General features: G+C 40.0%; 21 protein-coding genes, 2 long non-coding RNA genes and 1 other non-coding gene across 45 annotated transcripts; 7 read left to right on the forward strand and 17 right to left on the reverse strand.

Annotated features, from left to right (window-relative positions):
* Positions 1 to 82,091: 82,091 nt before the first annotated feature.
* ptprub (protein tyrosine phosphatase receptor type Ub) lies at positions 82,092 to 277,430 on the reverse strand. Of its 4 annotated transcripts, none has more exons than XM_068323141.1 (30): positions 277,228 to 277,430; positions 224,843 to 224,968; positions 191,017 to 191,288; positions 180,957 to 181,038; positions 178,291 to 178,406; positions 174,837 to 175,011; positions 170,206 to 170,499; positions 163,980 to 164,297; positions 161,588 to 161,697; positions 157,042 to 157,243; positions 155,434 to 155,536; positions 155,072 to 155,345; positions 147,182 to 147,218; positions 143,641 to 143,779; positions 142,650 to 142,673; positions 142,237 to 142,391; positions 140,578 to 140,765; positions 127,510 to 127,582; positions 127,333 to 127,409; positions 121,697 to 121,733; positions 120,707 to 120,804; positions 118,926 to 119,042; positions 117,909 to 118,063; positions 117,159 to 117,294; positions 115,714 to 115,863; positions 100,445 to 100,759; positions 95,217 to 95,342; positions 91,100 to 91,257; positions 84,632 to 84,767; positions 82,092 to 84,528 (listed from the first exon to the last, which is right to left on the reverse strand). In XM_068323141.1, the coding sequence occupies exons 1-30, from the start codon at positions 277,295 to 277,297 to the stop codon at positions 84,466 to 84,468; spliced, it is 4,326 nt and encodes a 1,441-aa protein (XP_068179242.1). In that variant the 5' UTR covers positions 277,298 to 277,430; the 3' UTR covers positions 82,092 to 84,465. The 4 variants fall into 4 exon arrangements, with proteins under 4 accessions (XP_068179242.1, XP_068179243.1, XP_068179241.1 ...); XM_068323142.1 differs by having other exon boundaries at positions 142,246 to 142,391; positions 224,843 to 224,971; XM_068323140.1 differs by having other exon boundaries at positions 224,843 to 224,971.
* On the forward strand, positions 110,125 to 112,133 carry LOC137601120 (uncharacterized). Its single transcript, XR_011037031.1, has 2 exons — positions 110,125 to 111,084; positions 111,252 to 112,133. It is a non-coding gene; the product is annotated as an uncharacterized lncRNA (long non-coding RNA).
* Positions 277,431 to 280,288: 2,858 nt separating the features above from the next.
* Positions 280,289 to 289,599, reverse strand: LOC137601209 (glucocorticoid modulatory element-binding protein 1-like). Of its 3 annotated transcripts, XM_068323290.1 has the most exons (11): positions 289,424 to 289,599; positions 288,205 to 288,346; positions 287,082 to 287,131; positions 285,448 to 285,566; positions 285,221 to 285,324; positions 284,489 to 284,673; positions 284,071 to 284,220; positions 282,160 to 282,297; positions 281,889 to 281,996; positions 281,709 to 281,807; positions 281,391 to 281,604 (listed from the first exon to the last, which is right to left on the reverse strand). In XM_068323290.1, the coding sequence occupies exons 2-11, from the start codon at positions 288,327 to 288,329 to the stop codon at positions 281,534 to 281,536; spliced, it is 1,149 nt and encodes a 382-aa protein (XP_068179391.1). In that variant the 5' UTR covers positions 288,330 to 288,346; positions 289,424 to 289,599; the 3' UTR covers positions 281,391 to 281,533. The 3 variants fall into 3 exon arrangements, with proteins under 3 accessions (XP_068179390.1, XP_068179391.1, XP_068179392.1); XM_068323289.1 differs by having other exon boundaries at positions 280,289 to 281,807; positions 289,424 to 289,598; XM_068323291.1 differs by lacking the exon at positions 281,391 to 281,604 and having other exon boundaries at positions 281,669 to 281,807; positions 281,889 to 281,967.
* A 641-nt stretch (positions 289,600 to 290,240) lies between these two features.
* si:dkey-34d22.1 (discoidin, CUB and LCCL domain-containing protein 1) lies at positions 290,241 to 304,346 on the forward strand. 2 transcript variants are annotated; one of them, XR_011037042.1, is made up of 16 exons: positions 290,241 to 290,404; positions 294,234 to 294,455; positions 295,055 to 295,192; positions 296,226 to 296,277; positions 296,367 to 296,439; positions 296,528 to 296,661; positions 296,784 to 296,821; positions 298,328 to 298,513; positions 298,683 to 298,795; positions 298,945 to 299,119; positions 299,213 to 299,314; positions 299,469 to 299,562; positions 301,277 to 301,314; positions 301,402 to 301,509; positions 301,588 to 301,682; positions 303,007 to 303,143. XR_011037042.1 is itself a non-coding variant. In XM_068323285.1 (15 exons), exons 1-15 carry the CDS (start codon positions 290,302 to 290,304, stop codon positions 303,405 to 303,407), a joined length of 1,977 nt encoding a protein of 658 aa, XP_068179386.1. In that variant the 5' UTR covers positions 290,241 to 290,301; the 3' UTR covers positions 303,408 to 304,346. The 2 variants fall into 2 exon arrangements, 1 of the variants encoding a protein (XP_068179386.1); XM_068323285.1 differs by lacking the exon at positions 301,588 to 301,682 and having other exon boundaries at positions 303,007 to 304,346.
* A 316-nt stretch (positions 304,347 to 304,662) lies between these two features.
* Positions 304,663 to 307,447, reverse strand: si:ch211-79k12.2 (uncharacterized protein LOC568844 homolog). Of its 3 annotated transcripts, XM_068323288.1 has the most exons (4): positions 306,894 to 307,447; positions 306,741 to 306,804; positions 306,334 to 306,586; positions 304,663 to 306,244 (listed from the first exon to the last, which is right to left on the reverse strand). In XM_068323288.1, the coding sequence occupies exons 2-4, from the start codon at positions 306,765 to 306,767 to the stop codon at positions 304,710 to 304,712; spliced, it is 1,815 nt and encodes a 604-aa protein (XP_068179389.1). In that variant the 5' UTR covers positions 306,768 to 306,804; positions 306,894 to 307,447; the 3' UTR covers positions 304,663 to 304,709. The 3 variants fall into 3 exon arrangements, with proteins under 3 accessions (XP_068179389.1, XP_068179388.1, XP_068179387.1); XM_068323287.1 differs by having other exon boundaries at positions 306,741 to 307,447; XM_068323286.1 differs by having other exon boundaries at positions 306,687 to 307,447.
* A 767-nt stretch (positions 307,448 to 308,214) lies between these two features.
* Positions 308,215 to 313,068, reverse strand: wu:fe05a04 (zinc finger protein ZFP2). 2 transcript variants are annotated; one of them, XM_068323781.1, is made up of 4 exons: positions 312,746 to 313,068; positions 312,479 to 312,668; positions 311,070 to 312,031; positions 308,215 to 309,963 (listed from the first exon to the last, which is right to left on the reverse strand). In XM_068323781.1, exons 2-4 carry the CDS (start codon positions 312,657 to 312,659, stop codon positions 309,304 to 309,306), a joined length of 1,803 nt encoding a protein of 600 aa, XP_068179882.1. In that variant the 5' UTR covers positions 312,660 to 312,668; positions 312,746 to 313,068; the 3' UTR covers positions 308,215 to 309,303. The 2 variants fall into 2 exon arrangements, with proteins under 2 accessions (XP_068179882.1, XP_068179881.1); XM_068323780.1 differs by having other exon boundaries at positions 312,479 to 312,671.
* Positions 313,069 to 314,013: 945 nt separating this feature from the next.
* On the reverse strand, positions 314,014 to 319,210 carry znf576.2 (zinc finger protein 576, tandem duplicate 2). Of its 2 annotated transcripts, XM_068323755.1 has the most exons (5): positions 319,153 to 319,210; positions 318,193 to 318,378; positions 317,976 to 318,091; positions 317,017 to 317,160; positions 314,014 to 315,727 (listed from the first exon to the last, which is right to left on the reverse strand). In XM_068323755.1, exons 2-5 carry the CDS (start codon positions 318,335 to 318,337, stop codon positions 314,885 to 314,887), a joined length of 1,248 nt encoding a protein of 415 aa, XP_068179856.1. In that variant the 5' UTR covers positions 318,338 to 318,378; positions 319,153 to 319,210; the 3' UTR covers positions 314,014 to 314,884. The 2 variants fall into 2 exon arrangements, with proteins under 2 accessions (XP_068179856.1, XP_068179857.1); XM_068323756.1 differs by lacking the exon at positions 319,153 to 319,210.
* A 1,064-nt stretch (positions 319,211 to 320,274) lies between these two features.
* znf576.1 (zinc finger protein 576, tandem duplicate 1) lies at positions 320,275 to 332,154 on the reverse strand. Its single transcript, XM_068324825.1, has 10 exons — positions 332,115 to 332,154; positions 331,038 to 331,577; positions 329,423 to 329,926; positions 325,562 to 328,843; positions 325,263 to 325,456; positions 324,916 to 325,183; positions 322,797 to 322,994; positions 322,489 to 322,642; positions 322,079 to 322,286; positions 320,275 to 321,968 (listed from the first exon to the last, which is right to left on the reverse strand). The coding sequence occupies exons 2-10, from the start codon at positions 331,516 to 331,518 to the stop codon at positions 320,703 to 320,705; spliced, it is 6,555 nt and encodes a 2,184-aa protein (XP_068180926.1). The 5' UTR covers positions 331,519 to 331,577; positions 332,115 to 332,154; the 3' UTR covers positions 320,275 to 320,702.
* Positions 332,155 to 333,891: 1,737 nt separating this feature from the next.
* si:ch211-261d7.6 (zinc finger protein 709) lies at positions 333,892 to 343,658 on the reverse strand. Its single transcript, XM_068324065.1, has 3 exons — positions 343,318 to 343,658; positions 339,826 to 341,373; positions 333,892 to 335,784 (listed from the first exon to the last, which is right to left on the reverse strand). The coding sequence occupies exons 1-3, from the start codon at positions 343,433 to 343,435 to the stop codon at positions 334,454 to 334,456; spliced, it is 2,997 nt and encodes a 998-aa protein (XP_068180166.1). The 5' UTR covers positions 343,436 to 343,658; the 3' UTR covers positions 333,892 to 334,453.
* A 705-nt stretch (positions 343,659 to 344,363) lies between these two features.
* zgc:66448 (uncharacterized protein LOC327401 homolog) lies at positions 344,364 to 350,427 on the reverse strand. Its single transcript, XM_068323697.1, has 2 exons — positions 350,033 to 350,427; positions 344,364 to 349,763 (listed from the first exon to the last, which is right to left on the reverse strand). The coding sequence occupies exons 1-2, from the start codon at positions 350,415 to 350,417 to the stop codon at positions 346,192 to 346,194; spliced, it is 3,957 nt and encodes a 1,318-aa protein (XP_068179798.1). The 5' UTR covers positions 350,418 to 350,427; the 3' UTR covers positions 344,364 to 346,191.
* Positions 350,428 to 350,675: 248 nt separating this feature from the next.
* si:ch211-261d7.3 (uncharacterized) lies at positions 350,676 to 354,910 on the reverse strand. 3 transcript variants are annotated; one of them, XM_068324067.1, is made up of 5 exons: positions 354,805 to 354,910; positions 354,414 to 354,516; positions 353,830 to 354,139; positions 352,505 to 352,930; positions 350,676 to 352,408 (listed from the first exon to the last, which is right to left on the reverse strand). In XM_068324067.1, the coding sequence occupies exons 3-5, from the start codon at positions 354,083 to 354,085 to the stop codon at positions 351,534 to 351,536; spliced, it is 1,557 nt and encodes a 518-aa protein (XP_068180168.1). In that variant the 5' UTR covers positions 354,086 to 354,139; positions 354,414 to 354,516; positions 354,805 to 354,910; the 3' UTR covers positions 350,676 to 351,533. The 3 variants fall into 3 exon arrangements, with proteins under 3 accessions (XP_068180168.1, XP_068180169.1, XP_068180167.1); XM_068324068.1 differs by having other exon boundaries at positions 350,676 to 352,402; positions 353,830 to 354,516; XM_068324066.1 differs by having other exon boundaries at positions 353,830 to 354,516.
* A 3,981-nt stretch (positions 354,911 to 358,891) lies between these two features.
* prss1 (serine protease 1) lies at positions 358,892 to 360,251 on the forward strand. The gene is made up of 5 exons (XM_068324129.1): positions 358,892 to 359,055; positions 359,139 to 359,304; positions 359,490 to 359,743; positions 359,823 to 359,959; positions 360,050 to 360,251. Exons 1-5 carry the CDS (start codon positions 359,016 to 359,018, stop codon positions 360,197 to 360,199), a joined length of 747 nt encoding a protein of 248 aa, XP_068180230.1. The 5' UTR covers positions 358,892 to 359,015; the 3' UTR covers positions 360,200 to 360,251.
* Positions 360,252 to 360,528: 277 nt separating this feature from the next.
* Positions 360,529 to 368,461, reverse strand: LOC137600934 (uncharacterized). 2 transcript variants are annotated; one of them, XM_068322847.1, is made up of 3 exons: positions 368,262 to 368,461; positions 366,905 to 367,028; positions 360,529 to 365,230 (listed from the first exon to the last, which is right to left on the reverse strand). In XM_068322847.1, exons 2-3 carry the CDS (start codon positions 367,019 to 367,021, stop codon positions 361,733 to 361,735), a joined length of 3,615 nt encoding a protein of 1,204 aa, XP_068178948.1. In that variant the 5' UTR covers positions 367,022 to 367,028; positions 368,262 to 368,461; the 3' UTR covers positions 360,529 to 361,732. The 2 variants fall into 2 exon arrangements, with proteins under 2 accessions (XP_068178948.1, XP_068178947.1); XM_068322846.1 differs by having other exon boundaries at positions 368,410 to 368,456.
* A 1,391-nt stretch (positions 368,462 to 369,852) lies between these two features.
* On the reverse strand, positions 369,853 to 372,735 carry LOC137600936 (uncharacterized). 3 transcript variants are annotated; one of them, XM_068322850.1, is made up of 3 exons: positions 372,573 to 372,735; positions 372,083 to 372,298; positions 369,853 to 371,923 (listed from the first exon to the last, which is right to left on the reverse strand). In XM_068322850.1, exon 3 carries the CDS (start codon positions 371,901 to 371,903, stop codon positions 370,323 to 370,325), a length of 1,581 nt encoding a protein of 526 aa, XP_068178951.1. In that variant the 5' UTR covers positions 371,904 to 371,923; positions 372,083 to 372,298; positions 372,573 to 372,735; the 3' UTR covers positions 369,853 to 370,322. The 3 variants fall into 3 exon arrangements, with proteins under 3 accessions (XP_068178951.1, XP_068178952.1, XP_068178953.1); XM_068322851.1 differs by lacking the exon at positions 372,083 to 372,298; XM_068322852.1 differs by lacking the exon at positions 372,083 to 372,298 and having other exon boundaries at positions 369,853 to 371,926.
* A 1,032-nt stretch (positions 372,736 to 373,767) lies between these two features.
* On the reverse strand, positions 373,768 to 380,807 carry im:7147486 (zinc finger protein 425). The gene is made up of 2 exons (XM_068322849.1): positions 380,529 to 380,807; positions 373,768 to 377,362 (listed from the first exon to the last, which is right to left on the reverse strand). The coding sequence occupies exon 2, from the start codon at positions 377,327 to 377,329 to the stop codon at positions 374,450 to 374,452; it is 2,880 nt and encodes a 959-aa protein (XP_068178950.1). The 5' UTR covers positions 377,330 to 377,362; positions 380,529 to 380,807; the 3' UTR covers positions 373,768 to 374,449.
* A 3,444-nt stretch (positions 380,808 to 384,251) lies between these two features.
* On the reverse strand, positions 384,252 to 414,867 carry LOC137600937 (uncharacterized). Its single transcript, XR_011037009.1, has 4 exons — positions 414,426 to 414,867; positions 397,578 to 397,635; positions 397,296 to 397,492; positions 384,252 to 385,060 (listed from the first exon to the last, which is right to left on the reverse strand). It is a non-coding gene; the product is annotated as an uncharacterized lncRNA (long non-coding RNA).
* znf1035 (zinc finger protein 1035) lies at positions 388,033 to 394,241 on the reverse strand. Its single transcript, XM_068322845.1, has one exon. It carries the CDS (start codon positions 394,204 to 394,206, stop codon positions 388,699 to 388,701), a length of 5,508 nt encoding a protein of 1,835 aa, XP_068178946.1. The 5' UTR covers positions 394,207 to 394,241; the 3' UTR covers positions 388,033 to 388,698.
* Positions 414,868 to 421,267: 6,400 nt separating the features above from the next.
* Positions 421,268 to 439,121, reverse strand: si:dkeyp-84f3.5 (uncharacterized protein LOC334144 homolog). 2 transcript variants are annotated; one of them, XM_068323787.1, is made up of 3 exons: positions 439,024 to 439,060; positions 434,540 to 434,622; positions 421,268 to 425,435 (listed from the first exon to the last, which is right to left on the reverse strand). In XM_068323787.1, the coding sequence occupies exon 3, from the start codon at positions 425,269 to 425,271 to the stop codon at positions 423,349 to 423,351; it is 1,923 nt and encodes a 640-aa protein (XP_068179888.1). In that variant the 5' UTR covers positions 425,272 to 425,435; positions 434,540 to 434,622; positions 439,024 to 439,060; the 3' UTR covers positions 421,268 to 423,348. The 2 variants fall into 2 exon arrangements, with proteins under 2 accessions (XP_068179888.1, XP_068179887.1); XM_068323786.1 differs by lacking the exon at positions 434,540 to 434,622 and having other exon boundaries at positions 439,024 to 439,121.
* Positions 439,122 to 443,424: 4,303 nt separating this feature from the next.
* On the reverse strand, positions 443,425 to 446,351 carry fpr1 (formyl peptide receptor 1). Its single transcript, XM_068323864.1, has 2 exons — positions 446,220 to 446,351; positions 443,425 to 445,706 (listed from the first exon to the last, which is right to left on the reverse strand). The coding sequence occupies exon 2, from the start codon at positions 445,693 to 445,695 to the stop codon at positions 444,553 to 444,555; it is 1,143 nt and encodes a 380-aa protein (XP_068179965.1). The 5' UTR covers positions 445,696 to 445,706; positions 446,220 to 446,351; the 3' UTR covers positions 443,425 to 444,552.
* A 10,815-nt stretch (positions 446,352 to 457,166) lies between these two features.
* has1 (hyaluronan synthase 1) lies at positions 457,167 to 459,221 on the forward strand. The gene is made up of 4 exons (XM_068324341.1): positions 457,167 to 457,853; positions 457,965 to 458,190; positions 458,311 to 458,443; positions 458,546 to 459,221. Exons 1-4 carry the CDS (start codon positions 457,167 to 457,169, stop codon positions 459,219 to 459,221), a joined length of 1,722 nt encoding a protein of 573 aa, XP_068180442.1.
* A 12,549-nt stretch (positions 459,222 to 471,770) lies between these two features.
* spaca6 (sperm acrosome associated 6) lies at positions 471,771 to 504,589 on the reverse strand. Of its 5 annotated transcripts, XM_068323946.1 has the most exons (11): positions 504,152 to 504,589; positions 486,190 to 486,265; positions 485,025 to 485,074; positions 480,407 to 480,493; positions 475,588 to 475,659; positions 475,336 to 475,359; positions 475,156 to 475,233; positions 474,533 to 474,636; positions 473,659 to 473,815; positions 472,459 to 472,654; positions 471,771 to 472,324 (listed from the first exon to the last, which is right to left on the reverse strand). In XM_068323946.1, exons 3-11 carry the CDS (start codon positions 485,059 to 485,061, stop codon positions 472,240 to 472,242), a joined length of 840 nt encoding a protein of 279 aa, XP_068180047.1. In that variant the 5' UTR covers positions 485,062 to 485,074; positions 486,190 to 486,265; positions 504,152 to 504,589; the 3' UTR covers positions 471,771 to 472,239. The 5 variants fall into 5 exon arrangements, with proteins under 5 accessions (XP_068180047.1, XP_068180049.1, XP_068180048.1 ...); XM_068323948.1 differs by lacking the exon at positions 480,407 to 480,493; XM_068323947.1 differs by lacking the exons at positions 486,190 to 486,265; positions 504,152 to 504,589 and having other exon boundaries at positions 485,025 to 485,147.
* LOC137602185 (U2 spliceosomal RNA) lies at positions 482,161 to 482,347 on the forward strand. Its single transcript, XR_011037136.1, has one exon. It is a non-coding gene; the product is annotated as a U2 spliceosomal RNA (small nuclear RNA).
* Positions 504,590 to 518,878: 14,289 nt separating the features above from the next.
* si:dkey-79d12.5 (maternal B9.15 protein) lies at positions 518,879 to 525,636 on the forward strand. 2 transcript variants are annotated; one of them, XM_068324361.1, is made up of 6 exons: positions 518,879 to 519,058; positions 520,953 to 521,046; positions 523,312 to 523,489; positions 523,577 to 523,714; positions 523,884 to 524,184; positions 524,637 to 525,636. In XM_068324361.1, the coding sequence occupies exons 3-6, from the start codon at positions 523,317 to 523,319 to the stop codon at positions 524,850 to 524,852; spliced, it is 828 nt and encodes a 275-aa protein (XP_068180462.1). In that variant the 5' UTR covers positions 518,879 to 519,058; positions 520,953 to 521,046; positions 523,312 to 523,316; the 3' UTR covers positions 524,853 to 525,636. The 2 variants fall into 2 exon arrangements, with proteins under 2 accessions (XP_068180462.1, XP_068180461.1); XM_068324360.1 differs by lacking the exon at positions 520,953 to 521,046.
* Positions 525,637 to 529,147: 3,511 nt separating this feature from the next.
* On the forward strand, positions 529,148 to 545,354 carry kcnn4 (potassium intermediate/small conductance calcium-activated channel, subfamily N, member 4). Its single transcript, XM_068323309.1, has 9 exons — positions 529,148 to 529,840; positions 535,079 to 535,174; positions 536,426 to 536,862; positions 538,229 to 538,364; positions 541,114 to 541,224; positions 542,629 to 542,750; positions 543,649 to 543,718; positions 544,948 to 545,114; positions 545,217 to 545,354. Exons 1-9 carry the CDS (start codon positions 529,448 to 529,450, stop codon positions 545,218 to 545,220), a joined length of 1,536 nt encoding a protein of 511 aa, XP_068179410.1. The 5' UTR covers positions 529,148 to 529,447; the 3' UTR covers positions 545,221 to 545,354.
* The last annotated feature ends 1,167 nt before the right edge of the window (positions 545,355 to 546,521 follow it).

Consider the following 546,521-nt stretch of genomic DNA (forward strand, 5'->3'; position numbering starts at 1 on the left):
CCTGTAATTGTTTGAGCAAGCCACAGTTACAGTCCAGACGAGCTTCGGTGGTGAGCATTACCATATTATCTGCTGACGGGTAAACAGAATTTTAAAGACATGTTTTCCTCTCGTCCTTTCAGATTTAATAAAAACAGATGTCAGTATTTTTTTCATTTTACGTTGATATGTTCCGTGGAACAATGCAGCGTCTGTTGAGAACAAAGCAATTTTTGAGCAGATCCATATACCACTTTCTTTTGAACAGATCTTCTCTACATGAAAAATGTGAAGTTCCAACCTGTATATAAAATATCACTTGTTAATAAATTCTGTGTTTCAGGGAGTAAATATAGCCTGATTTTCATCTATGTAGCTATCCAGACCAGCTCCATGTAGGTTAGGGTCCCAAGGCGAATGACCATAATATCACATTTTAAATAAATTAACAATTTAAATATACTGTTTTTTCTTCCTTTCTTCTCGTGCTTGTTATTTTTGACAGTTGTGTTTTAAATAAAATGTCATTAAACCTTATTTAGTTCAGCCTAATTTGTGGTCTATTTCATTAGAGCCGACAAAAGAGAATTTTTACATCCCGCAAGCGGTGATGTATTGTAGTTGTCAGTGTTTGTGTGTCCATACGTCAGTCTGTCCATCTGTCTGTCCACCAAATATCTTCACAACCGTTGCAGATAGAAATATGAAAGAAAAAGCATATTACTCGGGCGGCAAAGGTGGTGAAAATGAGGTGATGATCTTGACCTTAAGAAAACTAGGTCAAGGTCAAATTTCAACTTTTGTACATTTTTTTACACATCTCAGGAACTGGATACGATAGAAAGATGAAACAAAAGGCGATATATTGAGGGAGGGAAGGGGGTGAAAATTAGATCACAGCCTTGACCTTGAAAAACTAAGTCAAGGTCAAATTTTCACTTTTATACCTTTTTAGGTACATATCTTTGAAACCTGATGAGATATAATCACCATACAAAATGCAACATTTTCAGGAAGCCAGAGGCACAAAAATGTGTAGGTCAGGGTGAAATTTTGAATTCAGGGTATGCAAGATGCTGCAGTCTCTGACTGCCTTGTTTTGTTTGTTTCTGGATGGCCTTTTGTCAATAATATGGGTCACTGTTTCTCTAAAAACACATTAATACATGAATCAAGAGAAAGTGGGACACAAGAGGGTATAACTGCGTCTTTGTTATAGAATACTTTGAACTGTGTGTACTAACAGAATCCATATGGGCAGATGCTTCAATGCCACACAAACACGGTCACCACAGGAGCTTGAGAGCTGTGGTTGACTTATGGAATCCTGATATCTCCATGGGAAAGTCTGAAGTACAGTACAATGTACTGTATGTGACAGTCTTGGCTGCTCAGTGCTCTAACATCTTCCTCTTTTCCTCCCGCTTTTCCCTTCTGGGGTCACCACAGCGGATCAGTTTCCTCCATCTAACCCTGTCTGCTGCATCCTCTTCTCTCACACCAACTGCCTTCGTGTCCTGTTTCACTACATCCATTCACTGCATCCTAGTCATCCTCTAGGACTCCTGCCTGGCAGTTTAAAACTCAGCATCCTTCTACCAATATATTCACTTTCTCTCCTCTGGACGTGTCCAAACCATCTCGGTCTGGCCTCTCTGACTTTATCCCCAAAACCTCTAACATGCTGTCCCTCTGATGTACTCATTCCTGATCCTATCCATCCTGGTCACTCCCAAAGAGAACCTCAGCATCTTCGTCTCTGCTACCTCCAGCTCTGTCTCCTGTCTTTTCCTCAGTGACACTGTCTCTAGACCAAACAACATCACTGGTCTCACCACAGTTTTGTACACCTTTCCTTTCATTTTAGCTGAAACTCTTCTATCACACATCACATCTGACACTTTTCTCTATCCGTTTTCTCCACCCATTCGCTGAAGAAGATATACTGTAATGCTATACATTAAAAAAAAGCCAGCTCACGTTTTGACTGTGTAAAACGTGAGTTGTGTATCTATGTTATCATTTGCTTCCTTTACAGATAACACAGGTAATAAAATATAAATAACTTTAGTAATGAGTAAGCACAATTGGAGGAAAACCCTTTCATTTTTTCTCAATACATGCTAATTGGACTGAATTTATTACGTTTTTTTTCTTTAAAGCAGTTGAAGGTTTGCTTTCCCTTCATCCCTTCACATGCATCCTCCAGCACAACAGAGCTGCCAAACCCCTGAGACACAGGCACCAGATGCACTTTCCATACCTGCAGAAGGAGTCCGCTGATTGATTCATCAAACCTGCAAGATCAATAGTAAACTCAAAGCAATAAAGCACTAAACCCTCTGACTCATGTTTAAACAACATAAAAGTGAGGAACAAGAATCGGAGGAATGGTGAAATATCAGGAAAATTTATTAAAATGTATTTCAACCCCCCCCCCCCCCCCACACACACACACACACAGTATATTAATGTATTTTTGCATCAAGCAATCTTAAACATAGAGCAAAGCACTTGTTACTAAGAGCACAACACTGGTAAATCATCCTGTACAAAAAGGTTCACTTCTATGTGCTGAGCAACATATACCACTCAAAGAAGATGAGCTGATTCCAAATGAAGAGCTTTATGTAAGCATCTACTATATGCTGTATACACAAGTATACAAGTAGTTTTGACTCATTCCAAAATGAAAACAATCAGAAGGTAAAAATCAAATCCGATAACATATTTCTGCAACTCCCAATTCTGGTTATTATCCTTGTTTGTTGCTATGAAGGGATTGGCTTTATAAGAAAGGACCAAGTTATGTTAGGTAAAGAGGAAAGATGAGCCAAAACTAATCACCCTCTATTGATTTTACTGACACAAACAGCAAAGCTAAGCCAGCATTCCATTCATGTAGAAAAGAAAATCGATAACAAAAAACTTACAAACATGCAGTAATGGTTTTAAAGAGAACTTAACCATGTTTGTGACTAGCAGATGGATTAGTCTCTGACTACAGGCTACTATCTCTGTAAATGTATGTAAAGAATCAGTTTCTCCATCTCACTGTTAGGAATCCTGAAGAGAATTGGAACTTTTTATAAAGATATTATTGGGCTGAAAATTGTTTTCCACTGTGCTTGGTATTTTGAAGGCTTGGTAGGCTGTGCAGATCCTGTCCTGGTAAGATTCAAAGGGCAAATTGAGAAATGAATCAGTCACTCTGTCTTCAGAAAGAGCAAGCCATCACCAAGGTCAAAGAAACACCATCTGCCTCGTAAAGTTGCCAGTTCCAAGCCAGTAGAGCTGTGGGGTGTAAGCCAGTTTTTATGACACTCTTCTGATAGCAATGGACCCACAGCTCTGCTAGAATATTTGCATATTGTAGTTTCTGTGTTATGTTGATTTTCTTTCTCCATTTATTTTCTACCTTGCGCTGGTGTTAATTTTTGAGTAAATAAATTCCATCATTTCCACTATCCCACTTAGTAGGTGGAAACCTACTAAGTGGGATAAACATAAAAAGTTATTTTATATTCAAGTCCTACTTTTTCAAATATAACTAAAAAATAACCCATAAATTATGGCTAATGGTAGGCTTTTTTTTATGTGAAACCAATGATAAACCGCTGACCCCAGGCCCAATCCACTTTTTAATGAAAGCTCCTGTGTATACTAAATTTGTTCTCAATGACTATAAACAATAAAAAAAAAACCAGCAGTTTGTGTGAGTTTGTGTTGCCTACTCTAATCTTTAGGCAAGTAAAGCAAGGATAATTAACCTCAGACAACCAATCAGCTCTCATCCTTTCACAGTTTATGGATGCAGCTTTCTTTTGTTCCCCATATTCCTTCTTAATTCCAATAAGTGCATGCAGCTCTAATGAGGCAAAGTCAAAGCGTCCCTGTTTCCTTTAATTTACAGAGGGATCACAAAACCAATGCATCACACTGGGGTTTCTTGCACCCTCCAAGCTGACCATAGCTAAATGCTGCTTTTGCTCTGCTGAACACTAATCCTCCTGTCAGATAAGGCCTATTATGGCAGGGGTGTAGCCTTCCTGATTCAGTTTGAACAGACATTGAACCCATCTTTAGTAGACAGCACAGTTCTGCAGGAGAAGGCAGCAGCAATGCCATGTTTGTGTCTTTATAATATGTGTGTGCATAATGTGTCGTGTGTCTTTTTTGGAGAACAGTGGGTCCTTCTTGCACTTGCTATTCAAAGGCAAGTATGGACTCATTAAGAAGCGTCACTGTCACAACAAAAACTGCTCAGAAAGTAGCTTTCAAGCGGCTGCTGTTGCTCCACACCTGCCTGATGTAATATGCATGGCAGAATCATTACCAATCAGTCTTTATTATTTGACTTGCAGGAATGTGAAGTTGCTCATAATTCATGACAGACAGAAATCAGAACATAGAAGGATTCCATAATGCATCAACCATTTTAGACTGCTCTGACAGCATAGGGACGGCTCTTCTCCTCTACATGTGTACATTTGATTTTATTACAAAATGAAGGTCGCTCTTCTGAAACTCATTTGGAAGTCAGGAGATCTATCATCGACTCTCCCAACCCAGACAGCTGAATGGAAATGAGGAGCCAAACAGATGCACTTTATTTTGTGCGAGAGCATTACAGGCATTGTTATTTTTCTCTCTCTGAAAATGAGGCGCTGCAGCCTGATGTTTGCAGCCTGAGGGGACGGAAATTTAACTCAGCAATGGCTTATATGTTGAAGCCCACAATCATTGGTGTTGTTAGTGTTTAGCCATTTCAGCATTATGGTCGATAGTAGAGCATGTGTGATGCCATTAGATAGATATTTTGTCAATAATACCCCCAACCCCTAAATCCTCAAAAGGAATACAACATATTTGTCTTTTGTTATGACATTGTTTTAAATGGAAAAGCAGCTTGCTCTTTACTAGTTGTGTTGTTGTTTTTTCCTCTTTGAGTGTATTAGAGAGGGTCGGAAACTCATCTATTAGTAGTTGTTTACTGAGCCTTCCCTTGAAAAACCTACATCTCACAAGGGGAACACATTGACCACCTGGAGCGCTGTAGGGGCACATATCAGCAGAGAAAATGGTTTCCTTTCCTCCCTTTGTTGTTATGTCTCGGCAGCTGCAGAGACGTTATTAATGTCATCAAGGGTCTATTCTGTTCATCTTTCAAGCATCTTTCATGGGAAGTGTGGAGGAGTCTGGATGGTATAATGTCAATGTGATTTTATTTACTGGGCTATTGTGTGGAGCGTTCAGGGTGTCTGCTGCTTTCTTTAATAGACATACATGCTTATCATACATGCTTATTTCTCTGACAATCTATATCCACACCCAAACACCTGGTTTCTTCAATATAAATTATGTACATGCATCAAATACTGTCCAGGTGTTACATTGTGCCCTAATGGCTATGTTGTCCTTGTTAATCCATCGATTTGAAAGTAAATATTTGATATTTGCAGATCAAGAATTTATCAGATATGAACTGAAATTGTTGTGTAAATTGATTTTTTGTTAATGCAAAGTCAATGCTATGCCATGAACTGCAGCTCAGTAGTTTGTCAGTTTTCTACATCATGAATCAGCCATAGAAAACAAAAAGTTTGAGTTAAACACCTCAAACATTAAGTTAATTTCAGTTAAGAGATATTGATAAAACAAAGATGATTAAATTTAAGGATTAAAATTTGGCGTCTTGTCAAGAGATTAGAACACATGTTCATGTCATGGTTTACTGTAGGACCCAAGTGCGACGCACATCAGGTAAAAGAAAAAAAGATTTCTTTAACAAAGGCATGTCGCGAGATGGTGAACCAGATGACCAGGCTGAGCAGGTGAGTCGGCAGGACATATGTAGTCAAGGCAGGCAGGAAAGTGATCAGGCAACAGGCAGCAAACCGGAACTGGTACCATGAAGAAAACAGAGTTAGCAAAAAGTCAAGGGTGAGTAATGGAAGCCACGGTGCTGATACTGACTAGCCGTAGAAACAAACTGGCAAAGAATGGTGGGAAGCTGGTCCTCATGAAGGTCTGGAAAAGAGGTGTGCTGCTCTGCTGCCAGAAGTGGCCCGCCCAGGTAAGTGGAACCCGGGTACGACACAGAAGGGGTGAGAGAAGGAGCAACTGCAAATCTTGACAGCGCCGAAGCACCCAAGGCTTCACAGAACTGCCTCCAAACATGAGAGATGAACTGTGGTCCTCTGTCCGAAACAATGTCAACTGGAGTCCCATGTAAACGGAAGACGTGCTGAACCAGGAAGTCAGCAGTCTCGCGGGCAGTAGGGAGTTTGGGTAAGGGCACAAAATGTACAGATTTAGAGAAATGGTCAATGATTGTTGTAATAATGGAGTTACCTTGTGAGACGGGAAGACCAGTAATAAAGTCAAGGGCTATATGAGACCAGGGATGAGTAGGGACAGGCAAAGGGTGGAGGAGACCAGCTGGCCATTGATTACATGTTTTACCTCGTGCACATAGAGTACAGGCCAGAATGTAGTCCCTTGTGTCTTTTTCCATAGTTGGCCACTCGATATGACATCTGAGGAGGGCTAGGGTTCGACCAACTCCAGGATGATAGGCAAACCGGGACGTATGCCCCAACTGGATAACCTGGCAACAGACAGACGGTGGGGCATACAAAGGATTGGGAGGACCATTACCAGAATCGGGATCAGTTTCTTTGGCCCCTCAAAGGAGGATTCTATCTCCCAGGTAACAACGGTTACAACACAAGATGGTGGGAGAATGGTTTCAGCAATATCAGATGAGTCTGCTGGGGAAAACTGTCGACAAAGAGCATCTTGTTTAGTGTTTCTTGAACTGGGTCGATAGGTTAAAGTGAATTTAAAGCGTCCAAAAAACAAAGCCCCTCTAGCCTGATGACAATTGAGCAGCTTAGCCGACTGGATGTAGGACAGGTTTTTGTGGTCAGTCCAAACAACAAATGGGTGTTCAGCTCCCTCCAGATAGTGCCGCCACTCTTCCAAAGCTAGCTTTACAGCAAATAGTTCTCGATTACCTATGGTGTAATTCCGTTCAGTGGGGAAAAACAGCGTGAGAAGAAGACACAAGACTGCAGCTTCTGGTCAGACACAGATTGCTGTGACAAAACGGCTCCAACACTAGTATCCGAAGCATCCACCTCGACAATGAACTGAAGAATTGGGTCAGGATGAGTGGGGATAGGTGCTGACGTTAAACTTTTCTTAAGAGCCTGAAAGGCTTCATCTTAGTTTGAAGACCACACGAACAAAATCTTGAAGGAAGTGAGGCGAGTTAGCGGAGCTGCTACAGAACTGTAGTTTCTGATAAAAATGACCAAATCCAAGAAACCTTTGAAACTGCTTATGATTCTCCGGAACTGGCCACTGTGAGACTGCTTGAATTTGAAAGGGATCTGGTTTCACCTGCTCCCTGCCAATGATGCCAAAGTGCTTAGTGCTCTCTCAAACATTAGGGAACATTGTCTGTATGTAATAAGTTCTCATTTCTGTTATCTTATCTATGAGATTTGCTGGAAATGCATTGTATTAGAGAAGACATCACTGTAGCATGTAGAAGGGGCTATTATGAGGCTGATATAAGAGCTGTCAAAGGGACTCTGGGGTTATTTGGGCAACCATTTACGAGTTCGGGAAACTGGGCCCGTGTGATCTTTCTCAGAGCCTTATTATGTTGTTATAGGTAGTTAGAGTAGAATGTCATAATGGATCTAGAGTTTACCGAACCACCATTTACGCTCAGCTTTTCAGCAGCTTCCTGTATGTTTGTCTCTTTTAGATAACAGATTATTTTTTACAACAGTTGTTTTGTCTTTAGTTTTATATGGAACACATTGACTAGAGAGTCAACAGATGAAGTGATTAAAGAAGAGTTTAGAAGGATAAAATAGAGTTAAGAAGGGTAAAATATTTATGTTTCCTATTCAATCTTCATCCATTTTGGTTGTAAGACATCTCGTCTTTATAGTGACTCCACAGTTAAACTGAGGCAATGTAATAATTTTAAAGACAGCAACATCTCTGACTACCTGTTTAGTCCCTGAATAAATTCGTAAACAAGTCAAAGTGTGGACAAGACACAGAATAAATGTAATCATGTCAGTCATGCTGTTCCTGAAATATTAGGGGGTTGGAGTCAATGAACATTAAAATAAAGGCTTCCATTTAGTGTTTGGGATGGGACTTTCAGAAAGCCTCTCTGATGAAAAAACACCCATTTTACTTAACTTTTGTGAGCGAAGCCTGCATCCCCTCGCTGTGTTTGACCTTTAAAAAGAAGATTTACATTTAGCATCATTTCAGCAACCAACAAAACAATGCGCACAGGCTGAATGTTTTAATGAACACATCCAGTTTAAATGTCAACTGCTACACAGATGAAGATACAATCAAAGACATATTAATTTATGTTCATTTAGGTAGCTCCTGGCTCCTTCATAGCACAGCAGCCTTTTGCTTAGAAAAGAATATAGGACGTAAACTTTGGCTAACAGTTGTGTCGCCACTTGAACTTTAAAAACAGATACAAGCCCAGAAACATGTTTAATAAGATACTGTATTATGCAATACAGTACAATATCTGCACTGACTGACAAAATGTTGAGCAGCACATTACTGTAATGCGTTTAAGGCTTCAGAGTGCACCAATTACCAAAATGACTAGAAATTGAGTATAGCCAATGCTTTAGGGGCAATTAAATCCTGATTTGCTCTGACTGATTTGCTTTAAAGCTAAAAGGCGGTTATATTTATACAATACTATACATTTATCAAGATTACAGTTTCCAGCTGCACGGTGTATACAATAGAAACCTTAACAAAAATGTTATTGTTCTTGGAAAATTAGACTCTTTATTATAAGCTATTTGAAACTAGAGTTTTTTGTGGCTCACAGAATTTTTTGGAGGTCACACTTCACTCTGAAACGGATCTTTTCTGTTCATATTAAAACAAACAAAAAACGTTTTACAGATATAAACAGTTGGCCAATTTCTCATCCATTTTCTTGAAGATGAGACCATTATGGTCACCTCTTATGTCCGTTTTTCTGCCTTGCACGTCAGAAGTGTTGCTAGGGCCTATTGCAGCTCTGGACGTGTCCCCAGCATATTGCAGGGGCCACACAGACTCACATCTACAGTCAGTTTTACTCCCCACAGGCACAGGGAGAACATACAAAGCCAAGCTGTGGACAGTATTTAATCTCAACTGAAAAAATGGGGAGAAGGTTTTTTCGATATGCATTAATATTAATATGAATTGATATGCATTAATTCGTTGATAAGCATTGATTGGCATATCAGTTTGAAACTGTCCAGTCTGAATGTGATCATTCAGTCAGTAAAAACCTTTTGCGAAAACATATATTTTTCCTAACCTGAATTAGGTTGCATTTTCTACCCGATTTGTCCTGTCTCCAACAAAATCTGGTATTTTTTTGAAAATGTATCTACACTATGAAGCCTAATGGCAAGGTGACGTCATGGCACGAACATCTGAGGTTTCCATCAGCTTGACATTTGTAAACGCTTATCAAGAGTTTCTTCCCAAGTTCTTGAATCAAATTAGACGTATGAATGTCAGTCGGAGCACTTATCTGACATAAATGGAGCCAGTCCTGTGATGGACTGATAACTTGTCCTGGCTGTAATCCACCAAATATTAACTATCAAATAGAGAAAATATGCATATACCTCCATACATATACATTATATTGAACAGAGAAGAGAAGAAAAGAGAAAAAGAAAAGACAGGAGAAGAGAAGAGGAGAAGAGAAGAGAAGAGAAGAGAAGAGAAGGGAAGGGAAGGGAAGAGAAGAGAAGAGAAGAGAAGAGAAGAGAAGAGAAGAGAAGAGAAGAGAAGAGAAGAGAAGAGAAGAGAAGAGAAGAGAAGAGAAGAGAAGAAAACCTGGAGGAACCCTCACTTCTTCTCCTGTCTGGGTGTCACAGATTCTGATTCTACTGCAACCACTGGGACCACTTTGGTGTCCACCTTCGAGCTGTTCCTTCAGCCCCACATCTTCCTGATGTTGCTGTCAGTGGGTATCACCACATATATCACAGCTGCCTTCTTGTGCTCCTTGTCAACCACCACTGTGTCTGGTTGGACAGCCAGTAGCTACTTGTCAGTCTTAAATTTGAAAGCCCCCAAGATGTTGGAGCTGCTGTTCTCAGTCACTCTTGATGGTGCCACCAACTGGGACTTCAAGATTTATAATTCACACTGAGGACATACAGTACATACATAATTTTCCTGTACATTATCCCAGCCACTTGGTTATACCTCTCAGTGCATGCTGTCCCAGCTTGCATTATACACTCTGCTATGTGTTAGAGTGTCTCATGGGGCATTTGTGTACAGCCTGCCTCTACGGATGTCTCGTGCTACCATCATCAGAGCCTCTGTGCTGTCCTTCAGGTAAGTCTCCTTCAACCGCAAGTGCAATTTCCCGATGTTAGACACTTCCTCCAACCGTTGGTAAAAACTGTGGAGGGCCTTGGTCATCTTCTTCTTAACTCCAAGGCACTCTCCTATCAATCCATCCTGTGGGGGCCAGTGATAAATGATAGCTAATCTAAGACCATTTATAGAATTAGTTGGTCATTTGAAGGATCCTTTGCCTTTACAGTATATCATGGTGAGAAAGTTAAATTGCAACTACAAAATAACAAAAATTAATTACATGGCAACAAAGAGGAAGTTAAGGTTCAGACTTTACTAGTTTCAAAGAGAATTTGAAACTAATGCTACTTTAGAATGGGTCAAGCACCCTTGCTCAGGTCTGAATTTTTATGAAATACACTGTTTATGCTTCACAGACTCTGAATGTTTCCCCACTTCAAATATTGAACATTACATATTAGACGATGATATCTGAAATTGAGTTGGATATAAAAGATTATTGTAACAGTGGGAGAAGCATGCTCTGATATTTTGGGTGACCTGTTTTACTGAATAATCTCTTATCTGTACAGGTGAAATAATTCTGTGAAAGGAAGATTATGAAGTTTAATACTGAAAAGGATTTTCTCTGTGAAATAACTTATTCCCCATTTTTAATTTATCACTATACAACGCTTTATGAAATTATTTTTCATTTTCTGAAATGAGTAGGGGGCAGCACGGTGGCTCAGTGGTTAGCGCTGCCGCCTCACAGCACGGCGGACCCGGATTCGAGTCCCACTCTGTGTGGAGTTCGCCTGCTCTCCCCGTGTCTGCGTGGGTTCTCTCCGGGTTCTCCGGCTTCCTCCCACCTCCAAAACCATGCACTTCAGGTTGATTGACCGGTCCCAAATTGACCGTAGGAGTGAGTGTGTGTGTGAATGATTATTTGTCTCTATGTGGCTCCGCGGTACACTGGCGTCGTGCCCAGAGTGTCCTGCGCCTTGCGCCCTGAGACTGCCGGGATAGGCACCGGCTCCCCCGCGACCTGCGTTAGCGGATTAAGTGGGTTAGAAAATGACTGACTGACTGACTGACTGACTGACTGACTGAAATGAGTAGGAATTAGTATGGATATTCAGCTTTCCCCCAAAACACAGTAGATATCAGTCACTTTGCTTTCTCTGTTTGCTTTTTGAGTGTTTCCTTTGCTTTCATTGTTTGTTCTGTAGGCTTAATCAGCGATCAATCAGTTCTGTGAATGATTCAGATGGTCATTTATTTGATTCATTATAGTGTAAGACTTTAGCTCTCATTGGACAGTTTGTTATGCCTGCCTCCACAATCGGTAATCCATTCAATTAGCAGCACTATTTTGTTGGTTAATAACAAATAGCAGAAAATATTCAGCTTTCAATTAAATTATGTATCTTAAGTATGAATGTCTAATTTCTTAAATAATTTACAAGCAACATAAGGAAATATGAAAGACCCCTGCAGATTGATCTGTCTTTATATATTCTCTGACAAATATAAGCCCCTTTTTTAAATAACAGTGACATATCCCTTTTATTGCCTGTTCAGTAAAACAAAAAGTATTAGTATCATAGGACAGGAATGTCAAACTAATCACAAGACCGTTTGTAGATTTGATCTCAAAATTATTGTTTTAACTTCTGATTTGGTGGCAGTTTCATTCTAACACAGTCCCAGATTTCATCTTCTGTCATTGGTAGGTTCATCTGAATTGAGAAAAAAATCCATCCAGCGCTCACTGTCACAGCTCATCCTGGTACATGTGCAAATGATGTATGTGTCATGAAAGTATTACGATTTATTGACGTGAAACATTACAATCATGCAGGCCAAATGCTTGCAAGAATTACTTAGTTATTATCCATGTCCGCTGAAACCAGGAGGGTGAACTGGAGAAAACATATCGGACAACAGTGAGATTTCCTACGCTACCTCCCTAAGGGGAAATACAGTGGCTTTTAATGATGCTGAGAGATAACCTTTGTGTATCTGTGTAGTACACGAGAGGACTACACTTCACACTGTATGTGCTTGTATCTCATGATCATTGCTTCTAATATCAGATAACCAGACTGCTCCAACTCCCAGCAGAGACACATTTTTGCTAAACTCACCGGGTTCTGATTTATCTCAGATGGACCTGAGAATTGCCAGCCTTAATCAAAAGCCAGAATCAGCACAGCCTCATAATCTCAGAACCATTCTCAACACAGAGTCAAAGAATTGTATCCAAAGGGCCCCTGGAGCAGATTCAGTTGGTGAAAATCCAGCTCAAGTGTGTATGGTATTGAATCTCAGCAGGGTAAGATCCTAGGATATACGTGATGCATATTGAATTCCTCAAACAAAAGTAGATGTTGAGGTAAAAGAAAGATAGAAAGCAAGCAAGGGGGTGGAATTTTACTGAGATGAGACATGGGCAGGGTTTGTTGACCAAGCTCAGTCTGAGGTAAACATCCTTGGGTCACTATCAACATTTCCTTTATAAATGTGTCTTTCATTTTAGTGCCTCAATCCAATGCTCACTGAGGTAAAAAAAAACTAACAAAGAAAACAAAGAAACAAGCACACATACAAACAAAGAAAACCATTGTGCAAATGTCCCTGTTACATGTTTCACCCACCACTGTTTTATTCTCACCAAATTTACACAGGAATATATTTAGGAAAGAACTTGATATGCTCTGTATGGAAGAAGGCGAGAGTGTAGAGCAGCTCCAACGCTGAACACTCACACACAATTCTCCAAGATACTTTGGTGAATAGACAGTGGTATTTATCATTTATTTATCATATAGACAGACATTATCGTTCTCTTATAGACACTCGGTGCAGTGTATCTGAGTCCTACACATGGTTAAATGTTACCATATGTCTATCGATTTATAGACTGACCTAACCTAACCACAGCTATTTATTCATTCATTCATTCATTATCTGTAACCGCTTTTTCCGCTTTCGGAAAATGGTCACAGTAACTAAACTAAACTAAACTAAACTAAACTAAACTAAACTAAACTAAATTAAACTAAACTGCTAGTGATAATTCTTATAATTTTAATCTTTCTCCATTTTGTGATTCAATGCCACATCTTGACTGGATCAGTTTGGTGATTTGAATAATACATGTGGAATATAAATAAATTCATTTATCTTCTAAACCAGATCTGTCCGCTGTCGTGGGTCGCGGGGTGCTGGAGCCTATCCCAGCTAACTGGGGGCATGAGGCAGGGGACACTATGGGCGTGATGCCAGTGCACTGCAGTGCCACACATACATAGACAAACACACACACACACACACACACACACACACACACACACACACACACACACACACACACACACACACACACACACACACACACACACAGTCTACGGGCAATTTGGTACCATCAATCCATCTGCACCTTTTTTTGGAGGTAGGAGGAGCCCGGAGAACCCGGTGAGAACCCATGCAGACACGGGGAGAATATGCAAACCCTACACAGTGCGGGACTCAAACCCGGAACCACCTTGCTGGACCGCAACAGTGCTACCTACTGCGCCACCGTGGTGGGTAGTTTGTAGCGCACAGTGGCGCATGGTGTGAATGACTTGTTTATACCATATACGCAAATCATAAAATTTCATTTATTTATTTATTATTTATTTATTTATATTTATCTGTGGAGATATGTATCATGCATAAGGAATATGTAGTTGGATATGAGTTTACAGCCAGTATGGTTCAGGCTCAAAATTACCATCTCCCCAACAACTCTGAACATCCCGTCTATGGTAAGCAGCTAGAATGGTGCCTTTCCATTCTGTGTGTACATTGAGCATTTATTTGAAACATGTATAGCACAGTAGAAGTCAATCATTGAGTAATGTTGAACTTTTTTCTGCTGTAGCTCATAAAGTAGCACCTACATGTCTTAGTAGGCTAACATGAAAAATAGAGCCTCAACACCCTTACAAACAACATCCCCAGCAGCAGGTTTTCCCTCTAAAAAGACCTGAGATAATCTTTCTTGAACTCAAAAGTGCAGCAGAACTTCCATAGTGAAAACTAGACAGCTGAAAACCGACTTCTTCTTGGATACCCTTGCAATATAAAATATTGCTTTAAAATTACTCACATCTTTTCATCTTCAACAGCCTTCATTTTGCTATGATTTTTGTTCCATTTAGCAATGTTCAGCAGATAAAATGAAAGCTTTTGACATTTCAGAGTGCTGTTCAAACTGCAGTAAACTGCAGGTAATGTCGATGGATGTTGTCAGCCATACTTTGTCTAAAAAAAGATGGCTTTATTAAAGATCAGAAGAAGGAGAAGATTCACTTTATCAATCCCCTAACGGGGAAATTATTCTTTACACTCTTCATATCTGTAATGTAGCCACAAGAGGGCACAAGCCAACGTCTTATTGTGCTGGTCGCAAGCCCGGCTGAATTCATAGGCGTAAAACTTTTATCAAATCAAACATAAGAATCTAATCCATGACTTCCACTATGGATCGGTTGAGGCCCGGGTTAACAACAACTGCTATCTGTGCTGTTCACCTACAGGGCGCCGATTGAAATTGGACTACTGTTGGTCAAAGAAGGAAAGGAGGAAAGTGTATTCGTAGGAAGAGAGAGAAGAGGAACGCTAAGAGTAGAGGACTGAGAGTAGGGACGTTGAATGTTGGACCTATGACAGGAAAAGGTAGAGTTGGTTGACATGATGCAGAGGAGGAAGGTAGACATACGGTGTGTCCAGGCTACCAGGTGGAAAGGTAGCAAGGTTATAAGTTTAGGAGCAGGATTGTAGTTGTTCTATTATGGTGTAGATTGGAAGAGAAATGGAGTAGGAGTTATCTTGAAGGAGGAGTTTGTTAGGAATGTCCTGGAGGTAAAAAGCGTGTTAGATAGAGTGATGAGTCTGAAGCTAGAAATCGAAGGTGTGATGTTCAATGTTGTTAATGGGTATGCTCCACAGGTGGGATGTGAGCTGGAGGAGAAGGAGAAATTCTGGTTAGACTTTGATGAAGTGATGCAGAGCATACCTAAAAGTCAGAGAGTTGTCATTGGTGCAGACTTCTGTTTGTGCAGGAAACAGAGGTGATGAGGTGGTGATGGGCAGATTTGGTATCCAGGAGAAGAATGCAGGAGGACTGATGGTGGTTGACTTTGCAAAAAGGATGGAAATGGCTATAGTGAATACTTTCTTCCAGAAGAGGCAGGAACATAGGGTTACCTATAAGAGTAGAGGTTTGAGCACACAGGTTGACTACATCCTGTGTAGACGGTGTAATCTGAAGGAGATCAGTGACTGCAAAGTAGTGGTAGGTGAGAGTGTAGCCAAACAGCATAGGATGGTGTGTAGGATGAATCTGGTGGTGAGGAAGATGAAGAGGACAAAGACAGACCAGAGAACGAAATGGTGGAAGATGAAGAAAAAAAAAGAGTGTTGCATGACTTTTAGGAAGTAGTGAAGGCAGGCTCTGGGTGGTCAGGAGGTGCTTCCAGATGACTGGACAACTACAGCAAATGTGATCAGGGAGACAGGTAGGAGAGTACTTGGTGTGTCATCTGAAAGGAAAGTAGATAAGGAGACTTGGTGGTGGAATGAAGAGGTACTGGAGTGTATACAGAGAAAGAGGTTAGCTAAGAAGAAGTGGGACACTGAGAGGACTAAGAGTAGACAGGAGAACAGGGAGATGCAGTGTAATGTGAAGGTAGAGGTAGCAAAGGCCAAACAAGGGGCTTATGATGTCTTGTTTGCTAGGCTCGACAGTAAGGAGGGAGAGACTGATCTATGCAGACAAAGAGACACAGATCTATGGCAAGACACAGAGACAAAGATGGGAAAGATGTGCAGCAGGTTAGGGTGATTAAGGATAGGGATGGAAGTGTATTGACAGGTGTCAGCAGTGTGATGGGAAGATGGAAAGAGTACTTTCAAGAGTTGGTGAACAAGGAAAATGAAAGAGAACAAAGACAAGAAGAGGTGGCTGTTGTGGACCAGAAAGTAGCAAAGATTAGTCAGAATGAAGTGAGGAGGGCATTGAAGAGGATGAAGAGTGGAAAGGCACTCGGTCCTCATGATATACCTGTGGAAGTATGGAGGTGTCGAGGAGAGGTGGCAATAGCGTTTCTGGCTGGGTTGTTCGACAGCATCTTGATAGTGAGAAGATGCCCAAGGAATGAAGCAGAAGTGTGCTGGTACCCATTTTTAAGCACAAGGGAGATGTGCAGAGTTGTGGCAACTACAGAGGAATAATGCTGATGAAGTTATGGTAAAGAGTAGTTGAAGCTAGACTAGGGGGCAGAAGTGAGCATTTGTGAGCAGCAGTATGGTTTCATGCCCAAAAAGAGTACTACAGATGCAGTATTTGCTTTGAGGATGTTGATAGAGAAGTACAGAGAAGGTCAGACTGACCTGCATTGTGTTTTTGTAGATCTGGAGAAAGCTTATGACAGGGTGCCCAGAGAGGAACTGTGGTATTGTATGAGGAAGTCTGGAGTGATTTGTTAGACTATGTTAGAACGGTGCAGGACATGTATGAGACAGTACAAGTACATGTACAAGACAGTCCTCATTCAAAAACACCCGACACATTGTGTCGGGCCGCGGTGCACTGGCGTCGTGCCCTGAGTGTCTCCTGCCTCACGCTCTATGCTGCCAAGATAGGCTCCGGCTCCCCGTGACCCACTGCGGTGGATACAGTGGTGGTAATCTGAAGATGACTGACTGACTGACATTGTGTCGGGTGTTTTTGCCGACACATCGAGCGATTAGTGTCAAACATACACGGGCGTTTCTTGTCAAACATACACGAATCGCTGTGTATGTCTGACACATCGTGTCAATTGGTGATGACACCACCCCCCTTAGCCATCACTGGCTGCAGGTGATCACGCTACATCGATTAGCCTACCTGTGCTACATGGGATTTTGTGGACTTAATAGTCGATTTATGCCAGTCATTATTGTACGTCATCTGATTGCTTTCTTAATATTTTAATTCATAGTAACTATGTTGAGCAAAAAAGAAAGTGGTTGGACAAATATGTGCAACGTGAATTTACATGTACTGTATAACGGAACGTGATGGGAGTCAGCGTTCTGCATGACATGCAATGTCAAGTTGAGAAACTCCAGTCTCGCACTGGCAAAAATAAAGGAACACTTCCTAAACTGCATGGAAAACAAAAGAAACAGACTTTGCTGTGAAAATGACATAAGAGTAGTACTTGCCAAGGTGAAGTCACTCATATCTGAACTGGTCTCTCAATAACAACAGCAGAAGTCACTGATTTGCAGGTAGATAATTTTATGTGAGTTCATGCACTTTCTTGGTTTTGTTCTTTGAAAATGGTGGCATTAATGCACAATTCATTAAATACATCAGTAAAACATATACAGTATTTTCTACACCTAAAAGCCTTTATTTTCTCTCTTTTATATAATCCAATGTGCCTTACAAATGAAAAAAGTTTTAAAATAGACCATTCATTGAAGATAAGTTCTCAGATGTGTTTTATAATCCAGTGCGCTTTATAATCCAGTGCACTTTAGAATCCAGTGTGCTTTATAATCCGGTACACTTTATAATCCAGTGTGCCGTATGTATGAAATGTTTTTTTACAAATAGGCCATTCATTGAAGGTGCACCTTATAATCCAGTGTGCCTTATAGTGCGAAAAATACTGTACTTATGTCTAAAATTTGAATTTTTTTTTTTTTTAAATTAAAGAAGGGTTTGGTGAGTGAGCATATGAAACCAGCAGGGTTCGGCATCTCCAACAAGTTTAAGAACCACTAGTCTAGAGACAGTGTCACTGAGGAAAAGACAGGAGACAGAGCTGGAGGTAGCACAGATTACAATGCTGAGGTTCTCTTTGGAAGTGACCAGAACGGATAGGATCAGGAATGAGTACTTCAGAGGGACAGCACAAGCTGGAGGTTTTGAAGATCAGAGAGGACAGACAGATGGACATGTCAAGAGGAGAGATAGTGAATATATTGGTAGAAGGATGCTAAGTTTTGAACTACCAGACAAAAGACTTGTTGCGGGATGTTGCAGTCTCTGACTGCATTGGTTCTTGTTTCTTTTATGTTTGAAGTGACTATGATGAGTTTGCTTTCAGTTCAGATATTCAACATTTGGTACTAACTACACTGAAAGCCAGTGGGGGGCCGTGCATTTCACACCTAGGCCTTCAGTGATGCTCTCCTTCATCAAACGTGAACAATTCAGTCACAGACTGCAACATTCCGCGACACCCCTGAATTAAAAATTTTACCCTGACCTACTTGCTTATGTCAAATATCAAAAATAGTGCTCTGACCTACTTTCAAAGTTCAAAGCACTAGCTTTGATCTGTGGTCTTACTTTGGCTTTGTCCCTCATCTTTCTACCTTATCTGGTTCCCGAGTGTACAAAAGTTGAAATTTGACATTGACCTAGTTTTGTCAAGGTCAAGGTCATCATCTCATTTTCATCCCCTTTGCTGTCTGAGTAATCTGCTTTTTGTTTCATCTTTCTATCTGCAACGGTTGCGAAGATATTTGGTGGACTAACGAACGGACGAACGGATGGACGAACGGATGAACACACAAACTCTCTTACAATACATCATCGCTTTGAAGTGGGATGTAATAAGTACATCCCATAATACTGTAAGTGGCCCCACCGCTTCCACCAATGTAGGACTCAGGGCTGAGGTGTTTATAACTTCTCAAATGGGACAAAAACCAGCTTCGTCCCCTCGCCTTTTATTGTCAGTGGCATAGAAGAACCTCGCAGCCACACCTTTTGCAGACGTCACACAGCTACTTCACAGAACAAAACCGACTGAAATGGCCATCATTTATGGCACCTCAGCTGGAGAAACGAAAAACAGACATGCATTAAATTAACACAATACTAGATGTTGCATCACCTCTATCATGTATAAAACGGGCTATTTTCCAGCAGGGACACAAGTCTCTTTGTGTATTTCCACTATAATCACACAGCTGCGCAAGTGTACCACATCATTTACACACATTGCAGAAGAGCAAGCATTTTTCATTTTTAGTATATTTGTCATTTTATTTTGTTATAATAATTTGATATAAATGAAATTGAATTACAAGAACATTAAATATGAAAACTTGGAGAAATGAAATGCTTGTATTCACCAAAACAGCTCTTCAAACGGCTTATTTAAACACAAAATCCATTCCCCTTTTTTTCCTCAAAACAGTCCGTTAGCTAGAACAGGTTAGGTAATTCAGGTTACCTAGAAGAGGTAAGCTAAAGCAGGTTAGCTAGTTCAGGGATTGAACACTTGTCTCACTTGAGCTTCTCTTCAAATGTACGACTTTATAGCATCTGCATAGCTTCTCAGAGTGAGTATCCAATCACAGGACACATACATGTCAGGACAATGTTGGCTAGCTAGCAAGCCCTAGAAGGCCAACTTGTGATCTGATTGGCCATCTTATCTGTCTATTAATTATATGTTCCTGTTCACTCACAATGCAGGAAGACCTGCATTCTAGATTCAGATTCTGAAGGTCCTGGACAGATTTCATTCTACCTGGCAACATAAGCTAGCTGAATTCTGATTGGATAAAACTTCTCAAACCTAAAAATAGAATACTGACCCAGTGTTGGCCTATGTCATATTATATGTCATATTATATCCCAATGTATGATTTTATATATATATATATATATATATATATATATATATATATATATATATATATATATATATATATATATATATATATATATATATAAATAACTCGTCCAGTTTGGGGGTCACTGCCCCAAGTGCTCCTACTACCACAGGGACCACATTTACCTTGACCTTCCACATCTGTTTCTGCTGTTCTTTCAACCCTTGATACTTCTCAATCTTTTCGTGTTCCTTCTCCCTGATGTTGGCGTCAGCTGGAATCGCCACATCTATCACCACTGCTCTCTTCTGCTCTTTGTCCATCACCACTATGTCCAGTTTGTTAGCCAGCAGCTGTTTGTCGATCTGGAAGCTGAAGTCCCACAGGATCTTAGCCTTGTCGTTCTCAACAACCTATCACAGCTACTTGGTTGTGCCTTTCCATGTATGCTGAGCTGGCGAGCATCTTATACCCTGCTACCACATGCTGGACTGACTCTGGGTCATCTTTACATAGCATGCACATTGGGTCATATCTACTGTGGTAGATATTGGCCTCTATTGCTCTTGTACTGTTCTTGTGCTGCCATGATCAGTGCCTCTGTGCTGTCTGTCAGTCCAGCTTTATTCAGCCATTGGTATGTCTTCTTGATATCAGCCGCTTCCTCTATCTGACGGTGGTACATATATATATATATATATATATATATATATATATATATATATATATATATATATATATATATATATATATATATATATATATATATATATTTGCCCCCAGCAAAGGCACTCACTGGTGTGTGAACGCGTGTGTGGTGGAGGTTGGAGAGGCTACTGGCACATATTGGCTACCCCAGAGCAGCTGTGGCCTGCTACATGTGAACTTTACCATCAGCAAGTATGAATGAGGGGTGAATGAATAATGGAACCACTGTGAAGTGTTTCACATTTCTAGACTATATATAGTCTATATTATTATGTATGTTTACATGTGCTGTGTGATAAAGAGCATGAAGCCACCAGTTATGATACTTTTTATGCTATCTTGATGTTACTGCAAGATTCATGCGCTACATTATAAAAATATCACATTATTCAGCCACCTCTTACTTTTTTTTATTGAAAAAAGGTAAAAGAATAAGTGAAAGTTTCACGTGTTAGCTCTCCATCCTGCATTCTCTGGCAGGTATCTTGGTTATTCCCCACTGACATTCACAGATACTTCTCTATGTCAGATTATTGCCCATTTCAGCTCTCATAATTTGGTCACATCATTCTTAGATGTCTTTGACATCCATATAAAACTGCTAATAACAAGGCATGAAATAAAAGATATTCATGAAAACCAAAGTTTTCTCAACAGAAAAGGGGAGACAGTGGTCAAACTTACTGACACATTGAAACTTTCTATTATTTTACATTTAATTACTGTAAAGAGGCTGTAATTGATGAAGACTGGCATGTATACATGTATACAATTAATTCTTGTTTTGGAAATTGATTTGAGTGCATTACATACATTTTACTTCAAATTAAAAAAAAAACCCGATAACAAAGTCATTAGGACTGACATTTATTAAAAAAAACTGACCAAGAAGCACTATTTTCATCAAGGTATTCCAAACATTACATTCTATTTAACAATGACACAATATGACAGAGCATGCAGTTTTCTAAATGATTAACATTTCTTTAATAAAGTTGTGCTGCATATAAGTGCAGACAGTTATTATCTATAACACGATACTTATGTAGTTACATATAGAGTATAACGGTCTAAAAAATTGTGTGTTATAAGGGTTCTTGAGCGTTCAAACACAATTTCATTATCCTACCAGTGAGTTCAGGAAGCACACTTATGTAGATGTTTCTGAATAGCATTTAATGAAATCAGATCAAGTCGGATGAGACTTCTTCATATGAGTTAGTCAGATCTGCAAAGGGATCAATAGTGAAATCTTACTGATACACCACGGAAGGGAGAAAAAAAGCTTTTCTGGGTTGGAGGAGTATTTTGTAAACCTATCTGCCAAATATTTTCAACAGTCAAAGATTTAAAATAAATTATTGAGCCGATGCTCACATATATAAGGTCAGCAATGCTGAACTTAATTGTTGTGCCCTATAGCAGTGGTCCCCAACCTATTTTGCACCACGGACCGGTTTCATCTAAGACAATATTTCACGGACCGGCCTTCATTTGCTCTATAATCGTTAATGACGCGAGGACAGCTGTAGTCTAATAATAAATCATCCACAGTGGTTTTATGTGAAATGCAGACATCAACAGACAATAAACCAACAAACAAATGCCGCTTCGCAAGGACAGGAGTTTGGAAATGGAAACAGGGTTTGCGATACTTTTTGGGCGATCCCAGGATAATCTGCCTTGATTTTAATCCAGTACACTGGATCGGTGGTGGGCGCTTAATTTAGGGGTAACCTGTCACGTGACCGAGACCGGTCAAGCGTGACAGACGTCACTTTTCAAAATCAAACATCTTTCCGACTTAGAAATAAATAAAACGGAAGTAATGTAAATAATTTTTTAATTCTGTGTGGCCCAATACCAAATGACCCACGGACTGGTAGCGGTCCGCGGCCCGGGGGTTGGGGACCACTGCCCTATAGGACTAAAAGCTTTTTGCGGCTCTGTAGTGAATCATAGTTTGTCACGATGAACAATTTGTTTGAAGTAGTATAACTAAACACTAAAGGTACATGCACTGTGCCACTTTTCTGTGCTCCATTGCCATGTGTCTTAATTCTCTTAAATCATTTAACTCTCCATTAAGTCCAAAATTTAACTGCATACCTTTCCACTCTCTTGCCATTAAGCAATCATTGATTACCTAAAAAATGAATTACTGTTTGTAATGAATCCACTGGAGTACAAAAATAAACCCTGTAACTCCTTGGGCTATGTGTATTTTATAAAGGATGATCAGTGCCTGGTCTGAAAATGTACTCTACCAGAGAGGGAGCTGCACCAGCAATGTTCTGCCTTCAATATAATTAAGGGATAATGGCACAATAACAATGTCTTACAAGCCAATAATGGTGGCCTACAGTCAATGGGAATTGATCTGGGAGTCACCTCATTAAAGACTGAGATGAAACCTTATGGTACTAGTTTCATACCAGAGAGTCAGGGGACCAGACTTTTGTCATAATGAACGCTAACATAGTACACTGGCCTTGCAGTGGGTAGCGCTGTCGCCGCACAACAAGGCAGTTCCGGGTTCGAGTCCCACTCTGTGTGGCGTTTGCATGTTCTTCCTGTGTCTGTCATCGGCCTGTGACCTGCAGCGCTCACTTGTCCTCCCACCTCCAGAAACATGCGCTTCAAGTTAATTGATGATACCAAATTGCCCGTAGGTATGAGTGTATGCATGTGTGTTTCGTCTCTGTGTGGCTCCGCAGTACACTGGCGTCGCCCCCGGAGTTTCCCCCGTCTCACACCCTCAGTTAGCTAGGATAGGCTCCAGCCCCACGTGACCCACCACAGCGGGTGAAGCGGTTGACAATGAATGAATGTACTGAATGTCTGAGTATCTTAAACAGTACTTGTACAGCTCTTATTGTCTTATTTAATGCAGATGAATAATTTAAAGTTTTAGTATGTAATTTTAAGATTTTTGCAAAAACTGACATCAATAAACCTTTTGTACAGTGAATATGAACCGAGTACATGCTGCCATCAAACATGTTGCTTAGCATCATTTAGCTTAGTTTAGCAAAAATACTACTAACTGTGGAAAAGGGGCGGCAGTGGCTCAGTGGTAAAGCGGGCGGTAGAGCAGGTCGTCCTATGATTTGAGCTCGGCGGTTCGATTCCCGCTCCCGCCCCCCCAAAAATACCCGGAGGTGAGCTAACAGTGGGAGGTGTCAGCTCATCTCCGGAGCACTGCCGAGGCACCCTTGAGCAAGGTGCCGTCCCCTTTAAAAATTGCTCATTTGAGGCGCACCAAGAAGGAGCTGCCTGCCACTCTACCTCCCCTGCATGCCTACAGGCCCCTTTGTGTGTGTGTGTGATACAGGGGCCTGTACTCACATATATGTATGCATGCGTTTGTAATCAGTAGCTAGAGTGTGCTCTCTTAATTTCCCTTCGGGGATCAAACCAGTATATAAAATTAAAAAAATTTAAAAAAAAGGGGGAAGAGACTGTCAGCATTATATTTTCAATCAATCAAGTTTTATAAAGCGCTTAATCATGGCAACAGACATTTTAAAGCGCTATCCTACTGTGTCTTAGCTAAGAAAGATATGTTTTATATACTATGTTTGGTTTATGAGCCAAGAAAAGGAAGAGACTGACATATGGTTGATAATATCTGCTGCATTACTGCAGCTGCATTGTCCATTTTTTCCTCACAACATCTTCAGAAAAGTGAGATGGAATTAACCCAGAGCAGCTCGACCTTAAAACAGACTGTGTAAAAGAGGCTCTCTATTAGCTGTTACCTTACATGATTCAGCTATGAAACATGTTTTTCACAGGACCTCTGGTGTTGCCTTCTTCTTAGATAAAACGAAAATGGAGTTGCACCCACCACTGTCCAACACCAGAAGCAGGAAGCATCCTGCATACCATAATCCTACCTCCTCCATGTGGACCCATCTCTCTGGATGGAATTTTTCACCTTAAATATGAAAATAGCTTTGGTACACGTGTTAAACATGACTCAAGACTCACTCCAGAGTGGTAGATGTAATGTTGAGTTCAAAGACATTTGAAACTAAAATATTTTTAAGAGTTATAATACAACCTTACACAGAGCTGAGGTGCTATGTAAGTATCATAACTTGAAACAGTAATTGCAAGAAATATGATAAATCTATGTACAGTATTTTCTGCACTATAAGGCGCACTGGATTATAAGCCGCACCTTTAATAAATTGTTTATTTTATAATTTATTTCATATATAAGGCGCACCGGATTATGAGGCGCATATAATAAAAAATTAAAATAGATTTAAAAAGCTAGTGGCTGTAGTTGCGCTATCCGTCCACTAGCTAGAGCATTCATGACTGTGAGTACCTTTAGTCAGCTGTGAATGGCCCTATTGTTATTTCAATGAGCCATTCTGAGCCTCATCAAGGAAACCTGATCACTTGATTACTTTGCCATCTTAGAAAAAAGTCAACACGCATATTAAAAAACCTGACATTAAAAATGGTTAAATTCATTACGAGTCCACTCAGTTCGAGCAGGGCGGATTATTTCCTCATCTGAACTTTGAAGCAGCGACGTTCGTCTTCGTTTATTAAATATTGTTTCGATAGATCGGTAGTCCAGTCGGAGGTGAGGTGCAGCTATTTGCTGTATTTGCAATATTTAACCAGTTTTTAATGTCAGAATGCTAATTTATTGGCAAATGTGACGCCGTTTTACTCATAGAACTGACTTTAACATCGGTGTCTCACCGCCGTGAATCTCACAGCATGTCGCTGCAGACAGAATACACAAGCCTGAATGCGCCCCTCCGCCGCCCACCCAGAGCTATCAACTACATTTGTTAATCAGTGCAGCACACCAGGTACCGTCGTCTCTTGATATTTCAGAAAAGGCTGGTAAGTTCAGCTTTGAGGGTTTTTCATTCACCTTTATGCCAGTTTCTCCGTGTGTTTCCGCAAACTAATAGAATTGACCGTCACTAGAATCCAGTACTGACACTCAACAATAGCATTTTTTTAGACCAATTAACTTTAAAGTGGGTTATTTCCGGCGCCACAGTAGTTGGGAATACTGAGATCAGTCAGTCAGTCAAACTTTATTAATAGAGTTGTTGAAAATTCCCAATGTTTTGCAATGTTGTCGTAGCCGGTCACCGGTGTTCTTCTCAGCAGGCTGCTCTGCCGACAAACAGCAGGAGTGAGAGTCGGCACTTCGGCGACGCACCTTGACTACCGTTGTTAGGGGGCGTAGTACGGCCTGAATACTGTCTGAGGGAGCCCCTGGTGACATAGTGCAGCATGACTGCCGGCTTTTTTTCAGCGATCTTGTTTTTAACCAATACTAATATTAATATTATCCATATACAAGGCGCATCGGATTATAAGGCGCACTACGGGATTATGAGAAAATTATAGGCTTTTAGGTGCGCCTTATAGTGCGGAAAATACTGTAAATTAATTTCTTCAGCCCATGAGCTTTAAAAATAGTTCAAAGAATTTTCCAAAAATAAGGAAAATTATCAAAATAATGTATAGAAATCAGGTCAGAGGCCAATGATTGATTTTGTGACCGTGTCATCTGACCTTCGATCGTGCGCTTTGGACACTCAGGTGAAGAGAGGGGCAGAGCTGTCAGCTGATCGCCACCTAGTGGTGAGTTAGGTCTGTTGACAGAGGAAACCTTTGGATAGACTTGGTAAGCCCAAAAGAGTCGTGCGGGTGAACTGGGAACGTCTGGAGGAGGACTCTGTCTGCGAGGCCTTCAATTCATACTTCCGAAGGAGCTTCTCGTGCATCCCTGTGGAAGCTGGGGACTTCAAACCTGAATGGTTCAAAGCTTCCATTGCTGAAGCTGCAGCCAAGAGATCTCAAGGTCTTGGGTGCCTCATGGGGCAGTAACCCTCAAAGTCTGTGGTGGACCCCGGTGGTCAGGGAAGCTGTCCGACTGAAGGAGGAGGCTTTCAGGGGCATGTTGTCCCTGGAGACTACAGAGGCAGTTGCAGACCGACAGGCCAGAAGGACTGCAGCCTCGGTTGTGACGGTGTGGGAGGAGTTCGTAGAGGCCATTGAGAGGGACTTTCCGACGGCACCAGGGTTGTTCTGGAGGACTGTCCGACACCTCAAGAGGGGAAAGCGGGGGACCATCCAAGGTGTATATAGCAAATATAGGACACTGTTGACCTCAACTGATGAGGTTGTCGGTCGGTGGAAGGAACGCTTTGAGCCCCCCAATTTGACTGGGGGGCTCTGTAATGACAAGTTACCAGTTGGAGCATGGCACCTTTAAAGCTTTGAATTGCTCTAAAAATATTTGAAATGAGGGAAATTATGACTAACCTTTCTAACTTGTGAGAATTTTTTCTGACTCAATATATGAATATCATTTGCACTTCAGCCTTGATGACTGCGGGACTACTCCTAAACCTTTCCAAGTGCTGCCGCTTGTCAGCCTAAATTGCCATGGAACAAAAGGCCACTGAGAGCGTTTCCTCTGAATGGACCCAATAATGCACTGAACTCATAGACACCTATTACAGTTGACAGTGGAACTACATTGAATTGTTTGTAATTACTGGTCAAAGGGCAGCTATTTTTGTCTTCTTGATGGACTTATTCACATGAAATTACTTCTCTTCTGCAGCTTGTGGAACAGAAATATCCAAAGGGTGAGGAGTTGTCACATAGCTAAGCTACTTGAACTGTGCTGGATTAACCACAGATCACCAGCAGAAAAGAATAAACCCCTCTGCTTTCTTTTTCCAGTATATATATTAACAAGATATAGATTTCATGTAATTTCAGGTAATATGTGCGTGTGTGTGTGTCTGTCTGTGTGTGTGTGTCTGTGTGTGTGTGTGTGTGTGTGTGTGTGTGTGTGTGTGTGTGTGTGTGTGTGTGTGTGTGTGTGTGTGTGTGTGTGTGTCTGTGTGTCTGTGTGCATGTGTGTGTACATGTATGTATGCAGGATTTTGTTGTTCTTTGAAGCAAGGATAGAATTTAAACCATACAGCGATGAAAGAATCTTGGTGTCAGCATTTTCCAGCCATTAGAAGGCCTTTGACTGTTCAATAATAGATAAGGCTTAATGGCTTCTTTACAGCTGCTTCTGGCTGTGTTTGACATGTAGAGAGATAATGAATGTAAAAGCCTACTGGATACATGGGTCCCATGGTTAAAATCCTATTTTGGTGTTGAAAATTTCCGCTTTTTCCCTGGTATATTTTGAAGGCCACCTGTCTATTTTCTCGGTGTTGCATGATTTCAAATATTACATGAAATAATCAAGAAATAAGGAATCAATGTGGTAATACCTAAAAGTATAAATTACAGATCAGTCAATTTTATCAACCTATATTCGGAGCTGAGAGGACTGAGTCCCTACATTTCTATTCATGCATGAAGAGCAATGCCCCACATTTATTATATCCATCTAATGAATTTGTCATTGTGTGAAATGTGGGTTTGTCCAAGCCCTGTTACAAAAAGTAATATCCATCCTGAAAATTCCCTTTCAGCTTGAATTAAATTTTCCCAATTGAAAACAAGAAGCCTTTGAAAGTGGGATAAACCAGCTCTGAAAGCATTTCCACTACAAACCAGTCCATTAAAGCCAGTGCCATGTTCAGATATTACAAAGAAGAGACTAACATTTGATGCAGACAATGCAGATAAAGCTGGTACTGAGTGGATCCTGTCAGGAGTGCATCCACCATGCAGGGGCAATTCTGCTTTAATGAGCTAAAATGATTCCTCAAATATTTGAACGATACATAAAACTTAAACAAAAACAGTCAGTGTTGGTTTTCACTGTAATGCAATCACACGTTTCACAAAGTGGTGAGCCTCAAGTCAACACTACTGTTTATCATCCCCAGTAATCACACTATTGCTTATTAGAAATTAAACTGTTTATCAGTGGAAATCTTCAATACTGCAATTTTCGTGCAAGACACCTGGACAAGTACACACCATGACATGACATGTTTAATGTTTTCTGATTTTTGTAAATATGTGCTTATTCACCCCTCTTTGAGTCGTCACCTTATCATGGTGGAGGTGTTTGTGTGTCCCATGATCCTAGGAGCTAAGTTGTCTGGGCCTTTCTGCCCCTGGTAGGGTCACCCATGGCAAGCAGGTCCTAGGTGAGGGACCGGACAAAGGACGGCTCATAGACCCCCTAATGATGAACAAAAACAATGGACCACGTTTTCCCTTGCCTGGACGCGGGTCACCAGGGCCCCCCTCTGGAGCCAGGCCTGGAGGTGGGGCTTGAAGGCAAGTGCCTGGTGGTCAGGCCTGCACCCATGGGGCCCGGTCGGGTGCAGCCCGAAAGGATAACGTGGGTCCCCCTTCCCATGGGCTCACCACCTGTGGGAGGGGCCATAGGGGTCGGGTGCACTGAGCTGGGCGGTGGCCGAAGGCGGGGACCTTGGCGATCTGACCCCCGGCTACAGAAGCTGGCTCTTGGGACGTGGAATGTCACCTCTCTGGCAGGGAAGGAGCCCCAAGCTGGTGTGTGACGTGGAGAAGTTCCGACTAGATATAGTCAGGCTCACCTCCACACACAGCTTGGGCTCTGGTACCAGTCCTCTCGAGAGAGGTTGGACTCTCTTCCACTCTGGAGTTGCCCATGGTGAGAGACGCCGAGCAGGTGTGGGTATACTTATGGCCCCCACGACATTGTGTCTGAGTGGACCATGTTCCGCGCCTCCATTGTCGAGGCGGCCGACCGCAGCTGTGGCTGTAACGTGGTTGGTGCCTGTTGTGGCAGCAACCCCAGAACCCGTTGGTGGACATCGGTTGTAAGGGATGCCAACAAGCTGAAGAAGGAGTCCTATCGGGCCTTTTTGGCCTGTGGGACTCCTGAGGCAGCTGATGGGTACCGGCTGGCCAAGTGGAATGCAGCTTTGGTGGTTGAGAGGAGTTCGGTGAGGCCTTGGAGGACGAATGCCACATGGCTTTGAGGGAATTGTGGTCCACCATCAGACGTCTCAGGAGGGGGAAGTCATGCAGCATCAACACTGTGTATAGTGGAGATAGGGCACTGCTGACCTCAACTCGGGACGTTGTGACTCGGTGGGGAGAATACTTCGAAGACCTCCTCAATTCCACCGACATGCCTTCCCATGAGGAAGCAGAGTCTGGGTTCTCTGAGGCGGGCTCTCCTATCTGGGTTCTGGAGAGGAGGGTCCGTCGGGAAGTCGAATCTCAGATTCAGGAGGAGCAGTGTGGCTTTCGTCCTGGCTGTGGAACAGTGGGCCAGCTCTACACCCTCCGCAGGGTCCTTGAGGGGGCATGGGAGTTCGCCCAACCAATCTACATGTGTTTTGTGGACTTGGAGAAGGCATTCAACCGTGTTCCTCGGGGGTTTCTGTGGGGGGGGTGCATCGGGAATATGGGGTATCGAACCCCTTGATAAAGGCTGTTCGGTCCCTGTACGACCGAGTTTGGTCCACATTGCCGGCAGTAAATCGGATTTGTTTCCAGTGAGGGTTGTACTCCGCCAAGGCTGCCCTTTGTCGCCAATTCTGTTCATAACTTTTATGGACAGAATTTCTAGGCACAGCCAAGGCGTTGAGGGTGTCTGGTTTGGCGGCCTCAGTATTGCGTCTCTGCTTTTTGCAGATGACGTGGTACTGATGGCTTCATCAAGCCGTGATCTTGATGATCACGGCTTGATGAAGCCATGATCATCCCCAACCCAGAGTGCCCTCTCCGGGTTGGGGATGAGATCCTGCCCCAAGTGGAGGAGTTCAAGTATCTCAGGGTCTCGTTCACGAGTGAGGGTACGATGGAGCAGGAGATCGACAGGCGGATCTGTGCAGCGTCTGCAGTGATGCAGACTCTGCATCGGTCTGTCGTGGTGAAGAAGGGGACGACCCAGGACACGCTGGATAGAATATGTCTCCCGGTTGGCCTGGGAACGCCTTGGGATTCTCCCGGAGGAGCTGGACGAAGTGGCAAGGGAGAGGTAAGTCTGGGCTTCCCTGCTTAAGCTGCTGCCTCCGCGACCGAACCCCGGATAAGCGGAAGGAAAATGGATGGATGTGCTTATTCAAAATTTCAATAGGTTTTGTTTTACCCACATTTTAATGCTCTGCATGATGCCATACTTTGGTGCCTCTTCTATTCAGTCCATGGATCATATATAGAGAATTACATGATAACCCAATCTATCACCAATGCATAACCTTTGATGAGGAAATGTGTGACTTTCAACAAACCGATAAAAATCTGTCAATTATGATTGAAGCAAAGTGTGACATGATGAGATCAACACTATGTACAGTATATTCTACTTGGTCATCATATTAAAAGCTGTATATCATTTCATGTGATCTTACCTAATGGGTTCAAAGTTAATTCAGCTATATTTTACTATCACAATTCAGCCACTAGGAAGTCTCTTAAAATATACACGATGATCTATATTATAAATGCAGCATTACATTAATTTACATATTATGTAAATACATCATTAAATTAGCATGCAAATTAAATTAGATTCATTATGGAAGCCAACCTCAACTACCTCCACTCTGAAGCTGATAGTTGCAGATCTTTGGCCTTTGTTTGCATGGGCATGACTTCGAGTCAAAGAAGAGTTTGATTGAATTCTGAAGCATATCTGAGAACAGAGTCAAGTCCAGATTCTGGACATTTGTGTTAGATTTTAATCAACATTGTAAGTTGGGGATTTTTAAAAATATTTTACCAAACTCATGAAAACCTAGAAAACCCTCAGATAGTGAATACCTAGGGTGACACTAAAACTTGAGTAAAATTGCAATTGTTTTTAGCAAGTGTACCTCAATTCAGACCTCAGAAAGAAGATATGCAAGGACCTGTGAGTGTGCAGAATACATTTTGTACCACAGTGAGGAGATCATCAACTGTTGTATTCTGGTCCCCAAGGCAAGGCACAGACTCTGGTTTTGCCATAGCGAATTTGCTTAACTCACAGCTGCCTTATTCCCTGTTAACCAATCCTCCAACCCTGGCCCAGGTGAGAACGGTTCCACCCCTATGCGCAGATCGGGATCATAATCTGGATCTGTGACAGGGATGGAGTTGGAAGTACTTACTGGGTCACTATATTCCAAGGGGTAGAAAAATAACATAATCCAGATTCAGAGTCAAATACTGTATTTGTGTTAGGATTTACAGTGCATCTGAAAGTCAAATGGACTTGGATCCACTCTTTTAGGAAATCACATTTTTGATTCCAAACGCTAGGTCTAGGTTGTCAGGGAGAAGGAAGAGTGAAGAGTTTGCTTGTTTGTTTGTTTTTTATCAGTAGTGTTACACCAACGTTTTGACTTGTCTTGAGCTCTACAGAGTACAGCCATTACTGATATAATTTGCAATTTCCTTATTCTGGGATGAAATAGTCTCACAGTTCACACAAACTATTCTGATTCATGTGGCTGTGTCCCAAGTGTGGTTTAAATGTCTGCTTTCCAATTTTCCCAAGCAAATGACAAGGTCTGTGTGTGTTTGATTTCAGTGTTGGTGCTGTCTGAGTGTGTGTTGACAAGATAAGGTAGGTGTGTGTTAAACATGGTTGGCATTCGTCAGGAGGTATGCTCTGAGATTGAGGTAAGGCAGTATAAACAGATCTCAGTTAATGGGTTCATCCCTCTGGGTCCACTGCGCACTGAGGCAGAGAGATGCACAAAGCCCCTGCCATCCTCTTGGAACAATGCTCCAACAATTATTATTATCCAGATTATTGAGCAACTTCCCAAAGTTTTTTCTGATTCTCCATGACCATATAAACATTGCTCATTTCCTTACTTGATTTTTAAAATGTCATCAAAACAGACTGGAATATACTGTATATACTGTACAGTACAGTCAAGATCAGCCAGAGGTTGAACACAAGGACTCAATAGCCCAATCAACTCTCCTGAAGATATATAAATTCACTCTTTTACTTAAACTTCTTTTCCTTTCGGCTTTTCCCTTCAGGGGTTGCCACAGCAAATCAATGCCTCCATCTAGCCCTGTCCTTTGCATCCTCTTCTCTCACATCAAAACTCAGCATCCTTCTACCAATATATTCACTATCTCTCCTCTGGACATGTCCAAACTATCTCAGTCTGGCCTCTCTGACTTTATCTCCAAAACCTCTAACATGTGCTGTCCCTCTGATGTACTCATTCCTGATCCTATCCATCCTGGTCACTGCCAAAGAGAACCTCAGTATCTTCATCTCTGCTACCTCCAGCTCTGCCTCCTGTCTTTTCCTCAGTGACACTGTCTCTAGACCAAACAACATTGCTGGTCTCACCACAGTTTTGTACACCTTTCCTTTCATTTTAGCTGAAACTCTTCTATCACACGTCACACCTGACACTTTTCTCAACCCGTTCCATCCTGCCTGTACACGCTACTTCACCTCGATTCCAGACTCTCATTTGCTCTGGACTGTTGACCCTAAGTACTTAAAATCCTCCACCTTCTTGATCTCTTCTCCCTGTAACCTCACTCTTCCACTTGAGTCCCTCTCATTCACACACATGCACTCTGTCTTACTGCGGCTAACCTTCATTCCTCTCCTTTCCAGGACAAACCTCCACCTCTCTAGCTTCTCCTCCACCTCTTCCATGCTCTCACTGCAGATCACAATGTCATCTACAAACATCATAGTCCACGGAGATTCCTGTCTAACCTCATCTGTCAGCCTGTCCATCACCATAGCAAACAAGAAGGGGCTCAGAGCTGATCCCTGATGCAGTCCCACCTCCACCTTGAACTCCTCTGTCACACCCACAGCATACCTCACCACTGTCTTACAGTCCTCATACATGTCCTGCACCGCTCTAACATACTTCTCTGCCACTCCAGACTTCTTCATACAATACCACAGTTCCTCTCTGGGCACCCTGTCATAAGCTTTCTCCAGATCTACAAAAACACAATGCAGCTCCGTTTGGCCTTCTCTGTACTACTCTATCAACATCCTCAAAGCAAATACTGCATCTGCATTACTCTTTTTTGGCATGAAACCATACTGCTGCTCACAAATGTTCATTTCTGCCCTTAGTCTAGCTTCCAATACTCTTTCCCATAACTTCATTGTATGGCTCATCAGCTTTATTCCTCTGTAGTTGCCACAACTCAGCACATCTCCCTTGTTCTTAAAAATTGGCACCAGCACACTTCTCCTCCATTCCTCAGGCATCTTCTCACTATCTAAGATCCTGTTGAACAACCCAGTCAGAATCTCTACTGCCACCTCTCCTAGACACTTCCAATCCTCTACAGGTATATCATTAGGACCGACTGCCTTTCCACTCTTCATCCTCTTCAGTGCCTTCACTTCATCCTGACTAATCTTTGCTACATGCTGGTCCACAACAGTCACCTCTTCTAGTCTTTGTTCTCTCTCATTTTCCACGTTCATCAACTCTTCAAAGTACTCTTTCCATCTTCCCATCACACTACTGGCACCTGTCAATAGACTTCCGTCCCTAACCTTAATCACCTTAACCTGCTGCACGTCCTTCCCATCTCTATCTCTCTGTCTTGCCAACCGGTATAGATCAGTCTCTCCCTCCTTACTGTCCAACCTAGCATACAAGTCATCACAAGCCCCTTGTTTGGCCTTTGCTACCTCTACCTTCACCTTACGCTGCATCTCCCTGTACTCCTGTCTACTCTCCTCAGTCCTCTCAGTGTCCCACTTCCTCTTTACTAACCTCTTTCTCTGTATACACTCCTGTACCTCCTCATTCCACCACCAAGTCTCCTTATCTACTTTCCTTCCCGATGACACACCAAGTACTCTCCTACCTTGCTCCCTGATCACATTAACTGTAGTTGTCCAGTCAACTGGAAGCACCTCCTTGCCACCCAGAGTCTGTCTTAACTCCTTCCTAAAAGTCATGCAACACTCTTCCTTTTTTAGCTTCCACCATTTCGTCTTCTGCTCTGACTTTGCCCTCTTCATCTTCCTCACCACCAGAGTCATCCTATACACCACCATCCTATGCTGTTTGGCTACACTCTCACCTACCACTACTTTGCAGTCACTGATCTCCTTCAGGTTACACTGTCTACACAGGATGTAGTCTACCTGTGTGCTCCTATCACCACTCTTAGGTCAGCCTATGTTCCTGCCTCTTCTGGAAGAAAGTATTCACTACAGCCATTTCCATCCTTTTTGCAAAGTCAACTACCACCTGTCCTTCTGCGTTCCTCTGCTGGATACCAAACCTGCCCATCACTTCCTCATCACCTCTGTTACCTACACCAACATGTCGATTGAAGTCTGCACCAATGACAACTCTCTCTCATCAAAGTCCAACCAGAATTTTTCCTTCTCCTCCAGCTCACATCCTACCTGTGGAGCATACCCACTAACAATGTTGAACATCACACCTTCTATTTCTAGCTTCAGACTCATCACTCTAGCCGACACTCATTTTACCTCCAGGACATTCCTAACATTTCTCTTCCCATCTACACCATGATAGAACAACTTGAACCCTGCTCTTAAACTTCTAGCCTTGCTACCTTTCCACCTGGTCTCCTGGACACACAGTATGTCTACCTTCCTCCTCTGCATCATGTCAACCAACTCGCTACCTTTTCCTGTCATAGTTCCAACATTCAACGTCCCTACTCTTAGTCCTATACTCTTGGCGCTCCTCGTCTCTTTCTTTGTGCGAACGCACTTTCCTCCTCTCCTTCTTCGACCAACAGTAATCCAATTTCCACCGGCGCCCTGTAGGTCAACAGCGCCGATGGCGGTCGTTGTTTACCCGGGCCTCGACCGATCCGGTATGGACGTCATAGGTTTGATTCGCATGTTTGATTTGGCAAAAGTTTTACGCCGGATGCCCTTCCTGACGCAACCCTCTATTTATCCGGGCTTGGGACCGGCACAATAAGACACTGGCTTGTGCCCTCTTGCGGCTACATTCACTCTTTCACTTAAACTATCCAGCTTCATCATTCAAAAGACAGCGTGTGTCAGCATTGTTCATAAACACCTTAAAATGAATTAGTTGAACAGTGACAAGAATATTGGGGAAACTCAAGATGTTGTTCAACATGAATCTACTTATTTTGAATGAGAAGGTTATTTCTCAAATTTCTGCTGCATACACTGACAACTCACACAATGGAAGCTGTACATTAGAAACAATCCTTTTGGGGTTTTTTTAATTTTTAATTTTTCATGAGTAGAAGGGAATAACCTAATTTTAAGAGGTGTAAAACCTACATGCTGACTGTGACTGACTGTCTGGCTGACTGTCAACCAGAGCTGGTGATTGAACTGAATATTCTTTTCTCATCATCAGCCATCTTCAATGTTTAGCCATAGATCAACCACAGGCCCTATGTAACCACGTCTGCCTATCCCTTAACCCCACCATGAGCCACTCTGTTCAAAGCATTGGCACCAGCAAACTTCTCACCCACATGACGCCATACCAGCTGTCTGCCATCTGCAAAACTTCCCTTTCAACATGCCAGAGGCCATCAGACATGAAGATTTATTCACTGAGGTCAGTTATGATGTGAATGCAGTTTTAGGACTCCGGTGAGGATGACAAGTATGCAGGTGAACTTCTCAGAGTTTGTTTCAGACAGTTTGAGCTGAGATTCTCTGGTTGCACAAACATTCAAACCAACTGTTGCCTCAGCTGTCGGGGTGGATGGTGTCACAAAATCTCACTGGTGGAAGAGCTGGATGTTGTGTAGTCATGCCTGGTTACATGTGGCCTATAGCTGTGAGACAGGTTGGATGTACTGACAAATTCTTGGAATCAATGTGGAAGATGGTTTATGGTAGAGCAATGATGATTTGGTTTACAGACAACAGCTTTTGCAGTCTGTCAGTATGTTCTTGCAGTTAAAACTAAACCCAAAAAATAGCAACAAAAATCAACTATTACTGATTAAAATGCATCTTTTTGCTAAACTAATTAATTGTTTTGTCACACCAATTTTATAGAAATTCTTTAAAAGGTGTTGAATGTTATCATTCCGGGGTTTGAATGCCGGTACAGCAAAAAGTTTCAGTACTGTAAAGCAATGCTAATTTATTACCCATCAAAACTATAACAAAACAAACAAAGTGAAAAATCCTGCCTGCCTCTATGGTCTATATATTCACATGAAATAATATCTTACAATAGAGCAAAAGAAAATCTGTTAAAATTAAAAAAATAAAAAACTACCACTTTCTTTTTGATGCAGATAAACAGTATTAAGTGTAGAAACTATTCAAGGTATGTTTTTCACTTTATAGGCCTATTCACATTGTATGAATGACACTACACAAATGTCCAAAATACTATTCACCTGTTATACAGGCAACTTGACAGAGTAGCACTTGTGATGGGTTATTTGTTAATGACCAGCATTGCCCGTAACCCTCCTAAGTGGAGCTCCATCAGGTTGCTTTATAGTGCCGGTTCGAGTTACTTTATAGTGTCCTTTCAAACACTTTAGTGCCTTCATGAGAGCTTTATAGTTGTCATTACAAAGTGTGCCAGTATGAAGTGATTTCAGAGTCCTCTTTCCCAGTTGTTTTAGATGCCTCCAACATTTTTTGGTTTTCACCATTCTATCGATGCATACCTGTCAGCACTGAAAAATTCTAGAATTTAAAAAGTGATATTATCAATCTGGCTGGCATGTTAGCACAGTGGGTAGTATTATGGCCTCAAAGTGAGAAGGTTCCGGGTTCAAGTCCTGTTTGTGCTGAGTTTCCATGTTCTCCCTGTGTCTGTATGTGTTCTTCCTGGGTTCTCTGACTTCCTTCCACCTTTAAAAGCATGTATCTTGGACAAATTGATCAATCCAAAATTGTCCATAGGTGTAAGTGTGCTCCAGAAGCACCCACAACCCCTACTGTGGAAAAAAAACTGAAGGCAAGACGATTACAATAGTCTCATCTTCAAGAAGATGAACAATCAAACAAATAAGCAATGATACACTTGGTTCACAGTCCACAGAGTTATGTTTGTAATTTCTATTTTAATGAGACAATTTGGTAACAGTCAAAGGAAGGCATTAACTCCCGCAATTAAAAAGCCCAGCGAAAGTTATTTTGATCCACCCAAGACTGACATAATGGCACAACACCTGCTCCTGGATGGTAAAGAGGAGAGAAAATAGCAAAAATCTGCATCTTCTCTCTGCAGGTGGAAGAATGTGGGAGGGATTAGATTGGAAGGTGAGGAAAGGTGAGCTCATGAGCTGTTGTTGCTAATGATGTTTTCATGTTTTATGTTTTGTTATTTATGTTGTGTTATGTTATGTAATTTTAGATACTCTGTCATATTCCAAAACTAGAGTACATCGATGACATTTATGACATTATTTAATTTTCTAATAGCTGCAATGCTTCATGCACAAATGTAATTTTTTTATAAAGGAGTCTTGAATGAATATGTGAAATGTATGTGAATATTTTAATGATCAATAAAATATTAAAAACTTCAATAACTCTGCTGTGCCTATAGAGCTCTTTGGAGAACAATAGAAATATATTAAGTCACAGTACACGTAATGTTATTCGCTGTTTGATCGCCTGCAATTAATGACTTGATTTACTTCAAAAACGTTGGAGCATCTACCTTCCCTTTACTCAAACTACGTCATCCACATTATACATATATACCAAACCCCACCTCTGACAGATCAAATCATTCCGCATCCTGATGTAGAAAGAGAGAAAATCCATAGTTGTGCAGAATGTCAGTGACTCTTTTGTGTGTACAGGTCACCTGTGCAAAGAAGGAAGAAATGTGGAGGAGGAATTACTGGAGCAGAATGGTATTTAGATTACTGGAAAGCAGGGAAAATTCAAAACTTCTACCAGCGCCAAATTGCCCAGTCCGCTAAAAGCCTCTGTGGATGCTCCATCGACAGCTGAACATGTCTGATAAGAAGTGAGCCAAGGAATCGCAGCAGAAAGAGAGGTACCACGACTTGAAGAGATATGAGACACAAAGAGAGAAAGAGGAAGGGGGGTTGTCTACGGAGTGTGATGCTTCTTATTAGATAGAACATAATTTGACTCAGTCTTAAGTTGAATAAGCAGTCTAACCACTGTTTTTGAACATGCAGAATCTAAATAATGAATAAAATTCCTCCTCCTGCATTTGTTTTTGTGTCATTTCTGTTTGTCCAAAGGAAACATTTTCATCAGACGATGGCAAAAAAAAAAGATACCTTTTTGAAAATATTTCTTTAAAGCAAATAATCTTCCCCACGCTGTGGAGGAAATGCTTTGAAAAAAAATCACAATAATGTGAGTTTCATTAAATAAAAGAAGGCTAGAAGACGGAGAACATACTGTATGTACAGCATCATTTATTTATTTATATTAGATACTTGGCTACAGGAAATTCTTCCACTTCATTTGAGCCATCCCTGTGGAGTAGTGGCTTGCCTTTTTTAGGTGAGCAAATGTGGGAGCAGGAGCTCAAGAACTCTTTGACATGCGGGTGTGGGGCAACCTGGGATTGAATTGTTATCATTCTGCTCTTTCCCCCCAAGACACAGCCACAAAAATTTTTTCTAGTGTATCCATTATAATCTGAAAAAAATAACATGTAGTTTTTCATATATTCTACATAATACATTGTGTCTATGTCTACTTATGCATATTAATGGGTAAAATTAGAGTCAAATTGTTATACTGCACTTGTCAGACAGTGCTTGTCCTCATTAAAGCAGACAGTCCCTGTTCTTGTAAAAGAAATATTGAATTCAGCCACAAGGGTTTTAACATAAACCACATTTATCATCTCCTTGCTTCCCGTGTGCCTTGTTAGTTACTGAATTAATGTAAATGTACACATTACAAAACTTTGATACACTATATGACTGAGAATTCATCAGAATATTGTATTTTGATGAAAAAAAAATCATATGGATATTGTTTGTTAGTTAGTTAGTTATTCATTTATTTCAGGCAAGGCAAGGAAAAACAAAACAAAAACAACAGCAAACAAAATATTTAAATAAGCAAATAATAAATAAAGATCATAACTCAACATAATTTTGCCTGAAAGGGAGTGGGAAGAAGAAAACTTATGTAATCCCACCCCAGTTCCTGATTCAGAAGTCAACACACTGGGCTTCAATGCTACTTCGAAAATTCAAGGATAACCACACAATAATTGTATCATGATTGCGTCACCATGGGCAACAATGAAATTTTCACATTGCAATTGCAATTCCACACAATGCAAGGAAGGCACCAAATACCAACAATGGTAATGTACAATATACCAACAACGGTAATGGACAAATGCCAACAACAGTAATTAACAAATACCAACGATGATCAAGAAACACTGACCACATGTTAACAAACAGAACAGCAGTTTGAGTTAACGACCCTCATCTCTATATTTTGACCAGAGACGATGTTTATATAACAGTTTGAATTGATTAGTACTTTTGAATTTCTTGTGTTGTGAGTTCAGATTGTTCCATAGTTTCACTCCGCACACAGACACACAAAAACTTTTACGTGTGGTTTGAGCTCTCTGCAATGAAAAATATCCAAAACCTCTCAAGTTATGAGCCCTGACTGGAGTTGTAAAAAATAGTTGGAGGTTTGGTGGTAATAATTTGTTGAATGCTTTATATAAAACTATTGATGTATTATATTGTACAAGATCATGAAATTTTAGCAACTTTGACTGCGTAAACAGGTTATGAGTATGTTCAAGAAAACCAACCTTGTGAATGATCCGCACTGCTCTTTTCTGTAGTATGATCAGAGGATTAATTGTGTTCTGGTATTTCCCCAAACTTCAAAACAATATGTAAAGTATGGGAGGACCAAGGTCCATCAAGGTACTGTTTTGCTTTATTTACAATTGAGAGGGTTTTGGAGATTTTTGTTTTTATGTGTCTGACATGGGGTTTCCATGACAATTTACTATCAATTATAACTCCTAAAAAATTATTTTCACTTACAATTTCAATTTGAGTGCCATCAATACTTATTTTTTGTTCAGACATTATGTTGCGATTTCCAAACATCATTACCTTGGTTTTATTTATATTCAAAGATAATTTATTTTAATCCACCCATTCTTTTATTGTGTTTAGTTCCCTGTTTACTGTGTTTACAAGCTCAAAATAATCATCACTACTGTAAAATATATTTGTGTCATCTGCAAATAGTATGAGTGTCAGGACTTTGGTTGTGTTAAATATTTCATTTATGTACAGATTAAACAGTTTGGGCCCTAACACTGACCCCTGGGGGACACCACAAGCAATGCCAAGTACATCTGATGAATGTTGACCCATTTTTACAAACTGTACCCACTCTGCTAAATAACTTTTTAACCAGTCCCCAGCCAATCCCCTAAATCCATATCTTTCCATTTTATTTAGTAATATTACGTGGTTAATCAAATCAAATCAAATGCTTTTTTCAGATCAATGAAGAGACCAACTGCATACTTTTTCTGCTCCAGTGCATTCGTTATTTCTTCAATAGCTTCCGTTATTGCCATTGATGTAGTTCTTCTGGTTCGAAAACCATACTGACCTTCATTAATTATGTGATGTTTCTCAAGAAACTTTTCAAGTCGAGAGTTGAAGAGTTTCTCCAAAATTTTTGAAAACTGAGGCAAAAGTGAGATTGGTCTGTAATTATTAAATGCATGTTTGTTTTCATTTTTGAAGAGTGGAATTACTTAAGCAATTTTCATTTTGCTTGGAAAACAGCCAGTCTGGAATGACAAGTTATAGATATAAGTTAAAGGTTTGACAATATTTAGTATAACTTTTTTTAACCAATGACATGCTAATGTCATGACAGTCGGTGGAGGACTTACTTTTACACTTCTGCACGATCTTTGTCACTTCCTGCTCATTTGTAGCTGAGAGGAAGAATGAAAAGGCATTATTTCAAATAGTTGACTTTGCAATTCCACTATCAAGAATATCAGAAGCCAACTTAGGGCCAACATTCACAAAAAAATTGTTGAACTTATTTACTACATTATTCATATTATAATCTTCATCATTTTCATCAATAAAGTAATCAGGGTATGTCAAATTTGAGGATTTTTGTTTGATTAGGCTATTCAAAGCATTCCAAGTTCCTTTTATGTTGTTTTTATTTTCATGCAACTTTTTTTGATAGTATAATTGTTTGCTTGTTCTTATGATATCGGTTAATTTATTTGTACTTCTTTGTAGAGATTGTTTTCTTTTTACAGGCGTTCATTATTCCTTTGGTAATCCAAGGGCTTTTGTGATATTTTTCCTTCATAACATATTCTTTCACAGGGCAGTGATTATTATACATGGAAGTGAAGGTGCCTAAAAAAGTACAATAAGCACTGTCCACATTAGGGTCACTGCACACTGAACTCCAATCCTGGAGCGCCAAACCATTGTTTAGGGCTTGGATCGTTTCATCAGTTAATATTCGTTTGGAGATTTTTGCCATAATGTCTTTAGTTTTCTTGAAATTACCATTATACAAAGTAAAAACAGGCAAGTGGTCAGTTATGTCACATACAAATAGGCCACTAGTGATTTGATTTCCCATTATATTAGTAAAGATGTTATCAATGATTGTGGCACTATGTGACGTTATTCTGCTCTGTTTTGTTATAGTTGGATACAGAGACAAGCTGTACATTGTGTCAGTGAAGTCATCAACAGTTTTGTGCTTGGTTGGGTTTAACAAATCAATGTTAAAATCACCTCAGATAAATATGTTTTTTTGCTTGACAGTTGAAAACAGTTCACCAATCCAGTCTGTGAAAGTTTCTATATCTGAACCAGGTGCCCTGTATACACAACTCATGATGATGTTTGTCTTTTTATCATTTAAAATTTCCACTGTTAAACATTCAAATAGTCCCTCCACCGCTGTTGTCACATTAGTTAAAACTTTGAATTTAACAGATTTAGGAATATGTATAAGGCAACCCCCCTTCCTGTTTTACCTACTCTGTTTATATATCTTAATTCATAGCCTTCAAGACAAAAATCAATACCTTTGTCATCATTGAACCAGGTTTCAGTTATTGCAATGATGCTAAATGGACGAGTGAAATGTTGCAAGTAGTCTTTGATAGGCTCAAAATTCATGTACATGCTTCGACAATTAAAATGGATTATTGACAGGCTATCTGCTGAATCTACACTGTTTTCATAATGTTCTTGGGTGAAATAATTACTATTTTTAACAATGGCAGAGAGGAAATGATTATCAGGGTCTATTTCAGTGTCTATGGTGGTGTGCTCTTGATACTCACACATTTCCAGTTCTATTTGTTGATGCTGTAGGATCTTCTGTAACATGTCCATGTCCATATTAGTGCTTGGTATAGTTTGTGTTCTTGGTGTGTTTGGCATTGTGATGATGAGGAGTCACAAGCTCTATCAATGTCGATACTGTTCAAGATCTTCTATGCTCTTCACCACCAATACTTTTGCTGCCTCCGATGACCCATTTAGTTTGATGAAGATCTTACAGTTTGTTACCCAGGTTTGTTGAATCTTGCGTTGTTTTTTCAGTTGTCGTGCGATCCTGGCGATGTCGGCATTTTTCTTTGTCAAGTGCTCGTTTATGAATACATTTGTTCCTTTTAGTTTGCGCCCCTGTTTCAGTAGTGCCATTTTCTTTTTCCGATTTGTAAACCTTATGATGAGCGCTGGTGGTCTCTCGTTCCCCACTGGTAGTGGGTGACACGCCTCGATGTGCTCCCGGTCCAACTCTATCCCCTTGCTCTGGAGATAGGAAGCCACCTGTTGCTCCACCGATTGTGTCTCCTGCTCGCTGGGCTCCTCGCTGTCCGCTGCCACCGCACGAGCATATGAACGCGGCCTGATGTTGATGCCGGTGATGACCACATCATTGATGCGGGAGTATTGCTCCAGCTCGTCCACTCGCCGCTCCAGATCCACAATTCGCTTCTCCTTCTCCGGGTTCTGGAGGCGTAGTAGTTTCACCTCCTCCAGGAGCCTCAGAAGCTGCTCCTGTTGTGTTCTGACCGCAATCACATCGCCGCACAGAGAATTGAGCGAGTCTTATCTCCTCAAACTCCTCTGGTGTCGGGCTTTTCCTTGGTGGGGGCATTCCGGTAGTTTGTTAACTAGAGCATCCAGTGGCAGGGGATACTCCAGTCTGTTTGTCAGAGCGTTCGCGTTCCCTAGCTCAGGTGCGCTACCTTGCAGCACCGAACGAGACAAACAACAAAAGTCCACAGAGAAACACCCGGCAAAAAGAGTCAGGCACAGTCAGGACTGTATGTATAAACAAAAAAACAAAAAAAGTCCATTTACCACACAAAAAAAAACTTATTCGACGAGCAGCCACCTGAAGCTACAACACTTACTTCTGTCTGCACCTGACAACACTTCCTTCTCTGTGTTTGTATACTTACCTTTCATAGCAGAGTAAAATTCTGTGGAATAACAGAGTTGTAATATGTAGTGATTATGTGACTGGTCATCTGAAACGACTTGGTTTTCTTTGTAGAGATGTTTGCCCCATGTGTTGCAGGCTGGGCGTAGCTGTACACCTCCACACCTGCCATCTATCCGTCCATAGTCAACTTTCCTCTTTTCATTCCATCAAACCACTGTTTCTGTGCGAGTTGATTGTCATGCAGCTCATGTGTGCCTCCTCATTGCTTCCACCTGCTGTTGCACCCAGTCTTTTTGTCCTGTTCTAGAAATTCTGATCCCGTATCCTAGAGTTTTGTTATTCCTGTGTTTTTTGGACTTCACCCTTTACAACCTTCCTGTTTTGTCCATAATAAAATTACTGTTAAACCTTTTTTTGGCCTCTGCTAGGCTTTGGGATCCAATCCTCATGGTTGACGATTACATCATAATAGTAATCGTTATTATTAGTATTATATGCTACTGAGAGCAACTCTTTCTGCTTGTGCATTTTCTATTCAGAAAAGAAATGTTGTCTACTCAAAGTCTATCAAAGGTCAAGAAACAAACAGCATCTGCATATTCAGTCTATTAGACTTCAGCCTGGCAGTGAAGATTAGATTGCCAATTACTTAGAAGGTTATGTTCTTTCCCAATCTTCACTTGAACAATTCATGTTTGCAAAGTTCTGATGAATTTTTCCCTTGATGTCTTTACAGTCGAACAAACAAAGGAGTTTTCTCTTTAACTGACTAAATGAATAGTTGCATTCAGCACATGAAAGTGTAACACCTTGAGGGACATCAATGTAAATATTTGTTAGGATATGTGACATTATCAAGCTCCACATCAAACCAATACTCCCTCTAGGTTTGGCATGGAAGGTAATGCCAGTAGTGAAATAAACAAGAGCAGAAAGAATTCATTAGGACAGGGTACTTACATCTTTTTGTATTTTCATCCTCACTCTTCTGGAACTGCTTTATTTGCACTCAGCATTTGCCTTTGTGAGCCCTTTCCACAGCTGTACAGTCTTCTCATTCTCTGTTTTCTTACTGCACCGTGACTGGCTGATATGGAAGAATGAGCAGACTTACACTGAAAAAGGTTTGAAAGCAAAAAAGGGGGTTTGGCAGCTTACTTCACTTTTGATATCATCATCCTTACAAAGTGATATAAATGTCTTATAAATTTTATGATGGAATAAAAGAAAAACATTGATACTGTCATGGCATAAGGTTTGAAATAAAAGCATGCGGCCTGACATGCAGCATGTGTGAGGGGTCAGTCACTAACATCTTGTTTCTCTTGAGTTAGGTTTCTCATTTTGATTTGCCTTGGTTGCATTGATTTGTCTTTTGTTCACTTTCCTGCTGGCTGACATGGAAGAATGAGCAGTATCACACAGATAAAATGGTACAAATAAAGTGCAGTGCAGTTTACTTTGCCTATTAATACTTAACTCACTCAACTCCCTTTATTCCTTTACTCTATTATAGACCTAAATAAACTTTGTGTTTCTTAACACCCTTGACAGCAGTGCTTGTCAAATGCCCAGCATGATGTTGGAGAACCTTTTTCTAGTAGATCGTATTTCACTAGGTCACACTTTGACTGAAAGTTGGATCCATTTTGTGCCACCTTGGAACCATACATGTCAGCACAACCTAGACAGGAGCAAGTCAGCAATACTGCACTGAATTGTTTTGTTCATTAACTCATCACAAAAGTGGCAAGAGTTTTACAAGCTGCCTAACATTCAATAAGAGCTCAACCTTTCTTCATTACTTGCCATATAGTCTGTGCACAAAGTCAAATAAAAAAAAAATCAATATCAAGCCAAGAAAATCTTTGATGTCGACCGTTTTTGAAAAAATTATATAGTAATGATCTGCAGTTTCCATTCACTGCCAAGCAATTTCTCGTGGTTTCCATAATGTTGCAGAGTAAAACGTCCAACTTTTACCTTTTCCATTGTGATGTTTTCACACACTGCATTGTATGGTATATAGAGTTCTGTTTAGAACACTGCTACAGCTACATTTACTATAAAATAAGTCCAGTATCTATCCTTTTACACCTTAAAACAAAAGCTTGGCGTATTGGAAAATACAACAGGGTTTCTCTGCCTCGTCAAAAGTTAGATAAGAAAGGAAAAATCACTCCTGTCAAAATAAAAAGAAAACATAGCTCGCAACCTTGTAACTTAGCACAAATAATAGATTGAAAGTAAACTGCAGTCCTGGCTGAATTCCAAAGTAAGATGTCAAACTCTTCTTGTTGTTCATCTCATGTTATTTAAAACAGAAGTAAAGAGAACATTAAATATGAAGATAAAATTTTAGCAGATAAGACGGATTGATTATAATTTAAGGCTGATGGTTTGAGGGGTCAAAATTAGCATTGTCATTGAAGAAGGAACATTAGTTGGTGACTGTGATGTCATCAAAACAGATACAGTACTTAATGTGAGTATTTAGGTGCCTCAGGCCTGATCTGAAGAAATTTGGCCAGGTAATACATTCTGGATTGCGTCTCTTCATGGTCTACTAACCGTCCCATGGCCTATTAAATACATATTAAAAGATTACCTTAATGCCAAATGGCTTCATAAGATTGTGCCTTACAGAGTTTAGTACAGTTGTAATGATCCATGGACATACCCATCAGACCTTCATTTTCAGACCTGGGATAAAGAGAACATATTTCTGTTCAGTAGGGCTGTGTTTGAATCAGAGCCACTCCATATGTTACAAGTGGAGTGTTTGCTTTCGCAACTGCCTCCATATGAGAGAAAACACAAAGACAATAATGAATAATAAACAGATTAATTATTTCTCATCCATAACACCATGAGAAAATCCCCTTATGGAATTTTGATTCAATGAATTAAACTCACAGATGTTTGAACATCTGTTTGATTCTTTTGACATTTACCAAGGCAGGATGCATCAACAAGGGAGGCCATACGTACTCTTTTCCTCTGTCTCTGTGTAGTGTGAGGCTCATCAATGACTAAAGCTCTTTGTCCACACATAAAGAAATGTACAGAGTTCTCAGGGAGAATCAGGCAGGTTGTGTGGAAACAAAATCCTGATGTGATTCTTGTATTCATAAATTTTCTATCACTTTGTAATCACACCTATTGACTCACCATTATGTCATTGTTTACACAGGTCTACCTCCTGCCAAATTCACAGAAAACAACCCAATTCCTTGACATTTAAGCCCACTCCTTGCTTCTGACTCATATTTACATTAGAAATTATCAACAGAAACAGGAGTTTTCATGAAGACCATTGCCCAATCATTTATCAACAAGATATTTTTCATTACCTTTCACAGTTACATAAAATCCATTCTAAAAGTTAGTGTTATGTCTCCACACCTACTTGATTACTTGATTACATTGCTTTTAGTGGTGGAAAATCATGACGTATTAATACGTGGGTATTATTATTTTGATGGGCTTGTTTTTTGTGAAGTTTTCATTAAAATCCACTGACAACTGCCAGATTTCTGTTTACTCTTAAGTAAGCCTTAACAGCGCAACGCCTGCAATCATACAGTACTTTCAGGAGTTTGGCAAAGTCTTCTTTGCAAACTTGTTTAATTCAGCCACATTTGAGTGTTTTTCAAGAATGAACTGCAAGTTAAGATCAAGCCACAGCATCTCAACTGGATTTCATTGACATAGCCAATCCAAAATTAATGAATTTACTTTTGAGCCATTCAAAGTTGGACCTACAAATTTGTAACAGGATATGCACCTTCCAAAATGTTACACTTTTGTCTGTTTGTCTGGTGAGTCCACAGAACATTTTCCAAAAAGTTATCGGGATCATCAAAATGTGTTATAAAATGTGTTCAAAGCTGTTTTTTTCTGTTTGCTCAGCAGTGGTTTCTGTACTGGAACTCCCGCATGGATGCAGACTATGTCTATCACTAATGTCAATCACTCCTGTTGGGACATCACGATGGGCGCTGGTTTTAATCCAGTTGTTATTTTTGGACTCTCGGACAACTTTTTGCATGTACAGTTGATACAGGACAGAATTCTAGGAGTTGGTATGGTAAACAAGGGCCACTATATAGAGACCTAAACAACATATTTTTCATCATACCACCCCTTTAATAAATTAAAGTATCATCTAAAAACTATATTGTGTATTTACTAAAGTTGTATTAAATTTTTCTGATCTGAAACATGGGTGGTACGGCAGCACGGTGGGTAGTACTGTCACCTCATGGCAAGAAGGTTCCGAGTTCCATTACTTTCTGTGCAGTTTGTACTCTCTCGCCGTGGCTTCGTGGGTTTTCTCCGGCTTCTCGAGCTGCCTTCCACCTTCAGTGTAGGTGAATAGATCACTCCAAATTGTCCATAGTGAGTGTGTGCATAAGTGGTTGTTTGTCATGTTCATGTGGTCCCACAATGCGCTTGCAACATGTCTTGTTGATAGCCAGCTGGGATAGGCTCCAGCAAACACAATGACTCACAAGGAAAAGCAGCTGAAGACAAGACTGATGGATGGATTGATGGATGGATCTGAAACATTCACATGGTAAAATACTGTTGAATTCATACTAATTTTTGCTAACTTGCTGTTATCCAAGGTGTTTATATTTTACTACTTGATTCAGTTTTCTTTTACAGCCATTTTAATTCCATTTACAGGAAGTGATGTAAAGTCTCCTGATAGATGGAGAATCTCATAACAAATACACATATGCAAGCATCCAAACTTCACAGGGATATACATAGGGTTTAAAATGGTCTGTATTTAACATAAATATGATTTACTGAAAATACAAACGACTAGAGGAGAGTTTTTATGGGTGTTTCTTTCCTCATTTTCCCTAGAAATGTGTCCCTATTGCAATCTGTTGCAGCTGCTGTGAATTTAAATTGACTACAGCTTCTCAATGAATAGTTCTTTATGCCCTATGGAGCCTACAGGGGGTAAGTATTTCCTACTCTAAAGTTAGCATTTGGATGAGATATAACTTTAAAGTAAATCGTAAATACAGCACAAAAAATATATGCACACACAAGTTGTGTATTTCAGAGTACTTGTGTGTAAATATGAGTTGGAGACTGACACAAACTCTTCATCTTGTCTTCAATAAACAGTAAAACGTCAACACAACAAAATATCATATTTAAGGATTTGGCACATTGGATCAGGTTTACGGTGGATTCAGTTCTGACATGCCAAGTAGTACTGATAGATGAAAGTATAAAGGATGAGAATTGCACAGTGTGATGCGTATACCCAGTAAAAAATATTTTCTTTTTTGTCTCGCTTTGGCTTTGTCACACTTAAGTCCCACTAGAGCTTTGTGACTGCAAAGTAAGAAAGTCAGTAGGAGACCATAATTAAACTTCTACACTCGGCTTAGTAGGAAACTGCAGGATGTACATTTGAGCTATCCTGTATTAAATATTATTTGTTTTGTCTCTGTTGTTTTTTAAATACTTAAATTTGGCATGTCTTTGTGCAGACAAATGCACTGTAGACTACATAAATAAAAAATGGTTGAATGTCGCATAAAGTCATTCCCCAAAAGATAGAACATAAAGTTTTATCCATTTTCGCTACATTTTAAGCTGTAATTTCATATTAAAGACTGGCATTGTCAGTATAAATCAGAAAACTTCAAAATGGTTCCTTTGCTGCACACCTAAGATAAAAAGTAATGCATGAATGTCACAAAAATAGCTGAGGTGTTTTCCTCTCTAAATAAAAAGAATCCAGGCTTCCTGTGGTTTTCTCATGTGTAGTTATTTTAATAAAAACCTCTTTAACTGTTGTTTAACTCATCTGTATCATCACTTTTCATTCAAAACATTAAATGCTGATGTACCTTAGCTATTTTCTATTTTGGGGAGAATTGATCCAGGTAAGTCAACCAATCAGTCAGTAGAGTTCTTGCGAGAAGGGGGAGGGGGTGTTCCTGTGCGTTGAGCCAACCAGATAAGCCAGTTTTTTTCCAGCGCTGGCGGTCTTGTGCCAGGTGCTCTGCCAAAATAGGTTATATTCTTGTCTCTTACATATGAATTGATGAAACTTTTGAACGTTAGAACCCATTACTTTTTGGAGTAGATCCATATCAAGAATCGTGTGATTCGCAGCAGGAGTTTTTTTCATGTCTACTGTGGATTCTGACAGCAGCTGCTCTTTTGGAGACAGAGTAGACTTTACAGCTGACACTTTGTTGAGGAGATCAGCGCAAGCATGAAGTGTATTAAGCTCATCTGGCAACATGGCCTCACATGAAGGGGGGCCTCGTTGTGCAGTTTTTCACATTTGGAATCATCTGTCATATTTCTTTAGCGATGTTAACATTGATGCCTCTGCAGTTTCTGCTGACGTTGGTCCTTTTCCCACTTGATTCCAGCTCTCTAACTGAGAATATTTGTACGCTGCCTTGTCAGCTATCACGTATTTGATTATTTGTTTATACATCACCTCCAGGTACATTCAGACTTTCTGGCATGGGAACGATCTCTTAGGTGGTCAGAACATGCGTGTCTACCTCACACAACTGCTGTAGGGTCATTGTAGCTTCACCTGTCTTAAAGCATTTTTTAAATTTGTTGTTACTTTTTTATGTTTAATAATTATTATCACTGTTTTTAGTTTTCTGAACAAATAAGCTAACAAAACAAAAACATTTTTTCTGAGGTTTTGTCACAGACATGTGAAAAAACCTCGAAAAATATGTGGCAAGACTTTGCAACAACATTTTAATTCAGATTACATATTGTCTGATTGACAAGAATTGAGGAACCATTGAAGCTTTTTCCACAAATATGCAAACATATCGGTTTTTCATTTGACTAAAAATGGCACTGGTAATTCAACATGCTTCTACTGCTATGCCATTACTGACACTTCCTCAGCTTCCATTTTTGGGACATGAAAACCCTCATAAGCCTGTCCTCTTTTGTTTTTGTCGCGAAGATGGTAACCACTTTGTGTGAAAACTATTCTTGTGGTGTGGGCTGTTTTGCACATGACATCTGGGCACTTACAGAATATTTTTACATGGAGTGCATAGATGTGCGATATACACTCAAACCATTAGGTTAAGTATGGAAGAACTCAATCTGGGGTACAGGTGTGTTGAGCCATGATGACTTTTTCGCACTTTGGAGGGGGAGTCTACATGGTAGTCACATTAAGGTGAAATTGGTTTAAGATATGTTTGACCAAAACAAATATTTACATGACAAAGACTTTTTATCAATTTTTTTCAGTTGGTTGTGAGACATGAGATCATCTCAAAATCTGACACACATCATCTACCACCCACAGCATGCTTCCTTTTCCAACATTAAATTTACAACATCAGTAGAGAAAGTTAAACCATATACATTTTGGAACATAATCTGGACCTAATAATTGAAGAGGTGTGGAAAACGTATCTGTTTAATAGCACATACACACTATGGGTCTGTGTCATATTCTCAAGTAGAGTGACACTTTTCAGTCTGTGTTGTAATGAAAGATTGTATTAAAAATATTTCTATACATTTGATTTAGACTTTTGTATAACACAAAAGTTCTAATAAAGGAGAGACAGACATTAACACTGTCAATAGTTGCACCTGAATCTCATAAAAGGCTCATAAGTGTCCTAATCTTTGTGTCCTAGTGTTTGCTCCTCTTATTTTGAAAGGTTTATATCATGATTATGTATCACTGTTTCTTGTGTTGTTTGTTTACACATACATTCTCCATTTTGCTTCCTGTTGATTGTTTGCATATTCATTCTTTGTCTTGTGGTTTTGGGATTTATTTCTCATGTATTTTCACCTGTTTGCTTCTTTAGTTTTCACTGTTTGTTCCTCTTTAACAGTTTCCCTCCAATGTGATTGTCTGATTATCTCCTCCTCTCTGCAGCACCTGTTTCCTACTGTCTCATTTACTCAGCGTGTTGTTCTCTCTTCAGTTGCCAGTTTCAACAGTTGATATTTATTGGGTTTTTTTACATCCCGCTTCAAAGCGGTGATGGAAAGATAAAACAGAAAGCACATCGTCCCCTTTCGAGCAGCAAAGGGGAAGAAAACGAGAAGATGACCTTGACCCTGAGAAAACTAGGTCAAAGTAAAATTTTTACTTTTGTACACTCAGGAACTGGATAAGATAGAGAGAAGAGGGAGTAAGCCAGTGTGAATAAGACTGTAGATCAAAGCTACTGCTTTGACCTATACAAGTCGATCAGGGTAAAATTTTGAATTCAGGGGTGTCGTGGGGTGTTGCAGTCTCTGATAACATTGGTTCTTGTTTTTATCTTGTCTGGGTTATTCTGGTGTACCGCCTGTCGATTGTTTTTATTGGTGGAATATCATGAGGATGAGCCATGCCTGGGCATTAAATAAATATTACTCCCCGGCTTTTTTCATTTTTGTTCCTCCCATTCTCCCTGAACTTGACAATAAGATAACTTCAAGCGCTGCCTTAGTTTGTCAAATTTCAAAATATTTCAAAATAAAAAAAGTGGAAATGTGAGTACTTTGTCTTCCCTTGACTAATTTTTTAGATGTGTTACCTTTTGGGAATTTATCCCTATTTTTCATAGTTAATTATTTGGTCTAGCACTCTATAGTAAAAACACATAGTTGATGCGCAACCTCTCTTTTTCTTATCTAAAAAATATTTCACATTTCCATATATTGTCTTATCCTCTGAACTGCGGAGAAGAAAATACATGTTAACTCTTTTATAATTGTAAGAAAATGAGCACAATTTTTATGGTATGACTCTTTATTTACATAAAGAGTCATCTGTCCATCTCAATCTGTTTGGCATTGAGAAATTTTTCATCCAAAAGAAAAGGGAAAAGTCATATGCAAAAAGCAAACTGTGTAATTAACACCCACTTATTTTCAGTCTGTTTTGATCTTTGACGGTAATTAATTCAGAAAGCCCCACACATTTTACAAAATACTGCTAGACAGCTCAAGTTTTCCATTTTTGTATGGTGAGAACTAGCAAAATTATGACTAAATATATATTAAAATTTCAAACAAAGGTAGAAATAAACCAATCTCCTTTTACAGGCCAGCAACTGCCAAGGCGGAATTGTTTTCAGTGGGTGTCAGACGCCATCTTGTTTGCACCTTGTCTCCAATCCTGTTTACAATTTCTATGGATAAGATTCCACGGCTTGAAGGGTATCCATTTGTTTTTCAGTTTTTTTTTGTTTTGTTTTGTTTTTGCCCATGTCACATGAATAAAGTATCGAGGCAGATATGTGGCTTGAGTCGTCACATCAAAATATCAGGCCACATTTATAGACCTCTGTTGACTTCCCCATGAGGTCGGAGGGACTTTATTGCCTCAAGTGAGAAAATTTAAGTATATTGAGGTCCTGCTTGTGTGATTCAGCAGTATAACATGCCCGGTGTTGATCCATCAGGGCGTAGATGGATCAACCCAGCTCATGTTACAAGGCAAATAACTGGATTTATCAGTGGAAAATGTTCATCAATCCATTCATTCAGATGAGACAATCCATAATCATCTCATCATCAGCCGCATATCCGAGTCACAGGGTTATGCTGAAGCCTATCCCAGCAGATATTGGAAGAGAAGTGTGGTACACCCTGGATAAGTTGCCATTTCATCGCAGGGCTTCATAGAGAACACACACACTCACACACACTCTCACACCAGTGGTCCATTTTGAATGACCAATCTATCTAAGCTGCATGTTTTTGGAGGTGGGAAGAAGCCAGAGAATCCAGAAAGAGCACAGGCAAACATGGCGAGAACACACAAACAACAACAACAACATACAAACAAGACCCTTCTTGCTGGGAGGCAACAGCACTACCCACTGTTCTGTGTGCAATAACCATCGGTAGTAGATACACAGACTTCTGGAGATTCCTCATGGAAAACAAGACCATTTGACTTTCTCTTACCCTCAATCAGCAAAAAGGTTGTAACCAAGCAAGAATGGTTTTCCATATTTGACATTACAAGGCAAATTCATAGAAAGTCTAGCTGGGAAATGCACACATCCTCTAAAGTTTGCCTCCTCCTGACACAGACAATCATGTTTTACCACAAGCTGTTTGCAATAATGCAGACTTTACAAGTTTATCTGATGCTGAACCTGTAGCTAGGATACCTCTCCTTACAGGCAAGTCTGTCTCCATCCATATGCCCAATAAACTGTTGGTACATAAGAGGTTTGATAAAGCATGCAGTCTGTCGGAGCCTAGCGCCTTGTAGTTGTTTTCTTCATTTTGCTAATGTTTACATCTTTAGGCACAACCAAGAAACAGCTTTGTGTTTACTGCAATTACTATGATAACCACATTTTTATAAAAGACATAATGATAATTTGTGTTTTGTTTTCTCATACATATCTATACAGGTCATTTTCACACCTAGGTTCCAGTTTTATTATTTTAAATCAGTTTATGATCATAGACTTATTTGTCAAATATGTGATGATCAAGTTTAACCTTTAAACTCGAAAAGCATCCACCACAGTTACTGCTATAACTGATCGCAGTAAGGTTTATTTTAGAAACTAATAGGTTTATTAATTTCTGTCACCAATATAGTGTGACAGAATGGATTTTTTCTGTAAAAGAAACATATCACTGTGGTGTGGTTGTCAACCACTGTGAATACCCCCCCCCCCCCCCCACACACACACACACACATACACCCCATGAAGAAGACATGTAAACAGGGATTAAGCTTTGTAAGGGCTGGTATTTTTTAGTTCTTCTAATAGAAACATGATCATTTGAAACAAAAAATTTTTGGATGAAGACTGATGAAAAGGCATGAATGGCATGAATCCATGGAAATGACGCGGCACATGTGCCCTAATAAAGAAGGAAGGTAGAGCGATGTGAACTACAGTATACTGCCACTGGTCTGTTTAAAATCCTTGTGACTTCTGACACCTTCTGCTACAGTTCATTTGAAACTAAGTGAGACGTTGTGTAAAGTTGACAAAGGCTGAAAGAATGTCTTTGAAATGTATCACCATTTATCAGAAGGGCAGATGGTACCAGCAAGCATTTGTGTACGTACTGCAAGAAGCTTTATCGCTTTGACTGAACACATTGAAAAAGTCAAAACACAGAGAAGCAGGTTATGTTTTGAAAAGTCAAGTACAGTATTTATTCAATTGGCATTCTGTATCATGAACATCAAACAGGTTAGCTTAGAAAACTGAACAATAATCATCAGGATCTCAAAATTGAACAAACCAATGTTTACGCCTTTTCCACCCAAGTATGTAAATATGAAGGTTTTCCAGAATATTCAATTTCATTCATTCATTAATAGTTAAGGATCCCAACCAACTTCAGCAACTCTGAATAACAGTTTGGTTACATTATCCAGATAAACATAATGATTTGGCACTCATAGTGCAGCTGGTGAATATTTATTCAGCAGCAGAGGAGAAATGTTTCCTATGTGGTCACCAAAAGCGTGGCATTGATTGTCTTTTATTATGGTGTAATTAAAGTAAAACTGAATAAATTCAGTGTTGTAATTCTGATTATCTGCTTTATTGATTCAAAAATGAGTTTAAATGTTTCTGCAGTTGAAATGACCAAAAACATAAAATAAAGCCTGAGTACACAAATTCCACTGGCATTGATCCGAACTGCCTCCCCTCAGGATGTGGGAAATGTGGACTTGTACATTTGAATGCAATAGCCTCAACTTCATTGTGTTCCTTTGTGTTATTTGGTCTGATCAGCAAAATTGCTTCACCCAGCCATCTGTTTGCTCTTTGTTTTTTCTTCTCTTTCTTGCTCCATGCCACAATAAGAGGCTAATCACAATGTTGATGCACGGCGAAAACACAGAAAGTGCAATTTTACAAAAAATCAGTGTTGAACATTAAAAAGATAACAATTAGTTTGTTTATGAATTTAAAAATACCTTAGACATTGGTTGCTGTTTTGATATTGGATTAAATAAAATTTTAAAAAGGTTTCATTTTCAAGATATTTTCAAAGCTTGATCCGATTCAACTTTTTAATCTACCCATTAAATTCAGTAAGTACCATCCTGTTTCTGGTTCCTCAGTCCTTATGGGATACAAGAACATACTAAAAAATATCAGAATTACATGAGCTCCCCTTAAACCCTTAGCATAAAAATGTTAAATGTACAATGTAATGGGTGTCCACTGAGAAGATATTGAAAATAAATATAGAAACAAATTGAGATGTGTTTGAAGCTCCTCATTCATTCTGATCATGATAGGATTCTATGTTAAATAAAGTCAACAGAACTTATAGAACAGCTTGAAGACTTTTTGTCTCTTTTCCAAGAAACTTGCTTGTGGAAAAACTTCAAAACAGTCAATAAAGGGTCTATTTTTTTTTAAAATCCAGAACAGGCATGTTAACAGTTAACTGCCACAAATGAAAAAGAAAAGAAAGACAAATTAAAACTCATTAAAGCAGATCTCACCAAAACATCTCTGAATGACTATGGTATTATTCCATTTCTGCTTCTAGTATATACAACAGATCATTGTCTATAAGTATTGAAAAGTATTTTCTGAATGAACCAATGTGTGTTTGCTTTTGTAGTATTTCTACAGGATTACCTGGCCTGTATAACACTACTGGTCAAACTGACAGTAGGCCAATAAAAAGAAGAGAACCATGACATCTTTTATATCAAACCGCAAAAATATTGCATTATGAAGATCTGAACTTCATTTGTCTGTCTTGACATTGTTTTTTCTGAAAAGATGCATTGTGCAGCCCTGAACTATAATGATGACCCCAAAGAGAATGATTTCTAGAAATGTGCATTTCTGTTTGGATATTTCCAGAGCCATTAAAAAATAAAGACATATAATGAGATATGCATACATTATATAAGGGGTCTTCATGAAAATGTTTTTTCCCTTATTTCTATCTACACCTTGTAGTAATGCAGTTCAACGCGTCGCTGTTTGTAACCATGAGTAACAAAGAAGAATACATTACAATCACATGGTAGATGACATGAGCAGGCAGGCCTTTAAAAAGTTCAGTGTAAGGATTCTTTAAATAAATGAAGAAAAAAAGGTGCAGCCTCAATTCTTTATTATTAGTAGTCAGTTAGTGCCAAGCAGTGATTAATTATTAAATTTTTCATGCTATGCCCATGCCTAATGGTTATCTGATTCTCTAGGTCCTCTTTTTTATGTTCTTTATAGGATGAGTTAACTGTTACTGTGACCACAAATAGCACACACTGTCAGAATGAATTTCCCTTCCTTCATTTTCCAAATTATCTTGAGTCCAATGACTTGATTTATTTTCATGACTAAAAGCCATTTAAGTGTTAAAATAAAAATCATAAACAGAAAGATGTTGTTACCCTTGGTGGAAGATGGCAAATTAATCATGAATTCTTTGTTGTCCTCATCAATATATTGTAGCTTATGTGATGTGCTCTCTGTTGAGAGTGTCTCTGTAGTGGTATATGTGCAGCATTACCGCTGTACACATGAATCCTGCCTAAAGTCTGTGCATATGCAGTAGAAATGTAACGTATGTATGGATAGAAGGGTTGGGAAAGTAGGATCACTTAGTGGTATAAGTGGGACCCACAATTGAATTTAGAACCATTATTGCCTGCAGATGATTTCTGATGTTTGTGAATGCTGTTATAACACAGAAACCACATAACTCTCAGTAGAGAATGCCCCAACAGCTCCAGTTGTTTATGTAAGGCATTCTCCTGAGAATGAAAAAACATCCAGTGGTGTCTAGCATTGGATATTGGGAGGACAAAAGAAAGGGGGAAAGGAGATACATGTGTTCGGTTTGCAAACTAAAAAAAATATTTTGAAGAATACAAAACCACCCTCCTGAAGACATGACTTTTTTCTGGCTGCTGACAGTAGCTGTCCCTTCTTTTTATTCTGAAGTAGAGATCTCTAAAATCTTGCTATGCTATTCCTTTAATTACTGGCATTGTTTGCTCATTCCAAGTGAAAGAAAATCAAATCTTTTTCATATCTTATCTAGGCTTGTAGCTCTTGTTGTGACATAAAAAAAACTGAGGGCCCTCTTTGGTGCTCACCAAAAACACTAAATATCTATAATCATGGCATATTGCAGAGTCTATCTCAAACATAAATTTGGCTTAAGGGACTACTGACATGAATAATTCAATGGGAATTGCTACATTTCTAATGCTATTATGAAACTAAATGATACAGAAATAAGGAGAATTTTTTTTTTCCTGTATGGCCTCATCTCATGTACCCTTGAATAAAGATACTGAATCATTCAAAAGGAAGATTTCAACGCTACCACTAAATAACAGGATGAGGCATTCCTAAGGGATTTTAGCATCTACTGAGAATTTGTATATCGCTGATAAAAGCTTCTGACGGCCATGTGGTTGTTTGTTTTCATCTCAAACCTCAGCAGATTCACTTCCCATTTGCTATTCACTTCTTTGTACAAAAGTACCTGCTTTTCTCCAGAAAAGAGGATTTATGCTTGACGCATCCTGTATCCACATTCCCATATTTGTATAGTACATATCACATCCAATGCACATCTTTATCAACTGTATCCATATGTATGTGATTGAGAATTGGAAGAACCTATTTCACTTTTATTAAAAGACTGAACTGCACATTGTGGGACACAGGAGCTCTTGGGCAGTAACCTATATAAGAACATTACAGAAGCTGCAATATAAGGACATGATCCCTCAACACTTTCTAATCCAGGAACACTCCAAGTTGTATTCAATGGGGCCAAACGTTGCTGCTGGGCATTAAACCCAGGTCTTTGTAGTGCTTTTTCCCTGTGCACCACCAAGGTGCTTCAGTCACTGCAATACCTCTTCTAACTTCAGTAGGTACGCCTTAGGATGAATCGGAGCATGTCTGTACATTCACCTTTTACCTAGGAGAAAATGTTTCATAGTTTTCAGTGTATCAAGAGGTCAACACATTATATTCCTGCCATGATATATTGTTGAAAATTCTATATTTGGTGCTTGTCATTCATATACACTCAGGATCCCTCTCCTCCATGCTCTTAACATTTATCCAGTCTCAGGCCTTGTATATATCACACAGCTGTTTATGGCACAAATTCTCTATCAGACTTTAACAGAACACATCTTGAAAATGCATTCCAGTTGTCTTGACAAACAACATGCAACTAATACATCATGTAAAACATCTAAATTTTATCTAAGGTTTCTCCTCCCAAAACAAAGATTAGCTGCCTTGCCGTTGTCAGAATTTGTCAGGATTTGTATGTTGCCTCCATGGTTGCAAGTACATGATAGGCTGAGCTGCTGTCTGTATCATCACTTTAACACATAAAGCCTCTTTGAAAATTTTATACTGGCAGTATCAGATATGATGCTGTTGAAAGGAAGGTGTCTTAATCTCATGGCCCCTAAATGAGCAGGAGCTTTACTTAAACCATCTCAGCCTACCTGTGTCCAGCCATCAAAGTGTAAGCTAATTTTGGCTGCATGTATCCATAGACACTAAATAAAATTAATCAGAATTAAAATAACAGTCATGTCTGCAAAGAAATGAAATTATAACCTCTCAGTATAAACTAGAGAAGGTTTGTTGGTTCGTTTACCTTTGGATTATGGTAATGTGATTTGCTTGAATAATATTTGACGAACACAGGTTTGACCTCCCACCTGAAATGACTCATATTACCAAGTGGTGTTGTGGAGGGTAATAGACTGGACATTTGTAAAAAAAAAAAAAATCAAAACTGCAGCTTGGTGGATTTATTTGTGCCAAATGTTTTTGCAGTAAACACTCACTTTACATATCTCCGAGACATACTTCAATGGTAAGCTCCATAGATGCCAAAATGTTGCATGTTGTGTTAAATCTTTGATTCCAAAGCTGTGAGAGGAAATTTGTATCTTTAATCTTTCACTATGATGGACAGTTGTCTTATATTGACTGCAGAAAAAGGGATAAAAAAATTTAAAATTTCCATGAGATCTCATGAATATACCCACAACCTTTAGGAGAGAGGGAATTACTCACAGGGGTACTGAAAGGCATGAATAAATACAGCTATGGATGAGTTGGTCCAAGCCCAGAGGGACAGCCTGGCTAAATACAGCCGACAGTTTGACATCTCTCTCCCTTGGGTGTGGGTGAGACATGTGGTTGAGCAGTGTGATACACTTCTATGTGAGGGTTATTGCGATCTGAATGTTTAGCATCCTAACCTCCTCTGCTTTGAGACATTACCTTTCTCAGTATCATCCCCCTGCTGTGTGACAGAATGATATGAATCTCTAGGTTGATGCTGAATGGCAGCAAAATGTTGTGCAGTGGCCAAACTGAAAGGATGACTGGCAAAAGGTTATTTTAAGGTATTATATATGCATGTTGTTTTCTTGCCTCTATCTGTATATCACTCTCTAAAGATGAATCATTTGATCCTTGAAGCAGCATCCCATGAAAGCCAAGAGGCAAGGCATTAAGGTATGAAAGAGGTCCACATTCACAGAATGCAAACACACAAAATATAATTCAGGTTTCAGTATTTATATAGCGTATGTGTGGATGTGGTACAGAGCAGAGTTTTTTTCTATGCTCATTGTGTATTTTCCGTCCATGGGTCAATGTCTCTAGGAATGTCATTTGTGCAGACATTTTATGACACTGTCACTCCACCCCATAAGCCTTAGGGATGAGACTGACTCATTTTTGTATTAAAGCTATAAATAAAATCATTGGACTTGTGATATTGTTTCACACCTCTAGGCTACTCAGTCACCCTACTGTGGTGACAAATTTTCCGGATGTGACAGGTGTTCCAGGATTGTTGCATACCCTCCAGCATTCTAAAAGGCTAACAGGCCGACCTGATGGTGTGACTAAGTCATTGGGCCCTTGTCTCATCTCAGTCCGTTGTGGTAACATTTCCAGTTGAACAACCCTGCAGCAGAAAGCCACAGGAACGTTAAAATGCAGTAATTGGGCAGAGTTTCCCCAATGCCAAAGCGGGCAGCTTCAAGTCGGCTACAAGCAGCTCTCACTGCACAGGTTTAAGATTTTAATCAGTCCTGGATGCAGTGGTAGAGTTTAAGCCAGAGCCATGCTGTTTCTCTTCTTCGTGCTGCTGCCCTCATTGGCTTGTTTATTTATTTATACATTTGTGTTTCTTCAACAATCACCATAACTAAAGAATGAGATACTTTAGTTACACATAAAGAAATGGCTTTTTGTCATTTCTATGAGGAGGTGCCGAATAGATCAGGAGTCATGTTGTGTAGCATTACATTCATACAGGACTAGGATTCAACACCAGACAGGGTTATGTGCTTCCAAATTGTACTTCTTTTTACTCTACTGAGCAATTTTCCAAAACAAGCCTTCTCAAAAGATATACTTTTAGGTAAGATGTACATCAGGTAGCAGCTGAGGCAATATGAGTGTTCCTCGAGGGTTTTTTTTTTCAGCATAGCATCACAATTTATTTCAGCAGCACATTGAGATGTGGAGTGAGCTTATGCATATTATGTATGAAGGTAAAATATATGTAGTCCATACTCAGAGCCACTTACAATTTTAAAGGAAGAGAACATCTGGGTTCTCAAATTCAGAATAGACCTGACTGGTTGAGGATGAGGGAAATCAGATAGATAACAAATAGATATCCTCTCTTGCTGAAGCATTTAAAGCAGATGGAGCAGCAACACCAACTCAAGGACTTCAATTTCAGCTCAGGTGGAAAATTAAAGGGGCTACATTTCAAGCGATTTTTTTTTTTTCAAAAAGTTTCTCTTTCTAATTGCATACTTACCTATTTGAAACTCGTCCCTCATTTCTGTCAAAATTTCTGACATAACCTTGCTTTAGTGTTTTTGGGATTTTATGATGCTTTAAGTAGAAAATGTAATAGCTTGAGCCTACAGGGGAGACAAGAACAAGGTCCTGGTTGGAGGTCTATCCCCTTTTAATTATCTCTGTATTTGTAAAGTCTTGGTCACCTAACTGCTGCATCATCCTGTCAACCACACCCTACGCACACATGAAGGAACAAGGTTAATTACATTGTCGTTATAAGGCTTTAAAGTCCATTAGTTGAATTCAAACTCACATCAGGGTAAAATGTAATCAAAGTCCTCGATCATAGCAAGTAAAAACAAACACAATTTTAGAAAAGAAATAGAAAAACTTTTCAAAAATTAAGCTAAATAAACTTGACGACTTGAAAGATTGTTTTTTTATAAGCTTGCAAACGTTTGATGTTTCCTGACATCATCAATGTTTGGGGCAGTAGACACAAACTAGATTCAGACTACTACATGCTGCTTTAGGAGTAGACCTACTGTATGTGCTTACTCCATTTGTCATTGATGGAATGGGACTAAATGCCACGTTTTCCAAACATGCAACTAAGTGGAGCGTGGCCCATGGTATTGTCTAGAGTAATGGGACTTTGCTTGTGTATATGTGTGTGTGTGTGTGTGTGTGTGTGTGTGTGTGTGTGTGTGTGTGTGTGTGTGTGTGTGTGTGTGTGTTTGTGTGTGTGTAGGCGCATGCTTGTACTGCTGTGATAATGTGATAAGACAGTTTGCAGAGTCTACAAACATTGTTCAGTCTCTGCATAAAATATTCCACAACGGAGCGTGAGGATATTTGGTCGCAAATTATTCTCAGGAGAAAACATGCTCTAACTCATGGATGTGATTCGTTATCATTGCACGAACTGGATGCACTAATAATTTTCAAACAATAGCACATGAGCGCACATTAAAAGGAAAGCACTCACCACTATCACTATGATCCTTCAATCATCAATCAATCTTGACAATTGCAGAGCATACATGATTGCCAGTCGACAATAGGGTGGACTAAAATAAAATTGTCAGTTAATTCATTGAATTTATTACATTATTTATTGTTACTTCACATCACTGACTTGGGAATGGACATTTTTAAGAGTAAGAAAAAGGAGAAAGACAAATGAAAATGAGCAAAAAGTATGTACCCAAACTATCGTTAAAGCTGGAATTCTCTTAAAACAATCTTTGCCTGAGTAAATATAAGATTATTTTCTTCATCACCTGGTTTCATCTCTAAATATGAAGAATGATAAAATAGTCCACTAAATAAACTCTGGCAGTTGTTTGTATACCGGTTCAGCCTGCTTACATAAACTATGTGTGGGAAACAAATGATGCAGTTGTGTGTGAATTAGAGAGGGAGAGAAAATATTAGCAAGAGGGAGGCTTGACGCTCCATATATAGAGAACTAATATTGTGGGGAATCACCGCAAGTAAATAACTGTACAGGTAGTTATACACTTCATGGCTTGTGATCCTTGTTTCGCACCTTGCTTGTCACTCACTTCCCCTGACAAATGAAGCCAGTGTCGTGATTCTTCCTTGGTGACTCACCATCCAATCAAAAGGCAGTTTTCTCCAGACCTGTGGATGTGAACTGATTTAACCTTCCCTCCTAGCAATTTCTTTGTATTCTATATCTTCCTGCTAGTGATTAGAACAGTGTTTCAATCCCAATATTCAAACACTTTAATATTTCATGTTTTCACTGTGCAAACCAAGCTACATTATTGAATAAACATCACATAACTTCTTTAAAAGACTTTCCTCATTGTGGAGTGATGGATTTCCAGAGATGATGTTCTACATCAATGTAAGCAACATACTATATAAACCTTGACTTCTAACGTTATTCTTACTACTTTAGAAGTCATCCTACATTTATTAATTACTAAAGGACCTTGTTATACTTGAAACCACAGGTCTATAAAGAATGCACTGAGTTTAACTTGGACTCTTTATTTGTTTGCATTAATGTGATTAATAACAAGAGTTAAATGCATGCAGGAAGTCCTGATGAAGATTTCCTTCAAATGCCTTCTGCGCTTTTTTTGTTACCTATAAAAGCAAATTTCAAATGGAGTAATTAGGTACAGTTGGTTCTCACAATGGTTGATTAGATGCCTTATTTGTTTTAAATGATAATTTTAAATACAATATGAGACAGAAAATAACCTGGAGTTTGGATCAAGATCTCCTCCAATGCTATTGAAAACAAAATTTAAAAAAAAAAAAAAAGGGGGGGGGGGTTATTAACAGGGATGAGACTCAGTTTTGTTATACAATGAAGGGGCAATCTGTAAAGTGCATTTTGGGGCAACATCCTCTGTGTGATACCTATTCAGAAAATGACAACAAAATGAATATTCACCATTCTAAATAGACCTGAAATCCTGTGATTTGTTTGTAATCATCGAACACAATACTGGTAGACATTAAATTCTTCCCATTGGCCTTAAGTTCCTATTTCGCTGTCTTGCTTTTGCTTGAAACCAAACCACATTATTTTGCTCTATAGGTAAATAAAGTAGGGAATAGCATAAAACTGTGAATGGTAAGTCCCAGTGATTTTGATACACTCTCAAAGGTTATATTCCAAGCTTTTTGATAGATCTATGAACACCACTGTCAAGCCATGTTGTCTGAAATTACAAACAAGGCAGCAATAACAAATAAAATTTCCTGTTCACCAGTTCCTCCTGAGAATAGCAGTTTTATCTGTGTGGCAGTCTACAATGCCAGGACTCTAAAATGTCTGTCATTCATGGCCGGTGTGGAGGCACTGCCTTTCTGCAGCACAGATTGAGTTCAAGCCCTCACTACAAGCGACGTTCAAGACATATCTTTATTTTATTTATTTTTTTCACTGAAATGAAGCATCTGTGTGATTGACAGTGTGTTAATGGTCACTGAATCAAACTCAACAAAAGTCTGTTGAGAGTAAAAAGGAAATGTCTGCTTCATATTTCTTGACAGCAAAAGAACACCTTCTCTTTGGCCTTTGACACATGCTCATAATTTGTGCAGTTAGGGTAGCACTCCTCATCAGATGGAGGTAAAGAGTGGCAGAGAAGAATTAAATAAAATTTATATGCAAAGGTAACAGATGATTGAATGTGTCTCACTGTCAGCTGCAATCACCAGACTATCAGTTTATGTGACAGATTAGGAAATAGTGGAACTATGTGAATGCACTTTTCTATTTCTCTATTTTGGTCACAAATTTACTGCTATGGTTCACTAAAATCTGATACATTATTGCTAATTCTGAATTGCCTTGAAGACCTTTGAGATTTACCGTTCTGTTTACCTAATCTTGAGTTGCCTAATAACGTCGACAGGTTTTACAATTATTACACAGATTGAGATTCTGGACAGCCTCAGCCGATTATATGTGTCAGTGGCTTTTCTGTACATAATTATAGAGAATATTGGACCATAAAACAAAAAGACGCTTTGATTTTATTTTTACTAGTAACATTTATCACTGTAAACTATAATGAAAATGTAAACACAGAAAGTTGCATGTTTGGTTGGGATGTGCTAAAGTGTTTTTTTGTTTGTTTTTGTCTACATTTATCTCTTCATGAGTAATGCCCCTTATTACAGGTTGCTTCCATAGATATTTATTCCAGGTGCAGTTGTTGTCTATAATTACACACAGGGGTACCTGGCATGCCGTTTCGTTTCTGTATCTCTACAAGTCGCTGCTGAATGAAATGTTTGGACTTCAGAGGTAGTGTCAATTCATTGAGAGGAAGATTATTGTGGTAATCGCTGCTTGTGAGGCGACACACTGGTTACTGATTGTGTCAAATGTTGAATACAACAGTCATCTAAGGAACTGACAGGGCAAATGTTTTTGGTATTGGTTTCATCAAGTCTCTTTGTTTTTGTTAATTCATCGAGAAGTATTTTTAAAAGATTGTTGTGGAGGAGGAAATATTGATGAATGTAGGAACACAATACAAAATGATATTTGCTTGCTCCCACTACCAAAGAGTGCAAATTATTTGCATTGCTATTTGTGCGTATGATGTTTTTTTTTAAAAATTCATTCAGTGTGTGCATAACCGTAATTATAACCAAAGATACATCCTTTTCATGACAAACTACCTCAGGCACCAATCCATTCCTCTCAACTCTCTGTAGGAGAGAACGTCTTAGAGAAGTTAGCTCCACTGTCTCACTGTGCTGTCACAGGTCTGCAGAGTTGGTATGATTTTCTCTATGCAGTGGGTTGGACCTAGTGTTCCGCACACGTTTGATGGTGGGAAGGCTTCATAATTTTATAGTAGTCCCAGGTTCCTATATGTTGTTTAAGCCTCTTTCATCTCACTGGTATATATCTCTTTCATCTGTTTGCAATCCAGCCAAGTGCCCAAACTGAGCCTGATCCTGTTCATCCTAAATCCTCCACCCTTTCAAAATAAAATTACTTTCATACTATGTAATAGTGTGATTTTCATTACACTATACAAGAAGTCAAAAGAAATTCAGACAAACAAAGCAGAAAAATTAGAAAAAATATCCTAATCACATATAGATGTGCCCCAGATGTGGAGGAAATGAAACATTTGCTGCTTTGGCACACAATACAACCGAATAAAAGAACGTACAATCAGTTACTCCTCATGCAGAGACAGGAGTGACAGTCACATTTCATGTCTGTTATGTTTCCTCAGAGTCCTGTCTCTTCAAGAGACCAGCCGTCCATCCTGAGTCCATTTATTTCCAAGAGTAAAATCAACATGAGCCTATCATCTTATGTAGTTTTTACAGTGTATAGTCATTAAAAACACAGAACCTCTGTTAACCATTCATGGCAACAAGGTGGCAGAGTGGGTAGCACTGTTGACTCACAGCAACAACAGAAGGTTTGATTCCATCTGGTGCATTTGTGTGCAGGGTTTGCTTGTTCTCCCCATGCTTGTGTGGGTTCTCTCCAGCTTCCTCCCACAACCAAAAACATGTAACTTACTTGCACTGGACAAGCTAAATTGTCTATAGGTGAGAAAGCGAGCCTGAATGTTTGTTTTTCTGTGTGTGACCCTACAATAATCTGGCAACTCATCCAGAGTGTACCCCACCCCTTGCCCCTAACCAGCTGGGACCGCAGAACCCACAACCCGTATTTTGTCTTGAAGAGGAGATGATTACGATCGTCTCCTCATGTTTTCAGTAAATACAGACACCAACTATTTTAGGCTGACATATACCTAGAGTTGTTTGTAACCATATTAAGCTAACAAATAAAAAAAGTGACAATATATTGCAAATACATATCAAGAAGTTACCTTAAATAATGTATTAATGTCAAGAGCTCCTAGTGCCACCATACTTTTATCAACAGTCTACATTCAAGGACTTGAATGCATTTGCATGTTTAGATATGCCTCATGTATTACAGAGATCTCACTGGTGATCTCTGCTGTGTAAAATGCAGGAAAGCCAGCATGTGAGTCAAAGTACAAGTGAATTTTCTTGTCTAGTGGGAACAGATTCAACATGAAATTCTAACAAAGGTTATAAGTGTGTGACTAAAATTGTATTTACTTGGTGAAATTAGCCTCAGTGTTTCAGAGGTGTGAAAGCAGCTTAAGATTATAGACTCAGAAAACATAGTCACTATTGAGAAGACTTGTACCTATCAGAACCTCAACCTGAGGAGACAGTGAGGCTGTCACGCCTCACAGAGAGATTTATCGGCAGCTCTGTGTGAGGGTGTATGATTTCCCTACACCTCACTCCTGACTCAGGGGTCATTGACAGTGACTTATGCGAGAGGAGACTAAAGTGTCAGAGAGAAAATATGTGTGTCAGCTTGAATCACTTCTGTTTTACCTCCCTGGAACCAAATCACATCTGAAATGGTAAGAAATTCTTGACTGTGATGCTATGATGTCTTAATAGATTACTTTTATATTGTATAAGCGTAATTTTTTTGGTACTTTTTAAGTGAAGATTCTGGGTTCGCAAGTTTTGTCCTTTCTGTGTGGAGCTGTTTTGGGTTCTCCTGATGTCTGTTTGTACTGCAGACATTTAGTGTAGGTGAACTGGTGATTGCACTACCTGCGGGTGTGAATGTGAGTGTGACTGGCTGTTTGTCTGTTTATGCGCGGGCCTGTATTGAACTGGAAACCTGCCAAGGGTGTATCCAAATAAGTTGTCCACTGTGGTTTGCACCACCTGTCTGTAACAGGCAATGACATAATTATTATTGCTTCATATTGCACAATTACTAAAGTACTTTGTACACTTATTTGCACATTAATATTGCTGTTGTGCAATTAAGTACTGGAGAACATCTAAAATATCTTGTCAGGATCTTCATGGGTTGGGTTGTTTGTGGCTTTTTTTTCTTCTTTCTTTCTTTCTTTCTTTATTTGTTTGCCAATGCTTTTTGTTGTTGTTGTTGTTGTTGTTGTTGTTGTTGTTATTGCACAATGTAATATCCTGCTAATGTCGAAAGAAACAGTTCCCTTAAGGAGGGTGTAGGTAAACTGACAACTGAGACTGACGGTGACTGAAGCTTACTGTTTCTAGCACTGCTATAATTAAGAAGGCAGAAAGTTATCCGTAAATGGGTTTAGTGCATTTTACATTGCTATCTATTAACTTAACAGAACAGCCAACAAGACCCAGTACTAATGTCTTAAAATCTCTCTTGTACCTGCACAATTTGTGCTGCACAGCATTTGAGAGGCATTGTGGTACCCTACAAATACATCCAGCACATGAGAGTTATCCAGACACAAGGCCAGAGATAAATCCTACTCATTTCCTGTGTTGACAGTGTGAGGCTGCTTCCCTGACTTGGTAAAATTAACGGTCCAGAAAGTTATTTCCCTGTCCAACACACTGCAATCAATCATTCTTCATGTATTCATCACTCTCGAAAATGATGTGTCACTGTTTTCTACAAAGGCAAAGCAACAAATTTAATCACGAGGTGAAAGTGTGATAAAATGCTGAAGTTTAGGACAAAATAATGAGAATTAAAAAGTTATTGATGAGAATTCATGCTCGTACAGGAATAGAAATATACCTACAGTTCAGGGTATTTAAAATAATTCATGAATGTGGAAGTTACCAAACACAACAATGGAGATATGGACTTACGGTTAGTACATTTAGAGGTGTTTTTGACTCACTGACACCAGTAAATGAAGAAAACTGAAATGACTACAAATCAGAACAGTAGTTTGTGACTTACAAAGAAAAGACCTAAATGTCAGCCTCACATAACTTCTCAAGTACTTGAATATTAAGTGTGATTTATATGTGGTATGTGTCAAGTGTTAATGATTTTGAAAATCAGAATCTTGCTGAAAGCTCCCTACGATGTCATAAACTCAGATTGAGTTTGTATTGTAGCAAACAGGGAGACGACAACATGCATGTTTCATATGTCTCATGCTATGTAGGAAAATTAATAAAAAATGGTTTTGTGGTGAAATCTGAGCCATTTTTGGCCATTTAAACTGGTTTAATGTGCATATACACCAAGCCAAGTGTAGTTTGATAGACAGAGAAGGTATGTTATATCTGTGGGCTGTGACTGCTCCTGCATGAAGTATGGAGGTTCATTGCAAAGCAGGAAATTGCAACTGCCAGGGAACAGAAGTGAATGACATCAAGGAGGATGGTATAGTAAGGTAGCATGCAAAACGCATCCTCATTTCACTTCGAGGCTCATGCTCTTGCACTCCCTGATCACAGAACAGCAAGGGCTGATAGGAGTAAGGCTGGGTGGGGGAATGTGATTTGAGGGCATCAAGGAGCGAAACTGACAGAGACGGATTCACTGTGGCCCAAGCATAGAATTGCTTTTCCTTTCCCCTGGAACTGAGCTGGAAGTGCCTGTGGCTGCAAACAATCTTGATGCAGCAGCTTTCACAAAGCCCAAGAGGCAGAACCATGAAAGCTTAGAGGCAGGTGAGAAAACACTGAAATATTTAGAACAAGCAAATAAAAGTGGTTCTGAAAAACTGCTGCATCAAGAGAAAATCCAAATTCTTATTATTATCTAAAAGTTAGTTATGTGTCTGCTTTTATAGCTGAAAAATGTGCATATGGACATGTGTATACGTATGCATTGTATGTGTTACCATTTCTGAGTCATGTCACTACAAAAAGTTGGGGTAAATGAAAGTTACACAGCTAATTACATTGTAACTGGGTTCAAGGATGGAAAATTAGGAAGACGAGTGCTTCACGTTCCCTGTTTGACACAAGGATAAAGGTGACCTATTAAAGGTACATTGTAACAGAGACAAGGTCCTGGTGAGTTTCTCTTGAATTTAAAAAAAGATAAGCCTGAACAAAATATGAGTCAAGGTTCACACTTATTCTAATTATTATTTAGAACAATGAACTTTTTATATCAATGCTGCAGTCATTACTATAAACATCGTTATAAAGACACAAAACGAAAATTCCATCAATGCAGTCCATGCAGCCACAGAAGAGGGACAAAGAAAAGCGTCATTATAACCTTTACGTCATAGCTGCGATTCTTCTCTTTTCAATGGACCATTTTTCAATATGACAAACATCTCTTAATGACACAAACTCTTAACATTTGTTCAAAGGAGATCAGACGAGAGCCCCTGTTGTTTTACCTCTAATGGTGCATGGCTCTAAAGAGAAGAGGCATTGTGATGTTGGGATCCTTGTCCTTACACAACCCACTGTTCACATGTACTCCTCACACTGAAAATGTATCATTTGTCAAATCCAGCAGCCCATATTATCAACATCCCTGACAAGGTAAAAGCAGCCTTGGATTGCAGGCCACAAACATTTTAAGACCTGGCTAGGATGAGTCATTGTTCATATTGCAGGGTTCCACAGGTTCACCTACAAAGATTTGAAAAAAGCTGCAAACTGGGCTGCATAAAATCAATCACATAAATGAAAGAGACAGAATATTATCACATGAGTCTGCCTAAAACAGTTCAATGAGTTTTTGTGTGATGAACAGACTACATTTGTCTTTGTAGACCTTACATTTATGTGAAACAGACAACTAAAGCAGAATTGAAACTGAGATAAACAATAGATTAACTACCGGTAAACTAGAAAGTTCTGAGAGTCCACAAAACATTGAAACATCCGGAACATCTATTTAGCTTTCCTGGCCCCTGACCAAACCCTCCACAAATTAGCGTGCAAATCAGTTTGGTATCACATCAAGTTATGTGAAGTTGTTTAAACATATCCTGAACTCATCTCACTATCTGAAATGGAACAATATGAAATGGGTTTTTACTAATCCATTGCAAATTTGTCAACAAAAGCCTGTAGTATTTGGAGAATAAAGCTGAAATGACTGTACAGAGAAAAAAATCATGGACTTACATTAAAATGACAAATCAAAGAACAGACACAGGCGTAGGTCACAGATTCGTAAACACGCTCTCTAGCTCACATATTCCTCTTGCAGCAGAGGATCAGTCAAGTGCATGTTATTTCCCTACTGACCCAAAGGCATGACAGTTTCTCTATGTGCAATATCACTCTGAGAGGACGAGAGAAGAATAGTCATCACCTAAGAGTGATACGAGGATCCTGTAAGTAGCTGTTCGTCCATCCATAATGCAAATCTCATGTATTTGGCCATTCATGGTAATTACAATCCGGTGTTCCCACTTAAGAGACACACATCAAGCTCAATTCAAAATGCAATACGGTTCAGTGTTTCCAATTTTTCTACTCATTCCAGCAGATTAACGTCAAACACACCGTTAGGAATGCCACATTTCATCATAGAACTCTTTAAATAGCCACGGTTTAGTGTAGTGTTGAAGTCCAGTCGTTGTTCACACCTGGGAGGGTTTGATTTTTTTTTTTTGGCTGCTTTTGTGAGTGTAGTCTGAAGTTTTCCTCCCTCTGTTACTCTTCTCTTATTGAATGCTCCACAGTCAGGTTCAAAATGAAGCATCAGCTCTTTAAACAAAAGCGACAGCATAAAAGACATATCCATTACACTGCCAAAAAAGCTGATTTTTGCCTTAATTCTGATGCTAAACTGATGTGCTCTGTACTGGTGCTGAAGCCTAATGTAATGTGGTAACAGGTGCAGAGTAGGCCAGCAGCTCTAACAGTCGGAATGGGGCTTCGTCTGTGAGTGACACAGCATCAAAAACATGTGTCTGCAAAGGCCATCATGACCCTGTCACCTTCGTCACATGACAGGGCAGACAGCTGACAAGAGGTCAGGCAAGAACTGCAGTCCACAGTCACTCAGGCAGCTGTCAGAGGCATGTTGTAAAACAGGCAAAACCGTGAGTGAAAAGGAAAAGACCAAGGGGCTAAAAGGCAAAAGGGAGCTGGGGTGATAAAGAGGAAGAGGATGTTTACAGGAAAGGAAAGCAGACACAGATGGTGAGGAATAAAGGTGATGGGGGGGGGGGATAAAAAACTTAGAAAATGAATGAAATTGATGAAAGTCTCCAGAGGAAAAGAAATAACATGGAGGTCACATGTAGCTTAAAACAGGCCATGCATTATTCTGTTGTGATTCTGTTTAACGGCAGTTTCAAAACATTTGGTTTTTGCAAAAATATATTCCACCAGTAAAAATGAGGAGCTTGTTGAATGGAATGAGATATTATAGAGTTTGGGTACGCATTTGTGTAGATCCGAGGACTGACATGACAATGTATTTCTCACTATTCTGTGATGGGGGAAAGTATGGAATGGAAAAGACATGTTGAGAGATGAAGAAATATGTTCTTTCGTCCCTCTAATTAGGTTTGAGGGTTGTGGAGGCCAGAACTTGACACTGACAATTGCTCTCTCCATGCCAGAGACAAGACTCTTAAACCTGGAGACCAATTTGTAGCCAATTCAGTCAATGCCATCGTCTCAGTGAACTGTAGGAGGGCTGGTTAAAGTAAAGCCGGTATGACAGGAGGGTGAAGCAACAATCATAAAAAGTGAAAGGACCAAAAAGGACATCTTAGCTTTCATCAAATGAAAAATAAAATTATAATTTAAACAAAACAAAATAAGGATTGTGATATATTTAATATTGCCAAACCTTTTTGATAAATGTTTTACTTATATTGTTCCATTCAAGGTAATGATGCATTTTATTTTTCAGCCTCATTCACTGACTCCAGAGAGTCAGAGTGAGGAAGAAAGGCCTGACTAAAAGGAGAGTGATGAGTAACAATTATGGTTTAACAATGAAGAAAAGAACAGCTATGATCTCACGCTAGTCGTGTCTGCTTCATTACGTTTTCCCTGAGAAACTGCAGAAATTAATTGGAAATGTGAAATACTGTGTTCAGTAAATGGCAGATTAAGTATAAGGTGGAGTTGTTTAAGGTAAGTGTTTTGATTGACTACATATTCTTTACACTGAAACCAAACTGCGTCATCTTTTGAAGTGTATGGTCTACGAACTGTGGTCCATGTCTAAATTGCTGTTAAAGTAGACAGGATGTTAATTTCACATGGCTCTTTCTTTTTTCATTCTTGTGTCAAGGAGTGCTGCCTGTGTTGCCTAGCAACATTAACAGCAATATTTGATTAGACGATGATTAGTAGGATGCATTTTGTTTTGCTACTTGTCTTCAAATGTAACATTCAAAGAATACGGCCCCTATATTAAGACACTGCTCTCGTACTTAATTACGATTACTGGCTACTGGCTCAACATTCATTGTGGTTGTTGTCATTTCATCTAACTCTCATGCAACTAAGCAAACATGGAAAAGTGTATATGGAAAATAATTTTAAACATGATGTAAGTTAAAAGTAGGCTTTAATATGTTGGGTATTTCCAACTTAGGTTGAAATATTAATCAACCACATAAACAGGATTGATGTAGAGTTGTGTATTATTGTTTGGTGTTGTCTTAAAGTGAATTGTTTGCCAAATACCAGGAGGGTAAACCTCCTTCCCATGGGACAACGCAAATAAAAGAGACTCCACTAATTGGCTTTCAAAACAACTGAATTAGTGTGATTACTGGCATATTAGCAGTATGTCTACTCTTCACAGACTAAGGTTCTAAAGGAAGTGACGACATTACAAATAGCACTACGAAGGTGTGAAGTGTTGAGTAGGAGTAGTGACATGTGCCATATTTTTATTGTGTAAGTTGAGAAATATTTTTCCAGCCACTGTAGCATTGCTCAGTCATGGCAAGGGTGTAGGTTGCAGTTATAAGGCTGCATGAAGCAGCGTATGCAGGGCTCCAGGGACACTAGAGCAGACTGGGTTGGCAACATCCAGCACTCAGTGTCTGGTGTGGGAAAAAGATGAGTGGACTGGAGGACCATTGTTGTTTCTTCCCCTAGAGGTTGAAGTCGTACTATCAGTTGTACAAATGTCCTCTTGTGGCTGCATTTATGTGAACATGTGCTGGAGGAGAAAAGGGAACTCGACAGATGGAATGATGTTGTTGGAGAGAGAGGTGAGTGTGGAGAGAAGAAAAGAGTAAACGGACTGAGAGAGAAACAACCAGAAAAGTAATGAAAATGAAGGCTGTAGAGAGTGAAGTGAAAATATTTGGTTTGTGTTTTAGGTGCCTTAAGATTTAAATAGTGGACCCTGTCTTTGATTTGATACTTTAAAATGCACAAAATCCCCATTGCATAATTATGTATCCCAAGTCAAAATAGGGACATCGCCTGAGGACTTGGAATTACAAAGTGTTTTCAGTTCAAAAAAGAAGACATACAATTTCTTAGATTAAAACTTTCAGATTTTATCACCCATATAATGAAATGAATTGATATTTTTTAGCTATGACATATTTCCAGTTGGTTCAGTACCCTTAAAGGAAACCAAATAGACTTCTATAACTGTCAGTTTGTCAAGGATAACAATGAAGCGTGATTGATGTTAGTCATTGCTTTTGGCCCCATTTTTCTGCTCTAAATAAACTGAAGAATAAATCCAGTTCCTATACCAGTCCCTCAAAGGCCTGACCTTTTGATAAGTCCATCCCTCACATTTATGGTAGCTCACAGATGCTTTATTGCTATGCCTAAACATGCCTCATGTGGACATAAGATCATTTACAAGCGTCTCTCTGGAGTCCTCAAGGCTAAACATTCCTGTAATGTACTAACAATGAGAGATTATCCTTGAAGAAAAATAGCCAAAGTCTCTGCTTCACCTGAGATTGTATAGTTATACAGAGCAGAACCTAATGTGTAAAACCTTGATTTTTGAGGGAGTAAAACTCCCAAAACTGATCCCCCCCCCCCGATTTCACCGTTCCCCTCTGCCTTGTTTTCTTTTATGGAGACTATTTCACACCAAACAGTTTGCTTTTCTCTGCTGGCCTGGTTCAGCTGTTGAAGTCAAGGCATCCAAATAGTCAAAGCCTCCTAAGGTACAGTTGGTTGTTGTATATGGTGAAGACTACCGTAGGGTAACAGCAAAAGTGTGATAAAGAGGAAAGGGATGATTTACTCATCCATCGTCTGATTCAGGTTATCTGTTTCAAGGTTTCTTTTTGCTTCAGTGATCTGGGCCGGAACCATTAGGAGCTCCCTCTTTTCCCCTTGTTCCTGTGAACCATGACTCTCACTGAACTGAGAGCACATAGAGATAAGACTGAGTGTGGAAATGGAACCAGTGACAAACACGGGCACGGCCATCTGGCCAGTGATTCTCCGTCCTCGCTCTGCTGAGCATAAAGCTGGAGCCACCTGTCTTGTCTGCAGTGGTATCCTCCAAAAGTTGATTACCACAAAGATAGATGTGTGTGTATTTCTTCACATTTCACTGGGCATTTCATAAGAACAATGTGGACAGTGCAGGAAGATTTCTGCTTAGAGAATAAGTCAGTTTACAAGTCTGTATTACTTCTAAGAAATAATGGAAAAGATTGACCTGAAAACTTGTCTTTTCTGAAAGCCTCTGACATTGTTTCCATGTAATGTTAAAGAATATGTATCTTCTACTACTATCTATTGCCTGAGTAAAAGGCAAGGTCATCCACAAAAGCTTTTGTGACAATATTCCCCCAGAGAACATTGGATTTTATCTGTATCTGTTAGCAAAGCATTTGGCATGAAAGAAGAGACATTTAGCATTTACAAAAATACACCACTGTGCTTTGAACCATAACCTTCTGCTATTGATAAAAAAAACTTTCAGAGGCTTTACAGGACATATCATGTATCTCTACCATCAGGCAACAAGTGACCACATTCCTCAGAGCAGTGATTCCCTGCTACTGGTAGTGGGGCTAAGCTGCTCTGCAGTTACTGGAGAGAAGAAATGCAACGATTGTGATGTAGCTCAGGTGATCCTCCATGGCACTATGCGGCACTCAGGCAAACAATACACTGACCCTTAACATTTTTTTTATAATAAAGCATACACTGACCCTTCATTTTCTTTCTTTTTCTTCTTCTCCTTTCGGCATTTCTCTTCGGGGTTCGCCGCAGCGAATCAGTTGCCTTGATCTAACCCTGTCTTCTGTATCCTCTTCTCTCACACCAAATACCTTCATGTCCTCTTTCACTACATCCATAAACCTCCTCTTTGGTCTTCCTCTAGGCCTCCTGCCTGGCGGTTCAAAACTCAGCATCCTTCTACCAATATATTCACTATCTCTCCTCTGGACATGTCCAAACCATCTCAGTCTGGCCTCTCTGACTTTATCTCCAAAACCTCTAACATGTGCTGTTCCTCTGATATACTCATTCCTGATCCTATCCATCCTGGTCACTCCCAAAGAGAACCTCAGTATCTTCATCTCTGCTACCTCTAGCTCTGTCTCCTGTCTTTTCCTCAGTGACACTGTCTCTAGACCAAACATTATCGCTGGTCTCACCACAGTTTTGTACACTTTTCCTTTCATTTTAGCTGAAACTCTTCTATCACACATCACACCTGACACTTTTCTTCACCCGTTCCATCCTGCCTGTACACACTTCTTCACCTCTTTTCCACACTCTCCATTGCTCTGGACTGTTAACCCTAAGTACTTAAAATCCTCCACCTTCTTGATCTCTTCTCCCTGTAACCTCACTCTTCCACTTGGGTCCCTCTCATTCACAAACATGTACTCTGTCTTACTGTGGTTAACCTTCATTCCTCTCCTTTCCAGGTCAAACCTCCATCTCTCTAGTTTCTCCTCCACCTGTTCCCTGCTCTCACTACAGATCACAATGTCATCTGCAAACATCATAATCCATGGAGATTCCTGTCTAACCTCGCCTGTCAGCCTGTCCATCACCATAGCGAACAAGAAGGGGCTCAGAGCTGATCCCTGATGCAGTCCCACCTCCACCTTGAACTCCTCTGTCACACCTACAGCACACCTCACCACTGTCTTACAGTCCTCATACATGTCCTGCACCGCTCTAACATACTTCTCTGCCACTCCAGACTTCTTCATACAATACCACAGTTCCTCTCTGGGCACCCTGTCATAAGCTTTCTCCAGATCTACAAAAACACAATGCAGCTCCGTCTGGCCTTCTCCGTAGGAATATGTGAAAAATCATATTTCAGTAACATTTTGTTTCTACTTATCTACTAAATCAATTGTTTTTCATTTTTTGCCCCATAGAAAAATTGTGCAGTTAGATCACTTTTGTTCATTGGATGGATGCAACATTTAATAGGCAGAAAGAACCAGATCAATTATGAGCGACAGTGAGAAAGTCAAGTGTGTGTGTGTGTGTGTGTGTGTGTGTGTGTGTGTGTGTGTGTGGGTGTCTGTGTGAGTGTGTGTGTGTGTGTGTGTGTGTGTGTGTGTGTGGAGATGTATAGCACATGTCCAGTATGAAAATATTGCAATGCCTCCTGGTTTCTTTCTATTGAGGATGATTGAAGATGAAGAAGATGTTCCATTCTTACCTGAGTATATAGAGCACCAGATATTGTCAATGTCAATGATTCTCCAGAATGACCAGATGTCATCATATTAATGATACTGTAGCTGTCCAACCTATATGCTATGGAATGTGGTATAAATAATGTCCTAAACATCCGAACTACATTATTGGAGCAGTTTGCACATGTGATTATGCCTTGTTGCTTGTCTCCCCTCACCCTATGGTCCATTTAAGGTGTTCTTATAGGTTTAACAAAGGCCCGGTTGGGTTACTCACATGTTTGAAGTGTATTCATTCCTTCTCCTTCTCCATCTTCTGTTGTACTACATTTTGGGCTTGATGGTGGGGTCCTAATGACTCCTAGTTTGTATTGCAGAGATTAGAGAAAGTCAAATCATAGATATTGGTCTGTGTGAGTGTTTTTCCTGTACACTCATACACTGAGGGTCACGTTCCATCCAATCTGCACCGCACAGTCCAAAAAACCCAAGTTCTTGTCCATGACCTCCTCCCTAGTGAACTGGATGCTGCTGCCCTCTGCGCTGACATGCTCAATGTAGTCCCCCACTTTAATTTGATTTTAACCCAGGTGTACCTAAAGGGTTATGGTTAATGCTCGCTAAAATAAAACCTGTTATGGAGTAAATATTTCTTGTTTGATCCACATGACGCTTTCTTATACATTGTGGAATGCTGTACTTGTTTTAGTACCTGTATAACATTGTTGCTCTGAGGTTAAAAAAAAAACCCCCAATTGTTTAGGGGATTATTTAGGGGAGGGGTCCAAGGGGGACAAATTTTATTATTGCTGTATTATCACTTGTAATATATATATATATATATATATATATATATATATATATATATATATATATATATATATATATATATATATATATATATATATATTAATAGTTCATACCATCAAGGGTTAATTTGGGGAATTAATAAAATGATGGTAGTATTTACCATCGGCCATTTGAGAAAGTGGTATTTCTCTTTGTTTCATATTGTGTGTGTGTGTGTGTGTGTGTGTGTGTGTGTGTGTGTGTGTGTGTGTGTGTGTGTGTGTGTGTGTGTGTGTGTGTGTGTGTGTGTGTGTGTGTGTGTGTGTCAGCCACACATGTCTGATTGCTGGCTCAGCTGCATACCTGTCTCCCATCTCATCACTCTGCAATATAAAACCTGCCACTCATCTCACACTCACGGCTTCATTATTGATCAGCCTCAGTGGTAGATCAGTTAAATCTAGCGTGATTATTTCCTTGCGGTCCAGCATTTACTGCATTCACCCTCTGTTCAGTACCAGCCAGCAGGAAAAGTTCTGTCATATCCATCCATCCATCTTATTATTTGGTTTATCAGCTTACAGGTAACAAGTAATAGTCATACATAGTCTAAACAGCAATCAAGGAGAAGCTGCAGGCATACAGAAGAGATGGAGTACATATAGGACTCATCAAACACAATTCCTTCCCCATTTTACCCGCAAATTCAGAAAATTCTTAATAAATTCCATGGCAAGTGTAACCCTCCTGTTATTTCATGGACACTTAGGAGTTAACCTCCTGTCTGAAAAGGAGACTGATCACCTCCAAATCTCAGCAGGAAATGGAATTGACCCATTAAGAAATACAGCAGTCAGAAAAGGGGAGCGATATTATTTAAGTGAGACAGAACAGCAAACTTTGGAGGATAAAAATCCACCAGTTTGGTTTTTGTTGTATATAAATGTGGTTCTCCATCTTTTCAACCAGTTGAATGGCTTTGTTATTTTTTTTGAATCTCTGCTGAGTTGAGTAGGATGTGTCTGTTTGCTAGTGCAGACAGTGTCACGTGAGGCGGAATATGGACCCAAGCGCAGGACACCAAAAGCAAATCTTCCATCCATGATTTATGAAAAAACTTAAAAATTCTCCAGACAAGAAACTCAAAATCAGGAAAGACTACCCGGAACCAAACATAAGCAAACGAACCAGCACCGAGCTCTCATGGAGCCAGGCTTAAAAAGCCTTTTGGTCATTAGCACCAAAACAAGTTCAGATGTGATGATCACCACGGTGTGTGGATGAGTCTCAGGTGTGGAGCCGTGGCTCCACCCACCAGCTTGGCCTCTCCCTGCCACGTGACAGACAGTTTAACTCTTTGATTTTCATGTGAAATAAATTCCAACTACGATAACAAAACTTATATAAGATGCTTTCTGTCTTGGAAAATTGCATTTGAGATGTTTTGGTGTCATTATTTTGATTAGTTCATGATGGACGGATGTTAGAAAAATAATTTCTTTATATTTTCTGTTGAAATTCAATGTGTGGTTAAGACATGCTAATAAACAATTCATTAATTTGACTGGATAATCATAACTTATGTAAAACAAGTTTAAAAATGTGTGAAACAATTATGAAATTCAGAGCAGAAAGTTACGGGGAATGACATATTAGCATGGGGCTAATGTATACACTATGGCAAACCAGTCAGCAATCAGCTGCAGTTTGATTAGCTTGATTTGCAAATAAACAAATTATCAACCATTTACAATAACCACATCAAACAAGAACACTAACTCAGTATTCTAAATTTGAAGCAAATTGTTCACTGACTCCTTTTATTTTGTTTGTTGGTTTAGTCTTTGCTTTGACTTATACAGAAATGTTCTGCTTACCAAAAACAAAAGTTTTCAGTGGTATAATCACATTACACCAGATTAGTTTCATAAGGCCTGCAATATGTACTGTAACACACACACACACACACACACACACACACACACACTCACACACACACACACACACACACACACACACACACACACACACACACACACACACACACATAGTTGCCATTATAGCCACCCAACCTGAATTCAATGGAAAATGTTTAGTCAGAAGAAGGTGGAAACCAAGGAATATTACAGAGCAGGATGATTTTCCCATGAGGAAAGGACAAATATTCTTTAGGAATACTGCCAGACGTTGGTGTGGCGCTATGTTTGAGGCAAGTTGTGACAGCAAAAAAGTGTAATACTAGAGATGCTTAAATGGCTTATTCAGTTTGAGACTGGTCTTCAGTAAATGTGTCAGTTTTGAGAAAAAACTAGTAGGTTCTTTGTAATGCGATGTTTACACATTTCTTGTGTACTGCATTATTGCAAACAGCTGATAAAAAGTACATATTGATTTTGCGGGGCTGTTGAAATTTTTTTGCTTCCAACAGTATTCCTCAGCCTCTGTCCTCTCTTTCCTTACATTAGCTGACACAGCTGGCCTTCAAAGTTTTTTTTCAGAAATTTCACATCAGAGGATATCTAGTGCAAAACTCACCAGGCAGAGTGGAGAGAAGCTGACATCCATCCAGCCTGTCAGTGGATGAATATAGGAAGCCCATAGAGAAAGGACAAAACTCAGTTGGATCTTGGGTTAGTGATGGATTACCTTGCACACAGCAGCTATTACACCACCAAGAATTAAATGATAAGACTCCAATTACCTGTTAATTTAAACCACCAGGTGAATATGAGCAGGAAAAAATGATGGACCATGCCTCTAAGGATTTTATGTTGTAATAGCTTCCTGAAGGTGAAAAAGTAAATTTATAAAATATTGCTGATAATAAATGGGGCTGTGTAAATGTCGTGCCATCATAAAAATCCCCATATCTATGTCATGTTGAATCTATGATGCATTCATGCTGCTCACTGTCATGACTAATAAAAAATCTCATCTACACACTTGGCATTTATCTACACTATATCCCAAGATTTGAATTTAAGTCCTAACAATCTTACATTCAGAAGGCGACACATTTTTGGCCCACGTAGACAAAACACAACAATGAAGGGCTTGGCCTTTAATAAATCTGGCGTGTCACTGCATAAAACTGGATCTCTTTATTGCATAATTCAATGGAGCTGTGGTTGACAGAGGAAGTCTGTGGTCTACTCACCTTACTCTGGACAGAGAAGCAAAGCAAGAAAGACAGAGAAGGATGTGAGGGTGAACTACAACGGATGGAGGAGGGGAAGGTAGGATGACAAAGAAAAGTATCCAGGGAGGGTGATGAAAAGGGGACAGGGGCAGAAATAAGGAGAGAGATTAAAAAGATGGGAGAGATCAAATGGCTGATGTGGTTTAAGGCGAAGGAGACTGTTAGAAGAACATCCGTATGAAAAAGCGCAGAAGGGTCACAGGCTTATAGACTTATCTGCTGATCGCCCAGTTATGGAAACCACAGTTTCAAACTGTGGATTTTTGTCAGAACATCCAAAAATAAATTGACAACACCTTTTCCCCTTTGATCTTTTATTGTTATTCTTCTTGACCTCAAAATACATCTGTTTTTTAATGTCTTCTTTTATTAAATACACACCTTGGCCCCACAAATACAATGGTCAAAAACACAGTAGCCATGTACCATTGGTTCATACAGATACACAAGTGAAATAGTGGTACTCTCAGGACACAGAGAGCCGTCAAAATAAAATGAACTGAAATGTTAAAGTACAATGCAATCACACAATATGCCTGCTGGAAAAAACACAATTGAAATAAATTATGTGGATCAGAATACTCTGAAATGAGTTCAATGAAATAGAGACAGTTTGACAGCCCTGCTTCACTCTGAGTGCTGGAATTGACCACTGAGTGAGACTCAGGCAACAAACTCACAAAAGGGTCATTTAGAGCACAGTCACCTTCATAGTTATGCTGTGGTTATGTACTCTATGGCATAAGTCTCGGCAAACACATAGTATATTATTCACATAGTATTCACATAATGTAATATACATTTTTATGTACACATTCCTTTCAGCCTTGACAAAAAGTGTCCAGGCACTTCCTCCAGCAATCGTGCGTCAGATCACTGACAATGCTGTAGATACCTCATTACTTCACAAAAAACAAGCTGCTCACCCAGTCAACCTGTGGGAGTCTGCCGGTGTCAGTTTACTGTTAGATTCCTCACACATCCAACTGAACAAGACTGCGCAGTCGAGTTCACCCCACTGACGTTTCTCAGCTTCTGTGTGCTTCAATGTGTCTCTCCTTGTTTATTAAGCTAGGTCGTAGAGCAATATGGTGGAGCGCAAGAAATTTAAAGTGTAACAATGGAATGTAGTTGTGGACCAGAGAGGGGAAATGCATGAACAAAGAGACTATTGCTTCTGGTTTGTCTGCTGGGATCTTTTAGAGGATATTTAAAAGTAGACTCCGATCAATTATGTGTAATACATGCCAAGCTGCCTGAGTTCTTTTCATTGATTCAGGCAACAGTTCTAGTATCTCTAGACATTGGTCAGTAGATGAAAAACAATTTATTTTGTCTGTTATCAAGGCTGCAGGGTTGGTGGACATTTTTTTTTCTTTTTCGTTTTGCTTTTTTACATTCATCCTGTTTTAATTTAAGGATACCACCAATTTGAAAATGGTGGAAAGTGATGATACAAAGGAAAAAAAAATTCCCTTCAATTATCTCAATGCACCTGTACTGTTACTAATATTGTATATTTTTATACCACTAAGATCAACAACTGATATTTTTGGAAAAACCAACCCCCTGATTTAGAGGATAATGATTCAAACTGGTTTAGCTAGCTTCAGCAGGTTACATTATAACTGAATGTCTCAGACAGCAAAGGAGTAAAATGAGATTGGAGAATATGTGGTTCAGAACTGGTTCAGGAATAAAAGAATCACTTTTCACACCACCACTGCAGAATGTGAGTTGATTTCAGTTTCCCTTGTCCTTTTTCTTTTCCATCTGACATAAAACCATCAGACTGGAGCAAACGCTGGCTGATGCAGTACCTTTTGTATGTTTGTAGGCATATATCAAGATAAAACAGTAGAACAAAACACAGAGGATTCAAGTCAGTCAAAGGAATTGGCACGGTGACAGTAATGAGACAGGAATCTCCTCTGGTGGGACCAGGCCCAGTGCTGTGGTCCCTGGAAATATCCACCTATAGCACACATGGTAATCCAGCACAAACATGGCAAAATACAACACAATGCACTACTGTACAGTTTCTTCATTAATACTGTTGAGCACTGAGCTGATGCAATCTCTTATTAAAATGTCTTGTTGCTGTACACCAGTAGGACAACATTTTAAATTTATTCAATAAACCTTTCCTATTATCAGAGAGTAAGGCAGTTTATGGTATGGTAGGTAAGTCATGCCAACCACAGTGGATTGCTGTTTAGTGTAGCACTTTAGTGAGAGGAAAATGCTTCCACATTAAGATAATTCTGCTGTAACTGTAGAATCCTATCCAGTCCCCTTGCTGTTTTGAGAGGAACAATGAAATTCAGCCTAGGTGACCTTTCTTCAGAATTAGAAAGGTCCATTTTGTAGCTCAGAATATTGTTTTGCTGCCACAGAAATCCTTAGCACAAAAGAAGCTTCATCCAGAGGCAAAAAGGACCAAGAATAGCACAAAAAATATCCAAAAAGAGATTAACATCACCAACAGGATAAATCACAGCTGTACATTAAAGGTTAAAAGTTACAACCATGACCATGTTTTTGTTCCCTCTCCTCTCTTTGCAGTCTTTTCAATGTCAGTTCCACAGGTACAAACATTAAAGTAGATGGGTCACTGGATAGCCTCAAAATTGAATCTCCAGCACATTTAATACCTTTGCTGTTGTAAACATTTAGTTGCTATCTACTGTCAAAGCAGTCCAAGTACTCCAGGACAAGGTCATAGCAAAATCGATACTGGTCCTAAGGAAAATTAGAAAAAAAATTGAATTATAATGTGAAAAGGGGGAAATAGAGAAATATTCGTGCTACTTCAGAAATAATAACTATATGTTTGGAGTCTTACCAGTGACTCTACCATGTTGGGCTTGCAGTTGCGTAAAGTTTTAACAGCATAGAAGATATCCACCATGTTCTGGTACTGGATCATCTCAAGGAGAATATTGCAAGCACAGAAGGTCCCACTGCGACCACCACCGTTACTGCAGGTGAGACGGTAGTGTTTTTTTAAAAAACAATTCTCAAGTTGTAGTTCACATGATACATTATACACCCTACGAAGTTTATCACAATCTCTAGTACATGAACTTTACTCACCAGTAATTCATGTGACTCATCAGAGGCAGACTGTGGGTTGACGTCTACCATTAGGTACTTCAGTAATGTGGCCAATGTTAGCAGCCCTTACCTTTTCTTTTGCTGGGACTATAGCCTCTCTGTGGACTAACGTTCCACTAAATTGAATTCCCACCAACAATATTTTGCAAGGACACTTGTTGTGTCCTAAGATTCACAGATTATGAACACTGGATGTCTTTTAAACAACAGGGTATGTACTGCTTCTTCTTCCTCTTTTCCTTTCAGCTTTTCCCTTCAGGGGTCGCCACAGCGAATCAATTGCCTCCATCTAACCCTGTCTTCTGCATCGTCTTCTCTCACACCAAATACCTTCATGTCCGCTTTCACTACATCCATAAACCTCCTCTTTGGTCTTCCTCTAGGCCTCCTGCCTGGCAGTTCAAAACTCAGCATCCTTCTACCAATATATTCACTATCTCTTCTCTGGACATGTCCAAACCATCTCAGTCTGGCCTCTCTGACTTTATCTCCAAAACCTGTAACATGTGCCGTCCCTCTGATGTATTCATTCCTGATCCTATCCATCCTGGTCACTCCCAAAGAGAACCTCAGCATCTTCATCTCTGCTACCTCCAGCTCTGTCTCCTGTCTTTTCCTCAGTGACACTGACTCTTGACCAAACAACATCGCTGGTATCACAGTTTTGTACACCTTTCATTTTAGCTGAAACTCTTCTATCACACATCACACCTGACACTTTTCTCTACCCGTTCCATCCTGCCTGTACACACTTCTTCACCTCTTCTCCACACTCCCCATTGCTATGAACTGTTGACCCTAAGTACTTAAAATCCTCCACCTTCTTGATCTCTTCTCCCTGTAACCTCACTCTTCCACTTGGGTCCCTCTCATTCACACACATGTACCCTGTCTTACTGTGGCTAACCTTCATTCCTCTCCTTTCCAGGACAAACCTCCACCTCTCCAGCTTCTCCTCCACCTGTTCCCTGCTCTCACTGCAGATCGCAATGTCATCTGCAAACATCATAGTCAATGGATATTCCTGTATAACCTCGTCTGTCAGCCTGTCCATCACCATAGCGAACAAGAAGGGGCTCAGAGCTGATCCCTGATGCAGTCCCACCTCCACCTTGAACTCCTCTGTCACACCTACAGCACACCTCACCACTGTCTTACAGTCCTCATACATGTCCTGCGCCATTCTAACATACTTCTCTGCCACTCCAGACTTCCTCATACAATACCACACTTCCTCATACAATGCCACTGCTTGTGTACCCAAAATTTCCAATATTGTATGAATATAAATACATTTGACAAACGTTTGGCAGAAAATAATACTGTGTTGACAGGACAGTCAGAGTCCATGCTTAACGCACAAAATATATACAGTATACAGTATATACAAATGTTAGCAACATGAGAAAAGATGTAATGAAAAGAAAATAGAGAAATAATTTGTCGTATCTTCTGAAGTATTGTCCTGATTGTCATGAATGAGAGGTAATATCAATAAACTACTGGAGGACAATCCACTCTCTCTCCTGAAATACATGTAGGGAAGGTAGGCATGGAAGCTTTCAGAGCGTATACAAGTAATATTAAGGTAATCAATCGTAGTCAGTGCTTTGGCAGTCCTGGATCTACTGTAGTGAGAACTATCGCATTCTGTATTAAGCCATAATTGATTTGATGCCCATAATCTCTTTCCTGGTTGTCATGGGTAACACTGTGTGACAGGGCTGAGTGATGTACTTTTAGATGGGGGCGGTGGGCATGAACGTGTGAAGTGTTGGCAATGAGCTGGGTGGCCCCATTCATATGCATCAGTAGGAGTGTGATACAGGCACCTGGAACAAAGGAGGAGCATGCTATGCTCTACACCACAGGGCAGTATGTTACACTAAGGCCCCGTCCACACGATAACGGATTTTTTTAAAAACAGAACTTTTTAAAAACGCATCGAAAACGATTCCCGTCCACACGACAGCGTTTTTAAAAAAAAATCTCCGTCCACACGTAAACGCAGCAGTGCGTTTTCGAAGACGGCTATAAGCATGCCAAACCATGTGGTGGCCGTATTGAGTCAAATTTTATCCAATAGGAATCCTCCGTGTTTTGTTGTCACAACACACGGGCCCATAAATATGACGTCACAGCGGTTTTCTTCGCAGGCAAGACGTCAGTGTTTTTAAAAAGTCTCAGATACACCGTCCACACGACAACGCAGACCCAGCGTTTTAAAAAAAAATCCACCTAGGCCAGCGTTTTCAAAAAGTTGCGTTTTCGTTCCGGATATCTGCATTGTCGTGTGGACGGAAGGCGTAAACGCAACAAAAAGTTGCGTTTTCAAAAAGTTCCGGCATCATGTGGACGGGGCCTAAAGTAGAATATTACAAAATAATTTAATACAAAAACGCTTCTTGATGTAGCATGCAAATGCCTCAACAAAGGAGATAGGACAAGATCTCTCAGCATTGTTCATGATGAAGTCCACCAAAGAAGTTATTTTTGTCAGTTGTAAGTGGTCACACTCAAACTGGTATCAACAACAAAATGATGGAAAGGCTAGGTACAGGAAGAGGAATACTACTTCATAACTGTACATGGAGCGTAATGTTGGCTCACACAGACCCCGGAATATCAGCTGACCTCTTAACAAGCTAACAATTGGCTGATAAATCAGCTGATTTCTTTCTACAATTCTACCTGGCAAATTTTATGCAGAGTATGTTACTTTAGATATTACAGCCCAGTGGTCCCCAACCTTTTTTGTGGCTAAGACCAGCCTTTAAGGTGTGGTGGAAAAATACCGGTCTGCAGCTCAGGGGTTGGTGATCACTGCTTTTGCCTGTCTCCTCTTTCTTCTTTCATGTTATGTGTATCTAACTGTGTCATTGACGTTGGTTCTGTTCTAAATGGGGATCTGTGCATGCAGCTTTCCCTGCTTGTAACCCTCTCCATGATGGCTCATTTAAGGGCAGGAGGCAGCTCTTCCAGCCTCACACTTTCCATACAGGCAAATGGAAACCCAGGTAGTGTTCCTGACTGAATTAGTATTGCATTTATTGTTCTCGTTTTTGCTCTTGACATTGTTCTTCTTTTTCTTCTATTTTTTTTAATGGCATGGGCCAGACAAACTACACAGACATGTCATTTTATATATATATATATATATATATATATATATATATATATATATATATATATATATATATATATATATATATATATAATATATATATATACATATATACACACACACACACAAATATATATATATATATATATATATATATATATATATATATATATATATATATATATATATATATATATATATATATATATATTAGGGCTGTAAGTTTAACGCTTTAATTAGATTAATTAACTCGCTGCAAATTAACGTGCTTTAAAAATTAAAGCAGTTAATCGTGAGTGGAAAGTCAATGCGCAAGCATTTTAAATTTGACCCATTGAGTGACCCGTAGACTGCAGTGGCACGTCACTTTGTACCTGCGTCACTAGTCAAAGGCTGAGTGACTGACAACGGAGATGGACGCGACACAGGAGAGCGAGGCAAGCCCACTCGGACCTTTGGGCGGAAGGTTTATTTATAAAAAGAATAAAGTCGGGACCATCAACAAAAACGCAGTGATTTGTACCTTTTGTAAAAGGGAATTTTCATATCACCAAAGCAGCTCCAGCCTAACGTATCATTTAAATGCAAAACATGTCAAGGACACAGAGTTGTCTGTTGTCACTTCCTGTAACGTTAGCTTACCGTTTTAAAGTAAATGCCTGTTGGCATCTTACTATTTAGTTGCCTTATTTAGAGGCATGTTATACTATTCATTTTGAATTGCTGTATTGAGTCAGCTTTAGTATTCATTTTGATTGAGAGTCTGCTTATGTGCCTATTTGAGACTCAAAACCTTATTTTATTTCTGAATTTTATTTATTTTATTTAACTATATTTGTATTTCCTTTTTGAGAAATGCATCTGGCCTAATTGGTTTGCTGATGTGCTTGACCTTTTTTCTTTTGAATTTCATTTATAAAACACACTTAACCAATAAAAATGAGATTTCAACACTTCTCCTCTTGGTATATTCTATTTATTAGACATGCACTACAATTTTATAATGTCCTAGAATTCAAATTCTTTATCTGGGGGCCTTTAGCAGGTATGAGATTAAAATGCGATTAATTAATTACAAATCCTGTAATTTATTAGATTAATTTTCTTAATCGCCTGACAGCACAAATATATATAGTCCAGACCAAAAGTTTGGACAAACTTTCCCATTCAATGAGTTTCCTTTCTTTTCATGACTATTGACATTGTAGATTTACACTGAAGGCATCAAAACTATTAATTAACACATGTGGAAATATGTACTTAACAAAAACAACTGAAAATACACCTTATATTGTAGTTTCTTCTAAGTAGCCACCTTTTGCTCTGATTACTGCTTTGCACACACTCAGCATTCTCTTGATGAGCGTCAAGAGGTAGTGACCTGGAATTGTTCCCACTTCACAGGTGTGCCCTGTCAGGTGTAATAAGTGGGATTTCTTGCCTTATTAAATGGGGCTGGGACCATCAGTTGTGTTGTGCAGAAGTCAGGTGGATACACAGCTGATAGTCCTACTGAATAGACTGTTACAATTTGTATTATGGCAAGAAAAAAGCAGCTAAGTAAAGAAAAACGAGTGGCCATCATTACTTTAAGAAATGAAGGTCAGTCAGTCCGAAAAATTGGAAAAACTTTGAAAGTGTCCCCAAGTGCAGTCGCAAAAACCATCAAGCGCTACAAAGAAAGTGGCTCACATGAGGAAAGGAAGACCAAGAGTCACCTCTGCTGCGGAGGATAAGTTCATCCGAGTCACCAGCCTCAGAAATCGCAGGTTAACAGCAGCTCAGATTAGAGACCAGGTCAATACGACACAGAGTTCTAGCAGCAGACACATCTCTAGAACAACTGTTTAGAGGAGACTGTGTGAATCAGGCCTTCATGGTAGAATAGCTGCTAGGAAACCACTGCCAAGGACAGACAACAAGCAGAAGAGACTTGTTTGGGCTAAAGAACACAAGGAATGGACATTAGACCAGTGGAAATCTGTGCTTTGGTCTGATGAGCCCAAATTTGGGATCTTTGGTTCCAACCACCGTGTCTTTGTGCGACACAGAAAAGGTGAATGGATGGACTCTACATGCCTGGTTCCCACCGTGAAGCATGGAGGAGGAGGTGTGATGGTGGAGGTGTGATGGTGTGGGGGTGCTTTGCTGGTGACACTGTTAGGGATTTGTTCAAAATTGAGAGCATACTGAACGAGCATGGCTACCACAGCATCTTGCAGCGGCATGCAATTCCATCGGGTTTGCGTTTGGTTGGACCATCATTTATTTTTCAACAGGACAATGACCCCAAACAGACCTCCAGGCTGTGTAAGGGCTATTTGACCAAGAAGGAGAGTGATGGGGTGCTGCGCCAGATGACCTGGCCTCCACAGTCACCGGACCTGAACCCAATCGAGATGGTTTGGGGTGAGCTGGACCGCAGAGTGAAGGCAAAGGGGCCAACAAGTGCTAAGCATCTCTGGGAACTCCTTCAGGACTGTTGGAAGACCATTTCCGGTGACTACCTTTTGAAGCTCATCAAGAGAATGCCAAGAGTGTGTGAAGCAGAAATCAAAGCAAAAGGTGGCTACTTTGAAGAACCTAGAATATAAGACACACTTTCAGTTGTTTAGTACTTTTTTGTTACGTATATAATTCCACATGTGTTAATTCATAGTTTTGATTTGCCTTCAGTGTGAATCTACAATTTTCATAGTCATGAAAATAAAGAAAACTCTTTGAATGAGAAGGCTGATGTACCAAAAGTACATCAGCCTTGATCTGCAACATCAACATATATATATATAAAATATAATATATATATATATATATATATATATATATATATATATATATATATATATATATATATATATATTTATACTGTACCACTTGAAAGTCTCACGCTGTCACACACACACACACACACACACACACACACACACACACACACACACACACACACACACATTTCGTGTAATTCTTTGTGAATAAGCTTTTAGTTTGCTTGTTTTTTCACAGTGACTCTGAGTTTTTTTCTGGCTCATTTAATTTTTAGTATAGGATCCATAATACTAGCAGGTTACTCACAGGCAGTGGACAACAGTGCGTCCTTCTCCGCACTCCCTTTGCCATTTGTGCACTTGAGCCAGTAGGTTGAGGAAAGCCTTTTTGGAGTCAGGAACATCACGATACGCTGACCAACGCAGGAACTGGAACTGACAAACCACCAGCTGGCCCTCTTGGAGCTTAGAAAGGAATAAAGATACATGAAAGACATGTAAACTTTACTGTGTGAGCCTGCATGTATCTATGTTACTTTTTTTCTGGTTGTTTCTGTATTCTGTGCACCAGTTAACACTTGTGTTTGAATGCTCCCTGAGGTTGTATGCTGGCAGTCTCAGCTTTGCTCACTCAGCAGATTGACTTTTAGATTTATGGATATGCAGGTGTAAGTGGGGCCCAAGCTGTGTGTATGAGAGGTCCCTGTTTGTTCATAACCTCTTGCTGTACAATCTAGCTTAATACTTAAGGACCAGTAGAGTATTGTAAGTCAAGCTAATTGGGCTTGCAAAGACACCAACTATGCATGGAGGAATTGCCTTAGCGGAGGTGGGATTTAAACATTGTACTTCTTTTTAACTATTCTCATATCCACACATGCATATGCTTAGAGTGAACTTCCCTCTCACTTTTACTCTCTGTCCTTGTATATCATTGTCATGCATAGGAAACATACACTAAAATGCAGTGAATAAGGGGCGGAGAGAGAGGGGGGTGTTACATCTGTGTCATTCAATTTCTGTCCCGTAACCAGTACTTGTCCTCTCCTTGTGTGCACCTTGTAAGAAAAACATGTCCTTGGCAGAGAGGAAAATGACAAGGGTAGTCTACAGGGGAGGTGAGGATGCCAATCAAGAAAGTATGCCTATCGTGCTGCTTCTAATAGTAGAAGGAAAACACCTTGCATGCAGATTTCTTTAATAATTGGTTGACAGCAATCCTGAACAGAATGCATACATTTGCTTATGCAGATTCCCCAGCTTAAACCATACCTGCATACGCACACAGTTAACACAATGGTTTATGTGAAGCAAAACAAGTCACATCCTCTGGGCTCCTTCGACCATGACAGATACTGACAGTACCATTATTAAGCTTGTTTCATCACATGTCAGGTTTTTTTTTTTTTTTTTTTAAAGTGTGACATGATTGGACCCAAAAGTGACTCAACAAAATGTATCCTGCACGTAAAAATGTGTAACGCATTATGATGAAAGCAACAAAGGGGGCCCTCTTTAGTATGCCCAAAGGGCACCCAAGTGGGAAGATGCTTATCTAAATAATGACAAGACGAAATTGAAAAGGAAGAGAGTGACCCTTGTTTCATGCATGTCAATGGTCTTATCTCACATAGGAAGGTTTTATAATATGTATGACTGTCAGAAGAATATTTTATGGAAACACTGGTGCTCCAGCACAATTTTCTGGACTGCTGACTATAAAAACAATGCCTTGCAATGTGTGTACAGTCTATGAATAACTGATATACAGTTGTGCTCTGTACAAATCCCAAGGCTAAATTTTGGAGTGTATATATTGTGATTTTATCCGACAACCTAAACTACACTAAAGAAATGATTATTATGTCCGCAAAAGGAATCTGTAATGACATTGGGACTTTTCTGGCCTCTAGTGGCCACTGTGATTTGTTTTTGTCTGTTTCATTGGACGATGATTTGTCTTGTGTTTTGTCATGCCATGTGCTCCAGTTTGTCCACCTTTTGTTTTGTGTGTCACCCATCTTGAGTTAGTCAGCTTAAGCTAATTTTTCTCACGTACAGCTAATGTTAGTCTATAATGGGTATATTTAAACCCAGCTTTCTGTTAATGCAGTACTGAGTCTTTGTTGAACTGTTATGGTGAGTTATTAATGAGACCCTTGCTTTGTCATTTTGTTCATTACGTTCTGTGGAATTTTTGTTTTGGATTATACATTGAATATTTGGTTTTGTACTTTGGATAAATTGGACTATTCCTGCATTTAGGTTGTTTTCCTTTTTCGACTATTGTCTCTCTCTTACATTAGTAGATTTGTAATTTGTTTAGATCTTATTTGGCCTGGACCTTCTGAGCTTTGGAATTCTTTATTAAAAACTGATCTTTTTACGTTACCACTGCTTCTGAGTTCACTCCTTTAGCATAGCGGTTAAATAACTGCTCTAGTAATCCAGCAACCCGTATTAAATTCCTGATCCTGGCCTAATGTCTGTGTAGGTTCTCAGTTACCAAGGTCATGGTTATCCAAAGCTGTTTAAATCAATCCACTGGACTTAAATAAAGTTTCTCGAAAACGTTTTGCCTCTCATCCAAGAGGCTTCGTCAGTTCTGAAGGTGGATGGTCTTGTCCCAGCTGATTAACCCCGTGAAATGTGGTCAGTGCTATTTACCTTTCATAAACCGTAGTTGAAACGTGTCTGGCTCCTCAAGAGTGGTTGATGGGGGTGCCAGTGGGTGTCGAGCTTTTGTATACTAATGAGGGTCATTAGAATTAGACCTGCTGGGTTAATCTGCTGAGGCAATGTTTTTGGGAGTTTGGAAAGAGCCTGATTGAAAATGGGCGAAAGGTGATGTCGCAGACCGCCCCCCCTATTCATAGATGGCTTCTGCACTTTGACATGGATGGCTTTTTTCACTCCTCTCTCAAACCATCTGTCTTCCCTGTCCAAGAGCTGAATATCGGTATCCTGAAATGAGTGTCCCACTTCCTTGGGGTGAAGGAAGACTGCTGAGTCCTGACGTGATGAAATGATTCTTCTGTGTTGCGCATGGCCCAACAAGACCAGCTTTCTTCAGAACTGAGGAAGCCTCTTGGATGAGACGTGAAACGTTTTCAAGAAACTTCCTTAAAGTCCAGTGGATTGATTTAAGCAGCTATGGATGATCCTGGCATAAAAAAATTCAGTGTACATAATGATTATGATTAATGATATACAGGCAGGGAAAGATGGTGGAAAAATGTGTAGAGCTGTTGGCTCACAGAAAGAATGTTCCAGATTAAATACACCCGGGGTTTTTCGGTGTGGAGTTTGTATGTTCTCCCCGTGTCTGTGTGGTTTTTCCAGTAGATGGATGGAAGCTCTAAATTGTCTATAGGCAGGGGCAAACAGTTGTCTGTCTATGTGTAGACCTGAAATCACCTGGTGTGTTATCTGGAGTGCACCCTTTCTTTTGCCCCTAGCCAGATGGGATTAGCCGCAATAACATCTGTGACCTGTACTTTGAAGATGAGATGATTACAACTGTATTGTCTTCAAAAAAATGAATGACATGATGATATAGAGCACATATATCAAACTCATGGCCCGGGGGCCAAATGTGGCCTGCTACAGCATTTTATGTAGCCCGCAAGAGCATAAAAGGTCAGAGTATCTAAAAATAAACAGGTTAAAAGTGTGCTTTCACCAAAACTACATTTCCCACAATGCAGTAATTAAGCTCATTTTAACATTGACAAAAACGTTTTGAACAAAGTTAATGTCCTAACTTGTGTTTGATGTACTTTCTCTGTATTGTTTTGGATAGTTTGATCCTTGATTGATGGAGTTATGTGGGTTTCATAATCTGACATATTAAAAGGATTTATGTTGTATCAGAGCAACAAGCAAACATTTTTTCTGTGCAACTAATTTTCTTAACTCGAATAAGTCATAAATTTAGAATTAATTACCATTAGGGAGTAGTTCCATTTATTTTACATTACATTGAGTTACATTGAGTTACATTTGTAAGTTACATCCGGCCCTTTGAGGACAGCCAAGGCTGATGTTGCCCTCAATGAAAATGAGTTTGACATCACTGATAAACTGTACAGGCATAAACTGTACAGAAATCTAAATTAAAGGAAAGGTTTCAGCCTTTGCACACATTCTAGAAATTAGCTCGGAACTGGTATGAAGATTTAATATAGTGTTTTACAACTGAGGGTGTGGGACTTTGACATCCTGGACTTGTGCCAAGTTGTTAGATGCACATTACAGCTGACAGCTCCAAATGTACAGTAGGTAAAATGCCACATTTGAATTACAGTGCCAATGAGGAGCATAGCTAATGCATTTCTAATGAGGTTCAAGTTATCATTTGTGAAATACCACAGATAAGAACAACGTGTTCTGTAGAGGCTTTTTTTGGAATCACAATGACTCACCCTTGTTACGTTCTTGACCCGAAACAGACGAGTAATGACATCCTCGTCTGCTGACATGGACAGAAACTCCACTTCCATGGGTCCATACTGCTGTAGACCGGGCTCTGGCCAGTACTGCACACACGGCTACAGTTAGAGATGAAGGAGAGAGGTCGTCAGGGATTAAATGTGGGCACATAATGGACTTATAATAATGCTGTGTGTGTGTGTGTGTGTGTGTGTGTGTGTGTGTGTGTGTGTGTGTGTGTGTGTGTGTGTGCGTGCGTGTGTGTGTGTGTGTGTGAGTGCGTGTGCGTGCATGCGTGCGTGTGCAGTGGACATCAACAGTCATGCAATTTGTAGAATAAAAGTTCACACATTTTACTATGACAGTGATGAAACAGTACTGTCCTATTTATAACAGCAGGTGTTATAGTGTAACAGTGGTTTTAATAGGAGGACAGAAGAAACACCGTGGAGAGAATTCTGATGTCCCTTCAGAAATTGTAAAAAGAAGGTGATGGAACACTCAAGTGCCACAAATTAACTCTATTTTTAACAAATTTCACAACAGGATTTTGCAATGAACACCTCAAAATGTCAATAACTAATTCAAGATGAAGATAAATCAGTGTAATAAAGTCAGTGTCAAAAACAACAATGAAATCTTACATTTATTTATGTCACCACTGCTGTGGACACACTAGGATTAGTAAAGCACTAGTTAGTTACAGACATATTAATTATAAGTTAAAACACAAGGTAAATGAGATTATGAGTAAATACTTCAAATAGTTTTTTAACCATATGCTAATAAAAGCTGAGAACTCAGATCTCACTGCAGCATTTAACGCAATTGAGTAAAATACTCAGAAAAATCTCAGGGACTGGATTGTTTTTCTCTTTGTCAAGCAAACAGTTTCTTCTGTCTTTCCATGGTTTTTCCTCACAGGCAGCATGGTAGTGGCAGTGACGTGTGGTCAGTGGAGGCAGGTGAGGCACGGTCTCACCTGCCATCATAACAGATTAAAGTGGAAAATGGAAGAAATAAATTAAATGGTTATATTTATCCAGTGATGTGAATTATATAGTTATTTTCCATTTAACATCACCAATTTTAGGTTACAGTATTTTTACTCAAAATCTCTTTCACATTTACCGCTGAAATACTGAGAAGAGACCTGCGGTGAGACAACAGCCAGCCGGGCCTCAACATGGACTGTGCAATGGCCCGACTAGCTGTGCTGGCATGCTATACAGCGAGACCATATTGCTATCTCTCTACATGTCATTATTAAAATGTTCAAACCACGGCTTTGAACCAGAATTTTTTGCAATCGGTTTGTTCCGAACAGAAACGGAATTATAACATTTCCAGTTTTGCGTTCCACCCATAAACTGACGTTCCTGAACCGGTTTGAACAAAAAAATAAAGTTCCTGAACCGATTATAAAACGTTCCTTGTAAATATAAATATGTAAGTGCTGTATTTTGCGCACCATAAGACACGCTTAAAAGCCTTAAAATTTCTCAAAAATCAACGCTGCGCTTTTTAACATTAAGCGTCTTATGTGTACACTGAGTTCCAAAATCTGTAAAAATGTTTTTGTGAGATTTTAGTCAGCGCTCCGCCAGATCGGCCATTGTCTACCGACATAGGACGTATTGCGTCACTACGTACGCCGGCAGCGATGGACCAATTAGAGAACATGACGCGAGGCTACGTCTGACACACCTCCGGTAGGTACCGGTATAGGGTGTATGCCGGTACTAAACCGCAGGTATGCTGTTAACCACATTTGTTTGGCTAAAGACCCCCAACAATGACGTCAGCGAAGAGACTCGCTTACGACGCAACATGTAAACTCCAGGCTATCAGTTCCGGTTCGCGTAAAGAGACCAGGGGGCTTTTTTCACGCTTCGCCATCTCTCTTGATCTATGACTCCATGCACGCCCACACCACCGCTTCTGTCAAAAACCACGTCAAGCGGCTGAATTCGGAGCTTGTCATCATCCTGCAGGATTAACGAAACAACTCCAACCGCTGGACATCGGTGTAAACAGAGCCTTTAAAGTTAAGCTGCGTGTCGTGGAGTGATGGATGAGAGACGTGAACACACGTTTACCAGGACTGGAGGCAGTGCCGAGCGACTTACACCGCGAGTTACACTCCCACAATATAGGCATAGATTGCGGATCCTGGACTAATGTGTCTGCTTCGACTTTTGTCCGATATGTTTCGCAAAAGCCGGCCTCATTACCGGCATCAGGACAGCTACCCGGAAACGTGACGGTCAGAGACAGTGAAATTACTGAGCTATTCAATGCAGACTGAAGATGAGGACTTCGAAGGATTTAGCACAGATTTATCAAAAAATAAAGACATTAACACATATTTAAGAAATAACGTTGGTGTATTTTTCTTAAATTTAAATAAGTAGTACAACACAGTTGCACTACTACGTTGTACACAGTCATCTTTTTGCTTCCTTAGCTAGCATGCACCGAACAATAAGATGCGCCGTGTGAAAAAGTGGAGAGTAGAGTATAACTTTATTTATCCATTAGGGAGGTTCTGTCAGGGCAATTGATTTCTCCGTCGCACACAGCATAGTAAGTACACAAAACACAGTAAAAAGCACACAGAAAGCACTAGCACATAGACAATAGCACATCGAAGTACAGAAATAAACTGCGCAATTTAGATTGCGCCTCTTTATGCAATGCACTGAATGGTGTGCAAAATACGGTAACTTAGGGACTTTTAAATTGGCAACTAAAGCAATTGGTTTATACATATACTATAGACTATAATTATAGATATGTCCCTACCCTACAGTAAACAGTATCACAGAACTACACCTCTGCTTTATGCAAGTTATATCACTGTAGTTAAGGCTTATGCCTCCTACTTAGACACTGCATGAAATAAGACAAGAATAACTTCCACCATGTCATTTATTGCTGAAAAACAGATCTTCGTTGTGCTTCTTCCATAGCTCAATATTACTACAAAGCGCTTACTACGGGAACACACTGAACTGAAAAATGACTGCAGCCACTGAGTTAATGTCTACATCATACATTTTTAAGATTGACATACTGCAGTGTTTACCTGTTATGATTACATTGTGACTGGGAGACTGCCCTTTTCCTAAGTGTTGCTGATAGCCGCTACTTCTCTCTACTCTCATCCCGCGTCCAGTGAATGACAGGAAGTGAAACATCAGGTCAAATATTTTTTTCAAGAACGAAAAAACCCCCAGTATTAACCGGTTTATAATTATTTTCTGTTCCGATTCTGTTCCGGAACATTAAAAAATATAAAGTTTTTGGTTTCGTTTTCGTTCCATGAACCGGTTCAAAGCCCTGGTTCAAACACGTTTGCTCTATTAACTAAATTTCCATAATTTAGGTAACGTATATAATGTACAGTGTTTTTTCTCAACAGCTGTATGTATGTAATGTCTTTCTTGAGTTGAGCGAACCTGAAAAAGCTGGGAAAAGGCACATAGTGAGGCACGCAGTTCCCGTGCCTCATGTTAGGGGGCGCTGGTGATCCTAGGAGGATTCGTCTTCCTCAGCCATAGAAGAAGTGACAGTAAACTACAATCTACAGTCAGCGAGTCAAGTATAGTCATCCATTTGTTTTCCGCTCACCTTGCCTTACTATAAAAATGGAGGATTACATATCTAAACTCAAAATTTTTTCGATGCTTTTGTTCTGAAGGAACTTCGCACGGACTTGATTTATAAGTAAATGTAACATATAAAAAATGTGCAGGTAACAACATAACAAGTTTTTTAATCAAATGTGCTAATTTGTGTGTTACAGTTTGAATGTAAATAATTCAGCTATGAGACTTTAAAAATAACCCACTCACTGTTGCTTATGAAGTGGTGAATAAGCTACACTGTAGGTTTATATATTTGTAAACATCTTCATCTGATTATGATGAAGTCAGTGCCTCACCAGCCATGAACCTCACCGCACGTCACTGGCATGTGGTTTAAGATAATACTCCCCTCTGACTATGTCTCTCTATTATTGCAATTCTTAACAATGATATCAAGTCATAACTGCCTGAAATTGTTCAATTATTCAGCAGCACCATGATTGCTGCACAAGTGAATAACTGCCATTAAAGAATGGACAGCTACCAAACCCTGAAATGAACTCTTAACAAAACAGAAGTCTTAATAAATGGCTGAACACATCTATTGTCAAGTTGCACCAGCTTTTAGCTTTTAAACAGAGAGGGACGCTCATCCTTTTAACAATCTGTGAGTTACATTTGGTTAAAGCCTTACTGAGAAGGGTTCTTATTACTACTGGAGGCTTGTTAAGTTCTGATTCTCCAGCTTTAAAAATACAGAATCTAAACTCATCACTTCCTTTTAATGACACGCTAATATTCGACATGCTTTAAATTCATTCATGCTTTATTATGAAATGACCCATTCATCTATCTTCATCATAAAAACTTCCAAATGGCTCATTTTGCTCACCACACCTGCCAGACCCCTGACAAAAACAGTGAGATATGATTACATTCTCATGCCTATAATTAGAATAGATTCTATGATCTATTACTGCCTTTTTAAAACCTTCTTCAGGGTGCCTTGCAGTCTGGTAGAGCACAGTACTGCTCACCATAAGGGCTCAGATAGTAGAGGGTTAAAGTACTTCATATCCTGCTTGTTAAAACTCAATATTATTTTAGTTGTTTGCTCTATGTTTTTCAATGTTTTCAATTTAATCTCAAACAAAAAAAAATGTTTCCACTATTTTTTATAGACAATTTTATAAGTGTTAAAGAAAAAAAATGGGAATATTCACGTAAAAGGAGAAAAAAACATGTGCTCTAAAGAAAAGGTTGAGCAATGCCAAGATGTGGCTGGAGTGTAATGAAAGCTTATTCTGCAGATGTGTGACTTGAGGAGGGGAAGGAAAAATCGGGGTGGGTGTTATCTAGTCATGCCTTGTGATCAATGTGGTCAGGGATCAAAGCCCAGCAAAATGGCATGAAGGAACTAATCCTAAGCACAGTAAGATACAGATGCAGTGTAGGCAGGCAATGTCAGGAAAAGTTTCCACTGAAGTTCAGATAACCCCGAGCCTGACAAAAAATATAAAAAAATGAAACAGCAAACTGCTCTTGTTGAGTGAACTCAAACATTTGGCTTTTTTTCTGATGGTGTCAACAAATCAGAGGCAATAAAACAGCAGGGAACAATTTGACCTTACCCAAGCAGAGTTTGACTGATTGAGTTGGTTGAGCATGACCACTGCTGTGCAGCCATAGTCAAAAACCAGCCTCCAGAAGTCAGCTGTGGTGCCTGGCAGAGGGTGAGGGGTCACAATAAAAGCAGCCTGTCGATGGAAACTGTCCGCGAGAGCAGCGTTGACATAATTGTTGCTTTCCCCTTCTGTCGTAACAAGGAAAGCCAGGGCGCGATCGGGCGGAAGGACATCCATGCTGCGGTTCTTCTCTCGGTTTCTGGGCAACAAAGCAATGCTGCATTCTTCCACGTCCAGGTGGGGAGTCACAGAGTTCAGAGTCTGCAAATTTAAATATTAAAGTGATAAGTTAAGTTTGACAGTAAGAGAAATTAAAACTGAAAAGAACATTTAAAGATGGAAAAATGTGAAGAGCGATGCGGCAAAGCATAAATGTTTAGGATGTTTTGGAAGAAAGAGGAAAATAAGTGAATTAAGTGAGGGAGGAATGAGGCAGAGAAAATGCTATGAATGTGACAATGATAACTTTGAGAATGTTAAATATGCTAAATATTCCATTGACAAACTTGATAAAAGAAACTATCAGGATGGCTGCATGATAAATAGAGTATAATGAATTTAAATAAAAATCAAAAAGAAAAATTGAATGCTAATTTTGTTGAATGAACTGTCCTTTCCTTAGCTTTGATTACATTCGATAACATGAAAAATATTTGAATCATCAGAACATCAATAATAGATCTGTGGCTTGCTGGAATGAGCTTTACCAGCTGGCTGTTTGCTGTCTGAAAAATGATTAAAAGCAAACTAATACCTCATTCAGCAATGGAGCCGCTTTCAACAACAATGTCAAATGGATGGATGAGTTTACATGATCAAGGAAAGGCATATGAAATGTGACTATGAAGTATGAAATTAGGATGAACTACCAGTTTAAAATCAGAGTCTAACAACCACTAGTACATTTTCCTAACTGTAAGTAACACATGTTATTATTGTATTCCTGTTCAGAATGGAATAAACAGTACATCATTACAAAGGGAGCATGAGCTTTTTCTAGTATTACTTTGAAATGCTAAACCTGGAATCAATATAGGAGCTGCAGCACAGAGAGGTGGATGAAGCAGTCCGCCTCCTTTCTCCTAATCAACATCTAATCAAAGGTTCTCAGACTACATTCCTACAAGCCAAAGAGGATTTCAAAGAAAGTCACAAACTAAAAGAAAACCAACATCACTACGTATGTAAGTGTACAGACAATATGTACGCTCACGCATGCACACACACACACACACACACACACACACACACACACACACACACACACACACACACACACACACACACACACACACACACACACATACTCACTTATACTACCTTACCGGGTCTCACTCATCTTTGCTACTTTGTGGGGTCCACCCTTTCCACTGGTGCTACAACTTTGTAAAAAATCAGGCAAGCTGGAAAAAAAATCTATTTCACAAATATCACTTGAGTTTAACATATTTCCAAACTTTTGTCTCCAAGTAAGTTTTTTGCTGCATTGTGAGGCCCAATTTCTAGCATTTACTACCTTAGACGTCCTTTTTTACACACCTGCACACACATTTCTAGCTTTTATATCGTAGCGTGGTACAAGACATGTGACAAAGACATGAATGCTTTACATTAACCCAACTTTATCAACAAACAAGAAAAAACTTCAATAAATATGGCCTCATCACAACAAAATGCAAAATAAAAAACAGGCAGTGACAAAAACATACAAAACCTTACTGCCTTGCTCTCCACTGGGTTTTTTTTCCAAAAAGGCCTTCTTTTGAGCTTAGATCACCATAACTTTATAAAAGAAAAAACAAGTGGGCTTCATTTCAAAAATATAAAATCAAAAACAGGCAGTGAAAAACATAAAACAAAAACTTTCTACCCTGAGGCCTTCTTTTAGCCATAGTTCAATTAAAAAAAAAAAAAAACTTAAAGAAAGATAACTTTATAAAAGAAAAAAATGAAAATAAAGTGGGCCACATCTCCATCCATCCATTTTCTGCCACTGTGTCCACCGTGGCGGGTCACAGGGTGCTGAAGCCTATCCCATGCTGGCGTAGGGCGTGAGGCGGGGGACACTGCGGCTGTTGGAGTGGGAGGCTGCTTGTTTATCACCTATGAATTCAGATCAAAACAATCATTTGCAAGCTGGTAAAGATAAAATCTGCTATTTTTAGATATTTCTGTCTTAAAAGCACTAGTTCAAGTGAAAGCAGCTTCTGAAATGACATGTGAACTCAAAAATAACAGCATTGTTCAGTCTATACTAGAGGAACAAGGAAATAAAACAACAAATGAAAGAGTAACATGGGTTACATTCAACATAGCCATGTCAAACCTCTAATACTTAATAAAGTGCTATTTTATGACAGTAATGACTTCACTTGGTTGTTGACAGGTGTTGCCAATTGTTTATAAAGTAATATATTATAAGTTACAGACAGAAGGGCCCCTCAAGGATAAGACTAGAAACGGAGTGTGTAAAGTTAACTGGCTGCAACAAAAGAGAAAACTGTGTGTCCAGGATTTCAAGACCCCACAAGGACAAGACCAGGGACACATGAGTGTGTAAATGCATAGAGGTGAATGTAGACAGAACTAGAAATATGACTAAGGTCAAGTCTGTTACTTCAAATAGGACACAAATCCAGGCAGTAACCATTAGTGAAACACAAGCAGCACTAGCCCTTCTTATTCTGGTTAATGTACAAGTTAAAATAACTGGGAATGATGGCTTCAGCATTGCTACTTTACCTGTATGCTGTCACAGGCGCTGATGTAATCAGTCTGAGATTGTAGATCCAAGGGTACCATCTCTGGTGCGGATGTTGGAATGGGAGGCTGCTTGTTTATCACCTGTGAATTCAGATCAAAACAATCGTTTGCAAGCTGGTAAACATAAAACCTGCTATTTGTAGATATTTCTGTCTTAAAAGCACTAGTTCAAGTGAAAGCAGCTTCTGAAATGACATGTAAACTCAAAAATAACAGCATTGTTCAGTCTATTCCAGAGGAACAAGGAAATAAAACAACAAATGAAGGAGTAACATGGGTTACATTCAACATAGCCATGTCAAACCTCTAATACTTAATAAAGTGCTATTTTATGACAGTAATGACTTGACTTGGTTGTTGACAGGTGTTGCAAATTGTTTATAAAGTAATATATTATACGTTACAGACGGAAGGGCCCCACAAGGATAAGACTAGAAACGGAGTGTGTAAAGTTAACTGGCTGCAACAAAAGAGAAAACTGTGTGTCCAGGATTTCAAGACCCCACAAGGACAAGACCAGGGACACATGAGTGTGTAAATGCATAGAGGTGAATGTAGACAGAACTAGAAATATGACTAAGGTCAAGTCTGTTACTTCAAATAGGACACAAATCCAGGCAGTAACCATTAGTGAAACACAAGCAGCACTAGCCCTTCTTATTCTGGTTAATGTACAAGTTAAAATAACTGAGAATGATGGCTTCTGCATTGCTACTTTACCTGTTTGTTGTCACAGGCGCTGATGTAATCAGTCTGAGATTGTAGATCCAAGGGTACCATCTCTGGTGCGGATGTTGGAATGGGAGGCTGCTTGTTTATCACCTGTGAATTCAGATCAAAACAATCGTTTGCAAGCTGGTAAAGATAAAACCTGCTATTTGTAGATATTTCTGTCTTAAAAGCACTAGTTCAAGTGAAAGCAGCTTCTGAAATGACATGTAAACTCAAAAATAACAGCATTGTTCAGTCTATACCTGAGGAACAAGGAAATAAAACAACAAATGAAGGAGTAACATGGGTTACATTCAACATAGCCATGTCAAACCTCTAATACTTAATAAAGTGCTATTTTATGACAGTAATGACTTGACTTGGTTGTTGACAGGTGTTGCCAATTGTTTATAAAGTAATATATTATAAGTTACAGACGGAAGGGCCCCACAAGGATAAGACTAGAAACGGAGTGTGTAAAGTTAACTGGCTGCAACAAAAGAGAAAACTGTGTGTCCAGGATTTCAAGACCCCACAAGGACAAGACCAGGGACACATGAGTGTGTAAATGCATAGAGGTGAATGTAGACAGAACTAGAAATATGACTAAGGTCAAGTCTGTTACTTCAAATAGGACACAAATCCAGACAGTAACCATTAGTGAAACACAAGCAGCACTAGCCCTTCTTATTCTGGTTAATGTACAAGTTAAAATAACTGAGAATGATGGCTTCTGCATTGCTACTTTACCTGTTTGTTGTCACAGGCGCTGATGTAATCAGTCTGAGATTGTAGATCCAAGGGTACCATCTCTGGTGCGGATGTTGGAATGGGAGGCTGCTTGTTTATCACCTGTGAATTCAGATCAAAACAATCGTTTGCAAGCTGGTAAAGATAAAACCTGCTATTTGTAGATATTTCTGTCTTAAAAGCACTAGTTCAAGTGAAAGCAGCTTCTGAAATGACATGTAAACTCAAAAATAACAGCATTGTTCAGTCTATACCTGAGGAACAAGGAAATAAAACAACAAATGAAGGAGTAACATGGGTTACATTCAACATAGCCATGTCAAACCTCTAATACTTAATAAAGTGCTATTTTATGACAGTAATGACTTGACTTGGTTGTTGACAGGTGTTGCCAATTGTTTATAAAGTAATATATTATAAGTTACAGACGGAAGGGCCCCACAAGGATAAGACTAGAAACGGAGTGTGTAAAGTTAACTGGCTGCAACAAAAGAGAAAACTGTGTGTCCAGGATTTCAAGACCCCACAAGGACAAGACCAGGGACACATGAGTGTGTAAATGCATAGAAGTGAATGTAGACAGAACTAGAAATATGACTAAGGTCAAGTCTGTTACTTCAAATAGGACACAAATCCAGGCAGTAACCATTAGTGAAACACAAGCAGCACTAGCCCTTCTTATTCTGGTTAATGTACAAGTTAAAATAACTGGGAATGATGGCTTCAGCATTGCTACTTTACCTGTATGCTGTCACAGGCGCTGATGTAATCAGTCTGAGATTGTAGATCCAAGGGTACCATCTCTGGTGCGGATGTTGGAATGGGAGGCTGCTTGTTTATCACCTGTGAATTCAGATCAAAACAATCGTTTGCAAGCTGGTAAAGATAAAACCTGCTATTTGTAGATATTTCTGTCTTAAAAGCACTAGTTCAAGTGAAAGCAGCTTCTGAAATGACATGTAAACTCAAAAATAACAGCATTGTTCAGTCTATACTAGTGGAACAAGGAAATAAAACAACAAATGAAGGAGTAACATGGGTTACATTCAACATAGCCATGTCAAATCTCTAATACTTAATAAAGTGCTATTTTATGACAGTAATGACTTGACTTGGTTGTTGACAGGTGTTGCCAATTGTTTATAAAGTAATATATTATAAGTTACAGACGGAAGGGCCCCACAAGGATAAGACTAGAAACGGAGTGTGTAAAGTTAACTGGCTGCAACAAAAGAGAAAACTGTGTGTCCAGGATTTCAAGACCCCACAAGGACAAGACCAGGGACACATGAGTGTGTAAATGCATAGAGGTGAATGTAGACAGAACTAGAAATATGACTAAGGTCAAGTCTGTTACATCAAATAGGACACAAATCCAGACAGTAACCATTAGTGAAACACAAGCAGCACTAGCCCTTCTTATTCTGGTTAATGTACAAGTTAAAATAACTGGGAATGATGGCTTCTGCATTGCTACTTTACCTGTTTGTTGTCACAGGCGCTGATGTAATCAGTCTGAGATTGTAGATCCAAGGGTACCAATTTCAGGTGCGGCTGGTGGAATGGGAGGCTGCTTGTTTATCACCTGTGAATTCAGATCAAAACAATCGTTTGCAAGCTGGTAAAGATAAAACCTGCTATTTGTAGATATTTCTGTGTTAAAAGCACTAGTTCGAGTGAAAGCAGCTTCTGAAATGACATGTGAACTCAAAAATAACAGCATTGTTCAGTCTATGCTAGAGGAACAAGGAAATAAAACAACAAATGAAAGAGTAACATGGGTTACATTCAACATAGCCATGTCAAACCTCTAATACTTAATAAAGTGCTATTTTATGACAGTAATGACTTGACTTGGTTGTTGACAGGTGTTGCCAATTGTTTATAAAGTAATATATTATAAGTTACAGACGGAAGGGCCCCACAAGGATAAGACTAGAAACGGAGTGTGTAAAGTTAACTGGCTGCAACAAAAGAGAAAACTGTGTGTCCAGGATTTCAAGACCCCACAAGGACAAGACCAGGGACACATGAGTGTGTAAATGCATAGAGGTGAATGTAGACAGAACTAGAAATATGACTAAGGTCAAGTTTGTTACTTCAAATAGGACACAAATCCAGGCAGTAACCATTAGTGAAACACAAGCAGCACTAGCCCTTCTTATTCTGGTTAATGTACAAGTTAAAATAACTGGGAATGATGGCTTCAGCATTGCTACTTTACCTGTATGCTGTCACAGGCGCTGATGTAATCAGTCTGAGATTGTAGATCCAAGGGTACCATCTCTGGTGCGGATGTTGGAATGGGAGGCTGCTTGTTTATCACCTGTGAATTCAGATCAAAACAATCGTTTGCAAGCTGGTAAAGATAAAACCTGCTATTTGTAGATATTTCTGTCTTAAAAGCACTAGTTCAAGTGAAAGCAGCTTCTGAAATGACATGTAAACTCAAAAATAACAGCATTGTTCAGTCTATACCTGAGGAACAAGGAAATAAAACAACAAATGAAGGAGTAACATGGGTTACATTCAACATAGCCATGTCAAACCTCTAATACTTAATAAAGTGCTATTTTATGACAGTAATGACTTGACTTGGTTGTTGACAGGTGTTGCCAATTGTTTATAAAGTAATATATTATAAGTTACAGACGGAAGGGCCCCACAAGGATAAGACTAGAAACGGAGTGTGTAAAGTTAACTGGCTGCAACAAAAGAGAAAACTGTGTGTCCAGGATTTCAAGACCCCACAAGGACAAGACCAGGGACACATGAGTGTGTAAATGCATAGAGGTGAGTGTAGACAGAACTAGAAATATGACTGTAAGGTAAAGAACTTAATTATTTTACATTGAATAATTAGCAGTTGAAATGAAGTTTGTTCCCAAAGATATGTTTTTGCTATGCATCCTAAATATCAACTTTATAACAGTGTATTGTGCACCCAAATAATGCCCTGTACCTTTATTGGCGTCAATATGTCATTCAATAAATGCTGGTTTGTCCCTCGCAGACAGAATGTATGATTTTGCATCATCTGCAGGCCCTAATCCTGGTTCTCCTTGTTGACATTAGGCCTCTGTGAAAATATTGTTAAATTGTTTCAAATGTATCCAACAACACAAACAACATCCTTCCAAACTAATAACTGATTTAAAGACATATTCATAATCATAGTTCATAATCATCTGGAATAGTCATGTTGATGTATACTTGGAAGTTGCACAAATTTTAAGGTACTGTGATAGAGCCAGCCTGTCCTTACCACAATTTTTTCCAATCTCCTACATTCATTACTATTAGTTTAGTGTATTCTAATTCATTTGAACATTTTTTATATCAACATGACCTTGTATTACAACGCGTACACTACAACATCCAATTTAAGTCCTAATTATTTCAGTAGGTTGCTCCACATGGTCAGCACCTCACCAAACATTTGTTTGCTCCACATGGCACACCCTGAACATTTGATGCTTCTAGGCCAGTTATGTATTACATTTTTTTCAGTTTGTCCCAATTTTTATTATGTTACAGGTATACCAAAGTATACCTGGCCCTCATCAAAAGAACTTTACAGGCACTGTCCTTTATAATGGTTAAATATCTGTTTTGTCAAGGTGCACACACAGGGAGACACAAATGTAAACACATTCCAGCTTCAATAGATCAATATTCAGAACTGGATTCACTCAACCCATAACCAGATATAGTACATTCCCTGATAAACATTTCTACTTATCCCCCAAAAGAGAAGGCAATACATGTTCTTGTTGATTGCTCATATCCATTTTGTCAAGCAAAGATCAATATACTTTTATAGGAATTTCCACCTCAATGCTTCTCACAAGCAAAATGCCACATCATCTACAAATTCTATTGTTGTCACCAGAGCATCTGTATTCACCCAAAACCACAATTTAAAGCAAAATGAATATTTTATTTTTTCCCAAAACTGCACTGTAACTCAAAGTACAGTTAGAGAAAAGTCAGCTATATATATAATCAAATGATGTCATTCAAAAAGCATTCGTAAGTTGAGAAGTGCTCCTTTGGGGTAAAAACATGCATGTAGAAGGGTTGCTGAATCAACCATTCTGAAATCACCACAAACTCAAATTTACATTTCTGCAGTTTGTATGATGGGCTGTATCACACACAAATGGACAGTATCCAAACACCCTGAATGCATCACTAACATTGCATACGGCCTCAAGTCAGTAAATTAAATTACTACAATCACTTTCTGCATATCTCCAAGACACTACAGATGTATCCAGTAGGATCAGTCACCTGAACATCAGCCTCAGACTCTGGATGAGTGTGAGCTACGTTGACACGCCTTCCAAAACGAGCGTTACATGCATGCTAGCATATACGTGCACGACACGTGCACGCAGGTTAAATATATAAAAATAGCATTAATATTTGTATTATTCTGGCTATCAGTCAAAAATAATGTGTAATTACACACATATACGACCAAATACCACACACAAAAACTTTTAAAACGTGATTTACGCACACGGGTACATACACTCATCGCGCACAAAAACTAGCATCAGTACTGGTTATTATTCTTGCTGTCAAAAACCGTGCAGTGACGCATCGCCTGTCTGACAACTTTCTGTTAAAGCCATGTTAGATTCGTGACGTATTAACACACTTACCTCGGATTTCACCACAGGAATGTGCTTTCAGCCACAACAGAAACAGAACTTCCGTGTCCGCTGCTCTTCATCCAACTTCTCTCCGTGACTCTAATGAGATGCGGACGTCTGAGGAGTTGACTGGCAGCGCCGGCAGTCGCGCGCGTCTGAGCGTCACGTGCCTGTCACGTGTCAGGGGACTGTCTCCCTGCAGCCACACTGATCACGTGACAGCGGACCGGCTCCCTGCAGCCACACTGATCACGTGACAGCGGACTGGCTCCCTGCAGCCACACTGATCACGTGACAGCGGACTGGCTCCCTGCAGCCACATTGACGCCTTGAATACATGAAGGAGTTCAGGAGGGAAACCAGGTCTGATAGCCCAACAGCTACATGACCTCTGAATGTATGCTCACAAGTTAAACGCGGTCTTGTGGTCTGTGTAATATTGTAAATTCTGTGATTGTATGACAGCAGATAGTAGATAATTTCTGCCCAGGATTAATAAAGTAAATTTATATACTTTATTAATCCCTGTAGGAAAATTATTAGTAGCACAGTATAGACCCCACTATTAGTTCTGGTGTTATGCATACAGGCCCGTAACACTCAGAGACACAAGGGGCCTTCCTGCATTCAGTGACATCTCCCGCTGTCAGCTCACACTCAGAAGTGACCGCCAGTCTCTCACAGCGGAGGGCGGGGGAGCGGGGGTGGGGGAGGGGCGGCGGCAGCTCCACACCGCAGGTCAGGACAGCAGAGTCAGGGGAGGCCAGACAGAGGAGCAACAGGGAGGGACAAGGATATTCCTAAACACGGTAAAAAGTAGTGCTGTCAGGCGATTACAAAAATAATCTCATTAATACCAGGATTTGTAATTAATCTAATTAATCACATTTTAATCTCATACCTGCTAAAGGCCCCCAAATAAAGAATTTGAATTCTAGGACATTACAAAATTGTAGCGCATGACTAATCAATAGAATACACCAAGAAGAGATCACGTGTACAACATTCCAAGCATGAAAACCCTCTCTCAAAAAAATCATCCCTGCAAGAGAGGGTTAATAAAGCCCTCTCTAACAACCAACAGCTGGACATCCTGAACCCTCACATCCTTCTCGTCAGTTACCTGTCATTTTATTGAAGACGATAAAATGGTGTCCTGCCTTCTGAATTGTTTTGAGTTCAGTGACAGACACACATCTGAGAACTTAGCAGGGGAACTGCTCAGAGTGGCAAAAGAGTGGAATGTTATCAACAAAGTAGGTGGTTGTGTTATTGACAATGCAGCGAACATAACCAAAGCAGTTAAAACCCTGAAATGAACCCAGCACAATTATGAAATGTCTTGCACACACAATTAACCTGATTGTGAGAGATGCTCTGAAGGTGATGAAGCCTGCTGTGGAGAAAGTCAATAGTGGAATATTTCCACAGGAGCACAACAGCCACACACAGGCTCAAAATAACACAACGACAGATGGACATGCCTGAGCTGAAGCTCAGAGAAGATTGTATGATAAGGTGGAACTCCACCTTTCATATGATAAAACGGATTCTGGAGTCCAAGGATGCAGTCATCTCTAACCTAGCTGTTATCAATGTACCGGTCGATCCTCCGAGCCAAGAGGAATGGGAGGTACTGCAGGAGGCATGCACTGTTCTGGAGCAATTTGAGGAGGTCGCTGTGGAGATCAGTGCAGACAGGTGCAGTATACAAATGTTGTTACATTATTATTAGTATTATTATTATTAGTAGTAGTAATTGTTGTTGCATTACTGGAATAAAAGGCTGAGTATACATGAAATAATTTTAATACACCTGCACATAAAACAAAGCGTAATATTAACACCCATTGTTTATTCTTTTTCAGCTATGTTACAGCCTCCAAAATGTTAATCCTGCGCAGGGTTCTGCAGAGAGTGACAGCTCAGAACCAGACCAGCGTAACCACAGCATGTGAAAGAGCTAGTAGAGGCTCCCTGTGCATCCATGGACAGAAAGTTCCATAGAATGGAATATAACACTGTTCTGTCAGAAACCAACATTCTTTATCCAAGATTCAAGAAACTGACCTTCAATGACACTAAAGCAGTTGATGAAGCTATTCAGAGAATAACTGCAGCAGCAGCAAGGTTCAACCAGCCAGCTCCACTTCCAGGGGGCCAAGATGGAGCAGAGGATGAGCAAGAGGGGCCACAAGCATCTGCTGTTTGGAGATTCTTTGAAGAAAGAGCAAGTGAAGACACTACAAGAAGGAAGCCTTCAGCAGATGCAATACTGGAAGTGAGACCCTACCTTGAGGAGCCCCTTTGCCAGTTACGTGCAGATCCACTAAACTGGTGGGGAAACAAGGCTTCACTTTGCCCACACCTCACACACGTGATGACATGGAGACTGTGCATTGGTGCAACGTCATTTCCCTCCCAGAGAATTTTCTCCAAAACCAGGCAGATCATGACTGACAGAAGAAGCCGAATCAGTCCCTCAAAGCGGACACACATGGTGTTTCTGAATGCCAATCTTCACTAAACACATTATTTGGATGCTGATCTTTTTCTTTTGTTTTACATATTTTCATTTATATTTTGTTGTGTTACGAGTTTTTAAGGGATTCTGTGTTGTTTGACTGTCGATTTGTTTTATATAAAATAAGTTTTAAGTTTAAATTCATTTAAAGTGCACTGTAGAGTGAAAAAAATAAAGGCATACTTATATAATAAACATATATAAATAAAAAGTATAACGAGATTTTTACATTAATAATTCATTTGTACATAATTTTACATTATAATTTTATATTATTGGTATAATATATTGATGAAAGCAACAAAAAAAGAGCTGGAATTCCCATCACTTAAAGGGACAGTAAAGTTAATTTTAAGTGACATATATGTTATTCATCATTATGAAAAATAGAAGAACATTTTTTATATCTGTATCATCATCCGTTTGGTCAAAAAAAGCTTAAAATCTGCACTGCAGCAGCTTCCGCATTCAGTGGTCACGTGGGCGTCATACGTCACTGGGGCCAAACATAGCTTAGCAGCCATAAGAAACAATGCAATCCACGTCGCGATTAACTCCAAAAATATCATGGTTACCTGCATGGTGAACGGTTGTGTCAACAGACTTGACACAACAGACGCGACTTTCGAATAAATTCACTGTGGAATGAATAACAACTAGAGTTGTTATTCATTCCACACAGTCCAATAGTAATAAATGCAGTTAGCTCAATGCTATCATAATATGTACAATCTCATTGATGGGCTAGCGCATTAGCATTTTTAGCGCGATACCTTCCCAGAAGGTATTCTAAAGAACGACAGGTCCTTGTCTTCGCGTCTTTTTGCTGTTCTGTTGACACAACTGTTCACTGCGCAGGTAATCATGATATTTTTGGAGTTAACCGCGACGTGGATTGTATTGTTTCTTATGGCCGCTAAGCTATGTTCGGCCCCAGTGACGCCCACGTGACCACTGAATGCCGAAGCTGCTGCGGTGCAGATTTTAAGCTTTTTTGACCAAACTGATGATGCTACACATTTAAAATTTATTTTTTCTTCTATTTTTCATTATGATAAATAACATATATGTCATTTAAAATTAACTTTACTGTCCTTTAATAACTTTCATTTTCTGGCGCTGGTTGTGAGCTCTTATAAGTTGACACTAGTTTAACAAGTTAAGAAAGTTTTAAATATTGAAACAGCAAAATTATAACTTCTAACCATTAATGTACCTGCAGCGTTTGTCTTTCTCCCCATGTCCCCTCTCGCGTTGCCCGACTGACTTTCTGTAACACCACTTTAGGGAGACAGATAGGCTGCGCGCGGTTCACAGATAGGCTGTGCGCCTATTTACAATCAGGTCCTTTCGAAACTCCAAAAAAGATTGTCTCAGCAGATTAACCCAGGTGATGTGTCTCATGCTAATGACCCTCAATAGCATACAAAGGCTCGGTGAAACTAGCATTTCAACATTTTTGTTTATTTATCATCTATCTATCCATCTATCCATCCATTGGTCTGTGTCTGTTTCAACAATGTCTGCATTTTATATAAAACCACTGCGGAGGATTTATTATTAGACAACAGTTGTCCTGGCAACATTAACAATTATCGAGCAAATGAAGACCGGTCTGTGAAAATATTGTCTTAGATGAAACCGGTCAGTGGCGCAAAAAAGGTTGGGGACCGCTGCTCTAAAGCATAAGCAAGAGATCCATGTATTGTGGTTTTGGGGCAGCAGTTGCTCAGTGGTAAAGCAAGCGGTAGAGCGGGTCGTCCAATGTTCTGAGATGGGGGTTCAGATTCCCGCTCGTGCCCAAAAACACCCAAAGTGTGAGCTGATGGTGGGAGGTGTTAGCTCACGTCTGGAGCACTGCTGAGGTGCCTTTGAGCAAGGCGCCATCATCTTAGAAGTTGCGCATTGGATGCGCACCACGACGGAGCTGCCCGCCACTCTACCTCCCTCTCACCTGCATGCCCAAAGGCCCCTTGTGTGTGTTACAGGCCTGTACACACTATTTAGATGCATGTAACTACTAACCTGTGTGTAGAGTGGAGTCTTAATTTCCCTTTGGGGATTAATACACTTAATAAAAACTTTTTTTTTTAAATTAAAATGAAAACCTTTTCATGAGAGTTCTAATGAAACATTCAACCAGCTATCCACCCATCTATCTATCATCTGCCCATTTATCTATAATCCATTCATCCATCCATGTATGTGTTTTAAAAATCATGATCATCATGCCCGGCAGTTAACAAAAGAAAGCGAGCCAACCTTAGCTTGTAGCTAGCTAAAAAGCTCTGAAGCACAGGCAATAGATCCATTTGAAGTTGTGGTTAAACATGTGCTGCAGAGGTTTATTGAAATATCCATCCATCAATCCATCCATCTGTCTATCATTGTCATTTAACAATCATCATCATGACCAGCAGTTAGCAATACAAGCTAATGCTAACGCTAGCTAACGTTAGTCAACATTAGCTAACATTAACATTTGCTTCAGAGTTGGATTAAACACAATGGCATAGAAAAACTATCAATGTACAAATGTCATCCATCCATTCATCCATCTTCTGTTTATCTATCATCCATCCATCTATCAATCCATCCATCCATTCATCCATCCATCCAATGATCATCAAGACCAGCAGTTAACAATAGAGTGCTAACACTAGCTTGTAGCTAGCTAACATAAAGCACAAACAAGAGATCCATGTATTGTGGTTAAAACATTTGCATGAGCGTTCTATTGAAATCCATCCATCTTTCCACCCATCCATCTCTACATTTCTACTGAAATATCCATCCATCTGTTTATTTTTATGTCATTTAACTATCATCATTATGACCAGCAGTTAGCAATAAAAGCTAATACTAATGTTAGCTATTTCTAGCTAACGCTAACGCTAGCTAACGCTAACGCTAGCTAACGTTATTTAACGCTAACGCTAGCGCTAGCTAACGCTCGTTAGCTAGCGTTAGCATTAATGTTGGCGTTAGCTACCGTTAGCATTAGCTAACATTATCTAACATTAACATTTGCTGTAGAGTTGGATTAAACACAATGGCATTGAAAAAATATGTCCATATATGCAGCTCAGCAGCACTTCCTGCTTTTCCTGCTCTTGCAGGAAGTTGGGATACACACTTCCTGGAGTGTGTGTGCGATGCAGTACCATTTCCTACCACCAGGGTGAAAATGCACACACACCTGTACCCAACTTTTGCTACCTTATGGGACATGTCAAAAAAAAGGCAGGGGGCATATCAGGAGTGTCCCCTGAGCCTTTTGCAATGAAAAACCTTGTGGGGCCCACCATTTTGGGGTGCCTAAGGTCTTTGGGCCCCACAACGTTGGTCTAATCCAGGTCTGAAATCACCCTAAGGTAATATAAGTTAGTTCACACACACACACACACACACACACACACACACACACACACACACACACACACACACACACACAATATCTGTTTGTATTAAGTAGCAAGAATAGAATCAATAATAGAATAGAATTAGCATCACAACTACATAAAGTAGTCATATGATTTGGTGTATTGATACTTATTGGTGGAATTTTCTTGAAACTAAACTGTCATAGTGTGGTGGCCTCTATGTTCTATCAAAGTAAATGAGAATGAGGATGATGCTGCACATACCTGGTAAACTACCCTATAAATACAAAAAGCTGTATGAAGGATGCGAATGTTACAATGTATGTTTGCATGGTCATAGATGTAATAGCTATATAGATCAAATACATGAGATTATACTGAAAAATTGAGCAGGGTTATGATGCTGACCACCAGCAGACTGACCTGAAACTCCTCGCGTAACTGAGAGGAATTACTCTGGGAATCCACTCGGAGCAGCTCTTTGTAAGTGACCGCAAACTCATTCATCAAGATGGCTGTCTCTCCACAAAGACAGGCCTCCAGGATGGCATCATGGATAAAGATATACTGCTCCTGAATGGACAGACAGGGGACATACTTAAGTGGTGTGCATACGTGGGAGGATAATAAGCTGTTTCTGTTTCACAAAACAAGTGAAAATGTTGTTTGGCAGTAAACAGCTAATCAGAAATTTCAAAGGTGCCAATGTCATAAGTTCCATAGATGGATGGATGGATGGATGGATGGATGGATGGATGGGTGGACGGATGGATGGATGGATGGATGGATGGATAGATAGATACTTTATTGATCCCGGAGGAAATTGTATAATGATGCAGGTAAAAAGATGGTTTTCTATCATCTATCCGACTGAAATAAATGTGTTGGTGGTATATAAATGCTGTTAGAATAAATAAATATAGCCATGTAAAATTAAACACACAAACGTCTAGTTGAAATTTAATGAGAGCAGCCTTTCAAATAACTACAAATGTAATAAACAGCAAAGTCTTGTATTATTTACATAACAAAGGATAAATATGCAAATTATCTCTAGATCTTAAAAGAACAGCACGTGCCTATGCAGCACGCTGAGAGATAGCGTGAGAGTCATTTCTCTAAATCTATTGCAGTGACCTTTACTTAAGTCCCAGGGGGATCACAATACCCCCCCCACCTTTGAATGTCTGAACAACAAACGAGGAAAACAGCTGTTTAAAAAGCTGATGAAGAGCAAGGTTCCCTTATTATGATCAATGACATATCCTGAATACAGGTATACCTCGGTTTATGTTGTAACTGGTTCCAGAAGACGCAATGTAAGTCGAAAAACAAATTGAATTCCCTTGTCTCCAGGCTAAACTGAAAATAACATTCCTAGTTCTGTACTGCACTTCATTTATGAATGCATTTTCAATAATATTCAGTTATTACTTACTATTTTAAGCTTAGAAACAATTAAATTTTATGCTTTAATATAACAGAAAAAACAACGCTGTCCCCAATGTCGCTGTCTCGTCTTCAGCCTCTTCCTCTGTATTTCGGGTCATGGGGGTTGCTATGTGCTAATAATATGATATATAGTATGTCTTTACCCTTGTTATTCGTCCAGTAACATGTTATGTGTTTTTAATGTTTTCCTAGTTATTTTACGATTCCAATATTTGTGGCAGACAGACGTAAAGTCAAGAAAAATGACGTAAACTTGATTTGTATTTTTCCATGTATTCTTTCTGAAAACTGTAATAGAGAACAATGTAACTCAAAACAACTTAAGCCGAGGTAAACCTGTACATGTAAAACATATTTAAGATGTTTGTCTTTGAGTTGAATGTGGAGAAGTTTCCTTTCTAAAGAGTTAATCTGACCTCAGTTTGGATCATGTTGATGCGTCGAGAGCAGAGAGTTTTGACGCAGTTGTAGATGTCCACCACACCTTCGCACTCTGCCATGTCCAACATAACATCCAACACAATGTAGCAGCCGGTGCGTCCCGCTCCCACACTGACAAACAAAGAACACCTTTCTTTAGGAGTCATGAAGTCTCAAAACATGAAGTCTGATAAGTGATAACTGTAAGGTTACAATACATTAAAGCTCATATTATTGTTGTTGTTGTTAGCTGTGTGCTACAGGATGGCAACAAATATCACGATCTCTATAATCTGCCAGGAAGGAGAAATGTTGCATTATGTTTATAATGGACCTTCTTTAACCAGGTTTACCATGAGCATTTAATTTCTTAAGTAATTTCTCACCAGTAAAAAAATGTTTACCTTGGTTAATTATATACAATTCACAGAAATAAGATGTTGGTGTGTGAATTCTGCATAAAATAGAGACGTGTGTCCCACATCTTTGTTCCAACTATGTGAGTTTGTGTTTAGAGTAGAGTATAACTCCATTGATCCCTTAAGGAGGTTCTGTCAAGGAAATTAATATCTCTGTAAACATTGTCTTAGTTTTCCTCTGTCTATCAATGAACCTCGACCTCTGATTGTGGTGGTTCTGATTCTCCAAAAGAGAAGAACTGTCTATTCACAAGAATTAATTTAACATTACGTTTGTTTGGGTTTCACAATATTAACAGTGCCTTCAGTTGTCAACTGTCATGCTACCTGCAGTGAACCACCACAGGGCCAGCATCAGGAGGCGTAGAGGCTTTTACTCGTCTTATGAAGGCCAGTAGTCCAGTGGCGTGAAAAGGCACCCCGTGTTCAGGCCAGGATGTGAAGTGGAACTGACGCACCTCATGCTTAGTTGAATATCCTCTCTGTCAACAGAAACGCACTACACATTAGCATTGCGTGCAACACACTATGTTTATATGGCTTGCATCCTAAACACAGTAGCCACAGGCCCTTTTTCATCAAAGACTGTTACCGTCCGTTCAGAGACATTTCCCCTACATGATGGATGTGACAGATTTTTGTGTTCGACGTGAGCACAACGTGGACATTAATTATATGGGGTGTTAGGTCTTCTAGGACAGTAAGGCCTCTGGACATCACATGCAATAGGCAACAACAGTGTGACAGACACACTGAAAGGAATTACTGAGGCTCCTGGAGCTCAGGGAGGGGTGGGAGGCTTCTCCTTTCAAGGGGGGGCTGCTACAGTCACATGGCAATTGCCTCCACTGTACAGTGATGACAGAAAAATAAAGCGATGCAAAGCGAAGACTGTTGAAGACGGTCATAAAAAAAAAAAGAAGGGAAAGAGTTTTGAAAAACAAGCTGTCACCAGCTCTTAAATTCATGCTGATCTGAATAAGCAGCATCATGCGCCCATGGAGAGCGATTGAGACAGTCTGATGATAATGCTGTGTTTGCGCCGCTGTCACCGCAGCGCTGCATTGAGCTCTTCCGATGAGAGATCCCCAGGAGACTGACAGGATGGAGGACATCAGGGGCAAAACAGCGTAACAGCTATGGTGGAAAGACGACAGGGGAATTCACGTTGCCACTGGTTTTAATTCCTCGCAATTTAACACTTGGCCCTCATACGCATCAGTTCTAAATCCTGTCAAGTATCTAATCCTCTATTAATGTTCCACCTCTAATTTCAAGAAAATTAAACATGTACAGAGAAATGCAAACGAGGAGAGATAAAATGCAAATGAGTGATGGACTTACCCTCTCCAAGGCAAAGGTGCGCACTGTGTATTCAGCCAATGTCTCTGTCTTTAGCAGAATGATTTTGATGTCACCGTACATCTCGCTGTCATCAGGCCAGTATTTACAGCATTTCACCTGTTTAAATGTAGTCAAATAACAGTGTTAACCCTCAGTCGGCTATAATACGAAGGAATTTTCTCAGCAGAGCGTAAAGAAGCTTAATGACAACAGTAAACTCAAATCCCACAACGTGGAAATTGCTAACTAAAGTAATAGCAAATAAAAATGACTTGAAATATTCACAGTGTATTGTTTTGAAATTTTCATTCTAAATGCCCAAGATAAACATCCACAATACATTCATTTTTAAGTAAACACCCCTTCCTTTCTAACCTATAAACATTCATATGTTTCAAGGAAGACACTCAATTATTTACATAAAACACACTCTGAGTCAATTTTCTGCTTTTGAACAACACTGTTGGAGTACTAACGTTATTAGAATGTCACCATCAGAAAACAAATACATTATGAACCAGTTTAACAAATGTTTGTTCTTTATGCTCTTCCTTTGGCAAGAGAGTAATCAAAATCTTTCCATCATGATAATAGCATGTTCATAACAGGATTTTCGTGAAAATATGTGAAAAATTACTAAAATGAGATTTGACAGTAAAAATCAATTAGTTTGATTTGCAATACAGTCTTTGTAATAAAAATATTAATTACTGTATTTTACTTTGGTTTACGAAGGACAGAAGAATATACGGTGAAATGGAATGTGCTGAAAACATACAGAGGTTACACTTCAATTGTGAAAGAACAAAAACAGCATACTGCTCTGCATTTATTTAATCTCAGAGGGCAAAGAAAAGATTCACAATGATAACATAATGATGGGAAACAATGAAGAGGAGGGCAGCAATTTTTAACAACACCAGGCACAAAGGCTGTGGTTGTTGTTTTTTTTTGTTAATGTAGGTGTTATTTAGATTCAGCCACACAATCAAGTCTTCATTTGTGGACCGTTCCTGGAAATATTTGGATGGAGAACCAATTTGGATGGAGGGCTGCAGCTACAATAATGGTGTCATTTTAACCATCTGCTGAAGTATTACATTTCTCATCCCTGGAATGAAAGGATTGGGTGTTTAGAGCATACAAGAAGTGTTTATGTGAGCTGGAAAATAACAGTTCTTCCAGGGTAAACCTTACACCAGCGTAGTTATGGGGAGTACTGTACATGCAGGGACAGTGGCCCCAGATGTGTGGCTAAGAGGAGAATTGCATTCATAAAGAGTGCTTCATAGCACAATTCTGAATACTATAATCATGACAGTAATGACCTCAGGTTCCAGGGAACCTCACAATGTCATGTTTTATTATTTCAGAAGAGACCATGAAGGAGTACAATAATCCACGTAACTTTCAGTTGAATGCATGTTTTCAAAGAAACCTACACAGACTTTGTGTGGTCTTGCTCAAAGTTTACAGGCACGTTCTTATGATCAGTTGTGACACAGAGAACATTGCAGAGAACGTTAAAAAAATACCTTCCGATTTTTGGGGATTGCAGGTCTCTACCACAAAAGCATGTGACTAGTAGTTTCACATTAATGCAAGGCATCCTCACCCAAGTTAACAGCTTTTAGACTGCTTTTCTCAAGCACCGTTATGTCCTGTGAGACTCTCATCTAACACAGAAAGGCCTTTCACAAAGACCCCAAAGTGTTCCCCTGCAGTGAACGTGGGGTGCTTCCTGACAATGGATGGTGACAAGGGGAACGCACATCACTTACTCTGCCAACCTCCACCAGCTTAGTGATCATGACGATGCTGAAACAATTTTCCTGCCACACCATCCTCCAAAAATCATACAGAGTCTCCTGCTTGGGTCCTAGAGGGATAAAAAGGAAAAACAGAGGAAGAGACAAAATAAAAAATAAAATAAAAAATAAAACACTGGCATCAAAGCCTGTCTTCTTAATAACAGGAGTTCTTGCTGTTGTGGAAACTCCTATTATTGCGACCTAAGTGTCCTCACTCAAATAGCAGGGTAGTGATCTCTTAATATTGTGCAATCAATAAACTTATTGGGAATTCCAAGCGGTGACAAGGGGGTGATGGGTGACAAACCAAACAGCAGTTGCTGATGAAGAAAGCCCGAAGGAGTCTGGATCAGTCACTCATTATCATCTGAGAGGGATCATTTGAAATGGCAATCACGTAGGAACGGAATGTTTACATAGACAAAACCACGGCTGACATATTTTTCCTTCTTGCAAGTTTCATCTTTCTGTCTCTAACAAGGGAAGATGGTGCATGATAAACAGAAGCCAAACCTTGAGTGATTGTTAAATGAGAGATCGCTAGAAACTGGCACTTCTCTGCGTTCGGAGGTGGTGAACAGACATTCACTCCCGCATAAACACAGTCCAACTGCCCATCATGGAGCGACATTTTATTGGAGCGACAGCGGGTGAACTAAAGGTTGTCTGTCTAGTTTTGAACACAATGCTGCATTTCACTGAGATCGAAAAGCTATAATTACTGCATTTCATTATTCATCTCTTTTAATGATTATTCAGTTGCATCAATGGTAAAGTCTTCACGGATTACTAGTTACACAATTACCTTTACATTTCCACAGATGACTTTTTTGCAAAAACCTGTACATGAGTTGTTTCATTGGATGGATTATTTTTCATTTATTACACCACGACAAACGGTGCTCACCACTCTGCCGGCACTGTCACACACAAATACCATAGCCTTGCTGGTAGACTCACCCTGAGTGGCGATGAAGTGATTGGATCGATGGTAGCCCTGAAAGAGAGAACAGAGATGACATGCTGAGTGAGTCATCTGTACCTCAGGAACAGCTGTATGAGGCATCTTTCTGTCTCTATCTTTACCACCCCTGTTTCCCTGTACTAAACTCTTCTACTGACCCTCTCTCAGGGCATGTGAACCAGCTCTGGATTACTTTACAGTGCTATCTGACCTTTACCTGACTTCAGACCACAGTTTTGCCACCCAAGACTTCATACAAAGTCTGTAGCCGTTGAGACATTCTATACTACGTATCGCTTCTTCACATATTGTTGATAAATAATGTGGTTCTACAATTGTCTGGCTGACTAAACAAAAATTGAGTCATTGTGATGATTACACAACATAATGGTGCATAAAAAACACAGTTTCAATGAGGATGCAGTAAGTTCTACAACCCAAATTCCAAAAAACATTTTGGGATATTAATAATTAAACAGACTGCAATGTTTTGTAAAGGTTTAACCAACATGCAACTGAAGACAGATAAAAAACATTTAATGTTCAAATTGATGTTTTTCTTATACAAATATACACTAATTCTGCATTTAATGACTATAGCAAAACTAAAGGTTGGGACAAGACAGCTGATCCACTTCTTATAACAACACTTGATAAGCATTTGGAAAGAGTAGAGCCTGAGTTAAAGTTCTGATGGTGGATTTTTGTCTCATTCTGACTTGACATACGAATTCAGTTTCACAACAGTCTGAGATCTCCATTGTTGCATAATGATGTACACATTTTCAGTAGGGGGCAGGTGGGGACCATACACAGGTCCAACTCGACAGATTACTTCACTTGGAAACCACACTGTTGTAAGAAAACAGTATGTGGCTTCATTATGTTGTTGGAATTTGAAAATTAAAAGATGGGCACTAACAAAATTCAGATTAGAAATTGAAACAGAAATATTTACAAATATCTGTGAAGTTGATGAGGTACAACGTTTGACATTTTGTCTATTTCAATTTTTTTTTAAACGGTTTTCAGTTGAACCGAATGTCAAAAAGTACACAGAAATTCTCCACGTTTTCTGTTTACACAACACTTACGTTTTTGGAATTGGGGTTGTGAATCTTGAGATGAGACGATGAATTCACAAAACTTAATCACTTCTTTTCCAGTCATGAAAACACAGTTCCTGAAGTCTTCCACACATGAGTTGAGGAATTCAAATTACACACACCTTACAAGGGCTTCACATCAATGCAGGATATTATAACCATTACAAACACTTTCAAGGCAAATTCTGTAACGTAAAGCAAAGCTTTCCAAGGCCTTTTTTTTAATCACAGTGACAAGCTTTGATATGGATGAAATTTTCATATGATGGGCACGAGATGAGTATGAATGATGAAATGTCACTTCAAAGCCTTAAGGAGAATAAAAAAACAGACACTACCAGAGGGAATTTTAAGCATCGCTACATTACCCAAGCAAACTAGTCAGAAAACCTACTCCTGAAACAAGAGTTGGTCATCTAACCTTCCAAGGTAAAAAAAAAAGAATACACTGTTCTATAAAAATATCCCATAGATAAATCTATAAATGCTGTGGTTCAAATTGTATTGCTTCTTAAGGGAAGAACCTGGAGGGATAATTGATGACCCGATTTCCTTGCATGAGTAGAGAAGGCAGGTCAAGAATGCACTGAATCAAAAGTCTACAAATCAGTATGATGAGACAATCCATGTTCATGACAGTTTTTATCATTTTGCGTAAGGTTACTTCCAAAAATATGTAAAGACTGCATGCTGCTCAACTTAATTGCATTTAATCAGATAGAAAGACATAAGTTTGTCTAATGACCAGAGCTGTGCAGCCCCACTATCCACAATTTAACTGGCCCTCACCAAACACTACCAATGTCTGTTACCACTCCTCCACTTTAGAATGGTTGCCGTGGCAACTAAACTTGCTGAATGTTGGCCACTTATGAGAAGTAACAAAGACAATAATGTCCTCCATCCAGAGAAGAAATGTCTCCTTGTGCTCATTTGAAATCATTAGCTGAAAGGGCTTCCTTTTATCCAATGTGTATAAACCTGATCAGACTGACCTTTAAGAATATTAGAATAGAGGAGTCGAAGGAGAAGAGGGAAGCAGAGGGAAAAAGAGAAAAGAGCAACAATAGGGCAATGGCAGGCAGAAGAACGAGCAGTGAAGTACTTACTTCCCTGTTAATCCGAATCTACAGAGTCCAAGGTCAAGGAATTGGGGAGGGGAGTAGAAAAAGAGAGAGTTAAAGAGAAAAGGCTTTAGTATATAGGGGTCATGGTTACTGACAGGTGGGGTGAGCCGCAAGTGCGTGTGTGTGTGTGTGTGTGTAATTCTGCTCGGCTTTGCGTTATTCTTTCTAGCAGCCATTTCTAGCAGCCAAAGTGAGGTAATTACATTTAAATTACTTTAATTAGTTGCTGCTGTACAAAACAAATCCTCAATCTCTTTCACATAAATATGGTACTTTGGTAGGTGGAATATTTAATAGATTTACTGTTTCGAGACAGTGCAATATTATATTCATGGATCTCATGGTAACAGTGAACTCAGCACTCTTAACTTCAACCTTAGACAAGAAATAGAAGTCAGAATTAACTGTAAAAATAACTAAATCTACCCAGAATCCAATTAAATGTTCAACGCAAACAAAGTTAATCTCAAAGCTGAATGCAGATATTTATATTTCAGTTTACGTAATGTCTACTAAGTCTGCTGAAATATTAGGGCACATATTTCTAAATCAGCCATGTCTAGCAACAAGCCTGTGAGGAAAAGCACAGAAAAAAAATACCAAAAATACCAAAAAACAAACAAAAAAACCCGCTGAGATCTCAGCTCTTCCAGTAAACCTGTACGTGTGTGTGTGTGTGTGTGTGTGTGTGTGTGTGTGTGTGTGTGTGTGTGTGTGTGTGTGTGTGTGTGTGTGTGTGTGTGTGTGTGTGTGTGTGTGTGTGTGTGTGTGTGTATGTGTGTGTGTGTGTGTGCGTGTCTTTATAAATTTGTGGCTATTGTCAGAGCAGATGAATTGTAATTGAGCATCAGCCATGAGGCGCTCAGATTCTCCACACCTACAACACTGGCAGGAAACTGTCAAGCATATGCAAAGTTTTGCACCACATCAGGCAATGTTCACCACAGCCAAGAAAAGATTTTGTCATTGAGTGAATGTGAAAGGGGAAAGAGAGAGGTCACACTTCCTCACCTTGGTTTTTAAACATGCAGTAATTTTTAAGAGGGTAAAAAAGTGCTATCGTTCCAACTCTCGGTAAATAATCACAGGCTCTCTAAAACACGCTTTGCTTTTGTGAAGTATTGTACAAAATGTTCATGTTCATTGTCCTTATGAGGGAGTAGCATCACCAACTCTGACTTACTGTAAGTGGGTACCGCATGTTATTTCCTTTATTATAACCATTTAACATTTCATATATATAAATTATATTGTATAAATTTCAGTTAGCACTTCAACCATGAAGATTATTCATTCCTATTCATAATATTTTGATGATTTTTCCATTTGTTTTTGTTTTTTTTAGCAGGTGGGACATGACCCACAGGCACATTCAATGTGATTTTGATAGTGAATCATATTAACATCTGAGTTGTTTAGACATATTCTTTTTTATGGTGGGGAAGTGATAATTTCCTTCTAACTTCACACATAATGCTTTTAAAGCTTGAACAAAAATCAAACAACAATATTCCCCGCTAGGTATGGATCCAGGAAACATTTTACAACTGGTGTTTTCACAATGTTATAAAGGCATCACCACTTTATAATAAACAAAATAATACTGCTATGGATTAAGAAGATCAAACTGAAAGTGTGTTGGCTCAGTGAGAAGTGAAATTCAATTCATGGATTCAAGGGTATTGAGCTATATCCTGAAAAAAACCTCCATTGGTGAAATATTGTTTTCCTTAAAAAACTATAAAAACTTTAATGATATAAATGTGATTCCAAGTTCCTGGGGTATTTTTTCGTGGCCAATGAGTTGTATTATGAAAGGCAAACTATCCTGGGACTGTATGCAATAAACTGAGGGTTACACTTCCCTGGCATTGTTTAGCATTTATGTTAAAATGTGGTCAACAAATCATTTGAAAAAAAAACGTATTTAAGTACACAAAAATATTCACACACTAGTAATGACATCTCACAAGTAGTTAAACTTATTATTGTATTGTTAGCTAGTAAATTTTGTGACAAATTTGATTCTATCGTCAAAAAGAAAAAGCGGAGTGAAACTCTTGTGGGTGAAAGCACCAACAGTAAATTTACCAGCCTCAGTCCATTAAATGTGGTTTCAAAAGTGCAAGAGAGTGAAGATAAGTCAGAGGCACAGTGTATTCAATTTAAAAAAAAAACTGTTTTGCTGTTTATTTACTTATTCATTATTTGGGAAGGTGAGCCTCGGACATTTTTTTAATAATCAGAAGTGATCCAATCATTTTTTTTTGATTATTATGAAAGGTTGAAAACCTCTTTTTAAACACCTCACAATAACAACAGTCCTAACAGCAGGCGAGGTTTTTAATGCCCTCTCATTGTAATGAGCTCTTTAAAAGCATCTCACCATTCACTGCCTGTTCTCTAGAGGGGAATAAAAGCGAGGGAAAAAAAGCCCCACAGTGTCAGGCAAATTTGATGATACAAGACGGCCTAAGGGAGGAATCCGCCCATGATAAAGTCAGCTTAGCAATTTTCTTTCAATGAACAAATGTCAGTTATTTCTCAAAGTTTTTAATAAAGATTTAGACAGACGCATTATCATTGTCAAACAGGAGATTGCCTGAACTTCTTATAGTGTTATATTTACTTTACAGTAGTCACAATGAGATGCATGCAAAATAAATGTGATGAGATAAAAGACATCATATCAGATTGCCAGACTCCCCTTCATATAATATAAATGAATAGCAACAACTAAGGACCATGACAGCTCATTCACAAAAGAACCACAACAGAATGATCTATCTACAGTAGCAATAAAACTCAACTCTAAGAAATCAATCTTCTGTTAATAACTTCACCACTTCCAAATGTAGAATTCCAGCTGATAACTACCCACAACCTCATCTACATTTTATGAATGGGAACATATATGAATGAAACTGTGTGAGACATGCTGGTAACATATATATGTATTTCATATGATCACTGACAATGTGACTGTGGCACTGCATGTGTGGCAAACAAGGTGAACAGAGGAAAAGATCATGTCCCCAAAGCCCATCCATAGATTGAATAACATCATTGATGTTTATTTAATTTAAGGGGATTTGAGGTGTCTTACACAAAGGTTCATCTCCTCTGCAAGGCATTAAAAACATTGATTCCCCCCCGTTTTAATAAAAGCGATAGCCGAGTCAGTCTGGGTCAGGTTCCTGTGCAGCAATTGACAACATGAAATCTGGTAAAACACCGATAGAAAGAGTGTTTGATTGGATGAAAGCCTCCAGGTGAAAGTGGGCCAGCAGACTGGTGAGCTTAAAGGAATGACAGAGATGGACTGTGGCTTTGCAGGGTGTAATAGATAGAGTTTTTATCTGTAGCTGAACAGAGGCAGAAAAACAAGATTAGACTTACATCAATGTAGTTAGCATTAATATAGTCCGAGTTGGGGTCTCCCAGAAGAGGGTGGAGTTTGACTCTGTGGCGGTCATCTGAGACATGGAAAAGTACAATGGAATAAGAACGATTAAAACAACACAGCTTCCATATAGTATTTTTATATGCAACACAAAATTATTTCTGAGGACTTACATCCCTGCAGAGTGTCGTGCCTCCCTTTTGACTTGTCTTTCTTCTTTGTGCAATCCCAGCCATCGAAGAAACTCTGCAAAGATAAAGACACAATTACTGCAAATGTCGCAGATTGAACTTCACTGCTATAATCAAATATCTGAGACACCACACAAAGCAAATACAAATCAGGTTTGTCCAGTTTCTCTCTAGTGAAAGTTTGTACTTCTTGGGCAGCATAATAAAAGTCATTCAGCACATCTCTCTAACATAACCAAAAAAGTAGAAGCCATTGTATCCTTTATGCTGGGTCTGGCATTAATTGAGTCATCTGTTGTGCACGTTGGGTTATTGTCAAATGTTTAACCCAATGGAAGTGTTTCTAAACTTGCATAAGAAAGCAACAAACAGGCAGATTGTAACTGAAAATTTAATTTAAGTCTCTGGTTTGGACTTGCAGTATTTTAATGAGTTTTGAAAGGTTATTAAATTCAAGTCTTTTTTTATAACTAATGTTCTTTGGGTCTATTTTTATTGTTGGCTGTATCAGTCCTGTATTACTCTATTTTAACCAAGCTGGTACATTTACATGTTGTCCTTGTGTTTCACTCGTTTTAATCATCGTTGCTTTTAATGAGTTGGGCTGTTTTTATTCACAAATTACTATGCATCTTTATTTTTACATCCCACTTCAAAGCGGTGATGTAATGGATGGACAGATGCAACCGTTGCAGATAAAAAGATTAAACAAAAAGCACATTACTCGGTCGGCAAAGGGTATGAAAATGAGATGATGACCTTGAGAAAAATAGGTCAAGGACAAATTTTGACTTTTTTACTCTCAGGAACCGGATAAGATAGAATGACGGGGGAGAAGCCTAGTGTGAGTAAGACCATAGATCAAATGTAGTGTTTTGATCTATGACAGGAGATCAGAGCACTAGCTTTGATCTTTGGCCTATGCAAGTAGGTCAGGGTAAAATATTGAATTCAGGGAAAGCAGACTTCAGGATTGTGTTTGCCAAGTTGCAGGATGTTGCAGTCTGTGACTGCCTTGGTTCTTGTTTATTCCTGTAGTTAGCCTATTACACAGATAGAACACACAGTCCAGGGTTTGTTGTGAAACCTTAACCCCAGAATCAAAACAGATCTACAGCCATCAGTCATGAAGGTTTTTTTTGCTTTATTTGTAAGAACAATTTTTGAATGTTGCCTTTTCTACAAGTTTACAGTTATTGCTGGCCTAAGGTAGAAACATGCTTTAGCTGTCCTCAGACATCCAATGATGCACTTGGCTTCTCTTCCCTACATATTCATGGTCTTATCTTCTCTGGAGTTTGTGCCTTCTGGTCTCATAGCTCCCCAATGATCAATGCTGTAGTTGCTGTGCATCAGTATGTCTGTGTCTCTCTCTACATTCTTTTTGTCTCTCACCCAGCTACCCACACGCCACAGAGTCCAGGTCTACTCGTAGGTTTCTGAATATTAAAAGGCAGTTTTTGTTATCCACCATTACCAAATGCTCATCAATGTTCTGTATTAGTATCAGAAATTCACAAATTTCACGAGATTGTTGTTGACGATTTGTTGTGTTTTTTTAAGACTAAATAACTTTAACTTGTCCTGATTTGATTATGTTCCCTCAAATGTTAAAGTCCTATGTACACCAACAATCATAATATCAACAGAGATTGTGGAACTTCATGACGGAAGAGGTCATGGTTGGAAAACATGTATACCATAAACCACCAATGACAACAGAAACCAGAACAGCAGGACTGGAGGATGGTGTCCTTCATATCCACAGTGCAACCTCCTTCTTTGCGATTAATGTGTTCCAGGAACAACATGCAATTAACAAATTTCGCAATCAAGCGACAAATGTATCTTATAATTTACGGTAATTTAAATGCTTATTAACTTCCCCATACTGATATTAAACCACCTTTTATCTGTATTACCTTTTCCCACAATCTTATCGACTGTTTAAAGCACTTTTGTGTCTCACAGAAGTCTGAGACTCACGGAACTGAGTGCACTTCTGGGTACCATCAGCCAATAGAACGTGCATATAGCATCACGTGACTGCCTATCAAAAGTCCGCACTGAGGTGAAGTTGCAGGCATTGATGTGCGATTGCGCAAGGGTACTGTACTTCTAAACCTAAAGACAAGCATTAAATGCTCTAAACCTGTATGTTTGGCTTGAGACAGACAAAGATCTCCAGTGGAATGTCTGGATAGAGTATCTGCATTATTAGATAGCTATTATTGATATTAGTAGTTGCATATTTTTGTGTATCTGCAATTACAGTGAAGAGGAGCAGTTTCTAACACCTGCTTGGTGGATTGCCACTAAGTCGCTTTATAACTTTATGATCCACCTGTCAGCAGGGATGCACTTGAAAGCACTTCCTTTAACACGTCCTCATACATTGCTCATGGGTGTCCACTTTAGGGGCGAATCAAACAAACAGTTCAGACATATCCATCAACAGGAATGCACACGCACACACACACACACGCACACGCACGCACACGCACACACACGCACACACACACACACACACACACACACACACACAACACACACACACACACACACACACACACACACACAAACGTATATATGTACACACATCCAAACCAGTCTGACTCCTGTGATTTTCAGTCCCTGGGGGAAATGGTGAATCTCTGCCCATTCCTGCATGCTGAGCAGAGGATTACAACACGGTTCTTCCCACAGAGAGCTAAAAACCAGCCGAAGCCTGGCCGGCATTACAACCACCATCTCAACAATTTTACCTCCTCTTTCCAAGTTCTCTCTCTCTCTCTCTCTCTCTCTCTCTCTCTTTCTCTCTCTCCCCTCTCTCTCTCTCTCTCTCTCTCCTTAGTTCTCTCTCCTAATCCCTTCTACTTTTTACCTGCTTCTACCTTTCTTTATCACTTCTCTCCCTGTCTACTCCTTTCTTCTTCATTGTCTTCTTCTTGTGAGAGAAGTGAGGAGTGAAGCTGCTGAATGTGCATGAGTGTGTTTTTTCTTAATCTACTTTCCTTTTTTTGTCAATATTATTTGACGCAGTGGCTGTTTGGCGGGCCACTCAGATGCCATCACGGCCTCTGGTGGATTTTTGTTGTTGAGCATGGCATCAAGGTGGGGGTCTCTGCAGAGACTAATTCACGGATTGGCTGACTGGTGCACATGAAGGAGCTCCATATTGCTCTGCCGAGTGTTCAATGCTCCTGGCATTGATGACCTGACCGTAAGTTTAGTAAAATCTTCTGGAAATTTTTTTGTACCTGATAGTTTAGAGGTTTTGAATGGAAGTCCTTCGCACGGATTGCAAAATTATATCAAAACATTTGGCTAACAGGCTGATGGTAATTCACATACAGTAGATCAGACCTACTGTGTCTGGTCATAATAGATGTCTCCCTAATTCAAGATGTTTTCTCATTTCATAGATAAAGAGAAATCTTTTCACCTTTTTAAGAGTTTTTGAGCAGCAATGTCAAGATCCAGGTGTTGTCCGTGATGTTCGATGCACTCTCCTTAGAACCCCTCCATTCTAAAATTTGTGCAAGCATTCGCGGCTTGATTTTACTTGGTTTCATAGAGACAATTGTTTTATCTGCTTATGCTGTTAAGGTTACTTTGCTTAAAAAAGTTGTCAATGCATTAGTGATTCTAACTAATTTATTTAGCCAATCAGGGTTGTTAGCCAAAATTCAAGCAAAGTTAATTAACTTAGTCCGGGATGAATTACACTGGATACCTCAGGGAGTGTTGTTTTACTAAAAAAAAATAATAAAAAAAAGAAGGGGGGGGGGGGCAGAGCCTGATCTGCTTGACCAGCAGAAATGCCATCTTTAGACTGCATTTCATCCAGCAGTTTTCGGACAGGACCAGCGGCTTTGTCTTGGAAAGTAGTGGCCAGCTGGACTCTTGTGATACACGTCAGTCATTAGTCTACGTCAGTAGTCTACGTCAGTCAGTAGTCGACGTCAGTCAGTAGTCTACGTCAGTCAGTAGTCGACGTCAGTCAGTAGTCAGTCAGTAGTCAGTCAGTAGTCAGTCAGTAGTCTACGTCAGTAACGTGGGATTGGATGCTTAACTGTTTTTAACTGAATCTAAAGTTAAATGGTTTTCCTCCATTTTATCAAGATGTTTTAAAGTCCTGTACCCCTTTTAAACACAATTCAGAAAAAAAGCTCTAACTCTGGTAGATACCCAGGCTGTCAGCTTCCTACTTAGCATCCAGTCTACTAGGGTAGCTCCAAAGCAGCTGGAAAATTTAAGGCAAAGACTCTCTGGCAGGTAAAGAAGCCCCCTCATGGATTACAGTCGAGGGACAGAACCTGACCACAGAGATCTTTTCCTGGAGGTTTACGTAAATCCTCAGTTTGGAGAGGTGGACTCTACAAAAAGTTGCACAAGAAATAAATAAGAAGGGACTGTGTGACAAAGTGCCCACTATGGGGACCAGCAAGCTGAAGGAGAATGGACTGAGACAACAACCAAGGGTTTTTTACAAAACATCCCCTTAATAAAAGAAGAGTCAGCCTCCAGTGGAGGATTTCACCTGACTCCAATGCTTTAATCTCTGTAATTAACAATGACGTGTCAAACCAGTGTCCCTTGAGTCACCTTTGTGAGACAATGTTCATGTTATTTTCAAGTGTAAGAGACTTGTAGTGCACTTCACTCCTTAAACAAATGTTTTTAATTGCTTCAGTGGAATTTTCAGGATGGGAAATTTTATTTATGGTACAGGATAAAAGAAAGTAAATCAAAAAAGTGGCAGCTTTTGAACTTTATTACAGGTGATGCTAGATTAGTCATCTAGAAACAGAACTCGAGGACAAACTCGAGGACTAAGCAGGTCAAGAGGCAACCTCAGTGCTGTGCTACAATATTGACTGAAATTAGAATTCAGTTTTCATAAAATGACTAAAGATTTAGAAAAATTTAAAAACATCAGTTGTCACAACATCATCCTTTGCGCTTGAGTTGAAGATCAACTCAAATTTACTGAATGTTGTGCTAACATGCCTTTTATTTTTTATTTAATTGTATTTATGATATTTGTAATTTAAGCAATTAAGATATACATAACTGAATTCTACTTTTTTGAATGCAATCAAAGTGTGTGTCTGTCCTTGTGTGTGTGTGTGTGTGTGTGTGTGTGTGTGTGTGTGTGTGTGTGTGTGTGTGTGTGTGTGTGTGTGTGTGTGTGTGCGTGCGTGCGTGCGTGCGTGTGTGTGCATTTCTTCTTCCATCTCTGTTGTGTTTTTGACACTGCACCCACCACTCCTCTGCTGCTCAGCCCAGATGAGTGGAGAGAAACTGTGAGAGGGGGGGCAATATATTATAGGGATGGGAAAGGGAACAATGCAGTGTTGTGGAAGACTGATTTGAAACTTTCACTAAATTTCTTTTCAAAATCTATAGTATGTCACCTCACTTTGAACCATCATTTCATTATGTGAATTGTAAAATGTTAAAAACAGTAGTTGTATTCATAATTCTACTCAGATATGTTGGATATGGGACACACAGATGTAAGTTAAAAAAATGAATGGATCATTTGATTCATGTCACATAAAATAGCATGAGGTAATGGATGTTTTTCGTGGTGAGTGCAATAATTCGGTAGCCCCTGAAGCAACTTGACTTTGAATCACTGAGTTCATCATCCCTGCTGTCCTCAGCCTCAAAGTGTAAGGGGGTGCAGTGAAACTTTTGAGTTCTCCGGTAAAGCTCTCTTGCTGTTTAACTTTCTGCAGTGGTGATATGACTGTAGTGACAGCAGCTGCCACACATACAAGAACCTTTACAACTCACTGTAAATCCTTGATCAGTGTTTTCACAGATCAGTATTCTTCTGGGAAATAAAAACCTATACCTGCCAGGGGAGTGTAATATGATACTCCTCATCATTTTCCTTCATAATGGAGAGAGACACTACATCAAAACACATGCCTAACACAGAGAAAAAAATAACTAAGAGGTGTGTATTGATTTTTTGAGTGAAGTGTGTTTTGCCCATGAGGGACAGTTTAATGAATCTACAACCAGAGTTCTGAAGGGGGAAAGCAATGAATCCGAGACAAAAGATGTTTTCTTTTTTCATTAAAACTATAGGCCTTGAATGACTGACATGAACTTCTCTTAAGACCCTATGTACAGTATATCATCTAAAGGTTATTTATATCGGACTGATGAACTGACGAAATTAAATAATTATCTCCATCTTCTGACATGCAGACAGGACTGGTCAGGATCAAACATTAATGAGTTCTTTCACACATTCAAAGAATCTAACATAGAGTTCAGAATAATATAATGAATCTTGGAGTAAAGCAGCCATTGTTCTAAAGTCATCTTATGATTTTATTTCAGAAGTGTAATGTTTCCTCTGGAGGGTTTACTTTACAGTTTTTCTACTTAACTGTCAAATGGTATTTTCTGAATTGACATTACTGAAAATCTAGAGAAAAGCAGATGCGAGCTTGTTATCAACTCCTGTAGCATAATAAATATTTTAGTATTAACTTCAGGCAAATCAAAATAGCAATATTAAAACAATGAGTCTGATCCAAATCATTTTAGAGGACCTTAGAGAACCCAGATGGGACATTAGATGCTTAAACAAACTGAGCTGGACATTAAAGGGACTACTGCATCAGATGGGGACCAGCAATGACCCTTGAGTTGCATTCTGTTTGGTAACGGGTAAAGGATCACAACCTCAGCCACATTTACACCAATGTTTTTAGAGAGCTGGGGGCTTCCCAATGTTCCTTTAAAAACTCAACAGCTTTCCAGCCATTGAAACAGCAGGAGGGGGGATAAGCAACCCTTAGGTAAACATGCCTGAACATACAGACTAATAAAAAAAATAGAAAAATAATGATGGTAAAAGCAGACTTGGAACAATTCATGGTAAATTTGTGGTCAATGATCTGATTGATATGACAGTAAATTAGTGGTAATGTAATCAATAAGGACGGCAGAACTGTATACAACCAAGAACCTTCAAGCAGACAGTACAGCTATTCTAAATGTAAAGATCAGCGGGATCATTGTGGAGCCCAGCTCTATATGAGCGCAGCTTATAAACAGCATTGACTGATCCCCAAGGTTAAGGGAATCCAATGCAATCTGATGGTTACATTCTCAAATTATAGAGCATTCAGCTTACACCCTGTAGTGCAAAAGGAGGTAAATACAGTACTAACATTGCTTTTGGGAGCTTCTTTTTGGAGGCCACAGGGTACGACTAAAACCTTTTCTCACATTTATCCTTTAGTGTCCTGTCATTTTTCATCACTTCCACTCTTTTTTCCTGTATCCTACAATGTGTTCAGGGTACTCACTAGTCAGAGCACCTCTAGAGACATTTGACCTCATTAGACCTGCTATCAGGACAGTGATTATAATAATATGTGCAGCAACAGGGTACTAACCTTTAACCCTGGTTAATTAATTAATCTCAGTGGCTGGTGTGGTGATGGGATGTAAGATGTGGGGCTGAATTGAAAACAAGTTAATACACGTCAAGGGTTTTATCCTGATAAAAAAAGATTATTGCAAGATGTTGTGCATTTAACATGGCCTCTCTCTCTTAGATAGAAGCTATCCACAACATGTAATTACACATTGTTCTTTTGATTAATAACAATCAATGATTACTTTTTTAGGCATCCTATAAAAATCTGACTTGAGTCTTGCTATGGGTCAGACATTTTCTACTACTTGTTTTTTAATGTCCTTATTTTGTGGACACAAATATTTTGAAAAATGACTTTTAAAATTCCAACAAACAATTTTCAGTAACATGTCAGTTATCTATGACTTATTTGAAAGTGATTCGCTTATCTTTGTGAGGATAGATCCAGCAGTGTTCATTGAAGAGTTTGCCATCAGTCTCTTCAACCATAGCCGTTTCTCTCTACCTTCCTCTGGTATGAACAGAAGCTGACACACCCCCATAATGTCCTATTATTGTCTGTAGCACAGACGTTTACATTTTTTCTCAGAGCAGTCCCTCTGCCTGCTAACAATGCTGCCGATTAAGGTCAAGCCTTCTGCGGCAGAAGACCTTAATGTTGACCTTGTGTCGACAGTGAGAGAGTCAAGTACTGATGCTCCATAAAGAACAATGTGTTCACTTCTTTAAGAACTACATGAGCAGCATTTTAACAAGCCATTTTCTCCTCTGTGGTAGCAGTGTGCAGGGCAACTAGTGTGGGAGAAAATACATTTTTCAAGTAAATACTGTGGCTGATTCAGTCAACCTTTATTCACAACACTGTTGAAACAGAAGTTACTAACAATGCTGTAAAATTCCCTTTGACCAGTGACTATCTACACAGAATTGTATATAGTCTTATAGGAAACACTGACTAAATGAAAGGAAACAACAAAAACAACTCTGATGAAGAAAAAGCAGCAAACCAGAGAACGAAAAGAGTATTTTGGATAAAATTCAAGGGGAAGAGTCTAAGGACCCAAGAGTCAAGTAGACTTACAGTGTTCAAGCATTGCTTTGTTTCAAAGTGAAAGGGAAATTAAATTCTTAGCTTTCTGCATAAAATAGGTTGTACTTCAGGGCAATATAGTCTGATATTGTAATAACAAAAACTACATTGCTCTCAAGAGTATTTTAATTAGTGTTAAATATGTTATGTAGTCATATAAAAAGATAATTCAAATATAAAGAGAAAAATAAATATATAATTTTCTTGTACTCCAAACACTAAAGTAAACAAGTGTCGTCATTGCTACACAATTCATGCTCAAGAGGGCGTGAACCCAAAAGCATAGCTTTGAGCAGAAGATGAAAGATTGCAATTATTGTTGGGTTAAAATAAGTTTTGCTTTCCTTGTGACTTTTAGCACTACTAGGACAAGTAGCTCAATAAACTTTGGGGAATGCAGTGGTGTGCTGCTGCTCTTTTAGTCTAACTGTGACCCGAGGTTAAAGTTGGCACACTGTGGCGACCTCGACTGAGAAGAGAGTCAGTGCTAAGAAATGTGTGAGAGGTGAAACTTTCCAACTACAACAGAAGCTGCAACAAAACACTGAAGAAGAAGCACTCTGCTGTGACCTTAAACAAGTCAAACTGCTATAAAATGATGAATGAACAAATAAACTACTGGATGTTAGCTTGACAATACTAAGAAATAAACAAGTAAGCTACTGAACAATAAAAATAAAGCTCAATACATAGCCAGAAGATGGGGACTTTGTGAATAAGAAAATCAGGAAGAACTGCTTAATGTTTCATTGTCTTATTTCAATGACATTTCTTCAGTATTTAACTTCTCAAAGGCGCCTGTCATTCAGTACATACAGTATCTTTCCACAGAAACAATATGGAAAATCATAGAAAGGGCACTTTACACACAACAGGGCACACCATTCAGAAAATATTCTCTTTTTATGACAGGGGTGCTCAATACATCGATTGCATTGAAATGGTTGATACCCATAGACACGGTGCTAAGTCAGCAACAACAGCAGGAAGTTAGCTAGTCAGTCACCTACAATTTTTAGCCCTTGGGTTTTTTTTGTCTTCAATGTTAAGAAAAAGTATAACGAGTAGGGGGAGCTGGGAAAACTAAGAAAACAAAAATTTAACACTTTAATACAGAATGGGAAGAGGATTTCTTTTCATTATGACATTTTTCAAAATGAATGTGCCTCATCTGCCGGTCTACCATTTCAGTACCAAAGAAGGGATACATGGTATTTTTGGACTGTTCACAGAAACTACGACACCGACTTTCCGCCAAAAAGTGAGCTGAGAAAGAGAAAGTTGAAGGAACTGAAAAGCCAGTTGTCTGGACAGCAGTTGTTTTTCTCACAGCCAAAAAGTGAAAAAAGCTGCCACTGAACCATCAATATGGTTGAGTCATGGTTAGGATCAAGAAGTCGTTCCAAGATGGAGGAATGGTAAAAGAGGCATTTGTTGAAGTAGCAGATTCAACTAATTAACAAATAGTTAATGCTTTCAAACGAAAGACGAAACATCACTCCTCAAAGCTGCAGCACCATGATTTGGCAAACTCTCAGAACCTGGCATCAGAGCTGGAGATGCAAGGGAAGTGCACAGTACACAGAGCAGATTGACAATTGTCTGTCAGAGATTGACAACCGCTTTCAAGGGCTGATTCCATTCAGTGCAAGTCAACAGAGTAAACTTGGAAAAAGACAAAAATGTACATAGTTAATTGTGTTCTGTTGTGCAATATGGGCCCATGCAGTTATGCAAGGCACATCAACATACATGTTACATATAAAGAATTCTATACGTTTAAAAAATAAATACACTATTTTCCACAGTATAAGGCGCACCCTCAATAATTTGTTTGTTTTATAATTTACAGGTAGTCGTCGACTTACGACCTATGCAACTTACGACCGACCGACTTTACGACCACAATGTCCGGGTAATGCGGGCATTCCCTCCAGCCACAGTACTCACGCTCTGAGGCTCCCGCGCTCTCTTCAGTCCCCACGGCGCACACACGCTGTTCAGTCACACTGTGAGATCAATAGCCCAGCCCACTACTGATGGGCTGGGCTGCTTAGGAGGCTGTGACGGAGAAATGTATGAATGGCGTATGGAAAAACTGTCAAGCGTTACGTGAACTCTTCTGCTGGATTTGAAAGTGACGAAGAACTTGATCAGATTCGGGAGAAAATAGTGAAACTGGCAAAAAAACTCTCCTTGGAGAACTTACGAATGATCGCGCTGTATGAAGAACTGATCGCGCTGGAAGAAGGAAGAGTGGAAGAAGAAGAGAGAAGAGAAGCAGAGAAAGAAGAGGAGGAAACAGAAAAAATGTTCACCACCAAAGGCTTGTCAGAAGGCTTTTCCCTGTTAAATAAACTCCGTGCACACTTTGAAAAAATGGACATAGAACATAGAAACATTTGCAAAGATTGAACGGATGGCAAACGACGCTTTCCGTCCATATCGTGAAAATTATGACGAGAAAAAGAAACGAACAATTCAGACAAAGCTCACAATGATTATGAAAAGATCATCTCCCGCTCCCACCAACCCACACGCTGCCCCAGCTGACGATCCGGACGACCCACAGCCAAGAACCAGCGCTGCTGGATTGAATTTTTACTTAAGAGTCGATTTACGACCAAGTCGAATTACGACCGATCTGTCGGGCCCAATCGCGGTCGTAAGTTGACGACTACCTGTATTTCATATATAAGGCGTACTGGATTATAAGGCGCAGACAATAAAAATAACTAAAATTTGATAAACTGCAGCGGCTGTAGTTGCGCAATCCGTCCACTAGATAGAGCTGCGCTGCCCAGGCAGTAATGATTGCATTCATGACTTCCTGACTACGTTTGAATGGCTCCTATTGTTACGTCAATAAGCCATTCTGAGCCTCATCAAGGAAACCTGATCACTTGATCACTTTGCCGTCTTAGAAAGAAGTCAACACGCATATCAAAAAACCTGACATTAAAAACTGGTTAAATTCATTACGAGTGCAGTCAGTGCGAACAGAGCGGATTATTTCCTGATCTGAAGTTCGAAGCAGATATTTAAGCTCCGACATTCGTCTTCGTTTATTAATTAAATATTGTTTCGATCGATCGGTAGTCCATTCGGAGGTGAGGTGCAGCTATTTGCTGCTGTGTCTCCTAAACAATTTTTAACTAGTTTTTAATGTCAGGCTGCTAATTTACTGGCAAATATGAAGCTGTTTTACTCCTAGAACTGACTTTAACGTCGGTGTCTCACCGCCGTGAATCTCACAGCACGTCGCTGCAGACAGAATACACAAGCCTGAATGCGCCCCTCCGCCCCCCGCCCAGAGCTATCAACTACATTTGTAAATCAATTGCAGCACACCAGACACCTTTGTCTAGCAGTGACTGCTCTTGAAATTTCAGAAAAGGCTGGAAGTTCAGCTTTGAGGGTTTTTCATCCACCTTTAGGCCAGTTTCTCCGTGTGTTTCCACAGACTAATAGAATGGACCGTCACTAGATTCCAGAAGACAGCACAATGGCGTTTTTAAGGCCAATTGAGTTTAAAGTGGGTTATTTCCGACGCCAATAGTTAGGAAATACTGAGATCAGTCAGTCAGTAAAACTTAATTAATAGAATTGTTGAAAGTTCCTTATGTTTTGCTACGTAATCACCGGTGCTCCTACAGTCTGCTCTACCGTCAGAGAGCAGCTCAGTCAGAGCTGGGACTTCGGTGACGCCCCTTGACTACCGTTGTTAGGGGGCGTAGGCCCGAGTGCCTTGTGAGGGGGCTCCTCTGGTGGCGGAGTGCGGCATGACTGGTGGCCAGACTGCTGGCTTTTTTTCAGCGATCATGTTCTTAACCAATATTAATATGAATATTAATCCATATATAAGACGCACCGGATAAGGCACACCACGGGTTTATGAGAAAATTTTATGCTTTTAGGTGCGCCTTATAGTGCGGAAAATACGGTATATGTTTTGCATTTTTGTCGGAGGTAGATCATTTTGACTTGGTTATTTTATAAGTAGATCAAAGCTGAAAAAGTGCAAGCACCCCGTTTCTATGAGACCTCAGTTGCCGCAATAACAACCTTAGCACTGAAACAAATAGGCTTCAAATAAGTGACATAAACTTAAAGATATCCAGACTACTCTCTCATTTACAGCAAGAAAAGAAGGGAAAAGTCTGCAAAGTATGACTTTAGACTATGTTAATTACTGCTCTTTGAATGTTTTTGCGCTGAGTTGTCTAATTCACCTAATGCTAGAAATGAATACACTCATTATATTCACGGAATTTAATTAACAGTTAAGGTCAGTCATTTAAGAGTTCAATTATAATATGACTCATATCTTCTTCTTCTTCTCCTTTCGGCTTTTCCTTCATTATAAAATTTTATGACTGTTCTTAAATGTAATACAGTATAAAAATGTCTGTTTTGTAACTATCCACTAATGCAGTAGCAGTAATACTTTGTTCTTCCATGTTGTCAGAGTGTAATTGGTGCAGCTACCTGCTTTGCCTTATGTTATGTCAGCGTGTAACAGACAAGTGCAATAGGGCCCTTTCACCTCATATTCCTGTTTAAAGCCATAGCCTTCAGCAGTTTTCATCTGGTTGATATGCTGGAGAAGGTCAGCCACCCGGACAGCAGGGTGTAGCTGCCCTGTGTGGTATGGAGAACCTTTGCGTCCACACTGGTGCCTCGGGGAGCCTCCCAGCAGGCTGCTGGCCTCATTCACTGAACTACGAGCATCACCTGCACCACACAACAGACACGTTTGCAATTTCAGTGCAACTCCAGCTGAGAAACATAGATACAAGACAAGGTCAAGGATTTGCTGACATTTTCATGTATCACCACGTATTCTATACAGAGTATGTTACTGGTACTCTATATGACTTTTGTAATGGCTCTTTAGGCAAAAATATTTCATTTGTTTATTCCCTTATTATAACATACAGGCAAACCTTGGTTTCCTACCACAATTCGTTCCGGAAGGCTGTTCGAATACCGATTTGTTCGAATTCCAAATACATTTTTCCCATTACAAATAGGGTAAATGGTCTTGATCCGTTCCAAGACGCTAGAAAACTACCGTTTTTCAACATAATATTATTTCAAAATTTCATTAATATATCGAATTGTATAGTAATGAAACATATCAAAGAAATGTAAAAGAAAGAAGCAAATACGAGAAAGAAAGAAAAAAAAAACATCACCATAATCAGGTTAGCCTAAGGTATGAATTACCGTCATCTTTTGGACAGAAGTACCGTAACTCATACCATAGGCAATGGAACGCAAATTAAGTGAAAAATTATTGAATACAGTAAACTAAAATAAAAAGCACATTCCTGTCACGTTTTATCTCGACTGTTCTCGCCTTTATTGCGCTTGGCGGCGAGAAAAAGGCATTTGTTTCGCATTCGACTTCCAAATTTTGTTTGTCTTTAAGACAAAAAAATTCTGAATTTTTTTGGTCGAATTCCAATTTGTTCGATGTCTAAAGCGTTCGAAAACCAAGGTTTGCTTGTAGTTTTCTATATGTATGCAGATGACATACAACTTTATATTGCAGGGTATCCACATGACTACAGTCTCCTACATTCACTGAAATACATGTGCTCAACTAAACAATTGATAGATATTCTAGAAATGTCTGAAACTGAAAAAAATAAAAACGTTTGCTGAAATAAAGAAAGATTAAGACACAATATTTATCTCCACCTCTGTAAAACAAAAGCCCCCCGAAAAATGGCATTTCTTAGTTCCTGGAATCAGAGCTAAACAATTTGATGAAGCTTTCTAGCTTCATTTAACCATCACGTCTTGAAACTATTGCTTGCTGCAGCTTTCCCATATGCGAAACCCTTCCTTATTCATCTTTCCGACGTTAATACCTTTTATTGGTGTGTATTTGTGATTTTACTACAGTACATTCTAATGTATTGTTTTTTAACATCTCTCTCATGTTGTTAATATGTTTTTCTGCAGTTTTCTTTTTTCTAATCTCATAAACTTTGTTATAAGCTGCACATAGTGAATTACTGAGGGGAAGTGGTATCAAAATATTTTTCTTAAATCTTTGGATGATTCACACATACATGAAGTGAATAGGGGATGTTCAATATCACAAAGAGCGGGAAGTCCGAAACTGCACTGTGTAGATGATTATGGGCTGTCCGATTTGCAGACACTGTTCTGAGTTTTGGTGCATTTTTCTTACTGCGAGTACCGCAGGTGTGTGCATCCATGAATGAGAGGGCCATCCTTTCATCCTCCTGTAGGGTGCTCTGGTCGGTAAAACTCCGCTCCATGGAGCCCATATGGCTCTTCTCCTGCCGATAGGTAATGGGTGTCTTATTCATGTTCACTGGTTTCCTATCAATGGATGAAGAAGAAATGGAAAAGGGCAGGGAAGTAGGGGAGAAGCCAGATTGCAAATGACATGGACAAAGAGAGGGAGGACAGGAAAATCCAAAGTTTAGCGAGTAATAATGAGATTTAGAATGCTTAAACAGTGAGAAAAAAACTTAAACACAAAGCTTAATTGTTTTCTCTGTACAATAGCCAGACAGCACAAGCATGAATATGATGCATCACAAATTGATGGAAAAGCAAAGAGGTGGTGTCACTTACGGATAATAAGAGTAGTAGTCCCGTCTGGAAAGAGTGCAAGAGAGGGAGAGAAAAATCAAGAGGAAAAACAGATGCATGATGAAAGCAATGTCAGCTGAGGGTAGAATGCATTGATTACACTGAAAATGAGAGCATCCTATCACGAGCTCAGCTGTATAGGGTATGTGACACATGCAAACGGACAAAGCAGGTGCTGACAGACCAAACCAATGCAAGGCAGAAAAGATTTGTGTTTCCTTCTATTGAATACGTCTCACTGTTACACACTTCAAGGACTACACCACAAGGCTTCCTTTCACAGCAAATTTGACGATCAATTTTTTCAGAGTTTGATGTCATGGTAACTTAGCTGAGGAACTCATGCTAATCTGCAGAATAGTGGTGACTGAACAAATCACTGTTATTAACTATTAGCCAGACCATTGTGTCAGCTATTTAATCATCATAGCCAGAGACATGATTACATTTCATGGAAAGGCTCACTCTTCAGATTGCAGTAAATAACAATGGTTTACCCTTATTCATGAATTAAACTAACTGGACTATAACTGTTGCCAAATACACACAGAGAGATGTGAACGATCAGCTTCATACCTGTGGGATCATTGGCTAATAATCTCTAATAGCACAACTTTTCCCTACCAGTTAGCATCTCATTTAAGGGTCAGGCCTGTGGTTGGGGTGTATAATTAAGTAGCTAATTAAATTGTATCAAGCTCTAATTCAATACTTCACACTCAGATAAGCTCTTCCGATCAGAGTCGTTTGGTCCCTCTGTTGTGCCATGAGGGAATGAAAACAGTGCAGCTCTGGCAGTTGGTCCAGAATTTTTCCTAAATGATCTACGACCTTTTCCAAAGTTCCGCAATAGTAAACACTGATTACTGAACTATCACAAAACAAATCGTGAAAGGAAAACAATATGGAGATGTGGTCTGATTGTGCAAAATGAGGCATATTTTATGCTTAACACTTATCAGCAGACATTTACCCTTTCTTAACGATGATGATGACAGCGCCCAGCAGAAGAATGAGGACAATGAGCCCCCCTGCACACACCCAAAGAATGAGACCCATCTCCTCCGAGTGCTGGGACACCTCTAGAGCCTTGCGGTGATCTTTGCAGGCCGCTAGGAGCAAAAGCACAAATTCACATTGAATGGGACAGAGTAACTAGAAGAGTGTGCAAAATTGAATACATAGTAAGTTGAAAATTCAAAGCTTTGTGACCCATGAAATTCTTTGTAAACTTTTCGCTGACCACCACCCATCCTGCATATAATGAGGAGATTCACTGAATTATGATTGTTCAATATGATACTTACAGAAAAGCTAAGGAGTAATTTGGGATAATGGTAAAATACCAAATTGCTAAGAATTAACTGAGAATTGGTAACAATTTTCATAGTTGCGATGATATCACCTGTTAGGATCAACAGCAAATGTCATGTACCAAAATGTCCCACAGTACACAGTCAGTCAGTCATCTTCAGATTACCACCACTATATCCGCTGCAGCGGGTCACGGCGAGCTGGAGCCTATCTCAGCGGCATAGGGCGTGAGACACTCCAGGCACGACGCCAGTGCACCGCGGAGCCACACACAAAGACATACAACCATGCACACACACACTCATTCCTATGGGCAATTTGTAATGGCCAATCAACCTGAAGTGCATGCTTGTGGAGGTGGGAGGAAGCCGGAGAACCCGGAGAGAATCCACGCAGACACGAGGAGAGCATGCAAACTCCACACAAAGCAGGACTCGAACCCGGGTCCACCGTGTTGTGAGGCGACAGCGCTAACCACTGCGCCACCGCCACAGCACACAGTTCTTCAATATTCTCTCAATCATTGCAAAAATAAACTCATGATATTCTATCAGCACATTTGTATGTAACGACACTCACGTTCAGTAAATCTATGAGGTGCATTTCTATTCAACACTAAATGACACATATTTTTCCAGGTCATATGTAATCCATGCAGCTCTATACAATCTCAAGGTGTCCTCTAGTCTGAAAAGCTCATCATTATAAGAGCAGGTTATTTATTTCTCTGGCATGAAGTTCATACTTATGTAAATGGTGCTGAGTAGTGGGTCTTTTCTTGTTCTAGGGTTCCACAGATCTGGTGTGTTCAGCCTGTCCTTCAGGCAATGAAACAAACCCTTCTGAGCCCACTGGAACTTCCCAATGTGGAAAGGCAGAAAGTCAGAGCAGGCCTGAGGATAGAGCTCAGTCTTGTAGCCTGCTGGGTTGGAATTTGATTTGGGGCAGAAAAATGAACACAGACCATATTATAGCCCAACACTGCAGCCACAGGCACTGTATGGATGCTTTAGAATTCATTCATCCATTATCTATTACCCCTTATCCTTTACAGGGTAGCTGGAAGCTTGGAGTTAACCCCAGCAGACACTGGGAAAGACATGGGATGCAAAAAGGACACATCACTTGTTCATCACCAGGTTTACCCTTATGAAATATCTAGAGTTACCTATATTGTATGCTTCTGGACTGAGGATGAGAACCAGAGCACTGAGAGGGCACCCATGCAGACCCAAAGACAACATGCCAACTCTACACTGAATGGTCTGGACTGCCATAACACTGTGTAGCTTTAAAATGCTCATCCTAAATTAAAACGAAAGTAGGACATTACAGTTTCATTATTTAAGGATATTTTATTCAGTGATGATGTTTGGCACATCTGAATGGAGAAAATGGGGCACCGACTTAACATTGAAAGGAACTGTTTCTTATAAAACAGCTCAGAACATGGCATTTTGAATTGCTCACTCCACGCGTAATGCTGTTCCAGAAAATGTATTTGGTGAATGTACAACACATGTGAAGCATTTACTTTACTTTAGTGATGAAGCACATTGGTCAGACTCATGAGGTCTAACACTGACTTATTTGTGGGTTTCATTCACAAAAAGTCTTTAATTTTTATTTAAACATGTCTATGTGCCAAAAACCAGGCGCAAAACATTTACAAACCTGTTGTTTATTCTATGCTATGAACTTATTTAATATGACATGTGCACGCAAAATAAAATATTACATCGCACTGGCATAAATGCAAATGGGGACATAAAAATAAATTAATTTCCCTTTTCTGACATTTAGACAGATAAGTCAGTTTTCCCACATTTAGCCTTGACATTTCTATTAAGGCCAAACACGGGTAAGAAATAGATTTCCACATGAATCCATGCACCTGTAAGCTGCTCAATAGTGGAGATTGGCACTTATGGAGAAATGGAAGTCTATTGTTGTGTTGAGTCTGCTAGAGAATCCTTAATTAAACTGTCACCTGCAAGTTGAAATGTAATCTCCAGCTCTGTTATCCAAGCCAGAATCATTTGCCTCCACTTTGCTTTTGATGGGATGCTTGATTGTAACAGCTTAAGACTTGACGATGCAGAGGGTGTATTAAAAGTAAAGGATAAAAGTGATCACAAAAGTCAAAATAAATATAGGATACTTTTCCATCTTATGTCTTTTTTGGTTTTATAATCATGTATATGAATGATGTTATGCTTCTTTTTTAATCTTACTTTACATATTTTACTTCCATATCTTTTTGGTCCTATCTTTCCCACTGTTCTACTTATTTTTATTTTACTGTTGATATCTTTCTTTTTTGGTCATGAAATTCAATTATTTTGACTGCTGGTAAATGAAAAATAAATATACATTGTAGCTTTAAGTATCATGTGAAAAGCCTCTTGCTGTTAGAAAGCATAATTAATCATCACCCAACCAAGTGTCTGTGTGGGACAGATGGAGTGAGACACTTGCCTTCAGCTTTATGCTTCAGGAGAGCCTCATTTCTTTCATATTTCACTCGCAAAAAGAGGACTGCACCATAAAAAGACACCCCGCCAAGACAGTTTACTTGCAGGGCTCTGCTTATTGTTGCAGTGCTATGATAACTATAAATACATGGCTTTTATTCACTATGATCTGACAGTACACTATGGGAGAGGGGCTCTCCTGCCATCAGGACTTTGAGTCAATTTCTGTGCCCTTTTCATGTTCCTTTGAATGAAAAAAGATGAGGTAGAAAACGAGGTGGGAGGAGCAGGGAATTCTCAGACGAAGGTAGCTCCATCTGGAGGTTTTGATCTGGATGGCCCTTCTAGACCACACAGAGGTCAGAGCCTTTAGATGTAGCTGTGGATGGGAATACAGAGTCTGCTTTTGATATACTGTGTCTCAGTGTCTGCCCCCAAACAAACAGGATGAAAGTGTGACCTCTAATCCCTCCCTGTGTGTTGCCCTTTCCTCACAGACCGCCTGCTAAACAACCAGGAATTGTCCAGTGCTCAGGCTTCGAGGTAAATAACCATGCAACATACAGACCAGCAGCGCTGCAATTGTGAGTATGGTTATGGTTAATCTTTTTTTAATCAAAGAACAACGACAAAGAAGAAAATTTGGATTGGCAATTGGACACAATGAAGGAAAATTCTTCCAAGGTCATGGAGCTCATAGGAGGAGAAACATTTATGTTGCATTACCTTTGCGAGCAATGCGGATGCAGTTTATTCTGGATTCCTGAAAGAGAAAGAAAATCAAGCCATTAGAAGAGAGGCCATCACTGTGCATCTTGAAATAAGAGAGTTGCGATAAGATAAAAGAGAATGTTAACACACATTGAACAACATCCATTTATCACACTGAAAATATGACCACTGCAGATAAAGATTTCTTCTGAACTAGAAAGGCACCGAGCTAAGGTTATACCTCAAAGAGCAGAAATATCCTACATGTTTGTCTTGTCATATATAGAAGCAGCTCTGATTTTATTTACTATGTAAGACATGAAAGGAAATGAAAATGAAATAAAATCAGCTTTTGTGATCCCCGTAGGGAAATTATTTGTCCACTCTAGTTAGTTACATGCAAAAATCACATGGCATTAAACTGAGGCCTCAGTTACACAAATCTGTGTACATCTGTTCCACTCCAACTTTCTGTGTGAAGGCATAACAGTTGTCTTTTTAGTACAGCAACAGACAAAAGACACATCTGCTTGAAATTCACGTGAAGACCTGTGACCTGTGTGGTGTCCCTGCAGCTACTCCAGCTGCTACTTCTTCCCACTTACAATATTGCATATTTTGGTAACTCTACGTTGACTATAGGCATGACTGTGAATGGCAATGGTTATTTGTCCTTCTATTTCCCTGGCAGAGGCAGTTCATCACAGGTGCATCCAGCCAGAGTGCCCTTCTCCTTTCCCCACAAATCCAATAATCAAAGCAGTGTGCTTGAGTGGGTTGCACTACTCTTCTCAAAAATAATAAATTACTGTGTGATAGAGACACAGATAAAACTCAAGCTTGAGAGCTGAGCTTAAGTGTTCGAAAAAGAATTTCTGGCTCAGTGATAAAAAGTGAGAATTGAAGGGAGAGAACATAATTAGGAGGACTGTTTCAGACCAGTGCATCACTATGAAAAGGAATTAATTTTATTCAAATTTCAGCTGATGACATCTCTGTGTTGTGAAATGGACCTCTGTAAAACACAACTGATGAGATCCAAGAATATAATCCAATTTTATCACACCACCTCCTGGAAGAAACGCATTAACAAAGTAGAATTTACAGATGCTAAGTCAAGCATGTTCAGACAATTATGCAAATTTGCCTTAAATGAGCAAAAAAATCTATCTCATTTCAAGCCAAACAATTTAACATTATTTTAAGCTAATGACTTGATGAGAAAGTGAACTTCCATACTGTACAAACTTGTAAACTACACGAAATGTAGAAATGTTTAAGCACATATTCATTTTCAACTTAGAAACAATTTGAAAATGACAATTTATTTTCTTGATATATAAACAAATATCACAGGATTAAGGTGAGATTCTTTCTTTCAGAGAGAGGAGTTCACAGGTCCTGTACAGAATCTTAGATGTCCCTATGACTGTGTTCTTTTGAGGCCGCATGGTGCAGTGGTGCTGTTGTTGCCTTTGGAACAGTAAATGCGGGATCTGAAAGAAAAAATTGGAGTTCCCAGCTGAAAGTAACATCAGAGAGAAGGACCATAAGAAGACAGGCTAGTAGAACCTTCCGAAGGCCAAAGCAGTCCCAGTGGTAATAGCAGCATTAATTTGAAAGAAAAATAGCTGTTTTTACAGCTATGTACCAAAAAGGCTATTTTTCTGTTCATAACAGCAGTTCATGGGTGAATATTTACATAACTCCATCAATTACACTAAAGGAAGGCTTTTAGTTATTTGTGATTAAAGGCATGGCTGGTTTAAACGACAGCAAGCGGAAAGCTGTTTGCCAAGCATCACCTCAGCTAATTCCAGTCACTGAAATTGACCTTGTGGTTGTGTTTATAATGCAAAAGCTTATTGGAGAACCTTCCATGCAAATATCATGAAAATAATATGGCTTGCTGTTCAGTAAATTATACTAACAGTCCAGAGTAGAGGGGCAGACAGTGGTGTTTTGGAACATGTGACCCCTATCCACTGGCAGACAGCTGATGTGAGCTACATATGAGCTACAACGGACTTTTCACAAAGCTGTGTAAAATGCTGGAGGGGTAATCTGGTGTTGATAGGTTTAATCGGCATTGTGTGAACTTGTTTGGCAAGGGATTCAGTGTAACAGACAATATGTGAGAAACACTCCAGCTTTCATATTTGAGAGTGTAACTGATTAATTTCTAAGTTGCTCCTCATTAACTAGTCACATATTTCTCTATTGTCTTGCATACAGATGTTACCATGCAAATGCTTAGCAGCTATAATGATCACTATGCTCTCCATCTTATCCTAGGATGTCACATTTAGCTTGGCCCTGAATATGAAAGGACTTGGCGCTATTTAGGAAAGGTGAGGTGGTGGTGCAGAAGGGGGGAGGCACGTCAAATTAAAATAACTTTGTACATTTATTTGCAGCTCTTAAGATGTTCTAAATCTATCGTTACACATTTACTCACTAAATCAAGATAGAAAAGAAATTCAGCCACACACCAACCATCTGTTTCTCTCAAAATAGGGAGTTACTAGGTAGATCTCAAATTCATAGAACTGATGCAGTATTTCAAAAATTGGAGAAAATTATTTTTTCCCAGATATTATTGCTATTTACAGGTAAGGGATTGTCTAATGAAAGCAAAGATCAATGTGTTTCCCAAAAGTTATGGTTTTCAATCCAATATAATAAATACAGTATATAGAAGATCATAGTGGCTCAAGAAGAGTCATGACACACAAACTCAGTGGGGTTGATCCTCTGACATCTACAGTAGAAAGTCAACCTAGAGTTGTTCATATTTCCCCTCTGATGTGCTAATATGGTTAAAACTGTTAAACTATTTGTTCAACAATTTGAGATTAGTAATATAAAAGTTACAAGGCATGGCAGTTGGAGCCCATCCCAGCTGGCAAAATCACCAAAATCACAGCAACAGGCAATTTAGACTCAACAATTCACCCATTTTAATAATTTTGGACTGTGGGAAACTGAACTACCTGGAGGAAAGACAGGCGGACATAGGAAAAGCTCCAAACTCTACACAGACAGTTGAAAACTCACAATTTGTGTGTTTGTATGTTGATGTTAGTAAATCTTATATTACACAAAGATATTTTAAATACTTATGAACCCCAGTAGACATACAAATAAATCATTGAAAAATCATACGATGTGATTTCCAGATTTATTTATTTTTTAGATTATGTCTTTAACAGTGGAATAGGTCTATGATGAACATTTCAGGTCTCTTGCAAAAAGGAACTTGCAAAATTGCAGGGGCTGTAAATACTTATGGTCCTCATTGTATAAATGATTGTTTGGAACCTCAACTGGAAGATCTAATTGTCAAGTTGTAGATTGCAAACATCACACACTTGCCTACACTGAGCTGGCCTAGTAGGTGTGTGTGTGTGTGTGTGTGTGTGTGTGTGTGTGTGTGTGTGTGTGCGTGCGTGCGTGCGTGCGTGCGTGTGTGTGTGTGTGTGGTGTGTGTGTGTGTGTGTGTGTGTGTGCGTGTGCGTGTGTGCGTTTGCGTGTGTGTGCCTGTGTATGTGTGTGTGCGTGTGTGTGTGTGCGTGTGCGTGTGTGTGCCTGTGTATGTGTGTGCCTGTGTGTGTCTGTGCGAGTGGTAAGGTGAAAGATGTGAAAGTGGATGTTATAAATGACTATCCTGTCTCCTGCTGCACCACAGTCTGTAACCACAGTCTTTAAAGTATTCCTTTAGATGAATCAATCACAACAATTAAAGAGATTTCACAGATACGCTCCAGATAATTGGTATGCCTAATTATCAAATATTAACGGACCCATACTGTTCAAATTATCCCTGTTGATCCCACCATGCTACAGGATGACAAACAATGTTGTTCCACCACAAACACATTCAAGACAATCACAAACTCAAACACAGCACGATGGCTGGATTTAATACACTCCATAATTAGCACCCCTTTGGTAGAGAAAGTACTTTTCTTCTCGTTCCGACGGTTGAATGTTCACTGTGCAGAGAGATGCAGGTGCACAGTCTGCCATTTCAAGGACTTTTTCACATCTGCCTGTCTATGTGTGCCCCCTGAAAATCAGATACACGACTACAGTGCGCCTTCATTACTTGCGGTTAATGCGTTCCAGGAACCACATGCAACTAACAAATTCTGCAATAGAACGACAAACTATTTATCTTATTCTTTATGACCCTCCCCATACTGATATTAAACCATTTTCTATCTGTATTATCTTTGCCCACACTCTTATTGACTGTTTAAAGCACTTTTGTGTCTCAGGTAAGTCCGAGACTCACAGAACATAGCACACTTCCGGATGCAGTCAGCCAATAGAATGCACATACAGTATCATGTGACTGCCCACCATAAATCCGCGAAGAGGTGAAGTCGCGATCTTTGATGCACGAATGCGCGAGGGCGCACTTTACATTCATAATCTGTGATATAAGAAAGTGTCTGGAGGGTATCCCTGGTCCGCATGCACTCATGTGATGTGGACACGGGAATATTTTAGGATTTTAATTTTCTGTAACAACCTCTTCAGACTCACACTGTAGAAGTTTGCTTTATGTCTTAATACATATGTGGAGGGAATTTTTATATACCTTTACTACCAAACATGACAACCTTCATCTCGTACATTATCATGATTATCATGACATTATGCTGACTTCAGCTCATGATTGTGTTTTCCTGTGTATTTACGTGTTTCACAATGCTTACCCACATATCAGTCGAGACCAGAAAAAAGTGCTCTTTAGACACCTGCAAGACTGAACCCACAAGTGATGGACCTTCTTTCCACATTTTTGACCCTGTCAAAAATACAGGGGTCAAATTTTTGACCCCTATATTGGCAACAAAAACCAGACAACTATATCAACTTCACCATAAGTCAAATCAGAATCAAGATGGAACAGATGTAACCATCCCAACACCCTGTACAGGAGGCTCCCCACCAGTCGCCCTATGGGGTGCTTCTAAGGCGGCATGCTACATGCTATAAAACTGATTAGCTTCTGGATGTTGAACACCACCAACTGAAATGGTTTGAAATATCTTGAACAAACTCAAGATGGGTTACCTGGTCTCTTCTCTTGAACCTCCCAAAACTGTGCCTGTAAACTTCCAGCCATAAACAGCACTGTCAACAGAACTGAGGGCAGAGAGAGCTCTCTGGGCTTTACCGGTGCAACATCAATGTCTGGTGGGCATTTGACCACATCCTAATGCCTGCTAGCCGTGCAAACAATGTGAATAACATGACAGGGTCATTTTCATCGAATTTTGGAAATATCAACTTTTGGCAATAAACACAACTCTTCAGCAACATGGAAGTCATGACTACCCTCATTCATTAGGTCCAACCTCAGCCTTGCTACTTTAATCCTTTCCTTCTCTAATGCCATTGCAGCTCTCAGCTTCTCCTGCTCCAACTCAAATTGAATCAGCTCCCCCTAGCTTAGCCTTTTTTTGGCTCTACCTCAGTCTTAGACCAATCCAAATGTAAAGACACATCCACCAGATCTGATTTGGAAAAATGAGCTGTGAGTTGGACACTGGAAGAACTCGAAAACCTATGTATTACTGTGCTCAGTCTCCATGCATACTGTCAGGCTTAAACAAACAAACAAAGCTGGCATATGTAAGGAATTGAATATGACTTTTTTCTGATGCTTCATCTCAGGATGGTGTATTTGCAGTCACAGGACTTACAGTTCAAGAGCAGGTACTGTGTTTCTTGTATTGCACACACACACACACACACACACACACACACACACACACACACACACACACACACACACACACACACACACACACACACACACACACACATACACACACACACACACATACACACATACACCACATGCATCTATGTTCCTAAACAAAATCAGGTTTAGAAAGCTCAAATTCTGCTTTTTTGATCTTTTTGTGATCACAGGCCAAGCATACAAAGGTCTGACAAACATAATTGTGCGTAGAAGGTAAAATGAATTATGAAATACAAAGTACAATAAAAAAAGAACACAATTCAATAAGTTTTCAACATTTCCCAGTAACACTAGGCAGCCTGAGTGAAAGCCTGAAGTCTGATGAAGGGTTTAAGAGTCCCTCTCCAACGCTGGGATATAACTGCTGTCAAAAGATTTTGTATAATTGAATACATTTATGTAATGGCAATTATATAATTAACAGGAAAATATGGCATCAGTGTCATAATGTATTATGCGTTGCTTTGTTGGAACAAAATACTGCTTTATTATTCTCTTAATTTTGATCTTTCTCCTGCTCTTACGTAGTAATCACTTTTACTGCTTCAGCCTAGCAATTATCTGTCCTTCAACTGTTCTTGACTGGTTGAATTAATCTTAATACTGTAGTGTGTATTGACCGATATAACAAGAAAAGATTATACCCACAACAAAGAACTGACTTTGGTCTGCAGTGTTGACATTTGGCACTATAATAAAACAGTCAAGAAAATGTTTTTGCAAAAGTACAGTAACTTTTTTTTTTTTTTTTTAACTTTTCTTCTTACTGAACTTCCTTCTAAGGCCATGACTAGAGTTCATGCCCTTCCATACAATGTTGTTCCTTCAAGAGTAATTGTTTCAGTCCTGCAGCACTAACACTGGTATGATGCTCAGGTTCGGTTTGTACTGTGGCAGTGACTGTATTCAAGGCTAATGCAGCAGTGTTTGGAGCACCAGGGACAGTATCGGCTGTGTGATTTTGCTCTGTCTCATTGTAGGTCATGGGTGCTGGCCCCCTGCCAGGCATAACAAAACCTAATCCTATCCGCCAGTAAAGCCAGACCCCGTTGCCACCCCCGCATATTTAATCCCATGCTTAGTCGCCTTGTTGTATGAAGTGCTCACTCTGCAGTCCCCCCGTGTATTTATCAACTGGGTTGGAAAAAGACGCTACTGGTGGGGTGACGCATCTGATCCTCGGGACCTCCGATACATGAATGTCCAACGCAAAAAAGAAGGGAAAGATGGACATTTTTATGTCAAAGTTATCAAAACAGAAAGTCAGAAAGACCCAATCCCAGGTGCTATGCAATTTATTTTCCGTTGATGATCCCAGAAGGCTGCGTTTCAGCAACATTCCTCAGAATTATTGTCACAGTCTGTGAATATTAAAGCAGCAGCTTTCTACCTGTGATCATCTGCACCTGTGCCCAATTATCTTTAAGTAATTGCTTCACCCAGACAGCAGCTCTTCCTGTTATTGAATTTGGAATGGTAATGCGGTATCCTCTAGGTATGACTGGAGACTTTATTTGCTCAGTGAAAGGCATGAAGGTATAATGGTGTAAAATAATGTGCCGCTTCAACACTAATGAGGACTGCAACCAAGATGCACAACCCTAGTTTGTTTTGTGGACAGAAATGCATTGGATATCTTTTCAAAGATTCTCAAATGATTAGGTGCATTAAGAAACAGGATTCGATCAGGTCAAAAATGAAAGCACCATTGAGGGACAAACATGAGATCTCACACCAAAAAAGTCAGGAATTAGACAGAGCAGCAAATCACTGAAAGTTTAAGACAAATCAAATGATGCAAGTTTTTGATTCTCAGTAATTCCAGCTAATTACAACTTTGCTAGCTGTAAGTCATGCATGAAAGTAATTCCAAGCTTTGACATGCTTTGTTTGAAAAGAATCAAACTGATTGGATGGAAACATACATCATTTCCAAGTAGTTACTCTGCCAGCTCAATAAATTTTCATCAATGACACCTTTCACATGGGACAACAACACATTCAAGGGTTGTAATCTCAGACAATGTTGACAGGAATGCGGTGTCAATCATGACATTAGTAACAACAGATACTTATTAAAGCTACTCGGTACTGGTTAAGAATGAATTCAGAACTGCTGCACTCACCCCTCTGAAGTTACTCATAGCCTGGAAGTACACAAGGTAGCTTTTGCGTGGGTCCAAAGGGCTGTTCCAGTAGCCATTGTACGTGTGGTTGTCACCCACAGTGAAGGGACTGGCCTCTGGGAGGCTGCTGGGCGGAAGCTCGGCTGTGTAGTAGTGTGGTGTACCCCGGGCCTGTGCTTCACCGTGGGACATTGGCAGAGGAAAACACTCCTGAAGCCCCAACTCCCGTTTCACTTTCTTCACTGTCTCCTCTTCAACCACTACCTGGTACGTACTAAACACAGAGTGGATGCGCACCTTTAATTAGTCACGTGAAATATTCATGAAAGAGTTATTGTGTAGAGTTCAGATGCCTCCCTCACCTGACAGGCGCCCCTCTGCCTTGGGCAGGACGCAGCAGAACAGTGATTGTGCTCTCTGTCTCACTAAGGGGGGATGGCATATCCCCGTAATCAAATGTGGGAGCTGAGGACAAACAGAAACACATGTGTATGTCAGACACCGTTAGGGCCTTACCACTGCTTCAGCTACTTTGATTTTAACAAAATAATGACTCCTTTTTGTGTCCACATAAACTTGATCAGCTCCTCAGTGTTTTGTGCAAATGACAAGTAAATGGCGTTAATATAACCGGTGTCAAAGACCCGTGCATTACCTACACCATTTGAATTTCCCATCTGGTTCTTTTGAATAGAAATACTTTTTAAGTCTTGGGTGAGAGGCTAAACTAAATGGGTTTTTCAAAGGACTTGGCTTAAGTCACGCTCCTCCCTGGAACTGAGCCAGTACATTTCTCTTAAATATTATTTGCCAATTAATGATGGGGCAAGGGAACAAATTATTTGAGAGGAATCAATGATTATGATATTAAAAAAACAGCTTTGCTATTACATCAGCAAAAAACAGTTGACATCGTCAAAGATGACTGAATGTGCATCATTTGTTGAAGTTAAAGGTCTATTGCAGTTTGTAAAAACAAACGCCTGCTGCCAAATAGACTGTGAAGGATGATTGTGAATCAACTGCAGTGGCAAGTACGTCTGGATACATGTGCATGCGTGTGTGCGTGTGTGTGTGTGTGTGTGTGTGTGTGTGTGTGTGTGTGTGTGTGTGTGTGTGTGTGCGAATGACGAAACGTGTAGTTTTATACTCTGTAGTGAAAGTTGCTTGAAGATGCTGACAGTAGTAGCTCTTGAAGGTGTTCAGTGTTTGCTAGCTGTCAGTGCAGATTTGGGAGATGCTCAGTGTAAGTGAATGTTCTGCACCGTGGGCCAGTGGAGGAGGTTGAGGCTGATTTGCAAAGATTTTTGGGCTCCATCTGCAGTCTGGCTTTGTGCCAATACTTTGCCCGACATACAGCTAGTAAGCAGTGATTGTGCACTAAATATTTAATTGCACAAAGCTGGCCTCTCTGTGAAGAGATGGATAGAAGAAGTGAATAAATGTGTGAGCATGACAAAGTGGGAGTGGCTGTGTTCCTTAGAGGTGTAATCCCCTCCCTTAACAAGAGCAAATGCATCATTAAATGAAAATAGAACCACAGAAGCTGGATTTCTATCACCAGTAATAAGCTCTGAGACTCTCGGAGGTGACATTCCAGTCCCAAGAATGTACTGCATCTTTCTTCATACAGAACACACAGCAGTTTGTTATGTTTGTGGTGTTTCTCTGCCTCCTACAAGTTAATTTATGTCCCGAGGACTGTGAGATGACAATGTGTCACTGATTTAGAGAGGCAATGGAAAAGAGCTCTTTCACTTTGGGAGCAGTAGTTTTGCCTGCACAAGAGAAGAAAGATACTGAGGTCAAAAAACCTAGATTCTAATTATAGCATTGCAGTGGGTGAAGCCTGCTTTTGTACCTGCAACAGTGATAAGCAGTAATGACACAGACAGCAGCCCTGCCATTGTGACAGGAAGCATTCCATGTCTCCATGTCAAAAAGCTTGATAGTCAATCGGCTGCTACTACCTGATATGTTGGTGGTGATTTCAGTGAGGGCAGTCTGGCCGAACCCTTTAGTGGTGCGAGCTCGAACTGAGATTAGGTAAGTTGTTCCCGGGTGGAGGTTGGAGAACATGTGGTATGTCTCATTCTTCAGCTTGGAAACGGTTCTTCTTGGTCCTGGGACATTAATGCCTGGATCGGATGACTCAATACTCTGGTAACTGATCTGTTGGAGAAAAAAAAGAAACATTTTCTTGTTCATATCCTATAAACCAGAGTCACCCCAGCACTGATTTTATACTCGGTTACTATAGCTACCAAAACTTTAATTTCTAATTAGTAATGGTCTTGCATGATTATAAGGAGAGGACATTTTCAGAGTAATAGCTCTGTCGTGAGGAGTAATTCTAATTCATTGATATCATTCACTTCATGCAGAAATGAATTTGCTTCACAAAATCAATTATTGTTAATGTAGATTTATCGAATTAGATGAAGAGGACTTGACTGGTATTGTAACCATGAGGTCACAGTCATAAAAGCAAACAGGATTTTTTTTTAAAGTACTGTGACCAGTAAATGATTTCCTCAATAAGTAATGAAAGGCCAAGATTGAGAACACAGCTGAAAGCAAATTCAAGTGCTCAAATCAATAGCATTAAGTGCTTATGAGTTCAATTAACACTCGAAAATGTCTCTGCATAAGTGTCCTTTAAAAGTAAAATCTTTTATAAAGTTTTTCCTGGAGAGGTAATTTGCTTCCATGCGAGGCGCTCTCATGAGAATTTCCACTTATACTCTTAAAACAGTGGAGAGCTTAATGAGATGACCTTACCGCTACCAGAACAGGGTGAACCTACTAAGACTTATGAAATCAGTGCTGGAAAAGATCCACTTCATCACATTACAAACACTAGCGGGAATCGTGGAAATTCCATGATAAAACAAAAATATCAGACTTCATGCCAAACATATGAAAACAATTGTATTGGTATTATAAATCAAGCGCTCCCAAACGTAGTCGAAAATCAACGTGGTGACTTTGTGTTGGTAAATTATGGATAGCGCTGGGTGAGCATTGTGAAGCTGTAGATGAATGTCAGCAGGCTGACTGGAGAAAGAAAGCTAACTGATCGTGAGATTGGGAAAGGAGCTAACGTTAAAGGAAAAGGCACCTGTCAAAAGAGCAAGTGGAAAAGAAATTTTAGAGAAGTGTTAGTTCTGTTAGCTGACTACATGAACAGAACTGTATGTAGTTCCTTAAAGACCGTTTTTGTCAGATGCCCGAAGAGCATTTTGGATACTACATGGATTGTCCCATAGCAACTATAGCTGGAGAGACTGTTTGTGCTAGCCAGCTAGTTTCACTCAGAAATCGTTGCCGTTTTCTGTGTCGTTCCTGCTGTTTGGACTTTCTGCTCAAAAACGTGACAATTGTTGGAACAGTTATGACACTCTAAAATCATGTTAACTGGGAAGTCCATGTATAGTTATTTCTTCTCCTAACATAGCAGATGCCTTACACCATATTCTTCACGTGATTCCTTCTAGCAGGTGCTCCTTGATTGGTTGAGCACTGTGATTGGTTGGGTGCTTGATTGACAGATAGTGGGTGTAGTTGGTGACAGCGTGAACATTTTTGAAGTGAGCTTATTCAAATATTTATGTGATGAGATATGCTTACATATGTGCCTGTTGAAAATGCAGACGTATGTAACATGCACAAACACGCACACACACACACGCACGCACGCACGCACGCACACACACACACACACATACAGCTAAGATGCCACTCTGAACCAAAGGATTTGCTGATTATCATAACTTAATTCCCACTCATGTCTCCTTACTGAGACGATAGATTCATGAGCCATTTGGTGACTAAACACAAACATCTGTGATTCCCCTACAAAGGCCAACATAAAAGATGTCCTACTGCGCACAGAACACCGCGGAGGCCTTGCAGGACAGCATGGTGGTTGATGGGCTCTGGCAGAGCGAGTCAAAGGTTAATGCTGAGAGGAAAAAAAAGAGGATTTCTACAGCTCTTTGTACAGTTTTTCTCAGCCAGCCAAAAGAGATCCACACGCTACAGAGGAAAATATCCTGTGCAGCACTTTATGTGTGAAATCCTATTTAATAATATCCTTGGGGTGACATTGATTGTTTACCACACACAAACAGTATGCAGCAAATACATATCCATTGTTCTTCTGAATCTACTGTGCAACTGATGCACATGACTCAGTCATTAACGACTAAAGGGCTCTACTGTGGCGGTACAAGAACATTGTTAGATTGTATGCCATGAATGCAATATCAGTGAGAGCATTACCATGCTTTTCACTTTCTTTTATTCAAACTGACATAATACATCATGTTCTTAAGGCCTGGGTGAGGAACACGATAAATCAGATGTCTGTGGAGATTCTCACTCATCCAGGTCATGGTAGATCTCTCTCTTGAATAAAGTCACCTTGACTAATACAAAAGATCAGAATAGCAACACAAGTTAATCACTTTGTCACCTGAATGCTCAACAAATAGACAAAGTATTTTACTAAAGGTGTAATATTTTAAATGACTAGAAAATGTTCACATTTAGGGTTAGTATAGTTTTATTTCTAAGTATAGCATCAATATTATAGGTATTACTGGATAAGTTGTATACATTACAATAGAATTATACATAGGGACATATGTGTAAAAGACAATAATACAATAACACATCTGCTGAAAAACAATTTTTGCTTTCTGTCAAATTCCAACGTAACAGAAGCGCAGATGTTTAAATTTGCTCTCTTACACTTCATCTTTTCATCATGATAATTTTCAATGTGAGATCAGATAAACCTTTATTAGAGATTCATTTCTATCTATGATGGAAAATATATACAGTGGTACCTCTACTTACGGATGTATCTACATACGAAATTTTCTACTTACGAAACACCTCAACAGGAAAATATTGCCTCTTGTTACGAAAGAAATTTCAAGTTACGAAAGGTAAAAATACCGTATGGGCTGCTACTCGCAGCTCCCAAAGGTTCCTGAACGCAACATTCTTATAGCTGCTCTGCCATTGGCTATTACCTAGCATCCTGGCATCCCATTGGCTAAGAGGGACCTCTGTGTGTAGATAGATAGGTGTCTATGCAGCGTCCTCATCATTCAGACCTCGACCCATGACGTGTTCGCCACGTTATTAAAAACAAAAGGACGTTTAAGGAGTTTAAGGCTTTGCGTGGGTGGTTGGAGAAGTTCAAAAGGAGGACTGGAATTCACTCTGTTGTTCAGCATGGTGAGGCAAGTGCACATGAACCAAAGAGGGCAAAAAACAATGACAGCAGTTAAAAGGTAAATGACCATCATTTTTATTCTTTACTCTATTCTTTGTTTTTTACGTTATGCACAACTCTCATTTATTGTGTAATAATCTAATTGTAACAAGTATTTGTTACATGTTTTGAGGCATTTTTATGCTTTATAAAACATTTCTGTCAGAATTTTTGGGGGCTTGGAATGAATTAGGGCATTTGCATAGAAAACGCGTCCCTACTTATGAAATTTTCTACCTACGTAATTTCTTCTTCAACCAATTAATTTCGTAAGTAGAGGTACCACTGTAATTTAAACCTGTGAGTGGCCAATTATAGTGCAGCAAAAGCAACCGAGCAAAACAGGCCTGAAAAGCACATAACCCATTCCCTTTGAATAGATTTTGTTTATCTGCACCAACCTGAGCTGCAAGACTAGTACCAATGCTAATCTGGAGACAGAAATGACTGTGTGGACCCTCAAGGGAAAAGGATAGAATTAGTTTAAAACATATTAGGCTAAGACTCCATAACCTAACAGGGTTTCAAAGCCCCTTTCTTAATGAATTCCACAATTATAACACTCATAGCCAGAAACTATGTTAAAGGAAAATATCAACAGGTTTTCAAATTTCTGACAATCTTGAACAAGTCATGTGTGACAAAGGTTTGCTTCAGGCAAGACAACTGAATCTTATATTCTACATATTACATTCTGTATATTCTGTTAGCATTTGTTTGATAATTGTACAAAATATTTAAATTAACTTGGAAAATACCTATTTAAATTCTGCACTCCACAAAGCAAATGGGAGCAAAACATCCTTAATCACATATTGTTGTTTTTTAATGCAAAGCAGAGAGAAGAGAGCAGTCTAACCCTGTATAGTGTAATACTTAAATGTCATAATAGGTTATTTTCATTTGTGGAAAACAACCTATTTAGGCAGTCTTCTTTGACAAATTATTCATCAGTTTGTTACAAATTTGATTCAAATAAACTCAATTCGATTTTGCAGGGGCTGGGAGAGATATGCCACCTCCTAATGGTGCTCGTTTGACCCTCCTGTGACCCCCTACGATAGTACTAGCAGTTACTCATCATCCTAACAGACAATTCTCTTGGGAAAGACACTATCTGAATATATGAGCATTAGAAAATCACTAACACCTACTCTGCATCTTCAAACACATGAACCAAGCTGATAAATAAGATATCAACAGTGGTGTGTGTGTCTCTCTGGGCTCACCTCATATTGAGTAATAAGGCCATTGGGCTCGAGTGGCTCCTCCCATTTCAGGAATATCATGTCATCCAGTGGGGTGAAGGTGAGTGACTCTGGTGCTATGCCTCCGGGAACTAGAAGAAATGGAAAGAACAAGCATTTTTCGGGGAAATTGAAGCACTAATCCCTCAGTGAGCCTCTTGTCAGTATCACAGAAATGAATGTCTCAGCGGCTCAGACGGAGACACCGCATGAGACACGAAGACAACCAGGGAGCAGAATGCAGTCAACGTCAGATAAAGATAATTGAATTTATGAGCTACACCAAAAAACTGTAGCATAGACCAGACAGAGAAAATAGAGTATAAGCAGGGAATTATAATTACATATCATTAAAGCTGAAATATATTGATGAACTTGCTGGTTAACATAATTCTGAATGGCAGTGAAAAGAGAATGAATGCCCAGATGTTCAATACGAGACTGTGTTAACAGTTTTTTGGGGCCATTTGGCTGCCGCTTCAGTCCCCATGGTGTATGAGAGCTCTGTAAATAGAAAGACTGTTATGTGAGATTCAAGCCTCAGGCTAAGACAAGAGCCAAACAGCTGAGTCGACAGTTATTGTGAATCAACTGTGTCTGAAAGGACACAGTTGCTTATTAAGGCTTTTTTGAAAAAATCCTTCATAATTGACTTACAATGAATGTGTATTTATCTTTTAACATTTTTTAAAAAAAAACTCTCCTGCTCTCCTACTTTGACAATCTTCTCTACATTTTGTTTTATCATGTTTTATCTTTACCTCTTTCTGAAAATTCTTATTTTATGGCAGAAATCATTGATCCCTCAGACACCATGCAGACGATGTGCTGCAGCACAAAGAAGATAAGAAATAAGCACAAAATCCTATCTCAGGGTTGCCAGACTTTCAAATATGTTTTTACTTTCATGCTATTTTCATCTGGGAAATAAAAGGGTCAGGTGTAATGCTTATTCAGCTCCAGTATGATGGCCATCCCCTCTGTATTTAAGCATTAGAGGTAGGTGTTAGGCCCCGTCCACACGATGACGGATTTGTTTGAAAACGCAACTTTTTAAAAAAACCCATCGAAAACGATTTGTGTCCACACGACAGCGTTTTCCAAAAAATCTCCGTCCACACGTAAATGCACTAGTGCGTTTTCGAAGATGGCTATAAGCATGCCAAACCATGTGGTGGCAGTATTGAGTCAAATTTCATCCAATAGGAATCCTCCGTGTTTTGTTGTCACAACACACACGTCCATAAATATGACGTCACAGAGGTTTTCGTCGCAGGCAAGACGTCAGCGTTTTTAAAAAGTTAAGGATACATCGTCCACACGACAACGCAGACCCAGCGTTTTAAAAAAAATCCACCTCGGCCAGCGTTTTCAAAAAGTTGCGTTTTCGTTCTGGATATCTGCATTTTCGTGTGGACGGAAGGTGTAAACGCAACAAAAAAAGTTGCGTTTTCAAAAAGTTCCGGCATCATGTGGACGGGGCCTTAGAGCAGGTAGCCAGAGGAGCTGAATGGTTAGAAGTGTTAATGTGGCGAGATAAGCTGAGTGCTCCACACTGTCCTTTGACTTGATTGGAGATACTTTTCAGCCTTTAAACCGTTAAATCAGGTTAAAAAAATTATAGGTTGTGAGTTCACTCTTGTCTTCTTTGGAGAAGATGTGACTTAGTCTTAACATCCTCAATGTTAATGTTTTAAAATGTTCATCAAACATTAACCAAGACTGATTTGCATATTCCCCTTGTTTATTCTAAAAAAAAACCCTAAAAAACAACAACTTCTAAACTATAATCAAAGCACAAGCTGAAAGTCATAGCATGCTTCTGCATTACACTCTAACTTTATAATAACAGTAGCAAAAGTATTTAAGTATTGAAATAAACTGTACATATTTAAAAAGAAAATCAAGCTGGCAAATTCCTTGTAAACCTGCTCTTAGAGAAATCCATGAGATTTGGCGCTAAATCTAAGACTAATCCAAGTGATTTTTATTTTCACTGAATCTGTTCAGGAAACATGTTAATTCAACGTTATGATAATTTCTGAAGTCATTCCTAATTTTTAATGCTAAAACATGTTTCTATTCTGCATACAGTATATGTTTTATTAGACTTGCCTGTACAGTAGTTTTATCTTGGCATCCATGATAAAATCATTTAAACATTCTGTTAATTTCACTCAGTTAAAGCAACTTTTTGTAACTTTGAAACACTGTGACCCAACCTAGTTATAAACCATGATAAAAAATGAGATGTAAGACATATGATAATATAGATTTCCTTTTTTTATAAAATCATTTATTCAAGTTCATGTAGTAAAACGTTTAAAAAAATGTTTTATTTTCCATACTGTCTTTTCTTCATCTTGAGACTTACTGTCCTCCTCTGTCTGGAAGGTGACCTCTCTGCCCTCTTTCTTCCCCTCTGGGTTGGCCAGTGACAGACGAACATAGATGCTGTGGTAGGGTGGCAGATCACGCAGCGTGAAGCGTGAGGCGTTGTGTTCCACCGCAAGACACTCACGCACAGTGGTGTTATGGCCTCCACCACCTCCCGCTGTGGTGTAGCGGTAGCACAGGGACACTGAGTAGGTGTGGCAGCGCGTCAGGTTGAACGCCAGATTCTCCCACTGCAGGGACAACTGCCTGGATTGGATATCTGTGACAGTGAGGCCCCGCAATGCACGCATTGGCTCTGGGAGAATGATCGAAGAGACAAAAGAGAAGACAAACTGTCAGAAAAGCAGGAATTCATTTACAAAAACAGAGTTGGACAAATCCTGATGGCACAATACTGAGTTTTAGGAACTGAAACACCTGTAATTTATTTTATTATTTCTAAATATTTAAGTTCAGAAAGAGCTCTGATCCAGGACTACCCTGGCAGTTTTTCAGTTGATCCCCTTCTACACGCTGCCATACTGTTTGCTGCAACATGGAGGTCAACTTTTTGCTGCCAGCACAATACGCCCACATTCCCCATGGCAGAAAAGGAATTGTGCTAATTAATTGGACAGGCTGCAGGTTGCTGTCGCAGTCCCAGCAGTCCCTGCCTCCATATCGCAGAGCACATTGACTATCCAGTAGTTACACTACTTTACCCTGAGGTTTAATCCACTCACAAAAATCTCAGCACTATACAAGGACATTCACTTCCACTGGTCACTTTTATTGCTGGGTCATGGCAATGGACAGACACATATTTTTAGAAGGCACCAAGTTAATTCTGGTCACTGCTGGGTTAACCTTGACTATCTCTGACTCAGACAAAAAGAACAACAGCTCTGTATTTGATATCCTCCTCAAGCTTAATGGCTGGCTGAAAGACACAGAGAGTCTTTCTACACTGAGGCACAGACACGTCTGTGTTCAGGAGGACCTCTGGAACTGAGGGGAGTCTGAATTAAGACAAGGACATCCTCGCCATCAATAGAAGCATTTATCTGTGGCCGTTATTAACACAATCAATGCCGTTACCCAGCAATATGCTGCATAATATATTGAAATTCTATATTCTATATAAGAGGGCGTATTGAGTAATGATCCAGAGAGGAGGGGAATAACGACAGAGATATGGGGTACAGGGAGAGATTAGTCCAGCTTGAGGTTACTGACCAAGGTCTTCATTCCTCGCACACTCAATGGAATCCTTGCTGCAGTACAGATTAGAATAGGGAGCTCAAATATGGCATTTAATTATCATTGAATAAGGGCTAATGTACTTAAACAAAAATTATCAAGGAAACTGAGATATACTCTTGATGTGAAAGGACATAATAAAAAAAAAAGAGCACAGACACGCTGCATAAAATAATAATTTGCTCTGTGTCTTAATCACTCTCTATTTCCCCTTCCTTACCCCTTCTCTACCACCTTTCTCTTTATTTATTATACACGTACACATGTTCAAATACGCAAACATTTGCATGCTAACATTCTGAAATACAATATCCCTATGTGTACTTCATACTCATATACACTGTGATTCAGCAATTATTTTAAGGCAACATTTTATGACACTTCTAATTCATACTGAGGCCTCACTGTCACCACCTTTCTCTTTTGATTTGCGGCCTGGCATCTTATGTCGTATGGAAAAATGACCAGAGCGCCGATCTCAATCGACTAAAATGATGACAGATGACAGGATGGCCAGGGTAATCATAAAGCAGCAGACTATATATCCAGCAAGCAATATTCATGTCCCATTGTTCAATGTGATGATTATCTTAATGGTGCAATTGATAGTCTGCACAGTCTTATAGCTAAATAAAGAGAGGCATTTAACTGCCGAGCTAATGAAAGTCCAACCAAAGAGACCACAGTGGTGCACATTGTGTGATTTCTCACAGTGGGATGTTTGTGCCAATCTCTTCTTCTTCCTTCATCGTATTCGTCTAAATGGTGCAGGCACCCATACTTGTGCACCCTGTGGTGAAAACTGTAGCCACCCAACATTGCCAAAACCCAGTGATAGGAGATTGGAAGTTTGAGTGGCTGTGGCAGGTTCTGATTTATTATCTACCTGACGTGTGACAGAGGACATCAGGACAGAACAGAGCTACAGTACTTTGGACTGCCTGAGTGTGGACAGAGACTACGGAGAAAAAAACTAAATCCATGCAGAGGGATATCCATACACATCTGCAACCATCAACACCACAAAATGCTAACGTGCAGGGAATACTGGCACAGAATGGAAGACTTGATGAATGACATGCCAAGACAGGCAAGGCACTCATGTGCTTAATGTGTATAATAATAGCCAGGATCCTGTTGCTCCTTCCAGCAGACATGACCATCAAAGGCAGAGAGTTTCAAGAGAGTTCAGTGACCCAACAGCAGGTGGAAGCCCATTAATGTAGTTTGGGGACCACCTGGAGAACAAATGCTGCCCGCTCCTCTCTGATTTACTTGAGAGACTTCAAGCTGTGTTAATGCACCGTGCTGATAATCACAGCAATGGCTCATCAAGCACACCTGGATGGCCATCAGAGCCAGCCGGAGGCCATGTTCACATTCATGGCCATTAGTTTTACAGCAACTGCACGAGGACAGTCCGGTTCCACAAGGACTTGAATATGTACGTTAAAGCCAGCTAGCCAACACGGTTGGGAGGAAGCTGAACAATAAAGATGACTATGGAAGGGTGAGATTAGGCATGTTGGCAATGCACAAGTTCTGGAGAGCAAAAAGAATCAAGGTTCAAATAGTCCTTCTGTTCACTGCACAGTTAGTATCTCCCTAAAATATACCACAACCCCAAAGCTAATCAGGCGAACAGCAAACGGGGTGATCAGGATTAAGAGGTAGAATGTAGGGTTAGTAGGGTTGGTGTAAACCAGATGGTTTGGAGGTTTGGAGGTAGGGACAGTGGAGCTCCATATACCAAGTGGAGTCAAAAAGGTGTAATATACCAGGTGGGGAAGATCTTCATTGTTGCAGTTAACTGTAATGTGTCTACTCGATGACCACGTAAGTAAGGCCTGTGAACACAGAGACAACCAGATACAGTAGTATTTCGAATCTAATTCAACCAGCAATCAATCACAGCTTTCCATCAACCAAGGTGTGACCCACAACTAGCAAAATAAATTTCACCCATACTTTTGTCTTAGTCTTTTAACAAATGCTACATCTTAATACCCCCTTTAATAGCTCAGCAAACACAACAGTATTACTTGCAGTATCTCACACATGGTTGGACAAGCTAATGTCACAGTGGTTGAAATGTAAATACATCGTTAAAGGCTCAGTTGTGTGACTTTAAGTCATCCATGTCATGCACAGTGTGAATTCTCCCTCGCTTCACCTCTTCAGTATTCACTCTTTTTTCCTGTTTCATTACCTTACTTTAAAAAACTACCCTCACTCCCACACACATAATCACCGCAGCCTTTCGTCTGCTCTTGCTATCAATGTCTAAAAAACATGTTTTTGTTGTTGTTTTGTGAATTTTCAGTGTCTTTGATTTGGGGTAGGGTGTGTTGCACAAATATGGGGTTGGGGGTAGGGTAGCAAGCTCACTCTTGGATCCTGATGAATGAGGGGAGTCGCTGGGTTTTGGGAGAGTAGGTTTAATATGTCATTGGAGAGGGAACCAGGAGCCTCTACTAGAGCAGTGCAGGGAGATATATGAGGGATGATGTGTGGCAGGAAGAGACCGTTGGGCATATAAAAGAGTGATGACCATAGAAGGCAGAAATCCACAAACTGCCTTTGGGTACACAAAGCTCTCCATATCATGTGCCTGCACACATAGCAGATGCTGGCAGTAATAATGATGGCCTGCATCTTGGTAAGTGCATCTGCATCAACACACTACTGTGAAATACTGTATATGTGTTCATATATTTAATGGTATACACAAGTATGGCCCACCGGATTCCTGCTCATCTCCCTGTGTGCTCAGACTCTGGTACTTAGTGACTGAGCAGCCAGTACCAACACCTAAAGTGAAAGCTAAAATTAAAATGTGAATGTGGGTATTTTAAAATTTTAATGTGTGATACATTATCTATATTTTCAAGTGTTACTGTACTTTCCCACAACTCTAAATACAGCCTAAAGCTGCTTATCTACACTGCGGGTCGCGGTTCTGCTGGAACCAGAACCTTCTTGCTGTTCTTTCTCTTCTTCCGAGAAGGCAACAGCACTACCCATTGTGCCACGGTGCCACTTAGTAAAACAGAATTATTAATATTTATTGAATTTATTTTTAATCATTTACTTCATTAAAACGTTTAGCATCTGATGACTACAGGCTGATGTAAGGTTTTGTTGTTTTAAAGTGTAAAAAAAATATGTTCTGGTTGTGCAATCTGATGAATGTAGTTTTTGTAATTTTGAGAAATGATAAAATGATAACATAGTATAGAAGGTTAATGAAAATAATTATCAGGTGTAGCTCCACAAACATATCGTTATTATTTCAGGTCATTCAGACAGTATATTGTTCATAGCACTGCATCTACATCATTTTCTGCAGACATTCATTCAAAACTATTTGAATGGGTGATGTTCCCTGTGTCCATCAATCACCTACAATTTCTTGTCCATTTAATTGTTTCTTACAAAAAATTTTTTTTTCAAAATCTCCCCTCTACAGGAGATAATCCTGCTTTAGGATAGCTACTGTAGTCCGCCAGCTGTTATCTTTTAAATAGCTGTTAAACCAATATTGCCATGGTGGCAGTAAGAAATTCTCTCTTTGAGTCTCTTCAGCTTCAGAGTTCTGAGAATGCCTCTGTTGGCAAATGTGCCTTTTCTCAACAGATAAGTACATCCAGCAAGTTTGTTGGAACTTTTGGTCTCCTTTCCTTCTGAATTTTAACAGATTAGCATGACAGATGCAGCATCCTTACTGTACTCTATAAAGTTATGTTGTGTGGGCTGATGGGCATTATGACTTGAAGAAGCACATTTGCATGAGGAAAAGAAGAAGAAGAAGAAGAAGAAGATTTTTTTGTTGTTGCAAAAAACACTTTAATCGCACTCAAATATTTTACAATTTTACATTGGATTAAAGCGCTAAAGTGCTTCAAAATACTAAAAACCAATAAAAATAAATACAATTTAAAAATCAGTGCATTATATCAAGAAATTTGCAAGAGCGATTTGTTCATCAACTAAAGTGCATAGGACATTTCTGTGACAACAGATGTCCCTGAAGTTATTTAGGTCTTTTGAAGAAGAGAAAGAAGAAGAAATATACAGTTTATAAATATGTGTGTGTGTGTGTGTGTGTGTGTGTGTGTGTGTGTGTGTGTGTGTGTGTGTGTGCGCGCAACCATATATATACACACACATACACACACAGACACACACAGACACACACACACACACACACACACACACGCACACACACACACACACACACACACACACACATACATACACATACACAAACTAGCGGAAACCCGTGGAAATTCCACAATGAAACAATAATATCAGACTTCATACCAAACATATGAAAACAAATGAATTGGTAGTCAAAAATCAACATGGTGACATTACTACTTTGTGTTGGCAAATTCTGGATTGCGCTGGGCGAGCATTGTGAAGCCGTAGATGAATGTTAGCAGGCCAAACAGAGAAAGAAAGCTAACTAATGGTGAGATCGGGAAAGTAGCATGTAGTAGTAAAGTAGTAGTAGAAAGTAGTAATGTTAAAAGAAAAGGCACCTGTCAAAAGAGTAAGTGGAAAAGAAATTTTAGAGAAGGAATAGTTCTGTTAGCTGACTACATGAACAGGACACATTCTGTTTATTCTCTTTTCTTTGTTTTAGATAAGATACTCAAATTGTTTTCTACAGAAAACATCCCTTTTAGGGGTCACATATAGCATGGTGATGTATTCGCAGTGGTCATGGGAGCGAGTCCATCCCATGCGCCTTTGCCTTTGTCAACCTCCCACTCTTTGGCCCTTAATTTCTGCCACTATCTTCAGCTGGCCTACTATAAAGGCTTGTTTTGTTTAAAATAAAATCACTTTTAGTGAAAGTCAATTGAACTCACGGACACATTAAAAACATAATAGTGTATTTGACAGGTCCACCAGTCACGTTAATAGTCAACAAGGTGGTGTTTCGGGTCAAAGCTCACCTGCACACTTGGTCCTGCTCACAAGAGGAGGTCCAGGAGGTCCAGTCCCCCCCTCTCCAGGACGGGTCAACAACACACTGATGTGATACTCTGTGTCTGGATCCAGGTGCCACAGTTTGTAAGTGACCATGTTGACTCCATGCACCTCAGACCAAGGAGACTGGCTGGCACGGTACTCGATCTCCTTCCTAATAATAGGTCCGTCGCCCAGGATAGAGTTGGTGTTGAGCTGGATGATCAGATATGTGGAGCCAGCACGCAGCAGCTGGGGTGGTGCAATAGGTGATGGAGGTACTAAGAGAAAAAATAAAAAGAAGTGTTTTCCATCATGGCATTCAAACAGGTGTTTCTTGGTCAAAGCATTTCCTCCTATTGAGCCTTATGTGAGACCGCAGAGACTGAGGGGGTTTAGCAGGTCAAACTTTGCTCAAATAGCAGTTTGTCATACTATTAATGAGATGTTCAGAGTTTGACACACTTCTGAGAAAAATAGTGCGTGAAATACAGCTATTTATTTAGAGCTTTAGACCTGGATCTGATCTTTGTAACCAAGGTATGAAGAGCATACAGTATTTTCCTCTGAATGTTCTGTTCTCATACCCTGATAAAGGAAGAATCTGCTTTACCATCTGGTACAGGTTGCCATAGTAAGGCTTAAACGTGAAGCCCACCATTCAAATGTCACTAAGTGGCAGATCCAAGAGACTGAGCGATTACATGGTCAACATGGAATAAGGACAAAGCACAAAAAGATCAGCCTTAGATCTGTGGCTGTAACTAATCCCTCGTTCCCACTGCAGTGTCTCTGTCTATTATGACCCTGCTTTCTGTGGGCTTTCAACATTTCTAGAATCTAACCTCTAGTGAGAAATTCTTCACCTTGACCTGCAGCAGCTCATCTTTGGGCTGTCAAAGACAGGATCCAAATTTGGTTCAAGGGCAGTAGTCATGGGTCAAATTTAAAGCATTAAAGCAAATTCTTTCAGATTTCACAGCTCAGAAGTCATTCTCTTATTTATTCTATTTATTTTGAAATATTATATGTTTCATTGTTTGGTTGTGTTTACAGACCCATTTTCAAATTAAGCCTTGCTCCAAGAGCTACTTTTGTGTTTAATTACGGTTTTCTTCATACTGGGATATATGCATTGTAACAGACTACACATCCCTGAAAAATGCAGCTTCAAGTGTGCTCAGGATCAAAATATAATTAAAGCTGCTGAGCAGCACTGGGTTGGGGATGGGCGTATTAGAGAGGAGGAAGAAGAAGAAAAGGATGAGGATGAAACAAGGAAGAGAAAGGATACAAATGAGAAACACAGGCAGGTCCATCAGCAGAGGCTCTGGACAAAAATTATGATTAAACCTTGCAGTTATGTCTATAATTCACATGGCGGAGTGGGAATGAGCACAATGTTATTCAACCGAAATTCCAATGATGGGGTCATTATGAGAAAAAGCTTGATGGCAAGTTTATGATTTGACTGAGGTTTTTTATGAGGAAAATATTGAAAACATGAAGGACAAAGGGTTCCAGGAAAATCAGCCATCAGCCACCATCCAAGTCTAAACCTGGGAATTTAGGACAAGAAATGATCCTGTGGAGCATTCTTCTGAATGAGAACCCACTTCACACTGCCTTAAACAATCACCCTACCTGCATGTGAAGGCACATTTCTAACTAGTGTTTAATACTCATGAGATTTATAGAGAGTTATAAAGATGCATTGCTTTATGAAAAGTCATCTGAGTAAGATTTACTGACAGATATGTAAGGTCATATTTAATTCAAAGGCACAAAACTATCCTATTCATTAAAAAAGGCATATTTCATTGATAAGAGACTTGACATGCTAAAAAACTCAAGAAACCGTCTTTCATGGTGAAATTCTAGCTTTTTGGTCATGGGCATTGAAAAGTGGTTTGATACAGCCAATGCAGATTTTAGCTGTATAAACAAAAATGAATAAGGTATGCGTGTATAGGTACTAAAAAGTAGCCATGAGTTACATGAAAGAGTAAGCCCTTATCCTATATTTTATCAAAACAATTTCTATATTAGGGAGGCAAGGTGGCGCAGTGGTTAGCGATGCCGCCTCACAACGCGTGGGTTCTCTTCGTGTTCTCCGGCTTCCTCCCACCTCCAAAAGCGTGCGCTTCAGGTTTATTGGCCGGTCCCAAATTGACCGTAGGAGTGTGTGTGTGTGAATGATTGTTTGTTTCTATGTGGCTCCGCAGTACACTAGCGTCGTGCCCGGAGTGTCCCCCGCCTCATGCCCTGAGACTGCCTGGATAGGCACCAGCTCCCCCGCGACCTGCCTTAGCGGATTAAACGGGTTAGAAGATGAATTTCTATATTATTATTCTTGTTAAAATGTAGACAGGAGTCTTTACACCTTAATGATGGTAAGAAACATAAAAGACACACACCAAACATAAAGGCTATGGCCATGGAAAATGCTTTGCTAAGAAAGAAAGAAGTTATATTTGAGAGGCATGTGAAGATCAGACTCTTATGAGCGGGCATGGCTTGATGCTGGTTGTGGTAGAGTTGCTCTGAAATGCTGAATTCTTTGCAAATCCCAACAAAGCGCATATGAAACGCACATCCAGTTCCTTTGACATGCATGATACAGAGTAGATGAGAGCAACTGAGACAGCTTTGTAACCAGCCTGTCCTCCAACCTCAGCACACTGCTGATGTGCAGAAATGTCCCTAACACAGCAAAAAAGGATATTAACAAGACGAAAATTCAAGTCCATGCAGATACCACCACACAATCTAGTGGGTCGTAAGTATGATTGACAGGTGATGCTGACACTTCAACTATGCACAACATTTTGACAGAATTTGAGTTTTTTTGGAAATACACCCAGACACATGGCAACATATAAATAGGTATGTGCTCGCCCACATACCCTTAACTATATGGACACATTGTTGTTCCCTAGGGACAAGAACCGACCTTTACCATGATACCAAAATGAGTGTATCCAACTCATTAAGATGATGGTTAGCTTCCCCTTATCTTTACCGGTTATTAGCATGTTGATGTGAACATGATTTACACAAAGCCACCGTATATCCATTCTGGGTAGAGAATGAACTGAACCACAACTAACAATCTCTGTAAAGATCATTTTAAAAAATAAGTTAGGAAAGCAACAACCATGTGGATACAATTATACTGAAATGGTTGCTGAGCATACTAATGGGATTTCATGGCCTCCTATTTCTAGCTGTCTTCACTGCCAGTGCTGGTGTAACAGTTTAATATGGCAGAGGGGCTCATTTCTGTCCTGTGGCAATCAGGCTAAATCACAAAGAGTCGTCAACCAGATTTATTTCAACAAAACAAAATGAGTCTACAACCACGTTAACTCTGTTAGGCTATCACAACATGATAACATGTAAACACCTAGGACAGCTGACGGTAATGAGAATGTCATGAACTCCGTACAGAGCTTGACTCGAACCCGGACCCCCCGTGTTGTGAGGAGACAGCGATAACCACTGCACCGCCTGACAGGGATGTCATAATTCTGAAATATAAGCTGCTGAATGTCATACAAATAACTGATAAATTATTTGATTGACTTTTTATTCAGTTTTACTAATGCAAATAAAAGGAGTTAAATTCTCTTCTCAAAACCGGGTAAGTACAACCAAATGACATAATTGACTTGCGCAAGTCGCAGAAATGTGGAAATAGAGATGGACGTGTAACATTCATTTAGTTGTTTTTTTTTTATGGATAAAATGAAGTGATTCTAATACTTGTAAATAGTACTTTAATTACTACATAACAATGGAAGGTTTTAATACTGTATATCCTCTGGTAACCACGAACGCTTTAAAATAAATTTCCCAAGCAAAGTATGCTGGCTCTTTAGCTTTGGACCAACTGATGCCACTATTAATTGAGTCCTGCAGCATTGCTAAAATGCATTTTACACATTAATGCTCTTGCATTAGTCAGTTGTTTTCTTTTTCGAAAATCGGTACAGAAACATACAGTTGGAGACAAGCAGATGGGAATTCTTATCATTTTCCCTGCCTCATCTTTCTTTTGCTGAGGGCTGGATTTTGTTATGCCATCAAGTCATCCCACAGCCACGTCATTAATACACTGTCAAAATGGTGGCTGTGGGGTTTGGAGTGAGTAATGGGAGTGAGGTCATGATCTGCGATACATGATATGACAGAGGCTGCAGGAGTCCAAGTCAAGTGAACAGCTTTTTGACATAGAGCTGAGAAACTGAGTGTGGCAGCCTATTTGACAACCCAGCTCAGAAAACAACATGTCAGGGAGATTGTATTTGCCATCCAGACAGCCTTCATGTGTTTCGAGCACTATAAAATTTGAGATAGAGTTTTATTGAGATCAATTTGAAGTAGGTGTCTACAATTTCACACATCGCACACAAATTATGTTATACTGGTAATTTTAAATGCTTTGAAAATGAGTGGGTACCATTGCTCTTTATAATCAATTTAATGTTTAATGCTCAGTCAAAATCATTATTGTGACTGAGCATAACAAATAATTTTATCATCAAGAACAACAGGTTGGTATGAAAGAAACAAAAGAACACGGACCAAAAGAGAACAACAGGAGACAAAGATTTACCTTTCACGACAAGTTCAGCAAAGTTTGAGACCCCAGAGCCCCTTGGGGACTGAGTAACACAACGGTAAAGGTCTTGATCCATTCGCTGGACACTGTCCAGTTGAAAGGACACCACAAAGCGCCGGTGACTCAAGTGCTTGACAGACGCTGTTGTTAAAATGTCCCCATTAAGTCTCTGGAAAGCAAGAGGACAGTGTCAGAGAAAACAGAACAGGTCATCATATTCTCTACATCTCTCGCTCACACACAGGTATTTGTGGTATGTTTCATCATGTGCAAAGGTTACACGCACATAAAGGATGCTTATATGAACTAAAACACACTCTTACACTTACACTCTTACAGTTGTTGAAAAAGAATGGCTGAAGCTGAGGCATAGGCAAAGATATCTCGAGCATAAGGTAGCTCTGAAACCTTTAATCCTACACTTCTCATGATTTAATGCAAGACATGCACCTGATTAAACATTGCCTCCTGTAAATCTGTTTGCACAATTGCCTATAACACTCAATGTGCCAGCTCACCTTAACTGTACGTGTAAAGATGAGTGCAAAAAAGAATTATGTGTAAAATAAGATGGTTTGCTATAAACAAAAAAAAAAACTAAATATGTGTCGGTATTTAAAAAGCTCTCCATCGCTCTTCAGGCACAGATATCTGTACTGTTGTAAAGTTATTGAAGCGGAACTAGACATTATTTTTCCATAAGACCTAATTGTGTGAGATCTAATGTTTTATGTTGCAATATTATTTGGATAGAGCCAGCTGAAAAATTTATTTGTACTGTTTTAGTGGACTTGCTCTTTACTTCTGAACTTTCTGTCCTGTTTTCATATTTATACTTTGTTCTGGAATACCTTTATATATGTTAATTTTCTTAAATGAAGATACACACACACTTTATTGCCTTTTGCCTGCGATGAAAGTGGAATGCAGTTACTGTCCAGAGAACACCAGTGACAATCAGCTTGCTATCTGAGTTGATTCTTATTGTAATGTGATTTAGAAGTCCAATTGTGTGCAATTTGATTAAAATATCACGGCCATCTTTTTTGATTAAATCGGGCAATATGACAATCATACAGGCTTTACTAAAATACAAATTAAGTCTTGTTAAAATAATAGTGATTATGGGGCCAATACATGTCATGAGTGCTGTCCCTTAATGGTACACATCTATAACCACCATCATCCTTGGTGAGAAATGTTGGTATAACAGAGGATTTAGCTGCTCTGCAGTTACCCTGGGAGGCACATGGGCCTAATGTATTGAGGTTTAATCAGTAAAGCAAATAGGTGATTGAATGAGAGGTGGTGAAAGCTTTGTGTTCTCGTGTGAAGCACAAAAAGAAATCATAGTCACATCTGTTTTGTCACACAGGGTGATAAACACTACCACTAAGTTGGGGAAGAAAGTGAAACAGAGAGAAAGCATGATAGAAAAAAGAGAAAGGGCATCAAACTACACTGGTGCACCATGAAAGGAATTCTTGACATTGTTCCCCACCATTAATACCACTGTGAGCATCTGTGAAGTCCCTGTAGCCTCAACAAACTCACAGAATCTGACATTTGTTCTCGTGTTTTCAGGCCATGCTCTTAGTGTGAAACGGTGGATGTGATACTTGTCTTTTTCATCAACCCTTTGGGTTACACTAGGTCATCTGCGATTTGCTTGTATAGCACTTATGAAAAAAGCCTTCAAAAACCCAGACAAACCCTGTGCCCAGGCTTTGCAAGGAAAACACAACACATGGTCGCTGATTACAGTAGGGCAAGAAACAAATCTTGTGACCACAAGAAAAGAAAAAAGAAAAATACTTTTGGACATCCTTGCTGTGCTTCATCTATCTCCAGTTCACTGCCTAGCCTGTGGATTATAGGAGGGAGGAGAAATCAGGATAAATGAGATCACTTCATGTCACGTAAACAATCTGGCTGTGGCTAATTGGCACGGAAACGGTAAAACGATCTGCTAATCCATCAGGCGTGTGAAGCCGAGACTGTGCCGCAGCTGGTATGGCAAACACAAAAGGGCACAACAGAAAACAACATAGATATGAACTCATCCTGCAACTGTTGAGACAGACAAAGCAGACAGAAAAATGATGATGAGGATGATAAAAGGTAGCGGAGAGGCAAAGAGGGAGCATTCCAGTGGCCTGGAGAATTATTAAACAGGCATATGTATGGTTTATGCTAGCTAATTACCCAAAGCATTTGTCTTCCTCCTTGAGTTGTGACCAAATGAGAGGATTTGATGAAGCATTCAGAAGGATGGAAAGGATGCCTCCATTACATAAATCACAGATTTTCCAGTATCAAGAACATGGTACTGGTGCATGAGGTCAGCATTGAAAAAAAACAGGCTGTTATCAGCAGTGGCATGTTGGTGAAAACAGCGAACATACGTATGTATATTCGAATATAATATATGTATGTTTACATGATGACTGCAATGAAAAAAATAACTGCAAAATGATGTGTGGTCCTTTAAGAAGGGCTAGATGAGGAGGAAGAATTTAAGACCACAGTATTATTACAACCAGAGTTAATGACTGTACCTGTATCTGACCTTCACTGAGTAAGACAATTTAGATGAAAAGCCACAAATCTAAAGCATAGTGCTTCATCTGAATATAAGCATGAAGGCAGTGAAAAAAGTAAAGAACAGAACGATCCTAGAAGGAACAAGACTTTTCAAAAGCAGTGGAGCAGAGAGACACCAAAGCCATGATGGCCTTCACAGCATTAGAACTCTGTCTAGAAACTTCATTTCAGCACAAATACGTCTGGGACACATAATGAGAGAAAACAGGTTTTAATAGTTATTAAGGGCTCTCAACTTTCAAACATCGTCATTGGATACACTCGAAATGTGTTCAACCAAAGATTTACCTCAAGTGTGAGCAATTTCAAAAGTCCAGGGCAAACAGACACAAAAAAACTCCAAAGACATGACAAATGGCTGCAAATAATTCCACAAAGATTTAAAAAGATGTAAAATGTCACACATTTTCCAGTATCAGGAACACGGTATGGGTGCCTGAGGTCAGCAAAAGTGTGCCAATCAGACACACAATGCTGCAGTGAGATGCAATACCCCAAAAAAGAGACATTACAAAGAATAAAACACAATACAAATGTGTATAATGACTGTGAAGAGATGCAAAATGACAAGAAAACGGCTAAACACTCAGAAGATTTCATAAATATACAATCACTTTGTTTGATTTCATCTTGGTGTGGTATGTTTCTTTGTAGGAGGGATTGGAGGCTTTGGTCTGTCAGTAATGTGAAATACTTCAGTCAGGCATCTATTAACCTAAAACTAGGATTATTTTTGGAATGTTAGTTATAGTTTAGATGTAAAATATATGTAAAATATAAAACAGTGCCACACCCACCAAAATCAGACACACAGGTTCAACAGCTTTAGCTTTGAACTACTGACCTCCAGGAGAAATTTCTCCGCCTCTGATGCCCTGCCAGCAGCAACACACTGGAAGGTTGCATTTTGACCAGCGTTGACTTCTTCATCCCCTAGACGGGAGAAATGTGGTGCCTTATCTAAAGATACAGAAGTAGACAGAAACACAGTGAGATCGAACAACTCCATTACCTTTCAGCCATTCACAATGTCAGTTAAGAAGCAGCTTTAACAAGACTTTTGTTTTTGTTTTAGTTGTTTTTTTCTCAAGTGCATAGAGTCATTTCAGGCATTTTTCCTTGAGGTAAAGCTACTTTAAGCCAGCGCTTGATCATAATTTATTCACCAGCATTAACCTAAATCATAAAACAGCTCCCTTCAACTTGTCTTTCTATGGGGTTGCACACTTCATCATTTCACTATCGGCATCCCAACATTCACAGCTTCCCAGGCTGACAATGGGCAGTAGGTAGAACGCCCTGGACAATTCAGAAGTTCATCACAAGGCCAACAAAGGGAAAATACGCTCACCAATATATTACATGTTTTTTACACTGTTGGCAACCAGGCTCCTAGTACCTTCACAACAAATTCCACTTCTCAAGTGGATTCAAACCTTGAAAAGTGAAAACCATTAGACCATCGGTCACCCCTAAATCAACTGATGTTTCAACCTTTGCGGATTTATATAAAATGGACAATAATTGCTTCCTTGATTTAATGCTCCTATTGTACATAGACTTTCATTTGATTAGTTGTTTGTGCAGTATGGGGAATGTGTAAAGGAAAATATTACAATGTCTGCAATTCCTATTTTTCACCAAGCACTAATTTATCCTCCTTTTGTATTTAACTCCACTGGTCACTTAAACTTTGAAGGTAAACTTTTTGTGTAAACAGTTTTTTTGTGTTGATAGTAAAGCGTGTCTAAATGTGTCTGCTAAGAGGGTCACTGTGTGTCCATTACTTTAACTTGACAGATTAGAGGTAAACTACAGATGAGCAGAAAGTGGGAGCAAATGTGTGGAAGGTAAACCACAGAGAGGGATCAGTCCTCCAAATTTTGACATATAACTTCCCAGCAAGCTGGCTGAAGCTCCCAATGAGTCACTGTGTGGGAGTAACCTCTCACCCAACTCTTTGATTAACAACAGAGCAGTGAAAGCCAGACCCATGCAGAGACAAACCACAGGGTAAACGCCAGCAGCACCGCCTTGCAACTCTGAGAAGTGGGATAGTGGAAGTCAACACGTCACTCTGGATGATTGACCAGAGGAGGTGGAAGAGCAACAGTGGAGCAGAAACATCAGGAAGAAGTAAATGTTTGGGTCTCACACATCCCCCACTTAGTTTTGCAATATTCTGTGTTATTATCTGGCAGAGGGGGAGATGACAAATGGTTTGTTTGCAGCATGTATTGTAGGTAGGACAGGGTGCCTGTATGCGGCCCACAGGTAGTCATGGGTCCTTTAAGTCTTTGAGATTCTCCCTCCTAGGGTTAATTCATAATTCATGCTTGCGAGCTAAAAATAAATAAACACTGTAACGAGTGTGGATGAAATAAAAACCCTTAAAGTTGGCAGTTAAATGTGTCAGATTTTATCCTCAGGACTCTTTAGCGAGGTAAATATTTCATGGGAGTGCAGTGATGGTTTTGGAGTCAAAGACTATGGCTCAGGAGAATAAAAAGACAGAAATGTCAACCATGTTTTATCCAGAATTTATATAAAATAGAACTTGTTGATCTACTTTGGTTGGTTTTTCATTCCATCCTTCCTCACACTGTGCCCTGGCAAGCAATGTAAGCTGGCCATGTGCCACATCATAACGCATGCTCAGGTCTTGATGAGAGTCTTAATTATTTAATGGCTACAGTGGGAGTACTCAGAAGATGCCATCTGCTATCTCTGGGAGAAGCAGGTTGACGGAAGGAGTGGTGGACATACAGCAGGGGCACCAACCAATATCACAGGTGTTTTTTGTTAAATAAATCACTAATAATTCGAGTATCTCCTAACACTAATGTTGCTAAGGTACATTTGATAAATGCATTATGAGCTCTTGTACTCAGCAGTAGAGTCTGTAGGGAATGTGCAAGCGATGCTGAGAACTTTGTCCAGGTATGAGTCCTGTGGGCTTAATGGATATGTTTTACACAAGGTCTTCAGGGTCTGGCAACACACTGAACTCATTTTTCCACCACTGACAGAAAAAAAGTCCTGCACAGCAGGGAGCCATCAGTTACAAAATAAAGGTCTGAAATGCAGTGCTTGATCGGAAAGACCCCTGTATGGTAGGTGATTTCTGACAAAGAGCCATACTTCCCTTCCAATCAGGCTGGAGAACATGAAAGTATGCCCGACTTGAGAGAGAGAAAATTCAAGATTTCCCTGATTAATACATTCATTTGGATGTCAAACCAGACCAGAGGCAGAACAGCAGGTATGTTTTCAAGTGGAAGGGAATGTTGGCATTTGGATGTCACCGTGTTTAATGGCACCACTGCTGTCGCAGTGAGCCTCAGGACAACGTGCAGTATTAATGTAAAAGGATGATCACCCATCACTCATCTTCTCATTTTCTTCAAGCTTCATACTACTTTGAAGTACATTGTCTTCCCCAAATCACTAAACCCTGGTTTCCTCCAGCACACTTTGCATTTGCAATATGTTATCACAAGTGGCACTTACAGCATGGGTAGTTGAGCACCATGATGTCATCTATGGCAATGTAGCCTCGCCGCTCCCTGGAAACTGTAGCCTCGATCAGTACCTGTAGAAGTAAGCGTAAATATGTGAACAGATGTCATTCATAAGCAGAGACTCTAAAGCATGCACATGTAATGACCCCAAACTGAGATAGGTGTGATTCTCCAAAGAAAATTTAGGACTGTCCCCTTTTTTAATGACAGCAGCTTAAATTCCACATAGCCCTGAATTCAAAATTTTATATAAAAAATTTAATAAAAGACTAATTTTTTCTTATTTTAACATCACGTTTATTCATAAAGGTCAAATTACAAAATAATCAAGTTGACACAAAATCCAAAAGAGATTCACATAAAGAGTATTTTCAATAGTACTGTACGTTTTCTGAAGAAAGAAATCACAAATCAAAATCATTTAATAAATGACCCATGATCCAACTAAAGCATAGACTAGTGCATATGGAGAAGGCCAGTGTGAGTAGGACCATAAATCAAAGCTAGTGCATATGTAGATCAAAGCACTAGCTTTGATCAATGGTCTTACACTGGCTTTTTCCCTCTTCTTTCTGTCTTATTCGGTTCCTGAGTGTACAAAAGTTGAAATTTGACCTTGACCTAGTTTTCTCAAGGTCAAGGTCATCATCTCACTTTCATCCCCTTTGCTGCCTAAATAATGTGTTTTTTGTTTTATCTTTCTATCTGCAACGGTTGCGAAGATATTTGGTAGACATCAGAAGGAACGAAGGAACCAACAAACGAACGGACGAACACACAAACACAGACAATCACAATACATCACCGCTTTGAAGCAGGATGTAAAAAACAGTGAAACAGATAAGCTTTTCTTGTGTCCGCAGGGCCAAGAAAAATAATAGTTTTATCAGGAAGCTCACAATGTGGCGGCTGAATCATGAGCCCTATTTTACATTCAAGACACCGCACTGTTGTGAAGCTATAACAGCGGAAAATACAGCTCGCACAGGGCCATGAGACTCAAGGGGGGGACAAAGCTCCATACCGTCCAGTAGAACAATAACCTGGGATGTGCCGAAAACTCTCATAAAACCTAATCAATATCAAATCACCATCTCCAGTAATGGTGAGAGACTTATGAGACACAGAGGTGATGTTTGTTTTTGCAGCTCCAAGGACAGTCTTCCTGACAGGTTTGATTGAAGGCCATCTTTGATTTATTGTTTCTCATAGTACTCACACCAAATTATTACAACATGGTTACTACCACTGGCTCTTGGTTTTTAATGAAGCACACACCCACAAAATATCCTCTAGTCTTTAAATGTGTGTTTCTGATGTCTCTGTTTACACCCATGTGTCGCCGAAGGAGATTATGAAAAACTGAGGTTCATTCTGCTGAAAGTCATTTAGCCGGATTAAGACACAACTACAGAGCACTCAGAGAACACACACCTTCGCTAACGCCATGGTCACTAAACCCCAAACAATCAGAAAATAGTTTCCAAGCTTTGTCAAAACAAAATCCAACTGATTATTAGGCGAGCTCTGAAAGTATAAAAGGGAGCGCTCCTGAATGTAATTCATTGATTGAATCACCAGTCCTTGCACCTAGGGCAGAGCACACGTTGTGGGGATGTCATCTTGATGACCGCGGTTTGTCCCGATCTGTACAACACCAAATAAAGTAATCCAACTGGAAACCAGCTCTCGACATTTGGAATGAGGTTTTACCAACTAAAGTTCGTGAGTTTTCAATAAGAATGGGATTTTCTATAACGGTGGGTCTATTTTTCCTCAAGATACAACATCTTACCTTTTCACAGATGCATGAAATCCATTTCAATGGCTGTGTGTTATCTCAGCTATCTGTTTCTGTTACTGTAGCATAAACCATGATTGTCCCATTCCAAAGGTCGCCCAGATTCAGATTATGATCTGGATCTAGACCCAATCATGAGTCGTACTTGTCTCAATATTTTTGGTTTATATTAACAAAATGTTGAAACGGACCTAAAGTATCTCATACGATACGATACACAATCAGAATAAGATAAGATCCAAAGTGAAGTAACTCTTCCAAAACCAAAATTATTCATGCACAAATTTCATAAAAGTTTGCTGAGAACTTATCAAGAAATGAAAAAGACGCAAATTAAAGAATGAACAAATTAGACTGGCATCTCCTTTACTTCAACCAAGCCTAAAGTAAAATTAAATTCATGGCCTTGTAACCAAAATATAAGGTTACTGGATTTGTACCAGTCAGACATTTAAATGTGGTGGATCCATTATTCATTTTGGATCAGCACCAAACTGCACATGGTTATAGATGCCTTTTTTTTCATTAAGGTCTGTGTGTTATTCTGACAGATATTTAAGTTATAAAGAGCCATCCTACAATGTTAACAAAAGCAGAGGGGAAAAAAATATCTTTCAGTCCTCCCACATATAAGTACAGTATATTGAAAATTAATTTGGTATATTTGCTTTCAACATTATTCAAATTCATTATCATTATGGAGACAGTAGACAAGCACATAAATTCATAAGAGTTCAGAATTCAGTTTATCCAAAGATATCAACCACATCTCTGCCACTGCTAAGATTTAATTCATTCAGAGCATTCTTTTTCATGTGTTGGTGATGTGTTTTTAACACAGGGTTGTTGTTTTTTTTTAAAAAGTGGACCTTGAAGTAAGTTTCTTTTTTTCTAAAAATATTTTTTCATCATACACTCAGAGGAACATCACAAGTTGTTTTAATGGAATAATCCAAACCATTCCAATATATCCCTCATATAAGAACATTATAATATATTCTGAATGGTGATTTTCAGCAGTGCACATCATTTATCAGTGTAATGTCAAAAACATATCAGTATTTAAATTTTTTGTACAAATACTGTATATTGATAATACTGAATAGTGAACATTTTGAAGATATTTTCTTCATCCCCATTTTCTTTTAAACAATGTGTCCGCATTAAAAATAATGTAAGACAGGCATCGTTCTGATTAAAACATATTAAATACAAAAACCCAGAAGGAAATATTAACAACTGCACAATCAGTTTCCTGTTTTAAAATGCAGGTTTTACTTATGCTGTCCCAAAGTGTTTATTTTTGTGGGAATACTGGATGCCCTAAATTAAGCTGCTGTATTAGTGACTGTCATGAGATATCCTTTGTCGTTTAGCTTGGTACATTAGAAATGAAACTGACAACTTTTTGTATTCAACTGTTTCCTAAACACGTTGCTCAAGGCACATTTCAAAATGTTTTGATACCGACACCAACAGCTCACCCTTATTATCTTCACCACCACAATCCGCTTGTGCCTGCACACCCAATTTCAGTCATGACAACATCTCAAGGACCTCTGGCCTAAATTTCAGTCACAGCCAGCAGGGCAGAGATAGTCTACCTTCCTTGACAGAAAGGAAGACATCTGATTATGGCAACAATTGGCATAACAGCAACCTAGGACACGCACAACCCTGAAGGCACCTACGGAGACACATCATGACGGGATGTGAGAAGATTGGGGTCAGCCAAAAAACTCCTGACAGAGTGAGACAGAGAAAGCCAGGTGTGAAGAGAGAAGAAAGAGAAGGTAAAAGCTGAAAGAGGTCGAAGTAGGGTAGAGAGAGGATGTGAAAGGGTAAGCAGGAGAAAAGGTCCTGGCTGCTGGGTCCCAGTATAGGGGTGACCCACTCTGATAGCTGAATGTTCCCCTCCACCTCCAAGACGGACACCAAGGCTGTTCTTGTGCCAGAGTTAATGGTGGAAACCGAGCTGAAAGAGATGCGCTGCTTATAAAAAAAAAGGTATTTCTTGTTTTCATCATTTTCATTTTTTCACTTTTTTTGTGCCCCTACATAACCATACAATATTTACAGCAAAGATTACATAAAAGATCCTTCAATATTTTGTCCTAAATTGGCTGAAAACAAAAACACACTCTCATTACAAAAGTCTATCCATAAGTAAGCATCAGCACCAGCCAACCCTGATTAGGCTTAATAGTGTACAAACAAGACACAAAAAAGCTCTCAAAAATCTGATTAGAAGAGATTGATTATCGGATAATTCTTTGTCATCTAGGCCATTAGGGAAAGGGGTTATTTAGGATAAATTTCATTTTTAAATGAGAGCCACTTTCCCGATGAAACTATATAAGTCTGAACTTTGTTGAAATTAATGGCTCCTTTGTTTCAAAATGATAAAAATGTAGGAAGCACTTTCCAATGAAAAAAACAAAAATGTGACACACAGTGATTTACGACTGATATAAAATGCACATTAGGAGGACATATTACGTTACTCTGTGATATTGGCTTTTAGAATCATTTGTAATGTATACAAATCTAGAGACAATTTATTTTATCCTATAAAGCAGCTTTTAACTTTTCCACTCCGGTCAGGAAACATCATTAGACACAGAGGGCTTTCACTCACCATTAAACAGAGTCACAGATACGTAACTCCTTAAATATTCACAGACAAAAGGTCACATGCTGAACTAAATCTGTTCAGGTAGAAAATGCCAAAGGATAACAGTCTGTGTCTGTGAATACTTGTGTCTAAATTTATTCATTACAGTATTTCACTGAGGCCTTTTGCTACATTCATAGATTCAGGGCCTTTGGTACGGGAACAAAGACATGAAACATAGCAAACACATTTTTACCTCATGCCACTGAGAGCTGTCTTTTAGGTTATGAGATTGCCCGTGCTGACATGTATTTTCATTTGTTTGCATGGATCAAGGGCCAAGGAAGAGTTGATTAAATTTAGAAGCAGACCAAAATTCTGAATCAATTGAGGCTTGTGAGACTTTTATATCAACATGGAGTCAACATATAAAAAATAAAAAAATTCCCCAGACTGGAAATAAAAATACCCAACACTAACAAATGACGATGTTCCACTATGAAATGTTATATCCAGGAGTGGGTCCAAAGTGTCATCATGATAATGACATAACAGGGTGTGCATAACGAAAGTCCTTCCTAGTCCTACATTCAATGAGCAATAGTGGCTTAAACCCACAGTCTTTATCCATTTTCCCAGCCTGAGTTTCAGCTGTTTTGAGGACAGAACCAGCTACTAAATAGCTGGAATATGCTGCGTGCTACTGTGTAATACCAGCTCTTCTCGACTCAAGTTAACTGAGCTCAGCAGTTTTCTGCTGCTTTTCCATTGTAGGTTGTTGGCGCCTTAGGGTACATGGGATGCTGTGGAAAGCTGTCACGGTGCAGTCTTCAATGTGAGACACACACCTCTCATGATTTTCACATCAGCTGTTTAACATATGTACCTCCTCAATGAGCAGTTGCAATTTAAAAGCTAGCATTTGCTAAAGTAACATGCTTAGCATCAAACAATTAGAGTTCTGTATGATTTCATTTGACCTCTTAGTACTTGCCCAGCTCACATAGTACAACAAAATAGCTACTAAAAAATTAGCACCATGTACCAGATATTCTTTTTTCAGTGAAAATGCAGACTCAGAAAATACAAAGTCTGAACTTTTTCTAGCCACTGTATGGTGTTTGTTTTTGGCACAAATACTTTGGAAGCTATGCTTACTGATTTAGACATTAGAACCACTCCAGGCCTCCAGAAGAGACTTTCGGTTCCTAGCACGCACACTGATGCACCACCCTCCTGACAGATTGGATGAGATTGGACAGGAAATGAACCTGTACTCAACTTCCAATGAACAATACCTGGGAGATAAATCGTATGTGGATGAAAGTAAGGTGAGGTTTTGATGAAGTTTTTACTTTTATCCTAAAGTGAACTCCTGCTATATGAGGCAATTTAATGACTTACAGTGACACAATTACTGATTAGACTGAAAAGACAGGTTGTTGTGCACTTTTCATATGACTTCTAATATGAGTAATGTACTCAGAAAGACTACAACCTAAGGCAACAGGAATGAATAATTTATAAAACATCAACACGTGGACAAAGTAATGTGAGACAGGGAAAGCAAATCGGAAACAATTTGACATCTGAAAGAATAAATGGTAGTAAAAAAATAAAGTTATAGATGGAAAGGAGCAGAGGGGAACATGTTTCTTGCTCTTGGCTGTCTTGGCAGGCTGTATAACATTTTTAATATTTGATGGCAGATTCTACAGGTACTGCAAACACTTCTCACAGTCACAGAGAGAAATATACAAGGTCTACCAGACACACGTATCTTAACTGAAGACATCTCAAGGTGATCTCTTCAATTTCCACCGCAAAATCCATTGAACTCCAAATCACAGTTCCACAGCTGTGATAGGAGGAAGTGATGTGTGTCTGTTGACTCTGATATGAATTTAAAAGGCAACCTTTTAGTGATTGATTAGTGGGCATTTCTGAACTCATGAATTTTGACACAACAAATGGCAACAAGAACATAAGAACAAGACTGAAAACTGTGCACTGAAACTTTTAAAGTGATTAATAATGAAGTTGTAAACAATCGAGAATGTTCCAAATCATCAGAAAGGTGAGCAAATACAATCTGGCTGATTTTCAGCATTTTTTCAGTATTGGTGATTATGACAGATGTTTTTTTAATCACACAGACATTGGCAGGACATAAATAGCAATAGCACCATTAATTATGAAAGTAGTAATCTTCAGAGTAATTTAGCGGTTGCTTAATGCTGCCGCAGCACACAGTACGTTATGTTGCACAGGCCACCCCAAATTTGTATGACATCCTCTCCTTCATCTGACAGATGTTAAGGGACCTCAGGGAAATAAAGACTGCTTTGTCCCTTTTTGTAGACTGGATTGACGCTCTTAGAGAAGATCAATTTATTGTGAAGGTAAACCTCCAGCTACTCTTCCACAATTTACACACGCATTCCCTGGGTAGAAACAGGGATTGGTACCTTGGCCCTCCTGGGGTCCAACTCAGACACCTCCTGTGTCTTTGCCACAGTGACATGTAGATGGTTCAGATCACATCATGTGCCAACTGTCCCCACTACAGTCCTGTATCGTCCTCATCACTCCTGCTACTGCATCCAACTATCAGAAAATTTATAAAGGTGGTTGGACTTCATACAGCTGTTGAAATGTGTTGTGTAGTGGGTAAAGAGGAGAAGAGGCTGGACTCTCCTCTGCAGGGAGTTTTTAACCACTCTGTTTGACTCATACATACTGTGGTCTGCCAGCCAGGTAGTCAACAATCCGGGACATAAGTGGGAAATCCCCATGTATCATTATTAGCTTCTGGGTGGATATATTGAAGGCACTGGATAAGTCAAAGAACCTGACTCTCACACGATTCGCCAGCCTGTCCAGGTGAGCACTGACTCTGTTCATTGGGAAGATGATGGCATCCTAAACTCCTAGCGAGGACTTTTCACTAAACTGCAGGGCCTTACTATAACCCTGACCTGCTCCAGAACAAGACCCTCCATCATCTTCATGAGAAGCCAGGATCTACTGGGAATAGATTTCTTAGGCACTGGAATGAGGTAAGATATCTTCCATGGATGGACCCTCTGAAAGTTCATGCTGTAGCCACAGTCAAATACTCAGTTGGGGAGCACAGACTTCAAACACCCCTGTTTGGAGATCCTTCAGCTGTCTTCTCACATTCTTGATTTTAATTTTTTTTTGTCTTCTCTGAGATATGTGTTGGTAGACTCTTGTCATCCCACAGAAAAGAGGTTTTCAACTATTGAAATAGTAGCCATATAAAATGTGGTGTAAATGACGGGTGGATTCTTTTGTTATTTTGGCAATGGCAATCAGAACAAGCCAAGCTCAGGTTATGCTGAAGACACAGTGAAATATTCCACTCAGCTGAGGAGCACAGGCTGTGAACACCCTGGGATGGTCACCATTTGGGCCAGTAGTCTTCCTGGAAAGGAGATTCTTCAGCTGTTTTGATGCTTGATTTTTACTTTCAGTGCCACCTGTACTATTCCAATCTCTTCTCAAATGTGCTCCTCTTATTCAGACTGGCCTTGATACCATTTATAACCCAGAGTTTATTGTTTGCATGTCATGACATTCTAAGTTACGCAGAAAATAAAAAAGTTTCTGAATTTTTGTGTTCTTCTGGGACTAGTTACTCAGAGAAAATGATAAGTGTGTATTTGTCACCTCTGCTTTGAAGGAGTGCTTTGTAAGTTCAAATAAATCTTCCAATGAACTGAATCTGTACTGATTCAATTTGACTTGCTCCGTAGCCAATAGAAAAAAAACCCTTTCGCACACAAGACCCAAAATCTTAGAGTTAGTCTCATGTGAATTTCAAGAGAACTGCAGTGATGCTTGCTGGGATATTAGAGACTCCAATTACTCTCCTTTTAACATTTTCATTGCGTAAAAAGCATTAAAGGGTATTCATTGTTACACTTCCTCCTATAATTTTTCTGTGTTCAGGGGGATAAGTGTTGTCAACATAAGACCCTGTGTCGTCCCACAGTGAAGAGGTTGTTGACTGCCGAAAGATTAGCTATATAAAGTGTGATACAAATGACATTGACGAGCGGATTGTTTTGTTATTTTAGCAGTGACAAGAAGCACAAGCAAAGCTCAGGTTATGTAAAATGTGAAATAATATTTCCTACATACCACAGTTACATTTGTTTTGTCTAATGATGCCAATACCTGGTGATGGCATTTAATCCAATAAATCTGAACCCTATGTTCCCCCATCATAAGAATAAAGTTAGGGCATTAGCAGTTCAAGGTGTTCCATTAAAAGGCTGCACTGTTGATACTAATTTATCTAATAATCTAAGTGTTTGGCCCATCTCCCTCTTCTGTACTGACTGGCCTGTCTTCAGCATCATCTCCTCCTCCTCATAAGCCCATTATAAATATCCCTCTCCTGACAGGAGCCTCTCATTGGAAGCCACAGCACAATTCTGAAATTCTGACTCACCAATAAGCCCTCAATGTTTCATGAGATATTTGCAGGTCTGTGTTACAAGATAGAAAATAACTTTAATGGAGTGGAAAAACGAAGATGAAGAGAACAGTGGTGATACACACACAGGCAAATAGCACTTGACAGAGAAAGAGAAAATAAGCCAGAACATGTTAGTTTTATGTTCAAGATTTCATGACTTTACCTGGCTATGTGATGATAGGGTAGGATAATGGTTAGTGTCATAAGAGAGAGATCACAGCTCTGTGCTCAATGCATTCAATAGCAGTAGTAAGCATGTAAGGAAAACACTTAACCTTAATTTTACTAGATGTTTATGTGTGAGTGTTCCTCTACGTGAACAATTAACCATACAGTTATAGTCTGTTTTAGGTTGGTCGGATAGTGTCACCTTACATTTGGGCAATAACACAAAGAACTACTATTTACATCATGAAGGTTAGATCCTGCATGGCTACAGAATTTAATTAAATCAGGGAGTTGCCAGTTCTTGATAAAATACACAATACTTGACTAAATTGCTTTTTGACAGATTTGACAACAGCTGTAGACAAAATAAATTACTGTATATTAATAGATAAATAACCCTCCTGCTCACCTAACTGTGCCATCTAAAAGCTATAGCACATAAGACACCCATAACAGACGGTAGTCAATGTTCATGTGCTGTAAGTATTCGTATTCCATTCACATTCCTGGGTTGGCTGAATAAACACTACAAAGGCCTCAGTGGGTAGAATCTCCATCAGACACGGTCACAAGAGGCCTAGTTAAAGCCCTCCAGTGCTAACATTAGCTGCATTCACTAGGGAATCAATGCTTATTAAATTCAAATGTTGTAATTAACACCAGATTCAGCTCAAGGCTAAAGTAAGTGGTAATTACCAGAGCTCCGCGGTGCAGCAAAACTGTTTGAGATGTTGGTCAATGGTTAAGCAGGTCTTTATCTAACAGTTAGAAGATAACCTGTTTTCATTAACACATGTTGAAATCAAAATCACTGCAGATCTGATCAGTTTGAAAGATGCATCAGTGCCATCATCACATGCAAGTAAAATACATGTCTCAGAAGCCAGAATGAGACCTTTTTTTTTTCTAATTTTATGAACTAATCTGATCCCCGGAGGGAAATTAAGAGAAATTTGTACCTGGTATTCATTAGGCCAAAAGGTGCTGACAGCCAGTTCAACCTGGTGCCACTGTTTGGCATGAGATCCCGATGTGTTCCACACCGGATCACCAAGTAGACCGCCATTGACTCGAACATAAGCCCGCAGAGCCCCTGGACTGTGGCCATCACGACTGTACAGGAAGTAGCTGAACTGGATGCAGTGTGTGTCATTTTCACTCAGTGTCTGCAGCAGCATCTGAGCTCGATGACCCACGGCATGTTGAGAGGAGTTCACCAACATGTAGGACCCTAGAAAGAGCAGAAAAAAAAATAATTCAGCTATAACATTGCCATTTTTATAGACCACAACAGCGCACCATCTGTAAACATTGTCACACATGTTGCCTTATCTGTATCAAACCAGGACCAGAACAAACATGTTGCCATCCTTCTTCTGCGCAAGCGCGAGCAGGCTGCAGTTTCATTTGCTCAGAGCGAGTTTGTTTGCATAATTTTGCGTTTTTTTCCTATATTTCTGCATGTATTTTTCTAACGTAATACTATTTCCTCCGGGATTAATAAAGTATCTATCTATCTATGTATCTATGTATCTATGTATCTATCTATCTATCTATCTATCTATCTATTTGCCAGAATCATCAGGACGATTGGTTTGAAAACATATCATCATATCATCCAAAGCTGTTTAAATCAATCCACTGGACTTAAAGAAAGTTTCTTGAAAATGTTTCGCCTCTCATCCAAGACTTTTCGTCAGATCATCATATCAATAAGTCATTTGTTAGTTATTTTTGGCTTATTGTGTTCCTCCTAAACAAGTTGTCATATATGGTCATGAGTGGCAGTGAAACATGTAGTTTAAAATATCTGCAGTGCTTGATGATTTTTAATAAATGTACATTTAAAACCATCTGACATTGGTGTTGCAGCGAACCCTGTCTCCACAGGCGGCTGAAAAAAGATACTCATTGGTCAGAGTTCTTTTAGTTATGATGTGATCTTTTTATGGTATTTATTCATGGTATTTGCAGGTTATTCAGATGAAGAATTTTCAAAATCTTTCTAATGTGAAAATTTCAATTAGACGGTTTCAGATAAGTGATGGGAGTTGTATATTAGCAAATGTGAGATTTGAGTTAATGAGCCTAAGCAATCATGTCACAAAAAAGAATCCACAAAATAATCATTTTAAAAGGGTGAATTAATGTGAAGAAAAATGAAGTAATTCTTCTGGAACTTACTCATCTGTGTAAGTTCCAGGTAGGTGGTTGATAACGTGAGAAAAATGTACCCTGTTGAATAAAACCGCACAACTGATGTTGGCTAAGGCATTAGTTTGTGTGAATACTTGAGAGGATCACAGGAACATGTGAGGAATAGGACAAAAAGTCAAACAGACTGAGCAGAAATGAACTGATGGCTCTTTTCTCCTCTCCAAGGCGATGCTGAGGTAGGAAACGAGATTCTCAAAATCCCCCAAAGCCTACTCTAATCAGGATAACATAACCCTATTGCCCTTTGCCGAGCATCTGTCCTGCCTTGAGTCTGTGCTCGCTAACGTGATTAGCACAACAATGTTGGAGACCTTCCTGTGTACTCACATAATCAAGCCTGTTGTCTTTGTACTCCAAGGTCTTTCTGTTCTCGGTCAGAAATGAGCCTCTGAGACCAGGCAGTCACAGCCTTGGCGCCAGGTGTCCTGAAGACATTTATTCTAAACTTGATGTAATAGCACGCAAATATTGAATGGCAGGCAAAGAAATCTCTACCTCCCACACCAACCCCATCTCTAAATTGAGAAGCATAACTGGCAAAGGATATATACAGTATATACACATATATGTATATACAGTATATACACACACACACACACACAGTGCGCCCTCGTTTTTTGCGGTGAATTTGTTCCAGGAACCACATCCGATTGAGGAATCCGCGATCCAGATCGTGATCTATTTATCTTGTTATTTACGGTAATTTAAACATTTATGAACCTCCCCATACTGATATTAAACCACCTTCTATCTGTATTACTTTTACTCACACTCGACTGTTTAAAGCACTTTTGTGTCTCACGAAAGTCCGTGACTGACGGAATGTAGCGCACTTCTGGATACCGTTAGCCAATAGAATGCATTTACGGTATCACGTCACTGACTACCAAAAATCCTTGATGAGGTGGAGTTGCAACCGTTGGTGCACGAATGCGTGAGGGCGCACTGTGTGTAAGTGTGTGTGTATATTTAATTTCTTTTTTCTTTTTTTAGATGAGGATGATGGTAATTCAGATACGTTTACCCTGAGTTTTAAAGATGTTAAACAGAGAACCTAAGAGATATAGGGACGGTCAATACCTGATGGCAAATGCGTGGCCTTTCTCACCAAGCCCCATTGCCCTGTAGCCCACTGTCAACAGCCCCTGATTTATGTCTCATCCTGAGGTGGGGATCTCAGCCCTCTCATTTTGCTTTGCTTAATTAGATCTTTAAGAATTCTTCCCTCCTGCACCCTCCAGGCCCACAAGGGACTCATAAAATAATAGCAAAGTGCTGATGTGCTGCAGCAGTACTGTCCTCACCGCTTGTTAAATCCTGGATGTGTGCCCCCTATTTTATATATAGACATTAACACCTCTATGTTGATTTTGCAAGTTACATTAATTTCAGAGAGGGATGTGTGAAACAGTAATTCTGCTAACCTCAAGCAGGTTTTGAGATTCACCTGGAAGGCAGGTAAAGTGATTTATTTATTTATTTAATAAGGTATTGCTGGTGTGTGCACATAATCTATTCAAATATAAAGGTCACTGAATTCGACACTGCTATGATGATAAAACATTCAGTAACGACAGTCCAGGCTGTCTGACTGGCTCTGGAGCCAAAAAAACATGATACTTCAGGCAATGTCTGCGTCTTAAGTGTTGCATGAATGTACTACAAATAGGTGGAAAAATATTTCAAGGCAACTTCTTTTAAAATATAAAATGTAATATTATTTCCATCATTATTTTAGATTAAATGTTTTTAATAGAAATTTGTCTGATCTCACTGCTATGAAACCCACATCCAAATATTTTAAAGGCTCAAAAAAAGTACAATTTTGATTGAATATGTGACAGTAGCTAGTAAATGTGAGACATGAGGTTTAAATAGCACATTGAGAAGAAGCTCTGGAGGTGAAGAGCTGCAGAGCGACTAATACTGCCTTACTCACAGAGACGGTGCTCCCCAGATACCTAAATCTTTGGACTTTTCTGAGAAGTTGTCAGCCTTGATTTCATCAACTTCATGACCGTGAGACTGTACCTTGTAAACTTTAGTCTGTCATTTTCATTTAAGCCTTTATATGATTCCCAAAAACGAAAGCTATTGAAGTCTTTTCTTTCTTCTGCTTGAAGTAATTTCTACCATCTAATCAGTGGCACATGTACCTTCTGTTAAATTACCCTTCTAAAAAAGAAGATTGCATTAGCCAATGAAATAATATTAATAATAAGTAAATTATAGGATTCTAAAGGGTATCTACTTTTTAAAATTCATATGATGACTTTGGAAACTGAATTAGTCATTGTAATTATAATATTCACATCTTAATCAAATGTTATAATTGAAGATAATGTGCTATTACTGAAATTGATTAAATGAGCTAAAGCTGAGCTGAGCCTTTAAATCTTCTGTCTAAACAAATTGCAAAATAAAGGATGAAAATAATTAGGTGTATAATTTAAACAAATACAAATCCGCCCACTTACTTGGTGGTGAACACATTCAAAAGCATCAAGGAATTTTTTGAACAAAAATTTGGGGGAAACACTTTAATGGACATGACAAGAATAAAACAAACATGAAAATGGACATCAAACTGCTCAGGATTCACAAAACTGTTTTTCTTGGTGTGTCTCCCTCACCTGTGGTGTTCCTCCTGGGTCATGATTAACATCACTGTTATTTTCTTACAACACACTTGTACTAAACCCCGGCCATGTATAAAACATGCTAAATGATTTGCTCTTTATTTCTATAAAACATATTATTTGCTATAAAATTAAGTGATCTCAAATACAGAATTTTGAATCTTCCAGTTAAGGACCATAGCCTAAACCTAAATTGCTTTCAACATTTGTGTATCTGTGTGTGTGTGTGTGCGCGTGCGTGTGTGTGTGTGTGTGTGAATTTGGTGTAAGCAACAGGTATACGTTTTAGACTCATGTTATATGATGATATGATCTCCTAGTTTCCTGCTTTTAAATACTGAATAATATCAGTATAATCTGTATCACAGCTGTATAATTAAGTTTATTAAATGTTTATTTCTTTTGTCACTTCACTACCCTGTTTGATTTTTATTTGCCATGTCAAGTAAATGTCATGTTTCCAAGAGGTAAATTATTCTTAAAAATGAATAAAACCCATCAGATCAAATTGTTGTGTGCTACCATATACTGTATGTCCCCACACGAGATAACACATTATGAATTATGGAATAAAGCACTGTGCAATCTGATAAAGTTCAACCCGTCCACTGCTGCCCCTCCCAAGGGCAAAAGGACATCCATAACAAGATTAGAACTGATCTGGCACATCATAATTCATATGCAGCTCTGCTGGACAACAACCTGGTCACAGGCTGGAGGTGACACATCTGAGGTTAGTCAGAACAGATGAAGAAGGAGAAAGTGATGATAACGGAATGAGCTGTTTGGTTTGTGCAGCACTGATGCTTCAGGTAAGGTCATAACCATGGTGGAAAACACAAACTCGAGGAACATGCAAATAAAAACAGTCTTTGACATGGGAAATAACATGACGCTCAAGGCTAAAGCAATTTTCTTCTGTTAACTTTCACCCTGTATCAAATGTACCACACCTTTGACCCATTCAGCAAAACTAGTCTTCTGTCATCCAAGGTCAGATTCTGACTAACCTCAAACACAAGAAACTTTAGGGACCAGAGCTCTCAATATAATGGGATCCTTGATGGTTCTGGCTGTATCATTGATGTTTGTTTAAACCCTGACCTACACATGAGCCTAAATTTAAACTAATCCTGGAATGAAAATTCAGATAAATTCTTTGAGGGTCTGATGTGCCCCTATTTATTTCATTCAGTCCACAATAATCTGTGGCACATATAAATAAGTAAAGGAAAAAATACTGAACTGAGGGAAGAGTGAATCCTTGGCCATTGGCCTGAAAAGCATATTAGTGTTGTTTCCTGATGTTTGGTTTCATTCTGAGACTTTGGATCACAAATGGGAAATTGTGTCATTATGTGGTGAAATTCACAAAGCAATGAGAGCTTTCAGCAGTAGAAACTGTGATCACAGACATAAATGCCATGTTGCCATCACCAGATGTCTGTGTGTTTATTACCCATCATTGTATAAGGTAAATCACAGGGCGATTCTTTGATTATAAGTTAATGTAGCCGCAAGAGGACACAAGCCAGTGTCTTATTGTGCCGGTCCCAAGGACAAATACAGAGGGTTGCGTCAGGAATGGCATCCAGTGTAAAACTTTTGCCAAATCAAACATGCGAATCAAACCTATGACTTCAATACCGGATCGGTCGAGGCCCGGGTTAACAACGACCGCCATCGGCACTGTTGACCTACAGGGCGCTGGTGGAAATTGGACTACTGTTGGTCGAAGAAGGAGAGGAGGAAAGTGTGCCCGTAAGAAGAGAGAGAAGAGGAACACCAAGAGTATAGGACTGAGAGTATGGATGTTGAATGTTGGAACTATGACAGGAAAAGGTAGAGAGTTGGTTGACATGATGCAGAGGAGGAAGTTATACATACTGTGTGTCCAGTCCAGGAGACCATGTGGAAAGGTAGCAAGGCTAGAAGTTTAGGAGCAGGGTTCAAGTTGTTCTATCATGGTGTAGATAGGAAGAGAAATTGAGTAGGAGTTACCTTGAAGGAGGAGTTTGTCAGGAATGTCCTGGAGGTAAAAAGAGTGTCAGAAAGAGTGATGAGTCTGAAGCTAGAAATAGAGGGCGTGATGTTCAATGTTGTTAGCGGGTATGCTCCACAGGTAGGATGTGAGCTGGAGGAGAAGGAGAAATTCTGGCTGGACTTTGATGAAGTGATGCAGAGCATACCTAGAAGTGAGAGAGTTGTCATTGGTGCAGACTTCAATGGACATGTTGGTGCAGGAAACAGAGGTGATGAGGAAGTGATGGGCAGATTTGGAATCCAGGACAGGAACGCAGAAGTACAGATGGTAGTTGACTTTGCAAAAAGGATGGAAATGGCCATAGTGAATACTTTCTTCCAGAAAAGGCAGGAACATAGGGTTTGTAGGAGCACACAGGTAGACTACATCTTATGTAGACGGTGTAATCTGAAGGAGATCAGTGACTGTAAAGTAGTGGTAGGCGATAGTGTAGCCAAACAGCATAGGATGGTGGTGTGTAGGATGACTCTGGTGGTGAGGAAGATGAAGAGGACAAAGTCAGAGCAGAGGACAAAATGGTGGAAGCTGAAAAGGGAAGAGTGTTGCGCGACTTTTAGGAAGGAGTTAAGACAGGCTCTGGGTGGTCAGGAAGTGCTTCCAGATGAATGGACAACTACAGCTAATGTGATCAGGGAGACAGGTAGGAGAGTACTTGGTGTGTCATCTGGAAGGAAAGTAGATAAGGAGACTTGGTGGTGGAATGAGGAGGTACAGGAGTGTATACAGAGAAAGAGGTTAGCCAAGAGGAAGTGGGACACTGAGAGGACTGAGGAGAGTAGACAGGAGTACAGGGAGATGCAGCGTACCGTGACGGTAGAGGTAGCAAAGGCCAACAAGGGGCTTATGATGACTTGTATGCTAGGTTGGACAGTAAGGAGGGAGAGACTGATCTATACAGGTTGGCAAGACAGAGAGACAGATATGGGAAGGACGTGCAGCAGGTTAGGTTGATTAAGGATTGGGATGGAAGTCTAGGTGCAAGTAGTGTGATGGGAAGATGGAAAGAGTACTTTGAAGAGTTGATGAACGTGGAAAATGAGAGAGAACAAAGACTAGAAGAGGTGACTGTTGTGGACCAGGAAGTAACAAAGATCAGTCAGGATGAAGTGAGGAGGGCATTGTGCTGTATATGTGACAGAGGAGTTCAAGGTGGAGGTGGGACTGCATCAGGGATCAGCTCTGAGCCCCTTCTTGTTCGCTATGGTGATGGACACGCTGACAGATGAGGTTAGACAGGAATCTCCATGAACTATGATGTTTGCAGATGACATTGTGATCTGCAGTGAGAGCAGGGGACAGGTGGAGGAGAACCTAGAGAGGTGGAGGTTTTTTCCTGGTAAGAAGAGGAATGAAGGTTAGCTGCAGTAAGACAGAGTATATGTTTGTGAATGAGAGGGACCCAAGTGGAAGAGTGAGGTTACAGGGAGAAGAGATCAAGAAGGTGGAGGATTTTAAGTACTTAGGGTCAACAGTCCAGAGCAAAGGAGAGTGTGGAAAAGAGGTGAAGTTGCGTGTACAGGCAGGATGGTACAGCCGGAGAAAAGTGTCAGGTGTGATATGTGATAGAAGAGTTTCAGCTAAAATGAAAGGAAAGGTGTACAAAACTGTTGTGAGACCAGCGATGTTGTTTTGTCTAGAGACAGTGTCACTGAGGAAAAGACAGGAGACAGAGCTGGAGGTAGCAGAGATGAAGATGCTGAGGTTCTCTTTGGGAGTGACCAGGAAGGATAGGATCAGGAATGAGTACATCAGAGGGACAGCACATGTTAGAGGTTTTGGGGATAAATTCAGAGAGGCCAGACTGAGATGGTTTGGACATGTCCAGAGAAGAGATAGTGAACATATTGGTAGAAGGATGCTGAGTTTTGAACTGCCAGGCAGGAGGCCTAGAGGAAGACCAAAGTGGAGGTTTATGGATGTAGTGAAAGAGGACATGAAGGTAGTTGGTGTGACAGAAGAGGATGCAGAAGACAGGGTTAGATGAAGGCAACTGATTCGCTGTGGCAACCCCTGAAGGGAAAAGCCAAAAGGAAAAGAGAAGATTCTTTGATCATCTGTTGTGCTTTTCGTTCAATCGTAATGAGAATTTGAGCAAAGCAGACGGATATATTAGAACATAAGCAGAAAGAGGCTTTGATCAAGAAGATGGTGGTGGAGGTTTTTCCTAATTATACAGGGACAGGTCAAACGTAACGTGTCACAAACATAACAAACTCATGATAACATGCAGAAATATCGTTAATCTGATTTTGTGATGTGCATTTTATGATATATTTATTATTTTAGTCACGCAATTTTTTCATATTTGCTCATGTTAGACAAGTAAAAATATGACACCTGCATTTGAGGCTTCTCCTTTGCAACTGCATCAATAGAACAGCCAATCAGTTTTGCATCAATGCATGACGGGCTGGGAAGTTTTCTATTCAGGAATGAGGCTGACACATCACTTGAAGTAGGAAACCTAATCTTATTTTTACCCTCCACCCATTCTATCACTCACCACACCACTTCTGTCACTCTCCTGTTCTTACTTTCATATCATTTTTCATCATCACTACTGTCATCCATCACGAAGCTATAGTCTCCCACAAATTTAACATATTCAAAGCAGTTCCTTGTAAGTACTGGCATTTTATTTCTTAGAAAATATTGGTCCAACCAGCTTCACATCCAGCTTCAGTTGTCTCACTAACCAGAGATCAATTTCAAACACCTCCTCTGTCATGAGCATACAAATGCTAAACAAAACAAAACACCAGCATTCACTATATCAGTCATTGTTTTACATTCACAGACCATCTATTGTCTGTTGACTTAAAATTCAAGTCAGTCAGCCTCTACCCTCCTTTTTTTCATTTCCAAAGCCCTAATTTCAAATTCCAAAAAGACCAATAGATGGCAGGTGGAAGTATTGAATTACTCTTTCGCTATGGGGGTCTTTTTCTTCCTGTGCTTTTACTTTGTCTATACTTTTAACAACTCATCTTGACTTTTTGCTCTTAACTTTGTCTTATCCTCTCATAGAAAGAGCTGTGACTGGTTTCTATGTAGGTCTTTATCACCTCAAGTAGAGGGCCAGTAGACTATTACACATGCCTCCAGGGACAGTCTGGAGAGTATGTGGAAGAAATGGAGAGGGATGGAGTAGAGGGCCAGCTGGAGACTGATGTTCAAGCACAAAATAAATGAAATACAAGCAGTTGTACTGTTGAAGTAGTCTGTGCCTTCGAGTCTTTGAGAAAGATAAGGCCACGTCAGCAAGTGTTGTTGTCTTCTTTCCAGGGAGAGAGACGGAAAGAGGTAAGATGTAATTTCCCAAAAGTCTGCTGAGCTGACCTTTGAAGTTGTCCTCCAGATAGTTTGGGATCAACTGCCAGATTTACCAGAACAAAGACAGAGGATTGTGCATGCAAGAAATCAGAAAGAAGTGGAAGGAAGGAAGGAAGGAAGGAAGGAAGGAAGGAAGGAAGGAAGGAAGGAAGGAAGGAAGGAAGGAAGGAAGGAAGGAGGGAAGGAAGGAAGGAAGGAAGGAAGGAAGGAAGGAAGGAAGGAAGGAAGGAAGGAAAGGAGGGAGGGAGGGAGGGAGGAAGGAAGGAAGGAAGGAAGGAAGGAAGGAAGGAAGGAAGGAAGGAAGGAAGGAAGGAAGGAAGGAAGGAAGGAAGGGAGGGAGGGAGGGAGGGAGAAAGGATTTGATTTTGATTTTTGCAAAAACACTTTAATCACATTCAAACATTTTACAATTTTACATTCAATGAAAGCACTAAAGTGCTTCAGAAGAAGATTTTGTGCAAACTTCAATCACATTCAGAACATTTAACAATTTTTCATTAGATGAAACTTCAAAAGCACTAAACACCAATAAACAAAGGGAAATACAATTAAAAAATTAGTGCATTATATCAGGAAGTTTGCAAAAGTGAGGTGATCATCAACTAAGGAAGGAATGAAGGAAGGAAGGAAGGAACAAACAAGGGAAAGAAGGAGGGAAGAGAAGAAGGAAATGAAAAAAAGATGGTAATGTTAGCATTTAGTATGCCTCAGTCTTTACACACACACACACACACATACACACACACACACACACGCACACACACGCACACACACACACACACACACACGCACACGCACACACACACACTCACCTACAGTCATTTTAGGGTTGGTCTTTGGAGGTAAGAGGAAGCTGAAGAACGCAGCAAACATACAAACTGCACTGAAAGGACTCTGACCTGGAACTTTCTTGCTGTTGCCAACTACAGGTTTTTCCCAAGCCACACAGAGCCACAGAATAAGGATGAAAGAGAGCATGTGGCCCCAGAGCCGTGGGATGCCCACCCCTGCTCTATACACAGACACTAGTAGTAGTAGTAGTAGTATTCTATGTAGAATAGTTTAATTAACTGCAGACGGTAAATTATAGCTAATTTACATCTGACAGATAGTATATGCTTGTCAGCAGGATTTATTGCACACAGCACGGACACGGTGGCCATGAGGTTCAAGAACTGACTGTGAATATACTGTATTAAGGTAATTATACTGCTGGAACATAACTTGTTTCTAGCCTTTTTACAACCAAATTATTCAAATTGTTGACGTTATTACTTGGTTTCCTAGCTCTGAAGGTTTGATGTCAATAAACCTTGCAAATACCAGGAAAAGTGTTGAGTCAGTTCACCCATTGTAGTCGTGCATACGCTAAGCACTCCCTGGTGCATGATTACCGAGCCTTGATGTAGGCCGAATACTTATGTGGACATTATTGTAGCAACTATATGCAAATGTGTGTGGAGGATAGTGTTACTGTATTTCATTCTGCAATCAGTTTGCTAAATATGTAAATTATTGTGCAACTGCATGGTGAAATTTGTCAATGTGTAAAGGAATCTGTTAGTATGTTTACGTATTGAAAATCATGTGCAACACTTATTGAAGATATAATAAAAACAGATATGTTTATGTTTCAGTAAAAGCTAAAGAAACTCAGCAGTTACTAAGGATTAGCAAAACTTGATTTCCTGTTCCTGTCCCACTAGCAGTCCATCCAAACCACAGCCAGAGAGACAGAGGTGCTGCCTGCTGCAGCACAGTTAACCAAAAGTAAATCCTGCACAGATATAAAACACATGACTGAAATTAGCAACTCATTAAATGAGATTAGTGCAGCTTTAACCACCAGAAATGCAAATGAACATAAAGTAGATTTGTCTATTAATACATGCTGGACTGTCAGCATTCATGAGAGCTCCTTAAAACTGTGCCGTTACCATCAATGGACTGGAAGTCAAACCTTTGGTCCACGAAGACATTTTTGTGAGGTTAATTCTGCAGCAGATATTCCAAAAGAGAGCTGCTAAACTGAACACAATTCAAAAACAAAAAGCGTTGATAGATTTTGCTTTTAGTTCTTTTGGCTGTAATGTAAAAGCTCACACTTGATTTCCAACCTCTTTTTTATTGTTAAGAAATGCATGGTTGCATTTGACATTGAGGATATGAGCACCTCAGGGCTCTGAAGGTCAGTCAGGTAGGTAATTGACAATGTGTGAAGACTGTAACCTCCATCATAGAGAGAAAAACTGGTAAAACTGGTTTTGTCAGCATGTAGTCAACATAAAAAGTTTCTCACCTATCAGCAATGCATCTCAATTGGCATGTAAGTCTATACTGTAGTGCTGTTCTGAAGAATTAATACAACATGAGCTCACATGGACCAGCAGGATACTGAATGGGGTTGGTGTCATAAATTAACCGCATATTATTAATAATCGAAAGACAGATGTTTCTGTGGAGATAGAGAAAGACTATACAGATTTTTTGGTTGTTGTTATTTATTATTCCAGTGTGGCTTTGCAGAAGAGCAATTGCCTGTAAATGTTTTCTTTCTTATGTCCATACTATAATTCTACAACTATATAGACAGCATAGAAGGCCTTGTGGTCCAAATTTTGGAGTTTGTAGCTTAAGAACGGCTGTGCTGCATCACATTGGTTCACAGCCTCCATCTGGAACACACTGCAGGCCAAGAAAGCAGAGAAAAGGTACGGTCTGATCATGTGGAGAAAGGGGCCAAGACCTTGCTGTAGTGTGCTCAGCTGTGGTTCCAGGGTATTATAGAAATCTATAAACCTGGCCCTTTAGCACTCAGCAGCATTTTATCAGCAAGTCATCACCTCTGAGAACAAATCACATGTCCCAGGAAGACAATTTCTCCCTGTGCCACAATTAGCCAAGAGATTCCATAACAGCAAATAAAATATTGATAAGTACTGCGGTTCAATGTGGGTTCATGGGTCTTTTTACATCGCTAGCTGTCATAATCAATATTACTTTTTCCATTTGGTAGGTGATATCATATCACTGAGGATTTAAAAGCTGGAAACTGTAGGCATATGCTGAGTTTGTACTTAATGAATTCCATAAGATCTTGATTTTTGAGTAAAAGTGTAGATGTTCACATTCTGTGAATCTCTACCTTCACAGAATTCAACTTTTAACATCATGACATTGTTTCTAATCATTGTGCGTTCAGCAATGTGTGTGGAGAAGATCAAAAATGAATATTTACACAACATCTAATTAAATTCATGCTCAACTGCGGAGCATATGTTCGAATGTAACTCAGGTGTGACTCAAAAGTACGATAAACTCCAGACAATACACATATGGCTCTCTGCTGCTGTCCTACATTTAACGCCTGCAGGGCATTCACACATTCCTCTTTAAAACCTGCCCATTTATTTAACAGCAGGCCCCGGGCCTTGAGGGCTTTAACCCAGATTGCTATGCCCCTGAGCAATACTAACATGGGAAGACATGAGGGAACACGTTTCCCCCATCATGACAGAGCAATTATATGCAGATTTGAATATAGTGTATCTCCTTAACTGTAGAATGATCCATATGACCTTGTCTGCTGAGGTGTTTAAAATGTTGTTGTGGACTTGCCCTTAGTTTGCTCAGTGTCCTGTCTTTCAACAACCTAGGCGGAAATGATAAAGTACAATAAACTATAATAGCGGCACATTAATTCCTTTTCTGCAGAAAAGCTGCATCAAATATTGCTGCTAAAAGACGCTTTTACGTCCTAAAATGGTTAAATTGACTAAATAGGGAGAGGAGATGAATAAGCAGAGGCAGAGCGACTCTGTGATATTCAGAAAAGGAGACAATGCAACAACAGACCACTTTTCTGATTAGATTTTCATTAGCTACTTCTTATCAATGACTGATCCCATTAACATGTCAGCATGGCGACATGGCGCCGTGGCTTCTGGGAATGCAGCAACATTAAAATACACACCATGGTGTGGTCATCTGTACTGACATGGAGCTAATGAGATAGTCACAAGAGAAAATGAATGACAACTGGAAAATGTTGACATGCTGCAAAGTCCAAATCATTTCGCAAGATTTGTTTATAAAAAAATATACAGGCAATCGTCACACTACATGTACTTGAAAGATATTTGTGGTTTCTAAAGCTCCACTCAAAGTCAACATTGTAGTGATTTAATTGTATTGCTCTAGGCATACTGCATCCCAGGATATTACAGTCAACAGCAATAAATCAGCATAATAAGCCATTCAAGCAAAACAGCCCTATATACAATCTGCTTGGTTTCTTTCTACATAAACACAGTTTGCCTGCACACATACAGCTAATCTGGAAAATCATGTCATAGTTGAGTCAACGGATGCATCTTAAAATTATTTTTTCTTCATTCATTCATCCTCTTATCTGCTTCTTCCATTTTTCCAGATCACAGGGGTTGTTGAAGTCTATCCCAGCAGACACATGGGCAAGAGGCTGGGGACACTCCTAGCACAATGCCGTTGCACCGCGGAGACACACGAAAGTCAAACAACCACTACCACTCACACATGCACACACACACAGACAGCGGTCAATTTGGAACAGACCAATTAGCCTGAAGTTCAGACTTTTGGAGGTGGAAGGAAGCCGGAGAGCCCGGAAAGAGCCCACGCAGACATGAGGAGAACATACAAATTCCGCACAGAACATGACTCGAACCTGGAAGCGTCTTTCCGTGAGGCCACAGTTCTATCCACAGCTCCACCATGCCGCCTTCTTTTTAGTTATTATATTTTAATATTAATAACACCTCTTGCTTAAAGAGCTTTCACCAGTACCATAAGCAAGGTTGTCCACCCACACCATCCCTCCCAAAACAGTCAATTCCCAGTAAACTCTCAGCTTGCTCCCTAGTACATCTCACATGGCTCCAACAGTGACAAAGCATCTCTCAGGCTCCGAAGCATTGTATTATATACACAAATCACCACATCTGCCAACACTGTGTAGCGTTTATGTAGCTATACTTACCAAATGAACGGTGTGAACAATGGGCTTGCATGACGGCACAGAAAGAGAGATTGAGTCCAGGGCTTCATAGTAAGGCTTTAGAGGCTGATGGATGGGCAGGTGCCAACCTCAGCCTAAGACGAAGCCACAGTCTATTGCTGGATTGATAAATGTGAGGCCAACACTGATAGGCTGCAAAGTCATCATAATGACAGGCAGGCTTAAGCCTAAAGCAGGAGGCTGCAGCTCCACCTATCCCAGAGGTGTAATGTACTTGTGATTAACTGTCAACCCCCACCCAGGTTTGGTGGAAAGACATTCCATCTCCCTAAGAACTACTCATCATTGTGACAACCATTGCAGCCCTGACCTTGGCCCCTACCAAGAATGACAGACAATAATGAAGGAATTCTCAGAGCATGTACAATTAATGCTGAATCATTAAAGTGTGTTTGTTGTCTCTGAAATGGAAATGTGTGCATCTAAGCAAGAGTGGCAGAAGGTTGACCACTGTGCAATCAGGTACAGTAGTACCTTGAATTAGACAGAAAAAGAGATATGAATTTAATCTGTTCCAGGACTGTTTCAGGACTGAGCTTGTAAGTCAAACATTTCCCAATTAAAATAAATAAATTCATTTTAATCTAGTCCAGCCCTGTAAAAAAGCCCCATTCCCTTTCTAAATTATATATATAAAAAACTTATTTTTATCAACCAACCAACTTTAATACTTTACCTATGCATAATTAATTATATATAAGTTCTATATACAATTATAAAATATGAAAAGAAAATGAGAAAAAAGGAAAGAAAATGAAATTGAGATACGGTCTCAGATGATGTATCCATCTAGCGTTGGTGCCCTGAAGCAAGACAAAATCCTTGACTTGGATTTCATTTCTTTGTCAAACAAAAATATGGACAGAGCGACGACTCGTATCTCAAATAATTTGTATGTTGAGCAGCTCATATCTCGAGATACTACTGTATATATTACAAATCTTGTATACTTAATAGTTCTCTTATGTAACAGAGCCTTTCTTATAATCTTGGAAAATTATTTTCTTTAACAAAAAGAGAACACAGCTGTGCATTGGTGACATTAATTACACCAGCAGCACAAGAAAAATACAACAGAGAAAAAGTTCACAAAAACAAGTAATTTTCAGGGGAACAATACTTTGTAATACTGCCTGGTTGAAAGGGAGCGGCTTCTTAATGTAGCAGGAGTCACACCAAGTGTTTAGTCTGACTTGGTTTCCCTTCAACAAATGAAATGGCCGACACTGCTACGTATGTTCACTTGGCTCCTGGAGACGCTATAATCTATTCTCCTTCTGGTTTGAATATTACTTACATTGGAGTCAAAGTTAGAATATGTTTCTGTAACACTAGTTTCTGGTATGGTTACATGTTTGTGCACTTACATCTTATAATGAGTGACTGCGTTTACTGTGACACATGAGTGAAACATTTTAATGGAACACTTCAAGTCTGTTGTGAAAGGGTTAACAATTCACACATTGAACAATCAACAGATCAACAAGCTGCTTTCAGCCAGCATCTCTTCCACAACAATGTCAAGGTTGTCATTAAAAATCCACAGTCTTCACTCTCAACTGCTTTCAAAAACACTTTCTACTCAACTGCACGGTGGTGCAGTGGGTAGTGCTGTCACTTTTCTGTAAGAAGGTTGCGGGTTCGATTTCCTTCTGTGTGGAGTTTGAATGTTCTCCCAATGTCTGTGTGGGTTCTCCGCAGGCTCTCCAACTTCCTCTCATCCCCCAAAACACGCAGCTTAGGTGAAGTGCTCACTCCACATGGTCTGTAGATGTGATTGTGTGTGTATGTGTGACCCCATCATGTATTTGTGATGTGTCCAGAGCGTACCCTACCTCCCCACCCTTAGCCACCTGGGATAGTTTCATGCATACAAAATAAAGACAATAAACTGAAAACAGGGTATACTCATAGCAAGTAACAGGACTGTGGTCAAGAAGGAAATCTCAAAGTATATTAATTTAATTTAGGTGACCAGCCAACCACATATTTTCAGAGTACCTCTGCTCTCTTGAAGTGTCCCATTTTAATCATTTCAACATATTTAAAGCGAGACCCACTGGCATTACATTAAAAGTCAAATATTAAAAACGAATGCCTTATTGACCCTTATAGGGAAACTTATCCATAGCATTTGACTCGTCTGCCAGACAGCATCCCTGGTATTAATTTTGTTGTTAATATAATCCACAAGACGGTGAAGGAGAAACTTTTTGTAACACAGAAGATCCTCAGGTTTAAACGCTTTCTGTGAAATCCTCACCAGGAAACCATTGTGTCGACAGTCAAATCCAACCAATGATAACCAGCTGGAGAATATAGCTCTGCATATGCAAATAGTAAGGAATTAAATATTCCTACTGTGGTATTTTGGAGATATTTTATGCAAATAAACATGCAAAAAAGTGCCATAAGGAATGCTTAGTGACTGTGGTTGTCGCTTGATGAGAAATGCCTGTGTCTGCATACAAACACCTGCTTTGTTTCGATGGCTCAGTGACATCATAATGGAAAGTGTGATGGCGAATTACGCCACCATGTTTAAAACAACAGACGCCACATTTGCTCTCATATCATGCATGACGATTCTCTACTGGTGATAAATCTCATCTTTATACAACACAGAGGCATAGCTAGTCGAGGCTTTTTTCCATCATGAAAAGGGCTTTATGTTTTCCACAGCTTGCCAGAAATTATGCCTCTCTTTCTTTTTTCCTGTGCTTTTTTTTTTTTAATCCCATCGATTACTACCTCTGCTGAGCAGACTGGATATTTTTTTTCTGGCCCTCTTTGTGGTTCCTGTCTGTGGTGTGACATCCTTGCCCTGACAATGCGAATGTGAGAAAGAAAGAAAAACCACCAGAAAAAAAAAAGATAGAAATGCACTAAGGCAGCAAATCAGCACAGCCAACTTCTCAGTGAGCCTTTATATTCACCACACTGCCTCAGGTGTGCAACTCTGCACTATAAAGTACGATGAAGACTTATTAAAAGAGACAATGAAAACAATTTGGACTCGATGTTCCTCATGACTCCTGCTTTCGACTTCTTGTGTGCCTCTTTTTCCCCCCATTTATAAATATTCATTTTCCAACCACAAATTCAGCTTTGCAGGCTACGCCCCCTAATTCTCTCTAGGTTGTTTGTTCCTTGAGGGAATTAGACAGCTACCTAGGCATTGCCAAATAAAGGGAAAGTCCTCCAGTATCCTACACATCTGTTGGACTGGATGTATGTTAATTGTGCATCTTTGTAAATGTTCAACTTCTACGTTCTTACACTGTCAGTATTCTGTAGATCTGCTTTCTATTTTTCTGCAAACCTTGAGGGAATTTCATGCAAGCGAAATTTGTAAAGTGGTAAATTTACAGAATATCACTATAGCAATCTCTGACATTTCTGGAAAGACACATTCATTCTACAAAGCTCACTTTAGAATAATCAATAAATCACATCCGACAAAACCTTATTTTTCCAAAAACTCTCCAAGTTTCTAAATCTCTACAGACAACTCAAACTTCTTCTTGTCTGCCAGGCCTTTATCTCTTGCTTAAAAAGAATCAGAAACTGTCAAGTGCCAAATTCTGAGGAGCAGCAGCATGGCCATTAGGCAACCGTAGAGACTGCTGTGCTCGTTTGCTCGGCTCGCGAGAGAGAAGCTCTGAAAAGCCCTGCCAAGACCCAGCCTGTGAGCTCAGGACCCCAGTTCTTCCTCTGCATCCAGGCTGCACTCATCAGCCAGACTGTCTGCAATAAACAATGGAGCCAGATGGACAGAGAAGGATCCACCGTCTGACGCTGTAGCGTACGTAGAATGACGGCTTAAGCTTGACAGGTTGGAAAAAGGTGCACTGGCAGAGATCTGTCTCATCTTCAGAGAGTTTGTTTTTAACCTCATCTGGAGGATGGATGTCCTTTTAAGTATTTGTTCAAAGATATGTGCTTTTCACCATTAATGTCACATATATCTGCACAGTACCACCACAGACATTTTAGGTCAGTCTGGAGTCCTGCTCTATCTCACTCCAGTGTCTCAATGAGGGGGAACCTTATGCTAACCAAAGCAAAACCAAAGGGGTCTTTCTATTCAGAGATACTGACAGGAGAAGGAGTCTGTGTGCTTCAATGTAACACAAGTCTTAATTGATGAACCTAAGCAGTTGAGAAGGAGCCCACCTGTGTTGTGCAGACAGACGTTTTAACATGTTTACCGTACTTTGAGTTAAGAAAGGCAGCGATTTGACTCACCATCAATTTTGGTGGAGTATGACATTTTCTCTGGAGTTTTGCACCATATGCTCAGGTATCACTTAACTTCCACTAAGTGCACAATAAACTGACTATGCTATAGCGCAGTGCTGAGAACTATCCCCTAGTTAAAGTGCTCTTTGTCATAATTTCAACATAAAATCAGATTTTCATTTTTCCACATACAGCCTTTAATCAACTGAATTCTGGTGATTTTGCTCACACAAAAAAAAAGATGGCACACTGATTTCCTAAACAAAGCTTCTCAGCCATCTGCTTGTTGGTGTTTAGAGAGACTGAGGTCTTACGAGACCAAATGCCAAGTGTGCTCAGAACAAAGAGTGCCGGCTGTAAATTTCTGTGTGCTGCTGCAGCCTCCAAGCCGACCAGGGCACGAGGTCTTCATAAGATGAAGCTGAGCAGATCCGCAAGGGAGGAGGAAAAAAAAGATGAGCCTGAAAGTCAGCAGCATTACAGAGGAGCCTTTGAACTGGGGAGTGGGCTAAACCTCCACGCTTAAGATGTCAGAGGGAGGATTTACAGCTGCCCCCTGCAACTGCAAACAACCAAGCATGTGTCCATTCATATACACATATGTAGACTAATAATATCCCCCACGGGGTCTTCTTCTATCTCACACTGTGAGCACACATACTCACGCACATGTACTGAGAAACTAGACACAGTAATTACACTGTACCAACAGGAGCTGATTTAAGCCTTTCCTTATTCGCTTCGCCTTTGATGTGCTCCTCTGCTCCTCTTGGTAATCTAAGGAGGTTCGACCCACTAAAGCCCATGGAAACAGGATTAGTCTAGTCCTGCTATCTAATTAATTGTCGGGATGTTTGGCTATTAAATTTCAGTTATCTTGTCCTCTAATCGTAGCAGGAAATAGCACGACTTTGGCCGAGCCGTTAAAATTGGAATTTGTACTTTCTGTAATCAAGCTCAGAGAAATGTGGAGGAAATATCAGCTTTACTTTGCTCCCCGTCTAATTCAATTAAAAAAAGATAGGCTAGGGCATTGTGGAAATTGTTCAGCATCATTAGATAACTCTGTAATTGGTTGCATTCTGCAGCAAGTTTGTTTTTTCCATTTTTTTCAAGAAGTTTTTCTTGACACATGAAGTGAAACAGACAAGATTTATAGGGGAATCTAAAGAACAAAAGAAAAATAGTTTCACGGCAGATCACCTGAAATCCAACGAAGAAGGAAGCGATTGTCTTTTGATTTACGAATGATTTAAAGACATTTGAGTAAATATTAATAACTATATACCTGTGCTGAGAAACCAATGGTCCCTTTAATTAATTCAAACCCAAATCCAGGTCTCCCTTTAAAGCTTAGTCTCGAGAAACTGGTGTCGTCAGGGGTATTGCACCATATCCTGTTTAAATGGAGGTCAAATAACAATACCACTAATGCTATTACAGCTGCAGCTGTTGTGGTGCTACTAGTAATTATAAGAATAATAATAATAACAAGGCAGTCAGAGACTGCAACATCCAGTGACACCCTAAAATTCAACATTTTACCCTAACCTACACATTTTTGTGCCTCTGGCTTCCTGAGAATGTTGCTTTTTGTTTTATGATTATATCTCATCAGGTTTCACAGATGTGTACCTAAAAAGGTATACAATGCACTGTCGTTCCTTGTGTTCCAGGAACCACACGCGATGAATTCCACGACAGAGCGAGTAACATCCAAAAGCAATGTTTTAGCCGTTACACGAGGACCTTGATTAAAAAAAAAAGGTCTGTATCTTTCACTACTTTTGGAGTAAAGAATACAGGGGCCAGTAAACGAGTCATCCTGTATTCCCAGTCTGGAGATTAGACACTATCAGATATGATAATGTCAAACCATTCTTATCTTAAGTGAAGCAAGGGATGTTAAATTGCACTGTGGTTAGACTGAGACAGTGCAGAGAAATAAGACCTCTTCTTAAACTAGTTCTTGTCAGTGCACCATAGCAAACATTGTCCATCAGCTGAAGTCTTTGGAGTAGTCTTTGAAGAGTTATTGGGGCAGACTGATAAAACAAATTGTAGTACAGCCTAGAAGTAATACATATTCTGTACTAATTTCACTGCATACATGCCCATAGGGATGAGCACAGATTGGATAACAGTGGCTCGTGTTGGACTGCTCCCACCCTGACACAGACAACTTGCCTCCTCTAGAGAACTGCAGCCGAGATTGTAGTCTAGCACTCCAGTTCTGTTACAGCATGTCGAGTAGGCATTTATAATTCACCAGCCAGAGCTCAAGAACAGAACTGGCCTATCATCTTATTCTCAATATCATGCTATAACCGGGTGAAAAAAAACCTCAAAGAGTTTGGCGGGAGAGGCATATTTTTGGGGAAATAAAGAATGATATAGAGAGTGAGTAAATGAGTGAGTGATAAGCTGAGATACAGGTAGTGAGGATAGACTGAGAGTCATTGAAATGATAAATGTGTGTGCGTGTGTGTGTGTGTGTGTGTGTGTGTGTGTGTGTGTGTGTGTGTGTGTGTGTGTGTGTGTGTGTGTGTGTGTGTGTGTGTGTGTGTGTGAGAGAGAGAGAGAGAGAGAGAGAGAGAGAGGGAGAGATGGAGCGAGAAAGACAGACATCCTGGGCTGGAACGAACCCTCTGCTACCAAAAAGGCCTCAAATAAATTAGGTTAAGCAATTTGCAAATCCCGCAGCTGTTTGTAAAAGCCGTCTGCAGCCCTGTGAGGGGCGTCCAGCTGAGATCCACAGACTGTCCCTGACACCTCAAAGGAAACACATCACAAGATGAGGAAAGCAGCTTGTCACTTTCAGGAGAGACACTCTGAAAAAAATATATTTGTCAGAAGCTGCATTCAGAAATTCACAATTTTCTCTGGAAAGGAAATCATCACAAACATATGAAAGAATATGGGTTTCTACTGAAGTTATGGTTATGGCTTTTCTATTGCTCCCTTTAGAGAGAAAAGTCCTTTGCAAGGTAACAAGTAGGCAGCCCATGTAGTTGTGGGCGAGGGACATTCATAATTGTGCTGTCACAATAAAACTGATGCAGGGTTTCCACATTTCCTTTTATGGTGTTGCCTCGAAGCCCACATTAACTGACATGAAAGCAAAGCAGCAGATTCACCAAGAATGGAAGCTTCATGTTCTCATACATTATTCAATTACTGTTTATACACAATGTAAGTCAGAATACTGTACAAGTGTGTAAGAGGGCTTGATGGTGTGCCTCCAAGTCCCCAAGCCAAGTTTATATACGCCTGTGTTAGATTTGTGTGGAACAAATTTACAGTGGGTGCCATTGTCTTCGTTCCAATCGTCTGATATTAATATCTGAGCAAATGCTACCAGACAGCTCCTAGTGAAGAACCCCCAACGGTCATTAGCTGTAACATCCTGGGAGGGTTCCTCCGAGCGACATGCTCTTCACTATAAACAACACTGAGAAAGCAAAGGGGCCATAATGCCCCGGTTCAGCTTCCTTGCCTGCATCACAAAACAAATAAAATGACTTATTTTTTCCTAAGAAATTGTGCAACTTCAAACTGTGGCTAACTCAGGCATCTATGGCCACATTTTGATCATGATCACAAAAGACAGTCACTGTTTTATGTGATTCACACTCAATAATTGCAGTGAATATTTTTGAGAGTAGCGAGTACTGAAAGAAATTCAAGGAGCCCATAAGAGAGACTGTGGAAAGGGACCAAACCAAATGGTAGTAACCCATGATACTAAAAAAGCACACAAGGCACTCCACAAAAGTAATACCTCTCATTTAGGAGGCTGTTGAATACACCAGTGAAATAGTTATAATGTTTAAAGAATAATGATGGTTTGAATAAAATGAGTACCGTATTTTCCGCACTATAAGGTGCACCTAAAAGCCTAAAATTGTCTCCTAAACCCGTAATGCGCCTTATAATCCGGTGTGTCTTATATATGGATTAATATTCATATTAATATTGGTTAAAAAGATGATCGTTGAAAAAAAGCCGGCAGCCTGGCCGCCAGTCATGCCGCACTCCGCCACCAGAGGCGCACCCTCACAAGGCACTCGGGCCCACGCCCCCTAACAACGGTAGTCAAGGGGCGTCACCGAAGTCCTGGCTCTGACTGAGCTGCTCTTAGACGGTAGAGCAGACTGTAGGAGCACCGGTGATTACGTAGCAAAACATAAGGAACTTTCAACAATTCTATTAATAAAGTTTGACTGACTGACTGATCTCAGTATTTCCTAACTATTTGGCGTCGGAAATAACCCACTTTAAACTTAATTGGTCTTAAAAATGCCATTGTGCTGTCATCTGGAATCTAGTGACGGTCCATTCTATTATTCTGTGGAAACACACGGAGAAACTGGCATAAAGGTGAATGAAAGACCCTCAAAGCTGAACTTCCAGCCTTTTCTGAAATTTCAAGAGCAGAGTCACTGCTAGACAAAGGTGACAATGGGCGTGCTACAGTTGATTTACAAATGTAGTTGATACCTGAAACAACACGTTACGGGGGAGCAGGGGGGCGCATTCAGGCTTGTGTATTCTGTCTGCAGCAATGTGCTGTGAGATTCACGGCGGTGAGACACCGACGTTAAAGTCAGTTCTAGGAGTAAAACAGCGTCATATTTTCCAGTAAATTAGCAGCCTGACATTAAAAACTAGTTAAAAAATTCTTTAGGACACACAGCAGCAAAGAGCTGCACCTCACCTCCGACTGGACTACCGATCGATCGAAACAATATTTAATTAATAAACGAAGACGAACGTCGGAGCTTAAATATCTGCTTCGAACTTCAGATCAGGAAATAATCCGCTCTGTTCGCACTCACTGCACCCATAATGAATTTAACCAGTTTTTAATGTCAGGTTTTTTAATATGCGTGTTGACTTCTTTCTAAGACGGCAAAGTGATCAAGTGATCAGGTTTCCTTGTTGAGGCTCAGAATGGCTTATTGACATAACAATAGGAGATATTCAAAGGTAGTCAGGAAGTCATGAATGCAATCATGACCGCCTGAGCAGCGCGGCTCTATCTAGTGGACAGATTGTGCAACTACAGCCGCTGCAGTTTATCAAATAAATTTTATTTATTTTTTATTTTGTGCGCCTTATAATCCGGTGCGCCTTATATATGAAAAAATTTATGAAACAAACACATTATTGAGGGTGCGCCTTATAGTCCAGTGCGCCTTATAGTGCAAAAAATACTGTAATCCAAATTTATAAAGTCAACAACTCCACTGCAGCTAAGTTGTCTTTTTTTAAGATCATTTTTCATCCAAGTATTACTGTAAATGTTATATTTTTTCTATGTGAAACCAAAAGACATCTCACTTACATCATTTTGAGAAAGCTCAATATAATGCCTGTTAAACTACAATTCTGACATGTCAAATACATGTTTTATTTAGTCTCACCTGTGATGCATTTCCACACATTTCTAGCTTTCCCCTCATTTCATATTCAGAGTAGTGAGGAGAATGAGGGTGTGAAGGATAAAAAAGGAGGTGCCAGCTGTGATACACAAAATTAATACTCAGGCAGACAGGCCGATCTCACTAAAAGACAGGTGGAAAATGTAGTTGTGGACCCCAGAGACCTAATAAACAGCCATCCATCTCCAGTAAGTCTGTATTCTTGCATTTGGGTCTTATAGCAGTTAGCACAATTTAATGTAAATAGCTCCACCTAGAAACAGTACCTACATATCAATTACTGTGTTGCGCGCAGCAAGAGTGATTACGATAACACTTCTGAATTAAATTGCACCTGAGAAGAAGCGTGTGAATAAAAATGGTAGAAACAAAGGAGAGCCAAAGAAAGGACAGGAAGAAAGAAATGTTTCAACACACTCCACACCCACCACTTCTTGGCACTTCATGGATTTTCAATGAGATGCCAAATCATGTTATTCCAATAAATGGAGTTGAAATAACATACTGTACATTCCAAACCCCTCCTGGCAACTGGACTGTCACCCACTAAGTCTGGTGAGAAATACATGGAATGAAAGGATGAAAGATTGAATACAAATTCTTAGGCCATTTGCAGAGATGCTGTCAACCTCTTTCACCATGTTAAAGTCAAGGCTGCTTAAAGTATGTACAAGTCCTCAAAATACAGACATTTAACTTGTGAACATTCAGAGATACAAACAAACTTGTACCGCCAGATTTGACTATTGCAATTCCCCTTTTGCCATAACCCCCACTGAGCAGCACTGCTGTGCTCACGCATGTCCAACAGGTTGAGGACTGTCTGTACTACAGTTTCATTCCTCAATGAAACATTTGTCTTTTAATCCACAATGACATAAATGGCATAAATATGGCAGGGATTTTTTTTTAATAAATCATTTGTGTTTAAAAAACGTATACATAATTTATTGTTCAAGTTTCAATGCATTTTCATTAAGTCATTTATGGTTATCAAAATTTTAAAAACATTATTGTTTAGTTTTGTTCAAGTGGAACAGTATTCAATGGGAGTTCAGTTCCTCTGGGTGCACAGAGCACGGTATTTATACAGAGATGTTGGTTACCTCACACTCAGAGTAGAACACAAAAAACTTTTTCTTTTTTTACCCTTAGAAATCCATTAAACCAACAATGAAAATTGAAAACATGATAACATTCAAATACTTAGTCAACAAGTTTACAGTAAGGCCTGCAAATCTTCTGACCTCATAGTGAATCAGTGTTGTCAGAACCTGTTTCTATAGACAATTTTAACAATTTTGAGCTCACTTTCGTTAATTAAAAATTTGCAGCACTTTGACAAATTTGAATGTGTTTGTGGAGCCCCATTGTGTTTTGTTTGTAAAACTTCTTCATGGTTGGCAGCCCTCTTGCAATTCTCAGCACTGACACGGTTTGTTCTCCCTTTCACACCATTAAAGGCTTTTTTCTCTTGTCTTTCTGCAGCATACAGACATTTCTACTCTGTTAATTAACTCAGCCAAAGAAGTTATGTTTCCTTGGCATTAGTGTGTATGTCTGTTTAGGACTACAAAAAAAATTACTTTTGGTGGCTGTCCCCTGTAGGTGCCTAAACATGTGCCAAACAAGAACCCGTTTAATTTTGGTGCCAATTCAGCTAGAGGAGCAGATTTTGAATTATAATTAAATGCTACATTAATATTTGGTCTGGAGGAACAGATCATACCTAAAAAAAGTTTCTTTAAACCCTTCTGCAAGTTGTTTTAGGCCTAATGTGCAAAACTGAAATATCCGTATGATGGAGGTATGAATTTTTTTACGTGCCTATGACACATTTTTATTTCAGGTACATTTAGCTGCATAATTGCAAATGATAATTCTTTGTAATTTTTTTTAATTTTATTTTACATACTGTTATGAGCCCCGAAGGGAAATTAAGAATGCACACTCTAGTATGTTAGTGAATAACACGCATGCATATATACTGTACAGTATGTTAGTGAGTACAGGCCCCTGTAATACACACAACCACACACAAGGGGGCCTGTACACATGCAGGGGGAGGTAGAGTGGTGGGCAGCTCCTTCTTGGTGCACCCCAAATGAGCAGCTTGTGAGGGAGACGACACCTTGCTCAAGGGTGCCTCGGCAGTGCTCCGAAGGTGAGCTGACACCTCCCACTGTCAGCTCACACTCCAGGTGTTTTTGGGTGGGAGCGGGAATCGAACCACCGACCTTGGAACACTGGACAAACCGTTCTACCACTAAGCCACTTCCGCCCCCAAATATCATACTATACATGTAAAAATCATGCATAAAAGAAATGTTCAAGGATTACGACTGCTTTTCAGAATGAAGTAGTGACTAAGTGCAAAAAAGTAAATAAAACGTATGTCCCAGTCTCAATAATAATTATATTATGGCTATAAAGACATCCAACATTTCCTTGTTTGTAAATTGTACTGCTATTTCTAATTTGTCTAGAAAAGGCTACATACAAGATAAACATAGAGTTCTTTTAAAATATCTGTTCTGTTTTTACCCAACTTGCCAAAGACCCACCAGCCTGTGATCTGTGAAAATTCAGAGACAGCTGGAGCAAAGTGTAGGCACAAAAGAGCAGTGATGTGCAAAAAGGTTGGGAAATATCCAAAAACATATGCTAAAACTATCTGTGCTAGGCACACATACAAAGCATATTCCAATCTCTTGATCACCAAAGAGGGAATGTGTGATTAGCAGAGGATAGAAGACGGAGGACATCAGAGGGAGAAAAAAAAATGCATTTAAAGCCAGCGGGAGGGAAATGTTGTTAAACTTAATTCAAGTGTTCACATGTGATTTACAAAGATGCTTTAATTCAAATCATTAGCTAGATAAAGTGATTAAGTGTAGATTCTGGGCAATTTTGAAAGCATCTCTGTGGTCGAAAACTAAAGCTCTGGAGATCAATATTAGCTCAACATACATTATAAGATATATGAATTAGCAATCATCAGTCCTCTGTAACGTCGAGTGCTTCGCAATGAACATGATGACATTGGGATTTGTTTCCCTCTAAAACCTCGAAACAAGTGCTGTGTGGGACTAGTATCATTCTGCTGAGTGATGAAGCCATTTTACAATTCAATTTACATTTAAATTTTACAATGGTACAATGGACATAAATATAAGCCTTGATATCAACCACGAGAGTTAGAGTGGAACTTTCTAGTCAAAGACTGACTATCTTCAAACAAACAAAGTCGTTAGTAACAGAAATTAGAGTGTTTCTTAGTTACAACCAGTTTGTGAAAATAAATCAAGACTAACCTTCCAGCACATAAAGTTGAAATGGTAAAATGATACACGCAAAACATCAGCATATTAGCTACATCATATCATCATGAGCAGTAAGTAAAAAGCCACGCTCTCCCTCCAAGCATTGTTGTAGATTCAAAGTGAAATCCACAGCATTATAGAATATTTAAACTAAGAGATAGAGATTTGCTCAAACTACATTCACAATCATTATTTTTAATTTTCTTTTCTGCTCGGTTCCCTAACAAATATCACTGAAATTGTTCAAATAGCAAAATAACAATAACTATGGCAACTTGAGTGGAATTAAAATCTACATTTTGCCATTTTACGTGACGGCGATGTTCCAGCTTCATTATAGTTGTTACCCACATGGCCTTTTTCAAAACGGTTAAAGTGACTGGCCACTTAACTCAACTGTGTTAAGGTGTTTTGCCTGGTGAGTCCATTTGGCTATGACCCACAGTTCACTTCCTGAGCCTCTATTATGTTGTTAAAACAGCAGCCTTACACATAAGCACTGTACTCGTCCCTCTAAAGTAAACTAATTACATGGAAACTACAGCCTAACAGGTGCATTTAAATATTTACCCGTCACCTGGGCTTCTATGTGTGGGTGAGCAAAACACAGAGATCAAAAGGGCTGGTTTGAAATTATACACCAGCTAAACCGCAGACGTCAGCAATGGGCAAAATGTCTGCCCCGGAGGCCATTCGCCAGTGTGTCTATCATTCATATTAATGTTTCCTCTTCACCTTGTTGAGAAGGCATTAAGGGATCTGTAGCTCGCTGCCCTGAATAACAATTCAATTAATTTCCTATATTCTGTGAGGTGATGGCCATAGTGGAGGTGCTTTAAATAAGCCTGAGCTGAGGCATTAATATCATACATCAGTGATCAATAGACATAAGCTTTTTGGCGTAGAATAATGAGGCATGAGCAATTATCCCTGTGAGCCACTGGTGTCCAGTCTGCAGTCAAGGAGGGTGCTGTTGGTTTTAATCCCCACCAAATGCTGCAATGTTATGACACAGAAAGTGTGTGTGTGAGCTTTTACTGCTTCAACGTCCTAATTCAGAAGGACGAAACTGTAAAATATCAAGGCGCAGTAGTATGTTCAGCAAATAAGTTTATCCTGGTTAAAATAACAGCAGATTTACTCAGATGGGTCTATCCATTCAAGATGTATTTTGTTTAAGCAAGTCTTCTGCTGGTGGAAGGGTTTTCACAAGTCTGTCGTCTCCACATTTTGGTCAGAAACCATTCGGTTTTTATATAATTAACCCGATAATGGAAGCTGTCATTTTACAGTTTAATATATAAGGACTCAAAGCTCTGAAAAGATTTTAAACAAATGCAGAAAAAAGTGAAAGACTATTACATTCATCCGTTTTCTTGTAGACAAGGCGATCGCAATCATCCGCCTTTGGGGTTATGGGTCTGCTGGAGCCTGTCCCTGCTACACCCCGGACAAGACACTAAGTCACCACCGGGCCACACAAAAGACAAACAACCATTCACACACACACTCACACCTACGGATATTTTAGTGTGGTTCCTAAGCTCCTTTTTTTTAGAGGTGGGAGCTTAGCAAGTCAGAGGGAAAAATAATTTGTTAAATAACACTTCCTTTTCTTATCGTGCATTTCTTTTTACAAGATAAATACTAACCAATTATTTCTTTCAAGTCAAGCAGCAAATTTACAAGCCATGGAGGATATTGTCTGTCTAAAAATACACAGCGAACAAGATAAGGCTAAAACCAACTGAATTTTGAATCTACAATAAATAGAAACCTTGTAAATTGAATGATAAGAGGGGGGCAGAGGAATAGTGTATTAAATGGGACTGCTGGTCAGCTCTGATAACAGCACATCCCCTACAGGAGATCTCTCTCTGCTCTGCCTCATCCTTTCACAGATATGGAAGAATCTCGACTCGCTGAGCATTTGGAGCCGGTTTGCAGTAAGTGCTGCGGACCAGGTAGGGATGAGAGGTGACAAAGAGCAAACAGGCTGTAAATTCAAATGCAAAACAGCCTGTGTGTTTTACTGTATGAATTCACTCGGCAAAAGTCGTTGCATCGAGGTTGACGCTACTATATGTACCAGTTGACCAGGCTCTGACCCCAAGACGATGCTCAAAGCCGTGTTTCATGTTTCTCTCTACCTTCCTGAGACCCATCCAGCCTTAGTCCATTCTGAATGCCTACAGGCATCTTTACAATGTATTATGTATTACTTCATAAAATAACCAACCAATTGAGTTTGTCTTACTGTAATGTGTCGTAGGAATACAAATATGGGGCTGAATTGTAGACTGTAACGTTCATTGTATGTGTAAGTGCTACTGAAAGATTGCAAATTTAGGATGTACTACATAGGAAAAATACAGTTCCAGTCCATTTCTGTTAGAGGCTAAATAAGGCTAGACTAAGGCACACATTTTATATTATATTAAATAATTTCATTTTGTTTACTTCAAAAAGCCCATTTCAACAAAAAAGAAGAAGGCACCAGCTTTAAAAATGAGTCCCTCAGCAACAGTTCTTGGGGTGGGAAGGTAGCACTGTCCAATGGCCAATTCATCAGGAGACAGTCAAGACAGGTGCTCAAATACTTAGTCTCCTTTTCCACCTCTGCATGCTTCCATTGTCCATTCACACAGCAGAGTTAAATTAAAGTAAAGGCAACTCTGCTGTTGTTTACCCGTGTGTCATGAAAGCTCTGATTTTATAATATGCATCTACTGAAAAAAAAAACAACTCAGAATCTGTAATTAGTTTCTGGTTTCTGGTCCTCTGGATTCTTCATACTTGGAACTGTTTTGGCACTAAACACTAACTTTGCATAATTAGATGTGCTGTCATTGTACTCTTACTGTATGAAAGTTGGCAGAATGCTGGCAACACATTTCCAGTCAAAAATACAGAAAACTGCTGTTGCATCGAGACATTTATATTTCTTTGCATTTACATTACTCAAGATGTGGCTGCGTGACTGAAGCACTGTTAACACTGCCTCTGCTATTCTTTAAGAGGTATTTTTTCTTCCAGTGGGCTGACAAAAATCTGATATTTTCTGTTGGTCTTTACAATAATTTGGACACCACACTTATATATCTAAATAAGAATAAGAATTAGAAAACAACAGCAAATGACAAGGCGATCAAGGACAATTTTAAATTTATAAAATAAGATCATTGGTGTTGTCCTCAGGGCTATTCTAACCCATGTAGTATAACTGAAACTGCAAAAAAAAAAAAAGTTTTTCAAAGTAATGAATCTTCTGTTCGGGAAATGAGGTACACTTGACATGCAGCACATTATTCTTTACAAGGTCATCATCAGGCAATCCTGTTTATTAAAATGAGGAAGAGGACCCAATATTATCAATAGATACCAGGCATCTCCACTTCCCTTTAAATTAAAAGAGATAAAAAGGTCAACTCTTATTGAGATATCACCACCTTCTGTCTTCCTTCCTCCATTCTCTGCCTAGGCAATAGTAGACTCTTATTTCTCTGGGGACACACAAGCTGGTTGTACCTCTGTGTTATTTACTAATCTTCTCTCAATACCAGTTTCTCAGTCCCACAAAGTTAATACTAGTCCAATGAGAATGGCTTTGTATCTCATAAACTCTTATTATCTTACCACCTTGACTACCCAACATGTACTTGCCTAGAAACAAACACAGCAGGGATTAATTTACAGAGAGGGGAAAAAAATATTTCCTGTGTCTCCAGTAAGGTTATCCACCTAAAATAACACTGTGAAAATGTCATGGTGGAACTAACAAGGGAACACAGCTGTCACTATTAAATGATAGCAATCAGACAGCGAACATGAGTAATTCACTCCTTCTAGTGTGAGGCTGAAGGATGAGCAGATAATAATTTTCACAAAATTTGTCTTCTGGTTCTCACCAATCAATCCAGAGTTGACGCTCAGAGCCCCTCCTGCTGTCTCGTCATGTGTAGATTACAGTACCTCTCTCATTCCACCTGTGCTATTCTGTTCCACTGAAGGCCCCAGAACACTTTAAATGCCATGGCAGTAAGTTTTAATTAAACCCAAAGGGAAAAGTATTAATTATCTCATTGCCTGTCGTGAATTGGCTAGCGGCTGCAGGCAGATTCCCTCTCGAATGCTGATGATGTTGCAGCATATCAGGTGAGGTTTAAGATAAATTTTTGAGTTTATCAAGTTCAGAATTTAATTTGGACAGATGCCTGGGAACAGGAAAAATTTTAATCTCTAAATAAAAATCATTGCTATGGAGCCATTTAAAATATCATCATTTGTCCCTGCAGGATGTTTTTCACCAATCAAAGGCTACATGACATAATGTTTTTCCGAAGCCTGTAGTATCCCCTGAGGTGTACAATTATTTCTTTTAAAAGTATTTGCTTGTTTTCCAACTACGTATACGACTTTACATACTGTATGTTCTGCCTTTATCTGTGCTGCAGGTGCTAAATCCTATGTTGCCAAACAATGTAAAGCTGTCATAGAAACTACTAAAATTGCTGCTGCCATTTACCTTTCTCTTCTTTCCATGTGCACTGAACAACGAAAAGCATGTTTTGTCATGCACTGTTTGAATTCTCATTATTACCATGTCATTGACTGCCTGGTTATCAGAGATGGACAGAGTACTTGACCCCAGTACTTGAGTAAGAGTACAAATACTTCTGGTCAAAATTTACTCCGCCACAAGTAAGAGTAGCCCAGTCAATACATTACTTGAGTAAGAGTAAAAAAAGTACTTGCTTTTAAATGTACTTAAGTATTCAAGAGTAAATGCTTTTAAATGTACTTAAAGTAAGAGTAAGAGTAAATTCCTATTTTTTTAAATCTTTGATGAGAATGGACCTGACTGAATTACTGTCATTTTACAATTTTATATATAGTACCTTGTATCTCGTTTCAGAGAAAACTCTTTGAAACCACCTGCACTGATATGCTTGCCTGTAGAACCATTATATTATACTGTACCAAGCCTTCCCCAATATCTATAAAAATGGAAATAAAATTAATGGAATCATCAAAGAGGACAATTATGTCCTTTTCACATTTTATTAAACAATTCCCCCCTTCCATACACACACAAGACCAACCAACTCGTTTAACTGGGGACCAACTGGAACCCCTAAAGGACACACTGGTGGACTACTGGTTGAGAACCACTGCTTTACAACAAACTAAATCTCTGCTTTCAACAACTCAATGTTTACAGGAAGGACATATCCCAGTACCACAATATTTGTCTCCCCCAGACTGTCTGTCTCCCCCCACCTGTCTGTCTGTCTGTCTGCCCCCCCCCCCCAATCTGTGTGTCTCCCCGTGCCCCCCAGTCTATGTGTCTCTGTGACCCTGTGTCCACCAGTCTCTGTCAGTCTGTAGTACTGTAAAATTAAGTGACAAGAGGTTTCTAGGTGTGACTTTTGTCAGTTTTTCTTCAGCAAACACAAAAGCATTTGAAAATGTAATTTTTCTTGTCTGAGTCCGCGTTGTCCTTTTTCACTTCTACAAACTCGAACATATCTTTAAGATGAGGCCATGGATTTTCTTCCTCCGACTCATAAAACTCCGGCTCATCATTTTCATCAGATTCAACGGAGGCTTCTTCGGCAGTCGCCATTGCTACCGCGGTCTTGTTTTGAGCTGATTAGGTAGGGGATGACGTATTTCTGCTTTTACGTAAATCCCAGTTGAGAACATGTACTGATAGGTTTCCTTCTTTGATGGACACTGCGTGTGGCCAATTGCATTTTTTTTTTTTTGGGGGGGGGGGGGGGACGACAACAGGCAAACCTAAAAGTAACGAGTATTCATGAGCCTTCTCAGAAATTAACTCGAGTAAGAGTAAAAATCTTTGCCTCGGAAATGTATTCGAGTAAGAGTAATAAGTATGAAAGAATTCTAGTATTTGAGGAAAGTAAAAATCCTCAGAATCTTTACTTAAGTACAGTACTTAAGCAAATTTACTCCGTTACTGTCCACCCCTGCTGGTTATTCCATTGTGAGGTTAGTTTCTTAACCATATAAATTTCCACAGTGGAAGTACATCTACAGACAGTCCACTGTTACCACTGATATTTTGAGTGTGAAGCTGAAACAACCCACTCTATCTGATCCCTGTATTTGTTAATGCAGATATAAAGGAGCGCCTTATAAACTATGAATGCCTTCTCCCTCTGGCAACCATCGGTAGAGAAGATGATTGCATGGAAATCCTGTTTCCATTCATCCTGTGAGACTGGTTAACATAAAACTATCCTTAGGGTTAAGGGTAAAATGGACACTTGACATCTATAAAGACTTGCACAAATCAAATTTTTCTGATATGTCGACCACACAAAGACATTTTTAAAGGAAACAGAGTGACAGTAGCCCAAGGAATGTCTCAAACAGTAGGTCCTAACCTGGTGTTTCATGAGCTTTTACTGTGTTTCAGCACCAAGGTCATACATAACGACTATAGAACTATAGGGACACTTACCTCGTAAGAGGTCTGAGCTGGCATACGGCGAACTGTATGTTCGAAACAGTAGCCAATCAAAGTCATCATCATCCCCCTGGGAGAACTCACACAGACTGGGGTCTGAATCCTCTTCAAACGTACATCCTGCTGATGGAAGAAAGGAAATAACAAAACATGTAGCGTTTATTTCAAGAAACAATGTCTGTAGATCAGTTCTAAAGAGGTAGATATACTGAACAGGTGACAGAAATGATAAAGAAAACTTTTCTTTTTTTTGACAGTGGCAAATCCAAAGATATTCGCATCATCATAAAAAGTAAAACATATCCTAATAAAATGTAGTCCTGATTCAATCACACCTGCTACGTATGTGCTACAATGTGTTGTGAGTGTATGCTGGAGCCGGTGAGAGAGTGTGTTATAATGAATATCAGTGTGTGTTGGTATGTGTGAGTGTGCAAGTCAACAAATGAGAATCCCTCTCTGCTTTTCAATGGCAGCCTTCAGCAGTGAGACTTTATCTTTTCAAATCTTAGCCCCACATTAGTATATGTTGTTATATCAAGTGAGAAATAATCAGTGCAGTTGAAGTCTTGATATACTGTATGTTTGATCCATCCTGATTTTACAGTTTCATCTCCGTTCTGTGTGATTGATTTGCTAACATACAGCCGGCACAGTCGCACAGTGGACATGCTTTTGCCGCACAGCAAGGCGGTTCCACATCTGCATGTTCTCCCCGTGTCTGCGTGGGTTCTCTACAGGTTCTCCGGCTTCCTCCCACCTCCAAAAAAATGTGCTTCAGGTTAATCGTCCGGTCCCAAATTGACAGTAGGTGTGAGTGTGCGCGTGCGTGTTTGTCCTTGTTTGTCTGTCTGTGGGCTCCACGGTGAACTGGTGTCACGCCTGGAGTCTCTCCCACCTCACACCCTACGCTAGCTGAGATAGGCTCTAGCTCCCCGTGACCCGCGATGGATGGATGGATGGGTGGATGGATGAATGGATTTGCTAACATTCTTTAGTCAAACCACAGTTTAATTCTGACATATTTGTGTTCTGTTGTGATAGCTAACTTTGACAAACACTAACATTAATTTCTTATTATCACAATTCTTTCTGTAGGCTTTTCTGCTTCTCAATTAGGTTCAAGTGCTGGGTATGACATTTTTAGTACCACCTCTGTTGCTGTTCCTGAGCAGTTAGTAGACGAACACGTGGAACACTTTTTCTGCGTTATCACCTCATCAGTGTCTGGTTAGCACAGAATTACGTTACTTTTCATGAATGAAATTTAATTGCGATTTTATTTCTAATTTCCCCTAAACTTCTTCCTCTCATATAAACTGGGAGAGAAAAATTACTTCATTCTGCACTAAATTTTGAGATGTAGTAATAATAACAGCTTACCACAAACTTTCACTGCAGCCACACTGACCACTTCTTCAGAATAAATCATTAATGTATGTTTCATATTGACTTTATCATTTCTTCACATGAGCAGAACTTAAATGTTCAAAATCTGCCCATCTGCGAATTCACTATTCCACATAATAAAAAATGGTTTCTGTCTGAAAAGAAATAGAATGTCTCGCAAAAAAACAAGCTTTAAGATATAATTACTTCAAAAGAAATGAATAAGAAACCCTGGCAAAAGCAATAACTGCCCTTGGACCTGAGGTGATTTCCCCAATCCCAAAAAAAGCGTTCACAAATGAAACAGCATTGTCTCAGAGCGGAGCCTGTGCATTAGTGCAACATGCAACATGCTAATGACAGGAATTACTAGGAGCAAGTCCAGCAGGAAACTCTGTGGTCTTATTTCCTCATTCTTTTCTCTAATCTTCCATTAAATAAATTGTCTCAATGTGATGCTGTAATTACAATTCATAAGTCATTATTTTCACCATTGTGCTGATGTACAAGACAACCACAGCATCCAATCATTTAAAGATTATTGTTGGACAGGTTTGTTTGTTTGTGTGTTTGAGGACCAACACAAAAGAAGCCACAAGAAAGACTCAGACACTAAATCTATATCTAGATATTGGCAGCAACACCTAAATGAATTGTGAATTTTTTTTTAAAAATATATAAACAAGTCTTTCTTTGTAACCCTGTTAAAAAAGTATTAAATTATACCATATATGTACAAGTGTTAAAGTTATTAGCTTACAAACATTTCCAATTTCAATTTCCTGATTTAAATAGAAAATATATGATGAAAGGTGTGGTGAAAAAAAAAAACAAGCCTTCAATGTCAGCTTTTGATATTTGAAAGTTTGTTTTGATTGATATCCTAAAGGTGTTGGTCAACCCAGCTCTTACTTTTGGGCAGATTTTCCTCAAGCTGCGTAGTTTGCTTTAACTGCAGTGTTTTGCATCAAGTCATCGATACATGCTTTTCAACTTCAGGGGAAAACTGATCCACCACTTTCCTACCAATCCTAGTTCCAGGGCAGACAGAGGTTAGTAGTTTGTGTCTTGCTTTAAACTTCTTGGCTCACTGTGGTTGTAATGATGACTAGCGAGACAGCTCTCAATACTTTTGAGGTATGTAACTGAACGTCTGTGGTTTGAACTTTGGGGTCCCTTCTAGCCAAACATCCTCATTTTACTGTTTATAACTTTCTGTGGTACAGAACTGCGGATGAGGACTGAACGCTTCCTGGTGCTTCATATTAGTTTTCCAACAGGAACCCAGCTGGAAGCTTTCACTGTGAAGCTCCTATGGAATTTTTTAATCTTTCAAACTATTTTTACTTTCATTATTCAAAAATTGCATAAATTATGCTTATGTATTAGATAGATAGATAGATAGATAGATAGATAGATAGATAGATAGATAGATAGATAGATAGATAGATAGATAGATAGATAGATAGATAGATAGATAGATAGATAGATAGATAGATAGATAGATAGATAGATAGATAGATAGATAGATAGATAGAAGGGACTCTAGAATGATATCCACATGTCATCAAGGTAACAGAAACCATTTAACTTGCCGTGCTGCGGAGCAAACCATTTGTGCCTTTGCCTGAAAGCCACAACATAGATGAGTCAATTTGTTGCTCTTTGGTTGAAAATGTTGCAGTTGGTTGAATTTTCTCCAGATTGTGTATTCATTGCAGCACAAACACACTCAGGGCACACTAGCCCACAGCCAGCCTATTAGATCACTCTTGCACCTCCAGTGATTATATGATAACACCAGAGCGTATTTACCATCTTGTAAGCTTGGCCCAATGGGTGATAGTAGCAGCCAGCCAGCAGGGGAGGGAGTGTGAGTTTCTCCCTGTGGGTTTGATTTATTGTCTGGTGTTCGGCTGTTACTGCACAGATCTGCTGCTGAGGCCAGGGGTTAATTGTCCCACACTGGGGTCTACTTCTAATGGAACAGCCAGAGATATGGGCCCTGACACACCCAAACATTGGCACTATATTATTCCCTGCTGCTTCAGTAAATGAAGCCTGCAGACTCCTCCCTACAAGTGTCATCATCCAGCGGAAGCAAGCGGGGATGCAAAGCCGGCACTGCCCCGGCAATGTCAGCTCCTCACATTGCTTGGGGGAGATCCAGCTCATATATCATGACAGACATATTCCCTCCCCACCTCTTTCTGGAAGACCAATGGGTGTGAGATGTCAGTGGCCATTTTTTATCTGTATAATTACAGTATAATTTAATGCAATGACCAGTGAAAAGTCAGACACTGCCAAGATTTTGTGGCTGAGTTCAAAACATGTTTCAGTTTGTTGTTCATGCTGCTGTAAGATGACATAAATCAACCTCTACTTTAAACACTTTATACTCAACAGAGTAACATGGCAGCAACAATAATTTTAGTCAGACTCACAATGAAGGAGTTCAAAAATCTTGTTATGAAATCAGGTCCTGTCACATATTTAAAAAATGTGGTTATCTAAAAATTAAATACCGGTAAGTTATTTTCAAATTATTTTTTATTAAAATATAAGTCAGAGACTGATCTAAATGATGGAATCAAACACAATTGTGTTTCAATAAAACCTGTTTCTGTTATCTTCAGAAGATCTCTGCAGAAGCTAAAAGAGTAAATGAAATGATGAAATTGCCACAATGATTATCTTAACAACAAAACAGATGAAATGTGTGTGGATAAAGAAGAGACAGTCAACATGGAACTATCATCAACATCATTATTATTATATTATATTATATTATTATTATTATTTGGAATTGTTATTATTTGGAATTATTATTGTCATTATGTTTGGAATGTATTAGAGCATATCCAACTTAACACGATCTGTGAATGTTTCAGAATACCAGACAATACCAGCCAACCTGGGTCCTCATCAGAGAGGCGATTAATGCCCCTTTCTCTTCCAACTTGATCTTGGCTTTACCTTCACTTTTAAAAAGTGGCAGATCTTGTCCTCTGCTTGACTTCCTTCATACCCCCCTCACTGGCTCTACAGACTTCGATTTGGCACAGTTACTGCCTCCTATAAGGGACAACAATGGCTCCACTCGCACCTTTTTAGTGTTAATACAGAATGGTGACATGCAATAAAGGTGTGACAGTCCTGCCTTGACAGGCTATATAAAAGAGGATAGAGAAAATATGTTGCATCTCTTCTTGGCAGCAAAATATACGATCAGATACTGTAAATCAAATCTTAACAAACAATCCTGGAAATACTCGTTTCAAGCATGCAATATCAGCAGAAAATAAAACACCACAGTAGGTGCCAAATCAAACCTGCTATGGTGCCCTGCAGGCAGTCCAGCACTGAGAGTTAGGAAGAACTGAGTAGAGCACAGTGGGGACAGGCAGTTTGCTGTCTGAGCTCATCAGCTGTGGAGCATCCAGCCTGAGGAGCTCTGGATAAATCTGTATCCTCTTTTAAATCTCAGCTGAAGACTTCATATCAAAGGGGTTTCTTTTATATTTCAATGTTTCTTCAGATTTTTTTAGGTCTGTTTATATCTTATATTAAAAACACAGTATAATAAATATTTCTGTTTCTGAAATGTTTGTATTCTCAGCAGCTTTAATTTAACTTGTTTCCTTACATTTATGCAATACGATAAATTATCTGTCTTATTAAATAGCTGTCCATGGATGGATGGATGGACGGATGGATGGATAGGGTTAGTGTTAGGGTTAGACTACCGGTCATTTATCCATATGCACTCATTTAAGCACTTATATCTGTGTTCACTGAGAAAGGTATCACAGCAGAACTCTCTAAAAATATATTAATACACCCACTGTCAGATTTCACAGCAGACCCAAATAACTCCAGATTCACACCGTGTAAGTGATGAGCCATGCCAAACAACAGAATGACTGACTTCTCCGAGATTTCATTAGGACATAAAAGAACGGGCACTTGTTTACCAGACACTCTCACTCACTGCCAGTGTCATGGGGATGAGTAAAAATGTTCCTTGGTTTAATACTTGCCGTTAATGGTGGCTGTGAGTCATTCTCCACTCACATCAATTGGTGAAATCACACGTAGGCCTTTGTGTAAGAACTGGTATCACTTCTTCTGTTTACTTGTAAAATTCCTGCCTGGCTATCTAATTAAAGTGACAGTCAGCTATATGGAATATGAAAATGTAAATATTGTCAGAACCTCTGCTTTTCCCCTTTATTTGCATTTGTATATGTATAAGGATTTTGGCCCAAGCTTACTTAAGGTGCTACTACTTAGACGACTTTCCACTTGAATAAGAGGGAATGGATGAAATTACAGAAGGGACTGATTCACAACCACAATGTACAAACAACAAAAAAGGTGATATTCCAACAGAGCCACAGTCAAAAACACCAATTCCAAAATCAAGTGTGTACTTTTTTTTTTAATATTTCAAAAAAGGAGAATGATCTGTCCCTATATACAGAAAACAATCAATTGCTGTGAAACACAGTGGTTAATCTTTTTGCTGGCTTCTAAAAGATTGAGTGCTGTGGGTGAGCGGAATAAAAGAACAGAGAGTCCAATTCAACAGGGAAGTCCTTTAACAGACTGTAAATTAGTAGCATTTGTCTGAATACTGACTTGTCATGTATGCCACTAACAGAAAATTGTAAAAAAGCTGTCTGTGAAAATAATTGTCCAAATTAGCTCGATACAGTGTGCACAGGAGTAGAAATTCTGGGCCACTTGACAGCAGCTCACTGGGGCCTTAAAGCAAGAACGTTCATGTTATAAAATCCGTGAAAATCAAAAAAGACACTTACTCGCAGATGAATAGCTTTAATGTCTATTTTGAAGAAAACATATAACCTGTTTTCTTCAGCTTAAATGAAGTAAACAGGTTAAAATATTTTATCATAAAGTCAGTATAACATTTCCTGATAGTTTTCAATTGAAAACAATATTTATCACAATCACGTAAAACAAGAGCTGATATGTTCCAAAGCCCATCATAACAAAAAGGACAAATATATTTTATGATCTCACATTATATATTTACTGTAATCATATTACCCAAAAAGACATCAGTACGAATCCACTTAATATTTATGAAATAGATGAAAATGTCAATTTAGTAAATAACAGCTTTTGCCATTTCAATTCTCAAATTTCCAAATTCTGAAGGACGTCAGTGAGTGTTGTCAGTCCTTAACGGTCCATTCAAATGAAGCAGCCTGATCAGATAAATGTTGCTATTAGACTTAAATTAGTCAATCATTGAGCAGATGTCCAAAGGCTCTTTCTAATATATTCTAAGGACAAATCAGACAGCAGTTTCATTATTCTCATTGAATTCTCAGGGGGGCAATATAAAAATCCAAGTTGGAACATAAGAGTACTTATCATTTGTAATGCTCTTTGAAAATTTAGAATTATTTATCTGCTAGTTAATATCTGAAATTGTGCTTACATTTACATCTTGTCAGAGCAAAACAAAAATTAAGACACACAGCTGTGTGATTCATATCTGAAGTTCAAAACACTACGAGTCTCTCATTTAGTACAAAAATAGCTGATATATGCGCTCCAAGAAACCATCACAGCCTTCGCTTTAATGTCTGGCTGTAGCTTGTGCCCTTAATTATCTGGCAGTCGGGATGGATAATGAACACGGGGACCTGTGATGTCACCTGGGAAATGCAGCATGATGATGAGGCACGGATGCTTGTCATTTCACCAACAACAAATGGGACCAAGTCGTCCTGGGAAGACAGGCCGTTAACTGAGCGCTAAGGAAGCTTCATCTGAGTCCGGTGGTTGGTGGGGATCCAGGTGGGAATAGGTGAGTAATACTGGAGGCAGTTAAGGGGAGGAGTGTAGCTGATTTGCATTGCAATAAGTGTGGCCTGATGCATCAGGCAGGAGACAGGTATATTTATTCTCTGCAGACGCTCTCCTCCCCACCACTCCCCTGGCTGCCTCTGAAAGCCATCCATCCACACACCTGAATACACAATGAAATCATCTCTCTGCCTCCCCGGGCATTAATAACTCAACCCTGGTCGCTGGATGGGCCTACTCACACAGAGAGGGCCAGGAAACAGATTGAGGAAAGAAGAAGGGCTGGAGATGGTGAGCAAGTACAGTAGGAGTACTGAGCTTCAGGGTAAAACTGATCTGAAATATGCTGTCACTGAGCATCTGGAGGAGAAAAAGAAAATAAGGGACTGAATTAAAACTACGAGAGCAAAGAGTGAGGCCGTATGGTAAACCTTTATGACTTTCTCAGCATTATTAATGTTTTCATTACTGAGAAACTTTTTTTAACACTTTCCCTAAAATATCTTAAAAGGATATGACACAACTGAATTGGTAAAACTTCCTCATTATTACATTAAATGCACAAAGTATTTGGGATACTATAAGCATTTGAAGATTGTTTCAGGTGATTTTATGTCACACTCTTGGAACCAGCGTGCCCCAGCCATAGCTATGGGCAGGGTCACAGATAGAAGAAATATTGGATTGGAATAACCCATGAGAAGAATGAATTTATAAGATTCTGTCAATTTCTCTCCAATTTTATGCTTCATTCTTGTTATCTCAAGTGAAATTGTTTTGTTTTGTTTTTTTTCTTCAGTTGTTTTCTCTCTCCACTGTGTGCATCTGAATCACTGCCTCCAGTTGCGGAATGCGCAAATGTGATTGGCTGAACAGTGACTTCCAAGGGCTAGAAATTGCATTAAATAAAAAAGCTCTGCAAAAAAGTTACAAGCCTCAGTCAAAATTTGATCATCTTTAATAGATTTTAGAAATATACATGTCCAGATCTGTGATATCAGAAGAGAAGAGGACGGGTAGCAGATTAATAAGGGGGCAAATTTTGGCTATTTAGCTGACATCCCCAAACCACTATCCCTTAAATGCTAGTAGTAGCTAATGTTGCCGTAGCTTCTTAATGTTGAACAAGAGTTTTAAAAAAAAGGTCAAGAAAGACTTTATAAGTTCTAGCCCCAAACAAAGCTGACCGTGGCATCACTGGAACCAATGCTGGGACTCTCAAAGTTTTCATGTGCAGAAATACTCTCCACAACCTGTAAACAGAGTGGGGATTTGAAAATAATTTCCACAACAAATCCATTCATGATTCAGTCGGCCGGTCATCTGTCTTTTATTTCATCAGTCAGGCTGTCATTTGTTTGGTTGGCACATGATGGAGTCGATCTGGATCAAGATCATTTGCTCAATCTAACTTCCTTAAACATTATGAAATATGAATTTAATATGATATTGTGGAACATGACCAAACTTGGAGGAATGGAGTAATCAGAATCTTTGAGAAGATTTGAGTAAAATATGGATGATTTCTTTTTTTAATTTACTTCAACAGAAAATCGGCTGCTGTTTGGCCCTGCTACAGGCATGGACTCTGCTGAGCACCCTTCAGTAATAAAATCTTATGAGAACAGGTTAAAGGGCGCTCCCTTCTCTCAGTAAAAAGATAAATATATAGTCTTCACCATTTCTGACCCTCCTATAAAAAATTAGATTTAATTTCAAAAAACTGTGAAATTGTCAAAGAACATTTCCTCTTTCATTTGTTCAGGATTCCTGCAGCTGTATTATGAAATATCGGCCCACTGCCATTCATCTTGAAAAAAAAAATTTTCTTCACTTTAAGGGACTGGTATAATATTTCATTCTCGATCGTACGTTGCTGATAAAAGTATATCAGATGTCCGTGGAACAAGAGTCAAAACATTATTCTTCCAATATCAGCCCTTTCTGTGCTATTCTGGGGTCACCACAAATGAAAAACAGGGAAGCAAAGACAAAAGCAATCTGAGCTTCTATTCTCCTGTTTCTCCTTCACTGAGAAAGAAAAGAAGGCATCAGTTACTCCACTTCCCAGTTTAAAGTAGGGGTGAGATAATTTTCAGTTCATTCGGCTACTAAAAAGTCAGTTTTAATTATCATATATTCTGTTTTTCCCAGTTAGTAGAGGTGTATTTTGAGTAGATTTCTTCTCACAGGTGCAATGGGATTGCTTCACTTCATTTCTATTTTAATCTGATCATAAGATGTTGGGTACTAGAGGTACGTGGTAGCAAAGTAAATTTTAAAGGTACATAACAAATCAATTTCATTAGCAGGAGGAAAGTGCTTATGGCTTCAGTTTCCACATCTGTTTTTTTTAATATAGTCTCCTTTACTTGTCAGACACAGCAGTAAAGTAAGTATTGAACAGATCATTTTTCTCTGTACTGTAAATATATTTCTAAAGGTGCCAATGATGTGATTTTCACCTGAGGTAACAATGAGACACTTTTTTATAAGCACAGTTGGAACTGAACCAGCTGATATTAATTTTCACAGACAAGAGGAGACATAACTTTCTAATTACTGGTATATTTCTGCTAGTTTTTTGGCTTTCTGTATCTTTTTTCTACCTTCATTTCTTCAAGTGTTTCAGTCCTTTTTTTCCCTGGTTCATTCCATTTTTGTGCACATAACTTAATATATCAACATGTAAATTTTTATTTCTTTCTATGTGTGGTGTGCATGGAATCTTACCAACATCTGGTGAAAATCTTATGTCAGTAGCACTTTTATAAACATATTTATTGAGGAAAAAAGGCAGAATGTAAAAATACTTAAATTACCAGTTGTATATAAATATGTCATTTGTAATTTAAGTTCAAAGACAGGGAGTAAAAACATTATGTGAAGAGTTTCTGAGGACGTGCTTCACAATGTGAAGGCTCAAGAACATTCCTGTTGAGGAGTGAGTGACTGACGCAATTGTAGCAGAGTGACATAATAAATGATAAATATTTTATACTTGTTATGAAAATTTAGCAGTTGGCTAAAAACAATAGATTGTTCAGCGATTACTGAATTAAACTGATTATTTAATCAACAGAAATTGAACTTAGCGTCACTGTCTGTCAAACACTTGCTGATTGTTGCCTGGGAGAGTATTTAAATAATGTTATCCTGGGTCCTCTGGGTTTTACTTCAATATATGCAATAAATTTGCTGCAGAAAAACAATCAGCTTTAATGATGGATTAAAAAACAAAAAAAATCAAATTAAAACACTACTTCATATCATGTAGAATGCTCTGTTAGTACATATGTGATTAAACTAAATAACACAAATTTTTGGAAAAACTCTTGGCTGGTTAGGAATAAATTGACTATTTGAAGATGTCCCCTTGGCTCAGAGATATTATTAATGCTATTTGTGACATTTCAAAAGAAATTCAATTTCAATTGGGAAATCAAACAAAATGGATATGTTAAATATTAACCACAAGAACAAAGACTACAAAACTGTACTGAAAAATAAAGGCACATAAATGGGACAAAATTAACCTACACTAGATGTTTTTTTTTCCTCCCTTAATCTGTTGAATTTTATCTCATTTTCTCCTTTTGGGACTAGCTATGTCATACTGGGACAAGATATGAGAGGACATGTAAACATCATTTTTTTACCCCCACTGTTCATAAGTCAGGATGCAGGATTTTGCCATGCCTCCAGCTGCTTTTTACAAAAAAAAATTTTCTTCACATTTTTCATGAGTCATCTAGAGAATGAACAACATGCAGACCCTGTTTGTGACATTTGTGATGGAGCCATCAGAGTTAATAATGCATTATTACATGTGGATTTTATAAAACCGTGTACTTTTGAGTTGTCTTTCAACTAATGGTGATGAACTGAACTGTCATGGGGTTTTCTGGTCTGGGGATTTGTTATACACGACTGGCAGCCCTCGTCATTTAATTGTCAAATGTACAATACTAAACATTTTCAGAATGACTCATTCTTTACAGATATTTCAAATCATCTGGTGAAAATTCGTGTATTTTCATAGACCAATGTATATAAAAGATAATAGAAACATTGCAGTATTTTTTTAAAGTATGAAGCAGCCCAGGCAATAGCCTAATCATAATCATTCAGTTCTATGTTCTCATCATGAATCATTTTATCACATTTTTAGCACTACCACGGACTGAAAATGCATTTAAGAGGTAATTATGATGTGACAAAAAAAATCATCAATATACCTCAGTGCATCAGCACCATGGTTAAAAAGCAGGAGCGAAAATGTGCAGACCTGGAGTGACTGAAAATGGCTTGAAACTTTCCACGTGTTAATACTTCCTGTGTAATGTTGCACAAAATGAATAGTTGAAATGAATAATTAATTGGTTTACCGGGTTTGCTGCTATGGCTAGAACACCTGTTTTTGCCTCACGTTTAGCCAACCACCTGCATTATGAAAGGATTCTATGATCACTATCATGACTAATGACAGCCTATGGTTATTAGAAACAGAGAAGAGAAAGTAAAAACTTCTCTGAATTCTGTATAATTAAGGTGCAGTTTATATTAATAACTGGTGAGAGCCGTGTAATATATTAAGTGACTGATAGAAAGCTTCATCACATGATGCAACGACAATTACCCGAAATACAGGTGATTGCAACAAAAATATGGAACATGTACAAATATTGCTGTTGCTGCACACAAGCTTTAATAAACAGTGAAATCATGCACGCTTCACTCTTAGTTTCAACACAAATGTGAACAACTATTTCTCATTCTGTTCCTGAGTTATGATGTGAAATAATGACTGGAAAAGCATTTTGCAGAAAATTTTAAATTACAATATAAAAGTGATTATAGTGATCACTAAATTAATTATCATTAATTAATTGTTAACTATTGAAGGATTATGTGTGCTCATGTAATAAAATAACACTCAAGATTGGTAGATGGTGTTTTATATGAATCATTTGATAGGATTTCTTGTTCTGTATGCACGGTTGTAGCAGCAAACAAAAGGATGCAGATGCAATCTCAAGCCCTCCATGGTTAGTCCTGCATTCCAAGAGGGCACCAACCTTTGATTGTATTGCATGTTTCTACATAGCCAATCATATACTTAGTTTAGGAGACACCAAATCTGGAGTCAGATTGGTAGTTCTTAGAGAAAATATATTATTCTGTTTATTATTCTGTTACTATTCAGCTTGTTCTTTTGTCCGGGGTTCCCGCTTCGTGATCGCGACTGAGTGTGACCTGAGCTGGAACCCGAGATCTCTTATTCTGTCATTAATTCTGACCACTCTACGAAAAAATCAACCATTTGAACTCTGAGGTAAGTTCTACTGGTGATTTTTAGCATTTTATGAATTTTCTCTAAGAAGAGGGGGATATTCTTACACTATTAATGCTTTGATTAAACAATTTTTCATTACAGCAATCTTGAGCTATTGTATTCATGACAGACAGATCCCAGTAGTCATGCTCTTTCAATTTTGACCGTTGAAATCTGAGAAGCTAATTCTTGTGTGTAACCACGTCTGCTGCCTGTTAATTCCACAAACTCCAACCAAACTCCAGCCAACAACTAAGTTGTCTCCACAGCCAGAAACCTTTCAATTACAGTCACCCACATACTGAAGGGAAGTGGGAGACGAGCGTTTCAGCAAGTATATCACTTGACCTTACTTTCTTTTTTCCCTTTTTCCCTCTAAACCTGAGTACATGTGACATAAGATAGGTGGGCTCAAAATTTAGCACCAGTGAAGAAAAGCTGAAAACTTTTTTCTCTGTAATCAGTACTGATCTGAAACCAGTTTACCAAGTTAACTCGACTCAGAAACATTACCTTTAGCTGCAAATGCAAGAAGAACAATGTTAGCACATGTTGTTCTCTCTTTTACAACACTCATGACTGCAGACATCCATAGCTGTTGAGCATGTTTGCATAGCTCGATGCAAAAAACGGAAAAATCTGTGTCACTTACAAGTGTTGTACTCAAAGAATTACAAAAACAGTGGGAATAAGAACGTGTTTACAAATGTTTTGTGAGACCAGCCAGTATTTGAATTGTTCTATAAAACGGTGAAGCTGTAATGAAACATAGTGTCTGCTAAACATGAGCGTATTTGGGCATGTATCTGATTTGGTTAAAGCATTTCTGTTGAACCAAGTCTTAAGTCATCATGACGTGTTAAGAGGCTTTGACAGTTGAAGATGGTGGGAAATATGTTATTTTCAAGACTTTGATGCTCAAGAGATTTCAATGGTTTGATCATATTTGATTGACTAAAGTATATGACGTCACATTTTTCTAAATGAACCCACACTTCAAACCAGTGAATAAAGTAAAAAACAAAAATAGACATGTCTTATGAAATGAATTTGCCTGCATTTGTTCATATGAGAAAATTAAACTTGATGTTCAGATTTACAACACATGAAAGAATTAACTGGACCTGTTCTCGGTTAATACTAAACTAATCTAATGCTGACTGACAGAGCAACCAACATCAATGAAAGCGAGGAATCGAGATGGCAGTTAATGTCACAGGAATAGAACACAGTGTTGATCATTCAGTCAAAAACATGCAACTGATTAATTATGACGCACAATTGTTTCAACTTATCATGAACTGAAACCTATTTAAATAATTCCTGTGACTCCACAGCTAGGTACCTTCCATTTAGTCTTCAGGGTTGTCAGTGATGAAAGTTGGTGGAACCTGTGCTACTGCTGCACAGTAGGGAAGGGAAAAAAGTCATGGCAGTCTATCCAAAACAAGAGGGTAATCTGTTCGTTATTTGTGAAGGAGTAGTGACATGATCGCTGCACTGTCTAGATGATTAGCAGACTGAAATGTGTTTGAACGCAGCTGTGAAAAAGTGTTCTGCCAGAGTTTCTCAATAATCGTTTTCCATCATCAGTCCCATTTTACAATTGAGGTGAACAAAGACAAGTTTAGCAGTTAAAATTCATTCTAACTCACTACACAGTCTAGTATTTTTAATCTCCTATGAGCAAATGTGTTGTCACATGCACACTTCCTCACATTTTTTTTCTATTAATAAAATAAGAAAAATGTCCACATGGTAATGCAAAGCATTATTTAAATTCCAAAATGAAGGTTATTCAAAATAATGAAATTTAACCTTATATCTTACTACACTGTTCACAAACAGTTTAATGAACTTCAAGCTTCATTGTAGTTCAAACTGCACACTGAGGCCATAGTTTATTCTCATTTTATTCTATCATTCAGACCTTTCACAGTCTTAATTTCCTGTTGTCATTGTCTGGAGCTGCCACTTGAGATATCAGCTGTTTTCATCAAGTTGTCACATTTATCCAGGAGCACACCACAACCTTCATTGTAAGTTTTTTAAATATGATTCTTCTTGTCCTTCTAGTTCTTTCATACAGTTGTTACACACAACCTCCAGCTACCCACTCCAAACCACAGATTCATTGAGCATTATCTTGTCATCAGTCTCAGCGGAGTCATCAGCCATTGTCACCACCAAAGTGCAGTCTGCAGGGGAGGGGCTTATTTTGTTGCTGACAATAGTTTATAGTTACTATCGGCGATAAAAATTGCAATAAATACTTTTCCTTAATTTTTCTTAACTTGTTACTACACTTGTTTCACCAGATTGAACTATAATTACAAAAGACTCCAGCTCCTATACAAACAGATACTCACTTCTCTAGATGACCCTGCACACTCCCCAAGTAACAGTCCTAGCAAAATGTTTGAAGAACAGCGCTAATATTATTTGCAATAATGTCAGCAAACACAGTGCTAAAAAAATATTAAAGCTGAACAAAATTTTCACGGGGCAAAAAGTCAAATTCAACTCAAGAGACAACTTTATTCATCCTTTACTGAGTTTCTTCCTCTCCTTGCAGCTTCCACCTGCTCTTCCACTATTTCTGGGCTGTCACCCAGCCAGCCGTCAATGTCAACCTGAGTATCCGGGCAGTTTCTATGAGCACATGGTCCTTTGGCCCACTGTGGGCCTACTTCCTGGTGCAGCTGCCACCTGCCCAGTCATGTGTTTTGCATTTATCTCACTGTGGCTGGGGCAAAGTGGATGTCCAATGTAAACTCACATAGATATACATTCTGAGTGTCTACAATGCGGTCCTCCATCTGTAACCATTAAGTTACATCTGAGCAATAAATGCTGCCATCAGAGACCGTGTGCATATTAGCCATCAGTGAAAGATTGATGTGTAGTAAAATTGGGCAAAAATTCAGAAATCCCATTTGGATATGTTTTCACAGTCAGCCCAAGAGAGCCGACCACAGAGACACCAACTAAACATAAACATCAATTGTTCCAACTACCTTGGCACCTAAATATGCCTGCCTCTGTGGTAGTTCTTATTTTTTGGTGAGCAAAGACGTGATTATAGGCTTCAGGTCTACCCAGACTCTTAGTGTTAATGTTTGTGTTGGAGGCTTTCAACTGCTCTTGGTTCAGTGTTCTGCCACATATCACGTCCTGAACAGCTTCTTCTGCATTGTTGTGTTTATGCCCAAATATCCACACTGTAAGACTAGACTTTGTTAGCTCAGCTGGTGTTTGGAGCAGATTGTCAAAGAGCAAAAAATTATAGTCAGATCTAGTAGTGGAGACCTAGCAGCCCACTAGTACTTCACATTACATTTTGATCCTTTATCCTTTAAATTTTATATACAATTTATTTATTTATTGGTCATCAATAATTCCAAATATAGAGTACAGAAAGAAAAACACAAGCATCACATCGAAACAAGGTTTGATTCTGGGTCACACTGTGTTTTTAAATATAATACAAAATCATTTGGGACAAGTTTGAGTGTCTCCGCTATTCTCTTGGGAACTAATCAGTAAGATTCTAAAAGACCGAATACTTCCAATACCATGCGAAGAAAGAGGTTAGATGATTGGGGGCATAGAGCTGGATGAGTGCACCAGCAACAAGGGGAGAAGAGTTAAGGACAAAGCTGTGCTGTAATTGCATTGGGCCAAGGAGTAAACAATTTGAACATATGAACATATTAAAAGTAAAGGTGTTTGCAACAAACTAGACGCAGAGAGGAATCGAGATGACTGTGAGTGGCACTGTCCACTGGACTTCAGCCAAACAATCGAGGGCAGAGTATGAGGTGGAAAGTCCTGATAGGAAGGAAAAGCGCGATAGCAGCAAAGATTTGCTGTTCGAAAGCTAATTAAACTATTGACTCGCTCCATAAGGAAGGTCATGTTTGAAGAATGGGCTCAAGCTCCCTCCTGGAAGCACCTCCGGCTGCAGATTGGCCATAGCTTCTCAGGCAAATTTTCCAGTGAGTCTTACAAATAGGCCAGTAACTGCCTTTTCAATCACTGATCTGTCGCTGAGCTGATCATTGGCTTTCCTTTCTCTCTCTTCGAGTTAGATTGAGCTTCAACTAAAGTAATACCACATATTCTCCACCTCAACAGTCTCTGTGCTCTGATAGCAGGAGTTCTGTAAAAATTCTCTGACTGTGCTTTCGGTGCAGTGCCAAGGAGTCGTACTGTCTGTGACCATCTACCAATGAGTGATAGCAAGAGCTGTTTAAATATTATGGAAATGCATTTTCTAGACATTGACATAATGTTACATACATACTGACAGACTGCATTCAAACTTAAATCAAGGAAAAGAAAATTCTACAGGCAGGCCTTCAGCACATTTGTCAAGCTCTAAGGGAGAATGGTCACTTGGTCCATTGAAAGCCAAATAATTCTTATGCTGAAGACAACTTAGCAGATCCAACAATTTTTCTTAAAAATCTGCAGAATAAGTACATTCTGTTGGCAGATATACACGGCCGCTGCTGCAAGATAGCGAGCTTTTGGTTCATTTGTTATATATGGCTGCTGGCCAGAGTTATAATGGCATTGCACAAGAACGTGGACTCACTGTGGAAATCAGACTTCATCTGTTCATTTTTTTTCCTCTTTCACTGGCTCTTATAGTTGATGTAGTCTCACTTTACTCCACTTCTGGATGTATTAGAAAGACATTAATTAATTATTATTGATTTTGTTCTTTCTTTCTTTTTTATACAATACATATGCCAAAAGCATAAAATTGTAATTAAAATCTTTTATGCTCCAGACTGGCCAAATGCTTCTCCCAGATGTATATTAAAATATGCACCTGAAATAATCTCCATTTAGTTTAGAGTTCAGGGATTGGAATTAGTATGACAAGAATGTCCAATTATCCTTAATGCCAGCAGCTAACTCTCTGATTAGCTGAGTAAACACTGGGTCCAACTCTGTACTTTAGGATAAATCTGTGCCCTGTTGGACCCCTGTTGTGATTCTTCCCCAAGCAGGTTTGCTTTGTTGATGGAAAAGCACAGGAATTACTTCAATCTCCTTACATTCATCCATGTCTGAGGGATTAATAAATAGGGAAACACAAGTCAGTAAACAGGTCAGCACAGTGGTGCAGTGAGTGACACTGTTGTCCACAGATAGAAGGTTCTGGGTACAATTCCACCTGTGACATTTCTGTACAGTGATTGCATGTTCTCCATGTGTCTAGATGGGTTCTCTCCAGGTTCTCCGGCTTCCTCCTACTGACCAAAACATGGAATTTGGATAACCAGGTCACTCCAAAATTGAGCATAGGTGGGTGTTTGTCCTTGTATAGACAAAATGTCAATTAATCTAGGGCAGGGGTGTCAAAAACATATACACGGGGGGGCAAAAAAACAAATTTGCTACAAGTCGAGGGCTGGACTGGTTCAATGTTTATTAACTCATATTGAAATGAACATAGCCTATTGAACCAAGAGCTTACACAGTGTAAAAAAAGCAATATTTTGTTAAGGCCCTGTCAGTAACTTCAAGGAGAAACATTAATATCAAGATAAATGCATAAATGAAATTGCATGCGGTATAAACTGAAAATGCAGTATTACGCTGCTCTTTGAGCCTACCAATCACTGCTTTCAAAAAGTCAAATAAAAAAATAAAATGAATACATGTAAAGTGATACTTCTACTTACGAATGTCTCTAATTACGAAATTTTCTATTGACGAAATTTCTCAGCAGGAAAATATTGCCTCTACTTACGAAAGAAATTTTGACTTACGTAACATAAAAACAGTATCGGCTGATACTCGAATCTCCCACAGGTTCCTGAACGCAAAATACTCATAGCTGCTCTGCCATTGGCTATTACCTATTATGTATCTTCCTGGCATCCCATTGGTTAAGAGGGATGCCACTCCACCTCTGTGTGGAGCTCGATCGGTGCTTATGCAGCTTATGCAGTGTCTTTGGCATTCGGCACTCGACCCGTGAGGTGTTCTGATAGTTTTGCGCAACTATAGTAACGTTTTGAGTACGTATTTGCTATGGACCCCAAGAAAGTGACGGGTAGAAGAGGAAAAGAAAAGACGAAGAAAAAAGTTTTTTGTCCGTTCAAACAAAGCACGAGATCATCGAAAAGCATGAGGAAGGGATGCGTTTGGTTGATCTCGCCAAAGAACATGACCGAAATATATCTACAATCGCCACGTTATTAAAACAAAAGGAAGTTTAAGGAGTTTAAGGCATTGTGTGGGTGGTTGGAGAAGTTCAAAAGGAGGATTGGAATTCACTCTGTTGTTCGGCATCGTGAGATAGGAGTGCATGAACCAAAGAGGGCAAAAAACAATGAGGACAGCAGTTAAAAGGTAAATGACCGTCATTATTAATCTTTACTCTATTCTTTGTTTTTTACGTTATGCACATCTCTCATTTATTGTGTAATAATCTAATTGTAACATGTATTTGTTACATGTTTTGATGCATTTTTATGCTTCATAAAACATTTATGTTGGAATTTTTGTGCGCTTGGAACGGATTAGGGCATTTGCATTGAAAATGCGTCTCTACTTACGTAATTTTCTACTTACATAATTTCTTCTGGAACCAATTAATTTCGTAAGTAGAGGTAACACTGTAGTTTGAAATATTCCCAATTCTAATTAGAAGTCATATTACCCAACCCCAATTCAGCATATTCAACCATCCAAATGACAGAAATATGACTGGTATGCTATTACTTCTCCTAGGCCAACCATATCAAAACCAAACATTCTAACCTAACTTCTTCTCCTTTCGGCTTTTCCCTTCAGGGGTCGCCACAGCAAATCAGTTGCAGCCATCTAACCCTGTCTTCCAGGACAAACCTTCACCTCTCTAGCTTCTCCTCCATCTGTTCCCTGCTCTCACTACAGATCACAATGTCATCTGCAAACATCATAGTCCATGGAGATTCCTGTCTAACCTCGTCTGTCAGCCTGTCCATCACCATAGCAAACAAGAAGGGGCTCAGAGCTGATCCCTGATGCAGTCCCACCTCCTCCTTGAACTCCTCTGTCACACCTACAGCACACCTCACCTCATACATACACCTCATACATGTCCTGCACCGCTTTAACATACTGCTTTGCTACAAAACCTAACATACAGTTAAAAAACATCTAGGACAATTAAGCTACAAAATTTTTGTCCATGTGCACAGAAGCCACTGCTACATAACTGTAGCAGTTTTGGAAAAATGTAAATCCTTCCACCACAAAGAAAAGCATCAGTTCAAATTTGCCTCAAAAATGTCAAAATGAGACAAATGAAAAATTAATTATTAAGGTCCCCTACAAAGCATGTGTGGAATTTCACTGAATTGTGCTTTGCAGCGTTTGGGGTGATATGAAGTGGATAGACATGATCCTCTTTACATACATACATAAAGATTAACTAACAAGGGTAAGTATGTTTACCACCTTTGAGGAAGGAATAAAACCCTTATAATTAAGTACAAAATTCTTGATTAAGTTTCGATAATTGGATTAAATTAATACTTTTTAAAAAGCCAACAGGGTTTTGTTCATAAAATAAGTAAAACCTCCCTTTGCCATGCCCTATCATAAAAGAGAGATTCCACAAGCCATTAGTGCACCCTAAATACATTTCATTGTGGTTGCGAAAGGCTTTATGTGCTTTCAAAGACCAATGTGATTTCGTAAAAGGTCACAAAATAATCCATTCCTTTCAAGAGATGTCTGCTTGCAGTTCTTTTACCCTTTACTAAGTTCTGCACTTTAGTGTAAGAATATCTTCTAAGACGGTGCAATATTCTTCTATTAAGGGTCTTGAAAGGGGAAATAATTGTCATAATGGAGGAAACTCTGTTACCCTGTGATGGTCCATATGGTGTGGAAGTTATAGAATTTGTGTTGAAGTACAATCATGTAAAATCTAGAATACAGTACGATTCTAGTATTTTTTGAGCAATTTCCAAATACGTACATCATCCATTTGTACGTATTTGGATGATGTACACATCCATATACGTATCCATATATATGGATGTATATATGGATGTATACATATATACATCCATATATGTGTATATAGATGTAAAGACAACATCTAAGTAATTCCAATAACATTCATACTGTGACTTTTTCAGTCTCATTAAACAGCCAAGTTAGGCTCTTAATCATGGATCAATTGGTTTTAGACCACTCACAGGGAAGATTAAAGCTGATAATACCAGGGGACACCTGGCTTTAAACTGAAGTGGAGGGCTGGGTTGTTTTTTGCTAATAGCCTCCTTCCATCATCCGATTGTCTTCTTCATAAGTGGAGTGTCACTGCTGGTACACATTTCTTTTACATGCATCTATGTAGCATATGCTCAGAAAGATGTTCACCAGATTAATTTGTTTCCAAATTACAAAATTTAATCATGTTGAATTTGGACTGGTTTTGGCACCTCACCTCTTGCTGGCACTCTGAAGTTTCATTTTTTCTCTAACTGAAAAGAATGATGGAAAAGTGTGTCTTCCATAAAAGCAGAAATACTTTGGTATTTCTATTTGTATTTATGTCAGAGTGTAAATATATCTCTACCCTCTACTGTTGCAAATGTGTTTGCAGACTGGGGGCACAATTAGTCGTCATTAATGGTACATCAATACACATCATTCAATCATTAAGCAGCATTTCATACAGCTGTTGAAAAAGCATCAAACACAAAGTCTGACCAGAAACCAATACACATCTTTTACCTATCTGTAACTTCCTGAGGGTTATCTCTTAATGTTAATTGCACAAGGAACTCTGGGTGGCTCTCTCAATACGACATTAATGTGCTTCAACGTATGCACACATCTTGAGGATGCATCTAAAAATTAAGCAAAATGTCTTCTCTGTGGTACTTAAAAAAAAATCAACTTCTTGTCGGAATCTCTAGAACAACCTTTTAAAAGGAGATAACTGCTGAAAACCAGTTGGAACTCTCCAGCTGCCGTTATTTGAGTCTCCATTTTATTAACGATGCTCACACAAGGATGCAGACAGACCGGATTCCAATCTCATGTCTTGGAACAGAGATGTTTCCATCATGATTTCCTCTGACAACATAATTATGCATTGTATCTCACTCCATGCGGCTCGCCAAACCACATCAGCTGCAGCTTAGAGCGCAGCATCCCAGAGCTGAAAGAGGGAGTGGGGGTGCAGGGTGAAGCAGAGCCTGAAGCTAAGCAAATGGAATGCAACAGCAGTAGATTGGAGACCAGACGCATTGGGGGCTGAGCAGCGTTGTCGGAGGAGCGCCAGTGGAATTTCACTTTGCATCAACATCAGATTAAAGACATTGCCAGGAAGAGCAGGAGCTAAGGCACCGAAGGGCAGAGATGGCGAAGAGTGAGGGGTGCTGGAGAGTAGAGTGTTAATCCTGGAGCCAGTTGTGCCACTGCACTCAACTGGAAGGCCATTTTAGAGACTGGAAACATGATGAAAAATGATAAGTAACCTGTTATCACAGAGAAAACCATAATTAAGACAAACAATATGATGTGTTCATGAAAAAGCTGTGTATATTAAAAAACACATGCAAACATACAAAGACTAAAACAGAAATCCATGGCTTTTGACAAATAAGAGTTGGTTTCTGGAGACCTCATTCATCCTCTTCAACAATATGCAAATGTCGGTAGTTTTCTGTAGAGTACAAATACACCATCTGCTCTTGTCCTCCAGAAAGGCCAATATTTACCCAAATTGAACACTGGAGAAGCCAGAATTAAACTAGGATAAACAATAAAAACAAGGAAATAGGCAGTCAGAGACTGCAACATCCCGTGACACCACTGAATAAAGATCTCTGACTCACACTGGCTTTCTTGCACAGGTCAAAGCAAATAGGTCAGAGATCAAAGCATCTCTGACCTACTTGCTGACCTAGTGCTCTGACCTACTTAAAATCAAAGTTAGTGCTCTGATCTACTGGCATTGATCAAAACACTAGCTTTGATCTATGGTCTTACTCACATGGCCTTCTCCCTCGTCTTTCTATCTTATCTGGTTCGTGAGTGAACACAATTTGAAATTTGACCTTGACCTAGTTTTCTCAAGGTCAAGGTGATCATCTCATTTCCATCCCCTTTGCCTCCCGAGTAATGTTTTTTTTGTTTCATCTTTCTATCTGCAACAGTTGCGAAGATATTTGGTGGACATACGAACGGACGGACGGACAAACACATGAACACTGACGATTAAAATAAATCACCACTTTGCAGCGGGATGTAATTCATTGATGGAAAATCATTTCAGAAAGATCGATCCATGATTTCTTTTGAGTCTGCAGCTCAGAGGTTTATAGTGTAGAGATTGAAACTGTCCCCTGGATAATCATGTGCACTGTACCAAACCAAGTTTCTTTGGTTGTGTCCCTCTCGATTTTCTTCACTTTGAAGACAAGCAACAACAGAGCCACAGACAAAAGTGAGTAGAAACTACAAAGCCAAATGAAATATAATACACCAATCTAAACACACAACTCCTCACTTTTACTGCTTCATCCGGCCCAGAAGGAGCTGGTTTTTGCCACAGTAAGGATCGAATCATTCCTTCTGATGCATTTGGTCACTTATCTGAGGATGTCGTTGTGGAAGTGAAGGTGGCTCATCAACACTGCCACAGCAAATAGGGGATGCTCGGTAAAAAGAGTGGGGGCTCCTTAAATCTCCACCTACATTTATCACACTTTACACACCCACAGCCCACCGAGCAGTGTGACAGTGACAGCACTGAGAATGATTAATACTTAATGCAGCGTTTAAGAGAATGATTTATGCCATCTGTTAGTGGATGACATGCTGCAGAAGTTGGTTTCACCACTCGCACACACTTGTCAGCAAGGATTAGGAGAATGATACATAACTTAATCTCTGGAGCAGCAGGTCACCTCCAAAATTAGGCTGATTTTAGACCATGAACACAAGGGGGACAAATGGATATGAGGGGAGGATAGAACAGGTTGGATGTACATAACCTGAGCATCAAATTAATTGGAGCCGGTTAGGAATCCATCCATTTTCTGCCACTTTTCCAGTTGGGGACCAGGGTGCTGGGGTTATGATTGATTGTGTCCATCCAGTACCTCCTCCTGGGGAATCCTCAGGCATCCACATAAGCAGATGGTACATATAATCCTAGGCTCCGTTTAATCCAGGATCAGCAGTTGTATATTTCTTAAAAAATCTTAATCTTAATCTAAAGCATCTTAAACATGCTTAAACCATGCTGATATCCTCTAGCACATTTCAATAGGAAATTGCAGACGTACATCCACTGACCAACAATTTCCGGCACGTGACTCCATGATGTAAAGTTGATTTAATCTTGGAGTAAAGGACTGACAACAATTATGAGAGGGTATGCCAACAGACTAGGTATTAAATAATTAATTAATGACAGCAGTGGATATCACACAAAGGATACATGACAAAGATGTGTCATGTTTGACTACATCCCCTCAGAAACTGCTGATATGATTTTATTTGATCATAATGTGGAACAACTGTGGGCAACATACAGTATGGATATACAGAATATATGTAAGGCTTGGATAGCATCTGTTACTGACATGAAAGACAATCAGAGGAAGCAAAATAATTAAAGAAGAAATAGCTTTGCTACAGACGTATTAGAGAGCTGTATTTTAATAAGAGCTACTATTTCCTTCAATTCTAATTGTATCTTTATTATTATCAGAAACAAAAATTAGTCAAATGAAAAAGGTCCAGTTCTCTTAGTGTTATTTCCAAGGAGGTGCCATCAGCTACAGTGTAGTTAACAGCGTGGCTACAGTAGCAGCATATGTATAGTCTTCATAGCTACATCACAAACCCAGAATGCAAAGCAAACAAAGCAAATCCCAAAGCTGATAATTAGATAATAAACTTATCACATAAATCAGCTGGTAAGTAAATGGAAAGCCATGCCTTCACTTTGGGATAACACCAACATCACTGTGGACATTGCACCAATATGTACAATCCAACAGTTTCACACATGTCAAGCTGCCTTCAGATGAAATGTGTATAAAATTGTGTCTTTTTGATGACATTGAACTTTTATATTTAACATATTTTTGTGTACACAGCTTTGCTTCATTAGAACAGGCTTATTTTGAATATTACACTGTAAAATAGTGAGCAGTGTTTACTTAAAACATAATGAAAAGGAAAGACATGGGTGATTAAAATGCTTCAAGCTCAGGCTATTCCAACAAGTCTCATCAAATCTCATGTCTTCCTGTCATCTCTCTCTCCCATCCCAGAAATATTTATATATTCAAACAAACCGTCAAAGTCCAAAAACAAACACTTTGTTAACCACTAGAGTTTACAGGGTTAAAAATATCTTGCATCTAATCTGCATAAATAGCATCGGTCTCTCGTCAAAGATTACTGCCATTCTCTCCTTGCTTTTGGATGCCAAGGTGAACAGAAGGGTACTCAGTTTGATTCCTGCTTGGAATCAGTCTGTTCTGAAGGTTACACTCTTTTCCTATCTGATGTTCCTGCTGAGAAGAAATTGACAAATAAGGCTTTAACTCAAACCAATAAACAGCCCAAGCAAAACTTTGTTTTTACTTCAACATTGTGCTTTCATGAAAAACAGATTGTGTTGCACAATGAAAGTAAAAAAGGGAACTGTCATTACTGTATTTAAATGAAGAGGAAACGTGTTCGAGTGCATCATTATTCAGTCAGAACCATTCAGGAACCAGTGAGGAGATGTTTTTCAGTCACAGGCTTGTTTATCAGCAGATTTCAATGGTGAAAGTAGTACCAAAATGTGCAGGAGAAACGTTTACCGTATTTTCTGCACTATAAGGCGCACCTAAAAGCATAAAATTTTCTCCTAAACCTGTAGTGCGCCTTATAATCCGGTGCGTCTTATAAATGGATTAATATTCATAGCAATATTGGTTAAAAACATGATCGCTGAAAAAAAGCCGGCAGTCTGGCCGCCAGTCATGCCGCACTCCGCCACCAGAGGCGCACCCTCACAAGGCACTCGGGCCCACGCCCCCTAACAACGGTAGACAAGGGGCGTCACCGAAGTCCCGGCTCTGACTGAGCTGCTCTCAGACGATAGAGGAGACTGTAGGAGCACCGGTGATTACGTAGCAAAACATAAGGAACTTTCAACAATTCTATTAATAAAGTTTGACTGACTGACTGATCTCAGTATTTCCTAACTATTTGGCGTCGGAAATAACCCACTTTAAACTTAATTGGTCTTAAAAATGCCATTGTGCTGTCATCTGGAATCTAGTGACGGTCCATTCTATTAGTCTGTGGAAACACACGGAGAAACTGGCATAAAGGTGAATGAAAGACCCTCAAAGCTGAACTTCCGGCCTTTTCTGAAATTTCAAGAGCAGTCACTGCTAGACAAAGGTGTCTGGTGTGCTGCAATTGATTTACAAATGTAGTTGATAGCTCTGGGCGGGCGGCGGAGGGGCACATTTAAGCTTGTGTATTCTGTCTGCAGCGACGTGCGGTGAGATTCACGGCGGTGAGACACCGACGTTCAAGTCAGTTCTAGGAGTAAAACAGCTTCATATTTGCCGTTAAATCAGCAGCCTGACATTAAAAACTAGTTAAAAAATTGTTTAGGACACACAGCAGCAAATAGCTGCACCTCACCTCCGACTTCACTACCGATCGATCGAAACAATATTTAATATTTAATATTTAATAAACGAAGACGAACGTCGGAGCTTAAATATCTGCTTCAAACTTCAGATCAGGAAATAATCGGCTCTGTTCGCACTGACTGCACTCGTAATGAATTTAACCAGTTTTTAATGTCAGGTTTTTTAATATGCGTGATGACTTCTATATAAGATGGCAAAGTGATGAAGTGATCAGGTTTCCTTGATGAGGCTCAGAATGGCTTATTGACATAATAACAGGGGCCATTCAAAGGTAGTCAGGAAGTCATGAATGCAATCATAACTGCCTGAGCAGCGCGGCTCTATCTAGTGGACGGATTGCGTAACTACAGCCGCTGCAGTATATCAAATAAATTTTATTTTTTATTGTGTGCGCCTTATAATCCGGTGCGCCTTATATATGAAATAAATTATAAAACAAATTATTGAGGGTGCGCCTTATAGTCCAGTGCACCTTATAGTGCGGAAAATACTGTAATTTATTGATAGAAATATGCATAACAATTCCAAGATCTCAAAAAGATCCAACACAACTTCATCCCTTCAGGTATTCATCATCCACAATTGTTGTGGATATGAGGGGAGGATAGAACAGGTTGGATGTACATAACCTCATAACTACAAATTGCTAATTGCTAAAAAGACAATAGTGCCAATTAAGGTGTGTCATGGGTCAAATACAGTCTGTGACTTCTGAGAAGTAAACCCTTTAGATAATTTAGATTGGAAACAGTGGTCCCCTCTGCACCCGAATGTGGAGCTGTCTGAATTGAAACCTGAAAATCTAAAAGCTTTATTTTCTCATGACCTATCTCAATATCACTGTAACCTTGTGCAGTAACTGAGTACATGCAAGATGTTACGACTGCTACGAAAGTGGAAAGGAAAGGAATGCTAAGTAAACAAGGACACTGTTGACCAGAAACAACCCTTGAAAGGAATAACAAAATGAACATTAACAAAATTTGGACTCTTCTCAAGAATTGACAAAGAGGTGTGCAAAGATGCATGTCTATTGGACTAAATAGACTAATTAAAACAACAATGTACCAAAATAAAATAATTGAAATTGATTTGTGACATGCAATGTATGAATTGGTTGACAATGTGCTGTAGTGAGATGTTGATGATTTAGGGGACGGGAACCTGACAAGCCAATGGCTTCTACCCATCAACCCTTTTTTTTTTCTTTTCGGATGTTGTTGCTGATGTCTCAACACTGATGAAAATGAAGTCTGTTGTACTAACATGTCTGGAAAGAAGAAAATAAACTGAATAAACTAAACTAAAACTTTTCTTTCACTTCTACCTTTGTGCTTGCCAGTGAAAGTACCTCCTTGTTGTCTGCACATACAGGGCAACACAGAAAAAGAGAAAAAGAAATAAGCACTCTCATGCAGGGAGTCTGAAGATTTCTGAGAGAAAATTACACCATCACAATGAACAGGGTCAATGGAAAATACACTGCCCAGCCCAAAAAAAGTCACCGTTTGGGTTTCAGTAAGCAAATTGCAGTGCTATGATCAGGGGTTACTTTGTTGGTCAAGTCTAGGGTCAGCAATATTATTTAGCAAAAAAATTAAGTCAGCTGAGTATCTGAATGTACTGAATGACCAGGCTATCCCATAAATGGATTTTTTTCTCCCAGATGTACTGGATAAGACCTTGCAGAGTGGTTTGACTCCTATCGTCAACACAAGAACTCGGCCAAAAATTAATGCAATTCTGGACAGAAATAAACACTGTGACGTTGTACGAGGTTGTCGAAACAATGCCGCAGCAAATGCGCACTGCAATCAAAGCTACAGGCAGTTCCACAAAATATTAGAGTGTGTGACTTTTTATTTTGGCCGGGCAGTGTACCTGTCAAGAACGTAGCGCAAGGAGGCAGGATTCAAGTGCACGACACCGAGCGGTAAAATCAGAAAACAAAGTTTATTCCAGGCGGGGTTCAGTACACAGGTAAGGCAGTCAATCCAGGCAGAGGTATCCAAGGCGGAAGGCAAAAAGGCAAGGTCAAAATACAAGCAAGGTTCAAACACGATAACGATAACGAGAGCAATGAACTACAACAAACTGGCGACAAGACAAGACACAATGGGGGAATATATGCAGGACTGATGGGGGTGATAGGAGACAGGTGTGGGAAACACAACCAGGGATCAGGTGCACGCAGACGGGGAGGGGTCAGGGCAGACAGGAACCCGGAACAGAGACAGGGGTGAGTGATCACAAAACAAAACAGGAAGACAAGACATGAAACAGGGAAGTAAATAAAACACTAAACAAACAGGATCATGACAATACCAAACCAATACCAAACCAATACCAAACCAATACCAAACGATACCAAGCAAGTCAGCATGTTCCATTAGCATTTAATCATATGTTAAGGATCACATTTTCTTTTTCTCAAGCTAAAGGTGCCTTGTGAAATCATCAATGTACTGTATGTATTTGTTGAGAGAATGTAAGGCAGCTGTGGCACAAGTGTCAAGTCTTGTGAGTGCTGTGAAAACAATGAAGCACAGCTGTTTCAAAGCTCTTCGATCGATTGATTGATTGATTGATGCACAGTGGTAAATCAAACAGAGGGATGCTTTTTGAACCACAGCCAAAGTCTTTGAAAATAAATAACAGCTACCATATTGCATGTGGCAGTTACAGCTCAATATAAATGGTTTGCACTTGGCAGTCTGTTTGACACTAAAACAAAATTCTTCACAAATGCAAATTTATGTACACCCATTTCACACGTTCCAATCTAATTGGTTTGTATATGTCTGCACCAATGATGAAACAATGTGGCTGAGATCCGGGTCCATCACAGGTCTGCAGCGACACAGTCCAAACTAACAGCACAGAGACAGAGCATTGTCCAGGGGAAGTAGGGTCAGGTCGGTTTCAGCTCCTTTTTGCAGTACAAGCATTAACTGGTTTATTTTCATGCAAGCCAACTTTTGTCATGTGTAGGTGGAGGTCTAGTTAGCAGAAGCTCTGTGATTGATGATTATAGTGATGTTTCTTCTACTGGTACCGTCTCTGCTTGATTCCACTTTACAGGCTGTTTTATTTTTCCATTAGTTAAATACATCGGAAAAAAATCACTTTTTTTTTAATGGTAATAGGTATATCTTTGGTCATGTCTGTATTTGAGAAACTGTTAGCAGTAAACTAGAATACACAGCTTGCAATCAAAATCTGGCTACTGGTTGATTTTCTCAAGATGTCCTTAACTTAAGTTTTTCTTTTTTTTAGTTTTACTTTTAATGTGAGTTATAATTTTGTTGTTAAATTTTTAAGGAAAAGAAGTTAGCTTTTGAGAAAAGAAGATTTTGCATTTTTATAACTACAGAAGCTTCAGTTATAGAAGTCATTTTCTGTAAGTTTTTTATTTCCAAAATATTAGAAATACCATTCAAAGTTTTAGAGCTTGGAGAAATTAGTCCAGAACTTGATTGTGATGCAGTCATGTATGTTTTGAATATGAAACTATAACATTTCTGTACAAGGACAAAGAAGTCCCTGTTACTTAAAAAAATTCAATTTGTGTTGCAGTGGATAGATCGTAACTTCTACAACAGCTGAATGTGGGCAAAATGATGTGAAAATCCTTTCAGTTCAAATATTATATAAAAATTCATGACACTAAAAAAATTGTGGAGACCTCCACAGCGAATATATGAAATTTCACAGAACTCGATCCATTGAGGAGATGTGGATGGACTATATCCTGGGAACATTAGTGAAATGTCTCTATTATTGCCAAAGTTACAATTTGTCTAGAAATACGAAAGGAAAAACAAATTCAAGGACTCAATTATGAGATGCTTTCCTACAATCTGGTGTAAAATTTTGCTTCCTGGCAGTTTCTGGGGAGATGTGGGCAACCTACCCTCCATGTAGACGTACTGATGAATGGGCAAGAGTAATCATATATCTTTATAGCCCCTTTGGCAGAGGAAGAAAAACAACCACCAAATTTACAGCAATATCTTCTGATATTTGTCAGCTCCTGCTGTACTTTGAATGAGGCATTTATGCATGCCACCTTGACCGTCTGCCAGTTTGGCCATTAATGGACCCAGCTTTGGAAGCACAGCCAAATAAATTACTTTAAAACAGTTCCAATGACTCTAGATTGTTGTTTATTTTAATATATTTTGACAATGATTTTCAGGAGTTTTGCCAGTTCCCTAAGCTTGAAAATGAATAATTTTTTGGGAGGACTTGATGTTTTGAAGAACAAGCCACACAGAAATAAATTCAAAACTACTGCACTCAACAACAAGAGTCAAGGACAAACAGCATGATCATCCATTAGTAGGAGTTTCTGCTCACTGTTGCAAATGAGAGCCGAAACATACAAAAATCAATAAATGGACAAGACTTTTGTGCCATTCTAAATTAAACCATTAAGCCAAAAGTCAGTTTCCTAAAACTTTTGAAATCTATCATTTATCATTTACATAATTCTTTCCTTTTCATAAATAGGATTTACAGTTTAATCGAAAGTGGGTCATCATATCTCCAGGCACAATTACAGCCAAAACCTCAGCGTGACAAATTTGCTGTCAGTCGCCCTGCCACTTTTATATATGAACAGCTAGCTGTCAGTGGGCCATGCAGAGATAAAAGGGGAGAGAGGGAGGAGGAGAAGCCTCGTGGATCATGAGGCAGGCTCAACAGGTCGATGGGAGACAAACGGATGTCTAATAAGCCAATGATGAACCCAGAGTGGTCCCTTTCGTGGAGGCGATCCCCGCTTCTAACAAATGTGTTATTGACTTCACACAAGCAGCCAAAGACATCACTCTGTAGCTGAGAGGGAGGAACAGTGTGAGAGAGGAGACATGAGAGCAGGTTAAAGTATCGATCACCCAATTCTGTTTATATCCTCCAGCTAATGACGAGCAGGACATAGGCTAATTGACACACGGGAGTGTGACAGCTTGAACGCTGGAGGAATCATTAGAACAATTCAAATTACAAACGGTACGGGCGTGTTTCAGAGATTCATACGAGGACGCTTCCTAATAACCAAAAATGCAGCTGCCTCCATGTTTTGCATGTTAAAAGAATCAATTGTCATATCAGGCTGTTAGAGCCACTACCTTACTGTATATGCCTGCATTTGCTGAATGTGTAATGGTGTCACTTTTAAACAACCAGTAAACCAGAAAAGAATTAAGGCTAACTTTAATATCCTTGTTTTCAAGGTCACATCCTAAAATGCCTGGTTTGTCTGACCAAAAATCCAAAACACAAAAAAACCGACATTAAGTGTCAATAAATGCAGTAAGTCCTCACACATAGAAAAGCTGAAAAAATGACTCCATATAATTTGATCAAAGTGACTAATTATTTCACTGCTACACTGATGAGTCTGGAGGCTGAATTAACTCCATGAGTTAATCCATAATTCATGTCTGATGTAATGATTGCTTTTGAACTTCTTAAAAATACATCTAAGTGACTGATAACACAGACAAAATGACAAAATTACTTTTAGAGAGATTATTAATATGTTGGCACAAGGTAGGATTTCAAATGCATTATCCAGGGTTGTGTTTCTGAGAGGGTTATCGTGCACCGCCAATGATAAGTCAGGATCGCATTAAAGCCATTTCATCTGCTGCTATTCATAAAAATGATTCATTAATAGGAACAAACTCTATGCAGTTGCATGCTGTGCAATATGGACATGACTTATAGAGCTCTGAGGTTGAATTACAGCCAGTGAGTCAGACTGCAATGGACCCAGCTGTGTGTGTGGGTTGTGTGGGTTTGTGTGTGTGTGGGGGGGGGGGGGGGGCTTAACAAACATAAATAAATAACTCCCGGGTCTGCACAGAATTGATGATGACATTCATTTGAAGTACCGCTACTCACTCTCGGCCTTCTGTTTATTCAATTTAAACTTAAAATTTTATTAATGAGTACAATACATCTGATATAAATGCTGTTTATATTGCCTTATTTTTGTGAGCCGAAAAAGATCATTAAACAAGAAGGTTCCCATATTTAAAACTACTTTTCATAATCTAACTGGTGCATTAAGCATTGTAACGATAAAAGGTTATTTCATTCATGTTACATTTTAAAAATATATCCGTCCAAAAGTCTAAGGTCTTATTCTGTGTAGGGTTGTGGGGGGGCCAGGGCCTGTCTAAGCTTGTGTTGGACATGGCCGGGAGGAGTACACCCTGGACAAATTAACATTTCTTCCCTCTAACAGGAAATTGCGGTTATTAATTCACCAATATACCCTAAAAGAACCAACATAGACACAAGAAGAACATGAGAGCTCAACACAGAGGGACCCTGGTACTCAAGTGGATCTGAAGCCCTGTCACTGTGGGGCGATCAACGAGAGGTCCAGAAGCCCATCCTGCTTCACACAGAGAATGCCAGTCCCCCACAAAATAGGAAAAATTATGATTTATGCTATTTTAGTTCACTGTTTGCAAAGTGCTGCATGACACATATGTAAAACACCCCTGGGTGACACACCTTTGTGTCACACTGCAGTTTCTACACTGCCCAGTAAAAAAAAAAGTCACAGTTTGGGTTTCAATAAGCAAATTGCAGTGTTATGATCAGGGGTTGCTTCGGTTAGTCAAGTCTAGACTCAGTAATATTATTCAGCAAAAAAATTAAGTCAGCTGAGTATCTGAATGTACTGAATGACCAGGCAATCACATAAATGGATTTTTTCTCCCGGATGGCACGATCAATGCCAAATGCCAAAACAATGCCAAAATTTATCGGACTCTAATTGTGAAAGAGTGGTCCAGGGAACACGAGGAATCATTTTGACACATCAATTGGCCCCCATAGTCCTGAGCTTAACCCCATTCAAAGTCTATGGGATGTGCTGGTGAAGACCTTGCAGAGTGGTTTGACTCCTGTTGTCAATACAAGAACTCGGCCAAAAATTAATGCAATTCTGTACAGAAATAAACGCTGTGACGTTGTACGAGGCTGTTGAAACAATGCCGCAGCAAATGCGCACTGCAATCAAAGCTACAGGCAGTCCTACGAAATATTAAGAGTGTGTGACTTTTTTTTTGGCGGGGCAGTGTATGATTCAAGGCGTAAGGTCTTTTCCACGGTCAGTGATGGAAATTAGTACTTTGGGGTTTTCTTCTCTATCCTTTTGTATTGATAAGCAAAAACAAGTACATGAGATGTTTTCCCGACATGTCTGTGTGTCCTGGAGAAATATGGCTACTGTACAACACATTCTCCATCCCTGGTGGGAATACAAAAATGTACAGCCGAATCACTACCCACTTGTGTTGACATTTTTTATCTGCACATGGACATATCTATTGTCTATATATCTGTGTTTCTCTTGCAGTGTTTGCATGCAGTTTATATACAGAGATATAATCTTGATTCCATGGTTTGAGGGATTGTGGGATTTAGGTGGAGCTTGTGATAAATGCCCTATTCCATGCTGACAGAGCAGCTCCTGGAAAGCTATACAGTCCCAGGGGCAGAGGGCTAATCACAGCAGTTTCTCTGGAGCCCTCCTGCCTGTAAATGACAAACTGTAACCCCTACTTAGTAGGAAACACACACACGCTCACTCAAAAGCGTGGTTCCATTTCTGCTGTCCAAATATTACTGATGGCACTAAGCCACCAAATGTTTGTCTGTATAAAACCTTTAACAAATAGGTTTATCACAAAGCGGGATGATGAGGAAATGAACAAAGAACAAAACTGATAAAACAGGCCATTTGGTAATCTGCTGCAATCAGGACACATCCTTAAACTAATAATACATTTTATGTGAGAATTCAAAAGAATCCAAATGACTCAAGGAGAAAATAATGAGATGTTCAGATTTTCAATACGCAAATTTAATCACCTACGGTCACCACGGTAATGAATGTATACGGAAGCACTGTTTAGCCCATTGCAAAGCATTTTTCCATGCTTATTCTTGTGACAATATTTACTTAGTAGCGATCAAAGCTGATACTGTGTGTGGACGCAGTTCTGTTTAACAACGCATTAATTATGTAAACTCAACAAAAGCAAAGCTGACTCCTCCGGCTTCTGTTTTTGTTTTCCTCTTTTTCCATCTCTCTCAGTTCCTTTTTCTGCACCACTCCATCCCTCCATCCAGCAGATGACACACACATTCTCTCTCTCTCTCACACACGACACACACACACACACACACACACACACACACACACACACACACACACACACACACACACACACACACACACAAACTAAATGCAATGATGCAGAACTCATCTGACTACATGGCTCCTCCATCTCATGATGCTGTGTGGCCTTGCTGAGAGATGACAGGGGTCCTGCCCAGTCTTGCTGCTGGTATGGATTTGAGGCTTCACACCAGACAGCAAAAGATCCCACAGAGCAGGGGCTAGAAATATACAGTATAAAAGAGATGGGAAACAGAAGGAGAGAAAAACAGCAGGACAGGACAGAACGACTAAAGCGACAGAGAAACCCTGGGAGACCTCTTTTCAGCTACAGCAGCACCAAAGACATGCAAGTAAAAAGCAGTGATTGTGGTTAGTCCTGCAAAAACCCTGAAAACCCCTCTAAAACATGGCACAAAGAAGAATGAAGCGGTCTCATCTCCTGGTGCCCTGTGCCATGGGTGCTGCATGCAAAGTTCTCACTGTAAATAACATGCCATAGAACATTTGAAAATAATGTGGGGGAAAAAAAACAGCAAAACGTGTAAATAGAGGCCCCCTGTGAATGTGTTGCCGGAGGACATGCGGGGTGGAATGGTGTCAAATGAATGGATCTGGTCCAGGAATGAATGGAGCATCTTGTAAAAGAAAAGTATCACAAAGAGAGCCAAAGTGTGATGAGTCTTAACAGCATTGCCACCTCCTCAAACCTCCTGCACTCATTCCTCCTCTAAGTAAGGATAGCTTCTGCTGAGCACAACAGATTGAGAGGATGTATTAAAGAAGTTATATGGGGAACGCACAATACAACGAGGAGACCTCTGGCAGGTAATAAAGGAGTACTTCTCTATATCTTCATTCAAATCTAGCTCCTTCAGGTACATGAGAATACCATGAGCTACACCATCCCTATGATAACACTGCTCTTTGTGGAACTACAGTACAGACAAAGATAAAGACAAAAGGAAAGCACGGATGTATTTTTACATCCCGCTTCAAAGCGGTGATGTATTGTAATTGTCAGTGTTTGTGTGTTCGTCTGTACATCAGTCCGTTCGTCCGTTGGTATGTCCACCCAATGTCTTTGCAATGGTTGCAGACAGAAAGATGAAACAAAAAGCACATTACTCAGGCATCAAAGGGAAAAAACTAGAAAACTAGGTCAATGTCAAATTTCAACATTTGTACACTCAGGATCCAGATAACATAGAAAGATGAGCGAGAAGGCCAGTGTAAGACCATAGATCAAAGCTAGTGCTTTGACAGTAGGTCAGAACACTAGCTTTGATCTTTGACCTATGCAAGTAGGTGAGGGTAAAATTTTGAATTATCGCGGGGTGTTGCAGTCTGTGACTGCCTTCGTTCTTGTTTTTATTGTTTTTCTGGTTGTATAACTTTTAACAAGTTGTGCCTTGTATAAACAAAAACTGCTTTAAGTAAATAGATGTGCATGATTACTTAAAAGTTTATGATTGTAATTCATGACATTTTGTACACATAAAAAAGTAATTCATCAATTTTCAAAACTAAAATTTAAATGTATTTTAAAATTTAAAATACACTTAAATATATCAAAAGGTATTCATTCAGTGTACAAGAGATGAGTGATTAAAATTTGGTGAAAAAATTCCAAACTGGTTTTGAGTTATGCCCCTGAACTCCATCTTATCTCATCTTACTCTCATCAAATCCAACCAGTCAATAGTCACCACCATCCAATAATGGGCCCATCCTTCTGTCCCCTCTATAATAATAATAATAATAATAATAATAATAACAATAATAATAATAATTATTATTATTGTTGTTGTTGTTGTTGTTGTTATTATTATTATTATTATTATTACTATTATTATTATTATTATTATTATTATAAGAAGAAGAAGTTGTTGTTTTTTTTGCAAAAACACTTAAATCACATTCAAACATTTTGCAATTTTACATTAGATGAAGCACTAAAGTGCTTCAGAAGAAGATTTTTTGCAAAAAAACTTTAATCACATTTAACATTTAGAACATTTAGAACATTTTACAATTTTTCATTAGATGAAATTTCAAAAACACTAAACACTCAAAAACATTAAACACCAAGAATCAAAGGGAAATACAATATAAAAATTAATAAAAAATTAATACATTATAACAGGAAGTTTGCAAAAGTGAGGTGGTCATCAACTAAAGTTCATAGGACATTTCTTTAACACCAGATGTTCCTAAAGTTATTCAGGTCTTTTGTCAATTTATAGAAACAAAATTGTAGTTTTAAGCGACATCTGATGTTACAGCAAAAAACAGTAGCTGCTTCTTGAACAGCATTGTTTTCAATTCTCTTTAGAAGAAGAAGAAGAAGATTTTTTTTTTTTTTTGCAAAAACACTTTAATCACATTCAAACATTTTACAATTTTACATTAGATGAAAGCACTAAAGTGCTTCAGAAGAAGAAGATTTTTTTGCAAAAAGCTTCAGTCACATTCAGAACATTTTACAATTTTTCATTTCCCAGGTACACACCGAGATATTTGAGACCATCAGTCTTCCAACACAAGTTTTGAGGAAGAACCGGGAGGTTGCTATGCCACTCACCAACAGCAAGGGCTTCACTTATGCTCCAGTTTACTTTTGCAGCAGTTAAAACATTGAATTAGTTTGTCAAACCCACCAAAACATCAACATCCCTTTGGTTTTTGATAAGAACAACAACACCATCAGCATAGGCAGATAAAAGAATGCTCTCTCTAACACCAGGTTCATTCAAACATTTTACAATTTTACATTAGATGAAAAGTACTAAAGTGCTTCAAAAATACCAAAAAACCAATTAAAAAAAACACAATTTAAAAATCAGTGCATGAAGAAGAAGAGTAATAATAAGAATAACAATAACAATAATAACTATAATAAAGCTTTTGGCTTGTCTCATTAAAAAATACAGTATAATAAGTATGAGATAAAAGGAAGTTTTATCTTATTTTATTTTTAATGAAATTACATTGAATGTAAATAAAATAAGACAAAATAAAATAAATTGGTCAGATGATCTGGTGCAATTCAACTGCAGATAATAAAGCAAGAAACTGGTAGAAACAGTAGGTAGTTGTAGCTCATCAAACACTGATTTAATTTCTAACAGATCCTGTAGAAACAGTATGTATCCTCAAGTCAGCCTGTTTGCAATGATGCTTTCTAGTCAATTGTCATAATGTACTTCATCAAGCGCCAGGGAGAGAGGGTAGTGTTCCTCCACACAGACAGTCGACCCCCAGCTTTGGAAAGGTGGCACTGAAAACCAGACCTATGGCAGGAAGCACTCCACCCTGTTTAATGCCAGAGGCAACACCACCTCAGCACGGTGTTTGTTGAGATAATAATACAGTATGGCATATTACGGGTTTTCATGTTGACATACCCGCTAATGATCTCCATGAGAGACTGTCTTTGTCTGGGTTTTGCAGGTGTCTAGTGGCGCCACATTAAACCAATGCCACATGCAGATCCATGATAATGAAGATGTGGCTAAGGGAATTTGAAATATGGAATTCTCTTGAAATAACAATCTACAATTATACGCATTTTATTCATGTCCATATGCTCACTCACAAATGTGATCTTGGCTCCGCATTAACCAAAGACTCTTCCCAGTAACCGCGATTAGGACACCTTCATTTATATGAGAGTCATGTTTTGCAGCCAGAGGTTGCAGTCAGCTCAGTTTTCCTCATTACCTCCAAACATTTTATCAAAGCAGCGAGTCGGCAGAATGCCGCTGACTCTGGCGTGTTGGAGAGTGACAACAAAAGGGCGGATGTCAACATGAAATGTGAGGGGCTGTGTTTTCTATCCTTGTCTCATCTCCATGTGTCTGCATACCTCCAGCTTCACCTGCACCCTTCACACCTCTTCACCTTGACCGGGATACATGACTAGAGAGTTGACAAGCCCGTGCATGGGAGCGGCAGTGTGTGTTCTGAAGAATTTGTAGGTCAGAATAAATATCCTGTCTGACAGAGGGCTTAAGACTACGCTTTAGTCTGGACTGCCTCTGAAAATGTGTCTGTGTGAGACGAATTCAGAATATGAAGCAGTTTCCCAACTTCAGTGGGACACCACTGTTCTATTCAAACAGGTGAGTAAAACACAAAACTATAGCAATGCCTTACAGGAAACTATTCATGGAAGTGGCCTTCATGACAACTCCCTCAAGAGGCCTAAAGTGCTTCATCTGAAGCATAGTATGTGCCCCCACAGGCTTTCACAGTTTTAATCTCACTGAGGAAACTAAATTCCTCGATTTTCTGGTCAATAATGTCTTAAGAAGCAATGGCGCAAAAATCAAAAAGTGGCCATGAAGATAAGGGAGTATTCAATGAACCGTCTCCTGTAAATGACAGGAACTCTTCCCATAAATTGTTTTCTCCAAGGCCGATTGCTAAAGTCAAACAGGCTCCACTAACTCCACTCTAGACTTGTAATTTTGTTGCACAATCTGTATATTGACAAATAAAGCTGCTGCTGTTTCTTCTTCTTCTAAGGGAGGCAAAAAAACTGAAAATGGATTTTATCAAAGCTGTCTTTTAGAGTTCGAGTTTAATTACAATATAAATAATTTGGTTACATCAATGTTGTGGCACCGGATGTCCTGCGTTGAACCTCCACCAGTGTTGCTGGAATGAGCAGTGATCGTTGATTTTTTTTTGGACTGTCGTCACTGGGTCCCTCAAAGCGTCCTCTTCCTGCCCAAGGAGGATGGAGGGCAGGGATCATCCATCCGACCAGCAGAGGCGCTTTGTTCCGGGGGCAATTCATTCAGCAGTTCTGACTGGCCCTGACAACATGCTGTGGTGGACCATGATGCAGGCAGTACTGGCCCAGTGCTGGGATCTTGTTGTTCTTAATGGACCTGAGCAGCGACAGACTGAAAGATCTTCCATGTTTTTTATCAGAATGTTTTTACAATCTGGAGACTTTTGTCCAAGGGGAGACCACAGGATTTTAAATCACTCTATTAGATTTTAAAGGAACCTGTTATCAAAGGAGGACTTTTCAATGCAAAAACTATTGCAGGAGCATCAGTGGAGTCCAAATTCATCACGGCTAAAATCTCCAATATTGGATGTGTAGTGGAGATTTGTGGACCCACCCCTCTTCTTCTTCTTCTTCTGCTCCTGCTTCTATTTCTTCACCACTCTTGTCACCTCTTGGAGAGTGTAAAGTCAATAGGTGACGTGGATCAATTCAGCTTAGTGTTTAATGTTGTCAGTCCTTTGAGCACTGAAAGGACAAATGTATGACTATGTCAGGCTATAAATCCTTGTGCTTATTGTTTGCAAAAGATAGGTTGAGCGTCACCACAGTAACCGTCTTAGTGGAATACTTGATAGCTATGCTTTATGTCACTAAAGAAGGAATGTTAAAATAAAAATTTTAAAATAATGAATGTAAGAGCCAAGAAAGGGTGCTTAATGTGCCAAATGCATGCACGAGCATGTGTTAAAGCAGCAGTGTGGTTTCCATTAACCAAATTATGGAAAGGAGTTCCTAAACCGGTACCTGCTCATTACCTGAAGATGAGTCACTTTGCAAATTACAGCGCAGCCAAATGTCCCAGGTGTATCCGTCTCTCCCTCCCTTTATTGCACACACCTACCCACATGTCTGACAACACACACACACCTGCGCACACACACACACAGACACACACACACACACACACACAAACACAGGCACGTTGAAAAAAATACAATGAAAAGATACGTTTCTTAGTGCTAGAGGGACATTAGCATACCACAGTTACCATCCAGACATGATGAGAATGATGAAGTTAATCGCTACACTAGTATTCAGCTAATGAATTCAACTTTTTTTTCCCATCATTCCAGGAAAGCACAAAAGTTTCCCCCTAAACATACACCATCAAAAACCGAGGTAATTAGTGGCTGCTGAGGCAGACAGACATCAGACAGTCAGACTGACAGACAGAAACACAGACGTGCACACACACACTAGCTGACAGATTTGCTTTGCGCTCACACTCAGTCTGCCTGGAATACTGAACCCTTCCCAGGAACATTGAGCGTACTGTTGATCCCAGAGAAGCCCTACGGCTGAGAGGACAAGGACAAAGATGGAGAAGAAACACAGAGGCTGGTGAAACACACAGAGGGGATGATGGAGCGGTGAAGGCAAAAAATTGACAACTGAAAAGCACCTAGATACAGGGGAGGGTATGACAGACATGTCTAATAGAGAGCTCAACAGTAGCAGGTTTTTCTTCGAGACCAGGTCACATGACCACCTGAGAATGAAGGAATCATTTTAATAAAACGACTGAAATCAGATAAAAGTGTTACGATGATTTATAACAGATTCTTGTGTCCATTATCAATCTGCCCAATGTCAATAGGGGAAACACTACAATCAATCCGTGGTGCACTGGCGTCGTGCCCGGAGTGTCCCCCGCCTCACGCCCTATGCCGCCGAGATAGGCTCCGGCTCCCCGTGTCCCGCGGCGGTGTATATAGCGGTGGTAATCTGAAGATGACTGACTGACTGACTACAATCAATGAAAATATATGCATTATATTTAAGTAACATGGACTCTGTAGAAACCATCTCATAAAATCTTAAGTTGAGCCCAATGTAACACAATGACTGGCTGAACTTGGCTGAAGAACTAAAACAGCAGACAGCAGATGTGAGAAAGCAGATGCTTTCCATGTTTGTCTTCCGGTAATTCAGACTCAACGCTTTCTGCAGCTGCTTCACCATAAAAGCCTTCAAGAAAAACAAACAGATGGTGACCGATTACTTTGAAGCAAATGTATCACAAGTTGCGCTAAACTCACTAAAATTAGCTTAACTATTAGGCTAAATCTACATCCAGAGCCTTTGCTGTGCTTCCTGTGAACTCAGGTGGAATGTTTGAAAGGCTCATGTTTGGGTGATTACCTACAGCAGCTCTAGGTTCTCTTATCTGTGGCTGGTATCTCAACTCCTCTACCATTTGGCTCAGCTATTCTCCAGAACCCTGCTCTGATCGACAATTTGACCTGTGAACCTGTGGAGAAGAGCTGTTGGAACAACATCCATCCATCTCTTATTGGAATTAAAAAATCTTTAATGACACTAGATTAGAATTTGAAACTGAAGACAGTGCAAGTATCTAAAAAAAATGTTAACTACATTACTAACGTTAAAGAGTTTGTTTTTTAATGTTTTACCACAGCATAAAGCATTAGTAAACTGTTGATTAACCATTAAAAAGCTATTAGTTGCTGCTCTGCTGAAAATAGACTCATGGGAAACGGGTGGCTTCTAAAACTATTTATAAAACTGTTGTGTAAAAGCAGAAACGTTATTATCATTTAAAAAGAAACACATTTTAAATGTGATATTTTCCAGGAATTTCCCCCTGGACTCACGTATGAAATTATTCATTTCAACCAGAGCTCATTAACCGCAGACAGACAAACATGTTTCTTGTCTATATAGACGAAATGGGCAGACAGAGAGAACAATTTTAAATCCTTTAGCAGGAGTTTTGCGGTGCCACAACGACTCACTGCAAGACTGGGATAAATCCTCAGTTCTCTGGCCTCAGCACTGAGTGAACCCCTTCCCTCAGGAGCACATGAGCCTAACCAAGCCAACAGACAACCAGCGAAGCGAGGAGCCCTCATATGAGAGGAAAAACCTTGTTAATTCATCTGCCATAATGACAGTCTGAGCCACCTTTCCATCTCCCTGAACAACCCAATCCCAATCAAACTCCTCATTTCACTAATTAGATGTTCTCTCCCTGCTCTGGCACTGAGAAATCAATTAAGAAATCAAGTTGTCTGGAGCTATTTTGCTTTTCCAGTCAGGAGTGTGTAAAGACCAGTTAGCCAGACAAACACATTCCTGTCTGCCTCTGATTCTGGGAGCACTCCCTCAGCCCTCCATGCTGTGCACTTCCTCTGAAGGGATTAGCTTCTAAAGCCTGTGGAAAACAATTCCCTGCTCCCTCTCAACAATGTCAAAAGAAAGCATCGCTGTGTCATGTCGTGTGCTAGTTATTTTGCCAACTATACACCTGCAACAATGCTTTCCAGCTCACAAGACCCAATACCTGGAAAAGTTTAATTTAAATAATAATGTACCAAATTAGATGCAGTATTTGATACATCCTTCCTATACTTGGATGAATCCTCTCCTTGTATTGCTAAAATTCACAGTGGCCAGCTTCCCTATATTCTAAGGGGCAACAAATGACTTCCCTTATAATGCAGACAATACTGTACAAGCATTGGGTTACCTCTGTCAGGCCGCTCTAACAAAGCAGCAGTTTTCTTACCATTCATCCTTTCACATGTAAAAGCAGGTGATCGTTTTCAGCAAACTTGTTTCCTGAAGTAAAATAGGGCAAGGTAGAGAGGGTAAGGAGCCTTTAGTTCTGCCTGAAAGCTTGCTCACTCAGTTAATGAGAGCATTAATTATATTCAGCGAATGGATCTAAAAAAATGTCTCAATGTGAGTGTGTGTGTGTGTGTGTGTGTGTGTGTGTGTGTGTGTGTGTGTGTGTGTGTGTGTGTGTGTGTGTGTGTGTGTGTGTGTGTGTGTGTGTGTGTGTGTGTGTGTGTGTGTGTGTGTGTGAGAGAGAGAGAGAGAGAGACAGAGAGAGAGAGAGAGAGAGAGAGAGAGAGAGAGAGAGAAAGAGAGAGAGAGAGAGAGACAGAGAGAGAGAGAGAGAGAGAGAGAGAGAGAGAGAGAGAGAGAGAGAGAGAGAGAGAGAGAGAGAGAGAGAGAGAGAGAGAGAGAGAGAGACAGAAAAGAGAGAAGAGAGAGATTAACAAAGACAGATATGTCTGAACAGCACTAAAATGCCTCCGGGAGGTATACAACAAAATATTACCACTTTCTTAATAAGGTGAACAAATTATGAAAAGTTGTATTTGTTTGGGAGGAAGATAAAGGAAGACGGCAGGGAGTGCATTGTGGGTAAACAAAGTTATCAGGAGTAAAGCCTATTATTGCTAAGTGAGGGATCTGAGCGTCAACAGGATTCCATTGTCAGTTGTCTTGTTGTCACATGATACCACTGCTAAGGAGAGTAATACCCATATTAACCACCATTTTCCTAATGCCTTTTCTCCTGTCCCCTGTGATCAGCCTGCTCCCAGCCATAATCCCGGTCTAAGCTGATTCTTAATTACCCTGGTGGTCCAGACAGACAAAGGCCAAGGCCAACCTGCTCCGAGGTCCCTGACATCCTGAACACTCCACCTCCTCTCGAAACACAACGGCCCCCGAGGCCCGTTTCTATGGCAAAGCCCAGCATCTCGATCTTGCAGTGCATCGTATTTATCATCAAACATCCCAAGCACAGTATGCTAATTCATTCATTAGCATTTTTACACTGTGGAGGAATAAAGCAAGCAAAAGCGCTACTATAATCCACATGGCTATGATTTATTAAAGTTCAAAATGGCCAGTGGAATTAAGCAAATATTAACATAAAATCAAGTGGAAACAACCACAAATCTGCCCCTTCCAAATATAAAAAATACACACCTTGGCGTGTGGGCTTGAATACAAACACCCACTTAATCAGCCACACATAGACACAAACAGGAGGGACAAGGAGCTTGTCAAATATTCTGTTCGTGGTTTTGAATTAAGCTCTTTGTTAACGATACCCTGTGGGCTCCCGAGACATTCTTGCATATTTTTGGTTTTGTCTTAATGTGAGACACACAAGCAGCGAACTGCCTTTGCCTGCAGAAGTGGCACACAGTTTAAAAATGCAAAAAAACTAAGGCTTCTCTCTGTAATTTTCCAAGATTCCCTCAAAAACTTGATATTCAAATGCAACAATAAATAACAAAAATCCCTTCTACTAGAGATGCACAGGTCGCGCTTTTTTAAACACTAACATCACGTTACAAGGGTGATGTCAGTGTTTAAAAAAAAGCTCCTATTGTTTCCATTTATCTGATACCGGTTTAAGAGTCATCCACGAGAATCATTTTCAAACAGGCCATCTATGAGTTCTACCTTACCTTACCAGGCAAAGAATCTGCTGTCACATTTCGAGGAAACTTGACAGGCTCTTCAGCCACTTCAATCAACCGAAAAACTCCCATCTCTTTGAAAGATGACCTCGAGTTCCAAGCCTCCTCTTGACTGGTAGGTAAAGCTCCTGTTTCTGAGCTGCCAGATTATGAATTACTTCTATGAGAACACATTCAGAACTATTCAACCATCCATTTTCTTGTAGACAAGACGATTGCAATCAATTCACAGTGGGAGGAAGCTGAAGAACCCAGAGAGAACCCGCATAGAAAATACAGACTGCACACAGAAAAGAATTGAACCCAGAACCTTCTTCCTAGAGGGCAACAGTGATACCCACTGAGCCAGTATCATTTTATCCTGTATCATTGAATCTTAAATCAGAGGCAGTACTATTTGAGTGGAAAATCACCTCTTTGGGAATGTTAACATAAACACCAAATTACACACGCAGGCATTATGAAGCATCTTTCATCAGTTTCTGGCCAATGCAATGACAGCACAATGGCTTAAAGATGAAGGACGAATATTTCTTGGTCAGGAACTCTCTTCATTAACATCCCTGCGCAACTGACTCACGCTGCCTAAATGCACTGGGCAGCAAGTAGATATTTTCTTTGCCCTCAGGCAATTATATCACCTTGTCAAAACACATGAATAACAGATGCTGAGTGGCTTGAGTCATGCATATTGAATACAGTGACATGACAAAAAGAATCACTGAACTGTTTGCCACAGGAAGTTCTGACAATAGCCCTGTTCACACAAGTGCCACACAGAGACCCTACTCCACGTTGTCCTTGTTAGTTCACACTAAACAAAACCACGCTGGCATTCATTGTGTGACAGTATGCCTGCACTCCTCAGGTGTAACAAAACCATCGCCAGTACATACTTAGTGAATAAGTTAACAATGAAATATTAGAGCAACAACAATCATTTACCATTTCTGTTACATGTGAATCCAGACCTCTGTTCCAATGGTAACGAATTCCCAGGCTTCGCATTGAGTCCCTCCTTGAACAGTGTGTGTGACGAGGGCTAATGACACAATGTGTAACAGCCCAAGGGGACATGGATGTTTTTTCATAAAAAATGTGCTTGCAATCCCCTGAGAAATTGCTGAAATATTGGGATGTCAAAGTAAGGAGGACTGCAATGCTAGGTCATGCAGGATCGAAAGGAGAGTTTCAAGAGGAAAAAGACAATAAGCTGACTGTGACAGGCCGTGTTTGAGAAATCAATAGGCTCTGCTTTTGTTCTCTCACTTCAACACCTGAACCAGAACAATGCACTCAAGCCTGTGCGAGTTCTTAAACTCTCTTTTCTATCTCTGCTTGAAAACTGCTTTCTAACAGTCAGAAGTCAGTGTGCTACTAGTATATCACAGCATACTTCCATATTCTCCGTATCCGCTGCTTCTATTTACATTTAAATAAGATACACATTCAAGCGCACCACAGTACTGAGTAGAATAACGAGGTATGAATTCTGCAATAATAAAAAAAAATTACAACTTTTTATATAGATACTGGCAGACTATGGTAGAGTTTTCCCTAAAAGGAGCTGTGATGAAATGGGCTGCAACACTCTCTTCGCTTGGGTGAGTCTCATGTCTTCATTTAATTTAAAGATTTTCAGGACTTTCCAGGTGAACTTTGTTGAACTTCCAGTAATTTCAACCAGCCAAAAACAGGTAAGTCAGCCTAACATTAGTTTTAATAAGACAGTAAATCAGTTACTTTATTCATGTTTTATGTGCTCAACAGGTTTGGAATCCATCCCTCGAGTGATTTACTGCCAGCTGGCACCTGTGATACTACAGCTGCCATGACCTATCCGTAATCCACAGGAAACAGCAGCTGTCACAGACGAACGTCACCTTTGTGCTACACAACTGCACTGCAAGAATAATGGGACAAAATGCTTTCAATTCAACAGAAAATAAGAGTAAGTAATGCAACACAGAGATACATTATTTCTTCAAAGAGCTCTGTTTTACTTAGATTTCATGCTGAGAAGGCCTCAAATACAACACTGTTTTAAATTAGCACTCCAGACATTATCCACGCTTTGTTACACTTTAATGTTTTTCACATTCCACTTTGCAAAAAAGTTTATGCAAAAAGCTGTCCGTTTAATAAGTGTCAGGTACATCATGTGGTTAAGAATTTGGGTTCCTAGTTGGGGTCTCTGAGAGGATATTTCTTTGCATAAAGGGACTTATGAAACCAGCAATACCACATCTCCCTCAAAAGCAACCACTAGATCCTGCATCCAGTGCACCACCAGGGTGAAAAATGTTCTGAAGAGAATGTTTTGACTTTTAGGATTGTCAGTGGTTTAGATTTCAACAGGGTTTCATGTGCCAAGAACCATAGGAAGCACAACAACAGGCCACATCTCACGACACATGACACTACAATCCTGGCCTAATCCTGAACCGTGACTTCAGTGACCTCAGCTTTTGTTTCACATTGCCTACACCACAACAGAGGGCCGAAAGAATCTAGCTATTACTTTGTTGACAGAGGAAGAATGTAAAGAACTGAAACATGGCCAGTGGCCTAAATATAAACTGCTCAGGAGGCTTTCTTTCCTCTGGGTAGGGGATAAAGAGCAGCACCAGCAGCATCAGTCTTGGAGACCCACTTTTTTGCAGTCTGGAACTCAGTACCTCAGGGAAAGAACACACAAGGAAAGAAATGTATGCAACTCACACCAATGTTTGGTTCATCTTTGGATGATTACACATCTGTGTGTCTATTTAAGCATTGCAGTCTCACCCCCCTTCATGCCCAGGCTATAAATACTGGCCCATCTGTGTTGAATGATAAATTTCACTGTCTATTATTCACATAAAACATATGCTTTTAAATGATAATGAGTATAATAGTTCAGTCACTTTAAACCAGAATATCAACAGGATACTCTGCTATACCGCCTTATTATGGAAATGAGGCTTACTCTTTTGATGTTGAGGATCTGTACTTTTTACTTGTCCTTTGGTCTATGGAATACTGCTCACATGCTTCTGCTGCAGCCCCATCACCTTCTTCGATGTTCTTAAATCATTCAAGCACTAGCTGACTAATTCCCACTCCTACAAGAAGCTTACAGACTATAGGCAGGATGCCAATTTGATCAAATTTAAGTAAAATGTACTTGCTGGAGTTTGAAAGATCAATACTACATTAATAACACCTGGCTGAAAGAGCTGAGAAGTCTGTATTGTGGTTGCTGTTACAGAGCGGAAAGGAAATGGCAGGCTAAAGCTGGCCGCTGACTGTAAATTTCTCAATCTTGGCATGTCCTCCAGGGCCCTGGAAGATCTCATAGTAACCTTGAGGAGCTCATATTGGTGGCAGCTCCAGCCTCTGCTAGCATCAATCTTCCTGTATGATGAAGCATTGGCATCTGATTTACGGGTCCAATAACCAAAGACAGTAATAATTAGGAATACTGGGTAGCAAACGGCATACACACAAAAAGGTATTGCAAGCACACACATATTCATTCACTGTATTTTCATCAATATGCTAAAATATTCATAGCATAGAGTCCAGAGTGCAAGTTTCAAATTAATAACACTAACAATTCCCACCAAGTGGATCCTTTCATAGCCTTGGTTTGTAGAATTGGCCAGCAAGACTTGATATGAAGGGGCAAAGGCACCTAGAGGATGACCGGGCTGAATGGCAGAGGACGCAAACAGAAGGAAAAATGGAGCTTCTAGGCACAGATCTCTTTTCAAAGTCAAAGAACTGATCTTTCTCTGAATCAGAAAAGTGACTCCCAACCTGTACTTTGACTGTCTGAAGAGAAGAATTTGACCTGCATAAGTCACATCTTTTGAGGCCTTAAACCGATAATAAATCAGTTGGGGCTGATTAGGACATAGACCAGTAATGTGGTAAGTAAAAGAACATGGCAAACGCTTTGATTATCAAGCACTAGAAACACAAGACTTAAGTATTTTACAGTCTTTCATTGAAAGCAACAACTTCAATCTAATGTGATACACATTATAAGAAACTGTGAAACTAGACCAGTTCAAGACAAATGAAGCCTCTGACTGGGCATGTGTTTCAAGTGAAGAGGAGCAGAAGTAGAATTCTTTGAACACATCCGATACATGGTTGTGTTTCTTCTTCCACTACTGTGGGATGACCGAATCAACTGGGGGTGCCGTGCTGTAATAGATCAGAGGGAGCTGCAGAAAGAGAAGCATCGCAGAGCAGATTCCTCACACACACACACACACACACACACACACACACACACACACACACACACACACACACACACACACACACACACACACACACACACACACACACACACACACACACACACACACACACACACACACACACACACACACACACACACACACACACACACACACAGACCATGGTTAATCAAGTGCTGAAGCCAAAATGGCCAGCCCACAGGAGTCCAGCTGAAGTCCTGCTGTGCCTCGCAGTTGCAAAATACAAAATCCTGATGAACTATCTAAATAAATCCCTCTGCCAGTCTATGCTTCTCTGTCTGAAAAAAAAAAAATCTCCATTTTCTTACCCTTCAGTCCCCTTCCTCCCCTCTGTAAAGTTTTCCATCTGCTCTCTGAATTGCTGCCCGTGATCCCACAAGGATGGAAATCAACCAGTCTTTTCAGGGATCTGATTTAGGCCCAGTCCCTACTAGGTCCCTTCCATCTATTCACAGACAGTGGTCGGGCTCCTGCAGACAAAACTATGCCGCTTTGTTGCAAATCAACGGTGAAAGGCAATATTTTTTACATGATGATGGCATTTTGTTCTCATTGCAATTCAAATATGCATTTCAGGATTTCTTTGCCAATCGGTTAGATGCCTATTATAGTAAATATAATTCATGGACACCAAAGGACAAATATTTAACAGCTACAAATAGGCAGCGTGAGATGAAAAATGCAATAATCACCTTTTTGGTGTGCAACACAAACATTTAAATAGTGCCAAGATGATTATTTGGACAGAATATGTTTGTTGTGAAGCTTGTTGTAAAGTAGATTAGTCCTCTTCAGTAGAAAGCCCTTATTTCCATACCTTTTTAAACCTCCATTCTGTCTGCCCACTGCTTTGTCTCCATTCAAACTCTTTTACCTGTACATCTGAGTTTGTTTGTCTACAGATTATAGATTACAATTATTTGCTTTGGCTGATCAGTAATCACAAGAAATATTCTGTTTCATGTTATTTATGATGAGGAAATTAAAGTCACATTTCAAAAGATGGCAATTCCTAATGTTTCGCTTTTTTTCCCAAGAAAATAGTCAAAGGATTATTAGATGATCTAAATATCATTGCTGTTCCAATCCCTTGGTGCTAATACATGCTGGTTTCCCTGTGTTACGTTTCCAGCACTGATGATGTTTATGCAGTTTAAACTTGAAGCCCTGAAGACTATTCACTGCATGAAACGGTTTGACTACACTTTCTGGACTTCACAGGCCTTTTCATCTCGATCCAAGTGATATCTTATTCACTGAAATAAGCAAAATTACATTCTGACTTAATTTAAGATAAAAGTAGGAAATGAGTGATGAGACATGGGAAAATGAAACCAGCTGACATTTGCTGCAAAATAGAAGAGGCGGATGATAAGTCAACAGCCATTCAAATCCCATGAGAGACAACAGAGGAGTGGAAGTCTCACATAGGGATTTAAACCACCACCACCATCACCACCATCACCCCCCCCCCCCCCCACGTAGCAAAGCACTCTGGAACTGGATTTCCATTTTCAGGACCTTTATATGTTTGATAAAATATATGACACACATATAATACTTGTTTCTCTTCTCAGCCTCAATACACTTACTCAATACTGTCAGACCGGCGCAGCAGAGGGCCTCCATATTTCATAGGCTCTAATAATGTCACATCTCCTCAGCTGACAGATTGAACCAATCACAACACAAGGAAAAAAGAGTTATGGAAAATATGGATTACATTGGGTGAGAAATATAAGAAATTCACTGGTCTAAGCAGACTTGACTGTTGTTAAGCATTCAAGGTTAAAGTGGTCTTCATGCAATCACGGTAATAAAGGCAGTGTTGATCAAAGGAGACACTGTGGGAGTCAAAGTCGCATTTATGCTCCTTGATTTCTCCTTCTATAGGAGGGATGCAGGTGGCATGGGGGGGTTAGGTCAAGGGATTAGCAAACCAGAGGAGACGCTGCAAAAACTACCAGCAGCTAATATCAAAGGTGATCCTGAAGATGGCACTCCAGTAAACAAAGTAAAAATACCCTGCATAGATGTTTATTTGCTGACTCTCTAACACAACCACACTGAAGTATCGCTGTTCCACTCAGCTCTTTTAATTACCTGTGTCTGACATAATCCTTCATATGTTTCAGCTAATTCCTTTTAATAATTTGTTCCGTTCAGCAAACATTCTGCTTGCACGCTTTTGTTTTATCATTATTGCATCTGTTACAGCGAGTTAAACGTACAACTATTGAACTGAGCATTACTGGGTTCTTCATTTCCATCTAAGGAACATTTATTAGCCCATTTTCTATTAAAAATAACAATATCATAAGACATTTTTACAACATCCCGATGACAGACCCTGCCTCATTGTTATACACTGTTGAAGCCGTCTGCAGTGGAAATGTTATTACTGTGTTGTTACCCTTTTTTATGCTGTACCATGCGTAAATGTGTGTGTGTGTGTGTGTGTGTGTGTGTGTGTGTGTGTGTGTGTGTGTGTGTGTGTGTGTGTGTGTGTGTGTGTGTGTGTGTGTGTGTGTGTGTGTGTGTGTGTGTGTGCCTACAGAGAACGTTTATATTCATGACACCATCTCCACATCTATCTGTTTTGCGGCTGGTTTTCTAATACACAAAGATGTGTGTATCCTACAACAAAGCAGTGCAGTGAAACTGATTTCAGAAAGAGTTGTGATATATTTTTCAGGAGCAATTATTCCATTTTTTGTCCCTTTATCTGAAAACAGTTTCAGCAAATATTATAAGCCACTTTGAAAAGAACTTAAAGCTTTTTTTCTGGAATCGTGTGAAAGTGTCTTTTTGCCTCATCTTGAAAGAATTAGAGCAGCATAACTGTGTCTTCCACAGCAAGACAACCCCAAAAATACCACAGACAGTTCATCACGACGGAAGAAAAATCCAGCAGCTTTGTGAACATTTTCCCACAGTGGCTGCTGATGTACGGTTACGCAAATTTAAATAAATAAATAAATAAATAAATAACCTCTAGAATTGCATATCTTTCTAAGATTTAAACTTTTTACAGAGCTTCTGTGTAACTATGCGCCAGTCAGGTCCAGGTTCTCGTTGTCATCAGACCGGGAGAGATTAATGCTCAAAAATAGTGATTAACTTAAAATGTCATATCATGTTCAAAAGGAATAATAAAACCCCGATCTTTAATAACTAAGGATCTTTAATACCTTTATGCCACCTGGTGTATTTAAATACGCTTGAGGGGGGGGGGGGAAGCAGATGTACCGTGCGTCAGAGGAATGTCCTGTTTTTGGGAGCTTTCCTCGGAACACCTCGATCAGCTCCTCCAGACCAACATTTTGCAGCCACAGTGAAAACTTACCAGATTCATTTCAAAAGTTATTAGAAGAACTTTCTATCGGAGGAATACTAATATTACCCCATTCGTAGGTCATGGGAAACAGGCAGTGAACCTCGGATTAAACGCAGCAACGTGATAAAGAGGATACAAAGTGCGCACCTCTGCGCTCTGCTTTAGGGTTCAGTGGAGTTCTATCAACGTGTTTTGAACTTTCTAAGTGCGTTCAGGGCACCGACATAAACATGCGCCTTACCTGTTGGCCCCTCGATGCCGTCGGCGTAGATCTGGACAGCCAAAATCAACAGAAAGACGCAGGTGTTCATCGTGTAGCTGTTTTAGTCCACTTTAAATGTGTAGGAGAATCATGTCACTCCGTGTGGTCCGGGCGCGTCAGGAGTGGAGTGGAGCTCATCCACTCCCACAGTTCTCTCTGAGTGGAGTTTGAGACGCGCCGACTGACACAGAGAACAGCGACTTCTGCAAACTGACGTCAGGGTAAACAGTTCAGGGAAGAGATCTCGTTCTCAAGCCCTCTTTTCCCTCCCAGCTTCTACTTCTCAGAACACAAAGTACGAGCCGGGCGCCCCCAAGTGGGCGGGTCCAGAACTGACAGCGTCAGTGGTGCCGTCGGTCCAGCAAAGACACACTTTGATAGTTGGGGCTCCTGTTCTGGCGTGTTTGTGGAGCCCAAAGAGGAGCTGCAGGCCTAAGTCTGTCTGTCTGTCCATACAGTGAAATTTATTGGGACTACACCTCAGATTTGAGATACAACCTTCATCCATACAACACATACTAGAATTAAGAGTTTGTGTGTTTTATTTGTGAAATAGGTGTCTAGTGGTTCTGGTTGAGGCTAACAAAATCTAAAATCTAACATTAATCTAAGTTAATGAGATGTTTTTTAAGAAGGGGCAGTGCTCAACAAACCCCCCCCCCTATAAAAACCCTCTCCTGGGGCACAGGCCTGCATTTTTGTTATTTATTTAATGCGTGCTGCATAAATGAAAGGTGCTCTACTGTCTGAACTAGCCTGGCTTTGCTCACCGTCACTCCTGCCAAATAACAGTACGTCTACTGCTAATATTAAATGTTATTCTATGGGCAAACACTTTTTTCAATATAGATAATAGACATTCTCAATGTGGATGATGATGTAATTTTTACACATTTTTACAAATAAAATAACTAGTATTAGTGTCATTCTGTTATAAATACAGTTTCAATTCACTATTTTTTCCAGAGTATGGTCTGTGAAATTCATACAGTTTGAGCTTCTACATTTTCCAGTTATTAATTGGTTAGCCATACAAGCCATTTTGTTTTATTACCAAAGTATAATCATCTATATGTTCTCAAACGTTTCTATTGTGTCATTGTGTCATCATATATTGACAAGAAACAACAACACCCACGGTGCAGTGCATGGTTGTGCAGACTATGATGTTTGGTACTGGATAGTGAGACACCTCACAATTTATATTTCAGTAATGCTGTGTTCCTTTGACATTTTGGATTTGAATTCTTGGACACCAAATCCAATAAAATAAGCTCGGCAACCATCCCTACCTTTATAGTGACAACAAGCACTGATGTGCATCTCTGGAGAACAGTCTGCAGGAGCACAGATAACTACAGGTTTGTCAGTCTGACAACAGCTCATTATTTAAAACACCTATGTGCCTTTGGATGGCCTATTGACATGTGATTAAATGTAAGCTTATATTTCAAAATCACATCAGCTATCTAAGATCTAATTATTTCAGTTAACAATCCAGAGAACAATGTTTTTACATATTAGTAGATCTTTTACAGCAGAGGTTACATAGATACTGACAGCGCATAGATAGACAAGCACATCTTCATCACCCTAATCAGAGCTGTAAATGCATTGTGGTATTCATTGAGTTTGCGTGTCATTAAGGGTGCATTTTATAACAGGTAGCCTGTTCGCTTGGGATTACCTCTCTGATTTCATTTGGATTTCATTTAATATGTAAACTTAAATGTGGGTGTTTTCAGGCAGGACTTTGGCACAGGTTGTTTAATATTTGGTATGGTTATATTAAATGTATAAAGCATCTGAGGTGTGTATATGACTGAATTGTTGGACACTAGTTGCGGACTGCAAGGTGTCCTCTTACACATCCTTAAAACATTAGCAAGGCTGAGAGATTTATCTTTTAAATTAAACATCTTGCGCTATTGCTGATGCTGCAGACTTTGCTCAGCGTGAGTCGAAATGGTGTTAAAACATAGCCGGGCTGACACATTTAACTGTGGCTGAAGGAATCTCAATTGGATCTAGATGCCATAATGGAGTCTATTCATCACTCATTTTGTTGTTGTGTGAGAACATTAAAGATATGGATTCAATTAAAGGGGACCAACAGATGCATCGACGGCTTCCAGCATGAGTACACATTTCAGTCTCTAATGTTGTTAGCCCTGAATGACAGATGGACAGAGATTGCTCAGCAAATTACTTAATTTAAGCAAAAAAGCACAGCATATGCGTACTTGTAATTACACCTGCTTGATACATGGCAGTCATTTTGCACCTTATTTAAGACACACAGTAGTCAGTTACTTAAAACTGAAAGTATTTTGGTCTTTAATTTACAGTAAACCTAACAGAATCAGCAGGGATGCTGACGACTGTATTATACAGAAAAGGCATTTTATCTTCTATCACTCAAAAATAAAATGTGCACAGGAAGTTGTATTTGCAATACAGTAATTTATCATAACAGTTCTGATTAGGCTGGCTACTAAACCATTACTGCCCACCATACAAGCAAAGCAGTTCTTCAGACTGTGAATCATAGATGCTGATGTTCACTGTTACTGGTGAGGTAGAACCTTAAAACATGGAGCACTTCTGATTTGGCCACACATCAAACAGCAATGTAACAAAAGTCGATTTCAATCATCGTCGGACAGAAAATGATTCTTTGACATCAGTGATTGATTTCTTGGTGCACACAGGTCTCACGTGATTGTAAGGTGAACCCAGAGAAGCAGAGATTTCCCTCCCGTATGATTTATTGGATTAATCTATGACCTTCTGTGTTTATGAATGGAACCAAACTAACATGGTATTCACACTGGAAGATAGCTGAACATGAAAGTAAGAGAAATGAACCATTAATACCAAGAAGAAGGAAGGCAGAATAATCATGCTGAATCTCAAAAAACAAATCTGATAGCTTACATCAGTGAAAACAAATCATCTATGATGCCAAAAATTCAGTGAAATATAATCTTTACAATTCTCATCAACAATAAGTCAGATAACTATTGAAAACATGTCTCCGTTAAAATATCAAACAAAAAGGTTTTTATTTAAAATGTATTCATCATCATTTTGGACCATCAATTCCATTTCCCTTTCATCACAGTCTCATGTGCACGACACAATTTCATCTTCATCATAATGTGAAGGGTGAGATAAATTAACAAGATTATTTACTTCACGCATGACAACAGTTGCAATTTTTAATTTATATTTAGTGTTCCCTGTCAAAAATATGTCTTATCTCCATACATTGAATGTCTAGAGATGTATCTGAGGACTCATAACAAAGACCTAAAAGCAAGCATGAATATGTCACAAATTAACATTACTGTACATCAAATTCGATACATAAATGACACTCACAACGTTTGTTTTTTTAATTACAAATCTCATAAGCAATCAATTACAAAAGTATGAGAATATTTTTATCACAAATACCTGAAAAAGTAGCCAACTACTTTAAGATGAGGTAAATATTGAATGTAAAAGGCATCTTAGGAAATTTTAAAAACTGCAGAACATACCTGGTTTATAACAGAATAATCAATAAACAAAGATAAATTTAGATTTTGGGGCAACTAATAAATATTTACATTATCAATTAAACTATGGGGTGTTTTTTTCAATCATTCAAGAAAGTAATCTTTATAGAAACTGGAAAAAAACTTAACAATCATTTACATTTAACAAATTTGGAACAGTCAATTGCTGGCCTACGGGAAAGAAATGACTTAAATTATTGATAAAATATATCAGAAATGGTTGCAAATTAATTTTCAGTTGGGAATAGAAGAGCTGTTTCAGATGATGTTATTGCCGAGTTGTTCTTGAAATGCATATCCAGAAGGTTTTTCTTGAACATGTCTACCAGGAGAACAAAGCTACACTTGTGTCCACTGGCGTTAAGACAACCGAAGTGACCACAAGATATGACAATACAAAAAAAAAAAAAAGTTTGACTAAGTTGATTTGAATCTCTCATCTTTTTATTCTTGGACACACTCCCTCTTCTTATTTACTTCTATGTTTCTTTAATGTCATTTTTCCTTTAACCACCTTTTCAACAACATGCAAGCCCTCTTTATTCTCTATTTCCTCCCCTCCAAGCTGCGGGTCTTCTTGAGTCCTCAGTATGGGTTCTCTGTGATTTCCTGAGTCACCTTTTTTCTTCTCAGCCTCCTGTTTACACCCATGAAGCTTCTCCTGGTTTCTCGTCTCATTGAGCTCATGCTGCCTCTCGTGTGTGGCTCTATGGTCCATTCTGTCAGCTCTGGTGTAGTGACTCTGGCCGATGGAGGCCGGGAAATGAGGGAAGGGTTGAGGGCTGGTGCTGAGCTGAGTATAAGATGTAGCAGATAAACCAGTTCCAGAACAAGGCTGGATTGCAGGGCTTGTTTTGACGGGGGACAGAAAGCTGGGGCTTAGGCTGTTTGACTCACTGTGAAGCCGAGGGCGAAGGCATTTCAAAGTCTTCTTTTTGTTAGTTGTGCTTTCATCACAACCCTGCTTTCTTTTGTCTTCCGAAATCTCATCGGACCCTAAGAAAAAACATATTAGTTCATGAAAACCAGTGGGATATCACAGTGCGTGGTGTATGTGAGCTTCAGTGGTATTCTCACCGTGGTCTTTCCTATGGACTTCATCCTGGCTGAGCTTCAGATCCAAAGCCTGCTTCACTGAGTCTAAAAGTCCAAACATCTTACACAGGGAATTAAGTATAACGGCATCTGACAAAACAAACCCAGTGAAAGCTTGTCTACACCAAATCAAACAAAAATCAATGTCAATTAATTTCCTACTCAAACCAGCCACATGGTAGCTGATGAACCCATTTGTGAAAATATTAATGCATGACTTTATTTAAAGCATTTCCGTCTGTTCACACCTCACCTGTCTCATGCAGGCTGGAGTTCTCACTGCGAGCCTCCACTCCTTTAAGAGTAGCAAAGAGTTCACTCTGGAGACTGGACAGGACTGCCCCCATAAGACCTGCATCTGTCACGCTCTTCCACAGCCTCAGTACTCCATCTGGAGGGATTGTCATGGTGGACATCATCATATGCGGCAAACTGTGTACAAACGTGTTTATTCATGTGCCACATGTGCGCACAGAGGATGTAGCCATTCACGTGGGAACCACGGGTTCAGTTCTTGCTTATGGTTAATTGCCCTTTTTGCTCAATGGTAAAACAGCCCCAAAAAGTAGTTTAGTAAAATAGGTCTTAAAGACTTTAAAGAGAAGAGTGGCTGAACAAGTCATTGTTGAGGTGATTTGAATATGTTTGAGAAAGCATGCATTTTTGTAGTTGAAGAGGGAAAGACAGAAGTTATCTAAGTTGTTCCTGACAATTGAAATTCTTTTAAATTGTATGTGAAGAACAGACAAGACAGACAGACAGACAATCCATTCATACATCCATCGCCTCACTTGGTTCATGGCAGATGATAATAAAAAATGTGTGTATAGAGGCTAGAAAATGTCTGAAAGTGAGATCTGGAGATCTGGAGAGGCATAGAACTGAAATCGAGCAATAAACTGTGGAGTGAAACATGGGAAGAAGTGTCAAGGTTGGAGGAACAATGAGAAAAGATATAACTAGATAGGGGAAATGGAAGAGGTGTGGCACTCAGAACACGTTAAATGGGTCACAGAGTTAAAGTGAGAAAAGAAGGAGAAGACTTTTGGAAAGAGGTATTCTAAGAGGTGAGAAAGGAGGACAGGACAGATTGGAGTAAGGCTGAAAATTACTTTGGATCTTCACAAAACTGAGCAAACTTTGAGTATAAAATAGTCATGAAATGTCAGGAGGGCTTGATATCTTATCTTGCAAAAAATCTTCCAGTTTGACATTTCCTTCGGTGTTGATCAGAATAAATCCAATATTTCCAGAGAGAATATAACAAAGCCCACTTACAGATATATGATGTGAAATCCATCTATCTCTCCATGGTGGGAATACACATTAATATATACAGACCTCTGGAGATAGAGCATAACTAAGGGCTGAGTGCTTTCATTGAGGGTTGTCAATTTGTTTTAAACCCCATGACAAGCAATAATGCTTGTGCAGTGAGGCACTGAAATTTGCCATTCACACAAAAGATGGCTTGAGGCTGTGTTACCCACTGTGTTCCAGTTGGAATGGTGTCTCATCAGGTCACCTTTAAAAGCCCTTAAATCAAAGCTCAGGTCCCTGTTAGAAATAGCCACAGTTAGAAATGTCAAATTCTGTCGATGGTAATATAACGGGACATGATTCTCTGCCTTCCGGTGGTCAGCAACTTTTTAAAGCCATTCTGCAGGAATGGAAGAATATCCCTTAACTGCAGATTCAGAGGTTCATTCGCTCAATTTATCAGAAGTGTCAAGCAGCAGAGGCTGCAAGAGGTGTGGAACAAACAATTGAGAGGCCTGTAGGTCAACTGATGATTATATTCACAGTTGACATTTTTTTCTGTTTTTCTTTTTTTCATTTATTATTCATTTAATGATGGTTGAAATTTGATTTCTTATCCATCCAGTTAGATAGTATTTCAAATAGATGGCCACATCCTTTAAAAGGACACAACTAATGAAAGTGTGGCCCCCTGAGGATTGAAGGTCAGGACGATGAATGTGTGCATCTTCCAGTAATAAAAACATAACTTTCAAATTTTCCTCTAGGCCAAAGACCTTGGTCAGCTTCTGGCTGCCAGAAGTAAACCTTACTTCTAATGTTTAAACAGGCAAGTTATAACACATAAATATACAGTATATCCTGTTCAGCAGTTTTACGACTGTATCTTCTTTCTTTTGTATACCAGGTGTGTTAGCCCTCTTTCTCTTTGCAGGACGTCCATTGGCCGACATGGGATTTACAGGCCAGGCTGAAACAGAGGTCCACTCTGATGCTGTGCTGAACTTCTCCCCCAAAGGCTCCTCTGTGTCTGCTGCATTGTGTACAACCTCTCCTAAAATTACCACAGAGAAGGATGTACTGTGAATGTTGTGAGAGCTGCACTTGCTCGATTAGAAAGGTGCTGCTTTGTTCGACGTGTGCTTGTTCTTACCCTTAAGATGTCAGGAATTAATAATGATGTTTCACTATCAATGTTTCAGTAAATAACACTATTAATAATTAAGTTTTTATCTTCATCACCTTTTGATATACTAAGAAACAGGAAATGAAGCATATGTGGATAGAAAAAGATAAAACAGTAAATGCCATCTGAACTCTACCTGTCAGGAGAGACACCTGCCCTCGAGAAGAAGGAAGTGCCAGACAAGACGGGCTTTGCTGCTTCACGTTCACTGGAGGAGCCCGTGTGCTGTTGATCAGCACATCAAATTTGGTGCTGCGGCAGGTGTTGCTGCACACCGAGTCATGCTGGTAGAAATCGATCTGGCCAGAGTCCATCATTTTCCTGTGTGGGGAGAAGCAAATTAAAGATCACAATACATGAAATCCAAGAAAATATTATTGTTTCACAGCTGCAGAGAAGTCGGGAAAGTATGGATTGAATCTGTTCAACAATTGAATTTTAAATAAGTTTGCTTGACGCTAAGTCCATTGAGCTAACCTCTAGAGGAATGAAGATGTAAAGGGCAGATATTGAGCTGGTATATTGACTCGCTGTAACAAAAGAACAAGTGCAAACATGATAAAGGGGTGAGAAACATCACTCAGCAGTTTGCTTGCATGTTATTTGATCTGGCTCTGATAATAATGTGGCTTACTCATTGAATGCACTGCAAACCCCCGAAACAGACAGACTTGACGCAAGTGAAAATTACACAAGTGAAATATGCTGTTGACTGCAATAAATTGTAGCCTTAAAGTCTGTCACTTTACCCCCAGGACAGTGGAGTGGATCTCTTCCTTAACAGAGCTGCATTCTTGTGTGTCACAGCAGATATGAGGAAAAGAACAGACATCCGATTTTTTTTTTCTTCTTTTTTCATACAATCTACCTGAGCATTACCCCTCCAAGTCTGATGGCCCTTTTCCAATCCTTCAGAGTGGCTTTCCCTGCCAGATGTACGAACTGCTTTGGACTGATGAGTTGGTCATTAAACTGTAAGGAATGAGAAAAAAAAACATAAGATATGAGACAAGATATGAAGATCATCATGTCTACATGAGTGTGTATTGTTAACTAAGTCATTCTGTATTGATGATCAATTAAGAATATATTTACTTTGACACATCTGACGTTGATTCCAGGACACACAAACTTCTTAAATAGCAGAACTGCTCTGCTGTCTCCACAGGTGATGGGGTAGCCATACTCAATCTCCTCTCCTCCTGCTTTGCTGTCTTATAATGTTGAGAAACCAAGGTTAGAAGCATTTCCAGCAGTTGTGAAAAGTTTTAGAGTAAACAGAATCATCAAGTCTAATGTGTTGATAAGAATACCTGTCCACCTGCTTGTGGACATAGAAATCATGTGACAACATAATCAAAAATATCATTGTAAAAAAGGTGTGCAGCCCAGGCAATATTGTGATACTTTCATAAATAATACATGCATAAATAATACATCCAGTGTTGTAAAGAATTCTATACATTTTAAAACTATTTTATTCAACCCTCATTTTAGTTTAGGTTTATTAACAACATAATCAACTTATAAATCAATCAATCAAGTTTTCTTTATAAAGCGCTTAATCATGACAACAGACATTTCAAAGGGCTTTAAAAGACAGAAAAACCCAATTGAACCCTCCAGAGCAAGCATAAGCGACAGCAGCGGGGAAAAACTCCCAATTATTTCAAATAGTCAGATCGAATAAAAAAAGTATAAATGGATAATTACAACAAATATAATAGATTACACAAAAAACTATTTTACTGACTGGTTAGGGTCTCAGATTGACTCAACCCCTTAATGATAATATATCTGTAATACTTTGTAGAGACCCTTCAGCTGTTACATCATGTCGAAAATATGATGCCTAACCACATTGTGGGTTCTGGTGGTGTTCCTGAGGAAACTTATCCCATTCCTTTCCGGCAGATGCTTCTAGTTCTTTAATAGTCCTGGTTTATGGACTGCAACCTCCTTCTTCAAATCCCAGAAGAGGTTTTCTATGGTATTCAAGCAATTATGATGGATACTAAAGAATGTTCCAGAACCTTTTTTAGAGTCTGCTTGGCATGGTTGTCCTTTTGGAATGTCCAGTGATACTTAAGCTTCAGTTTCCCCACAGATGACAAGAAGGATTTCCTGATACTTAATGAAATCTATCATTTTCACTGCATGCTGCAGGTTTCCAGAGCCAACGGAAGCAAAGCAGACTGAGGGAGCTGAGTGAGCCACCACGTACACTATATCTTTTCAACGTACAGTATGCCTCATTTCTTCCTCTGCACATACCGCTGATCCGTGGCCCTGAAAAGTTAGAGCTTTGTTTCATCACTCCTCAGAGCAGCATCCCAAACTTTAGTTTATCTAGACTTTTCTTGTATGCCTGGCTCAGCAGCATCCAAAGTCTTTCAATTTAAACATAGAGTCTTGTGCAAATTTAACCTTTAACAGATTTTTAAAAAATTGGACCCCTATTGCTGGAGTAGGTCTTTAAAGGCCAGTACAGTGCTACAACAGCGATGTTTGTGCTCATGCTAGTGACTGTTTTGTGTCGAATACGGAAAACCACTTTATATCTGTTTTGTATTGAGATATTTGAATGGGCCTTGCGTGAATTAGTTACTGAATAGTATGCTCTTCCATTAAACCTTGAGCACTGAAATAGTATTTAGTGATTTTGTCCCCAACTGCGTACCTCTGTCTAAATTGTGCAGATTAGAGTGAAGCGTCTCAATGTCACATACCGTGATGGGCCTCTATGGCCAGGACTGTGGTGGCAGTGTCAGCAATGTCCCTGCAGGGGGCGACAGATGCTCATATTAACCAAACAATTGCTTAACAAAATATTGCATCACTAACCTTTCATGACCTTACGCGTTTTTATTTTTCTTCACATAACGGTCACTTTCATTGACTCAACACTGCTTTATATAGATTATGGACAGATATTAACATAAAATTATGTCACATGATTTACCTGCTGTGAATAATAAAAGAAAAAAATGTTAAATCATGTTGAAAAAGTAAAAACCAGAGACATGCGGTCAAGGGAGGCAGGTGAGGCACGGCCTCACCTGCCATGATGAGAGAAAAAAATGAAACATGTAAGAAATAAATTAAATGGTTATATTTATCCAGTGATGAGTATTATAAAGTTATTTTATATTCAACATCACCAATTTTAGGTTATTTTTACTCAAAATCGCTGAATTTTCACATTTACCGCTGAAATACTGAGAAGAGACCTGCGGTGAGGCACCAGCCAGCCGAGCCACACCATGGATTGATCAATGGTTCGACTAGCTGTGCTGGTATGCTATACAATGAGACCATTATGCTATCTCTCTATATGTTCCTACTAAAATGTTCAAACACGTTTGCTCGATGCAATAAATTTCCATAATGTACAGTGTTCTTTGTCAACAACTGCATGAGTATAACGTCTTTCTTGAGTTGAGCGGTCCTGAAACCGCTGTGACAAGGCATGACGTGAGGCACGATGATGTCGTGCCTCATTGGTAGGGGGCACTGGTGATCCCAGGGATTCGGCCAAGGGGTCTTCTTCCTCGGCCGTAGAAGAAGTGACAGCAAACTACAGCCATTCATCTGTTTTCCGCTCGCCTTGCCTTACTATATAATTTTTTTCGCTGCTTTTGTTCAGAAGGAGTGGCGCGTGGACTTCATTTATAAGTAAACGTAACATATAAACAAAAAATGTAGGTAACAACATGTTTGTTGTTACCAACAACAGTGCCTCACCAGCCATGAACCTCACCGCACGTCACTGGTATAAACATATGTACATTTTCTTAATTTTGTCACAAAATAAAATATATATCGGCCCATAAATAATTTAAGTTACATTACCCATGCAGGATGGGCTGCAGATGCAGGATGACTTGAGTCCTGTGGTCAATGCCACTGGGATCACCTTCCTCTTCTTTCACTGTCATGAGATCCCTTGAAGATACAATGACCTCAGCACCTGCCATCACCACTCTGCACAGAGCTGCAAGCACGGCGAGCCAAGAATGCACATTAACATCCAGATTACACATGCAGGGATACTATTTAATGCATATGCAAGTCAGTGAAAACCTCCCCCATCTGACTTCTTTCCTGGCATACAACAGTCAAAAACAAGTCTATGCTGGATTTATTAACATAATCCTCATATAAGCAGAGCTTGTTTCCTACACTGGTGTTCAGAATGCATAGAACTGATTTGACTAAAGATATTAAATGGTTGTAAACTAAAAGGTTATAAGAGCTGAATTGTGAAACTGGTGCAATAAGTAGTGTACTGTTATGCAAGCATTACTTTAGGGAACATTTCTATAACTTGGTTAACATTTCTATAACTTCTTTTCTATAACAAAAAAAAGTCTAACTGTTGATACAAAATCCAATCTTCACAGTTGATATCCCTTTTTACATGAACAGTTGCAGTCTGGAGACAGTTATATAACCACTAGTCTGTTCTATTCCTGAAAAGATTATAGTTAAACTGCTACAATGAGGTAAATGCATGTCCTTATTGGCAATATGGCAAATCGTTTAATGCCCATAAACACATTTTAAAGGGGCCAAAGTGAACTATCATTACGTCTTGTCAGGAATTAGGAGGAAGATAAACAATAAATTATCTAGATAATTTGTAGTTGCTGTGATTTTGATCAAAATATTTTTATACCAGCATAGCAGTTGATGCGTTTAAGACTTATTATTATAAAAGTACAGGAAAAATATTTACAGACAGTGCTATATACTCCATGGTAAAAAAAAAAAAAAGAACAGGCAACGTTTCCATCCGGAGAGCTGCATTCTACAGTAAACTGATCAACCTGTTTCTCGCTGATGTCATCTAGCCCTGGATGGATCATTAACACCTATACGGACATTTGCGGGTGTCATTCTTATTTGCGTTCACCCTCTCAAACTGACGTCAGTCGGTGCGCCTCACGCACACCCTGACCCACAACGCGAGCTCCTGCTCCACAGAGGGGACCAAAAGCCCGCTGGGTCTATTTTCTAACTTAAAAACATAGTGGCTCTTACTTTAAAAAATACAAAGAGTTTTACCTACCGTATTAGAGAGGGAGATTATTCATCCTCAGCTTGTCGGAGTGACACTAGAGCATGCGCCGTGACGCTGCGCTCCACTTCCTGCAGTGCAGGCGGCGTTCGCCTGAGAAGCATCTGTCCCTCTGTCACGAGAAGCGGTTCGTTCTCACGCGATGCACGGATCGCTCCAACTGCTCTCATGTGTGAGTGCGCGGCCTAGTTTGAGCACGTCTGAAGCATTTGGAAGCATGCATTCTATCCCAAATGAGGTCAGAAAATGTGAATTTAATGAGCTGTTTTCTCTTGGTAGTTTTAGACTAAAACACAATAATGTGTCACTTGGCTCTTTTGTGTGTTGAATTGTTTTGATTCGCTGTTGTCATGCAATACACTGTTGCCTACTATAGTGGATTTGTTGTCCCTGTGTATCCAGGAGGTGGCAGGATTTGTACATATTTTTAAGGGAAAAAAAGACACATATTTCAAAATACAGGGATTAACTGACTTTTGAATATGTTATGTAATATTTTTGGATTTCGGCTTTAAAAAATAGGTTCTATGGAAAGATATAACAATCTGATATGTAGTTCTAGCTTTGTCATGTCAGCTAAAGAGCATCAAATTGTTAAAGATGCTGGGGGCGCTTCTCAATTTGAAGAGACGTAAAAATCAGCCCACCCCTATTTGGTAATGAAAGGCCTGGAATTGTTTGATTGGCACCTCAGATTAGCCAATGAGAGGTTGACCACACCGTTCACGTCCAGCCAATGAGAGGTCGATCTCTCGGCTCGGAGCCAATAGTAAATAGTCAGTACTTTGCACTACAACTTTTTAGTTGACCGAGAGCCTGGAAACAACTTCGGAAGGTATTTTTAATTTTCACGCGGAACCCTGGAAGTCATGTTTGCAACTTCCAGAAACATCCAGGATGCTGTGAAGTCCGTTCTTGCAGTTTTGTGGATAATATTTAACATATTTTTAGTCTATGTTTCCGGCCAGGAGGGTAAGAAGCATTTATTTATCGAGCTGTTTTGACAGGACAGAGAATACGATGCCAGAATTTACTGTTTAGTTCTAACTAGCTAACTGCTGCTAACCTAACATCTGGTCGGGAGTGACAAAAACAGATAAATGAATTGTTTACTTTAACTTTATGGCGTGTTTGAGCACGCAGTTGACATTTTTTATTAAGGTTAAACTACCGGTGGACTGTTGTCACCGCGGTTCGCTGTCAGAATCCTTCAAATGACTAAACGGTATTTCAGGAGCTGCATTCACCGTCAGGTTTATTATCTGTATTGTGCAAATGTTACTTGTAATTTTTCTTGTTAATCCATCATATGTATTTCTCTATTGATTAGTGGGTCCAAATCGCTCACTTTTGTATAAAAATACCGTATTTCTTATGTTGAAATAGGTGTAAAGTTGGAGCTGGTGATGTCATGGTGCCATTCTTGACATACTCCTTTCTTGTTCATGTTTACCTACTGCTCCCAGCTATCAGTCTTTCCCACAGGTTGTTTTGTTGAAACAGCAGCCGTGTTCCAGTTCAGTATGAATCACAGGGACCATACATTAACACGGGCAAACAAATTATTTAACTGGCCTCAGAATTACACTTACTCATATTGGAGATCTTTATTGTTTTTGTCTGTGTCAGGAGCTGGAGCTTTCTCATGTCTGTTGATGATTACAATCATTTAAACCTGGTTGGAATCATGCTGCTCTTACTGGCACAAATACAAAGAGCTCACCAAGGGTTCATGTAAATGAGGGGAAAACATTTCACCCTTACTGGTAATATTATACTGTATTTCATGTGCTATAGTGAAGCAGAGGCATGTACCGCGTTCTAGTTGTTAATGTTAACCTGTAGAGCAAAGACAGTATCAAATAGAATATAATGTAGCTGGATTGCTTCTAGTTGTCATTCTTTTGTCTAGTCATATATTTTGAGTTCAGCTTTGAGTAATGTACTTACATTTTGTAATCTGGATTAAAAAAGGGTGAACATACAGTACCAGTCAAAAGGTTTGGCGATACCTTCTCATTTAATGGTTTTCTTTATTTTCATGAGTATTCACAGTGTGAATCTTCACCGAACCTAGCTTTGCTTTGATTACTGCTTTGCACACTCCTGGCGTTCTCTCGGTGACCTTTGGGAAGTCATTTTTGTAGGAGTTCCCAGAGGTGTTCAACACTTGTTAAACCTTTTTCCTTCACCCTGAAATCCATCTCAACACAAACCTTCACGATTGGTTTCAGGTCCAGCGATTGTAGAGGTCAGGTCATGTGGCGTAGCACTCTATCACGTTCCTTCTTGGTAAAATAGCCTTTATACAGCCTGTAGGTGTGTTTGGGGTCATTGACCTGTTGTAAAAGAAATGATGGTCCAACTCAACACAAACTGGATGGGATGCCATGTTGTTGCAGGGTGCTGTGGTAGCCACGCTTTTTCTAGCAAAGCATCCCCACATCATCACACCTCCATACATGCCGAGACCATCAGTCACCTTTTCTGTGTCTCACAAAGACACTAGAGGTGAAACTAAAGAGCTCAACTTTGGACTCATCAGACCAAAGCATGGATTTCCGCTGGTCTAATGTCCATTCGTTGTGTTTCTTGGCCCAGATAAATCTTTTCTGCCTTTGCTCTTTCTTAGTAGTGGTTTCTTAGCAGGTATTTGACCATGAAGGCCTGATTCGCTCAGTCTCTTCTGAACAGTTGATTTGGAGACGTGTCCGCTACGGGATCTCTGTGTGGCATTCATCTAGGCTCTAATCTGAGGTGCTGTTAATTTGTGATTTTGGAGCCTGGTGACTTGGATGAACTTCTCCCCATTGGTTTTCCATTCTTGGGGCAGCCCTAATGTGAGCCAGTTTAAATCTTGATGGCTTTTGCGAGTGCACTTGGGGATACATTCAATGTTTTTGCAAATCTCTGGACTGACTGACCTTCAGTTCTTAAAGCAATGATGCAGTTTGTCTTTAGTTACCTGATTGGTTCATGCTTTAATATACTGTAGATTCTTATATTTGTCAAATAGGGCTGCCGACTGTGAAACAAACTTTCTGCACAATATAACTGAAGGGCCCAGCCCTATTAAGAAGGCAAGAAAATCCACAAATTAAACATGACAAGGCTCTTCTGTGAAGTAGAAACCATTTCAGACTACCTCATGAAGCTCACAGAGAGAAGGCCAAGGGTTACCGGTGTTGTCGTCAAAGCGCAGGGTGGTTGCTTTAAGGAAACTAAAATATGAAACACATTAAGTTCCTTCACAATATTTTATCTTCTACATAATTCCATATTTCTTGCTTCATAGTTTGGGTGTCGTCAGTATGTGTCTACAATGTAGAAAGAGAACACTGAAGTTGTGTCTAAACTTTTGACTGGGGGTGTACATCTTATGCTGTCTGAAATTAAAAACAGCCAGGACACAGACTGTCTGTGAAAGGGTTCAGTGAGCAGGAGAAGATTACCGGCCTCCCAGAACCTCCTCAGTATGTCGGCCTCCATGTCTTCTTCCTACAGGAAGGTGACAGGTCCACGCTCTATTGCCCAATCTTAAAATATTTTACTGTGGCATTTCCTCTGTGTGTGTGTGTGTGTGTGTGTGTGTGTGTGTGTGTGTGTGTGTGTGTGTGTGTGTGTGTGTGTGTGTGTGTGTGTGTGTGTGTGTGTGTGTGTGTGTGTGTGTGTGTGTGTGTGTGTGTGTGTGTGTGTGTGTGTGTGTGTGTGTGTGTGTGTGTGTGTGTGTGTGTGTGTGTGTGTGTGTGTGTGTGTGTGTGTGTGTGTGTTTTGTGGAGGGTCACCCCCATGTTTCCCCTCAAGCAAAGCTCCAGAAGCCTTTTATGGAAGACCGGAAAGATGTGTCGGCTCAAATGGACCCTGGCGTGTCTTTTAAAATTTTGACCATTCTTGGAACACGTCAACACTTGATGTTGGGTTGTTTGGTCTGTGCCTGCCTCCCCCACAGCACTTATCTCACAAGATATTAGAGAGCTAAATATTTGTGGTTTTAGTTACACTCACCAAATGTCAGAGGTTCTTATGAATCAACGTAAAAACATTTATACAGAAGGTTATCCACAAACATAAAATTGAAATTAATGTTATCGCCTTTTCTTCCAGGAGCACCATATCTTTGGAGTCCTAAAAAAAAATACAATTTGCAATTAATTTTACAAGAACATCCTTTTTGCTACATCCATTGTAGAGGTCATAGTCTGTGGAACTTGGTTTAGCCTCTGCAAGTTGGTGGTTGTCATGTCATAATTTTGATCAGATGAGCACAGACATGCCCTCAACTGTCATGCATGTTCAGAAGAGATTTATTACTCCATTATTTACTGAACTCCAATATGTTCTCTGGATTAAAGAGAATTAATGAAGAACTGTCTGCAGTGTGATGATTGAGCTTCACATCTCCTCTGTCTACAAATTAATGTTAATTATACAGTAGAGTGATATCCTTCTGCTGTGTAAAAATAGATATATCTGGTAATCAGAGGTGAAGGAAACACACCAATCTTCTACTGAAGCGAAAGTAGTCCTACAAATCCAACAGTACAAGCAAATTTGTCTGAAAATATACCAGTTACCAAAGTAAAAGCACACATTCTGCAGCATTCCTCATTGCTGGATCATGTCATTACAGTCATGTTACAACTAGTAACGGTGAAGCTGGGATTGATCTCTTCGTGCACTGAGTAGACGTTATGTTTTCTTTCTGGAAAATAAAAATTTGTAATCAAAACTATTGTATCATAATTTATTTTTTCCTCTGAATCCGTACAGTAACTGGTAACATTAGCTGGTCTTTCTTCAGGTAACGGCTGTGGACACACAGTGCTGTCCACAGAGTCTGGAACACTGGCCTCCCAGAACTACCCGGGCACCTACCCCAGTGACACCTGGTGTAAGTGGAGTCTCCGGGTGCCACAGGGGCAGCTGCTCAGACTGCTGTTTGGGGATTTTGACATTGAGAGCAGTCCAGGCTGCAGGAATGGCTCTCTTGTTATCACAGACAAGAATGGAGAACTTATTCTGGGTAAGCTTGTTGACTGCTCACGTTTTATGTTTTTCAGTCCATGACAGGTCGGTACAGATGTTTTGTAGCCTCCTCTGTCGACTCCTTTTTCATACCTGTTCATTTACTTTTTATGTACCATGTCAGCCCTGATGTTGTCCCAACCTTGATTGGAGAATACATAGAATGCCATTCCACTGACATGTTGACGGAGGAGTCAGACCTGATCTTGCAATAGACACAAGCACATCTTCAGACCAGGTGTATCAAGTTGCGTCTCGAGGGCACACACACCAAAATCTGGCTTAAGACATTCATGAGATAAAAATGTTCTGTCAGGCTGCCTGTTGTGGTTATCACTGCTATTCCACACAACTTGAGATACTTTTATGTGTCTGCTCGGGAAGTGTTCTTACATGTAGGTTTTCCATGTGACGCGTTATATGTCTCTCTCTCCAAAACAGAACAGGATATAATAAAAGGCTCAGACTGACATAAATCATTGTTACAAGTGCTGACAAAGGAACTAACAGTATTCCTTAAGTCAGAATGTAATTTTCAGTTTTAGCATCTCTGTTTGTGTACTTATTACAAATGTTGTTTTGGATTGTTGTGCACAGGTCCAGTGTGTGGAAAACTTGCTGCAATGCAGAATAATGTGACGTTTAACAGCAACGAACTGACCATAACTTTCCAGTCAGGTCCACACCGCTCTGGACGAGGGTTTTTACTCTCCTATGCCACAGACCAGTATCCAGGTACAACAAATGTTACTTGTGAATCCTATATGTGTTTATGTGGTTAAAATGTATGACTGATGTTGTCTGTGTGGTCACAGCTGAAGAAATGGCTTCCATTAATTTTAAGTTTAGACTGATGTGACGTTAATACAGTGTCTGTGAATATTTGTCCGTGTGTGTGTGTGTGTGTTCGTGTGTGTGTGTTCGTGTGTGTGTGTGTGTGTGTGTGTGTGCGCGCGCGTCCATGAGACCTTATTGCCATTCAAAATCCATTGCAATGTTTGGTTGTGTTTATTTAACAAGCTGAATATGTTAGGCTTCAGACCAAACTTTTAGGCTTTGATTTGTTATGGTTGGATTTCTTTTTCACTCCCCTCCTCTTCATTGGCTGATCAAAGGCCTTGAAGGTGACTGCCATCATATCTTCTCCAATCCAGAGTTGTTAATCAGTAGTTATTAATCTCAAGTATTTTAGGAGCATGTAACATATACTCATCACTACATTTATTTAGCTGCTGAAATTCAAAGAAGTTTCAGGATAATACAGATTAAATTACAAAATGATATATAAAGGTCAGGGTTCTTCCTATTTATCGTTTTTTGAAAAGTCATAAATTTCTTGAGTCATATTGGTCATCTATATTTGGAAATAGTTTCCGTTTCTCTAAATGAAGTCATCATGTCACAGTTTCCTGTTTTTTAGCTGAGTTGTTTATGAAATCCAACTGCGTCTGAAGCTAAGCCCATGGCCGGATATACAAACCACTGTCTGTTAGCAGTGATCACACAGTCACTGTACTTGTGTGCTGTGGCAAACAGTAACAAAGGGCTTAGTCACATGAACACTGATGACTGCTCATCTCCTAATATAGCACAATTAGACCATGTCTCGAATAGAACCTGTTTGTGTGTGTTTGAGCGAATGGAGGGGAAAATTAGGTAACCCAGAGATACCAAGTCCCTCAAGGTACAATTCAAGTCCACCAACATTATATTAGAAAGAAACAAATTCTCTGGAGTGTTAATTTTAATGTCCGTTTTGCTGTTACAGATCTCATTTCTTGTTTACAACGAGGATCTCATTTTAGCTCGCAGCAGTTGAGGTAATTGGTTGACCTCAACTTTTCCCATAACAGAATGTGTTTCAGTAGAAGAGTGAATGTTTTTCACATGTTGTTCTGCTGTTCTTCAGTGTGTACTGCCCTGCTGGATGTCAAAATGTCACAGGAGATGTTTGGGGAAGCTCTGAACAAGGTTACAGAGATGTAAGTATTCGTTTCACAAAGCTGCCTGTCACTTTTTTCTGATATGGGCACAATCATGAATTTTCTTGACATGTTTTCTCTGTGGTAGACCTCAGTCTTGTGCAAGTCTGCAGTCCATGCTGGAGCTGCATCTGATAGCCTGGGAGGTCGAGTCACTGTGACCCGTGGGAGAAGTCTCACTCTCTATGAATCCACCTTTGCCAATGGAATCCTTTCAAAAACGTTCGTCCGCTGATCCTTTTAATTTCCAAGAGGCTGTTGTTGAGCTTGAGATAAATATAAGCTATATTTAATTTTGTTTAGAGGTTGATGCACTTAATCACTGAGCTGTCTGCTTTTGACAGGGGATCATTATCAGACAAAAAGCTGCTCTTCACTAAAGGTATGACTGAGCAAGACTCAACTTCTATCTCTGTTGATTTCTTTGAGGGTTAAACCCGTGATTTGTTTTTTAGGTTGTCTGGTTTACTACATGTAAAACATGGACATGGAGTATTGTATTTATCAAAATACAAACGTGATGTATATGTATTATTGTTTTAGATGGGATTCGTCACTGTGAACAGTTAAGTCTTGTGAAAATTAGTAAAGAATGTAATTTGCTTTGTATAACAGAAAATATGTAAGATAATATAATTAAAATATGTAAGATAATATAATTACAATATTTTTAAGATAATATAATTAGCCACATTCATTTGTTCTTTAAGATGTCACTCTATGGCCCGTGTGTCAAACTCAAGGCCCAGGGGCCAAATGTGGCCCGCCACATCATTTTATGTGGCTCGCGAAACCATAATTGGTGCTTTGATCAAAAACTACATTTCCCACGATGCAGTAACTCAGCCCATTTTAACATTGACAAAAAAGTTATACAGGTAAAAGGATTTATAAAAGGATTATAACAAAGTAAAAAGCAACCTGTAAATTTTGTAAATTAAATAAGTAATAAATTTAGTTACTTAACATTAAGGAGCACTTACAATTATTTTATATTACATTGAGTTACATTTAGTTACATTTATAAGTTACATCTGGCCTTTGAGGACAGATATTATGCTGACATGGCCCTCGGTGAAAATGAATTTGCCGCCCCTGCCCTATGCCATGCAGCCAGGCCTTACAGCCGTAAAACATAGATAATTGAGATAAATACAGACAAATATTATAAAACGTTGTTGGTATACATTAACAACATTTATGATGTATCTAAATTGACACTAATTCATATTTTTGTCTGAAATGTTTGGAACTTCTAATTTTAATGAAAATGGTTATTATTTTCCATCCATCTATTTTCTTTTAGACTTCTCATCTTCAGTTGCTTATCCACCTTGGGGGTCACAGGTCTGCAGGAGCCTATCTAGCAGACCTGTGACCCGCAAGGTCACAGGTCCCGTCTCCCGCTGGCTACGGGTGGGACATGAGGTACACCCCGGAGGCAACTCCAGCATGTCACAGGGATATTGTTATTATTATCCCAGGATGATTATTCATAATCATGTCATAAACAAATATTGTAAATATAAAACTGTCTAAAACACTACATTTGAAAACACAATGCATTTGAATAAAACCCCCTGGACGATTATAAATGCAAAAATATGTTTCTAACAAAAGGATAAATATGTGGAGCAGTTAGCAGGTGGACTTTCTAATTCTTCTTTTACTTTTTTTTGGGTTGTGATTACAAATTGTCTAAAACTGACAGTGATGAGATATTTGATTACTGTAAATCCCAAATTGTCAATAGCTCTGTTTTTTATATGTTCATTTATATTGTTAAATAATGACCAAAAAAACTGAACTATACTAATCTGTACAAAAGCAAGTCATTACACAATGAATGACTGTCAATATCCCATCATCTCCTCTGTTTCCTAAACAGAATGCAACAGTATCCTGAATTTTTCTGGTTTAAATGGGTCATCTGTCTGGGAGAAGAATAATGGAGAGCACACAATGTCCTGGTCATCCGGACACCAGGGCTCTAAGCTCCTACCAGGGATAACAGGCGATAATGATCCAAAACCTTGGATGGAACTGGAGCTGAGTGATAGGAGCACTATAACAGGTAAAGGTGTTCAAATTTGTATCTGGGTGTTTGTTTTGTATGTTTTTTTTAATTGAAGCTGTGTTTTTGTTCTGTTTATTTCCCTCTAGTGTGTTACTATAACAAATGAAACCATTTCCATTGTATCTCACATGGTGGAACATAAGCAATATTTTGTTTTTTTTCCCAGGGATGGTAACAACAGGATCACATGAGGGGTACATCAAATCCTACGTTCTTCTTTTCAGCAGGGACAGAACAAATTGGAAACTTTACAAAGGAGCTCTCAGCAAAGAAAAAAGGGTGTGTAAATATATACTGAACTAGAACGGACTTGACAGACATCAGATCTGAGATGTTTACATCTACAGCATGGGTTGTGTGGTTTATTGTTGATCGTTGAACAGCTGGTGTTGTATGTGAATCAGTAACGCGGTTGCTATGGTCCCCAGGTGTTTTACGCCTACACCGACGGCCACCTGAGGGTTCTCAACAGCTTTTTTCCTCCTGTAGTGACTCGGTTTGTTCGGCTACAGCCTCTGAGCTGGCACGGCCAAGCCTCAGCTGAGGTCCAAGTCCTCGGCTGCCCTGTTTCCAAGAGCTCTACAAGATTGCGCTCATCATCTGGTGAGTATTAAGAAGATAAAAGTCCTTAATTATTTCATAAATCAATTCAGAAAATGTATTCATTGTTAATTCATGTGTCCTCCTGATATAAAGATGTTCCAACAAAATCTCCGTCCATCAACGTTAACATGGTGACACCACACCAGAGCTCTCCGACCCTGACAGATGGTCCAGTGCTGGTGGAGACTAGAATCAGTATGTGCTTTTATTACCTTTTGTTGGGTTCAGCTTTTGAAAGGATGTGTGTATGAAAGCAGAAACACACAATATCAGACTGTCATGTAAAACACTGTTGACATAGCAATAAACTGCATTCCTAGCTAACAAGTGCTCCCACCTTTACCTGTAGGCTCCAGTCAGCCAGTGCTCGTGGCAGTGGGAGTGGTCCTGGCACTGTTAATGTGTGGCAGTGGTTTGTTGGCTGGAGTCTGGTGGAAACGAAGGTATCGTTTTTATATTCTGTTTTGATATGCTTTTCATTTGTTTATTTTTCAAGAACAGTGTACACGCATGAATTGATATTTATTCATAATAGAGATTTACAAAAATGAATGATTCATCCTGATTAACAACTCACAAATCAAATATTTTGGTGATGTGACTAGTTGGTAAGATGACAATTGTGTATTTCTTAAAAAAATATCATTTGAAATGTGTGTGTGTGTGTAATATATACAGTACAGTTGCGTTCAAACTAATAGCAGTCCAACATCACTAGATAAATCACTGTTTTCATTAGCATTTCAACTTCTATACAGCCAATAAGTTTCTACAAGGTTTGGTAAACCAATAGAAAACCAACAGACACAGCAAGAATGACGTGTATGCTGCTGATTCTGTGAATCTGAGTCATTAACCGAGAGAAGTGTGTTAAAAAAAATAGTAGTGCTGAATTTAATTACTGAGGTCATTGATTATGTGAAAAAATAAGTGTTAAACAGGTGGCCCTTAGGATCAAGGCAATTAATGCTGTATATGCTGACTGTGTATTTGTTCTTGAAAAACAGTAAAATCAGTCATTCAATGCATTGTTCAGAAGAAGAGGGTACTTTGATAAACAAGGTAATAAAAGAGGGAAAACCTACAAAGAAATGCAAAAGATGATAGACTCTTCACCTAAAATGATGCCAAATTCTTTAAAACGGCAGCAAAAACCAGAAAAAGAAAAGCAGCTATTCAAATGGATTGGAGAATAAACAAAATCACAAAGGCTCATCCAACAATCAGCTCCAGGAGGATCAGAGAAGCTTTAAGGTTGTCTGTGAGTCTCGTAACAATAAGAAAATGTCTACCAGCAAGAAGCTCCCACAAAGTCCCATTGTTCAAAAAAAGAAATGCTGAAGCGGTTATAATTATCTAAAGAAAACATTGACCGTCCTAAAAAAAAAAATTGCATAATATTTTGTGGACTGATGAAAGTCATATTGTTCTTTGTGGGTCTAAGGGCCACAGGTTGTCCGATCCCCTCAAACAGTGAATTTAAGCCACAGGAAAGACAGTGAATCACGGTGGTGTAAGCATCATTACATGGGGATGTTTCCTGTACTTTAGTGTTGGTCCTATTTATCATATATTTATCATGGATCAGTTTGAGTATATCGGAATACTGGAAGTAGTCATGTTGCTGTACGCTAAAGAGGACATGCCCTTGAAATGGGTGTTTCAGCAATTGTCCTGGACTGCAACACCTTTTGATCGGTGCCAGACGTTAGTCGACTCAATGCACCACAGTTATCAGAAACTATGGTTATGCAACTAAATATTAGTTTATGATTCTCAGGAAATTTTAATTTTCAAGCATTTCAGAGTTTATACAGTATAGTTTTGAGTTTTTAAATGAAGTTTTCAACACTGCTATTTTTTTTAACATATTTCTTCACTTTCTGTAAAATATTACAAATTCAATGACATTATCCGCTTTGCTTTGAAGTAGAATTTGCGGTGTCCCCAATGCTTTTGTGTGCATTAAAATGAAATTTATTTAAACACACTGCTATTATTATGAACACAACTTGTGTGTGTGTGTGTGTGTGTGTGTGTGTGTGTGTGTGTGTGTGTGTGTGTGTGTGTGTGTGTGTGTGTGTGTGTGTGTGTGTGTGTGTAAAATGTACATAATTTTAGTATGTACAACACAAATTCTTCATCTCCTCCCATCAGGAACAAGGATTCACAAATCAAGTACTCCTTACCAGCAAGTAAGCTAAGCTCTCATTGCTTGTTTTTCACTGTTTTTCCATCTTGTGTTTTAAAAGTCTCTGATGGTGTGTTTGTGTCTTCAACAGGTTGTCAGGGTTTCCAAGCAAAGAACTTCTCCTGTCCACAGTCAGAGCTTATCTCCTACCCCCTGGAGAGAAACGTCCATGATGCTCTACCTAACCCTCCTCTGAATGGTGAGAAATCATTGAAATAACTTTCCACCAGAAAGCTGATTTTTTTTAGTGATATTTGCAATCGACTTCCTCTTCTAGCTCCTTTATTTCCCATTCAGAGTTTATCAGTGATCTCATATTGAGAGCTGCCTGCCCTCCTGTGTTTCCTACACCAACAGCTCCTGTATTCAGAGGTCAGTTTGAGGAGCTCATGCCAGGCCTGACAAGCAAATAGCTCTCTCCATGGGCTGTCCATTCTCTGCCCTGCCTCAGCCCATCAACCAGTCACAGTATAAACATTCCTTTCTTTGGTACACGGAGCCTCTCTGAAAGAGACCTTTAATTGTAGCTCAGTAAGGGGCTCTCAGCCAACCCCCACCACCGACACTAGTCCCCATCTCAGCGTTCTCCGTCCCCTCCCTAGAGAAGGGGCTTTTCACTGGGAGGTCCAGTGATCTACAAAACAGACTGTCACAACTAAGACAATGGATGCCCCACTAAAGAGTTTCTAATTAAAAGAGCTCCCGTTGGACTGTTATCACCCCCAAGAGGAATAACTGTGCCAAAACAGGAATCCTAATGAATGAGGTGTGCTGGCATTGTGGAGCTGATGTGAGGTTGTAGTAAAATGTTTAGGTGTGTGACCAATGCTGGCGAATTCAACATCGTCATAGTAGCAGGACGTCTCTTATTTGAAGAACAAGGCCAGAAGATGACTGTTAAACTAGGGAGAAGGAGAGATAAATCAGCTTTTATGGTACCTCTGCAAGCTGGAATGCCGACACACACTGTGACACTACTGGGACCGGTCCAGTTTGGACACACAGCAGAGGTCACAGTGAAGGGGATTCATTTTAGAGCTGTTGTGCAGCGACTTTCTGAAAGAGGTTATTGTTTGCGGCCTCAGTCATGTAGGTGCTCAAAAGGATGAGACTGGTGTAGAAAAGAGAGATTGGAAAAGAAAGCTTTAGATGAACTGACCCTTTACATTTACTGTACCTGTTAATAAAACGGCTGTTATGAAGTTGAACAGATGATGTTGGTTACCATTTTACTGGATCCAAGCTCAGAGTTTACTTACTGAGGTTTTTCGAATCCTTTAACCGTACACCAAAAGTGATCTACAGTTACAGAAATTGTCCTTCATTCCTGGCTAATTTTACATTTATGATGGATGGCGTAACACTTTTTTTTGTCATGAGGAAACTCGCTGTAAATAATAGCGCTTTCATAGGAATACCTTGTTAATGCCTTCACGTATTAAGTGCTACATCAGCTCTTAAAATAGTGTACGTGAACAGTCCCATTGGGTCCCCCAACAAAATATAATTTTATTTTTGTCCATCACAGCCACAAAATTTGTGGCTTTTTTGGTCATACATTTAATACACATCTAAAAACAGTTTCACCAGGCTGTTGCCTGCAATATGAATACTGGACTGAATCTGATCTGTTTTGTATATCTCGGCTAGTAAAGCCTATTGTAAAGTCTTTACTGGTTTTAACTTTCTTTTCCAGACTATGCTGAGCCTGCTGTTACAGCTATTGGACAGAAGATTGGGTCAACATTTCGACCCTCCTCAGATGAAGGATACACTGCCCCCTTCGCTTTCAACCATTATGACACTCCTGGAAACCTGCCAGAGTACGCTGAGCCTCTTCCTCCTGAGCCAGAGTACGCCACCCCATTCAGCGAGCTGCCCTCTGAGTCACACGAACCTCCATCAGCAGCTACTGCTGCTACCAGAACAGCATCCAGCCACACTCAGTACGACTGCCCCTCACACAGGATGCTGTCCAATGGCTACTGCACTCCTTTGCTACATGCTAATGGACCACGACCTGTCAGATCAGTTTACGCTGAGCCCAAGTCTTGTGATTCCTTGATAAAGAAACACACTTATGACGGGCCTTTGTGAACAAAGCAGTTTTATTGGGACTCCGTCAATCTATGACTGTCATGAGGTGAAATGTATGCTTGGAGGACTGGATCTCTTGGGGTGATCTCAAGTGGACACAAAGCTGGACAGTGTTATCCACAGAGTACTGAAGTCCAACGTGTGATGCACGAAGTTGAAAAGCACTTTGGACCACAATGCATATACAGTATGAGGCTGCAACACAACAATCTGAGAGCCATACGGATGCAAATATTTCCTTACAGGAAGTATGTACTTGTACAGCAGAAATATCCTGTGATGTAAATACAGGTTCAGTCGCATCTCAGAGATGCTGTTTTCTGATAAAATGCTGACTTTTACACATACAACAATATATGCTTATTTAATAGTTTCAAAAAAATATAATGTTATCTGGCAAAGTATTGGATTCACAATACATAATTTCAAAATGTTGAAAAAGTACATTTTTAGATTATAAGCACATAAATGACAGGCCGTAACGCGTTGGACGCAATGTTGCTGTTTCACCACTAGGTGGTTCTCTTGAACTTTACAGTCTGCTGGTTGTGATCTAAAAGTGATCCATTTTTTAACAACATAGCAAAATCACAAATATTAGGTTGTAATATGTTTATATTATAATAGTGTAACCCAGAAAGGCACAATAAGCAAAATGATGTGATTATTACACATCACATAACTAAAGAAGTTCAAATAACCAGAAAGGGCATTGCTGCTGTTTATATTGATTATATAGGTAAAATATAAAAGTCGATGTAAATTCAAGATAGAATTTTTTCTTCTATAATAAGGGTCGTTTCGTGGTGTTTGTCATCCACTGTTACAAAAACTTTTTGCAAAATGATTATATATTTAACACTATTGTGGTGTCACATTTAGCAATAAATTTGCTAACATTGTCCTCTGCTGAAAAAGGCACAATAAAACAACTGAATAATGAAAAAGACTTTGGGTCTGGTGTTTGATTGCAGCAACAAGTTCTTGAAGTTTAACTTAAATTGTGTTTGAGCACTGCAGCACCAGTGAATCTGTACAAATCGACTCAAATTACCTCATAAATACAAAACTCAACCAACGTCTACTTGTACGGAACAAGCTGAGTTTTGGATACGCTTGAGGTAAAAGTCTCACTCGCCTTGTTGAAAATTTGTAATTTAATCACTTATTTTTGAGCTGTAGGCTCAAAAATCAATCAATTGTTTTTCAAATTCAAGAAACCGTGAGTACTTAAGTTGTCACAAGATAAAACTTTAGCAATTTGCAGATCTTCCCCTTGTAAGATGTACCATCCACATTAAATCAGTCTACACTGTTATCACAGACGCTCTCACTTGTGGTTAAGTCTTCCCTCTGACCCTCCTCCTCCTCCTCCACCACCTCTCTCCCCCCAGAAGAGTAGTGCATTAGAGTCTGATGCCTGTTCCTGGTTGGAGCATTTTTGAAACACAGGCCACAGTCCTCACATGCATAAGGAAGCACCTCTCTGTTGCTGCCGGGGTTTCCACTGTCTGACTGACATTTATTCTCGTTCCTTCCAGCTAATGCTGGTCCTGGATGACCAGTTGACACTGGAGATCCTCTGGGATGTAGAGCTGTATGTGAGTCTGGGCTTTTGGAATTATCTAGCCCCACTTTGACTGAGTGAAAACTTCGAGGACGTCCAGGCTGATGACTATTCTCTGCTGGTCCTTGAGCTGCACCTCCAGCCCCTTCAACGTGTTCGGGGGCCAATCCGTGGACAGTACGGTAGTGGAAGCGGATTCCGGAGCGATTGGAGAAGCCTTTCCCACAGACGCTGCAGATGAAGGGCCTCTCTCCTGTGTGGATGCGGATATGGATCTTAAGAGCTCCTGACTGGGTAAAACATTTCCCACACTGGATACAGCGGTAGGGCCTCTCCCCTGTGTGTGTCCTCTGATGTGCCCGGACTCCTGCCAGGTGGGGAAATCCCTTTCCACAAAATCCACAGGAATATGGTCTTTCACCTGTGTGAATACGTCTGTGGATCTTTAGAGCACCCGACTGACTGAAACTTTTACCACAGTCAGAGCAGGAGTAGGGACGGGCGCCTGTGTGCACATTGAGGTGGATGCGAAGGTTGCTGTGAGAGTTAAATGTCCTTCCACAGTCTGTGCAGATGAAACCTGCTGGTTTGTGTGCGTGCACAGACTGCTGGTGCTGCAGCAACTGAGATGGTCTGGAAAAAGTGGCAGGGCAGTGCATACAGTGATGCAATGTGTTCACAGATGCCCTTTCTCTCTGTTCTTGTTGCTGAGCATTTGTTTGTCTGTACTGGTGGTGGCGCTCCTGAGCACAGGTAGGAAAGGAGTGCTGGCAACACAAGCAGGAAAAAGCACCAGCCAGCTGTGGAGCATGAGACCGTACGAGTTGAGGACAGGGTATACAAGATGTTAGAGGGCAGTGGTGGTGATGAAAATGATGATGGGCATGGGTGTGGGAAAACGGGGAGACTGTGCCTTCCTGGGGATTCAGAATCTGGGCACAGGTTTGTAGGCTGCGATGGCAACACAAACAAGAAATCATGGACAACTGGGACAAGGAGCTTGTGGACATCCTGGAATGGCGACTGTTCTGGTCTGGGTTCCGAGCCCGTCTTCCTGTCTCCTCCCGCTGGGGTTGATGGGACATCCTGGCCTCTTGCCCTGATGTGTTGTTGGTGCTGCTGCTTGGTTCAGCATCTGACGTGAGCTGCCTGTGGTATGGTGAATTGGAGCGGGGCATTGAAGACAAAGGCTGCTGTGGTTTTAAAATCTCAAATGTGGATGGAGAAGTGGAGTAAGGGCAGCCAGGGCAGGTACAGGAAAAATGTACATCTGGACATAAAAGAAACACACATTTTTATGAGTTCTTTTTTTTTTTTTACAAAAATATATTAGAACCTCTTTTTTAAAAAAGTTCTAACCATCTCTCCTGTCTCTGGACTCTGCCTTCCTGTGCGATGTCCCTGGTTGAATCTCTTGGCTCGCCTCAGGCTTGTCCTGGGTAGATATGGGTTGTTCTAGCAGCTCAAGTGAAGCACCCTTAAACCCCAGAACCTCATTAGCAGCGGCTACACCCCATGCTGCAGTCAGCATGTCTGGCTGATCCTTCCCAGTGTTTCCAGATGTAATCAAGTCACCGATGAGCTGATGCATCTCCATCCAGGAACACTGACTCTGTTTTTAGTTGGAAAAAAAAAATTTCCATAGCATAGTTGGTAAATGCATTTGATGTGCAATTTCAAATGATTAAAAAGGAAAACAGTTTACAACTTACTGTAAAAACATCGGTCCTTCTCAGTATCGTCTGATTTAAAGGGTGTTTACTTACATTTTCGCTACTCTTGTCTTTGTCCATGAAATTAAAGACACTGGTGCTTTCGCCAGATGAACGGCTTTAGCGTTGTAGGAAAGATTCAATATGTCAGACTGACACTCAAAACAATGAACGCCACAACATACATGTTATTTATTGCATTCTTACGTCTCTCCTTTAGCCAATGACCGGACGGTATTCACGTTGACAGTATCGTTTTCTCAGGATGGCGAAGGTAAGAACTACCTAACTCTGCCTTTGGTTGGTTTAGCCTGATATTACTTCCCTAATTCTAACCAGTTAACGGTCTTCTTCACTAAACCAAGCGGAAGTAAAACAACGAAAGCAGTGGATAGTAGCCAATCAGTGTCCGACTAGGGCGGGGCATTCCTCCGCCAGCCCAAGAAAAGAACTTCGTATCCACAAGGCGAATCTTCTTCTTTTCCTTTCGGCTTTTCCCTTCAGGGGTCGCCACAGCGAAACCTCCATGTAGCCCTGTCCTTTGAATCCTCTTCTCTCACACCAACTACCTTCATGTCCTCCCTCATTTCATCCATAAACCTCCTCTTTGGTCTTCCTCTAGGCCTCCTGCCTGGCAGTTCAAAACTCAGCATCCTCCTACCAATACATTCTCTATCTCTCCTCTGGACATGTCCAAACCATCTCAGTCTGGCCTCTGTAATGTTCATCCGGGTACTTTGGTGATGTGACAGGACCTTTAATACTAGATGCAAGAATTGAGATGCACAGAATTCCTACACGACATGACGAACAAAACGCCTTGAAACTTAATATTTTTTATTTTAGCTAGACCGTCATTCTTAGTTATTTGTGATTATTTGCAGTTTTTTCTATTTTTATAATTATTATTATTATTATTAATAATAATAATAATAATAATAATAATAATATTGCATGTAGTCCTGTATTAAAGTCGATGTGGCGGTTTCAAATTTTTCACTGGAATTTCATGTAATTAAATGAACCGCTGAAACTCTTGCTGAAAGCAAACATATCAAAACACTAACATAAAAAAAAAACCTGACAGTTCATTTTTACTTTTGTTTAAATACATTTTAAGCCATAGATGTTTAAGGTTATTAAATATCAATTTCTGTATGAAATCAGACGTTTGATGCATAGAGTGTATGGCAAATAAAATTTACAAAGTAAACATATAAGATTTGTGTTTCAATTTCTTTGGGTTATGAGATTTGTGTACAGAATGACAAATTAATTAAAATGTCATGGAAATTTTTAGTGGACGACGCAAGACATTTTACATGGTTGGCTATTCTGAAAAATTATCATCTAGCTTGACAAAGGGTTCAAAGTCGAGTGAAACTTGAGTTCAGTGTTTAGTTTTACAATTTAAGCAGAGCATTACCTGAAAAACGCTGTACATTGTAGTTCTTTTCAAATTAATTGCCACTACATAGCATCGTCATTTTCCTCAGAAGGGACCTGTCAACACAGACAAACATCAAGAATAAAAACTTCACTGATCTTACCTCAAAAACAAATCTTTATTTACCTGTGCCAAGCATCAGGAAGACTTGCAGACCGAAGATTCAGTAAATATAAAGATGACAAAGTACCATTACTGAGCAGTGTCATTGTTTGCATTCCTTAAATACTAAAACATAGTACAAAAATTCATGTCTGTATATTATAGACAAATAACAAAAAAATAGAACAGTTTCCAGGTGAATGCTAGAAAATATTGTTTTATGAACTATTAATTTAAAAATCGTATTAAATCCAAAGTCCTCGATCTTGCATAGGCTTTATAACCAAAATCTTAACCGAAAATACAAACAAAACCAATGTCACCAAATATCACAAAAGGAATGCTTTAAATTCAATAAATAATTAGAACGGCAGTTGCACCACAGCTGACTGATCCTAACCATGCCTGTTGTTTGCCTGGCCTTGACCCCAATCCTCCAATGTTTTAAGGAAATCAGGTCAGGAGTTTTGCATGACTGAGAGAAAATGTTAACAGAAAGCATTAAATAAGGCAGAGAAACAAATCCTCGATACACATTACCTGCAAAAAAAAAACCTGTTCTTATCCAGTTCGTCTCCCATTAAGACTTTTGAAAATCTATCATATAGTAAATTTTATGTAAACCTGCTAGCAAACAAAAGTCAAATGAAAAACAAACCAACAAATGGACAAAGCTGAACACATTACATCCGTTGTGGAATAATAAAAACAATTGTGATAAACCAAAAAAGACAAAACATGTAATATAACCACAAAGGATGTCTTCAAGAGTCATTTCCAGAAAAATACAAAGTAGAACAGTTGCATTGTCATTTAAGTTTATGATGTAGATATGTACAGTTGCCCTTCTTAGATCTAACATTGAACAGTATACGAGTCTAGCTGTAGAATGACACCATGTCTAGTTTATTAAGTTAAAAGTACACTGAAATGAGGTTTTACAGGATGTGAAGACATCCTCAGCAGATGGAATATTCTCTTCTCGTTTACCCTTTGGCCCTCACTGAAAAGGGCCACATCCTTCCTCCATATCAGGATAAGAGTCTGCAACATATATCTCCATCTCAATCATAAATCAGGACTGCGAGCAGGAGACTTTGGTTCCTCCTTCACATCTATTATCAGAGGAGAGGGCATTGTATTCACTTCAGAAAGGTAAAGATCCATGGCATCCATTTCAAACTCTCCTGGATTCGCTTTAAAAATTTTACAGTCATTACTCTTACAATTTTGTGTGACAGCCTCTTCACAGGATTCAAAATGCCTCGGTTCACTTTTTATATTAATATCATTCCTAGTAGACTTAAACGACTTCTTGGACAAATCCAGAGGTGCTTCACATTCTGTGTCTTGTTTAATCCCAGGCACAAAATTCAGCGGTACATTTAGTAGTGGCCCTAGAGCAGCACTCGCTCCAAAATGTTGAGGCTCAATCTTTATGGCTGAATCTGGCGGTTTTGGAGAGATTATAGATGGGAGGGTCTGGCCATGAGTTGGTGTTGGACAGACGGGAAGGAACAGGAGCAGTTTAGCACCAGGAGGTGGCTGTTTGTCAAGGGTTAACTTCCATAAACCATCTGATGGAATAGAGCCAGTGGACACACCCTCATTCACAGGGGCAGCAGGCAGGGCAACAGTCTTCTTTGGATTTGATGAGTCAGGTTTTCTATTGAACTCTTTTGTCTTTGGTGAAGATCTCTTCAAGGCCTGATGCTTTTTGGGGACACTCTTCAATAGAAAGATAAAAAAACAGACCAATCAATGAATGAATTACAAGGAAATGTGTGTGAATTAAAGGAAATGTGGACATCACATTTTGAGTAGACCACAATACTAATTTTTTCTCTACAGGGGCCTGGTGACCACATACGAGGACATTATACTGCCAGGTCCAAGGAGGTTAAATCAGGAGGCACTCAATCACAGCTAAACCTCCAAGACCATGACAAAGGTGTTTTCAGCCAGAAAGGTTTAAAACCAAATTCCAAAAGGTATCGGGTTCCTCTCTTTGTACATGATCTTAAGGTTTAAAAATATATTTTTATTTATTTTTTTAATTTTATATACTTGAGTAATCCCCGAAAAGAAATTAGTGGCACACTCTAGTTAGTCCAGATAAAATCACATGAATGTTAGTGTGTACAGGCCCTGAACACACATACACACAGGGCCTGTACTCATGCAAGGGAGGTGGAGAAGCGGGCAGCTCCTGCTTGGTGCGCCCCAAATGAGCAACTTGTAAGGGGGATGGCGCCTTGCTCAAGGACGCCTTGGCAGTGCTCCAGAGGCGAGCTGACACCTCCCACTGTCAGCTCACCTCCGGGTGTTTGGGGCTGGAGCGGGAATCGAACCGCTGATCTCAGACCATTGGACGACCCGCTCTACCACACGCTCTACCACTGAGCCACTGCCCCATCTTCTGACAATTCTGCCAAATAATACTAATTTAACATGTTATAGCATGAAACAGTCAAATGGTGAGTAAACTGTCGGTGTTAAATGTGAAATTTCCCGAATCAAAATGTCCTGCAGGAGAACTCTCAAATTCTGAAAGCCCAAGTTTCTAATCCCACTTTCACTTTTTTATGGCACAGGAACATCCATGATGGCTGTAGTCACAATTTTTAAAAAAAAGGCCACTTCTGATCACATCCCATCATACCCTTCATGCTGACAGTGATCAGAAGGGAAACCGACTTGAAGTCAGAGGGGGAACTATTGCTTTCCAACCTAGGATTTAGTCGCTCTTTTAAGAAAAAAGCTATCAGAGTTAAGTAAAAATCATTTCTCCCATTTTCCTTAAAAGTCTGCGGCGCCAGAATGTCCACACTTACCACAGGCTGGGGCGTCTGTCCACACGTTTTAAGGTGACTGTCATAGTTCTGCTGATGGGGAAAACCCCGTCCACAGCGCTGACAAAGACAGGGTGACTTGCCAGCATGTCCTCCCATGTGGGACATTAACAGCAAGGCCGACCGGAAACCCTTACCACACTCGGCACACTTCAGCACCCTCTGGTGAGCCCCGGCATGCTTCTTCAGCTCGTCCGACGTGTCGAATCTCTCCCCGCATTCCAAACACCTGATCTCATCTGTTTTAGGCTCCTGGTTGCCCCAGCAGCCAGTGTCCTTTTTGTGTTGCTGGAATTCCTCCTGACTGAGGAACTCTCTCAGACATGCCACACAATGAATGCGTTGTGGTTGGCACTTGTGTTGGCGGTACAGCTTCGCAAGGCGGAAGTGGCAGCGGCATCGTATACAGGTGTAAGGCAACAAACCGAGATGGGAAAAGCTGTGCTTCAGGAGAGCGTTTTTTTTGGTGAAGGTCTTTGTGCAGTCCGTGCATTTAAGCACACGATGACACAGCCTCTTCCGGTGACGCGTGAGGGAGTCTGGAGAAGAGAAATGGCGTCCACATATTTCACATTTAATTTTCGTCAGACATTTGTGTATCTGCACATGATGTTCACACGCTGCCATGGAAGTAAACACATGTTTGCAGAAGTCACACTCGTAAAACTCTTTCTCAAAGTGAGTGCGCGACAAGTGGTGTTTCAAATCATCCTGCGATGCAAAGCTTATCCGACAAATACGGCACATGAGAGGATTCAGTTTGGTTTGTGCGTGTGTGCGTAGGTGGACTTGGTAGTTGTAAATCTGGCTGAAGCGCTTTCCACATTCAGCACAGCAATACGGCCGCGCTCCAGTGTGTAGATTCATGTGGTCTTGGAGTTTGAATTGGGAGGGCAGGTGGAGATCACAGACGCTACAGCAGAAGTCTCCTGAATGACTCGACTCTGTGGGGAAAGAAGAGCATGAAATACAACCATGTCTCAAGTTGTCTATTGAGCAGGATGAAGAACCTGAAAGAGATTGTGAATATATAAATAATACACCCATTAACATGTCAACTTACAAAGCTTGATTAAAATATATCCTCACCGATTTTAGAATAAGTTAGATCACACGGTAAAGGATAACAATATGAGGTTAACTTGAACTTCAAACATAATCACACTGCATGATTCAGAAATCACACACTAAAGAATTTTTTTTTTAAATGTTCTAATGTTCTCATGGATTTTGGAAGCATCCCCTCATGTCAACACTGAAAACTGACATTTAACGGGATCTTCCCAGATCTACACCCCACCCTCACACCAACACAGGTGAACTCTGTTCAGTACATCTGATAGTGAACAGTGGACACAGGACACGCCTGGCGTGAAGTCAACGCGTCATACCACTGTTTGCTTCCTCGTGATCATCTTCCTCATCGATCTCTTCCTCGTCATAAACATCTGAACCGTCGCTGCCGTCCGTGTCGTCCTTCACGTCCCGCTTCACTTCTGTCTCCCGGGGGGGCAGGACGTCCGGAAAGCCCATCTCCGTGAGCTGGATGTCGATGGTGTACTCGATAGACATGGCGACAGGCTGCTGGAACAGACGAGCAGCTCGTTAACGACCAGTGTGTGTCTTTTAAACACCGACTGTTAAACCTGTAGTCTTACCTGGGGAGGGACCACATGTGTATCTGCTCCTCGTTCGGATCTTTTATTTATTATCCAGCCCGGCTGATAGTAACTGTCCTATGAGATGAGTTTCTGACATACCTGAATAACGTTCACCTTGCTCACCTGGCGGGCACGACTGATTCTGTGTGAACGGGGTTACCGAACCAGTAAAGAGTTGGTCTAACCGATACGGATCGATTTCAATCGCAAACAAAACAAAAATGTAGCAAGACTCGCCAAATAAATGCGAATGTCGATACCAATTAACACTTCAGCCGACGACAGGATCACATCGGCCGACGGTGAGAAGGTAAAGTAGTGAGGAGACACAAAGACAGGGAACACCTGCGGAGCCTCCAGCACACCTAGAGTCTGGGAGTGGAATTACAACAGGAGGCGGCCCAGACGGGGCAGGTTGAGCCCAGCGTCCGTAGTTTAGCCCAGTTTGAGAAAGCATTTCCATTATTTTAAAACTAGTTGTACATCTCTAGGTAGGGTAGTTTTGTGACAGCACACATTATTCCTCAATATAAATCAGGTCACATTTAACTATTTTATGTGAGTACTTCAGAGTCAGAATATTATTTTTAGTAAAATAAAAAAAGATGCAAATGTTCACTACTTTGGTTTCTAAGCCACCCCTTAAAAAAGACAGCAAGTCTGAAAATGACAGCAAAGTCATGGTTTGGTATAGGTATACAAGAGATGGCAGCAGAATTATACCAATCCAGCCATCTGTGCATCCATCAATCTATCCATCTATTCATTCATCCTTACATCCATCCATTCATGTCTGCAGGGGTTCTCTCTGGTTTCTTCCATAATTAAAGTTATCAAGTAAAGCAGTACAATCCATTTAAAAACTGCTGTTTTAAATTATTTAAATTGTACTGTATATTGCTCGCTTAATCTATACATATGCACCTATATATTTACAACACAATATAACCCTAACCCTACCCAAACCCCTAACCCTCTTCCATAACCACTAACCCTCTTCCATAACCCTAACCCCCTTCCCTAACCCTACCATAACCCTAACCCTCTTCCCTAACATCTGAATGTATACCAATTACAGTGAAGACCTGATAAAACCTTCCGTTTTGGTCTTGTTACACATAATACAGTGCTTACAAATGAAATGGAGCACTAATTTTACTGATATCCAGCATGTGTCTGATTCTGAATCAATTTCATATCACTAAATGTGAGACATTTTGTGCCATTTCAAATGAGAACAAAGACAAGGCAAGCAACTTCTCCAGCAGCCTCCCTTAGGATACATGTTTTATTACATTTGAGCAGAGTCCAAACACATTGAAGTGGGGAGAGAAGCAATCTAATTAGTGAATAATACATGATGCAGAGTTTGTTGTGGGGCTCCAAGGCATTGAAGAGCCATGCATTCCATTTAAGAATGTCCAAAAGATAAAACATTATTCTAATCAGAGAAAAGATAAAACAGACTTTAAGTGGGTCATTTCCGCTGATATACCAAATACTCTACAATGAATCTGTAGCATTTAGGCTAAAAATATTTGAGGGAGAACTTAAGGAATTTTTAAAATTCTTCCTCAATGAGACTTAATTTAGAAATGAACATAAAATATTAGGTGTAAAAATTCAAAAATATGAATGAAGCTGTACATCACAAGTGTCTTTTGACAAACTGTTTAAACATTCTAATTCTACTGGGCATCTAATATGCCTCAAAATATGTACTTTTCTGAAAACAAGAGGAATTTTTTTTTTTAAATGTGAGTTGAAATCAAGACATTTGAGTAATAAATTCACACCACACACATTTGAGACTTTAAAAAAATTCACACAAATCATTTAAAAAGGTTAATCAAAACTGCTTGTTTTCACAAATCAACTGTTTTGTGACAACAGGAGTAATTAATGGATTTATCAACATTTCATTAGTCAATTTATGAGATGTGTCCAGAATGTACCAGACCATAATCAAAACTCAATTTCCAAAGCTTGCTAAAATGTTGCTTTCAGAACCATTACAAACATGTCTGATACATCATCTGGAGCTCAGATCTCCCATAAAAACAGAAAAGGGGGGGTGGGGGATTTCTCACTAAAATCTTCAAAAAACATACTCTCTGCAAAATCCCCGTGTTTCAATTATCTCTTTGAACTGGGGTTTTCAGGTTTTTCCTCTGGGTGGCTTTTCTCATGAGCTTTCAAGGTGCGTTCACGGCCGAAGCTCTTCCCGCACACTGCGCATGCAAAGCGCCCCACGGCGTGCGCTCGTGACATGTGGGCCTCCAGCTGTTCTGGACGAGCAAAGCTCTCGTCACACTCTTCACAGGGATGGGCTTTGCGTGGGGTGTGTTTCTCCTTCTTGTGAGCACGGAGCAGAATCAGGGTCGGAAAAGTGAGGTCACAATCTGGACAGGGTTGCTGACGAGACACAGGGGAATCTGCTTTAGGTTTTTTTCCCTTTCCTGGAGTCTGACTATCATCTCCAGAACTCTTATCTTCTACTTCTGATTTTGTTGCTGCTTTAGGAGGACGGCCACGCTTTGCTCCACCTGCTTTTCCTTTCTCCTCTGCTGGAGGTACAGCCACTACCTCTGACGTGTCGGTGGTCTTCGCTGCCTCCTCAGGTGCTTCTGCATCATCCTTCTTTTTCCGCTTTCCTTTTTTCTCGGCAACTGCTGGATCTTCAGCTTTGGAAGGCCTTCCACGTTTCTTGACAGTCGTTACACTGCCATTGCACTGCTGACCTTCAGGGTACTTCTCCTGGTGCGCCAACAGCTCTGACTCTGTTTCAAAGCCCTGACCACATTTCTGACAGCGGTGAGTTTTGGTAGAGTCCTCCGATAGTTCTGCTGTTTCTACGTCTGGGCGGGGGTGTTGGGTCAGACGATGGGTACGCAGGAGTCCAGCACTCCGGAAGGTTTCATTGCAATCTTTACATACCAACTGCTTCTCTGGACACGACTGTCTTCTATGGGCTGTGAGCTGCCAAGGAGTGGAAAGAAGTGTACAAATGAATTTAATATACCCTATTTTGCACACCATAGGACGCGCTTGAAAGCCTTTAATTTTCTCAAAAATCAGCGCTGCCCCTCTTAACACAAAGCGCTTAATGTCTAAACTGAAGTTTGAAAAGCTTTAAAAATGTTTTTGAGCAATTTTAGTCAGCGCTCCGCCAGATTGGCCATTTTCCACCAACATAGGACGTAATACATCACTACATACGCCAACAGCGATAAACCAATTAGAACGTGACGCAAGGCTACCTCCGGCACCCCTCCGGGAGGTACCACATCTGTTTGGCTAAAGACCCCGGACAATGGCATCAGGGAAGAGACATGTTTACGAAGCACTATTTAAACTCCAGGCTATCAGTTACACGGTTGTGAACGGTAATACAGTGACCACGAGAGAATTTAAAATTAACAAAGATATGGTTCAAAAGTGGAGGAAGCAAGAGAATCAACTGCACCAAGTTAAGAAAACCAAACTTAGTTTCCGTGGCAACAAGATGGTCGAGTTGGAAGACGAGCTGGAGCGATGGATTCTGGACAAAGAACAGCCGGGAGGAGGATCTCTACTGTCATGTGAAGCAACTGAATTCGGAGCTTGCAATCATCCCAGGAGGAAGAACTAAAGAACTCCAACCGCTGGACATTGGTTTAAACAGCTTAAAGTTAAGCTACGTGCATCGTGGGAGCAATGGATGAGAGACGGTGAACACACGTTTACCAAGACTGGGAGGCAGTGCCAAGTAAGTTACACCACAATATGTGAGTGGATTGTGGATTCCTGGAGTAACGTATCTGCTTCGACAATCATCCGATCTTTCGCAGAAGCCGGCATCATTACTGGGCAGCCACCCAGAAACAAGATGGACTCCGACAGCGATACTGAAATTGTGGAGTTGCTCAATTCAGAGACCGAAGATGAGGACTTCAAAGGATTTACCACGGACTGATCAAAAAATTAAATAATATTTCTAAAAATAACGCTGTTGTATTTTTAAATTTTAAATACGTCGTACAACACAGTTCAATCTCAGTCATTGTTTCGCTTCTGTTACCTTGTTCTAGCATGCGCCAAACAATAAAGTGCACCGTATGTATAGTTTAAGTACAGAAACAAACTCCAGAATTTAGGCTGCGCCTCTTTATACGATATGGTTTGTAAAATACGGTAAACTATTTGACAAAATTTTTACATTCACTTACAATTCATAGTTATTTACAAGCAATTTTCCCAGAAAAAATGAACTTTAAAATTTCACTCACCTCAGAGAACGTTTTAAAGCTCTCTTTGCAGTGAACGCATTTGAAGGGCTTGTCGTCTTTGCTGTGTGTTGGCTGGTGCAGAGTCAGTTCCTCAGATGAGGGAAATGTGCGGTCACACACGTAACATGTGAACAATGTGTTTCCCTGGTGAGACAATAAAATTACATTAAAGTTTGATAATGGCAAAAATGGAATTCAATGACAATAAGTACTTGTAAACTATAACTTCTTAAAATGTTGTATCCAAGTTTGTCAGATATGCTTCAGTCAGATGTTTTGGTTAATTACAAGCAGCACAGCAAAAATAGTGTCCATCTATCTTTAATGCTGTGTAAAACAAGCTCACTGCAGGTCAGTTGCTAACTTAGACACAAGTTAGGAAAAATGAATGCACTTCAGCTCTCAGTCACCATCACAGTGGTAATTTCAACATATATTCACAAGGCAGAAAAAGGCAACTGTTTGTAAGACACAAACAGTTGTACATTCAATGTCTGCATGTATGGCTGACTGTAGTTTGTGCTTTAGAAAATCTGATGAACACTGATTACAAATACAGTAAATCCCTCGCGCATTCGCACTTCAAGATGCCCAGCTTCACCTCATCGAGGATTTTTAGTAGGTCGTCACGTGATACCGTACGCGCATTCTATTGGCTGACAACATCAGGAAAGTGCGCTGCGTTCCGAGACTCGCGGAACGCAGCACATGTATTCAAGAAACACTTAAAAGTGCTTTCAACAATCTATAAGCGTGTGGGAAAAGGTAATACAGATATAAGGTGGTTTAATATCAGTATGGGAAGGGTTCATGAATGTTTAATTCACTGTAAATAATAAAATAGTTTTTCGCAGTATCGCGGAATTTCGATATTTGCGGGTGGTCCTGGAACGCATTAACGAGGGATCACTGTATATTAAAAAGCTTCCTTCACAAAATGTTTCAAGAACCAAAATCACCTGCTGAAGCTGCTGCTTGTACTCTTCCCGGTGACTTTTCTTCATATGCCTTTCCTTGGCTTTGGCACTGCAGAACGTGATAAAGCACTGGAAACACTGCAGGTTTTCATGCTGGTCTAAATGGACATAAAGCAATAACAGACATCACAAAATGACAAAGTTGGTTTTTCAGATGTACAAGTAGATTTAGCTCAAATGAATGACTTGTACAACTTACAGGACTGAACAGGTGGCGCCGGGGGTCCATTAGAAGTAACAGATTTGTAGGGCTCCACGGGCTTTTCAGGTGGAACCTCTGGAGGGGGGTCTGGCAGTCCCCGTCCCATCACGATGTCCTCTATGTTCAAAATGTCTGAGTCCATTCTTGTAAACGACGTCGTATCAACAGGCACCCACAACTTTCCTTAATAATTTAAAGAACGAAGGGGAAACAAAAACGATGTCAAATCAAAGTACCGATACATATAAAGTTGAAATTGCGGTATGTTATAATCCGGTTGACAATTGCAGCTTATCATGAATATAAAATATCATATTCCAAAATGTTATTAATTGCATTATGAATCCATTACGTTCAACAGATGAACAATAAAAATGTTTTGCATTTACACTGGGCAGCAGTAAAAGCTAAGTAAACGTTTTAATATGCATCTTAAAATATACCGTAATTTGTTGTTTAGTGTTACCTAACAGCTAATTCAATTCATACAGGAACCAGTCAAGTTTCATCTCGTCAACATTTACGTTCGCTTCTACCCGCAGGGCCGCTAGCTAGGCTAACTAGCTGCATGTCTGCCTACGAGCATCCGGTGACCATTTACTTGATTTAAATGCCTTAACGGGTCTAGAATTTAAACTGAGACCATTTGCATGATGGATGAATGCTTCAACTTGATGCCCGTGAACGTAACTGTTAGCTAGTGCTAATCCTGAAGGACCAGGATATCGAGCGGGCTACCACAAGCTAACGTTAGCCTGCTAGTAGTTAGCATTAACAACACTGGCTGCCATTCAAAAAGGGTTGACGACTTTTCGCTCCCATTACCACACTAACTTTTCTCCCGTTTTTCTCCCCTTGCATCCACTTTCTAAATATAAATATGGTGCACGATAATATGTATACGAATAGTAAATGACTTAAATCACAAATATTAATCTGAAAAGACGTTTACGTTACCTCGAACCGCTCTTGTAGTTTGACTGAGAGTTGACCATAAAGATGTACAACGGATAGATCGGACACTTACTGGCGGATGGTTGTGACAGACATTGGCACAACCAAAATGGCTGACGAGTCTTCCTATTGGTAATGTTCATGCAAAACTTTAGAGCATATGGTAAAAATCAAACTATTCCTTCCCTCGCTGATACAAAGCAACACCATGTATCGTAATATGTGAGAGGGAAATGCAAACAATAAATGGGAATGAATAAAATATTTACATAACATTACTTTGATCAAATATTTTATTTTAAAAATCGTACCACAGCAGATATTCCGTTGTATTATAACGCATACGGTCTGAAGAAACACGCAAAAACCCGCTTACACCGTCATGAGCATGGGTTTGAAGCGACCGATCTTTTCTATTTACTCTATATCTATGCGTGAAGTCCGTCACGTGACCGAAAACAACGTCGTGAAAAGTGGGTTCGTTATTTAAATTCACTGAGCTGTTAATGGTTTGTTTACTTCCGTCTTCCATCCACGTCCGGACAAATTCAGATTAAATCACCCATTTATTACATGTTTTAGCCACAGAAAACACCTGCAAATGTGTTGTAATCAATCTTTAACACATTTGCAGCATTCCCTACTTGTTTTGCTCATGTCCCCATATTTTTGTCATATCTTTGTTTACAAGTTAGTGAATGCACTCAGAACTTTTTTTTTTTGTCAAAACCTTATATTTATTTTATAAATTACAAGGGTCACTAGAGTCAAAATGGTTAAAAAACTAAATCAAAACACTTGTGTGGCTCACCCTTCATCCAGGTTATGGAAATCATCCAGTGTTGAATTAGAAGCAACTGGTCATCTATTCATCGGTAAAGGTTAACTTCATTATCGCTGCAGAAACCTGTAGGCAGAGCAAATCTCTGTTTCAACCTTCAAGAACAAAGTGGGGTTTTTTTTTAAATATGACAATCTATGACACCAACACAGTGGTGCATTTCTAACCTCCTTGTGTATGTATTTCAAAATAGTTATTTCAAATGTGAAATATCATCAGTAATAATCAAACACAGAAAAACAACAATGTATCTATTTCATTCATCTGTATTTTATTGTTCGTAATTTTTTTTTTAATTCAAATAAATAATGTCAAATGTATGAAGCCTAAAACTGGCTCATCAGAGAATATCCCAATGTCATGTGTAATAAATACTGTATTTAAAAAAAAAAAACATCACAGTAACTGTAATGTCAAAATCACATCTTTTGCAAAATTAGCTGCATAAAATGTATGGCTATGAACATATTAACATTTTGGAAACAAAAATTCATTTTTACACTGACAATACAGGCTACAACACAATGCATTTTGATATTTTTAAAACTGCACCACAATGATCCAACGAAAGAATGACACTGAAAGGCATCATGGATAGGGCTGTGAGGAGATTAGAGCTATGTTTTCATTATCTTGGTTTACATGAACCCAGTTACACTCTCAAGCAGAATGGGAAATGTTTAAAGATACAGAATGAATTCTGATGTGGTTACTACTGCTTTCCCAAACTCCCTTGACTATGGAAATTCAAAAAGCAGTTGTGGTTGCGTGAAATACAAAGAAAGACACAGCATTTAAGGCATAGCACTCGAGATGTTCTCCGACAGTCTTTAAAACGACACCGGCCTCCCTCTCCCTCCCCAAGCTGCTCAGGCCAGTGACCTGAACCATCAAACCGCGTGGCTGCATCTGGCAAAGGACTTTCTTCCAACAAGCTAGGATTGGGTGTGTCGTTTGCTGTATGAGTTTTCTCTATGGGGGGTTGAGAGGGAATTGAGTCCCGGCTATCAGCATCAATGGAGAGGATTAATGCCTTGGACACCTGTAATCTAAAGTCCATGAGAGTCAAAGGTGTAGATCCCACCCTGTGGTCCTGTCTGTAGAGGAGCCAGGAGTTGACCAAAGCCAGATCTGTTAGGTACCAGAGCACAGCTTGAGGCCAGCAGGTTGGGGCGGTGGTGGTGAGAGGGATAGAGTAAAGATTTCGTAGATCTCTGCTCATGTGAGCTGACATTTGTGCTTTCTCGAAGTTGTCGATGAGTGACCCCATGTTCCTCTGGCTGTTTCCGGCAGTAGAAAGTATGAAGCCCCAGTGTGATCTACGCAACATCAGCTTCCCGTCTGAGCTCACAAACTCATCTCCGATCTGTCCACGAGCTCCTCCCACCCTGCCGGCTCCGTGAACTCCAGCAAGTAGGAGACGCTCCAGCATAGCAGGGGTGGAGTGTTCTTGTTTGCAGAGATACACCATACTGCCTTTTGGGGCAATATTTTCTACTGCATCGTCTTTGCTAGACAGACCAACCTTAAGATCCACATTCAAGAGAAAACCACCAAATCCAATCAATGTTGTACAAATGAGAGAAGGAGAATTATTGTGAATCTTCCTGGTTAAAGGAAGTGGGTATTGGTCAATGACATAATGATCGTCCCATCTCAGTGACAGACACCCAGCTTTGAAACGATGCAACAATGGCCTTGTCTTCCACAGGGGATCAGTTTGACCTGCTGGACTATTCAGGTCATTCTGCTTGTTTCTCTGCTGAAAAAGTTCACTTTGTCTGCTTGGGGGATTTTTACATTGCTCTGCATTTTGAAATCCACAGTCGTGTCTGCCTTCCTGCATATTACTAATGACTGAATCCTTTGCAGCAAACTTCAAAATGCGAGTCAACTGGTGAAAACGGGAAAGTGGCATGGCTTCAGCAATCAAGGGCACCTTTGTCAGGTCCTCCCAGTAGAGCTTCAGACTGGGAAACTAAAAAACAACAAAAAAGAGGAAAAACAATTAGATACGAAATATAGTTTTGCATCAAATTAATAAAGCTAAATAAACATTCAAGACCAAAGGTTTAACGGAGCACAAACCTTCAAAGTTCCCATTGCGATGTGGATCCCAACAAATTGAGCAACCTCTCTTCCCGTGACAGGGTTTGGCAGTTTAGACAACTCATTTGTGCAGCTGGCAATTTCTACCCAGGTGTCCCAACCAAAATACTTTGAGAAATATTCAATAGGTTCTCTGGTTTTGTTTCTATCTCCTAGTGTTTCGAGTTGGCTCACTGAATTTGGAAAACTGTGGGATAAAAAAGAAAAATTATCATGGACACAACACTGAACGCCACATACAAAAACAAACAATTACTTATTTCAAACACATTAATCACTAAAAGCCTAAGTTTTTCCCCAATTTCTATATTTGTAGAAAATTTAAAGCTACAGAAAACTGTAATGTTTTCAGCACTGAGGGTTTGAGAGAAAAAAAAGATTTATTGTACTTCTGTGATATTTCATCTGGCTGTCGTGCGTTGCTTGTTTCGTTCTTGTAGAAGTAGGTCAATATTTCTGCTTCGGTGTCAAGCTGGGGATCAGCCAATTCAAAACTGTCCGCATCCTCTTCATCTGAGCTCTGAAGGAGGAAGTCTTGGAGGTCTGGTGGACACAGATTAGTATTTTATCAAGCAGTGACTTTAAAGGTATTAATAACAAGTAATCCTGTTTTTAAAACAGAAAAAAGAACTTGTGTATCTACAATCTAATCATTCATACAAAAATACATATATTATTGTAAAATAGACTAACCCACCTAGATTATTGTCTGTTTCTTGATGATCTGTCAATATGGCATCAGTAGGTGTTCCTGTGGTTACATTTCCACTGACAGACCGAGCGGCACCCAGTAGAACCTCCCTGTCCTCCTCCTTCACTGGATAGAAGATACACTGGCTGGTGTTGAAATCAGGGGATTCGTGACACTCCCTTATTGTTTCAGCACTATTGATGACTGAAAAAGAAAAAAGCCAAAATTTTCCGTTTAAAGTTATTCAAGGTCAACAAACTGCTGTTGCAGTCCACAAAATTGTTTTACCACCACTATCTATTAATTCCATTTCCATAATAAAGCAACTATGTGACTATCGCACCTTGCCATAAATATGACGAAGCAGTTCAGAAATTCTCAAAACAACACCTCCAAAGCTCTGCAAATACTGTTATGTGTAAATTTGTGGTTTCAAAAATAAGTTTCTTGTCTACAAACAGTAGGAATTTGTCCAGTATTTTATTTGCAGTGTTGTTTTTGTTGGAAACAAACTGACAGTAAGAGTATGGAGGACATTACACTCGACATTAACATTCTTACATGCTTCCTGTGCAGGTTAATCAAACAGTGTGTAAATTTTATGCTTTATGTGTTTAAGAGTTATCATTTAAATTTGGGACAACAAAAGCTAGGGGTTTTCTTTGCTTTCCTGTCTTGTTCAGACTCTGTGTTTGTGTGCCCGTAGACTATAGCTGAAGAATAAGCTCAAAGAGGAGTCTACTACATCTTCTCTCTGTATAGGATTACATCTTGTTTGTACATGGTCCAAGGCAAAGTCAACAGACACAAATAACCGCACAGTCCTCATGCTAACATTATTTTCTCTTTTCCATAAAATCATACACCTTCTATAGAAACGGTTCATGGGACGAAAACAAAAACCAGAAAACAAAACAAAAACAAAAACTTAGTATTTTCTAATGTTCCGGAACAGAATCGGAACAGAAAATAATTGTAATCAGATATTACGTTTTTGTTTTTTTTAGATATTTTTTAAAAAAAATATCTGACCTCATGTTCCCCTTCCTGTCATTCACTAAATGTGTGATGACAGCAGACAGATGATGAGGCACATCACCAACAGTCAAGGAAAAGCCGTCTCCCAATCTCGATTATATTCATAACAGGTAAACACTGCAGTCTCCATCCATCCATCTTCCACTGCTTATCCGTAGTCGGGTCGTGGGGGCAGCAGCTTCAACAGGGAGCCCCAAACTTCCCTTTCCCCGGCCACATCCACCAGCTCTGACTGGGGGATCCCAAGACGTTCCCAGGCCAGTGTTGAGATATAATCCCTCCACCTGGTCCTGGGTCTGCCCCGAGGTCTCCTCCCAGTTGGACGTGCCAGAAACACCTCGGCGTCCCGGAATCATCCGCACCAGATGCCCAAACCACCTCGACTGACTCCTTTCCACGCGAAGGAGCAGCAGCTCTACTCTGAGCCCCTCGCAAATAGCAGTGTTTCTCACCTCTGAGGGACACACTGCAGTGTCAATCTGAAAAAGTGTTTGATTTAGACATTAACTCTTTGGCTGCCAGTCGTTTTCAGTGCAGTGTGTCCCCGTATGCCAGCGCTTTGTAGCAATTAATCTCCTTCGGTGGACTTCCTCTGACGCTCCGGACATGTATCGGTGTTTTCTTTCTGTTCTTGATCGATCACAAGATGTTTCACTGAGAGCTTCAAGTGTTCTCTCCCCGGTGAGCTCTGACATACACAAACATTGTTGCATCATAAACTGCCGCAACTTCTCTGTCTCCCACTGATTCTCTATCGTCTGTTCCATAAGTGGATCAGTGTTGTTGTCCTGTTTACTGTAGGGACAAATCTGCAGTATATAAACTAATTGCTTTAATTGTCAATTTAAAAGTCCTAAAGCTACCTACCTATTTATGTGTACAAGGAATGTTATTAACCGGTTCAGGAATGTCCTTTCATGGGTGGAACGTAAAATCGGAAACATTATAATGCTGTTTTTGTTCGGAACGAACCGATTGGTAAAACATTATACTTAAAGCCCTGCATACATTATACACCAACATGTGCATTACATTTTTCTGTTGCATTACCCAAAATGCTTTAAAGTGCACCTGTAATTACACTTACGTGAACTGGAGGTGTCTTCATTGTTGACTGGATCTGCATTCCATTGGACGTGTCTGCTGCTCTGCATGGACTGGACCTCAGTAAACACTTGCGTGCTCTCCTCCTTCACCAAAACAGTCCTTATGTCACGATGATGCTGTGGCTGCACAACTGTATTTTCCCCATTTTGACAGGGGGTGGCAACTGCTAACGCATCTGGAAGACTCTCTTCAACCTTGATCTCCTGGCTTCTCAGGACCTGAACTTCATTCTCAAGGTTTACCTGTGCCTGAAATGAAAATAAATGTGAGCATGTGGAATTCATCATTTGGGTTAAATGCATATGATTTATATAATTAGTATCTGACCTGTCCTTCAATGTTTGTCTCCTGGTCACAAGTCATTCTTTGTCTTGACATGAGGAATTTCTCAAGTATGATTCCAGGAGATTGGTCCCTATCTTGTTTGTCTCCACCTTGCAGACCTCTTTGATTCATCACCTCTTCAACACTGGTGGTGACTGACTTCAGCTCAAACACGACTTGCTCTTCAGATGATTCCTCTAATATAGATGGTATAGAGGGTAAAGGTGTGGGAGGATCAGTAGCTTTGTTGGTCTCAAATTCCAAAATGGTGTCTGTCATTGAATTTTTTGGACTAGTCTTACCTTCAAAATTGGCTTCTGTATCAGATGTTACAGGATGCATTTCGTAAACTATCCGACATTCCTCCTGTTCCTTGTCTGATTCTGTTTGTTTGTTAGCATGTATAACTGAAACAGTCTTTGATATCATGTCCCTTTTAAGACATCCTGTTCTTCTCCAACCCCTTGTAGTATTCCTCACAACAGCGCCACTCTCTTTTTTCTTCTGGACCAAGATTTCCTCCGCTTCTTCTTTCACATCCATTTGATGAGTAGAGCATGACACAGTCTGTGACGCAAGACTTTTTTCTGTTTCATTACTAACTTGCCCAGTGCTTCGATTACTGGGTTCATTTGATTCAATTTGGGGAACATTGACTTCATGGGAAGTTGGCTCATGACTCTCATTTTGCTCCCCAACAGTGACCAAATCTACCTCAAGAAGTAAATCCTCCTTGATGTCTTCTTCCACAACACCCTGGACTTCAGCTTCTGAGCCGACATTCTTCAGAGTCCCTTCTTCTTGCTTGTCCTCACCTAATGTCAAAGACTCCCCCTTCTCACAACTCTTTGTATGCGGGGTCTTACTATTTTCTTTTTGATCAGATGGTGGGTGTACTTCTGGAGAGGTAGGTGATTGATCAAGTGCTTTTGCTTTATTTCCACCCTTATCTCCATAGCCACTCATTTCAACTTCTGTGGGGGGGCCAGGTAAAGAAGGGGATGGAATCAATGCTGGAAAAGAAACATTTCGCTCTCTGTCTTCTAACGCCATCTCTCCAACCTCTGGCTCAGTATCCCAGTCTGTGGCAGCATTTATCATCCCAACCAAATGATTGTGTTGTTTTGGAAACCGGTAAAGATCCGATTTTGACACACCTTCAAAGATATTTCCATTGGTGTAAGTGAGACCCGGACTCTCTATAATGTGCACTGTCGCCTTGTGTTTCTGAAGGGATGAGACTTCACTAAATCTCTCTCCACAGTCCTTACACTCCAAAGCACGCTTAGAATGAGAAGATATCACTCCTTCGATCTCCACTTTTGAGGAGGCTTTACGTTTCCTGGTGGCCTTTTGCTTAGGAGGCAATGTCTCAGACGACTGACAGGAAACCTGCAGCGAGGACAACAGTGAAAGAGCTTTGAGGTTCTTCTTGGGTCTCCCTCCTTTTTTCTTACCTTCTGCTTTGAAATTATTTGTTGAATCACTGACAGGATGTTTGAGTTTGTTGCCTTTACTCTGTTGAGGCACTGTTGGAGATCGAGGTGAAGTCTCCTTTGTCTGACTTGATGCCTTTGGTGTGTCTAATTTGTAAACTTTCAGTTGTGGCTGCTTATGTCCTTTCAGGAGAAGAAGAGCATCTTGAGTTTTTTGTGGTCCAGCAATGTCTGGTGAAGCAGTATTAATTTTTTCCTTTTTTTGTCTTTTCTTTCGATTTCCATCCTTTGCATTCTTGGTCTTGCTTTTTTGCATCTCTTTTGCTTGTTTTGTTTTTTTAAAAATGGGTGATGCTGCAGTTTTGTGCTCACTTACATGTGTAACACAACCTGGGGCTACGGCTTTTTGCTTTTTCATTTTATTTTTTCTTGTATCCTCTTTCATTTGTAGGTCCTGGGTCAATGGTGGCGATTTAATTTGAGCTTGAGATACGGAATGTCCCACATTCTTGTCCTGTTTTTTCTTTCTTCCTTTCTTCTGCAATGGTACTTTAGTTTCAGGGATCTTTTTTGATGTTTTCTTCTCTTTCATCACATCCCCCTGTGCTTGCTTACGCTGCTGTGATGATTTCTTTGTTTTATTTTTCTCTTTACTTTGTGGACCAAATTTAACTACCAGATGAGATTTTTTCGATCTTTGGCGTTTAGCAGGCCGGCTTTGAATTGGAAAGTCATCACTGTACATGGATCCAACCAGTTCTTGCATATATCCTTGAAATATAAATGCCCTAGCTGGTTTTCTTTTCCGTACTTTCACCAGTTCTTGAGCCGACATTACACTTATGGGTAACTCGGAGATCTGTGGTACTTGTTTTGCCTCCCCTTGTGAAAGAACCTTGTCTTCAGGGGACGGACCATTTATTTCATTTAGATTTTCCACCAGGTTCTGATTCCTTTTTTTATTTACAGGCGGTTTTTCAGGTGGTTCTTTATCAACATTTTTTTGTGTTGACTCTTCCTGTGTGTTTTGTGATGTGTCTCCATCCATCACAGAGTGAACATGATCTGGACTTACTGTCTGCATCTGGAAATCAACATCTTTTTTGGGATTGCTTTCAAATACACTTGGAGTTTGTGTAAGGGTATCTGATGGAACAAATGAGCCAGAGGGAAAGTCCTGTTGTTCTCTTTGTAAAGGGATCAACTCCAACTCAACCGTATGCAGCATTGGTGGGACTTCTGGGTCCACCTCCGGCTCAGCTATTACAGTCTGATCTGGAGTCTGCTCAGGAATCTTCTCCATTCCCGTGGTTGGTACCACAGACGAGGATGGGATTTCTTCTTGTGGCACAGTTTGGGATTGTTCCAACTCCACTGTTGGTATCAAGGCTGGGGTAAGTTCTAATATGACTGTTTCCTCCAGGTTTTGTTTGAGCATATCTACCTCATTCTGGCAAACCATTTGGTCCACAGCACCAGACTGAATTGCACTATTGTTAGACTGCTGGAAGATCTGGTGCATTTCTTCTCCCACAAGCCTTCCTGTTTGTTCACTTGGAACAAGTGTTAGTTCTATATTTTCACCTACTACTATGTGGGAACTCATTTCAGTGAAAGAGGGGGTTTCCAATTGTCCTTCTGGTGTAATAGGTTCCAATATAATTGTTTGCTCCATTGCCTCACATAGGACGTTAGACTGAGCCAATCCCACCATGTTAGATTCATTCTGTTTCATTCCCATGAAGTCTACTTGCGGTGGATTGAGATTAAAATTCCCTGACTCCGCCACTTGTGAAAGTTGCTGCACTGCCAACGGTGGGGCATGAGGCGGCACCTGCCCCAGGATTACAACTTGATTGACTTTCTGCACATTTCCCAAAGACTCAATTAGTCTGCGAATCTGCTCTGTGTCAATATTGGCATCAACTTTTTGCAGAGGTCCATTTGGCTCCACCTGTAGAAGTGCTGGTTGGCAAAAAGGTATCGGAGTAATGATGGGTGTACTTTGCTTCTTTTGCTGCCCAGCTGCAAGGACATTACCAGCTGCAGCAGGCAACATTTTGTGCTTCGTTTTTATGTGATGAAGCCGTGTCTTGGTACTCTTGAAGGTGGCCTTGCATGCACAACACGGATACTTTGTAGAAGCACCTAAAATAATAAAAAAAGAATTACGATACACTGTAGGATATTTCCTGCTACCTAAGGACACATTTTTAAGAAGTTTCAGAATCAACAACAATGCCAATAAAATTATCACAATGTGAAAATGAGCCTAAATCAACAAAATTAAAAAAGGACTTGAATTTTTTTGGAATTTAACTATTAACAGGATTTTTCTTTTAGTAAGTGAATCTATAACTTTTGAAGTTAGTTTTGCTATATTTTTGTCACAAACCAAAATATTGGACACGTTAAAATCTTTATCTACAGTAATGCTGGTGACAAGCTGTTAATCTTAAAATTTCATAGCAATTTGTTCAGAAATTTAAATTGTAAAATCAACCATGACCTTCACACATGTGTTTCTGAGCTTTATAAATTGTCAAGAGATTACATCCTTAGGATTTAGCCTTTAGGATAAATTAATTTAACCTAAAAAAGCAGATGAGAAATTTCAGTCTGGATAAATGTGCAGGCCAGACTGTGGCACCTAGAAAAATTGTAAACTAGGCAAAAATGCTAGTTTTAATGTTTAAAATAAGTTGACATAGATGGCATTTTTCTTACCATCATCTTTTTTTACTTGTTCTTTAGCTTTGTCTTCTTCTTCAGCTCCCTCTGGAAAGTGTGATACCATATGTTTCTGAAGAGCTTTGGACATAGTGAATCTCTTTCCACACTCCTTACAAATGTATGGCCTCTCTCCAGTGTGCGTTCGGCGGTGATACTTCAGCAGTGTCATGGTTTTACAAGGTTTGCCGCAGTCGGTGCAGGCATAACCATCCAAACCAAAATGAATTTTCTTATGAAGGGTGAGCTCTGATGACTTCTTGAAAGCCTGGCTACAGATTGGACATTTGAAGGGTTTCTTCTCTACGTGGGCTTTCTGGTGGGCCATGAGCTCTGTGGAGTTTGTGAAGTGGCGGTCACAAACATAACAAGCGAAAAGGGCATTTCTCAGTATACATTGTTCATATTCTGCAGGGTGACTCAACTTCAGATGACGTACTTTGCTCTTTTGATCACTGAAGATTATGTGGCACTCAATGCACTGCAGGGAGAGCTGAGATGCTGGAGAGAAAAAAAACAGAAGGCAATATTATTCACATGTATCATACTGTACTTCTAAGAACAGAGGTAAACAGAACAGCACAACCATCATCCATCCATTTTTATTTTTTCATTTCCATTTCCCAGCAGCTTCTTCCACTTTGCAGGTCACAGGGGTTGCTGGAGGCTGTCCCAGCTGACTACGGGTGAGAGGCAGGGTACAATCCGGACCGCCAATGCATCGTGGGGCCACACAGAAGAAAATCAACCACTCACGCACACACTCACACCTACAAACAATTCAGAACTGATCAGTTCACCTAACCTGAATAATTTTGGAGGTGGGAGGAAGCCGGATAACGTGGAGAGAATCACGCAGAAAAAACACACCCATTAGACTTAGAATTACACAACCTTTTATATGTTGCACGTTATTATCTAAAAATTTCCAAAAAGTGTCAACATTTGATCAGAACTTTAAATCTGTTTGTTTGAATCTGCATAGATGAATATTTGATCAAGGTAATCCAGGCTCTGGATGCAGCATGTCTTATCACGTAACACAATGACAGGGCCACAAGTTCTTAAGAGCATAAAAATGACATGCTGACTGCAGTAATGTCCACCAAAACTGTTGTCCATGAACAGAAGCAGACCGAAACACAAATGTACAAAACCCGTGTTATTCAATCAGCATCTTGATAAGTCGTCAGGGAACGGTTTATTCTGATCAAGAAAAATAACCTCACTGATAAAGATCTAAATAATTTGTTGCTGCAATATTCCTGTGTTTTGATAGGTTGTCGATGCAACATAAAATAATTTAATGTATAGTATACAGGAAATATTTTTGCACAGTTAATTACTACAGAACTTTGTGATGCCTATTCAACTTAAAACACCTAAAACCTAAAAACACAATCATCACCACACTAATAGAAATGCTTCACTTAATGATCTGTTTATAACATGGTCCAGAATGCCCACATGCCAATATTGTAAACTGGGAAAGATATGAACCTACTAAAAGGATCATGTGATTTGAAAGTGATATAATTTTATTTTCACAGTGGGGAGTCATAAACTTGTTCCTGGAGGCATAACAACACATACACAAAGTGAAAACACTCACATGTGAGAGGCACAACCAACGGTTTAGACATGTCCATCTTCAGAGGGTCGATCATGGCCTTCTTGGAGGGGACATATTTCCTACCGTCACGTACAGCTTTATCAGTCTTTTTTGTCTTTGGTCCCTCACAGCTGGAATTTGCATTTTTATCTGGGCTTGGTTGAACGGGAGCACCTTCTTTTGATGAAGAGTCAAACTTCTTCCCTCCAGTGTTCTTTGAGGGACCAGTCAGCTGCTGAGCTGCAGTCTCTTTCTCCAATGCATGTGTGACAGCCATGCCCGCAGGTGCTTCTACATGTGTCCCATTTTCCTGCGGTGCCATTGTGTCAGTCTCGGTAGAGATGGCAGATGTCCTCGCCTCCTCTGGTGAATCTGGTTCACCCTGTACTGGCTGAGATCCAGTATCCGCCTTTTGTGGTTTCTCTGTGGTTGGAGTGATGACAAGTTTTGGTCCAGCGCTTGACTCGGTTAGACTCTGCATGGCTCCAACTTCTTGGTTTCTCAAAGGCTCTGGTTTGTACGTTTCTAGGAGATCAGGCCCTGCACAGAACACAGAATATCTGTTAACTGAACAGCTAAACCAACAAAAAAATAAACACGAATTTTAAATACTTTATCAAACGAATAATTTGGAAGGAAAAAAAAACAGATTTTCTACGAGGCAAACGAGCTGCAGCTGCTTTGTTGTCTACACGGCGACAGCTGGGAAACCAGAGAATGAATGGGTTTAATAGATTTGTATTACAAAAGGCGACCGATGAACATGGGGGGAAGGGGGGCGTTGGAGACGCTTGTGTGACCCAGCAAAGAGAATAAAGGAAACCCTACATGAGCTGTTGATAACACAGTGCTGTAAGTTGCTGATTATTTAATCAAACAATCCCTCCACATAAACCAAAGATGCACAGATAGCATTAGCTTAGTTAGCTTAAATTCATAAAATTCAGTAAAAGAACGGGTTGCAAATGTTTGTATTTGCAGCTTATTATAGCGCCAAATATGCTTCTAAACTCTGTGCCTTCTCTCTCAGAAACTGTTTTAGGTGAAAGTGTGAAGTAGGATGCAGATTTTGGTTACCTAAGATCGCTCGTACGCCCAGACATCTTCCCGTCTCTTCGCTCCGCACAAAACCAACGAAGATGCCACAGACATCGCGAGCTCGTTGGACCAAGCTGCACAGATTCATGGGAAATGTATTTTTTTTCCACGTCTGTTCCCGAATATGTTCTCATCTCATACCAGGTTTCCTACGTACGGCAGCAAATTTCAGTCCAAATTTTGTGACTAACTTTAATCAAGTCTATTTTATTACAGTGGGATAAAATACACTTCTTCCTTAGTCAAGTTTATTGGAAGCTCACATGTAAGATTTAATTTAAAATAATTAGGATAATTAAAATAATAATGAATTTTCTAAACTCCAAAGGACAGAGAAAATATGCAGAACTAGTTAAATTTCACACTAGAAAAATTTCATTAAATTATAAGACAAAGAAAATACAACCACAAAAAGTGTAACCGAATTGCCTCTACTCTTAAACTTTACTTGAAAAAAAGTGATCTGTAACAGTTATTCATAATCATTTGTTTGCTTTCACATAGTCTATGGGTTTGAACATTTGTAAAAGTGCTAAGGGACGCAGCTGCACATGCAGACTTGGACTCAGTTGAGAAAACAGCTCTGGTAAAAGGTGAATAACCGTATATCTATGTACACTCAAATATAAAAACAGTGTTTCCTTGAAAATTTGTTCAATTTGTTCAGGTTTTTCGTGTCCTTCGACATGCAAAACTTATTTTTGTAATGTACCAAGTTTTTTATTTATTTATTAAGGAACAAAAAACAAAACAAAAACAAGAACAACACAAAAATGCAAGCAGCGGAAGTACGTAGCATTTTTGCAGTACAGCACATTAGTGTGTCTCCACTCCATCAGCAAAGTAATCTTCCCGGTGTTGGATTTACATGACCTCTGGATGTCATCCCACTCGTCTGTCTGCTGCTGCTTCCAAGTACATGAAAGATGTTCATATTGTCACATTCAATCCCAAACTTGTTTTTCACAGGATTTAGTTTTCCCTGCCAAAAGGATGATAGCAGGATGATTGCCCCACTTGTACCATTCTTTCTTCTTCTTTTGGAGGCTTTGTTCTTCGATCCTCAAATTTTTTTACGAGAGTGAGTTATTTTACCATGCTCGTGGACATTTTGGATTATATGGAATAAGGCGTCATGGATATTCATGTAAAAGTTGCATTTTTAGATGATTTATCATAAAAATGCAAATGTGATTAAACCCCAAATGTGAAGAATTACCAGTAACCCCACCCTACATATAGATGCACTCAATTTAAAATAGAGAAAGTTTCCTTAAATTCAACCAAAAAGTGGTACCGCATTGACATCCCTTAAATGTGTATACGTACTACATTACTTAGGCTTTGTTAAAACATGTTCAAACAAGGTCATTGAATTTGCTTTTGTTTTTTTAATGAAAACTCAATCTCAGTATATCTAATCATATCATCTTTTAGACCACATGCGTCAAACCCATCATTTTATGTGGCCCACAACAGCATAAAAGGTCAGTGTCTAGAAATAAACAGGTCAAAAGTGTGCTTTGAATAAAAACTACATTAACCCACAATGCAGTAATTAAGCCCATTTTAACATTGACAAAAGGTTTGAACAAAGATAATGTCCAAACTTGTGTTTGATGTTATTTTTCTTTTTTTCACTGGAATAGATTGATCTTGAATGATCTTGAATTGTTATTTAACATTAAAGAGTAGTTATGTTTATTTTACATTACAATGATTTACATTTATAACATTTATAAGTTACACCTGGTATTTTAGTTTAAGTACTTGGCTATAATGTTGGGAGGGAAAAGCTAGTTAAGAGCAACATGAATTTGGACTAATAACTTAGTACATCACAACTGGGTGTTAATGCCCTCTATGCAGTTAAGAAAAGAAACAGTTTGGATAATATTTAGCTTTATTCATTTTTAAAGCACAGGCAAAATGTTTTACTCCAGTGTAGCATTTTCTAGTTTCTAAAAGAAACGTCCGTATCAAATATAAACTCCCAAAACACACTAGTCATAGAATGATTCACAGCATGTATTACTGAGCCTCGCACTGTTTTACATACATTCATCAGTCTCCCCAGGAATTGTCCTTGTCCTGGAACAGTAAGCACACACCACCTTCCAACCCATCAACAGCAAGCTTTTTTTCATCCCATAAGAAATGCATAAATTTTGAGAAACAGGATCATTAATATAGCACATACCTCTACCATGGCGTAAAAGCTTCTTTTGATTCATATATTCCTCATTAACACAAGCCTCGTGAATCCTGTACAGTCACGGACATCAAGACACCAACAAACTTATAGTTTGAGCAAGCCCTCAGCTGTCAGTGACGTCGTCCTGTATAATAGGCAGCTCCCCAGTTGCGTGTTTTATATAATGCAAATGCAGCTTCTCCACCTCATCGAAGCCCATGTCACATTCCCAACACTCCCAATGCCAATACTTGTGCTCTCTGAGCACACACGCCTCTTGTGACTCACTCTTACCCATCTCCTCTTCTACTTGAGGCTCGACAGTTCCTGATTTCCGGGTAGGTGTATCAGTTCCAACTAAGCCAAACGATCCAGATGATTTGAACTGATGGGCGGGCTCTCCACAATCTGACTCATCAGAATTTGATTGATCCTTAAACCCAGCAGTCTCACATGGCTTTTGAGGATTATTTTTCTCTGGACGTTCTTCCTTTTCTGACAGCCCTTCCAGATTTGTATCCATTTCTGTCTTCTCCTTGAATTTAGAGCAAGTATCTATTTTCTTTAAAACTTGCTTTGTTGCGATAATTGCATTTTTTATCCCAAGGGGCATTCCACTTGATGCAATGCAACCTCCAATGTGATTTTTCTTATGTAAAATCAGATCTTCAGCAAACCGAAAGCTGTTCCCGCATAACGCACACTGGTAAGGATTTAGACCAGTGTGGGTGTTACAGTGATCTGTGAGGTGGGAGTAAATGGAGAAGCTCTTGTGGCAAATATTGCACTTGTGTATCCTGCTGTCATGTCTCTGCAGGTGTTTATCTAGTTCGCCTTCATTTATAAAGCCTCGGGCACAACTTAAACACCAAAACGGTCGGTCTTCATGAAGCTGCATATGAGTCATCCATGATCGTAAATTGGCGTAGTCTTTAGCACACGTATCACATCTGAGAACTGGTTGTGATTCAAATGAAATTTGTGACTGGTGATCTCTCAAGTGAACAAGTAGTTGTATTTGCCTGGTAAATAACAGCCCACACCACGGACACTTAAAGTTATGTGAATTATTGTCAGTCTGAGTGTGACTTCTAGATAATTCTTTTTTATGCCATTGTTTGTGTTTTTTGAATGCAGTCATGTATGAATAAACTTTCCCGCAGAGCGAGCAACCGTAACCCTGGTTATTTTTCGTATCCATTGAGACATCATCATCCTGTATCAGGGTTTTCATTTGTGAAAAAGTGCTCATGACAGACTCATCCGCATCAACACCTGTGTCTACATTGTTTTCTCCGGTGTCTCTTTTCTCAGAGTCCAGATCTGCCGTACTATTACTGCTGTCTCCCATCTGCTCATCCTCTTCCAGGGCATGCTGGTGCAGGTGAGTACTGAAGACTTCCTGGTCTGTAAACATCATCCCACAATCCTCACATGTAAAGCTGATCCGTTGTGCTACAATAGAGGAAAAAATAAATTAAGGTATGTAAAGAAAAAATATTGTTTAATATTTTTAACACAATATTATGAGCACAAAAAGTTATCTCCTTAAAAAATTTTTTTTAGAAAAAAATTTCAAAGACTAGTAAAAAGTATACAAGAAGCCAGGTTATGTAACATTAGCATTGTTTTATTGTATGAGTATAAACTTACAGAGTTGCTGCTTTCTTCATTCACTGATGGGGAGTAATTACAAATACCCATTACCGAACATTTTCAATTTTAAATCAGGTATGAAAGTAATACCCCGCACTGCATTGTTTTGGACTCAAGATGGTGTCAAACTTAATTTTTAACAAGAACACTATTACAAACAACGAGCAAGACATAAAATGGATAAATGAACAAATCAGACTGGAGATGAACTAAACTGAGAAATAAATAAATCACTCAAATCACCTGATAATTCACGCAACGTCAATTTATTTTCAACTTTTGGTGTATTGGTTTTAGTAACAGCATGTTTAAATCAATTCATTAAAAAAATACTGCTCAAACTACCCATCTCTCATGAATGTAAGGTCTATTTTAGCTTAAGTAATGCATAACCTTCCCAAAACATAACATCAAAAAGGAAACGACATGGAAGCTTACACACATTAATGCAAAGCATACTGTATCTACAAACAACTACTTTTTGAATCCCTTAAAGTCAGTTTGACTAATCCATGGAACAGTTTCAGCTTGTTTCCATAAACCATGCACACAATGTAATTTCATATTTCTTCGCTGGAATAGAACCTTGACTAGCAAACTTAGTGGGCATTTAAAATGACACCAGCAAAATTAATATACATTTGTTGTGTAATGTTTTGCAAGAGGACAAACTTTCACGCACAATTTTTTTTGAAATATCTTGGTATGAACTATCATACTATCAGTGATCTCAAAAAGAATAACACATGACTCAATTAACAGCTATATTCGAAAGAAAAAAAAAGACATTGGGTGGTTCCAAACTATTCATCTGCAACATCTAAAAGAGTAACTTTTTTACATGTTCTAATCCAGTGTCAAGCAAGTTTTAGGATACAGAACAAAAAAACATGAAATAACAAAGCAAACACAAGGCTTCTAATTAGCTCATAGAAATGACTAATAATACTTTTGTAGCTGAAAACACTTAGTTTGCCAACCACAAAAAAGAAACAAAAGAACCCCCAGAAATCCTCAATCTAGTTTCTTTCCCTTTCAATCCTCATCAGCTTGTTATTTCAATGCTATTCACAGACATGTCAAATGTAGCACCGGTGCACTCAAATGTTTTTTCAACAAAAAACACTTCAAATTCAAGGCACTGCCTCTGGAATCTCTTTTTCTGAAAGCAGCAGAGGTATCACTCTGTATTACTGAAATTACCACTACATTCCTGGTGATGATCAATGAGCTCCTGTATTTCACTGAAGGTCCGGGGGCAAATAGAGCAATGATAGGAGTCACTGTTGCAGAGCGGAGTTTTGTTTTTTTGTAACATGGTAGGAGAAAAAAAGGCTTTGCTGTTAGGCTGGCATTCAAGACTTATCTGCGACTGACTATCTGGGTCAAGTATAGTTTGGTGTAACGTTGAAGTTTGGCTGTCGGCAGACAGGATGTTGGATTTTAGTGTTTTTGAAGTCACTGCAGTGCTGAGTCTGAAGCGGACCTCATTTGGGAGACGACAGCGGACTTCGTCGTGCCACAGGAGGTGCTGCTGCAGCTGACTCTCAGTCCACAAACCCTGGCAGCACAGCGCACAACAATAAGGCCGGCTTTTTCCCTTAGTCTTATGGGTTTCTAACTGTTCTTCCGTTTGGAAAGCCTTTCCACATTTAGCACACTTAAAGAAAAATTTTACGGAATGATCCGACAAACGGTTAAGAGGTGAAGAAAACTCAGCTCTGGTGTCAGGAATGTGAGTTTCCTGATCAGATTGGAAATTTACCTCCTTGAACATGTTCTTACAGTCAAGTAAGGGACCAGGACTACACTGCACTCCACAATCATGGATTGAGACAGATTTTACAGGTGAGGTACCAGACCCGACAAAGCCATCTTTCACTGTCATTTTAGCACTGTTTACAGCTAGTGAATCTTCAGGCTTTTTTGCTTCACTACTTGATACAGTGGGAACTACTTTAGTATGGGAAGAGATATATTTGCCTTTCATCTTCATTGGGTGGGCCTGCCATTTGTGGGCACGTAATCCTTCTGCTTTGGCAAAGGTCATCGTGCAGAGAGGACACTGGTGAGGTTTTGTCTTCAGTGTCAGTGACATAAACTCACTGCATTGAACATTGCTGTTAACCTGTTTTGGGACTTGGTCAAACAATACAAATCTGTCTTTTTCATGATCTGTCGATTCCAAGGTGTTATGTTGCTCATTTTCAAATTTTGCATCTGGAAGTGAATCTTGCACAAATGTTTTACTAAAAATCAGATCTGAAAACTCTGAATTCTTAGAACCTAGTAAGTTTCTGGTCTCCACACTTACTTTTGAATCACATTCTGGCTCCATGTTAGTTTGACATTGAAGATTTAACATTTGGTGGCGCTGGAGAACACAGAGATTAAAGAATTGCTTGCCACAGTTTTGGCAAGGAAAAGGTCCACCCTCTGTCTTTTGGTTAACAGATTTCAAGTCATCTCTTAAAGTTTGGGAAAATTTCTTTTCTTTGTGCCATCTTTTGTGGGACCCAAGCGCAGAGTTTGACAAGAATCGCCTCCCACATTCTGAACATTGAAATAATCCTTTACTTGGTTCTTCCTGTTTGAGTTTCTTAAATATTAGAGACATAGATGACTTAGCATTTTCTTCTGCCTTGTAACCTTCATTATGAATTCTTTTATGAAAATTCAATGCTCCAATTACTGCAAAACTTCTTTCACACTTGTTGCACTTGTATTTAAGATCATTTGTACTTAGATTTTCTAAGTTGGGACCACCCGTTTGAGTACCTACATTAAGTTCCATTGTGCCAATTTCATTTAATTCCAAATTAACTCCTTTTTCTTTAAGTACTTCCTGTGTGCCAACACTCATATGATCTGCCTCACAATCAAGTACTTGATTGTCTTTTTTAATGCAAAGTTTTTGATGAGCCTTCAAAGAGGTCTTGCTGTTAAAATGTGCAAGACATGTTGCACATTGTAGTGTGTCCAGTTTGACGGTAGATCTTGGCGATGATGGTGAGTACCCGGTTTCATACCCATGACTTTTCATGTGAAACTGAAGTGCTTTGGCTCGTGAAAAAAGCTTCCCACAGTCAGGACAGCTGTATGTGTTTTTTTTCAATTGCTCAACCTGATGCTGAAAAGACTTAATTGGTGGTGGGAGTAGCTGGTCATTGTGCACAACCTGATGTCTAAGGAGACTGGAGAAAAGACGGAATGACCTGTCGCAGAGTTCACATTTATGATTTCCATTTTCATGTTTTCTTTTGTGCAATGCCATAATGCCCTTGTGTCTGAACGTTCTACCACACACTGGACATGCTATCTTGGAGCGCGGGCGTCTGTCAACTGTGCGCAAAGATCCTGTGAGACCTTTTCTTAACCTCAAGTCTGCACATTCAGTCTGTTTTTGCTTGTGGTGTGAAAAAGCTCCTAAAGACCAAAATCCCTTCCCACAGTGATCACAATGATAATTCTTTGGTCCTAGGAGGGTTTTCTTTGGATTGTACTCTTTCTTACTAACTGACATATTCTCATTCTTTTGCACTGAGCAGTTTTTCATATGGTTGAACAAACTAGATGCATGCAAATAAGACGTCATGCAATCTGGGCATTGGAATTGCTTTTTTTTGGGATGATGCAACTGATGGAAAACTAATGCAGACAATCGAGAGAAGCCTTTACCACACTCATTGCATGCCAAATCTCTTTCAGATTCTTCTGCTGGGCACAAACCATCATTACTTGTGTTTTCATTTGTGTGTTGTTGGATGTGACTACAGTGTGCTACATAACTACTGGCTTCATGGGAACATATGTCACATGTGTAAACTGACACTGACTGACCTTGATTCTGACGTCTTCTGTTTTGAATGCCATGCCACACTCTGTGAACACGCAGTGAAGATGCACTAGAAAACCAACGGTAACACTCTGGACAATCAAATCTCTCTTCGGTTGTATTATTCTCTTCTTCTTTTGCTATTGGTGCAGGCTGCACATCAGTTAGGTCATCGTCAATTTGTACAATTTTCAAATCCAGTTCTGATTTCGAAACTGCATTGGTCTCATATTCTCTTACTTCTTGATCCGATTCACACAGCAGTTCAAGATCAGGATTCACGTCTCGAACAGACTCGTCCTCAGATTCACTTGCACTGATCACCTGTACATTAAAATCCCCAGGTTCATAACTATCCACATCTTCTTCAATGTCATTTGTATGTGAATTTTCTTCAGATATGATAGGAGGCACATTATCCCATTCCAATTGTTTGTTCTCAATCCCTTTAGTTTCAGTTCCCGAGATCTTCGGTTGAGGTAGCGAAGGAATGTATAACTGGGGATCTTTCTCTGTTTCACTGAACACGTCTGTGTGATGAAGCTGGTGGGAGTGGAGAGCCGAAGCCCTGGAAAACTTCAGCCCACAATCTTTACATTCAAATGCCTTCTTCTGTAGCTGACACACTTGATGATCAAACGACTTTGCTGGGGTCTCATCACTGTGCACTGTGCGCTGGTGCTTGTAGTAGAACGTTGGACTCACAAATACTTTTCCGCACTGCTCACATGGGAACTTTGTTGTTTGATTATCTGAGTGATTAGCATGCCATCGCTGATGGTTGTAGAGGGCTATATGTCCAGAAAAAGTTTTTTTACACTCATCACATCGAAACTTGTCGATGGTTTTCTTTGGTTTTTCTATAATTTCTTCTGGAGGACACTGACTATTGCGGCTAAATCGCTGATGTGTTTTCAGACGCATCAGAGTAATAAAAGCTTTACCACATGAACACTTAAAAGCCTTTTCAGTGGAATCATTCACCTGGATTTCACTTGGCTTGGCTTCAACTACTGACTCCTCAGTGTGACATACATCCCTTAAACCCTTGTTAGTTGCCTTTATCAGTTTTTCCTCATGACATCGACGGTGTGCATCAAGAGCTGAGGCACGAGAATAATTTCTACCACATGTTTCACACTGAAATTGCTTCTTTTTCAAATCATCAAGGTCATGAAATAATGATTTGGAGGCTAACCTGTGTGAACGCTGATGGTTAAGGAAGTGTCCGATTACCCCATAACATTTTCCACATTCTAGACATTCGTAGGTTTTCTGCTTTGTTATCCCAGAATTTGTTTTAATATGGGGCTTGTTTGGGGAGATTTGACTATGGTTCTTCTCCATGTGCAAATGGAAATCACTTGCTTCAACAAATGAGACTGAGCATGAAGTACAGAAATTAGCAGTTTTTTTGTCCGTTTCTCCATTATTTAATCGTTCCAACCGGCCTCCTAAATGCATGTCTTCTTGCAGGTGATGCTGACGATGCTCCAAATAGGCACTCTCCTCCCTGAAGGCCTCTCCACACCGACAGCAGAAAACCCCAACCCCTAAAAATAGAAAGGGGAAAATAGGAGGTCAAAGCCATTCCTGTTTCGGGAGAGTGAAAGAGGGAAAAAAACAAGGGGGGGTGGGGGGGTGGCACACAAATGACAAAACAGGTGCAAAACGTGTCTTTATTATAGAACTGGATCGAGTTTTACAGCATAATCACAAAAATATAGTTTTGACTAACACAATGCCACCTACAAGAGATGACAATTTCATTACATTTCATCTCAGATTTTAAGTATTTTATTATTTGATGCCTGTTGATTTGCACCATAATGTTGTGATGGAGAAAAACTTGTCATTGATGCTACTCCCACAACTATATGAAACACGACCATTTTCTAACATTATATTGAGTAATTGTTTCCAACAGACTGACTTTTACTCATTTAATCTTAAAAATATCAAAATCTCTTCTGATAAGCGTTGAACATTGCTTTATGTTTCAAGGCGCTTTTGGATGAGGTTTGTCAATAAAGCTCCTGTCATTGATAGCTGATGGCTTGTACGATGAGAAAGAACACTGAAACAATAGTCTTGGCCAATAAAGCTGAGAAATGGAGTCACTAAGTGCAGATACAGTGACACCACAACAAAGTAATACCGTTTTTTTTATCATCAAACGCACAACTTAAAGGAGTTACTCCAAATCTGACAGGAAAATATATGCTGAAAAATTATTTTTCTCCGAAATAAAAAAAACTCTAAAAATAGTTGTTTAAGAGTCTGTGAAGAACCTCACCTGCTCTCATCTTGGAAGGTGAGTGAGTCCAACCATGTAGAGCAATTGTCATTACAGTAACCTAGTTGTAACGGTGTAAGAGTTCACAATGTACCTATCCTCATTAATAGTAGTAGATAATTGATTTTTTTTTGGTTCAAGAAAATAATTTGATTAGGTTCAATTTTATTGTCATTACACATAGTGCTAAAGCAATGCAGTAACCAGAAGTACAGAAATATCTGTGTAATAATAGTGGTAAAGTAAAATAATTAAACTATTTTTGAGAGTATGATTACAAAGTAAGTTTGATTACAGAGGCTTTGGTCTAAAATTAAATGAAGTAAATAAATAAAGTATTTAAGTTGTATCTGTGACAGAATAAGAAGGGGAAAAAGGAAGTGGACTTATGACATATACTTATCTCTGTGAAGACCTATGCATGTACACAATCTACATAACCCATAATTTAGTTTGAGGTGGGGTTTGTTATACAGTCAATAGTGATGTCTGTGACTTTCTCTGTACCACTGATTTTTTAAAGTTTTTTAGTCCCTCTATGTAAAGTACTATTTGTTAAATATGTTTGTTGTTTTTTTTAAAACAAAACAGCAGAATTGGACACGTACCTGAGCTACATATCATGTTCATGAAGAAGTGCATGCATCAGTGGCTCCTGATGTATTGTCTGAAAGCCAATTGTGGCATAGCCATCATCAAGTGTTCATGGTATGATTACCATCCAAATTGTTCCTAATGTGTACTGAAATACAGCCGTCGGTTTAACAGGCTGGACATCCCTTCATTTGAGTGCAGGACACATTTTCCTGCATGCTGGCAATAGAATGTGACCATAGGCATCATCAACCATCTCTGCAGAGTTGTGAGTCCAATGGGATCTGAATGCCTCAATGCATTTTGACGTTTAGAAGTTTATGAAACATGCATCAATCAGTCAGCTTTTAATTTCTATGTTTCAATTCTACCAATAAATATAGATATTAATTTGAACATGCACCGTACAAAAGACCGGACCTGTACACAGAACTAACATGCTAATTGTTAACATGATGCGTTTGTCGCTAAATTGGCGCTATCTCGCCACAATCATTTCATGCCGGTATATTCAAGTTTATAACTTTGAAAGTCATTATTAGTTCCCCGAACACATTGATGTTGTAAGGATCGTTTACACTCAGCTAAATGATAATTGGTTACTGACCATGAGGGTTGCGTCCAGCTTTCGAAACGACGTTGTTTTCCCACGTTTCGTCTTCGTTATTGGGCTTCATATCAGCTCCATCCTCTTTAATCGCCGCAGCAGCAGCAGCTTCGTCCATCTTGGCGAAGCTCTGTTTTGCTAATGCTAGCGTACAGTAGCTAGTGCTCGTTCGACCTGTTCTTTTATTTTAAAACTTTTTCTCATCCGGAGTCACTCACCACAGGGCCAAAATAAAAATAACAGAAAATTAATCTAATACGTTACGACATAATGAGATGATATTTTGTTTCAAGCAAAACAAAACACGATATTTCAGCAGCCGTGTAACACGACAATGGTGTGCGCCGCGGTGGGGAAGGGCCTGATCACTGCGGCTGCGGAGCGTTTCTGTGACGACACGACAGGAAAGCAGCTCATTGGTTTACACAGAACAGGAACGCCCATACACTGATGACCACAAATCAAAAATCAAATCAAATCCACTTTTATTCGTCCACACAATGGGGAAATTATGTTTTCCACTCCACTCCGTCCTTTTTATAGTAGGGGTATGTTGTCCTTTTGTTATTTATTTTAATTGACCATACGTTTAACCATTTAATTGTAAATGGGAATTACCTGTAGTTTAAATTTGAATTTGAATTCTATCGGAGATTTTAATCTCGTTTTATCAGCCAGAACATTTTTAATGGAACATTAATGTAATTCTCATATATGTTTACCATCTAGACCAGTGATTACTATATACATCAAATGTGCAATGAGGTAATGAAAACAGTCCCATTAGTTGTTGCTGATAGCTTTCCAGCATTACCAGCAGAGTGACAATATTGATGATTAAAAAAAAGTTTTAACTAGAACCAAGGCAGTCACAGGCTGCAACATCCCACGACACCCCTGAATTCAAAATTTTACCCAGACCTACTTGCGTAGGTCAGAGATCAAAGCTAGTGCTCTAACCTGTCACAGATCAAAGCACTAGTTTTGATCTATGGTCTTACCCACACTGGCTTTCTCCCTCGAATTTCGATCTTATCCGCTTTCTGAGTGTGCAAAAGTTGAAATTTGACCATGACCTAGTTTTCTCAAGGTCAAGGTCATCATTTCATTTTCATCCCCTTTGCTGACCAAGTAATGTGCTTTTTGTTTCATCTTGCTATCTGCAACGGTTGCGAAGATATTTGGTGGACTAAATAATAGACAGACGAACATACAAACACTGACAATTATAATACATCATCTCTTTGAAGCGGGATGTGAGAAGCCAAAAAAATTAAATGACAATTTAATTTACTGTGTTGAAAATACATTGACGGAATTTATAGATAGCAGAAATCCACTGATGAGCAGAAAATTGTCATATAGCATACAAGCTTTTTTTTTAGCTTTAATCAAAAAAATAACAAATCAGAATTAGGTTTATCTAATGAGTACACGGAATACATGATAATCAAAGGCAAGTTTAATTATATCCAATATGTAGAAATCCTGGGAAATTAGTCTTTCCACGCTAAAACAATGGATAGAGGTAGAAGGGCAAATGTTTTTGAATGTCAAGAAGCTGAAATGTTAAGGTGCACAGGGACGTATTGTGACAAACGGAAAGTATTTATTACACAGCAGTAATGAAGATTTCCAGTCATTTATATGTTGTGGGCAATGAAAGTCACCTTATATAAGAGAAGAGATAGAATTTTGGTATTTAACCATTTTTATGGTTATGAAATTAAATCATTCAGTTTTCACAACTCAACACACTGAATTGTAGTCAAAAATGACGCGATTTTAAAAATAAGGGAACATTCCAATTTGAAATAGTCCTTCTGTCATGGGATACACATAAGTTTACAGTAGGTACTAAGTGCTGCCTTTCAAAATCAGCTTAATACGTCATTATAAAACATGTTAAGACACTGCTGAAACATGTACTTGCTGGACTGACGAGAACAAAACAACCATTGGGTCTAAACAGTTTCAAATCTGTGTTACTATTGCAAAAACTATTAATAAAACATCACAAAAATGGAAGAGTCAGTTATTATGAAGTTTGAAAACAGTGTTATGAATAATTGATATTAATTGATGTATCTGTTCCAATCACAGTTAAATTTAAACACAACTTACTGTGAAAATGCTTTAACATGTAATGGTCACATTGAGTTAATAACTTTGTTTTGATAAATTCTCATGATGTGGTCTTTTGAGATATTTGGGCACAGACAATATGTCTGTAGATATTAACACTTTTAACAGGACCATACTATATGGAGTCAATCTTTCTTTGTATGACACATGTAATATGGGAGCACGATACCCATCCCACCTCTCCAATACAAACCTTGCATTAAACGGTATCTTAGAAAGTTGCTCTTTGCTTTGGGAGTGAGGTCACATTGTTGAATCTACCTTAAGCACAAACTAGGCCTAGAATACCAAGACAGCAGACATGCAGACTGTACTCATAAAAGGCACACAGTATACTGTACATGAACAGACACAGTTCAATGGTTCAAGACATAAGAGCTGGACTATAAAAGGTCTAATTTTCTAAATCTAAAGATCAATGGCAATAGATGGGTTGGAGACTGTAGAACCTTTGTAATCTGTACCCCTCAGAAGTTGTTTAATCAAGTATTTGAATAACTTAAATTGATTTAAAATTATGGTGAAGGTAATGCTTTGACTAATGTCCGTACACGCTGTCACAAACAACACTGTGTGCATCCTCATATGAGGCTTTAAATCACATATAATGACTAAATCAAACATATTTTTTTGTTTCTAATGCCCATCCAGTCTACTGGTCACACTGCACAACTGAGGGTGAAACACACGTGGTTCTGCTAAAAGTAGAAAAAAAAAGTCTTGTTATTGTCAAATCTCTCCTTGTGCATGTTGCAGGTAATGCATTTGTAAATCCAGCTCCCGCGGAAGAGAGCATCCACATATCATGCACTGGAGAAGACGTTCGGGAGGAAAAGGCAAACGGGGTCCAAGTTTGTGAGATTCTGTCCTTGGGGTGAGTTGAGGTAGGGGCAGGGTCTGTGGCATGTGTGCTCTCTCGCTCATGACACCCTGCGGTGCAAAAAAAATGTTTGGGTGTGGAGGTCTGGAAAGTGCACCAACTGGGACGGAGTGGAGAGCGTGAGTACCGGGCAAACCGAGAGGAGGGAGTGGAGCGAGTGGGGGTGAAAAGAAAGGAGACGGCTGATTTATGATTATTTGAGTGCCTGTTACCATTGGTTGTTGCAGCTCCTGTCCATTCCCTGGCTTGAGCTGCCCAGTGAGTAATGTTTGAGGACCCACGGGATTATTTTGGAAGCCCCATATTGGCGTTCCCATCACCTGCCCAAAACGATGAGGCTCGTATTGAATGGCGATGGGAACCTTTTGTGTTGCCGTCTGACTCTGTACATTGGCCCAGCCAGATGACACCTGCTTCTGTTGTGGCTGAAAATCTTGATTATTTACTAATTTTTCAGGAGAGTTTATAGTCTTTGGAATTCCTGGTGGTGTCTGAATGTCCCACAGTGTGCTACCTGCCCCGTGAGAAACAGGAGCTGAAATTGGCATAGCACTGCTTTGGTCTATTTGAGCTGAGGTGGATGCACCTGGTAAGCCTGAAGCCCACTGCTTTTGCAAGTCACAGCCGTTCCATGGCTTGTCTGGCAGGTTAACAGTCGATGGTATAACTTTAGGATTGCTCATGTCCCACACTCTAGTGTCCTCCTTCTTAGCAGATGTGGGGGGCTCTTTTTGCCTTGATATTGGGATGCCTGGCCATCTCGGCAGCTGAAGCTCTTGGCCGAGCTTATTAGGAGACCCCCGTGAATTTGTTGGCAGAGCAGGTCTGACACTCCACAGAGCTGCCCCGTCTACATAGGATGGAACAGTAAAATCATGGTGCAAAGAGCTTGTGGACGCTAGCACCGTGGAGGTGGATGTGCTACTCCAAGTAACAGGCTTGGTCTGTCTGAGCTGCTCCATCTCACTGACGACCGATGGGCATGGTTTTTTTGGCAGAGCTGCTAGGATGGAGTTGACAACAGAAGACGCATTATCTTTCATGTGTGAGAACTCTGAATTCTGAGCCGATGTGGGACTTGACTGAGATGTCGAAGCTGTGTCGGCCCAGCCTGGATTTCTGAGATGATGCTGCTGTAGGCCTGGCTGTGAAGGAGTGTCCAGATGCACCTGATGTTGGCCTGCATGTAGCTGCTGTGGCGATGGAACAGGCATTACTTCTCCACCATCTACTTTCCACTGCACTGGCTGCGGGTGTAAGTTAGAGCGCCACGGCTCCTTCTGCTGCCTTGCTTGTAAATCCATGTGAGATGACAGCATGGAAGACTGCTGCTGGACCGCCCTTCTGTGTATCTCCGGATCTCTCAGAGCAGATACTGGATACGCAGACTTCTGAGAGCCAACCATCCCTGAGTCTCCCAACGGTCTTGACAAACCCCAACTGAGCCTCCCCCCTCTCCTTCCCCGACTGCCCCTGCCTCTCACCTTACCACCCGCCGGGAGAGAGTTATACTGGACGAAGCCCTGGCGCTTACGAGCATGTATCTTCTGATGTACTAGCAAGCTGCTAAACCAAGAGAAGGTTTTGTTACACTCTTCGCAGCGATGAGGTCTCTCTCCTGTGTGTGTGTTCATGTGATCACGGAGCAGATAGGCCAAACCAAAGCTCTTGTCACAAAGGTCACACTTATGGGGTTTTTCACCATTATGAGATAACATATGGTGCTGTAGTTGGGACTCGTCGCTGTAGCCTTTGCGGCAGCTGGTGCAGCGGAACGGTTTTTCCTGATGCAGCTTCTGATGCGTTCTCATGTTCTGCAGGAAGGCAAAGTCCTTCCCGCAGTCGGGACATTTGTATGGCTTCTTGCCTGTATGAATAATGAGATGCTGCTGCAAGTAGCTGCTGAATCTAAAGCTCTTGCCACACACTTTGCACTGGTAAGGCTTGTCCTTGGAATGTATGCGCATGTGCAGTTCTAACACTGAGCGGTGGCGGAAAGTTTTTCCACACTCGGGACATTTGTACGTCTTAATACTCACGCCATCATTCTTCCATTTCCCCTGCAAATTATCACTGTTCAATGGAGTTGTTTGTTTTTTTGTGGGCACTGCCACCTTCTCTAGATAATGTGCTACAGACTTGTGGAAACTTAACAGGTGTGATTTTAAACTGGATTCATCACGATAGACACATGGACAGTGGGGACAGGTGTGTCCCCTCTCCCAGTGCTTATTAACCTCAGTGGGGGGTCTGGGTGTTCTCTCGAGCATCTCATACTCTGCCTCGTGAATCAGCATGTGAGCTCTGAGGTTAGCTGGTGCCCAGAAGGTCTGTGGACAAAGGGGGCAGTTGAATGTGCGTTTTGGTTCCTCATTCTGGGTTGCGTTCTCTTTTATTGGCTCCTTGACTGGCTCTGGTGTAGGGGGGGCCTGATTGCTGGGCTGCTCAGTGGAGGGGTTGAGTTCATGCAGTCTGTGCTGCCGGCAGTGCGCCTTCATGTTCTGAGCGAAAGCAAATTTTTTCCCACATTCGGGGCAGCGGAACGGTTTCTGGCCCGTGTGCAGATACTGATGCTGATGAAGGAGGCTGCTGTACTTGAATGTTTTCCCACAGACGTTGCACAGGTGAGAGCGCGTGTTGTCTGTGTGCTTACGACGGTGGTCTTCCATGACAGAGTAATGTTTGAAAACCATCCCACACTCTGGACATTTATAGGGTTTCAGGGCGGTGTGACATCTTTGATGGTAGCGGAGGGCGATGGTGTTTGGAAACGTCTGACTGCATTCTTGACATGTAAAGGTGCTCTCCTGGGAGTGGCTGATCATGTGCTTCGTGACAGACACCTTAAACTGGAACTCCTGGCGGCACAGAGGACAGTGGTAAGGCTTTTCTGCTGCACCGCTGCAGCTGTGGTCTCTCAGCTTATCCACCGTGGAGAAGATCCTCACACACTCTGCACACTGAAAGCTTCCTTCTTCTGTTGTTTCCACTTCCTTTTTAGGGGTAAGAAGTCGCTCCACTTTCTCTTTATGTTCCTTTCTGTGTTTCATGAGGCCTCTGCGGTGCTGGAAGGTAAGGCCGCAATCTTTACAGGTGAGAGGCGAGAGCTCGTCCTCGTGTGCATGAAAATGGCGGTGAAGGTTGAACGTCTCCCGGCGGCTGAACGTCTTCCCACACTCCTTGCAGGACAAACGACATCTTTTTGGCCGTGTCGTGCCGGCACCCCATTCTCGCTCTGCCTTTTTGTCATCCTCGGTCGCGGCGTCAATCCCATCCGTCTTTCCCAGTTTCCCCTTGTCCGGTTCCTTCTCCGTACGCTTCCCATCAGCAGGTGAGATTTCCTCCAGATGAATTTCTGCAGCAGCTGCATCAACGTGATGTGCCTTCTGCTGCAAATCACAGCTCTGTGTAGCACTGTGGTCTACAATAAATGCAATTAAAAGTGGAAAAACAGTTATTAATATCAAATAAAAACGAATCTATTCCAAATAAACAGAGAGCACATGCATCAGACTGACAGCTAACACATCCAATGTGAGGCTCTTGGCACACAGCGAGGGACGCTAGCTTGATTCTGTTATGGTAATTGCCATTAGCAGAGTTGACAGAACTGAACCGGTCCAGCAGACAGTAACGCAGGTCCGGCTGGAGGCTAAAGCTAACGGGAAAACACACACAACGTTAGCATACCACACTTTCGATTTTCCTGCGGGGGTCTCGGCGCCTCTCCTCCGCCGCCCTCCTTTCCGGACCAGGGGAGAGCCCGCTGGCCATCAGAAGGCCCCTCCGTCGCTGTTCCAGTCGGTGTTGGCTCGTCTTGAGACTTGCACGTCGTTCCGTCGGTTGCTGCTCCGGACTCGACATCAGAATGGCTCGCAGTACAGCCGCCGTCGGTGCCAGCGTCGGCTCGCCGCTCATCCCCCCGGCCGTGTGTTGTTCTACTGGGTGTTGTTTCCTCTCCTTGATGGAGGATTCCTCCCGACGCCACCGCCTCGTCCTTCCGCCCAGATGTTTCACCCTCCTCCGCAGGGGATTTATGTCGTTTCGGCGACTCCGATGGGTCTACGGCGGCCATGTTTCCCCCATGCACCCCCTTGTCCAGAACACACCAGGATCATGCTAACCGGCATCAACAACACATGCTACTTCCGGTGTTAACTTTCAAAATAAAACTTAGAACAAGCGAATTCATCAGGAAATGATTTCGCCGAACGCATACAACACTTCCCTTACAACGTAAACATAACATTTTCAACACAATTAGAAATAATTAACTTCTTTTATACACAGTGTAGTACCAAGTGACAAACCCACAAGCGATCATCCTGATTTATTTGCAGTTCATGCCTGACTTTTATTGTAGTTTGGTTACATTTCATCTGAAGAGTGGCTATCTGCAAATTATAAATTGTGCACCTACGTAGATGATGGCCAAATGCGTTTTTTGGCAACTATCTACAAACACATTCATCATACTACATGCAATAATTATAATAAATACCTCCTACATATTTATGTTTGATTTTAAATGTCACCAGAAACATACAAGTTAAAGTCATAAGCCTACTGCTGATGTAAAATGTCAGTCCGTTAAAACGCAGCACTTTTGTCTCAAAACACTCTTTAAACAGAATACAGTCTAACTTAATTGTCCAATCAAAGCCAGCAACGTACGTATGTATCTTGAAACTGTTAAAAAAGCACACGCATAGATTAGCAAGTAATTATATCTATATAACTACAATATAAGGTAACTGCAGATTACAAGTAGTTTAGGACAATGCAGTTAGTGTATAAAGAGAAATGAGACAGTATTGATCCAGTAAGCTCATAAAGTGTCATGAATATTAAATGTCAACAGACAGTTTGATGCTGTCTTGATATTAAAAGTCTCATGAGTGGAGTTATCATTCCAGAGAGAAACTGTTTGTAGCAGGCTTCTAGCACGAGAATCAGAATGCATGTCTGTGGAGCAAAAGCTAATATTAAGGCCACCCTATTACCTCATGTATCTGATTTATTACCAAATTCTTTCTGAAAGCAAGTGTGAACAGGATTTGAAATGGAGCTTACAGCTCCAAATCCTTTAGCTTGTATTAAAGAAATATCGCAAATCAAATAAAGGAGCAGAATTCTCATTACATTTTGAAGCATCAAATAAGCATGACATAAACTTGCAGTTTCTAAGCATTCAACGGCGTCTTCTACGCCTGTGATCAACAACTCGTCCTCGCCGTGGCCTCTGCACACTTCCATTTGTGTCTGTGGATGGAGCCGAGGGAAAAGCGACGTGTTTGTTTGGGGACGATGATGCAGGTACCCCCACTACAGCTGACTGATTATCAGAGTGATGGGCAGCGAGTGGCTGCTGCTGTATTTGCGTCTGGTGCTGCTGCGACTGATCCTGTAGCTGCTGCTGCTGTCGGACTTGTGTTTGAAGAGGTGCTTCAGTCCGCTGTGATGTTTGCTGCTCCCGCTGCTCCGCATGTTGTAGCTGCTGCTGCTGCAGAGGAGGCTGCGACTGTAAGTGCTGATGAGATGTTTGTGATTGGTGTGCTTGTTGTCCACGATGCTGCTGTGGCTGTTGTTGAGCCTCGAGCACTCCTAACAGTCTCTGCAAGAGGATGTTGTTTTGTTGCAGACTGACTGCTAACGTCTCGTGTGAAGCGACAAGTGTTCTCATGTCCTGTCTGAAACTGTCACTGAACTCCCGCAAACTCTTTTCTACACTGTTTCCCAGTTGGATCGCTGCTTCCCCTAACCCTCGGAGCTCATCTTCAAGCCAGGAGCTGCGTAGAGGGGCTTCAAGAGGACCCTGCTGCGCTCCCAGTGACGGCTGAGGACTGCTGGGCTGAGGACTACCATTCAGGAAAGGGGCACTGTAGAGCGGAGAAGGAGGCAGCCATCGTTCTGATGGAGGTGGTGGTCCAATACCCAGACCCAGCCCCAGTCCCAGTTTGTCCTCCATGCTATTCTCTGGTTCACACTCAGGTTCTCCAATGTCTCGCTCAGGATTGTCCTCATCCTTCTCCAAACCATCCCTTTCTGATCCATCCACTCCTACAGCTACAAAAAAGTATTGTAAGTGGACAATGAACGGCAGATTTTTCTACTGAATCTACAAAACATATGCAGCCAAGTAATCAGGTAACTTATTTTTACCTGTATCAGAGTCAGGGAAGCATGGGAAACTGGGCTTTGGTCTGGTACTTTGCTTTTGTCTGGCTTGTTGAAGTCTGGGACTTGTTTGTGAAGGACGCCCCAGCATTGACGCGCTTCGACTGGATGGAAGGTAACAGCTGCGGTGGCGAGCGTCTGCTAGTCGACCTCCGTTGCGTCTCTTCAGATCATCCCAGCGTTTCTTCACCTCTCGTAGGGTACGTGGGACTCTGGACACAGCGTTGACCCTCTCCAGAATTCCTGCCCAGATACGCTCCCTCTCCCGCCGTCGGAGCCTGCCAGCAGGACCAAAGAGTTCTCCTTCGCACCGAGTGACCTCAGACACCAACACCTCCAGTTCCGCTCCACTGAAACGACTTTTTCTTTTCCCGGCACCGCTAGCAGCCAACGCAGCAGACATAGCTCTGTCTGTAGAGAGAGGTGAGGAGAGGGTAGAAAAAACATGGAAATTTAATTCGAAAAAGTCAAAAATAATGTGTGAGGAAGAGAAATGTATGTTAATTCGATTGTATTAACTCAAGCTATTGTCAACAACGTAATTTTAAGATCAAAATTCATCTTAATTTGAGTTTTGAAATCCAAGATTCCACTGGAGCAAAATGTGTTTGTGAAACAAAATGCTGTGTTTTTAAATTTCCATTAATGGGTTGCTGTTCCTTTGCACACGGATGAAGAAACTGCTTTTTGACTTACAAGCAACGTAGAACAACTTAAATACACCAAATACACAGATTTTATAGTGTTTTTCACTATTTTAACACACAACGTACTTTTCCTGATTATGACGGACTAACATTTATACCCCCTTTATCAATCAATCAATCAAGTTTTATTAATATAGCGCTTAATCATGGCAACAGACATTTCAAAGCGTTTTAACAGACAGAAAAACCCAACTGAACCCTTCAGAGCAAGCATAAGCGACAGTGGCGGGGAAAAACTACCTCGATGAGGAAGAATCATCTCTAGTAGATGGTAGTGAGTCGTTAGCTGCTATGATCTGCTGTAAATGTGAGATAGAGTCAGACAAAGGTCTACATAATGCTCAAATCCCACCACAGTAATCAAGTCAGGCCACTGTGATGGACTGTAAGATGTACCAGAGCTTTTTCTGAAACCGAGCCTTGGTGGACTTTGAGGTACTGGTGCTGGTTGCACTTTTCCTGTGTGATGAGTTCAGTAAAAACATCGAGAACCTAATACACAATGGAGATTTACATATATTTCACACTCTGTCCCGACTATAAGTTTGATTTTCTGTAAGAGTTTACAAATAAGCAAGGAAATTAAATTGATCCCAAACTTACTTTGTTCAATTGACAAGAGGTCGTCTGAAGACATGCCTGGTGCCATGATGTTTGGATGCACCACTACGACATTGAAGGGGAGTCCTCCTGGTAATCCACTGCTCTGGTCACAGCTGCCCTCTGAGTCTTCATCTTCCCTGGGGAAGCCGTTTTCTGAGGCTCCACCTCCAAAGGGTCCCTCTGGAGACTCCACTTTGATGTGCATGGGAGGTGATTGCTCATACAGCAGCCCCCCCTCCTCGTAGTACTCAGTCATGGGTCAGAGTTACAGCAGAACTGACTGGCTGGCCAATTCTGATTCTGGCAGCTTCTGCCCCATTCATACAAGTTCAAAATATCACCAACATTATAAATAAATTCATTGGAACCCTTTGATACATTCTATCTGATAGTTATTAACCTTTTTAGGGAATAACTCACACACACACTATGGTGTGGTTTCATAGAAGCTGCCTAATCAAAGCGTCCTGACACCATTCTTGACACCATTATTCAAATGATCCAAATCACTGACGCAGCATCACTGACAGTTAAGGCCAGCTATAACCATTTAAGGTGTTTTCCATGATTTCATTTATACTGACATCTTTCTGAAAACGTTAACTCAGTGTGTGGAAGCAGCGCAACAACTACATCCACACGTCCAGCTGTTGTGCAGCGGGATGCTTCATCCAGGGGGAGAAACTCCTGCAGATGCAAACACAACAACAAAACACAGAACTCACAATCATTCTATAACAGATGTAGTTTTTTTTGTTTTTCTCATCGACGTTGACTGCTGTATTCTGTCGCATCGATGCGCAAATTTTTTTTGAGGACTACATCCGCAATGCTTGCGCATCCCGCATACATTAGGTGCTGATCCTGCCATGGAGCTAGCCGTGAGCTAACAGGCGCCACGGTTTGGAGTCATGCAGCGGCCGAGCGACAACCGAGCAGCTGCGACCAGGAAGCGGCCACCGGAGTGAGTCTTACCTCATGATAGCTGCACATGGGAGGCAAAACAAAACCAAAACACGTTTGGTGCAGCTGTTGGTACAGCAGTCGACACACAAGCCGAACACCGTCGCTTACGGATTACGTCACGGACGGGGCGATAGTCAGGAACCAATCAGATGTTGCAAATGTTGAGATTTGTCCCAGTGAATAAACTGTTGTGTCAAAAGTAAAGTAGGAGAAAATCGGGTCCTGAACAAATCAAGAGAGAAGCAGAGTTTGAGGTGTGAGGATTTACAGTACAAACACACGTCACAATTTCACATTAGTTCCAAATACAATTCAAATTCAAAAAACTTTATTTGTCCCCAAGGGGCAATTAAAGGTACATAAAGCAGGGTTGGTGCGCAAAAAAGAAATGGAGTGCAAAGAGAAACAAACAGACTCAATACACAGAAAGCTAACACTAACATTAAAACACACAGTAAACAGATATGTGCAATATAAAAATGTATGGCAATGGTGTAATAAACAAAGATAACTAGACCATTCATATTGTGGCAGCATTGTGTGTGTTGGTATGAAGGGTGTGCAGTTCAGCACAGTTCTGTCATTACTCTTCAGAGTGTAGGAGATCTGCTGAAAATGCAAAACAAAACGGTGCCCAAACGTAATTCAGTACAATGATAGTGAAATCCCTGACGTGAATTAGTATCTGACTGTCTCTAGCTGAAGAACTTTGAGGTTCTCTTGGATGATGGAGCTAAACCAAATGTTCTTCTTGTTGCAGCTGAAGAAGCTCGACCTGTGTCTGACCCTTGGATTGTGTTTGACTCCTCCCCACCTCTGACAGTCTGTTCAAATCCTTTCCCTCTGGCAGGAGGCTGCAGTTCATCATGACCTAACAGGAAGAACAGTTTTCTTCCCTTCTGCCGTGGGCCTCACCAATGGGTCCCCCACTGCCACTCGGTCCTCCTCCCAGGAGACACGATGTTAAAATCAATACAAGTGTTAAAGTCCATACATCCATCAGGATGTACACACTCACCTCGCAATTGTGAATCAGCATGAAAATTCCACTGTTGATGTGTAGTTTTTGCACACTGCCCATTGTAAAACTGAACCTTTCTGATTCTGACTCTGATTCCTCTGGTATTTGACTATAAGCTATATTGCAACAGAATCACTGTTTTCATAGTCTCAGTTCCTTTCATTATCCATAACATTTAACCCAGTGCCTTCAAGAAATTTGATTTTATCAAATATAATGTGAAAGAATTATTTTGTGGTAGTTTACTTTGATATAAATACTCTTGACGAAAGCACAGTGGATTTACATACAGTTGAAAACGTTATTATTCAGAAGTCCCTCTTGCACAGTGGGTCTGGCAAAATGAACTTCTTAATAATAGGTTTGCAATAACTAATTTACACAAGAACAGTTGAAGTAGCTCCACATGACAACTATTACATGTGTTTTTCCAAACTGTAACATGAAACTCCGTTTTAACTGAACACTGCCTCTTTAGAACTTTGTAAGGATGTATTTTCTGCTACGACCAGCTGTGACCATGCAGCACAGCCAGATGCTGTCTCATCATTTTGTGCCATCGCTCCACAGAGCAGTAAACAGGAAATTAAAATTAAAACTAATGGAGGGAAAATAACTATAAACAGAGTTTGACATCCACATTTGTTTCATTTGGTTTCTTATTATAAACACAGGAGTAGTGTAGGGCTGGTGAGATCTGCACCTGTTTATGGATCTGCAGTGTCAGCGTAAAATTAATGGAAATTCATGTGTGTTTATCTTAAGCATATTGCTAGTTCCCAGGGTGGACAATATTTAATCCGTGTGAAATGCACTTTGCAAAATCCTTGAGCGTTAGATAAGTCTATATAAACCCAGTGTAGTTGTACTCTGCAACTACAACTGGATCTGCAGCACCATGGCCGCCAACTAAGTTCTGTCCACTGGGGCATCTTTTAATGACTGTTTCAATAAAACAAATGAATGACATCAAGCTTTCTCAATGACAGTTTGGATTTAACATTGAAGAGAATCAGATGAGAAAAGACCAGAGAAAACAAGTCAAATTTGTATGAAACTGTTACAGTAATATGTTTATTTGTCAACACATCAAAAACTATTTAAAAATGTATGCAGTGTAAAAATAACACAGAAATATCAGAAGCTAGCTTTTGATCTTCTTTAAATGTACAGTAGAAATGAACAGCCACAGGTAGTATCAACACACAATAATTTATGACAATATCCTCACAGAAAAAATGTGTATTAACATATAAATTGAATTTAAATTGTAATTTAACAATTATACACAATTTTAGAAATTTCATTTATTTTCACATCTTCTGCATCAAAGCAAAAGCAAGTAAGAAAACTTTCAGTTGTGTGAGTAAAATATTACGTTATGATATTTTGCTGTTTCTTGTATAATCATGTATTAACTATTATGTCTACATGTTAATGATTAAGTATTTTCTCAAAGACAGCAAATCATTTACCCAGAGCCCAATTAGGATCAGGTCCAAACTATTCAGAATTGCATAGGCACCAGAGGTCACAATGCAACACTCTTACATAGGATACAAAGATATCTCCACTATTCACTCACTTCCTTTAATCTGCCTGCTGCTTGTGTGAACTGATTCCCAGAATTTTGCATAAAATTACAAAAACAAATTTTACTTTTCTAAGTCTTTATTCTCATTTCAGTAGTAGTAATCGTCTCCTTATTCAGAAATTTAAGGAGGCAATTTTCCATGACAGTTGACATGTCGGTGACCCCCCCCCCCCATTGTAACTGAAAGATAAAAAATTCTTGCACACTGTTGAACTAACGTGTTGTAGTATTAGTGTAATTTTATTGGAAGATAACCAGGAGTCAAAGGACAGTTAATATGTGTCATGATTTTAAACTGCAAACATCAATAGGTTTACGGGCTGTAGAGGCTTAGTGTGCAGGCTGGAGTTGAGACCTTTACTCGTTTCACTGAGAAGTTGGTTCTCATCTTCCAGACGCTATTTCACACAATGATCAGCAGAAGAATGCTGGAAATGGAAATATATGTCTTTGACCAATGGGATAAGGGATAACAAGAGTGTTTGTAGAAGGGCCTGTGCAGGATGAACAATGATTATTTTATTTTGGGCTCCATGTGGGTCAATCTTATTTGTCCATGTGACAAGGTTTAATATTTGATTCAAGATTTCTGTGAAAGATTTTGTCCCTCAAAAGAAAATTTGTGGTCGATTCCTCTGCTTTAATCAGACAGTACAGTTGATGAAGAGGGCAGGATTCTCATTTACTACAACCCCTGAATTATCAGTAACATTTCCTCCAATTAAACGCAAGACTTCTTAAACAGAAAGCATTCCTGATGGGTTACACAGACAAAAAACATTTTTAAATAGAAAAAACCCTGAATTAAGTCACTGAGCTAAGTGACGATGTGCATGGATTAAAAATATATTTTCTCTAACACATTTTTGAGGTCTTTATTGTTTTTCATCATTTACTGGTGTTGAGATCTATTCATGATTAAACAATGAAGTATGGAGATACACATAGAGAAATATCGACAATGTGTGTAGAAGCAATGTTTCCCTTCATAAAGCTTCTATTGAACAACTGAGAAAGATGACCACTCCAGATGAAGATGGAGATCTTTGGTTTTTTACTTTGGAAAATTTACGTGTTCCATAATCACTATGGTTATGTTGCTTTAGCTTTAACACGTATGTACACAAGTGTTATAGCTAATCAACATGATAATTAAGAATAATATGAAGCGGTTCTTAGTATCCAAACCTCAAAGTTTAAATATTCAACATTAATCAATATAGTAATTATGCAATTGTGCAAATCCATTTATATACTATTTGGTTCAATTAAAATGTTTTAAATAACAATTAAATACAATGACAAACTTTTGATATAATGCATAGAGAAAAATACTTTAGATAAATGCATAAAATAGATTTGTTTCTGTAGTTATTTGAATGATAGACATAAACTCAGGGCTCTAAGGACTAAAACTCACATTATCAATATGTTGACTTTACTTCCAGATGTGTTTTCACACGTTTCACTCTGCAGGAAAATAGTTTTTTAAAAACAACAACATGGAAATACATGTCCTTGGCCCATCAGATAATGGAGCAGAGACTTGGTTTAAAAGGACCTGCGTGAGACGAGCTGACACTGACTCCCCAGACAGGAACCACCATGAAGGCTTTTATTCTGCTGGCTCTCTTCGCAGCGGCATGTGAGTATGAATTTACTCTTTAGCACGTTTCAAATAACTGTCCTCCAGGAAAAAAAACGTGGCAAATTCCCTCCTTTTATCAGATGCTGCTCCCATTGATGGTGATGATGATGACAAGATTGTTGGAGGTTATGAGTGCAGGAAAAACTCTGTGGCCTACCAGGTGTCTCTGAACTCTGGCTACCACTTCTGTGGGGGCTCTCTGATCTCCAGCACCTGGGTGGTGTCTGCTGCTCACTGCTACAAGAGGTGAGTGTAGTTTATGATGAAGCCAGAAATTATCCAGACCAGCAGCTCCGAAGGCTGATGAAACTAAAACCTTGTGCCTAACATGATCATTCATTCAATCTACAGTGTGATTAATCTAGGAATTCCTCATTGTAGGTGAAACATCACATTTTCACGTTGGCCAACTCCTGTCTTTCTCTCTGCAGCCGCATCCAGTTGCGTCTTGGTGAGCACAATATTGCGGTCAATGAGAACACAGAGCAGTTCATTAATTCTGCTAAGATCATTCGTCACCCCCGCTACAACAGCCGCAACCTGGACAACGACATCATGCTGATCAAGTTGAGCAAGCCCGCCACCCTGAACAACTATGTGCGCACCGTGTCTCTGCCCTCCACCTGTGCCAGCGCTGGAACCCGCTGTCTGATCTCTGGATGGGGAAACACCAGCGGCTCTGGAAGTCAGTAAGAAGGAAAGGACAGGGAAATGTTTTCCTACATGACGGGGTATAGAAACCTAGGTGTTCTGTTCATTTTTAGGCTATTACCCCGATCGTCTGATGTGCCTGGATGCCCCCATCCTGAGTGACAGCAGCTGTATGAGATCCTACCCCGGACAGATCACCTCCAACATGTTCTGTGCTGGATTCCTCGAGGGAGGCAAAGACTCCTGCCAGGTACCAGTGACATTTATGGTCTCTGTCTTTAAGAGGACACGCTGGTCTTCATGATGCCCCTTCTCACGTTGTCCATCCTTGTCCTGTTAGGGAGACTCTGGTGGCCCTGTGGTTTGCAATGGTCAGCTGCAGGGTGTGGTGTCCTGGGGTTATGGCTGCGCCCAGAGGGACAGGCCTGGAGTCTACACCAAGGTCTGCAACTACAACTCCTGGATCCGCAGCACCATGGCCTCAAACTAAAGCTCCGTCTTTGTCACTGGAGCGAAAACTTTAAGTGTCTTTAATAAATAGAAAATGCAAACATTTCATCTACTTGATTACTGTACTTATTTAAGTGTTGCACACTTGATCAACATTTACAATCAGTTACTCAACTTTGGTAGAATTTAATCTACGAGTTAACTTGTTTGCCAGGATTCGATATACAGTACATGTTCAATTAAAGGTAGTGCTTTTAAAAAATATATAGTATTAATACCCTAGCATTCTAGTTTCTAATATAGAAATTTCCATATTTAACACAGGATGACGACGTATTTCAAATCTTATAAATGAAAGACATATTCAAGAGACTTTTATTGGCTTTAAGACAAACTATAACATAATTTCATATACAACAGAGCAGGGTATCCATGTGGTAAACAGTTTTAATGTTCTTTTAGACAGTAACAAAATGTGACACTGAAATGAGAGAATTTTTCCAAGTGCTGTAAACAGTACAGGATGCTCAACAACACTGCTTTCCAACTCTATTTTTCCAGTGTAGAATGTGCGTTTGTGTAGAATTAGCCATCAAATGAATCCATAAAGAATTTTTTTTTGATAGACACATAAAAATGCTAACACCTGCTTCCTGTTTTTTAATATAAAATGCTGACATGTCCTCTTTGGACATCTAAACATAAATGTTTGGACATCTAAACACTGCCTCTGAAACATTTTGAACAACAGCTACACTTTCATACATGTAACACAACAATTGACCTGCATAACAAACACACAGGATTATCCACAGTCATCAATGAATTTACTTATTGAGGTGAGGTAATATTTGAAATGTATAAAATCCATGGGTGCTGTCCACTTAATTGTTATTATTCATTGAAAAGACAATTCATCATAAATCTTAAAAATAAATTTGCAAAGATGTCACTTGTTGTAATGAACTTTTCACAGCAAGAAGGTGTTACTGGATGAACTCTACTGCTGACTGACTGGTCATGTAGGAATTAGAAACAAAGATGTCAGGAAGTTCAAGGCAACAAAGATAAACACAACTCAAAACTTTTCAGAGGTTATGTCATTTGTGTAACTTAAATATTCCAAAACCAGTACTTAAACAAAATCTTTTTTTTGTTTGTTTCTGATGCGAATTTCTTTACATAAATGAATAAATGACTAAAAGAATCAACCAAATATGTGCGTCATCATTCTCATGCTGAGTCGCAGCGGCTCCCGGCACAGCCAATGTTCCTCTATCTGTAGTTTTTCCTTTTTTGTGATAAGAGAAATTGTAGAAACTAAATAGTTTGTAGTTTCTACCTTCAGTGTCTTTCTTTAAAAAACATTTGTTGTGTTTTCAATTTGAAAATTGACATAATTAGCTGAATAAATGTTCAAATCCCTCTGAATGTATTTCAATTCCCTTAATAGTTCCACATTTACAACACATTTCTGTATCGTCTACTGTATGAGTTCAAGACTCCTGTTATCAAATATGTATACTGTATATTGAAAAAAGTAGATAGAGGGGGACCAAATAGCCATGTGGGTTCAAAACACCTCACCTCTAGCATGCTGCAAATAATGTTGATATAGATCTGGTATGGCAGAATATGCATTACCACACACGGCACATGTAATACCATCTGAAGACCCTTCCCTCGATGCGCTGGCATTTTGGGTGGTGTGTGTTTGAACAGTTTTCAAGGGAGCACTTGATTTTCCAAGACACTTTTCATCTACTCCTTGGACGTTTCCTCTGTTTTGGACTGAGTGTTTGCCAGGATGATGAAATGATTTACTTACATCCCTTCCTTCATTTTGGACAAAGGAATTCTTGGGCACTATGGGCGACTTGTGAGGAACTGACTCTGGATGTTTGGATACGGGGTTCAGGAGATGCGTTTTTTGTTCTGGATGCAGCGTGACAATGTGGTTGTTCACAGGACCTCCAACAACTTTTGTGCTGGACTGTGCAGAAGGATCATCTATGGATAAATCAAAGTCTGCATCCTTGTGCATGTCTTGTGTTGAGGGATGGCAAAGCTGGTGACTGAACAGCATGTCAAGAGTCTTAAAGCTGCTTCTGCACTGGTCACACTGGTAGGGTAGAAAGGCTTTCTTGGGCCTGACCTGAATCCACTGGAACTCGGGATGCTCACTCATATGTTTCTTGTATTGCTCAACAAATCGGAAACCTCGTCCACAACGGGGACAAGTGAAACGGCCACGTCTCTGTCGATGGACTCTCTGATGGTGCCACAGTTTCTTCCAGTTTCCTAAAGTCTTACCACAGCAGGCACAGGTGTAACTTTGACCGGGTGCATGAGTCAGCATGTGGGCTCGCAGTCTGCCCATGTGTCTGAACAGTCTCCCACAATTCGGGCATATATATTTCCTGGGGTCTGAGCGGTTGTCTAGGTTGTTTAATTTGGACACAAAGTGTGATAGAGGGTGTGCTGGTATGACTGTTGACTGAAACGGTTTCTTCAGGTTAGTAATGCGTTTCTTGCGGCTTGTCTGTGATGCTTTTCTCTGTGGTTCAGAACTTGCAGCCGTGACAGAGGCGGCTGAATTCTGTCTTGAAGACCATGTTCGTCTAGGCACTGTATATGGTATTAATGACATTGTCTCCTCTTCCTTTATGGCAGAACTGGAGGCAGTTTTTCCTATTCTACACTCAGTGCGATGAGCGTTAAATTCAGACAGAACACCAAAAAGCTTGTCACAGTATATGCAGCGATAAAGTTTTGTACCTGTGTGGTCTCTCATATGGCTGTTGAAGTCCTGCAGACTGTCAAAAACATTCTTGCAGATGTGGCAAGTGTACGTTAGTGATGGTTTTATGTGCCTGTTGGGTTGCAAATCACTGTTGCTCACCAAAGGTCTGCAAGTGTGATTTTTCGCGTTGCTATAATGAGTGAATGATTTTTCACAACGTGTGCAGTTGTAACGCTTCACAGACCAGTGTGTCAGCTCATGAACACGGAGGAAATAGGCCTGACCAAAAGCCTTGCCACATATGTCACATTTATAAGGCTTCTCCCCAGTGTGGACACGCACATGTCTGATGAGGGCAGAGGGAAAACGAAATGTTTTACCGCAGTACTGGCACACTTTCCTTTCTTTCTTTTCTGGGGGCTCTGGAGTAGGACTGTTTTTAACATCAACCCCTCCCTGCTGCTTTTCTGACTTGTTGCTCTCAGAATCCTGGTCCGGGACATCTGTATGCAACTTCAAATGAGAAGCATACTCAGAGCACGAGAAGTTTATGTTGCAAACTGGACATTTCTGATATAAGTTGTTCTTCTTGTGTGTTTTGAGATGCAGATTTAAGTTGGAGTTTTTGCTAAAACCTTTGTCACATTCAGGGCATTTGAAAGGTCTTTCTCCTGTGTGAACACGCTGATGGATGATGAACTGTGACAGAAATTTACACACCTGTCCACAGTAACCACATTTCAACAATGTTTTTCCTCCTTTTTTAGTGTAGATTACGTTTATGTTGTCATTTGTGCTGCCAATGTTTTCCATATCACCACCTTCACTTGTTTGTTGAGTATTATTGTCGCCTTCCTCGCCCTCAACAAGCTGTGGTCCCGGTAGCAAAACATTACTTGTTCTCCTCCTTCTCCTCCTCTTCCCACCTCTCTTGCGTTTGAAAGTGTTTTGCAGATAGTTTGAACCCTCAGCTTTAACTATAGCGTTAGAATCATGATGTAAAGATGTACTTGACATTGACACACTATTTACATGATCCAGATCTAGGTCTATATCCTCACTTTTCACAGGAGGAAGGTCCTCATCAGGTTTAGGTGGTGGTTCAGAAGACGTTGCAACATCTGTGCTCGTCGCTTCTGTATTCTGTACGACCGCACTCCTTGGAGATTCAGGACTGATTTCTAATTGTGCCTCTTCTTTGCCACTCTTGTCAGCTGACTGTGCTACTTCAGGCTCATCAATTTGAGTAGGTTTTTCCAAGTTCAGACTATTCAATTCTTCAGAAAGAGCGACTTCACTCTCAGCTGCTGGCTGTGAAGTTGGTTCTATCTGTAATAATGCCCCTTCCTTTCCTTCCTCTTGTTCCGTCTGCTGCTCTAGTCCATCACCAGACTGTGGGGGGAGATGATCGTCTATTTTATCGCCATCAGTCACTTGGTTGACAGTCTTTGCTTCCACCTGCTTTTCTGCCTCTGCTGTCTCCCCAGAACTGGGCTCATTATTGATCACTGATGGGGCCTCCTGGTAAACATCCAGTTTGGACACTTTAGCTGGAATTTGCTGTTCAGCAACCGGCTGTCTGACCAGTGCTGCCTTTCTTCTTTTACGACCCCGATTGCTCAAGGTCTTACTACTTTCCGCAGGACTTGTTTCAGGGTGTGTGGGGTCCTTTCTGTTGGATTCAATGTTTAAATCCTGTGTTTGAGGCTGTTCGTCTCTACTCCTTAGTCTCTGTGCAAGTCCGCTGACTCTAATGTTAGGGGGAGGAGCAGGAGAAGGCGAAGAAATGCTTTCTGATTTTTTTGGTCTTCCTCTTTTTCTTTTTGGCACGGGTACAACATCTTCTACTTTACAATCAGACAGAGTGCGAGGATCTGTTATCTCATTATGAGGCAAACTATTGACTAAAGGGATGCTTGTGGAGTTGGGTGTGTTGTCATTGTTGTGTTTCTCTAGGCATGTTGGTAAGGGTATTGTCGTGCTGATTTCTTTGTGTTGTACCGCCTCAACAGCAGCTGACTCAGTAACCACTGGTTTTCTTTTGCGAGGACGACCGCGTTTTCTGACTCCCACAGGTTTTCCGTGACTGTCTGTTGTTGAGCTACACACACTTGCAGATTTCTTTTGAGACTTTGCTCCCACCCCTATATTTGGCTCACCATGTTGACCATCTGTTCCACCTACTGTTCCAGAGTTATCCATGCCATCAGACTCCATGTGCCCAAAAGAGTGGGATTCAGTTGCAACTTGACTCAGTTTTGTGGCTTTCATTTCCTCTCTCCACTTGGAGTCCAGGTCTTCCTCACAGCATTTCTTGTCTTCAGGTATCTATGAAGAAACAAAAATTACATTTGCCATAAATTTTGACAAATAGCATTTTATAATTTCATCTATGTCTACACCTTGTTTACATGCCGTTGAATCTGACATTAGTCAGTTGTAAAGAACTTGATCTCATTCCAAGAATTGTAAATAAACATACAGTGATAAGAAAAAGTATTGAACTTGATACCGATTTCTTCTGTTTTTGTGTAGTCGTTCTCTAACACTGCATACATGATTGTTTTAATTCTTGACCCAAAATTTTAACCAAAAATACAGGCTACATGAGTAAAATAAAATTTAAGCTTTAAATTATATTTTTTCAAAAAGGTTGTCCAATATCTAATCACAAGTGAGAAAAAGTATTTTTCCTGACAGACACTAAACAAACACTGACCAAACTGCATCAACAGATGGTTTGGACTTGGCACACCCAGGCTTGATCAATCCAACCATCACTTAAAGAGACTACTTTTAGATGTGTGGTCAGTGTCACCAATTACACAATATACCCACAATAAATGGAAATTTAACAAGAGTTAAAGAAGATGATGACTGAGGTACATCAGTGTGGGAAGCGTTATAAAGCTATTTAAGGTTCTGGAGTTCCACATATCCGCAGAAAGGCACATCATCTACAAAAATGGAATACAGTACATAGAACAGTAGTGAACTTTCTCATTAATGGTCAATCTTACAAAATTTCTTCAGTAGCTGAGCAAGGTTCATTCAGGAGGTTACAGAAGATTCAAAGAAAAAAATAAAAGGAACTGCAGTTGAATGTTTCCCCGTTTCCATGAAAAGACTCAAACTCACTTTGGACTCATGATTATATCTATAGGTGTCGCTGCTTCAGGGCAGGACGACTTCCTAAAGTTGCAATAAAATTTAATTCTGCTCATACTAAAAATGTTTTAAAAATTAATTGTCAGATCATCAAAATTTGTGTTGGAGGTCAGGTGCAATCAGGTCAAGCAGAGAGACAATGATCCAGTCAAAGATGTCAGTCTACTTATGATCGATCAAAAGCAATACATTGCAAATTTTGGAGTGGCTTCATCAAAGCTCATATCTAACCCACTGATACGTTTTTACTGGATTGAAAAGAGTAGTCCATGTTTACAAACCCTCCAATGAGGCCACAGCGATGCCCAAGACTCGAATTCACTATCAAACTGAAGTTGTTTAAAGGTCGAAAAATCATTCAGATTGGGGCGCAAAAACCTTTTCGCACTGGTGACTTGGTTATTGGATTGTCTTTCTACCTCATTAAGCACAATTGTCATTAACAACTTACATATTGTGTTAATTTAGAATGCCTTTGTCACCAATTTTTATATAAGAGCTACACAAAAACAAGAAATCGGGAGGGGTTACGCACTATACTTGAATATATAGTTTTTCACAGCACTGCAGAGCTGAAGGCCAAAAGTTGCGGAACACAAAAATATTGATAAAAATGAAATCAAACATTAATATTACAGTTTTATAACTTCAGATGTACATTAAAAAAACCAAACACTGTAGCACAAGTCCATGAATAAGCCCTCTGCTTCAGGATTTATTCAGAAATTGCTTAAATGCATTCCATGAGCAAGTTGCTCTGAAAGTCAAGCCACAATCTTTTAGAGATGGCATAACTTTGGGTGCAATTTGACTAAATGTCTTTCTGCTAGCTACCTGCTTGCAGTCCGAAGCAGCATGAACAGAGCTGTGAGGATGTGCTGCTGTAGAAGTTAGCTCAGAGATTGTATTTTGTTCACTGATTCCTCTGCTGAAGGACATTTTACTCCCCATGTCAAGTCTGTGGATTAAACACAGACAACAAGGTTGGAACTCACACAGTATCAGTAAAGTATGCAGCCAATTGATGCATTAATAATACAAATTATTTCTGCAGGACTGCAGGTTATGTCAGAAAAAAGAACATTTTTTTCAAAATATAAATGAAAATATGTAGTCGTGTCCCAGTTGGATATTAATACAGGAAACTGTTGGATGAGAAAGGTGGTGGGTTTAGCGCTGAACAATATTTTTTAAAAATGGCATTGAATGTTTTCTACAGCATACCGCAATTTGACATAAAGCACAATGAACTAAATTGTGCATTTACAAAATAACCAATGAATCTAGAAAGACTTTAAATAGGTTGATACTGTCAGAATAAAACATCCACGTCTCACAAATGAATGTCAAGGAATAAAAGCTCTGTCAAAGACAAATATTTAAGCCAAATAACTTTAAAAATTCTTAAAAATCACATCAAGGTCTGATGCTTTTCTACAGAATAATCTGCTTAATTGTTCAGAAATTATGAACTGAGTTACATCACCAGCAGCTGGAACAAAACACTACGCCAACACCATCGGTAATAAAAAAATAATATATTTCAAATAATGTAAAACAAATCTTACAATATGTTTAAAACAAACAGACTCCGGATAATAAATACCTTTTTTTTTTTTTTAAAAATTGTTTTATGCGGGATCGTGACTGGAATATTCTGCCCCTTTCACGCATTATGATGTGTGAGATTTCATTTTTGCCACTGTTTTTCTCAGACGTTCTAGTTTTAATTCCTTGAACTATGACTTCTGGAGCAGGGGAACAAACTCCAGTCGACAAATCAAAGTTTGGTCAAGTAAATACGTTTGATGGCCGTAAAGGTTTAAACAGATCCAGAAGAGAAACCTTCATCTGATGAGGAGCTGCATCCGACGGAACGGCTCCAGGTCGTCATCACTAAAGAGCCCCAGCGGGTTCCCTCAACACGACCGCGTCCAGCGCGATAATTAATGCCCTTCATAAAGATTATTCATCCGTAATTGTCTTCTTATTAAAACGATTTCATCTTCAGATTACAGACTGGACATGTTGGTCGTCATCGTTTGCTAGGCCAGATAGCTAGCTACCGTTTGGAGCCACACGAACTCAACCTTAACTGTGTCCCGATAATAAACCCGTCTTTACACCAGTCCAGTACTTGTCAGCATCGGTCCAGAAACGCGGTGGTCGCTAATAAACACAAACTGCTTGCCTGCACAGGATGGAGTGAGACGGGTTTCTGTGAAGCCATGCACCGACCCCTGCTCAATTAGCTAGCATTGGCTAGCTAGCTAAAACACGCTCGGTCGTGATTAAGTGGTTGTTCTGCACTTTTTTACACGCGTGCATTTGTCTTAGACCTGAGCTGCATGTATGGACTCGGTTCTCCGTCCCTGTTCGGACCCGCTGGCAGCTCCGCTGCGGTCAGTATCCAAAACAAAGCGACACGAAACGTGTCGATCAGCAGGAGATACTTTAGGGACTGTAGGAAGTTTTAGGAGTCAAAACTTCTGGAAGATGTTACCAGCAGTGGAGGTTTGTTCTCTCGTTGTTGTTTCAAGGTGAGATGAATACAGTTCTATATTTGAGCGACCGAATTTTATTTGTGCGTGGACTTTGATGCTGTTGATATATCTTTGCATTACAGCCATGTCAGATACCACCGCATATTATCACCACACAACTGTAAGTCATTATATTATTATGACACTTGAACAATTAAATCTGCGAATTTAAACCCAGGATGCCGTAATCTTACTATAAGGATCGTGCATATTTTAAATGTGTGAGTCTTGGGAAAGTATATTCCTAAATGAATAGATTAAACTATTTTTCGGATTGAAATGAAAAATAATATTCATGTAAGAGTTATGAACACCTATAGCAAATTCTTAAACACTATACAGCAGAACACTAATAGCACCTGAACGCCGCATCCTGCATCGCCGTCGCTATTTACCTCATCATAAGTGGACGCAGAACAATGTCTTATTTGTGTCACTGATGATTCGCGCGCTAAACGGCGCCCTCTGCTGGAAGTCAAGAGAATGAACGACGAGGGGAAAGTCGAATCCAGAACTCTGGATGTTACAAGTTAAAACAAGAACCAATGGAGTCACAGACTGCAACATCCCGCGACACCCCTGAATTCAAAATTTTACCCCGACGTACTTGCATAGATCAAAGATCAAAGCTAGTGCTCTCTCCATTGTCTTTCTATCTTATCCAGTACCTGACTGTACAAAAGTTAAAATTTGACCTAGTTTTCTCAGGGTCAAGGTCATCGTCTCATTTTCATCCCCTTTGCTGCCCGAGTAATGTGTTTTTTGTTTCATCTAGCTGCAACAGTTGCGAAGGTATTTGGTGGGCTAACGGGCGGACGGAAAAACAAACATTGACAATTACATCACTGCTTTGAAGCGGGATGTAACAACAAAATAACTTATGCAGCGAGAACTGATTTACGTAAACTTATGGGGAGAAATTAAGAACATAAATTTCCTGGGACAAAATTAAATCACTGCAAAATAATGGTATGTCAAAAATCAAAAGCAGTAACAATGACTTAACAGATTGCTTTCCTGTGTGCACGGATTGTTTGTTTCATTAGGAATTTTTTACAATTTACCTTATCACACATCTGTTACATCCTAGCTTGCCGTTATTGTCAGACAAACTGCACTAACTATTACATGAGATCTCAGGCTCCAAGTGTAATACGTCCATCTATCACTGCAAACAATTCTATATTCTAATATGCTACATTGACCAACACATAAAGGGAGTTTCAAAATACAGTTTAATTCAGCATATACCACTTTCTAAACAACTGACAATGTTGGAGAAAACACACAAAGTATCATGAGACATTTCTATAGCACATTCTGGTCATATTAATAAGAGTACAAATTTTAAAAAAAACAAAATAAAAAGAAAACCATAATACAATACTTTGTGATTCCAAACATTCCGACTGATAAACTTAACTGATTTAAATGCATGGTGAACAGTATGGGGATAAAAACTTGGCAAACCCATTTCTCTAGTTTACTCGGATAGGAACTCCACTGTTTGCATCAAATGTCACAAGTCATTTTACACTGCTAGATCTTTGAAAGCAACCCGGAGAAAGCAAGCAGGTATTATATTCCTGTAGCATCAACCTAAACAAGCGGATATTTGCAAAATACCTGCCAACTTTAATCTCTTGGTCCATCACAACATATTATTGACGTTAACTGGGACAAAAATTGGACGCATCACTCTACTTTTATCAAGTCGTTATAGGAACAGATGACGTGACTTGATAAATCATCTCAGCAGGTTTGTCTGGTTCATCTTCAACGATGTAGCAATCATCCTCAATATCCACTTCCATTTTGCAATTGACAGGGACAACCCCTTTGTCCAGATCGGTAGCCAGGACTTGGCTATTCATTACTTTTCCAGAGCCTGGAATCCCGAGCGTTTGTTGATTCATCTGAGCAGGACTGAGGTTTGCCACTGGGGTGACTCGGTGCAGTTTGTAGTGCTGTTTGCTGCCGTGCATGTGCCGCGCCATGAATTCCCGCGCTTTGACACACTTGTGCCTCTGAAGCAATTGAGCTGTTTCAAATGAGATATGACAGACTCGACACATGAACCCTGCTGTGGATGTTTTTGTTGGTTCGCCCCACACACCTGAGGCAGAGTTGATGGGTGTCTTCAACTTCCTGGAGGGAGTGACAGGAAGCCTGTTACCATTTATGTTAAATTCAAAAGAATTTGGACTCTGGCGCTTTGCTGGAAGGCAGAGAGAGATACGAGACTGGGATGCACTGGGATTCTGACTGTTCAACTGTGAGAATGGAGTGACATGAAGTCTTCGTTTGTTTTGATGGCATTTTTTGAAATTTAAATTTTTTAACTGCAGGGTGGAAGCAGCATGAGGTGCCATACTGACTCTGCCTGCTGGACTCTGCTTCAGACTTTTCGGCTCTAGATAAGAAGTGGTCTGAGGTCTGCTAGCACTCTCAGTTCGACGTCGGTCTACAAAGACTTGATTTGGCCTTGCAGTGATTATTCTGAATTTAGTAGCGTTGCTGGGTGAGTTACAAACATGGAAGCGAGGCACTAACTTCTTGCTGGAGAGCAAAAGCCCGCATCCTATACAGCCAGAGACTTTATCTGTGACATGGATGTTGTGGTGGGATATAAGTGAGAACTTGGTCACAAAACACTGTCCGCATTTACCACAGATATATGGCTTTCCGCGATTAAATTTGCACTCCATTCGCAACAGCACCACTGGCTGGTAAAGTGTCCAAAGATCTACTGTTGGTGCACCAACATCTGCAAAAATATTCTTCATCTCTGTCGATGAGGAGTGCATTGGATTTGTTTGTAAAGATGCTTGGGACAGAGGGGGGTACAACTTAGGCACTTGTGAATTCTTTGCACACTGCTTGAGGACTTGCGGCTTACTGGGAACTTGGATTTTAGGCTTCACTGGCAAAGAAACAGATGGCACTGCAGTCACTTTGGGTGGCTTCCAGACAACCTCGCCAGTCTCCAGTCTCTTCAGTTGCTCCTCTTCCTCTTTGCGCTTCTCCATTCTGCGTTTCTTTATTGTTCCATGATCGAGCACTTGGTGCCCTGGTTCATGCGTTGTGCTGTGTTCCAGCATGTCTTTATATTCAGTGAACTCGGTTCCACATGAACAGATGAAACTCATAGCACAGCACACATGTTCTTCAAGGCATTTCCGACTTGAAAATATCTGTTCGCAGCTGAAGCAAAATCGACCAGCATTCATCAAGTCTCTACCTAGGCCATCGTCCATAGGTCTGTCCAGTTTGTGCCTTTTTCTATCCATGATTAGGCTACAGTTGTAACCTGCTGGAGAAAGGTGATTGAATAAATTAAAACATTCACAGAATTCAACTGACACACTCAAAGCATTTACAGTATATCTCATTGTTAACTTTGATGATCGACTCAGACATGTATGTTAATGATAATATATGAAACAAGTGCAAAAAACAATCAACTGGCCTTGCTTCCGGTTGGTTGAAGACGTCCACCTTTCACCCAAGAGACTTCTTCAGGACTGAGCCCATCTTAAGCAAGGCCAGTTGATCCTTTTTTGCTCTTCTCTATTCCTCTCGACCTGGATGAACGAGGACCTACACAGACTTGTATGGAACTGAGACTCCGCCAGTTTTTAAAGCACTTGGAGCTTCAGTTGAACGCTTGATGTCATTTATTAGCCTGTGAAACAACACGAGATCCCCGACAGCTTAGAAAAGATGACTTACAGATGACTTCATGTACCGTTCACCTTATACATTGTGAAATACATACGCGGCCAACAATACAATTATGTCATATACCCTTATTCCCATGCAACTCAATACGTGGAAAACGTGTTTGGTTGCTCTCGTCTTGCGATGGATGCTAGCTTGTTTAGGGCGCGCGTAAATTGCTACTAGTAGGCTAGTGCTAGCAGTACCTAGCTAGCTCAGAAGCAACAACATTAGCTTACCGTCCGTGGAAAATCAAAGTCCAGCTAAGGATGAGTCAATATCCTGGTAGGCGCTAAAGATTGCTTATTGCAATTTGTGGGACATGAGGAATCCCACAAACTTGCCGGTGTTTAACACGAGCCCACTTAGCCCATCAGGCTCCACACAAAACCCGAAGCCTCCATCTTCTTCTTCTACGGATGCTGCTATTCTGCGGGCCAAACGTCATGACTTCGTCGTTTTACTGACTCCTACCGGCTGGATGTCCGATTACACCAAAACAAATGTTCACCTGTCAGTCCTTTGTCAGACTCTGTTATGTTGACTTTGTTATTTTTACTGACTGGAAAAAAAATCAAAATAAAAAACGAAATAGCCTCCATTAATCGGCTGATAAGGAGTGTGTTCAAAGTCTCAGAAAATAAATGACTAAGTGTAATTGAGAACATGGACCTAAGGGCCTAAAACCTTTCATTTTGAGGACTGTTTCGGTGTAGCCATTCAAAATTCAATAGTACAAGTCTACTGCACCACTGAGTCCATAGTCAACTCCTCCATCACCATCTGGTACTGCCGCTGCCAACCAAGAGGGCAGATTGAAGTGCCCCGCTCTGCTGAAAGGGTTGTGGGCTGTGATCTGTCATCTTTCCCGAATCTGAGCGTTTCCACAGCCCCGAGCTCAATTAAACACCCGTCTTTCTGGCTAGAGGCTGCAGCCGACCACGATAACATTTTACTCCACTAGAACAGATTCCTCCTGACTGCAGCTGACCTGATTAACAGAAACTAACAATGCCTTTTATCCTACCCCAAGAACACGTGTAAGGGTTCCACGTCACATACGTGTTGGAAGAATACACACATTATTTACTAATCATAATTTTAGGAAACATAAGTATGTCATTGTAATAATCAAAAACCATTCATAAAAACAGCTACATACTCTGCAAATGATCTAAATGAATTTTACCTTCGTCTTCCTACATGATCAATGAAAAACAATGCATTTCCAGTTATATGGCTACATCTGAATTAAAGTTCAGTCAGAGTAAATATACCTCTGTGCTCGCAATACTATTACCCCTCAACTTTGCACATTAATACTTTTCAATTAAGCAAAATAGTTTTTATTAACATCCCATTCTAGGCATTTAAAACATGCAATTTTGTTAAAAAGGAATACTTTATATAAGAGAAAACTAAAAAATCAACAATATATGTACAAGCATTTTTTAATTAATATTAAACACCCTGCTTGACTAAATGACAATGACTAAATTAAGGGAGTTATTTCTATTATTTAAAATGCATCTCTCACAAAGCAAGGCTATTGATTACTTGAGTAATTGTTAAGTTACAGCCAGGTCATGAAGCACGGATAAATGCAAGAGAAGGTAACATTTGCTACTTTCCAACCCAAACTGCAATTATCCAGTTAAATGTAAAACACAACTCTTAACTAAGACATGTACACAACTTTTAACATAACAGCTTCTTGCATTAATCCAGCTTCTTTTACCTGTTCCTTGAAACGCCATAATTACATAAAATCACATGTGTATTTCACGCACTGGTAAGTTTATTGACACCAGGAACAACATTGTACATCACAGCAATCTTTGTGATTTGTTTGATTACCAAAGACTTACAAACATTTACTGTTTAATGATGTGTTATAAAAGGATGTTTCTTAAAACTAAATTGAACATTTCTTTAAAATGCTTTTTTTTTGTTTTATCAGTGTTTCTCTACTCTAACACACATATCAGAAAACAGCAAATATGGCTGTACAATACCAAAAATAAAAGCTGGACAGAACAAAAAAAAAGAAGAAAATAAGTTGATTTAGTTTGTTTTGATCTGAAATGCATCACATCTATTTCAAAAAATAGCGTCATTAAGGACTCAGCTGTTCTTGAGTATTTGGCTGAGTGTTTCCGACCAAAATCCGATGAATTCTCCTGCGGTGGTTTTTGAGTGATTTAAGGTTCGGATAGGTTCCCTGACAGACATCACAGCGATAGGTTTCAGTCTGTTTGTGAGAAAGCAGGTGTTTTTGCAGACTGTCCACAGTGCCAAACCAGCGAAGGCAAACAGGGCAGCGCACAGGCTTGATCGCAGGCTTGCATGCCCCACTCCTCTGGTGAAACAGAAGACTAATTGTGTTTGGGAAGTCAGAGTTGCAATGGGAACAGTGATACGTTTTGGCTGGGTTTGCTTGTGAATTTGTGGCCCGCAAACCTTTGCATCGATCCCAGGAAAGATGTCTTTTCAGCGAGCAGCGAGAGGCAAAAGTGTTGCCACACCGTGTGCATACAATCCGCTGCTTCTTTCTTATGTTATGTGGAAACTGATCTGCTTTAACAATTTGCTGCTGTGGAGGCTGCTGCACTGACGGAGATGGCTGCTGCTGAAGTTGCTGTTGCTCAAATCGAAGTAATAGTGGTTGTGATCGCTGCGGTTGTATTCCCTTCAGTAGTTGATGCCGTGGATGCATGTGGATCTGCAGATGAACTTCATAGTCTGCCCAGGAATTAACTGTCTCTCCACAAGTTGGACATGTGTAGGATTCCTGTGCGTGTTTCTGTAGGTGCTCCAGGAGAAGACTCGGAGACGTGAATCCAGCTCCACATTCACAAGTCACCCTCCTTGGAAGCACAGAGGGCAGTGACATGATACCCCAGTTGACTCCATCATTCTCCTGCCTTTGACAGTCTGTTGAGCTGTTTGATTCACTCTGCTGTACAGTCTCTCTATCCATATTGGCCATTGTTTGTCGCAACTGGCACTTGTTTCTGTGAACAACCATGTTATCTTTGCGATTAAAGGTCTTTCCACAGACAAAGCAAGGAAACAAAGTGGCATTTAATACATTGGCACCTTGACTACCCGTCAGTGTTCCTGTCCCAAGTCCACGCGGTCTGAAACCACAGAGCCGCAGATGGCGTCTCAACGTAGACGGCCGGCTGTAGGTTTTCTGACATCTGCTACACGGATACCGCTTCACACCATCACTGATAAAATAACGGAGGCCATGGGGCACAGTCTCTTCATTTTTGAGTGACACAGATTTAATCACATCTATTCCATTACCAGTTTTCTCTGTAGAGCTAAGTTCTTCCACTTCATCATCCAAGGGCATGGTCCACTGTCCTTCATTACTGTCGTGACTGTCCATGTCTTCTGTATCCCAGATATTGTCTTGATTTTCTTGCTGGATTGAAGCCCCACCCGAGGAATCCTTCTGCAGCTCCATCATAGAAAATTTGGGTGAAAAGTTTTCTTCTGGATCCATCCAGGCCAGCTTTGAAGGGGAAGATTGTTCTGCATTAACAGGTATCAACTCTTCTTTGATAATACGATCAGCATCAGTACCCACTGCAACACTCTTAGAGATCTGAGGTACAGACTCTGCATCGGTTTTGGCTTTAAGTGATCTTAATGACAGCATTTTCGGAATGGAGAAGTTGGCCCTCTGAGAGGCCGCCCCACTAGGGCCCTGACACTTGTGGTTTTTGAGATTCCACCTCCGTGCATAACTGTGCTTGCACAATGGACAGAAGAAAATTTTTCTTGTGCTGCTTAGACTATGGAATGGCACTAGCTTTTGGCCCATTGATGACTTGTTTTTAAAAGACCTTGACAGTACTCCCCCAGGCATGCATAAATGATTGTCAGGTAAAGGCATCCGGCCAATAATCAGCTGTTTGCAACGACGGCAACATTTGATCCTCTCTTTTTTGTGTAAGAAATGATGCTCTGTCAGTTTGTCCAGGTTTTGAAAAACCCGGCGACAGCGGCCACATTGATATCTCCCATATGTACCATTCATGTTGGGATCCTTGAGTTTCTGGCGAGTTTCAAGAACCACAACAGGTGAGAAAGGCTTGGTGAGAGAGACTATCTTCTTTCTACTTGAATCCAGAACTCTGCTGATGGATGGAGCTTTTGTCTTTATACTTGGTGTTATAAGCAGCCTCCTCAACTGTGCGACAGACAGGTCGTTGTTGCGGGACTCCCCAGCTCTAGGTCCGGGTGTCACATCAACAGAGAAAACTTCTTGTTTGGTGGTAACAACGTTGTTGCTTTGATTTGGAGACGGAGGAGCGTTAAAGCGTGTCATGTACGCTGATGCCAGCAACTTCATCAGATGGTTTTTGCTGGGAACGTTCTCACCATTGGCTCGGTTGAGAACTGATTTTGTTTGGTCTTGGAAGTACATGCTCCCGGTCTCATCAGATATTTGCTCTGCTGTCGTTGACATGTCCTCAAATTCTTTCACGTCATCTTCTTGACGGCATGGAGAATGGCCTTGAGGAGTTACTATGGCAACGTCATCCTCCAGGCTCACATCTGTTTTACGGTCTGTTAGTGTGGCTGGGGACCTTGAAGTTGAGGGGCGATGAAGGTCAAAACCTGGCTGAGTGGTAAAACATGCACTATTATTATCCACAGTGGGCAGTTGGTGAGAGCGCTTATGCTCCAACATGAGACTGAAGTCCTGAAATTCCTCTCCACAATCACAAATATAAAAAGAAGGTGAAGGACTTGGAGGCAAACGTGTAGGTGAAGTCTGGTGTTCATTGGACGCGTCCACGCTTGAAAGCTGTGCTTCATGTGGACTTTTGTTCAACTGTGGAGGGGTATGGACTTTGGAAGGTGCGTCAGCATGGGTTGCCTGGTGGACCAGAAGGGACGCTAATCCATTGAAGGTGGCTGAACATGCGACACAACGATACACCTTGGATGAAGAAGTGCTTCCCTGAAACCCAAGCATCTTGGAAGTCACTCATATACGCAGGGCAGTTTCCTGTAAGTAAAACACAAAAATAAACTGATGTCACCAAGTCAAAAAGAACAGTTTTAAGACATTCACAGCAAAAAAGGATTTGTTTTACCTGATGTGTGACTAATTTGAAACCCACTGTTTTATACAAAGACACTTTCATGTTAATTTCATTTAAATACGGAGATTCATTCTAAATATGATGAAAACTTGTAGTGGATAGAGTAGAACGCAGTGCAGCTGTGGCTTTAAATTATTTTCATTCTACATTCCAGTGCTGGATGTCATTTAACAAGTCTTTCAAAGTACGATAGCATTTTGAATGCAAACATAACATTTTACGATCCATCTAATTACTGTGCTTTTATTTGTCACTAAAAGTTGGCCACAATAATCCTTAGTTAAAAACTTGATTTAAAATCAAGATATATATATGGTTTGCTGAAGCTTTAAACTTATTATTTCTAAATACAGTAAGGATGAATTAATGAAAGAATCACTACAGCATACAGAGTAGAGCTGGTCTGATAAATGTTTTTTTCCAGACTGGGCAAATGTGAAAAGTCTAAGACGCTATGAAGCGACGCTATGTCCCACGTGTAATATATTGTGTGCATCAAACAAATCAAACCAAACAAATTGAGGAATCACTTAAATACAAATAGAAAAAATAATTAACATAATTAACCAGGGCTGCGCTTTATCACTAATTCTGTTTGTGATTTTCATGGACAGGATATCAAGGCATAGTCGCGGTGAGGAGGGGTTACAGTTTGGTGGCCTGAGGATTGCATCGCTGCTTTTTGCAGATGATGTGGTCCTGTTTGCGTCATCGGCCTGCAACTTGCAGCATTCACTGCTCCGGTTTGCACCAGAGTGTGAAGCGGCGGGTATGAGGATTAGCATTTCCAAATCTGAGGCCACGGTCCTTAGCAGAAATCTGGTGGACTGCATTTTCCGAGTGGGGGATGAGGTCCTTCCACAAGTGAAGGAGTTTAAGTATCTTGGGGTCCTGTTCACGAGTGAGGGAACAATGGAGCGTGAGATTGGACGGAGAATTGGGGCAGCAAGAGCAGTATTGCAGTCACACTGTTGTCACAAAGACGGAGCTAAGCCGAGAGGCAAAGCTCTCTATCTACCAATCAATCTTCACTCCTACCCTCACCTACAGACATGAGCGATGGGTCATGGCCGAAAGAATGAGATCGCGGATACAAGCGGCTGAAATGGGCTTTCTCAGGCGGATAGCTGGTGTCTCCCTTAGAGATAAGGTGAGAAACACTGCTGTTCGCGAGGGGCTCAGAGTAGAGCTGCTGCTCCTTTGCATAGAAAGGAGTTAGTTGGGGTGGTTTGGGCATCTAGTGCGGATGCCTCCAGGACGACTCCCTAGGGAGGTGTTTCTGGCACGTCCAACTGGGAGGAGACCTCAGGGCAGATCCAGGACCAGGTGGAGGGATTATATCTCAATACTGGCCTGGGAACGCCTTGGGATCCCCCATTCAGACCTGGTGGATGTGGAAAGGGAAGTTTGGGGATCCCTGTTGAAGATGCTGCCCCCGCGACCCGACTACGGATAAGCGGTGGAAGATGGATGAATGGATAATTAACATACATGTAATATGAGTATTCAATTAAAATTCACCTAGTTGTATAAAATAAAACTAGAGGAATATATTTAGTGATACTTGTGTTTTCAGTACACATCAACATATATTATCTCTCTATAGTCTGAGAAGGAATCTAAAAGATGTGATGCACACATCTATTTACATACCACTGCGACTGAGCAGTATCTTCAAATTAATCATGAATATTTCCATATGCTTAATGAATGATTATTGAATTTTAATGTTTTCTTTTCTTCCTCTGGATAAATCCTGAACACGACCGTCCTCAAGGAGTGGTCTGTGTCCTTCGGGTGCAGGCAGACTGCTGTCGGCTCTCCTGTGTTGAGTTTAATGCGGGTGGAGCACAGGAGTACAGGTCACATTTTCTGTACAGGTCACTGTTTCTGTCTCAGCGTGTAACAGCAGTCCATCTGCACCTGAGACACAGGCCACTTCTCTGAGGACAGCAACGTCCAGGTTTCATCAGGGAAGATCAATGGTTTGAGAAGGGAGTTAAGGAAGCCATTTTTGTCAGACTGGAGAAACCATCTCTGAATACAGATGGATGATGAAGACAAGATGAGGTTGAAAATACCATCTAACATCCAGAATGCATTACTGACCTCCTTCCCCAAAAACCACAAAAAGCACACACCTGGGTAAAGCTCACCATAACGGCTCACATGAGGGTGGGACGACTCCCTTATGAATGGTAATAACCCCTAACCAGACTTATCCTCTTGGTGGTGTGTATTCCCCTCTAACAGGATCTGGACCAGTCAGAAGCCTTTGGGAAACCTAAAGTAAGTCCAGTTGATTCTTCTTTGATCATAAAATGACTATTTTTTCAGACAGTGCATAAGTGCACACGTTGGAAAAGTTATACATTAAACAGAATTAAAACAGACCCCCCTAAGTAAGTGATTGTAGGTGTCTGTTTCAAATAATTTTTGGCTTACTGCCATCGCGTTATAACGGAGTGGATCATTTGTAAGAGCATTTTCACAAATTTGTAATAATTGGAGATTATGTGGAGGAAATCTGACCTCTTTCCAACATGACTAGAAGTTTGAACCTGATAATAATGGAGACACACCAACATAACACAACACCAACGTCCACTGTGGGGAAACGGGCTTTTTGTCACTAGTAACACCCGAGAAAATGTCAACAAGCACAACCACAAACGACTTAGTGATATCAGTGGTCATAACCACTGCTATGAAAATGAAAGCGAACATCCAGATTCCGTTACATGCTAACTTCATTTGTTAGACGGATCCCATCCAGTGGTTGTTATGGTTATGACGGCTTTACAAACAGCGTAACGTCAATTAAAAGCTAATCATTTCACATGAGCTCTTATGTTGCTGCATTAGCTAGCTCGCCCTCAGAGCTCATAGATGCCACCCTGGCATGTTTGTTAAACCCGGGCTGCTGGCTGGTCCGGTGATCCCAGAGGGTCTGCTGGTGGTAGTCAACCCGAGGGGGTGGCCACGTTCCCCGAAGAAGGCCGACGAACGCTAAACGTTAGCGGGCTAACCGTGACCCGAGCAGCTCCTCCACAACAACAACCGCTTTACCTCTCTGTCCTCCTCTATCCGAGGGGCGTGTTTCTCCAAGAAGACGAGCCACAGCGGTGCGCGGAGAAGCTTAACTAGGCAGACATCTGCCCCAACGGACGACACGGACTCTCCTCAGGAAGAACACGGATCCTGTCAGCTCTCTGCTGGACAGAAGTGATGCTACGGATGGAGCAAAGGGCCACAGGTCGAGGCTGAGACAATCGCAGCTGCAGCGGGCGCGGGACGGAAACGCGGCAGTTCCGATCGGCGCATGCGCGCTCAGGCCCCCGAGGAAACGTGGTGGGCAGTGTCTGCGCCTTAGTGGGTTGGCGCACAAGCTCCGCTTGCGCAGATTTCTCCCGGCTTTCACTATACTCACTGCTGTATATCCATACCTTGTGTTTTATCTCGGTTATCTACATTCTGTTGATGCTTGTAATGAAAATCTGTCCTTATAAATGCTGGGCCTATAGATGATATCTTTTGAAATTAAATTACTTGTGCTCTATTATTATCATCATCATCTTTCTTATTATACATTCATGAATTATTATTATTATTATTATTATTGTTATTATTATTATTATTATTAATAAATTAGAACTTAACAGTGGCTCAGTGGTAGAGCACGCAGATATCCAACGTTCCAAGATCAGCGATTCGATTCCCACTTCCGCCCAAAACCACTCTGAGTGTGAGCTGGCAGTGGGCGCCCTTGATATGGGCGCCGCTGTCATATAGCGCATCGTAACTTATGAGACAGTACGCCCTTGTTACTCGCGGTTCATGCGTTCCAGGAACCACACGCAAATAATGAATTCTGCGATATAGCAACAAACTGTCTTTATGGTAATTTAAACATTTATGAACCCTCCCCATACTGATATTAAACCACCTTCTATCTATATTACCTTTTCACACACTCTGATCAACTGTTTAAAGCACTTTTGTGTCTCACAGAAGTCGAAGTCGAAGACTCACGGAACGTAGCACACTTCTGGATCCCGTCCGCCAATAGAATGCACATACGTTATCATGTGACTGTGTACCAAAAATCCACGATGAGGTGAAGTAGCGAGTGTTGATGCGTGAATACGTGAGGGAACACTGTATATTTTGTTTGGCCAAGGTCCCCACTGATCATAAAAAAAATAATGCCAACAAAAAGTTTGTTTAATTACGTAGTTCAAATAATACCCAAGGTTCATTTTAACTTTCCTGTCCCTTTAAGAAGAGCACTTAAGCCACCATTAATCTTAAGTACACTCTCAATGTCTCCATACAGGGTCTGAAACCTTGTAGAGTGTGCCACAAGTACGAGTAATCAACTCCATAAAAAGCTTTTTCTTGGTCTATAAAAATAAGACCAAGTCCTCTGTTCAATAAACCCAAAAGTTCCAAAACATTACAAATTAAATGTACATTATCCTTGATTAGCCTACCCTGTACACAGCAAGTCTGATCAACATGAACAACCTGCTCCATCACTTTTTGTAGCCTGTTGGCCAAGACCTTGGAGGGGAGTTATAATCTGTGCAAAGGAGGTTGCAAGTTTCCTTTTCTTGGCAGGAGCACGAGGACTGTCGTCCCACAGCTCATCATGCTTTCCCTGAGCGCGCAGGAGCACGAGGACTGTCGTCCCACAGCTCATCAAGCTTTCCCTGAGCGCGGAGAGCAGGTATCCACCAATCATCCACCAGAATTCTTTGTAGAACTCAGCAGGTAGGCCATCTAGGTCTGGAGACTTACCAGGTTCCATCCCCTGCAGGGATTCAGACAGCTCTTGCAGGGTAATGTCAGCATCTAGGTGGCAGTTTTGTTCCGCCAACACACTCGGCAGACCAGACAGAGTGAAACAATTATTCAGAGAAACCTGCTGCGTATCTACTGATTTCTGCACTGTCCTCCAGCACCGTACCCTCCAAAGAAGAAGAAGAAGAACTATACTTTAATATTCCCCGTAGAGAAATTATTTTCACTCTTTTATATATTTCAGCTCTGAGCCCCTTCTTGTTCACTATGCTGATGGACAGGCTGATAGATTAGATTTGACAGGAATCTCCATGGACTATGATGTTTGCAGATGACATTGTGATCTGTAGTGAGAGCAGGGAACAGGTGAAGGAGAAGCTAGAGAGGTGAAAGTTTGTCCCGGAAAGGAGAGGAATGAAGGTTAGTCGCAGTAAGACAGAGTACATTTCTGTGAATGAGAGGGACCCAATTGGAATTGTGAGGTTACAGGGAGAAGAGATCAAGAAGGTGGAGGATTTTAAGTACTTAAGTTTAACAGTCCACAGCAATGGAGAGTGTGGAAAAGAGGTGAGGAAGCTGGTACAGGCAGGATGGAACAGGTGAAGAAAAGTGTCAGAAGAGTGATAGACTGATGTTGTTTGGTCTAAAGACAGTGTCCCTGAAGAAAAGACAGGAGACAGAGCTGGAGGTAGCAGAGATGAAGATGCTGAGGTTCTCTTTGGGAGTGACCAGGATGGATAAGATCAGGAATGAGTACATCAGAGGGACAGCACATGTTAGAGGTTTTGGAGATAAAGTCAGAGAGGCCAGACTGAGATGGTTTGGACATGTCCAGAGGAGAGAGAGTGAATATATTGGTAGAAGGATGCTGAGTTTTGAACTGCCAGGCAGGAGGCCTAGAGGAAGACCAAAGAGGAGGTTTATGGATGTAGTGAAAGAGGACATGAAGGTAGTTGGTGTGAGAGAGGAGGATGCAGAAGAAATGGTTAAATGGAGGTAATTGATTTGCTGTGGCGACCCCACATGAAAACAGATGTATTGGTTTTATTACTCAAGCGCACCCAACATACTCAAAAATCAACGTGGTGACAAAACGACTTTGTGTTGGCAATCATGGATTGCGCTGGGCAAGCATTGTGAAGCCGTAGATGAATGTTAGCAGGCTAACTGGAGAAAGAGAGCTAAGTAATTGTAGGATTGGGAAAGGAGCTAACGTTAAAGGAAAAGGCACCTGTCAAAAGAGAAAGTGGAAAAGAAACTTTAGAGAAGTGAGACTTCTGTTAGCTGACTACATGAACAGAACTGTATGTAGTTACTTAAAGACTGTTTTCTTCAGATGCCTGCGGAGCATTTTGGAGCATTTTGATTGTCCCATTCCAAATGGCATAGCTGGACAGACTGTTCATGCTAGCCAGCTAGTTTCACTCAGAAATCGTTGCCGTTTTCTGTGTCATTCCTGCTTTTTGGACTTTCTGCTCAAAAACACGAAAATTGTTGGGACAGTCCATGTATAGCTAGTGATGGGCAGATGAAGCCCCATGAAGCATTGAAACTTTTCATCCCAAAAGCTTCATGAGGCTTCATTTGCTCTACTACGACATCTACTGGATGCTAAAATATCAGTTGGCATGAGTTTGAAGTGTGTGACATTTTGCAGAAAGCCTGTGAATAAAAATGTCAGCAAAATAAGGAAGTACGCAAAACATATATATTTTAGTGATGGCAGTACACTGTGTGTGTATAAAAAATAAAAAAATCAAATAAATCTATTAATAATTCCTGTAGGGAAATTACTTTTAACTCCAAATGCTTGCACATGTTACAGTGCACACACACGCACGCACACACACACACACACACTGGCAGCATGGAAAATGATCATCACTGTACAATAAACATGTAGTGAGGGGAGGGTGGTTGGGGTTGGGGTACGGACAATGATTATGCATTTGTAACGTTGAGGTGTAGTGTCAATATGCTTGGGTCGTATCATTGGTTTTTATTTAAAAACATTTTTGCTCACTACAGCAGGTCTTCGGTGATTTTTTTTTTTCCACACAATATTTAGAAAAGACCCGCCTTACATTGCTGTCAAAACTCGTGGCACAAACTGAACCACCACCTGAATCGGGCCATGTCCACACGTAACCGCATAAGTGCTTTAATCAACACGTTTATAATCAAGAACTCTGAGAACGGGCCGTTCCTCCTGGAGGACGACCTCCATCACAGAGTTTTCCCACCAGCAGGCAGCGCATCGTGGTCTGACCCAGAACTGGTGTCGGTGAGGGACATGAATGAATGAATATATAAACTTTATGACTAATAAAGAAAGAAAAAGACGAACAAAATAACCAACTGTTAAGAATATTTATCAACGTATCTTCGACGTGGTTTGAGAGGGGAGTGAAAGAATCCATCCATGTCAAAGTAGAGAAGCTATCTCTGAACAAGGGGGAGGGGGGGTATGAGACATTACCTTTTGCCTATTTACAATCAGGTCCTTGCCTGAGCTTTTCTCCTCTTGCAATGGGCTGGCAAGTCTGGTATTTGATTACTGAAGCGTGAATACATTTTTTATCCTTTCTACTCTTATGTCCTTACTGCTACAGTTTAGATGTTTTAATATTTCCTTTATTGTTTGCTGTGTTTTTCCTTGTTTGCTGTGTTTTTCCTTCTTTTACAATATTTCTAATGTCTCCTCTGCAGTGTTGTGCAGATTCAGCCACTGCACAGACATTTTCCTTGAGGATTTCCAGATACTTGATGGCATCCATCTTGCTGCAGGAGTCCAGTGCCTAAGGAAGCAAAGCAGCCCCTCAGTATTACTAGGATTCACAATGGATAGGACACTTCTTTCAGCATAGGTTTCATTCTTCCCTCTGCAAAGCTACTGATCCATAGAGCCAAAATATTACAATTTTGTTTCAATGCATCACAGAAAAGCATGTTCAAATTTGTTCCCATCCGGATAGTTTTCTCATCCGGAACACAATTTTTCTTTTGAGTGAACAACGGTCTATGTTTTTGCTTTTTAGGTATACAGCTCTTTCATAGAGACGTGACTGCGGTGGACAGCTGCTTTCTTATAAATGCATTAGTTTTCATGAATTTTAGTTGCATATCAATCACTAAATTGGATAATATTACATCACTTTGTACACTGAAGAAAAATGGCAAGTCATTACAGGTAGAAAACAGAATAACGTGTGGAACCTCAATGACCAACAGAGCTGGAATGACCAACTTGCACATGTAATGACTATTAATTTCCTAGTATCAATTTTATGTTGAGGAGAAATACTAATAAATAACATGTTCACTGAATGGCAAATCATGCATCAGGCTATATTTCAACTACAATGCATAGGTTACAATTAGTCTTCATTAATCTGTAATTCATATGTAGGGACTTTTTGGGGATGGGACTCATATTTTACAATGGAACTCGAAGTTTTTGCATATTGATATATTCAAAATAATCCTTCTAAGATATGGATTGATTTTTAAAAAATAAAATTCTGACTGGGGGCATGGTGTTGCAGTGGTTAACACTGTTGCCAGCAAGGCGGTTCTGGGTCCAATCTGCTCTGTGCAGACTTCGCATGTTCTCCCCATGTCTGTGTGGATTCTGTCTGGGTTTTCCCGTTTCCTCCCACCTCCAAAAACATGCACTTCAGGTGAATTGGCCAGTCTCAAATTGTCTGTAGGTGTGAGTGTGTGCATTTCTATGTCTGTCCTTCATGTGGCTCCGCGGTGCACTGGCTTCAATCTACTGGGATAGGCTCCAGCAAACTCCATGACCCACGAGGAGGAAGAAGAGTCCTTTTTCAACATTCTTGTGGATTTATGCACTCATTTCTTCTATATATTCTAACATGCGTATGTGCGTACAGGCCCCTGAAACAAACACACACACACACACACACACACACACACACACACACACACACGCAGGGGTCCTAAGGCAGGAAAATACAGTATATTTGCAATGAGAGGTAGAGTGGTAGGCAGTGCACCAAATGAGCAGCTTGTAAGGGGACGGTGCTTTGCTCAAGGGCACCTCAGCAGTGCTCAGAAGGTGAACTGGCACCTCCCATTGCAAAAACAATAGAACGTGAATGAATTCATTACTTACTGATCATCAACACCATTCAAATGAGAAAAGGATTAGGGTTAGGGCTCAGATCATAAGGTGGTATTGCTGTCTAGGGAGATTTTTACATGAAAAATAAGTACAGGTAGTCCTCAACATGCTAACACAATTGCAAAACTGAAGTTGTACTTTATTAAAGTTCGATCTATATTTGCTGTTTGAGGTAAATTAAATGCCATTACTACTCTAAAGACTTAACAGAAAGAATAGCAGGAAATCAAAACAACATGATAGTTAGGTCCCTCTCGGTTACACGTTGGTTTTCAAAAACAAAAAATACGTTAAAATAAAAACTACGTTTATGTCATTTCATTCAATTTCACCTCTGTCCACCAAGTATTGGAAATGTATAATCACTAGAAAACCATGAGAACAGTGTTGGTGTAAATGCGAATAAAACATTTAATATCATTAAAATACATGTACCTATAGTTCCAGATATACCGTTAAGCATCACTTGTGATTTACTTTGAATCAAGATTAGTGTACACACGGTGAACTTTTGCTCTTTATAATTTACCCCTTGAGAAGAAGAAAGCACTTCAAAAACACGACAAGTTTTTTTAAGTGAATCCAACAACAGCAAGAGTCAGCTGTTGATTGACGATCCACTGTATCGTACTGCAGCATGTCACATACCTTTGGAGCGAAAGAAGAGTAGGAGGGGAGAGGTATGGTTTGTGAGCTACAGAGTTGTCATCAGCAGCAGAGATATCGTCACCACTTTCACTATTGTCACTAGCCGCTGATTTAAGGTAAGAAGCACGACGCTCTGAGATGCTCACAGAGACAACATACAAGAAGATGATGTGGGGAGGAGTATTGGAGATGGAGAGTGGTGCTGCTTGGCAGGGGTTGTGGCAGAAAGGGGAACTGCAGTACAATAATTCCTCACATATTCGCGCTTCAAGATGCCAGGCTTCACCTCATTGCTGACTTTTTGTAGGTAGTCACGTGACACAGTATGCGCATTCTATTGCCTGACACCATCCGGAAGTGCGCTGCGTTCCGTGAGTCTTGGAACGCAGTGCACTTCTGTGTAATAAAAAACACTTACTAGCACTCTAAACAATCTAGAGCGTGGGAAAAGGTAATACAGATAGAAGGTGGTTTAATATCAGTATGGGGAGGGTTAATAAATTTTTAAATTACCGTAAATTATATATAGTCCGTCGCTGTATCGTAAAATTTTGTTATTCGCAGGTGGCCCTGGAACGCAACAACTGCGAGTAACGAGAGATCACTGTACAAGTCAGATATGGTGGCGCGCGTTTGTTCCCATGTCTGAATATTCGTATGTTCAGGATTACTTGTATTTGCTCGGCAGAAACACACTGTCAGATTTGTCTACAACAACTTGTCAATGGCAGTATATTAATAAAATTGTGCTACTAAGTCATTTTATCACTACAGGGGGCGAGTGCTCAAACCGCTCAAGTGACGATAGTATCATCATAGGCTACTTCTCTTGGTAAATCTTCCTCAGGTTTGCAATCTTTGGATATGTTGACTCAAAACCATGTTTCTGGTAGGCTTTCAAAGCAAGTCAACATTTTCTCAGGTTCATATCCATTACCTCAAAGTATACAAGAATAAATTGAGAAAGACTTGGGATTTTTAGGTTGATTTTACTCATTAACAGAAAGAACAATTTTCTTAAAGTAATACTCACAGGGAAGATCATTCTTCCTCAAATTTCTGTCCAAGTTTCATCAATACCAAAATTCAACTCATGGCAAACACAACGCTTCAGCGGAAAATTACAAAATTATTTTTACAGGAATTGTCATGGAAAATATCCATACCAGATTAAACCGACTACTTCAAATCTCACATAATGTAAACAAAACAAACTAAAAAAGTATTTCAAAATGAATTTAAAAAAACAACAACAATTTGATCAAAAGTTCAGCTTTTATCCAAGACATCTGATGTTGCTTTGTCTGGGTTATTACACGTCACACTATGTCAACATCACAAATCTTTACAGTTTTGTCATAGATTTACAAACGCTGCCATTCTATGTAGCTAAATTACACTATACAAATAGTTCTACAAATATATACACTGTAAACAGGAACCCAGAAAAAAAATGCTTTATCATGTTCTAATGTGAGCAAAGCGATACCCAAGTACTGAACAAGGGTTAAAAAATATGACTGATTTATAGTGGAATTACAAATGGATGTACAAAGTCAAATGTAAGGCATGAAAGGGATTTGAAATGACTTGACACTTATTGAACTGGAAAAAATACAGTGAAAGGCATGTACAAAACCATTACCGCGAGGACCCAGCATGAGACAACTGATGTTCCTCCAGCAAATGCGGAAAAGCAAAAGCTTTCTCACACTCATCGCATTCATATACAACCTGGCCAACGTGACTTTCTTGGTGCTGCTTAAGGTAAGACCATTTGCTGAACGACTTATAGCACATATCACAGCGGAACTCTCCCACTTCTTTTTCAGCATGAAATCTCAAATGCAAAGAAAGCTCTTGTGACGTTTTGAATTCAGCTTTGCACTGAGTACATTTGTGTTTTTTTTCTGACAAAGTAGCTGTGGTTTGTGTAACAGATTTTTGCCAGTGCCTTCGTTCGTGTTCTTTCAGGTACCGCCTCAGGGCAAATGTTTTTCCACAAAGCTCACAACTGAATGGTTTCTCATTTCGATGTTTATTTTGATGCTCCAACAGTTTACTTTTCGAGGAAAACTGCATTGAGCAAATGGGGCAATAGTAAAGGTCCTCTCCTGTAACATCAATATCCTCCTCCTCTGCTGCTTGATGGGTTGGAGCTGTCTTAGATAATGGATTTGAGTGTTGGTTCACCATTTTTCTGTTTCTCTGAAGGAAACAACTGTGCTGGTGGATATTGTTACTTCCTAAAAATTTCTCGCCACAGTCTGTGCACTCACTTTGGGTAGTTGATGTCAAATGATGATGCTCATGCTCTTCAAGTTCACTCCCAGAAGGAAATGCCATTTTACAATTAAATGAACTGTCAGAATGCATTGAGAAATGCTCTGTCATTTCAGCAGCACTTCCAAAATCCTGCCTACAAACTGGACACGTGTATCTTTGTGTAGAAGCTCCTTCTTTAGTCTGATAATTCATTTCTGTATTAGTAAAATCATGGCTCTTAAGATGGCTGAGAAACTGCTGAGCCGAGGAGAAGGTTGTGTTGCATTGATAACAGGGATATTGACCCCCGGGCAAAGACAGCCCATGGATGTTTGTGTGCTTTTTTAGGTGAGATGCATGCAGAAAATGCTTATCACAGTCCAAACACGTATATGGTCGCTCCTTGGCTGCCATGCAACCATGCTCCGAGAGCTTCTCAGGGTCTCTGAAACGCTCACTGCAAACACCACAGCGATATTTCAGTTCTTTGTTAACTGCTGAGACCTTGGGGTGTGAATCAGACTCTTTATGCATCTTCCTTGAAACCGAAAGAGAGTAGTGGCCACCTAATTTAGAATGACACTTCCGATGTTCAGCTCTACTACTCTTAGAAAGGAAAATACGATTGCATATGTCACATGGGAAGTTTTCTTCACGATGGGTAGACATGTGTTCTGCCAACTGTGAGGGTCCTGTGAAACTGAAATCACACCTGGGACAACGGTAGGGGCGGCTTTTTCCATGAGTATGCTTATGTTTACGAAGGGCAAAAAGAGAGACAAAACCTCTACCACATGCCTGACACTGAAATTCTGATTTGTGCATTCGTTGGTGCTGCTGCAGCTGGGATGCCTGGAAAAAACATCGACCACATTCAGCACATTCGTGTGGCTTTTCACCTAGGTGACATCGTTGATGATCCTCAAGACTTTCTGAAGTTGGGAATGTTTTGCCACACACATGGCATGGAAAGTATGGTGCACAGTCTGAGTCACTGTCCTCCATGTCATTATTGTCGTCCTCATAACTTTCAGTTGTGCTGACTTGACTGCTAAGTTGTTTATCAGCATACTTCTTTTCCTGGGCTATACTATATTCTTTCTGCTCTTGTTGATGCCATTTTTTATAATGCCTTGACAGTGATTTCTTAACTGAATAGGCCTTGTTACAGAAACGACAATGGTAGACGTCGTCTGGGTGTTCTTCACTGTAATGATTACATAAGGCAGGTCTTGTCCAAAATCTTTCGTTGCAGAATTTGCAAGCGTAAGGCCTATTTATGTCATGACACAACATGTGAGCTTCAAGATCAGATGACATGTAAAACATTTCGGGGCAATTAGGGCAAGAGTACTTCTTATTTATGCCATGCATCTTCATATGTTTTTCAAGAAATCCTTGACTGGAAAAAACACGTCCACATTTTAAACATGTATTGCGTTTTTTCTCTTGTTCTTCTCTGCCATGGTCTTCAAGATGACTAATGAGCATTAAGCCATCTGTAAAGCTCTGCTCACATTCTGAACATTGGTATTGCACAGCCTTCTTGTCTTTGTTTGAGATGTCTTGTGTCTCATTTCCTTCAGAATTTTGCGGGGTCTCACTCAAGTCTTCTTTGCAGGAGAAGTTGGTCTGCAAAACCCCAGTCCCAATTGTTTTGGTGCCTTCATTGAAAACTAAGACAGAGTCATTCAAAGCAAAATCAAGTTTTGCTTTCAAAGGGACGTCAGACTTTTGAGTTGAAATACTCAAGGGGTTACTTTCAGGTCTACATTTCCTTTGGTGATTACGGAGAAGGAATTTATTCCAGAAGCCTCTTTTGCATGTCTTACAGATAAAAGGAGGATCCTTTGTATGTACACGCTGATGACCAGTTAGTCCAGCTTTATTTAAAAAGCGCATGTTGCACACTGAGCAGGAAAATGATTTAGAGACCTCTCCAACAACAGCTGTGTCCATCTTATAGGTTAAATTAGGCTGTTTGTCACAGCTCTTATCCACAGGCTCTTCTTTGATGTTGGGTATACTTGACAGATGATGTTGTAGAGGAACAGTTGACGCTGGTGGAAACATTGTTTCCATCTTGTGTTCATCTAAAAAATGCTCTTGGAGCTGTGAAAAAAGCAAAAAACGTGAACTACAGTATGCACAAGAAAAGCCTTTTGGTGGACTTTGAGATGATGATGGTTGACTTTTATCCACTGTTGACTTTGATGAGCTTGATGCCAACATGCAACTTTTTTTGTGACTTTTGAGCTTAATCTGGTGGAAAAATCCTCCACATCTGTGACAGAGAACTTTCTTTTGATGAGGTTTTTTGATGCACTTTGGGTAGTGTCGTAACACATAATCCTTCCTAATAAATCTCTCACCACAGTAATCACAGGCAAATGGTCTCTCTCCTGTATGCAAGCGGGTGTGTACACGCAACTGATAGCCATTTCCAAAAGCACGAGGGCAATAATTACACACGTATTTGTAATTTTTGCTATAATGAGGCTGAATCCTTTGAAGAATTTGGTTTCTTACCCTATCAAGAGGTTTTGTTACACTTTCTTCTGGTAGAACTGTAACCAATGGTGAAGGCTCACCAGTTTCCTTTGACAACTTCCGGCACCTTTTTACCTTCCTATGGTGCTTCAGAGATTTTTCATGAGAAAATGATGCGCCACAGCCTGCACACTTGAATAATTTTGTTGAATGAAACAGAGTGTTGTGTCGAGATAGTTTAGCATGAGTTGGGAAGCTTCTTGAACATATGGTACACTCAAAGGTTTCTTGCTTTTCAGTAGGATTTAAGTTGAACTTATTTTGCCATCCTTTGCCAACATCATCTAAACTGATTTTGGGAATACAGACTTCCAATCGCGATCTTCTTCCTTTGCAACGAATCTGATGTACTTTCAGATGATCGTACCTCGAAAAGCAGTTATCACAGGCTTTGCAGCGATACGGCTTGACTTCATTATGGGTCAGAATGTGACGTCTTAGGTTTCGTGATTTCATGAAAGTCTTGGTGCAGAATTTACACTTGTACTCAGTTTCACCTTCAGTCTGGAGCTTTTGAGCTACCACTCTTAGAGTAGGCATATTTGACAATTGTTTTGATGCATCAACACTAGACTCCCCCTCTTTGTTGACGTCACTACAGTTAGCTTCATGTGTCACACAAGATGTCCGACTTCCAAATCTGTGGCCACAGTGTACACATGCATATGGCTGCAGACCAGTGTGTGAAACAACATGTCTCAAAAGTAATGATCTGTACCTGAATCTCTGTGTACAGTAAGAGCATTTAAATTGAAGAATCTTGGTCGAACTGGACTGCAGATCTCTTTTAGGAATATTCGGCCTCATCTTGGAAGTGCTGTTATCGTAACTACTCTTAGGAACTGATAATCCATCACTGACCTCAGGCCCATTACAGTTCTTTTGATGAGAGGTAAGTTTTGTGAATCCATAGTACTGGTTGCATCTTGAACAATGAAGCAATGTGTTCTTCCTGTGGCCATTGAGATGATTTTTCAGTCGAATTTTCTTACTAAACAACCGGGGACAATAGGAACACTTGTGTGACCCCATTTTTCTAGGGGTCTTGTCTAACTGCACTGTGACTGGATGTTTGTTCTGAGCAGGTAAACACTGTCCACTTGTGACTGGATGTTTGTTCTGAGCGGGCAAACACTGCTCAATGTGCAGTTTAAGATAGATTTGACGGTAAAACTGTTTTCCACAATTAGTGCAGGAAAAGGCTTTGTCTCCAGTATGTCTGACCATGTGGCGTAGCAAACCCCTGCGATTTGTGAAATTCCGGTCGCAAAATGGACACTGGTGTGACAAGGGCCCAGATATATGTGTAAGACAGTGTTTTCTTAGTCCATGGGCATCATTAAACACCTCTTGACATAAGGAACACTGTAGCTGCTTTGCTCCACTTTGTTCTTTGAGAATTTCCAAAGACTGCTGCAGCTTTAACTTTAACTGTGATCTCTCTTCACGTTTAAGTGCCTTGATTTCTCTTTTTCTGTGCGCATTTACATGCCTGATGAGATGTGCAGGGTACTGGAACTGGACATGGCAGTCTGGACATTGAAGCATTCCCCTTTTAAGGTGTGAGCGTCTGTGTTGGAGCAGTTCTCTTATAGATGGGAGTATCTTTTTACATACAGTGCATTGTATCTTCCTTTGGTGAACACCTTTATGTCCAATAAGATGTGTATGTTTCTTGAATCCTTTTCCACATTCCAGACAGTGGTATGGTTTTTCACCTTTGTGATCGCTCTCATGTTTCTTTAGTGATTGTGATGTGCTGAAACTCTTTCCACAGTAATTGCAGCTCAGAGAATGATTTGTAATTTCTTCATTTGAATGTGAGGTATCCTTGCTCTCTTCAGTCTCTGCACTATTTAAAGTTGGTGGTTTACCCATTACAGAGGAATCAGAATGCCTGTATCTGATCTTTTTGCCTGTGAGCTTAAACAACTCATGTTTCTTCCTATGTCTGTAAATTCCAGAAGGATTCCAAAAAACAGCTGGACAAAGAGAACATCTGTACTTTGGTACACTCTTTGGGACTTTGACAACTTGGAGTTCTTGTTTTGTCTCTTCATTTTCCTTCAAAGAATTGTGTTCTGGTTTTTGACTTGGTTTTGAATCTTGTTTTGTAAGCTGATTAAGATAAGCTCTAAGGCAAAATGTGTTAATATGTCTATATCGGTTAGAAGCTAAAGTAAAAGTAGTGTAACACAACGGACATCGATATTTACCAGCAACTTTATCTTTGCCACCAACAACTTTTTCTTTGACACAGTCACGCAAATGTTGAGCCCTTTTGTATGTATTCTTAAAAAAACATGAACAAAGAGGACATTTATATTTTCCCATCACTTCTGTGGTTGACCTACTGAGCGAAACTGCCAAATGTTTTCCTGGTTGTACACCACAGAGGTGCTTTTTGACCTCTTCAGCACTCAAGAAACCTTTGCCACAATAATGGCACATATGTGTTTTGGAAATGTCAACAAGCTTTATATAACATTCAGGCAACTTTGCACATTCATTTTGTGTGGAGTTATTTTGTGGTCGGATTTCAGTTTCACTGATAATGGCATCAGAATCTATAACTGGCTGATGTTCTGACAGCTTGCACCTACCAGGTACACTGATGTGTCGATGGAGGGAACTTGATTGTGCAAAGTATGTGCCACATCCACAGCAGAGAAAAGGTGTTTTTCCAGTGTGAATCCGCATGTGTGCGACATATTGATATAATTTAGAAAATCTAACTTTGCAGATCATGCACTTGTGTCGGCCGTTTTTTTTTTTCCTTAGTTGGGTAGAGTCAAAAGGAATCCGAGTGCCTTTGTTGATTACACTACAAACATGGTTTTCAGCTTGGTCATTTGTCATCAGAGGAAGTCTGAGTCCACATTGATTACATTTGTCCTGCCCAAGGAATTTTTCCTTCTGTTTGCTGGAATCATGAGAGAGCTGAGGACTTTCTTTAGTTATAACACAGATGTGTTTTTTTGCCATTTCATTCCTCGCAAGGTAAATGTCACAAGTATTGCAAAACTGTATGTTGTGGATAGAATGGGAGGAATGGTAGTGTTCAATAAGCTGCTGTGCATTGTAGGTTGTGTGCTGGCAATCTGCACAACGATAATTAGTCATTCCATTTTTTGACTCTGTTTGCAATATGACAACAGGCTGTAGATATTTTCTCATTTTGAAAGAGGATTCAAATGGAATCTCTTGTCCATCTGAACAATCTCTACTGTTACCATCATATATGGCCAAAGAGGTAACTTTACAGTGACCTGAGCCAAGTTTTGTTTCCCCAGTGTCACAAGAAGAGTCCTCTCTGGACAATGGCTCACCAAAAAGCACGGAATCAACTGATGGCTCCTCTGTATGTGTGTCCGAATCTTCAAACGACGTGCTCGCATTCTCAGCAATACCTCCACTAAAAGTTTTTAGTTCTATGGCCATTGAACTGTGGTATTGAGATGGTTGTCGATGTGGTGAAGAGGTCATATTGGTATTCTGTGCTGGACTTTTCAATTCATTTTCACGATTTGAATTTATGTCTGTGCCTGAGATGTCTGACTGTAAGTATGATTCTATAGCAGATTGTCCTTCCTTGTCACTTGTTAAAGCAGGGAAACTACAATCTGGATCTGAAGGGGAAGATATGGTGTTCTTCTCTGGTGAAGTGATGTCCTCTTCTACACATGGATTTATGTCTTTGCAGGAACTAGGTGTCTGCAGACAGGGTTCTGCAAGGCTAACAATTTCTTGCTTTTGTATGTCCACAGCATTTGTCTTCTCTTCGGCACTTATCCCCTGTTTTTCTTGACAGGAATTTACATCTGTGTTGACCTCATTTGGCTCAAAGGATGATGCTGTATTAGTTGCGACATTTCCTTCATTCTTGTCACTAGTACTCTTCACAACAGCAGGCGAACAATTGTTGTCCTCAACTTGACTGTTGCAAGATTGATGCTCACACAACTGCATGTCATGTCTGATGCTTGTCAAGGTATTTATGGATTCTCCTAGCTTAAGAGTAGACTCTTCACAATCAGATTTCTTAGTAGCTTGATCTGAAAATTGTGAGGTATTCGAGTGAATTTCGTTCTCCATACCGGTAGTTTCCATTCTTTCATCTTGAACAAGACTAGAGTCAAGATTAGAGGAATTTTTTTGAGAACCGGATTCTTTCATTTCTCCTATCAGGCTTTCACTTTTTTGCTGCGCATCCTCTCTTATATTCTCATCTTGAACGTTAATGGAGTTAGGATTTGGAGATTTGTGTTTGTCAGGATTTACATTTCCCAATTTTTTTGTTTCACCTTTCAAGAATTGACTTTTGTCTGGCTTAACCTCATTCATAGTTTCATCTGGAACAACAGAGAATTTAGAATTTTGGAATTGCTGCTTATCAGAATTCTCATTTTCTGATGAGGCTGATTGTTTTATTTCTCCACTCAGGATTTCAAATTTGTTGTCCTTGTCTTCGCTCATATTTCTATCTTGATCATCTAGGGAGCTCATGAGATCAAAAACCTCATTTTCTATGTTGAATGAGTCCTTCATTGTTTCCTTTGGAGGGAGTTTATCATCAAAGTCTTTTTGCTGATTACTAAAGACAGTCAAGACATCTGCTGTAGTTTCGGGTGTGGTCTGGTTATCATTGTCAAATGGGTAGTTCTCTAGGTTTACATGGTCACTTATTGAGATGTTTGAATACTCTTCAATGAGCGCTCTCGCCATAGTCTTGTGTTTTATATCTTTACAAGCATCATAACCATCTCCATCCTCAACAATCTGATTCATTGGAGTTGTCACCATATTGGTAGGGGTAGAAGACTGATTGTATTCTGAATAAGTTTTGACAGAGTTTTCTGGATTGTCCATCTTATCTTGTGCATAATCATTCATATTTTCTCTTGCATTCTCATTTGATGAACTAGACAAAATTGCAGTACTTTCTGGACTATTAAGGTATTGATCCTCAGCTGGGAATGCCAAATTTTCAGTTTGGTTGAATAGCCAATCTGATGACCCGTCTTTTATATTAATACAAGGTTGGGGTTTTGGAACTGAATTACTTGTCATAAATTTACAAGAAGGCCTTGTTTCATTAACATCTGGATCTGAACAGCTACTGACATCAGAATAGTCCTCAAGGAATGATGAAGCTAGCATTCCACAGTCTTGCTTAAGTTCTTGTAAATCTGCTGGTAAAGATGATGGAAGTAAAGATTCTGATGCTGACAATCCATCCGTGGCAAAATCGGAACCACCATTACTACATCTTGGCAAAAAATCTTTATCCATTTGCTCACTGTCAGCTTGCCATGATGTTTCTTTATAGTATCTTTGATATATACAGTCTGAGCTGGAATTTCCAATACTGGGAGTTGAGTAATAATTTGTGTTTAAGTTTGGGTCTGTTGCTGAGTCCTCACATGAATCCACTGTGCCAGGGAAGTCAAGTTGTCCAGCGATGTTCTCTATATGCTGGGAGAGGCTTCCCTCTGACTCTGATGTTCTTCTCAATGTTTGTGGATCAGATGATATTGGTGGAAGGTCATGGAAGTATGAATCCCACCCATGAGCCATTCTATACTGGAACTGGAAGCTATGGCTTCTATTTCACACAAATCTAAAAAGACAAAGGAGCAAAAAATGATACAAGACAACCATGTGAATAATAATTATTTACATATTACTGAAAAGCAAAATCTCACCTCATCTTAGACATTCAACATCTTTCCAGGATCACGTGGGTTACATGTCAATAGAAGCCTAGAAAAAAATAGATTTGTATTATTATGAACATATTACAAGTATCCATAAGCTGGTCCCCAGTAAACATTTTAAGAGTTATCTGATTATACCAGAGGATTTGCTCCGGTAAATATCCCCTCTATGTGGTTGAGTATTGCCCTAAAACCCCAAAAACAGTAGTAAAGGGACCAAATACACTTTCAGGTGGTAGAAGATAGAAAGGATTAACTATATATAAATGTTACAGTAAGAGCACGTCTGCATTTTCAATGTTAGTAAATCTCAAGGGAATGGGCCTTCATAGCTGCGGAGACTGTGGAAAAGAGGTGAAGAAGCGTGTACAGGCAGGATGGAACAGGTGAATAAAGTGTCAGGTGTGATGTGTGATAGAAGAGTTTCAGCTACAAAGAAAGGAAAGGTGTACAAAACTGTGGTGAGACCAGCGATGCTGTTTGGTCTAGAGACAGTGTCACTGAGGAAAAGACAGGAGACAGAGCTGGAGATAGCAGAGATGAAGATGCTGAGGTTCTCTTTGACAGTGACCAAGATGGATAGGATCAGGAATGAGTACATCAGAGGAAGAGCACAGGTTTTGGAGATAAAGTCAGAGGCCAGACTGAGATGGTTTGGACATGTCCAGAGGAGAGAGTGAATATATTGGTAGAAGGATACTGAGTTTTGAACTGCCAGGCAGGAGGCCTAGAAGAAGACCAAAGAGGAGGTATATGGATGAAGTCAAAGAGGACATGAAAGAGGAGGATGCAGAAGACAGCATTAGATGGAGGCAATTGATTCCCTTGACGGTAAAAGCCGAAAGGAAAAGAAGGAGGATACATGTCTGACATTGCATCATCTTATCAACAGGTTGAACAAACAAATTTCCCCCACTGTTCATTGTGAACTGGGCTTTTCTAGAAGGACTCTTATTAAATCCATCTTAATTATTAAGAGTCTTGGGCAACCAAATGTCAATGTCTCAACACCACCTTCGGTTGAAAGCATTAGGCAAAAAAAGAGGACTTTATTTGATGGACATCTGGTTTGTGGTAGACCTGGTGTGAGTCAGAGACCACTGTCATCCCACGCTGGATGGTGTAATTTTCATATACATATTCTAGTCAGAACTATCTTGGTTTTCACACCGTGACAACACAGTTGTCAGGAGACAATAGTTGCAGTCCTACACATGTCTCTGAGCTTCCACTTGGTCTTCATGAAATCTAATGCAAAGAAGTGCAAAATATCTGGTAACTGCAAATAAGAAAATTAAATGTGGACTTGTAAACATTAGATCTATCATGCCAGAGCTCTTATAGTAAATGAGCTGATATCAGTTCAACAACTTGATCTATTTTTTTCTTACACAATCCTGGCTCTCTCGGTGAAGGTGGGTGCTGGCTGATGACTCCACCCAGTCACACTGGCACCCACATTCCTTGACATTTGAAAGCTTGATTCTGTCTCATTCAATCCTCAAAAGCAGTTTAACTAGTGCTGTTTTTACAGTTCGATGACTTGTCCTACACAAGTAAAAGACCCTTTGATTAAACTCAATCCTTCCCAAATTGACCACTTTGCTGACAAAGTTTTAGGATCTCTGAGACCTACTAGGGGTCTCAAAGGCAGCTAGTTAGTGCGAGTTAACCCTTATAGGCCTATGATCGCACCCCGGTGATCAGATCACATGATGGTTTTAAACCATTCTTAATAAATAAAGTCTGTCACGTGGATTGCTGTGCGCACGTTTACGCAACAATATAGATGTGAAACTGTCTTCCGGTTTTCAATTGGAGCCGTCCGACCCACGAAAACCGGAGATATGATTGTTTACATTTGACCTAAGACAAGCGGTTTAAATGGCTTCTTTTATTGGTATAATCAGATGGCAGGCGTTGTATTTCTGTCCATATAGTCGCTGTCGTACAAGCGGTGATGCATGTATTCACGTCATTCGAACATGTCTCGCTATTCTTGCATTTTGTCACGTGATCCAAACATATCTACAGTAATCCCTCACACAGTCGCGCTTCAAGGTGCCCGGCTTCACCAATCGAGGATTTTTAGTAGGTAGTCACATGATACTGCAAGCGCATTCTATTGGCTGAAAGCATCCGGAAGTGCACTGCATTCTGAGACTCATGGAACGCAACGGACTTTCATTTATTGAGGAAACACTTAAAAGCGCTTTAAACAATAAGTGTGGGAGAAGGTAGCACAGACAGAAGGTGTTTAATATCAGTATGGAAGGGTTCATAAACGTTTAAATTACTGTGAATAATAAAGTTTTCGCATTATCGCAGAATTTTATTATTTGCGGGTTGCCCTGGACACCAATCCAGTTTGTTGTCCAGGACAAGGCTTTGAACCTGAATTTTGTTTAACAATTGGTTTCGTCTGAATAGAAATAGAATTATAACGTTTCTGATTTTACGTTCATCCCATGATCTGATGTTCCTGAACCGGTTAGAACAAAAAAATATCGTCCCCGAACCGGTTAATACCGTTCCTTGTAAATATAAATAGGTAGGTTGCTTTAGGACTTTTAATGTACATAGCTGCAAGAGGGCACAAGGACTTTTAAATTGGCAGTTAAAGCAATGAGTTAACATACTGTAGATGTGTCTCCACAGTAAACAGAACAACAACACTATCCATTTATGGAACAGAGGATGGAGAATCAGAGGGAGACAGAAGATGCAACAACTTTTGCGTATGTCAGAGCTCATCAGGGAGCAAACACGTGAAGCTCTGAATGAAGCATCTTGTTATCGGTCAAGGACTGAACAAAAATACCGATTAATGTCCAGAGCGTCAGAGGATGTCCACCGAAGGAAATTAATTGCTACAAAGCGCTTGGAGTACGGGGACACTCTGCACTGAAAATCACTGGCAGCCAATGAGTTGATGTCTAAGTCAAACGTTTTTTAAGATTGACAGACTGCAGTATTTACCTGTTATGAATACAGTGCACCCTTGTTACTTGCAGTTAATGCGTTCCAGGAACCACACGCGAATAACGAATTCCACAATATAGTGACGATATATCTTATCATTTACGGTAATTTAAACATTTATGAACCCTCCCCATACTGATATTAAACCACCTTCTATCTGTATTACCTTTTTTTTAATCACTTACCATTCTTCCTGTTGTTTCTAAAATATTAGGAAAGATTGTTGCTATACAACTCACTGAACATATTGAGTCTAGACAACTAATGCACCTACAGCAGTTTGGAATCAGACCTAAGCACTCCAAAGAAACTGCTAACTTCTACTTACTACTGGTGATGGTACATGTTGTGGGGATGGTGTTCTTGGACCTCAAAAAGGCCTTTGACACTGTCCATCATGGTGTCTTAATGTCTAAGTGAAAACACTTTAAAATGTCAGCAGAAGCTCTACAGTGGATCAAGTCATATCTGGCATAGGGCGTGAGGCGGGGGACACCCCGGGCACGACACCAGTGCACCGCGGAGCCCCATTCAAAGATATACAAACACGCGCGCACACACAGTCACTCCTACGGGCAATTTGGGACCGGCCAATCAACCTGAAGCGCATGCTTTTGGAGGGTGGAGGACGCCGGAGAGCCCGGAGAGAACGCACGCGGACATGGGGAGAGCATGCGAACTCCGCACAGAGCGGGACTCGAACCTGGACCCGCCGTGTTGTGAGGCGACAGCGCTAACCACCCTGTGTCAGGGTCAATGGGGAGAAATCAACGCTGCTCCCTAACAACATGGGAGTGCCACAAGGGTCGGTACTTGGACCGTTGCTATTTACTACGTACATAAACAATCATCCGAATACCTGCCCAGGCGTTAGCTGCCAGATGTATGCTGATGACACTCATCTATGCATCTGCTGAAACAGCCAGCATGGCAGCTGCGCAGCTGACACAGGAATTAGAGAACATCTCAAACTGGCTAGAGTGTTGACACAACTTTAAATGTACAAAAAACAGTTTCAATGTGCATCTCCATCCGCAGAAGGCCTGCTGGTGATACCTTTGAGGTTCGTATCAAAAATGAAACTTTTGCTTCAATGAGTGAAGTAAAATATTTCGGTATAATCTTGGATAAAAACCTAAAATATAAAAAATAGGCAAAGCATATATGCAATAAGGTTAAACCAAATCTAAATTGTTTCCGTCATATTACAAGAGACCTATCAGCCAAAACTGCACTACTGTACATGCATGCCATGATTTTCTCACACCTTATCATACAGTATTACAACATGGTCACAATCCTCTCAAACCGTCTTAAAACCAATAACATCATTATACAAACAGGCTATTAAAGTCATGGATCAAAAACCGATGAGCTGGCACGTTTGTGGTATCCTAAAAAACACAACCTTCTTACGTTTGAAAATTATGTATTTTTTTCTACTATCAAATTGTTTTTTTGAAGTGTCTGCATGGTCATGTTTCATCTCTGTTCTCTGGACTGATTAATAGACTCCCGAGCTCTGGTAGAGCAACCACACGAGCCTCAGCAAGGGGCAAATGTATTGTTCCCAGGTGTAACAACTCATTCGGACAGTCTGCCTTCTCAGTAAGGGGAGCAAACCTATGGAACTCTTTGCCCATGGTTCTAAAACTACATACAGATGGTAATGTGTTCTGCAGAGGGCTCAAACTATGGTTGAAATCAAATCAACTGTGCTCAAATGTATAGCCTCTGACTGGTTACTAAATCATGTTTACCTTAGTACTGAAGGTTATGTTGTGGAAGCAAAATAATGCATGTGTAGGTCACATTTCAAATCAGAGGAAACACATTTTCAAGTTTGGCAGCGAATAACCAGATTGTCCGAAAAACAGGAAGACAGGAAGCGGGTCAACCTGACATGAGCTGGTTACCTAGATTTGGACAGTTGCCGGGAACAATTGGTTTCCTGTTTTCTCATGAATAGGACACGTACAAAGCTCACGCACACACAAATGGAGGACTGTGACTATAAAAGTGTCAGGAGACATGCATCCAGGGGCTGTTCCCGATTGATCTGTACTGATGATCTGCGTATCAATAAAAGAATTCCCGTTTTGGCTGTAACATCATCCTCGTTGTACTTTGGTTTTATTTTGGTATTTTGCTGGACAAAACACTCCCACCACAATGTAATGTACTGAAACGTTGCTCTAAATACTACCAGAATGTATTTCATCTTTTGAACTTGATTGGGTGTTTCTTTTTAACTATGGTGATACTGTTTTTCTATTGCATTCTCTTGTTTTTTTAGAAAAGTCTCCCACGGACAAGTGGTGAAAATTAGCACTCGTGCTAACACACTGTAAATAACGCACCTACGAGTTTTACAACTGTGCAATGAGAGATGTGATTGTTATGTCCATGTCAAATAAATAAACAAACAAAGACTCCTATCAACTGTTTAAAGCACTTTTGTGACTCACGGAACGCAGCGCATTTCCAGATGCCGTCAGCCAATAGAATGCGCGCACTTTATCACGTGACTACCTACTAAAAATCCCCAATGAGGTGAAGTTGCGCATGTCGATGCACGAATGCCTGAGGGATTACTGTATAGTCCAGGTTGGGAGACTGCCTTTCCCTTGACTGCTGGTGATAACTCCCCTCCGTTCTTATCACGCACTGAGTGAATGACAGGAAGGGAAACATGAGGTCAGATATTTTCCTCAAGAACGAAATAAACAAAACGGTATCAAGCGGTTACAATTATTTTCTGTTCCGACTCTGTTCCGGGACATTAAAAAATATAAAGTTTTCTGTTTCGTTCCTGGTGAAATACCAAAAATTTCTGGTTTCGTTTTCGTTTTCAAAGCCCTGATACACATCTCTCAGCCACTCATTCACTTTCTCCTCCCCCATGCAGTCTTTATGATTGGCCTAAACAATGATGCCGGCTGGAAACCGTTTTTACATTTCCAAAGGCAACCAAGAACAGTCACAAACAATTTCTCATGCCCTGTGGTCTGTATGGATTCTGTGCTGGTCCCCTCTTACTCCACATTGTGGTTCACGGGTTTATCAAAAGTGAGAGGGACCTTGTCCATTTTTGTAATGTAGTCTGCCTGGATCTTTATGTTGGCAATCTTGTCGCTGCAGTAAGACGCGGAAGGTCAGCTTTTCTTTATAAAAGCTGACAATCTGAAGCTTTAGTTGCTGCATCACATTACTCCTTATGCAGATGGCGAGATGACATCTTTTGATGTAACAAAAGCACCAAGATGGACCTCCTTGACAGTATTCAATAGCCATGTCTTGTGCAATCGTTACTGCTTTCAGTCAAATGGAGAATGTAGACAGACTTCTCCCGGCTGTTCTTCGTTCAAGAATCCATTGTTCAAGCTGGTCTTAAAACTCCGGCCACCTCGCTTTGTTCCCTCGGAAACGCAGTTTCGTTTTTTTAACCTGGCGCAGTTCATCCTCCTGCTTCCTCTACCTCCAAAACCATAGATTTATTTTGAATTCTCTTGTGGGTGCTCCATTTACGTTTACCACAACGTAATTGATGGCATGGAATTTAAAATTAACCTCGTAAGCGTGTCTTTTCTGATGCCATTGTGGAGGGTCTTTGGCCAAACATACGTGGTTATGCAGGACACCGGTGGTACAGTGTATCTACCGGTGCTTTGCATAATGTTCTCCAATAGGTTTATCGCTGCCAGCGTGCGTAGTGATGTAATATGTCACTATGTCGCTGGGAAATGTTTCAGAGGGTCAATCTAGCAGTTGCTGACCAAAATCGCACATTTTTAAAAAATTTTGAACTCAGTGCACACATAAGGCACTTCGTGATAAAAGGCGCAGCGCAGATGTTTGAGATACTTCAAGGCCTTAAATGCACCTTATGGTGTGGAAAATACAGTATACTAATTTTTTTTTTTTTTAAAAGAACATTGTGTGACTTGGAGCTGAGGACCTGGAGTTTCATGTCTGTCTCTCGTTCATTCATTCCACCATACAATGACTGTGTGTCTCTGCCCAGATTTGTTTCCTACAGTTAGCACATGCACACCATTAGAAAATTACATTTTTTTAGTTTCACTCCCTTAAAATTCTGTTTTCTCCATCTACAATGTAGACAGCATGTAAAAACAGTATTGAACATTTTACCATTTTCTCAGTGCTGTTAACATTATATTTTTACCAGATGTCACATACAAGCCGCACATGCAAACCTTGTTCATAAATTAAGTAAAAAATGGGATGACAGAGGGGAAAATTACTGAACAAACTTAAATGTCGGCAAGCACAAACACATCTTGTTCTATTTTCTGAAACCAAATGAGTTTCACTGGCTGTGTGTTTGGGATCAATATCTTGCTGAAATGTTCACCCTCGTTTCATCTTTATCATCCTGGTAGATGGCAGCAGACTTTTAGCAAGAATAGAATATAATCGCCTTTATCGTAATGGTATCAAATTCTACCTGTGAAATACAACAAAATCAAGAATGTTTTGGTATTTTTTCATTCTTCTTTGCTTCAGTCATATGAAGGTTACCAGTGCTGTTTGCTGACAGCCCCACACCATGATCTTCTAACCTCAAAACGTCTCTGTTGGAATGGTGTTTTTGGGGTGATGTGAAGTGAAACTTCACTTCCAAACATGGTGTCTGTTACAATATACAAAGAGTTCAATTTTGGTCTCATCAGACTAAATTATGCATTTCAAAGGGTTTTCTGAATGTAGTGCAGCAAACTTCAACATAGTTTCAACATATTTATTTCTTCATCAATGGAGTCTTGCGTGGTGAGCATCAATACAGCCCACTGAGTGCTGATTGCAGTTTTCTTTGAAGCTTTTGTATCAGCTAATTCCAGGTCTTTCTGAGGTTCTCCACATGTGCTTCTTGGCTCTTGGACAAGTCTTCTGATAATTCTTTTAACTGCTCTGTCCGAAATCTTGCAGGGAACTCCTGGTCGTGGCCAGTTAATGGTGAAATGATATTGCTTCCAATTCCAAAGTATGGCCCAAAAGCGCTCACTGGAACATTCAGAAGTGAAAAAATCGTGCAATCAATACCATAAGTATGTTTTGCAACAATAAGATTGCAAAGGTTTTGAAAGACTTTGCTTTTAACCATGTTTAACACCTTGGCAGTGAGACACCTTTTCATAGGCCATCAGTTGGAACTGTACCATCTGATATTAATTTGCACACCTTCATTCCCTGTTCCTGCTGTGCTCCTACCTGATGTACATTGCTGCCATCAAACGGGTGCTCTTCAATATTCAAGATGTAGGTGAACATTGAACTGATCTTCATGTGTTGTTTTTATGTCCCTTAATTGTTTATGGTAAGTGATGCGTTTGGTTGATCTCACCAAAGAATATGGCCAAAAATCTACAGTCAACACATTATTAAAACAAAAGGAAGTTTAAGGAGCTTAAGGCATTGCGTGGGTGGTTGGAGAAGATCAAAAGGAGGACTGTAATTCACTCTTGTCCGGCATCGTGAGATAGGAGCGCATGAACCAAAGAGGGCAAAAAACAATGGGGACAGCTGTTAAAAGGTAAATGGCCGTCATGATTATTCTTTACTCTATTCTTTGTTTTTACGTTATGCACAACTCATTTATTGTGTAATAATCTAATCATAACATGTATTTGTTACATGTTTTGAAGCATTTTTATGCTTTAGAAAAAAAATTATGTTGGAATTTTTGTGGGCTTGGAACAGATTAGGGCATTTGCAGGGAAAACGCGTCTCTACTTAAGAAATTAATTGGTTCCGGGAGAAATTACGTAAGTAGAGGTACCACTGTATATTGTCCTTGGTGAGATATAGGTTTCATTTCATCGAGGACAGGGAGAGAGCGAGAGGCAAGGCGCAAGTGTCGCCCGAAAGCTGTAGTCACGTGAGACCGTACGCACATCCTATTGGCTGAAAGCATCCGTGTGTGCACTACATCTCGAAACTCACAGTTCCGCATACAAGTTTACTTTTGCCTTGTGAAGTAGTTTTTTTTTTGCGAAACTATTGCAATGACTCCCAAACCTACTGCAATTTGTACAGTGGTTTGACATCAGTACAAGGAGGCTTCATAAACGATTAAATTATACTTAAATAAAATAAATATTTGGTCGCTATATCGCAAATCTTTTTTTTTCATGGGTGGTCATGGAATATATTAATCGAGAGTAATCAACCAAGGATAGATCCCGTTCTATTGGCCAAAATGCAAAAAGCTGTCCAAAATGAGGCTCCAGTGTTGCAGAAATTAAGGATTTTCTCCTAGCACATCATTTCGGGCCACTTTCAACTCAGTAATACTTCCAGAAATTCCATTTAAACTTTTCTAATCGAAGATTTTTCTTGCTTCCTCAATTGTTTTCAAAAAAAGCTTTACCATGTTGGGTATTTTGGAGCGCTAAATAAATACCTTGATAGAGGTCTACGGTAACTAAAGTTCCCACTCTCTACAACAAGTCCAGAAATTAAGTCTGAAAATCCCTGAAAAAAGGTAGAATGTAATCAACTTTATTAATTCCCAATAGGAAATTAGTCCACTGTACCACACAAAATGTGTGTTAGTCTGTGTGTGAGTAATATAGACATGTGTCTTGTAGTGTTGCGGGCCTGTGGGTATACGCCTGTAACACACACACACACACACACACACACACACGGGAGATTAACATGTTATTGTCAGCACTGATGGGACAGCTACATAGCTCTGGATAACACTGTTGCTCTGTGCTACCTGTCCAATTCATGCAGGAGAAAAAGTACAATGAGCAGTGTGAAAGATGAGAAAGTGGGTTTTGCAGGCTAAGGTTGTTTCAAGGGTAGAGCTAGCATTACTGTCCATCTACCAGTGCTACATCCACTTTGTGGACAACAGACAGGACCATTTAAGACTACAACAAACTTCATAAACTGTAACAAGGGATTTGTTTCCCAAAAATGTAGCAATATGAGCACATGCGAGACACAGCAATCCAATTTAATAGGCCAACATCAACCTCCATGTTGGTAGAGGATCGCATTCATATTAATAACTGGTGTGTGATCAGGTGGCACGGTGGTACAGTGGGTAGCCGTGTTGTGGCAGAGCAGGGCAGTTCCCAGTTTGAGTTTGCATGTTCTCCCTGTGTCTATGTGGGTTCTCTTGGGGCTCTTTGGCTTTATCCCACATCCAAAATATGCACTTCAGTTGAACTGGCTGGTCTCAAATTGTCCATTGGTCTGAGTGATTGTCTGTCCTATATGTGGCTTCACGGTGCACTGGCGCCGCGCCCGGAGTGTCCCCTGCCTGTGATAGGCTCCAACAACCCCACAACACGCAACAGTGGAAGAAGCCGATATTGAAGATGTACAAGTGAGTGGTGTGTAATCACTTACTGCCTGCCATTCACCAAGCATGGAAATTTCATGATCAAAGCACTAGCGTTGCGGAGATTGACTATTTTAAAGCCCCACTATTAACAGATGACTTCCAGATCAGTTGGAGATGAACCAGCTTTATGAAGAGGGCCAACTGAAACCTGTTTTAAGACAAGGGACCATCAAGTTCTGGAAAGAAGTACCAATGGAAAAATAATCAAATGTTAAACAGATTGTGGGGTGGCACGGTGGCACAGTGGGTAGCCCTGCCACCGCACAACAAAGCGGTTACAGATTTGAGTCCCGCTCTGTACCGAGTTTGCATGCTCTCCCCGTGTCTGAGTGGGTTCTCTCCTGGATCTCCAGCTTCCTCCCACCGTCAAAAACATGCGCTTCAGGTTAATTGGCTGGTCCAAACTTGCCCGTAGGAGTGAGTGGGTGTGTGCATGGTTGTCTGTCTTTGTGCGTGGCACCGTGGTGCACTGGCGCCGTGCCGGAGTTTCCCCCACCTCACGCCCTATGCCAGCTGTGGCTCCAGCTCCCTGTGACGAGCTGCAGCGGATACAGCGGAATAAAATGAATGAATGAATAAATGGGTTGCGCTTAAGATACTGTTACACTCGAGTCAACATACGTATGCAAGTCTGTGTTTTCTACCCTGAAACAAGTGAATTTAAAGTATTTATTTGTTCTGACATGTGAAAGAATTGCTTTTAAGTGGCAACAAGTGACTATAAACCAAGTTTGAAAAGGATACTCCTTGGCAAGGAATGCCAGACATCTCACCAAGCAACAAGCATGGTAAGAGAATCACAATATTGAGGGAAAATTGAGGAAAATAGCTCACCTATATTAAAAGAAAAAAACTTTCTACTCATGCTTTGAGGTTTACCTCAGCTATACATTTATTGGTGCTTTGACAATGCTCTAAGACAGGCTATCTTTGTGATTGAGTTTTTCCAGTTATCCTTTGCTGTCCTCTGCCTAACAGCTTTACCCACATACAACTCAAATTCCAATGAAGTTGGGACATTGTGTAAAACATAAAAACAGAATACAATGATTTGCAAATCTGTTTCAACATATCATCAGTTGAATACACTACAAAAGAAAAGATATTTAATGTTCAAACTGATAAACTAAGTTTTTTGCAAATACTTTGAATTTCATACCTGTAAAACATTCCAAATAAGCTGGGACAGAGACAACAAAACACTGGGAAAGCTGAGGAATATTAAAAAGAAGCACCTGTTTGGAACATTCCACAGATGAACAGGTTCATTTGGAAACAGGCGAGCATCATGATTTGGTACAAAATTAGCATCTTTGAAAGGCTTTATTCAAATGCAAAGATGGGTGAGGTTCACCACTTTGTGAACAACTGCGTGACCAAAAGCTTAACAATTTTAAAATGCTTCTCATCTACAACTGCAAAGGAACTTCAGGATATCATTATCGGGAGCCCAAAATACCATCAAAAGATTCAGAGAATCTGCAGAAATCTCTGCACATAAGCAGCAAGGCTGAAAACCAATATTGAATGCCTGTGACCTTCGATTCCTCAGGCGGCACTACATTAAAAACTGACATCAATGTGTAAATGATATTACCACATGGGTTTAGGAACACTTCAGGAAACCTCTGTCAGTTAACAGTTTGTCGCTACATAGACAAGTGCAATTTAAAACTCTACCATGAAAAACATTAGCCATATAATAGCAACAAGACATGCCAACAGCTTCTCTGGGTCCAAGCCCATCTGAGATGGATTTATGAAAAATGGAAAATTTTGCTGTGGTCTTACAAGTCGACATTTCCAATTGTTTTAAGAAATTATGGACGTCATATCCTCCGGGCCAGAGGGGAAAAGGACCATCCAGATTGTTATCAGCGCAAAGTTCAAAAGCCAGCATCTATGATGGCGTTGGGGTGGGTTGGTGTCCATGGCATGGGTGACTTGCACATTTGGGAAGGTGCCATTAATGCTGTACGGTACATACAGGTTTTGGAGCAACATATGTTCCCATCCAAGCAATGTCTTTTTCAGGGATGTTCCTGCTCATTTCAGCAAGACAATGAGCCAAATATCTGTCTAGCTGATCTGTCCATCCACACTGTTCACACTGCTGAAACCTCACAGCCCCTTTATATCAACAATAGCAGACATTTATGTCATCCTCAGTAGCCTGCTTTTAAAGGTCAGCCCATTATGCGGGTTGTGGGGAACCATGTGTTACTGGTCCTGGTCTCAAATCCAACACTGGTAACGGTTCTGAAGGACACTTATTTGAAGACTGCAAGTCTTATCTTGAAGACCTTGCAGTCTTCAAATAAGGTCTTTTTGACAGAAAAAAAGACTTGAAAAGGAGAGAAAGAAGATCAATTGCTGTACACTAGTTTCCATAGTTCTAAAGTTATAACCCAACAATTTCAAAATTGCCGCATCTCATAATCTTAAAAAAAAAAAAAATTCTCAAATCACGATTATCAAAACATGTAAGTTCTACTAACACTGAATACATAAAGTATACCTCCGTCTTTCCTTAAAATGTAACTTCAGGTTGCTACAGGTCTTGCCTGTCTTTCATAATGACTCAAAATAATAATCCTTTCTCTTTGTTAGATCTTCAGTTTATTCGTCAAGCTACAGATTGTTTAGCATAGTTAAGATACACTTGCTTCTTTTCCATTAAGTAGCAACTCCACCAGGAATTGGTGTTTACATGGGATGTTTCTAGGCAAGTCCCAGCTTGGGCTTGCACCAGGAGCTAGTATGACTACGCCACTGTGGCTCAGTGTAAACGAATTCAGTAAGCCACAAAAAGCCACATTCTGTGTCGTAGACAGCAGCTTGCTATAATAGCAAGTAAACTTACAAGTAAACATTGAGTAATATTTTGCATGACTGTATCTTCACATAGTGAATGCAAGTTTTCAATTGTTGGGGGGTGTAGAGCCACAGTTGTCGTGGTGTGTGTGGGGGGGGGGTTACCCCCGGGAAAGTGGGGTTGTTTTCCTGCATTCTAGTGCATTCTGAGGGCAAAATCTTCTGTTCAGTTTACTTACAAAAATACACTAAAGTCAATAGTTGAAGCTTAACTATATTTATATCCTACTTTATGCAGGTATAAAATGTGAGATTCAACAATTGAAAACTTGCATTCACTATGTGAAGATACAGTCATACAAAATATTACTCAATGTTTACTTGTAAGTTTTACTTAAGACTAGAAGACATTTTCACTTTGACTTAGACACTTTGATTTTAATAAATTTGATTCTTGGTATTACTCAATGTTTACTTGTGATTTTACTTCCTATTATAGCAAGTGAGGTGAATACACATTTACATGCATTGCTGGTTATTCCTGCCGGTCATAGGGATCAAAAGTCTAAGACTACAAAAAGGCATTGATATCATCTTTCATTTACCTTCTGATCGGTCTGTCACCACTCCTAAACCCTCAAAATGAGCTGTAGAGGGCTAGTGCCATGTAAGGTCCAGATACCAGCCCAGGAATTATTATGTGATTTAATGTGACATCAGAGCAAAAGGGCCTTAGTGGGTACAGCGGATTTGCAATGACTCAAAACAAATCCAAGACAAAGTTGGATGTCATTGTGCTGACAAAGTCATCAGTAGACCAATGGTATTGAATAAAAGGGAAATAGTCGTGATTGATCCAGATTCCTAATATGTCTTTGAACAAAGCACAACTTCCCTTTTTTGTTGCCCCATTCTGACTTTTTAAAGGATGTCATTGGAATACTTTCCAATTTAACACATATTTACAAAAAAAAAATCATCTCACTGTGTATATTGTATGCCATTTCCCAATGGCATTTCAGACCGCCAAAAAAAAGTCTGAAATGCCAGACACACACACAGGGTAGCAGCTAATGCCCCTCACAACACACCGTCAATATTTCACACTGAACTACTTTCTAAGAAAGTTACTTCTGGAGTTGGGCATCAGAACAATTCTGCTGATAGTTTTTATTTTAAATGTAATTTGCACTCAAAGTTTAAGATTTATCTATTGTAATTTCTGCATCATGGGTTGGATGGGTATGTATAGCACTGCCATGCCAAAAAATGTCAGGTCAGCACATTAAAACATCTGTACTAAACTAATTTCATATAATAATGTACATCCAACATGGGTAAACATGTTGACATACCTGGTGTACAACTTAGCATGCACCATGTTTCATGTGTTGCACCTGTCTCCCTAGTCTTTCTCACGGTCAACAATAGTTTGAGGTTGTGTGATAATCCATACAGCTTTGTTCACAAGATCTCTCAAAATGTTTGAAATCAACTTTGATAAAATTTAGGTTAGGTGTGTATCTTGGAACTGGCACTTCATTACATGCCAAAGCAATAAGAGTCAGATGTGGATTCAGGAATAGTTCAATTTATAACATTTTGTCAACATCATGATTATCACCTATTAAAAATGGACAACTAATGACGTTCTCCTACTTTGTGCAATTGAACCTAGATCAAAGAGAATTCTGGACAAAGCTGTGTTGTATTGTAATTATGAGTGTTTGTGTGTTCGTCCCTCCGTTGGTTAGTCTACCAAATATTTTCGCAACTGTTGCAGATAGAATGATGAAACAAAAAGCCCTTTACTCGGGTGGCAAGGGGGATGACAATGAGATAATGACCTTGAGAAAACTTAGTCAAGGTTAAATTTGAACTTCTGGACACTCAGGAACGACATATGCTAGAAAGAGTAGGGAGAAGGCCATTGTGAGTAGACCATAGATCAAAGCTAGTGCTTTGATCAATGATAGTAGGTCAGGGCACTAGCTTTGATTTTTGACCTATGCAAGTAGGTCAGGGTATAATTTTAAATTCAGGGGTGTCGCGGGATGTTGCAGTTCGTGACTGCCTTGGTTCTAGTTTGCTGTTGTTCTCCTCCATAAAAGACACACTGTATGATGCAATTTTCACAAACTGGCAGTAGCTCAGTCCACTGGGCCTGTATGTATGTGTATGAAAGAAGATTTAAAAAGCGTGGAAAAAATAATTTTAGTACAGGGATAAATAAAGTAAAATTCTTTATTCTTCTTTCTGAAGAGGCCTCCCTCACTCTTTCCTTTCTGGTCCATAGCCAAGATGGTTATGCTGGGCATGAGAATTGTGTGTTGTTCTACGCTCAGTTTTCCAGCTTTTCTAAGCATGCCACCCAGGTACTTATAGTGTGCTACAATTTTGCATACTTTTAGTTTGAAAGCCATTCTACATTTAAGGTGGCCAGAAGGACTATGGAGGTATGTGAGGTATGAGGTATTTGGAATACAGCAATAGGTATGTCTGTCACAGTAGTCTTGTTTGTGCTTTAGCCTGGACTGTGCAAGAATCAGATTTTTCCAACATTTTTCTCAAAAATGCAGATCTGGAAATTTAGCATTTTTCCTTGTGGCCATGAAGTGGACTTTCTCATACCCACACCTTGAAATTCAAGTGTTAACCTGCTGAAGGTGATGCTGACATGGGAGAAACACACTATCACTTCACAAGAACGTGACAGACTGGCAAAGTTGGGAACATCAATGGAGCAATACAGGTTTGGTGATAACCCCTTCCTCTGACAAATACAATCAATTGAACAGACACATTGTGAACAGAACTTCCAGGAAAGTGTTTGAGCCATTTCCATTTCCAATGAAAAACTTAAAATCGATCAATACTTTATTAAGCCCAGAGGAAATTACACAACACTAAACTGCTCAGCACTAAAATTGCTCAACACTAAACTGTGATTATATGAATATCGATAATCACTGCAAACCATTAAATGTGGAGTATCAGGGCAAACAAACACCGGTTGGCTGCAAAAATGGGATGATTTTATTTTTCCTGCAGGTTTTATTGTTTCTGCTTTTTATAAAAGACAATGAAACTGATTTTAGGGGAAATAACGGAACTTTTTAAAGAGAATGAAAAGGTTTTCAACTTCTTTTGGAACGTACTCTGCAGAATTTGAAACTAATAAGCAACACTATACATTCTATGAGTTATATAATTATTTCTTCAAGACATTTCCACCATTACCACTCTTAAACCAGTCCAGTTGATTCTTTAAGGTTTGCTGGACTTACCATTACCAAAACTCTTAAAAATTTGTTTTTGATAAACTGTACAGAAAACGCATCGTGCATAAATCACCAATTATCGAGAAACACCGATGTGTGATGCGTTTATCTGTAATATTGAGATTTACTTTTATAAGAAGGCTAGCAGACAAAGGAAAAACTGTAAGGTGGAACCACTTCAACAAATCCTTATAAAACAGAGCTGTGGATCAGTTTTCCGCTCCCCACGTGTAAAATAATCTCACGATGGCGATAATGTGTGTTCTGGCTGAACGTGACAAGCTACTTTTGTGACTAGCATACTGCAAGCTAGCACGGACAGCCAGCAGCTAGCTGTTAATGGCTTCTCTGCAGCTGGTCTTTTGTAGGACCACTAACCGGTTTCAGTCCTGTGCTGCTCCAACGTGCTTCGCGACCTGATTTCCTTCGAGGCGCATCGGCTGCGTCGTCGGTGGGCTCACACTCAAGGAACAGACTTCGTTGAAAAACATCCAATTTCGTCTTGATAGCATACGAAGAAGGCGGCCGTCCTTCTCCTCTCAGACGATGGTTTCCGTCATGAGAAGCACGCACAGGAGACCTCCTTTTTTCCTGAACTGAGAGTCGCTGAAGGTCTCACCAGGAAGAGAGAACGTTTTTTCCCCCCTCCACAACAACCCTAAGCTACACAGCAAGTCGTTTTCCGGATAGCAGTAGCAAATCCCGATCCGCCCCCATTATAGTTATTTATTTTCTGACCCTGTGCTCCAAATTGTACATTTGTTCCACAACCAATGAGGACGTGGAGGGACTGACAGAGCCCGCCCCCTCCGCGCGCGCCCTGGTCCTCACTGCCACAGCTTGGTGGGGTGGCAAGATGACTCCTTCCGTCGAGAGCACCGCGGTTGCCTCCCTGCGGCAGCTGCTCCCTGTATGGTCTGCGCACTGTGGCAGGCACACGGTAATACAGCAGATAACAGCAACATGGCCGACCCCTGAAGTCCTCAATGGGGTCGTGTTGCTCCCATGTGTGCTTTCAGTACCACTGTGTTCAAGAGCTGTGTGTGCTGTCAGTGTTGCTGGTGGTTTACTTGTCAACCGGACTGGATGTGCTTGGTCCTCCAAGGGTTAACAAGTCTCAGCCATTTTGTGGGTCAGATTTGTTACAAAATGGCGCCACCACGCCTTGCCTGGTGGACTACAAAACTCCATTTTGCTCAAGGGGGACAGGGGGACCCACCTCTGATGGGAAAAAAAAATCATAGAAAAAGTTATATTAAAAAAAACCCCACTCCAAACCCATGTGTCTAACACAGTAGTTGAACAGGAAGTCCAGATTTTATCTGATATTCTGTGATCACATATTTACTTCCTCTAACCAGTGGACCCATCAGTGTTACTTGGTTTTTAGCTCAGTGTGCATATCACAGTGCTGGGAATGTGGGCAACTTTTTAACTAAACCACATCATGCGGTGCTATTTTACACTTGCCACCCATAAAACACTCAGTGACATTAAGGGAGGGTTGGGTATCATTCACTACGCAAGACAGCAGTACTGGTACCCAATGGTACCTTTACTCAGCACCTAACTCCCTTAAGCACAGCAGTGCACTATGAGTTGTAAAAAGTAAGTTACCGCATATTTTAACAACAGAATGGATGTTGTCAGACACAGGAAGTTAGAGAAATTGCTCTTTGTACAACTAAATAAATTGATTAAAACAGCACTGCATTGGGCAAATACGCAAAATGTACATGTAACTGCCAAAAGTGTCATTAATAACTAACAATGTTGCAACATTGCCATATCAAACAATATCATGTTATCACAGTACTTGTTACTGTAATATTTTGGTTTTATTCTCAGGGTTTTGATATACTGAATAACTCGTCTTACATTATTTAAGTACTTTATGTTGGAAACAGGGAGATAGCACTGTAACTTCACAGCAAGAAGTTACGGGTTCCATTCCTGACCTTAGATTTCTCTGTGTGGACTTTTGGCAATCAATCCATCAATCAATATGAACTCAGTAGCTGACTGGTGTCAGTTGCAAATGGGATTTCAGATGGAATCATGCCTGGTTGTATGTTCAAAGTTGCTAATGCCCCTAGCAACTGAGCCCTAACTAGGTAATTAAGGATATGTTCATTAAAATGCGAAGAGTACGTTTGTGTTGTGGACAGGCTCCCTGTGGCTGCTGTATGGTACTTGGATTTCAAGCTGTCATGGAAATCTGTTGAGTGTTTGTCACCTTTGAGACTATGCCACCTGTATTGGTGATTAAATGATAGCATGTCTCATACAAGTATTTGAATAAACCATGTCCTTGCTTTACTTTTGTGATTGCTGGTAGATTTAGAATGTCAGCATGTCGAAAGGATGACTTTTATTCAGTAACCCACTTGTCAAGGAATTATAGAAAATGTGTCCTAATCATTGGTTTGTCAGCCCACTAAGTTATATGAGAATTTCTCTTCAAGCTGTACCTTGACATATAGTGTAGTTCATCCAAAAAATAGTGTACCGTAAGTTTGCTTTAGGAGTCTTACAATCAATATGGAGAGACAGATGCAGTCACAAGGGAGAGACCATACAGGATCCAACTAGTTAATACTGTAGATGATTCAGAAATGCTTTACTTGGCACCAGGAAATCTACAGCACCATTTGGAAAATAATTGGAGACACTGAACTAGTGTTTTTGTTGTCGTGGCCCATAGACTGTCATCTGGGCATACAGGAAATAATGGGGAATTTATTCCAAATTGACTGAGCAACCTCTTTGCTGAAGTCACTATCCCTAAATTTGAGAGAGACTTCAACCATCTTCTTATTACACTTTCTTTGCCTGTTGGGCCACTTCTGACCCCAATTCAGTTCAGTCCCCATTCTCATGGGCTCACAAATTTCCTAAGGACATACAGCTACCTGAAAACTTAAAGAGTAAAAAGAAGGCAGGAGCTCAATGGATTGCCTTTGTGCTGCTTAGAAATTTGAAGATAAGCATGTTTTTTTTAATAGTATACTCTGTGGTTGTCTGCTGCAAACCCTCTATGATTGACCGGGAGGACAATGAATTGTAATGATCCAACATCCTATTTTGCATACTTGAAGCAGACTGTAACATTTCCCTGCTGACTTTCGGTGTGATTAATATAATGTGTATACAACTGAATACGTTCATAGGCAAGTAGTGAAATGCTTTTTAATGTTTAGTATTTTGACACATGATTAGTCTTGCAATGTCCCAGAGCTTACCAGATTTTAATTTGCTGTGAAACGAGTACCATAATCAGGGAATCTATATGGGATGTGGACATCAATAGAAAGAACACAGCATTTAATCTGGGCAAGGAATTTATGAATGTCAAAAGGTACAAATTAAATAGGAGTTTGTAGTTTTTCAAACGTGCTCTTATATATTGATTATTGTTCATGGTGAGATTAAACACTTCTCTGAACATCCTCTAGATCAGTCACCTAACACAAACTCCATAGAGACCGTGTCTGCTCCCCAACCCCATAAAATGATTAGATCATATAGCGGAGATGTTACTCACACAAACCTAATAGAAAATAAGACCAACACCACAGAGTTGCATCTTGTTAGAAACATTAAATATGGACTATTAAACATTCACTCAATGATATTCAGAGAATTTTTAAATAATTGATCTTATGTCAGATCACCACATAGATATTTTCTGCTTGACTGAATCCTGGATGGGTCATGAACATTATTTTAGTTAATGGAATGATACAGGTCTGACTGCTTGGCATCTCTGTCTGTTGCACCTCCACCAGTGCAATTCGAGGTCAGGTGTAGGGTCATCAGCTAGTCCCATCATTCACTGATATTTCGCCCCTGAGCCACGACACCCTCCATGAGGGGATCAATGGCTTTGTGGAGATGTCTCCCGATGGGCCCCAACTATAATCCCTCCTCTGCTCAGCCTCCTCTGCCAGCTCCTTGATGGCCTTTCTCAGGCTGGATCCAGTCAATCCTGCAGCATGGCCAGATTGCAGACACCCTCCCCACCCCCCAAAAACCCGTGCATCTGACCTCCACAGGGTGAATGGTCGCGGACCACCTTCACCTCTGCACTCCTCCACCAGCTCACTCTACTACAATGTACACTGTTTAAATGAAGCCACTCCTCCGAGTCCAGTGATTCTTGACCTGGGTTCGATCGAACCCTATAGGGGTTCGGTGAGTCAGTCTCAGGGGTTTGGTGGAGAAGGAAGACAAAACACCCGGCACGATGTGTCAAGTGTTTTTGCCGAACATACACGAATCACTGTGTACGTTTGACACATCGTGTCAATTCGTGATGACACACCCCCTTTAGCCATCACTGTCTGCAGGTGATCAAGCTACATCGATTAGCCTACCTGAGCTACAGGGTATTTTGCGCACTATCCAAAGCTGTTTAAGTCAATCCACTGGACGTTAAGAAAGTTCTTGAAGACGTTTCGTCTCTCATCCAAGACTTCTTTAGTTCTGAGCGTGGCTGATCATGTCCCAACTTATTAACCCTGTGGAGTGTGGTCAGTGCTATTGACATTCCAACGACCGTCTTTGAAACCCATCTGGCTTCTCAACGATTTTGCGCACTCAGTAGTCAATTTATGCCTGTCATGATGGTACGTCATGTGATTGCTTTATTAATATTTTAATTCATAGTAACTATTGCGCAAAAAAAGAAAGTGGTCGGACGAATATGCGCAACGTCAACTTACATGTGCTGTATAACGGAACATGATGGGAGTCAGCGCTAGCATGATTTGCAATGTCAAGTTGAGCAACTGTAGTCTCGCACTGGTAAAAATAAAGGAACACTTCCTTAAGCTGCATGGAAATCAAAACAGGCTTTGCTGTGAAAATGACATAAGAGTAGCATTTACCAAAGGTGAAGCTACGCATGTCTGAACTGGTCTCTCAATAACAACAGCAGAAGTCACAGTGATTTGCAGGTAATTTCATGTGTGTTCATGCACTGTCTTGGTTTTTTATTCTTTGAAAAAGGTGACATTAATGTGCAATTCATAAAATACACCAGTAAAACATATATTTATGTCTTAAATTTGAAGAAAAAAAACATTTTTTTTTTGCTAAAGAAAGGTTTGGTGAGTGAGCATATGAAACCGGCAGGGTTTGGTACCTCCAACAAGGTTAAGAACCACTGTCCCAGTCACATTAACTCTCACATTCCTCTAGACACTGACCGAGAAGTTGGAGCAATCTACAACTCAGAACTGCAAATGAACCTTAAACCTCAATTAAACTAAACGAGGTGGCAGTAGCTCAGTCCGTCTTGGACTGGGGACTGGAGAGTTGGCGGTTTAAGGCCCATATTGGGCAAAACATTTCGGAGTGTGAACTGACAGTGGGAGGTGTCATTTCACCTCCTGAGCACTGCTGAGGTGCCCTTGAGCAAGGCGCTGTCCCCTTTATAAAGTTGCTCATTAGAGGCGCATGTAGCTCTACCTCCCCCTCACCTGTAGGCCCACAGGCCCCTTGTGTGTGTGTTATGGGCCTGTACACGCAGTGCCCCCTCACACATTCAAGCATTAATACTTGCAACTCCACCTCATCGTAGATTTTTGGTAGGCAGTCACGTGATACTGTACATGCATTCTATTGGTTGACAGCATCCAGAAGTGCGCTCCGTTCCTTCAGTCTTGAACTTTTGTGAGACACAAAAGTTATTTAAATAGTCGATAAGAGTGTGGGAAAAGGTAATACAGAAAGAAGGTGGTTTAATATCAGTAGGGGGAGGGTTCATAAATGTTTAAATTACCTTAAATAATAAGGTAAATAGATTGCGATCTCGATCGCGGATTCCTTAATCATGCATGGTTCCTGGAACGCTCTAACCGAAAAGAACGAGGGCACACTGTATATATGTGGATCTGGTTCTCACATGTGACATTGATATTTATCAATTAATTGTATTTCCAGAGACAAAGTAATCACTTTTAAATTTCTTTGTTAAACTAGACACCATCAGGCAAAACTGCTTTGACTAGAAGTCTACCTGATAGTGCTATGGCTAAATTCAAAGAAGTAATTCCATCACCATTGAAGTCATCATTGAGTCTTAACATTATTGAACAGTTGGAGGGTAAATTTAATCCTTCCCAAAAACGTCATCATGTATGGGGTAATGGGGACTTGTTACACACAATGCTTGACTCCATTGCCCCCTCAAGATTTAAAAAAATAAAACCAAAAAGACAAACTTCATGGTTTAAATCTGAAATTAGATCACTAAAGCAAACAGTCTGAAGGCTGGAAACAATATAGCGTTAAACTAAATTGGAGGTCTAATTTAATCTGACAAAACAAACTTAAAACATATAGTAAGGCCAGAACAACATTATTACTTTTTTGCTAATAGAGGAAAACAAGAGCCATCCAAGGTTCCTCTTTGACACTGTACCGAGGCTAACACAAAGCTCCAGCTCTACTGACCCTTATATTCCCACACGTCTCAGTAGTGACAATTTCATGAGCTTCTTCATTATCAAACTCAAATGTACTAGGGGAAACTTTCATCAGCTTTTGCCATCATGTAACACTGGCCTATCCCTGAGCAATTGAATTGCAAGTATGACTGTTATTCTTGATTGTCATTTGGATAGCTTCTGCAAACTGGAAGAACTAAGTTCAACAATTGCCTCACCTAAACTAGCCACTTGTCTTTGCGACCCATTCCCACTTAAACTCTTTTCCCCAATTAGTATTCCAGTGAGAACGAGGTGAATGTCGTTAACGTTCTCAACACTATCAAGGAATATCACCATTGCATCAGCTGTTCATTTGGGAGGCTGACTTTATACTGCCGTACCCGACCTTTCCCACTGCCAAACTAACATTCTCCACCAAGCAGCTCACAAGCAGTGCCAGCTTAATGGCGTGACAGCATATCAGCTGTTCAAACTTGTAGCTCACCGACATGTCACCCCTTTAGGCAGCCAGATTGCTCACTATTTGCCCCAAATCCCCCAAAAAACAGAAATGTGAATAAATATACAAATTAAGTGAAATAAAAAACAATGAAAATAGTGTAAAGACGCTACACTCTCATCAATTTATTCACCCCCTCTCTCAGCATGCTCTGCTAAAGAAAGACAGAAAAAGATAGAAAGACAAAAGAAAGAAAAATTTGATGTTGCAAAAAAACAACAAAACAAAGAACAAACAAAAGCACTCAGAAAAAAATCCACTTGTTTATGAGAACTGCAACACTGAGTGTTATGTTATGATTATTTTTATAAAGAAACCCAGTTTGTTGTCATTAGGATATGTTAAAGAAACTTTAATACTTTAATACAAGCATTCTCATGTCGTAATTGTACTGCTGTGATCATGAAAAAAATAATTCATACCATATAACTCACACAAACATCCAATGATAAGGTGAGAACACTTGAACATGCCACGATCACTTCTAACATCCATTGTGTACTAGCATGGCAACTAAAGCACAATAAAATTGGAATTTTTCCCAAATAAAAGATAAGGCATTCAGTTCAAACCCATCTGCAGACAATAAGCCATTTTTTGTGACACTAGTTTTCCAGTGATGGGCCATTTTGTCAGTAGTCCCAAGGATAAGCCATATTGGAGTATAGTGTCCAAGTCACCATAGGAAACTACTGCCAAAGTAATGAATGGCTTATTAGTCTTTGCACCATTTAAAATGTGCTAACAAGGCAGTCAGTGACTGCAAATCCCGCGACTTACCCTGACCTACTTCCAGGGTAGGTACCCTGAAAGTAGTTCCTGACAAGTGCATAGCTTTGACCTTTCAGGGTAGGTCAAAGAGCTATGCACTAGCCTTGACCATAGATCAAAGCTAGTGTATAAGTACATCAAAGCACTAGCTTTTCTCTATGGTCTTACACTGGTGTTCTCCCTCATCTTTCTATCTCATCTGGTTCTTGAGTGTACAAAAGTTGAAATTTGACCTTGACCTAGTTTTCTCAAGGTCATCATCTCATTTTCATCCCCTTTGCTGCCAGAATAATCTGTTTTTGTTTCATCTTTCTATCTGCAACGGTTGTGAAGATATTTAGTGGACATCCTAATGGACGAACCAACACAAGAACATTGACAATTATAATACATCACCGCTTTGAAGTGGGATGTAATAATTCAACAGTCAAATCTTTTATAATGGTAGCCCAAGGTTTGGACAATGAAGATAAATTGAAAGCAAACCTATGTCAATGCCACTGAATGCATGCATTATAAATCCTACATTAACCAATTATGTATGGCCAGAGACTCCCCTCAAAAAGCAACGCATTGCATTCCATTAGAATGTGTATAAAACTACCCCTTGGATTTGCCAAAGACAAGTATTTGCCATAACTGTGGTCAAATTCAGGGATCACACATTTCAAAGGACCCATTCAATAAAAGGTGTGTCCCTCACAAGCCTCTTGGATGAGAGGCGAAACGTCTTCAAGAAACTTTTTTAAAGTCCAGTGGATTGATTTAAACAGTTTTGGATAACAGTGACCTGAATAACTGACAACCTACACAGACATCCTTCACTGATAAAGGCAAGGTTGTACAATACATTGTTAACAATGGAACCTCACCACCTGGTGATTAGTTGTTTTATGTCATAGAAATAAAAGTCACGTACCAGTAGATGTCATAGTGACTATTCATTTTAATCCCCTCAATGAAAGTATTGTTCATTGACCATTTAGTACTGATTCTCTGAATTGCAGATCAATAAAAAAAGCAATGAATCTAAATGACAAATCTAAGGAATTGCGAAAATAGCAGCATAAAGAGTCATAGAATATAATAGTTATTTCAATTTCTTACAAATTTAATGGCACAATTTAAATGATGTTCAGTTAAAATGCTAGGCTTTCGAAAGCGATACAGTTCACATAACACATAGTAAAAAAAAAAGGTAAAGTAACATGTTTGACAACAACAGAATGGGGAGCCACAGAAAATACAATGTTACTTAGTTATCAATTTAAGGAACATCACACTAAATACAACTATTGCCTGTCAAAGATTACCATACTTAAACTTGTATTTTATGCATGTTAGATGTACAGTAAAGTTGATGAGTTTTACAGTGAAGGCAACTTATATGGTCCCTAGTTTCATTGTTTCTGAAATTCAAAAAAAGCATAGAAAAACAGTTATGCACAAGTATTCTTGAAGAAAAATGTAACAATTGTAAATCTTTACAGATATTGAAGTATAAGTATTTAAATTCAGAAACAACTCCTGAGAGCAGAGGTGCTTGAAACAGCAATGACTGGGACTGACATGATAGTTACCCATTATTTTCTGAGCCATGGGAAGTCTGGTGCTGAAGAAACTTATCCAAGCATGTGAATGTCTCAGTACACTCGGTGCATTCATAAAGAACCTCTGAAGGATTTCCTTGATCATTTCCAGAATGTTCAATACAGTCATCCTCTATATCCTCTGTATGAACCTTTTCCAGGGAAATACCTCCACTGGAACCAGTGCCCTCGCACATTTCTCCAACATTACGTGCTTCTCCTGCGCTTGGGTGATTCTGCAAATGAAGCTCCAGGGATGAAGAATGATTGAATTGAGCCGGACACTTAGGGCACTTACTGGGTTCTTTTTTGTGGTAACGCAAATGCCGCTGGTATACACATAATAGCCCAAATCTCTTTCCACATTCCAGACACTTGTAGTTTACACGACCTACTTTCCCAGACTGCTGGTCGTTTGGATTTCCTTCCTCCAGTGATGCAGTTTGCTCATTGTCAGAGGAGATCTTAGTTTTTTCATCAGAAGGGAATGTGTTTTTATTGCTATTAAGAGAATTAGGGACAGGCCCATTTTGTGGATTTGAGAACAAAAGTTTCAAACCTGGTTTCTTGTCCAATTCAGCTTTGTGGTACATTGCTACATGCCTTCTCAAATCACAGCGTTGTGGGAAATGCCTACCACAAAATACACATGTGTGCATGGTACCCTTATGGTATCTCATATGCCGAGATAAACTACTGGAATGATTAAAGACACGGTGACAGTGTTTACAAGGATGCAACTTTCCATTTGGGTTACTTCGTCTACGTTTACCTTTAGGCTGTATTCTTCGCTTAAAATTTATTTGTGATTCTTGATTTAACTTATCTATTTCCTCCTGGGTTTGATGTGTGAGATGATGCTCCTTGAGAGTTGCTAACTTTTGGAAACGGTCCCCACATAAACCACATCTGTAAGGTGTAAAAGAGTGTTCAGTATTGATCTCAGTATCCCCAAAAATTTTGGTATCCCCATTCTTCACATCGACAGATGTACCATTGCTGTAGCAGTTTTCAACTGGGGTGCCTTCCATATGCTTCGAATGTGATTCAATTCCAATTTCAGGTACATAAGGAGCATCAGGCTTTATTCCTTTGCAATGGTACATAGAATGTGTTTGAAAATCTGACAGCCAGAAAAAAATCAACTTGCACTTCCTACAAGTATATGTTTTCTCATTCTTTTTATCCTGTTTATTCTCATATTTGCCCACTGCAGCCTTAGGGGATAAGTGGTTTTCTTTTTGATGAGTATTCAGAGCATCCGCTTTAAGGAATCGCTTTCCACAATGACCACAACAGTGAAAGCTTTCATTGGCATGGTTTTGGAGGTGTTTCGTAAGTTCCTGTCTACCTTCAAAGATCTTACAGCATAAAGTGCACTTGTAACCTCGCTCTGTATTTCGATACTGTTGGTGGCGATGTAAACTCTGCAGGCTGTTAAATGATCTGCTACATATTTCACAACGGTAATGGCCCTGACAAGGTCTGTCTAAATTGGAGTCTGATGGCCTTGGCTTGAACACATCTCTCTGAGGAGATTGCCGTGGCCTTACAGTTGGAGACAGTGGCTTTGCAGGGGATGGCAAATATGACGGAAGGACTCCAGGTGACATCGGCTTTACAGATGAATATGACTGCATCAAGCCATTCAAAACTGTCAATGTACCATTTTCCTGAAGCACATATTCTCTTGGAATTTCAAATCCATTGCATGAGCCATCAAACGAGAACGTCTCCAAAGGACCATGACTGGCCAAGTGAGCCAACACATTAGAGTACTGGCTGAACCCATCACCACACTCAGTGCAAATGAAGATATTTGATTCTCCACTCAGCTGTGTTGAACCAACAGTATTGAGTGATTTATGCTTTTCCATGATGAGATTATTTTTTCCAAGTACTGATGGCATCACTTTTCAATCTGAAAATGTGAGTGCAAACTGTTTCCAGATATCCACCAAGTTATTTTCCATTAGGAAATCTGACAGTCCATTTTCTCAACAAACTGGTATGAAAGATGTCCTCATCAGCGGAATGTTCAGCCCTGCTTTGGTTTTCCTCTTTGTTTCAGCTCCTGGCAGGAATTAAAAGAAAGAATGATCACAACACAGACTTTCAAATGTAAGAAAATAGCAAAATTAACATTGAATAAAAAATGTTTAAAAAATCATCATTTTAAATGCTTAGGTAAGCATGCATGTCCTTCTGTGAGCCTGCATACCAAAAATGGGCATGCAAAAGAAAAAATTGTTAACAAATTGTTAATATCTGAGAACTACAGCAGAGTCTCCCCACAGCCCCTTCTACTGAATCACAGGTCCTCAAGAAGTGTTGTTGGATCATCATGATTTTATTAGTTCAGAGAACGTTTCCATTCAAAATGCCAAATGAGCATTGGTATCCCGAGTTTCTTAAAAGATAAATGCAACCATAGACATTCATCAGCTCCCATAAGATACACTGGATCCTTTCAACACATAGGAGCACTTTGACACTTACATTCCAACCTGTCTGAACTCCAGGTTAATACTTTATCTAAATGAAATGTATAGAAATTAATGTATATGGACCACAAAAGCGCATTTTTTCTATTCTGGCCAGTGGATTTTTTTCTATTTGGCTGCAGTCTGATGTATAATGACATCATGTGTACCACATGCTTACCCAGCACACCACAAATGACACTGACAACAACGCAAGACTCAATAACGTTGGCGGAGAGCAAGCATGGCTGAAAAAAGTTCAGAGGAAAGTTAATCTCTGAAAATGGAGCAACTTCGGTGGTATGAAAGTAGTTTGGGTACAAAAGAACAGATCCAGCATGGGTAAAAGCTCAAAAGAAGTCCTCAGTGCTTAATGCTATCCACAGAACAAACCAAAGCAAGCTGGTTCAAAACAACACCACTGCATTTTGACTTAATGTACTCTTATCACAACAAAAGCAAAGGCTGGAAAGATATCTCCGAAGCAATCACCATTTGTTTCTTCTAAGAAGGCAGAAAGCTGGCTTCAAACATCTCATAAAAAATAATGACATCCCATTAATTAATTAAATATCTTTCCTAGAAAGCACTCTAAAGCAGCGTCCCCAACCACCGGGTCGTGAACCATTAGGTACTGAGCAGCACAGAACATCTTTTTTTATTATCAGTTTAAAGATGTTTTAATCGAAAAGTGACTTCTGCGTGGAATGACAGACAAATTTATGTGTCTGTGCCTCTTTACAGGTCTCAATCACGTGACAGGCACAGCTGTGGGCGGGTTGTTGAGCCGCATTTTGTAATAATGGTGCATTTTGTAATAAATAGTCCAAAATGTAATAACTTTTTCATTTCATTTTGTAATAAAGCCGCATTTTGTAATAAAGTACCGCATTTTGTAATAAACTGCCCCAAAGCATTTTGTAACATATTTTGCCGCATTATCTAATAACTTTTTCGACGTTTTCGACGTTTATTACAAAATGCACCGTTATTACAAAATGCGGCTCAACAGGGCGCTTAATTTTGGGGTAACGACTGGTAACCTCTGTTCTGGATTAAAATCAAGGCAGAATATCCTGAGATTGGCCAAAAATCATGGAAAACCTCATCAGCGAAGTCTCTTGAATCAAGTTTTATTATAATTATTTCTTATTAAAAAAGATTTTCGTTCTAAAATAAATAATTTATTTTACAGAAATGTTGATTATTAATTTACGAACAAAAGGTTGTTTATTGTCTGTTGATGTCTGCATTTGACATAAGACAACTGCAGGATGAAATACAGCCATCCTGGCATCATTAACGATTATTGAGCAAAAGAAGGCCGTGAAAATATTGTCTTCGATAAAGAACAGTGTAATAAGGTAATTTTTAGTCGGTAGTCACGTGATACCACACACGCATGCTATTGGCTGACGGCATCCGTGTGTGCATTGCAATCTGAGACTCACAGAACGCAGCGTATTTCTATGTATTAAAGGAACCCTTTTATTTAATACAAAAGTGTTTTCAACAGTCTATAAGAGTGTTGTAAAAGGTAATACAGATATAACGTGCCTTAATATCAGTATGGGAAGGTTCATAAACAATTGAATTAGCGTAAATAATAGAATAGTTTTTCACTATATCGCAGAATTTTTCATTTTTTGCGGGTAGTCCTGGAATGCATTAACCGCGAGTAATGAGGGATTACTGTATATTTAAAATTTATTGTATTTTGTTTTATTTTGACATTGTATACAGAATTTGAAATATTTGGTCAGTTTTATATTTAGCATCTGAAAACAAACTTCTGTTGGCTTTTTTACTGCATTGACCAGCATCCGATGTGCAATATTTTAAGGTGCAATATACTGTATTTGTATTATGCTGATAAAGTTTTAGCACTTATTGTGTGAAATATTTATGCTACATAAATTGAAAATTTTGTCGTATCAAAAATATTTTTTGCCAGTGCCTCCGGAAAGCCAACAAAGGAGCAAGGAGAGGAGCCTATTTCATGACCTCCATGAAAAAAGAAGCTTGTTTTAACAAACAATTCCAGGACTCCTTAATATACAGGTTTCTTGCGGCACGCGACAAGCTAGCAAATGAAGCAATGGAGACCAAGCACCCTGAATTAAAAGATAAGTTTTTGGAGTTTTTGAAGGACAAAACAAGAGTAAGAAGGAAAAAAGCAATTAGCTCTTAACATACAGTTTTGCTACTTTATTTTTGCTCTATTCATATTCATACACCTTGAAAACTGGTCCATCAAAATATTGCCTACATTAAACTGCTCTCTACAAAGAAGTTGGGGACCCCTGCCTACATGAAAATCTGACAAGCTGACACCTATCATAACCGGGGTACATTTTGCAGCAATCTTTGCTACAGTAGTAGTGTGGGATCAGAAAGCATGGACTAGCTTTCACTCCTCATGCTCATTAGCAAGTTTTGGATGCTCATGACTCTTGTTACCAGTTCACCAGTTGTCCTTCCTTACAATTTGATCGGTGTTAATCACCATAAATTTGGAACACTCAACAAGGCCAGTGGTTTTGAAACTGGCCTGACTCATTGCATTGTTTTTCACTTCTGTAAGAACAGTAGCTTTAATGTTTTTGCTGACTAGTCTACATCGACTAGGAAGTTTAAACTGTTGTGTACTGGCTTAGCTCCCAACTCTCAACAGAGATTCACCTCATTAAATCTACCTGTCCATCTCATGCTCAATTTTACCATCAACCATGATGGCAGTACAGTCAATATGTACAATATGCCTCAAATGAGCAATTTGTAAGGGGGACGGCACCTTGCTCAAGGGTGCCTCGGCAGTGCTCCGGAGATGAGCTGACACCTCCCACTGTTAGCTCACCTCCGGGTATTTTTTGGGGGGGCGGGAGCGGGAATCGAACCGCCGATCTTAAATCATAGGACGACCCGCTCTACCGCCCGCTTTACCACTGAGCCACTGCCGCCCTTTCGCCTTGTCCTCCTAGGGGTCGCCACTGCATGTCATCACTTTTCCATTTTAAATGAATGCTTATATTTGCTTGGCAATGGTTTTTTTACACCGGATGCCCTTCCTACCGCTAAACCCCGCATTTATACTTGCTCTGCACCAGCTTACAGCTGTCACTGGCTTGTGCCCCTGCAGGGCTACAGATGCCGGGAACTGAACCGGGGCAGCATACATGCAAAGCATGCAATCTACCACTGATCTACATCCCCAGCTGATGGAGCATTACAAATTATGTATTTTTCCGTGTGATTTAAACTATCAAGGCCAAATAAGTATTCCCTGTTTGCATCTCTGGTTTATTTACTTTTGTTGACCAACTGTGTCAAGTTATTAGAGTTTGGGTAGTCTCACGTTTTGCCCAACACACTCCTAATTTCAACTGCATCTGTCTGTCTTTGCTGTTACAATGTGTACACTGTAAAAGTGAGACGCCAACTTTATTAATTCCCGCAGGGAAATTACAATGTCACTCAGGTGTATACATGTTTTTTGTGTTAGTTAACAGTCAGTGTGTACACAGGTCCCCTGAAACACAGCTTACAAGGGGGCCTGTATGCAACTGCATGCAGTTAGTACACACAACTGTACACATAACTGGCGAAGTGCCAGACGCTAACGTCGGACTAACCGGCTTCTCCTCCGTACGAGCGGACCGGGACACGAACACCGCCGGTAAGAAGAAAGGAGGTGGATTAATCATCTACACCAACGATAGATGGTGCCATCCGGGACATGCGACGGTGAAATCAACACTGTGTAACCGCGATCTGGAGCTAACAGCTGTTAGCATCAGACCCTACTACCTGGCGCGTGAATTCTCACACGTCATCGTCCTCGCCGTCTACATCCCTCCACGGGCGGACCCTGAGACGGCACGAGAGACCATCTGTGGGACCACCTCTGCTCTTCGGACCCGGCACCCGGAGGCGCTCGTCATCATCACCGGTGACTTTAACCACGTCACCTTGGACTCATCTCTCCCCACAATGGTCCAGTGTGTAGACTGTCCCACACGGAAGAACAGAACCATCGATCTGTTCTACACTAATGCTAAGGAGGCATACACCGCCACCCCCCTCCCTCCACTAGGTAAATCAGACCATAACCTAGTGTACCTACAGCCCACCTACATCCCGCTGGTGAAACGGCTGCCAGCAACAACACGACAGGTTAGGAGGTGGTCCCCGGAAGCAGAGGAGATGCTGAGGAACTGCTTCCAGACCACCGACTGGGATGTTATTGTGGGCTCACATGGGGAAGACATTGAGGGGGCAGCTCAGTGTTTTACAGACTACATGAACTTCTGTGTGGACACCGTGGCCCCTGTCAGGACAATCAGGTGTTACCCCAACAACAAACCATGGGTAACCAAGGAAGTCAAGGCTGTCCTGAACAGGAAGAAGCGGGCGTTCAGGAGCAAGAACGAGGAGGAGATGAGGAAGGCCCAGAAGGAAGTGAGACTCTGCCTGAGGGAGGCCAAGGAGGCGTACAGGAGGAAGCTGGAGAAGCAGCTGGGGCGCAACCAAGTGCGGAAGGTCTGGAATGGGATGAGAACCATCACCGGACACGGGAAAGGGCGCAGCACTGTGGAGGGAAATATTGAACGAGCGAATGAACTTAACAGCTTTTTCAATCGGTTCAGCTCCCCCACCACTCCCGGCTCCTCGTCCCAGGCCTCTCCTGGCCTACAGACCTCTCCTGGCCTACAGGCCTCTCCTGGCCCTACAGACCGCTCCACTGATGCTCCCTCCTCCTGTGCTTCCTCTCCTTCCACCCCTGCCACTTCTCCCGAGCCCACTCCAAGAGCTGCGAAGCTCAACGGCCCCACCTCAACCACTGGACTTCCAACCTCGCCACAACCTCCTGCTCCCACCACGACCGAGACCATCATCACTGCAGACCTGGTGACGACAACGCTGAGGAGGCTCCGTCCCTACAAGGCGGCTGGACCAGATAAGGTCTCCCCAAGACTCCTCCGAGCCTGTGCTTCGGAACTAGGGGACCCCCTGCAACAATTGTTCAACCTCAGTCTGCGGCTGGGGAGGGTCCCGTCACTGTGGAAGACCTCCTGCATTGTCCCTGTACCCAAGAAAGGACGCCCTACTGAGCTCAACGACCACCGACCGGTCGCTCTTACCTCCCACGTAATGAAGACCCTAGAGCGACTGGTCCTGGAGCTCATGCGTCCACAGGTGCAGGGTGCTATGGACCCTCTCCAGTTTGCCTATCAGGCCAAGGTTGGGGTTGACGATGCTGTCATGTACCTCCTCCACCGCACACTCTCCTACCTGGACGCCGGGGGCTGTGCCGTCAGAGTGCTCTTCTTCGACTTTTCGAGTGCCTTCAACACCATCCAGCCCCAGCTCCTGCAGGATAAACTGACCTCCATGGCTGTGGACCCCTACCTCGTGAGCTGGATTACGGACTACCTAACGGACAGACCCCAGTACGTCCGTATGGGGGACTGTTTGTCTTCTATGGTGACCAGCAGCACGGGGGCGCCACAGGGGACCGTTCTATCCCCCATTCTCTTCACCCTCTACACATCAGACTTCAAGCACAACTCGGATACATGCCACATACACAAGTACTCCGATGACACCGCAATAGTGGCATGTATCCGGGAGGGTGATGAGGGGGGGTACAGGGCATTGGTGGCTGACTTCGTGGAGTGGTGCCAACAGAACCAGCTCCAGCTCAACGTCTCCAAGACAAAGGAGATGGTTCTGGATTTCCGGCGGGCACCTCCCTCTCCACAGCCGGTGATCATCAAAGGCAGTGAGGGGGAGGTGGTAGAAAACTATAAGTACCTGGGACTGCAGCTAGACAGCAGACTGGACTGGTCACTCAACTCCAACTGTGTGTACAAGAAGGGGCAGAGCAGGATGTACTTCCTAAGGAGGCTGGCCTCCTTCAACATCTGTCCTAAGCTCCTTTTCATGTTCTATCAGTCCGTAGTCTCCAGTGTGCTGGCATACGCCATTGTGTGTTGGGGTGGGGGGGCCAGGATAAGAGAAATGGACCGTCTGAACAGACTCATCCGCAGAGCGGGGTCAGTGGTCGGGCTGAGCCTGGACTCTGTGGATATGCTTCTGGAGAGCAGGACCATGTCTAAATTCAGGGTCATCATGAACAACACCAGGCACCCCCTACACACCACCTTCTCCCAGCAGAGAAGCACCTTCAGCGGCAGACTGCTGTCACACAGCGCCTCCACAGAGAGGCTGAGGTCCTCCTTCGTGCCCCGTGCCATCAGGGGGTACAATGACTCTCTCAGGAGGAGCGGGGGGGAGGTGGCGAGGTCAGCACGGGGTTGAATTTGAATATGGATTTAATTTAATTTAATTTAAATTTTATTTTATTTTATACTGTTGTGTATATATATATATATATATTATTTATTTATTTTTTATACTGTTTTATATTTTAATTCAATTTTATACTGTTTAGATTTTATTTTATACTGTCTATATTTTAATACTGTAATATTTTTAAATTTTATACTGTTTATATTTTAGTTATAGTTTAGTATATAAGTCCTGTTAGTGCTGCATGTGCCTGTCTGTTAGTATAATGTATGTCTTGTGGTATGTCCTGTGATGTCAATGTTTCCTTTTCTCCTGGAGTACATCCAGTATTATTTGTTATGTAATGCCTGAGCAGTGGATATATGCAATTTCCTCCGGGATTAATAAAGTATCTATCTATCTATCTATCTATCATCAAACTACACACAGAGTGACGGGCAGCGGCTTCCGGAACCTGCCCCAATTAAGCAGCTTGTAGGGGGGATGGGGCCTTGCTCAAGGGTGCCTCGGCAGTAGCTTGGAGGTGAGCTGACACCTCCCACTGTCAGCTCACACTCCGGTGATATCCTGGCAAGAGCGGGATTCGATCCACCTATGGCTGGGGCGATCTGTCTGCAAGGCATCTGCTCTACCGCTGAGCCACTGCCGGATTAGGACAAGATGGAGGCCACGTCCACACGGTGCCTGACCTTTTTGAAAACCTAACTTGTTGGTGCGGTTACGCCTTCCGTCCACATGACCACGCAGATATCCGAGACGAAAATGCAACTTCTTGAAAACGCCTGGTGTGTGCTGTCGTGTGTACACTGTATCTGCAATTTTTTAAATCAAGGGGGCCTCTCCTCTCCCTGCGACAAAAAACGCTGTGTCATCATGCGTGTGACCTGTGTGTACATATACAAACAGAATGGACGGAGTGAAAACTGTCTATTTTCTGACGTATAACAGCTCCACGTTGAAGATGCGTTGATAAACATGCTGGACAGTTGAATATTTGTTCATCTGTTTCTTTCTTTATGAGTCAGAAAGTCCTCGCCAAAGAAGTCGATGCCAGTTTTGGGTCGGACCGGGAAGCGCAGTCGGCTGGTGGAAGAACTCTGTGATTAAGGCCCCTTTTTGAAAACGCAACTTTTTTGTTGCGTTTACGTCTTCCGTCCACACAACAACGCAGATATCCGGAACGAAAATCCCACTTTTTGAAAACACTGGCCTAGGTGGATTATTTTAAAAACGCTGGGTCTGTGATTTCGTGTACGGTGTATCCGCAACTTTTTAAAAACGCTGACGTCTTGCCTGCGATGAAAACCTCTGTGACGTCATATTTATAGGCCTGTGTGTTGTGATAACAAAACACGGAGGGATTCCTATTTGATAAAATTTGACTCAATATTGCCACCACATGGTTTGGCATGCTTATATCTGTCTTTGAAAACGCACTGATGTGTTTATGTGTGGACGGAGATTTTTTTGAAAATGCTGTCGTGTGGACGCGAATCGTTTTCGATGCATTTTTAAAAAGTTGCATTTTCAAAAAAATTTGTCATCGTGTGGAGTCCGTCCTCTGGAAGGAATGGCGTGAATTTCTACGCATCCCGGTCCTCTCTCCTGTCGTTCTCGGAGTTGTTCTGCTCATAAACGTGTTGATCAACGCACTTATGCGGTTACGTGTGGACTGACATTTTTTCAAAAACGCTGTCATGTGGACGCAAATTTATTTCTATGCAGGGTAACAAAAGTTGCGTGTGGACATGGCCAGAGGCTGCCTTCCACTCACCAGGAAGAAACATTCACACAATACCTACACAAAGGATCACCATAAGGCCAACACTTCCTAATGCAGTCCTAAAGAAAGGGGGTGAACACAATTCCCAAATTTCCATAAAAGGGTTAAACCCACAACATTCCAACATTCCAGCAGGGACCACAGAAACAGGATTGAAGGATGTAGGAATGCATGTTCTGTTCCAAAGAAGCACCCTATTCTAATGTAAGACATGTCGGGTGCCTGGATGCACAACTGTGGGCAGGAACTGCCCTGTCAGCTAAGAGCAGGAAACTGAAAACAGGCTCACGAAAACTGTCAAAAAGGAGGTGAAAAAAATGTTGAATCGTCTCGTAAGTCTCAATTAAAGGGAAAGTAAACACTTTTTAAGTAACATACATTTTGTTCATCATTATGAAAAATAGAAGAATTTTTTTTTAGATGTCTAGCATCATCCTTGTGGTCAGAAAACCTTAAAATCTGCGATGCAGCAGCTTCCGCATCCAGTAGTCATGTGGGGGTTATACCTCATTGGCAACATACTTCGCTTCATCAGTCAGGGCAGCCATTAAAACACAGTGCAAACACCGAAGCCATAAACCCAGTAAAGAACATGTTTACCTGTGAGGTGAACGGTTGTGCCAACACAACAAGACACAAACACAAAAGACAAGGACCTATCCTTGGTCAGACCTTCTGGGAAGCTAGGAAGGAAATGGAGAGCAAGGATAAACAAGGTCGGACAACCCATAGTATTTATTCAGAATTCCCAAGGTTTAGTGGATAATTAATTCATGTCTACTGGAGGTATTGCATAAATGTTTTTATGACCAGATTTTCGTGCGATTATAGCACTCGCGAAAAGTAAACAATATCAAAATTGATAGACAGGTCAGTTGATTGGGTTCGTTTCCCCTGGGGCTTGTTACTAACTTACAACAATTCGGGTGGTTATCTCCTTGATTAGTATCATATAGGCGCTTGTATAGTTTGCAGTTATAATTAGTGATTGTGTCAAAAGTAAGAAATTACTACAACTTACACCCAACTACAGAAAAGTTTTGATGTCAAATTAGACAGTTTATAGTGTAATATTTCATACAAACATGTTGATCATTATCACAAACGAGCACAAGTACTGTATTAATTCATTAAGTTCTTCCTGCATTTTCTGCAGTATTCTTGGTATTTCCCCGCAACACCTGCTTTCCATGGGGTTATCCGTTGGGACACATTTCCCACATAAACACAATTTAGTATTTCCTATTCTCCAAAAAAATTCTTCTATATCTCTGTCAGAATCTGATTCAGATGAAGCCACCTGGTCACTAGATGTCGGCAAACTCTCATCCTCCGCATACATCTGGATAATTACACCCCTAGTTGGGTTCCCAGGGAACTTGTCCTCAGTATCCAATGACAATGACATAATTTTAGGTTATATCCTGATAAATAATAGTAAAAAAGTTAGCTCGTTACCTTGTCGCTTGCTTTATTGGCATTGATATGGATTTACGGTGATGTCTACGATTGCGTCACTTCAACTGTTATGGCGCACTCAATGACTTACGATAAATTTTGTTTTTCTAAGTCCCCACTGCTCATAAAAAAATTAAAATGTCACCAAGCCCTTTTTTTTTAACTTATGTACGTCAAATACAGACCTGGTTCATTTTGACTTTATGGTCCCTTTAATGGGTGACGATTGAATGGTCGTCAGATTTTGGCATCAACAACATGAAACTCTGGCACCATCTTGCCTTTTATCAACAGACCAAGGTGCAAGTGGTGGTACAATGATGTGGACACCCTTTTTGGGACCTTTACATAGGCAATCCCTCCGTAGGTGACATGAACTGTCTCTTGATGGTACCCACCTAGCCATGTAGATCCTAGCCATCAGCTCATCTGGCCTGTACTGCAAAAAGCAGTTGGCATCCAGCCTCAGCCGATGGGATTCACCGAGATCAGAGTGCATGTGGAGGATGCAGTATACTGTAGTGCCCTTTGTCATAGAGTGCACATAGAACTTCCACATATCACTGGCAATTTCAGACGTGTTCGAACATCATAGGCACAAAGAAAGAACTTGCCCCTTTTCCATCCATCCATTTTCTGCAGCTTTATCCGCCGCAGCGAGTCACGGGGAGCTAGAGTCTATCCCAGCTGGCTTAGGGCGTGAGGCGGGGTACACTCCGGGCACGATGCCAGTGTACCGCGGAGCCACACACAAAGACAGACAACCATGCACACACACACACTCACTCCTACGGGCAATTTGGGACCAGCCAATTAACAGTTCACACATGCTTTTGGAGGTCGGAGGAAGCTGGACAACCGGAGAGACACCACACAGAGAGCATGCGAACAGAGAGCATGCATCCATCTGTGCGTAATTCCACACAGATGTCTGTTTTCAAAATAAAACATCTTTCAGATTCTGAAATAAATCAAATCAAGTAATGTAAATTATTTTTTCTTTCTGAGGTACCAAATGACCCACAGACCGGTATCGGTCCGCGGACCACTGATGTACTGTATGTTAGTTATGAATGAATTTCAATTATTTTTGTATAATGTGAACCTATTTTAAGCTTAAAATTAAATATCATATTTTAATATAGTACAAAAAAAGCCATCATTGTCTCCTGTGGCGCCATCTTGTCTTCAGCCGCTTCTTCCGCATTGCCGGTCAGTGGGTTGCTATGAGCTAACAATACATGTTTTATTCTTATTTATTGTACAGTAACATGAAATTATGTGCTTGTAACAGTTTACTAGTGATTTTACACGTCCAACAGTTGTGGGAAACAGACCCAAAATACGCAAAAACATCGCCATCTTATGTTCAGCTGCTTCTTCTGCATTACGGCTCCCAAGGGTTGCTACGGGCTTAAAATATGATATTACATGTATATATTTATTCTAATTTACTGTACAGTAACATAGTTTGCTTTTAACGGTTTACTAGTTATTTTATTATTCCAATTACCATAACACCAGAGATGGTGTGGTAATTGGTGGAAACTGTATAATCGGGAACAACGGAACCCAAGATGATGCAAGCGAGGTATACCTGTGTGTGTGTGTGTGTGTGTGTGTGTGTGTGTGTGTGTGTGTGTGTGTGTGTGTGTGTGTGTGTGTTCGCTATGACCCCGAGTCAGCACTGCATGCAAACACATGCGCACACAGACATAGGTATGCTGTGCATACACAGACCAAAGTGGAGCTAACTACTTAGCCAAATACAAGCTGATTTCAACAATATCTAAACAATTTTGGTGTCTAGCTCTGACCGAAGACATTGCCAGATGCTGCTTCATTACCATTGGACACGAACTTCATCCTGGGGATGAACACACCCTAATGGGTGGGGGAAGGCTGTTAGGGTAAATCACTCCCTTTGCAATGTCACGACGACGCTAATCTTAATCGAAGCATTTTCTGGACTCTTGGACAACTTTGCGGTGTACAGTCGATACATGACCCATTTGTTTTCCAGATCTAGGAGATGGTAGGGTTAAGGAGGACTACATATATATATATATATATATATATATATATATATATATATATATATATATTATATATAATATATAATATATATATACATATTATATATACACCAGCGGGAACCCATGGAAATTCCACAATAAAACAAATAATATCAGACTTCGTTTGTTTTCTTTTTTTTTTCTTCGCCGTCAAAAGAAAGCAAACTGCTGTGTCCAACGAAACCCTAATGGCTCCATGTGTGTCGGACAAAGGCGAAGACAAAGGCTGCTTCGACGTTCCGGTCCAGCCATCCGGGTAGACGCTAGCTTTGTGACTTCGGTCCTGGTGAATAAAGCATCGGGGTTCCCCACACGACAACGTGAGGTCCGTCACAATCAAAGAATATAAACCACTATGTGTGATGAAGCAAAAACAGCTCTGTAAGCGATAGACAATGACAAAAACCGGAGCTAACTAGGCTAGCGGCCAGAACTTCCGGGTAGACAACAGAAGTGTGAGGTTTTCAAGTGAGCTTTTTCAAACATATAGTTGGTATAATATGTGTGTGTGTGTGTGTGTGTGTGTGTGTGTGTGTGTGTGTGTGTGTGTGTGTGTGTGTGTGTGTGACAGGGTGTCATCAGTCATTTCTCTTTAATACATAGCGACGTGGAGAGCAGAGCACTTAGTGATTTGTCTGATAATTGTTACATCTTCTGATCTTTTGTTCCAGCTCACCCCAACAACAGATTTACATTTTACAACACACAGATGTTTACCCCCTGGCTTCCGGGAAGGGTTATCATCTCCTATGACTTACAGCATCTTGATACGTCCTTTACTATATTAACAACCCTTTTGTCTCAACCTATCGTAAATATCATGTCAAACTTTAATGCCAACATTTTCTCACAGGCCAAAATCGTTTAAGATTTAGTTACAGATTCTTTTTCATTTCCCTGGGTTTTAAAACAGCTACGTTTCCCAGACACTCAAACCATACTTAAAAAGACTTCTTCACAAAAATAAGTAACTAAATGTCGAATAATAACCCCATAGTAATGAGGGATAGCGTCATTACCAAACCATATTCAAACCTGCAATTACATATTGCTTATAATATTGGTATTATTCTGTAGCTAAATCCAGTTTGCAACGATTTGACAGTATTCACCTTAAGTTATCATTGTTTTGTGTTCAAATTATATAAACGATTTGACGATTGTCGTGCAGGACAAAATATGTTTGGAAAAAGGAGACCCTGTGCAGACAGGGATCGACTGGATGGTTCCCTGAATAACAGCTATATAACCTAGCAGCTTCATAATATCAGCCGACTTTGAAAGCTTATATTGCATTGAAACAATGCGCATTCAACAATTCTTCACATTTGACAAAGCTCGTTGCAAGCGACACAGTTTAAGACAGGCTTTACGTATAGGCAAGTAAAACTGTTTTGACTTCATATGACGCTGTAGGCTTTGGACAAATCATAGGTAATATTAGCTGCTGCTAACAGTACTTGGTAAAGGGATAAAGAACCATAATTGTTTTTACCCAGACATTTACAAGTTATATAGTTAGCTTGAACAGTCATCTTAGAAACAACTTACCATACAGTCAGGGACGTCTCTCAAAACAGCAGGATTAAAACATGAATTTTCACTCTCGGAGCGGCGTTACTATCTCACATGCAGAAGGCTCCCAGGCCAGCGAGCGGATTCACCAATCCTACTATGTTGAAGTTTGGCCCGCCCTTTTTTTCCTCTGATTGGCTTACACTGATACGATCGACTTAATTCTTACCAATCATTACCCCTTCTTGCTAAATATAATCAAGTCAATCACGCTAGCAGGAAGCACTAGCTAAACAGAGGCGCAGTAGGAGGGACCATGTCTTCACCATAGTAGAACTAGCAGGAAGGGGCGGCTTTGCTGGAGGCGGAGCCTCCCGCGATGCTAAGGGCCATTTATCGCTTCCTTCGTCGCACGTCATTGTTGCAGCTACAATAGACACGGGAAAACGGTTCGTAATGTCCTTGTTCTTAAAAGTGTGCTGGTGCCCATTTTTAAGATCAAGGGAGATGTGCACAGTTGTGTCAACTACAGAGGAATAAAGCTGATGAGCCTTACAATGAAGTTATGGGAGTAGTGGAAGAGTAGTGGAAGCTAGACTAAGGGCAGAAGTAAGCACTTGTGAGCAGCAGTATGGTTTCATGCTGTGAGGATGTTGATAGAGAGATAGAGTACTGAGAAGGCCAGAGGGAGGTGCATTGTGTTTTTGCAGATCTGGAGAAAGCTTATGACAGGGTGCCCTGTGGTATTGTATGCAGAAGTCTGGAGTGGCAGAGAAGTATGTTAGAGCGGTGCAGGACATGTATGAGGACTGTAAGACAGTGGTGAGGTGTGCTGTAGGTGTGACAGAGGAGTTCCAGGTGGAGGTGGGACTGCATCAGGGATCAGCTCTGAGCCCCTTCTTGTTCGCTATGGTGATGGACAGGCTGACAGACGAGGTTAGACAGGAATCTCCATGGACTATGATGTCTGCAGATGACATTGTGATCTGTAGTGAGAGCAGGGAACAGGTGGAGGAGAAGCTAGAGAGGTGGAAGTTTGTCCTGGAAAGGAGAGGAATGAAGGTTAGCCGCAGTAAGACAGAGTACATGTGTGTGAATGAGAGGGACCCAAGTGGAAGAGTGAGGCTACAGGGAGAAGAGATCAAGAAGGTGGAGGATTTTACGTACTTAGGGTCAACTGTCCAGAGTAACGGAGAGTGTGGAAAAGAGTCAGGTGTGATGTGTGATAAAAGAGTTTCAGCTAAAATGAAAGGAAAGGTGTACAAAACTGTGGTGAGACCAGCGACGTTGTTTGGTCTAGAGACAGTGTCACTGAGGAAAAGACAGGAGAAGGCGCTGGAGGTAGCATAGATTAAGATGCTGAGGTTCTCTTTGGGAGTGACTAGGAAGGATAGGATCAGGAATGAGTACATCAGAGGGACAGCACATGTTAGAGGTTTTGGAGATAAAGTCAGAGAGGCCAGACTGAGATGGTTTGGACATGTCCAGAGGAGAGATAGTGAATATATTGGTAGAAGGATGCTGAGTTTTGAACTGCCAGGCAGGAGGCCTAGAGGAAGACCAAAGAGGAGGTTTATGGATGTAGTGAAAGAGGACATGAAGGTAGTTGGTGTGAGAGAAGAGGATGCAGAAGACAGGGTTAGATGGAGGCAACTGATTTGCTGTGGCAACCCCCGATGGGAAAAGCATATGTCTAGTCTTACTAGGTCATAAAACTTTTCATTCATTCATCCATGCATTCATCCATGCATTCATTCACTCAGTCATTCATCTTCATTACCCGCTTCTTTCGCTGGCACGGATCGTGCGGTTGCTGGAGCCCATTCACCAACGGACTGGGGGCATGAGGTACGGTATACTTTGGGCGCAACACCAGCGCACCACGGAGCCACATATAGGACAGACAAAGACACCTTGTTGTGTGGCAATATGGAAGCCTAAAATTGAGTCACCTCGATGTCATTGATGGAGTCAGATTTGAGCAAAGAGCCCAAAACTGCATTGTGCATGGAGGACAAGTAAAGGCTTTCTGCTCTTCTGATGGATGGCTACTCCAGGTTAACATTGATGGCGTCTTTTTTTTTTTTTTTTTTAATTGGTGGTGGTGGGAGGAAGTTGAAGGACCTGCGGAGAATCCACGCAGATACGGGGAGAACATACAAACTCCGCACAGAAAAGCCACAGGTGAAACCATACAGATCTCCTTGCTGTGAGGGAACAATGCTACCCACTGCACTATTCCTGCTGATTCCTACCATGAACTCAATACTATCCTGCAGTTCAATGCAGTGAGGACTGCCCAGACTTATAAATAGGAGGCAAAACAACTATCTACAAGTGGAAGATTAAATAAACAAGACCACACACTTTGGGGCAGGACTCGGCGGTCTACCTGAAGGACAAGAGACATTTTTTGAAGATAACAATGTACACATCTTGGTTTTGAAAGAAAGTTGGTGATGTGACGTGATGTAAATGAATCTATATGACTATTGTAACCCCCCCCCACCCTCAACAAAAATCTTTCATACATGAAAATGATGCATGTGAATGGATGTAGAAAGAAAAAAGATTTAACATAGATATCCATTAGAGCAGGGATGCCAAATTCATTTCCACCGAGGGCCACATCAGCATAATAACTGTCCTAAAACAGCCAAATGGAAACATAAATGTAACTAAATGTAAGTCAATGTAATGGAAAATAAATGTAACTACTTAATGTTAAATAACTCTTAATCTATTACTTATTCAAGTTACAAACATTACAGTTGCACAGAAAAACTATGTTTGCTTGCTGCTCTGTTATAACATAAAGTAAATGCTTTTAATTTGTCAGGTTATGAAACCCACAAGACTCCATCAATCAAGGATCTAACTCTCTGAGTGAATAAAAAAATAACATCAAACACAAGTTAGGACATTAACTTTTTTCAAAATGGTTTTGTCAAAGTTAAATGGGCTTAATTACTGCATTGTGGGAATGTAGTACAGTATATGCTCAAAGCACACTTTGACCTATTCATTTTTAGACACTGATCTTTTATTCTCTCACCGGCCACGTAAAATGATGTGGCGGGCCGCATTTGGCCTTGAGTTTGACACTTGCACTGGAGTGTAAACTTTGTTTCATTCACTTTATTTACTCTGGGTGAATTTGAAAAAAAAAAATCACAAACATAAATTTATCTAATGTAAGGTAACAGTTGTCCCGATGGTCTTATGAAAGAACAAGCACATAAAATCACAAATAAGTTTTAAGTTCCTACAACTTCATGACTTATTTATGTGAAAGAGTTCCCTCTGCTGGTCCAATATGATACCGTTTATAGAAAAAAATACTCAACGCAAAAAACAAGGCTCAGAGGAACAAACTAGGCAAAGTGAATATAATAATGAAAAATAAACTGATTTTAGCTAACTACATTGTAATGTTATTGTAACTACATATTGTACTAATATTATATATGGCTGACTTAGAATATAATATAACCTGGCCTCTTATCAAAATCATGGTTTTGATTAAGTTTCTATGAGGTCACTGACCAAGTACATCCAATAATCACTTTCACCAAAATAATAATTTCAGTGTGCTTTACCACGTAATTAGACAAACGAGATCCATACCCATAAAAGACTTAGAACATTAAATGATTTTGGACTTGAGAGGTTGTTGGGTGTGAAGGGGTTGTTGGATAGTGTAGTTTAGGGTCACTCTGCTGAAATGAATTTGCTGTTAGCCTGTTTTTTCAGAATCTATTTTACGTTATTTATCCAACATTCACCAAAATCAGTTTCATATATTCATTTGCAATTTACTTGATTCTAACATTCTAGCAGTACCTGTCTGTGCTGACCCTGAAACTTAATATTCACAAGTAATTTCTGTGAACTTTTTGATTCTAACACTGAATTATTTCTGTCCTGTTGTTAATGTAATTCTTAAGGTTTATGTATTATTACTCAGACACACAATGATCTGCTATATTGTGACAATACTGCCTTAATATCACATAATATTTAAATGGTCAACAAATCATAAACACAATCCTTACACTCCCCTTTGCATGCTCTATAACAAGTTTCACTCATATACCACTAAGTTCCACTCCCTATTTTACTTAACCTCCAATCAAAGTCACTCCCTGGTTTTGTTGGTGATGTTCAAATCAAGTATGTCTTCTTTGTGATGCTAGTTTGCTATTTTCTTTTTGATAACCACCTGGATGGAGGCAGATTTATACAAGAAAACGGATGAATGGATGGAATATCAAAGAAGTCACTTGTCCTGGTTTGTCAGCCATCATTTGGCATCATGATGTCACAGTGTCATATAAGTGACTTGTAATGAATTAATCATAAAATTGACTAGTATCTAAAATGTGACTATGGCATATTGGTTAAGGGGAGGAAAAAAACTAAGAAAAAAGTAGTAAATCAGTTGGTAACGAAAATAATCTTTAATTTCAGTTTTGTAATACATAGAGAAATACAGGAATAAAATAATACATTGAAACTCTGAATTTTTGGAACAACATGCAACAACAACATCAGTCAAAGGCAAGTACAGATATACTATGCAAGTACTGCTTTAAGCATTTTAAGAAAAGACCTCACTTTTTTGCTTAGGAAAGCCTGTCCTTGTGCTGAATAACAAATGCAAATAACTTTTGGCATGCAGTTGACATTTAGCACTCAAAACATCTCTTAAATAAGATTCTATTATGATACCACATAAGAAATAAAATATTACTATTATTACCTTAATGAAAATTACTGTTCAGACTAAATAAATTATAAGTTAGCTTCACTTTTTATCAACATGCACAATAAGATGATCTTTGTGGTCACTATTACACGGTCAGCACAACTTTTTTTGAATATATGATTGGGCTCTGTTAGTGTAGAGGAGAATTTTGTAAATGGATTTGGAATAACTCAGTTTGTTTAATGGTTCATCAATATCGTTTCAGCCCATATTTAATTTATTCAGTTCAGTCTTTTTCTATATTAGTTTACATCACACTATAACTGCCTGGTGTCTTTGCATTTCAACCTTAATTATTACACGTTTCAGATGATATTACATGTTTATTAATAAATAATTAATCACATATTATGTAAAAAAAAAGTTGATCTGATATGGAACAGATTGTCCTGCAAAAAAAAAGCAAACAAAAGCAGGAGTTGCTCAAAAAACCATTGCTGCCAAATGGGTGAGTTTGTTTCCTTGTTGCATTCTTTCTTCCCTTTAAAACACTTGATGTAAACACTCAAACCTGTGTATTTTTGATAATGTTTATGATAAAATTGAAAATTATAAATTCAAAAGTATTGGACGTTGAACATGATACATTATGAGGAAAACAAGACAGCAGATAGTTCTAATTAAATCAAAGTGTGTCTGGTGAAATCTTTCATTCTGTGATAACGTATATGCATCATCATGATAATTGTTGAATACAAGATTTTAAAAAAGCAGACAGTTTGATTAATGTTATATACAATTACATTTTCTATGTACAGTCAGTTACAGTATTTTCGTGATTCATGAAATAGACAGGCTTATACCTCAGCATCAGATACAGACTTGTCTTTGCTCCGACTGGTGACCATTGAGTTTGTGTAGGTGTAGGAGCGTGATACCTCCTCCTGGAAGGCAGTTTCCAACACATTTAGGATGGATTTACGAACTTTGTCCTTGAAATCTTGACCCATGAACACATACAACAGTGGGTTCAGACAGCTATTGAGAAAGGCAAGGCTGGTTGCTATGGGAACTCCGATTGTGGTGACATGGTCTAATATTTCGCTTGCATGAGCAGCCATGTGATTCACCAACTCAATGAGGGCCATGACATGATATGGAGCCCAGCACAGGAAAAAGGTGGTGATAACAGCAGCAATAATCTTGAAGGGGCGACTTGACTGGCTGGCCAGGGTGCGATTTCTCCTGAGGCGATGGATTATTACAGCGTAACAGGAGACGATGACAGTGAAGGGGACAACAAATCCCAAGAGGAAGCGGGTGATGGTCATGGCCTGATGACGAAACTGTCGCAGCTGATTGACTGATGGTGTTTCATAGTCATCAGAAAAAGCAAAGTTGTTGAAACAGTTGATGATGTCTTCATTGTTGTACGATGGCCCAGTGTCCCTGAAGATAAAATACGGAGCGCTGAGAACCAGAGCCAGTATCCACACACCCAGACTCACACAGGATGCCTTGCCTACACTTCTGTGGTTCTGAGCCCAGACAGGCCACACCACAGACACACATCTGTCCACACTGATCACCACCAGAATGTAGACACTGGCAAACATGTTGAGGAAGCTTATGGTGCTGTTCAGTTTGCACATGAACTTCCCAAAAGGCCAGTGGAAATCCATTGCTGTGTATGTCACACTGAGAGGCAGGAAGGCTGTGAAGAGGAAGTCAGCCACGGCGAGGTTGAGGAACCAAACTGTGTTCACAGTTTTCTTCATCTTAAACCCGGTCACCCAGATGACAACTCCATTCCCAAGCACACCGAGAACAAAGGCCAGGCAGTACACGATGAGAGACATGATGTTGAGGGACTGTCTCAGCTCAGCATGCTCATCCTTATAGTCATACTCATCATCGTCTCCGTAAAAAGTGCCATTTTTGACAGTGGCATCTGTTGTACCAATGTCATAGAATGGGGTAGCTGTCAATCGCTCCATCATTGTCTTGAGACCTGTAAAGATTCCAATAACTGTGTCACTATGAGGGCCATAATGCATGCATTATTTTTTATGCCATCTTCATTAAAATTTAGAATATTTGGCATTTAAATGCATTAAAAGGATTTCCTAAGTTCCATAAGTTTTGAAGCTAGTTTGAGGCTTAAAGGGCAAAAAATCTTGAAAGTCAATGTATACATGCAAGCCCACTGAATGACAAGTCTGCGGCAGGGTTGTATACTTAAAATGGTTTGTAAAGGTTCTGATCAGATTCTAACCTCCAGTACAGTAAAGTGTATAGTCCAACACCCCGTAGATTTAATTACAATGGCTTAATTAACATATTCTATTTTCGCGATTAATTAACAAAGTTTGGATAAGTTCTTTTCTAAAAATCTCGGAAAAGAATAGGCTGTGAAAGAGCAAGTTAATTTACGGAGAATAAAATTCTACTTTTCCGTCTTCTTTCATCGTCCTGCTAAATTTGCTGTGATCTGATGTTTTTGAGGGTAATTGAGGTACAATACCTGGATCAGAGTCCGCTGTGGCTGTGTCCACACTTTGACTTCACCATCCAAATGCGTTCCGTCTGCGGGAATACAGAGATTTGAGTCTCCGAGTCTTTAAATAAGTGACGTCATCGTTCACGTCGCGTCGGAATCTCAGGCTCCTCCTCACTGTGGAAGTCAGCCAACTCTGGTGTCGCGTCATTGGATGAGAGACATGTTTCTGATTATATAAAACTCTTGGTTTAACTGATGTTATTGCATGCATCCATATGGGCATTTCAATTTAACCCCTACACTGAAGTCAAACTGTGGATGCTTCTGTCTCAGTATTTGACAAGTTGTTGTTCCTTGGGAAAAATCCAAAAGTGAAAACACCAAACTACTAATCCAAAAATGATCAGTTGTCCCAGATGACGCCCACAGGAGTGGAGCTGTGACCGTGAAGGCATCAGTGATGCTGCTGCTTAATATGTTTTTCTCTCTGTGGTTGGAGCTCAGGTTGGCTTTAAGTGAAGATGAAGAGCTCGGTGTGGACTGTTGGCATCACATCTTCATGTTTATGACACACATCTTTAAAGTCCAGTCTCAATGTACACACAAACAAGTCACAGCGGCATCCTTCTGATAATTCAGGGTTGTGCTGCAGATTTATAAAATGACCTGTAAAAAGAAATCAAACCTGCTCAAAAAGTGTCTTGATGAAAAATGTAATTTATGTATGTAATTTATCACATTGTTGGAATTTGGATTGATATTGAGACCATTTAATTTAATGGCATATACAATACAGTATTGTACTGTACAGTATATTTCTAGATCAGAATGCCTTTGAAATCGTGTGTCGTAATCACATCTATTTTTTATTAATGACATATCCACAGGGCAATTGTGATAAAAGTTAAATAAGAAAATCTAATAAAAATTGGACTGCAAAATACTGAAACAGTAATTATGCAACTTTGTTTTGAGCCCAAAAATAATTATAGAAAATAAAATAGAACAACTTATTGGGTAGAATGGGATGCTTTTGATCACTTGTATACTGTGTTGTCATTACTTTGACTCACAAACTCGCTGAAACATTTTACCTGAACAATATAAACGTCGAAGAATCACAAGGCTGCATAACAAGACTGCCAAACAACCACAGACTAGAATGAAAGCTTTAAACAACAGATAATTCATATACACACCCAGGAGTATATCTAATCTGTAATTCACATATATTTCATCTTTAAAAGCTCCCTGGCATATCCTTGCTGTTGTTGTGCATGGCATACATATCTGTCATGTTCCCAGAGAAATTGGAACTGAAATCTATTCCAAGACCTTTCAATTATACAAAACTACAGATTAACTTAATAAGTAAGAGGGTTAAAGCTTAAACAAATAACAGGGCAGAGCAGAAGATTTAATGAAACTTCCTGAAATACAGAAAGTTCTTGTGTGTGAACTGCTTTTTGTTGTTGCATTGAGGGCATGTGTATTTTAAAATTCTGCAGAAATACAGCAGAAGAGGAGTTTGCCGTAAAATGCAATCAATAAAGCAACAGTAAGAGCAAAATTGACTGGACATGGATTGGTAGAGGGTTGGCTAGAGAGATGAACTTTTTTTTTCTAATTTCCCCATGGAGTAGCCCTACCTTTTTGCGGGGGAAATGTTTCAACAATTTTTTGACTTGATCATATTTCCTCCCACACAGTTCCTCCTTACACCGAGTGTTACTGCCCACTACCCACACATTTGTTCATCTGCATGAGTTAACTCTTTGTTTAGAAATTTCTATGTGGTAAAATGATAAATTACATTGAATGGACTTCATCTGCAACTCCATTTGTGTGCTTTTATTTGAATATTTAAAAGATCACAACCAAAATTATTTAAATTTATTGAAAAATATTCATTTTAATTGAAGAGATTTGAAAGTATTCCATGTAATGTTTTAAGTTTTTCGTATTTATACAAAAACGGGCAACACTGCTTTAACTTTGAACTTGCTTGCTTGCCATTCATCAAGAACTGAAGTTGCTGCCTCACAGAAATAAGTTTCTGTGTTCAAGTCCTGGTGATAACTATTGTAGGGGATTTTGTGTGCAGGATGGATCTTCTCTCCTTGTCTGCATGGGTCCCTCTCTGGGTTCTCTGGGTTCTTCCTCCCAACACCAAACACATGCTGTGTGGGTGAATTGGTCACTGTAAGTTAGGTGTGGGCTATACAATATGGAGCCTTGTGATAAACACGCCTGAAGTCAGCTGGGATGGGTTCTAGGCCCCACACCGGATAGGTGGTTGCAGAAATTAATGAATTCATACAGACAGTTTTTAACATTATGGGCAAAGACATTTAAAGTGTTTGTCCTTTGTCCTCTATCAGAGCCTCCAGATGTGTAGCGGGCACTGGCAAGGTTGTCCAAAAATAAATGGGGTCACTGGGTCTGAAACTCGAAAACGTAACATTTATGGGATTTTTCTGTGGCATCAATAGATAGTGGAATATTTTTGTCAAATTATCGACATTATCATTTGATTGTCATAGATAAAGGTAATCTTTTGGAGATTCATCCAATTTCATTTGAAAGATTTGTAAACTCCAGGAGACTTTGGGGAAGGCTTTCGGGGCACGATTTGTCTTGATTTGTAACTAACCAGCATTCCTTTTCAGAATGCTATAGTTTGTGGGTAGGATCGCCTTGCTGGTAAGAAATAGAAGGTTACGTTGCAGGGCTCCTTCGTTAACACCTCCAAGATGAACTCATTGATTGGATATAACAGGAACAAGATGTATAAGGGCTGTGTCACAGTTCCTGCATCCAAACAGTACCAAGGGATCATGGGAGTTGTCTCTGCATTAGTAAACAACCATCATATACAACTCAAATCTGAATGTATGACTCAGACAGAGTCACACATTTAGATTTGATAGGGTATTATTGGAATGTTTGAAAGTTTTATTACTTTTAGTAATGTTCACAGAGTTTACTCACTTACTGAATCTCGCCAATTTCTAGTGACAAATGACCAAATCAAAGGCACTATTCCCTTAATTAAAATTAGGTATTTTTCTGACCGTATTATTGTAAACATAAGTGATAATGAATTCCAAACACAATAAAATCTTTTTTTAAAAAGTCACGTTTTTATAAATTTTTTCAAATTTTAATCTTTTATGGTAATACACAGTTTTTCAATGCTGACTTAAAATTAGGGCGTAAAGACAAAAAGAAGCATTGCAGTAATGACACTGGTTTCTAAACCTCAAGAGTTTGCACAGTGAAACCAAATGAGGCTCAAAATCAGATTCAAAGTGTGATCTGCTAGAAACTGCCCAGCCTTAAACCTAAAACATCCCACACAAATACACAGGAACAGCGTCCTGCCAATACCCCCAGATGTGAGGGGGTGGAAGTATGGAATGAGTGAGGGGAAGAGAGAGAGAGAGAGAGAGAGAGAGAGAGAGAGAGAGAGAGAGAGAGAGAGAGAGAGAGAGAGAGAGAGAGAGAGAGAGAGAGAGAGAGAGAGAGAGAGACAATGCACATCTGTGCATGTGTACTTTCTGTGTCTCTGCATGAGTTCAGAGCAACACCCTGATTTGAGTGGGTAGGAGGACTCCTCTATTTTATCATTGCCTTTTAATCCGAATACATAAATGTTTGACATCTGAATCCCCACTGACTGATACTCTCCACCAGGCCCAAGAACAATATATTAAATCACTGGACACTATTTAAGATAAGCTAGAAGAGTCAACTTCATGACTTTCTTCAAAACTAGTGAACAACTCCATTCATATTACGAGATTATTCCAGTGTTTTAGATAAAGTCTAGACACTATGACTCCTTTGTTTTCGTTGGTTGTGACTCTGTCCTGTGATGCAGTATCCATGTCACATTTCTGTGTTCTTTACTTTAAAGTTTTTTGACAGAACTTGAAAGCTGAGCATTTTGTTGCTGTCTGTTGGGGATATTAATAGCTATTCCAAAGCTATAGTTTGAGGTAAGCCTTCAGAGCCCTGGGCTTGCCAGAGTTCTTGATTTACCAACCAAACGTGTAATTATGTGTGTGCTGCACAAATACCAATTTGGGTGTGTAGAACAACTAGTGGGGGTTTAAAGAGAATTTAGTTCTAGCAGAAGGTAATATATGCAGTTTGAGTTTGAGGGGGTTTATTCTTCATTAAAACAGCTGGCAAGATGAGGGGATTACAGAAATGCATAACAAAACTGCATGTAAGTGTGCAAATCTGTGTGTGTGGTACTAAGACATGGTAATGACATACACCATGACAGACTGTAACTTTTATACACCCAGTATTTTTCGCTTCTGCTACATAGAAATTACTTTAACTTGCAGCACTAGATCCTTTTGTGAAACAGGAGTATGAAACTGTTGAAACTTCTAGACTCCAGTACTGCTGTCATAAAGACATAAATAGTGGAAATATGCTACGGCCTAAAACCTCAAAGGTTTGTTGATCTTGTTGCGGTGATAACTGGAAAATTGAACCCTTGAGGTCAGAATTTTGTTTTGGAAGTCAAAAGCGGTGCTATCGGTGTTCACCCCTCAGTGACAGCTTGTTTCCATGAAATGCACCACACACAGGAAAAAAATGCAACCTCAATAACCAAAACCACTTCCTTACATTGGTCCCTACTTGCAACCACAGCGGCTGGTCCCCCTCAGCAGACCTATGGGAGATGAATAATTACCCCAAGATCGGATCAATCAGACAGCAAACACATCTGGTAATGCATACATCCAATATAGTTCGTAGTGCTCTCTGTTTGAGTGAGGGTATTTAATGTGGACTGGGGCTGCAGGAGCGGGGCTGGTTAAACAAGAGCAGCAGAGAGTTTTGACCCATGCCATCTGTTTAACACTTCTTGAGCATTTTTAGGTTGAAGAGGCAGCAGCTGAGCATTTGTTTTCCTTCTTGTTTCATCAGAATGATCACATCCTGAATGCTATCAAGGACATGTGTTAATAAACAGGCATCTGGGTGTCGTATGTGTCCCCATCAAAGACACAACTGAGCAGTTAACTAAGGGACTCATATTTGTAGTGCATTTTAGTTTGAGTTTCTCTAATAAAAGCCACTGGCAGGAATCATCAACCCATTAAATCTATTAAAACAAACCAGATTAATACATGTAGCATTTACTTTATATATCTCAAATCAGGGTGAAATGTCTTGGATTTTCATTAATTGATGAAAATGCATCACTGTGGTGTCAGTTTAGGGTTGAAATGAGTAAAAGCAGCAAAAGATCATAAGTTAGGATACATCTAACCAATGTTTGTGCCCTTGCTTAACACAAGTTTCACAGAGGAATGTGTCAAGTTGTTTGCAATCAAACAATACAAGCAACGATATGCAGGTCGCTGAAGGAATGAGGCAGATGGTGCCCCAGACAATAATGAGGGGGGGAGAGCTTGCCTGTGCTGGATGGGAATGCGCTATATTTTAGTCTTAAGTGTATAATCATGGGTTTGGATACAACCTCGCATTTAAATGTTTTCCCGTCTGGTGCTGATAAACAGCTATGCCCATTCCTGACTAACAGAGTTTCGTACCTCTCAGTATGTCTCCATTCTATCACAGTGAGTGAGCAAATTTTTAAACAATGCGGCTGTTGATTTATATTACGTCAAAATGAAACCAGACGGGGGTAGAGAAAGAATACATATTGGTGTCCCAAAACAGAATTGTAGAATTAAGATGTCAGAGTTCTGCTTAACGGAACACTTCTAGTTTATTTCAAGGGTGTACCCCAGTCTGACAATGTTAATGTAAAAAATACACACGGCCATTAAAGGCAGATGATAACTCACTGGAAACAGTCTGATATATGGAAGACAATATTAAAATCCAACATTTTAACCTGTGGCACAGTGACGCAGTGCGTAGCACCGTCGCCGCACAGCAAGTCGGTTCCGGGTTTGAGTCCTACTCTTTGCGGAGTTTGCATGTTCTCCCCGTATCTGCGTGGGTTCTCTCCGGGTTGTCCGGCTTCCTCCCACCTCCAGAAACATGTGCTTCAGATTAATTGGCCGGTCCCAAATTGGCCATAGTGTGTGAGTGTGAGGATGCGTGTTTGTCTGTTTCTGTGTGGCTCCACGGTGCATTGTTTTTGCGCCCAGAGTTTCCCCTGACTCACCCCCCAAGCTAGCTGGGACAGGCTCCAGCTCCCCGTGACCCACGACAGCGGACGAAGCGGTATTAAGAAAATGGATGGATGGATGGATGGATGGATGGATGGACAAGCTAACCTCTTCTTCTTTTTCACTCTGGATACTAAAAAAATGGAATATCTGCAACAACACAACTATTCTCTGTTCCAGAGTATCTCTAACCACGAGTTCCACCCACATACCAAGACTTGCATTTCTTCTCCAATAGATTGTCACATTTTAGTTTCATTGCAGGCAGTACACATGTAATAACTAGTGTCGTGCTCTAATAAAACCAGGATGGCAGTGACAGAGTTTCATAAAAAAATGTACTGACACCACAGAGACACTGACTTTACAAAGAATAAACAAATGCAGAGATAAACTACACAAATCCTCATGGAAATCACCCTTTGAGGAAACACACACACACACACACACACACACACACACACACACACACACACACACACACACACACACACACACACACACACACACACACACACACACACACACACACACACACACACAACAATATCAAGGAATAAACACAAGTATGTGCTGACTCAAGATATTACTGACAAAGGGGAATTCCTAAACTCTTTCCACCCCCCACCTCTATACAGTACATTAAATCCAATGTCTGGGGAAATGTAACACATGGTTAGTGTTTGAGTTCTGCCTATGACGATGGAAGACCTTGAAAAAAAAGAAATAAGAAGACTAAATTATTTGAAACTCAGTGAGTGAAGACACACAACAGCCAAACCACGTGTAGGCGTATCCTTTCCAAATCACTGAAAACATGATCTGTGCTGGCTATCTGGAGGGAGGGAAGGGCTCCTGTCAGGTAATATACAGGTCGTGGTTCAGTCTTTAGTCTTCTTTATAGACAGCAGGGGTTTGTCTAAATTTGGCTGCACCCATTCACTTTAACATGCAAGTCAATCCCAGTCCTTATTCCATCAATTTAGCTATTTTACTAGATATAGTCCTCCCTATAGACAGTTTCCTGTGAAAATATCAAGTTAAGTAAACCAGTTAATAACATGCCTGTTGAGTGAAAATCATCAGACAACCTTAAACAGCTTTGATTTTATAATGCACTTGTCCTGGTCATCTGTATGTTGTATGGATTTTCCCCTCAGAGTACCCAGAGATATTCAGTAATTTATTTTACATGAAAATGTAAACTTTCAGTTCCAATTTATTGAAGTTAAGTAGAAGTTTAACATTATCCGAATGATAAAACAGCATACTTTATTCACGCAAATTTGTCTATTAGTGATGAAGGTCAGCTCTCTCAAAGGACATATTTAATTTTCCCAATTATTCTTATGAATGAATTCCCCAAATTCCCAATTTCTGTAGAAGGGAGGTCATGAGACACAGATTTAACATGATGATTTAACATAACTTAGAAGTAGTCTGTTTTGAGCACAATTGTTACAAATCACATTTAGAAAAATACCGTGTCCATACAAATCCATTGAGGGTTTTTAATAAGATTAACTTGTGTGTTCTTAATGTTGGTATGTTTTGCTGCAGGTTTGGGTCACAAGTGTCTGACACCAATATTTTTGGGGGTTGTGTGGTTGAAAATTTTGTTAGTCCTTGCCCTAGAAGACACGCTGCATCAGTTAAAACCCCAAACTCATTTCTTTTTATTTTCAGGGAGACTCTGGGGGTCCCGCAGTACACTGGTGTCGTGCCCGGAGTGTCCCCCGCCTCACCCCCTGAGACTGCCGGGATAGGCACTGGCTCCCCTGCGACCTGCATTAGCGGATTAAGCGGGTTAGAAAATGACTGACTCTGGGGGTCCCTTGATGTGTGACGGAGAACTCCAAGGAGTTGTATCTTGGGGGCATGGATGTGCCCTGAGACACAAGCCTGGGGTGTACACAAAAGTTTGCAATTAGATTTCCTGGACTAAGAACACCATGCCATCTGGCTGAGAAGCATAGAATTTAAAGTCAAGTAAATTATGTCTTTATGTGTGTAGTGTGGTTTATACAGGTCTATTAGTTGGGTCTGTCATGGCATTGAGCCTCCAATGCCATGACAGCGCCTGGCTCTATGTTCATGATGAATGTGCAGACTTTCTTCCGACATACAGACGAGCAGTAAAAGAACAAACCTAACATTTACTGTCAGATAACAATAAATCATCACAAAAATTGCAACAACACTCCTCTCTCACTTTGGAACATGTTGTACAGTCTGGCCACACTCCATAATTGTGGACTGTGCATATGTGGTAATCAGACAGCTGAATAGGTAGTGACTCTTTTTTTAGCTGTATAGCTGATCTAAATGATTCTAGATTACAATTGGATTTTCACGAGTTACTAATTTTAACGTTAGCAGTGTTTTGAGAGTTTTGAGACATGAAGGTCGATAGATCTTTAAGTCGACTTTTGAGGTCCAACTAAAACCATATTAGCCTCCCTGTTCTTCAAGCTCTTCATTAAAAGACAGAAACTGAAGCATCAGGTGCACGTATGAGAAAACCCGTTCACAAAATCCAAAAACCATTTGAGTGAATTTTGGTTGCTTGGGTGTGGCACAAACCAGAGAAGTGAGTCATCGTGCATTTGCTTGACCACTGAATAAAGACCTAATTAAGCTTTAGAGGATTCATGCACCATGTACAATAAATACTTCACATCTCTGTGAAGCTTGCTGGCTCTGTGTTTTCTTAAAATAAATGGTTTGAGACAGGATGTTGATTCATGCAACACATGGAATAAGTTCTATGAACGCCTGGAACCTTATTGATGGCCCACTTTTAAACTTCGCGAGCTTGGTTAGAGTCGCTTTCTTCCTGTGGGTATAGTATACACTAATGCAGTTTATTTAATGGAAGAAAACTGCATGTAGGAAATGATTACCGGTAAGTACGATTTAAATATAATGCAGAAGAGTATCATATGCATTCGGACAGACATGAGTGGACAGGAGTTCTCATGAACCAGCATGTGGACCATGAGGCTGCATCTGTGAAGGAACATGATTTACAACACAGTGTTGTATAGCACAGCAATGAAAAAACACAATATCTCATTCAGGAAGTCAATCAATCAATTAATCAATTAATCAATCAATCAATCAATCAATCAATCAACTTTTATTTATATAGCTGCTAAATCATATCTGAAGACATTTCAAACCTGTCCTCGCACACGCTGACTGGCACAGCCTTCATGCATGATGTCATGTGCCTGGTTACTTCTATTTTGGGGCTGACATGAAACATGTTAATGGTTTAGGCCAAGTCCTGTGGCAAAGGGTGTGGACCGTCATGAGCGGTCAACAGATTTTCCTGTAAAGAAACAGGGATGTAATCATGGTTAAGTCAGGACAGTGGCGGCAGCGCAGGAAACCAGAACGGGCAGCTCTAGTATATTGCAGTGACAGATTAGTAGTATAGTATAATAATATAGTAGTAGTTGTACTTTGACATTAGTTTGACCCCCACTACTTCCCCACTCTTGTGCACATTGGTGCTACTACTAATTCATTTTTAAAACTGCAGTGCCAGAGATCAGCCAGCAGAGGACAGTGTCTGACACGCTTTTGAGCGCTTTTGAGTGTACTGTATAATATTTGTGTCATGGACAAAGACTGTACAGTTCCTGACAAAAGCAAATCGCTGGATTAGTTAATTATCTTGACCAGAATCATTTCTTTACAGTGAAGTCTGTACAAGTTTTTTGGCAAAAATCAAAGAAAAAATATTAGAATCATTACAACAAAAATAAAAATGCTTTTAAATATGTCCAGGTTGACATTAAGCATAATGGATATTATCTTTGGATATCAGCAAAAACCACACCATAGATGTCCTCTAAAAAGATTGCAGTATTTGATGACATACAACGATGTACTGTATAAAAGCATTAAACATCGGTCTCCACTGTGTCTATTTGATGTCCTGCAGCTAAATGTTGGGGAAACTTTTTCTTTTTTTGCCGGAGAAAAAAGAGAAAAGAGAAAAGCATCGGTGCCCAGGCAGCCGGGCTGCTGCTCCCTGGTTTCTGACTCAGCGGAGACGCGCGGATCGGATGAAGCGCAAACCGAAAGCGCGCGCACGTGACTCCATCCCATCTTCAAACGGTAGGCTATAAAGCCGACAAACTCCACGCCTAATCGCCACACATGAGAAAGTAGAGCGAGTGGATGTCTCTTCAATTTAAAACCTGGAGAACTCGACATCAGGTATGATTTAAAATTAATAATATTAATATGTGTTTAGTAGTGATGTTTACTCCTTTGTCGAAAAAATGTTTTAATATGCAATACAGTAAATTTTGGATTGCCATTTAAATGAAAATTAATAATTTCTATATAGCCATGGGCATTAGTTGAATGTGAGATGATTTTATAATAAAAGTGAATCAAGATGAGTATTTGAAAATTAATATCAGATTTTTGCAAAAAATTATATCATGCCTTCCACTCCATTTTGTACATTTGTTCTTTTAGTTATTTCCTATTTTATTGTGGTGTTATTAGCACTACAATAAAATATGTTATTGCTACAATATTTAATGGTAGTGCTATTGTCGTGCTACAATATTTTATTATAGTGCTACAATAAAATATTTTAGCACTACAATATTTTATTGGAGTGCTACAATATTGTGTAGCTTGTCTCTATGGAGTCCACATAAAATTTCATTCAATTCACTCTTTTTTCATTCCTACCCAGCGTGAGAATCCATCATTTATGTATGTTTAAAGTCATGCAAAAATCTTCTATCTCTTTAGCTCTTACAGGTTAAGCATCACAATGGAACTGAAACCTTTATTGAAGACGCTGGGCTCTATAATACGAGCATTCTTCACTTTCATCTTTGCTGTGATGGTCATGGGTGTGATGGTGTGGGCTTACGTAGAGGGCTTCCAGCTGGCCAAATCAATTTATGGGATCATCTCTTTTGGCTTTTATGGACTGCTTCTCTCATGCCACGTACTGACTCAAAGCTACTTCGCCTTCATTGAGCACCGGCGGATGAGAGATCGTAGGGATCCATGCAGCTTCACCAAAACCATTGGCTTCACTATATCGGCTTACCAGGAGGATCCTGCCTATCTCAGAGAGTGCCTCAATTCCGTGAAGGCCCTAAAGTATCCCCCCGAGCTACTACGCATCGTCATGGTGATAGATGGGAATGGTGAAGATGACAGGTACATGATGGAGATGTTCAAGGAGATGTTTGCTGATCAAGACCCTTGCTATTATGTATGGCAGCACAACTATCATACATGGCATGACGGTGAAGCTGTGGAAAAAACTAAAGAGAGTGACTTTGGAGGGGTTACCATTGATATTATAGAAGAAGATCCACAGAGAAGAGAGGTGGAACAGCTGATCCAAAGTAAGCGGTGTGTATGCATCATGCAGCAATGGGGTGGCAAGCGGGAGGTGATGTACACAGCCTTTAAAGCACTCGGCTCTTCAGTTGACTATGTACAGGTATCTATTTTTCCTTTCTGAATTAATTTTGCCAGATGAGATCATTTTCTGCAAAGAAATTGATAATAGTGTAATTTCTTTAGTAACCTGGCTGGTTTGCTACTTCCCCAGGTGTGTGACTCAGACACCAAGCTGGACCCTCTGGCTACTGTTGAGCTGTGTAAAGTACTGGAAAGTAACCCCAAGTATGGTGCCGTAGGAGGAGATGTGATGATCCTGAACCAAAAAGAATCTTACATCAGCTTCATGAGCAGTCTTAGGTACTGGATGGCTTTCAACATCGAGAGGTCCTGCCAGTCCTTCTTCAACTGTGTGTCTTGCATTAGTGGTCCTTTAGGTAGGAAGAAACCATTTGTGATTTGATGTGGACCATAGTAATGATTTTGCATGTCCAGCAGTGACAGTTTTAGCATTAATACCCACTTGTGTTTGTGGTGACTTCAATTGTTCCATACAGGTTTGTACAGAAATGATATCCTCCAGCAGTTTCTGGAACCCTGGTACAATCAGAAGTTTTTGGGAACTCACTGTACATTTGGTGATGACAGACATCTTACCAACCGTGTGCTGAGCTTGGGCTACGCCACAAAGTAAGAAGCTCAGTGTTGTGCCAAGAAAATCCACCTGCTGCACTTGTCTTGATGGTGTATATTTTGTTGTTTTAATGTCATACATGTTCTTTTTGCCTTTAGGTACACGGCCCGTGCTAAATGCTACACAGAGACACCTGCTCAGTTTCTCCGCTGGCTCAACCAGCAGACTCGCTGGACAAAGTCTTACTTCCGTGAGTGGCTCTATAATGCCATGTGGTGGCATAAGCACCACCTCTGGATGACTTATGAATCTATAGTTTCTGGTGTGTTCCCCTTCTTTGTCACCGCAACCATCATCCAGTTGTTTTGGACAGGCACTGTGTGGGACCTCCTCTGGATCTTGTGCTGCATCCAACTGATCGGGCTTGTGAAAGCGGGTTATGCCTGCCTCCTGAGAGGAGACATAGTTATGGTGTTTATGTCCCTTTACGCGGGTCTATACATGACCAGCTTGCTGCCTGCTAAGTATTTTGCAATTCTCACCATGAATAAAAGTAGCTGGGGGACATCAGGTAGGCGCAAGCTTGTAGGAAACTACATGCCCCTTGTCCCTTTGTCAGCGTGGGCGTCCCTTTTGTTAGGTGGACTCGGTTACACCATTTACCATGAGATGCAGCTGGACTGGAACACTCCAGCCAAGATACTAGAGACCAAGTTTCTTATTTTTGGCAGTATGGCTTACGCCGCGTATTGGTTGCTTATGCTGTTCTTCTACTGGGTGTGGTTCCGCAGGTTGTGCAGGAGACGGACTCGTAGATACAAGATAAACATTTAAAGTTGAGTCGATGAAGAAAGAGAAGGAAACTATTTATTTTAATTCTATAACTGTCCTAATTTTATTCCACTGACTTCACTTATTTATTTTGCATGTTATCCTTTATTTAATAAGTGATGGACAAAAACTTTTGTGCGAAACCAAAAAAATCCATACGTGTTGGTAACGATGAAACTGATCTTCCATATTACCAGAGAATTTTAAAGACATGATAAGATATGAGAACAAATGTTTGATCCATGTGTAGAAACTGTGACTAAAGAGACGGCACTGGGGCTTTTGGACCCGTTGACTTCTCAGGTTTTTTCATTGCCACATTATGACAGCAGCAATGTCCTTCCATTACTTATTTATTTGTGATAGCTTGAGCACTGTTTAGTTAGTATTATTGAGTGTGCATAATGGATCTCTAACAATTAAGCCAATGATGTCGTTACCACAGCAAAACTTGCAGATGACTTTGTTGCTATTGCTGTCATTGCACTACATGGGAGACAAAGTACAGACCAACTTTCAAATACATAAAAATGTGTCCAAATGTCAAATGTCAATGTAGCTGAGTTAGATAATGACTACCATATTGTGTTACTGAAACCTGATGTATGGGAGCTGATGCTTCTTTGAATATGTATTCTATCAAATCGCTGCATGCTCACGCTCATGGGTACACACTGTAAGATGCACTTTGTTAAATTTGATATTCTGGAAGAAACTTTGGAAAGAAAAACTTAAGTTTGTTTTTGTATATATTTTTGAGCATCATACTTATTATCACAAAAATTTCTGTGAACGTGAAAGACTGTTGGTTTTGGGAACGTGTACAGAAGTTAATAAATAAAATATTTTTCTAATGCGAACAGTGTGTATTTGCTTTTCTTCAAAATAATCCTATGTATCGAGAATAAAAAAACCTTTGTAAATCACAAACAGATGACACACTGATTTCCAACTTTGATAAAACACCCTTCGGGTTAATGCTACATCCTATTATCAACCTAAACATAAAACCATCCATTATGTTGGTATTAGCATGGCTGCTAGCATTAGTATGTATGGCGGTGAATGCCACTGCTGTGCAGAGCCAAACTCACCATCCTTACAAGGCTCAACATAAGTCAAACAAATATAAAGACTGAAGTGAGGGCAAGGTTGAGTGACAGGGAATCTGCCACTAGAATATAGAGACTTGTGGAACATAGATCCAGGGTTTAAAATCTGTCTTGTACAACTGCAGGGCTTTATTGATCTGTGATTTCATTACAATCATGATAATTACGAAGTAATATGGGGTTTGGTTGGCAAGAACACAGAAACCTAAAACAAGAGTAATCTGAAGATGACATATCTTCTTGACAGCCTTCATAACACTGTACAAAAATCCTCAATTCCCATTGCTTGTTATTGGATGTTGTTTTGGACAGAATCACTTGAATATCTTATTTTTAATTTTAGATCTAAATATACAGTATTTTCTGCACTATAAGGCGCACCTAAAAGCCTTTAATTTTCTCAAAACCGACAGTGCGCCTTATAATCCAATGGGCCTTATTTGTGAAAAAATGTTTTGAAATAGGCCATTCATTGAAGGTGTACCTTATAGTCCAGTGCACCTTATAGTGTGGAAAATACTATACTTTAAATATTCTTATCTAATTATTTAATGGCACAACTATTAATTACTGTATTAAGTTGCGATCCCAGCAAAAACGTTCTGAGTTGGATTCCTTTCTGTGTGGTGTTTGTATGTTCTCCCCGTTTGTCAGGGTTGTCCGGCTTCCTCCCACCTCCAAAAAGTGTGTGCATGAGTGGTTCTTTGTCTTTCTTGTGGCTTCATGGGGCGTCGCGATGAGTTGACATCTTATCCGGGGTGTACCCCTCCTCTTGCCCATAGCCAGCTGGGATAGGCTCCAGCAGACCCTTAACCCACAAGGCAGATAAGTGTCTGCAGACATGTTATTGGTGGTCATTGTGTTAGCAAGAAGATGGGTGGATGGATAGATGGATGGATGGATGGATGGATGGATGGATGGATGGATGGATGGATGGATGGATGGGTGGATGGATGGATGGATGGATGGATGGAAGTTTGCTCAAGCTAAAATGGTTAAAAGAGTCATATTTCCACAGAGACAGCAAACATTTAATCACCTGAACAGTTGAAATATCAAAGGTCAAATTTATGTCTATTAGAGTATCACATTCACACATATTAAATAGTGTGTACTTGTGCCAGAGTAGATAATTAGTTGTTTTAGTTGACTTGACAATGAAAGAACCTGTAAAGAATGTACTGGAGACACTCATATCAGTAAACATGGACAATAGTGCTAGATAAGAATTGTTGCATTGCCGCTGCTGACATTGTCAGGTCAAATACTAATCTATGCTGCCAGAAAACCCCTAGTTTGCAGAAATCACATCTAACAACAAACAGTTTGCACAATTTGTGATTTAATTTATATTTCTGAAATATTAAAGTGATGAATTAAGCTTTTTAATTAATAAAACATTTACTGGATTGGATAAAAGGTTTTGTAAATCTTAAGATTATTTTATTTTGCAGCCTCATGGTGTTTTTCTCTTTCCCTGCACAAAGGAGGAAAATGTTTGACTAGTGTTGGTTTGTCCTATTGTGTGTTTCTGCATGCCTCCTCATCGGTCAACAAGATCACACAAAAAATAACAACTATTCATAAAACTTGGTGGGAGGATAGGGCAGACAATGCAGAACAACTCTAAATTTGGGAGTGAATCCAGATTAAATGGTAGTTCAGGAATTTGGTTTCTGTTTCCTTAACATTTTGAGAAACTGACTTTGTCACTATTTTTACCATTACTCTGTGTTAGGGTTAGTTCATGAACTGTCTGAAGCAACACAGGAGCAGAATCTGTAATGGTCTTCTGCTTTCCTGACAACTATGGGAAGTTTTGGTGTGAAGTTTGTTGTAATGTGAGAACATTTCCTCATCAAGCCACAAATAACCCATTAAATAAAATAAAATGTTTAGGAATGCAACAGAAAACTATTCTACAATTTTTTATGCACAGGGTGTCATTTAATGAGCATCCCTGAAAAACTCAGCCGACTTCACAGCTGCATGAGCTGGATGGGGTGGAGGCTTTTGAGTCACTTTCATCAGCGGATGACACAACCTTTTGAGGAACTCAACATGGAAATAGGGTGGACCTCATTCAGAGAGCCATAAAAAACTATGTGTCACCCTTTTCATGGGAAAGTGTTGCCAAAGTTTTGGTGACTATCGATATTAAGATGCACAGCTAATCAAAGAGTCAAAGCTTTACACTCAGTGCCAGGAAGGATAATAAATAGTTGAAGCACCAAGAGAACATTTTCCCCCAAGAACCACCTTCTGATGTTAGAATGGCTGTGGTGGATATTATATGATAATAAAACAGTTGTGACCAACACTGCGGCCTCACAGCAGAAGTTCCTGGGTTCTACTAATATAACTATTATTTTGTTAATATTATTTTGTGAAGAGTATACCTGCCTCCCAGTGTCTGTATGGGTTTTTTCATCAAGTTGTCATGAAATGTAAGATGCTGAATCTTATTTGACAACGATCATTCATTCAGTCATTTGTTCATTTTTAGTGGCGCATACCCGGGTCAAGGAGATTTCTGGGGCCTTTCTCAGCGGACTTAACAACAATGACAACAATCAATATTCTGAAAACCATAATGGTGATAATTTTACCAAATTTACTTTATCTTAATGTCACCAAAGTGTTTTATAGAAGAAATGCACATTCACAGCTAATTATCTAATCAAACATAGGAGATAAATTAAAAAAAAGTAATAAATAAGGGCAGCACGGTGGCGCAGTGGGTACTGTAGCTCTGTCGCCTCACAGCAAGAAGGTTCCGAGTCTTTTGCATGTTCTCCCTGTGTCTGCGTGGGTTCTCTCCAGCTTCTCCGGCTTCCTCCAATCCTCCAAAAACATGCACTTCAGGTTAATTGATTGTTCTAAATTGCCTGTAGGTGTGAGTGTGTGGATGAGTGGTTGTTTGTTCTTTATGTGGCTCTGCAGTGCACTGGTGTCATGGCTGGAGTGTCCCCCACCTCTCGCCCGTAGTCAGGAAGAGGAAGAAGCGGATAACAATACGAATGAATGAATGAATGAATGAAATAAAGTTAAAAAATTACAAATAAGGCAGACTTCCACTAAAGTTAAACAACTACACACATCTATCTCGCTCCTATGATAGACACAAAAAAGAGAAAAATAAGCAATGTGACAAATCAAATTATTTATTTGCAATGAAGTTATAAATTTACGTAAAAAAACAATGTAAAAAATCATTTTTGCTTTCTATTGTCAATTTATTAATTTGTGGTTGGGACAAATATTTTTGATTCAGCAGATCAGGATTATTCTTTAAATCTGGACTTCAGATAAAGATGAACATGGAATCAACAACATAATTTGTGTAATATTTTACATCGTGGTTCATGGATTATTTCCTGATAAAGCCTGGAAAATTAGTTTTTAAAATCCTGTATCGTATCAGTAAAACACTGATATTAATGGTCCATATCCCTGGTTTTTTTAAACTCCACTCATTACTTTTGTAGTTTTTTTTTCTAGAAGTAGAACAAACAGGTATTGACGAAGATATAACTTCCTTGGCAGACTTTTAGGAAAATAAAGGAATATTTATTTATCTATATATAAAGAGTGGAGAGTTTTACAAAAGCATAAAGAAAAATAATAACAATTTACGTAAAGGGAAGTCTAATCAGTTGAAACATGGTATCCATGTAAATAAATTCAGCATTTAAAAAAGCATTTCTTCTGCCGCAGTGGAGCTATTGTAAATTATTTGCAAATTTGAGATTCAACATTAGAAACGTCTAGCTTAATATCATTTCCGCAAGTGTTGAGACACATTTTCCAAAAAAATATTGTCTGGCCGAGGGGAAGCACATAAAGAGCAAATAGAAAAGAATTAACATAATAATACAGATATTACCATGAATGACTACTACCATGTGGTAAAAGAAGACATGACTGTTCACCCTTGTTCATTGAGTCAATAAAGGAGATATTCAGGTGAGAATTGATAACTTGAGAGTAGAGTAATTGGGTAGAATTCAAAGTGATTAAAAACAATGCCAACTGGAAAGCTTGGTGTGCTGAAAATAGACAAAATATCTTCCAGCGGCAATATCCAAACGTGATCAAGGGAGTGGGAAGGTTAAACACATTGTTGGAGGCAAATTGACTTATAAATAGAATCAAAGTGAAACCTGTGGCTCAGCTACTCAGGCATACAATGAAAACTTTGGAATGCTTTGGAGAAAGAGATAAAAACAACAACTAACTGCTGGACGTGGTCATTAAAATGTATGCTGAAGGTCTCTACTCCATGTGAACCAGGTGGGGATACTCCCTGAACCTGATAAACATATCAGAATGTGAAGGAGCACTGAAGCAAATGTGAGGGATACCTTGTTCCTACCATGGTCAAAATAAATCAGGACATGAATGGCTTTGCTATATTTAGAAATTTGATCTGAAATAAAGAAGATAACAGAACTAATCTCAGAACCACAAATATCTAAATTTGCTGCAGTGAGTGTGCAGATATGAGAGGTCAGCGGAAGCTGGGGGCAGGAGTGGACTCAGCACACCCAAAAGTTTGTCTTGCCGACAAAAAAAAATGTGAATCTTATTGCATACGGTAATTTAAAGTTTTATTAACCCTCCCCATACTGATATTAAACCACCTTCTATTTGTATTACCTTTTCCCACACTCTCACTGACTTTTGACTACCGGTAAGAAAACTCTGTGACAACCTGCCTACATCATATTTTTTAAATTAGTGACCAACTTAGGATAAAAGTCATTCACCAGAGGAAGAGATTTACAAACCAGAGGGGGAAGATCCCCCCATCCTTCCCAAAAAATGGCACCCTTATTATAAAGCATGTCATGAATGTCAAACTGCAGCCAAAGCCACCCTGCCAGAGCTACAGAGAATCACATCCTCACCAACAGTGGCAAGACACTGTAGATCTCATCAGATCATTGCCAACCAACTGCTCTATAACAAGTAGTGGAGAACGAGTCACTGATATCCTGGAGTCAATCTTCAGTCATTCAGTTGAGTGAACATCAGATTTAAGAAAGATCAATGCATTTACCCTGTGCAAACTTTATGGAAATGTTTTTAGAGACAAATAAACACACTTTTGAGCTTTTTAGCTCTTTGAAAATACAGCTCTATTTGTAAAGTAGTATTAATGACTTTGAGAGTATCTATAGACATTTAGTTTGGATGAGGTCAGATACATGAAATGTTTGAAAACAGGAAGTTCATTTCATTTAATCTTGACTAGATATTAAGACACAACAAAGCTGATTAACTAACCACAATGCCTCAAGGATTATCATTAAATGGTTCCCATATAACAAAGCACCACCAGCCTGACTGCTCAATAGTGAATCATTGCTTCTGAAGGCAGTTAAAGCCATCAACAACACTGAGACAACAAATGATTGGTGTCAAATCACAACACTTCCTCTATGGATGGGCTGATCAAGCAGGATTTCAGAGCGATGTTAAATATTGCAAAGAGAAAAACAAAAATCAGCTTTTGCATAGCCTTTATGAGCTGAAAAAACAAGGTTTAGAAGCGACCCAGGACTGACTAATCCATCGTCACTTCCTCTCTTGTCTGTTTTCAATTATGCTGCTCACCCTCACCCTGTCTGGCCCTCCCTCCCTGACATCAGGAAGGAGGAATAGTTTCACTTGGCATGCTTGTTGAAATGCATGTGTGATTTACTACCAATGAAAAGAAGAATGGACAACAAATGTCAAGATGCCTTGAGTGTCAAATTAAGCCGTTGTGATTTGGAAGCTGTATTTTGACGAGAAAGAAGTCATCCATCATCCACTATTAGCATGTTATTGTTACGATTAAGACTTTGCATTAATAATATTGAGATAAAACAGGATTGTGAACATGTGGTAGGATCACATAAGGATCACAATACAATTAAACAACATCCTTTTCACTTCTGTTAGTTGTGGATTGAGGCTTCCATGACCAATCGACACATTTGCACCTTAAATTAATGTTTTTATGTTTCAGTATTTTCCTTTATTGCTTTTTGAAAAATAATGAGTTGAATTCAGGTGAAGGTCAGACAATTAGCCAATTCACAGAATAAGAACTCTGATCACAACAGTGATCATTTAGATGAAGTCAGTTGATTGAATCTGGACAAGTGAAGTCGAGGGTGTGTGCTGTGTCTTTCATCTGAGGACCTCAGGGTCAGCATAAACACTCATACTGGTGAGGTTGTCATCGTTTACTTGACGGTCTGTTAAATCACAGTTTGAAACTGCATGCCAGTTATCCCCAATCAGAGCCCACAACCTTTCCCAGATTTTTACAAGTCACCCACTGGAGTAAAAATGTCAGATCGCTTTCCCCTATTGGTCTCAACAGAGTTGGTTTCATGATGGTACACTCAGCATCACTTTCTTTGCAATCGTCAAATCAGAAAGATTTAATGAAATATGGCTGAGAGAAAAAGATATGAAGAAATTGAGAATTTACTGCATGTATCGTATTGGTAATAAATTTTGAATTCAAAATATGTTTAGGATGTTTAATGGTGTGATCTATAGGACATATTTGGAGGTGTATTATTTATGACATGACATCTCAGGCACTTACCCTTCTGTTTCCTAGAGTGAATCAGGGTTCATAAAAAAACTTATAATGTGAATGTCCTGGAAGAGAAGACAATAATTGGCCAAACGGCCAAATAAGCTGTTGGATAAACCATCGAAAAAATTCAGCTACTATTTCATGTCTTCATAGTTTATATTTTCCTGCTAGTCATAAGGCCTTGCCTTGGTAACTAAGCCACCTACTGGAAAAAAAAACAATCTGTCTGTTAAACGCCATGTCAAGTATTGAGTCATGTCTAACTATATTTAGATTGTTCCACAAGGCCTTTATAAGACACTCAGATCCCAGCTAGTCCTCAGTTTGTGTCCTCCATCAATAAGACATCATTCACGGCAATTTCTATGGCATAGAGCAGCAATGTTTTAGCCACTCATAAGAACTCATCAGGAAATTTAAGGATGACCTCTTGTTTTAAATATATATCTTTACATTTATAAATAAAAATGTGGGGTAGATGGGGAAATGGTGAATCATGGCAAAACAGTTTCCTTAGTTTGTGTCACTGATGGAAAATTTTCATCTTATCTTTGATTCTTTCAGTTCTTTCGATAAGCATGCTGCATTTAAAATTAAAGTCTAACATGATGTCAAACAGTTTTCGGAATGTCCACCAACTGGCTCCAGCTTGATCTTCTGAAAACTGCCTAACTTTGTTTCCTTTTTGATAACCAAATTTTATTAAAAAGCTTTATGTAATTATAGTGCTACATGAACATTGCACAACTAATGGGAACCTTGGAATGTCTGTGTAAGTTTAGATATCTCTGCCCCTTGCAAAGGGGACAAGCGGCTGAAGATGAGATGATTGCGGTCGTCTCGTCTCCAAGAAGGATAGATGGATGGATAGTTCTGACAATCACTTAGATATATTTTGAAATGCTTCATATCAGAAAATGTTAATTGATGGATGGAATACAGTTCATGGGGGAAAAAAATATTGGCTGATTCCAGTATTTGCTTACTCAGTACAGTAATCCCTCGTTACTTGTGGTTAATACATTCCAGGAACCACCCGCAAAAACAAAATTCCGCAATATGGCGACTATTTATATCTATATAACTATTTATTTTATTATTTACGGTAATTTAAATATTTATCAACCCTCCCCATACTGATATTAAACCACTTAATATCTGTATTACCTTTTCCCACACTCTTATAGACGGATTAAAACACTTTTATGTCTCACAAGACTCATGGAAAGCAGTGCACCTCTGAATGCCGTCAGCCAATAGAATGCGCGTACGGCATCACGTGACTACTTACTAAAAATGTACGATGTAGTGAAGCCTGTACATTTAGATGTGACCACTTCTAGACCAATGACATTCAGCAGTAGGTGGGTGGTGCATGGGGGACCTGAACTCATGCTTTCAGATTCTCTGAATTCTCAGATAGGCCCATGACTATCTTATCCCAATCGAGAGCCTTTTTTTTTTTTTTTTTTGGTTGATAAAAATAGAAGCTGCTGTTTCCAACAGGTATTGTGTGGGGTGATACACAAGGGAGCATACTGTCCCTCAGTCCTCTGATATCTCCTCCTTGTACCTGGAACCACTGACCGCTGTTACAGCCTGTGTCTCTATGGTTATCGAGACAAAACAGGAGGTTCTTAGGAACTATGCAGCCATTAGGCGAGAAGTGATACACTTTGAAGCAGACTATTTGTCAGCAGCGAGTCAGTTTTTCTCTGTTTGTCTAATTTACCAGGTATTAAAATTAACAAATTTGAAACACCCCGCTCTCTTCAGTGTCTGTTCACTCTACGATTCCACTGTTTTGGCTGGGTGAAACAAAATTTCCCTCTCCACCTGTAAAGAGAGAAAGAATGAGATGATGCACAACACAAATCATTGGCATCATTTTTAGTGATGCATTAGGTCAATCAGATCTTTCGTCATGTATACAATTAAAGTGAAATGCTGACAGATCGATCAAATGTCTCGGACAGAGGAACTGGGACATTAAGCTATAGATTGAAGTTGTAAAAAATGGTTTGATCATTTGGAACAGATGGGGGCTGTAGTTTAGATGGTTACAGTGTCATCCCTTATCAGAGGGTCAGTGGTTCAATCCCCAGATCCCAAAGTTGACATAAAACAACTTCCTTCCCAGAGAAGGCTGTAGACCCATAACGGCTAGCCATTCAACCTCAGGGATAGGTAAAATGCAGAGAACAATTCAGAACATTCTGAAATGTATAATTTCATGTCATAATGAAGCTGTCTCTTCTTTGCATTAGTACAAAGGATCAGAATCTGATTTTAATTGCAGATAGGTGTTGCTTTCATAGGATACTTACACATACAACATGCAGCATTCCATTTACTGACTAAATAGAATCCTTTGTGTGACATAATGTAATGCTATCCAACAGTCCTCCAGTAAGTAGTCAAATCAAATGTCAGATCTCAATTTGGTTTAAATGTGTTTTTCTGTCACATGTGTCACAATGAAAACTTAAATACACAAAATAAGCACGATAAACTGTTCATCAACTGCACCTCTTTCAAGGGATGCAAGGATATCAAAATTGAGGGCCTATTCTTCCAAGACCTGACCCCAGACAGTCACAATGTACATTGATGTTTGAATTCGTACAGCGAGTGCATGTTCCTTGAAATTCAAAGCATGAATGGATGTGTGAATGTATTGTTTACCACATCACCCCTGACTGGATGTTGTAATGGCCATTCAATAGTGTTTAGATAGACCTTTTAGATTTTCATTGATTAGTCCAACAAAGGGGAAATTTGCTTGATTATGGCAGCAGAGGAGAGTTCATACATAATAATGTACATACATACATATGTAACATATGATATACATACAGTGTTAGCTAGATGTGTAGCTAATCACAGAATATAATGCATACACTACTACATTTTGTTAGTTGGTAGTGTTATTTCTAATGTGTTTTTTATGAGCAGCATGCTGCTGAACAGCTGATCCCTTCTGAGTGACTATGAATATAAGTTGTGTAAGTGCTGAAGTCATATTGACCTTAAGGCAAGTTGTCTCAGTTTCTGCTCCTGTACCGTGGGAGAGGCAAAGTCAACAGTCACGACAAGAAGTAATTACTGCTTTTTAGGGTCATCCAAAAAAAAATCTTCAAAAGGTTCAGTTATTTCTGGCATTTCTCCACTGTTAACAGGTGTTATCAGGTCACACTGTTCAAGACTAAGTAATCATTTTAATTACTCCAGCCATTCACCAAGATCACAAAGGCAGACTGACACAAGCTATGGCATGGAGGTATGAAGCACTGGGGTTTAATTCTAACACACTTTACATGGAAATGTGTATTTTTAGCACAAGCTCATCTTCACAAAATTCACATTTGCTTTTGTGTCTTTCATTTTAGCGACACTGTATTCTCTAGATGGCAACCCTGATGTGATACACTGTCAGCTTGAGACAAACTTCAAAATAAAGTCAAGCCAAAAGTACATTAATAAGTCTAATTTCTCCTTCTTTGTATGACTTCCTGTGGTGAAGAGTGTGTTGCTGCCTAACGACGAGACGATCACAGGCGTCTCATCCTCAAGAAAATGGATGGATGAATGGATGAATGGATGGATGGATGGATGGACAGTTGACAGACATAATCTTTAAATTTTTATTACATTTTTTATTTTATATGCTGGTTCGATCCCTGAACGTAAGTTAAGAAAAAACACTCTAGTTAGTAGTTCAAATGCATGCATACATATATTAGTGAGGACAGGCCCCTGTAGCGCGCGCGCACACACACACACACACACGCACGCACGCACGCACACACACACACATACACACACACACACAAGGGGGCCTGTAGGCATGCAAGGGAGGAAGAGTGGAGGGCAGCTCCTTCTTGATGCGCCCCAAATGAGCAATTTGTAAAGGGCCTTGAGCCTTGCTCAAGGGTGCCTCGGCAGTGCTCCAGAGGTGAGCTGACACCTCCCACTGTCAGCTCACACACCGGGTGTTTTTTTTTTTAGGCAGGAGCGGGAATCAAACTGCTGATCTTGAATTATAGGACGACCCGCTCTACTGCTAAGCCACTGCCGCCCCAAATTTTCTATGTCAATGTCATGTTTTATATATTTTATGTCAAGCAAATTGAAAACCCCTGTTTTTGAAATGTGCAAGCTCATCAGCCAGAAGTCTTCATGCAGGTCAATTCTTATCTGTATGCCCAGGGTCGAGAACCACCTTCCTCTTACAGAGTCGGGGAGGCTGGAGCCTATTCCTGCTGACATGGGGCAGGAGGTGTGGTACACCCTGGACAGGTCATCATTTCATCACTGAGAAAAAGAAACAAATACTCCCACTACTAGCACTTCAGTCACCAACACACCCATGTTTTTGGATTGTAAGAAGCCACAGCACCAAGATGGAATTCCCACAGATACAGGGAGAACATGTAAACACTGCACAGAAAGGTCCTGAGTCTGGACTTGAACCCAGAACCTTCTTGAGGTGAGGTAACAGTGCATCAACAATCCTTATCACAAACTTTTTTTAACCTCCTGTTCTCATGTCATCACAGCTGGGCTTGCTGTCCTGATTTATGGCAGTGTTTCAAGACTCTAACTGCTCTTCTCCCGCCCATTATAGTAGTTATAAAATTCTTCGGCAAAAATATTTCCACATCCCTCGATGGTCTATACACTTTACCCAGTTTCCCATTAATTGGGGGAAAATTGGACAACGCATTGTATTGAGACTCATATTTCAGAGGTTTATTTTGACACAGAAAGGTCTTGGATATTTCACTTTAATAAAATAACAATATCACAATACAAAGTAAAAACTAATCATAAGGGAAAGTGTGGCATTCAAAAATCTACCAAGGTGAATGTGAAGAACTGTCAAAATACTAGCATACTACAAAAATAAAATACTGCAAAAGTACTACAAAATACTACTAACACTATAACAATAATTTATTTACAATTAATGAAACACTATCAATATTATTACAGTAATAATTATTGTGTAAATAAATGTAATGACCAGAATATGAAGTGGAGTAAAATGTATTGCATGCCATAAGAGAATTATAATGGAACGCTCTGAGGTTGGAACTTATTTTGAAAGTGAATTACATCACTGTATTTTGCATCGCTATCTGAGTAAATTCCTCTGCAAAGCACTGATAAAGTTGTGCATACTGCCCTCCAGTGGTGGAACGAGACACATGCAGATTTACAATAAGCTACGATATACAGTATTGAAAATCTTTGTAGAAAACCAGGGAAGTGATAAATGGACTTCAGTCTATTTATCTTCCTAACTCTAACAATCATAAAATTCGTCCTCTGGATCTTCCTCTTCCTGATGACTTATTGGGTTTGGTGTTGTTGCCCAAAAATAACCAGCCCTGCAACAGCAAAAGAAAATGTTGGGGATATGTTACCAACTCATGCAAGTTCATTTACTGGAGCAAGGAAATCAATGTATTGGTTTCTTCACTGTTAATGTCTAAAAATTGTGACAATAATTGAATGGTTTTACCCCAGCAAGAGGAAGAACAGCAGGAATCCAGAAGTGAAAGCGGCAGTCAGGAGCAGTGTTAATGGAGAGAGAAGGGGAGGGGGACCATCATCGAGGGGACGAGGATCAACAGGCTTAGGGAATTGGTGTCCTGAGAGGACAGACTGGTCAAATATGTCCTGTAGCACTGAGTGTCCCGTCAGAAGTCGGGGGGTCACTGGAAGAGAAAGAAAACAGATGAGGAATCAATTTCACCTTCAGGACATAAAGAAAAAGCTGAGGAACAAATGTAGGAGTATAAGCATAAATCAGAAGTATTATTTTCAGAGGACATACAGCAAATTCATGTGGAGAAAATTAATATTTACATGGAAAAATCTATGAATGTACAAGTACGTATAGAAAAATAGCCACCCACTCATTCACATTTATCTGTACAGATCCAGCAGCGTCCATGATTGATGAAGATAAGGATGGTCATTTAACACAACTCTCATTTCCTGAACTGTCAACAAAGTTATTTTTAAGCTAGGATTTCAATCTCTTATAATTTGCTTCTGTTTGGGTTTTTCCTTCACTGTAATTATTCTCAAAATAATCAGTAAATAAACATGTGTTATATCCATGATCTCATTAGATACTATCTAAAAATAAAATCAATAAAATCAAATTTATGCCCACATAAAACACAGCATTACATATATTTGCAACAAACTGTATGATTTTAACTTTCAGTTAACATTAACATTTTTAACATCGCTCACAAGCTGGCTCTACTGCATTGAAAAAAGTGGGACACATGGGCGTCTATCAGAACTAGTGCGTGGCAGGGTGTTGGCTGAAGGTGACAAAAAGTAACTCAGCAGCAGAATGGCGTTGGCAGAAAGGAGAACCTGAATAAAGCCTGAAGGCAGGGTTTTAATAAAATCACGGACCACCAAACCATCTACAGCCACTTATCTGCCCTGCAGGTCACGGGTTCTACTGGAGCATATCCCAGCTGGCTATGGGCGAAAGTTGGGGAACAACCCAGTAAAACAACAGCCACAGATGTATTTATGGACGAAACATTCATATTCCTTTTAAACACCACTTGAAGTATTACTGAAAAACCTGTACGGTATATTTCAGGTGCAAGTATCCTCTAAGTGTTTAAAGAGTAAAAGAGTAAAGGGTACACATTCTACAGATCTTTCTCCTTCTACTGATGTGCCTTGTTACCTGTGAGATAGTAGTATAGTCTGACAATTGAGAGGCCGCCTGAGAGGATCTCACACAGGTAGGTGCCCTGATCCTGCAGGATGGTTGGGCGGATGGAGTAGAGGTCGTCCAGACCTGAAGTCATCTCTTTGAATTGATCCCTCACCTGACTTTTCACCTGCACAAGAATAAAGTCTTACTAATAGTCAACACAGGAATCGTTTATATTAATCTCCATAGATACAAATACACAGTTGTTCTGCTCTGACTGGCTCAGACAGAGTACTCACATTAAAGAAGCTCTTCCAGCACAAATATATAATATTTTATAATTATAAAATACACATCACATAAACAACATTTTTGTGCAGGTGTTCGAAAGCTGAATGGTAGAGTTTTAAACCTTGCTAATCTATTCATGATTTAAATTACAGAAAGGACCTGATCAACGCATTTTTTCAAGAAAAAACATATCTCATTCTCTGAACCTAGCTTGATAACTATATTTTGAGAAAATGGACATTAGAAAAATAGTAAACATGTAAGACCTTTGGGTGAATCTGCCAAAGACTGACAAAGCATAGAACGTCCTGTTCTTGCTTCAATCACCTACATTATTGTCACTCCCAGCCAATCAATGGTACACAAATAAAGGTCACAGGTGTTACCTTTGTTACTCTGTAGCGGTGGTAAGCATCTCCTTCAGCTTTCAGATTTCATACTAAACTAAGATAACTGTCCCTTGATCCCGGCCCCAAATTAAAAAAATATGATAATATCAATTTTTCCGTTTCTGGACAGCCAACATGCATGTCTCCTGAAATATGGAGCTATCACTTCAAAGGAATTGCGATGACCTTTAAAGGTCCACCTTTTACCAGGCGTGTGTGTTTACCTGTTCTGAAAACATCCAGATCATCACAATGTCGTCTGGTAATTGAAATGACACATTGCACCACATTTGGCTGCTGCTGCCCTCTCTTACTGTCATTTCTCTAACTGAAATAAACACACACAAACACACGCACACACACACACACACACACACACACACACACACACACACACACACACACACACACACACACACACACACACACATACAGAGAGAGAGAGAGAGAGAGAACATTCACAATGGAGCAGCTCTCGTAGTTAATGATAATACTTAAGCCCAGTCTCTGAGGATTGGAATAGAAGTGATGATATGCTAGACAGTGGCTGTGCTTTACGGGGTTGATACGAATACCATCACGTGTGGGAGTCAACTGTCACCTTGCATAAAGAAGCCAAAGACTTAAAGAGTACCTTTGGTGCACTGTGTGAAAGATATATGTTAAGTGGAAGTAAAACCCTTCTGCTTAGAGCATTTCAAAGATAAAAAGTGGATTCTTATGAAAGTGAAAATATAATTATGTAAGGTTGTGTCAAGTCTGGATTAGTGCAACCTTTTTCCTTTTAGAGAAATGTGATGTAACAATGTCCATAATCCAATATATTGGACAGATTACGGATACTCACAAGGGCAGTCCATAGGAAACTCACAGGAATCGTACCTGCAGAGTTCACAGTTGTATTGGCCCCCTCTTGTCTGGAAACCTGATAGGTGCATGAAACTAATACTTACAAATGCATTTAAAGACATTGTACAACTGAAATAAAATTGTGATAGTGACACACAAAAAGAATACAAACACTCACCACATGGAGGGACACATTCATTACCTGTGAAAAAAATAGACTGATTACTAAACTTCATTTTGATTGAGTATGAATCAGTCCCATCTGCCTGTTTCCATTAATCTCTACATTAATTGAAATGCTGCATTAAAGTAACAGTAACAGTAACTAGAAACAGAGAGAGAGACAACAGATCAGAGGGAGCTACAGTTTCCTAATGATGGACTGGCTGAATGAAAAGATGAATGAAAGGGGGAAGAGGCCGGGTCTCACCTCTAGGCAGTTTGGAGGCAGCAGTGATAAAATTGTCTTGTGCGTTCTGCAACCTTTCTTCATACACCGTTTCTGGGAAAGAAGACAAAATGGTGAAGGAGGAGCAGGAGGAGGAGGAAGAGGAGAGGGAGGAAGACCAAAAAATTAACTTAAAGCATCCTGGGGATATGTGGGCTCTAGGGCATCCTTATAAAAATTTTCATTTCCAGTCCTCATTTCCATGGGCAGTTGCAATGTAGCCGCAAGAGGGCACAAGCCAGTGTCTTATTATGCTGATCCTAAGCCCGGATAAAAACAGAGGGTTGTGTCAGGAAGGGCATCCAATGTAATACTTTTGCCAAATCAAACATGCAAATCAAATCTATGACTTCAATACTAGATCGGTTGAGGCCCGGGTTAACAATGACCACCATTGGTGCTGTTCACCTACAGGGTGCTGGGGAAAATTGGACTACTGTTGGTCAAAGAAGGAGAGGAGGAAAGTGTATTTGTAGAGAGAGACGCTGTGTTTCCGGGAGACCAGAGGCCTGTACCATAAAGCTTGATTAACCTAGCCGGGCTTCCTCCTACTTATCTGGCTTCACTTAACGAGACATCCGCCCTCCGGATTTTCGGTACCATAAAGCTGGCTATCAACTCACTACTCTAGAATTGTGCTCGCTCACATAAAAAGGGCGGAGTTGGCTGCATGCGACCAATCGCTAGGGGTGGGCGGATCGATCCAAATATCGATATTATCGATACTAAGCAAGTACTTGGATCGGATCGATACTGTTGTCCTGTGATCGATACTTTGCTCCGCCACCAATTTCCTCAAAGCGCAGCTTCTCTGTGCAAATAGCACACCCCCCTCTCTCTTTCGCCCAGCGCCTCCTGCTACTCTCTGAGTCTCTGCCTGAGTGAGTGACTCAGACACACCTTTAGCCCCTCCCCCTACCTGGCCACTGGCCTGCTGCATCCTCCGGACAGAGACAATGTACTCTTGCAGAGACTTTTCAGCCAAAAAATCAACAATACCCACGTAATCTGTTTTTCACAATGTAATTGGGTATCAATTTTAGGAGACTGGTTCAATGGTTATATGTTCACCCAGTTGAAAAAAATCTTGTTTTACTAAGGGCTACAGCTATCCATTACCCAAGGAATCGATTAATCTATTGATTAATTCTATTACTAAAGTAATCAGCTAAAAATACAAGGTTCACATATGTTATTGATATTGTTATTTATGTGACTGCTTTCCTACTTGGTCTGAATTGTAATGACATAAATAAAAGTTATATAGTGAATGAGAAGAAACACCATTTCCATCAGTGTAATATTTACTACCCCAAAAATGAGTCTCTCATAATCTCTAACTTATTGTGAACCATGTACATTAAAGTGCTAAACAAACTTTAATTCCTGAAATAACGTTACGTTACATTGCTGCTTTTTTTGGTTTGACTCTCTTGACTTTTGTTCTGAAACAGTTGTTGTAGTAGAAGTATTTTATTTTTTTATACTGTTAAAGTTTGCATTGTAGTTATTTATTAGAAAATGAAACATTTTTATTGCCCAAAATATTTGTGCTGTGTTTATCACAATTATAATAAACTAACTCGGGGGGCAATTATTCAATGATCATGACATTTCCAAGCAAAAAGTATCTGTATCGTATCGATATCGGCCGATACTACCCTGTATTTATTTGGTATCGGAATGATACCACAATTCCCAGTATCGCCTACCCCTACTGTGCACCAAGATCCATCGGGATCTCATAAAACGGACAGGCCATTTTCCAAGAGAACTGACTGGTCAGTAGGTGCGGCTTTTATACCTGCTGAGCTCTTATCCTGAACTTATCCTGCTCCAAAGCAGGTTAGGTGTTCAGCATAGGTTACCACGACAACGTAGCCCGATGGAAAGTAAGCCACCTTTATGGTACTGAAAAGCCAGGGTTAAACCTGAAGTTATCTCGCTAAGTCGTAATCCAGCTTTATGGTACAGGCCTCAGGTAGAAAGGTAGCAAGGTGAGAAGTTTAGGAGCAGGGTTCAAGTTGTTCTATCATGGTGTAGATAGGAAGAGAAATGGAGAAGGAGTGATCTTGAAGGAGGAGTTTGTTAGGAATGTCCTGGAGGTAAAAAGAGTGTCAGGTAGAGTATTGAGTCTGAAGCTAGAATTAAGGGTGTGATGTTCAATGTTGTTAGTGGGTATGCTCCACAGGTAGGATTTGAGCTGGAGGAGAAGGAGAAATTCTGGTTGGACTTTGATGATGTGATGCAGAGCATACCTAGAAGAGAGAGAGTTGTCATTGGTGCAGACTTCAATGGACATGTTGGTGCAGGAAACAGAGGTGATGAGGTGGTGATGGGCAGGTTTGGTATCCAGGAGAGGAATGCAGAATGAAAGATGGTGGTTGACTTTACCAAAAGGATGGAAACAACTATAGTGAATACTTTCTTCCAGAAGAGGCAGGAACATAGGGTGACCTATAAGAGTGGTGGTAGGAGCACACAGGTAGACTACATCTTGTGTAGACAGTGTAACCTGAAGGAGATCAGTGACTGCAAAGCAGTGGTAGGCAATAGTGTAGCCAAACAGCATAGGATGGTGGTGTGTAGGATGACTCCGGTGGTGAGGAAGATGAAGAGGGCAAAGACAGAGCAGAGGATGAAATGGTGGAAGCCGAAAAATGAAGAGTGTTGCATGACTTTTAGGAAGCTAATGTGATCAGGGAGACAGGTACGAGAGTACTTGGTGTGTCATCTGGAAGGAAAGTAGATAAGGAGACTTGGTGGTGGAATGAGGAGGTACAGGAGTGTATAAAGAGAAAGAGGTTAGCTAAGAAGAAGTGGGACACTGAGAGGACTGAGGAGAGTAGACAGGAGTACAGGGAGATGCAGTGTAATGTGAAGGTAGAGGTAGCAAAGGCCAAACAAGGGGTTTATGACGTATGCTAGGTTGGACAGTGAGGAAGGAGAGACTGATCTATACAGACACAGAGACACAGTTCTATGGCAAGACACAGAGACAGAGATGAGAAGGATGTGCAGCAGGTTAGGGTGATTAAGATAGGGATGGAAGTGTATTGACAGGTGTCAGTAGTGTGATGGGAAGATGGAAAGAGTACTTTCAAGAGTTGGTGAACAAGGAAAATGAAAGAGAACAAAGACTAGAAGAGGTGACTGTTGTGGACCAGGAAGTAGCAAAGATTAGTCAGAATTAAGTGAGGAGGGCATTGAAGAGGATGAAGAGTGGAAAGGCACTCGGTCCTGATGATATAAATGTGGAGGTATGGAAGTGTCTAGGCGAAGTGGTAGTAGAGTTTCTGACTGGGTTGTTCAACAGGATCTTAGATAGTGAGAAGATGCCCAACGAATGAAGGAGAAGTGTGCCGGTGCCCATTTTTAAGAGCAAGGGAGATGTGCAGAGTTATAGCAACTACAGAGGAATAAAGCTGATGAGCTTTACAATGAAGTTATGGGAAAGAGTAGTTAAAGCTAGACTAAGGACAGAAGTGAGCATTTGTGAGCTGCAGTATGGTTTCTTGTCAAAAAAGAGTACTACAGATGCAGTATTTGCTTTGAGGATGTTGATAGAGTAGTACAGAGAAGGCCAGACGGAGCTGCATTGTGTTTTTGTAGATCTGGAGAAAGCTTATGACAGGGTGCCCAGAGAGGAACTGTGGTATTGTATGAAGAAGTCTTGAGTGGCAAAGAAGTATGTTAGAGTGGTGCAGGACATGTATGAGGACTGTAAGACAGTGGTGAGGTGTGCTGTAGGTGTGACAGAGGAGTTCAAGGTGGAGGTGGGACTGCATCAGGGATCAGCTCTGAGCCCCTTCTTGTTCGCTATGATGATGGACAGGCTGACAGACGAGGTTAGACAGGAATCTCCATGGACTACGATGTTTGCAAATGACATTGTGATCTGTAGTGAGAGCAGGGAACAGGTGGAGGAGAAGATAGAGAGGTGGAGGTTTGTCCTGGAAAGGAGAGGAATGAAGATAAAAGAGATGCTGACAATGTCCAGTGGTCTCTTTCACCACAGATGACAGAGACCACCACAAGGTGTGCCTGTGCACACCTTTTGTAGGTTACTTGTGTACAAGTAAATTACTGGCAGGCCACATGCCCTTTTCTCTCATGAAGAAAGTTCTGTTTCCATTTGTTCCCCTGAAAGAGCCAGTTTTTATTCATGCTTTCTGAACAGGTTAATGTTTTTTTACTTGGAAGTCTAGGCCTTCAGTTCTTTGGGCTGGGACGTCTTTAATTTACGAGAAAAAGGATTATTCAGCTCTTTTTGCACTTTATTTTTAATTCTGAGGTTTGTGTTTTCTTCAAACTAACATAAAGGTTTGAAATGTATTTTCCTGGGTCTACTTTTATTTATGGTGAGGTAAAAGAGCTATCTGTGCACTCAGTTAAACATATCCTACATTGAAAATTGATATTAAATGATAATGTGGATAATGTGGATAGGATCAGGAATGGGTACATCAGAGGGACAGCACATGTTAGAGGTTTTGGAGATAAAGTCAGAGAGGTCAGACTGAGATGTTTTGGACATGTCCAGAGGAGAGATAGTGATATATTGGTAGAAGGATGCTGAGTTTTGAACTGCCAGGCAGGAGACCTAGAGGAAGACCAAAGAGGAGGATTATGGATGTAGTGAAAGAGGACATGAAGGTAGTTGGTGTGAGAGAAGAGGATGCAGAAGACAAGGTTAGATGGAGGCAACTGATTTGCTCTGGCGACCCCTGAAGGGAAAAGCCGAAAGGAAAAGAAGAATATTTCCATGGCCAGTTGATTGTCAGTGAAAATGTTACACTACCAGAATTGTCCTTTCCATGAAACTCTTTTAGCAGAGAGGAAATCTCTGCTCCCATAATTTCTTTGAGCTGTTTGTCATAACCTTTAGCTGTTGAGAAAAAGGAAAAATATTTCACACAATCATAATCTATCATGGTCACTGTACACACATATGAATATTTTCAATTGTAATTTAGAGCTCATTTATTGGACTTGAATAAAACACAAAATGATCAAATGTTAGCAGATTTTACACACCAACTCTGCCAGCTTTGATTACTGCCACATTTTTTTCCAATTTTTCCTCAACTAGTTTGAAGCAGTCGCCAATATACTGGTAATTTTTGTTTGAAACATATCCCTTACAAAGTACCCTAGTGACGAAAAAGTCAATAAAGCATCCATAGCAGCTCAGAGAGGTGCCAAATAGCAAGCTAAGACAGACGAGTAACAAAACAAATGTGGCCATTTTCAGCTGCACTTAACTCAAGCAGCAGCTACGATTTGATGATCACCAGCAGATGGTCGTGAGGAACTCAGAGACCTGAATCCTATAAATCAAAGCAATCAAAGCCCCAATCTACTCTCCTTTGATCGTACGTAATGCATGACCTGTTGTACAGTTTACTCCCCTTTGTGTATTCTCCTTGTGCTTTGATCTGTGGTGTTTGTTATGGTCGTGCGTACTAACTAACTAACTAACTAACTAATGGTGGAGCACACAGCAAGGAGGTTCTGGGTTTGAGTCCCCGTTCTGTGCAGAGTCTGCATGTTCTTCCCATGTCTTCATGTCTGCATGGGTTCTCTCCAGGTTCTCTGGCTTCCTCCCACTTCAGTTGCCCGAGACACACCATATGATGACAACCACGGGTCGTCTGTGGTGCCCCAATTACCCTCCAGGGTTATGGGATAGGCTAGGCTTGGCATGTTTTTGGAGGTCCAAAAAGGTGTGAGTGTGTGTGTGCGTGTTCGTTTGTCTATATGTGGCACCTCGGTGCACTGGTGTGACACCTGGAGTGCCCCCTGCCTCACACCCCCAATCAGTTTAGATAGGCTCCAGCACCCCGCGACTCGCAACAGTGGACGAAGCGGGTCATGGAGATGAATGAATGAAGTAAATCCACTGTTATTGGAAATGTCACATCCATCATCAAAACTGAAGACGGTCCAAAAACAAAAAAGTAAAAAAAAAAAAAAGATTGGCACGAACAAGCTATGGCTATGGAAGACCATTCAGCAGCAATGGATGATCAATTAGCTCTCTTTTGTTTTATTGTCCTTGTACTTTGATCTATGGTCTTTGTTACAGTTGTGCATACTAACTAACCACATAACTAACTAACTTACTGGAAAGGCAGTGGCGGCAGTGGCTCAGTGGTAGAGCGGGTTGTCCAATGATCACAAGATCATCGATTCTCCTGCCCAGCCACCTCTGAGTGTGAGCTGACAGTCGGAGGCATTAGCTCACCTCCCAGCACTGATGAGGTGTCCTTGAGCAAGGCGCCATCCCCTTTATAAGTTGCTCTCTGGGGGCGCACCAAGAAGGAGCTGCCCGACACTACTCCCCTCCCCCACCTGCATGCCCATAGCACGCACATGTGTGTGTGTGTGTGTGTGTGTGTGTGTGTGTGTGTGTGCTATATGGGCTTATACACACTATGTTTACATATGCATGCAACTAATAACCCGTGTCCCTATGGGATCAGAACAGTACATTAAAATTTAAATTAAAAAAAAGAATTAACTAACTAACAGAGGGACAATGCAATCTGTACTACAGATTGCCTTTTGGCTAAGATGAAGTGTAGTATGTGTCGTATAAGTTTAATATCTGATAGTCCCCTTTATAGGGATCATACTGTATATTAAATTAAGATTTGGAACAGGGAGATGGAAGAGTCTTCTTCCGTCCACTCCACTCATCTACCTGGTATTACAGTATATTCTCCGTGATGCAATGACAACGTGTCCAGAGTGTTTCCCTGCCTAATGCCTGTCAGTCCATTGGGATAGGCTCAAGCAACCCCCGTTACCCGCGAAAGCAGAATAAGCGGTGTGGAAAATGAATGACAGAACTCAAGAAACAGTTGATAGACAAATTGTTTTGGTTGCATAGTAACCAGACAGCCTGGTTTTACATTTCAGGAGTACCATGAAAAAAAAAGAGCCTTGAATGGGGATTTTTGTAAAGTATTATTTTTCCTGCTTGTGTTTTTGTGACAAATTTGGGTTTTACAGGAGAGTAGAGCATCACAGACTTCCCTCTGCACTTCCCTCCATTCTATTGTCTCCAGTCCTCGTTTCCTGCTGCCTCAATGCACCATTTTACTGCAGAGAACTGAGATTGAGCGAGCTAAAGAGGGAGGTGGTAGCATGGGGGAGAGGCAAATGAAGAGGGAGTTAAACGCTTATGTATGTAAAGGGATAAAAGGAAAACGTCTTAACTAGTGGTGGGGAGATGGTCAAATGGAGAATGAAAGAGTAAAATGTCCGAAAACCAATAGATCAACAAAATTAATAGTAATGGACAAGAAGAGAAAGTGTGTGTTCTTTTGGGAGGACTTCAGATTAATTGAAAGGCAAATAGATGTTAGAGAAGGAAGAGAATGGAGTGAGGATAAACTGAAAAGATAAAAGAAAAAGGGGAAGTCGCTGCAAGAGGTGAGAAAGGACACAAGTGACAGAGAGAGGAAGAGAACAGGGAAGAGGGAGCGGGACTACAAATCAAGTCGCCTGCCTCATCACATCCTGTATCCCCCACTCGTCTCCCATCCTCCAGATCCCCCTACCCCTCCTCCCAGGTCCCTCACTCCTGGTGGATCTCCATGGCAACCAGACAGGGTGCCTAATACATGAACTTAATATATTTTCAGTGGCAGGGTGAGCTGGGTACTAATGCATTCATCTGTCTCCACACAGACAAGCCAATCAATGTGAGTCAAGAGTCTGCTCCAGGACTGTAAACATCAGATAGTCCGGTGGTCGCAGGTGGAAAATCCAAAATACTATATTGTACACACTTAAAGCATTTGAGTGCACTTATAATGGTGTCGGTCTGTGTAGAACCAGTATTGGGCCCACTCATAAAAACTCTTGTTGTAGGGTATTTTAAAAAATGACAAAAGAAAAAAATTGAGTTAATTTATATTTATGTGAAAGATCAGACTGCCTTTCTCACTCCTATAGAAAGACAAGGGAATGATTTTCATAAAATGTCATCCATATTCAGGAAATTTTGCTCCTTGCAAAAACTGACTCATTATCTCTGTATAGGTGGTGACATGCAAGCAGACAAAATTAGAACAAAGCTGAAAATTTGTAAATTTATCTTGTGTTTCTCTTAAGACAGGGAAACATACTTGTCAGAAATTCATACACATTTTAAACATGTTTTATTAATTTACAGACGTATGTAACCAAGTACATGGTCATGCATGTGGTTTGCCAATAACTGTTATTTCCAAAGTTGACATAAATGACGGGGTCACAACCTTTGGCTACCTTCTTAATGGCCCCCAGTGAGGACTATAACACAAAGACAGCCATTAGGATTGGCCCCCTGAGACACTCTTTTGCAGAATGAAGGTTCTTCTTTTTCTTCAGGTCTTAATCATCGCTGTTTTGTTTTTTTTAAAGCAGGTTGAAATAACAGAGAAAACCAAACCTGAATTCAGGAAATTATAGGGAATGAAATGTTCATCGTATTTTTGCGTTTTACAGAACGTTCATCCATTCTGGGACGTTGAAACTGAATGCAGCCCTGTTCCCGAGGACCTCACCTGTGACCTGCTTTGACCTCACAGGTTAAGGGTCTCAGGGACAGAGGGGCATACTGAAAAATTAAAGTAAACAAGAAAGTTTAAAATACCTAAATGCCCTAAATGCTTAAGGGTTCATCTTAAAAATGAACCCTTAAGCATATGGAAAACAAAGCTGAACTCAAAAGTGACAGGAATTAATTGCTGGGCTGAGACAAAGACATGACCTCATCTGACATTTGGATTCTGCTGCACTGAACGGTCTCCAGGTTTGCAGTAGAACAGAGTCACCCTTGTAGGGTGGTATCTGTGTGTCATCCTCAAGCTCGAGTCCTCTACCAAAGACCTGGGAGTCTGAGGCTTCTGTGCAGTATCTTAGTTCTTCTGAGCAAATTGTGAAGGAGACAATTAATGTGAAGGAAACAAATGAATTTCAAACTGTGGCTAAATAAAGGATTTCTTTAAATTATTGAATGTGCAAACAGTGACACATTGTGTTCCTACCTCAGTAAGTTAGAAGGGCTAAAAATAAACCTTAATATAAACAAAAACTCAGTCGTAGATTCATAGTTCATCACATATAAGTAAAAAAAATAGACATTTATGTCCTTTTTTTAAATAACTGCCAAAACTCTGTATATGAAACCTATTTTAAATACAGGACATAGTTTTCCAAATTTTTGCCAGAATCATTACTTATCTTTTGGAATATTTACCTTTTCCTCTTAAAAGCTTGCAAAGACAAAACAATGAAATACTTTTTAAAATGTCTACAAAATTACTGTCTACACACATTTACAGGTACAGAATTTCTAAATGATTGTTATTACATCACAGTTGTTTGATCAAGATTAACAACACTGCAGGATCTGTCTGTCTCACCTGAAGAAGGTTCTTGATGATAAAGGAGGGGAGACATTGTCTTAAATCACCTGTGGACAACAAAAATCAATAACTGTATAATTTTTTCAATTAAAATGTATCGCTGCAAATTATCCTCTATATTTTAGTGACGGACAGAAAATTCTTTCATATGGGGAGCCAATGCCACCCACTGGTAGACAGACAAAACAACACTTACAATTGGGACGATCATATTCATACGTTGTGCAAATGGATCATTTTTACGTTTTATGGAAGTGGAAAATGTTTCAGTCACCGAAAAGACAAGAGTGTCAAGGAGAACAGAAGGTGCTAAACGCCTGCATCATGACCTGCTTCAAAGTGAACTGCGTGAATAAACTATGTGTTATCTACATGTTGACTTCATGTCCTATAGGCCTCAAGATTTATGAATACAGTGGTGCAGTTTTTATATCATTTCAGTTTCATGGATGTGACTAGTGAGGATGTGACCACGAAAATGTTACTCATCACTTGAAATGAAGAGATTTTATGTCTGTGCAAGTTTATGATAATGTAAATCATGCAACTCTCAACAAAACTGAATTTATGACAAATCATGTATGTGGTTTTTTTTGAGTCAAACATATTCATGATAATTACAGCAGGTATAACAGATTTATCTCACACTGTCTGTAACCGGGTTTAAATTCCTTTCATAGATTTACCTGAAGCAAAAAAGATGATGAAGTTTCAGACATAATTTTTTTCTCTTGATCTTTAAAAATATTGTGTTACAGAAGATGATATTTAAAGCAAAGTATAAAATAAACATGAAACTGCACCGTAGACGTGAACACAGCGTATACATATTTGAAAGGTATTTTGTCAGCTGAAAAAGAGCATGCTTGTACATACAGCAAAATATAACTGGTAAGGGATGTAAAGAAGCAGTGATGGTAAAGTTTCAGATTAAAATGCGTGCAAGCTCTACATAGAAGAAATCTTACATATAAATCCATCTAAAACGTTAAAACATTACCTGACAGCCACTCTCGTCTTTTCTTTTCCTTCCTAGTCACAGGGATCTGTGTTTCCTCATAGTTCTAATGGTGTATGCCGGGGCTAGACAGAGAGTCCAGCGGCAGGTAGGATCCAGACAATAGTATTGATTCCATTATTCTGATCTCTACCTACAACCTACCTGAATAACATCTGGACAGCTCCTCAGCTTTTGTTTCTGCAGGGCTGCTCTCAAAAATATGGAGAGCTGCTGCAAACTACAGGAAAATTAAGAAGAGAGAAAAACCTTGCTTACTTGAGAAATCACAAGTCTGCACACACACACACACACACACACACACACACACACACACACACACACACACACACACACACACACACACACACACACACACACACACACACACACACACATTCATTTACCCTTCGTGCTGCATTCATGGTTTTCAGCCATCTCTTTGCTTTGTATCCACTCTCTTCTCCTTTTTCCCTCTCCCTCTTTCCCAGTCGCTGCTGATTATCCTCCCATCTCTCTCTTTTTCCCTCTCGGATTTTTCAAGCCTCTGGTCTATACTAGCTGGTAACCCCCAACACACACACACACACACACACACACACACACACACACACACACACACACACACACACACACACACACACACACACACACACACACACACACACACACACACATTCTGTGAGCAATGTGTGTGGATGTGTTAGAGATGGGAAGAGAGAGTAAGAGTGCAGTAAGTGCACACATGTGTGTGTGTCAACGAAAGTGAGGAAGAGCGTGTATGTGTGTATGTGTGTGAGTGGAGGAGGTGGGGGGGCGATGGGGGAGGGAGGCAGGGTGGCTTGCAGAAAGTGGGGATGGAGGGGGAGGGTCAGAATCTGAAATGGGATGAGAATAGAGAGAAAATATGAAGCCCAGGAGCCTCATGAACCTGAGAACCTGACATGATAGCCTTTTCCTACGTGTAGAGCAATCATACCATCATCTAAATGATTACAGGATTTATGGTGTTGCTCAAACACGACCGCAAATTTCACCTTGATTGACATGAAAGCCAGTAAATAAACCCACTGCAGAATACTTAACCAGTGACAATGTGATTTGATTAAAGGGCTTTAAATCAAAGGTGGATCCGAGGCAGTGAAACGAAGGTTGTTTGAACCCAATGAAGTACTGATGAATGAAAACTGCATGAATGACAATGACGTTTTGCATGCATATACAATTAAACTACAGTACAGCGGTTTTGCAAATTCAGTATAGCATTATTATTTTGTTCACCCATAAACTGTCTGAAGGCAGTTTGATTCTTATACATGTCCTACTCTCCATGAGTACATAGAGTTACAGTTAGATAACAGAATCATATGGTCCTCTGGGAAATTCAGAATTGAAACTAAATCTAATTTAGACCCACTGATTGGCTGTCTGTTCAGCAAGATGGAGCATAAACACTACACTTGATGTGTAAGCATCATTAATGGCTTTAAAGTGGTCTGACCATGGCATACCACCAGAATAGAGTATCACCAGTGTGTCACAAGTTTAGAGTAAATGATAAATTGCTTTTGACCTAAAAGAATGAGCAGTCAACTGAGGCCTTGGATAGCACCTGTCTGAAGCGTAGCTAGTTAACACCCTCTGGGCTAGGAGAAAATTAATAAAATTAATAAACACAAATAAACAAAAGGATTTCTTCCAGCATTAAAAAGTGAACATCCTTTTCTCTGAAAGTCACTACAACATATAAAGGGACATATTGTCACCTTCATCCCCAAGGCACTCAGATGAGGCGTCTGTTTCATTAATATGCAAGACAAGCGTTCAATCTTTCAGAAATGGAGGTTACAATACCATCACTCCACTATACATTCATAATACCTTATGAATATTCACTTTATACCCACACTGCGTATAGTGTCACTTGAACAGCGGCGTCTACAGACACACACTCTGTGGAGCTGCATTTATTTCCTGCTTTGATCCTCGTCTGTGTACCTGTCTCATTCACAGCCATGATGCGCCACGGGCTTTTCATACCCCCCCCCCCCCCCAGATTCACAATCATACTGTAATGCCATGCCATCTAAATTTGCATAGAAACAACATGCTGTTACGCTTTTTGCTGTGCTGTGTGTGCTGTGTGTGCTGTGCCTTCTGTCCGTTTGCACCTGGGGTGAGTTTCTGTGCAGGATGCATTTGCACTCCTCATATACCCTTCATGATGATGACATCCCCGAGATGTACATTTCCAAACCCATGGATTGTGATTGTGACTAGATTATAGTGAACAGAAGCCTCTGTCTGCTTTCTTCTGTCTGTTTTCCCCCAGAAAGATACATGAGAGCAGTGCTGTTCCAGTCAAGCGGCTACCATAGGTGTTGATTTGGCTTCAAATCCAAGAAAAAGGCAGTTCTCTCCAGTGTGAGCAGTACTCGAACCTGAGTGACAAATGCAAAAAATGTCACAGACAGATGCATGAGTGTGTGTCTGGGTTTGTACGTGTGCCTTTGACTGCACTCTGCAGTGCCACCGAGAGACAAAGCACTACGACTGCTTCGCAGGGATGACATCATCAGTCTGGGATGGTGTCTGCCTTGTCTGTCTCAGTGTTGGGATGCTCCAGTTCGCTTTTTTTATCCTGAAAGATGACAGACATAATCGTTTTCAGCTTCATACCCCATCGCATTTGCTCTTTGCTTCTTCTTTTTTTTTTACATTGGAGTATGTGCGTGAAAGCTAATTCTCAAAACACGTTTTTAAGATTAATGTTTTCAAGACACCACAAGGAGCCTTTAGTGCTTTATGGTGTGACATTTACTCACAGGTCCAATGTTAAAAGATATGTTGTAGAGATGTGGTAATGTGAGAGCAAAGAAAACAAAGCTGTTCTCTGGTATAAATGACCTTTACGATGTGGTCGAGGTAGGGCAGGCTGCTCACTTTCCACTGCTTTGGCCCACAAATCTTACAACTGGGAGATGTACAGCTGTCTCTGGCATGAGAGTCGCACTGGGCAGTAGATGATAAAGAACACTACAACTGACAGTGCAGAATCAGCACAATTCTGATATATGCCCCCCCTTTTTTTTCCACCTACGTCCAGAAGGGGAGGAGAGCCAGCTATAACGCACTGCAGATGGCTGCTGTCTCAGCCACCAGTCTGATACACTGAGGGGAAGGCAGGCAGGGGAAGAGAGGTGGTGGCGTAACTACACTGGAAATATGATTGTGTGTTGCTGTGGGATGTAGAAAGCTGCGTACAATTTTGTACGAACATTTGCGTAGACGTATAATGCAGACAGACAATGATCATCTACCTGTTGTTCCATATAGTAAGAGATGGTTCGCTGCCATGCACAAGCATTCAGACAGTCTACCATTCATTTAAAGAGGCTTGTCTAAACATCAGAAAATGACATGACTTGGTGAAACTTCAAATCCATCTAATTTACCTCTCTATTGAATTGTTGAGCAATTCTCACCTTTTACAATTCCAATTTTATTTTTTCATTTTCTTTTAGGGAGATTTGCTGCAGCAAAGGACATATATTTGTCTAATTTGTCATACAATTATCTGATTGGCTGCACAGTTATCTGATTGGTCATAGAGTTGTCTGATTGGTCACATACAGAGGAAATTAATCCCATCTAGACATCAGGGCTTTGTGTGCTATCATTCTCTGACAGTACGTTGACAAAACTTCTCCTAATAGTAAAAAGGGGGTTCGTCATCCTTTCTCAAGTCTGCAGCAGAAGCAAGTCATCGTCAGTAACTACAAGCAACATCCATTCTAGCAGCAGGTGGTCCTCCTGACAAAGATGCCCTGCTACAAAAATGAGTCCATGCATGGGAAGTTAACGCTTTGCCCCTAAGGGCAGAGCATTGAAAAGAAATCATAGCTGAAAAGGATGAGCAATGAATTTAATCACTAGGAGATCCTCCAGTGAAATAACAACATACTTACCTCTCTACTGGGGGCACATTAGATGTGGCAAGAAGTGACTCCGCAGGGAAAGCTAGAAGGTTGTACAGTTATCTCCGTGCTGTTTATTATGCGAAACCATACAACCAACTACCTCACACTGCAGAGCACAAACTGTCGTGCTCCTCTCAACGCAAGATCTCCAGCAGAACCAAGGTTTCTGTGCAAATACTCTACTTATACACCTGGCCCCTGTCATGCAGCCAATTATCTTCTGCCTCATGCTTTTCTATGTGACCGATATACTGATATAGACCTCAAATGTCCTTATTTATGTATCATCTAGCAGATTTTAAGACTGGGTTATACACAGGCAACAGATTCTCCCCTTTTCCTTTCATTTGTTTTTGCACTGCGTTGTTTTATTTTTACAAGAACGTTTTCATGCTCGAGGGGTTTCTTTGGTCTGTTTTGTGAGTAAAGAATACAAAATTTTTTCAAAAAAACATACTAAACAGAATAGTGATGTGTCTTCGGAGCATAATTGGTGGTGTTTGTCTGTTTGTGCATGCAGTTATGGTAGATTTGGATTACAAATGGGGTCTTTGATGATATGGTTTGAAATGAAAAGATGGAAGTTATGATTTCACAGCATAAAATGAATGGGATTCAGTGCACCTTTATGGAATGCTGCAGTGGCTGTGATGTTACATGAACAGCTGCAGTGAGGGAATCCACATTTAAGGCTGCACACAAAAGCCTGTAGGTAGTTAATGAATACCAGCTATTTACACAAACACTGATAGATGCAGAGAAATGCCAATGAAGGGTGGCAACTGACTTTATCAAATCTACTCAAGGTGTATAAGAAAAATATGGGACAAGCTTGTTTCTCATAAAAAAACATTCTGAACTGGAAAAAAACAAAGCAAAACAATGAAAAACCATTCCTACACCGTTACATGAAGCCATTCATACATGTGTACTGCGAGGGTTCCTCCCCTCCAGATCCCTTTGTTGAATAAATTCAACTGGACTTGTAAGTGGACTTCTTCAGTTGTCAACTGAACTTCGTCAGAACAGAAGAAACTTAGTGGATGAGAAGTGAAGTGCATTCAAGAATTTCTGTCCTTAAAGTCCAGGTGACTCTAAAATGACCTGGTGACTGACAAACTTCTCAGATATTTTCGCTCCATCTATTCATAGTATTTCGATTTCTTGGGGGGTGGCGCCCTCTAGCGGTGACTACCTCTTACTTCTCTTTCTGACTGGTCCTTACTGAATGTCATGAGAAAGCAATGCAACAGTAAAAACTCAATAATACTGAGTCTGATCAGCTTGGTCAGCTTGCTCGTCAAATAACACTTTTTTCCACATAAAGCCAATATAAAAATATGATCATGTATCCAATCACATGCTGGAAAAAAATGTCAAAGCATTTCCATCCATTGCAGCTACATTATTATCAGCTCTACTGTTTGGATTTATGCTTTCATATATTTATATTTCGTCCAAAATCAACTATCAAATTTTAATGAATAGCTCTCAGATTTGCATAATTCTTTCTGCCATGAAGCTGATCACCTTTAATTTAGTCGTAAACTTTAATTAAAAGTCTTGAGCATGTCAGAAGTTGTGAAATTATTTAATATCCATTACAAAATAACACTATAACTAAATCCATTTTTGATCATCCTCCCCATAGGAAATACACGTTTCATAGTCCACTAAGATATATGGTTGGGCAATGTCTTGGTAACATTGGAGTGGGGGGGGCCGATTCAGCTGCAACCAGGTCAAAATGGTACCCTACTTAAATGTTGTTCAGCCATTAAAAAAAAAAACCAAAAAAACCCCTACGACTTCAGTTTGTCAGATATTTACTAAACACAATGCAAAAGCTTATTCTAAGTCTGCAACACTGAAAAGAGAGCAGTGCATGGGAACTGGACGAATATGGCATATGGGATTTAAGGATTTGTTCATTCAAAACAGGAGCATTACATGACAGCAAAGGAGTCAAGATCGTATTGTCTACACATCCTTCTCATCATACCTTTTGTCGAGCTGTGTCAATGTGCATGATTTAACCTTATGGAAGACTGTCAGTGCAAAACATTTAACCTGGTAGACAACAGGATTGTATGACAGGAGAAAAACGTTGATGGATAAATTTGTCTATTAGTTTCTCCTCCTTTCCTTTTTGGTTAGGGTTTAGAACCCTCCTCATCCCATGCATGGTCCTTCCAGTCTCCTTTGCATCATTCTGTCACAAAGTTCAGAACTCCCCTCCTTTCCCTTCTTCTCCTCACCCAGTGTGTCTCTGCTTCAGCCCTCAAGGATCCCCGTTTCCCGCCTCTTAACCAGTTAAACCAACCACTGTCTTCATGCCCCCCTGCTGCCTTCTCACCTTCTTCTGCCTTTATTCTTTATTAGTGAGTAGATCACAAAATAGACATCAGCCTATCAGCCATTCCTTCACCTGATTGACATACAGGACAGCCAGACACATGACTTTTTCTGGAATTTAGGTCACAGCGCATATCCAGAGATGGTGCAAAGCTAGCAGAAATAACAAGAAGTCAGCTAATGAGTTGCCCACAAGTATTAGCCCTTGGCTTTTTTGTCGTAAACTTGAGGAAAAACTATACAAGTGAGTGAGGGAGCTGGACCAAGTAAGAAAACAAAAACTTAAAGGGACAGTAAAGTTAGTTTTAAGTGACATATATGTTATTCATTATTATGAAAAATAGAAGAAAAAATAAATTTTATATGTGTAGGATCATCCGTTTGGTCAAAAAAGCTTAAAATCTGCGCCGCAGCAGCTTCCGCATTCAGTGGTCACGTGGGCGTCATACGTCACTGGGGACAAACATAGCTTAGCATCCATAAGAAACAATACAATTCTAGACGCTATTAACCCCAAAAGTATCATGGTTACCTGCGTGGTGAACGGTTGTGTCAACAGAACAGCAAAAAGACGCGAAGACAAGAACCTGTCGTTCTTTGGAATACCTTCTGGGAAGGTATAGCGCTAAAAATGCTTACGCGCTAGCCCGTCAATGGGATTGTCCATATTATGTTAGAATTGCATGTTTCTTATGGCTGCTAAACTATGTTTTGCCCCAGTGACGCATGACGCCCACGTGTCCACTGAATGCGGAAGTATGTTAAGTATCATTCCACCATGACTGATGATCATTTGGGCTCATGCTTTTATGCAAGGTACACCAACATACATATAAAGAATTCTCAATGTATTTATAAATAGAAATATATTTTGCATTTTTGTGGCAGGTATCATTTTGACTTGGTCATTTTATAAGTAGCTCGCAAAAGCTGATTATATTAGCTGAAAAAGTCTGAGCACCACTGATTTAAACCTAACGCAACACCAAAGATGTGACGCAAATGTGGGAAAGGGAAAGGCAGAAAACACACTGCTAGAGAGAGTGACACTGATCTTCTGAAATATGCCTGTGTTTCCTCCTCCAGGTGAGAGCAATGCTCTGTCCAACACTCATCTACTTTGGTTGATGCCAAGATGGCAAAATAAATGTTGCCATGGGAACCTTTTGCTTAGCAACACCAACAACCTGGCAGCTAGCCAGTCTGTTGCTATGGCACAGATGTCGATCTACATATGCTTCGTGTCCAGCCTTTTGAAGCTCAGTTTCAAAGTTTCCAATCAAACGCTTTAACGTAAGAATAGCTCTTTTAGGGTTTTAAAGAGTGAAGTTTTGTGTGTGTGTGTGTGTGTGTGTGTGTGTGTGTGTGTGTGTGTGTGTGTGTGTGTGTGTGTGTGTGTGTGTGTGTGTGTGTGTGTGTGTGTGTGTGTGTGTGTGTGTGTGTGTTGTATGGTGAAAGTCATAACGGATGAATGCAGTTCCATCTCCAGAAATACCATCATTCTATTTCCTGTTTCAATCTAAACTTAATTTTAGTCCGATTTTATTTCCTACTTCTGTGTCAGCAGCACAGCTAGAGTATTACAAAGGCTTGATAATTGTTTTATACTAACTACTCTTGTCAAAGCACCACTGGAGTCTCATTGAAATTATATAGTTTAAAACTTAACAGTTAAACTGAATTTAAAATGTTAATTTGATATTTTGATTTTGTACACAGTACATTAATTTGTGATGCAAACATAATCATCGTAATTAATTCTTACAACCTTGGTGAGTTTTAACTTAGTTTTATTCACTGACGTCCGTCCATCCATCCATTTTCTAAACCTGCTTCATCCGCTGTCGCGGGTCGTGGGGTGCTGGAGCCTAGCCTATCCCAGCTGACTGGGGGCGTGAGGCAGGGGACACTCCAGTCATGACGCCAGTGCACCACGGAGCCACACATACACAGAGATAAATACTCACACTCACAATAATTCCCTGCGGGCAATTTCATCCACCTAAAACGAATGTTTTTTTGCAGATGGGAGGAAGCCGGAGAACCCGGAGAGAACCCACATAGACAAGCGGAGAAGGTTCTAACTCCACACAGAGCGGGACTCAAATTCGGAATAAGAATAAATGTAAAGTTTATGAAATATGAATTCATGTATGAACATTATTCTGTCAACATTTGTGTTTTCAGCCAATGTTTTGCATGCTTGCAAAAGACTGAGACAACCCAGGCTGCAAGACAAATATTTAACCGAGTGCATGAATTGAGTTTTGGACATAAAAGTCAAACATTATTGCTACGTTATTAAAGTGTTCTGGCAGCGCTGGTTTTGTTGAAGTTAATAAATAAGTGATAGGCACAGGATGAGTTGAGATCAGCGTCTGGATAATAAATATGTGTTTCTCCCCTCAAGACATTGTGACAATAACTGTATATTATGGGAGTCAGAATTGATTGAATTATCTATTACCACTATTTCATCTTTGTGTGTAATTAACAAGGACAACAGATTAATTTTGTTGAATAATTTTCCTGAATTTACTGTTAATAATAATAATAATAATGATAATAATAATAATAATAATAATAATAATAATAATAATAATAATAATAATAATAATAATAATAATAATAATAATAATAATAATAATAATAATAATAATAATAATAATAATAATAATACATTTTATTCAAGGCCACTTTTCTAAGCACTCAAGGACACTGTACAGAATTAACCCCTTAATAGGGCAATCATTAAAATTGAAATTGAAATAGCTCTAGTTCTATAGTTATAGAACTTGAATTACAGCTAAAGTTAGAATTCTCTTTTAGTTCCATTTTAACATTTTTCAAAATGTTCAGTGTTATGTAGAAAATCATCATAAACACCAAAAATAATCACGCTCGCCTATGTGTGTGTGTGTGTGTGTGTGTGTGTGTGTGTGTGTGTGTGTGTGTGTGTGTGTGTGTGTGTGTGTGTGTGTGTGTGTGTGTGTGTGTGTGTGTGTGTGTGTGTGTGTGTGTGTGTGTGTGTGTGTGTTGAGCCACAGTTCATAGGTTCAGTATCCACTCAGCATCTTGTGTCACTGGACAAAAGTGTGGAGAGTTATGGACTTACTCCAGCTGTCTTAAAAACAGCACCAGCTTCACAATTCAAGCAGCACGACAACCTCTGGAATACTTCTGTTCATACCTTAACTCTCATTCACACAGATGCAGCAGGAGAGTGGGTACGGTTTTTACAGACTTGCAAACAGATATAATGCAGACACTCAGTTGAAAGTAAAATATCATAATTAATTATAAGATACATGTAAGTGATAATGTAAAAATAAATAAGGCAGAGTTCACCGTCAAACACACAACCAAACAGCTGCTCTCCAAATCATTTAGTTATCACACTATGGAAATACAAGAATCACTTTCTATATTTTTTAACAACTCCGAAGTACAGAGCGCGATGACTATTTCACACCACAACACACTAATCTATAAGTAGACCTACATTAGAAGCTACATTGAACTCTTGAATGTTTGCTTTACTTCTTGGGTACTGCCATTCACGACTGTTTGGGTCTTATCTTTATTAGACGTTATCGTTTCAGTGTTTCCCTGGTGGAACACGTCACATAAAACATATTTATAATTCTCAGTTTGTGATTGTTCAGCTCAACATTTGTAGGTGTATAAATCTTGATATGCACTCATTTGCTCAGTGGTGTGGACAAAGCCATGCACCAGCTTGGACCGCTAAGCCTCCTGCTCTGGTTTGGTAAATACTGCATAACTTCAAAAGAAGCAGCCAAACAGCTTTAGCTGGCCGACTGCACAATGAGCATAATAGCCCCCCCACCCCCACCCCCTGAGAGCTCCAGCCCAGTTCATTTACCCTTGCAACTGCTGCATGTGCACATGTGTCTTTGTTTCACTCGGAGGCTCCCCACCTTCTGCTCCTTACAAAGCGGATGTATAGAGGAACATTTAAGACCTCATTTTTTACAGAGGAAATGCACCCCCCCCCCTCCCTCTCGTCTGTTCTGTTTGCCTCTCACATGTAATGCCTGATTGACCACAGTACCCCTTAAAGAGGTCAAAGGGCAGACAAAACAGTCTGGTGTCATGGCAACCTGTGTGCCACCAACCAGTATGGTGAGGGGGGGAAGCAGGGGGGACCAATGAGCTGTGAGTTAACCCCTTGAGAATGCCTTGAATTTAGGCTAATGTGTGTACAAACACAAACACACCCACATGATGCACCTGCACCATTAAAAGGACCCTCATAATTTGGACTCCAGAATAATCGTGCATTGAATGTGAGTGTAAGGTGGCGCACACACTGATGGCTGCATGGGGGGGGGGTGCTGTTTGCGGGGGCACAGGAGACAGTTCTGTGAGAAAGGTTCTTTGTGACCACTCGATGCAATGGGAGTGTTTGTGTGTAGGGATAAGGGATAAATGGGAAGCAAAAGAATTCAGATCAATACTAAACTGAGAGGGGGAGAGTGGGGCTTAGAGGAGAGTAGTAGGTGGTGAGAGGGCGGGGCCACAGACGGACTGATTAATCATTCCTGTATCGTTATTGACTTTCTGCTGAGACGTGTAATTCAGAGTCAGGTCAGATTCTGAATTTTGAGTTTGCTTGCATATGTGTGTGTGTGTGTGTGTGTGTGTGTGTCTGTGTGTGTGTGTGCGTGTGTGTGTTGTACGGTGGAAAGTCATTATTAAGGTTTGACACTGTGGCTGCTTGAGTCCTGCTCAGATTACCTTTTTCATATCCAGCGTGTTGCTACAACTTTTATACACTTAGTTTGCATTTAAACTCAACAGCCGTAATGGATTTAATTATTCATGTTCAAATAAAAGAGCTACTATACTCTTCCAGTGTGGACCGGGATGCAAAAGAGGTGAAAGAGGAAATCCTTTTTTGAGTGGAGTTAATGAGGAGCTGATGACTGAACAGACACAACAGAGGGAAGGAGGCGGCTGGAGGTGAAGGAGGGGTAGGGGCTGCCCTGACATCTGACCCTCCAGCTTTGACCTTGTTCAGTGTGTAAAGCAGCTGAAGTCATGTATTAGCACACACTTACATACAATGTTTTTAAAAAGATGCTTTCTGGAGTCCTTTTAACACAAACATCTGACTCTGAATTAGTAAAACTGACATAATTGGCTTATAATTCCAGCATGGGAGCGATGTGGGACGTCACCACACACGGTGCTTTCCTCTAATTACGACCCCTTTAGAAACGGCAACTTGTGACGGGACGAGGGGCTGAGATAACTGAATGAAAACCCCATTCAGTGTTACCTTGAACTTGAACAATGAGTCTGGTGTTTGTGCTGAGGCCACTTCCTGACCTTTCCATCCCTCTGTGGAAGCAACCAACCGCTGCCTGTCCTTTTATCTTACAGATGTGACCCCGCTGACCCCCCGCTGTCCAAAGAACAGCAGGTTTTACATCCATCCTTGGCTGACTACACAATCTCTGACTTGTAAAAGTTGTTTTATATACTGTTGTGTAGTATTTACAGAGCATCACGTCACTTTAGCTAGTGGACACTCTCCATCAGACCAGCTCATTTTTATTGGCTGAGGTGATTGTTGTGCTCTGAACTATGAAGTTCATTTTCTGATGATTAACTGAGCAGACAGAAAATGAACACAAATGATTCCTCCTCTACTCCTTACCCCCCCCCCCCGCTTTCCTTCCACAGATGCTTTTTTTCTTCCTTTCCACCCACTGCCTCGCAGCCAGCCTGCTTCTGTATGCCTTCATCTCTCTTTTCCCCTCTGCCTCCTCACCGCTCCCACCTCTCCTCCTGTCTGTCTGGCGCTGGAGAGTTGGCAGACTCCAGGGTGTCGGTTTGTGATGCAGCCAGCTGACACCCCCAAACGACACCGCAGAGCTTGTCTGTCACTACAAAGCGTGATGGAGAACCTTGTGAACGCCGCCAGTATACCACCAGAGGAAATGCAATGACACTTGATTTTACAAACTTATGTTCCATTTACATCTACAGCTAATGATTATTTCTGGTTTTGCTTTGATATTGAAATACAATGCCTGTTATTCTCTGCCATAGCTGAAATATAACAGTTATATCATCACAGCGGTTGCTCTGTGTCTGTGCCTTTTGACCAGTGGTTTAATTTCACAATTAGATGCTTTTGTATATTTACATTTTTAAAAATTATATTTATCTTTCCACAGTGAGAAAAATTTAAAGTACAGGTTTCCATGATTTTTTTTCCATGATCATACCTGAGCAAGATTTTTAAGTAACAATCATTATACCTGATATGAACCTGTTGACAGTTATTGTGCGGACACATGTAACTATTTTCTGGTCCACAAATGATATGAACAAAGGCCCTTCCATTAGAACGCTCCTCCATAAATCATACCTGACTGATGTACAAGGTGGATATGAGGCCAGCAGTGGTGAAATACTGTGCTAGAATTCTGACACTTAGGCCCCGTCCACACGATAACAGATATTTTAAAAACACAACTTTTTTGTTGCGTTTACGCCTTCCGTCCACACGACAACGCAGATATCCGGGACGCTGGCCAAGGTGGATTTTTTAAAAACATTGGGTCTGCGTTGTCGTGTGGACGGGCCTATCTGTGACTTTTTTAAAATGCTGACGTCTTGCCTGTGACGAAAACCGCTGTGACGTCATATTTATGGGCCCGTGTGTTGTGACAACAAAACACGGAGGATTCCTATTGGATAAAATTTGACTCGATACTGCCACCACATGGTTTGGCATGCTTATAGCCGTCTTCGAAAACGCACTGCTGCGTTTACGTGTGGATGGAGATTTTTTTTAAAACGCTGACGTGTGGACGTGAATCGTTTTCGATGCGTTTTTAAAAAGTTCCGTTTTTAAAATAATCCGTCATCGTGTGGACGGGGCCTCAGTTTCACTGTCTGTTGCTTTTTACCCAACCCCCAACTCCTGAGGCTCTTTAGATGTCTCAGACATCTGAAGAGTCTGAGAGGAGAGGGGAGATGGCGAGGATCAAAACTTGAGGGGAGCATAGAGTAATAAGAATGAGATAGACGTAGGAATTTGATGATGATGTAGATCAAATGTGAGACAGATGTGGCAGATGGAAGAGAAAGACTGGAGGGAAAGGGATTGGGGTAGTTTGGCAAAGGTAAGAAGCAATGCTGAGACCTACCAATGCAAAAGTGAGGAATTCCTACAGCTGAATCCAAACACATTCCTACAGCCGGCCAATATTAACCCCCACCTCTCCACCTCTGCCTCCATTTAAATGCAAAAGGCAGCCACCTGGGGGAAACAACTCATTAAAGGAAGGAAGGAGGGAACGAGGGAAGGACGGAAGGAGAGGAGGAAGGAAAGAAGGAAGGAATGAAGGAAGGAAGGAAGGAAGGAAGGAAGGAAGGAAGGAAGGAAGGAACGAGGGAAGGAAGGAAAGAAGGAAGGAAGAAAGGATGGAAGGAAGGAAGGAAGGAAGGAGGAAAGGATGAAAGGAAGGATTGAAGGAAGGAAGGAAGGAAGGAAGGAAGGAAGGAAGGAAGGAAGGAAGGAAGGTGGAAAGGATGAAAGGAAGGATTGAAGGAAGGAAGGAAGGAAGGAAGGAAGGAAGGAAGGAGGAAAGGATGAAAGGAAGGAAGGAAGGAAGGAAGGAAGGAAGGAAGGAAGGAAGGAAGGAAGGAAGGAAGGAAGGAAGGAAGGAAGGAAGGAAGGAAGGAAGGAAGGAAGGAAGGAAGGACAAGTTACATGATGTGAGAAAAATGTCACTCATGAATGATAATGAAGCACTGAGACGTGTAAACTGAATGTTTCAGATCCTGCTTTTGTTTGCAGTTCACTCTTAAACCTTGTTCAGCAGTTGACTGTGGAATGCTGGAACATTTAATGGAACATTGTGGATGGAGCGGTGTTCTACTGTCTCTTCTTTGATCAGAGGCAGATATTTATATCTGCTCCATTCTACTTACTTATTGAAACTGTCGGCTCAGGGAAATGATTCTTTTTTTATCTAAAGGAGGGGATATTAATACTTACTTACTAGAAGAGGGCTGGTTATTGTAGATACACACTGAAAGTTTGGTTTGCTTTGTGAAACATGACCCAACTAGGATGTGATATATCATATATTAATATAGATCCATTTTGAAGTGTTTTCTGACTTTATCTAACAGCATTTTGGGATGAAGTAGACAGAAATGCTTTCCCTGGGGACAAACTCTTGATCCGATTTAAGCTGGAGACAATTTATGTGGTATGTGGTATTAGTCCTAGACCCTGAGCCACCATGATTGCCTTGTCCTGGCTTTCATGGCAGAGTCAGACACTGAATCCTAAGACTGTGCTCTTTATAATAATAATTACATAAACTTAATCCAACATTAACACTTTTCTGAACTATCCAAAATGTTTACTATAAACGACAATGCTGACCATTCTTAATGTCTTACATATATGTGTTGAAACAAGATGATATAAATACTGTATGTCTACACAGATGAAGTTCTGTACTTTAAAATATGAGCTAAATATTGTCTACAAGTAATTAATATAAAGTCCTAGAGGAGAGAGGGAGATATATAAAGTATTCTGTATACTGTCTATCGTGTCAAACTCCATGTGCAAAATGAAATAAAATGCAATACCACACTGGATGAAATCATCTACAGGTATAGAAGTTTTAAAGGAAATCATTGCAAGTTTTAAGTCAATAACTGTTATATTACATTAGGTGACTAGTATTGATGTTCTAACATCTAAGGACATAGTTTGGTTAGCGAAACTTATTGAGTGAAATTAATCTTCAAAAACAAATAATTTTGGAAATAAGCAGATTTTAGCAATTACAGCTGTCAGATAAAAGTAGTGTAAAATTTAAAATGAATAAAAATCTATGGTTTAACAGAGACTAAAGCATCGGCAGTGATCATCTGTCTCATGCTATATTAGCAACATCCAGCAATAACATCAAGGCATGAACCTCCTGGAACTGAAACAGAATGCAAAAACTTCACGTCAGTCAGAGATTTATCAGATTAACAGTACTCTGTTTATAAAGCTGGACCTCTCTCAGCTCCGGCCCAGTTTCAGCACCATGTTCCAGACAAGACAGATAAAAAGTGATGCAACTGGAACACAGAGACTGAGGGGAATCACTCTCACTCAGAGTGTAATAGAGCGTTAGCCCATCCACAGCAGTCACATTGTGCAGTGCTTTCTTTCGAGGCAGGACCCTACTGCCTGTTAAGTGTGGCCCTTTTCCTGGCCCTTTCAAACCAAAGCAACATAATTACTGTATGAGCAAAGCCAAGTACAGTAATATAGAATGAACTGAAATGCAGGAATGGCTTTCTGTGCACTCTGAAGCTTAGCTGTGCTGCAAAAACTGCAGCTTCAAGTTCAAGTTGTTTTAAATAACTGACACATTCACAGTCCACACTATATACCAGGGTAATTTATTATTTCTGACAAAGCACTCCGTTTTATTTCACACAGAAGTGGTGGCATAGAGACTCTAAATGACTCAGCTGCTCATCATCATAAAGTACTATGATATTGTATGCTATCTAAATGGCACTAAAGCCACTTCATGGTCTCTGCATTTAATTTTCATAACATCAGACAATAGCAAAGAAAAAACTCCATATTTGATTAGTCAGTCAGTCAGTCATCTTCAGATTACCACCGCTGCATCCGCTGCAGCGGGTCACGGGGAGCTGGAGCCTATCTCAGCGGCATAGGGCGTGAGGCGGGGGACACTCTGGACACAACGCCAGTGCACCGCAGAGCCAAAACATAAAGACACACAACCATGCACACACAGCCTCATTCCTCGTGGGCAATTTGGAACTGCCAATCAACCTGAAGCGCATGCTTTTGGAGGTGGGAGGAAGCCGGGGAACCCACGCAGACACGGGGAGAGCATGCAAACTCCGCACAGAGCGGGACTCGAACCTGAGTCCGCCTTATTGTGAGGCAGCAGTGCTAACCACTGCGACACCGTGCCACCCTCCATATTTGATTAATGTGCACAAAATACCTTTTGGATTTTTTTCACAAGCTTAAATAATCAGTCTTTGTAAGCAAACTACTTTCTTGAAAAACATCTTCAACATATAATAGAAAATATTGTAATGGGTTTAATGCTTTAATATTTAAACATCATGCATGTGTATAAGTTAAAGCTGTTTCATACTAAGGAGGTAATCTGCTGGGACATGGGGACCACAGGAGACTGAGCCAACGGGGGCAGTGAACACATCACTGCAGTGGCCACACTTTGAGACATGCAGACTAAACAACCGCCGATCGAGCCACCGAATGAGATGACATTACTCACTAACTCAGGGTCAGCTTGGCAGACAGTAAACTAGTAATCATTTATATTGCAAAAGAACCAATCATTTCCTCATATATATAAACATCCACTTGTGGTTATAGTAAATGCAGCATTGATATATTGAAGACATTTAAATTTTTCAAACATTTTCAAAATATCAACCAGATTTTTTGTGGGGGGGTTTTTTTTTCTAACTTTACAAAATATATTATGAACATGTGATGAAGCCAATCAACAAATCTGGGAAATATTTCATAAGTGTTAACCAAAGTACTGTTTTATGAGTAATTCATAATTAATCTCTACTAATTCCACTGAAACAAGTGCAGTATGTGTTTTTAATTATCATTTTCTGCTAACCTGCCTTTGCTAAACCCTGTCTATGTGCGCCTTCAGACCTCAAATCATCAAACTCGGCAAGATGAAACTATTTTCATAATAATAGTGTTAAACTTTTGTTCAGACACACATTTTTAGGCAACTACCATCCCTGCAGTCACGCTCTGATCTGCAGATCAGGGGAAGACTTTTTCTGCCCTTTGACTAACGATGCTTCCTGGCAGAGAGACAAGCAGGGGTACCTCCACGAGTTGGTTTTAGTCAGGGTAAAGAGACTGTATCAGATCCCCATGGAGATGGACAGGATTGTTACACGCATAGACTGAGGAGAAATCAAAGCTCTTCAAGCAAACATGTGGGAAGAACAGCAAGTTGTCTTTAATAATACTGACATAAGAACAATGGAGGTAACGCTGAGAGCAAACAGGTCAGCAAAGGCGAGGGGAGCGCAGTAAGGTGTTCAGGGCGGTAAGTTTGGTGGTGGTGGACGGTGAGGGACACTAACAGTCATGGGAAGTAGAGGGCGGGACACATCCATTCCTAGTCGGAGGGGATGATGATGATGGTGATGATGATGGCCACATCATTAAAATACTTTGTCATCTTTTATGCAATTTAATATCAGCTGAATCTACGAACCAGAACTAGGTCAAACACGTTCCCTCTCTTTCAGAACGGTCATCAGACAGAAACATTTAGACAGACAGCAATCAACACTCAACCAGGACATAAAAGTAAGTGATTCAAACCTGATTCTTTATCCTTTCAACCGGGCCCTAAATCCATCCTCCTCCTATAGTGTTTTTTAAGAGCACATACATATTAAATAGAGCAAACATGGGATGTGGAAGGCATGGCAGAACTAGGAGAGAATTGTGGAGACGGGCAAAAATGTTTCAGCTTGAGTAGAGAGGAAGGAAGAGAATGACTCACAAAATACAAACCAAATTAAAACGTATAGCAGACCTGAACATACAAGAAGAGATGGACATCAAAAGCAAAAAAAAAAATGACAGGAATAAGATATGTACAGGATTACTTTTCCTTCGAAACCATCTCATAGAAGAGAATAAAGCTTATGTGGCAATGGTCAACCCCTTTTATTTTTACCTTTTCCTGTTTCTTTCTCGAATCCAACTTGATCCCTCCTCTCTGTCCCCTCTTCCTCACTCTCCAGTTAGTGCCTTCCCTCTTGACTTGCAGCCATGCATCTCTATTTCCCTCCAGTCTCGTCACATTTTATCCACTGTTGCCTCATCTCTTCCTCAGACACCATTTGCTTTTATCTTCACCCGACCACGCACAGGACTTTGAAAAGGAAAACATGCCTCATGAAAAAAAAAAAAAAAAAAAAAAAAGATATTAGTGTAATGGGAGAAAAGTACAAGATGAGTACTTTTTCCTCATGGTGCTGCGCTGAAGCTGTGCAGAACCGGTTCCACCGTCCGCTGTACAAAGAGGACCAACACAAAAGTCTCAGTAGTGTGGGGAGAGCTGAGAGAACGTAGAATGCATGAGAAGGAAGGAGAAGGCATCAGTCATTGTGTGTGTGCGCGCGCATGTGTGTGTGCATGTGTGTGTGTGAGTGTGCATGTGTGTGTGTGAGTGTGCATGCATGCAGGGTAGGAATGAAGGAGAGGAGAGAGGGAGGGACAGAGATTGAAAGAAAGGAAGGTGGGAGGGAATCAGAGGAGTATACGTGGAGAGAGGAAAAGGGGAGGAGACATTTTTCTCCATTTTCCTGTTCACATTTTTGACCCCCCCCCCCCCCATAACTCCATACCAGCCCCCCAGCCCCCCCACGTGAAATGATCCCTCTACCGTCTCAGTGTACGCAACAGCCTTGTCAATAGATCATTATTCTGCCTTCACGACTGCTGTCCTCCTGTCATGTGTCCCTTTGTAGGAGCCAGCTGTGTCTTTAAACCCGATGCACTTGAACTCGGGGAGTGCTTTTCCTTCTCTGTGTACTTCCCCTCTGCCGGCCCCCCAGCACACAGGAAAGAGACACAACTTTCAGGAACAAGTGAGAAAGAGACACTGTGTGTGTGTGTGTGTGTGTGTGTGTGTGTGTGTGTGTGTGTGTGTGTGTGTGTGTGTGTGTGTGTGTGTGTGTGTGTGTGTGTGTGTGTGTGTGTGTGTGTGTGTGTGTGAGAGAGAGAGAGAGGGGGAAAGAGGGAGAGAGAGAGGAAGAAAGAGATAAAAGAAGAGAGACAGAGGGGCGAAAAGGGGCAGAGAGAAACGCAGATGGGGGAGGGTCGAGGTTTGTAAATGGTCCCTCAAGGCTATTGTAAGACTTGGAGATCAACTCAAGACATACATGAGATGTAGAACGTATGAACGTGAGACACAAGTTTTATAACAATTGTTGAGGGCTGAATTAATATTAAAGGAATGAATGGGATATGTTTGAAGGAAGGTGAGAAAACAGATTGCTGCTAGAATATTAATTTGCTATATAAATTATGCCCGTGTGTTTGTAACACCATGAAAGCGTGCAGTCAAGAAAGTGCAAGGTTAAGGTCAGACCATTAAGCAGAGCCTCGCATATCTTCACAAAATCTCCATGGCAACTGCTGAGATACAGGTGAAATGTTTCATAAGACAACTCTTTTCTGTTGTAGGTCAAAAAGTGGACAATAATAGCCGCTTCGGCTGTTACCTATTTGTCTCTTTTTAATAAAAGGCATAGAGCGGGTACAATCCACTCACCTTAACTGATTTAATTGTTGAGACAGCGGAAGGGGAGGCCTGGGGGAGTCAGGAGCTCTGACTAGATTCGATCGTAGGCCAGCAGAGGCACGTGGTAAAGCAAACCTCCTGATGCCTCTCGTAGAACAGACTTGCATATGTTAAACTGCCCTGCATTATACAAGCCGTTCCTGAGCATTTATGTATGCAGCAGAGTTTGCATAATGGACCTTATAGATTCATAAATATGTCTCATGTCTCTTGTAACCAGTGGCCATTTTGTTATTATTCCTTTTATTCTAAGAAAAAGGAATTGACAAAAAAAAAGCATATTTTTCAATATGTAAGGACAGTATGGTTTTGCTTCGTTAGCAAATAATGGATGGGTATTTAAATGAGTTTTATGTAAAGCCAAATAACATTTCAGCAGGAATTTTCCAATAAATTACAGGCCTGGGAACATGGAATGTTATCACAAAGAAATATCATCCACAAGATCACAGGCAGTTGCCATCAATTGTGTTGGACATTTTATTGCACTTCCCCCGTTTATGTTTCAGTTTCAAAATTACAGCACTGATGAAATCTGGACAATTTAGAATCTGTTTCCTTAAAAAGAAAGAAAAATAATTTACTGTTTGGTTTGAAGCAAAAGTTTGATTTAATTTAAAATAAACACTTGAAAGGGGTTGAGATTGTAGTTTGTTAAATTAATAGGTATTTAGCAATTACTGATTTATTCAATGCTTGTCCTACAGTTTGTGTCTACTGTTTATTCCTAAGGCACTTAGATGATGGTTGGAGTTGTAATGTATGATGTGTTTAGACTTCAGCCATGTGAACCAAAGAGAGCTTCTGAAATATAGACCAATAAAAAGTCACCACCCATAATAAATCTAGTGAAAAATCTCTTTCCTGCTGATTTAATCCTGTCAAATCCTTGGATCTACAAGACATAAGGGTTGATGTGAGGGTGTCTTATCTGCAGAAAAAAACAAGAGTGGAGGGAAAATTATGTTTGCATGCAGCACTTAAACCATGACATTTATGGGCTGGCCAAAAAACTCAAGCCAGGCTGGAAGACTCTTCACCAACATGCTGGAACAACTGGATCAACGTCACTCCCAAGTTTGTGAAATCATGCCTTAACTGAAATTGCTCATTTCACAGTCAGTTTCAATCTCACCAGAACTATGTAATGGTACATATTCAATTTCAAGTTAATTTTATTAGTGTAATCAGTTACATTAATAATCTCAGTGGACTCTACCTGCCTAGTATCCAACATAGAAGGACATTTAGTAGCCAAGAGCCAAATATTCCCCTCAAGAGCTTGCATCCTTCCATACTTGGGCCATTTCTTTGTTATTGTCATTCATACTTGCAATGCATGTAGGGTCTTGATATTCCGCTGTCACTGTGTGGAGCTGTTGATTGAGATATGAGCTGCTCTCCTCCATTGGTCTAATCTACCCATTAAGCATGGTGACACATCTCCACTGTTGGCTTATAATGTTTATACTGCCTAGCTAATTCAGGCTACACATGCAGGCCACTTCCCCATCACTACTCAGTTTTTGCAAATTCACCACCTTCACCACGTTGTGGCGGCAGTGGCTCAGAGGTAGATCGGACGCCTTATGATCAGACATCGGTGATTCGAATCCCGCTCCTGCCAGCCACCTTCACAGTATGAGCTGACAGTGGGAGGTGTCAGCTCATCTCCCAGTCCCTGCCGAAGCACCCTTGAGCAAGGCGCAGTCCCCCCTACAAGCTGCTCATTTGGGGCGCACCCCAAAGTCCCGACCCGTCACTCTGCCTCTTCATGTCGCTTGTTGTACTAACTGCATGCCTACAGGCCCCAAGTGTGTTCTGTTTGTTCAGGGGTCTGTACACAACATTGTATTGTATGCATGGTCTGACACATTTATGCATGTAAAAGTGTAAAGATAATTTCCCCGTTGGGGATAAATAAGGTTGACTTCCTTTCTTTCATCAGGCTCATTAGCCAAACTAGTCTTTGCTGAGTCATCGACCGCCTCCAACAACCAGTGTCTGGTCTCCACAGGGGGATTTGCTGCATCTCACATCCTTCTGGGGCAGATGGTTTTCAATCACAAGCTTCCTGAAAGTTTTGAGTCTGCCAGACTTACTATTACCTGCTGTAATAAATATCTATCTTTACTTAATTTTGCTTGTCTCTACTGACTTAAGTGGACATACAATCCATCCGTCTTCTTGAAGATGAGACAATTATAATTGTCTCGTCTAATCTGCTTTTCGGTTCACAAGTTATGCCGGAGCCTACCCAACTAGCTACAGGTAAGAAGCAGGGAGCACTCTGGATGCGTCACCACATGCATAAAAACTCACACCTACGGATAATTTTGCTGCCTCACTGTGCCACCCTTTAAGTAAACATGTAGGACATTCATGGCTGTTGGGACTGAGGATCTCCTACAACCTCTTTTTAAAAAAAAAAAAATCTAAATCTCTTAAAACAAATCTTTATTTTTATGCCTTAAATGTGTAAGAGAATGTTGAGAAATAATCCGGAAAGAAAATCTGTTTTCAATGCCCCAAAAGAAGAAACACCAACTTTTTTCAATTTAAAAAGAAGGCACTGGTCTACCGCATTACCAACACAAATAGGTATCGACCCAGTGAGAGGTGGGGGGAGGGGGGGTCGTGGAGGAGGGATGGAGGAGTGGGCAGATTATAAAGGTTAAAGGAGTGTCTGCTGCATTCACTCATACCTTTTATCAAAGAGGCCAAGACACATTCCATATTTAACCACTTTAGTGAGGACCAGAAATGATGAGGGACTGGATGCTATGGCAAACACCTCTGCTATTGGCTCAACCCAAGGACAGTCATTACTAGAGGGAAAAGAACAGTGTGTGTGTGTGTGTGTGTGTGTGTGTGTGTGTGTGTGTGTGTGTGTGTGTGTGTGTGTGTGTGTGTGTGTGTGTGTGTGTGTGTGTGTGTGTGTGTGTGTGTGTGTGTGTGTGTGTGTGTGTGTGCGTGAGGGGAAGAGATGCTTATACTGGCGCTGATCTTGAAAGGCCTGGCCAGTCGATCACATTAAGCTCCCTGTGAGATAGAGAAATCAATATGTTTTTGAAGGCGAAGCAGGCTGCATGTGGCTTATGCGTGTGGGCCTCATTGACAACCGCCAGACATGTTCAGTGAGAAATGGCTTTGAAAAAAAGAACGATAACATTTCGAGGTCAAGTGCTTTCATTTCCAATACTTATTAACACTTGTGAGAAACATCCACATCTAAAGTGTGTTTGTCTGACCTGCTCCTATTATCACAGTGGAATAACAGCGGCAATGTTTGAGAGGCAAAACTGGAAAAGAAAATCAATAGTATTCAGATAAATAGTTGTGCAGAATCTGTGAGGTCTGTATCAGGATTATAAAGTCAGAAGAAAAAAGAAACAGAATGACTTCGAGCGAATTAATAGCTTGTTTAAAGACTTGGTAATGCAATCAGTCTTATAGTTAACAACAGGAATTGCCTGCAGTGGTTCACCACTAGCAGATAAAGAGGGAAGGAGGTTAGCAGCATTACAGGAGGATTAAAGAGTAAAATATATGAAATATACTATATGCTATAAATAATGAGAAGGCAATTTAGTTTTAAATTGGTCATCAAAAACAATGTTTATTATTAATTTTGCAGTTGTTTTCTAATAAATTTTGACTTTTAAACTTAGGAATGTTGGTAATAGTGAGCCTTTAGAAATTGTTAGGTAATTTTATATGGTAATAAATTTTGGGATATTATTAGCACTGTTTTTGCAAATTATCGGTTATTGGTTTTATATTGTTGTGTTTATACTGCATGCATATACACACACAGGCACATGCGGGCGCACACACACAATACTATACACAATATGTATACTATGTGTGTATGTGTACATATCAATCAACCTTTACTTGTATAGTTCTTAATCACATCAGCAGACAGTTCAAAGCACTTCAAAGTGCTTTGTGTGTGTGTGTGTGTGTGTGTGTGTGTGTGTGTGTGTGTGTGTGTGTGTGTGCGCGCGCGTGCGTACGTGCGTGTGTGTCTCATGCTGCATGTGTCTATCCATCAAAGCAATAATTTACTCTCGAGTTGGTAACCGGGACAAAGACCCAGGCAGTCAGTGAAGAAAAAAATACACAGATCAAAATCAGTGAATCCTTATTATTCGTTGATGATCTGTACGTTAACAATGAAATGCTAACTTGTTTTATTAATCTTTATGTCACAGCTTGAATCAGCTAACTTACTCTAAAGAAAACAAATTTAAAAACCATTAGAAAAATGGAAGTTTGGCCTGTGATATGAATAAAACACAGAAACAGATGACATTGACCATGAAGTCATATTGACTGTTGATTGCTAGAAACTGAGTTCAGTGTGCTATCAAGACATGCAGGACCACCATGTCGACTGGATGGAATGACAGAAGAGACAACATTCTGCCCTCCAGTGGTCAGAGGGAGAATCACAAAAGGCGCGCGCGCGCGCGCACACACACACACACACACACACACACACACACACACACACACACACACAGATGGACACAGTACTTGACCCCAGTACTTGAGTAAGAGTAGAAATTCTTCTGGTCAAAATTTACTCCGCTACAAGTAAGAGTAGCCCAGTCAATACATTACTTGAGTAAGAGTAAAAAAGTACTTGTTTTTAAATGTACTTAAGTATTCAAGAGTAAATGCTTTTAAATGTACTTAAAGTAAAAGTAAGACTAAGAGTAAATTCCTTTTTTTTTGATGAGAATGGACCTGACTGAATTACTGTCATTTTACAATTTTATATATAGTACCTTGCATCTCTTCTTTCAGAGAAAACTCTTTGAAACCACCTGCACTGATGCGCTTGCCTGTAGAACCATTATGTTATGCTGTACCAAGCTTTCCCCAACATCTATAAAAATGGAAATAAAATTAATGGAATCATCAAAGAGGACAATTATGTCCTTTTCACATTTTATTAAACAATTCCCCCCTTCCATTCACACACAAGACCAAATGGAGCCAAATGGAGCCATACAGGCCCAACCAACTCGTTTAACTGGGGACCAACTGGAACCCCTAAAGGACACACTGGTGGACTACTGGTTGAGAACCACTACTTTACATCAAACTCAGGCCCCGTCCACACGATGGCGTTTTTTTTAAAAAACGCAACTTTTTAAAAATGCATCAAAACAATTCGCGTCCACACGACAGCGTTTTTAAAAACTTTCCGTCCACATGTAAACCCAGCAGTGCGTTTTCGAAGACGGCTATAAGCATGCCAAACCATGCGGTGGCAGTATTGAGTCACTTTTTATCTAATAGGAATCCTCCGTGTTTTGTTGTCACAACACACAGGCCCATAAATATGACGTCACAGCAGTTTTCGTCGCAGGCAAGACATCAGCTTTTTAAAAAGTCCTGGAGATACACCACCCACATGACAACGCAGACCCAGCGTTTTTTAAAAAAATCCACCTCGGTCAGCGTTTTTAAAAAGTTACGTTTTCGTTCTGGATATCTGCGTTGTCGTGTGGACAGAAGGCGTAAACGCAACAAAAAAGTTGCGTTTTTAAAAAATCCGTTATCGTGTGGACGGGGCCTAAATCTCTGCTTTCAACAACTCAATGTTTACAGGAAGGACATATCCCAGTACCACAATATTTGTCTCCCCCAGACTGCCTGTCTCCCCCCACCTGTCTGTCTGTCTGTCTGTCTGTCTACCCCCCCAATCTGTGTGTCTCCTCCTGCCCCCCAGTCTGTGTGTCTCTGTGGCCCTGTGTCCACCAGTCTCTGTCAGTCTGTAGTACTGTAAAATTAAGTGACAAGAGGTTTCTAGGTGTGACTTTTGTCAGCTTTTCTTCAGCAAACACAAAAGCATTTGAAATTGTACTTTTTCTTGTCTGAGTCCGCGTTGTCCTTTTTCACTTCTACAAACTCGAACATATCTTTAAGATAAGGCCATGGGTTTTCTTCCTCCTTCCTCATAAAACTCCGGCTCATCATGTTCATCAGATTCAACGGAGGCTTCTTCGGCAGTCGCCATTGCTACTGCGGTCTTGTTTTGAGCTGATTAGGTAGGGGATGACGTATTTCTGCTTTAACGTAAATCCCAGTTGAGAACGTGTACTGATAGGTTTCCTTCTTTGATGAACACTGCGTGTGGCCAATTGCATTTTAGAGGGGGGGGGGGGCAACAGGCAAACCTAAAAGTAACAAGTATTCATGATCTTCTCAGAAATTAACTCGAGTAAGAGTAAAAATCTTTGCCTCGGAAATGTATTCGATTAAGAGTAATAAGTATGAAAGAATTCTAGTATTTGAGTAAAGTAAAAATCCTCAGAATCTGTACTTAAGTACAGTACTTAAGTAATTTTACTTAAGGAATGTTACTGTCCACCCCTACACACACACACACACACACACACACACATACACACACACACACACACACACACACACACACACACACACACACACACACACACACACACACACACACACACACACACACACACATACACACACACATTGATTCATATACATTCATTTTTAACCTTTAGATGCACAGGTGGGTTCATAAATGGGTTTGTTTTTCTTCAGTTTTAGGATGAAAAGTTGCAATATATTCATATTCCAGGTAATCCTTATATAACATGTTTGTGACATGAGGCTATTTGAATTTTTATTTACTTTTTTATTAATTTTCCGAAACAAACAAACAAACAAACAAACAAACACACACACACACACACACACACACACACACACATTGCACCTGACCTAGCTAACTCAAAAGTAGGCCAATGTTACTTTATATTGGCTATTTTTTATATGATATATACAGTAGTTTTTTAGTTTTGTTTTTTGCTGTAACATCAGATGTCGCTTAAAACTAGAATTTGGTTTCTATAAATTGAAAAAAGACCTGAATAACTTTAGGAACATCTGGTGTTACAAAAATGTCCTATACACTTTAGTTGATGACCACCTCACTTTTGCAAAATTCCTGTTATAATGTATTAATTTTTATATTGTATTTCCCTTTGCTTCTTGATGTTTAATGTTTTTGAGTGTTTAGTGTTTTTGAAATTTCATCTAATGAAAAATTGTAAAATGTTCTAAATGTTCTAAATGTTAAATGTGATTGAAGTTTTTTTTTGCAAAAAATCTTATGAGGCACTTTAGTGCTTCATCTAATGTAAAATTGCAAAATGTTTGAATGTGATTAAAGTGTTTTTGCAAAAATCAAAAAATCTTCTTCTTCTTCTGAACAGTGTGGGTGTGGAAACTCAGCTGATCCTATGTGGTTGGTAGTCAAATTCCTCCACCAGTTGGTTCGCTGATGAGTCCAGTGAACAATAAGCCAGAAGTTGCTTTTAACGTGACAACCAGCTAACAAATGTTAGAATGTTCGGGTTCGAGACCCAATGGATCTGTTTCAGGTGGGGAGGGGGTTTTTGGTTTGAAGGCAGGCCTCTGACGGTCACTTTGTTCTGTATCCGGTTCCTGAGTTTTGATCTCAAGTTTGCTTCACTCCATATGCAAAAAAAGTACAAGATGTCTGTGTAGGTTCTCACTCATCCATGTCATGGTTATCCAAAAGCTGTTGAGTCGATCCACTGGACGTTAAGAAAGTTCTTGAAGATGTTTCGTCTCTCATCCAAGAGACTTCTTCAGTGGAAAAAAAAATGTACATGTCCAAAATGGAATTACTCTTTCTTTTCAACAAAACACATTATACCATCTCAGTTTTCTCGTTTGCATGCATCCTTGCGTCTTTGACAGGGATGCTCGATCATTAGACAATGTGCGTCCCTGGGATGTAAGCTTTAAATACTTACAATAAAAATAAAATCAGTGCTACACAACATCTGCTCATTTTACATGCTGCAGTGAGAGAGAGACGAGTTAGTCAGAAGTAAAATCGACAGCTTATGCTCGATTTCTTAAAAAATAATGAAAAAAATAAATAAAAATGCACATGGCCTCAGGTCATAAGCATTTTTTATGAGGAATACCTGAAATATGAAAATATTACAACTCTTTGTTTTAAAGATTTTGATGAATAACAACCAGTTTATTGAAAAACTGCATTGATTTTAACAGGGTTATTTTTGACCAATCATGGAAGAGCATAGGTGTTCGTAAGTTGTGCATCCAAGAGTTAAGAATGTAGTCGGTGTAGCGACTTCCAAACCAATAAGTCGCTGAGAGGCTGACGACGGGGCCTTCCTTTGTCAGACGCGCTTTCCAGGCAAAAAATCACCACGATACATAGAAATACGTTTAATCCTTTGTTAACGAAAAAAGAATAATCAACTCATAAAAACTGTTCACAAACTCATATAAGTGACTCACAAAGTCGTATCAATAAAAAACGTTGCATGATGTGTTGCGTGTTTTGCGTGTTGTGGCAGTCAACAAAAATACGGCAACCCTGCTCACCTTCTCTCTCTCTCATCCACACAGGTGAGAAGATACCCTATTTAACCTATACTGTATTGACATTCACGCCCACATCCATTTGACCCACTTACTGTATTCTTTCAATGAGATCACAAAAAACAACATCACAAACAACAACAAATACAATATTCAAACCATCATCATATCATCTCATAATACAAAATACCTGTAAATTCATTCATGGCTCCTACAGTCGCTGTACAGATTTTATATGTGACTCAGACTTAATATCTAATTTTATATAACAAAAATTTGTTTTTTTTACTTAAGTAATGTTATTGCTCTATTATTGTTAAAGATTCCTATTGTTGTTCATTGCCATACCTACTTAACTTTTCTTGAGAAAAAGTGATTACACCACAGTGTGCAGCAATAATTATTGAAGACAAAATCTGAATCCGTTTAGGAATCAAAGATATTTCAGATTCTCAGCCAACAGACCTCATAATTTCTAAATTACTGGCGCTGAGGACAGATATTTTAAATCTTCTGTGATTGCTAAGCAAGTGGTTTCTTTTCCAAACGCTACTACTCTATTTAGAGATGGTCATTCAAATTTGAAGTAGGTGTTTGTTTCATCTGTTTACTCAATCAATCAGTCAAGTTTTATTCATATAGCGCTTAATCATGGCAACAGACATTTCAAAGCGCTTAAACAGACAGAGGAACCCAACTGAGCCCTCCAGCATAAGCGACAGTGGCGGTGAAAAACTCCCTCAATGAGGAAGAAACTCCGGCCAGGACCCAGACCATCCGCCTTCACCGGTTGGGTGGAAAAGAAATAAAATGAAGATAAGAACAGGGTAAGAGAAAGAGAGACAGAGAGAGAGAGTGGCAGATAGGCCTGATAGAGTCAGTGTCAATATGGTTAAAGTTAGACGATTGGGGTTGTTGTCTTCAATACATGTTTCCCATTGGTAAATTCAAGGCACAATTACAGTTGCGTGGAAGACTGTATGGCAGCACAGTCGTGCCAGAAGAATATTGTGGTCATTTGTGTCAAAAGCTAAACTAAGGTCCGAGAGAACCAATATAGAAACAAGCAGATGGGCGGATGAGAGGTGGAACAATATGGTGACATGGAGGAAGAGCGGCAGCAGGACCCCAGCCGATGGTTACGTGAGGGATGATACTGGTGGACTTGGAGGTGCAGGTCCATAGCAGATGGTCCACCGTGGATGGGAGGATGAGGGGTGGAACAGTATGGTGGCGCAGAGGAAAAAAGGAAGCCGGATCCCAGCCGATGATTAGGTTAGGGCTGATACTGGTGGGATGGGAAGAGCAGGTCCTCAGCGGATGGGTGGATGAGGGGTGAACCTAAGAAAACCTCAAAGGATATAGAGCACAGAGACTCCAGGGAAGAAGTTGAATTTGTAGGGTGTCACTGGAGACTTGGAGAGTGAGATCGGAGAGGAGGAGGAGTAACAGAGATGGTCAGAGAGAAGGAGGAGAGAGGAACTCACTAAGTCTGGATTTTGAGTCACCAGCAGTGTAGTTTTATTAGAAAAAACGTAGCAGCCAAAGTTGCCTTAATTGTTAAATTTGTGAAAAAGAAAAGTTTTAAGTCTCGTCTTAAATAGTTAGAGGGTGTCTGCCTCCCGAACTGAGGAAGGGGGGTGGTTCCACAATAGAGGGGCTTAATAGCTAAAGGCTCTAGCCACCGTCCTACTTTTGTAATTTCTAGGAACCACCAGTAGGCCAGTATGTTGAGAGCGTAATGCTCTAGATGGATTACAGTATATGGAACTAAAAGGTCCTTCAGATAGGTCGGTGCTTGGCCATGAAGGGCTTTGTAAGTGAGGAGGAGTACTTTAAAATCTATCCTAGATTTCACAGGAAGCCGGTGCTAAGAAGCCAACACAGGAGAAATATGGTCTCGGGTACTAGTCCTGGTCAGAACACGGGCAGCAGTATTCTGAATTAGTTGAAGAGTCTTCAACAACTTTTTGGGGCAGCCTGAAAAAAGTGCGTTACAGTAATCTAGTCTGGAAGGGATGAAAGCATGGATTAATTTCTCTGCATCATTCCGTTTTAAAATATGCCTGATTTTAGCAATGTTTCGGAGATGGAAAAAGGCTGTTCTAGAAACCTGCTTTATGTGTGTGTTAAACGAGAGATCCTGATCAAAGATGACACCTACTGTAGGTTCCTTGCAGTGGTTTTGGCCTCAAACGTGATGCCATCCAAGGCTATTACATCACTTGGCACTACATCCCTAACAGTTTTTGGGCAGAGCACAATGACCTCAGTTTTATCAGAATTGAGATGCATAAAGTTATTGGTAATCCAATCTTTAATCTGTTTGATACACGCCTGTAATTTGCACAACTGATTGACTTCATCAGGTTTAAACGAGAGGTATAATTGCGTATCATCGGCATAACAATGGAAGTTGATCGAGTGTTTCCTTATCAAATTAGAGGAAGCATGTATAAGATAAACAGTATTGGACCAAGAACTGAGCCTTGAGGAACTCCATAACTAACTGTAGTTGATTGGGAGGAGTCGTTATTAACGTTAACAAACTGAGAACGATCGGTTAAATAGGACTTAAACCACCACAATGCTGATCCCTTAATACCAACTGTTTTGTCCAGTCGTGCCAGAAGAATATTGTGGTCATTTGTGTCAAAAGCTGCACTAAGGTCCGAGAGAACCAATATAGAAACAAGTCCTCTGTCTGAAGCGGTTAGAAGGTTGTTGCTAACCTTGAAAAGTGCCGTTTCTGTACTATGATATTCCCTAAAACCTGACTGAAATTCTTGAATAAACTGTTAGATTTAAGGAAATCACATAACTGATTAACGACTATTTTCTCCAAGATCTTAGATAAAAACGGGAGATTTGAGATGTGTCGATAATTATTTAGAACAGTAGGGTCCAGGTTAAGTTTTTTTGAGAAGTTGCTTGATTACAGCTATTTTAAAGGACTGTGGTACATATCCAGTTGATAATGACAGGTTAATTATGTTAAGGAAGTGGTTGCTAAATAAAGGTAAGGCTTCTTTGATGAGTTTAGTTGGAATTGGATCTAACAGACAGGAGGATGGTTTTGCTGAGGAGACTATTTTAATCAGCTGACTGATCTGTATTGGAGAAAAGACATCCATAGAATCAAAGGGTTCAGGAGTCAGCTGTGTGTTTTCCGGATCTAAGGGACCTAAAGAAGGACTAGAGTTTGTGGAGGACAGGACGTCATTAATTTTGTCTCTGTTGAGCAGGATCTTATTTTCTGTGTCCACAATGTGTACATGGATTGATTAACACTATTTAGGATAAATTGTTCATAGTTAACTTAGTGGTGGATTGCTGAGCCCTGACCTGACCTACAGGTCGCTCCTGCTGCACTGGAGAGGCATAGACAACCTCTCTGGGTTTGTGTTTGGGAGTTTTGATGCTTTAACCACAAACAGTCATGGGTGAGAGTGTTTATGTGCATATCCTTCTTCTCTGTATTTACTGTTGTATTGTGCTAATTTAATTCACAGCTGACTCAACAAAGGTCCATGTTGTCAGGGCAGCTATAGGATCAGTAAAGATGTAAATGACTCATAGGATACCCCTTCAGGTAAAGTGGCCACTTTGTCTTAGGAGACTGCAAAGATCCATGACAATGCTGTTCACACAACTACTAAGGTGTGGTCTAATGACTGCCATTATTGTCATGACAACAGAAGAATTTAAATATCTATAGCCACAACAGTTAGGATTGGAGAAGCCATTTGAGGCCTGGGGGTTTGTGTGCAGTATCAGCTGTTCTTAGGACTGTGACCTTCTCAATTGAGGATTCAGATGGTCTTCCTGGAATCCGCTGGAGCCGATCTCCCTGTTCGGGAGTCACTACCAGGCAAAGAAAAGTTTTGTTCTTGTCTTAAAACAAAACTAAACTCTTCAATAGAAAATTGGTTATATTAGTTGGGGTGACAGTAGCTGAGTACACTAGCTCTTGGGCCAGAAACCGGTGGCCAGCTTTACATTTTGCTGCTCTACCTGTCATCTGCATGCTTTCAGGCCCCCGTGTGTGTGTGTGTGTGTGTGTGTGTGTGTGTGTGTGTGTGTGTGTGTGTGTGTGTGTGTGTGTGTGTGTTTGTGATGGGCTTGTATACATATATACTATGCATGTGTTTAACAAATATACAGTACTAACATGAGACTGGACTAATAGTTTCCGTTAGAGGATTAATTTAGTTTTTTTTTTAAAAAATAAAAAAAAACTAAATTAATCCTCGAAGGGAAATTATTAATTATTAATAATTTCCCTTTCGAGGATTAACTAAATTTATTTAATTTCAATCTTTAATCATAATCTTCTACTTAAAAGCAGTTCAGTGATTACAGTAGACGGTGAAAGCAACAACAACAACAACAACAACAACAACAACATGTATCGTCTACCAACCAAACCCCCACCAGAAACAATGACTAAGAGATGATGAGTAAGATTTTGTTGTTATTCGTTGAGACGGCGGAGCAGCCCGACCCCCCCCCCCACCTCCCCCCTTCCCTCGGTGGTTTACCTTGACTGCCCTTATTTGGACTGGGCGGGGCGTCGCGCGGGCGGGCAGCCAGTCAACGCTTGCTCACGCTGTGAGTACAGGAAGTGAGTCACCCTGACGGGAACTTTACGTCTGCGTTGCAGCAGCGCCGAGAGAGCAGAACAGAGAACAAGGAAGCAACATGTGCTGATCATAATAATTAACACATCAGCAGAGACACGCACAACACGACGGACACCACGAGCCGCTGAGGGGCTTTTTCCTCATCGTAGTAGCAGTAGTAAATTTCATCGAGCCTACTGCCACAGATCCTTTTATACTTGTGAGTACTGCTCATATTTTATTCTTAAACTATATTATAGTTTATTGAGGCGCCCTTGTTTGAATTTACGCTATTTGTCGTGAATGTATTAGACTGATGACTTTATTATTTGCAGTGTTTGTTTCATTGTTTTAGCTTGTTTCGGTGTGGGCTCGCCTCATATGAACTTTTATTCCTGTTTTATTTTGATTTTTTTTTCCTGACTGGCTTATTGTCTTTTTAAATGGGTATGTGGACCATTGTGAAAACATTTTCTCGCCATCGTAACCCCACTTCAAACCAATTGGCTCTGGCATAGTAAAACAGAATACATGAAAACCACTACTGTGTACTTACGTGTATAGTGTGTTTTCTAAATTTTAACTTTGCGTGGGCCTCGTAATTTTCACTTCCACTGGGGGGTTTCCGTGCTTTCAGAAAACCCAGGCATAAAGTTTCCTTTGTCACAACAGGAAGACGCAAAAACGAAGCTGTTCTTTCTGAAATTCAGTCTCCTCACAGACCCAAACCTGTGTCCCTTCCTCGAACATGCTGCTGTTGCGTTTCTTTTGTGTGTGTGTGTGTGTGTGTGTGTGTCCCACGTTTCCTTAACGTGATAAATGAACGGTTTTTCTGACCGTACCTGAACGCGTCTTTGTTTCAAACCTGGGCCTAAAGTATCGGTACACGTGAAGTCACGGCAGGACAATCCCAATTAGCTTCTGAGCGTGGACAAAGATAAGTGACGCAATCCCGCCTGCCCTTCACCAACCAGACAACAACAACTGTAGTTAGGTCATGTTGTTTCTGTCACACGCAAAAAAATAAAAATGTTATCCACAGACCTACGTGATCTTGGGTCAGCAATCACATTGTGCAGAAACGGTTCTTGAACGCAGCTGGGGCATTTGAGGCAATCTCTGATGTTTGATCACAGAAATGACACAAATATCGGTACGTGGACCAATCTGAACAAAACACAAAGTGATGCAAATGTGTGCAAGTTCCTCTGGTGTCTACAACAATTTATGGTTATGCTTGTCTGATGCAAGCTAGGTGAAAAGATGACTAATGGGCTCTGTGCTGAATGGAACACACCATAGGCAAATCAGTGGTGATTTGGGATGCTGCCTGTAGTCGGTTGAACGCTTACCCCCAGGCCAGAAAATATTTAAAGCGGTTATTCAATTTCGTCCCGTCAAAGCCACCTGTCGCCAAAAGCTTAACAGTCTAGTTTCAGCTTCCCTTGTGTATTCAGATAAGTGGCTAATTTTTATTCTAGATTGTTAACAAAGTAGAACTTTCAGTAAAGGTTACAGTTCATATCTAAACCATTGGTTTACAATGAAAGTACATTGTCACTGTGCAGGATTTCATGGAATCTACGAAGATTGTAGATTGCAACTCCCTAACAGTCCTCAGCTGTGAAGGCTGCTATCAACAAGAGGAGTGCAAAACAATATTTCCACCTTCCCTTAAATAAATGTCTAATTTTCAGGCTTGATACTGAATCATTCACTTGGTACAGCTTCTTAAATTGTATATTTAAAGCAGTATATGTGTGGCCCATTATCAGGTAGATCTGATAGTACACTTTATGTTGTTGTACTCATGATGTTGACCTGCTACCCCCACTACAGATCTATTTGTATCTCTGTCGCTATTTTTACTGTTTGTTGGACAAACAGGTCAACTATCCATCAATGCACCAGTGGATTCACAGGTTAGTCGAGTTAATGTAGTTGGAAATGCTAATTTCTTTATATCCAACAAACTCACCAAATTTGAAGACGCAAACAACTAAAATATTGATATCGTCGCTATTTAGAGATGACTGGTGACTATAAAAGATGAGGGTGTGATGGTTACTATGAGCTCTTGTCAGCTCAATCTTATTATCTGTTTTGAATTCCAGAGGCCTCCATCACACGGTGTTGGGAGGGAACACAGCACAAGGCTGCTTTAACCTTCTCCAGAGCCAGCATCTGAAGTCTGATGCTGCAAAACGGGTGTGTGCTGAGTCCGAAATGAACTTTTTGACTCGCCAGCTAAGTAGACAAAAAAAAGAATCCACACCCAAGCATATTTGTTTGACTGGCCAAAATGATAAATTGGATTTTGTGTGTGCTGTATAAATTAATTTCTATACTTTTCATTGCGATAAAGCATTATCTTAAATACACATTTTAAAAATATTAATTAATTGATGAAAGGCTGGCTAATCCAAGACCGAGTACAAGTCAGGAATGCAACTAGAATTCAATTTAACAAAAGATTAATAAAATAATTAAATGTGATCTAATTCATCATAGGCATGGGGAGAGGTGATGTTGATGTTTTCTTTGTCGTGCTGATGACACACCAAACATGACCACATTATCTGCAGCCAGTCTCCAGCGACTCCATCGCCAAAAGCCAGCCTGCACTTACCACCAATGTTTTCAGCCTCCTGTGTTCATTACTATTTAGTGCACACTATTCTAATTTATGTTGACTTTTTTCCATTAACATGATCTTATGTTGCAATGTATACCACTTTCAATTAAAGTCATAATTATTTCAGTAGGTTGATCCACATCCGCCAAACATTTGTTTTTTCCACATGGTCCACCCTGAACCTTTGATTGCTGCTAGTTCAGCTATGCATTACAATTATTTGCAGTTTTTATTACATGTACATTTCATTCGGTTTACAAAGGACAAAGTACCTGATTTAATCACTCATTTAAATTCACCTCAAATACTTTTGTCCCATTCCGCCCAAACTGGCTCCAGTGATAATTTGAGGGTGGTTAAAGGGATTGGAGCATGGTTTTGAAATGTTGTCTCCAATATTATGGGTGAGTTTGTCCCGTGTTCCTTTGTTAGGACAGTTGGTTGGTAGCAACAGTTCAGAGGCCCTGGCATACAGTTTTGGGGAGTTTGTCTAAATCAGGCAAGAGGGAGGATGTGCTGCTGACGGTACATGGTCGTTTGTTGAACTTGTGAGTACAAAAATAACATCACTTGTAATATTTTGGTTTGCTCATCTCTGTACACCTAGCCCTCATCAAAAGAACTCATTTTTAGAGTCGCAAAACTTCTTTTTTGAACACGTTTACTCCTACGTCTCTACACTGGATTCCGATAACCCCACGTGCTTCTTGAAGCAGTTGCTAACGGTAGACTACTAGCGTCAAACCAGTGTTGAGCAATGGTATCTCTTCTCTGCCTCTGATTGGGTGATGTAAGCAAAATGTGTCAGGGTCCGAGCCAGTCAGAGGCATAGAGGGTGGCTATCATTTGATTTACCGGTCTTGAGTGTCTGAAGGACACGAGTGTCCTAAGACAGTTTTCTGTATCGCTGGTAGAAGCGTGTGTCTGCCAGTGTAGAGCATAACCTCTCACGCCGTTGGTTGTCAGATCCAGACACTGGGTGCATGCACCTGACCGAGATGACTGGTTGTACTGATTGGAATAAATGTTCAGCTTCTGAATGATGGATTGGAAAGTGGAGACAACAACCTGAAGATAATGTGATGTCAACCAGCTTTCATCACACAGTGGAACGTCAAGGCTAAGCATGAGGTTCACACAGTTCACGTAATGGAAATATTAGTAAGAGCTTTAAATGTACTCTGGCTCGTGCTTGTTTTGTGTTCCGAAGAGGCTGTGGCTACATCTGCTGGGGTAAATAATAATTTTCCCTCACATTACATATGCAAAAGTGACAGTGGTGTTTCAAGTCTCAACAACAAGGGACACAAGTTTCTTGTCAGCAGGATGTTGGCACACGGATCAAAAGTCAGCTTGCCTGCAAAATTAGAATTGCATTGGCCTTTGTTCAAGTACTCTGGTCAGGCTGACATTGGCTCTCAATCCAAACAGACATGAAAAGCTACAGCAGAGGGACTTTAATTGATGTCAGTTTTAGAATACCAGTCAAAACTGGAGCGATACTTGGAATATTGTTTGTCTGGTTCTACACTTGAGCGGATTATCAAAATACTGTCTCCAGCCATAAAATGCCTGGTACTCTTTTTTTAATTTTTTTTTTACATTTGCTGAAGACAATGCTTTTGTGGAGGTTATAAAAATAAGAGCTCAAGGAAGAGCTGTTAATGCTTCAGATGATGTTCCAGCAGTAGAAGTCACAGTTTGTAACCAAATACTCTGATAAGATTTTTTTTGCAGAGTAAACAAGATTTATCTTGAAAAATATTTAGAGCGTCATACTCAGATAAAAACACAGGGAGGAATTTAGCGTGTTTATTTTTTTACTCACGTGTTCACAGACATCATGGAACGAGAGGTGAAGGCTGGCGTCGACTTCCTCAAAAACCTGGCTGTGAGACGTGGGAAGCTCAGTGAAGCCAAGGGAGAACTGTTTGCTAAGAAGCTGGAGAAACTTTTATGCAACAAATACGACGGCCACTGGTACCCGGACTCCCCCAGCAGAGGACAGGCATACAGGTAGCAACAGAAGTACAACAACTTTGTCTCCTCTTCAAAGCTCCTTCATTATTATTCCTATTGACTGAGATTTACATAACCCTACAGGTGTATTCAAACCCGTAATGGAGTTTTCTGTGATGAAGTGGTCCTGAAGGCATGTGACGAGTGCATGCTCGCACCCAGTGAGCTCAGTCTTCCGCTTGATGTCACTCTGTGGATCGACCCACTGGAGGTGTGTGTGAGGTGAGTCACTGGTTTGTTGGCTGAGGCAAGGAATGACTCTGGTAGGTGAGCATTGGAAATCACACCTTGTTCACTCTAACCAAGGATCATCAGTCATGAAGGGGTAAATGCAAGATGTTTTTACTTTGAATATGATAGAATTTTGATTTAAAAAGGTAACTCTTCACAGATGTGGGGAGAACAGCAGGCCATTCACAGTAGCCTGTTTTGAAGAAGTTGATGAGGCTGTGGTACAACGGGACGACACTACCGTGGAGCCGGTAAACCTGGACACATCAGATTATCACTCTGCATCCTCCTCAGATTGTGGCTCAGCTACATCAAGTGACACAGAGGAGGAGGCAAAAGAGGAAAAAGAGGTTGCCAAGAAAGTAGAATCAGAAGGTAACACCTATAACATAGTGATGGTGCCCAGGATTCGGAAACGGCAAGGACGATCAGAAGATAAGATGAAATATGCCAAGAATATGGTAATTCTTTCTTTTGTTTGTTTATCCATCTATTATGTTGTCAAATATAATAGATGAGGCTGGAGATATTCTAGATGATAAAGCTGTCGGTATTCTAGAGTTATTATTGGTCTAGATACCCAATTTAGAAAAAAAAATATTTGGAGCTGACCGTCTGAGTTTTATTGCTGTCTAAAAGAAATGGGCCCCAACAAATGCTGATGAGTGCTTCAAAATGTCTGTTGGTGTGATTAGGTGATTTGCAAATAAAAGTTGATTTGATTGATTGGTTGATTTAAAAAAACAACAACTGTCTAACATGTACTGTACTTGTGTTGGGATGAAGAATTTTTTTTGTACTGGTGCCGCAGACGGGGTGGGATAGTCTGAATGTATCAAGACTACAAGAGGTTATTGTCTTTTTGTGGGATTTTAATAAAGTTTCAGTGTTGTTTTAATCTTTTTCTGTTCAGATGCCAACTAGTTACCAGTATGTCTACCACTCTGCACCAGTGTGGCCACAGTACAAGAGGGGTGCTCCAGTGTTTCTGAGTACTCTGTGTGTGCCCCCAGCACCTCCACCTCCTCCACCCCAGCATGTACTTGGCTACTACATCTTACCGCAGACGCAACCACAGTTCATTCTGCCACAGGCCACTCTGAAGCCATGGACATCTGTGAAGGGTTAGACCATCGTAAAGGTGGCAAGAACTTTCCAAGCCCAAATGAGCCGTGTCGTGTCAGGCCTTTAAGTTTCTTTCATTAATTTCCCTCCATCCCTTTTTTTATCCTCATCACAAAGAATGAACTTGAATGAAATCTGATTTGTTTGTTTTTTAATCTGTCAGGTCCGCACTGTGATTTCTTTTATTCTGGACTATTTGTGTGAAGAAAGACTTGAGTCATTGGGTGCTAACTCTAGCTCAGGAACTCACAGCAATATTATTAATACCAAAGTAGCTGCCTTCAGATGTTAAGTGTTTTGGTGGTGTTTTCTATGGCAACACCCACCAAGTAGTTCCGTGTAGATGTCAGAGCAAATCAAGTGTGATTCAGGGTTTTAATATATTATTGCCACAGTGGTAATATCTGTATATTAAGAACACATTTTTTTACTAAACTGCTTGTAAATAACAGAACTTGCCATAGATGTTAGAAAGTGGACATCAGGGTTGTTGTAATTTATTTGGCCACCACTGGATGGCGCTGTGGTCATGGCAAAGACATGTAAATGCATCTGTTTTTAAAAGCATTGACTGCTGTATATTGCAAATGTAAATTCATAGAACTCAAACATGGTTTTAAATATTTTACTCTTTCTGCTGTATGTGAAATATCCAGTGCTCCTTATTTACGGGGTGACTGTTTTGTCACCTGTTTAAAATGTTTTTTGTTTTTTTAAGTTTGTATTGTGACTTTCTTGTACTGAAAATCAGGTGCAGCTATATAAATCATGAATGTTTCACACACTGATCCCTTTGCCCTGTGATTTTATTTTATTTTTATTTACTTTCGTAGTTTTGCTGGTGATCTACCCGACAGAAGATCTTTTCTGTCACGTACTTAATCGGTGCTTTTGAGGGGGTTGTTCTATGCAACAGCGTCTGTGTATTATTCTGACCTCAGTCTGAACATTGTACTTAAATCCATGCTGCCACTTACAGCATTGAGAATTGCTAAAGGTCATTCATTACCCTCAGCAGGATGCTGCAGCGGAAAGACTCTTCTGTGCTGGGTGTTGGAGTTTGCCCAAGGTCATGACGCTGTTCCTCCCTGAAATATCCTGATAAAAGGTCAAGGGGAGTGTTTATTTCTGTGTGTTTAGTGTATGGGTAGTTAGCAATATTGAAAGATCAGGGACACTCAAACCTGGTGCTGTTGCAAAACCATTTACCAAGAAAACTAGTTTTTAAAACTGATTGCATTTGGCAGCAGATTAAAAAGGATGTTTTAGTAATCTGTGACAGTGAATCATTTTTGTGTTCGCATAATGAACCAACCGAGTTTGGACTTTGTCTGATGTGAAGGGAATCAAGTGAGGAGAGACATTAAGGTCTTAGGAGACAAAGTGATGAGTAGAGTATGTCTTTTATAGTGTGATGTGCATCAAGAATAAAAGCTGAACAATAGAAATATCAACAAGTTACAACTCCATGGACTGTCTTCATCATCAGGAAATAATGCATGTACAGCACAGACTAAGTAACATTCAAATACTAGTGGAGACTTGAACCAGACCTTGGACTACATAATTTGGGTCATGTTGGGAGTACACAACCTCTGGCAAAAATTACGGAAATTATTGGATGTTCAGTTGTTTCATATGGGGAAAAAAGCAGATCACCGACACACCACAAAAATAAAAAGTTATTTTGGCAACTTTCTGGCTTCAAAAAACACTAAAAGAGAACCAACAAATTTGCGGTAGTCAACAACGGTTGCTTTTAAACCAGAGGGAAAAAATGCATGGACTCGCTTAACTCTGAGGAAAAAATTATGAAATCACCCTTTAAATCTGTTTCCAAAACTAACACCTGCATCAGATGAACTCTGCACATTTGTCTGCAGTCCAAAGCGAGTGATCACACCTTGGAGAGGTTTTACGCTAAGCGGACTGACATGATTCATGGCTCCAACCCCAGAAATATCAGTTGAAACAAAGGAGAGGATTATCGAACAAAAAAAAAATTATTGGGCAATGTTGCAAAGCATGTTGGTTGTTCAGTCAGCTGTGTCTAATATAATAAATAAAGTGTATCAACAACATTGGAAGCTTGAAAAAGGAAAATATGTAGACCATGACATCAGTGTTTAGATTAACTGACAGTAATAGGTCTTGAAAAAAAACAAACAGCTAAACCAAATGAAAAGATTTGCCACAGATACGGTAGTCAAACTGACCGAACTGTAAGAAATCCACCTAAAGGAAATAGGATTTACACAGTAAATACAGTGGGTCAAAGAAATGTGATCATGGACTGTGGATGACTGGATGTGAGTGATTTTTCGTGATGACTCTGAAATCTGCATTGGGCAAGGTGGAACACTTGTTTGATGCCGTTCCATGGAGATTTATGAAGATGACTGCCTCAGGAAAACCTTCAAATGTCCACAGTTACTGATAATATCAATCAACTTTTATTTATATAGTGCTTAATCATATTTGAAGACATTTCAAAGCGCTTTACAGATAGAAAACCAACAATGCCCTTCAGAGGAAGCATAAGCGACAGTGGCGGGGGAAAACTCCCTCATTGAGGAAGAAACTCCGGGCAGGACCCAGGCTCTGGAGGGCGGTCAACCGCCTTGACCTGTTGGTTGGGAAATAGAAATACTTTGGGGAATGAGATAGGTCAAGAAAAGAGATGGAGAGAGAGAGTGGCAGATAGGCCAGTTTATGTTTCAATATGGGGCTGCATGTCAGGTGAAGGCACTGGGGAGGTGGCTGTCATTACATCTTCAGTAAATGCAAAGGATGGTGATAATGCATCTTGCCATAGGACTAAAACTTTCCTTGAAGAAAATCATATGGTCAGTGTTAATACTCCAAATCTAATTCCAAGGGGAAATCTGTGGTTGAAATTGAAGAAAATGGTCCATGACAAGGCTCCGACCTGCAAAGCTGATCTGGCAACAGCAATAAGATAAAATTTGAACCTGACTGATGAACAATGCCGTTGGACACTTGTCCATTTTTCAAAAGCCAGAGGTGGTTTTGTAGTGTTTTTAATATTTCATTCATTCATAATTTTATCCTTAGACTTGATTGATTCCATTTTTTTCTCCCTGCTTCATCTTAAAAAGCAATCGTTATTGATAACCACAATTTTTTTCTTGATATCTTTAAGTGTCTCTTATTAAAGCAAGAATTTGTCATGGCACAAACAGTTTTGTGGCATGACTGGTGATTTCATGATTTTTTGCGAGGCTTTGCAGAATGAAGCAGGCTTTCTTTGGCTGTTGAGTCTACAGCAGCGAACAACATGTCTTCAACCTTGGTTTCTCTCAGTGGACAAACCAGCCTTATCAGAGAATGTGACCTCGGTAAACAGACGGTCATATGAAGATCTGAATGACTATCAAACTAGTGTAGGGAAATTCTCTAATACTGAACTTCTTTATTTCTTTCCTATTTATTTTTTAGATTCAATGTTTCTGTACACTAAATCTGAACTTGTTAACTCAAATGATGTAGAGTTATTACAGGATATGATTCTAATGCCAAAAAAATGTTTATAATGCTCATAATATATTTTCAAATTAAAACATTTGCAAAACATTTTTACCACTATATTGTTAATTGTGATTTGTTATTCTGTTATATTTATATGTACAGTTATTCTTAGATGACAGAACCTTTGAAATATAAATTTGATATAATTTGTAATAAAATCTGAAAATATTTTGTACCAACTTAAGCCTTGGTTCATTTGAGTCGTGTCCAAATGTAACAAGAACCAATGCAGTCAGAGACTGCAACATCCTGTGACACCCCTGAATTAAAATTTTTACCCTGACGTACTTGCATAGGTCAAAGATTAAAGCTAGTGCACTGACCTACTTTCATAGATCAAAGCACTAGCTTTGATCTATGGTCTTACACTGGCCTTCTCCCTCGTCTTTCTATCTTATCCGGTTCCTGAGTGTACAAAAGTTGAAATTTGACCTTGACCTAGTTTTCTCAAAGTAATGTCACTGTCATCCCCTTTGCTGCCCGAGTAATTTGCTTTTTGTTTCATCTTTCTATCTGCAATGGTTGCGAAGATATTTGGTGGACTAACGAACGAACGGACGAACACACGAACATTGATGTAATAAATCAATCCCAACAAGTGAGAGGATGAAGTTTAACCACGAGATGTCACTCTGAATCTGCAGTGGAATCCGTTCCTACAAATAGATGAGAACATGAAACGTGAAATTCATTCTGTTTCATTCCTATTTTTAATCCCTTTAATTAGTTTATTAAGCAAAGCAAGACAACCAAGGATTTATTTCTTGATAATTGACAAAATAATTTTTTTTAAAAAATCGTGCGAACAGACAAATCCATGCACACACAACAGTTCAATTTGAAGCTGACTGACGCACCGCTGAATACCAACCCATGCAAATAGGAGTACAGTCCGTGGGCACGGTCGTGCGCAAACAGCATCAGTGCGCATAACCGCACCGTTCAGGTTGATGGTATAATAAAGTCCGGGAGGACAGTATTGGTTTCGCCCTCCACATCGATGAGCGTCAAACGGGACAATGGTCTGGTAGGCAGTGCGCTCGTCAGACTATGTCTTCTGCTCTGAGGGAAGGAGGCGAGGACATTGGCCAGTCAGAGGTCGGAGCGGCGGAGGGTGACGGCAGGGAGTCGGGGTCAGGCGGACGGCTCGCCTGCGCTCTGGAGATGGAGATGACAAACTGCAGCCGGCTGGGTGACTCTAAAGTGGACTGTGTGAACTGCGATGGCTTGGTCAATAAAAACGGAGGCGAAACGGGTGAAGTGTCCGTGCCGCTCACACCTCGGTCAGCTTGCGTGGAGGGAGACAACCTCTACAAACTGCGGGACAGGAAGTTTTTACTAGAGGATAAAAGGCGTCTTTGCGCGTTGGCTCTGGCCACCGCTGTGTTCGGGATACTACTCATGATAATCCACACCGAGGCGTGTTCCCTCGTTTATGAACCGGTAGGTCTGAGCCATTAACCGCACTTAATGTTGAAGCCACTGAAAAGTTACTTTAAATTGTACATTTCCATCTCTGTTTCCATTTGAGCTCAAACACGATGTCTTCTGCCAGTGCCACACACCAAAGGCGGTTTTAAGCTTTAGTGACACTTTTGCACGGGATTTTAACTTATAATGATATATGACATAGTTAGAACCCTGATAGCTTTTATAAGACAGCCAAATCTTTCACATCAAAAAACCTAAATCCACTTTGGCTGGCCAACAGTAGGAAGAAATATCTTCAATTGACAGAAATCAACAAAATATATTTAGTACTTCTATTAATAAGTGGAATAATTTAAAATTATTTTCTCAACAGTCATAATAAATGTTATTAGACAATAGTTACTCTAAATCTTTGTGGCAGATTTTAAAGAGCACACTATATAATAACCAGTGCTGAACCCCGTTCTTAAACTATTGACCCTATATGTTGTTACTGCAGCTTCCTTGACACCCCACACGCCATGCAACACGTCAGCAGATTGTGATTGGGCTTTGAACCTCCCTGACCTCCTGATTAGTTCTCTCATTTCCAGACACTCCACTTGGTAGCACAGCCTCATGACATTAACATGCAGATCTCAGTGGATAACAATGCCAGGCCACACAATCAACAAATTATTAACTCCTCCTGAATTTCTACAGCACAGGCCAGTTCCACATGTGGAAAAAAGTTCTCATGCATGCTGCAAAACAGCAGACCACCACCATGCTGTGAAGTCGGTGATTGATTACAGGGTCATAGCCCCGGAGTTCTAACTTGCATCACCTACAATCTTTTGAGAAATCAGTGGAAATATGGCATGATCATTAAAAATATGCCAGATCTGTTGAAATAATTAGACCTGGACAAGCACCATAGTGGAATTAATGCTGCTGGCACCAATATAACATTACCATTCCAGTTAACAAATAGGAACCAAGAACAGGTGTTTGTCCATTCCTAACAACAGGCATCAACTTCGTTAAAGCAGAGATGCTGAAGCACTGGAAAAAATATTGTCTGCCAGACTTAAATTATTTTGGAGAAGCTGCATTGCTGATTTAACCATAGCTTATATAACAATTTTCACCATTCATCTTTAAGCTTCTTGTGGTGTCCAAGTCATGAGTGTGAGCTGCAGCATCTTCCCTCCCTGTAGACTGACTGACTTTCTAAACAAACTTGACTTTCTAAACAAAGTGACAACAAGTTTCCTGCAAGATATTTTAATGTGTTTCAAAGTTAACTCCGGTCAACATAGTTATATTTTAAGACTACCTTTTCATGGATGTGCATGAAAAACAGAGCTATTAATGGACCATTTTTCCACATTTCACCTCTTCCCCTATAGTAAGCTTTCTCAAAGTACTTGAGGCTATCTTTCCACATCATTTAGCATATAATTAGGGTGTTTGCGTGGCTGCTCCAACAGTCTCTAAGTCTTGAGTTTGGCTATATTAAAGCCAGGAGTGCCCTTTGACCTGGACAAATCCTCATATCCTTTTTTTTTCTGTGGATCGTTTATAACTTTTGGAACTTTTCTTGGAAAGCAAAACAGTATCCACATAAATACTGATGCATACACGATCCCACGATTTGTGGAATGTAAAAATACTCAGAGGGCTATCATTGCAGTATGGATCCTATATACTCTGTCATATAATTATAGTCTAATTGTACATTACAAAAAATATTTGTTTGTATTTGTGAATCCATTACTCTAAGTGTTTGTTTTGTTGTCAGTTTTGACCTTTAACGCTCAAGATTGTCATCTCTCAATATGACAAAATTCATCCAACTCAAATAACGGAAAATGTAATCTAAAAACATTGCTGCTTGTGTTAAATCTTCTATGTAATATTGGAGAAGATAAACAGTGATATTAGTCATCCTTTGAAATCTGTAGCATAGCTCAGTGTCTTTTCCTTTCCTTTAAAATTACCAAATTGTGTCGTTCGTATACCTTCTCTAGTTATCTAAAAGATTATCTCTGTATCCTTTTTTAATTTCATGAAAATAAGATCATATCATGTTTTAATTGTTTCCACTGATGGGAAGAATAATGTGTTTTTTCCAGCTGTAGTTTGTCTCTATTGGCAGGTTCTGAACACATTTTAATGAAATGATTCCGAGACATGAGAAAAGACCCAAGCAAAAATCCATTGGATTTTGCTATTGATCCAGATCATCTCCTGGATTGAGAATATTTTTGTTGAGAATAATTTGAGGAATAGGGGCCATTAAGATTCCTTCTAACTTAATGGATTCAATTTATATTGCTTTGACAAAAATTTCACAATGACATCTTTGTGAGATCTACCACACATCACAGTCTGGATTCAGGTAATATTCCTGATCTGGTGATTAGAATGTTTAAATTTATATAGTTCAAGAAAAGTTTCCTATCATGATATGACAATCAATAAGACTATCAATTTGCAAATATGATCAAACCATATCTAAGCTTTGATTTTCATTGGATGTGTGATTTGTTGAATTTACTCTGACTCAAGTTATTTAGCTGTATACTGAAAAAAACATAACAAGTCAAATATAGTATTTCTAGAGTCATTATCAAACTCATAATAATACCAATGTTATTCAAGATCTAGAGGAAGAGTCTCATGGTCATTGAGTCATACCCAGGGCACTATTGTCTCCTGAATATGACTTGATGACAGCGAAAGCAGCAGTTCTTTTTGCTCTCTCTTACAGCTTATCGTGTGCAACTTGAGAACATAAAATTTATTAAACCCAATGGGGAATTCTTCTCCCACACATGTAGGCTGGAGGGAAGTGCACTTCAAGTGAAATGATGTAGTGACGCAGGCTTGGCAGTGCATAGGCGAACTGGCCCACATCTCCTGATACCAGTCCTTTGAACCAGTCACCCAATGGTTCCTAAGCCAGGTCCCAGTGGACTGAGCTATAGCTACCCTGAAGTTACAGTCAGTGATTCAGGCTGACATGAAAAATCTACATTTACACTGTGGGTATCTATGTAGTAGAGTCTGTCTCCAGGTGATGTAAGGTCTCCTCATGCCTGCCAGTTATCTTTCAGGATAATGATTAAACTAATAAAATCCCATTATTAACAACACAAGTTTAGTTTCCCAAGTCATCTACAGCACAAGAGTGTCCTTGAACCAATACCAGGTTAGGTAGGTAACTAGTTAGCATGCATACGTCAAATAATAATGATAGTTATTATTTTTGTTCTTCTTCTTGGCTGGCCAGTCACGGTGGCAATAGGTCAGTGTCAATCCAGCCAATATTTTGATGAGCAGTCTGTGGTAACTCTAATCCAAATCAGGTTCACTGGGCCTGAAATGACAAAAATAAGTTCAGACAAACTGCAAGAATCTTTTTGTTGAACTTTCTGTTATATAATGTGGTGAAATGTTGAGTTTTTGTGGGGTATTATAATTAGCCCTGGATGAAATACAGACATGATGTGGATGCTACGGAAAATCTGTGGAAAACAGCCTACTTTGCCAAGCACGTCACATCATGCTACCTACACGCTCAAGTTTCCTAAAGTTTGAAAGTTTGTAATTATCTTTTTACTGTAAACCACATTAAATGGCCCTTACTGTTAAAAACCTCCATTGAAATTCAATTAATTGTCTTGAGATTCTTGAATGAAATATGCCGTTTCAGTGGAAATCAAGGTTGCATGACACTGGCCTATGCTTAATTCTTAATTTAGGTTGTGAAAACATTTAGATAATGATAATGGAGAATTATAGTCTCCAGCTGTCAGTTCAGTGGAATGGAAATAATCTATGCCCTCGTTTTCATTAAAGTTTGGATGCTTACAAAGCTTGACTTAAAACAGAATGCATCAATCATATGCAAACAAACTAAATACATGGGCTTTGATGTCATGTGGTTATGACCTTTATGCAAACATGTCTCACAAAAAAGAGAACCTCACTCCATCTTTACTTGTGAATGAACATTTCATAAATACCATACATACTATAACATATTACCTATTGACCTACTTCAATAATTTGAAGAGTTGTTTTTTGAACATTCCTTAAATGAAAAAAGTATGGTGTTACTCCAATATGATTGAAAAAAGTTACTGACATAAAGTTGAGAATGAAGTTGAAGTAAATGTTTTTATATTTATGTTTGTTATGTTTATGTTTTTATATATATGTATCATAAAGGATGAACACATTGTTGCAGTTTTTTTAGTGCAATATTCAAACCGGTTAAGTCCCAACTGCAGTTGTTCTCATTGCTGTACTTGAATGGCTTTTATTCATTTTATTTGGGGATGATTACAATTTTTTTTGTCCCTCTTTTTTAGTAGTAATGACTTTAATTTTCAAGCAAAACTGTCTTTGGAAAGCAAGAATTACAGAGTAGCTTATATTTATGTTGTTGCTTATACTAATTTTAAAAACATTTAACTGAAAGTTCATCCCTGAAATATAATCTTTATAAAGAATGGTAATTAACAATCTGGAAAGCAGAGTGATAGATTGTTTTTCATTTTCTGAACTACAGCTACTTTTTCTGCAGCTTTACCACTGAATGACTAATACAGGTTTATATTATTTAATTCTCTTGTGTTTTTTTTTTAACATAAAAATAATTATTCATTGTGAGTGTTCATGACTGAAAGTAAAATGTCTTCATGATTAGACAAAGCAAAAGAAAACTGAATTGCTATTACAGGTATTTAAAACAAAAAAAGTGGCAAATGCTCATACTATGGAGGCTATTGAATAAGTTACTGATGGTATTATGAAGATTAAAACCCATTCTTCCACCACTGAACCTACCCACGGTTAATTCTTGTCACGTCTAGCAGCACAGTTCTTCCTGGGTGGAGCCTTGTGACGGATCCGTCTAGTATTGAAAGGGATTTTGGTCTCCTGAGGCCCAAAGACTCAGATCATTTGTTGATATTAAGGACTTTTGTCTTGTTTTTATTTTTGACAATTCAGGATGCCACAAACAAAGTAAAGTAAAGTAGTGTAAAGTAAAGAAGTAAAAAAATAAAAGAATATTGTTGTCTTTTGGTCTTCTGTGCTCTCCTGTTATGCAGCAGATGATGGAGGAAAATGTTCAGTTCAGGAGCTGTTTCAAAATCTGTTGATTATGAAGAACGTTCATTAAAATAAAACAAATATCATGTTTGAGATACCCTTCCCTTTAATACCTTATGTAATTTGACTTTCTTTCCTTCGCAGTGCTCAAGCATTGCCTTAATGATGAACTGTTCCATCAGCCTGTCCACTGGGTGTCTCCTGGTCCTTATTATAGCTTTCCATTATAAGGACATCAGGGTGAGTTTGACTTTTGCCCTTTGTTTCCAAATGAGAGCCTGTGTGTGCGTGTGTGTGTGTGTGTTGTATATGTGTGTGTGCGTGTGTGTGTGTCTGTGCACTTTTAATAGCAGGCAACGTTTAGGTTTTTTTTTCCCCCAAAGTAGTGTGGTCAGAATGCTACTTTGTAAGAGATACTTGAGGGGAGTTGTTTCAGGAGAAGCTCTCGCTCCACTGATGGTAGTCTCAACACTGATTATCTGTGTTATATTTGCTGTATGTATGAAAGCCCTGGATGAAAACCTCAGCCCACATAGTCATGCACGATACTGCAGCTGCAGTATTTTTCCAATCCACATGGCTCGCTGTCCTTGTGTGTGAATTCAATAAACAAGAAAGGATTTGGTTAAATTTCAACAGAGTAAATATTTTTTCATCAGTCCTCACACACACTCAGCATATGTATTCAATAAAGTGAAGTAAGAACAAGTGCATTAACCACTTATAGTATATGTACAGTGGGAATAAAAGCTCCATTGACTTCCCAAGAGTCGTTTGCTTTTTTGTCAATCTGCTGGACTCGTGCTCTTATTTCCAGTGTTCTCATGCATTTCTTGCATACATGTGTATCTGATACAAGAGGGGGCCATGACAGTGTGAGGAACAGATAAGGGAGGGCAGGTTCTGGGTGGAGGCAAACATACAGGCAGCGTTCGTTCAAAAACATCAACATCACTATAAATATGGTACGTCATAGATAAGTGTGGCCGTTTGTCATTGATTTTCTCAAAATTCACACCAACAAAAATAAGCACAAGCTGCACAGGAATTAAGCAGTGGTAGTTTTATTGTCAGTGTTATGATGAAATGTTTTGCCATAAAAAGACAACATTACTACATTTGTTTTTTCTAATATTTAATCATACATTTATATCACAAAGTGTACAAACAAATAGGACTATGTTTTTGAAAGTACAGTACTCTGTGGGAATAATTAATTACATTGGTGCTTTTGACATAGCACCTTTTTATATTTCATTTTCAACAGACAAATCAAACAGTATTCTTTGAATGTCCACATACTTGGAAGGATGATATCTTAACATTGTATGATATATTTTTAACTTATAAACATTAAAATCCTAACCATTAGAACTCCTCTCTTAGCAAGAAGGTTCTAGGCTCAAGTCAGACCTGTGGCGTAAGGTTTCTGTTTAAATTTTCCATCAGTCTTCCTATCATGTTTCTCCATGTTTCTCTTCCGTCTTTCAGTTGTTCATCATCGACCACAACCAGTTGGATTGGCGTATAGCTGTGACCAGCCATAGGGTGATCGTGATCACCCTGGAGTTGATCGTCTGTATCATCCATCCTGTTGGCACATACTGGGAGGTGGGCCTCCTTGTCAACTCCTCCTCCTCCGCACCCCTCTGTGTTTCTAACCACCATGGCCAGGCCCTGATGAACATGGAGCTGCTGTTGTCAGTGCTGATGTTCCTCCGCTTGTACTTGGTGCACAGAACCATTCTGCTGCACAGCAAAGTGCTGCTGAGTGCCTCCTACAGGAGCATTGGCTCACTCAACAACATCAACTTCACCTTCCGCTTCGTTCTTAAGATACTGATGAACAAATATCCAGGGCGCACACTGCTGGTCTTCATCCTCATCTTCTGGCTCACTGCATCCTGGATGCTTACCCTGTGTGAGAGGTAGGGAGGAAAAATAAGCATAGAATTTAAACTTGCACTTATAATCAATAATCAAAAACATTGCTTGGAGTTTATTGTGTGTGCTTGTTATGTATCATAATTAGTGGATATTGTCAAATAAGACACCTAATAGCATTTGCATTCAATTTTGAGAGTAAGATGGATTATTTTTGTGATGAGGGAAAACCACCAACAACAAGAATGGAAATAGAAATGGGAATGGGAATAGCTCTTGAATTATATCATTTGTTTGATTTCCATAGTAAGGTCTACATTTATATTCATTTTATTCTCTCTTAATGAATAAACAAACCACTGGCTACCCAACAAAAGTTTTCCACTGAATTTTAAGAGAAACAATTTTTTTCACTTTCATTTTGAGATTTTTGTGCCATCGACTGTGATGACTGTTTTCTGTTAAATCCAGAATTTTATGCTCTGAGGTAGATACACACACACACACTCCAGCCCTGCCTTCACTATCTCTCCCCGTATTTCCAGTCGCCGTCACACATCTGCACATTACAAGAAAAAAAAGCTTTGTAGTTTGACATTCCTCCTCAAACCTTGATGGTCAATTTGACTTTCCTGTTTGGAATGGATTTTTAATAACTGATGTGATAATCACGATATTCTATTTTTCTATGTAAACTCCACCAATGTTCTCTGCAGTGAATGAGGTCTGTTGTTCATCTGAAACCTGATGGGAGGATTTGATTTCAGTTTCATTTGTCTCAGCTGTGTGCGTGTTTTTATGTCAGAAGCGGTATAACAACTTATGATTGATTAGTGATAAGTCTGCCAAACCTTTTGACATTCATCTGCTACACCACCCATGTTCTACATTATTTGAATACCACATCCCATGAACCCTCGCACAGTGAAGGAACTTTTGTGTGTTTTCCTGCCATGTGGTCACTGCACTTGTGCTTTGACAGTGTTTTATAGGTTTACACTGGTAACCACTACCTTCCTTCCCCACGACCCAAAGCATCAGTTCTGATAAAACAGTTTAATTAACAGACAACACCTTTGTTAAACTCACACCACACACCGATGGGTTGGGTTTAGGTATCAAGTTGGATTGTTGGGAACAAAAATTAATCAATGTCTACACTTCAAATATGTGTCACACACATGTGTGTGTGTGCACATGCATGCATGCACACACACACACACACACACACACACACACACACACACACACACACACACACACACACACACACACACACACACACACACAAGGACTGATGCCTTCTTCTTCTTTCTGATGCATTTTATGTTCTCTCAGCTCGCCCCACAATTCTGTTTGTCCTTTGTTTGTCCAGTGTTTACATCTCAGTCATGTTTTCTCTTCCTGCAGAAAAACCCTGGAAACAACAGGTGACATGGACACAGCTCTGTGGCTTGTAGCCATCACCTTCCTTACTGTCGGCTATGGTGATGTGTCGCCCAACACCACCTGTGGCAAGGCGGTGTGTCTCTTCACTGGAGTCATGGTAACAAGGTTGCTTGTTGTTGAAAAAATGCAACACTTGAGCTTTCGTAGAGCCTTTTCTGAACATGCCTGTAGGGGTAGTTTTCTGGGTCTGTATTATTGCTGGTTTCTAGACATATAATGAACTTTCATTATACTGTATTTAATGTAACCTTGGGTATTCTGTGAAACACTTACCGTGTATGACGTTGCAACATGAGTGGCGTAATTTCCAGCATCCCAGGTGAAAATTGAACTGTGATCAGCTGTGGAATGTAAATGCAGGCTTTACCAAGACTGACGCTACACTTCCTTTAACCTTCAGTAAGTCACATGAAATCACATTAAGTCACGTGAAGCATGAAATAGATAAGACAAATATTTCTTGAGAAAGACAAATTACTCACCGTCACAGATTCTTCACCTAAGTTATGTGCAAAACAGAACACCGTCAACCATGTGCATCAAAACAATTTTGTGCAATAATTTTTAAAGGAATTAACTACCCCAAACCCATTTAATTTCATTTGTGATCACTTTGGCTTCGTCGGATAATTAAATATTTTGTAGAAGGCACAGATGTTAAAAAACAAAATAATCTTGGTTCTCAGCTTATTAAAAACAAAGAATGTTCCTGGTCTGTAATTGTTCCAAACCTGACATGTCTCTATGTGGATTGATGACATAATAAGGACCTAAAACAGCTACGTTTTTGTTTGATTTCATTTTGCTTTTTTCCTTCTGTCCATTTTTAACCTTACCAACACTCAAATTGCTCTGTCTATTCTTATTTTAGGCTGTAGATTAATTTATCCTCTGTTCTATTGCGCTCAAACGTATTGCCTTCTGCTCTACTTAACTCTCCTAGTCTGTTCTGTTCTGTTCTGCCCTGCACCCTTCCAGATTATTATCTCTGGTTTGGCTTGTTTTATTTCCTTTTGATTCTTCCTTGTTCCATCACAGCAACACGTCCTAAATTTTTTTAAGGTGACTTTTGTATTGCATCAGTTCAGATTGATCCCTTTCACTCCTACACATGTCACATTTTATCTCGGGTTTGCTCTATTTCCCGAGTTCAGACACATTCTACTTTTTTTTTTACCCATCTGAGCAGCCTGGCAGTGCTGACAAACCTCAATGCCATAATTCCCTGTGTGAGATTTAAAAGTAGTGACCTCGGTTCTACCGAGCTCTCGCATGAAAAGAAAGAGAGCTTGATGTGGCCACGATGCAGTTTTGCTGCGTTCATTGATGTTTTCCTTTTTCATTCCTCGTGGTAATGTTTTAAAATACCTTACATGAGGAATACATTTCTTATTGCTTAGTATTTGTCCCAGCATAGTGTGAAATAATTAAAGTATCCCAACAATGAAGTCAGTTCAACACCTATTATTACAAGGTGATGCTTTTTCCTTTTACAGGAAGGCAGTGTTGCTTTTTATCATACTGCAAAGGAGGGACAAAGTAAAGGAGGTGGAAAGTAGGGTCAGAGATGGAAGTGTCAAAGGTATTGGAAAATAGTTAATATAAATTTATTTTTACACATTAAATACAAAGACTTATGATGAACTAAAATAAACAATAAGTCACTAAACGCGAGGAGTGGCTGTGTGTCTAAAAGGACATTAAACTTTAGCCAGCAGCCTCGCCTCTGATCTGCTCCAAGCCGATAAGAGTCACGGCTGAGGTTCTTGTTGCGGGTGTGAGTCCAGTTCAGACACCTCCTTGACAGAGTGGAAAACAATCTTTTCCCTCTCTATTTCTCCATATACCTTGTTTTTATAAGCTCTCTCTCTTATAAGGGGAAACTTTCCACCATATCCATTTTTAGGTGGTTTATTGTCTTTGGCATTATTACAACAGGAGGGGGTGCCAACCTGTACCAGTGAGTTGGAAAAAAATAAATTTCCCTCTCTATCGGGGCAGTTCTGGGAACCAGTCACTGCAGCCCTCACACCTGTAATATGGCTTAAAGCCTCCATGGTCAGTACTTCTGCCCACTTCATAACTCAATTTACAGCTGTGTCCACGGTTGACAACACTGTTTGCTCCCATCACTCTGTGGGGCTGGATTCGAGGAAAAATTATGTTTCAGGTTTCACAGAGAGTTATTATATAATTATTATTATAATTATAGATCTTTTTCAATCATTGCAGTGATTTTTGTGAATTCTTCATTCAAATGCTGTTGCCTGATCTCTTTTTCTCTTTTCTAATCAACATTGCACGCTGAAAAGAGGACAACAGGTAAAGACTGATAATCTTTTTATGCTTCGTGGATATGAAAGAAGTGCAGTGTTCTATCTGTGTTCCTGAAATTTGTCCTTGGTGTGACAGTGTAGATGTGGCTCATTTTGCCGCTCAACCTTCATTCTGCATATTCCTGTCCAGCAATAGTCCAAAACTATTCTCAGAGGGAAACATTACTATAGCAGTGCCAAAAGTCCTGTGTTTAACCATTGAACTCTCTATGTAAATATAGCTTTGATTTATTGGACAAAACCATATGAGGTTTGCAGATCAACATTTGGTTTTTAAATAAGTGACCTCTCTTGAGGGTAATCCTGCAAAAAAATAATAATCACAAGACCCTGTTGAGGATTTGGATAAATTCAGTCAAAAATCAGAGCAGTTCCTTTTGAGCTCTGCCTTCTTGACACCTCGACAGATCATTCTAATAAACATGTGTGATTTCTGAGAAACTGAGAAGACAAACAGATGACAAATGTATTATAAACCATGCCAACATGCTTGTATGTGTTGGTTTCTAGGGTGTGGCCTGCACTGCCATGCTGGTGGCAGTCGTTACCAAGACGTTGGCCCTGAACAAAGGAGAGAAACATGTACACTTTTTCATGTTGGACATTCAGATCTCTAAAAGGGTAAGAATAAAATGAACACTCAGTGAAAATATAAAATTATATAGCTGAAATTATCAAGATGCTGTGATGCATAAAAACTATGACTTAATCTTTACAGCATTGAGAATTCCCTGCCTGCTAATGGTAATTTCCAATTGTATTCTAATACTGCACATCAGATATGATGTATTTTGCACGTTTAGGAATTTGAGATATTGAAAAACCTGCATTGCATTGTCGGACAACAATAGCATCATAAAAAAACAATGGCATTCTTGTCATGTGGTTATGTAAACTTACATAAACCACCTCTCCTTTCATCAGAGTTTACTCTAGTGCAGCAAGACAAATAATAGAGCAGACGGTGCTATCGGGATGTACGCATCACTATTTTCCATGTCACATCCTTGTTTTGGTTTTTGAGCCTGATTATAATTAGATTTTTTCAAAAAATTACAAACATCAAGAGAAAGGATCATGTGCAACATTTTCAAGGCGTCAAACAGGAAATCATTCTGTCTTTGTCAGGAAAGAAACTTGTTCTGGACGGTGCTTTGAGTGACAGGAAACTTGTTGAGCTCACATGTGTGTTTGTTGTTGTGCAGCAGTGGCATGCAGAGTACTTACCGTATGTTGTTTGAGACCTAGCCAAGATTCAAATTCTTCCTTTTTGATGGGAGAAGGAGATCTGATGAATAAAATCTTAAGTGTTTTGGGACTGTGTATAAACGACAAAGACTTCTGATGATCTTGGTTTATTTTTGCTTTGTATGTATTGCTATAGGATCATTTAACTATGGTAAGTACTCTGCTTTGGAGGATACAACCATTTCCTTTCTCCTGGTAGCTGCATCCTGTGACTTGGTGCAGCTCTATGTATTGCTTGTGGTTGTTCTGGTGTGTGTGTGTGTGTGTGTGTGTGTGTGTGTGTGTGTGTGTGTGTGTGTGTGTGTGTGTGTGTGTGTGCGTGTGTGTTTGTGCACATTTTTCTGACCTATCTGGTACAGTTTACGCTGATGGGAACAAGGAAAGACATCTGGACGTAGACATTGACATCCTTTAATAATAACCCTCACTACGGGGCAAGAGTGACATCATCACAGGGCAGTTACCTCGATTAACGCAGGAAGACAAAGAGATATGAATAGAATCAAAGCGAAAAGTGAAAAAGGTCAAGACTAGAGAATTCTCTGACATCCAGTAAGGAGTTCTAATATGAATGGCCTGTCCTTCAAATTCTTGTCAACTCTGTTTTATCCTAAATCAACAAGATTATCTGAGTTCTATGAACTGCTTTGGACGAAAGCTACATTTTTCTCAATAAAGCTGAAAGCCTGATTGAATTATTGATGTTTTACCATGTTTCCAGTCTGAGTATCTCAATATTCTTATAAATCAATCCCGATGGCCTTGTCTCTGTACCAGATCCGCCATGCTGCTGCTAATGTGCTGAGGGAGTGCTGGCTTCTGCACCGCACAAGCATGACCAAGGGAAACCGTGGTGAGCACAGAAGACACCAAAGAGGCCTTCTGGAAGCAATCAGAGTGTAAGTTAAAAACGACACCTTCAGGCATGTCTGTTTGCGACTGGAGGGATTTAGAGGGTGGTGGCTTGTGTGCCTTCCGTGTGTATTTTTTTTGGGTCATTAATGTCATGTCAACATAAATAACAAAAGAGCTACAGTGTGTATTGGCTAATTTACATTGCTGATTAAAATTGTTCCTTTCTTCTACATTGGCAAGGCTAGTGTGAACAAGGAACCTCCCTTTGTTATACACAGTTCAAAGAAAATAAGATGTTTACAGAATAATTTGTAATTCACAACATAAAGTGAACCTTTTTCTGAGTCACTCATCAAGGAAATGAAAATGGAAGCGTCACATTTTCCATTGTGTTGTGATTTCTTGTTTCTGAGCCTGTGGTCGTTTTCAAAGAATAAGAAGATTGCACAAGACAGGAAGTCAAAGTCATCTGTTTGCATAGGTCTTGTCCTAAAAGCAGGATTAGATTTGTGAGTGTATGTTAGTCTGGGTGGAAGGCTTAAACTTACTGTTTTACACCAGACAGAACCACTATTAAAAAACAAACTGTGGAAAGTAGGAAGAGGAAGGACGTCCACACCTTGGAATTAACAAAAGTGCTCTGTAATGAGACCATCACTTCTGCACTCTAATGTCTTAAGAGGCTGGCAGCTTGATTGCTCTAGTTTCCATCTGCCTTTTTTTTTTTTTTGAGTGGTTCAAGATACAGTCCTAAATGTAGGTCTTGCTTCCTCTTACAGAAAATCAAAGTTTTTTTTAAACGATTTAGCAAACACTATACTTGAAATCTAGTTATATTACTGGGAGACGTGATATTCCCTCCTTGTGTGTCATCAGGAGTAATGTCAATAAGACATGCTTATATTCCACATGAATGACCGCTGTAAAACATTTTTCTTACAGATTTCGACATTTACGCCTGAAACAAAGAAAATTGAGGGATTATGTGAGTGAGATGGTGGACCTTCCTAAGGTAAAAGATCTCTGTCACTGGGATGCTTTTGTTCAACTGGATTTCTGTAAAAACACTTCACGTCTACAGACGATAACGTAGCACTTCATAGGATATTTCATTGTTTGAAGGTCCCATAATATGCTTTTTTTTTTTTTTTAATTCATGTCATTCAGCTGCCAGATGTCCAACTACACTGTATTTGAAATGTCTTGCCCCGAAGTGATTATGTCAGGTGAACCTAACCCTTGACTGGTGACAGTGAATGTCTGTTTGGCTGCAAACAAAGGCTGAGGCTGTTTGTTTATGAGCGGTGTGGACACACGCAGCTGTGTTTGCTATGACGACGAGGATACGCCTTTAGCGGGCACACACACATGACTGAAGTGAAGCTAGTTAGTTAAACTAGTTAAACTAGTACGCCAAATGCTAGCTGACTTCAACAATTTGTGAGGAACTTTCAGTGTGTAGCTCTGAGCACAGATTCTAGGAGTTGGTCAGGTTAGGGAGGACCACTATGTATATGTAGAGACCTGAAAAAATTTGATTTTCATAATAGTACACATTAAATGCTCGTTGACAAAGATCTGTAAAATATCAGAGAATTAATTTTTCACAAATTCATGGGCCCAGGATGTAAGATGAAGAAACAGCACCTAGTGAGAGAAACTATGAGTAATTCGTACATTTAAAATTATTTTTTATTGATATAAAAACACAACAAGCCTGTGTTTTTTATAACTTGTCTGTACTCTTTGTAAGGTGACATAGTGAATGCTATCATGTCACGTTCACTTCACAGTTCATTAGTAACAAGGTACAATATGAACATGCTTCCCTGACAGAATGCAGCTCAGGCACAGCTACAGCAAGTTTAGAGAACAAGATTAACCAGTTGTTGCAGCAGCTACAAAATTTAATTGCAGCAAATGGATTGATTTTACCCTCCCCAATGAGTCACATTTAAGCATATATGTACACACACACACACACACACACACACACACACACACACACACACACACACACACACACACACACACACACACACACACACACACACACACATATACACTTGCGCACAATATGCCAGTCATTCAATCACCTGATTTTATCTATCTGTAGTCCAGTAAAATTCCAGTAATAATAGTTACAAGAAATCTAAAAGGTTTATGGCTCAACTTTAACCTAACTTTGTGCTTTTTTTGTTAATAAATTTTGCATGTGGATCATGTGGCTCATTACATCAGATGCAGATGATCATGTGTGACCTCAGTGCCAACTGGAATAACTCTTATCGGGAGCTGGAGCAGCGGATCCTCTCCATGGAGCAGAAGCTGGATGAACTGAGTCGCTGCTTCCATCAGACTTCCGAACTGCTGTCTCAAGTGTTGCGTCATCGTAACCCTGAGATCAGGTAAGCAGCACTCACAGCTCGCACAGATGTACCAACAACACAGTCCAGTCCATGTAAACTGAGTCAGAACTTGTCTACTGAGAACTTTTCTATTTTTTGCAGGTGACATGGCTGCACACATGATAAAATGTACCATCAGTGTTACTCAACTATAGTGTCTATGAACGAGAGACGTTGATCCTCTCCATTCTGAACTGCTCCAGACTCCTCACACGCTGAACGACTGGGAGGACTGGCATACCTAACTACGTTCTCATCTCCTGGTGCAATGCCGAATGCAATACGCTGACTCAGAGCTGTAAAATCATAGATACAAGATTTACTTTCACTGTCAGGGAATCAGTGACTTCTGGGAAAACTGTCTATTTTTCAGCAGTTATATTTGTGATGTTGCACAAGGAACATTTCTGTTGAACAGGCTGTGTAGAGCCTTTTAACCCATGATGTCACCAGTCTTGTGGTAGCTGATGTAACTTTGATCTGTAAGGTTTTATTGATGGTTTCTATTACTGCGTTATTCACATGGAGTAAGATATGAATTTGAACATTTTTTTTATTTCTTACATTGTTTTAGAGTTAGACTAATAGGTTTGTTTGTTTTGTAACTAATTTAAATTACAAAGTTGATTGTTTGAAAGCTGGCTTCTTCGAAAGAATTGAACATTTAACAACTCGTCATCGTGCTGCTTTTCTGTAACCTGAGTTAATTATGATTTTCAACATTTTTGTTATCTCTTACAATGTTTTGGTTAGCCTAATGAGTTTTATGTTTTGTAACTAATTCAAATTACAAAGTTGATTGTTTGAAAGCTGGCTTGTTCGAAAGAATTCAATATCTAACAACTTCTCATCGTGCTGCTTCTCTGTAACCTAAATGCTGTTAAGATGCTCAACCAAGAGATGGTGAACCTTGATTCAAGTATTGTAAAAAGTTTTACTGTTAAAATTTGTGTCAAATGAAATAGAGATTACTATTGATATTGATTGCAACCATCAGTTGGAACTTCCTCAAATAATTTCAGTCCTGTTCAGCTCAGCTTTTAGCAACCCCACAGCTTCATCTAGTGATACCCATTAAGCAAACGACATTAAAGATCACAAACATTAATTTTTTTAACTTTTATTTATGCAAACAACAATAATAAAAAGTCATACGCAAATTACAACCTTAATCCTGAAACATCAACAATGTCTGAGGACAATATAATTTATCTGTAATAAAACAATTGCAAATAACAGGAAACGATCTTCAAACTTATAGACCTCACAATTAAGGGTGCACTTTGTGGAAAAAAGGGAAAACTGGACTCTTTCTTTCTCTGGAGGATAAACTGGATTCTTGATGCTTTTCAGTGAATTCTATACTGAAAAAAGTTCTGAGTTTGTCTGTAGTCTGGCATGTTTTCA

The sequence above is a fragment of the Antennarius striatus genome, chromosome 9, assembly GCF_040054535.1.
Source record: "Antennarius striatus isolate MH-2024 chromosome 9, ASM4005453v1, whole genome shotgun sequence".
In the NCBI taxonomy this organism is placed as follows: Eukaryota; Metazoa; Chordata; class Actinopteri; order Lophiiformes; family Antennariidae; genus Antennarius; species Antennarius striatus.

Excerpts from the sequence above, each read along its gene's own strand:
- spaca6 (XM_068323945.1), bottom strand. The coding sequence starts at position 480,539 with ATGATAGATTATGATTGTGTGAAATATTTTTCCTTTTTCTCAACAGCT. Across the intron at positions 475,360-475,587 it reads TGCCTCCAAACTGCCTAGAG|GTAATGAATGTGTCCCTCCA; the intron begins GTGAGACCCGGC and ends TTTTTTTCACAG. Across the intron at positions 472,655-473,658 it reads ACTATACTACTATCTCACAG|TGACCCCCCGACTTCTGACG; the intron begins GTAACAAGGCAC and ends TTTCTCTTCCAG.
- si:ch211-261d7.6 (XM_068324065.1), bottom strand. The coding sequence starts at position 343,435 with ATGGACGAAGCTGCTGCTGCTGCGGCGATTAAAGAGGATGGAGCTGAT. Across the intron at positions 341,374-343,317 it reads AGCTGGACGCAACCCTCATG|GGGTTGGGGTTTTCTGCTGT; the intron begins GTCAGTAACCAA and ends TTCTATTTTTAG. Across the intron at positions 335,785-339,825 it reads CAGAAGACGTCAGAATCAAG|CACAACGGATCAGCTTTACA; the intron begins GTCAGTCAGTGT and ends CCTCTATTGTAG.
- has1 (XM_068324341.1), top strand. The coding sequence starts at position 457,167 with ATGGAACTGAAACCTTTATTGAAGACGCTGGGCTCTATAATACGAGCA. Across the intron at positions 457,854-457,964 it reads CTTCAGTTGACTATGTACAG|GTGTGTGACTCAGACACCAA; the intron begins GTATCTATTTTT and ends CTACTTCCCCAG. Across the intron at positions 458,191-458,310 it reads TTGCATTAGTGGTCCTTTAG|GTTTGTACAGAAATGATATC; the intron begins GTAGGAAGAAAC and ends TGTTCCATACAG.
- wu:fe05a04 (XM_068323781.1), bottom strand. The coding sequence starts at position 312,659 with ATGTCTATCGAGTACACCATCGACATCCAGCTCACGGAGATGGGCTTT. Across the intron at positions 312,032-312,478 it reads TCACGAGGAAGCAAACAGTG|AGTCGAGTCATTCAGGAGAC; the intron begins GTATGACGCGTT and ends CTTTCCCCACAG. Across the intron at positions 309,964-311,069 it reads GACAGACGCCCCAGCCTGTG|AGTGTCCCCAAAAAGCATCA; the intron begins GTAAGTGTGGAC and ends TTTCTATTGAAG.
- si:ch211-79k12.2 (XM_068323286.1), bottom strand. The coding sequence starts at position 306,767 with ATGGACAAAGACAAGAGTAGCGAAAATGTAAGTAAACACCCTTTAAAT. Across the intron at positions 306,587-306,686 it reads GAAGGACCGATGTTTTTACA|AGTCAGTGTTCCTGGATGGA; the intron begins GTAAGTTGTAAA and ends AACTAAAAACAG. Across the intron at positions 306,245-306,333 it reads GTCCAGAGACAGGAGAGATG|ATGTACATTTTTCCTGTACC; the intron begins GTTAGAACTTTT and ends TTTTATGTCCAG.
- ptprub (XM_068323140.1), bottom strand. The coding sequence starts at position 277,297 with ATGAACACCTGCGTCTTTCTGTTGATTTTGGCTGTCCAGATCTACGCC. Across the intron at positions 175,012-178,290 it reads CGGAGAAATTTCTCCTGGAG|AGACTTAATGGGGACATTTT; the intron begins GTCAGTAGTTCA and ends CTTGCTTTCCAG. Across the intron at positions 118,064-118,925 it reads GCACCTTTGCCTTGGAGAGG|AGAGGATATTCAACTAAGCA; the intron begins GTAAGTCCATCA and ends TTCTGTTGACAG.
- znf576.2 (XM_068323755.1), bottom strand. The coding sequence starts at position 318,337 with ATGGACTCAGACATTTTGAACATAGAGGACATCGTGATGGGACGGGGA. Across the intron at positions 318,092-318,192 it reads GGCGCCACCTGTTCAGTCCT|ACCAGCATGAAAACCTGCAG; the intron begins GTAAGTTGTACA and ends ATGTCCATTTAG. Across the intron at positions 317,161-317,975 it reads ACAAGCAGCAGCTTCAGCAG|GGAAACACATTGTTCACATG; the intron begins GTGATTTTGGTT and ends TTGTCTCACCAG.
- si:dkey-79d12.5 (XM_068324361.1), top strand. The coding sequence starts at position 523,317 with ATGGAACGAGAGGTGAAGGCTGGCGTCGACTTCCTCAAAAACCTGGCT. Across the intron at positions 523,490-523,576 it reads AGCAGAGGACAGGCATACAG|GTGTATTCAAACCCGTAATG; the intron begins GTAGCAACAGAA and ends ATAACCCTACAG. Across the intron at positions 523,715-523,883 it reads CCACTGGAGGTGTGTGTGAG|ATGTGGGGAGAACAGCAGGC; the intron begins GTGAGTCACTGG and ends AACTCTTCACAG.
- LOC137600936 (XM_068322851.1), bottom strand. The coding sequence starts at position 371,903 with ATGGATAGAAAAAGGCACAAACTGGACAGACCTATGGACGATGGCCTA.
- im:7147486 (XM_068322849.1), bottom strand. The coding sequence starts at position 377,329 with ATGCTTGGGTTTCAGGGAAGCACTTCTTCATCCAAGGTGTATCGTTGT.
- znf576.1 (XM_068324825.1), bottom strand. The coding sequence starts at position 331,518 with ATGCAGAGTCTAACCGAGTCAAGCGCTGGACCAAAACTTGTCATCACT. Across the intron at positions 322,995-324,915 it reads TGAAGACACCTCCAGTTCAC|TCATCAATAGTGCTGAAACA; the intron begins GTAAGTGTAATT and ends TTTCTTTTTCAG. Across the intron at positions 322,287-322,488 it reads CCAGATGAAATATCACAGAA|TTTTCCAAATTCAGTGAGCC; the intron begins GTACAATAAATC and ends TTTATCCCACAG.
- zgc:66448 (XM_068323697.1), bottom strand. The coding sequence starts at position 350,417 with ATGGCCGCCGTAGACCCATCGGAGTCGCCGAAACGACATAAATCCCCT. Across the intron at positions 349,764-350,032 it reads GCAGGAAAATCGAAAGTGTG|ACCACAGTGCTACACAGAGC; the intron begins GTATGCTAACGT and ends CATTTATTGTAG.
- znf1035 (XM_068322845.1), bottom strand. The coding sequence starts at position 394,206 with ATGGGAAAATATAAATGTCCTCTTTGTTCATGTTTTTTTAAGAATACA.
- si:dkey-34d22.1 (XM_068323285.1), top strand. The coding sequence starts at position 290,302 with ATGTTTGCAACTTCCAGAAACATCCAGGATGCTGTGAAGTCCGTTCTT. Across the intron at positions 290,405-294,233 it reads CTATGTTTCCGGCCAGGAGG|GTAACGGCTGTGGACACACA; the intron begins GTAAGAAGCATT and ends GTCTTTCTTCAG. Across the intron at positions 301,315-301,401 it reads CAAGTACTCCTTACCAGCAA|GTTGTCAGGGTTTCCAAGCA; the intron begins GTAAGCTAAGCT and ends TGTCTTCAACAG.
- LOC137601209 (XM_068323289.1), bottom strand. The coding sequence starts at position 288,329 with ATGGCAGGTGCTGAGGTCATTGTATCTTCAAGGGATCTCATGACAGTG. Across the intron at positions 287,132-288,204 it reads CTGCAGCCCATCCTGCATGG|GGACATTGCTGACACTGCCA; the intron begins GTAATGTAACTT and ends CGCCCCCTGCAG. Across the intron at positions 281,997-282,159 it reads CTCCAGCCTGCATGAGACAG|ATGCCGTTATACTTAATTCC; the intron begins GTGAGGTGTGAA and ends TTGTTTTGTCAG.
- prss1 (XM_068324129.1), top strand. The coding sequence starts at position 359,016 with ATGAAGGCTTTTATTCTGCTGGCTCTCTTCGCAGCGGCAT. Across the intron at positions 359,305-359,489 it reads GCTGCTCACTGCTACAAGAG|CCGCATCCAGTTGCGTCTTG; the intron begins GTGAGTGTAGTT and ends TTCTCTCTGCAG. Across the intron at positions 359,744-359,822 it reads AAACACCAGCGGCTCTGGAA|GCTATTACCCCGATCGTCTG; the intron begins GTCAGTAAGAAG and ends GTTCATTTTTAG.
- si:ch211-261d7.3 (XM_068324067.1), bottom strand. The coding sequence starts at position 354,085 with ATGACTGAGTACTACGAGGAGGGGGGGCTGCTGTATGAGCAATCACCT. Across the intron at positions 352,931-353,829 it reads CCTCTTGTCAATTGAACAAA|ACAGAGCTATGTCTGCTGCG; the intron begins GTAAGTTTGGGA and ends CTCTCTCTACAG. Across the intron at positions 352,409-352,504 it reads CTTCCCTGACTCTGATACAG|CTGTAGGAGTGGATGGATCA; the intron begins GTAAAAATAAGT and ends ACTTTTTTGTAG.
- LOC137600934 (XM_068322846.1), bottom strand. Across the intron at positions 365,231-366,904 it reads CTGCTTCGGACTGCAAGCAG|ATACCTGAAGACAAGAAATG; the intron begins GTAGCTAGCAGA and ends GTTTCTTCATAG.
- si:dkeyp-84f3.5 (XM_068323786.1), bottom strand. The coding sequence starts at position 425,271 with ATGCCATCAGTACTTGGAAAAAATAATCTCATCATGGAAAAGCATAAA.
- fpr1 (XM_068323864.1), bottom strand. The coding sequence starts at position 445,695 with ATGATGGAGCGATTGACAGCTACCCCATTCTATGACATTGGTACAACA.
- kcnn4 (XM_068323309.1), top strand. The coding sequence starts at position 529,448 with ATGTCTTCTGCTCTGAGGGAAGGAGGCGAGGACATTGGCCAGTCAGAG. Across the intron at positions 529,841-535,078 it reads GTTCCCTCGTTTATGAACCG|TGCTCAAGCATTGCCTTAAT; the intron begins GTAGGTCTGAGC and ends TTTCCTTCGCAG. Across the intron at positions 538,365-541,113 it reads GTCTCTTCACTGGAGTCATG|GGTGTGGCCTGCACTGCCAT; the intron begins GTAACAAGGTTG and ends GTTGGTTTCTAG.